The sequence below is a fragment of the Triturus cristatus genome, chromosome 4_2 (assembly GCF_964204655.1).
Source record: "Triturus cristatus chromosome 4_2, aTriCri1.1, whole genome shotgun sequence".
Classification (NCBI taxonomy): domain Eukaryota; kingdom Metazoa; phylum Chordata; class Amphibia; order Caudata; family Salamandridae; genus Triturus; species Triturus cristatus.
The window spans coordinates 893,942,400-894,519,115 of NC_140586.1; the positions used below are offsets into that span (position 1 = coordinate 893,942,400).

The 576,716-nt window shown below is 48.7% G+C and overlaps 1 protein-coding gene across 1 annotated transcript; it reads left to right on the plus strand.

Moving 5' to 3' along the window:
• Positions 1 to 84,596: 84,596 nt before the first annotated feature.
• LOC146835365 (G protein-coupled receptor 54-like) lies at positions 84,597 to 324,934 on the plus strand. The gene is made up of 5 exons (XM_085602927.1): positions 84,597 to 86,682; positions 291,780 to 291,904; positions 292,797 to 292,932; positions 313,771 to 314,009; positions 322,116 to 324,934. Exons 1-5 carry the CDS (start codon positions 86,448 to 86,450, stop codon positions 322,488 to 322,490), a joined length of 1,110 nt encoding a protein of 369 aa, XP_085459053.1. The 5' UTR covers positions 84,597 to 86,447; the 3' UTR covers positions 322,491 to 324,934.
• The last annotated feature ends 251,782 nt before the right edge of the window (positions 324,935 to 576,716 follow it).

Sequence of the window (576,716 nt, forward strand, 5' to 3'; positions counted from 1 at the left end):
GCACTGCTTAAAGTAATGAAACAAGTAGGTGGACCTAAATTTCCGAACATACATTTAAATTCTTTGTGTCTTCAAAACAAATATTCATTTGTCCCACGATGACGTGCCATAACGTTGATCAAGTTATATTCCAGATTTTCATTTGTGTTGTGCAAAGCATTATGGGATGAGATTAGCAGTGGGCAATGAATATTATAGTGTCCAATATCAAAATAATTCTACAAAAAGCTGCAGTTCAACTAGTCGTTACTAGATGTCCCTCACGAGTCAAATGCAAAAGCATTGACACCCTTTCATGAAGCTTTTGCATTTGACTCGTGAAGGACATCTAGTAACGACTAGTTGAACTGCAGCTTTTTGTAGAATTATTTTGATATTGGACACTATAATATTCATTGCCCACTGCTAATCTCATCCGACAATGCTTTGCAGGGCCTTTGCTTGGGATTATATTTTTACCAATAACTGTGCTTGGGGTGGTCCTAAGAGGATGGGACCACCACCGAATCGTTCAAGAAGATGTGCTTTTTGTTTTCAAGGCATCTGCTTGGTTCTCCCCATAGGTTAGGGAGGATCCCAAAATCATCACCTCTCTCACTGCTAGTTAATTTATAATTTTCAGTTTTGTGAAATGATGATATGCATTTTAGCATATAAAGACAGAAATATTTATGTTATTGTAATTCGCACTGTGCAAGAAGCTGTTTGCATATATTATTCAGAGCAGACAAGCACACAGTGTTATCAGCTATGCACTACCTGTTTGAGGAGAAGCTGAGCATAGTTCAAGTAGTGCTACTACGCATACTACGCCCAGGGTTACTCAAGAATTTATTTCAACCTTACATTCCGTTCAGGTATCTGTGATCCTCAGGCATACATCTTCCAACTGTTCTTAGGTATAGGAAATAGAGATGAGGAGGTAGAGCTTTTTTGGTGGCTGCATCCAAGCTGTGGAGCTAGCTTCCCCTTTCGATTTCCAGTTTTCAATCTCACGCCATATTTCACAGGCCCTTTTACAGACCTGGATTTTTACTCTGTAATGGGTAGTCAGCTAGCTCCTCCTTGTTTTCTCTCCCCTCCGAAGACTAACTGCTATTAACGCCTTTGTTGTCTGTTTTCATTCATCCATTCATCTAGATTTCTATTCGTTTTGATAGTCATGTCAGCATAAAGATGTGTTTAGTAATATTGGGCTCTGTTTGAAGCTGATTTTGTGTTACTAACCAATCACGTAATGATTAACTTCTTTATTGTATTTATTATTTAATTTTCTATTGGTTTTCATCTGTCCAGAAATGGGTGTTTGGCATGTCTTTGTAATACTTAAATCATCGCTGCAGTCTAGCTTTTTTGCTAGCATTATGTTGTTGATTTTGGTAATATTGTGCTACATTAGTAGCCCAATTTGCTAACATTATGTTGTTGGTTTTGGTACTATTGTGCTACATTAGTAGCCCAATTTGTAGTTAAATCAATAATAGAGCCCCTTTCAAAAATATGTTGTTGATGCAATGTAGTTTTGTAATGGCCAATCATCTATCTTTATGTATATTTCTTTGTCTGCCTCTGTCTTCCTCATCTTTCTATGTCAAGATAGTTAGTTTGTGACTTGTTGGACATAGTTTTACTTTTTGGGCCAGACAGCACCAAACTAACGCTATCTTTGTTACCGGTCTAGTCGACCAGAAATAGGAGGAAACCCCTCACTACTTAAGGCCGATGCAAGCGTGGAAGCGCAAGTTCTACGAGTACTGCGCTGCACATACTGCTAGAAACTGTTAGAATTGCTAGATTTGCACAATAAATTTTTTAAAGTATTTTATGCCAAAAATTGTTGTTTGCACTTGAATCAGTGAGGTTAAACTGAACAAAGGGGAGCTGTTGTACTTCAGCATGTGAGAGCGGGTCACTGAACGAACGCCATCTTTGTTAAGTGGTCTAGTCGACCAGAAATAGAAGGAAACCCCTCACTACTAAAGGCCGATGCAAGCGCAGACGTGACGGATGCACGCCGAAGGAGCTCCAAAAGCAAAAACGTCTGCACCCATCCGCACACTGGCCACGCATGGCGCCGTGTTGCTAGTTTGGAGGGAACCCCCAGGTACCAGGCCTCCTGCGGTACATGAAAGAATAATTGCTAGCACTAGGTAAGCTAGGGGCTTCTGCCACCAATCACACTGTGCCCAGTACCCCAAGAATAATTCACAAGGAAAACAGGTGAAATAATAATCTTAAATGCGGCCTACTAAATGTTCGATCGCTGGTGAAACACCACACAGAGATTCACCTTTTACTGCAATCGTATGATAGGAATGCCGTGTTCCTGACAAAAACATGGACATCCCCAGATTCGGAAGTTGAGCTGGGGTTAGCTTATCCACCAGGCTATAAGATTTTTCATAAGCTCGGATCACTGATTGATATCATCAGTAAAATGTCGCTCAATCATGCTACTTTCATTATCCTTGGGGACTTCAATCTTTGGTCAACTGGAGACTCGTGTCCAGCTTTAAAGGATCTCTGTCAATCATGTGAGAATCTAGGACTTCAATGATTGGTATCAGAACCGACACATTAGGGAGGACATATATTGGAGCTAATATTCTCAAATAAAAAAAACCTTACAATCATAGAAAGTATTTTCCCTTTATGTTGGATAGATCACTATCTAGTAAGCTTCTCCGTATTAAACCTAAGATCAGTCTCGCAGACAACAATCACAAAAACCACTCGCCTTGGCAGAGAATGTAATACACTTTGGAGAATAACTAAGGAGGAACTCATGTTCAACAATGAATGCCCCTTTGATATAAATAAAGTAGTGGATGAGAACTACTTAGAACTCAGCAGATTAGAACCACCCTAGACCAAATTGTCCCAATTAAAGAATTAAAAAACTCACATAGACTGTCAGCCCCTTGGTATAGTCTGGAGTTGAAAAAAAAACTAAAAATGTGCTGTAAAACAGCAGAAAGGAAGTGGAGGCCCCCCGCCCTTGGAAGCCCGCCCACCCCCACAGACCACGCACTCAACCTGGGAATCAACCTGGACTCAGAGCTCAAAATGGACCGCCAGATCAACTCCATCTCGTCCTCCTGCTTCCACACCCTCCGCCTCCTATGTAAGACCTTCAAATGGATCACTCTCGAACACAGAAAGACCGTCACTCACGCCCTGGTCACCAGCAGGCTCGACTACGGCAATGCACTCTATGCCGGAATAAACAAAAACCTCACCCGTAAGCTACAGAACATCCAAACGCCGTGGCAAGACTGGTCCTTAACCTGTCAAGACACTGCCACATCTCCCAGCACCCGCGCACACTCCACTGGCTCCCCATCGAAGCTAGAGTCACCTTCAAGATGCTAACCCACGCTCACAAGCCCTCCACGGCACCGGACCAGCATACCTGAATAGCCACTCAAATTCCACGCACCCCAAAGGACCCTACGATCAGCCCAGCTCTCCTATGCTGTGGTCCCCCGCACCAGAAAGACCAGATCGGGAGGCCGCTCCATCTCCTTCCGCACGGCCAGAGCCTGGAACGACCTTCTGCTCCACCTCAGACATATAACATCGCTCCTCATCTTCACAAGAAACCTCAAACCCTGGCTCATCGACAGACCCCCTCCTTGATGGACTGGAACCTGCGAACCCCCCACACCTCCCAGCGCCTTGAGACCCTTATGGGTGAGTAGTCGCGCTTAACAAACACCTGATTTTGATTTGATTTATGTGGAAGAGGATAAAATAGCTCCCAAAGAACCCATACGTAAATACAAGATAGAGATTTCCAGAGCTAAAGCAGAATACTACTCTGGCACCATCTTGGCTGCACCCAACAGCGCTAGAAGCGTATTCAAAATAATGAACAAACTCTATAAACCCGAGTGCCTTCATAATAAGGTCACCGCCTCCCAAGACCTGTGTGATAGCCTGGCTATGTTTTTTGAGACGAAAATCAGCAAAATCATTGATGGTCTAGATGCTACCTACACAAATCAATCATTTCGGACTGACCAGACAGATCCAGACACAATTTCATCCATGCACCACAAGCATGATAACGCATTACGAAAGACACTCCCAATGCACCCAATCTCGGCCAGAGCCTTTGTAGTAAGAAGTGTAATCCTGAGCCGACTAGACTACTGTAAAGCTCTGTTGCTGGGAGCGCCAAACTTCTTAATCAAGAGAATACAGAGAGTTCAAATGGTGGCAGCTAATCTGGCCCTAAATAGACCAAGTAGGTCATCTGCATCCCTGTCCCTGAGAGAACTTCATTGGCTCCCTCTGATGCAGAGAATACGTTTTAAGTCGCTCCGTATTGTGTTTAGGGCACTTCACGGCCTTGGGCCAAACTCCTTACAGAATAGGTTTAACTGGCATTCCCCAAAAAGAAGTCTACAATCCTCATCTGGCAAGCAGTTCCAGGTTCATTAAAACTAGATTTGGCGGGGGAGCATTCATGGCAGAATTCTGGAATGAACCCCCAATAAACCTGAGATAGACAGGGGATTTATTTCACTTCAGGAAGAGATTTAAAACATGGCTCTTCCCAAAAGAGTAGAACATGCTGCAAGATGAAACTCACTGCCACACCTTCCTTCCTGGACTGTGTGTCCGTAGCTGTGTAATACAGCGCCAGTCAGATGACAGTGCGCTCTATAAATACAAATACATACATCATACAGCATACCAACAAATGAGATTTTGATGCTGATGAAGGCTTCTAAGTTGTAGAAATAACATTGATTGCTGAAAGAGGTTAGAGATGGAATCAATTAATTCATCTTCTTTAGTCTGTTAGTGCACGTGACCACCACCCCTTTATTGTTATCGACTGTGGGGGTAATGATATAGGTCACTTAATTGGAGTGAGACTAGAAATTGAGATGAAGGAGACATTTTTCACCTTAATGTCTGTTTCAAACACACATTTTGTCTTCTCCAACATTTGCTAGAGACAAAAGTGGAAGAGGTTGAGGGTAAATGCTGTTGAGTTTGAAAATACTAAAAGACATGCCAACAAGACAGTGCCAAGCATTTCTTAGAGATCATGGAATGTCTACCAATAATCATTTGGAAATCAAGTATTCAAATGAAGCACTATATCATTCTGATGGTGTCAATTTTACAAGAATATAGCTGCTTACAACGCATGCGATTGTATTGTATGCCATTACAACGCAGTTGTTAACATTTACCGCATTGTTTAGTACACAATACCATTACATCCGAAGTCATTACAACGACTTGCCGTAGGGGGCGCCCTGAACTTAGGAATAGTATTATTTATTATTCCTATTCCAGTTTGCGCAATAGCAGGGAAGGTGCTGGATTTTAAATCCAATACCAGTGCACCCCCGAAAGCAAGTCGTTGTAATAACTTGTGATGTAATGGTATTACGTAATAACAACGCGGTCATTGTAACGACCGCGTTGTATTGGCATGCATTGTGGAGACAGCGTTAGAAACACTGTTTCCCTTTTTATAACCTTTGGAATCGATCTTTTCCTTTCAAACCTCAAAACTTACCTTCACAACCATATTTAAATTTGTTTCTTTCTTAAAACAAATAAAGGCTGTTTTAAGAGCCACCCTACATTGGTGCCGATTCCGATCCGTTAAAAAAATTTACCGTCCGACTCGTATCCGTATTTTTTTACGTACGAATCGTACAAGTACCGTACAAATTGCGAAGTACGATTCGTACATGAAAAATACATACGAATTGAGTCGGGAAAATGGTCAGAGAGGGAGCCGTAAAATTTTACGTCTGATTAGCGTCGGGCCAAGTGTCCGATAGGGAGCCGGACATTTTTACGTGCAAATCGTAAAACAGAAGTCCGAGCGCGCAAGTACGATCCGTACCGCCCGTCCGAATACACAACCGCAAGCAAAAGGCCCCGTTTGGAGCGAACGCTGTAGCCGACATGTACACGGGTAAACTTGTGCCCGGATACGAGTCGTACAGCCACCCTCACCCCGCACATGTCTGCACCATACCCCCGTATGACAGCACCGTACCCCCCTCCGCACCGTCCCCCCCACCTGTACGCGCCGCACCCCAGGCCCGTCTCCCAGCCCTGCACCTGTATGCGCCGCACCCCAGGACCGTAGCCCAGACCCCCACCTGTATGCTCTGCACCCCAGGCCCATAGCCCAGCCCCGTACCTGTATGCACCGTACCCCCACCCCACCCCCGTAGGTACGCGCCGTCCCCCCACCCCCATAGGTACGTGCCGTACCCCCACGGGGGGTTGGGGGTACAGTGCGTACCTACGGGGGTGGGGGTACGGTGCATACCGGGCCCCCTTTTCCTCGTGCATCGCGACGTACTTAACTTTTCCGGCAGTTTTTGGCACCCGTAAAGATATAGCCGTGCTATAGCTGTGGGTACGAATCGTACTTGCTGGTCCGTAAAACGCTGCCTGACTCCGTGCGGACATCGCGTACGCGCTGTCCAGGATCGGAATTGTATGTATTTTTTAGCCGCACAGTGTTTTTTACGGTTCGTACGGAAATGGTATTTCTGTACGAATCGTACTGGTTTGTACGGTGGATTTCCCGGGTACGAGTCGTACGGAGAAAACGCTCCGTACGACCATTTGTACCCGGGTTTTACAGGATCGGAATCGGCACCATTATGTCTAATGTAATTTGTTCATATAAAATATATTTTATGTGCTTTCAGGTACCATGGTACTTTCTAGATACATTTGCCGTAGTACCACAGTACTTCGTAAAAATATTTTTAAAACAAATATCTCATTAAAACTACTATTTCCTACCCCACTATCATTACTTGTGCAAGTAATGATAATGGTCCTGAAAAGACAAAGGAAAACGGGTGCTTGGTTTTTAAATACTAAGATTTTTGGCCATTCCTACAAATATCTGGGTATCATTTTTGATAGTCGGGGTTCATTTAATGATCATAAACTCTCCTTAGAATCAAACGCGATTGTCTTGAATATTACCGTGTGCCAGTCTGCAGGGCCCGCCATTTGAACCTCTGTTGAAAGTCATCCAAGGCCAGCTAGAGTCTATCCTGATGTATGGCCCTACCTTACTTCCAAATAATCTAGCAATTCGTTTGAATACATTGACAGCAAATGTTTGCAGGATTTTTTTTTCTCTTCCCTCACACTCAGCAAAATGTCAAATCAGGCTGGAATTCGGTCTTTGCAACTTATATAGTTAAGAAATTGGCCGATGATAAATGAATGCATGCAATAAAATCATAAAATCAAAATACACTACTATATTTGAAAGGAATTTTCAAGCAGCGACCAGGTAAACGCAAATCAGTGGTTGCAGATTCTCAAGGATTCTATAACTCCGCATGAGTTTCAGGATAACAGGCAAGCGCTGATGTCTCGCTATCTTTTTAAAAAAGTTGTGAACTCCCTGCCAAAGAAAGCATCACATATTGAGGATAAAAAAATGCAGTTCCCATTCCTAGTTTGGGGTAAATTCATATAAATGATTAGGTCTTCAGCAATCCCCCGGTCAAGCATTTACATTGCCTTTAAAAGGAGGCTTCTGCTCTGAAGATTTGGCTGCACTGAGGGCCACATGCATCAAGATCAGGAATTGCAGTTCCTGAACAGCGATTTCTAAGGAATCGCTATTTAGGAGTCGCAATTCCTTATGCATGTAGGTTTCGCTAAAACATGCCCTAAGGGCATGTGTACGCGCCACATGGCACTTAGAAAAATGCCATTTTGTGCTTTTTTCCAAGGATTTGCAAATTACCATCAACTTGAAAATGATGTTAATTTGCGATTATTAATGCAAAGTCGCAAAAATTGCAATTACCTATTTTGCGGATGCATTTTAGGTTGATGCATGGGAAATGGCTTTTTACCAATCGCAAACGGGCCGATTCCAAGAATCGGCCCGTTTGCGTCTAGTAAAAACCTTGATGCATGTGCCCCTGTGTGCCGCCAGGGGAATGTTCGCTTACAACTACGTTATTCCCTTTTTGTACTTACCATTACATGTCCAGAATTTAAAGAGGAGGGAAATTGTCTGGTAAACCCATTATTTAATTCTCTCTACATTCGTACTTGTGAATAGAATGTGCAAATATTCAACTTACAACGGATCATTAATTTGTTATAATTATTGAAAAGTGCAAAAAATTAGAAAGCAGTTAAGTGTGCATTTTAGCCCCTTTGTTAATACAGTTATTCCAAGTAAAATGTGACATGCATTTTCAGGGGCCTATAAGTAATTTATATCTTGCAGTTTTAATTGGTCAAATAGTTATGGCTTTTAATCATAAATCTGCCTATATGCATTTTTCTTTTTTGCTGCCTTTACCTTATTTTTAGTATGTATGAAGAAATTTGAATAATGTTTGCAAATTCACCTTGGGAACTAGTTAGTCAAACTGGGCTTCATTTTTCTTTGCACATGCACTTTAGTTAAGAAGTTTCCCTATCCATATGGAAGAGTCAGTTTACTTCAGCTTTGATTTTAGTCCAACAATTTTTCTATGTATGGATTGTATGTACCTGAAATCACTTGACTAACTTTGCAGAAGCAGTTTGGTTATTTATAGAAGCTTATGGAGGAATTAGCCCACCTGTGCTCTATTTTTAGTCCTGCAACCTTTCAATGTATGTTTTTTTATACTCCTGTAATTTCTTGGCTAATTTAGCGCATGCACTTTGGAAAACTATTTCTGGAAGTCAAATATTATTCTTGATTAGGCACATTTGAAGACTGATCTTAAAATATTTTCTATGCGAGTTTCAAGATATTATTGATTATTGCCCTATTTATTTAAAGATGCCAGCATGAGTTTTGGGATTACAGTGTATTGTAAGATTTTAATGTATCCAATGATAATAATTTTTTCATTCATTATTTGCTATCCCTAAAGTGTGTCCTAAACAGGCAAATTCCTTCATCTAAATAAAATCACGCTTTTTGACATATCTTAGATTTGAGCACACAATACAGCCAAAGTGAGGACTAAACAAGATGGCTGCCTCTTCATATTGTTGTGGCATTGAATAACTAATCATATTATGTTTTGACATTACCATGTACCGTGGTAATATTACCATACAGCCGCGGTATACTACAGCCCAATATATCCCTACATTTTTGTGCCGTATAACTCAAAAACTAATTAACCAGTTCAATTATAATTCCAAAATGGATCCTTTTCAAATCATAGTCTTTGTTCCTGTCAAATTTGATTAAAATTAGTTCAGACATTTGGCCCTTGCATCTGTCTAAAAATTCTATGGAAAATACACTGGTGGAAAAACCTGTTATGGGCTTCCCCTCCTTTTTTTCTTTGCACCCCCTTAATAAATGATTGCAAAACATTACATCAACAACCAATGTAGAAAAAGAAATTAGTCTACAACATTTCATTTTATTGTGTAAGCCTGAGAAAATCTTTAAATTACGCTGGTGTACTTTTAACAATTTTGTGTTACGCTGGTGTTATTTGAAATTCCTGAAAGTGCTCCATTACACAGGAGATTGTGATTAGGGAGGAAGTACTTCAATATTTCTTGTGCATCACCCACATTTTTGCAGAGTAGGTTGTAGTCCCCTAGAAAGAAGGGATTTGGGTGCATGACTGATTGTACAGTGATGAGCTCCATCTGCTGTCCGACGAAGAGTTCTTTTTCTCTGTGTGGATGGTAGATGATGTGAATTCTTGTCAATGACCTTCCTGCTGAGCTGAGCTCAATTCCCAAAGACTCACAGGTGGGGATGTAATCCACCATGAAGCCGGATAGGCTGATAGAACTTCTTTATATGACCGCCACACTTGCGCTGAATGATCGTTCCAGTCCTGATGTTTGATGAGGTAAATGGGTGGACTGTTTGAGTCAAGTTTCCATGAGAAAAAGGATGTCTAGCTCATGCGAGATAATCCTTTCAGCAATGTCAGCCTCATGTTGTGCTCCTGATCTGCAATTGTGTTGCATGCATTTGAGGCTATTGCCCCTTGTTGGTGCGTGGCATGGTTATTCCAGGTTCAGGGAGATCGCAAGGAAATTTGTTGGGTTATGTCCAGTAGCTTCTTGGCATGGTGTCTGACCCCCTTTGTTCACAATGACTTGGATTTGTGACGCAGGCTGTTGCTGTGTTGGTTCAGTCTTGTCGTAGGATCTTAGGAGGAAGATAATTTCAGATTCTTTGAGCTTGCTATTCTATCTCTTAGGCCATTATGTATTGTTTGCTGTAGGTGCAGAGATCCTGGTCTGCATGGACATTGATGTCTCAGGGATTGCTGACAGGAATTGTTCCAGTTGTCAGTGAATGTGTTGTTTGGAGTGTCTTGTCTCATTGGGGTGTGTGATGTGGATCTCATAACGTTGATTAGCTTGTCCAGAGTGTTCCTTTGATCTTGTAAGGGGGTGAAGGGAGGTTGAGCCTTTGGGCGTATGTGTGTTTCTTGGCTTTCTATGGTGTCTATCGCCCACTAGTGCCCAGCCATGGGGGTAAGGAGGTCGTTTGAGGGCTCTGGGTCCCTTCCTTCCTGTTGATGGCACACCTGTGGTTGTGGAGTCTGTGATGATGCATGTGAGTGTAGTTTCCTTAGGGGTTATTGAGGGGGTGGAATGGAGGGAGGGCAGTGTTGTTCTGTGGTATCTCATGGTTTTATGGGTGGCACTTGGCATCCAGGTGGTGGGCGACAGTGGTCATGGGAAAGCGCAGATTTCCATATAGGTTGAGGGATTGAGGTTGGTGGGTATTATAGGGAGTCTAGGCTAATTTCCAAGGTAGTTTGTGGTATTGAGATTGGTGGACGTTGTGAAGAGTTTTGTTGTTCATGTCTTTGCACCTGGCATGGTGGTAAGGGTGTAGTAATGTCAGTGATTTTAGGACTGGTAGCTAGGTCTGGGGTCGCATGATGGCTTCCGGGTATCCGTTCTGGTTAGGGAAGTGGGGCCTCTTGAAGGGCCAGTGGCTGTATTGCTGTGTGGGAGCCCAGTCCTGTGCACTAAAGTGTCCTATTGTCATTTATATGGGTATTTTTGGTGTGTTGTTGTGTCATGCAGTTAACTGTAATGGGGAGTGTGAGTCTGCAGTGGTCTGGTGATTTTAAACAGAGAGTGTAGGGGAGTGTTTGGGTGGACAATAGCTGGTAGAAGCTCCTGGCTACGGCTTGGATAGGTGTTTGTTGGGTGACGTTGTCTCGTTCTCGTGGGGGAGGGAGGAAACAGCAGGGTGTTCTCTGTTGGGTTGTGTGACAGTACTTGCAAAAGGATGGGGGATAGGATGTGGTGATTTTGGCTCCGTGCCTGTCACTTGGGTGGCACGGGGAAGGTGTTAGGGGCAGTCTAAGACTGTGTGTCAGACCACACGATGGGTTGCTTATGGAGGGGATCCCTATTGCTTTTGTTTGTGGTTGAGGTTGTGGTACATGGGCCTGCGATGTGTCTGGCCAGTGCTCAGGGTTGTTTAGAGAGCTCCTCTATGTTGTGGTACTATTGGACCTGGCTTTTTCTGCAGGATCATCCCCAGACATTTTACCTTCACTCCTCATACTTTCCTGACTTCGTTTTTTTAGGCCTTAAGACCTGGTGCAATTTACCACTGCTACCAGTGCTAAAGTGCTTGTGCTCTCTCCCTTACACATAATAAAATTGGCTTGCATCTGATTGGCATATTTAATTTACTTGTAAGTCCCTAGTAAAGTGGTATACCATATACGCAGGGCTGGTACATTAAATGCTACTAGTGAGCATGCAGCACTTATTGTAAAACCCACTTGAGTAGCCCTTAAAACATGTCCCAGGTTTGCCATTGCAGCCTGTTGGCAGTTTTAAACTGTCAATTCAACTTGGTAAAATAACCACTTTTCCAAACCTTAAACTCAATTTTTATGAAATATACGTAAACCCTAAAGTAGACCGTAGACAGCACATAGGCAAGGGTGCATTGAAATTATAACGTCTGACATGTACTTTTAAGTTTTACATTTCTTGGGAGTGAAAAACTTACAAATCTGTTCTGCACTATTGTGAGATCCACATCTCCCGTAGAATAATATTGGGTTCCGTTATCACAATAAATACGTTTTAACTTTTGATAGGGTGGAGGTAGGAAAGCAGCGATGGTTTCTGAGGAATTGTAATTCAAAATTCTCTTTACTTGGAGTTTTTTTATAACCAACTTTATTGATGTTTCACAGCATGACAGCAAATCACACAGTGGAAAATATGAGAAAGATGCACAAGTGAAATTGTGGTAGACTTGGTTATGGGAGACGTACATTATCACCATTTCAAATTGACAGGCCATAATAATCACACCATTTACCCTATACTCCACGCATGCTTCTGGGGGCACCCACGCGCTGCGGATGCAGGCTTTTCTTGCTGGGCGTACCAGTCCATCCCTGCTCACCAGCTCCCAATCATTGATGGCTTCTCCCGCTTCCATGCTTGTGACATGTCCCGTTTAGCAACTAAACATGCCACTCCCAGGAATGCAGGTTCAGCTCAGGGACTACTCACTTCCTTTAGCAGCCCAAGCAAAGCCACGCAGAGGTGGTTGAATTCCACCGAGCTGCCCATTTCATCAGAGAGTATGCGACCCACCTCGCCCCAAAAGTTTGACAGCAGTGGGCATTCCCAGGCAACATGATGGAAGTTCGCCCCCAGAAGGGCGCACCACGCTCATGCCACATGGGTACCCAAAAGCATGTGTAGCAATTTCTCCAGTGTGATATACATCATATGCAAATGCATACACTGGATCATATGCAGCTGCTTTGAGATTGCCAATTCCCTAGGTGCCATGCAAGCCTCCCTGTACTCATCTTCGTCTAGCACTCCCACCCAGGCTTCCCATCACTGCTGATCCTTGTCGAGGCCACCTGGAGCATGAATCACCAGCAATCGATAAATCACAGACATTGCCCCTTTACCCAGTTTCCCTTGAAATATCTTCGCCTCCACTGGACTGAACTCAGGTAATGAGTCTCCCGGAAGGTCATGGGCCAACAGGGCATTGAGTGGCTGACGGTAACTGAAAAACTGTGAGTTGTGCAAACAGTACTTGCTGTCACCCAGGTGGCACTGTCCCACGTGGCATACCTTGATGGCACTCTGGCCCTCCTGTTGATAGACTTCACCAAGGTGTTCAATACATTGTTGTGGGGCTTGCTGGATAGGGTTGTTTGTTGGGCTCCGCCGGGCTGGTTAGAAATCCTGCACGGAAGTATGCTTTTCAACTGAATCGAGAGCAAGTCAGTTGCTGGATGCCACATCAGGTCTATACAGGAATCCACTGCGTGTGCGGTGGATTGATGGGTGTAAGCCCGCAGGCCGGGATGCCAGGAGCGCCGCGTGTCACAGAAACCCAGTGAGTCAGCCAAAGAAGATAAACAAGCTGATTGGGACCGCCTTGCAGGATATGAAGCAGAAGAAGTGTCGAGGACAGGGTCTGGAAGCACATTAAAGTCTCCCCCAACTATCATGACTCCCTAGGGGATAGTCAGAATAAAGGATCTCAAGGTGTGGAGTGACGTCTTCACCAGGGGTGGCAGAATGTAGTAAGAAATGAGGTTGCAAAGTCTTGTCTCCAAATGGCCTTCAACACCCACCTAACAATCCTGTGGGTCTGAGTGGTGTGCGTAACCACCAGGGGAAAAGTCTTGTGAAGCAGTATGGCAACACCCTTGGAGCCACGCATGAACCCGAATAGTAAACCCTATCATAGCCGAAGTGGCCCAGGAGGGTTCACCTCATACCCAGTAGGTGAGTGTCCTGCAAGAGGACAACCTTTGGTTTGTAGCTTCTAATGTATCTCAGCCTTGCGGACTGTTTGATACAGTCCAGGAGGCCGTTCACGTTAGAAGAGAGCACCGCCATTTTAAGGGAAGCTATAGCACAGTTGAAAAGGAGCTGCCCACACCCGGCCCGGATTGAAGGTGCACTCCCAAGAGCCCTGCCACTGTACATCAATCACTGAAGCCTGTGTGAGAGCCATTACTAACCTAAGGGAAAAAAACAATGTCAAAGCTCAACATGACATAAATGAAACTAGGCTCAATAGCCCGATAGAAGAACTCACCCCCCCCCCCCCCAGAGCCCCACACTTCACCCAAAGCAGCATCTGTCGCAATAACTAAGGAAGCAAGGGGCATATCAACAAGGGCTTTATCTCTGCTTTTTTGGCTTTAAAAGCCAAAAAAGCAGAGATAAAACTAGCGCCCTATCAACAACAGGGTGCTAACACGCAAATTTGCATGTTAGCACGCTTTTACTCTACGCTCCCCCTTGCATCTCTAATGAGATGCAAAGGGGGCGTTCCAGAGTAAAATAATAGGAGAAATGACGCTAAGCGACATTTCTCCTATTATCAAGAATGACGCTAACCCTGTTAGAGACAAAAAAAGCAGCGCTAACCGCAGTTAACGCTGCTTTTTTACGTCTGGTATTTTTCTGACTTAGCCATGATATCCTATGGAAGGAGGATATCATGGCTAAGTTTGCCTGTCCCTATCAACAAGGTAACGTGAGATTATCGCTGGGTTTCCAGCGATAATCTCACGTTAGCCTGTTAGCGTGAGAATTTTTATCGCTATTGAGATAAGCGTTGCTAATAGCACGCTATCTCAGCGATAAAAATTCACGCTAGCCGGCGATAATTATCCTAGCGCTAAGTGAGCTTAGAGATAATTATCGCCGGTTGTTGTTGATATGCCCCCAATAACCTCTAACTAAGGGGGAGAACGTTACTGTGAACCATTGACGCCCATATAACAGGATATAGCACTAACAATGAACTACTATTTATGCAAAGGACTCAGACCTCCACAGAAGCAATAGTCAATGCAAGGGGTATGTCACATATGGTCGACACCTGTCGGAGCCAAGGGAGGCACATTCACCCCACTTTCAGCAATTATGTAGACCCACCACCTCAGAACCAATGGCGGTAATGCAGAGCAGGAGACTCTTGATCACGGGACGTCTGACAGCTGGAATGAGGAAATCAAGCCCTCTTCCACAGATCTGAAAACCAGTAGAGTGGCCGATACGTTTTCAGTTTTCCCCTGTGTGGGCAAGACCAAGGCCAGATCTTCCGGTACCGGGCCAGGGCCCTCTCCGTTGTCCTCATGCTCAGCCTCCGCCCCCCAGGATCGGGAGGGCCCCCCTCTCCGCCTGTGACAGGAAAACGATCCCGCTTATACCTTGGTGCTTGTTAGTTGGTTCTACTCAAGGGGGGGGGGGGGCGCTGCAACAATCGGTGTTCCATGGCTCACTCTCAGGCCTGGTCCGGTGTATCAAAGAAGAGGGTATGGGACTGGAAGAAGACTTTAAGTTGGGCAGAGAACAGGAGCATGTAAAGCAAGTCCAGAGCGCGCAGCTTCTGTTTTGCGAAAGAGCGCCCGATCCCGCCCACTTCGACCACTGCCTACAGCCCATCACTCAATCGGGCTTCAGGCGCGGGCACGACACTGAAGACAACTTGACCGTCCTCTGTTGTTTGAGCAAAGCTGCCAACATCAGACAGTAAACCCCTGCTTTGTGTCGCATCCGTCAATTTTACCACCGCCTTTGATAAAGTGGACAGGCAGGGACTTTGGCAGAAGCTGTCTAACTGGGGCATCCCGGAAAATCTATTAAGAGCAATGAGAAGCCCATACAATGGAACTTGGGTCCAGTAAACATCACCACCGATAGAGTTACCATCAGCTAAATCTAGCCTGCCTGGGGTGTAAAGCGAGGCTGCATCCTTGCCCCATTGTTGAATATCTCTACTTGACGTACACAAATAAAGCCCCGGCTTCTGCTTGCGCTTTTCCTCCTAAATTTCCTGGGTCCCACATTCGCTGCCTCCAGTATGCCGACGACACTATACTGTTCGATCACACGTAGGGCTGCAGCGATCCCTGGCGGCCCTCACACTCTCTACTGCGGAAAACAACCTCGAAGTCACTCATGCCAAAACTAAAATCAAGGTACCGGAGCCAGAAACAGACGTCCCTGCCGCAAGTGCACTTTCTCGATTAATAATGTGGCTCTGGAACAAGTGGCACGCCTTAAATACCTCGGCATTTATTGTCATCAGCGTGGCTCCCATGTCACACACCTTTCGCATCTTAGGGAATCTGCCTTGTCAATTAAAATGAGCTTTAAAAAATTGGCATCTAAGATGAGCGGCCAGGGCATCCGTAAAGTAATCGATGACAAACTCACGCCAATGCTCACATACGGCTCATTGATTTTTGAAGATGATATTTCCTCTTGGCTGGACAAAGCCCGAACAAGATGTGACAGGCGTCTATTCGCTCGTCCTGGGCTGCACCATCCTCACAGATACCTTATAAACAATCCAACCTGCTGAGCCAGGTTCTTGGGGCATTATTCCAAGCTGACGGATGCCCCTCCTGGGTACCTTACAGAAATGATAGGGCTATACATTGAGGATAAACATTCCAGCGGGAGCCCGAGTGAGGAGTCTAATTGAATCCCTTGACGCACAGAACATCTTTAAAGCACTGTTGGCTAAAACAGCTCAAATACAACGTGGAATCAAAAGCTCCGGCCAATTTATGGGAGACTTTGTATCGAGATCAGGGGAAAGCTTTATATCGAGGCAGCCCCGTGAAACTGGCCTTTAAAAAATAACTTTTGAGGCTGGGATGCGGCTTAATTCCCTTCAAAGGCCACAAATGACGGTGTTTAACTGGATCCGTGGAACAAAGCTGCCGCTTGTGCAGCTGTAAGAAGGAAAGCCTGACCACGTGGGACGCGTCTGCGCAGCTTCAAGGGGCTTAAGGTGTTAGTGGCTGAAACCGTTGTTCCGCAACCGGGGCATAACACAAAGCAAACACGGCTATTGCGCGTGTCTGAGTGGCGTGGATGCGCTGCCTCCTCAGGCTACTGACCCCGCCTCCTGAGGGCCGCTAAAATGGGGAATTTATAAAGCCGTGGCACGTGCAGTTCAGAACGATGGGGCTAGGTGGGTGGGGGGGTGGATTTCGACGGACGATGAGGAGGGAAAATTGAAGAAATCCCTCCACCCAGCCCCACCGCTCATACCTGCACGGCCCCCTCACACCAGGGCCAGGAAGTGACACGCATTGCGCGTCACTTCCGGCCAACCCGAGGAGGGGGGCTCCGGTCGGCGTCCCGGGGGCACTAAGGCACCGACCGCTGATTGGCCCCCTGAGGGGGCCACGGTCAGCGGCATTTTAGTGGCCCTCAGGAGGCGGGGTCAGTAGCCTGAGGCAGGCAGGCGGGTGTGGAAGTGGCACCTAGCAAGTGGGCTGCTGTCCCAGAGATGGGCACGCAGGTGCAGGCACACCCGGTGCGGAGGGTGGCTGTTAGGTGAGGTCACCAAATAGTTGGGGCCTTGCGAGCCTGGGTGCCGGCATCCTCCCGCCCAGAATTGTGAAGAGGTGTAACTTTCCCGCAAGGGGGCGAATAGTTCTTGGTACATCTTCACAGGCCCAACGGGTCCTTTATTTCAGCAGACTCTATCCGACCCAGGATAGCGTCTCGGGCCTTGGGGACATAGATGGGGCCATCTACAACACCAGGAGCTACAGCTCACTGGTAGTCTTGTGCCTGTGGTTGTAAGGGATCTCACAGGACAAGGGTTCGAGTCCCGCTAGCGCTGCAAAGTGTCATAAGGTGGCAAAATTTCAAACTCTTTCTGCAGGGATGGTTCCCTTCCCGCTAGTTGCAGGAAGCCCTAGTCAGGAGAGGTTGCAGGTAAGACTATAGCGGGTTGGTGGGGGGCCCTGGCTGCGACGGTGAGCCACCTCCAGGGCTGTGGCGGAGTTACAGGGCGATCTGGAAGCAGGCCGGTACAAAGGGTACCTCTGCGCGGCACCATAGGGGGTGCCTGAGCCAAAACCGAGGAGCCTCATGGGAGGGTCCCGGAAGCCATGTCGGCGCCCCACTAGTCCTGCGGGCGGTTGTGGGCCTGAACAACCGGGGGCTTGCTAAGCGACGCTCCACCCGAGAGGGGGGGCGTGAGTAGAAGTTACCAACGGCACATGATCGTAGAAAGAATCACATGGATGGCAGCAACGGCGGGTATCGCTCCCGCGCTGCCCGGCTCATCAGGCGGGCAGGCGACCCAGTTGGTTGCCTGCCCTTGGATCGCCCATAAAATAACCCACCCATTACATATTCTGGAATTATGTAATAAACCTGCAGCATTGTTACCCAACACCAACTGTCTTGTGTGTGTCATTTAGGTAACCTACCATGGGGGAGGGGGGACAGCGGGGTGCCCCTGGGGGTACTATGCCGCTGACCGCGGCCCCCGCAGGGGGCCAATCAGCGGTCGGCGCCTTAGTGCCCCCGGGGCACCGGTCACCCCTTCCAGGGGGCGGGGACGCCGACCGGAGCCTCCCTCCTCGGGTTGGCCGGAAGTGACGCGCAATGCGTGTCACTTCCTGGCCCTGGTGTGAGGGGGAGGCTATTTAGCGTTCCCCCACCCTCCTGGCGACCTCTTTGTCGCCCACCTCGCCACATCCCTACCGCTTACCCGGCGTAGGCGTTGGGTGGGGGGGGTGTTTCTGAGCGTTGTAATGTTTTCTTTATTCGTTGCAGGCGGAGTTACAGGGTGATCTGGAAGCAGGCCGGTACAAAGGGTACCTCTGCGCGGCACCATAGGGGGTGCCTGAGCCAAAACCGAGGAGCCTCATGGGAGGGTCCCGGAAGCGGTGTCGGCGCCCCACTAGTCCTGCGGGCGGTTGTGGGCCTGAACAACCGGGGGCTTGCTAAGCGACGCTCCACCCGAGAGGGGGGGCGTGAGTAAAAGTTACCAACGGCACATGATCGTAGAAAGAATCACATGGATGGCAGCATCAGCGGGCATCGCTCCCGCGCTTCCCGGCTCATCAGGCGGGCAGGCGACCCAGTTGGTTGGCCTGCCCTTGGATCGCCCGTAAAATAACCCACCCATGACATATTCTGGAATTATGTAATAAACCTGCAGCATTGTTACCCAACACCAACTGTCTTGTGTGTGTCATTTGGGTAACCTACCATGGGGGAGGAGGGACAGCGGGGTGCCCCTGGGGGTACTATGGGGAACTTATAAAGCCGTGGCACGTGCAGTTCAGAATGGTGGGGCTAGGTGGGTGGGGGGTGGATTTCGACTGACGATGAGGAGGGAAAATTGAAGAAATCCCCCCACCCAGCCCCACCGCTCATACCTGCACGGGCCACGGCTGAATTTATACGCCCACTATCTCCTGGAAGTCAACCCGGATAGGCTGACAGGTCTGGCTGCTTTGACACGGCACCTCAAAAGAATCAGACTGTTAGAGCACAGCCAAAATCGGCTTGTCTCATGCCGTTGTATTGCACTTTACCTTAATCAAACTGTATTCTGCGCTTTAGTTACTGGTCCCGCCGCAGATGTTATGGCACTTGCCACATTACCAATTCCACTCTGTACCTACCCCGGTTCCTCTGAAGGTCCCTACAGTGCATAAGACCCCTGCTGGGCAAAGACGATTCCTTTGGGTCCCCGAAGCCTTACAAACTCGCCCTGCACCTGATGGTCGCTGCCTGCACTTTCTTTTCCTGGTTATTCCAGTTACCCTGGAGGACAGTATTGAACTTGTCAGGGCCGCCGAAGATCATACCAATTGCTTTGCAGGATGCACCGATAAACCTCTCACATCTACCTGGTCTGTCCTAGGCGGTCCCATCTGCTCTTCACCAGATCCTAATCCAGCACAGGCTGCCCTCCAGCCCTACTCGTCCTGGACTAGAAGTGCGCTCATAGCACCTTGTTGTATGACTTTGCATCTGATGCTGTATCTGACCATGGCTCTAAAAAGGTTCACACTGTGCCCTGGCTCATTGTGGCTTTTGTAGGGTCTGCGGCTGATCATTGCTGTCCAAGGCTTTTTTGTAGGGTCTGTTGCTCTTTTAGTAGAACTGCAACAAATGATGGATGGAATGCTGAATGATTCATACATACTTCCCCAGTCAAGATATTTGGGTTAAATCCATTATTCTTTTGCTCACCATGCCACCTCAGTTTGGACCCAGCCATATGTAAATCAGTCTTGACCCTGTGTCTCATTGGAGCTGTCCAGAATGAACTGCCAAGCCAGGTCCTCCCTGGACTGTAACCAAGCATCCTGGGACTGGTTTCGGAGTATGTCACCCTTCATCAGCCAGGCTAGCTTGATTCCAGTGGCACAGTGAGCAAGGGACCCACGTCTGGGCATACCTGTCCCTCTTTTAGTACAAGCAGACCCCGGCTGACCATGGCTGTTGTAGGGTCTGTTGCTCTGTCAATATGAGCAGACCCGGCTGATTATGGCTTTTCAAGGGTCTGCTGCTCTTTCAGTACAAGCAGACCCCGGCTGACCATGGCTTTTGTAGGGTCTGCGGCTCTTCCAGTACAAGCAGACCCCGGCTGAACATGGCTGTTGTAGGGTCTGCTGCTCTTCCAGTACAAGCAGACCCCGGCTGACCATGGCTTTTGTAGGGTCCGCTGCTGTTTCAGTACAAGCAGACCCCGGCTGACCATGGCTTTTGTAGGGTCCGCTGCTGTTTCAGTACAAGCAGACCCCGGCTGACCATGGCTTTTGTAGGGTCTGCTGCTCTTTCAGCACAAGCAGACCCCGACTGACCATGGCTTTTGTAGGGTCTGCTGCTCTTTCAGTACAAGCAGACCCCGGATGACCAAGGCTGTTGTAGGGTCTGCGGCTCTTCCAGTACAAGCAGACCCCGGCTGATCATGGCTTTTGTAGGGTCCGCTGCTCTTTCAGTACGAGCAGACCCCTGCTGACCATGGCTGTTGTAGGGTCTGCTGCTCTTTCAGTATGAGCAGACCCCGGCTGACCATGGCTTTTGTAGGGTCTGCTGCTCTTTCAGTACGAGCAGACCCCGGCTGACCATGGCTTTTGTAGGGTCTGCTGCTCTTTCAGTACAAGCAGACCCCGGATGACCAAGGCTGTTGTAGGGGTGTGCAGCTAATCCAGTACAAGCAGACCCCGACTGACCATGGCTTTTGTAGGGTCCGCTGCTCTTTCAGTACGAGCAGACCCCGGCTGACCATGGCTGTTGTAGGGTCTGCAGCTCTTTCAGTACAAGCAGACCCCGGCTGACCATGGCTGTTGTAGGGTCTGCAGCTCTTTCAGTACAAGCAGACCCCGGCTGACCATGGCTTTTGTAGGGTCTGCTGTTCTTTCAGCACAAACAGACCCTGGCTGACCATGGCTTTTGTAGGGTCTGCTGCTCTTTCAGTACAAGCAGACCCTGGCTGACCATGGCTTTTGTAGGGTCCGCTGCTCTTTCAGTACAAGCAGACGCCGGCTGACCATGGCTTTTGTAGGGTCCGCTGCTCTTCCAGTACAAGCAGACCCCGGCTGACCATGGCTTTTGTAGGGTCCGCTGCACTTCCAGTACAAGCAGACCCCTGCTGACCATGGCTTTTGTAGGGTCTGCTGCTCTTTCAGTACAAGCAGACCCCGGCTGACCATGGCTTTTGTAGGGTCTGCTGCTATTTCAGTACAAGCAGACCCCGGATGACCATGGCTGTTGTAGGGTCTGCGGCTCTTCCAGTACAAGCAGACCCTGGCTGACCATGGCTTTTGTAGGGTCCACTGCTCTTCTAGTACAAGCAGACCCCGGCTGACCATGGCTTTTGTAGGGTCCGCTGCTCTTTCAGTACAAGCAGACCCCGGCTGACCATGGCTTTTGTAGGGTCCGCTGCTCTTTCAGTACGAGCAGACCCCGGCTGACCATGGCTTTTGTAGGGTCTGCTGCTCTTTCAGTACAAGCAGACCCCGGCTGACCATGGCTTTTGTAGGGTCTGCTGCTCTTTCAGTACGAGCAGACCCTGGCTGACCATGGCTTTTGTAGAGTCTGCTGCTCTTTCAGCACAATCAGACCCCGGCTGACCATGGCTTTTGTAGGGTCTGCTGCTCTTTCAGTACGAGCAGACCCCGGCTGACCATGGCTTTTGTAGGGTCTGCTGCTCTTTCAGTACAAGCAGACCCCGGCTGACCATGGCTTTTGTAGGGTACGCTGCTCTTTCAGTACAAGTAGACCCCGGCTGATCATGGCTTTTGTAGGGTCCACCGCTCTTTCAGTAGAAGCAGACCCCGGCTGACCATGGCTTTTGTAGTGTCCACCGCTCTTTCAGTACAAGCAGACCCCGGCTGACCATGGCTTTTGTAGGGTCCACCGCTCTTTTAGTACAAGCAGACCCTGTCTGACCATGGCTGTTGTAGGGTCCACTGCTCTTTCAGTACAAGCAGACCCCTACTGACCATGGCTGTTGTAGGGTGTGCTGCTCTTCCAGTACAAGCAGACCCCGGCTGACCATGGCTTTTGTAGGGTCTGCTGCTGTTTCACTACAAGCAGACCCCGGCTGACCATGGCTGTTGTAGGGTCCGCTGCTCTTTCAGTACAAGCAGACCCCGGCTGATCATGGCTTTTGTAGGGTCCACTGCTCTTTCAGTACAAGCAGACCCCGGCTGACCATGGCTTTTGTAGGTTCCGCTGCTCTTTCACTACAAGCAGACCCCGGCTGATCATGGCTTTGTAGGGTCTGTTGCTTTTTCAGTACGAGCAGACCCCGGCTGTCCATGGCTGTTGTAGGGTCTGCTGCTCTTCCAGTACAAGCGGACCCCAGCTGACCATGGCTTTTGTAGGGTCTGCTGCTCTTTCAGTACAAGCAGAACCCGGCTGACCATGGCTTTTGTAGGTTCTGCTGCTCTTCCAGTAAAAGCAGACCCCGGCTGACCATGGCTGTTGTAGGGTCTGCGGCTCTTCCGGTACAAGCAGACCCCGGCTGACCATGGCTTTTGTAAGGTCCACTGCTCTTCCAGTACAAGCAGACCCCGGCTGACCATGGCTTTTGAAGGGTCCACTGCTCTTTCAGTACAAGCAGACCCTGGGTGACCATGGCTTTGGTAGGGTCCGCTGCTCTTTCAGTACAAGCAGACCCCGGCTGACCATGGCTTTTGTAGGGTCTGCTGCCCTTCCAGTACAAGCAGACCCCGGCTGACCATGGCTTTTGTAGGGTCTGCTGCTCTTTCAGTACAAGCAGACCCCGGCTGACCATGGCTTTTGTAGGGTCTGCTGCTCTTCCAGTACAAGCAGACCCAGGCTGACCATGGCTTTTGTAGGGTCTGCTGCTCTTCCAGTACGACAGACCCCGGCTGACCATGGCTTTTGTAGGTTCTGCTGCTCTTCCAGTAAAAGCAGACCCCGGCTGACCATGGCTGTTGTAGGGTCTGCGGCTCTTCTGGTACAAGCAGACCCCGGCTGACCATGGCTTTTGTAAGGTCCACTGATCTTCCAGTACAAGCAGACCCCGGCTGACCATGGCTTTTGAAGGGTCCACTGCTCTTTCAGTACAAGCAGACCCTGGGTGACCATGGCTTTGGTAGGGTCCGCTGCTCTTTCAGTACAAGCAGACCCCGGCTGACCATGGCTTTTGTAGGGTCTGCTGCCCTTCCAGTACAAGCAGACCCCGGCTGACCATGGCTTTTGTAGGGTCTGCTGCTCTTTCAGTACAAGCAGACCCCGGCTGACCATGGCTTTTGTAGGGTCTGCTGCTCTTCCAGTACAAGCAGACCCCGGCTGACCATGGCTTTTGTAGGGTCTGCTGCTCTTTCAGTACAAGCAGACCCCGGCTGACCATGGCTTTTGTAGGGTACGCTGCTCTTTCAGTACAAGTAGACCCCGGCTGATCATGGCTTTTGTAGGGTCCACCGCTCTTTCAGTAGAAGCAGACCCCGGCTGACCATGGCTTTTGTAGTGTCCACCGCTCTTTCAGTACAAGCAGACCCCGGCTGACCATGGCTTTTGTAGGGTCCACTGCTCTTTTAGTACAAGCAGACCCTGTCTGACCATGGCTGTTGTAGGGTCCACTGCTCTTTCAGTACAAGCAGACCCCTACTGACCATGGCTGTTGTAGGGTGTGCTGCTCTTCCAGTACAAGCAGACCCCGGCTGACCATGGCTTTTGTAGGGTCTGCTGCTGTTTCACTACAAGCAGACCCCGGCTGACCATGGCTGTTGTAGGGTCCGCTGCTCTTTCAGTACAAGCAGACCCCGGCTGATCATGGCTTTTGTAGGGTCCACTGCTCTTTCAGTACAAGCAGACCCCGGCTGACCATGGCTTTTGTAGGTTCCGCTGCTCTTTCACTACAAGCAGACCCCGGCTGATCATGGCTTTGTAGGGTCTGTTGCTCTTTCAGTACGAGCAGACCCCGGCTGTCCATGGCTGTTGTAGGGTCTGCTGCTCTTCCAGTACAAGCGGACCCCAGCTGACCATGGCTTTTGTAGGGTCTGCTGCTCTTTCAGTACAAGCAGAACCCGGCTGACCATGGCTTTTGTAGGTTCTGCTGCTCTTCCAGTAAAAGCAGACCCCGGCTGACCATGGCTGTTGTAGGGTCTGCGGCTCTTCCGGTACAAGCAGACCCCGGCTGACCATGGCTTTTGTAAGGTCCACTGCTCTTCCAGTACAAGCAGACCCCGGCTGACCATGGCTTTTGAAGGGTCCACTGCTCTTTCAGTACAAGCAGACCCTGGGTGACCATGGCTTTGGTAGGGTCCGCTGCTCTTTCAGTACAAGCAGACCCCGGCTGACCATGGCTTTTGTAGGGTCTGCTGCCCTTCCAGTACAAGCAGACCCCGGCTGACCATGGCTTTTGTAGGGTCTGCTGCTCTTTCAGTACAAGCAGACCCCGGCTGACCATGGCTTTTGTAGGGTCTGCTGCTCTTCCAGTACAAGCAGACCCAGGCTGACCATGGCTTTTGTAGGGTCTGCTGCTCTTCCAGTACGACAGACCCCGGCTGACCATGGCTTTTGTAGGTTCTGCTGCTCTTCCAGTAAAAGCAGACCCCGGCTGACCATGGCTGTTGTAGGGTCTGCGGCTCTTCCGGTACAAGCAGACCCCGGCTGACCATGGCTTTTGTAAGGTCCACTGCTCTTCCAGTACAAGCAGACCCCGGCTGACCATGGCTTTTGAAGGGTCCACTGCTCTTTCAGTACAAGCAGACCCTGGGTGACCATGGCTTTGGTAGGGTCCGCTGCTCTTTCAGTACAAGCAGACCCCGGCTGACCATGGCTTTTTTAGGGTCTGCTGCCCTTCCAGTACAAGCAGACCCCGGCTGACCATGGCTTTTGTAGGGTCTGCTGCTCTTTCAGTACAAGCAGACCCCGGCTGACCATGGCTTTTGTAGGGTCTGCTGCTCTTCCAGTACAAGCAGACCCAGGCTGACCATGGCTTTTGTAGGGTCTGCTGCTCTTCCAGTACGACAGACCCCGGCTGACCATGGCTTTTGTAGGGTCTGCTGCTCTTTCAGTACAAGCAGACCCCTACTGACCATGGCTTTTGTAGGGTCCACTGCTCTTTCAGTACAAGCAGACCCCGGCTGACCATGGCTTTTGTAGGGTATGCTGCTCTTCCAGTACGACAGACCCCGGCTGACCATGGCTTTTGTAGGGTCTGCTGCTCTTTCAGTACAAGCAGACCCCGGCTGACCATGGCTTTTGTAGGGTCCGCTGCTCTGTCAGTACAAGCAGACCCCGGCTGACCATGGCTGTTGTAGGGTCTGCAGCTCTTTCAGTACAAGCAAAGCCCGGCTGATCATGGCTTTTGTAGGGTCTGCTGCTCTTTCAGTACGAGCAGACCCCGGCTGACCATGGCTTTTGTAGGGTCTGCTGCTCTTTCAGTACAAGCAGACCCCGGCTGATCATGGCTTTTGTAGGGTCTGCTGCTCTTTCAGTACAAGCAGACCCGCGGCTGACCATGGCTGTTGTAGGGTCTGCGGCTCTTCCAGTACAAGCAGACCCTGGCTGACCATGGCTTTTGTAGGGTCCACTGCTCTTCTAGTACAAGCGGACCCCGGCTGACCATGGCTTTTGTAGGGTCCGCTGCTCTTTCAGTACAAGCAGACCCCGGCTGACCATGGCTTTTGTAGGGTCCGCTGCTCTTTCAGTACGAGCAGACCCCGGCTGACCATGGCTTTTGTAGGGTCTGCTGCTCTTTCAGTACAAGCAGACCCCGGCTGACCATGGCTTTTGTAGGGTCTGCTGCTCTTTCAGAACGAGCAGACCCTGGCTGACCATGGCTTTTGTAGAGTCTGCTGCTCTTTCAGCACAATCAGACCCCGGCTGACCATGGCTTTTGTAGGGTCTGCTGCTCTTTCAGTACGAGCAGACCCCGGCTGACCATGGCTTTTGTAGGGTCTGCTGCTCTTTCAGTACAAGCAGACCCCGGCTGACCATGGCTTTTGTAGGGTACGCTGCTCTTTCAGTACAAGTAGACCCCGGCTGATCATGGCTTTTGTAGGGTCCACCGCTCTTTCAGTAGAAGCAGACCCCGGCTGACCATGGCTTTTGTAGTGTCCACCGCTCTTTCAGTACAAGCAGACCCCGGCTGACCATGGCTTTTGTAGGGTCCACCGCTCTTTTAGTACAAGCAGACCCTGTCTGACCATGGCTGTTGTAGGGTCCACTGCTCTTTCAGTACAAGCAGACCCCTACTGACCATGGCTGTTGTAGGGTGTGCTGCTCTTCCAGTACAAGCAGACCCCGGCTGACCATGGCTTTTGTAGGGTCTGCTGCTGTTTCACTACAAGCAGACCCCGGCTGACCATGGCTGTTGTAGGGTCCGCTGCTCTTTCAGTACAAGCAGACCCCGGCTGATCATGGCTTTTGTAGGGTCCACTGCTCTTTCAGTACAAGCAGACCCCGGCTGACCATGGCTTTTGTAGGTTCCGCTGCTCTTTCACTACAAGCAGACCCCGGCTGATCATGGCTTTGTAGGGTCTGTTGCTCTTTCAGTACGAGCAGACCCCGGCTGTCCATGGCTGTTGTAGGGTCTGCTGCTCTTCCAGTACAAGCGGACCCCAGCTGACCATGGCTTTTGTAGGGTCTGCTGCTCTCTCAGTACAAGCAGAACCCGGCTGACCATGGCTTTTGTAGGTTCTGCTGCTCTTCCAGTAAAAGCAGACCCCGGCTGACCATGGCTGTTGTAGGGTCTGCGGCTCTTCCGGTACAAGCAGACCCCGGCTGACCATGGCTTTTGTAAGGTCCACTGCTCTTCCAGTACAAGCAGACCCCGGCTGACCATGGCTTTTGAAGGGTCCACTGCTCTTTCAGTACAAGCAGACCCTGGGTGACCATGGCTTTGGTAGGGTCCGCTGCTCTTTCAGTACAAGCAGACCCCGGCTGACCATGGCTTTTGTAGGGTCTGCTGCCCTTCCAGTACAAGCAGACCCCGGCTGACCATGGCTTTTGTAGGGTCTGCTGCTCTTTCAGTACAAGCAGACCCCGTCTGACCATGGCTTTTGTAGGGTCTGCTGCTCTTCCAGTACAAGCAGACCCAGGCTGACCATGGCTTTTGTAGGGACTGCTGCTCTTCCAGTACGACAGACCCCGGCTGACCATGGCTTTTGTAGGTTCTGCTGCTCTTCCAGTAAAAGCAGACCCCGGCTGACCATGGCTGTTGTAGGGTCTGCGGCTCTTCCGGTACAAGCAGACCCCGGCTGACCATGGCTTTTGTAAGGTCCACTGCTCTTCCAGTACAAGCAGACCCCGGCTGACCATGGCTTTTGAAGGGTCCACTGCTCTTTCAGTACAAGCAGACCCTGGGTGCCCATGGCTTTGGTAGGGTCCGCTGCTCTTTCAGTACAAGCAGACCCCGGCTGACCATGGCTTTTGTAGGGTCTGCTGCCCTTCCAGTACAAGCAGACCCCGGCTGACCAGGGCTTTTGTAGGGTCTGCTGCTCTTTCAGTACAAGCAGACCCCGGCTGACCATGGCTTTTGTAGGGTCTGCTGCTCTTCCAGTACAAGCAGACCCCGGCTGACCATGGCTTTTGTAGGGTCTGCTGCTCTTTCAGTACAAGCAGACCCCGGCTGACCATGGCTTTTGTAGGGTACGCTGCTCTTTCAGTACAAGTAGACCCCGGCTGATCATGGCTTTTGTAGGGTCCACCGCTCTTTCAGTAGAAGCAGACCCCGGCTGACCATGGCTTTTGTAGTGTCCACCGCTCTTTCAGTACAAGCAGACCCCGGCTGACCATGGCTTTTGTAGGGTCCACCGCTCTTTTAGTACAAGCAGACCCTGTCTGACCATGGCTGTTGTAGGGTCCACTGCTCTTTCAGTACAAGCAGACCCCTACTGACCATGGCTGTTGTAGGGTGTGCTGCTCTTCCAGTACAAGCAGACCCCGGCTGACCATGGCTTTTGTAGGGTCTGCTGCTGTTTCACTACAAGCAGACCCCGGCTGACCATGGCTGTTGTAGGGTCCGCTGCTCTTTCAGTACAAGCAGACCAATGCTGATCATGGCTTTTGTAGGGTCCACTGCTCTTTCAGTACAAGCAGACCCCGGCTGACCATGGCTTTTGTAGGTTCCGCTGCTCTTTCACTACAAGCAGACCCCGGCTGATCATGGCTTTGTAGGGTCTGTTGCTCTTTCAGTACGAGCAGACCCCGGCTGTCCATGGCTGTTGTAGGGTCTGCTGCTCTTCCAGTACAAGCGGACCCCAGCTGACCATGGCTTTTGTAGGGTCTGCTGCTCTTTCAGTACAAGCAGAACCCGGCTGACCATGGCTTTTGTAGGTTCTGCTGCTCTTCCAGTAAAAGCAGACCCCGGCTGACCATGGCTTTTGTAAGGTCCACTGCTCTTCCAGTACAAGCAGACCCCGGCTGACCATGGCTTTTGAAGGGTCCACTGCTCTTTCAGTACAAGCAGACCCTGGGTGACCATGGCTTTGGTAGGGTCCGCTGCTCTTTCAGTACAAGCAGACCCCGGCTGACCATGGCTTTTGTAGGGTCTGCTGCCCTTCCAGTACAAGCAGACCCCGGCTGACCATGGCTTTTGTAGGGTCTGCTGCTCTTTCAGTACAAGCAGACCCCGGCTGACCATGGCTTTTGTAGGGTCTGCTGCTCTTCCAGTACAAGCAGACCCAGGCTGACCATGGCTTTTGTAGGGTCTGCTGCTCTTCCAGTACGACAGACCCCGGCTGACCATGGCTTTTGTAGGTTCTGCTGCTCTTCCAGTAAAAGCAGACCCCGGCTGACCATGGCTGTTGTAGGGTCTGCGGCTCTTCCGGTACAAGCAGACCCCGGCTGACCATGGCTTTTGTAAGGTCCACTGCTCTTCCAGTACAAGCAGACCCCGGCTGACCATGGCTTTTGAAGGGTCCACTGCTCTTTCAGTACAAGCAGACCCTGGGTGACCATGGCTTTGGTAGGGTCCGCTGCTCTTTCAGACAAGCAGACCCCGGCTGACCATGGCTTTTTTAGGGTCTGCTGCCCTTCCAGTACAAGCAGACCCCGGCTGACCATGGCTTTTGTAGGGTCTGCTGCTCTTTCAGTACAAGCAGACCCCGGCTGACCATGGCTTTTGTAGGGTCTGCTGCTCTTCCAGTACAAGCAGACCCAGGCTGACCATGGCTTTTGTAGAGTCTGCTGCTCTTCCAGTACGACAGACCCCGGCTGACCATGGCTTTTGTAGGGTCTGCTGCTCTTTCAGTACAAGCAGACCCCTACTGACCATGGCTTTTGTAGGGTCCACTGCTCTTTCAGTACAAGCAGACCCCGGCTGACCATGGCTTTTGTAGGGTATGCTGCTCTTCCAGTACGACAGACCCCGGCTGACCATGGCTTTTGTAGGGTCTGCTGCTCTTTCAGTACAAGCAGACCCCGGCTGACCATGGCTTTTGTAGGGTCCGCTGCTCTGTCAGTACAAGCAGACCCCGGCTGACCATGGCTGTTGTAGGGTCTGCAGCTCTTTCAGTACAAGCAAAGCCCGGCTGATCATGGCTTTTGTAGGGTCTGCTGCTCTTTCAGTACGAGCAGACCCCGGCTGACCATGGCTTTTGTAGGGTCTGCTGCTCTTTCAGTACAAGCAGACCCCGGCTGATCATGGCTTTTGTAGGGTCTGCTGCTCTTTCAGTACAAGCAGACCCGCGGCTGACCATGGCTTTTGTAGGGTCTGCTGCTCTTTCAGTACGAGCAGACCCTGGCTGACCATGGCTTTTGTAGAGTCTGCTGCTCTTTCAGCACAATCAGACCCCGGCTGACCATGGCTTTTGTAGGGTCTGCTGCTCTTTCAGTACGAGCAGACCCCGGCTGACCATGGCTTTTGTAGGGTCTGCTGCTCTTTCAGTACAAGCAGACCCCGGCTGACCATGGCTTTTGTAGGGTACGCTGCTCTTTCAGTACAAGTAGACCCCGGCTGATCATGGCTTTTGTAGGGTCCACCGCTCTTTCAGTAGAAGCAGACCCCGGCTGACCATGGCTTTTGTAGTGTCCACCGCTCTTTCAGTACAAGCAGACCCCGGCTGACCATGGCTTTTGTAGGGTCCACCGCTCTTTTAGTACAAGCAGACCCTGTCTGACCATGGCTGTTGTAGGGTCCACTGCTCTTTCAGTACAAGCAGACCCCTACTGACCATGGCTGTTGTAGGGTGTGCTGCTCTTCCAGTACAAGCAGACCCCGGCTGACCATGGCTTTTGTAGGGTCTGCTGCTGTTTCACTACAAGCAGACCCCGGCTGACCATGGCTGTTGTAGGGTCCGCTGCTCTTTCAGTACAAGCAGACCCCGGCTGATCATGGCTTTTGTAGGGTCCACTGCTCTTTCAGTACAAGCAGACCCCGGCTGACCATGGCTTTTGTAGGTTCCGCTGCTCTTTCACTACAAGCAGACCCCGGCTGATCATGGCTTTGTAGGGTCTGTTGCTTTTTCAGTACGAGCAGACCCCGGCTGTCCATGGCTGTTGTAGGGTCTGCTGCTCTTCCAGTACAAGCGGACCCCAGCTGACCATGGCTTTTGTAGGGTCTGCTGCTCTTTCAGTACAAGCAGAACCCGGCTGACCATGGCTTTTGTAGGTTCTGCTGCTCTTCCAGTAAAAGCAGACCCCGGCTGACCATGGCTGTTGTAGGGTCTGCGGCTCTTCCGGTACAAGCAGACCCCGGCTGACCATGGCTTTTGTAAGGTCCACTGCTCTTCCAGTACAAGCAGACCCCGGCTGACCATGGCTTTTGAAGGGTCCACTGCTCTTTCAGTACAAGCAGACCCTGGGTGACCATGGCTTTGGTAGGGTCCGCTGCTCTTTCAGTACAAGCAGACCCCGGCTGACCATGGCTTTTGTAGGGTCTGCTGCCCTTCCAGTACAAGCAGACCCCGGCTGACCATGGCTTTTGTAGGGTCTGCTGCTCTTTCAGTACAAGCAGACCCCGGCTGACCATGGCTTTTGTAGGGTCTGCTGCTCTTCCAGTACAAGCAGACCCAGGCTGACCATGGCTTTTGTAGGGTCTGCTGCTCTTCCAGTACGACAGACCCCGGCTGACCATGGCTTTTGTAGGTTCTGCTGCTCTTCCAGTAAAAGCAGACCCCGGCTGACCATGGCTGTTGTAGGGTCTGCGGCTCTTCCGGTACAAGCAGACCCCGGCTGACCATGGCTTTTGTAAGGTCCACTGATCTTCCAGTACAAGCAGACCCCGGCTGACCATGGCTTTTGAAGGGTCCACTGCTCTTTCAGTACAAGCAGACCCTGGGTGACCATGGCTTTGGTAGGGTCCGCTGCTCTTTCAGTACAAGCAGACCCCGGCTGACCATGGCTTTTGTAGGGTCTGCTGCCCTTCCAGTACAAGCAGACCCCGGCTGACCATGGCTTTTGTAGGGTCTGCTGCTCTTTCAGTACAAGCAGACCCCGGCTGACCATGGCTTTTGTAGGGTCTGCTGCTCTTCCAGTACAAGCAGACCCCGGCTGACCATGGCTTTTGTAGGGTACGCTGCTCTTTCAGTACAAGTAGACCCCGGCTGATCATGGCTTTTGTAGGGTCCACCGCTCTTTCAGTAGAAGCAGACCCCGGCTGACCATGGCTTTTGTAGTGTCCACCGCTCTTTCAGTACAAGCAGACCCCGGCTGACCATGGCTTTTGTAGGGTCCACTGCTCTTTTAGTACAAGCAGACCCTGTCTGACCATGGCTGTTGTAGGGTCCACTGCTCTTTCAGTACAAGCAGACCCCTACTGACCATGGCTGTTGTAGGGTGTGCTGCTCTTCCAGTACAAGCAGACCCCGGCTGACCATGGCTTTTGTAGGGTCTGCTGCTGTTTCACTACAAGCAGACCCCGGCTGACCATGGCTGTTGTAGGGTCCGCTGCTCTTTCAGTACAAGCAGACCCCGGCTGATCATGGCTTTTGTAGGGTCCACTGCTCTTTCAGTACAAGCAGACCCCGGCTGACCATGGCTTTTGTAGGTTCCGCTGCTCTTTCACTACAAGCAGACCCCGGCTGATCATGGCTTTGTAGGGTCTGTTGCTCTTTCAGTACGAGCAGACCCCGGCTGTCCATGGCTGTTGTAGGGTCTGCTGCTCTTCCAGTACAAGCGGACCCCAGCTGACCATGGCTTTTGTAGGGTCTGCTGCTCTTTCAGTACAAGCAGAACCCGGCTGACCATGGCTTTTGTAGGTTCTGCTGCTCTTCCAGTAAAAGCAGACCCCGGCTGACCATGGCTGTTGTAGGGTCTGCGGCTCTTCCGGTACAAGCAGACCCCGGCTGACCATGGCTTTTGTAAGGTCCACTGCTCTTCCAGTACAAGCAGACCCCGGCTGACCATGGCTTTTGAAGGGTCCACTGCTCTTTCAGTACAAGCAGACCCTGGGTGACCATGGCTTTGGTAGGGTCCGCTGCTCTTTCAGTACAAGCAGACCCCGGCAGACCATGGCTTTTGTAGGGTCTGCTGCCCTTCCAGTACAAGCAGACCCCGGCTGACCATGGCTTTTGTAGGGTCTGCTGCTCTTTCAGTACAAGCAGACCCCGGCTGACCATGGCTTTTGTAGGGTCTGCTGCTCTTCCAGTACAAGCAGACCCAGGCTGACCATGGCTTTTGTAGGGTCTGCTGCTCTTCCAGTACGACAGACCCCGGCTGACCATGGCTTTTGTAGGTTCTGCTGCTCTTCCAGTAAAAGCAGACCCCGGCTGACCATGGCTGTTGTAGGGTCTGCGGCTCTTCCGGTACAAGCAGACCCCGGCTGACCATGGCTTTTGTAAGGTCCACTGCTCTTCCAGTACAAGCAGACCCCGGCTGACCATGGCTTTTGAAGGGTCCACTGCTCTTTCAGTACAAGCAGACCCTGGGTGACCATGGCTTTGGTAGGGTCCGCTGCTCTTTCAGTACAAGCAGACCCCGGCTGACCATGGCTTTTTTAGGGTCTGCTGCCCTTCCAGTACAAGCAGACCCCGGCTGACCATGGCTTTTGTAGGGTCTGCTGCTCTTTCAGTACAAGCAGACCCCGGCTGACCATGGCTTTTGTAGGGTCTGCTGCTCTTCCAGTACAAGCAGACCCAGGCTGACCATGGCTTTTGTAGGGTCTGCTGCTCTTCCAGTACGACAGACCCCGGCTGACCATGGCTTTTGTAGGGTCTGCTGCTCTTTCAGTACAAGCAGACCCCTACTGACCATGGCTTTTGTAGGGTCCACTGCTCTTTCAGTACAAGCAGACCCCGGCTGACCATGGCTTTTGTAGGGTATGCTGCTCTTCCAGTACGACAGACCCCGGCTGACCATGGCTTTTGTAGGGTCTGCTGCTCTTTCAGTACAAGCAGACCCCGGCTGACCATGGCTTTTGTAGGGTCCGCTGCTCTGTCAGTACAAGCAGACCCCGGCTGACCATGGCTGTTGTAGGGTCTGCAGCTCTTTCAGTACAAGCAAAGCCCGGCTGATCATGGCTTTTGTAGGGTCTGCTGCTCTTTCAGTACGAGCAGACCCCGGCTGACCATGGCTTTTGTAGGGTCTGCTGCTCTTTCAGTACAAGCAGACCCCGGCTGATCATGGCTTTTGTAGGGTCTGCTGCTCTTTCAGTACAAGCAGACCCGCGGCTGACCATGGCTTTTGTAGGGTCTGCGGCTCTTCCAGTACAAGCAGACCCTGGCTGACCATGGCTTTTGTAGGGTCCACTGCTCTTCTAGTACAAGCGGACCCCGGCTGACCATGGCTTTTGTAGGGTCCGCTGCTCTTTCAGTACAAGCAGACCCCGGCTGACCATGGCTTTTGTAGGGTCCGCTGCTCTTTCAGTACGAGCAGACCCCGGCTGACCATGGCTTTTGTAGGGTCTGCTGCTCTTTCAGTACAAGCAGACCCCGGCTGACCATGGCTTTTGTAGGGTCTGCTGCTCTTTCAGAACGAGCAGACCCTGGCTGACCATGGCTTTTGTAGAGTCTGCTGCTCTTTCAGCACAATCAGACCCCGGCTGACCATGGCTTTTGTAGGGTCTGCTGCTCTTTCAGTACGAGCAGACCCCGGCTGACCATGGCTTTTGTAGGGTCTGCTGCTCTTTCAGTACAAGCAGACCCCGGCTGACCATGGCTTTTGTAGGGTACGCTGCTCTTTCAGTACAAGTAGACCCCGGCTGATCATGGCTTTTGTAGGGTCCACCGCTCTTTCAGTAGAAGCAGACCCCGGCTGACCATGGCTTTTGTAGTGTCCACCGCTCTTTCAGTACAAGCAGACCCCGGCTGACCATGGCTTTTGTAGGGTCCACCGCTCTTTTAGTACAAGCAGACCCTGTCTGACCATGGCTGTTGTAGGGTCCACTGCTCTTTCAGTACAAGCAGACCCCTACTGACCATGGCTGTTGTAGGGTGTGCTGCTCTTCCAGTACAAGCAGACCCCGGCTGACCATGGCTTTTGTAGGGTCTGCTGCTGTTTCACTACAAGCAGACCCCGGCTGACCATGGCTGTTGTAGGGTCCGCTGCTCTTTCAGTACAAGCAGACCCCGGCTGATCATGGCTTTTGTAGGGTCCACTGCTCTTTCAGTACAAGCAGACCCCGGCTGACCATGGCTTTTGTAGGTTCCGCTGCTCTTTCACTACAAGCAGACCCCGGCTGATCATGGCTTTGTAGGGTCTGTTGCTCTTTCAGTACGGGAAAGAGAAACAAGGGGGGGAGTAGAGAGGTTCCACTCAACGAGTGGTGGAGGTGGATACTTCCTCCCAACCAAGCGTACTTAAACAAAGGGATCCACCCGCATGTATAACATACCAAGAGATTCCCATTCATACCATGTGTGTCCCACGGTCGTGGAGAATACACATCTGTTGTTAAAATACCCCTCACACACCAAAAGGGCCCTTGGTGTCATGCTTCATCATAGGGGTCTTCCCGCCCCTCTACGGGACGGGGCGTGCTACGACCAGCGTGTACGTGGGAGCACTGTTCTTGGTAGGACTACTATGTGTAGTGCAGGGGTGTGCAAGGAAGGGTCAGGAGTGAGTGGAGAGTGATGTTAAAAAATACCTGGCTTACTGGACTAGGAAAAAATTTTTATTCTGCCATCTAAGCTGGTATTAGTAAAAATGTGGGGATGGAGGGTGTATGCCTCAATGAGCTTGACCTCCTGATGTCGACATGTTTCGAAGCTTACCCCAAGCTTCTTCGTCAGGACCTAAGAAGATCCCTTCCAACAATGCACTGTGATGTGGTGAGAAATAGTGGGTGTAAAAATAAACATAGGAGGTAAATAGCCTCCAAAAGTTGGTACCGCCCCACTGGGTCTTACGTACTCCTTGTGACCTAAATGGAGAAAATGGTATGATATGAGAGACATACAGGACATTACTGTTATAAGGACAGACGCTCATTCCGTGGTGTTTAAAACAGTGATCTGAAAAGGAAGTGAGCAATGATCGTCTTCTAGCCTTATCACGTGATCTGTGATAAAAAACATAGTGTGACATACTACATTTAAAATACACAATAACAAAACAACAGAAAACACACACTCTACTCATAAAGGAAACGAAGTTCCTGTAGGGCGAAAATGTCATTTGTGGTTGTTTGCATGCCCAACAAAGCAGAGAAATGAACACATACTTGCTGCAAAAAGGATAATTTCCTCATGAGCTCATTTACCGGGTGGTTGAAGTGCCAAAATAGGCTACCTAAATAGCGAGAGAGAGGAAAATGTACTCCCATTGTCATTTTTAGAAGGTTGACCTTCCACCTGCCGGCTGTGCCGTACTTACGCCTCCTAGGATCAATGTCCTGCTGGAAAAACCACCCCGGTCGGCTCCGTCGATAAATTAAGATCGGAGTAAATGTACTTTAAATACCCCCTCCAATCAGGGAATGAGTGTCAGAAAACGCCCCGTATGGCGGACCAATAGACGGTCCCTGCTAGTAGAGTAACCTAAAGCGCGCAGGCGCTGCTGCACGAGACCCGGAGCCGGAAGGTAGAGGCAGACGGGTCATTGCAATGAGACTGTAAGGACCCCCAGGGAGGTGTCTAAGTAGGTGCCTGATGGAGCGCCTTACATAAACTCATAATTAAAAGAGTAAAAGAGGCTATGGGGTGTGTGTAAAGGATAATCTACATAACACAAAATCGAGTGTAATGGGACCTAGCAAAATAAATGAACTATGGAAGATATCATTATTAAGAAAATAATTAGGTGTCCAAATACTTTGCCTGTAACATACGGATTAACAGATATTGATCTGGAAGGTTGATATAAAAATAAATCTAAACATATGTAACAGGTAGGAAAAATGCCCCAACCAAGCCTAGTGAAGACACACAGCTGGTGTATGGCTGCATCAAGAGGTATGTGTATGTATCGGATAGCTACTACAGGGGGGCTTCGGCTGTGGTCAGGGGGCAAATGACAAGTACATGTAAAAACGAAAGAGATAACCCAGTGGTCCTGGAGTGGTACCATGCTGGTTCTAGGCAGATACGAGGGGCAAAAGAGAAGGAAAGAAGGCAGACTTGAAGGGGTATCTCTAGTCAGGTAGATAACCGGTAGTTGAACAGTGCTTAGTTAAGTATGATGACGGTGGTTATACTCGGAACTGATTCCATGGTATATCCTCATTTAGTCCATGGATGTGTGTTTTGAGACGGAACACCCAACGTTGTTCCTTCTCTAGGAGGCTGTGTTCGTTACTCAATTGTTCTATCACTGTCCACTGTAAATCATCTATACAGTGGCTTTTGGAAATATAGTGATTGGACATCTTGGTAGTGCTCCTACCACATCTGACATTGCTGCGATGTTCGCCAATACGTACCTTGATTGGTCTGGATGTCATACCCACATACTCAAGGCCACACGGACAAGTAATTAGATACACAACATTTTTGCTGTTGCAATTCGTGAAGCTCCTCTGATCCCACTTATCGCCATTCCGGAATGTAATGTGTGTACTTTTTCTCGTCAGATGACAAGTGCTGCAGTTCCCACAGGGATGATGCCCCTGTACTGGGGGTAGTAGACCAACAGGTCTTGGTCGAGATATGTTCTTAGGTCTTGTATGAACAAGCATGTCTCTTAAGTTGCGTCCCCGCTTGTGGGCAAACATAGGTTTCGTTATGTTTAATCCGCAGGAATTGAGTAGACGCCAGTGTTTATTCACTATCTTAGTGATCTGGTTAGAATGTGTATTGTAAGTTGTTACACATATCGGTCTCTCATCGATCTGGTTTGCCACTTTGTCTTCCAAAAGAGCCTCTCTGTTATTATTCCTTGCTCTTTTTAAGGCTTTGTCAACGATTTTCTTAGGGTAATTGCGTTTCATCAGTTTGGTACGTAGTTCAGATGCTTGTTGTTTGAAGTCACTGAGTTCAGTACAGTTTCTCCGCAGACGCAGGAACTGGCCGTACGGTAAGTTTTCCCTCAGGTGACGGGGGTGAAAACTGTCAAACAGAAGTAAACAGTTCTTAGCTGTTGCTTTAAAGTGTGTCGTGGTTTTGAGTTTCCCCTGTTCAGGGTAGATATTCAGGTCCAAGAATACCAGGTTTTCCGCTGACACACTGTGTGTAAATTTCAGAAAAGCATTCTGTTGGTTAAGCCACAGCATGAATGCCTCTGTTGATTCCATGTCGCCCTCCCACACGACCAAGACATCGTCAATGTACCTTTTCCATACTTTGATGTGAGCAAGGTATGGGTTCGTCGTGTGTAGGATCTTGTTGGTTTCCAGATGGTGTACATAGAGCCCGGCTAGACTTGGAGCAAAGGTACTCCCCATGCTGGTACCGTGACGTTGTTCATATATGTTGTCAGCATACATAAAGAAATTGCGGGTGAGAGCCAATGAAACACATTCCATCACCAGACTACAAGGTGTCTGGTACTCCCAGGGAGTAGAGAATAGAACCTCCTCAATGATTAGCAGTGTTTCGTCGTGTGGGAGACTGGTATATAGGCTCTCCACGTCTAATCCCATGAGTAAATTTTTGGTGGGGTCAAAATCAATATCCCGCAGAATTTGTAGGACGTTCTTGGTATCACGTAAGTATGTACTGGTGCTTTGAACCAACGGTCGAAGGAACGCATCTGCGAATCTAGACAGAGGTTCCAAAATGGAATTCACACCAGAGACGATGGGTCTACCAGGTGGTGAGACCAGGTTCTTATGGATTTTAGGTATGGTGTAGAAATAGGGGATCCTGGGATTGGTATTAACCAGGAATTCAGCCTCATTCTTGGAGATCCAGTCGTTGGCTAGGGCCTCCTCTACCATTGTGACAATCCTGACCCTTATCGACTCAGTGGGATCAGTCAGCAGGATTCCATAGTTCCTGCGGTCATCCAGCAGTTTCCTACATTCAATGTCATAGTTGACAGTGGTTTGTAAAACAATGGCTCCCCCTTTATCTGCAGGTTTGATGGTGATATCCTGGTTTGTTGATAGTTCATGTATAGCCACCTTCTCCTCCCTTGATGTATTGTGAAAGGTGTTACCACAACCTGTAGTGATGTCTTGGATTTCACCCATCACCGCTTTCTCAAAAGCAAGCAACTCTACCGGTAGGGTGGAGTTAGGGGGAACAAAAGTGGATTTGTTACGGAGGCCAGTATCTTGTCTAACCCCCTCAGTGGTAGATGGATTGTTCTCAAAGAAAACCTTCAATTTCAATTTACGTATGAATTCGGTAATCTCAGTGAGGATCTTAAATTTATCCAACCGATTAGTGGGTACAAAACCCAATCCTCTCTCAAGGACCTTCTTTTGTGTTGGTGTAAGAACCACATCGGTGAGATTAACCACCAGATTTACTTCCGGCTCGTTGATGGTTGAGGAGGTATGTTGTTGGTCATACTCCTGGTTGACATCCGTGGGGTCTCGGTCTCGGGTGCAGACCAATGGACGTTGTGTCCTCCTCTGTTGCGGGCCCTCCGTGGGCCCTGGCGTGCCCCTAAAAAAGGTTGTGGGTTGTAATTGTATTCGTACTCTTGAGGAGGAGGTATCCATTGTGGAAAAGGTCCCATCATAGGTGGACCATAAGCGTATGGGGGATACATCGGGGGGCCTTGATAACCATCCCATCTCCCTCCCCTCTGGTACGGAGGGCGCTGGTTGTAGTTGCCTCTCCCTCTATAGAAACGTTTACCACTGCCCCTGCTGGAGTTAGAGTTATCTGAACCAGTGTCAGAGGAGTCACCATCCTCACTCTGTTCCTGGTTCTTGGGAACATAGTCATCTCGTATATAGGGATATACTCGTTCGTGACTGAACCGTGAAGTGTCCTTCTTTAGTTTGTTATATTTGCTTTGTTTTAAAGTCATTTCGAACTCAGTCATCTCTTGATTGAGTTCCTCTAAACGTTTCTTGAGTACACTGGGGGATATATAGGCTTTCAAACGGACTTCTAGATTGACAATCTCGACTTTGAGTTCTTGTGTGAGTCTGGTGGCTGTTTTTATAATTAGGACTAGCCAGTCCCGGGTGCAATGCCACGAGATTAGTGACCAATCACGTTTGAAAGTCTTATCCTGTTGGAAAATGAAAGGCTCATTGCGGACAATTAAACCTTGGGGGGCTGCATTGGCCCGCAGGTATTCCGTCATTAATAGACCATGCAGGGCAGTTCTGATCTGGTTTCTCCTTAAGTTAGCTAGCTCATCCCAATCAGCATGATTTGGACCTGGATCGGTATTGCTCAGTCCTTCAAAAGGGTTGATAGCTGCCAGGATCCTTTCTACTTCGTCGTCAGCGAAGGTTAGACCCATGTTGTCTGCCATCTTGGTGAACCGGAGGTGTAAGTATAGTGATACTTGATAGAGTGTGTGTGTCGACTGGGAAAAGTTATGTGAAGGAGGTTAGTAGTATGGTAGTCTACAAAAAAGTATGTGTAGCAGAGGTAAATAGCCTTTGCTCTTAGATGAAAATGGGATATATAGTGCTAATATTAATAGCACTGATATCACAGTACCCAGAATTTGGGTGAAAACAAAAAACTCCCACAGCTGTACGCTGTCTATCATGGAAAGAGAAACAAGGGGGGGAGTAGAGAGGTTCCACTCAACGAGTGGTGGAGGTGGATACTTCCTCCCAACCAAGCGTACTTAAACAAAGGGATCCACCCGCATGTATAACATACCAAGAGATTCCCATTCATACCATGTGTGTCCCACGGTCGTGGAGAATACACATCTGTTGTTAAAATACCCCTCACACACCAAAAGGGCCCTTGGTGTCATGCTTCATCATAGGGGTCTTCCCGCCCCTCTACGGGACGGGGCGTGCTACGACCAGCGTGTACGTGGGAGCACTGTTCTTGGTAGGACTACTATGTGTAGTGCAGGGGTGTGCAAGGAAGGGTCAGGAGTGAGTGGAGAGTGATGTTAAAAAATACCTGGCTTACTGGACTAGGAAAAAATTTTTATTCTGCCATCTAAGCTGGTATTAGTAAAAATGTGGGGATGGAGGGTGTATGCCTCAATGAGCTTGACCTCCTGATGTCGACATGTTTCGAAGCTTACCCCAAGCTTCTTCGTCAGGACCTAAGAAGATCCCTTCCAACAATGCACTGTGATGTGGTGAGAAATAGTGGGTGTAAAAATAAACATAGGAGGTAAATAGCCTCCAAAAGTTGGTACCGCCCCACTGGGTCTTACGTACTCCTTGTGACCTAAATGGAGAAAATGGTATGATATGAGAGACATACAGGACATTACTGTTATAAGGACAGACGCTCATTCCGTGGTGTTTAAAACAGTGATCTGAAAAGGAAGTGAGCAATGATCGTCTTCTAGCCTTATCACGTGATCTGTGATAAAAAACATAGTGTGACATACTACATTTAAAATACACAATAACAAAACAACAGAAAACACACACTCTACTCATAAAGGAAACGAAGTTCCTGTAGGGCGAAAATGTCATTTGTGGTTGTTTGCATGCCCAACAAAGCAGAGAAATGAACACATACTTGCTGCAAAAAGGATAATTTCCTCATGAGCTCATTTACCGGGTGGTTGAAGTGCCAAAATAGGCTACCTAAATAGCGAGAGAGAGGAAAATGTACTCCCATTGTCATTTTTAGAAGGTTGACCTTCCACCTGCCGGCTGTGCCCCCAGTGTACTCAAGAAACGTTTAGAGGAACTCAATCAAGAGATGACTGAGTTCGAAATGACTTTAAAACAAAGCAAATATAACAAACTAAAGAAGGACACTTCACGGTTCAGTCACGAACGAGTATATCCCTATATACGAGATGACTATGTTCCCAAGAACCAGGAACAGAGTGAGGATGGTGACTCCTCTGACACTGGTTCAGATAACTCTAACTCCAGCAGGGGCAGTGGTAAACGTTTCTATAGAGGGAGAGGCAACTACAACCAGCGCCCTCCGTACCAGAGGGGAGGGAGATGGGATGGTTATCAAGGCCCCCCGATGTATCCCCCATACGCTTATGGTCCACCTATGATGGGACCTTTTCCACAATGGATACCTCCTCCTCAAGAGTACGAATACAATTACAACCCACAACCTTTTTTAGGGGCACGCCAGGGCCCACGGAGGGCCCGCAACAGAGGAGGACACAACGTCCATTGGTCTGCACCCGAGACCGAGACCCCACGGATGTCAACCAGGAGTATGACCAACAACATACCTCCTCAACCATCAACGAGCCGGAAGTAAATCTGGTGGTTAATCTCACCGATGTGGTTCTTACACCAACACAAAAGAAGGTCCTTGAGAGAGGATTGGGTTTTGTACCCACTAATCGGTTGGATAAATTTAAGATCCTCACTGAGATTACCGAATTCATACGTAAATTGAAATTGAAGGTTTTCTTTGAGAACAATCCATCTACCACTGAGGGGGTTAGACAAGATACTGGCCTCCGTAACAAATCCACTTTTGTTCCCCCTAACTCCACCCTACCGGTAGAGTTGCTTGCTTTTGAGAAAGCGGTGATGGGTGAAATCCAAGACATCACTACAGGTTGTGGTAACACCTTTCACAATACATCAAGGGAGGAGAAGGTGGCTATACATGAACTATCAACAAACCAGGATATCACCATCAAACCTGCAGATAAAGGGGGAGCCATTGTTTTACAAACCACTGTCAACTATGACATTGAATGTAGGAAACTGCTGGATGACCGCAGGAACTATGGAATCCTGCTGACTGATCCCACTGAGTCGATAAGGGTCAGGATTGTCACAATGGTAGAGGAGGCCCTAGCCAACGACTGGATCTCCAAGAATGAGGCTGAATTCCTGGTTAATACCAATCCCAGGATCCCCTATTTCTACACCATACCTAAAATCCATAAGAACCTGGTCTCACCACCTGGTAGACCCATCGTCTCTGGTGTGAATTCCATTTTGGAACCTCTGTCTAGATTCGCAGATGCGTTCCTTCGACCGTTGGTTCAAAGCACCAGTACATACTTACGTGATACCAAGAACGTCCTACAAATTCTGCGGGATATTGATTTTGACCCCACCAAAAATTTACTCATGGGATTAGACGTGGAGAGCCTATATACCAGTCTCCCACACGACGAAACACTGCTAATCATTGAGGAGGTTCTATTCTCTACTCCCTGGGAGTACCAGACACCTTGTAGTCTGGTGATGGAATGTGTTTCATTGGCTCTCACCCGCAATTTCTTTATGTATGCTGACAACATATATGAACAACGTCACGGTACCAGCATGGGGAGTACCTTTGCTCCAAGTCTAGCCGGGCTCTATGTACACCATCTGGAAACCAACAAGATCCTACACACGACGAACCCATACCTTGCTCACATCAAAGTATGGAAAAGGTACATTGACGATGTCTTGGTCGTGTGGGAGGGCGACATGGAATCAACAGAGGCATTCATGCTGTGGCTTAACCAACAGAATGCTTTTCTGAAATTTACACACAGTGTGTCAGCGGAAAACCTGGTATTCTTGGACCTGAATATCTACCCTGAACAGGGGAAACTCAAAACCACGACACACTTTAAAGCAACAGCTAAGAACTGTTTACTTCTGTTTGACAGTTTTCACCCCCGTCACCTGAGGGAAAACTTACCGTACGGCCAGTTCCTGCGTCTGCGGAGAAACTGTACTGAACTCAGTGACTTCAAACAACAAGCATCTGAACTACGTACCAAACTGATGAAACGCAATTACCCTAAGAAAATCGTTGACAAAGCCTTAAAAAGAGCAAGGAATAATAACAGAGAGGCTCTTTTGGAAGACAAAGTGGCAAACCAGATCGATGAGAGACCGATATGTGTAACAACTTACAATACACATTCTAACCAGATCACTAAGATAGTGAATAAACACTGGCGTCTACTCAATTCCTGCGGATTAAACATAACGAAACCTATGTTTGCCCACAAGCGGGGACGCAACTTAAGAGACATGCTTGTTCATACAAGACCTAAGAACATATCTCGACCAAGACCTGTTGGTCTACTACCCCCAGTACAGGGGCATCATCCCTGTGGGAACTGCAGCACTTGTCATCTGACGAGAAAAAGTACACACATTACATTCCGGAATGGCGATAAGTGGGATCAGAGGAGCTTCACGAATTGCAACAGCAAAAATGTTGTGTATCTAATTACTTGTCCGTGTGGCCTTGAGTATGTGGGTATGACATCCAGACCAATCAAGGTACGTATTGGCGAACATCGCAGCAATGTCAGATGTGGTAGGAGCACTACCAAGATGTCCAATCACTATATTTCCAAAAGCCACTGTATAGATGATTTACAGTGGACAGTGATAGAACAATTGAGTAACGAACACAGCCTCCTAGAGAAGGAACAACGTTGGGTGTTCCGTCTCAAAACACACATCCATGGACTAAATGAGGATATACCATGGAATCAGTTCCGAGTATAACCACCGTCATCATACTTAACTAAGCACTGTTCAACTACCGGTTATCTACCTGACTAGAGATACCCCTTCAAGTCTGCCTTCTTTCCTTCTCTTTTGCCCCTCGTATCTGCCTAGAACCAGCATGGTACCACTCCAGGACCACTGGGTTATCTCTTTTCGTTTTTACATGTACTTGTCATTTGCCCCCTGACCACAGCCGAAGCCCCCCTGTAGTAGCTATCCGATACATACACATACCTCTTGATGCAGCCATACACCAGCTGTGTGTCTTCACTAGGCTTGGTTGGGGCATTTTTCCTACCTGTTACATATGTTTAGATTTATTTTTATATCAACCTTCCAGATCAATATCTGTTAATCCGTATGTTACAGGCAAAGTATTTGGACACCTAATTATTTTCTTAATAATGATATCTTCCATAGTTCATTTATTTTGCTAGGTCCCATTACACTCGATTTTGTGTTATGTAGATTATCCTTTACACACACCCCATAGCCTCTTTTACTCTTTTAATTATGAGTTTATGTAAGGCGCTCCATCAGGCACCTACTTAGACACCTCCCTGGGGGTCCTTACAGTCTCATTGCAATGACCCGTCTGCCTCTACCTTCCGGCTCCGGGTCTCGTGCAGCAGCGCCTGCGCGCTTTAGGTTACTCTACTAGCAGGGACCGTCTATTGGTCCGCCATACGGGGCGTTTTCTGACACTCATTCCCTGATTGGAGGGGGTATTTAAAGTACATTTACTCCGATCTTAATTTATCGACGGAGCCGACCGGGGTGGTTTTTCCAGCAGGACATTGATCCTAGGAGGCGTAAGTACGGCACAGCCGGCAGGTGGAAGGTCAACCTTCTAAAAATGACAATGGGAGTACATTTTCCTCTCTCTCGCTATTTAGGTAGCCTATTTTGGCACTTCAACCACCCGGTAAATGAGCTCATGAGGAAATTATCCTTTTTGCAGCAAGTATGTGTTCATTTCTCTGCTTTGTTGGGCATGCAAACAACCACAAATGACATTTTCGCCCTACAGGAACTTCGTTTCCTTTATGAGTAGAGTGTGTGTTTTCTGTTGTTTTGTTATTGTGTATTTTAAATGTAGTATGTCACACTATGTTTTTTATCACAGATCACGTGATAAGGCTAGAAGACGATCATTGCTCACTTCCTTTTCAGATCACTGTTTTAAACACCACGGAATGAGCGTCTGTCCTTATAACAGTAATGTCCTGTATGTCTCTCATATCATACCATTTTCTCCATTTAGGTCACAAGGAGTACGTAAGACCCAGTGGGGCGGTACCAACTTTTGGAGGCTATTTACCTCCTATGTTTATTTTTACACCCACTATTTCTCACCACATCACAGTGCATTGTTGGAAGGGATCTTCTTAGGTCCTGACGAAGAAGCTTGGGGTAAGCTTCGAAACATGTCGACATCAGGAGGTCAAGCTCATTGAGGCATACACCCTCCATCCCCACATTTTTACTAATACCAGCTTAGATGGCAGAATAAAAATTTTTTCCTAGTCCAGTAAGCCAGGTATTTTTTAACATCACTCTCCACTCACTCCTGACCCTTCCTTGCACACCCCTGCACTACACATAGTAGTCCTACCAAGAACAGTGCTCCCACGTACACGCTGGTCGTAGCACGCCCCGTCCCGTAGAGGGGCGGGAAGACCCCTATGATGAAGCATGACACCAAGGGCCCTTTTGGTGTGTGAGGGGTATTTTAACAACAGATGTGTATTCTCCACGACCGTGGGACACACATGGTATGAATGGGAATCTCTTGGTATGTTATACATGCGGGTGGATCCCTTTGTTTAAGTACGCTTGGTTGGGAGGAAGTATCCACCTCCACCACTCGTTGAGTGGAACCTCTCTACTCCCCCCCTTGTTTCTCTTTCCATGATAGACAGCGTACAGCTGTGGGAGTTTTTTGTTTTCACCCAAATTCTGGGTACTGTGATATCAGTGCTATTAATATTAGCACTATATATCCCATTTTCATCTAAGAGCAAAGGCTATTTACCTCTGCTACACATACTTTTTTGTAGACTACCATACTACTAACCTCCTTCACATAACTTTTCCCAGTCGACACACACACTCTATCAAGTATCACTATACTTACACCTCCGGTTCACCAAGATGGCAGACAACATGGGTCTAACCTTCGCTGACGACGAAGTAGAAAGGATCCTGGCAGCTATCAACCCTTTTGAAGGACTGAGCAATACCGATCCAGGTCCAAATCATGCTGATTGGGATGAGCTAGCTAACTTAAGGAGAAACCAGATCAGAACTGCCCTGCATGGTCTATTAATGACGGAATACCTGCGGGCCAATGCAGCCCCCCAAGGTTTAATTGTCCGCAATGAGCCTTTCATTTTCCAACAGGATAAGACTTTCAAACGTGATTGGTCACTAATCTCGTGGCATTGCACCCGGGACTGGCTAGTCCTAATTATAAAAACAGCCACCAGACTCACACAAGAACTCAAAGTCGAGATTGTCAATCTAGAAGTCCGTTTGAAAGCCTATATATCCCCCAGTGTACTCAAGAAACGTTTAGAGGAACTCAATCAAGAGATGACTGAGTTCGAAATGACTTTAAAACAAAGCAAATATAACAAACTAAAGAAGGACACTTCACGGTTCAGTCACGAACGAGTATATCCCTATATACGAGATGACTATGTTCCCAAGAACCAGGAACAGAGTGAGGATGGTGACTCCTCTGACACTGGTTCAGATAACTCTAACTCCAGCAGGGGCAGTGGTAAACGTTTCTATAGAGGGAGAGGCAACTACAACCAGCGCCCTCCGTACCAGAGGGGAGGGAGATGGGATGGTTATCAAGGCCCCCCGATGTATCCCCCATACGCTTATGGTCCACCTATGATGGGACCTTTTCCACAATGGATACCTCCTCCTCAAGAGTACGAATACAATTACAACCCACAACCTTTTTTAGGGGCACGCCAGGGCCCACGGAGGGCCCGCAACAGAGGAGGACACAACGTCCATTGGTCTGCACCCGAGACCGAGACCCCACGGATGTCAACCAGGAGTATGACCAACAACATACCTCCTCAACCATCAACGAGCCGGAAGTAAATCTGGTGGTTAATCTCACCGATGTGGTTCTTACACCAACACAAAAGAAGGTCCTTGAGAGAGGATTGGGTTTTGTACCCACTAATCGGTTGGATAAATTTAAGATCCTCACTGAGATTACCGAATTCATACGTAAATTGAAATTGAAGGTTTTCTTTGAGAACAATCCATCTACCACTGAGGGGGTTAGACAAGATACTGGCCTCCGTAACAAATCCACTTTTGTTCCCCCTAACTCCACCCTACCGGTAGAGTTGCTTGCTTTTGAGAAAGCGGTGATGGGTGAAATCCAAGACATCACTACAGGTTGTGGTAACACCTTTCACAATACATCAAGGGAGGAGAAGGTGGCTATACATGAACTATCAACAAACCAGGATATCACCATCAAACCTGCAGATAAAGGGGGAGCCATTGTTTTACAAACCACTGTCAACTATGACATTGAATGTAGGAAACTGCTGGATGACCGCAGGAACTATGGAATCCTGCTGACTGATCCCACTGAGTCGATAAGGGTCAGGATTGTCACAATGGTAGAGGAGGCCCTAGCCAACGACTGGATCTCCAAGAATGAGGCTGAATTCCTGGTTAATACCAATCCCAGGATCCCCTATTTCTACACCATACCTAAAATCCATAAGAACCTGGTCTCACCACCTGGTAGACCCATCGTCTCTGGTGTGAATTCCATTTTGGAACCTCTGTCTAGATTCGCAGATGCGTTCCTTCGACCGTTGGTTCAAAGCACCAGTACATACTTACGTGATACCAAGAACGTCCTACAAATTCTGCGGGATATTGATTTTGACCCCACCAAAAATTTACTCATGGGATTAGACGTGGAGAGCCTATATACCAGTCTCCCACACGACGAAACACTGCTAATCATTGAGGAGGTTCTATTCTCTACTCCCTGGGAGTACCAGACACCTTGTAGTCTGGTGATGGAATGTGTTTCATTGGCTCTCACCCGCAATTTCTTTATGTATGCTGACAACATATATGAACAACGTCACGGTACCAGCATGGGGAGTACCTTTGCTCCAAGTCTAGCCGGGCTCTATGTACACCATCTGGAAACCAACAAGATCCTACACACGACGAACCCATACCTTGCTCACATCAAAGTATGGAAAAGGTACATTGACGATGTCTTGGTCGTGTGGGAGGGCGACATGGAATCAACAGAGGCATTCATGCTGTGGCTTAACCAACAGAATGCTTTTCTGAAATTTACACACAGTGTGTCAGCGGAAAACCTGGTATTCTTGGACCTGAATATCTACCCTGAACAGGGGAAACTCAAAACCACGACACACTTTAAAGCAACAGCTAAGAACTGTTTACTTCTGTTTGACAGTTTTCACCCCCGTCACCTGAGGGAAAACTTACCGTACGGCCAGTTCCTGCGTCTGCGGAGAAACTGTACTGAACTCAGTGACTTCAAACAACAAGCATCTGAACTACGTACCAAACTGATGAAACGCAATTACCCTAAGAAAATCGTTGACAAAGCCTTAAAAAGAGCAAGGAATAATAACAGAGAGGCTCTTTTGGAAGACAAAGTGGCAAACCAGATCGATGAGAGACCGATATGTGTAACAACTTACAATACACATTCTAACCAGATCACTAAGATAGTGAATAAACACTGGCGTCTACTCAATTCCTGCGGATTAAACATAACGAAACCTATGTTTGCCCACAAGCGGGGACGCAACTTAAGAGACATGCTTGTTCATACAAGACCTAAGAACATATCTCGACCAAGACCTGTTGGTCTACTACCCCCAGTACAGGGGCATCATCCCTGTGGGAACTGCAGCACTTGTCATCTGACGAGAAAAAGTACACACATTACATTCCGGAATGGCGATAAGTGGGATCAGAGGAGCTTCACGAATTGCAACAGCAAAAATGTTGTGTATCTAATTACTTGTCCGTGTGGCCTTGAGTATGTGGGTATGACATCCAGACCAATCAAGGTACGTATTGGCGAACATCGCAGCAATGTCAGATGTGGTAGGAGCACTACCAAGATGTCCAATCACTATATTTCCAAAAGCCACTGTATAGATGATTTACAGTGGACAGTGATAGAACAATTGAGTAACGAACACAGCCTCCTAGAGAAGGAACAACGTTGGGTGTTCCGTCTCAAAACACACATCCATGGACTAAATGAGGATATACCATGGAATCAGTTCCGAGTATAACCACCGTCATCATACTTAACTAAGCACTGTTCAACTACCGGTTATCTACCTGACTAGAGATACCCCTTCAAGTCTGCCTTCTTTCCTTCTCTTTTGCCCCTCGTATCTGCCTAGAACCAGCATGGTACCACTCCAGGACCACTGGGTTATCTCTTTTCGTTTTTACATGTACTTGTCATTTGCCCCCTGACCACAGCCGAAGCCCCCCTGTAGTAGCTATCCGATACATACACATACCTCTTGATGCAGCCATACACCAGCTGTGTGTCTTCACTAGGCTTGGTTGGGGCATTTTTCCTACCTGTTACATATGTTTAGATTTATTTTTATATCAACCTTCCAGATCAATATCTGTTAATCCGTATGTTACAGGCAAAGTATTTGGACACCTAATTATTTTCTTAATAATGATATCTTCCATAGTTCATTTATTTTGCTAGGTCCCATTACACTCGATTTTGTGTTATGTAGATTATCCTTTACACACACCCCATAGCCTCTTTTACTCTTTTAATTATGAGTTTATGTAAGGCGCTCCATCAGGCACCTACTTAGACACCTCCCTGGGGGTCCTTACAGTCTCATTGCAATGACCCGTCTGCCTCTACCTTCCGGCTCCGGGTCTCGTGCAGCAGCGCCTGCGCGCTTTAGGTTACTCTACTAGCAGGGACCGTCTATTGGTCCGCCATACGGGGCGTTTTCTGACACTCATTCCCTGATTGGAGGGGGTATTTAAAGTACATTTACTCCGATCTTAATTTATCGACGGAGCCGACCGGGGTGGTTTTTCCAGCAGGACATTGATCCTAGGAGGCGTAAGTACGGCACAGCCGGCAGGTGGAAGGTCAACCTTCTAAAAATGACAATGGGAGTACATTTTCCTCTCTCTCGCTATTTAGGTAGCCTATTTTGGCACTTCAACCACCCGGTAAATGAGCTCATGAGGAAATTATCCTTTTTGCAGCAAGTATGTGTTCATTTCTCTGCTTTGTTGGGCATGCAAACAACCACAAATGACATTTTCGCCCTACAGGAACTTCGTTTCCTTTATGAGTAGAGTGTGTGTTTTCTGTTGTTTTGTTATTGTGTATTTTAAATGTAGTATGTCACACTATGTTTTTTATCACAGATCACGTGATAAGGCTAGAAGACGATCATTGCTCACTTCCTTTTCAGATCACTGTTTTAAACACCACGGAATGAGCGTCTGTCCTTATAACAGTAATGTCCTGTATGTCTCTCATATCATACCATTTTCTCCATTTAGGTCACAAGGAGTACGTAAGACCCAGTGGGGCGGTACCAACTTTTGGAGGCTATTTACCTCCTATGTTTATTTTTACACCCACTATTTCTCACCACATCACAGTGCATTGTTGGAAGGGATCTTCTTAGGTCCTGACGAAGAAGCTTGGGGTAAGCTTCGAAACATGTCGACATCAGGAGGTCAAGCTCATTGAGGCATACACCCTCCATCCCCACATTTTTACTAATACCAGCTTAGATGGCAGAATAAAAATTTTTTCCTAGTCCAGTAAGCCAGGTATTTTTTAACATCACTCTCCACTCACTCCTGACCCTTCCTTGCACACCCCTGCACTACACATAGTAGTCCTACCAAGAACAGTGCTCCCACGTACACGCTGGTCGTAGCACGCCCCGTCCCGTAGAGGGGCGGGAAGACCCCTATGATGAAGCATGACACCAAGGGCCCTTTTGGTGTGTGAGGGGTATTTTAACAACAGATGTGTATTCTCCACGACCGTGGGACACACATGGTATGAATGGGAATCTCTTGGTATGTTATACATGCGGGTGGATCCCTTTGTTTAAGTGCTCTTTCAGTACGAGCAGACCCCGGCTGTCCATGGCTGTTGTAGGGTCTGCTGCTCTTCCAGTACAAGCGGACCCCAGCTGACCATGGCTTTTGTAGGGTCTGCTGCTCTCTCAGTACAAGCAGAACCCGGCTGACCATGGCTTTTGTAGGTTCTGCTGCTCTTCCAGTAAAAGCAGACCCCGGCTGACCATGGCTGTTGTAGGGTCTGCGGCTCTTCCGGTACAAGCAGACCCCGGCTGACCATGGCTTTTGTAAGGTCCACTGCTCTTCCAGTACAAGCAGACCCCGGCTGACCATGGCTTTTGAAGGGTCCACTGCTCTTTCAGTACAAGCAGACCCTGGGTGACCATGGCTTTGGTAGGGTCCGCTGCTCTTTCAGTACAAGCAGACCCCGGCTGACCATGGCTTTTGTAGGGTCTGCTGCCCTTCCAGTACAAGCAGACCCCGGCTGACCATGGCTTTTGTAGGGTCTGCTGCTCTTTCAGTACAAGCAGACCCCGTCTGACCATGGCTTTTGTAGGGTCTGCTGCTCTTCCAGTACAAGCAGACCCAGGCTGACCATGGCTTTTGTAGGGTCTGCTGCTCTTCCAGTACGACAGACCCCGGCTGACCATGGCTTTTGTAGGTTCTGCTGCTCTTCCAGTAAAAGCAGACCCCGGCTGACCATGGCTGTTGTAGGGTCTGCGGCTCTTCCGGTACAAGCAGACCCCGGCTGACCATGGCTTTTGTAAGGTCCACTGCTCTTCCAGTACAAGCAGACCCCGGCTGACCATGGCTTTTGAAGGGTCCACTGCTCTTTCAGTACAAGCAGACCCTGGGTGCCCATGGCTTTGGTAGGGTCCGCTGCTCTTTCAGTACAAGCAGACCCCGGCTGACCATGGCTTTTGTAGGGTCTGCTGCCCTTCCAGTACAAGCAGACCCCGGCTGACCAGGGCTTTTGTAGGGTCTGCTGCTCTTTCAGTACAAGCAGACCCCGGCTGACCATGGCTTTTGTAGGGTCTGCTGCTCTTCCAGTACAAGCAGACCCCGGCTGACCATGGCTTTTGTAGGGTCTGCTGCTCTTTCAGTACAAGCAGACCCCGGCTGACCATGGCTTTTGTAGGGTACGCTGCTCTTTCAGTACAAGTAGACCCCGGCTGATCATGGCTTTTGTAGGGTCCACCGCTCTTTCAGTAGAAGCAGACCCCGGCTGACCATGGCTTTTGTAGTGTCCACCGCTCTTTCAGTACAAGCAGACCCCGGCTGACCATGGCTTTTGTAGGGTCCACCGCTCTTTTAGTACAAGCAGACCCTGTCTGACCATGGCTGTTGTAGGGTCCACTGCTCTTTCAGTACAAGCAGACCCCTACTGACCATGGCTGTTGTAGGGTGTGCTGCTCTTCCAGTACAAGCAGACCCCGGCTGACCATGGCTTTTGTAGGGTCTGCTGCTGTTTCACTACAAGCAGACCCCGGCTGACCATGGCTGTTGTAGGGTCCGCTGCTCTTTCAGTACAAGCAGACCAATGCTGATCATGGCTTTTGTAGGGTCCACTGCTCTTTCAGTACAAGCAGACCCCGGCTGACCATGGCTTTTGTAGGTTCCGCTGCTCTTTCACTACAAGCAGACCCCGGCTGATCATGGCTTTGTAGGGTCTGTTGCTCTTTCAGTACGAGCAGACCCCGGCTGTCCATGGCTGTTGTAGGGTCTGCTGCTCTTCCAGTACAAGCGGACCCCAGCTGACCATGGCTTTTGTAGGGTCTGCTGCTCTTTCAGTACAAGCAGAACCCGGCTGACCATGGCTTTTGTAGGTTCTGCTGCTCTTCCAGTAAAAGCAGACCCCGGCTGACCATGGCTTTTGTAAGGTCCACTGCTCTTCCAGTACAAGCAGACCCCGGCTGACCATGGCTTTTGAAGGGTCCACTGCTCTTTCAGTACAAGCAGACCCTGGGTGACCATGGCTTTGGTAGGGTCCGCTGCTCTTTCAGTACAAGCAGACCCCGGCTGACCATGGCTTTTGTAGGGTCTGCTGCCCTTCCAGTACAAGCAGACCCCGGCTGACCATGGCTTTTGTAGGGTCTGCTGCTCTTTCAGTACAAGCAGACCCCGGCTGACCATGGCTTTTGTAGGGTCTGCTGCTCTTCCAGTACAAGCAGACCCAGGCTGACCATGGCTTTTGTAGGGTCTGCTGCTCTTCCAGTACGACAGACCCCGGCTGACCATGGCTTTTGTAGGTTCTGCTGCTCTTCCAGTAAAAGCAGACCCCGGCTGACCATGGCTGTTGTAGGGTCTGCGGCTCTTCCGGTACAAGCAGACCCCGGCTGACCATGGCTTTTGTAAGGTCCACTGCTCTTCCAGTACAAGCAGACCCCGGCTGACCATGGCTTTTGAAGGGTCCACTGCTCTTTCAGTACAAGCAGACCCTGGGTGACCATGGCTTTGGTAGGGTCCGCTGCTCTTTCAGACAAGCAGACCCCGGCTGACCATGGCTTTTTTAGGGTCTGCTGCCCTTCCAGTACAAGCAGACCCCGGCTGACCATGGCTTTTGTAGGGTCTGCTGCTCTTTCAGTACAAGCAGACCCCGGCTGACCATGGCTTTTGTAGGGTCTGCTGCTCTTCCAGTACAAGCAGACCCAGGCTGACCATGGCTTTTGTAGAGTCTGCTGCTCTTCCAGTACGACAGACCCCGGCTGACCATGGCTTTTGTAGGGTCTGCTGCTCTTTCAGTACAAGCAGACCCCTACTGACCATGGCTTTTGTAGGGTCCACTGCTCTTTCAGTACAAGCAGACCCCGGCTGACCATGGCTTTTGTAGGGTATGCTGCTCTTCCAGTACGACAGACCCCGGCTGACCATGGCTTTTGTAGGGTCTGCTGCTCTTTCAGTACAAGCAGACCCCGGCTGACCATGGCTTTTGTAGGGTCCGCTGCTCTGTCAGTACAAGCAGACCCCGGCTGACCATGGCTGTTGTAGGGTCTGCAGCTCTTTCAGTACAAGCAAAGCCCGGCTGATCATGGCTTTTGTAGGGTCTGCTGCTCTTTCAGTACGAGCAGACCCCGGCTGACCATGGCTTTTGTAGGGTCTGCTGCTCTTTCAGTACAAGCAGACCCCGGCTGATCATGGCTTTTGTAGGGTCTGCTGCTCTTTCAGTACAAGCAGACCCGCGGCTGACCATGGCTTTTGTTGGGTCTGCTGCTCTTTCAGTACAAGCAGACCCCGGCTGACCATGGCTGTTGTAGGGTCTGCAGCTCTTTCAGTACAAGCAGAGCCCGCCTGATCATGGCTTTTGTAGGGTCTGCTGCTCTTTCTGTACAAGCAGACCCCGGCTGACCATGGCTTTTGTAGGGTCTGCTGCTCTTTCAGTACAAGCAGACCTCGGATGACCAAGGCTGTTGTAGGGTCTGCGGCTCTTCCAGTACAAGCAGACCCCGGCTGACCATGGCTTTTGTAGGGTCCGCTGCTCTTTCAGTACGAGCGGACCCCGGCTGACCATCGCTGTTGTAGGGTCTGCTGCTCTTTCAGTACGAGCAGACCCCGGATGACCATGGCTGTTGTAGGGTCCACTGCTCTTTCAGTACAAGCAGACCCCTACTGACCATGGCTGTTGTAGGGTGTGCTGCTCTTCCAGTACAAGCAGACCCCGGCTGACCATGGCTTTTGTAGGGTCTGCTGCTGTTTCAGTACAAGCAGACCCCGGCTGACCATGGCTGTTGTAGGGTCCGCTGCTCTTTCAGCACAAGCAGACCCCGGCTGATCATGGCTTTTGTAGGGTCCACTGCTCTTTCAGTACAAGCAGACCCCGGCTGACCATGGCTTTTGTAGGTTCCGCTGCTCTTTCACTACAAGCAGACCCCGGCTGATCATGGCTTTGTAGGGTCTGTTGCTCTTTCAGTACGAGCAGACCCCGGCTGTCCATGGCTGTTGTAGGGTCTGCTGCTCTTCCAGTACAAGCGGACCCCAGCTGACCATGGCTTTTGTAGGGTCTGCTGCTCTTTCAGTACAAGCAGACCCCGGCTGACCATGGCTGTTGTAGGGTCTGCGGCTCTTCCGGTACAAGCAGACCCCGGCTGACCATGGCTTTTGTAAGGTCCACTGCTCTTCCAGTACAAGCAGACCACGGCTGACCATGGCTTTTGAAGGGTCCACTGCTCTTTCAGTACAAGCAGACCCTGGGTGACCATGGCTTTGGTAGGGTCCGCTGCTCTTTCAGTACAAGCAGACCCCGGCTGACCATGGCTTTTGTAGGGTCTGCTGCCCTTCCAGTACAAGCAGACCCCGGCTGACCATGGCTTTTGTAGGGTCTGCTGCTCTTTCAGTACAAGCAGACCCCGGCTGACCATGGCTTTTGTAGGGTCTGCTGCTCTTCCAGTACAAGCAGACCCAGGCTGACCATGGCTTTTGTAGGGTCTGCTGCTTTTCCAGTACGACAGACCCCGGCTGACCATGGCTTTTGTAGGTTCTGCTGCTCTTCCAGTAAAAGCAGACCCCGGCTGACCATGGCTGTTGTAGGGTCTGCGGCTCTTCCGGTACAAGCAGACCCGGCTGACCATGGCTTTTGTAAGGTCCACTGCTCTTCCAGTACAAGCAGACCCCGGCTGACCATGGCTTTTGAAGGGTCCACTGCTCTTTCAGTACAAGCAGACCCTGGGTGACCATGGCTTTGGTAGGGTCCGCTGCTCTTTCAGTACAAGCAGACCCCGGCTGACCATGGCTTTTGTAGGGTCTGCTGCCCTTCCAGTACAAGCAGACCCCGGCTGACCATGGCTTTTGTAGGGTCTGCTGCTCTTTCAGTACAAGCAGACCCCGGCTGACCATGGCTTTTGTAGGGTCTGCTGCTCTTCCAGTACAAGCAGACCCAGGCTGACCATGGCTTTTGTAGGGTCTGCTGCTCTTCCAGTACGACAGACCCCGGCTGACCATGGCTTTTGTAGGGTCTGCTGCTTTTTCAGTACAAGCAGACCCCTACTGACCATGGCTTTTGTAGGGTCCACTGCTCTTTCAGTACAAGCAGACCCCGGCTGACCATGGCTTTTGTAGGGTATGCTGCTCTTCCAGTACGACAGACCCCGGCTGACCATGGCTTTTGTAGGGTCTGCTGCTCTTTCAGTACAAGCAGACCCCAGCTGACCATGGCTTTTGTAGGATCCGCTGCTCTGTCAGTACAAGCAGACCCCGGCTGACCATGGCTGTTGTAGGGTCTGCAGCTCTTTCAGTACAAGCAGAGCCCGGCTGATCATGGCTTTTGTAGGGTCTGCTGCTCTTTCAGTACGAGCAGACCCCGGCTGACCATGGCTTTTGTAGGGTCTGCTGCTCTTTCAGTACAAGCAGACCCCGGCTGATCATGGCTTTTGTAGGGTCTGCTGCTCTTGCAGTACAAGCAGACCCGCGGCTGACCATGGCTTTTGTTGGGTCTGCTGCTCTTTCAGTACAAGCAGACCCCGGCTGACCATGGCTGTTGTAGGGTCTGCAGCTCTTTCAGTACAAGCAGAGCCCGCCTGATCATGGCTTTTGTAGGGTCTGCTGCTCTTTCTGTACGAGCAGACCCCGGCTGACCATGGCTTTTGTAGGGTCTGCTGCTCTTTCAGTACAAGCAGACCTCGGATGACCAAGGCTGTTGTAGGGTCTGCGGCTCTTCCAGTACAAGCAGACCCCGGCTGACCATGGCTTTTGTAGGGTCCGCTGCTCTTTCAGTACGAGCGGACCCCGGCTGACCATCGCTGTTGTAGGGTCTGCTGCTGTTTCAGTACGAGCAGACTCCGGCTGACCATGGCTTTTGTATGGTCTGCTGCTCTTTCAGTACGAGCAGACCCCGGCTGACCATGGCTTTTGTAGGGTCTGCTGCTCTTTCAGCACAAGCAGACCCCGGCTGACCATGGCTTTTGTAGGGTCTGCTGCTCTTTCAGTACAAGCAGACCCCGGATGACCAAGGCTGTTGTAGGGGTTTGCGGCTCTTCCAGTACAAGCAGACCCCGGCTGACCATGGCTTTTGTAGGGTCCGCTGCTCTTTCAGTACGAGCAGACCCCGGCTGACCATGGCTGTTGTAGGGTCTGCAGCTCTTTCAGTACAAGCAGACCCCGGCTGACCATGGCTGTTGTGGGGTCTGCAGCTCTTTCAGTACAAGCAGACCCCGGCTGACCATGGCTTTTGTAGTGTCTGCTGTTCTTTCAGCACAAGCAGACCCCGGCTGACCATGGCTTTTGTAGGGTCTGCTGCTCTTTCAGTACAAGCAGACCCTGTTGACCATGGCTTTTGTAGGGTTCGCTGCTCTTTCAGTACAAGCAGACCCCGGCTGACCATGGCTTTTGTAGGGTCCGCTGCTCTTCCAGTACAAGCAGACCCCGGCTGACCATGGCTTTTGTAGGGTCTGCTGCTCTTTCAGTACAAGCAAACCCCGGCTGACCATGGCTTTTGTAGGGTCTGCTGCTCTTTCAGTACAAGCTGACCCCGGCTGACCATGGCTTTTGTAGGGTCTGCTGCTCTTCCAGTACAAGCAGACCCCGGCTGACCATGGCTTCTGCAGGGTCTGCTGCTCTTTCAGTACAAGCAGACCCCGGCTGACCATGGCTTTTGTAGGGTCAGCTGCTCTTCCAGTACGACAGACCCCGGCTGACCATGGCTTTTGTAGGGTCTGCTGCTCTTTCAGTGCAAGCAGACCCCGGCTGACCATGGCTTTTGTAGGGTACGCTGCTCTTCCAGTACAAGTAGACCCTGGCTGATCATGGCTTTTGTAGGGTCCACCGCTCTTTCAGTAGAAGCAGACCCCGGCTGACCATGGCTTTTGTAGAGTCCACCGCTCTTTCAGTACAAGCAGACCCCGGCTGACCATGGCTTTTGTAGGGTCCACCGCTCTTTTAGTACAAGCAGACCCTGTCTGACCATGGCTGTTGTAGGGTCCAATGCTCTTTCAGTACAAGCAGACCCCTACTGACCATGGCTGTTGTAGGGTGTGCTGCTCTTCCAGTACAAGCAGACCCCGGCTGACCATGGCTTTTGTAGGGTCTGCTGCTGTTTCAGTACAAGCAGACCCCGGCTGACCATGGCTGTTGTAGGGTCTGCTGCTCTTTCAGTACAAGCAGACCCCGGCTGATCATGGCTTTTGTAGGGTCCACTGCTCTTTCAGTACAAGCAGACCCCGGCTGACCATTGCTTTTGTAGGGTCCGCTGCTCTTTCACTACAAGCAGACCCCGGCTGATCATGGCTTTGTAGGGTCTGTTGCTCTTTCAGTACGAGCAGACCCCGGCTGTCCATGGCTGTTGTAGGGTCTGCTGCTCTTCCACTACAAGCGGACCCCAGCTGACCATGGCTTTTGTAGGGTCCGCTGCTGTTTCAGTACAAGCAGACCCCAGCTGACCATGGCTGTTGTAGGGTCTGCTGCTCTTTCAGTACAAGCAGAACCCGGCTGACCATGGCTTTTGTAGGTTCTGCTGCTCTTCCAGTAAAAGCAGACCCCGGCTGACCATGGCTGTTGTAGGGTCTGCTGCTCTTCCAGTACAAGCAGACCCCGGCTGACCATGGCTTTTGTAGGGTCTGCGGCTCTTCCGGTACAAGCAGACCCCGGCTGACCATGGCTTTTGTAAGGTCCACTGCTCTTCCAGTACAAGCAGACCCCGGCTGACCATGGCTTTTGTAGGGTCTGCTGCTCTTCCAGTACAAGCAGACCCAGGCTGACCATGGCTTTTGCAGGGTCTGCTGCTCTTTCAGTACAAGCAGACCGCGGCTGACCATGGCTTTTGCAGGGTCTGCTGCTCTTCCAGTACGACAGACCCCGGCTGACCATGGCTTTTGTAGGGTCTGCTGCTCTTTCAGTACAAGCAGACCCCTACTGACCATGGCTTTTGTAGGGTCCACTGCTCTTTCAGTACAAGCAGACCCCGGCTGACCATGGCTTTTGTAGGGTCTGCTGCTCTTCCAGTACGACAGACTCCGGCTGACCATGGCTGTTGTAGGGTCTGCAGCTCTTTCAGTACAAGCAGAGCCCGGCTGATCATGGCTTTTGTAGGGTCTGCTGCTCTTTCAGTACGAGCAGACCCCGGCTGACCATGGCTTTTGTAGGGTCTGCTGCTCTTTCAGTACAAGCAGACCCCTGCTGATCATGGCTTTTGTAGGGTCTGCTGCTCTTTCAGTACAAGCAGACCCCGGCTGACCATGGCTTTTGTTGGGTCTGCTGCTCTTTCAGTACAAGCAGACCCCGGCTGACCATGGCTGTTGTAGGGTCTGCAGCTCTTTCAGTACAAGCAGAGCCCGCCTAATCATGGCTTTTGTAGGGTCTGCTGCTCTTTCAGTACGAGCAGATCCCGGCTGACCATGGCTTTTGTAGGGTCTGCTGCTCTTTCAGTACAAGCAGACCCCGGATGACCAAGGCTGTTGTAGGGTCTGCGGCTCTTCCAGTACAAGCAGACCCCGGCTGACCATGGCTTTTGTAGGGTCCGCTGCTCTTTCAGTACGAGCAGACCCCGGCTGACCATAGCTGTTGTAGGGTCTGCTGCTCTTTCAGTACGAGCAGACCCGGCTGACCATGGCTTTTGTAGGGTCTGCTGCTCTTTCAGTACGAGCAGACCCCGGCTGACCATGGCTTTTGTAGGGTCTGCTGCTCTTTCAGCACAAGCAGACCCCGGCTGACCATGGCTTTTGTAGGGTCTGCTGCTCTTTCAGTACAAGCAGACCCCGGATGACCAAGGCTGTTGTAGGGGTTTGCGGCTCTTCCAGTACAAGCAGACCCCGGCTGACCATGGCTTTTGTAGGGTCCGCTGCTCTTTCAGTACGAGCAGACCCCGGCTGACCATGGCTGTTGTAGGGTCTGCAGCTCTTTCAGTACAAGCAGACCCCGGCTGACCATGGCTGTTGTAGGGTCTGCAGCTCTTTTAGTACAAGCAGACCCCGGCTGACCATGGCTTTTGTAGTGTCTGCTGTTCTTTCAGCACAAGCAGACCCCGGCTGACCATGGCTTTTGTAGGGTCTGCTGCTCTTTCAGTACAAGCAGACCCTGTTGACCATGGCTTTTGTAGGGTCCGCTGCTCTTTCAGTACAAGCAGACCCCGGCTGACCATGGCTTTTGTAGGGTCCACTGCTCTTCCAGTACAAGCAGACCCCGGCTGACCATGGCTTTTGTAGGGTCTGCTGCTCTTTCAGTACAAGCAGACCCCGGCTGACCATGGCTTTTGTAGGGTCTGCTGCTCTTTCAGTACAAGAAGACCCCGGCTGACCATAGGCTTTTGTAGGGTCTGCTGCTCTTCCAGTACGACAGACCCCGGCTGACCATGGCTTTTGTACGGTCTGCTGCTCTTTCAGTACAAGCAGACCCCGGCTGACCATGGCTTTTGTAGGGTCCGCTGCTGTTTCAGTACAAGCAGACCCCGGCTGACCATGGCTTTTGTAGGGTCTGCTGCTCTTTCAGCACAAGCAGACCCCGGCTGACCATGGCTTTTGTAGGGTCTGCTGCTCTTTCAGTACAAGCAGACCCCGGATGACCATGGCTGTTGTAGGGTCTGCGGCTCTTCCAGTACAAGCAGACCCTGGCTGACCATGGCTTTTGTAGGGTCCACTGCTCTTCTAGTACAAGCAGACCCCGGCTGACCATGGCTTTTGTAGGGTCCGCTGCTCTTTCAGTACAAGCAGACCCCGGCTGACCATGGCTTTTGTGGGGTCTGCTGCTCTTCCAGTACGAGCAGACCCCGGCTGACCATGGCTTTTGTAGGGTCTGCTGCTCTTTCAGTACAAGCAGACCCCGGCTGACCATGGCTTTTGTAGGGTCTGCTGCTCTTTCAGTACAAGCAAACCCCGGCTGATCATGGCTTTTGTAGGGTCTGCTGCTGTTTCAGTACAAGCAGACCCCGGCTGACCATGGCTGTTGTAGGGTCTGCTGCTCTTTCAGTACAAGCAGACCCCGGCTGATCATGGCTTTTGTAGGGTCCACTGCTCTTTCAGTACAAGCAGACCCCGGCTGACCATTGCTTTTGTAGGGTCCGCTGCTCTTTCACTACAAGCAGACCCCGGCTGATCATGGCTTTGTAGGGTCTGTTGCTCTTTCAGTACGAGCAGACCCCGGCTGTCCATGGCTGTTGTAGGGTCTGCTGCTCTTCCAGTACAAGCGGACCCCAGCTGACCATGGCTTTTGTAGGGTCCGCTGCTGTTTCAGTACAAGCAGACCCCAGCTGACCATGGCTGTTGTAGGGTCTGCTGCTCTTTCAGTACAAGCAGAACCCGGCTGACCATGGCTTTTGTAGGTTCTGCTGCTCTTCCAGTAAAAGCAGACCCCGGCTGACCATGGCTGTTGTGGGGTCTGCTGCTCTTCCAGTACAAGCAGACCCCGGCTGACCATGGCTTTTGTAGGGTCTGCGGCTCTTCCGGTACAAGCAGACCCCGGCTGACCATGGCTTTTGTAAGGTCCACTGCTCTTCCAGTACAAGCAGATCCCGGCTGACCATGGCTTTTGAAGGGTCCACTGCTCTTTCAGTACAAGCAGACCCTGGGTGACCATGGCTTTGGTAGGGTCCGCTGCTCTTTCAGTACAAGCAGACCCCGGCTGACCATGGCTTTTGTAGGGTCTGCTGCCCTTCCAGTACAAGCAGACCCCGGCTGACCATGGCTTTTGTAGGGTCTGCTGCTCTTTCAGTACAAGCAGACCCCGGCTGACCATGGCTTTTGTAGGGTCTGCTGCTCTTCCAGTACAAGCAGACCCAGGCTGACCATGGCTTTTGCAGGGTCTGCTGCTCTTTCAGTACAAGCAGACCCCGGCTGACCATGGCTTTTGCAGGGTCTGCTGCTCTTCCAGTACGACAGACCCCGGCTGACCATGGCTTTTGTAGGGTCTGCTGCTCTTTCAGTACAAGCAGACCCCTACTGACCATGGCTTTTGTAGGGTCCACTGCTCTTTCAGTACAAGCAGACCCCGGCTGACCATGGCTTTTGTAGGGTCTGCTGCTCTTCCAGTACGACAGACTCCGGCTGACCATGGCTTTTGTAGGGTCTGCTGCTCTTTCAGTACAAGCAGACCCCGGCTGACCATGGCTTTTGTAGGGTCCGCTGCTCTTTCAGTACAAGCAGACCCCGGCTGACCATGGCTGTTGTAGGGTCTGCAGCTCTTTCAGTACAAGCAGAGCCCGGCTGATCATGGCTTTTGTAGGGTCTGCTGCTCTTTCAGTACGAGCAGACCCCGGCTGACCATGGCTTTTGTAGGGTCTGCTGCTCTTTCAGTACAAGCAGACCCCGGCTGATCATGGCTTTTGTAGGGTCTGCTGCTCTTTCAGTACAAGCAGACCCCGGCTGACCATGGCTTTTGTTGGGTCTGCTGCTCTTTCAGTACAAGCAGACCCCGGCTGACCATGGCTGTTGTAGGGTCTGCAGCTATTTCAGTACAAGCAGAGCCCGCCTAATCATGGCTTTTGTAGGGTCTGCTGCTCTTTCAGTACGAGCAGACCCTGGCTGACCATGGCTTTTGTAGGGTCTGCTGCTCTTTCAGTACAAGCAGACCCCGGATGACCAAGGCTGTTGAAGGGTCTGTGGCTCTTCCAGTACAAGCAGACCCCGGCTGACCATGGCTTTTGTAGGGTCCGCTGCTCTTTCAGTACGAGCAGACCCCGGCTGACCATAGCTGTTGTAGGGTCTGCTGCTCTTTCAGTACGAGCAGACCCCGGCTGACCATGGCTTTTGTAGGGTCTGCTGCTCTTTCAGTACGAGCAGACCCCGGCTGACCATGGCTTTTGTAGGGTCTGCTGCTCTTTCAGCACAAGCAGACCCCGGCTGACCATGGCTTTTGTAGGGTCTGCTGCTCTTTCAGTACAAGCAGACCCCGGATGACCAAGGCTGTTGTAGGGGTTTGCGGCTCTTCCAGTACAAGCAGACCCCGGCTGACCATGGCTTTTGTAGGGTCCGCTGCTCTTTCAGTACGAGCAGACCCCGGCTGACCATGGCTGTTGTAGGGTCTGCAGCTCTTTCAGTACAAGCAGACCCCGGCTGACCATGGCTGTTGTAGGGTCTGCAGCTCTTTCAGTACAAGCAGACCCCGGCTGACCATGGCTTTTGTAGTGTCTGGTGTTCTTTCAGCACAAGCAGACCCCGGCTGACCATGGCTTTTGTAGGGTCTGCTGCTCTTTCAGTACAAGCAGACCCTGTTGACCATGGCTTTTGTAGGGTCCGCTGCTCTTTCAGTACAAGCAGACACCGGCTGACCATGGCTTTTATAGGGTCCACTGCTCTTCCAGTACAAGCAGACCCCGGCTGACCATGGCTTTTGTAGGGTCCGCTGCTCTTCCAGTACAAGCAGACCCCGGCTGGCCATGGCTTTTGTAGGGTCTGCTGCTCTTTCAGTACAAGAAGACCCCGGCTGACCATAGGCTTTTGTAGGGTCTGCTGCTCTTCCAGTACGACAGACCCCGGCTGACCATGGCTTTTGTACGGTCTGCTGCTCTTTCAGTACAAGCAGACCCCGGCTGACCATGGCTTTTGTAGGGTCCGCTGCTGTTTCAGTACAAGCAGACCCCGGCTGACCATGGCTTTTGTAGGGTCTGCTGCTCTTTCAGCACAAGCAGACCCCGGCTGACCATGGCTTTTGTAGGGTCTGCTGCTCTTTCAGTACAAGCAGACCCCGGATGACCATGGCTGTTGTAGGGTCTGCTGCTCTTTCAGTACAAGAAGACCCCGGCTGACCATAGGCTTTTGTAGGGTCTGCTGCTCTTCCAGTACGACAGACCCCGGCTGACCATGGCTTTTGTAGGGTCCGCTGCTCTTCCAGTACAAGCAGACCCCGGCTGGCCATGGCTTTTGTAGGGTCCGCTGCTCTTCCAGTACAAGCAGACCCCGGCTGACCATGGCTTTTGTAGGGTCTGCTGCTCTTTCAGCACAAGCAGACCCCGGCTGACCATGGCTTTTGTAGGGTCCGCTGCTCTTCCAGTACAAGCAGACCCCGGCTGGCCATGGCTTTTGTAGGGTCTGCTGCTCTTTCAGTACAAGAAGACCCCGGCTGACCATAGGCTTTTGTAGGGTCTGCTGCTCTTCCAGTACGACAGACCCCGGCTGACCATGGCTTTTGTACGGTCTGCTGCTCTTTCAGTACAAGCAGACCCCGGCTGACCATGGCTTTTGTAGGGTCCGCTGCTGTTTCAGTACAAGCAGACCCCGGCTGACCATGGCTTTTGTAGGGTCTGCTGCTCTTTCAGCACAAGCAGACCCCGGCTGACCATGGCTTTTGTAGGGTCTGCTGCTCTTTCAGTACAAGCAGACCCCGGATGACCATGGCTGTTGTAGGGTCTGCGGCTCTTCCAGTACAAGCAGACCCTGGCTGACCATGGCTTTTGTAGGGTCCACTGCTCTTCTAGTACAAGCAGACCCCGGCTGACCATGGCTTTTGTAGGGTCCGCTGCTCTTTCAGTACAAGCAGACCCCGGCTGACCATGGCTTTTGTGGGGTCTGCTGCTCTTCCAGTACGAGCAGACCCCAGCTGACCATGGCTTTTGTAGGGTCTGCTGCTCTTTCAGTACAAGCAGACCCCGGCTGACCATGGCTTTTGTAGGGTCTGCTGCTCTTTCAGTACAAGCAGACCCCGGCTGATCATGGCTTTTGTAGGGTCCGCTGCACTTTCAGTACAAGCAGACCCCGGCTGACCATGCTTTTGTTGGGTCTGCTGCTCTTTCAGTACGAGCAGACCCCGGCTGACCATGGTTTTTGTAGGGTCTGCTGCTCTTTCAGTACAAGCAGACCCCGGCTGACCATGGCTTTTGTAGGGTACGCTGCTCTTTCAGTACAAGTAGACCCCGGCTGATCATGGCTTTTGTAGGGTCCACCGCTCTTTCAGTAGAAGCAGACCCCGGCTGACCATGGCTTTTGTAGTGTCCACCGCTCTTTCAGTACAAACAGACCCCGGCTGACCATGGCTTTTGTAGGGTCTGCTGCTGTTTCAGTACAAGCAGACCCCGGCTGACCATGGCTTTTGTAGGGTACGCTGCTCTTCCAGTACAAGCAGACCCCGGCTGACCATGGCTTTTGTAGGGTCTGCTGCTGTTTCAGTACAAGCAGACCCCGGCTGACCATGGCTGTTGTAGGGTCTGCTGCTCTTTCAGTACAAGCAGACCCCGGCTGATCATGGCTTTTGTAGGGTCCACTGCTCTTTCAGTACAAGCAGACCCCGGCTGACCATGGCTTTTGTAGGGTCTGCTGCTCTTTCAGTACAAGGAGACCCCGGCTGACCATGGCTTTTTTAGGGTCTGCTGCTCTTCCAGTACGACAGACCCCGGCTGACCATGGCTTTTGTAGGGTCCGCTGCTCTTTCAGTACAAGCAGACCCCGGCTGACCATGGCTTTTGTAGGGTCTGCTGCTCTTTCACTACAAGCAGACCCCGGCTGACCATGGCTTTTGTAGGGTCTGCTGCTCTTCCAGTACAAGCAGACCCCGGCTGACCATGGCTTCTGCAGGGTCTGCTGCTCTTTCAGTACAAGCAGACCCCGGCTGACCATGGCTTTTGTAGGGTCCGCTGCTCTTTCAGTACAAGCAGACCCCGGCTGACCATGGCTTTTGTAGGGTCTGCTGCTCTTTCACTACAAGCAGACCCAGGCTGACCATGGCTTTTGTAGGGTCTGCTGCTCTTTCAGTACAAGCAGACCCTTACTGACCATGGCTTTTGTAGGGTCCACTGCTCTTTCAGTACAAGCAGACCCCGGCTGACCATGGCTTTTGTAGGGTCTGCTGCTCTTCCAGTACGACAGACCCCGGCTGACCATGGCTTTTGTAGGGTCTGCTGCTCTTTCAGTACAAGCAGACCCCGGCTGACCATGGCTTTTGTAGAGTCCGCTGCTCTTTCAGTACAAGCAGACCCCGGCTGACCATGGCTGTTGTAGGGTCTGCAGCTCTTTCAGTACAAGCAGAGCCCGGCTGATCATGGCTTTTGTAGGGTCCACTGCTCTTTCAGTACAAGCAGACCCCGGCTGACCATGGCTGTTGTAGGGTCTGCAGCTCTTTCAGTACAAGCAGAGCCCGGCTGATCATGGCTTTTGTAGGGTCCACTGCTCTTTCAGTACAAGCAGACCCCGGCTGACCATGGCTGTTGTAGGGTCTGCAGCTCTTTCAGTACAAGCAGAGCCCGGCTCATCATGGCTTTTGTAGGGCCCACTGCTCTTTCAGTACGAGCAGACCCCGGCTGACCATGGCTTTTGTAGGGTCTGCTGCTCTTTCAGCACAAGCAGACCCCGGCTGACCATGGCTTTTGTAGGGTCTGTTGCTCTTTCAGTACAAGCAGACCCCGGATGACCAAGGCTGTTGTAGGGGTTTGCGGCTCTTCCAGTACAAGCAGACCCCGGCTGACCATGGCTTTTGTAGGGTCCGCTGCTCTTTCAGTACGAGCAGACCCCGGCTGACCATGGCTGTTGTAGGGTCTGCAGCTCTTTCAGTACAAGCAGACCCCGGCTGACCATGGCTGTTGTAGGGTCTGCAGCTCTTTCAGTACAAGCAGACCCCGGCTGACCATGGCTTTTGTAGGGTCCGCTGCTCTTCCAGTACAAGCAGACCCCGGCTGACCATGGCTTTTGTAGGGTCTGCTGCTCTTTCAGTACAAGCAGACCCCGGCTGACCATGGCTTTTGTAGGGTCTGCTGCTCTTTCAGTACAAGGAGACCCCGGCTGACCATGGCTTTTGTAGGGTCTGCTGCTCTTCCAGTACGACAGACCCCGGCTGACCATGGCTTTTGTAGGGTCCGCTGCTGTTTCAGTACAAGCAGACCCCGGCTGACCATGGCTTTTGTAGGGTCTGCTGCTCTTTCAGCACAAGCAGACCCCGGCTGACCATGGCTGTTGTAGGGTCTGCTGCTCTTTCAGTACAAGGAGACCCCGGCTGACCATGGCTTTTGTAGGGTCTCCTGCTCTTCCAGTACGACAGACCCCGGCTGACCATGGCTTTTGTAGGGTCCGCTGCTGTTTCAGTACAAGCAGACCCCGGCTGACCATGGCTTTTGTAGGGTCTGCTGCTCTTTCAGTACAAGCAGACCCCGGCTGACCATGGCTGTTGTAGGGTCTGCGGCTCTTCCAGTACAAGCAGACCCTGGCTGACCATGGCTTTTGTAGGGTCCACTGCTCTTCTAGTACAAGCAGACCCCGGCTGACCATGGCTTTTGTAGGGTCCGCTGCTCTTTCAGTACAAGCAGACCCCGGCTGACCATGGCTTTTGTGGGGTCTGCTGCTCTTCCAGTACGAGCAGACCCCGGCTGACCATGGCTTTTGTAGGGTCTGCTGCTCTTTCAGTACAAGCAGACCCCGGCTGACCATGGCTTTTGTAGGGTCTGCTGCTCTTTCAGTACAAGCAAACCCCGGCTGATCATGGCTTTTGTAGGGTCCGCTGCACTTTCAGTACAAGCAGACCCCGGCTGACCATGGCTTTTGTAGGGTCTGCTGCTCTTTCAGTACGAGCAGACCCCGGCTGACCATGGTTTTTGTAGGGTCTGCTGCTCTTTCAGTACAAGCAGACCCCGGCTGACCATGGCTTTTGTAGGGTACGCTGCTCTTTCAGTACAAGTAGACGCCGGCTGATCATGGCTTTTGTAGGGTCCACCGCTCTTTCAGTAGAAGCAGACCCCGGCTGACCATGGCTTTTGTAGTGTCCACCGCTCTTTCAGTACAAGCAGACTCCGGCTGACCATGGCTTTTGTAGGGTCTGCTGCTGTTTCAGTACAAGCAGACCCCGGCTGACCATGGCTTTTGTAGGGTCCGCTGCTCTTCCAGTACAAGCAGACCCCGGCTGACCATGGCTTTTGTAGGGTCTGCTGCTGTTTCAGTACAAGCAGACCCCGGCTGACCATGGCTGTTGTAGGGTCTGCTGCTCTTTCAGTACAAGCAGACCCCGGCTGATCATGGCTTTTGTAGGGTCCACTGCTCTTTTAGTACAAGCAGACCCCGGCTGACCATGGCTTTTGTAGGGTCTGCTGCTCTTTCAGTACAAGGAGACCCCGGCTGACCATGGCTTTTTTAGGGTCTGCTGCTCTTCCAGTACGACAGACCCCGGCTGACCATGGCTTTTGTAGGGTCTGCTGCTCTTTCAGTACAAGCAGACCCCGGCTGACCATGGCTTTTGTAGGGTCTGCTGCTCTTTCAGTACAAGCAGACCCCGGCTGACCATGGCTTTTGTAGGGTCAGCTGCTCTTCCAGTACGACAGACCCCGGCTGACCATGGCTTTTGTAGGGTCTGCTGCTCTTTCAGTACAAGCAGACCCCTACTGACCATGGCTTTTGTAGGGTCCACTGCTCTTTCAGTACAAGCAGACCCCGGCAGACCATGGCTTTTGTAGGGTCCGCTGCTCTTTCAGTACGAGCAGACCCAGGCTGACCATGGCTTTTGTAGGGTCTGCTGCTCTTTCAGTACAAGCAGACCCTTACTGACCATGGCTTTTGTAGGGTCCACTGCTCTTTCAGTACAAGCAGACCCCGGCTGACCATGGCTTTTGTAGGGTCCGCTGCTCTTTCAGTACAAGCAGACCCCGGCTGACCATGGCTTTTGTGGGGTCTGCTGCTCTTCCAGTACGACAGACCCCGGCTGACCATGGCTTTTGTAGGGTCTGCTGCTCTTTCAGTACAAGCAGACCCCGGCTGACCATGGCTGTTGTGGGGTCTGCAGCTCTTTCAGTACAAGCAGACCCCGGCTGACCATGGCTTTTGTAGTGTCTGCTGTTCTTTCAGCACAAGCAGACCCCGGCTGACCATGGCTTTTGTAGGGTCTGCTGCTCTTTCAGTACAAGCAGACCCTGTTGACCATGGCTTTTGTAGGGTTCGCTGCTCTTTCAGTACAAGCAGACCCCGGCTGACCATGGCTTTTGTAGGGTCCGCTGCTCTTCCAGTACAAGCAGACCCCGGCTGACCATGGCTTTTGTAGGGTCTGCTGCTCTTTCAGTACAAGCAAACCCCGGCTGACCATGGCTTTTGTAGGGTCTGCTGCTCTTTCAGTACAAGCTGACCCCGGCTGACCATGGCTTTTGTAGGGTCTGCTGCTCTTCCAGTACAAGCAGACCCCGGCTGACCATGGCTTCTGTAGGGTCTGCTGCTCTTTCAGTACAAGCAGACCCCGGCTGACCATGGCTTTTGTAGGGTCAGCTGCTCTTCCAGTACGACAGACCCCGGCTTACCATGGCTTTTGTAGGGTCTGCTGCTCTTTCAGTGCAAGCAGACCCCGGCTGACCATGGCTTTTGTAGGGTACGCTGCTCTTCCAGTACAAGTAGACCCTGGCTGATCATGGCTTTTGTAGGGTCCACCGCTCTTTCAGTAGAAGCAGACCCCGGCTGACCATGGCTTTTGTAGTGTCCACCGCTCTTTCAGTACAAGCAGACCCCGGCTGACCATGGCTTTTGTAGGGTCCACCGCTCTTTTAGTACAAGCAGACCCTGTCTGACCATGGCTGTTGTAGGGTCCAATGCTCTTTCAGTATAAGCAGACCCCTACTGACCATGGCTGTTGTAGGGTGTGCTGCTCTTCCAGTACAAGCAGACCCCGGCTGACCATGGCTTTTGTAGGGTCTGCTGCTCTGTCAGTACAAGCAGACCCCGGCTGACCATGGCTTTTGTAGGGTCTGCTGCTCTTCCAGTACGACAGACTCCGGCTGACCATGGCTTTTGTAGGGTCTGCTGCTCTTTCAGTACAAGCAGACCCCGGCTGACCATGGCTTTTGTAGGGTCCGCTGCTCTTTCAGTACAAGCAGACCCCGGCTGACCTTGGCTGTTGTAGGGTCTGCAGCTCTTTCAGTACAAGCAGAGCCCGGCTGATCATGGCTTTTGTAGGGTCTGCTGCTCTTTCAGTACGAGCAGACCCCGGCTGACCATGGCTTTTGTAGGGTCTGCTGCTCTTTCAGTACAAGCAGACCCCTGCTGATCATGGCTTTTGTAGGGTCTGCTGCTCTTTCAGTACAAGCAGACCCCGGCTGACCATGGCTTTTGTTGGGTCTGCTGCTCTTTCAGTACAAGCAGACCCCGGCTGACCATGGCTGTTGTAGGGTCTGCAGCTCTTTCAGTACAAGCAGAGCCCGCCTAATCATGGCTTTTGTAGGGTCTGCTGCTCTTTCAGTACGAGCAGATCCCGGCTGACCATGGCTTTTGTAGGGTCTGCTGCTCTTTCAGTACAAGCAGACCCCGGATGACCAAGGCTGTTGTAGGGTCTGCGGCTCTTCCAGTACAAGCAGACCCCGGCTGACCATGGCTTTTGTAGGGTCCGCTGCTCTTTCAGTACGAGCAGACCCCGGCTGACCAAAGCTGTTGTAGGGTCTGCTGCTCTTTCAGTACGAGCAGACCCGGCTGACCATGGCTTTTGTAGGGTCTGCTGCTCTTTCAGTACGAGCAGACCCCGGCTGACCATGGCTTTTGTAGGGTCTGCTGCTCTTTCAGCACAAGCAGACCCCGGCTGACCATGGCTTTTGTAGGGTCTGCTGCTCTTTCAGTACAAGCAGACCCCGGATGACCAAGGCTGTTGTAGGGGTTTGCGGCTCTTCCAGTACAAGCAGACCCCGGCTGACCATGGCTTTTGTAGGGTCCGCTGCTCTTTCAGTACGAGCAGACCCCGGCTGACCATGGCTGTTGTAGGGTCTGCAGCTCTTTCAGTACAAGCAGACCCCGGCTGACCATGGCTGTTGTAGGGTCTGCAGCTCTTTCAGTACAAGCAGACCCCGGCTGACCATGGCTTTTGTAGTGTCTGCTGTTCTTTCAGCACAAGCAGACCCCGGCTGACCATGGCTTTTGTAGGGTCTGCTGCTCTTTCAGTACAAGCAGACCCTGTTGACCATGGCTTTTGTAGGGTCCGCTGCTCTTTCAGTACAAGCAGACCCCGGCTGACCATGGCTTTTGTAGGGTCCACTGCTCTTCCAGTACAAGCAGACCCCGGCTGACCATGGCTTTTGTAGGGTCTGCTGCTCTTTCAGTACAAGCAGACCCCGGCTGACCATGGCTTTTGTAGGGTCTGCTGCTCTTTCAGTACAAGAAGACCCCGGCTGACCATAGGCTTTTGTAGGGTCTGCTGCTCTTCCAGTACGACAGACCCCGGCTGACCATGGCTTTTGTACGGTCTGCTGCTCTTTCAGTACAAGCAGACCCCGGCTGACCATGGCTTTTGTAGGGTCCGCTGCTGTTTCAGTACAAGCAGACCCCGGCTGACCAGGGCTTTTGTAGGGTCTGCTGCTCTTTCAGCACAAGCAGACCCCGGCTGACCATGGCTTTTGTAGGGTCTGCTGCTCTTTCAGTACAAGCAGACCCCGGATGACCATGGCTGTTGTAGGGTCTGCGGCTCTTCCAGTACAAGCAGACCCTGGCTGACCATGGCTTTTGTAGGGTCCACTGCTCTTCTAGTACAAGCAGACCCCGGCTGACCATGGCTTTTGTAGGGTCCGCTGCTCTTTCAGTACAAGCAGACCCCGGCTGACCATGGCTTTTGTGGGGTCTGCTGCTCTTCCAGTACCAGCAGACCCCGGCTGACCATGGCTTTTGTAGGGTCTGCTGCTCTTTCAGTACAAGCAGACCACTTCTGATCATGGCTTTTGTAGGGTCTGCTGCACTTTCAGTACAAGCAGACCCCGGCTGACCATGGCTTTTGTAGGGTCTGCTGCTCTTTCAGTACGAGCAGACCCCGGCTGACCATGGTTTTTGTAGGGTCTGCTGCTCTTCCAGTACGAGCAGACCCCGGCTGACCATGGCTTTTGTAGGGTCTGCTGCTATTTCAGTACAAGCAGACCCCGGCTGACCATGGCTTTTGTAGGGTCTGCTGCTCTTTCAGTACAAGCAAACCCCGGCTGATCATGGCTTTTGTAGGGTCCGCTGCACTTTCAGTACAAGCAGACCCCGGCTGACCATGGCTTTTGTATGGTCTGCTGCTCTTTCAGTACGAGCAGACCCCGGCTGACCATGGTTTTTGTAGGGTCTGCTGCTCTTTCAGTACAAGCAGACCCCGGCTGACCATGGCTTTTGTAGGGTACGCTTGTCTTTCAGTACAAGTAGACCCCGGCTGATCATGGCTTTTGTAGGGTTCACCACTCTTTCAGTAGAAGCAGACCCCGGCTGACCATGGCTTTTGTAGTGTCCACCGCTCTTTCAGTACAAGCAGACTCCGGCTGACCATGGCTTTTGTAGGGTCTGCTGCTGTTTCAGTACAAGCAGACTCCGGCTGACCATGGCTTTTGTAGGGTCTGCTGCTCTTTCAGTACAAGGAGACCCCGGCTGACCATGGCTTTTTTAGGGTCTGCTGCTCTTCCAGTACGACAGACCCCGGCTGACCATGGCTTTTGTAGGGTCTGCTGCTCTTTCAGTACAAGCAGACCCCGGCTGACCATGGCTTTTGTAGGGTCTGCTGCTCTTTCAGTACAAGCAGACCCCGGCTGACCATGGCTTTTGTAGGGTCTGCTGCTGTTTCAGTACAAGCAGACCCCGGCTGACCATGGCTGTTGTAGGGTCTGCTGCTCTTTCAGTACAAGCAGACCCCGGCTGATCATGGCTTTTGTAGGGTCCACTGCTCTTTCAGTACAAGCAGACCCCGGCTGACCATTGCTTTTGTAGGGTCCGCTGCTCTTTCACTACAAGCAGACCCCGGCTGATCATGGCTTTGTAGGGTCTGTTGCTCTTTCAGTACGAGCAGACCCCGGCTGTCCATGGCTGTTGTAGGGTCTGCTGCTCTTCCAGTACAAGCGGACCCCAGCTGACCATGGCTTTTGTAGGGTCCGCTGCTGTTTCAGTACGAGCAGACCCCAGCTGACCATGGCTGTTGTAGGGTCTGCTGCTCTTTCAGTACAAGCAGAACCAGGCTGACCATGGCTTTTGTAGGTTCTGCTGCTCTTCCAGTAAAAGCAGACCCCGGCTGACCATGGCTGTTGTATGGTCTGCTGCTCTTCCAGTACAAGCAGACCCCGGCTGACCATGGCTTTTGTAGGGTCTGCGGCTCTTCCGGTACAAGCAGACCCCGGCTGACCATGGCTTTTGTAAGGTCCACTGCTCTTCCAGTACAAGCAGATCCCGGCTGACCATGGCTTTTGAAGGGTCCACTGCTCTTTCAGTACAAGCAGACCCTGGGTGACCATGGCTTTGGTAGGGTCCGCTGCTCTTTCAGTACAAGCAGACCCCGGCTGACCATGGCTTTTGTAGGGTCTGCTGCCCTTCCAGTACAAGCAGACCCCGGCTGACCATGGCTTTTGTAGGGTCTGCTGCTCTTTCAGTACAAGCAGACCCCGGCTGACCATGGCTTTTGTAGGGTCTGCTGCTCTTCCAGTACAAGCAGACCCAGGCTGACCATGGCTTTTGCAGGGTCTGCTGCTCTTTCAGTACAAGCAGACCCCGGCTGACCATGGCTTTTGCAGGGTCTGCTGCTCTTCCAGTACGACAGACCCTGGCTGACCATGGCTTTTGTAGGGTCTGCTGCTCTTTCAGTACAAGCAGACCCCTACTGACCATGGCTTTTGTAGGGTCCACTGCTCTTTCAGTACAAGCAGACCCCGGCTGACCATGGCTTTTGTAGGGTCTGCTGCTCTTCCAGTACGACAGACTCCGGCTGACCATGGCTTTTGTAGGGTCTGCTGCTCTTTCAGTACAAGCAGACCCCGGCTGACCATGGCTTTTGTAGGGTCCGCTGCTCTTTCAGTACAAGCAGACCCCGGCTGACCATGGCTGTTGTAGGGTCTGCAGCTCTTTCAGTACAAGCAGAGCCCGGCTGATCATGGCTTTTGTAGGGTCTGCTGCTCTTTCAGTACGAGCAGACCCCGGCTGACCATGGCTTTTGTAGGGTCTGCTGCTCTTTCAGTACAAGCAGACCCCGGCTGATCATGGCTTTTGTAGGGTCTGCTGCTCTTTCAGTACAAGCAGACCCCGGCTGACCATGGCTTTTGTTGGGTCTGCTGCTCTTTCAGTACAAGCAGACCCCGGCTGACCATGGCTGTTGTAGGGTCTGCAGCTATTTCAGTACAAGCAGAGCCCGCCTAATCATGGCTTTTGTAGGGTCTGCTGCTCTTTCAGTACGAGCAGACCCCGGCTGACCATGGCTTTTGTAGGGTCTGCTGCTCTTTCAGTACAAGCAGACCCCGGATGACCAAGGCTGTTGTAGGGTCTGCGGCTCTTCCAGTACAAGCAGACCCCGGCTGACCATGGCTTTTGTAGGGTCCGCTGCTCTTTCAGTACGAGCAGACCCCGGCTGACCATAGCTGTTGTAGGGTCTGCTGCTCTTTCAGTCCGAGCAGACCCCGGCTGACCATGGCTTTTGTAGGGTCTGCTGCTCTTTCAGGACGAGCAGACCCCGGCTGACCATGGCTTTTGTAGGGTCTGCTGCTCTTTCAGCACAAGCAGACCCCGGCTGACCATGGCTTTTGTAGGGTCTGCTGCTCTTTCAGTACAAGCAGACCCCGGATGACCAAGGCTGTTGTAGGGGTTTGCGGCTCTTCCAGTACAAGCAGACCCCGGCTGACCATGGCTTTTGTAGGGTCCGCTGCTCTTTCAGTACGAGCAGACCCCGGCTGACCATGGCTGTTGTAGGGTCTGCAGCTCTTTCAGTACAAGCAGACCCCGGCTGACCATGGCTGTTGTAGGGTCTGCAGCTCTTTCAGTACAAGCAGACCCCGGCTGACCATGGCTTTTGTAGTGTCTGCTGTTCTTTCAGCACAAGCAGACCCCGGCTGACCATGGCTTTTGTAGGGTCTGCTGCTCTTTCAGTACAAGCAGACCCTGTTGACCATGGCTTTTGTAGGGTCCGCTGCTCTTTCAGTACAAGCAGACCCCGGCTGACCATGGCTTTTGTAGGGTCCACTGCTCTTCCAGTACAAGCAGACCCCGGCTGACCATGGCTTTTGTAGGGTCCGCTGCTCTTCCAGTACAAGCAGACCCCGGCTGGCCATGGCTTTTGTAGGGTCTGCTGCTCTTTCAGTACAAGCAGACCCCGGCTGACCATGGCTTTTGTAGGGTCTGCTGCACTTTCAGTACAAGAAGACCCCGGCTGACCATAGGCTTTTGTAGGGTCTGCTGCTCTTCCAGTACGACAGACCCCGGCTGACCATGGCTTTTGTACGGTCTGCTGCTCTTTCAGTACAAGCAGACCCCGGCTGACCATGGCTTTTGTAGGGTCCGCTGCTGTTTCAGTACAAGCAGACCCCGGCTGACCATGGCTTTTGTAGGGTCTGCTGCTCTTTCAGCACAAGCAGACCCCGGCTGACCATGGCTTTTGTAGGGTCTGCTGCTCTTTCAGTACAAGCAGACCCCGGATGACCATGGCTGTTGTAGGGTCTGCGGCTCTTCCAGTACAAGCAGACCCTGGCTGACCATGGCTTTTGTAGGGTCCACTGCTCTTCTAGTACAAGCAGACCCCGGCTGACCATGGCTTTTGTACGGTCCGCTGCTCTTTCAGTACAAGCAGACCCCGGCTGACCATGGCTTTTGTGGGGTCTGCTGCTCTTCCAGTACGAGCAGACCCCAGCTGACCATGGCTTTTGTAGGGTCTGCTGCTCTTTCAGTACAAGCAGACCCCGGCTGACCATGGCTTTTGTAGGGTCTGCTGCTCTTTCAGTACAAGCAGACCCCGGCTGATCATGGCTTTTGTAGGGTCCGCTGCACTTTCAGTACAAGCAGACCCCGGCTGACCATGCTTTTGTTGGGTCTGCTGCTCTTTCAGTACGAGCAGACCCCGGCTGACCATGGTTTTTGTAGGGTCTGCTGCTCTTTCAGTACAAGCAGACCCCGGCTGACCATGGCTTTTGTAGGGTACGCTGCTCTTTCAGTACAAGTAGACCCCGGCTGATCATGGCTTTTGTAGGGTCCACCGCTCTTTCAGTAGAAGCAGACCCCGGCTGACCATGGCTTTTGTAGTGTCCACCGCTCTTTCAGTACAAACAGACCCCGGCTGACCATGGCTTTTGTAGGGTCTGCTGCTGTTTCAGTACAAGCAGACCCCGGCTGACCATGGCTTTTGTAGGGTACGCTGCTCTTCCAGTACAAGCAGACCCCGGCTGACCATGGCTTTTGTAGGGTCTGCTGCTGTTTCAGTACAAGCAGACCCCGGCTGACCATGGCTGTTGTAGGGTCTGCTGCTCTTTCAGTACAAGCAGACCCCGGCTGATCATGGCTTTTGTAGGGTCCACTGCTCTTTCAGTACAAGCAGACCCCGGCTGACCATGGCTTTTGTAGGGTCTGCTGCTCTTTCAGTACAAGGAGACCCCGGCTGACCATGGCTTTTTTAGGGTCTGCTGCTCTTCCAGTACGACAGACCCCGGCTGACCATGGCTTTTGTAGGGTCCACTGCTCTTTCAGTACAAGCAGACCCCGGCTGACCATGGCTTTTGTAGGGTCTGCTGCTCTTTCACTACAAGCAGACCCCGGCTGACCATGGCTTTTGTAGGGTCAGCTGCTCTTCCAGTACAAGCAGACCCCGGCTGACCATGGCTTCTGCAGGGTCTGCTGCTCTTTCAGTACAAGCAGACCCCGGCTGACCATGGCTTTTGTAGGGTCAGCTGCTCTTCCAGTACGACAGACCCCGGCTGACCATGGCTTTTGTAGGGTCTGCTGCTCTTTCAGTACAAGCAGACCCCTACTGACCATGGCTTTTGTAGGGTCCACTGCTCTTTCAGTACAAGCAGACCCCGGCTGACCATGGCTTTTGTAGGGTCTGCTGCTCTTCCAGTACGACAGACCCCGGCTGACCATGGCTTTTGTAGGGTCTGCTGCTCTTTCAGTACAAGCAGACCCCGGCTGACCATGGCTTTTGTAGAGTCCGCTGCTCTTTCAGTACAAGCAGACCCCGGCTGACCATGGCTGTTGTAGGGTCTGCAGCTCTTTCAGTACAAGCAGAGCTCGGCTGATCATGGCTTTTGTAGGGTCCACTGCTCTTTCAGTACAAGCAGACCCCGGCTGACCATGGCTGTTGTAGGGTCTGCAGCTCTTTCAGTACAAGCAGAGCCCGGCTGATCATGGCTTTTGTAGGGTCCACTGCTCTTTCAGTACAAGCAGACCCCGGCTGACCATGGCTGTTGTAGGGTCTGCAGCTCTTTCAGTACAAGCAGAGCCCGGCTGATCATGGCTTTTGTAGGGCCCACTGCTCTTTCAGTACGAGCAGACCCCGGCTGACCATGGCTTTTGTAGGGTCTGCTGCTCTTTCAGCACAAGCAGACCCCGGCTGACCATGGCTTTTGTAGGGTCTGTTGCTCTTTCAGTACAAGCAGACCCCGGATGACCAAGGCTGTTGTAGGGGTTTGCGGCTCTTCCAGTACAAGCAGACCCCGGCTGACCATGGCTTTTGTAGGGTCCGCTGCTCTTTCAGTACGAGCAGACCCCGGCTGACCATGGCTGTTGTAGGGTCTGCAGCTCTTTCAGTACAAGCAGACCCCGGCTGACCATGGCTGTTGTAGGGTCTGCAGCTCTTTCAGTACAAGCAGACCCCGGCTGACCATGGCTTTTGTAGGGTCCGCTGCTCTTCCAGTACAAGCAGACCCCGGCTGACCATGGCTTTTGTAGGGTCTGCTGCTCTTTCAGTACAAGCAGACCCCGGCTGACCATGGCTTTTGTAGGGTCTGCTGCTCTTTCAGTACAAGGAGACCCCGGCTGACCATGGCTTTTGTAGGGTCTGCTGCTCTTCCAGTACGACAGACCCCGGCTGACCATGGCTTTTGTAGGGTCCGCTGCTGTTTCAGTACAAGCAGACCCCGGCTGACCATGGCTTTTGTAGGGTCTGCTGCTCTTTCAGCACAAGCAGACCCCGGCTGACCATGGCTGTTGTAGGGTCTGCTGCTCTTTCAGTACAAGGAGACCCCGGCTGACCATGGCTTTTGTAGGGTCTCCTGCTCTTCCAGTACGACAGACCCCGGATGACCATGGCTGTTGTAGGGTCTGCGGCTCTTCCAGTACAAGCAGACCCTGGCTGACCATGGCTTTTGTAGGGTCCACTGCTCTTCTAGTACAAGCAGACCCCGGCTGACCATGGCTTTTGTAGGGTCCGCTGCTCTTTCAGTACAAGCAGACCCCGGCTGACCATGGCTTTTGTGGGGTCTGCTGCTCTTCCAGTACGAGCAGACCCCGGCTGACCATGGCTTTTGTAGGGTCTGCTGCTCTTTCAGTACAAGCAGACCCCGGCTGACCATGGCTTTTGTAGGGTCTGCTGCTCTTTCAGTACAAGCAAACCCCGGCTGATCATGGCTTTTGTAGGGTCCGCTGCACTTTCAGTACAAGCAGACCCCGGCTGACCATGGCTTTTGTAGGGTCTGCTGCTCTTTCAGTACGAGCAGACCCCGGCTGACCATGGTTTTTGTAGGGTCTGCTGCTCTTTCAGTACAAGCAGACCCCGGCTGACCATAGCTTTTGTAGGGTACGCTGCTCTTTCAGTACAAGTAGACGCCGGCTGATCATGGCTTTTGTAGGGTCCACCGCTCTTTCAGTAGAAGCAGACCCCGGCTGACCATGGCTTTTGTAGTGTCCACCGCTCTTTCAGTACAAGCAGACTCCGGCTGACCATGGCTTTTGTAGGGTCTGCTGCTGTTTCAGTACAAGCAGACCCCGGCTGACCATGGCTTTTGTAGGGTCCGCTGCTCTTCCAGTACAAGCAGACCCCGGCTGACCATGGCTTTTGTAGGGTCTGCTGCTGTTTCAGTACAAGCAGACCCCGGCTGACCATGGCTGTTGTAGGGTCTGCTGCTCTTTCAGTACAAGCAGACCCCGGCTGATCATGGCTTTTGTAGGGTCCACTGCTCTTTTAGTACAAGCAGACCCCGGCTGACCATGGCTTTTGTAGGGTCTGCTGCTCTTTCAGTACAAGGAGACCCCGGCTGACCATGGCTTTTTTAGGGTCTGCTGCTCTTCCAGTACGACAGACCCCGGCTGACCATGGCTTTTGTAGGGTCTGCTGCTCTTTCAGTACAAGCAGACCCCGGCTGACCATGGCTTTTGTAGGGTCTGCTGCTCTTTCAGTACAAGCAGACCCCGGCTGACCATGGCTTTTGTAGGGTCAGCTGCTCTTCCAGTACGACAGACCCCGGCTGACCATGGCTTTTGTAGGGTCTGCTGCTCTTTCAGTACAAGCAGACCCCTACTGACCATGGCTTTTGTAGGGTCCACTGCTCTTTCAGTACAAGCAGACCCCGGCAGACCATGGCTTTTGAAGGGTCTGCTGCTCTTCCAGTACGACAGACCCCGGCTGACCATGGCTTTTGTAGGGTCTGCTGCTCTTTCAGTACAAGCAGACCCCGGCTGACCATGGCTTTTGTAGGGTCCGCTGCTCTTTCAGTACAAGCAGACCCCGGCTGACCATGGCTGTTGTAGGGTCTGCAGCTCTTTCAGTACAAGCAGAGCCCGGCTGATCATGGCTTTTGTAGGGTCTGCTGCTCTTTCAGTACGAGCAGACCCCGGCTGACCATGGCTTTTGTAGGGTCTGCTGCTCTTTCTGTACAAGCAGACCCCGGCTGATCATGGCTTTTGTAGGGTCTGCTGCTCTTTCAGTACAAGCAGACCCCGGCTGACCATGGCTTTTGTAGGGTCTGCTGCTCTTTCAGTACAAGCAGACCCCGGCTGACCATGGCTGTTGTAGGGTCTGCAGCTCTTTCAGTACAAGCAGAGCCCGCCTGATCATGGCTTTCGTAGGGTCTGCTGCTCTTTCAGTACGAGCAGACCCCGGCTGACCATGGCTTTTGTAGGGTCTGCTGCTCTTTCAGTACAAGCAGACCCCGGCTGATCATGGCTTTTGTAGGGTCTGCTGCTCTTTCAGTACAAGCAGACCCCGGCTGACCATGGCTGTTGTAGGGTCTGCTGCTCTTTCGGCTTGGCTTTGATTGATTTTAATTCCACAGGTGTTTAGACTCTGCCACAGGCACTTTATTGAACTTTCCCATGTTTAGCTGCTGTCTTACATCAGGGCTCTGTCCCCAAACGCCTGGAGGGTGCTCCCCTTAACTTCTGTCCCTGAATGATTTCCAGGCCCTGTTGCCATTGGAACCCCCCTCTAATAAAAACACGATTTTCCCTTTCTGTTTTTATATTAGATTTGGACATTAAAGACATAAGAGCTGCTAAATATATAAGTTTGCTGCACGGAACTTAATAAGTCATATTTTGTCCTCTCGTTTTTCCTGTTTTAATATTGTTGTTTTTAGGTCTCGCCTGACCAGTATGTCTCGCCTGACCCAGCGCATGCGCTGGTCTGGTGAGACTTATTGAGAGGGCTCCAAAAAGTGCTACCAGGCCAGCCTGGAGCTACAGTGCATGTGCGCGGGCGCGCTCGCCTCTTTTACCGTGATTACTTTCACTTTCGCGGCCGCACGGCCGCTTTGGTGTTTGATCGCACACTTTTGCGGCCACACGGCCGCTTAGCATAGCCAATAGGTCTCGCTTTTGGGACCTTATAAGTGTTTAGTTATGCAACTGTTGCATGGCTAAACACTTATAAGGTCCCAAAGGCGAGACCTATTGGCTATGCCAATGCTTGTTTTATATTGTGATGGGTTTGAATAACTGGAAACAATAAAATGCATTTATCTATCTGAAAACAGTAGAGTGCCAGGCATTTGAAAACAGCAGAGAGAGTATGAACATTGACAGCAGGAGGGAGAGATGTGAAATCAGCAGAGAGAGGGGGACATTGAGAATAGGAGAGAGAGGGAGATATGAGAGTGGCAGAGAGAGACGGTGCACTTTCAGCAGGAGAGAGAGATGTTAAATCATCAGAGAGTCGGTGCACTGACCTCAGGAGAGAGGGAGATGTGAGAGCAGCACTGAGAGCAGGAGAAAGAGACAAGACACTGACAGCAGGAGAGAGAGGGAGAAGTTAAATCAGCAGAGAGAGGGGGGCACTGACAGCAGGAGAGAGAGGGAGCTGTGAGAGCGGCAGAGAGAGCCAGGGCACTGACAGAAGGAGAAAGAGACAAGACACTGACAGCAGGAGAGGGAGGGTGATCTGATAGCAGCAGAAAGAGGCGTTGCACTGACAGCAGGAGAGAGAGATGTGATATCAGCAGAGAGAGGGGGGCACTGACAGCAGGAGAGAGGGAGATGTGAGAGCAGCAGAGAGAGACGGTGCACTGACTGCAGGAGAGAGAGAGAGATGTGAAATCAGCAGAGACAGGCAGTGCACTGACAGCCAGAGAGAGAGGGCGATGTTAAATCAGCACAGAGAGAGCCGGTGCACTGACAGCAGGGGAGAGGGAGATGTGAAATCAGCAAAGATGCCCAGTGCAGTGACAGCAGGAGAGAGGGAGAGATGTGAAATCAGCAGAGAGAAAGGGGTTGCACTGACAGCAGGAGAGAGAGAGAGAGAGATGTGAAATCAGTAGAGAGAGCCGGGGCACTGACAGGATGAGAGCCAGGGCACAGATAGCAGGAGAAAGAGCCAGGGCACTGACAGCAGGAGAGAGAGATGTGAAATCAGCAGAGAAAGATGGTGCACTGACAGCAGTAGAGCGAGAGATGTGAAATCAGCAGAGAAAGGCGGTAAACTGACAGCACTAGAGAGAGAGATGTGAAATCAGCAGAGAGAGGTGGTGCACTGACAGCAGGAGAGTGAGGGCAGTAGAGAGAGCTGGTGAACTGACAGCAGGAGAGAGATGTGAAATCAGCGGAGAGAGATGTTGCACCAACAGCAGGAGAGAGGGAGTTGTGAAATCAGCAGAGAGAGCCGGTGCACTGACAGCAGGAGAGTGAGGGAGATGTGAGAGCAGCAGAGAGAGCCGGTGCACTGACAGCAGGAGAGTGAGGGAGATGTGAGAGCAGCAGAGAGAGATGGTGCACTGACAGCAGAAGAGAGAGATGTGCAATCAGCAGAGAGAGGGGTGCACTGACAGCCAGATAGAGAGGGAGATGTGGAATCAGCAGAGAGAGGCGTGCACTGACAGCAGGAGAGCAAGGGAGATGTGAGAGCAGCAGAGAGAGGCGGTGCACTAACAGCAGGAGAGAGAGATGTGATATCAGCAGAGAGAGGGGGGCACTGACAGCAGGAGAGAGGGAGATGTGAGAGCAGCAGAGAGAGACGGTGCACTGACTGCAGGAAAGAGAGAAAGATGTGAAATCAGCAGAGACAGGCAGTGCACTGACAGCCAGAGAGAGAGGGCGATGTTAAATCAGCACAGAGAGAGCCGGTGCACTGACAGCAGGGGAGAGGGAGATGTGAAATCAGCAAAGATGCCCAGTGCAGTGACAGCAGGAGAGAGGGAGAGATGTGAAATCAGCAGAGAGAAAGGGGTTGCACTGACAGCAGGAGAGAGAGAGAGAGAGATGTGAAATCAGTAGAGAGAGCTGGGGCACTGACAGGATGAGAGCCAGGGCACAGATAGCAGGAGAAAGAGCCAGGGCACTGACAGCAGGAGAGAGAGATGTGAAATCAGCAGAGAAAGATGGTGCACTGACAGCAGTAGAGCGAGAGATGTGAAATCAGCAGAGAAAGGCGGTAAACTGACAGCACTAGAGAGAGAGATGTGAAATCAGCAGAGAGAGGTGGTGCACTGACAGCAGGAGAGTGAGGGCAGTAGAGAGAGCTGGTGAACTGACAGCAGGAGAGAGATGTGAAATCAGCAGAGAGAGATGTTGCACCAACAGCAGGAGAGAGGGAGTTGTGAAATCAGCAGAGAGAGCTGGTGCACTGACAGGAGGAGAGTGAGGGAGATGTGAGAGCAGCAGAGAGAGCCGGTGCACTGACAGCAGGAGAGTGAGGGAGATGTGAGAGCAGCAGAGAGAGATGGTGCACTGACAGCAGAAGAGAGAGATGTGCAATCAGCAGAGAGAGGGGTGCACTGACAGCCAGATAGAGAGGGAGATGTGAGAGCGGCAGAGAGAGGCGTGCACTGACAGCAGGAGAGCAAGGGAGATGTGAGAGCAGCAGAGAGAGGCGGTGCACTAACAGCAGGAAAGAGGGAGTTGTGAAATCATCAGAGAGAGGGGGGCACTGACTGCAGGAGAGAGAGAGGGAGATGTGAAATCATCAGAGAGAGGGGGGCACTGACTGCAGGAGGGAGAGAGGGAGATGTGAAATCATCAGAGAGAGGGGGGCACTGACTGCAGGAGGGAGAGATGTGAAATCAGAGAGTTCCACCGGACCTCGAGCTGAGCCAGGCTTCAGGCTCGAGACGGGCTCGAGCTTTCACTGGCTCGCCCACCCCTAGCTACAGACGGAGGAGAGGAGGCGTAACAAAGAGGAGAAAGGAGGGAGGGCAGAGGAAGAATTGAGGTGAAGAAAGGATGGAGAAAGTGCAAGAAAGAAGAGCATTGCGAGAAAGGATGGGGGTGAAATTGCGGGGAGGGGCGGGTATGAACTTAGGTTGGAGGGGGAAGGTGTCGGGATGGAGAAAGAGATAGAGATGTGGGAAGACGGCATGGAGTGAGGGAAGAAAGGCCAGAGAGGAAACCACGAAGTGAGGGTGGAAAGGATGGAGAGAGGAAGAGAAGGCGGCGGTGGAGATTGGTGGAGAGAGGACGCGCAGGTTCGTAAGGAGGTGGCGGAAGTAGAGAGAAAATGACAATATTGGGGTGGAGGGTTGGACGGGAGTGGGATGGCGTGGGGAGAGAGGGGGTGGGGGTGATGGAGATGGTGACTGGACGGAGGGAGGGAGGGGGTAGAAGGCGGAGGTGTGCGAGGGGCAGACTGGAGATGGGGGGCCATACATGTAAGGGTTGAGAGAGGAAAGGGCGGTGAGAGGGGAGAGCGACTGAGCCGGAGGTGAGTGGAGAAGACGGAAAGAGAGAGAGATGGAAGGATGAAGGTCTGGGAGAAAGGCGAAGAGAGAGGAAAAGGGGGGTATGGGGTGATGGAGGAAGAGGAGAAGTGTAGGGGGTGTCAAAGTACGGGAGGAAGAACCAGCGATGGGTGGGGAGCAGGGAGTGATTCAAGGAATAAGCAAACAGCAGGGCTCAAGTCCTATAAAAAGAAGTGGGGGACTGACAATATGCAAATGACCTCATGACGTCACGTGCTGAACGTGTCCCGGTGTCTGAAAATTACACCGGGGCACGTTCAGCTTATTTCTGTGGGGCCCAGCTTCTTGGCAGGGGGGACGGCGTCCAACCTGTGAAAAGAGTGGGGGGACGCCGTGTACCTGCGTGTACCTCCGACTCGAGCCCTGGGAAACAGGTGGGGGGAGCACTGCAGGGTGGTTAGAGGGGCCTGAACAAGGGTGAGGGGAGGGGGTGCAGAAGTCAATGAAAGTTTGGGGTGGGGGAGAGATGAGGATCTCCACAGGTTCTCTCTCTGTGACTGAAGGAGAAGCCGGGGGGTGCGGGGGGCGTGGCTTGGAGAGAGCTCTGGAGCTTTATAAACTGGGGGGGAGAGGCTTTGTGTTTACTCCCCTCCCACAGCACCCCAAAGCAGACCCGAGCTGGAGAGAGGGCGGCACAGATCCCTGCCCGGTGAGGGCAGGGGCTGTATCCGCACACAAGAGGAGATGCCCTCGGAGGGCAGGGAGAGATGTGTCCCTGCAGAAGGGGAGATGATCCGGGAGAGCTGGATGAGAGTCGTCTGCACAGAAAACCGAATTTCCAGCGTGGACTTGGCTCCTCTCCTTCCTGAGGTCAGTGGATTCATGGAGCGCCTTGAAGCCTGCACCCAGCTCCGGGAAGAGTCCATGTTACCAGCATTCGTCCTTGCGCAGTTGTGCCAAGATCAGATCAGATTCGTGCACCGGCTGCCTGATGCCCGTTGATGCCCTCTTCCACTCCCACGGAGCACCTCCCTCTGCACTTGTTGCACCAGCCTCCCACGTTTAGCGCTCAGCTAGCTGCTCTCAACCCGCTGAGCTACCAGCCCACCGTCCCAGCGCCCACCGTGGCTGCGCCAGAAGCAGATGCGACCTGTCCCCGCTGCCTGATCGACCGTCTGGCACCAGCTGCCATACAGCGAAGACTGCCCCACAGTGCCAACGTTTGCCACCGGAGCACCTGTGAAAGAATCACATCAGAAATATTCAAACTGTCCCCAACTGCCCGCCTGGTGCCAGTCTCTGTACCATATGCCATCTGCGCCGTGGCATTACTTCCAATGTGACTGTCCAAGTGCCGACAGCTTTATGTGCCCACGTACCCTCGAGTGAGTTTATCTTCCACCCTCTAAACCCGGTGAAAGGTTCTGTGGGCGGTTCAGGTGTGCCAAGTATGCCAACTTAGCTCCCATTGCGCCCAGGCCCAGTGCCTCCTGCACCGTCCTGTGCCAGGCGTGTCTTAAGTTTCAGTATCCTACAGCAGGCCGACTTAGCTGCCAGTGTGCCCATGTGCTTCATCTGTGCCAGGGTCTTCTTGTGTTTCTGTACTTTGAAGTATGCCAGGTTGGCGCGCAGTCTGCCCGCTCCGGTGCCAGGGCTGACTTAAGCTTGAGTACCGGATATTACGTCTACGTGACTCCCTTTGTGTCTGCTACCCGTGCCCCGTGTGCTCTACCAGTGCCAGGATCGTGAGTCTGTGAGAGGCGCAAAGCGCCAACATGGCACGGAAGGGACCGCAGCGCCTCAGGGGTAGCGCCTCCAATCAGTGACAGTCTAGAGTTTGAAGACCTTGACACGCGCCATCGGAGCGCCGAAGTAGCCACAGAGGCTGACAGGCGCACCCTCGTTTCCAACCGGCACCCCACTGTAAAGAACCGAACACTGAAGTCACTCCCGTGCAGGGGTACAGGTACCAGACCCCCAAACTCGAGCAACCCTCAGGACGAAACACCCCATCGTAAAGGACCGGAGCCTGAACTCACCCCCGCGCAGGGGTACAGATACCAGACCCCCATACTCCAGCCACAGCGCGGGTCCAACCACCCCACTGTAAAAGACCGGACCCGGAGGGCACCCGCGCGCAGGGGCACAACTCGGGATTTCAGTGACTGGGCGAGGGAGATAAGAGTCGAATATTTTGCCGCCTGGCAACCAAGTGACCCCGGCGCGCCCCAGTGCCCTTCCGGTGCCCCCAGGCGCCCTCCCCTCACTCAGTGATAGTCATAAATGTAAACATTGGCACCGGACTGAATTTAGAGGCTCGGAGTATGGGCCATGGCAGCACCCACGTGACATAAAGGTTGTTGATTCTATGAACTGGTAAGGTGCCAGCATGGCACACGGGCCGCCACTCCGGACATCACCAGTGTCTCAGAGGCAGCTGTTTACTAGGTGACTGCTCTTAAACTGGTGGGTTCTCCCTGGAGGGGCTGGTAAGGAGGAAGCAGGGCCCCGGTGTGCCCAGTGCCAGCTCGTTGTCGCTCCTTTCGTCCACTGGGGTGTTGGGGTCCTGCCCACCGAATACCACCGCGGGCACCCATGGAAGGGTGGGACTCAGCAGCCGAGAACTACAGCTGGACGGAGGGGCCATGGCTGAACGGGTCTGGGGTGGGCAATCGGACGGACGATGGGGCGCCCCCCTTCCTGACCGACGCCTGGCTGGTACCCCTCTTCTTTGCACTCATCATGCTGGTGGGACTCATCGGCAACTCCATGGTCATCTTCGTCATCTCCAAGCACCGGCAGATGAGGACAGCCACCAACTTCTACATAGGTGAGGAGCGGGAGGGAGGTACAGGGGTACAGGGGTACAGGGTACCGCGCGCGGCTGATGAGGACAGCCACAACTTCTAACTAGGTGAGGAGCGGGAGGGAGGTACAGGGGTACAGGGTACCGCGCGCGGCTGATGAGGACAGCCACAACTTCTTCATAGGTGAGGAGCGGGAGAGAGGTACGGGTGTACGGGGTACCGCGTGCGGCTGATGAGGGCAGTGACCAATTTCTACATAGGTGAGGAACGGTATGTACTGTCGGTACGGGGTACCGCTCGCGGCAGGGAGGAGAGGCACAACTTCTACATAGGCGAGCAGAGGTACGGGAGGTACGGGTGAACGGGGTTCCGCGCACGGCACTGTGGACAGGCACAACTTCTGCATAGGTGAGGAGCGGGGGGTACGGGGTACCGCGCGCGGCAGTGAGGACAGGCACAACTTCTACATAGGTGAGGAGCGGGGCGGGAGGTACGGGGATGTGGGGTATTGCGCACGGCACTGAGGACAGGCACACCTTCTAAGTAGGTGTGGAGCGGGAGGTACTGGGGGTACAGGGTACCGCGCGGGGCAGATGAGGACAGCCACCAACTTTTACAATAGGTGAGAAGAGGTACGGGAGGTACAGGGATACAGGGTACCACGCGCGGCTGATGAGGACAGGCACAACTTCTACATAGACAAGGAGAGTTACGGGAACCGCGCGCGCGGTAGTGTGGACAGCCTCCAACTTCTACATAGGGGAGGAGCGGACGGAAGGTACGGGGTACCATGCGTGGTGGATAAGGAGAGCCACCTACTTCTACATAGGTGAAGAGCGGTACAGGAGGTACTGAGGGCCCGGGGTACTACTAGTACAACACACGGCAGATAAGGACAGCCAGCACCTTCTACGCTGGAGAAAGGAGGTAGGGGGCGCACTGGGAGGGGCACAGGGTACCATGCACGACAGATGAGGACACTCACCAACTTCTACAGAGGCGAGAGGCGGGAGGGACTGGGAGTATGGGGGTACGGGGTACCGCGCGCGGCAGTGAGGACAGGCACAACTTCTATATAGGTGAGGAGAGGGCGGGAGGTACTGGGGGTACGGGGTACCGCGCACGGCACTGAGGACAGGCACAGCTTCTACATAGGTGAGGGGCGGACGGGAGGTACTGAGGGTCCGGGTGCCAGTATCACACACGGCAGATAAGGACAGCCAGCACCTTCTACGCTGGAGAAGGGGGGGGGGGGGGTAGGGGACGCAGTGGGAGGGGTACAGTGTACCAAGCACGACAGATGAGGACAGCCACCGACTTTTACGTAGACGATTAATGGTTGCGCTGTACTGTGGCAATAGGATGCTTGGCACGTAAATATCACCACAACCTTCTATGTGGGTACAGTGAGGACTATATATCCCAGGGTACCCCGAAGAGAACACGGGGACAGCCACCAGCACTACAGAGGGTACGGGAGGGGTACACGGGCACGGAGATGAGGGCCGATACAGACTTCTCTATAGGCGTAGAGTAGTACTGGGGGTACTGGGTACAGGAGGGGCCGAGCGAGGGCTGACCGCAGCTCTGCACAAGTGAGAAGTGGTGCGGGGGTACACGGAGGAGCAGTAGCGGAGGTACAAGTACCGGAGCAGTACCGGAGGCACCAAGTACCAGCCGACGAGGCTGACAGCAGCTCTGTACAGGGGAGAAGTGGTATGGGGGTACAGAAAGGAGAAGTACCGGGGTACAGGGGGTGCTAGAGGCACCCTGTACCAGCCGGCGAGGGCTGACTGCAGCTCTGCACATGTTAGAAGTGGGTTGGGGGCATAGCGAGAAGTGATGGGGTGTACTCTTGAGGTGTGCTCTGGAGAGACGGGGTGCGCTTTGGAGTGATGGCGTGCACTAGGGAGAGATGGGGTGCACTCTGGAGAATCGGGTGTGCTCCGAAGAGATGAGGTGCACCCTGGAGAGATGGGGTGCGCTCTGGAGAGATGGGGTACACTCTGGAGAGATCCGGTGCACTGCACTCTGGAGAGATCGGGTGCACTCTGGAGAGATGAGGTATACTCTGGAGAGATTGGGTGCCCTCTGGAGAGATTGGGTGCGCTCTGGAGAGATTGGGTGTACTCTGGAGAGACGGGGTGCGTTTTGGGGAGACGGGTGCGCTTTGGAGGGATGGGGATTACTAGGGAGATATGATGTGCACTCTGGAGAGATTGGGTGTGCTCTGGAGTGACGGGGTACGCTTTGGAGAGATGGAGTGCGCTCTGGAGAGATGAGGTGCACACTGGAGAGATGATGTGCACTCTGGAGAGATCGGGTGAGCTATGGAGGGATGAGATGCACTCTGGAGAGATCGGGTGTGCTCTGGATCGGGTGCGCTCTGGAGAGATGAGGTGCACACTGGAGAGATGAGGTGCACTCTGGAGAGATCAGGTGAGCTATGGAGGGATGAGATGCACTCTGGAGTGATCGGGTGAGCTATGGAGAGATGAGGTGCACTCTGGTGGAGAGATCGGGTGAGCTCAGCTATGGAGAGATGAGGTGCACTCTGGAGAGATCGGGTGAGCTCTGGAGGGATGAGATGCACTCTGGAGAGATCGGGTGAGCTCTGGAGAGATAGATGCGCTCTGGAGAGATCGGGTGAGCTCTGTAGGGATGAGATGCACTCTGGAGAGATCGGAATAGCTCTGGAGAGATGATGTGTACTCTTGCGATATCGGGTGAGCTCTGGAGAGATAGATGCGCTCTGGAGAGATCGGGTGAGCTCTGGAGGGATGAGATGCACTCTGGAGAGATCGGAAGAGCTCTGGAGAGATGATGTGCACTCTTGCGAGATCGGGTGTGCTCTGGATCGGGTGCGCGCTGGAGAGATGAGGAGCACTCTGGAGAGATCGGTGAGCTCTGGAGATATGAGGTGCACTCTGGAGAGATCGGGTGAGCTCTGGAGAGATGAGATGCACTCTGGAGAGATCGGAAGAGCTCTGGAGAGATGATGTGCACTCTTGAGAGATCGGGTGTGCTCTGGATCGGGTGCGCGCTGGAGAGATGAGGAGCACTCTGGAGAGATCGGGAGCGCTCTGGAGAGATCGGGAGCGCTCTGGAGAGAATGAAACACAGTCCAAACTTGCCTTTAAATCAAAATAACATACAGCAGAACAAAAGTCCAGACACACTTGTCTTTTCAAATGAGAAATGACCAGGGCTCTCGCAGAAAAATGATCAGGTGGAGCACAGAGCTAAAAGTACACAAACATGAACGCAGTAAATATATATATGTGTATTCTATCAATAAAAGCAAATATAGCTTAATACCATGCCAGAGACGTGTTACTCTCCGCGTAAATGTATCTAGTGATCTGGCGGCAGGATCTTCTCCTCAGTGATGGGCTGGGCATTCTTGCAAGTACAAAAGTGAGATTGCTCCTTTAGGAAATGTGCAAATGTCCAACTCTGGGCCTTCTTGCTTGAGGGTCTCTTTGAGCCACAAAAATGTACAAACATATTCAACGCCACAGGAAGCTTCAAAGCACTTTAAAATAACATCCATACCCGAGCATAACATTTTAGTACATTCTTGTTTTCTTGTATATACGTGGTAATGAACATTGCGCTACATTGGGGTGTATGAACATGATACAGGCAGGATTTAAGTTTTCATGAAGGGGCCCTTTCCTTTTCCTTCCTTCTCCTATTTTTCTGCCCTTCTTTTTGCTGGCGTTAGGACTCTGGGCACTTTACTACTGCTAACCAGTGCTAAAGTGCATGTGCTCTCCACCTAAACATGGTATGATTGGTTAACACCTGTTTGGCATATTTGGTTTACATGCAAGTCAATTGACAAAAGATATAGCAATATGCCCAGGGTCTGTAAATTAAATGCTGGTCGTGGGCCTGCAGCACTGGTTGTGCCACTCACATAAGTAGTCTTTCAAACCTTTCTCAGGCCTCTGCCACACATAGGTCACCCCTAAGGTAGGACCTAGGTAGCACAATGGGCATGATGGTTTGTAAGTAAAAGATAGGACATGTGCCTTTATGTGTGGCATGTCCTGGTAGTGACAAACAGCCTATTTAGTTTTTCACTGCTGTGATGCCTACTCCTCTCATAGGCTAGCATTGGGAATTCCCTGATATACTTTTAAGTGATAATTCCTGACCAGAAAGGAGTGGTATTGCCATGTTTGGTATGTTTAGAATAGTGGTGATAAAACCTACTTACTGGTGAAGTTGGATTTTACTTTACTATTTTAGAAATGCCACTTTTAGAAAGTGGGCATTTCTATGTGCTTATGACTCTATGTGCTTTGCAGCCTGTCTCCAATACACGTCTGGGTTGGGTGACAACTACACTCTGTGCATACTTTCTATACAGCCACCACACAGGAAGGACTTGGTGTGACTTGGTGTGACAGGGATTCATCTGCATTCATCTGCATACTGATAGTCTTCCTGGGCTGAGAGAGTTGGTTTGCACTTAACATTTGTATACGTTGTGCCCTGCCCTAACACAAAGGGCTGATTTACTGCCTACTGATTATCTGGAGCCAGGGCTGGCTTAAAAGGTATTGTTGCGACCTTCTAAAGGTTCTTTTCAAGTCACTCCTTCATCAAAGATATTTTTGAGTATAAGTACATGGGCTTTGAACTCCAGTTTTAAACACTGCATGGCACTTGTAACCAGAAGCTACTGGCTCTAAATTAGGCCAGGGCAAAAAATCCGTTCCGCTCACGGAAATTGCGATAATTTGACATTTTCGCGTTCCGCGGAGAGCGCGAATATGTCAAAATTTCCGCAATCCGCATTTTACCGGAAATTTTTTGCTTGCTCGCGCTGTAAAATAATACATACTCGCGTGCGCACGATCGCCTTACCTGAATCCCCGCATTCGCCGACAAGTTTTCCCGATCCGGTCGCGTTCTCCACGAGATGTTGGATTGTTGGTAGCCATTTGCGCTGTCTCGCAACAGTTCGCGTCCGCTGTAACATCATTCGTCGCGCGATCACGTCTTTCTTCGCGCGATCATGCACCGCGAGACAAGTGAAAACAAGATGGCCGCGGCCGCGAGCAACCGCATGGGTAAGTTGGCGAGCCGCGACCACGCAGAAAATACCGTGAACGGGCGGGAAAAGAACTTCCGCATGTTCGCGATATTTCCGCGTGTTTGCGGAGATTTTTAACATTTTTGCGATAATTTGCGAAAGTGAATTTCGCAAATTCCGCCCACCCCTACTCTACATTCTGCACTTTGCCAGAGGACTGCTGTGCTGCCAAGAGGAACTGCTATTTGGACTACTTGCTTTGCTGTCATGACCTGCTGCCTGCAAGGCTGCTGGAGGGACTGCCACTCTGCAACTGAACCTTTGTGTTGGCCTGCCTGCTTGCTGCTCTCTTTGTGCTCCAAGTGTTCTCCAAGGGCTTGCTGGCTTTCCTCCTGTTCCTGCAATCTCAGGGCCATAAAAGATTGCATTTAAGCCCCTCTGCCATAGGCTTCGGCCTTTTGGGAGTCCAGCAGCTGCGGGATAATTGAGGAGCTCGGGTCCACTACTCCTCATCTTATAATCTACACCAGCGCATGATGAGCGCTGGTCAGAGCACGTGTTGAGCACTCCTCATAACCAAAGATATCGCTGAGCACCCTGCATTCCACAAGGATGCCGTAGTGCTGAGGTGTGCCTTGTTGGTGCCGCCCCACCTATTGCCGTAGCAACAAGAGCACAGCTGAGGTGACGCAGCTGCAGGCCGACCAATTGGGGAGACAGATCACTGTGTGCCAACCCCGTAAGCTCTAAAGTGTAACGCGGGGAGCCTGCCGCATCAGGGCCCCTCTTCGCAGGTGGCGGACTGCCTAAACATCCATATGGACCAGCCAGCTTGGACCGCCGCCGCTTGGCTGCTGCAACCATTTCCCCATGTAGCTTCCTTGGAGAGACACGTTGTCCTCGTGACCAGGGGTGGATCAGGCTTCCGAGGTTCGTCCGCCCGGTCCTGCTCCCGGACCAGCGTGTGTGCCGATATTTCTTGATGAGGCAGATCTCCTGAGATTGGCCCAATCACTACGATGGGCCTCTGGGTGAGTGAGCCCTGGGCGAGTTGCACAGTCGTCCCGCACTACCTTCACAGGCGGCGCTGCTGTCTGTCACCAAGAGGACGGGACCCAGTGACCACAAAGGGCACCAGGTTCGCCAGTGTTTAGGGAGCAGTGTTCTGGCCCCAACCTAAGTAAGTTTGTTGCTTTGGGTGTACTTGTTGATTGTTGGCCCTATGGAGTGAAACCTCAACCGAGGCTCCAGAGCGTGGTGTGGAACCACTGCTAGGAACTTACCTGACTTAGGAAAACTTTGGATTACCATATTACAGGTTGTAGGCTTGCAGGTGCTCCTGTGCCCTACGTTTTGTACCTGATTACAATATAAGGTTCGGTAGGTTGCAGACACACTGTGCACTGTGGGTTTATTTTGAGATGCTGTGATTCATGTGCTTTTCCCTAGCTTAACTGGCATTAAATGCACTAATGATATGATGTATGTCGTTTTTGTCTTGCCTGGTTCGGGAAAATGAGTACTACCTGAGTAACTGCAATGCATGTACATTTATGATTCATGTCATTTTGGTCCGGTTTTTTACACAATATAATTTATATATTTTTATACAATCCTGTGTGGAGTCTCTTTTGTGGTGTATTCATTGTGTTTCTGTGTGAGTGTCTTGTACAATCTCTTTACACATTGCCTCTGATGATCAGCCTGCCTGTTCTGTGCCAAGCTACCAGAGGGTGAGAATAGGATATCTGGTTTGTAACTGACTTGCCCTGACTATAGTAGTGGGTTCTGCCTTGCTGAGTTGCACACCCTAGGCACCAGGAAACCCCATTTCTAAGAGGACCCTTAACGTTGGATTTAGGGGACTCAACCACTAACTTTAGATGAATGGGAATTGACTTTTAAAGGTGAAGGGGACACAACCCTTAAGTTTAGATGCAGGTGATCCTTAAATTTAGACGAAGGGGACCCTTCAATTTAAAGGAAAACATTCCTTACTTTTAGATGAAGGGGCCCCACACGTTTAGGTGAAGGGGCCCGGGCTTTATGTTTTGATGAATGGGACCCTTAAGTTTAGGTGAAGAAAAATCTTACATTTAGATGAATAGGACCCTTACGTTTAGATGAAGGGGGGCCTTAAGTTTAGATGAAGGGGGAGTTTAAGTTCATATTAGGCCCGGGAAGAATTTCAATTACACTGGAGTAAACTGAGTAATTTTGGTAATTCGGTGTTACTCATTGACGTGGAATTGCAGATAATAATGTGATTAGGCCTGCTTGCATAATTGAGAGTAATTTTGTGGGGAACAATCTTACCACCAGAGCACATATAGCAAGTGTGAGTGGCTTCTCGTGCTGCTGTTTGTGCTCTGTTGCATTTAGCGCTAGTTTCTGAGTGCAAAATGAATCCTTGTGTCCATTTTGGGCGCAAGGGAGCATTTTACGCAAAGAAATAGGAGCTAAGTGTTAAGTTTGGGGAAAACCCTGCCTAGGTACAAGTTTAGCGAGCACAAGCAGCTGGCTGCACACGCGATTAATGGTTTGATGCATTGAGCGCTATTTCTTACCACAAAATGCATCCACCTGTCCATTTTGGATGTGAGGGGGCATTTTTGTGCTAAGAAAATAGCGCTAAATCCAAAATTCCTCTACCTGCGTAATTCTGCATAATCTTGCAGAATCTTGGGGCAATTCCCCATGATTACACTACACAGAGCTGTGCAAGTTATTCCCACCCTCATCTTTAGCTGAAGGGAACCCATAAGTTTAAATGAAGGATAGTATTCTGTTTAGATGAAGGGGACTCACCCTTAAGTTTAGATGAGGGGGATCTTTACGTTTAGATGAAGACGATACTTAAGTTTAGATGACATGTGTATGAACACATTTTCCCATTGACACAGAATGGGTAAAACCCTTTGATACATCTGGCCCAGGGATCCTTAGCTTTAGATGAAGGCGACACTAAGATAAACCATTTGCACTCATATTTTGTTTATAAAACTTGAAATGGCATGGCCAGGGTGAGGTACTGAGGTGAGAAAAAGGTGCAATTGGGTTGAGTGTGAAGTTTAGAGGGAAGAAGAGACCATCTCTATTGTGAGTGTGAGGTACTTAGATAATGATAGTTTATGGTCAGTGTGACTGTGAGGTACTGAAGTAACAAAGGGGCATAAGTGAGATAAATATAAGGTACTGAGTAAGGAAATAGGTTTGTGTCTGACAGTGAAAGAGCAGTCCTGGGTGCACGGCCATTGCAAGTCCAAGATACTGACATGAGGCAAGTGCAAGGTCTGGGAGAAGGGAATGGAATGAGGTACGGAGGAAAAATAGTGGGAGTGAGTTTGAGGTTCATAGGCGAGGAGAGTATATGGTTGGGGTGAATCTAAATTACTTTGGTGAAGAAAATACAGATTCTGTGTGATTTGCGGACATTTCACCACAAGGCAAACACCAACACTCTTTTGACTCCAGTCTTTGCACCACATTGATTGCCATTTTTCAGGAATTCCCCTCCCTACCCTGCCTATGGGCATTACGCCCCCCCCACCCATCCGCAGCGCTGCTTACTCAAGTGCTCCAGTGCAGGAGTGGAAATGTCCATCAGTATAATGAATGCCACACAAAGTTGGCATACTGCCCTGTGTGTGGCGGGGGCAGAGTAGTTTGGGTGTGGGGTACAGACAGAGTCATACTCATAATAGTAAGATAATCTAAAATGTTCCATTAGAGGCATGTTCATGACATAATTGATGGGGTCAGGTCATGTGTATAGCTCAATGAATGACCAATGCAGTGTATTGCCTTCTTTGACGACACTACAGGATGTATGCCACACACTACAAGGGAATGGCCTGGGATTGACCCACACCTTGCACCTGTGGACCATGCAGCAACCTATTGATGCTTTTATTTCCTTGTAGATGATCTTGGTGTGTGTGTATATTCATTGATGAACAGTTGGTGTCAGTGCTTATTTTGGGTTCACTGATAGAATATTGATGACAAAAACATCAATGCTAAAAATATCGGAAATAAAATATAGAATGCAAAAATATCAACTCCCATACCTACACAGGTAAAAACAAAAATATTGATGTAAAAACCATAGATGTAAAAAATATCAATTTAAATATATATGAAATAAAATAATATATATTAAATATATTAAATATTCATATTCATTTTAACAAAATAAATTACATTTAATATATATTTTAACAAACTATAACAAATAAACTTAATTTAACAAATAAACACACAAACATAATCATTCATACATATCAATATATATTTTCTTTAAAATAATTAATACAAAATGATCTTTAATTTATTTTAAAACTTTAAAATTATATAAAAATAAAATATATATTTATCAATATTTAGGAATATAAAAAACATTCTTTAATAATGTAAAACATTAAACTATTAAAAAAATATTTAAACTTAAATTTCCCAATACAATCAGTGCAACAATAGGAAAAGGGTTGGATAGAAAAATAATTTAATTTACTATTCCAACTCCAGTGAATGCAACAGTAGGGAAAATGGTGGATAGCGGAGGAGTAAAAACTACTATTCCCACTCCAAAGAGTGCAAAAGTAGGGAAAGTGTTAGATAGCGGAGAGGTAATGACTATTTCCACTCCAAACAGCGCAACAGTAGGGAAAGTGTTGGATAGGCGCGGGGTAAAAATTACTATTCCCACTCCAGTGAGAGCAACAGTAGGAAAAGTGTTGGATAGCGGAGGGGAAAAAATTATTATTCCCACTCCAGTGAGTGCAACAGTAGGGAAAGTGTTGGAAAGCGGAGGGGTAAAAATGACTATTCCCACTCCAGTGAGTGCAACAGTAGAGAAAGTGTTGGATAGCGGAGGCGTAGAAATTACTATTCCAACTCCAGTGAGCGCAACAGTAGGGAAAGTGTTGGATAGCAGAGGGGTACACATTACTATTCCCACTCCAATAAGTGCAACAGTAGAGAAAATGTTGGACAGCGGAGGGGTAAAAATTACTATTCCCCACTTCACTGAATGCAACAGTACAATACCTGTTGGGTATCAGAGGGGTAACAAATTTTATTACCACGCCAGTAAATGCAACAGTAGGTAAAGTGTTGGATAGCGGAGGGGAACAATGTACCACTCCCACTCCAGTGAGTGCAACAGTAGGGAAAGTGTTGGCTAACGGAGGGGTAAAAATTACTACTCACATTCCAGTGAGTGCAACAGTAGGGAAAGTGTTGGATAGCGGAAGTGTAAAAAATCACTATTCCAACTCCAGTGAATGCAACAGTAGGAAAAGTGTTGGATAGCGGAGGCGTAGAAATTACTATTCCAACTCCAGTGAGCGCAACAGTAGGGAAAGTGTTGGATATCAGAGGGGTACACATTACTATTCCCACTCCAGTAAGTGAAACAGTAGGGAAAATGTTGGACAGCGGAGGGGTAAAAATTACTATTCCCCACTTCACTGAATGCAACAGTACAATACCTGTTGGGTATCAGAGGGGTAACAAATTTTATTACCACGCCAGTAAATGCAACAGTAGGTAAAGTGTTGGATAGCGGAGGGGAACCATGTACCACTCCCACTCCAGTGAGTGCAACAGTAGGGAAAGTGTTGGCTAACGGAGGGGTAAAAATTACTACTCACATTCCAGTGAGTGCAACAGTAGGGAAAGTGTTGGATAGCGGAAGTGTAAAAAATCACTATTCCAACTCCAGTGAATGCAACAGTAGGAAAAGTGTTGGATAGTGGAGGGGTAGAAATTACTATTCCCACTCCAATCAGTGCAACAGTAGGGAAAGTGATGGATAGTGGAGGGGTAAAAATTACTATTTCCACTCCAGTGAGTGCAACAGTAGAGACAGTGTTGGATAGCGAAGAGACAAAAATTGCTATTCACACTCAAACAGTTAAAACAAAAATAAAAAACATTGAAAATTATAAAAAATCATAAACATAAACAATATTTAGAAATGAAAAATGAAATACATGAAATACATAAAATTTAAAAAATATTATTTTGTTAATTACATATAAAAACCTACAAATAATATATAGTATAAACTAATATATACATTTAAGAACTAAAATTCTTTTAAACTAGAAAATATTTACAAATAAATTAATTAATTGATACATAAATGTATTTATTATATTTCCCACCGTGTAACACCACACCAATAACAAAACAGTTCAACATTTTTTATCACATTTTCCCTCAAAATTAACATGATTAATAATCAATTTAAAAAATATTATTAGTAAAAAAAGAATAAACATTCTACACACCAATATTCTAACACTATGATATCCACAACACACACCTAAATTAAACACTAAAATATTAAAACATAATTAAAACATTTTTATAAATTAAAAAATAATATTACTATTCACAAATAATAATAAAGTAATTAAAATTTATTTTATTACCCACACCTTATCCCATTAAAAGTAAAAAGAACAGAAAAAAATAAACAATTACACAAAATACCTATCAAATAATTAACGTTAACTACCAACTATATAATATTTAATTAAATACAAATTACTTCTCATCCTTTACTCCTATAATCACCAAAACACACACCTACAATTAATTACACAATTACCAATTAATTATTTAAAATTAATTAACATCCAATTATTAATTCATCAATTAAAAATAAATTACTTCCTACACTTACCTATAAACACCACAACACACCTAAAATTAATTACACAATTACCATAATTAATTACCAATGAATTAATTAAATGTAATTAACAGCCTATTATTAATTCATCAATTAAAAATAAATTACTTCCCACCCTTAATACCTATAAACACCACAACACACACCTAAACTTAATTACACAATTATCATACTGAATTACCAATTGATTAATGTAAATTAATTAACAACAAATTATTAATTAATTAATAATAAATTACTTTTGACATTTAACACTATAACATCTCAACTAAACAAATATTAATAAATAAACAAGCATTTGCAATGCAATCGTCTTTGGGACCTTATATGTATTTAGCTATGCAGCACATTAGCCTGGGTGCTGAAACATCTACTGTTGTTTAACATGGAGGGAAAGTAAGTACCAAACTGCGTGACACACCTGGTATTATTTTTGTTTTTTAAAACATAAATAAAAGGCATTGTCAATTACAATGCCAATATCTTAAACTCACATAAATGCGAGACCTATTGCATTGCAAATGCTTGTTAAAACCGCATCACCGGCAAGACCCGGCCCACTTAAAGCGCTGTATACATGCCAACATGTATTGTGTAATGTAACTGTTAGCATGCACGGTGATAAAGTGACGTGATCAGTCAAGCCCCCTTTCGTACCACTTGTAAAAATCAGCATTTGTGAAAGTATGTGTTTGCGCCACCAAGCCAGGCTATTGGCTTTGTCAAGTGCTCCCTTTTATTAGCAAGTGCCCCAGTTATACACATTATCTCCATTATATGAGTATTTATCCAAATTCAAGAGGTTTCAGGTTGCTGATATTTTCATCATTGGTTAATTAATGTAACTTATTTGTTGGTATACCTGGTATCTTTTGGATTCTAATGGGGTAAATACTTCACTAATAATGGATTTTTATGGTTATCAAATAGTTTTAGAACATGGTTGTGTCGTTTTCAAGCAGTTGTCAATTTTCAGAGGCCACTAAAGTGAAGCAGAGTCGTCTGGGGCGCCAATGTTGCTGAGGCAAGACAGAGAGCAAGGGTAAAAGTGGACATATAGCACAGTTGCGGTAGTATATGAGGGATGTGCAAGGGGAGGAGGGGTCACTGTTAGGCTAATGGAGCAAGACTTCGAAGAGTAGCAATTGGGTCAGTGGGAGATGGCACAGGATGCATAGCATCAGGTCTACAAAAAAAATGCATAGTGCTAAAAGACAAGACTCTGGTGTACGAACGGGGCAGATGAGACTACACACTGGGGTCGCAACCAAACAGAAGCTCCAGAAGAGGAGATAGTGCATGTATCAGCTAACATAATCAAGATTAACCAGACCCCACCCAATGAATAGGCACTTCTGTGGCAAACTCTTCGAAATATGAAGTTATGCAATTTTGCCCTGGCCGAGCTTTTAACACTTCTTATATTTTAAAGGTAAATATGCACGAAGAAAAAAGTTTTCAATAATTTTACAAGTACCCAACAAGTAACATAAAAAATCTAAAATGTAGTACGGTTAAACTACAGAGCAAAACGCGTAGAAAATATACTGGGGAAGTAGTAGAATCTCTTGATTGGTCCCTGCGCAGGATACATCATTATTGAGAAGCTCTCACTCTACATCCCGTTCTGTTTCACTCTGTTAGCCGCCATGCCGTGTCTCTGTGGAGTTCCAATTCCCCCAAAGCAGAGCATGATGGGGGCATGTCCACTGATACGTAATCAAGATTAACCAGACCCCGCACCGTGAAAAGACACTCCTGTGGCAAACTCTTTGAAATGTACAGTTACGAAATTTCCGAGGGTGAGCTTTTAGCGCATCATATATTTAAAAGGCAACTATGTCATAGGAAAAAAGTATTCAATAACGTGACAAGTACTTTGGAATTGGAGTGCATGTTGGAGGAGCCGCGAGGGACAGACTGAGGGGGTGAGTTTGCCGCTGAGAATGCCTTCCCCGGATAACCAGACAGAGCTTGGTGGATGGAGGAGTCGCTATGCGCACGCGAAGAAAGAGCAGGAACGGGAGTGCGGGTGGGAGGGGCTGAGAAGGACGGATTGGGGGGGTGAAGGAGGGGAACAAAATAGTGCCTGAAGTAAAGAGGTCAGTAGCCATGTCAGGATACAAATGACGACATGGTCGTCATAAGGCGGGACTAACAAGCATAAAACCTATGGGAAGGCTGCAGTGAGGAAACAAACCAATAAGAAATATGGGCAAAGAGTGGGCGGAGCTTCCACGAAGCTTCCCCACTAAAGTGTATACTGCATGCCTCGCAAAGCCAGAAGCACATGCGCTTCGACGCTAGCCGAGGTCTAAAAATAATTTGTACATTTAATATAATTAAATTACTTCCCTCCCTTATCCCACTTCCTGCTTGTTAGATACATGTGGCCCTAATCCGCCAGGCTGCACCACATTCACTGATTCACACAATCACTGCATCCTTTAGAAGCCGAATACTTCACTATAATAACAGTTCGGATGCTACTGCCGAGATCAAGGCAGCAAAGACCACTGATGCACGCCTATGTTTAAAGTGCTGACATCAAATTCCACCTAAACACAGCATCTCCGATAAGAGCTCACTGAAGCATGTAGTTCGGCGCATTACTGCTGAATTTGGAAACAGGCCTTGCAGGACTCTCCCTATCTGTGCCTTTGTTTACTTAGCACTTGCTCTCTCTATCTCTCTAAAGGGTGCCTTTTTTTCCAGACAGCTGGTAAATAAAGATAAATCAGAAATATAAAACATGGAATAAAACGTTATGGGCAAAAACTGACAACCTCACACACCCATGACAAACTTGCCTTCAGAAAATGAGTAAATGAAATTAGAAAACGTAAGTCTTTCCTCCTACCTATTTATAACACTTGCTCACTCTAAAATGATTTCTTTGCTGATATTTACTAGGCCGCGCATCTGTATATAAATATTTGACAACTTTAGGAAACTAAATTTGAGCGACATGTTTCTCACAGGCTGCAATTCCCATTTACATTCACAAAATTAAACCAAAAACACCAAGAGGTTTCATAACAACCAAACACTGCAGATGAAAAGTTATTTCCTTTCCTGGTTAGAATACAAAGGAGGCAGAGACGGGGGAAATGAAAACAACTTTCACAATGACGTAAATCAGGGGCTGTATTTGGTAGAACCCAGCGCCTGTTTTCTGTGCCTGCAGAGGATTCATTTAAGACGATATTTCTGAATTAGGCACTGATTTTCAGACATTTCAGCTCAGAAACAGTGAGCAGGGCTTGCCTCTCTCTGAGAGCCCTACAACAATGCATTAAACTAAACAAAGAGATGTGAGGTTAAATTAATTCACTTTACACATGCACATGAGATGCAAAGCTGGGCGTTAGGAATCCTGATGCTAAAGCAAGGTTTCACGCGTTAGCGTGGCCTTGCTAATTAGGCGATAAAAATATCGTCGCTTTTCGGCTGAAAACGGCCGCAAAAGCGGCAATAATGTTTTATCGCCAGCTTGTAAATAAGCCCCATAGAGTGGAGAAGAGTGGAGCAGGGTGGAGTGGAGGGGAGTGTCATGCAGTGGGGTAGAGTAGCATTGAGTTGAGTGGAGTGTTGTGGAGGGAGTAGAGTGGAGTGGAGCAGAGTGGAAATGTGGAGAGTGGAGGGGCAAAGAGTGGAGTAGAGTGTTGTACATTGGAGTGTAGTAAAGTGTAAGAGTGGAGTAATATATATTGTTGTGGAGTGTCGTAGAGTGTCGTAGCGCATTGTGACATAAAGTGGAGGAAAGTTGCATAGAGTGGTGTAGAGGGAGTTGCTTACAGTGGAGCCAGATTGCTGGAACGTGATCCGAGGTGCCTTTCTCAACCACCTCTGCAGAGGGACCTCCTGGCCCACTACTGGTTGGGGTATGAAGTCTCTTTGGCTACTGAGGGTCGTTGGGCGCCAAGAACCCCAATTGTTATGACAAGTAAGTCCCCCATAGCTAGATTGCTGAGAACTGGTCAGAGCCCCCCCCCCTTTTTTTTAACCACTCTGCACAAGGGCCTCCTGGCCCACTACTGGTTCAGGTATGAGGTCCTCTTAGCTGTTGAGGGTCAAGAACCCCTATTGTTGCGATGAGTAAGTTCCCCACAGCCGGATTGCTGAGACGTGATTGGAGGCCCTGCCCCCTTTCCCAATCTCTCTGCACAGGGGCCTCCTGGCCCACTACTGGTTGGGGGTTGAAGTCCCCTTGGCTACTGAGGGTCGTTGGGGGCAAAGGCCCCTTTTTTTTGTGACAAGTCAGCCCCCTACAGATGTATTGCTGAAATGTGGTTGGGAGCCCCACCTCCTGGACTACCACTTGTTGTGGGATGAAATCCCCTTGGCTGCTGAGGGTCGTTGGGGGCCAAGAACCCCTATTGTCCCCCACAGCTGGATTTGCTGGGACGTGGTTGGAGGCCCACCCCCTTTCTCAACTACTCTGCACAGGGACTTCCTGGCTTACTACTGATTGGGGGTGAATATTATAGAATCCAATATCAAAACATTCCTCAAGGGGCAGGCTCTCCAGGCTCAGCTGAGAGTGAATACTATAATATTCACTAAACACTAAACACAAAGAGCACATCATGCTAAAATGATTTGGTGGTGGTCCCATCCTCCTAGGACCACCCCAAGCACAGTTATGGGCAAAAATACAATCGCAACCAAAGGCCCTGCAAAGCATTATGGGACGATATTCTAGAATGCAGTGAATATTATAGTATCCAAAATCAAAACATTCCTCAAGGGACAGGCTCTAGGGCTCAGCTGGGAGCTAATACTATAATATTCTCTAAACTCTAGAATCTTGCCCCATAATGCTTTGCTGGGCCTTTGGTTGGCATTGTAATTTTGCCCATAACTTTGCTTGGGGTTGCCCTAGGAGGATGAGACCACCACCAAATCGTTCAGCATGATATGCTCATTGTGTTCAAGGCATCTGCTTGACCTCTTCCTAGGTTAGGGGTGACCCCAAAAACATCACCTCTCTCACTGCCTGGTATTTTTGTTCACTTTTGAAAATTGGTTATATGCTTTTTAGCATGTAATGGTAAAGTTGTTTTATCAAAGGGTTGTGGGTGCAGTAGCTAACTTCTCTAGAGTTCTGTGTTTTCAATAAAATGCATAGTAACCAAATCTCTGCAATCTCCCATTAGTTAATTAGAGAGTTTTGGTGTAGAATGCAAAAGATTGCAGTATAGTAGGGTGTCATAGAATGGAGTGGCAGAGAGTGTAGGAGAGTGTCATATAATGGAGTGGCATAGAGTGGAGAAGTATGCCATAGAATGGAGTGACATAGAGTGTTGTTGTGTGTCACAGAGGGAGAAGAGTGTCATGGAGTGAAGTTAAGTGGGACGGTGTACAGTGGAGTAGAGTGTTCTGGGGTGGCATAGAGTCTCATAGGGTGGAGAGGCATAGAGTGTCATAGAGTGGAGTGGCATAGAGTGCCATAGCGTGGAGCGGCATAGAGCGTCGTGGAGTGGCATGGAGTGTGGTAGAGTGGAGTAAAGTGTTTTAGAGTTGCATTGAGGGAGTGGAGTAGAGTGTTAAAGAGTGGAGTGAAGTGGAGTGGAATACCATCAAGTGGAGTGTCGTTGAGTGTCATCAAGTGGAGTGTCATTGCGAGGAGTGTTGTAGAGTGGAGTGCCATAGAGTGGAATATTGTGGAGAGGAGTGTTGTAGAGTGGAGTATCATAGAGTGGTATAGCGTGGCATATAGTAGTGAAGAGTGTTGTAGAGTGGAGTGGCCTAGAGTAGAGTATCATAAGGTGGAGTGACATAGTGTTGTAGAATGGAGTGTCATAGAGTGGTGTTGTGGATTAGAGTGGCGTAGTGTCTTATATAGTAGAGTGGTGTAAAGTGGAATGGAAGGAGCTGTGCAGAGTGGCACAGAGTGAAGTAGAGTATCGTAGAGTGGCGTGGAGTAAAGTGTTGTAGAGTGGAGTGACATTGAGTGTCATGGAGGGGTGTAGAGTGGACTAGAGTGGAGGGGTATGGAGTGGAGTGGAGTGGAGTGGAGTGAAGTAGAGTGAAGTGTTGTAGAGTGGCGTAGTGTAAAGTAAAGTGTTGTGGGGTGGAGTAGAGTAGAGTAGAGTGGCATAGTGTAGAGTGGAGTCAATTGACATTGAGTGTAGTGTGATAAATTGTCGTGTCGTAGACTGGAGGGGCATATAGTAGAGTGGCGTGTTGTAGAGTAGAGTACTGTGTCATAGTGTTGCAAAGAATAGAGAGTAGTGTGTCGTAGAGTAGAGTGGAGTGGCATGTTGCAGACTAGAGTGGACTGGCATGTCATAGAGTGGCATGTTGTGGAGTGTCTTAGAGTGGAGTGGTATTGAATTGAGTTGCATGTTGTAGAGTGGAGTGGTTTGTTGTAGAGTGGAGTCCCATGTCATGCAGAGGTGTAGAGTGGGGTGGCATAGACTGGAGTTATGTAGAGTTGCGTCTCATAGAATGGAATGGCATTGCGTAGAGTAGAGTGTTGTAGAATGGAGTTGCATCCCTTAGAGTGGCGTAGAGTGGAGGGGTGTAGACTGGCGTAGAGTGTTGTAGAGTGGAGTGGTGTAGAATGGAGTGCTGTACCATTACCTTTGCACAGACATACAGTTTTACTGATAAAGTATACATCGCACAAACAATGTGTGGAATTATGGGTGCCCGGTGGTGAACTGTAGGTCAAGGAATGGTGAGAGTTGTGGGTGCTAGACGCTGAGCAGTAGTGGAAGGAATGATTGGATCTGCGAGTGCCTGGTTGTGAACTGTACGGCAAGGAATGATGGGAAATGTGGTTGTGCAGTGGTGAACAGCAGTGCAAGGAATGATGGGTGTTGTGGGTGTCTAGTTGTAAACTGTAGTGCAAGGAATGATAGGAGCTGTGGGTGTCCGGTGGTGAACTGTAGTTGAAAGAATGATGGGAGCTGTGGTTGTCCAGTGGTGAACTGTAGTTGAAAAAATGATGGGAGCTGTGGGTGTCCGTGGTGAACTGTAGTTGAAAGAATGATGGGAGCTGTGGGTGTCCAGTGGTGAACTGTAGTTGAAAGAATGATTGGAGCTGTGGGTGCCCAGTGGTCCATTGTAGTGTAAGGATTGATGGGAGCTGTGAGTGCACAGTGGTGAACTGTAGTGCAAGGAATGATGGGAGTTGTGGGTGTGCAGTGGAGTGATCATAGGGCAGTGTGCTGTTGATTCAGAGATGGGGAGTGGGGTATACCTGAGATACCGTCTTGAACTGAGGCTGGGTAATTTGGTTCTAGTTTGGTGAGCCAAGGATCTTTTGGGGTTTTGTGGGTACCGTGCAGGTGTCCTGCAGGGATCTTGTGGGTAACTTGCAGGGATCCTGTGGGGATCTTGCAGGGATCTTGTGGGGATCTCACAGGGATCTTATAAAGATCTTGTGGGGATCTTGCAGGGATGTGCCACACGACTGGATCTGGCACGTTCCAGATTACCTCATCATATAGTCTTCGAGTACCTTGCCAGGGTCTAAGCTGGAACCAGTGGGGATGTGCTAGGCCTGGCTTGATGTGTTGCCTTTCTCTCTCGCCGGGGTGAGGTGGTCTGCTGTCCTTTCAAAGTCTGCAGTACACTTTGTAGAGAGATACGTTTCCTTTTCGTGGACACCAGTGCTTCAGTCAAGGTTGTCCACATGTTGTATACTTAACACTGCTGTCTAGGTCACGCTTGATTTTGTCTTCCACGTGAAGGGCAGGACAGTGATGCTGGACGGGGCCACGTCAGTTATTTGCAGTTCGGGCACTAGTCGTGTTTGATGGCTTCCACGCTGCGCTCTTCAGTTTTGGCACCAACTCTCCCTTGTGACTCCTGGATGTCTTGAGATGGAAGAATTTTATCTTTGAGGCTTTAAGGTGCAATTTGGTGGTCCTCGTCTAAATCTAGATTGTGTAAGTGATCCGGTGTGGACAATTCATTTACGTTTGTGGCTGACAGAAAGACCCAGTAGGATCCCTACTTCTGACCGTCTGAGGAAGGGCAGATCCTGTGACACATTGACACATATATACTGATGGTGCAGTACTAGGAAGAGAGAGGATCCATCAGGGATCATCATTGCAGCGGGATCTGCCATCCAGATGACCAGCCTCAGGATGTAGCGGGCTCTCCGTATGGTCCGTCAATGAGGCTCTCATAGACCGCGGTCTGGCACGGCGATGCTAAACCCACCAGAGCCAGGATCTACTGTGTACTAATCTGGGGATCCCCCAGTTCCGTCCGCACTCAGTGAAGCTGGTAAGGGCCTGGCTGCTCAATAGTGTGATGGTCCAGCAAGCTTTGCAGCCACAGGGGGATTCTATTCACCGTGACCTTTGTGGGGGGTCAGACTCTGCACTGTTGCCAGTCCTTCTTCGCTGTCTCCACAGACTGGACTGGTGGTTGTCTGTGGCCGCCGAGCAGCTCTGGTGTTCATTTATTTTTATTTATTTATTTAATGCAATTTCATATAGTGCAGATCTTACCCTGAAGGTGTCAGAGCGCGTCACAATAGAACTTGGGGGCATATCACTATTTACCGGCGATAATTATCGCTAAGTGCACTTAGCGCTAGGATAATTATCGCCGACTAGCGTGGATTTTTATCGCTGAGATAGCGTGCTCTTAGCAACGCTTATCTCAAAAGCGATAAAAATCCTAGCGCTAACAGCCTAACGTGAGATTATAGCTGGAAACCCAGCGATAAGCTCACGCAATGTGGCGTTAGCTTGTTGATAGGGCCCCACAAACTTAGCCATGATATCCACCTTCCATAGGATATCATGGCTAAGTCAGTCCTGAAGCAGGCGTAAGGAAAGTAGCGATAACAGGGGTTATCGCTACTTTTCTTGCCACTATGCTTCATAGCGTGGGGTTTGATGATAGGAGAAATGTCGCTTAGCGACATTTCTCCTGTCATGTTAGGTCAGGAACGCCCACTTTGCATCTCATTAGAGATGCAAAGTTGAGCGTTAAGATTTCGTGCGCTACTGCAAGGTTTCACGCGTTAGCGTGACCTTGCTAATTAGGCGATAAAATTAGCGCCGCTTTTCGGCCGAAAACGGTCGCAAAAGCGGCGATAATTTTCTATCACCGCCTTGCTGATATGCCCCCAAGTACGTTACATGCAGAAATTTACATTCTTTCACGTTACAGATACAAACGAGATAGATGAAAAAGTAAAATAAAACAATAGGTGGCAGTCATACAAAACTCAAAAACACATTAGGATTAGGATCGTAAATGCTTAGATTACATATTTAGTTGTGATTAACAGCGTCAATGGCTGCAGAAAGGTCTAGAAAAATCAGAAGACAAGACTCCCCCGAGTCAAGTACATGCAGGGCGTCATCGATCACTTGCAGCAGGGCTGTTTCAGTGCTGCAGTCTTGCATGAAACCAGATTGGAATTCGTCGAGAAGATTGTTATATTTAATATGTAGGGAAAGTTATTTCGCTACACATCTTTCTGTGATTTTCACAAGAAAAGGGAGGTTGGTGATGGGGAGGAAGTTTTTGAGGTCATTTGCATCAGTGGATGGTTTTTTAAGAAGTGGGGTAACCTGTCCTGTTTTAAGGGCACCAGCAAGGGAGCCTTGGCTGAGGAAGAGGTTAACCAGACTGCTCCAATAGGAAAGCGTGTGGGTGTAGAAGTCAATGGGGATGTCACTCGGGATGGGGTCAAAAGAATGGTTAGAGGGTTTTGTTTCAATAATGCATTTGAGGAGGGCATCATCAGAGATGATATCAAAGTTCTGCCAAGTGACTAAGGATTTGCGCTCCTCTAGGGGGGTAGGGTGAATGACCCGATCCACCAGTGATTTCACTTATTCATCATAGAATATAGTGAATTCTGCTGCTTTCTTTTAGGATCGTCAGGCTTGAAGGTTGAGATAGAGAAGTTTGTATTTTAAATGCGGTCTAATAGTGTTTTGGGTCTGTTTTTGGCTGAGTCGAGGAGGGTTCTGAAGTGTGACGCTTTTTCATGGAAGATGTGTTTGTGGTATTTTGATCTTGCTGAGCGCAGTGTGTCTTGAATGGTCGGGCAGGACTGCTGTGGCTCTCGCGGATGACAATTACCTCCATCACAAGAGGTGAGCAGCAAGGGCGCTTTGCTCAAGACCCTGGGGTTTTAGGTGCCCCCTCAGGCCTGTTGTGAAATGTATTTACGTAATACAAAGCAGACTTAACCTGTTCCCTTTTGATGCAGCTAGATCACTTTAGCACTAGGTGGCACCAAATGACTAACTTCCCTTTCACCAGCCTCCATTTCCCTAATTGCAAGCTGCTTTTTGATTGCAAACGAAAGAGAATCCCCATAAAATGTTTGGGCCCTTGGCTCTCAAGGGCTTCTGACAAGCTCCCTGATAGGACATCCCTGCTGGCTGTCTCAGGTGTCATTGAATCAGTGGTGAATGCTGGGCTCTGCCTTCTCCATCCTACTGAGGGGAGTCATTGACTGCTGTTCAAGGTGTCACATCAATGTCCCTGATCCCTGTGGCTGACAGTAAATGACTGGGGTATTACAAGGCATGGCTGTTAAACTTGAAGAGCCTGATCTTAGAACAATCACTAATACAATTGGAACACTTGAGTAGTCACTTCTTGTAACTCTTGTCCTTATGTTACTCATGTGCCATTATTTGGCTGGATAAACTCTAGGGACCAGATTTATCATTGGATTGCGTTGCCCTTGCATCACACAAGGTGTTGCAAGAGCAACGCAATACTAAAGTCAGATTTACCAAGCAGCGCAAGGCCACCTTGCATGACCCCGCGTTGCTTGGTAAATCTGGAGTAACGAAGTGCAGTGCAAGTCACTGCCTTGCGTTACTCTGCTCTGGGGAGCCCTTCCATGGGTGGCGCATGGATGCTCTCACGCATCCACGCATCGATTTAGATGCGATCCCAGATTTACCAACATTAGCAAACCTGAGAATGCGTCAAAAGGCTACACTTCCCGAGGTGAATCGCAATGAAGAGAAATATATATATTTTTTTCCTTGTTCTTTCCTCTTTCTGTGCATGCTGAATTCTGCGTCCCTTCCTGCACAAAAACAATCCTGTCTGCAAAGCAGGGACCCCTGCACCATGGTGCAAGGGTGTCTGTGTTGGCACTAGGCAGCAGATTGTGCACCAGCGCAGGCAGAGAGAAGGAATGTGCCATATATTGTTAAGTATGGGACATTCCTGTCCTCCCCCTTTCACGCAGCACAGCAAGTTGTCTTGTTATGTTGCATGAAAGTTTGATAAATCTGGCCCTAAGCATTATTTAACGACAAATTATTCCTTTGTGATCTTGTTAGCAGTTTTCAAATTAAGCTCCCCATTCAAAGTTACTTATTCACACATCCTGACAGACCGTAGGAATGGGTGAGCTGGGCTCATCCCCGGGGCCCCAATATTCCACAGAGTGAAGATGCAGGGGCTCTAAGAAGGGGTGAAAGAAGCCCCGTTAACTCGTAAATGGTCTTTTAAAGACCTGTGAGGTGCTCGGGTGCGGCTGTGTGTGTGCCCGGGAAGCTGTCTCAGCCGGGCTGAAACACACGACGGGGTTGGGGGCTGAAGCCCTTTGAGCCCAATGGGCGTTGCGCGCCTGCATACATCTTACATGGTCCTTCTGCAGCCTTCCTTGGGATCAGTGCACATGCTCTTGGCCTGCTATATTTCTCAGGATATAAAACCTTTGGTCTAAATATGTGATGGTCTCTGTCGCCCTCCTGAGGTTATTGCATGTGCTACAATATATCTTAAGATCTTATGCCTGACTCCAAAGGCTGTTCAAGAATGGCCCATTTTATTATTTAGATGAGCACACATTAAGGCCTTTTAAGGTTCCTCTTTTATTCATGCTTATGGAAGGGAGGGGTCCTTGGTACTTGCCCCACGGCTACAGGACAGAGTCGCATAAGGTACATTTCTTTTCCCTCACAGAGTTTATAGGAAGGAAACCTTTCTGCTTCCTGGTGTTAGCTTTGCCACCAGTCTGAATACCTTGATGAACTGTGCGAGGCTTCATCTAGGGATGCTTATCATTTCACCCCCCTTTGTTTTGCCCATTTCTGCTACTTGTCTGGTCCAACAGCGCCTGCAGGGTCCGGCACCCGTCACTGTCCTAGGGCTCTGGTTCAGGGGAGTCCAGGAGGTCCGTTGTGTTTGGTTGTGTGTGCTAATGCCTCATACTACACATTAGCTACAACAGTACCCAGTAATGTATAGTTTAATAAAGATTCTTATTGAATCGTGGCCAGTGACACGTGTAGAGAGTTGAGTGTGTGCTGTGCTGTTTCTTTGGTTCTTCTGGGGTGTGTGGATGTCTATCGTTTATCTTATGGTTTTTGTTCAGGTCGGAGGAATCCTTAACCAATTAAGCACCTTCAATTCAATCCTGTGCACACCTGTGTTTGGCAAATTTAAGTGAACTTGTTCTAAATAGTTGATTAGTAGGTTGCCAGAGAGTAAGGGTTTGTTGTTGTGGGGGCAACTCTTAGCCCACTCTATGATTTGGTGCTGTGCACATCCCCCTGCCAGGGAGGCGTGTGTGATGCACTGTGCAGGTGTAGGGTGTGTTATATTCCATATAGGTTCCTTATGTAGGCATAGGTAACTTCACAACCTTTCACCGATATTCTTCCCTACATTACATACATAACGGTTCTTAGGCACTGACCTTTTACCTAGATACGACACTGCATTCAAAACGCGTGTTTTTCCCTGGTTCGATACTCATACAATATTCATGAGGCTTCTTGGAAGCACAGCAGGACTCACAGCAGGACGAGCACCTCCTGTATAATATCTATGTTAAAGTTCAAGCCCAACGTCATCCTTTAGGCCGACAGAGTAACACAGCAAGGGAGGAACCCTGGGGAACCCGTGGGTATATATACATCATGTCTTGCTTAGAGACACAGAGGAGACCGTGACTTCCTGGCTGACACACTGACCAGAGACGCTGAGGTTCCTGCATGCAGACGCTCCAGCTCGCGGTGGTCTAACATCCCTCACGGGGTGTCCAACTCGAGACCAGGACGGGGTCCCATATTCTCTCCTTACTCAGATAATGGGGTTGACTAGATCCTAGAGGGATTCTTGGCATAATGCATAACACCTACACAGATGCTAGGTACCTTTAGTTACATCTAGTCAGGGAGCATCATAGGAGTACGCACTTTCTTATCATGTGTTTTATGTACTGGTATATATTCATGATTACTGCAAAATGGTAGAACTGTACCATCCCTTTACTTTCGTAGTACTGCTAACCATATATCTCTGCTACTGTCTAATGGTTTTTCGGGCATATCTATTTTACACTAGAATAACAACTGTTCAGTAAATCCTTATTGAAACGCCCAGACTGTTTATTCTGTGTATCTCTGAGACCAACTAAGTGAGCACGAATGACTGAGCGAAAAGTAGTATATTGTTTCCACAATCCTGAGGGATCAGGGTTGTCATGTTCTGAGGTTGCCAGACACTATTCTCTCCCCGATAAGAGGAGATTCGAGTGGCACTGTTAGCTAGCCAATGCAAACAGGCTAACATATCCAGTGGGGGTGCTCGGAACCAGTCTGCCACCTAACCCACAGTCAGGGCCGGACTGGCCGTAGCAGCACCGGGCAATCCCCCGGTGCGCCGCATGGTTGGGGGCCGGTTTTGGGCCCCTGGGGGGCGCTTTTGTTACAGGGCCGTTATTGCAGCGTAGCTGCAAACTCGGCCCTGTAACAGAATCGGCCGAAAACCGGCCCTTGCAAAGAGCTCGGCGGGGCCGGCCGAGCACTTTGCCAGGGCCGGTTGTGGTTCCCAGTCCGGCCCTGCCCACAGTTTATGTTATCCAGAACGTGCAGATCCTGTATAGGATATACCTGACTACATGACAGGTGATTGGTCGTGATGTGGTCTACTTATCTTCCCAAAGGCCTGCAGCTGTCCACATTCATTGAAATTTTAGTTTCTGTTTCTTGTTTTTCTGCCACGAGTTGCTGCGCATGCGTGTGACCTGCCTCCGTTTAAGTGGAGCTGAATTGTTTATTATGGAAAAGAGTGTTGCATGCAATGCCCCGCCCGGAGTTTCAGAAAGGGGTTGGAACACCGTGTTGGCGAGGTGAACATTTAGTTTTTATTAAAAATAAAACAGAATAAAAAATGATGACTCTGCCACTATGACATTTTGTTGAGGCAAAGCAGTGCTCAGGATCATGGGAGGCGAAACTGATAAACAGCAGAGCAAAGCCACACACTTGATTTGATTTTATATTTGTTAAGCACACAAACCATCCCCGGGGGAATCTCTCAGCAGCAGAGCAGTCTGAAGCAGATATATGTTCCATAAAATATCAAACAACCACGTTATCAAGGATTTCTTAAAAAGGATTGTGTTCGGGCAAGAGCGGAGGGGCAGAGGTAACTGGTTCCAGTATTTGGGGGCCAAATATGAAAAAGACCGACCACCAAATCTAGTTCAATGGATACGTTTTGGGCATAGTAGTAGAAGCTCGCTGGATCTGAGCTGAAGAGATGGGATATAGGGCTGCAATTTATTTTTGAGATAACATGGTCCCTTCCCATGTGATGATTTAAAAACCAGGCACAAAAGTTAGAAGAGCGCAGGTTTTATATGGGGAGCCTTTGAAAGGAGCGCTATAGTGGTGCACATGAGTGTCGTGGAGGAAAATTACAGACAAGGCGAGCTGCCGTGTTCTCTACAACCTGAAGTCTGGAAAACAGACCTTCATTCATTCCAACCATCAGTGAATTCCCATGGTCTAGGCGACTTACAATTAGGGCCTGAACCAGGGTTTTTCTGCTATTTAGGGGCTCCAATGAAAAGCCTTTCTAAGCATGTGCAGTAGACCAAAACACATTCCAGAAATGGCTTTGACATGTTCACTCATGGAGAGATTGTCATCCAGAATAGTGCCCAAGCTTTTGATAGATGTTTAGGTCTCACGTCTAGCGATTCAGTGCGCAGCCCTGCTCGCGCAGCGAGAGTCCTTTTGTCCAGGGTTTTAAAACGGAGCCTGGAATCGCACACGCTTGTGCGTGTGCTTTTCCTTTTGGCTTCCGCGAATGGCCTTTGCGTGTGGGTTTTTCACAAAGACGGCACGCAATAGGCCAAAGGCGGGCACATTGCTCCGCCCATGGCCTATTGAAGTCTACGCACCAAAGGCCATGTGGTTTCAATTATCGTGCCCAGACACAGGCGCGAGGATTGAAACCACATGTTCGCTGTGGCGCACGCGCGCGCACCACTCACGGCCATCTTTTTTACAATAGCGATCGCAAAATTGCTTTCACTGCCGCTTGTTACTTGTTGAAGATGATGCTGGTACATTGAGCCTTAGGTCAGTGGAGATCACGGTTTGTGAGCATGAGATCAGTTGAGACTATTGGAGCTTGCCTTATGGGTGTCACTGTCAATTTAGTGGAGGAGTCGATGACTGCTCCCTAATTGTTAATTCAGACCGCCACGCATACAGTGTCGGATTATTGAAAAGATCTGTTCTGTTCAAGAGCAGAAGCAATGTGAACATATTCATCGTTCTGAAATGCCGAGAATCGGTGGGGGATTTATATCAAAAGAATACCTGAAATGGAAGAGGAATTATTGTGTTTGTATTTTCAGAGAAACTGTTGCATTGATTAGTTAATTAATTGATTGGACAATCGGCTTTTCAATAAGGCTCTAATTGGATTTGGTGTATAACTCACGGATGAGATACAAAGCCTTCAGGGAATCTCCTGAGATTCTGTAAAGTGCTTTTATAAATCACTGTCAACTTAACAGAGGGGCATTTATGCATATTGTTAAATGAACACAGGTAACCTAAGCTGTCAAATTCCTGTTTACGTTTATGCAAGTGTTTAGGGACTCCTGACATTGCTACGCGTGTTAATGGAAGGATCACTCAATCACAATTCTGCAATTATTCATAAGCTCTTTAAGGAATTTAAAAACCACACCCGCTGCAACAGGTAATCCCCTGAAGAAATCAAAACAGAGCTTTGCGCAGGACAAACTATGTGAAACCTCCCACTCAGCAGCGCTGTGATTACTAAAGCTGCTTTACTGGGGCGGAGACTAGTGGCGAGAAGAGCGTCTCACGTTGTTTCACCAAAATACAGTTTTTTTTGTTCAATAGATTAACCCCTTCAGTGCCCCGCCCTTTCCCCGCCCTGTGCCGGGCGTTACATTAGCGGGCGGGGTTCATGACGAGATAGTCTCGTCATGGGCACAGCGCAACCGTGCTCCATGACGAGACTATCTCGTCATGGGCACTGAAGAGGTTAAAATGCAAAGCAGGAAATGTCACTTTTATAAGCAACGCTGCATCTCTTCATATTATAATTGACGATAACAGGCCCGGAACTGTCTCCTGGTGTGTAAATACATAGTTTTATTATTGACCCAAACGAGTACATTCAATGTATAGTGCTTTGAACGAAACAACCATGGCAGGAGTCAAACTTGTAAACCCCAGGCCGACAGTTCGTCCCTGCAAGAACATCAACCCGCTGAACTATCCAGCTGGGAAATTCAAAAGCGTAGGCTTTCTATAGATATATCCAGGGCACATTACGATACTGACCAATCTTGCAGTGATTTGAACAGGTGAACCGCATCTCATGCACACTTATCTGGAGCAGGTGCATTAACCTGCTGAGCAATCCTACTGGAATGGGTACAGGTGACATGTACAAATCGCCCAACAATTGATCTCTGCAGCTCTCGGCCTCGCTGGCACTGAGACCTGTTGCGAGTTACAGACATATGTTTCCGTGACCTGCTTTGTGTACATTTCCTCTTCAGCTTCCCACTCCAGCCTCAACTTGAGACCTGTTTTACCAAGAGTGTTCTTTCTGCTTGAAGGTCATTACTTCCGGTCCATGGAGTGTCCTGTCCTACCTCCACCAGCTCACAGATCTCCCTTAAGGCATAAAACACACTCATGCGCACACATGCATCAAAGACACACAGTCAAACGCACACACGCACACACCTAAGCGTTCTCACTGCGGTCACAGAAACATGCTGTAATGTGCACACGTCTGCATACGGACAGTGTCACACAGACACACACGTACACACCCGTGGCAAAGTCACACATACACATGCACACGCATAAGCACTGTTACAGAATTAATACAAACACACTGAAATGCACACACATGTGCACACACGTCTCTCTCTGACAGTCAAACGCACTTATAAACACTTTTACAACAGTCATACACACACTGAAATATGCACACAAGTGCACACAAACAATGTCACACACAGACACACATACATAAACATTCAACGGTCACACATACAAACACACACGTGAAGGTCTTTGATGCCTTCTGGTTCCGCCCCCCCCCCCCCCAAACCCCATCATGATGTGTTCGGGATGGTGAACATGCAGGCAGTGCCACCCTAGCATGAATTACTTTTACTGTGTGGGGAAGTTACCCAGTAACCTATGCTTCTCTGCATACGTTTTGCATCTTCAGAAAGCAGATGGAACATGCCTGCATTCGGGGACTGAAATGCAGGAAAACGCCCGGTAATTCCAGACATCACATATTATTCCACATTCAAGGCCTAAAAACTCATAATTGCACAATACAGGGGTGAACATACGAGGCAGAATGTGTCATTTCAGACCCGGTATCCATTTCCCATTGTGTTATGCAGCTCTGAAACTGTCTCTAATCTGTCAAATGTTCAACCAGGAACACAAGTCCGAATTCTGATTTCCTACTAATAAAGACTATTATTTCTGAAGCACCCCAAAAATTTCAATTGTTTGAGGAGCTAGACACTTTGGTGTTGCTATGGTGGTGCTCATTGTATTGACTTCAGAGTGATGAAAGTCTGAATCAGCCGAAGAGCGCTAGTTTGCTAGCTCTTGAATACATTGTGTGATCCTGGGCAGATCATTCTATCCGATTCCCAGAGCCTGTGTCCCTTCTAAATGGCACGATTGTGAGAACTCTGTGATGGGGCAGCACCCAGAACCAAATTCTAAACTAAAATAATGGGGTGCCCTTGGCAGAGCAGACTGAAAGCAGTTCGGGTGTTCTCACAGACCCCACCCTAGATTGTGAGACTCTTGTGAGTGATTCTGGGCTTCTATAGGAAGAAGGGATATGACGCCAGTGAGATCAGTGCAGATGGGCTGCTTCTAGTCTTCAATGCCCCTCAATTGGGTTTCAATAAAGTAATCAAAAGTTCTACATAGGTTGATGTTTCATGGTCTTTTATTCACACACAAGTTTCTTTAAATTTTTCTTTTAGCATTATTCCAATGCAGAGTCCCAATGCATTTCGGCATTAACATAACATGCCTTCATCAGGGGAAACGTTTCGAGTTAAGCGTGATGATTCTCGCGTAGTGTGCTCTGGAAGTACACTATGAAACATCAACCTATGTAGAACTTTTGATTACTTTATTGAAACCCAATTGAGAGGCATTGGAGCCCGGGGGACTCCACTCAGTTGAGTGGCGCAACCGACTTATTGTATCACATTACGCTCTTTGGTCAGAGAGCGATTCCCCGAGGACCCGACAACTATACAAACATTTGAACCTTCAAATAGCAGTGCGTCCAGCTAAATACCCCCAATCTGCTTCTAGTCTTCACATACACTCTGTGGTTTGGCGGTGAATGCAGTTATTTTCTAAGGACACAGACCCGACCTCCCCAACCACAATGGAGAGTGTGTCTTGTAAGTTTATTAGACATCAGCATGGCGCTGTTATTTCTAATTTTTGCGCGCTGCCCACTCTGCGAGGCATGCTGTAGTAGTGTATGCTATTGGAAATGTTTATAATGTTTTACGGTGACCATCGGATCCCAGGCACCTCAATGAGTAATAATTAGCAACTCATTGAGGCATCCTCCGAGTGGCGCAGATGGGTGTCTGCCGCCCCCTCCACCCCCCAGGCGCTCTCAGTGCAACCCTGACGGGTGGGCGCTCGCCCTCTAACTGGCAGCTTTTCGTGCCACTTTGGAGGAATTATGTCGCCTCTGTCACTTTAAACATCTTTTTTATCTGCTCCTAAATCAGGGTTTTCTCTTCTTCGGGAGGGGGTGCTCGGTTAATTAATTGTCAGATGTCAGCCACAACATTTGTTTTTAAAGAATGTTTTTAGGAGCTCAGATAGTGAGCGGATAAGAGCTGTGAGTTAATTAAACGCATTTTGGGAGAGGGGCTAATGTTGGGGGTGAGGGCAGAGAAGGATGTGTCGGGAGGACCGCAAAGAACTCCTGTGTGAGTGTGAAAAGAAAGTAAAACAAGCATTGGCATAGCCAATAGGTCTTGCCTTTGGGACCTTATAAGTGTTTAGCCATGCAACAGTTGATGTTGTTGCACCAAGGATATTGTGCTGCATAACTAAAAACATATAAGTTCCCAAAAGCGAGACCTATTGGCTATGCCAATGCTCTCTGTCCCCAACACACTCTTTTTTTAAAAACTTTATTAAGCGCGGCGCCGTCTTCACGGACACCGCGCTATGCAATGCAATAGGTGTTGCTTTTGTATTGTAAATAAAAATGCCTTTAAATTTTTTTAAAGGCATTGCCATTTACAATGTCTATAGCTCAAAATAATGTCATTGCGAGACCTATTATATTGCAAATGCTTGTATTATAGGGCACATGGATATACAAGAATCGTTGTTGATTGTTTTAAAAAATATCGTTCATAGTGTGTCTTTTGTAAATTTAAAATTTAAATTCGTTTTCCTCCAGTTTGGAGACTTTTGAGAAGAGGTATTTCGTTTTCTATTTGTTTCTGCAACGATAGAAATGTGGACACTAGATTTCAATTTCTATTGGTTTGGCGATGCAGGCATTACACCCGAGCATCGCATTCTACCAGTGCACTTTACCCTCCATAGTTCTCATTTTAAAGGGAAAAAGCACTGGTGTTTTATGGTGTTTTTTCAAGACGTGTGATGCATTATTTACATGCCGATTGATTTCATGGCTCGGCTCGTACTTTGCCTTATGGCTAGAGATGCCGACTTAAGAGCTGGGGAACCAGGTTCCAGCCTATCCGTGGGCTCCGCATCCTGTGATCCTGGACAACTCACTTACCCTCCTGTGCTTACCAAAAATGAATTGGTCCTTGTGTAAAGTGTAACGTAACTGATGCTCATTTAAAGTGCTCTAAAACCTACAGGTCGAGTTTCTGCTATATAAATCTGCATTTAAAAAAAGCCAGACTCCTAACTTTGCTCTCCCTTGCTTCTTCCTAGAAATTCAACAGCCTGTCCTTCTCTATACCACCCTTTGTTGTTACTTTTTAACACAGTTTATTTATCAAAAACTTTAGAATGTTTTTACCAAAAATGATCACATACAGCTAGTCCATAAAAACACACGACGGAAGAACTTCAGGGATTATTATGTATGGTTTAAGAAATGTATAACGGTTCAGAATCATTAGTTATACTAAATAGGCATTTGAAATGCAATAGGTCTATCATTAATGAATGTCTGAGCTATTGGCGTTGCTAATAATAATGCAACGCCAATAACTTAAACTTTCAGTAATGCAAGACCTATTGCATTACAAATGCTTGTTTTGGCGTTGGAGGAAGTCCAAGTTCAGTTGGCCACCATTCCTCAGACTAAGTTAAATTATCCTTACATGAAAAGTAGGACCTCCCTCTTACTCGAGTTAAGCTGCAAGAAGTTGACAGCCATCCATGATGCCATTTTTAAAATACAATGTTTGAATTTAACTTTAGCAAGTTCCAGATTTTACTCCATAGTGATGATCAATTGAGTATCATCAGTATATGAGATTGTGTCAATGCCGCATGACCTGATAAGTCTGGCATGGGGAGTCACATATATGTTAAAAAGAGAAGGGCTCAGGATCGATCCCTGAGGCACCCCTTTATCCAGAGCCATGAATTTAGAACAATAGGAATCAGTTTGTACACTATGAGTTTGATTAGATAAAACATTTTCCATCCATTTCAGAGCTTTGCCACCAACACCAATCTCCTTCAATCTTTGAATTAGACTTGGGTGGGAGATGGTATCAAAAGCCGCTGAATCAGCATAGCCGAATTCCCTTGATCTAGCGTGAGTCGGATTGTGTCGGTGACCTCAGCTAACGCAGACTCCGTGCTATGAGACACGGAAGCCTGACTGGGAGGGTTCTAACATAGAGTTGGATTCCAAATAAGATACCAGTTGGTTTTCCAGTGATTCTGAAACTTTGGCAATATGAGGAAGCATTGATTTGGGCTTACAGTTCTGCATATCTTTGGGATCTGCCATAGGTTTTTTAAGAATGGGAGAGTTGACAGCTTAAACGAAAGATTGCACAGATCTGTGATAGAGGCATGAGTGATTGGGGCCAGAGTAGTAATGACAGATCCAAAGGAGACCCAGATTCGATTCTATTTAACCTATCCAAAACTTGAACAGGAGTAGCAGAAAAAGACAGCAGAGTGGAGGACTGAGAGTCAACACAAACATCGGGAGAGACTAATTTTGTTGATGCCCAATTATTTGAATGAGATAGATAGATAGATAATATTAATCTGTTCAAATTGAGCTGCCAGGTCATTTCAAAACACCTGTGATGCTGGGATAGTGGAACTACAGGTGGATGGATCGGTAAATTCTTTAAAAATGTTAAAAAGCTCTTCTGAGAAATGTTTGCAGAATTAATTCTGTTCACTATGTGAGTTCTTCTTGTGATGTTGCAGGTTTTAAGATATTTCCTTAATGCCCTTTTGATGGTAAGTCTATCCTCCGCTAATTTGGGGGCATATTATCAAGAAACAGAGTTAAAATTATCGCCGCCTTAGCGGCAGACAACTGCCGCTAAAGCGGCGATAATGGGCTTGATAATATGCAGCAGAGAATTCCAATAGAAGCCCATATTGGCACCAAAACATCAATCAATCAATCAATCAATACATTTATAGAGCGTGCTACTCACCCGTGAGGGTCTCAAGGCGCTGAGGGGAGGGGGGTGCTGCTACTGCTCGAAAAGCCAGGTTTCCTGAAGGTGAGATGGTCCTGGGTCAGTCGTAGGTGGGTGGGTAGGAAGTTCCACGTCTTGGAAGCCAGGTAAGAGAATGATCTTCCTCCAGAGGTGGTTCTGCGAATCCGTGGTATGCTGGCGAGGGCGAGGCTGGCGGAGCGGAGCTGGCGGGTTGGAGTGTGGAACGGAGGCGGCTGTTGAGGTATTCGGGGCCCGTGTTGTGGAGCGCTTTGTGTGCGCGGGTGAGGAGCCTGAAGGTGATCCTTTTGCTGACAGGGAGACAGTGCAGTTCTCTCAGGTGGGCAGATATGTGGCTGTGGCGAGGGATGTCGAGGACGAGTCGTGCGGATGCGTTCTGTATGCGCTGGAGCCTTTTCTGAAGTTTGGCTGTGGTTCCTGCGTAGAGGGCGTTCCCGTAGTCCAGTCGGCTGGTGACGAGGGCCTGGGTGACCGTCTTTCTGGTTTCGGTAGGGATCCACCGGAAGATCTTTTGGAGCATGCGGAGGGTGTTGAAGCATGAGGATGAAATGGCGTTGACTTGCTTGGTCATCGTGAGGGAGGAGTCCAGGTTGAATCCCAGGTTGCGTGCGTGGTTCGTGGGTGTCGGCGCGGTGCCCAGTGCTCTGGGCCACCAGGAGTCGTCCCAGGTGGATGGGGATGGTCCGAGGATGAGGACTTCCGTCTTGTCTGAGTTCAGTTTGAGACGGCTGAGTTTCATCCATTCCGCGACGTTTTTCATTCCTTCCTGGAGGTTGGATTTGGCGGTGGCTGGGTCTTTGGTGAGGGAGAGCATCAGCTGGGTGTTGTCGGCGTATGAGATGATGTTGAGGTTGTGTTTGCGTGCGATTGCGGCGAGGGGGCTCATGTAGATATTGAAGAGGGTTGGGCTGAGCAAAGAGCCTTGGGGTACGCCACAGATGATCTCGGTGGCCACTGAGCGGAAGGGAGGAAGGTGGCCTCTCTGGGTTCTGTCGGAGAGGAACAAGGTGATCCAGTCCAGGGCATTACCTTGGATCCTGGCGTTGTGGAGGCGGGTTATTAGGGTGCGATGGCAGACTGTATCAAAGGTGGCAGAGAGGTCTAGGAGGATGAGAGCGGTTGTTTCCCCGTTGTCAAGCAGGGTCCTGATATCGTCGGTGGCTGCGATGAGGGCGGTCTCGGTGCTGTGGTTGGCTCGAAATCCGGACTGGGATGGGTCGTGGGAGCCATTTGCCCCGAGGAACGCTGTCGGCTGTTTATTGACGGTCTTCTCGATGACTTTAGCAGGGAAGGGAAGAAGAGAAATGGAGTGGAAGTTGTTGAGGTCTTTAGGGTCCGCCGTGGGTTTCTTCAGTATGGCGTTGATCTCAGCGTTCTTCCAGCTCTCTGGGAAGGTGGCGGACATGAGGGAGTTGTTTATGACGTTCCGGAGGTGGGGTGCGATGATGGAGTCGGCTTTGTTGAAGATGTGGTGAGGGCATGGGTCGGAAGGAGAGCCGGAGTGGATGGTGTTCATAACGTGGGTGGTGTCTTCAGTGCTGATGGGAGTCCAGTTGCTGAGGGTGGTTGTCGGGGGCGTTGGTTCTGAGGTTGAGGGCGGAGTCTGAGTCTGAGTCTGAGCGCCGAAGCTGTTGTGTATGTCAGCGATCTTGCGGTGAAAGAACGTGGCGAGGGAGTTGCAGAGGTCTTGTGACGGTGTGATGTCGTTACTATTGGCGCTGGGGTTGGAGAGCTCTTTAACGATGCTGAAGAGTTCCTTGCTGTTGTGTGTGTTGTTGTCCAGCCGCTCCTTGAACGATGTTTTTTTGGTGGTGCAGATCAGCTGGTGGTGTTTGCGAGTGGCGTTTTTGAGGGCTGTCAGGTTTTCTGTCGTCTGTTCGTGGCGCCAGGTTGTCTCGAGAGTTCGGCATGATTTCTTCGATTCTTTGAGGTCGTTGGTGAACCATGTGGCTTTCCTGTTGCCGGGCTTGCCTGGAGGGTTCTTCAGTGGTGCAATAGTGTCGGCGCAGTTGATGATCCACTGTGTGAGGTTGCGGGCTGCGTCGTTGGTGTCCGTGGTGTTGATTGGTGGGTTCTGGCTCAGTGATGTGGTTAGCTGGTCTGTGGTGACTTTGCTCCAGCATCTGCGGGGGATCTGTTGCGGGTGGTGGTGGGATGTGGTCTTCTTGTAGGTGAAATGGATGCAGCTGTGGTCGGTCCAGTGTAGTCCGGTGGAGTGGCTGAAGGTAACGTGGTCGCTGGCAGAGAAGATGGGGTCGAGCGTGTGGCCGGCGTAGTGGGTGGGGGTGTTCACCAGTTGCTTGAGTCCGAGGTTGGCGAGGTCATCTAGCAGGGTGGTGGTGTTGTTGTCGTTGTTGTTTTCCAGGTGGAAGTTCAGGTCCCCTAGGAGGATGTAGTCTGATGAGGCGAGGGCATGTGGGCTGATGAGGTCGGTGATGGCTTAGCTGAATTGAGTGCGTGGGCCCGGGGGTCTGTAGATGAGTGTTCCTCTGAGGGTGGTCTTGGGCTCGGTGCGGATCTGGAAGTGTAGGTTTTCGGCGGTGGTGAGGGTGTCTTCGGAGTTGGTCGAGACGCTGATGGTGCTCCGGTGGATGATGGCGATTCCTCCTCCGGTTTTGTTGACGCGGTCCTTTTGGATGATCTTGTAGCCGTCCGGGATGGCTATGGCGATGTCGGGGGCTGAGGAGGCGTTCATCCAGGTTTCCATGAGGAAGGCGACGTCTGGCGCTGTTGTGTCGAGATTCGAGAAGGTCCCATAGTTCGACCGCGTGCTTGTGGACGGAGCGGGTGTTGAGCAGGATGCACTTGAGGTGGTTCTATGGGAATTCTCCAGGGCATATTATCAAGCCCATTATCGCCGCTTTAGCAGCAGTTTTCTGCCGCTAAAGCGGCAATAATTTTAACTCTGTTTCTTGATATTATGTCCCTTAATTTGGTAAACGCAACGTGCAGAGTATGTCCAGCAATATGAGTAGGGCCAATTACCTTTTGATGAAGACCAAACCTGCTGGAGACAAAAAGGAAGCTTTTTGTAAATATACCGAGGGGCATATTTATGAGGCCCTTTGAGTCACAACGTGGCGCAAGAGCGACGCAACTCACAAATGAGACTTATGAAGCCATGCGAGGCCATCCTGCGTGGCCCTGAGTGGCTTCATATATCTTGAGCAAAGCACTGAAGCGCAAATCGCTGCGTGCCTGACTCTGCGCCAGGGCGGCGTTCCATGGATGTTGCGTGGGTGTTCCCATGCAACATCCATGGATTTTGACGCATTCCCAGATTTACCAGAAGTGGGAGAGCTAAGAATGCGCTAAACCTACACCTCCCCAGGTGAGGCGTAACAACGAGAAATATCTCTAATTCTCTTTGTTTTTTCCTCCATGTGTGCTGCATTATGTCACACACATAGAGGAAACTGCCTCAGGGATTGTTTTTATTCAGGTAGGTACCCCTTTCTGCACAAAAACAAGCACCTTACAACGCAGGCTCCCTTGCGCATGAGTTGGCACTAGGCAGCCAAAACGGCGCCACCGAAGGGAAGAAGGCAGGAATGCACCATCTTCTTAAAATATGACCCATTCCCGCCCTGTCCCTGTCACACAGGGCAGCGCTGCCAGGTGACTGGCGGCGCTGTGCTGCGCTGCACTGCAGAATAATCTCATAAATCTCGCCCAGAATATTTAGGGTTTGAACAACACATGCTGTAAACTAACTCAACGATGCATCATGTATTGAACAAAGAACGAGGAACTCCAGAGCAGGTGCAACCACCCCCTGCCATATACCCCAGACACATAACCCGAGGATGCGGAGGAGGTGCTCTGGGGGCAGCTAAGATCACTCTCTAAATATCAGTGCGTTTTAATAGCAGCTTCTTATTAAAATGAGGCAATTAGTAAGGCACACACATCTCCCATTACTTTAAACAAGCTAATCCCACTGCTGACACCATTGTAAATATCTCTGGTGTGAAATGATGTGAAATGATGCCTGACCCGAATGAGGAGGGAAGTGCGCTGTGCAAAGCCCCTGGTGCTCCAGGGGGCAATGCCAGCTCGGGTCCCCTTCGAAACACCACTGGGGTTAAAACATATTGGGGCATATCAACAACAACCGGCGATAATTATCGCTGAGCGCACTTAGCGCTCGGATAATTATCGCCGGCAAGCGCCGATTTGTATCGCTGAGATAGCGTGCTATTAGCAACGTTTATCTCCTCAGCGATAAAAAATCCTAGCGCTAACTGGCTAACGTGAGATTATCGCTGGAAACCCAGCGATAATCTCACATTAGCTAGTTGATAGGGACTCACAAACTTAGCCATGATATCCACCTTTCATAGGATATCATGGCTAAGTCAGTCCTGAAGCAGGCGTAAGGAAAGTAGCGATAACAGCGGTTATCGCTACTTTTCCTGACGCTATGCTTCATAGCGTTAGGCTTGCTGATAGGAGAAATGTCGCCTAGCGACATTTCTCCTGTCATGCCAGGTCAGGAACGCCCACTTTGCATCTCATTAGAGCTGGGCGTTAGGAATCCTGACGCTAATGCAAGGTTTCACACATTAGCGTGACCTTGCGGATTAGGCGATAAAATTATCGCCGCTTTTCGGCCGAAAACGGGCGCAAAAGCGGCGATAATTTTTTATCGCCTGCTTGTTGATATGCCCCTAAGTAATTAGAAAGAGGAAACTATCAGCTTCTAGAAATTAATCATTAAAATACAATATTTAATTCCGGCTCTGATCCCATCTGAATTTGCAGATGTTAAACACCCCTCTCTTCCCTTCTTTCTCCACACCCCTCCCCCTTACTGACTGTAGTGGGACTGGCGGCTCTGAAAATGGAAGCGAAAATCCCCCTGGAGTTTGACATTTTGCTGGAACTAAACCTGGTGCACACACAACACAGCTGTCGATGTAGAGTAATGGAGTAGTCCGCCCCCTGCTGCCAGATCATTAAAACCACAGCTGGTGGCAGCCTGGAGGGCTGGTGACCGCAGCTGTTATTAGCGCCTAGAGCCACAACGGTGAGACGGGGTTTGAAGAGGCGCCTAGACACTGAGGGCAAATGCAGACAGCCGGGTCCGTCTCTCTCCTCGAAACACTGGAGAGCGACCAACCCCTGCAATAAACAACATCCTGGGCGGAACCCGAGAGAAGCCTCAGTCTTCAGCAGCACAGGACGGGCCTCAGCAGCACAGTCGAAGCGCTGCCCTCTTAAGACCTAGGGGCAGATTTATGAGCCCCTTGCGCCACTTTTGCGTCACTTTTAACATGGGAAAAGTGGCGCAAAAGTGGCGCAAGGGGCTCATAAATCTGCCCCCTTATCACCTGCGAGTTTAAGGCAGTGAACCTCGTTGGCCCGCACCCGGGCACACCCCTCCTGCGTCTTCACAAAATGAACCTGCCCAGAAGCAGCCGACCTCCCTTCTCCCCCTCCGGAAGTATCCACTGTGAGGCAGTGTCTGTGGGTCCTGGGCGGTCAGTGCATGGTTACTGGGCACTGTCCACATGTGATATCACCATTCGCAACTGGTGCAGGGAACAAGTCCTAAAAAACAGAAGTGGGGGGGCAACCTAGTTATTTAGTATGCAAATGACATCATGTTGCTTGATATCACAGCACCTCACAGGAAGTGGTGATACTTACTCTGCTCCTCCACTATGCATTACATCACGTTGCAGAGTTTGCTACTGCACCCATAACCCTCTCATACTCATCTTTTACATGCAAAAAAACTATTATATAAAAAACACTACATACAACTAATTCACAAAAGCAAATACTGCAAAATACAAGGCAATGAGAGAGGTGATGATTTTGGGGTCACCCCTAACCCAGGGGGAGGGCAAGCAGATGCATTGAACACAAAGAGCATATCATGCTGAACGATTCGGTGGTGGTCCCATCCTCCTAGGACCACCCCAAGCAAAGTTATGTGCAAAAATACAATGCCAACCAAAGGCCCAGCAAAGCATTATGGGGTGATATTCTAGAGTGCAGTGAATATTATAAGTATTAGCTCTCAGCTGAGCCGGAGAGCCTGCCCCTTGAGGAATGTTTTGATATTGGATACTATAATATTCACTAAACTCTAGAATCTCGTCCCATAATGCTTTGCAGGGCCTTTGGTTGGGATTGTATTTTTGCCCATAACTGTGCTTGGGGTGCTCCTAGGAGGATGGAACCACCACCGAATCGTTCCGCATGATGTGCTCTTTGAGTTCAAAGCATCTGCTTGGTTCTCTCCCTAGGTTAGTGAGGACACCAAAATAATCACCTCTCTCACTGCTTGCTATAATTTCATTTTCACTTTTGTGAGATGACTACATGTATTTTGATATATAAATATATAATTATATTTTGGGTTATCAAGGGAATGTGAATTTGTTGTTGTTTGTTAATGGGAGAGATGGGATATTTTGCCAACTGCGCCTGCTCTTAGTATACAGGGAAACACTCCTGATTTAGGCAGAAGATTCACACTTTTGAAAGCTATTCATAAAACAATATTGTCTTTTGTCAATGTAAACTTTCTCTATCCATAGTATTTTACAAGAAAAAAATAGTGACATTTAGATTATTACAATCCCTTCTCAGGGGTAGTAAGCACTGTATAAATGCTATTTATTTTGTGTAAATACTGAGAAAGACCAACACATCTGACATTCTTACCCTTCATGCATATCTTGTAAACAGAGCCTGAACAAAGTGAAAAGCTGCCTCTCTTAAGTATGCGTGAAGTGCTAACAAGGTGCGAGCCTTTGTTTCCCCTCTGCGGCATTTGCTTCTGGGTGTGAGGCTCCTGACTGCTACCAGCCAAGAGACTCCAACAAAAGGAGGCCTGAGGACCCCTCAGATTGGGCCTTTGTTATGGGTTCAGCAGGAGTCTTAACTAAGGAAGCCTGCACGTTGTTGCGGATCGACAACAGACAACAATGTGCAGGTGCTGCTGTATGTGTCCTGGTGTTCGCAAATTACACCTGGACGAATTCAGCATATTTTTCAGTGATGCCCAACTTCTTGGCAGAGTGGATGGCGTCCACCCTGTGTAAAAAGTGGGTGGACTGCGTCCACCGGTATGTACCCCCGACTTGTGCCCTGAACTGGTGTTCCACAGCCTCGGGTACTAACGCATTGCAAACGACTTATTAAGTTACTGCCTCTGCACCGTCTCTGCCTCCAAACGCAACCCTGGGAGGTGTTGTCTCTGGGTCTTGGGGCAGTCAGTAGTTACTGGACAGTGTCCACCGGTGATTCCGCCAGTTACTACTGGGGTTCCACAGCCTCTGGTACAAATTCACTCCAAGACAGGCCTTTAAGTAGGATGAAAAAAGGGTGGGGTCTCTCAAAGGGATTGGCTGATATCATTAAGGGCATGGCTTAAAACATTTATGCTAAAAATATGTGCTCAACATAATGTGCCTGGTGACTGGTATTTTGCTGCCTCTGTTATTGCATCCACATAAATAATACAACTAGTAATATTACACCTACAACAAGCCAGGACTATTGGCTTTGTCAAAGGTTGTTAGTTGGATAAGATAAATATACTACATGCATACATCCATGCAACTATGGCTTCATTGTATATTATATCGAAAAGGCCTTACTTCTTATGTGAGAGGTTGTGGCGTAATGGCTAGAACTGCCAACTTTGGAGCTGAGGAAGCAGGTTTGAAAAGCCCACCATCACATTATACCTGCGTCAGGTATAATGTATGCAGGGTGGGCGTTTCCACACAAAAAGCCATGTAGAACTGACGCAGTGAAATTTACAACGTTTCACTGAGTCACTCTACGCCTTCACTGCGTCAAAATCCATACGCCCGCTCAGCCCAGGTGTAAGGAATGACGCAGGGCTTTTTTAATGGGACTCATCAATCTTTTGTGGCGCATTGCTGGAGTTGCGTCACTTTCATGAGCAACTCCAGCAATGTGTCGCTTTTGGGTCAACAGATGCGTCAGAAGTTCTAACGCATCTGTCAATCCTTGCACCATAGAGCGCCGTATAAATACGGCACATCCATGGTGGCGCAAGGGTTTGTATGGAGGCGCAGGGAATCTACAAATGCGTCAGTTTCTTGTAAATCTGCCCTCCTATGTTTCTGGGCAAATAACTTAATCGCCCGTGCCTACCAAAAAATACATGAATATGTCCTTGTTGGTGCTCATGTAAAGCACATCGAGTTTTGCTATATATAACTGCAAAAAAATTAAAGTTACATCAAGACCAGTGAAATGCTGCAGAGCAAAGTTTTTCTTTCCATTCTGAGAGTGAGGACGTAAGTGGAGAGCCCGATAGAGACCCGTCTCAGCACCTGCTTTTAAGAACTGCCAGTACTGAGCACCGGAAGGACCCAGCCCACTTAAAGCCCTGCTCCAATGGACTTATCAAGTTACTGCCTTTACATACTCGACTCTCCAGGGGTGATTAGAAGCGTGTAGAAAACAACAAGGTCCGCACCAGCCATATGCCTCACGCCGCCAGCAAGGGGCTCCAGGTCCCAGACCACTTCGCGCCAGGAGGCGCCGACATTGGTTTCCTGTGCCCAGAGGCGCTTAAGACTGAAGTGCGGCTCCCGCAGCATGGGATACCGCACCAGCCATACGCCACAAGCCGCCAGCAAGGGACTCCAGGACCCAGACCACATCGCGTCAGGAGGTGCCATCAGTTGTTTCCAGCGCCTGGAGGCGCTTAAGCTTAAGACTGCAGTGCGGCTCCCGCAGCACGGGACGCCACACGGGTGTCAAACTTGGTGATGGAACTCCAGTCGCAAATAAGGGAAATCATCAAGGACGAACTTAACGCTCTAACCACCCGGGTAGATAAGCTCACAATTTTGTTAGAGACTCATGTGAGCAAGGTAGAAGCAAATTCTAGGGTGGGTGAGTCCCTACATCAGCAAGTGCCACAAATTTCGTCTCCCTATCCCAGGGTTGATCACACCTCTATAATTAACCTGAGCCCGTCCCTATCAAACCAGAACACCCAGGGTGATATAAATAGACATGTGATTATTCCCAATAAGTCAATAGATAAGGATAGTACCCAGTGTCAGGGGCCCAGACGGGGGTTGGAGGATGGTAACAAGTATAGATCCTGCCCAGCAATGCCAACAGCTGGAGATAATGTGCTGAGAAAGGACCATCGTGGTACAGGATCAACCAAGCCCATTACTTTTTAATTTACCACTTACAAACAGATTTGCGTCCCTAATGTCAGTAGATTCACTAAAACCGGCACAGCCAGCTCTACTGGAATTAAAATCTCAGAGGGAGCCTGGGGGGCGGGGGGTCACACAGAATGGAGGGCGCCGTCTCAGAGTCCTGTTCATCCCAGACAGGAAATAGGACCGGATACCGAGGGGGCTGATGGAGTGGGAAGTGCCCAAAGAAAGGGGGTACAAGGGGCTTCTAGCATTCAAATAGCATCTGGCTCACCCCCTAGGTCCACGCAGGCATTCAATGGCCAACAGTGGACGATTTTAGAACCTCCAAGCCCCACAGGACAATCCGGAGTGGGGAGCATTTATTGAACAAAATGAAACCTCCATGTTTCAGGAAACCTGGGCTTGGGCGGATACACATAGATTAGGCTATGAGACTTTTAGCCTAGCAGCCACATTTGGGGGAAAGGTTAGGCCTGCAGGGGGACTCTGCACCTGGGTTGCTGTACACTTGGGGTGCACAGTGTGAGAAGTTGGCCTCGTATATGCTGTCCACTAATGAAAGTGGGCACCTTGCACCAGTCCAAACGACCCTTATGGTGATTAGGTTAAAGATAACTTTATGAAAGCTATCCTAGTGGTAGCTATGGAGAGCAGCCTTCAGGCTTAATCTTGAAGGAATGTAAAGCAGCTTGTTTTACCAGATCAGAACCTCCTGGGTAATCAAATGAAAGGAGAACCACACAAGTGTTATATAAAATATATGGATTTATTACTAAACACTCACTACTAATCTGTATACGAGATTAGAGCACAAAGCACACAATATTTAATCAATATAACGACAGTAAATAGCACAATACACAGCGGGCTCCAGGGGGGGATCGAACCATATACTAAAAGAAATGGTATAACAACAACGACTTCACTAGACACAGTGCATAGAGCACGTAGAATCGCTGGGACCCCAAGGAACCACCCAAAGGAGTGACACAGGGAGCCCACGGAGGACGGGTGCAGTGTGGGAACACAGACGCGTGCTGCGTACAACTGTATAGGAAAGTCGCGGTTGGAAAATTACAGTTTAAGGACACTTCGAAGAGGACTTCAAGCAAACCCTTCGGAACATAGAAGGTTCTAAGGCCAGCACCCTTGTGAGTACTGAGGTACCCGTGTTACCTATCCCAGAGGAGCATAGGGGTCAAGTGGTGTCAGAAACCCTTGTTGTTATCAATGGCGTGATGCAAAGAAGTGCTGCTGCCGGGAAGATGAAAAGTGTCTGCTGGAATCCAAGCCTGGATCCAAGGTGAGAAGAACCTGAAAGCAGAGGGGATAGAGTCTGGGTCACTTCAGGGTGACCAGGGGCTCGATAGACGAATGCCCACCGATGTCGGGTGCTTCAGGTGTGAAGATTGTATCCTTGACTCTGCAGCCACGGGGACCAGGAGATGTCGACGATGACCAAAGTCTGGAGGTGTGCTGTCCCGCAAAGGATGTCGAGTGCTGAGGGGTCAGTGTCCGGATTTAACACCAACAAGCCTTGGCAAATGCAACCCATGTGGGCAGAGGAAACAAGTTACGGTGAGGACCAGCAAGGTCCTGGGGACTCTCCAAGCTATGGGAAGTCAGACCACGTCTGGAGCAACCAGAGAAGCCCAAGGAAATTCAAAGTGACGCTCGCTAGGACCCACAGGCCAACGGACCAGGGATCGCGAAGGGACCTCGAGCGGATTCACAAAGCACCAGCCCACAGAGCACTCGTGGAGTGGAAGCATATGCAGCTGCAAAAGTACCCGTTGCACAGGGGTTCGGTTTGCAGGGTCCCCACCCGGGTAAATGGAAGGTATCTCGCGTTAAGCCGTTGCTTAAAATGGTATCAGCAGACCCAACAGAGGTGCAAAACTACAGACCTATCTCTCTTCTTCCATGTTGGTCTAAAATCATGGAATCTATAATAAACCGTCATCTTTCTAACTATTTAGAAGAGAACAAGATACTGGATCCTACTCAGTCAGGTTTTCGTACATCACACAGTACTGAGGCTGCCCTGCTCGAAGTTACGGACACCATCAGGATGCTGCTCGATGGGGACTCTCCTGTTATGCTGGTGCTGCTGGACTTGTCGGCAGCCTTCGACACCATCTCCCACAATATACTACTAAACAGGTTGTGGGAGGTTGGTGTCGGTGGCTTAGCCTTTAAAGGGTTTCAAAGCTACCTATCTGATAGAACCCAATCCGTTCAATTGGGGTCTTATGTGTCATCTCCGGTTGTGGTGGACAAGGGGGTACCACAGGGCTCTCTATTGAGCCCCACATTATTCAATCTATATGTGGCCCCCTTAGCCTCAATTATCAGGAATTGTGGCTTTGAAACCATATTGTACGCTGACGATACGCAGTTGATTGTACATAATGGTAATGACCCCGCCAAAACAAAAGCCAGGTTTCCAACTTGTAAGATTAACATTGCAGACTGGATGAGGAGACATTTTTTACAATTAAACTCCTCTAAGACCGAGATACTTTTGTTTGGCAAAGCTGTTGATCTGTGGACTCCAGACTGGTGGCCACCCGAATTGGGTGTGGCCCCCGTCCCGAGAAGCTGAGCGAAGAACTTAGGGATAAGGTTAGATAACCAGCTCTCAATGGAGATACAGGTGAAAACGCTGGCTACCTCCTGGTTTGGGACCATGCGGATGTTGAGTAAGATCTTCCCATGGATCCCGCTTAGTGCTAGAAAGACCCTCATCCAGGCACTTCTAATAAGACGCCTGGATTATGGCAACTCCCTATTGGTAGGAATCAGGGAGGACCTCTTATCCAAATTACAGGTGGTGCAAAATACAGCTGCCTGCCTTGCTCTTGACAAACCAGCTCGAACCCCTTCCTTGCCGCTCGTACGCCAATTACACTGGCTTCCAGTAAAGAAACGGGCCACATTTAAAATGCTGTGTCTGGTCTTTAGGTCCTTCCATGGATTGGGGCCGGCTTATCTGACTTATAAACTTAAATGGTATCAACCTACACGGCAGCTTAGATCCAGCAATCGTAAGACACTGTGTGGTCATAGAGTTAGGAAGGTTAAGATGGGGGGGGGTCGCTCCTTTTCTTATCAGGCCCCCAAGTTGTGGAACAACCTCCCTAAACAAATCCGACAATGCCCGAATTTGGCCCATTTTAAAAAGCTGCTCAAAACGTGGCTCTTCTAATGCTTTCCCCTTGATGACCGCCAGCCTCTTTTTCCAGCATCCTCGGGGATGATTCTTGCGCGATACAAGTGACCTAAATAAATAAATAAATAAATACTGGTCTCAGGATTGCTGAGAGAGCAGATCGACCTCAGAAGCACTCGGGAACCCACCTCTTGTGTTGCAGAACTCTTCGGAGTCCTCAGGAGCTTGGGAGATGCAAACTGGTCAGATGCATTTAGGTACCTGCTGCTGCAGGGGAGTAACTCCTTTGCTCCAAGGGAATATCTTCTGTCGTCCAGCGAAGTGTAGACCATCAAAGCACTTGGCTTCTGCTTGCAGAGTTTAGTCCAGGTAAAATCCAAAGTCCTGTAGTCAGGATTCCTACTTTATACCCAAGGAAGGGGTTGGACTAACCCTGGGGACCCTCCTAGGGGAGGGGTAGGACAGAGGGGTGGCTACACCCATGTCCTTTGTCCAGTTTCACGCCAGAGCAGGTGCAAATGGCTCCTGCAACCAGTTTGAGCTAGACTATGCACGGGGACACCAAATGTGCCCCCAGTGCAGACTTTCTGGCAGTCTAAGTGTGCACCCACCCAAACCCAATATACTAAAGCCTGTCTGGGAGGTGGTCACACCTCCCTGTCACAGGAAACTATTGGCAGGCCTTCCTTTGCTCGAGCTTGGCTCAGCAGCAGGAGGGCAGACTAGAGTCTGTGACTGGCAGCACCCATTTTGTGATGCTCAGGTTCGAGAAAGCTGGTACCGGGTATACCGGTGTTTCACATAAGTCCCTCTAGGAGGGGGGCGTGGCCTGACAACATGGCCGGCTAGTCGCATATCTGCGCTGCTCCTGCCCCACCAATTTAAATCCTGCAGAATCCTGGTGGAATCGTGACCTTCCACACACGGATCGGCAGCGGAGGGGCCCCCCCGACCCTGAGGGTCCTGATCAAGACGAGGGCAGACGTCCCCCGGCCGAAGAAATTGATTACAGGCCTCTGGAGTCCCGTCGGAATACTGAGCCTCAAGATGGCGGCGCCGGCCTGTCCCGAGAGGTAGGGATCACCCCATGCTGCCCCCATCTACTTGTGGGCTGAAAGTCTGACATCGGATCCCATCCGGACCCCCGGCCACTGCTGTGCCGCCCGGGAACCGCAAGGGGGAGTGCCGAGAAAGAGAGTCGGCCGGAAACCGCCCAGCTGCTGTGACCCCAGAGGCCCGGGAGCGTAATTCACGCAAGCCCGGTGCTGGCGGCCCGCTGTGTTCGGCCCGCCCTGCCCCCTGCCGAACGCGCCCGGACGGGTTGCGGAGACCATCGCGAGGCCCGCGCGATGGTTCGAGCACCTGGAATACGGGATTGAAGCTCCCGTTTGTGGGGTAAGGATACCCCCGCTTTGCCACGACATTCTTGATGACGGCGTGGCCGTGCGGCCCAAGACAGTGACGGGGGCAATCGATCCGCGGATCGGCGGAGATCCAGGCCGGTCACGAGCCTGGGACAGCGACCGGGGACAAGAACAAGGGGCGCTGCTCGACAACGAAGCCAGAGGTGACAAGTAGCTGACCCTGAACACCAACTGGGGTGGTCTGCGAGGCAAATACCCTGCTGAGACCTGTGGCTCCGGACCAGGGGTAACGCAGAGTACCTGAACGACATCCTTGGCTCCAGGTTACCCGTAAGGCCAGTTTCTGCACCATCAATTTCCGAGAGAGGGTCCGCCAGGATATGCCCTGGGGCACTGGAGCCGGACATGGGGAGAGATAGAACCCTGAGAGGCGCCCAATCTAATAAAATAATGCAGTACACAGTGCCGGGCCCTACCTCTACAGACTGCCTCAGAAATTACCCAGAGCAGGGACCTCACCAGGGTTCAGCGGCCCGCGACAAGTCCGACATTCTGGAAGCCATACGTGTTTCTCGAGTGGCACTGGAATCCAAGATGGATGGGATGGCCATGAACATCAATCATTTGCGCCAGGATCTCAGGAAGGTGGCGGACCGGGTTACCACAACTGAAGGAGACCTGCACACATTGCAGACCGAGATCCAACAACTCCAGGAGACAATATTGGCCCTTCAAGAACACACAGTTCGGCTGAAGGATAGGGCGGGCGACGCAGAGGGGCGGTCAAGGAGGAACAACCTTCGCTTTGATTAGAATGGAGACTCAGCCTCCCCAATCAAAACTGAACTAACTCGTATGGTTTACACACAACATGAGATCAATAAAGCATTCGTAACCCATTTGCGTAGAATATACTCTGAGCCCCAGTCCCCCGCCGCCCCTCAAGTTGTGGCGGCCTATCTAGCAGAGATGGAACTGCCCTGCATAGACCCCGAGAGTCAGGAGTCCTTAGGGGCCCCGTTCAGAGGGGGAGAGCTACAGGCAGCGATCGCCCATCTGAAGACCGCTAAATCCCCTGGGATGGATGGCCTAGCGGCTGAGCTCTACAAAGAGTATGGGGGGTCTTGACCCCTAAATTGCTAGAAATCATGGCGGAAGCCAGTGAAAGCGGCATACTCCAAGACTCCATGCGCGAAGCACTGATAGTAATGATCCCCAAACCGGGAAAGGACCCTCTGCTCCCCAGTTCTTAGCGGCCAATTTCCATGCTAAATGTGGATCTTAAAATTATTAGCCAAGTGCTGGCATGTAGGCTCTTCCCATATCTCCGGCAACTGGTACATGACAACCAGTCCGGTTTTATACCAGGCAGGAATACACTACGGAATATCCGCCGCCTCGCACATGTTATGCAATCATTGGAGGGAAGGGCCAAACAGAGCACCTTAGCGTTCCTTGATATCAGACAAGCGTTCGACTCAATCCGATGGGAATAATTATGGCAGGTGCTTCTAAAAATGGGACTGGGGGCGTGGCCAAGATGGCGGGGTGAGCGGACGCTTCCTCCCGTAGCTCCTCCGGCCCGGCCAAGCTAAAGCCCTTTTCTTAAGCTTTTCTCCCCCCGCTGAGGCTCAGCGCGGGAGAGGAGCGTGGCGGAACATCAGGGGCACACATCGGTGCTGTTTTGGTCCGGATCGCCCCGGGGGAACCCCCCCAAAAGTTCGTCCGAGACCAAGGGACGACGGCGGTGAGCCCGAGGGGCGGAGCGTACTGGAGAGCTGTCCGGGCGCCTCGGCTGGGCCTGGTGCTGAAAGCTGAGGTCTGGAGGGGACCTGGCCCGCCGCTCGACGGTGACTGAAGGAGCCTGGCGGGAAGGGGCCCGATGGTGTGGAGGGCTTGGGATGGATGCCCCGGCACTCGGACTGGTGACGGCGACACCTTGCAATGCGGAGGCCCTGACCCCTAGCCGAGGTACGGCGGACTCTTTGTTGGGGTCGGACCATCTGGCCCCCTGTGCGTGACTAACGGGGGCCGGTGGTGGAACTTATTCTACTGCGGGGCGCCTCGGAGGCCCCGGGGGTGTCGCCGGGCCTAGTCGTGGTGGCTTGCTCCGCCCGGCCGCCATTTTGTCCCCGAAGGAGCAGAGGTGGCGACCTCCGCTGCGCCCTGGATGCTGGCTGCACACGACCTCCCGATATTGCTGTCTTGACTACCGGAGGGATGAGCTGTTGGGACCCCTTCGCTGCGGCCCCCTTGGTTGTCTCACGCTAGCTCTTGCGGCGGACGGTGACCGGGCTAGGCCGCCATTTTGTCACCTGTGACGCAGCGACCTCACTTGTGGGGGATTCCCCGGCCCGAGTGCTTGTTGGCGGCTGAGCGTCTCTGGGGCGCCTGGATCGGGGCCCGACTGCGGAGCTGACGATGGCTGGAAAAGGAGGCCCGAAGAAAGGGGACCGTACCCTGCCGGACATGCTTGGCAGGGCCCAGCACTTGCGGGACAGGACACAGCCCTCGCCGGGGCCATCCCGGGCTCCGGCGGACGTGACTGGAGGGGAGCCACCCGTCACGAGGGCCTTCATGGAGGAACTGTTTAGCTCCCTCCGGGAGGACTTCCAGACACTGAAGCGGGAGGTGGCCAGCGAGGTCCGAGAAGTGCGCAGGGAGGTGGAGGGCCTAGGTGAGCGTGTGGAGGCGGTGGAGACGGAGGGCCAACAGCGAGCGGAGGAGATAGTCCACCTCCAGCAGGACGTTCTTCGCCTCCGGGAACAGTGTGTGGAGCTCCAGGCCCACTCTGAGGACCTCGAGAACAGGTCTCGGAGGAACAACATCCGAGTGCGTGGCGTGCCGACTGCGGAGGAGGGGTCCGATCTGGGGGGCTATCTGCGGGCCCTGTTCCGAGAAATCCTGGGGGAGGCTGCGGACTTTCCCATCAGCATCGACAGGGCGCATAGGGTTGGCCGTCAGCGCCAGCCATCGGCACCCCCACCGGACATTCTGGCCTTCCTGCCCGACTTTCCACTAAAGGAGCGTATCATGGCTGAAGCCCGCAGGAAACAGCCCCTGACCTTTCGGGATCGGCCGGTGGCGCTGTACCAGGACCTCTCTGCTATCACTCTACAGAAACGCAGGTCCTTTAGGATTGCCACTGACTTTTTGCGCGAGCATGAGACGCCGTACTCTTGGGGTCACCCCTTCCGCTTGATTTTTCGGTGGAACGGAGTATTGCATCAGCTACGCTCCTTGCAAGACATTTGTGGTGTCCTGGGGCTCACGGCAGCGGAGGAGGAGGGAGCTACGCCGTCGTGGAGGTCCTCGGAGGGACGGAATCGGCGGAGGTCATCGAGGCGGCGCTCAGCGGCCAGTGCGGGGCGCCCGGACTCCCCTACCATCAGGGCGGACAGGGCCGACGCCCTGAGGGCGGCAGCCGGGGACTCGATCGGCTCCTCTAGCGTGGCCTTGACGGCCTAACACACACTCCGGGGGGAGATGTCTTTAGCTTCTTAACATGCTTGGCACGGGGCGGGGGGGTTGGGGGGGAGCGGGCGGAGGTGAGTGGCTGGACGTCCACTTTGCTATTTTCTACGGACTTGCCCGTTTTTGGGGCTTGACTGAGACAATGGGGTGTTTGAGTTTGGGGATGGCTAGTTGCCAAGGTTGTGTTTTGGGTGGGGGAGGGGGTTGTTTTGGGGTTGGGGAGGTCCCGTCCGATGTTGTCTTTACCCGCTTTGTCTTGGCTGGTCCCGCGCTGCGGCCCCGCGCGCCCCACCCGCTGATTCCCTACCCATTGCATGGCGCTCCCGATCCCTGCGAGGAATGCCGGGTCTAAAGGTAGTGACCCTTAATGTTCAGGGTCTGAATAACCCGGTGAAGCGTAGAGCGATCCTGTCGCTGCTGGAGGGGACGCAGGCGGACATTTGCCTTTTGCAGGAGACACACCTATTGCCTCGAGACTGCCATAGGATGCGCTCTGCTAAGTTCCCCACCCAGTTCTTTTCCTCAGCAGCGAACAAGACGGCAGGGGTAGCCATTCTCCTAGCAAGCTCCTTTCGGGGGGAGGTGTTGCATAAGTGTGCTGAACAGAAGGGGAGGCTCCTTGCGTATCGCATGCGCCTGGGCGGCATAGCATTTACGGTTGGCTCCGTTTATAGCCCAAACGAGCACCAGGAGCGCTTCCTAGACTCCGCGCTGGTGGATGTCACTGCTTCCCCGGACCGACACGTTATCCTGGGCGGAGACCTCAACATTGTCTTTGACTCTGGGATGGACAGATCGGCGCAGCGCTTCCCGCAGACGGGGGAACTGTCCCAGGCTGGGAAGGCCCGGATTGCGGACATGGACTTGCACGATCTCTGGCGCTCCTTGCACCCCACAGATAGGGACTACTCTTTCTTCTCGCACGCACACCGCACCTACTCACGGCTGGACTACCTCCTGGTGAGTGGGCCGATGCGCGCCGCTGCCACGGCGGCGGACATCGGGGTCCTGACCCTGTCTGACCACTCTCCAGTTGTCGGCGTTTTCCAGTGGCCGGCGGCCCCCCCCTCTCGGGGGGTGTGGCGCCTCCGGGACACACTTCTACACAAAAAATCGGTGGTGCAACGCATCGGGGAGGTCATACAGGACTATCTCACCCACAATAGCAACACTGACACCTCGCAGGCGACACAATGGGCGGCATTGAAGGCCGTCCTACGGGGGGAATTCATCTCTATCTCTGCGGCCGAGAATAAGGAGAGACAACTGAAGAGGGATGAGTTGACGGCTCAAGTTCGGGAGCTTGAGCAGGTCCACCGCCGCACGGGAGCGCCGAGGGTCTGGAGGCAGCTGAAGGCAGCGAGGAAGCTCCTCTCGGCTCTGGATCTGGATAGGGCGGAGTATGCCGCCTTACGTTTGAAACATGCCTACTACACTGGGGGGGACAGATGTGGCAAGCTCCTAGCACATCGGCTCCGGGTCGCGCAACAGCGCAGCGTCGTGAAAGAATTGGTGGGCGCGGACGGGGGGGTTGTCTCCGGTGACGCGGAGGTAGCGGAGTCTTTCCGCGGCTTCTATGAGGCGCTGTATGCTGAGGAGCCCTCCCCGCCACGGGAGGCCGATAGCTATTTGGAGTCGGTGACCCTCCCGGTACTGGACCCGGCTCAGGCTGACCACCTGGAGCGGGACATCCATGTGGAGGAAGTGATTTCAGCTATTGCGCGGCTGAAACATGGCAAGGCCCCAGGCCCGGACGGGTACACGTCGCTATTCTACAAGACTTTCTGCACGGCCGTGGCCCCTGTCCTTACGCGGCTGTTCAACTCTTTCTCCGAACCGGGAGCCATCCCTCCGGATCTTCTGAGGGCGACGGTCGCGGTAATCCCGAAGCCTGGGAAGGACCGGGCCCTTTGCGGCTCATACCGGCCCATCTCGCTCCTAAATGTCGACCTCAAGTTGTACACGGGGATTCTCGCAGCCAGGCTGGGTCCACACCTCCCCGACCTGGTGGAGGCGGACCAGGCTGGTTTTGTGCCCGGTAGACAGACGGTGGACAACACCAAGAGGGTGACACATGTTCTGGAGAAGGCCTCAAGGATCTCGGGGGAGCGGATGTTGTTGTCCGTTGATGCAGAGAAGGCCTTCGACAGGGTTCACTGGCCGTATCTTGAGCGGGTCCTCAGGAAACTGGGAATCGGCGATAAGTTCCGCACCATGGTATTTAATTGCTATAAGCATCCTTCAGCGTCGGTGCGGGTAAACGGGTGTAGCTCTGGTGGCTTTGCCATCGAGCGCGGCACGCGGCAGGGCTGCCCTCTCTCGCCGCTCCTGTTTGCCCTCTACATGGAGCCGTTTGCTCAGAGGATTCGTGACAATCCGGATGCTGTCGGGGTCCGGATGGGCCAGTACGTCCACACCGTCAGTCTCTACGCGGACGATGTCCTGCTGACCTTGGACGACCCTAGGAGGTCGCTGCCTGCTTGCCTCCGAGAGTTGGACGCCTTCGCGGGGGTGGCCGGCTTCAAAATGAACATGAGCAAGTCGATGGCGCTGGACGTGTCCCTGGCTGCGGACACCAGGAGGGATCTTCAACGGCTCTTCCCCATGCAGTGGTCCTCGTCCACAGTGCCGTATCTGGGGATTCTGCTGGCGCCTACATTGTCGGAGATGGTTACGGCCAATTATGCCTCCCTCAGCAGGAAGATCAGGGACGAGCTTGGCCGCTGGAACAAGGGCCTGCTGTCCTGGCTGGGACGAATCGCGGCGATCAAAATGACGGTGCTGCCCCAGATACTATATCTTTTCCGAGCCCTTCCGCTCCAACCCCCGGTGGGTTGGCTACGGCAAATGCAGGCTGACATCTCACGCTTTGTCTGGCAGGGCCGCAGGCCACGCATGAAGAGGGTCCTCTCCACGCTTGCTCCGGAAGCGGGGGGTCTTGGCATTCCAGACCTCCGTAAGTACTTCCAGGCGGCACAGCTACGCTATCTGGTGGAGTGGAGCAGGTGGGAGTCCGACAAACATTGGCTCTTCCAAGACCAGGCAGTGGCGGGCCGCACCTTACAAGAGGTTCCATTCCTGCGCCGCGCGCACCGCCCCGCTAATCTCTACGCTTCCTTTGTTACGCGGGTCCCCCTGCGTGTGTGGGACGCGGTCTGTGAGGCCAGGGGCTTTACCACCTTCCCTTCGCCGCTCACGCCCATTGCGGGCAACCCGGACTTCTCCCCTGGGATGGAGCCGGGGGTTTTCTCCCACTGGGTGCAGGCGGGCTGCAGGGCACTCTTTCAGATTTATGGCCCGGAAGGAGTGGTTCCTTTTCAGCAACTCCGCCAGGAGTTCGGCCTGACGGAGCTGGACAGATTACGTTACATGCAAGTTCGGCATTGGGCCCTCCAGCCTCAGGTGCGTGCCACCGCGGCCCGTCCAATTACACCGTATGAGCGGTGGTTGGCTACTCGGACCTCCGACGCTAAACTGATTACTGATCTGTACAAACACCTACAACCCCCGCCGTCTCACTACTACAATCCGGGGAGGGAGCGTTGGCATGGGGAATTGGGTAGGACACTCAGCCACAAGGAATGGGACAAAATAGCGTATCGGGCGCGGCACTCTGCATACCACACGGGCCTTACGGAGACCTTCACTAAAGTGTCCACATACTGGTACTACACCCCGGAGAGACTGTATGAGATGCATAGACACACTGACAAGGGGTGCTGGCGGAGCTGCGGGCAGGAAGGTACCCTTACACACATCCTATGGGATTGCCCAGTGCTGACCGCCTACTGGAAGGAAGTCCTGGACGAGGTGGATGAGCACTTTGGGATAGAGCTGCCGCGCCTCCCGGCGTATGTCCTGCTGGGCCTCCCCGATGACCTAATGTACCCACTGAAATCCCGCAGGGGTAGGCAGATTGCGATAGCGCTGGGGTCTGCGGTTCAGAACATTCTGATCCACTGGCGCACATCCACCGTCCCCTCCATCACCGGTTGGTTGCACAGACTCTGGCATGTGCTGGGGATGGAGAAGCTGTCGCTTACGGTTGCGGGGGAGGTAGGCCAATTTGAAGAGCTATGGCAACCCTTTCTAGCGCTGCTGTCCACTGAATTCCGGGAGCTTACCTGCCCGAGGTATCTTAGGCTTCTCAGGCTGCGGCCGCCGGTGACCCCGGCGGACTAGCTTCCATGTGCGATGGGGACCCCCCGGGGGGGGGGGGGGGGGTGCGGGGCTTCCTGGTTAGGGTTACTTTGCTGCGGGTCCATAGGACGGGGGGAGGGGGGAGTGTTGTTGTTTTTGTTACTGGGAGGATGGGGGACGGGAGGGGGGGGATTGTGTTCCGTTGAGGCGTTGATTGGGGGGGGTTTTATTGCTCCGCTTTTGGGTGTCGGACACGCGCGTGGGATTCCACAGCTTGTAATTCCAGCGTTCATTTACTGTGTTCTTCCCTCTGAGCCAACGCTTCACTTACTGCTAACCCTCTGGAGATGCATCCCTTCTTCTTTGATTGTATTCCATGTATCCTGCCTCCTGTCCCCCTCCCCCATGGTTTGTTTTGTCTCAATAAAAACGTTTTAAACATAAAAATGGGACTGGGGGAGGGTTTCGTAAATTGGGAAAAACTGCTTTATGCTCGGCCGATGGTGAGGGTTCGCACGGGACGGTACGTGTCAGACACACTGTTCGTAGAGAGAGGAACGCTATTCACCCTGGCAATGGAGCCGCTGGCATGTCATCTTCGTAGGGTGCTCCAGGGGCAGGGCATCCGGGTGGGTGGTATGGAACATATAGTATCACTGTACACTGTACACTGACGATGCCTTGATTTATCTGCGACCCAGTCATTGCCGTCACTGATAGCTGCGCTGACTCAATTTGCTGAAGCCTCCGGGCTTTACATTAATCAAGCAAAATCACAGCTATATGCGATTGGGTCGGTGAATGAATGGGACGGAGCTCAGCTCCCGGAGTTAGGACTTCCATGGGTGGGGGATACTCTGCGCTATCTGGGGATATGGATAGGTAGGGATGAGACCACATTTTACCGACACAATATGGGGAGGGTAATACGGGGTCTCTGGGGCAGTATTGCCTTTTGGAACACACTCAAGCTCTCCTTGATGAGGAAGATCGCCCTGATAAAGATGGTGGTCCTGCCTAGATGTCTCTTCACAATGCAGGGTTCTTTCTTTGAACTCCCACATCGGGTATTTAAAGAATTGGATGCGCTGATCATTCTACTGGAACGGGAAACGGAGTCGGGTGAGCCTAGAGATCATGAAACATAGGTGGGGCAAAGGAGGTTTAGAAATCCCAGATCTGGAACTCTATTACTTTGAATCGCAACTCAAACATGCTATAGCCTCGTTGGACACGGACCCCTCGTGCGAAAGGTCCTTAATGGCAGACACCTATGGGGACCGACAGTTGGGAGCACTTCTCTGGCGGGCGGGAGGACAGCGGGAACAATGTCCTCCATTGGTGCGGCTATTAGCCGTAGTATGGAACCGAGTAGTCCGCAGACTTATCAGGGACCGGCCGTTTGCCCCAGCAGCATATTTCTGACTTATTCCGCCCTTCGCTCAAATTGAGCGGGTTATATCAACTGACAAATAGAAGGAGGGGGGCTGCCTTATGTTGTCGGACCTCTATCCGGACAATAAATTCATCACCTATCAGGAGGCAGTGGCTACCTTTGAGCTGTGGTCAGGGCAATTCCTGCAGTATGTGAAAATAGAGGCAACGGCATGGCAATTGTGGCCCTCGTTCCCAGAGGCTCCGGGGCACACACATACTCTGTTCACCATGATCACCATGATCACCATGGCAGGAGGGCGGAAGTTTGTTACCCACCTATATAGGGCGCTGAGGGAAGATAAAAAGACGAGACCCCTAAAGATAGAGAAGAAATGGCAGCGGGTGTGTCCGCAGGAGATCACGCCACGAGACTGGGACAAAATCCATGAGAGTGTACGGAAGGTGTCGGTATGCAATCGATTCAAACAAATCCAGTACAACATTGTACACATGACCTATCTCTCACCCAAGCGGCTTCATGTCATTGATAGTGCCAGAGATCCCCATTGCCCTAGATGTCGACACGCTCAGGAGGATTTCCCGCATATGGTGTGGACCTGTCCGATGATCCAGACGTACTGGATGGTGGTCCTAGAGAACCTGACCAGAATTACAGGGTGGAAGATTGACATGGATCCGCGCCCTTGTCTTCTGGGCCTGGTTCCCCGTGATCCTAAACGTAAAGCAAGTAGGCGATTTCTGGTTCTGGGACTTGTTATAGCTAGACGGCGCATTGCGATCCACTGGGTAACCCAGCAAGGGCCATTGGTGGTGAAATGGAAAACAGACTTGAGGGAGTGGGCTCTGGCCGAAGAGGGGCATATGCCTAGCACCAGAAGGGATGACAAACTACCTGAGGTATTGCTGGCGTGGGGAGTGATGGTTCACTAAATAACAGGACAGGCCTCACAATCCACACAGGTGTCACAAGAGGTGACAACTTCCATCGGGGGTCTGGCCCCAAGCCAGGAGGGGAGACATGTGGAGACCCAGAACGAGTTGAGATACATGGACCTCAACTTATACAGTCCCGGAAGGGGGAGGAGGCGGGGTGGAGAGGGGGGCAGTTGGGGGGAATCTGGGGGGATGGGAGGAGGGTTAGGGGTAGTTTTAGTTAAAGTTGAGATATTATGACGTAGAAAAAAAATGAAGTAAACCATGATAACTTGGAAAAACTCCATGGGACTGAATATAGGTCCAAATTCCTGAGTTCATTGTTGGGCTGTTTCACTGCCTCGGCTGAGGTAAAAGTGACATGTATCTGTATTTGTATATGAACGTGATATGCAGATTTGGAGGAACAAACTAATAAAGATTTTTTTAAAGTCCCTCTAGGAGGCTGGAATCGTACTTCCCCGCCAGTTACTGGCGGGGAGGTATGATTCCAAGGTGTTTGACACCAAACACGACATGTTTCTAGGCAGCCGTTTTAAAGTTAGCATTTACCGCTAGGTTATAATGCACTTAAATATATATGGTTGGCTGCATCACAGACAACCCCGGAAAATAGGTTCCGAAGGCTGCAGAGGGGCTCTGGTCATGCAGGGGCACCCTCTCACATAAAACCCAGCACCCTGCCTTAAGGATTGATAAGGCCTGCCATAGGGGTTTATATGTGCAGTGATTTAGAATAGATATAGTGAACCTATATCTAAGTAAGGGGTGCATGCACCACCTTACACTGGCTGCAGTAGCAGACCTGTGGTGTCATTTTGAATGGCCTCTCAGGGGTGGCACAATACATGCTTCAGACCCTGGGAGGCTTCTGGGGTACCCATGCCCTGAGTACATGGTGTACCATATACTTGGGACTGATAAGGGTACCCCATAATCCAATCTGGAGTGTACCTAAAGTACATGCAATCAATTTAGAGGAGAAATCAGCTAGACTGTGGTCCTGATTAGCAGGATCCCAGTCAGACTAGTCAAAAACCAGCAAAACACCAGGAAAAAAGTGGGGGTAACCATGCAGTCAGATTCCACCTTCCTACACACAGAGAAAGATACAGAGACATCTTCCCATGATATTCTTTGTATTTTTTTTAGTTTTTCTGCAAAGATCAGAATTGCTCTGATCAATATTTATTCCCGTCCAGTTTGCTACGTCCAGGAGTCATCAACTCTTGACCCTCCTGCTTACTATCCCTGATAATATTTTGGTGGTTCTTTGCGGTGATTTCAATTGTCAGTAAGAACCTCTGAATGGCCTGAATGCGGGTAACCCAGTGAGGAGGACCTTCATTGGGCCATTCCAGAGCCTAAAATTCCGCCAACGTGGGCTTGGACCCCATTGGTTCTCCAGATGAACACCCTCACCCTTAACCATTCACTTACGGTGTGTAATGGGCGCACAAAATCTGACTCCCCGGCAAATTATACTTATAACAGATTGGGATGTGCCTCCATTTTAGATTATATCTTGGTAGACACAAAATCCTGGCACAGGGTAGTAGACTTCAAGATCGTGCCTTGACACGATAGTGATCATAAGTTCATAACGCCCTGATTCTTTAGACGGTGCCACCATGCCCCATGAGTGTACTTGAAGTTCAATCCTTAACCTTTCCTTGGATAACCTTGACTAGCTGCAGGAGGAGAGTCAGATGGGGAGTAATTTGTCAATCAAAGGAAAAGTTAGCTTCCCTTTACCAAACTGCCATCCTATTCCTTAAGGCCGCAAATCAACTTAGCGGAACTGTTGATTCTTCTAGCGCCCTTCCTGAAATGGCTGATAATCACCAAGCTTTAATATCTGCCATGGCAAACATCTCTTTCCCTAATAAAGGAATAAGGGAAAAGTGGCCCTCAGGGCACCCTTGGTATAGTGATGACTGTCATCAAATCCAATGACAGGTCACTAATAAAAGATAAAAGGATAGCCTACAAAAGTCTCATTAAATTGGCAAAAAGAAGGTGGGAAGGTGATAAGTGGGATAGGCTGGGAAGTGCCCTCAGCACTCATGACATGAGGACCTTCTGGAATCTAGTAAATACTGGCTGTCCAGAGGGCAAAATGGCAATAGAACTGAATATTGGGGCAGAAGTTTGGATGGCCCATTTTGAGTCCCTATATGTAAGGGTAGAGGGTGATGCTGGGCAAGCTACAAATGAGTGACCTCCGCCCAGTTAAATTGTCTTGATGCTCCCTCAATTTCTCTAAAAGAGATAACGGATGCTTTAAGCAGGGTAACCCCATCCAAGGCTCCAGGCTTAGCCAAGATCCCTGGTGACCTCTTTCGTAATGAGCCTACTATTTGGGCCCCTTATCTGTGTACACTGTTTAATGCCATCATGCATGGAATGTCGATCCCTTTCACCTGGTTGGGGGCGGAAATCACTCCGATTTATCAAAAAGGCTCACCACTCCTTCCGGTCAATTGTCGTTGCATCAGCCTCATAGAAGTCAGTCAGAAGATATATGCCGAGTGCTGCTGGGCCGACTACAGAGTTAGATGGAGGAGCACACTATTCTTAGCCCCTACCAGGACGGTGTTTGAACAAGAATGTCCACAATAGATCAAATCTTTAGGTTGCAACTATTGCATTGGAAGACAGTGTATTTGGAGGGTTGCAGCCTCTATTTGATCATTGTGGACCTAAAATCTGCATTTGATTTGGTACCCAGGGATAAATTGTGGGCCATTTTATTAAATTTGGGGGCCCCTCCGTATCTCTGTTACCAGTTGAAACGACTCCACAAACGTAACTTTGGCCAAATTAGGTATGGAAAAAATGGTGAACTCACTGATTCCATACCTATGGACAGAGGTGTACGAAAAGGTTGCGTGTTGGCCCGAACCTTTTTTGCCTTTTTATTAATGGCCTTGTGGAGGCCTGGATTGCGGGGAGGGTCATAGATGCACCAGGGTTGCCGAACCGCATGGTACCAGCCTTGACGTTCGCCAATGATACCCTCCTGCTTTCAAAGTCTCCAATGGGAATACAGAGGGCCCTAGACACCTTTTATATTTTCTGTAAAAGTAGGGGGCTAGAGATCAATTTACAGAAAACCAAATATATGGTATTCAATGCAGGCAACAGTACACAACCAAATCCCCAGCTAGATGGGAAACCACTAGAGAGAGTGATCGGTTTTTTAATACCTCGGAATTACTCTCACTGAAAAAATGGACTGGGGTATACAAATTAAGAAGACAAGTCTAAAGCTGGCCCAGAAAACAGGGGGGTTAGCAAAGATGTATATATGTAATGTTGGATAAGACTAATGCTGGGCTAACTGTATTTTATATATTTATTCTATTTATTTATTTATTCCCAGGCTTAATTATGTGTTAGTGGTCTGTATTTCCATTTTTGTATGAACTGTGGCATTATTTGAAGGAGTGTACCTTGTCCTATCGTGGATAATGAATTTTGAGTGGGGCAGGACCCTATGAAAATTAATAATAATTATTTTATGGTTCTTATCGATTGCAGATTTGATTTGTTTTGTTTGTTTTATGTACTTTGATGGCTACAATTAGCCGAATAAAGTAAATTTGACTCTGACTCTGTATAGGAATTGCGCGCACAAAATGGTTGGATTGTGGTGAAAATTTATAAAGTACAGGCCTTGTATGGGACAGAAATCTGGGGCCACCGGCCACCTGACTCTCTATCCAAAATTGAGAATTCCTTTGCCAGGCAACTTTTGGGTCTTCCCATAAGCACACCGCTCACGCCGCTTCGCATGGATCTTGGGGTTGGACCAATTGCAGAGGACGTTGCCCTCAGACCTCTTCATTCTGGCGACGCCTATGGGGTACCCCAGAATTAGCTGCATATAGAGAAGAGTTGGAGGAAGTGCTGAGCTTACAAGGAGTGAGCAAAATATCATGGCTGCCCTACATTAAAAACTCTTTAGCAGCAATGAGATTGGGCGACCTGTGGGCTAGTGCTGAAGAAAGTTGCTGGACAACATCCAGGAAGGCCTTGATAAAGAGTTACAGGGAGTACAAACTCACTCAAACACAGGGGAGTTCTGCGACTGGTGCATTCACCGCAGTATTTCTAGAGATAAAACATCAATATAGGTTAGAGCCTGCCCTCGATGATATTCAGCCAGCCCTTGCCAGAAAGCTTTATTTACAGTTCAGGTATGGGCTACTCCCATTACGTGCTTTCACAAGCAACTGGGGGGAGGGGTATATCAACTCTGGGATGTCCAGCATGCAATAACATACCGGAGACGGATCATCACGTATAATTTTTCTGTCCGGCATACAAGAAGGCGAGACACTGATGGTTATTGCAGTTATGCAGAAATCTCAGAACAATACACTGCGCACAGGCTTTTAGGATACTAAAATACGACACTAGTATGCCTACTGCATACTCATTTTCCATGTTGTGTGTACGTCGAGTTATTTTAAAGTTAGGTCTTGTCTGATCTGATCACCTTATTCCACCACTGTGATTGGTCTTTTTTAATCTCATTTTGTGATATTTTAATGGTGTAAGCGTGTACTTTGTGCTTATCCATTTTATTTTAAATTTCTATTTTTAACGGAATTTTATAAATAATACTGTAATGCACATACACTCTATTAAGTTATTCATACTTCGAACAATGAAAGCCTTAATGGGAAACTTAAAGGAATTAATTGTGCTGTATCTTTTATCTGCGCTCTGGGGCTACTAGCAACGTGATATCACTTGCATCTTCGACTAATCTGAGGACATATCGGATCTGTAGGCCTGGCTGCAGGTGGTTCGCAAATCACAGTCCGTGGTGCAGAGGCGTCACTTACACAAAATGGCGCACTCCGGAACCACGGACATTATGTTAATGGATGGCTTACTGTACACTGAGGGGCAGATTTACAAGCCCCGTAAGCCACATTTGCGCCTCCGTTGCGTCACTTTTGTGACGCAGCGGCGGCGCAAAGCCAGCGTCATGCTGCGGAGTATTTACAACATGATGCATCTAGGGAGATGCGTCACGTTGTAAAGCCCTGCGCCACATGTGGGCGTTCCGGCACGGGGGGGCGGCGTTCCGGCACAGGAACGCCTCCTAAAAGTGGCTGAGTGAAATCTACAAGATTTCACTCAGTCACTTTTACGTCCATGCTGCGTCAAAACCCTGTGCCTGCTTGAAGCAGGCGTAAGGATTGGCGCAGCATGTTAGGCATAGGGGCACCCCGAGCCTTGCTGGTGCTGCGTCGCGCTTGCGACTCCAGCAATGCATCACCTTTACAGCAGCAGATGCGTCACGCATCTGTCTATTCTTGCCCCATGGTGGGCCGCATTGTAAATGCGGCGCATCCATGGTGGCGCAAGAGGTGTCTGCAGTGAGAAAAAATAACTGGCGCATTCCTGCTGATATGCAGGGATGCGCCAGTTATTGTAAATCTGCCCCTTAATGTGTTAATTCCACTGGACATATGCCTTTCGAAGTGGAGCTCTTGAGCGTAGACTTCCTACACCTACTACCCCATACATACCATTTCTCTCGTTAGCTGAATCGATTTTTGAGTGAACTTTGTCATTTATTGGAAACATCGAATATAATATTGGGCTACATGAACAATTAACCACCATTGATTACAACCTTACTTGATATTCATTCTACCAATTGTCCTCAGCCTTGGTAAAGTCTGAAAGGGTGAAACCTGTGTCAGCTGCCCTGACTGATTTATGTAATCAATTGTTCATCCATAACTACTGTACAAGATGTGATGAAGGAAAAATAAATTGCATTTATCAGCTAAACTGCATGCTTGTCACAGACTTCCTGGCTGCTTTGCTAAAAAATTCTAAGTATCCTCGAACTTTTTCTCAGAATGCTGTCATACATCATGCCGAAGATAACACACCTACACGCTACCCTATTTTGCATAAAACGCCTCAAATGGAAGTCAAGAAAGCTCATTGGCTTTGAGCTTAGGGGCCAAAGTAAAGTTGCCCAATCAGCCACTCAAATCTAAAGACATGTCACCCATTTCAGTGTGTAATTTAGGGTGTGGTTTAAAAACAAATAAACCAAAAATCTGTGCTTAGCATGGTGTGCCGCCCGACTGCTATTTTGCTGCGTCTGTCATTGCATCCCGATTTATAATACAACTCGTAACAAATACACCTACAACAAGCCATAGCTATTGGCTTTGTCAATGATTGTTAGTTGCATACGTAAAATAAACAACAACTATGGCTTCATTGTATATAACATTGAAAATGCTTCAGTTTTGACATGAAGAGACTGTGAAACAATTCTAACGAGTCTCTTTGAAGTTACATCAAAGGCGGTGAAGGGTGGTACTGCTGCAGAGGTAAGAGTTTTATTCCACCCTGAGGGTGAGGGCAACCTTGGAAAGCCCGATAGGGACCCGTCTCAGCACCTGCTTTTTAGAACTGCTGGTGCTGAGCACCGGCAAGACCCGGCCCACTTAAAGCGCTGTCTGTATGTCAGGTGGCAGAGCAGGTCAAGATCTGGGCTGAGCAGATTGTGTGTCCCTCTTCCTATTAAGATTTGGGATACAATTTACTTGTACACCTCGTTAATTGCGACCTTGTATCCAAATGACATGCTTACACAGACTCTGCTGCCTTCAGCGCGTGTCTATACTGTGCGGTCTCACGCGTACATACAACGTGTCATAGATGGACCATAATCAACGCCTAACGTACCCCTTCATGTATGTTGCAAGAAATTTTCTTTCTGCCAGCACCTGTGCCTTCTCATTTCCCCCTATATCAAGTCTTTTTGCCCCAAGCAGTGCCTGCCCCCCCTCCCCATGTCCACATGCTGCTGCTGCCGTTCTGTGCCTGTTGTCTGTGTGGGGGGGGAATGGGCAATTGACTTTGTCAAGGCTGGCATCCAGATGTGTGCTGAGACCCACACTTTCACTGTCGGAAAGCCCACACATCTCAGCTTCAGCTGCAGCGGAGGCTGTCGACAGGTGGACCCACCCCCTGGCAACCCTGCCCAGGGCATCACGCCCCCCCCCCTCCCCTCAGAGGGGAGACAGATTGTCCTTCAACAGATGCAAATACGAGCACGCAGTTTGGATTCCTCAAAGCGCTCTGAGCGATGGGCCCGTGAGTCACACTTCCATCAGCGTCACACATATATGTAGTGTGGGATGCCATATGCTGCTGAGGAGAGGAGGTGTGTGTAACATCTTTGTATCATTTAACACCGGGAGCAATATCTTCTGTTTCATTTCCTGGGCGGGTGGGTGGTGTATGGGCATCATTGTAATCCCCCCAGAGGATGTTGCCACAGTTGGCGGCTTTTGATTCTCTTCGTAGATATCCTTCTGGTGAAGGTTTTGTGGCGGTGCCTGCAAGCTTCCCCTGTCAGACTCTGCAAGCTTCCCCTGTCAGACTCTGAGATATCAGAGCTGTCATCCATCCATTCGCTGTGGTTCTGCTCTGGATGGCGGCGTGAGCTAGCACGAACAAAAGTCCTCTGCATAGAGCAAGAAACCGTGGGCAGGTATGGGTAGGGGTGTAAAAAGCGAGCTTTGGGGTGTGTAGTTATCAGAAGCATTGCAGGTTGTGACTGTAGGAAAGTGGATGTATATTGCAGTACCCCCCACTTTTCCCTGACTTTTGATGTAAGTTTGGCGAAGGTGTACTTACTGGGTCCCTGCTGTCCAAGTTCCCAGTACAAGTGTTTTTTCCCTTAAACAGTACCATGATTGGTACAACTTCAGACCCCCCTGTAAGTCCCTAGTAAATGGTACCCCTGGTATCTAGGGCATTGGAACTGAAGAGGGTCCCCTAGGGACACCTCGCCAAGGCCATCGAAACTGCCAATGCAGTATGCATGCCTTGGTGCAGAGAAAAATAACAAAGTCAGCATGGCACACTGCCTGTGTGCCATGTCAAGCAACACTGCCTAATGTATGGATAAGTCACCCTTCTATCAGGCCTTACAAGTTCGAAAGCAGTCTGCACTATATCCCAGGTGTGGGCGAATCTGCACGAGCAGATATGCCCCTACAATATTCCACGCTATTCTTAATATTGTAGGTGTCAGAGAAGACATAGAGACAACATGGGCTGGAAACTCGACAATTCGAATTCCCCAGCACCCTGATGGCTTTACTGAGCCCACGAGTGTTTGCTACTAAACAATTCCTTTCAATAAACCCACACTGATGCCAATGTTGGATTTATTAAAATATGTGCCCAGAGGACCCCTCAGAGGTGCCCCCTGAAGACCTACGAGCCATGGTGTGATCTCTGACAGGCTTAAGGCAGTCTGCTACCACCAGACATGTTTCTGGACCCATAGGTGAGAGCCCTTGCTCACTGAGGCCAGAATCAAAGCCGATCCTGGGCCGAAAGTGTCACACCTCCTCTCTCAGGCAGACACAGTGCATGAGAGGGAAGCTTCAAAGGCCTTGACGCCATTGTAATGTGACCCCAGCCTCTGCTGCTAGCAGTAGATGGCATCTTCGAATTCAAACCCCACTTTTGGTGGGATGACTGGCTGGAAAACTAAGTGAGAATAGGAGGTGTGGTCCCCTTTGCTAACTCCACCCCTCAGGTGCTGGTGGCGAAGTGAAGCACATTTTTCAGTGCCCACCATCTTGAAGATGGTGGGACTTATCCAATCAGGGCTAGGACCATGCCCCCCTCCCACAGGAGGGTGGCATAATAGAGGGTGCAAACACCCCAGGTAAGGGACCAGTTGGTCTCTACCTGTCACTCTTCTGTAACGCCCCTAAATTGTATTTAGGTGGCACCCCCAGACCTTGAAAGTTAGATTCCTGATGACCTATGAAGTCTGGACACTGAAGAGCCGCAACAGTAAGAACAAAGAAGGACCAGTGACTGACTTTGCACCAGCCGTGCTGGCCTGTCTGCTGCCTTTAGCCCCTGCTACAAAAGTCGACCCATCCTGCGGGCCCAGCAACCTCCAAAACCCTGGGATGACTGCCTGCCTTCAATAAAGGCTCTGAATCTCCTGTGAACAGCGGACCTGTCCAGAAGAAACCATCTTTAGAGACCAAGAGCTCAGCCCTGGGGAACCATGAAACCGTCCACCAGACACACATCTGCACCCAACGCCTCTGCAATTTCTGCTCGAGGGTGCCAGGGCCCCGCCATCATTACTTTCACCCTCAGGCAGGTTTGTTGACACTCAAACTGTTTTCTTCTTTTGTTAAATAAAACACTTACACAAGCTTCTTGCTGTCTTAGGGACTGCTGCAGACTGCCGCTCACCTTCTTGTTGCTTTGTTGCCTTAAACATGCTGCCCCTCGGTGGATCCAGACTCTAGAGTACTTGCCGGGCTACAGCCCCGAGGCTTGTTAGGTCATCAGCTCAGCAAAGACATAGGCTTGCTGGCCAGTCTCCACCTCTAATGAAGTGGGGGCAAAATTAGGCCAGGCGGCTTAGACAGAAGCCCTACAGTGCTGGGGCTTCACATCAATCAGGGAGTGGAAAGAATAGTAACCCCACCCTTTCTCAATTCATCATGGGGGAGGGACGAGCTGGGAAAGGGTAGGGTAGATGCTTCAGGTAGGCAGGAAGCAAATGCCAATCTTCATGCATCTCCCATACTCCTAGTTTTCCTCACAGCTGCTCGTGTCAAATCAAAAGTGTGGTGTCATTTGGCAACAAGAGGCCTCTGTAGTGCTCAGTATTCTAACGCAGGCGCTGACTCCCATGCCCCAATGCAATTACTGATATCACGGGGACTGGTGGTTTCTGGGTTCTGTAATACCTTAAGGGGCATCGTTAAACTACAAGGAGCTTGCGCCGATGCTGCATCATTTTTTTTATGCAGCGGCGGCGCTGCCATTGATCCACATTTTCAAGGTGACACACCTAGGCTGATGCGTCACTTTTCAGCCTGTGTAATATTTTTCCTTTGTTGGAATCAGCTGTGTCCCGTTAGTTTTAATATGTGTAAGGTAGGAGTTCCCACCTAAAATCCCCCGTAAAACTGACGCAGTGGTATTTGTAACTTTTTCCCAAAGTGACAGTTCCCACCTAAAATCCCCCGTAAAACTGACGCAGTGGTATTTATAACTTTTTCCCAAAGTGACGCATCTTCGGGAGGTGCACCGCTGAGCTTGAGATGTGTCAAAAGTCATATGCCTATAAAACCCAGGCGTAGGAATGACGCATTGGCTGTTTCAGAGGAATTTGACCAGCTTAAGTGACTTGAAACAGTGTACTCTGCAATCAAGTCACATCCCATCAACAGGTAAGTGCACACATAAGGTAGGTAACACAGTAAATCAAACATTACACACCATTAACGACTTACGTCTCATATACATAAGTATAGTGGTACACAGAAGTTCACAAATGTAATAGAGTGCAAGGTGGGTTTTTCACTTTTTGACACTCCATTACATTGGTCTCCATACAGTAGGTGTTAGACCCGGCCCTCGTGACATAGCCATACCTGACCCCTGCACCTCACACAGCCCCCGAGCCCACGACCTAGCCGACTCTTCCCACCAGAACACACACACCCGACCCGGACTTCCCCGTCCGTGGCCTTCCTCCTTTCGGCCACACCGGGCCCGCGTGCCCACTTCATGCACCAAGATGGCCGCCCGGCCCCAGCGCGACCCTGGCCTAGAGGCGCCACTCCGGCTGGAGGACATCGCGCTCCCCTTGGGATGAGAGAGGGAGGAGCAGTTTCTATCACACCTCTGAGCTTCCCTGGGAAGGTGGGTTTCGATCGGCCCGCCGGCCTCCCCGAGGGCTGGCTAATGCCTGCTGGGTGTCTGGGACTCCTCCCAACCCGGCCCTGAAAGGATCAAAAGACAATGGCAGGAAACCCCGACAAGCGACCCCCCAGGTGACAAGACCCCTGCCTGCACAGACTCCGGACATCAAAGAGGAGTCGCCCTATAACAAGGGGTGCTCTGGGACTGTCCGGCAGATTCGCCTTTGGAAACACCTGAGCCCTGCTGAGTGACTCGCGGCTCCCTGAAGACCGTAAGACCTCCGAACTTGTGCTTGAGCCCTGCTGAGTGACTCGCGGCTCCCTGAAGATCGTAAGACCTCCGAACTTGTGCTTGAGCCCTGCTGAGTGACTCGCGGCTCCCTGAAGATCGTAAGACCTCCGAACTTGTGCTTGAGCCCTGCTGAGTGTCTCGCGGCTCCCACAGACTCTCTTGGTCCCGCCGGACCCCACGACGACAAGCGTATCCCCCAGCTCGAGGATTGTGAGCTGTGCGCCGGGTACGCTCCTGCATTTGATCCATATCCCCAAAGACTGTCCCGCTACCTCCTACCCCCCTCCAAGACTCTGTGAGCCCGCGCTCCACTTGTGTATATTTGCCTTGTCGATCATAAAGATCCTACAACTCCGATCTGATAAAGATCTATTCTTAAGAACTCCCGGTGTGGTGTCTCTTTGTCGTGTGGTGCCGAGTGTACGATCCTAGATACGAGATTCCTCCCCTGAGGAGTCTCCCGCCAGTGCCCGGCTACGATACCTCGAGGGTTGGTCTCAGAATAGTCAGGGCCCCCTCCGGGCTCCTCTGAGGTCGCCTTCTAACAGTAGGCTACTTGTGTCAGTCAATACAGACGCTTCACCTCTATTTTGTGATGCATTGCTGTAGTTGAGTCCGTTTTTTGGCCAACTAAAGCAATGAACACCTATTGGACCAGATGCCTTGTGGCATCTTTCTCACAGATACGCTGGAATTTCTGACGTATCTTTGGGACCTTGCACCACGGAGCCCTGTATGGTAAATTCAGCACATCCATAGCGTCGTAAGGATTTTGAATACAGGCACAAGAAATATTGATGCATCACTGCCTTGACACAGGGATTGTTCCTTTCTTTTAGATATGACCCTAGTATTCTAGATTTGCTCCTCTGATATGGTGATTTACTGGGGCAATTAGGATTTTTGACAGTGACATTGATTGGTTGTTTACAATTATTGTGCTCTTAAATATTGTAATTTTGCCCTGCACCGTCACACCAGTGACCAGGTGAAACATTAGGATGTATGTTGTGTCTTTGTGCATTTCAACCCACCCAGTTGCCTTCCCTTATTCTGTTAGCACTCGCTGTCCATGAAAGCTGTTTACTCTGAGGGGCAGATTTATATCGGACTTGCGCCCCTTTTACGCCGCTGTTGCATCACTTTTGTGACGCAGCGGCGGCGTAAACCCTGCGCCATGTTGCGCCCTATTTACATTGTGACGCATCTATGGAGATGCGTCACGGTGTAAAGCCCTGCGCCACAGGAAACCTGCGTCAGGTTTCATGTGGGCGTGTCAACGCAGGGGGGGCATTCCGTCGCAGGAACGCCCCTGAGAAGTGACTCAGTGAAATCTATAAGATTTGACTGAGTCACTTTTCCAACGCTGATGCGTCAAAACCCTGCGCCTGCTTGAAGTAGGCGTAAGGCTTGACGTACCACGTTACAGATAGGGCAGGTGGAACAGTGCTGGAGTTGCGTCGCGCCTGCGACACAACTTCAGCACTGCTCCAACCTTACGCCGGCACATGCGTCACGCATCTGCTTGTCCTTGCGCCAGGATGCACCGCATTGTAAATGCGGCGCATCTGCGGTGGCGCAAGGGCAAACTTGCATGACGCATCTTCCCCGGCGCATCCATGCTGATTTGCAGGGATGCGCCAGGGAACATAAATCTGCCCCTTAATGTTCAAAGGCCTTCTGTTTGAGCTTCAATAATCGGTCAAATCTGATTTCCCAGCTGGTAAACTGCAGCCACCTGCCTTTTACCAGAGCAGCTCTTTCCCTGTTGTAATCAATCATAAGGCGGGGATTCAGATATATAAATGCTTTGATTATTTTGTGGATCTCGTGGTTGCATTTTACAGTCGAACCCCGGGGCATATCAACAACAACCGGCGATAATTATCGCTGAGCGCACTTAGCGCTCGGATAATTATCGCCGGCTAGCGCCGATTTGTATCGCTGAGATAGCGTGCTATTAGCAACGCTTATCTCATCAGCGATAAAAATCCTAGCGCTAACTGGCTAACGTGAGATTATCGCTGGAAACCCAGCGATAATCTCACACAATGTGGCGTTAGCTTGATGATAGGGACTCACAAACTTAGCCATGATATCCACCTTCCATAGGATATCATGGCTAAGTCAGTCCAGAAGCAGGCGTTAGGAAAGTAGCGATAACAGGTGTTATCGCTACTTTTCCTGACGCTATGCTTCATAGCGTGGGACTTGCTGATAGGAGAAATGTCGCTTAACGACATTTCTCCTGTCATGCCAGGTCAGGAACGCCCACTTTGCATCTCATTAGAGATGCAAAGCTGGGCGTTAGGAATCCTGACGCTAAAGCAAGGTTTCGCGCGTTAGCGTGGCCTTGCTAATTAGACGATAAAATTATCGCCGCTTTTCGGAAAACGGCTGCAAAAGCGGCGATAATTTTTTATCGCCTGCTTGTTGATATGCCCCCCCTTTCCTAAATGAAATGCCAACAACTTGTGAGTGAAGGGACAGGATAACTTAACTGGTGCTACTTTTAGAATGCAACGCCCTACTGCGGAACAAGGATTTCTGTCAATCCTGAAGCCTTTGGAAATCTGATGGCTATCATGAATCCTGAGACAAGCATCCCTGGGCTGGTGGGCAAGATCCGCCTTCGAGCACTTTGATAGCAGGTCTGTGGGGTGCACACGCTCTCGCTGGAGTGCAGCGCACCCATTGCAACGGATGCAATAAATGGCCACTCCGAGAGAACGGATCTTGGATTTCTGCTTGTGTGTGTCCATTAATAATGTAAACAGCCTGCTCTGCACATTAATCTGCCTGGTGTTGAAGAGTTAGTTGCTGAAGCAAAAATTAGTACTGTATTTGATGTATATCAGCATGGATTTTAATGAAATTTTTTATTTTTTTATTGCTATGTGCTTTTATCGTGTTTTCTAGATGCCGAATAAAGATTTTTGATTGATTGATTGATTGAGTTAGCTGTGTGTATAGGTTGTGCGCAGGGCTGTCAGTCAGCTGTGGTGCATGCTCTCTATAAAGCTGTCCCAGAGCTGCCCACTTGGCTAGTGTAGACTGTGTTAGAGGCTCACTACGAGTTCACCTATTTTGATAATTAAGCTGTGAGTGGGATGTGAATTGCTTTCTTTTTGCTGTACTGTGTCCTTAATAGTAACATATGTCATGTGTTTCCCATCCCCACAAAAGCTCCAATTCTGCTCTAGTGCAGTTATAAGACGCAGTCTGCCCGTTGTTTGGAAGTCTATGTCTCGCAGGAGGGAGGTAACTTTATTCAAAACACATTTACTGTTCATTTTTCATAGGATACATCCAGCTATTACTTCACAACTGATTTGGGGTCATAGAACTAGATGTGAACTCAAGAAGGCCACACGCGTCATCAGTTAGCTTTGCAGGGTTTCCACTTTTTTGAGCAAATAACAGTTTTGATTGATTTCTCTATGGTGTACCCTTAAACAATCTTCAAATAATGTACACATCCTCTGTTGAAGCTTTTACCCACGATGCATACAGTGCTGAGTGTGCTCGATGGTTTTCTTTTGCACATGCCTTGCTGTCTCAGCCGGATGGTCCCAGGCTTTTTTAACAGCCGCCTACTTAAACCTTGTCTCTCAAAAGCCTTTTACTTCAGCAGAGGATTTTGCTTCTGTTCATCAAAAGCTATTGTTGTGCTCAATTTCTTGTGGATTTCTTTTGCCATCTTTATGCTGCCGTACACAGATCTGCCAAATGAATGGCTTTCATTAAAATGTGTACAACTGAGATCAAAACAGATATTTTATTAATTTAAAAAATATATATATATATATTTATGCTGTTTGTATGACAGCCCTGAAGAAGCGCAGTGTGCGCGAAACACGTGTTGGCTTTACTGTGATACTGGCTTTACTGTGATACTTGCATGTAAATCTGATCATAAAGGAAAAAGAAGGCATCACTGTGATTCTTATATGTAAACTTCTACAAAGAAAATAAGAACAAACATCAGAAGATGAATACATAAGAAGACTCATATATTGTTTCTTTGCTTGTACTATGAAATTATCTCAGATTTGTTTGTGTTGAATATATATATATACATATATATATATATATATATATATATATATATATATATATATATATATATATATATATATATATATATATTATCTACTGGCGGTTGCCAGTAGATAGTTATAGTTACAACCTAGTTTCCATAGGAAATCTCAAAATTCTATTTTGAATAACTTTGGCGCCGGTTGACGAATCCTCGCGAAAACAAATGGGGCGCTCCGTTCAGCTCCTACCCTGAAAGTCTCGGGGTGATTCGTCAAGCGGGGGCCGAGAAAAAGGGGGGGTCCCAAAACACGTTTTCCCCATGCATTTTTCCATAGGACCTTTAGTCGAAGGTACAGCCCGAACGGCTCAACAGAATTACGTGAAATTTGGCAGAGAGGTAGCCATAAGGTCAAGGAAGTGCCTTTTGCAGGTCTGGTGTAAATCTGTTCAGTATTTCCTGAGAAAATAGCATTTAAAAGCATATCAATATCTATACGCGCGCACCGTGCGCGAACCCTGCAGTGCGCGAGCGCAATTCTGATTGGTTGTTAGATGTCGGTAAACATTGGAATCGGTCGAAACCAGGAAGTGTCGGCCGCCATTTTGTCTCTCGCAGTCTGAGGGGGTGAAAATAAAAGGTGGAGAACGTGAAAAGGGGGCAGAGGGGACAGTTCCTGACCCCCTAGCCTTGGTCAGGGGGTCACAGAAGGACCCCCAAGGGCGAAAAAAACAAATTAGTATTTTTTTTGGTGCGCGCATGGTGCGCGCGCCGAACCGTGGGTGCTCGGTGCGCGAAGCGCACCGAGCGCCCACAGTGCGCGCACGGTGCGCGAAGTGCACAGTGCGCGCACTGTGCGCGCACGGTGAAAAACCTGAAAAAAAAAAATTAATAAATACATAACTTAGCATTTAAAAAAACGTACAAATTCACTGAACAAAACCATAGGTTTCACACACGTTATAGATTGCGGTCGCGTGAGTTATAGTTGCCTACACTAACCATAACGGGGGAATTTCACTGGTTTTTTATCAGTAAAATTTCCGCTAACTATAACATGTGTGAAACCTATGGTTTTTTCAGTGAATTTGCAAGGTTTTTTAAATGCTAATTCCTAACTATAACGTGTGTGAAACCTATGGTTTTTTCAGTGAATTTGTACGGTTTTTTAAATGCTAAGTTACTTTACGCCATTCGTGGCGTGCGCGCCCACTTTACGCAGTTAGTGCCGTGCACGCACGGTGGGCACGTGGTGCGCTACGCGCACCGCGTGCCCACGTTACGCTAGATGTGCCATGTACGCACGATGCGCTTCGCGCACCGTGCGCACATGGAGGACATATGATGCACTTCGTTTTGAAAGGTAATATTTTAATTTTTCGTAATTTTTATAAGTGGGGTGGAGAGAGTGTTGTTAATTTTTTCTTTTATTATTTTTGTTTAAAATATTGTGGTTTTTCGTAGCTGTAATAAACCCTGTACATTTGGTGGCCTGCGGCCACCAAAAGCACAGGGGGTGGGGTGAGTGTGGATAGTGTTTTTTTGTTACATTTTTTACCGTACGCGTACGGTAAGCGTAATCGGCGAAGTTAGCGAAAAAATAAAAATTGCATTTTTGGCCTTGGGGGGTCTTTGGGGACTCCCTCAACATGGCTATGTGTGTGGGAGCGGTCTAAACAGCCCCTTTACATGTTTATTGGTTTTATTTAACAACCTAGCTCTCATTGCGAGAGAGAAAATGGCGGCCGCCGCTTCCTGGTTTCGGCTGTTTGGAATGTTTACTAAGATCTAAGAGCCAATCAGAATCGCGCTCGCGCACGCCACCGTACGCGTACGGTAAGCTTACGGTAAGCGTACCGTAAGCTGGCTCAGATATATATATTGATTTAAAGGCTATTTTCTCAGAATCTACTGAACAGATTTACACCAAACCTACAAAAGGCACTTCCTCGACCTGAGGACTACCTCTCTGCCAAATTTCTAGTAATTCTGTTCAGCCGTTCGGGCTGTAGCCCTGTCTAAAGGTCCTATGGAAAAATGCATGGGAAAAACGCGTTTTGGGACCCCCCTTTTATCTCAGCCCCCGCTTGACGAATCCCCCCGAGACTTTCAGGGTAGGAGCGGAGCGGAGCGCACCACCTATTTTGAGAAATTCGCGAGGATTCGTCGACCGGCGCCAAAGTTATTCAAAATAGAATGTTGCGGATTTCCTATGGAAAAGGGGTCCTAACTATAACTACCTACTGGCGACCGCCAGTAGGTAATATATATATATATATATATATATATATATATATATATATATATATATATATATATATATATATATATATATATATATATATATATATATATATATATATATATATATATATATATATATATATATATATATATATATAACAAACAAATCACCCGAAAGCTTGAGGGCGCACACAACGGCAGGGAAACCATCCAGCTTTCACACAGGCGGCTTACATCACAGAGGCAACTTGCTTCGCTTTTCCGGAAATATTATCCTGGGACCTGACGCGTTTCAAGGCTTACGCCCCTTCATCTGAGGTCACTGCAACTGCTGGTGTCACAGGAAGTTCTCTGTATGCTCCTTTTATAATGCCCTGAGTGGGCCTCGCACATCACGAGTTGTGATTACAGCATGCTGGGAAAGTGAGTCCCGTTAGAGTACGATTATTTTCTTTAAGTAAGTCCTGTGCAGTCAACATGATTTAAAAGCACATTTTCTGCCCTGAGTGGGCTCCAGATTAGCACACAAGTTAATTTCGCCATCCCTGCCGTGCTGTATCAGCAAGCAGGACCAGTTCCTGCCAACAGCCTCCATTTGTGGGTCTTCGGATGGTGCTGCCCTCCACGGCAGGGCAGCCGTGATAATGTAACAAACAAATCACCCGAAAGCTTGAGGGCGCACACAACGGCAGGGAAACCATCCAGCTTTCACACAGGCGGCTTACATCACATAAGCAACTTGCTTCACTTTTCCGGAAATATTATCCTGGGACCTGACGCGTTTCAAGGCTTACGCCCCTTCATCTGAGGTCACTGCAACTGCTGGTGTCACAGGAAGTTCTCTGCATGCTCCTTTTATAATGCCCTGAGTGGGCCTCGCACATCACGAGTTGTGATTACAGCATGCTGGGAAAGTGAGTCCCGTTAGAGTACGATTATTTTCTTTAAGTAAGTCCTGTGCAGTCAACATGATTTAAAAGCACATTTTCTGCCCTGAGTGGGCTCCAGATTAGCACACAAGTTAATTTCGCCATCCCTGCCGTGCTGTATCAGCAAGCAGGACCAGTTCCTGCCAACAGCCTCCATTTGTGGGTCTTCGGATGGTGCTGCCCTCCACGGCAGGGCAGCCGTGATAATGTAACAAACAAATCACCCGAAAGCTTGAGGGCGCACACAACGGCAGGGAAACCATCCAGCTTTCACACAGGCGGCTTACATCACATAAGCAACTTGCTTCGCTTTTCCGGAAATATTATCCTGGGACCTGACGCGTTTCAAGGCTTACGCCCCTTCATCTGAGGACAGGACTTACTTAAAGAAAATAATCGTACTCTAACGGGACTCACTTTCCCAGCATGCTGTAATCACAACTCGTGATGTGCGAGGCCCACTCAGGGCATTATAAAAGGAGCATGCAGAGAACTTCCTGTGACACCAGCAGTTGCAGTGACCTCAGATGAAGGGGCGTAAGCCTTGAAACGCGTCAGGTCCCAGGATAATATTTCCGGAAAAGCGAAGCAAGTTGCTTATGTGATGTAAGCCGCCTGTGTGAAAGCTGGATGGTTTCCCTGCCGTTGTGTGCGCCCTCAAGCTTTCGGGTGATTTGTTTGTTACATTATCACGGCTGCCCTGCCGTGGAGGGCAGCACCATCCAAAGACCCACAAATGGAGGCTGTTGGCAGGAACTGGTCCTGCTTGCTGATACAGCACGGCAGGGATGGCGAAATTAACTTGTGTGCTAATCTGGAGCCCACTCAGGGCAGAAAATGTGCTTTTAAATCATGTTGACTGCACAGGACTTACTTAAAGAAAATAATCGTACTCTAACGGGACTCACTTTCCCAGCATGCTGTAATCACAACTCGTGATGTGCGAGGCCCACTCAGGGCATTATAAAAGGAGCATGCAGAGAACTTCCTGTGACACCAGCAGTTGCAGTGACCTCAGATGAAGGGGCGTAAGCCTTGAAACGCGTCAGGTCCCAGGATAATATTTCCGGAAAAGCGAAGCAAGTTGCTTATGTGATGTAAGCCGCCTGTGTGAAAGCTGGATGGTTTCCCTGCCGTTGTGTGCGCCCTCAAGCTTTCGGGTGATTTGTTTGTTACATTATCACGGCTGCCCTGCCGTGGAGGGCAGCACCATCCGAAGACCCACAAATGGAGGCTGTTGGCAGGAACTGGTCCTGCTTGCTGATACAGCACGGCAGGGATGGCGAAATTAACTTGTGTGCTAATCTGGAGCCCACTCAGGGCAGAAAATGTGCTTTTAAATCATGTTGACTGCACAGGACTTACTTAAAGAAAATAATCGTACTCTAACGGGACTCACTTTCCCAGCATGCTGTAATCACAACTCGTGATGTGCGAGGCCCACTCACGGCATTATAAAAGGAGCATGCAGAGAACTTCCTGTGACACCAGCAGTTGCAGTGACCTCAGATGAAGGGGTGTAAGCCTTGAAACGCGTCAGGTCCCAGGATAATATTTCCGGAAAAGCGAAGCAAGTTGCTTATGTGATGTAAGCCGCCTGTGTGAAAGCTGGATGGTTTCCCTGCCGTTGTGTGCGCCCTCAAGCTTTCGGGTGATTTGTTTGTTACATTATCACGGCTGCCCTGCCGTGGAGGGCAGCACCATCCGAAGACCCACAAATGGAGGCTGTTGGCAGGAACTGGTCCTGCTTGCTGATACAGCACGGCAGGGATGGCGAAATTAACTTGTGTGCTAATCTGGAGCCCACTCAGGGCAGAAAATGTGCTTAAATCATGTTGACTGCACAGGTCTTACTTAAAGAAAATAATCGTACTCTAACGGGACTCACTTTCCCAGCATGCTGTAATCACAACTCGTGATGTGCGAGGCCCACTCAGGGCATTATAAAAGGAGCATGCAGAGAACTTCCTGTGACACCAGCAGTTGCAGTGACCTCAGATGAAGGGGCGTAAGCCTTGAAACGCGTCAGGTCCCAGGATAATATTTCCGGAAAAGCGAAGCAAGTTGCTTATGTGATGTAAGCTGCCTGTGTGAAAGCTGGATGGTTTCCCTGCCGTTGTGTGCGCCCTCAAGCTTTCGGGTGATTTGTTTGTTACATTATCACGGCTGCCCTGCCGTGGAGGGCAGCACCATCCGAAGACCCACAAATGGAGGCTGTTAGCAGGAACTGGTCCTGCTTGCTGATACAGCACGGCAGGGATGGCGAAATTAACTTGTGTGCTAATCTGGAGCCCACTCAGGGCAGAAAATGTGCTTTTAAATCATGTTGACTGCACAGGACTTACTTAAAGAAAATAATCGTACTCTAACGGGACTCACTTTCCCAGCATGCTGTAATCACAACTCGTGATGTGCGAGGCCCACTCAGGGCATTATAAAAGGAGCATGCAGAGAACTTCCTGTGACACCAGCAGTTGCAGTGACCTCAGATGAAGGGGCGTAAGCCTTGAAACGCGTCAGGTCCCAGGATAATATTTCCGGAAAAGCGAAGCAAGTTGCTTATGTGATGTAAGCCGCCTGTGTGAAAGCTGGATGGTTTCCCTGCCGTTGTGTGCGCCCTCAAGCTTTCGGGTGATTTGTTTTTTACATTATCACGGCTGCCCTGCCGTGGAGGGCAGCACCATCCGAAGACCCACAAATGGAGGCTGTTGGCAGGAACTGGTCCTGCTTGCTGATACAGCACGGCAGGGATGGCGAAATTAACTTGTGTGCTAATCTGGAGCCCACTCAGGGCAGAAAATGTGCTTTTAAATCATGTTGACTGCACAGGACTTACTTAAAGAAAATAATCGTACTCTAACGGGACTCACTTTCCCAGCATGCTGTAATCACAACTCGTGATGTGCGAGGCCCACTCAGGGCATTATAAAAGGAGCATGCAGAGAACTTCCTGTGACACCAGCAGTTGCAGTGACCTCAGATGAAGGGGCGTAAGCCTTGAAACGCGTCAGGTCCCAGGATAATATTTCCGGAAAAGCGAAGCAAGTTGCTTATGTGATGTAAGCCGCCTGTGTGAAAGCTGGATGGTTTCCCTGCCGTTGTGTGCGCCCTCAAGCTTTCGGGTGATTTGTTTGTTACATTATCACGGCTGCCCTGCCGTGGAGGGCAGCACCATCCGAAGACCCACAAATGGAGGCTGTTGGCAGGAACTGGTCCTGCTTGCTGATACAGCACGGCAGGGATGGCGAAATTAACTTGTGTGCTAATCTGGAGCCCACTCAGGGCAGAAAATGTGCTTTTAAATCATGTTGACTGCACAGGACTTACTTAAAGAAAATAATCGTACTCTAACGGGACTCACTTTCCCAGCATACTGTAATCACAACTCGTGATGTGCGAGGCCCACTCAGGGCATTATAAAAGGAGCATGCAGAGAACTTCCTGTGACACCAGCAGTTGCAGTGACCTCAGATGAAGGGGCGTAAGCCTTGAAACGCGTCAGGTCCCAGGATAATATTTCCGGAAAAGCGAAGCAAGTTGCTTATGTGATGTAAGCCGCCTGTGTGAAAGCTGGATGGTTTCCCTGCCGTTGTGTGCGCCCTCAAGCTTTCGGGTGATTTGTTTGTTACATTATCACGGCTGCCCTGCCGTGGAGGGCAGCACCATCCGAAGACCCACAAATGGAGGCTGTTGGCAGGAACTGGTCCTGCTTGCTGATACAGCACGGCAGGGATGGCGAAATTAACTTGTGTGCTAATCTGGAGCCCACTCTGGGCAGAAAATGTGCTTTTAAATCATGTTGACTGCACAGGACTTACTTAAAGAAAATAATCGTACTCTAACGGGACTCACTTTCCCAGCATGCTGTAATCACAACTCGTGATGTGCGAGGCCCACTCAGGGCATTATAAAAGGAGCATGCAGAGAACTTCCTGTGACACCAGCAGTTGCAGTGACCTCAGATGAAGGGGCGTAAGCCTTGAAACGCGTCAGGTCCCAGGATAATATTTCCGGAAAAGCGAAGCAAGTTGCTTATGTGATGTAAGCCGCCTGTGTGAAAGCTGGATGGTTTCCCTGCCGTTGTGTGCGCCCTCAAGCTTTCGGGTGATTTGTTTGTTATATATATATATATATATATTTGCATGGGGAATTGCGGCTGGCCTCCCAAGAATGCCGTGCCCCCCTAAAGTGAACTCCCCCAACTCCAGCCCACCACTCTCAAACTTCACCTTCCGATAACGATTAATTTACTCATACTTACGGACTTTCCTATAATACTAATTTCTTTAGTCATTTACAGAATTTGGTTAATATTTTCAAAGTTTAAAACGTCTTGAATGATACTGAGTTACAAGATAGAATGAAATTATCTCCTTTAACTAATGTCTTCTGCCCTGTAGATAATTCAAGCAGGGCAGAGTGAGAGGTGAGAGAGAGAGAGAGGCCATCATGTGATGTAACCAGGAGCTGTCGAGTTATGTGTCAATTAAATACCAAACTCTGTGGCAGTGTTAATTCAGATATGCTGTAGAAAAAAGCACACTACGAGGGACATTACCTCCTCGTCAGACATCCCCGTCACAGTCATTACCAAATGAGAAATAGCTTCTCCCCAGAACTACCATGCAAAACTTCCTTAACCCATCCCTACCCTCCAGGCCCCTCCCACATCCTGTGGCATATAACCCTTGAACCAAGGACCCACATCCTGTTGTTTTTTTCTGCGAACTACTCATTGCAAGACTTCCTGTTTACAGGTGAGTGTGCAGGGGTCTGCTCTACCGTCCGTTGTGTGGGTGTTAGGGGTCAAGTCTGTGCTATAGCGGGACTGTGCTGTCATTTTTGCAGCTTGCTGCCTCTTGCCCTCGTAGTTCTTTTTTGGTTTCTTGGGTTTTCAGGTTGGTTATGGTTCCCATCTTCTGGGTTCGATCCCCTGCTGTGGCGGGGACAGCCTGGGGGGTGTGGGGATTTTGTGGTGCTTTTTGCAGTGCTTTCTTGGCATGCCTGGGGTGTGGCGGGTCATCCCTTCCTCTGGGGAGTGCGGGCTCTGGTTTCAGGGTGCGTGTCCCAGAAGTAGCGGGTTTGTGCTGGCTCTGTACTTTAGATGCTGGCACCTGCATAGTGCCAATATCGGCAACAGTTGTCACAAAACACATAAGTACATAAATAAACCACACGACACTATTGTAAGTGGAGAAATATTGCTGCAGGTTTATTAGCATAAACATTTTGCAAACATGGTGGGTTATCTTACGGGCGATCCCAGGGCAGGCCAGCCCCTATGCCGCCTGCCCGTCTGATAAGCCTAGAGTCACCATGGCAACGCCAGATGGTGTATACCAACTAATGGGAGGGGCAACCCCTCCCATCCGTGGACCCCCAGTCCACTTGCTTCACACACCCCCTGCCCCGTGAGGGGTGAGCGGAGCATACATGGCAGCCCCCGGTTGCTCAGACCCACAACCGCCTGTCGGCTAACGGGGCGCCGTCGTTCTTCCAGGGGACAACGCTAAAACATCCCTGGGTATCCTGGCTTAGCACCCCGCGGTGCTGCTGCATGATGTACCCCTTGGTATGTGCAGACCCTGGATCGCCCTGTAACTCCTCCACAGCCTTGGGAGGGGCCACCGTCACTACCAGGGCCCCCCACCAAGGTAGTGTGTTGTAATCTAGGAAGTTTATAATGCATCTACTCTCTGTTGCTGTCCTTGCCTTGCTGCTCAGTCTGTGTGATGTCATCGGAATGTTGAGTGTGTTTGAGTGGAAGCAAAGATCAGTTGGAGATGGGCTGAGCAGCAGGGAGGCTGCTCCTGGTGGGGCATCAATGGATATTAATCAAGGCCTAATCTGAACTTGTTGTGGATCCTATCTAAAGAATAAAGCTAAGATCTTGGACCACATCTATGGACTACCTAGCTTTCATTTAATTGTAACACTGGCGACGAGGATGCTGCAGCCAAAGCTTCCCCTAGGTCCAGTAGGAGAAGGTCCATGCCTAAACTAGAGAGGTGCACCCCATCTCCCTCCAGGCACCCTGTGGACTTGACGTGTAAAAGACCATGCATGATGAAGCCAAGACCCTTTGCTCTGCGCAACTGCGCATGGCTCCCGGTAGGCCTTTTTACCTACAGCATGCTGATACCGGGCTTCTCCCAGGTTCAGCCAAAACAAGTCTACGCCTAACTGGCCCCGCGGCCAGCATGCACCATCAGGACAGGTTCCCCCATGCTTTCTAAACTCCCTGGGGATTTATGACTGAAATGACCTTAAATCTAAACTAGGCGATGGTCCAAAGTTGCCTGCATGGCTGAAGAACAATCCCTTTGACAGGACACTCCTGCCTGGCCGTGCCAATGCGGGAGGGGGTAAGGGTTGACAAGCCTGCCTTACTTCCTCTTTCACTCCGTTGGAGTGCATCCATCGCATTCCATCAGTCACAACCAAATGTGAAGCCTTGCCCTCCCAAAATTCTGCTAGTATACCAGGTAGGGACAGAACAGAGTGACCACAGAAGAGAACCAGTGAGTAAAATTCTTCTCTATTTAGAATACTGGGGAAGCCAGTTGTTCTCCAGCTGGTTTCTAGCACAAAGTGTCACCCCGGGGAATCCCTTAATCATATGAACCATCTCGCCCCCGTTGGAAGGTCACTTCCACCATCTGCCTAGCTGCCAGCCAGTGCTGGAGGGTGAGAGAAGTTACCCGGTACCGGTATTCGCATTAATGGTACCTGTTTCGTCGAACTCAAGGACGGGCTACTAAGTGAGCAACCAGGCTCCGCCCTCCTCTCCAGAGGTCAAACCCAAGCCCTCTAATTTCTGCTGCTTCACCTGCCTGTTAGCACGATCCCAGGGCAGACTACCGGCCTGTAACCTATGCTTGGCCATGCCTGAGCTAAAACACCTCTGAACAGCATGACAACAGGCTAACCACCAGCATTGCATTCTGAATGTTCCTGACGCTGCCAAGAAACATGCGCATAACTAAAGCAACTGGCACCATGCCACAAAACTATCAATTCAGCCTTCTATGAATGCAAAATGTGCTCTTGTGGCGATCCGTATAGTGTTCCCTCCAAACCAGCCGCCCACCAGGCAACCCGCACCCTCTTGGCACTGGCACACTCCCGCCCCAGCTGCCCTAGAGTGCCTGGTCATGAGTGGCCACAACCTACGTTTATCACTGCCGTTATAACGTGGTATGATGACACTCAACTAACTCTACTGCTGAGTGCCCGTTGCACCATTGCAAGTATGTCTTTGCCTACTCAGGGGCTGGATGCAAAGTTAGATGACATTGGCAGCCCAGTCTCGGGCGAACATAGCAGCTTTACAGTTTCTGGTACTATAGACAGTACCTGTAGCCTGATGAACAGAATGCAATTCCCTTGCTCCTGTTGAGCACGAACCCACAACCAATTGCTCACCATGGTTCAATACCTTCCTGCTGCTAATCATGTCCTAGCAGAATGTTGCCAAATCTATGTTCTGCAATGGCACTACTTCGCAGCCAGCACCATTTCGCCAGTGCTGAAAAGACCTTTGTCATGCTGCCTGGCCGAATCAATATTGCCCTTTTCTAGAAGAGCCCGCTTCAGCCCTCGAGCCAACAATTCGCCAGTAACCCCAAACTGGCCCTGATGCGAGACAAACCATGCCAAGGCACACAGATGAGTGAATAACTAATATCAGGTCTAACAGCGTCAACACGCATCCTCAGCTTACAATAGGAGTGATGGAGTAATGGTATCTCGTGAGAATAAAGATGACAGCTTCCCATCTGACCAACTGTGGTGGGAACCACTCCTGTATATTCTAGTACACATGGTCCCAGTTCACCTGTCACTGCCTGTTGTACGTGACCTAGGTACATGTTCCCTTTGCATGGCGGCATGCCATTGAGACCAACATCCAGTCCCCGAGAAGTACCACTATCTGCCTACGCTACAATTTTGCCTGGCGTTCCTTCATGGCCAGATCTACCATGCGATGATTGCTCTCCTCCGTCACTTGACCCAACCACACCTCGAAGAACAAACACAGCGAGAGGAAGCGGCCTGTGACCTGCCCCACTACTCTACGAAATCCTCCTACCGAATGATGTGGGAGCCGTATATGGACCCCTATAGCTCCAAGGATTGGAGGGGGGAGGACGGGCAGTCCTGACTGGAGATGTGAGTAAAGGAGGACATACGTCCTGGAGTACCTATTGTTTGGGTGAAATAACAGTACCAGTAGTACCTGACGCGTTTAGTACTAATACAGTAGTAACAACTCAATCAGCACAGGGCTAGTTGCCCCCCGACTTACAACCGTGTGTGACAAGCAGGGAGATTAAGGAAGGCAGACAGACACAGAAAGACCCACCACGTGGCTGTGCCCAAAAACACCATCCCGCATCAAACCGACCCGCTGGAACGACAACAAGAGCCTAACACTCTACACCCGCGGATGACCCAGGAAGTAACCAATCGGCTAACAATCGAGTAACTAACAACGGACATTCTTTCAGCATCTGAAGGGCTAGCCATTTCAGAAGTAACCTGGGACCCCAATGCCAGGCATCAGTGCAGGCCTCGGCACCCGTGGTGTCTGTGATCTTTGCCCACTTCCGTGTGAGCCAGGGCCCGCGATGCATACTTTCTTCATGATCGCTGAAGCACACGTAAACCACCCTGGCTGTTCCTTGCCACTAGGTCATCCTACCTTAAGGAGCCCCAATGAACGACCAGGTAACCTTAACCCTCACTCAACACTAGGCGTAACTCTTTGCTTACCCTAGGTGCTGGATGCAAAGTGACACCTCCCCCTGCTCCCGACCGTAGTGGTGAAGCGTCCCAGGAGTGCACGGATAATATAAAAGACCCCGACAGAACCGAGGGAGCCCAGCGCAGCTACAAGTGTTTTCAAGAGTAAAAACTGGTCTGCAGGCCTACCCAGCATGCTCAGGCACTGGCTGTGGCATACAGACCGGCCGCCAGCACACCGTGCCTTTCCTAGGAGTTCCGCCCACTGAAAATCCTGACTGAACCTATTCGAGGTGTTAATCTCACGAGCATTGAGAATTCATCTCAATGTACAAATGTAAATGGTGTGACACAAGTGAAGAAACGTGAAACAAGGGCCCCCGTTAAGTCGGATACTGAGCACATGTCAGGCGTCCCTATCTTAACTACAAAATAAGCACTCCCTACAACAAGCCCATCTATTGGCTAACCAGCTGAACTAACAGAAGGACAAGAGGGCGAGGAGGGGGCGGAGACAGTATAAATACCCCTGTCTCCTCCCCGCCCCCGCCGGAAGCAGCCATCTGCTGGGGTCTCCCCTGGTGCAACCCAGGGACTAGACCTCCCACCCCTGTGCCTTCCTGTGGCACTAAGGTGGCCGCCCTCTTGGGGGGGGGGGCCGCTGCGCAACCCCCCCCGGGCAGCCTTACAGAGCACAGCGCCAGCGTGTTGCCTGCGGCTCCCTTACCGCGGCCGGTTGCTGTGCTAGTCCACGGGAGGCGGTGGTACTGGCTTGGCGTACATAATTGGTCTTTTCGGTGTTCTCGCTGTCCTGGGCAGTGGGTGGACCTTGCCTTGATCTGTGTCCATGTGGCCCGGTGGTTGCAGTCTCTGACTATTTCTGGGGGGGAGGGGCGTGGGTTTCTGGTTTCTGTGGAGTCACAGTTACCTCGTGTTTAGGGTCACAGGCTCATTCCCTATGGGTTGTGGGTTGAAATCCTGGGGTTTCACTGCCTGGTATGTTTGGGTTTGGCTTCTGGACCTTTCTGCACTTTCTCGCATTCTCTGGCACAATGGCGGGTTGTTGGTTTGGTGTCCCAAGTAATGCTGTTTTCGGATGGTTTCACTGGGGACTGCCTGGAATTGGCCCTTTCTGGGCCGTGTTTGATTGGTGTACTTTTGTCAGAGTGTGCTCCTCTGTCCATTTGTCTTTATGGATAGGGGATTGTGTTCCTTGATTATGGGAGGTGGTTGGAGGGGAGTGGCCTCCAGGAGGAAGAGGTGGTAGTTGCTGGGCCTTCCACGGCACCTTCCTTGTCAGGTGTACAGCATATGATTATTGCCGGCAGCAACCTTTCTAGCTGGGGATTCACAGGGGCCTATGAGGATGCCCCAGATCCTGTTGAGGGGTTGGTTGTGGCAGTGTGGGGTCTGTTTGTACAAGGAGCTGACCTACACTGTATTCTACTGCATGTGTGGGACGATTTGGAGTTCCCTGTTCCATCGGAAGGTGTTGAGACGGGGGACTGTGTTGGACCTCTTATTTGGGTCAGGTGCCGGAGGGCCTTCCGATTCTTCAGTCTGTGCGGTTTGTGTTGGGAGGGGCCTGGAGGATATTGTCAGACATACCTTTCCCCGGTTCGCTGGCTCTGAGGTATCCTTTGTAGGGGTTCTCTGAGGGGTTTCAGCCTGTGGTGTTGGTGGATTCCCTGCTGGCGGGTCTTGCATATCAGTGCCTCGTGGTTTCCAGAGATGCGGTTCCCCCTGTTCCTGGTGACTGGGGGATTGAGGGCTTTGTGGTGGTCCTTTGCAGCCTCCGGCCTTCGCTTGCTACCTGGTTCGGTCTCTTCGGTGGGACTGTCTGGGTATTCAGTGCATCTTACTGGATGGGAAGGGAAACCGCTGAGTCTTTTGCTATGTTGGAACAGCTGTTGTGTTTCCTGGCTAGTTTCTCCTTCGGTTCCCTTGGTGGTGTGGCGTCTGGGCCAGCAGTGGTGGCTTGGAGTTGGTTGTGGCTTACACCTTGAAGGGCAGAGGCTGCACAACAGCTGCCCTTGTGGATATTCCTTTCACAGGCTCTGTACTATTTGAGGTTCCGTGGGGGTCCTTTCCTTCAACTAGTCTGGGGGTCGGCATGGTGCCTCCCCTTCTCAGGGCCTTCCAGATCGGGTCTCTGTGGCGGTTTGGTTGGGCTGCAGGTTGGGATTGCCTCAGGGCTTTTTCCGGTCTGGGTTGAGTTTGTTATGGATCAGTGGGTCCTGAGGTATGTCGTGCTGGGTTCTCAGGTCGAATGTTGGGTTCTACTGGCGTATGTGTTTTGGGCTTCCCCTGTTCCCGGGTCTGGGTCCAGTGTTGGGCTCTGTTAGGCGGGGTTCGGGACCTGGTTTCCAAAGGGGCTGTAGTGAGGGTGCTTGTGCGTCAACGGGGTCGGGGGGGTTCCTCGCTTCTGTTTCTGATCCATATACCCAAATGGGGACTTACGTCCTGTTCTGGATCTGGAGGACGTGTGTTGTGCATCTATCGTCGGTTCTTCGCAGTGGTGTCACGTATGTTTCTGCCCTTCCTGTCCGTGGGGATTACTAGCTTCTCTGGTTCTCAGGGCCGCCTACTTGTCTGTGCTGGTTCCTGTGGTTGCCCTGAGTTTTCTGAAGTTCTGTGGGGGCATCAATCGTTGCGAGTTCAGGGTATTGCCGTTGGGCTGTCTGCCTCACCTGTGGTGTTTTCGAAAGTGTTGGCGCCCTTGGTGGGGTTGTTGCCTGCTCAGGCGTCTCGTGTGTTCCTTCCTTGACGGACTGGTTGTTCTCTTCCTCTTCTTTCCTTAAGGCTAGTGTACTTGCCCGGGTAGTTTGCCGACTCCTTCAGCAGTTTGGGTGGTTTCTGACGTTGCTAAAGTCCTGTCTGTGCCCCTCCTTAGGAACTGCTGTGCAATGGGGGGGTCTCCCACACCCAGAGATGGAGACAGTTTTCCTATCAGGGCCTCGCAGAATGCCTCTGGTGCGTGGGCTACGTAGGGTGTTGGTGGCCCGGTCTTCCACCGTTCAACTGTGGTTGCGGGTTCAAGAGTTGATGTCTGCTGCCGTGATGGTTGTTGCCTGGGCCCGAAGGCACTTGTGCCCCTGTGGCACTTGTGCCCCCTGGTGACTATTGTTCTGAGCTTTGTTGTCCGGGGTCTCAGTTTCGGACGGTTGTTCCGGGGGGTGTGGAAAGTGTCAGGGTTTTGTCCTGGTGGCTGGAGGTTCGGTACCTCTTGTGGGCTCTCCCTTTGTGTCCTAGGAGAGGTTGGTGCTGACTACAGATGCCTGCGAACTGAGTTGGTAGCTGTGTTGGCCTGGCTTCTGTTCCAGGGGTCTGGTCGGTGCAGGTGGCGGAGTTGTCCTCACTTTGGAGTGGGTTGAGAGCGGTGCTCTTCTCCTTGACTCTTTTTCTTCCTTGGGTCCTGCTGCGGGTTGTGCTGGGGCGGTCAGGCGGCACAGTGCGGTGTGTTGTGTCACCAGCCGAGGGAGTGCATGTGTGTCTTCCATCGCCTTGCTGGCACTGCTTTTTGCTAGTGGGCAGGGTTGACCTTGTTGTCTTTGGGTGCTTTGCATATGCCGGGGGTTTTGATCTCAGTGTCAGATCGCCTGTGCAGGTTGTTTCCCTCCCTGTCCATCATGTGCCTGTCACTGGAGGTGTTTGGGGGCCTATTGGAGAGATTCAGGATCCCAGTGATAGACCTGTTTTCTGCCCCGGGGTCCGCCTTGTGGGAGTAGTTTACTCTCTGGTTCGGTCGGATGGAGGGTGGTTGCATTGTCCTTTCAGTGGGAGGGGGGACTGAAGTGTGCCCTTCCCCCCTTGCCTTGGTTCCGTGGGACCTGCTGAGCATCATGTTGGATTGAGCCTCTGTTGTCCTGGTGGTTCTTGCTTGGTTTTGGGGGCCTTGGTTCCCTCTGTTGTTGAGGTTGGCGGTGGGTCCTTGCTGGCGGTTGCCTTTCGTTCCTTGTGCCCTGTCATTTCTCCCTCTGTCTCGGGATTGTCGCGTCGGCTGGCAGCTGGCGGGTTGGCTGTTGGGGGCTGGGCCTGGTGGCTTTGGTTTGTTCTCCTGCTGTGGCTCAGTTGGTCCAGCGGTCCTGGCGCGCTTCGTCTCTGAAATCCTTTGCGTGGCTTTGGGTTTCTTTACCGGGATTGGTGTGCAGCTCGGAGATGGTCTGCTTTGAAGGTGGATCGTAGACGTCTTTTGGATTCCTGATGGTTGGATTCGACTTGGGTCTGACTGTGTCCTCGTTGCAGGCTCAGTGGGAGGCTGTGTGGACCTTTAGTAGGTTCGGCCTGTGAGCCTGTGGTTCCGTTGGTATCCCGGTTGTTGCAGAGTTTCTTCCTCCGGATGCCCATAGTTGAGATCTTGGTGCCTGGTTGGGGTCTTCCGTTGGTGCTCTGGGCTTTGCGGTCGGCTCCCTTTGAGCCTCTGGGTGAGGTGCCTCTGCATTTTTGGGCGATCAAGCTGGTTTTTCTTGTCGCTGTTGCCTCGGCCCGGTGGGTTGGGGAGTTGGGTTACTTCCTTGGTTCCCATAATTCCTTCCTCGTTTTCCTGTGTGCTGTCCTGTTCCTCTTTCGACGGTTGTGGTGCGGCTGCACTTTTTGGGTGTTAGGCGGGCTCTTGGTGTACTCTACGTGCTCGACCTTTTCGTAAGGTGGTTTCACTTTATATGTGCTTTGGTTCGGCTGGACTGGGTCTGACGCCTTCTGGTACTACTCTCAGTCAGTGGTTGAGGTGGGCTGTGGGGACGGCCTATGAGGCTTGTGGAGTACTGGCACCTGGGTCGGTGCTGGGGTGCTCGACACGGGGTATGGCTGCTTCCTAGGCATGTATCCTGGGGGCGTCTATGGCTGAGCTCTGCTAGGCGGCTTCTTGGAGTGCTCCTCACACCTTTATGTCCCAATGTTGTTTGTGGGTGTGGGACTGGTTTGGCTGGGTTTGGGAACGCTGTGTTGCGTTTTGTTCCGGTGGGGTGACTTTCTGCTTATATTGGTAAAGTCTGTTTTCTGCTCTCTGTGAAGCCGATTCTTGCTTTGGTATCTGCTCATTTGGTAATGACTGTGACAGGGAGGTCTGATGAGGAGGTAATGACCGGTTACTTACCACTAATATTCATTTCTCCGAGTCATAGACATCCCCGTCCCAGTCAGGGTTCCCATCCCCTCCTCCCTGTTCGGCTTCCTGTACTTGGGGGTACAGGATGTGCTTCCTTGGGTCAAGGGTTATATGCCACAGGATGTGGGAGTGGCCTGGAGGGTAGGGATGGGCTAAGGAATTTGTGCTTGTAAGTTCTGGGGAGGAGCTATTGCTCATTTGGTAATGACTGTGATGGGGAGGTCTAAGACTCGGAGTAATGAATATTACCGGTAAGTAACGGGTCATTCAACGGCAGCGTTCTGATGATAGTTTGTCATTTGAACATGCATTAACACTGCCTGAGCAAAGTTTTCACCCCATAAGTATCTGCCTGAACACTGCAATTAGCAATTTAATGGTGACCCCAGCAAAGAGTATGTCAATGCGTGTTAAAACTTATTGTGTTTATTTCTGTTGACGCTAGAAGTATTTTGTCGAATGCTACAAATTACTCAGCAGATGGAGGGTTATGTGGTGTAGTGAGGTTGGTGGATTGACTGCAGACATTGCAAAGTTAGCACAAGCCTGGCTGCCATGCTGCTGCTTTTGCGCACGTTACTACACAACTTTGTTTTCACTAAACTCGGCTTGGGCCTGTTCACATGAGACCCGTCTGCCTTTCGCGTTCCTTGCTGTTCTCTGTGGTTTTCGTCTGTACATGATGTGCAAGGTCGAAAAACAATGTCCCTTGTTATTCTGCTCTGGTCAGTCCCCTGCACCTAGACATAACACGAAACACAGCTGCACTGCTGAAAATCGAGTGCTTTAAATATTGCATGCATGCATGTTGAGGCACTTGGAGAAAAACCTTTCCAGAGAGAATAGCTGTGCTTGTCCGGAGATGTAAACCTTTGCATCTAGACTTGGAGGTATGGTGTCCCCCTGACAAAGCCCAGAGGTGTTTTAGAATAAGCTAGTTCCTAGCACGGGAAGGGTGGCAAGGAACAGTAGGCCTTTTTCCACCAGCTTTATAAAATGATATCCCCGTTCATATTCTATGGAATTGTAACAATGCTCACTATATTGTGTTTATGCATTCTGCTATTAGTAATAGCACGTGTACTGTATTTTAGAAAACGTTAGTTAAAATAAACATTTTAAACTATACCGTGTCTCTGATTACTCATGTTGTGGACAAGTATGATTGAGTGAGCGAACGAGTATTCTTGCTCCCGCGATTCCTGAGAGAGTCGAAGTTACATGTTCTGGGTTGTCTAATCATTGGTAGCTTTGATGTAGTACGGAGAATGAATGAGACACTATAGCTAGTTGGATTGGGATTTTGGGCACTAAGGTGGGTAGTTGGTACACCACTATGCACCGAGGTCCTGGTTTCCTGCGCATAGTTCTGTATATGTGCAGAATCCCTGCAACATGGCGCCGCCAACATTTGGTCTGGTTCTTATCTGCGAGACGCTTGATTAGTGCTTGTGCTTGTCCACATAGCTCTCACTTCTGTTTCCCAAAACAGCTGTGACGGTGTAACCTCCTATGTTGATGTTTTCATAGGTTCTTTCAAGCTTTATATTTTCTCTTAATTCTTAACCCTTTATTGAGCTGCCACGCATCAGGTTGTCAGACCTTCTTTTTCTTCATGGCTGCGGTGGATATTGCAGCGCATAGCCGTGTTGCACTCTGTCAGCATTTGACCGCATATGGAGTGCCAGACATGGGTGTTGATCTTATTTTTGAGGTAGGAGCTAATCCAGCTCACCACTTTGAAGTATTTTATTCTTGGGTCACTTTTCTGGCGTTGGATGGAACCGATAATTTGTTCCATGAATACACTGCCACAGCCGTTCCTAATGTTTTTCGAACCTATAGAAATCTTGAAATTCCGCTAACGGCTTGGCAACACCAGATTTGATTTAATGGCGCCCTTCCACACCCAGTGACTCTGATACCTTTAGGTCCTTTATCTATTGATGGGGCCACTTGGCCCGTTTTGGCTGGGTACTCCCCACACCCATGTTATCTGGCAGTTCAAGTAGCGGAACTCTGCGTGATGCACAACTCTTTGATACGGGTCCACAGAGCTGTGTACGATACGTCACACGCAACATTCAGGTGGGACCACCTGGAATCGCTGCGCAACCTGCTGGACCTGGCGGTGAAACTATCAGTCCCGTCATGGGTAATTCAGTAATGTGCAAGCGTCCTCAAAATAAGGATGATTTACCTTATTGGCTTGCTGAGAAATTTGACCAGTTGGAGACGGTACTTCTGAATACTTCTCCTGTGGAGAGACACAGTATTTTTACAATAAGTTTGCAGAAGGACTAGATTCCCGAATTAACTGATTGTAACAATTGGGGTAAGGTGTTCGCAGCAGTATATGCAAAGTGTTTCGGCACTCCCTCAATGTCTATACTCCCCTCCGTGATTAAGCGTGTTCAAGATGAGCACGGCCCTGAAGCGGCTGTTGAGTTGGGGATGAGGTTAGTAGGAGTGTTCGACGTGGTTGCTGATCTAATCCTTGCAAACATGAAGCGAGATGCGGTAAAGTTTCAAATAGCTAATGCTTTGGCTCTTGTCCCAGACGATGAGAAGCCACGCGAATAACCGAAAAGTATTGCACAGGCTTATAAAACCATTGGCCGCAATAGTTTGAGAGTTAAACCTTTGGCTAAAATAGCACCTCAAACACAAACACAACAGAAATCTCAATCTGATAAAGACGAGCGTCCAATCTTTTCTAAAAAAAATTGGAGAACTAAGAAACAGGGAAAGCAACAAAAGAAACAAGGGTCGCGTGCTGCGTCACTGATAGCTGAAGCATCTGAGCGCATTTATGATTTGCGCCACCGCGCGAGAATTAGGTCTCCTGACAGGTTTCAGGTTCCTGATCAGCGTTCTCCTTGTTCTTTGCAGGAAACATCAGGCTTACAGGCCGGTGGAGGGGGATGCCAGGATCGCAGCAGAGGTCGAGGTGCACCACAAGGATGTGAGCAGCCTCGTCAGACTGAAGGAAAGGGAAAACAAGACGAATTTCCTCATCAGTGCCCTCAGTTTCAGAAAAAGAAAGTTGCGGCTTTAACAGCCAGATATGCCACAGACGGTGAGAACCCGGCTCCTGAATTTAACATGGGCGGTGGCTCTGCTTGACAGTGCGGCGGAAGTTACCATAGTGCGGCAGGCACTGCGTCCATTTCTGGAAGTGACAGCGACTGACACTTTCATTACAGTTGAAACAGCTGACACTCGAGTGGCTCCCCCTGACAGACTATATGATATAGTTCTTCTAATTGAAGGTGACATTCAACGTGTTATTAGAGGGATTTTTTGGGAGAATCTATCATCTTCTTATTAGGGGTGGGCGGAATTTGCGAAATCCACTTTCGCAAATTATCGCGAAAATGTTCAAAATTATCGCAAACATGCAGAAATATCGCGAAGATGCGGAAGTTTTTTTCCAGCATGTTCGCGAGATTTTGTGCATGGTTGCGGCTCGCCAACTTACCCATGTGGTTGCTCGCGGGCACGGCCATCTTGTTTTCAGTTGTCTCGCGGTGCATGATCACGAGAAGAAAGATGTGATCGCGCGACGCATGACGTCACTGCGGGCGCGAACTGTCGTGAGACAACGCAAATGGCTGAAAACAATACAACATCTCATGGAGAATGCGACCGGATCAAGAAAACTTGTCGGCGAACGCAGGGATTCAGGTAAGGCCATCGCACGCGCGCGAGAATGTATTATTTTACAGCGCGAGCAAGAATCAAATTATCGGCAAGCTGCGGAATGCGGAAATTTTGACATTTTCGCGCTTTCCGCAGAACGCGAAAATGTCAAATTATCGCAATTTCCGCGAACGGAATGAAATTTCAGCCCAGGCCTACTTCTTATGACATTTTGTTGGCGGAGGCAGATTGGCCCCCAACTTTCGTTTTGAACACTCCGAAAGGGGTGGAGGTGATACTTCTGAGTTTTTCACGTAACGTCCCCCAGGAGCATGCAGAGGTTTTTGCAAAGGAATGGGCTTTGGTGCTTGCAAAGGCACTGTACCGTACCCATGTGGGCTGGGATAAAGATTCTCCACCCCATGAGATACCATTGCAGTCTAAGCCACAGTCTCAACCCCAATATCCCCTCTGGCAGAAAGCGAACGGTCCAGTTTCTGGGATTCTAACACAGTTGGAGTATCACGGAGTGATTAAAACATGTGTGTCACCGATGAATAACCCTCTTTTTACCATTACCAAACCCGATGGGTCGTACCCAGCCGCGGCCCGTGGTGGGAGTTCCGTGGGGCGGCAAGGCGGGGTGGGGGGTTCTAAAAACCGGAATATGGATAATTGCAGGTAAGTAAACAATTAAATAAATAAAACGAATTTCGTAGCGCGCGATGCATCGCAATATACGATTCATCGCGCGCTACGAAATTCGTTTTATTTATTTAATTGTTTACTTACCTGCAATTATCCATATTCCGGTTTTTAGAACCTCCCACCATGCCCCTCCCCCGCCACGCCTTACCGCCCCACGGAACTCCCTCCACAGGCCGCGGCTGGTCGTACCGCATAGTTTTCGATTACCGGCATTTGTTATGTTATGTTATGTTATAAAAGGTTTTATAGCGCGCTCAATTCCTCGAGAGCATCCTGGCGCAAGCAGTTATCGGAGAGCCTGAGAGACGGGGAGTTTGAGTAAGTTAATTAAAAAGAAAGGTTTTAAGTTGTTTCTTGAAAGGGCCAAGCTCCTGAATGCTCCGAATAGTCAGAGGGAGCGAATTCCAAAGCGACGCTGTTTTGACTGAAATGGACTGACCTCCCAGCCGAGATCTGCGAAAACGAGGAATGATCATCAAGTGTTGGGAGGCTGAGCGTAAGGCTCGATTGGGAACATAGAAGCTGAACCTCTTCCTAATATACGCAGGACCCAGACCATGCAGTGTTCTATGGGCCACCATAATAGCTTTAAATTGCACTCTTTGCGCCACAGGAAGCCAATGCAGATCACGCAGATGCTTCCTCACATTGGACCTTCTAGAGATGTTGAAAAGAAGTCTAACGGTGGCGTTTTTAATTATTTCCAATTTACTCAACAGATAGCCAGGAATACCACAGTAGAGAGCATTAGCATAGTCTAAGCGAGAAAGAATGAGTGCCCGGGCAACTGTTTCCTTTGCTTGGCTAGGAAGGAGAGAAAAACATCTTCTAAGAGATTTAAGTATACCAAAGCAGGCACCGGTGAGTTTCCTAATTTTAACCGTAAAACGGAGATCGGTGCAAAACCATATTCCCAGGTTTTTAGCAGACGCACCCACGGTCTTTGGACGAGGAAAGTCATTTGGCCACAGATTTTCATAAAAGCCCGGTGGGAAGGAGCCGTATAACAGGACCTCAGACTTATCCTCGCTACATTTCAATTGAGCGCGTGCCAACCACTGAAACACAGAGGAGAGGCAGTTCTGCGCTTGAAAGGTAGACAGGTCCCCATCATTCCAGGTGAATAAATGCTCTCATTGTCGCACTTTTGCAGTACAAAATACCCATAGTTCTGCTCTTGTAGACAGTCTTTTATAAAAGATATAAAACAACACTAGTAATTTCCAATGGCTTCTTCAGTCGCAAATCTGTCCCCTGCATGCAGTCAATGGACAGCATTCACAGCCGGCGGAAAGCAAAAACAATTTCGGCGATTAGCAATGGGCTATAAAAACAGCCCTGGGGTATTCACCGCCCGTGTCGTCTCTTTACTAGACAGCATAGACCCCGATGCGTACTCGTACGTTGATGATATTTATTTCACGGACGACGAGTTGTGGCCGCATCTTTGCTGAGTCGACCGCATCATTATTTTGTTTGCAGACTACTGTTACAAATTTTACTTTGCTAAATCACACATCGCAGCGTATACAGTACACAGAAATGTGCACGTTTGCAGCCTCCGACAACCCTGAAAAAACTTCAGTCTTTGCTGGGATTTTTGAACTTTGGGCACTCTTACATTCCCGAATACGCCCAGCGTATCAAGCCGCTTTATACTTTGATACAACCTACATTTTCGAAAGCCAGTTGGTTAACGAAACATTCTGCTATTTTACTATCTTTACAATCTGATTTGCTTGAATCAAAATACTTGTTCACACATGATAAGATGATAACCACACAAACCCGGTGATACGAATCGTGCCAGGAGCAGTGGGTTTTACTTACTTAACGTTTAATGCAGGTGACACAGTACCTATTGCATACAAATCACTTTTGCACACTTATGCCAAGTTGCGGATTTCCACTGTTGAAAAAGTCTTAACAGCTGTTCAGATGGAGATCCTGAAGGAACATGCACTGGCACCGGGGAAACGCATTTTGGTGGTAACACCATACCCTGCACTTGAGGCAGTGACGAAGGCAAGTGTACCAAACTCTAAGGCTTTGCATCCCTGTTGGATACAATGGGCTACTTCTTTGAAGTCTCCGGATGTCATGTTTATCTTTGAGTTCTCTCTTCAGACTCAGGAGAAAAATTTAAAAAATCGCTTATCTGTTGTCTCACTCCGCCCTCATCCAGGCAGTACTCTCGCTAGTCCTCTCGCGATTAGATTTCTCTAACTCGACCTACCTCGGCCTCCCCCTCACCATCTCTAAACGCCTGCAGATTGGGCAAAATCAAGCGGCCAGATTAATCTTCAGGAGCAACCGCAGGCAGTCAGCCAAACCTCTGTTAGCCTCCCTCCACTGGCTCCCCATCACCCATCGGATCATCTTTAAGACAGGCTGCATAATTTTCAAGGCTCTTCACGGAAAAAGCCCTAGATTCATCAACCAACTTATTATCAAACATATCCCGACCCGTGAGCTTCCGTCCGCCCACCTATTCCTTCTCAAGGCGCCGACCTTTAGAAAGAAAAGACTCGGCGGATCCAGCTTCGCACACCTCGCCCCAAAGACTTGGAACTCTCTGCCCTTATCCATCAGGAGCTGCTCCAAGCTGATTGAGTTCAGACGTGCATTAAAGACCTGGCTATTTCAACAAGCGTACTGCTAGAACTCTACATCCTCCGAATCCTCTTCTCTGTTTCTCTAGCGCCATGAAACCCCTGGGTGTCCGCGCGCTTAACAAATTCCGAATAGAAATAGAAATAGAAATAGGAGTTCTTGCAATATGAATTTGTTCATCCTCCTCCTCTGTCTATGCACCCACTTGAGGAGTACGATTGTATCATTTACACCGATGGTTCAACGCAACCAGCCACCAGGTCTAAGCATGCTTATTCGGCGGCCTGTGGTATTGTGGCAGGTACCATGGTGAATGTTGAGTTCAAGTCCAGTGTTGTTCATACACAGGCTCTAGGTGACTGTACTGCCCAATTGGCCGAGCTGCGGGCGTTGGTGCTTGCTCTTGAGTTTGCTGATCCTAATGTGACTACTCTCATTGTGAGTGATTCTTATTACTGAGTTCAGTCTTTCAATGACAACTTATTCTTAGGCAGCGCAATTAGGCATAAAATGCTTTGGGTTTGAGTGGCCGATCTTAAACAACTCATCATACAAAAAGAAGAAAACTATGGTCTCTAAAGCACATATCTAAGTCAGCTAGAAAATACTAAGTAGAATGAAAAAGTTTTAGGAAAACAACGGAATCCCATCACCCACCGAGGTGGCTTGCTTCATCATTTGGGATATCCACTCCACTGCGTGCCCTTATTGGATCAAGGGGCTGCAGACTTCTCAAAAATAGAAGGGAGTTTTGAAAAAAGTTTCCATCAGTGCGATATCAAAAAATGAGGAGCTCATAAGAATATTGAGAAGGGTGATGGTTGCAGTGCTTGTGATATGATAACGTGAGAAAACAAGTGATGTTAAAATTGGCTAACAGGATACTGACCGACTTTAATTAATGCTACCCTGATGCCCAAACTATAAACAGTGCAAATACAGTTGAAAAGAATAACTGTAGTAAGTCCATAAGGAGAAGGTCTACATGTTTCAGCCCTCGGATCAATTGAGCCGGGCTTTCGTCAGGACCTATAGAGTTGAATAATGCTACTGCAAAACAGTGAATCAACAAAAAGTGTGCATAAGTCTCAATCTAAAGCTGTAGGTTCTATACAACCTGCCAAATCCTGTGAATCCCAAATGTAGTAAATAACAGGAAGAGTGGACTCATTCCTAAAATAAAATGAAACAGAAACAATATTACTGCTTAGCATATCTCATAATCAAAATGTATAACTGCTGACAAAGAAAAACAACATAGATAGTCTACGTTGGTAATTTTAGAAATCATTACCTCAAGGTATATGTTGTGAACAAATATACTAAAAATATTAATATGGAAAAAATGTACACTTACCCGTGTTTGTACGGGTGTGAACTCACCTCACCTGGCATTCGCTCAGGGAATGAGGCCCCGCTCTAATATAAGGGTACAAAATGTGAAAACCACCTATTAAGGTCAAAAATACTTAAAGTGGAGTACCTATCACTTGTAAAATTAGTCGCGTTGATCTGCCCTAACCAAGAACAAAGAGATGGAAAATACTAACTACGGGGTTTAGCCAGACTGAGCTGGTATCTAACAATGTATTACTGTATGTTACAACAAGTATTGGTTAGGTCACCAGTGAGTTATTGCACATAAAAGATCAAGAAATTAGTCTCGTCAAAGAAAATTCCCATACAAGTTGCCTTAAAAAAGGTATTCAACCAAATATCAACTATCTGAATGTAATTCCCTTTCTTTGATGATAATTATAGAAAGGAGAACATGTTCCCAGAAATAAATCCTTAGCCAGAACAAGTCAAAATATTATGCTTCAAAATATTAGTCTTAATATTTGAAAGCACACGGACCAGCCTACATTACCATTGTCAATTAGTTTAGGAGGCAGAGACGAGTAACACAGTACCTATTGCATACAAATCACTTTTGCACACTTATGCCAAGTTGCGGTTTTCCACTGTTGAAAGAGTCTTAACAGCTGTTCAGATGGAGATCCTGAAGGAACATGCACTGGCACAGGGGAAACGCATTTTGGTGGTAACACCATACCCTGCACTTGAGGCAGTGACGAAGGCAAGTGTACCAAACTCTAAGACTTTGCATCCTTGTTGGATGCAATGGGCTACTTCTTTGAAGTCTCCGGATGTCATGTTTATCTTTGACTCCTCTCTTCAGACTCAGGAGTTCTTGCAATATGAATTTGTTCATCTTCCTCCTCTGTCTATGCGCCCACTTGAGGAGTACGATTGTATCATTTACACCGATGGTTCAATGCAACCAGCCACCAGGTCTAAGCATGCTTATTCGGCGGCTTGTGCTATTGTGGCGGGTACCATGGTGAACGGTGAGTTCAAGTCCAGTGTTGTTCATACACAGGTGCTAGGTGACTGTACCACCCAATTGTCCGAGCTGCGGGCGTTGGTGCTTGCTCTTGAGTTTGCTGATCCTAATGTGACTACTCTCATTGTGAGTGATTCTTATTACTGAGTTCAGTCTTTCAATGACAACTTATTCTTTTGGTCTCAGAATGACAATTGTGATTCCAAAGGCAGCGCAATTAGGCATAAAATGCTTTGGGTTCGAGTGGCAGATCTTAAAGAACGTCTGCCCCTCACACACGTTATACATACTCTTGGCCACCAGCATGTGGGAGCGCACGCTGTCGGTAACAGTTTGGCTGATGAAGCAGCCAAATCAGCAGTAGCCACATGTTTAGTTGCAGCTGTTACAAGATCCAAGACTAAGCTATTGCTGCTGCTGAGAAGGCTGGTAATGACCCACAAGGGTTCCCTTCAAAGTATTCCTGAGAGAGTCGGAGGTACATGTTCAGGTTTGTCTAATCATTGGTAGCTTCACTGTAGTACAGAGAACGAATGAGACACTATAGCTAGTCGGATTGGGATTTTGGGCACTAAGGTGGGTAGTTGGTACACCACTATACACAGAGGTCCTGGTTTCCTGCGCACAGTTCTGTATATGTGCAGAATCCCTGCAACAGTGGTAAGTGTTGTTAATTCATTATTATGAGGCAACTGCCACAGAATCGCATAGTTCTGGTGCTGCTGGACACAGCTGCTTTGTGGAGTTTTATGACTGACACTTTTGGCATGTCCTGGTCTTTTAGCCATGAGCACTGTGTATGCCAGGCTGTGTTATGCAGTTTCAAGACAAGTGCATTGAATAAAAGAGGACTTGTAAGTTGTTCATTCGATGGAGACAAATACTTTGTTCTACTCGTGATAAACGCGACTGGGTGAACCAATCTCTGGCGCAAACACAGGAAACCTCGTAGTGTGCGGATGTTTGGGCAGCGTGTCACTGCCTCCACCTGCATGAGTAGAGGTGAAGTCTTGGCATCGAGCCTGAGTAGCCACATGTCATTCCCAGGTGGGACTGCAGAGACTAGCACCAGTGGCCAGTGAGGGCATTCCAATTGCTGAAACTCAGATGTATTCCTAACATTAATTGTAGGACTCAGTTCAGGACACTGCATTGTTTCTGAAGCTGTGTGTTGCCCTCGCCCCCAGTAGCTCAGCCCACCTTCCATTCCAGCTGTCAGCACAAATCAAGCAACTTCAAGCATCCTCGATCTGAGGCAGCTGTAGAATGATACAAGCTATATGAAAAATCCCCAAATAAAATGAAAGCATCTAAAAGTCTAAGGAGCGCTGTGATGTGCTAAAAGTACCTCAAATTGGCAGCAGGTGGCAGCATAACCCAAGGAGCAGTCTGTTAACCAATTTATTTTTTATTTTTATTTTTACCAAACACTTAATACAACCTAATCTTTAAATATTAGCATGACTAAATCTAGACGCTTTAAGCTTTGGCTAGTGTAGGAGTTTCTACGGGCCCATTGGCCTTCGGGCGCCTTGTTCTGTAACATCCTGGCAAGTATTCCACTTATTTTGACACTTCAAACTTTCACGCCGTCGGACTTTTGCCCATCTCTTATTTTTCGAGCATACACATTGTGTTGGTAACTGATCCTGGAGAACCAATCAGGTGATTCCTGTTTTTTTCATTTGTTTTCTAATGGAGGCTCCGCAAAGCATTGTACTCTCTTCTTTATTTGTAATCTTGCTCAGGGGTTAAGCCTATGCAGGTCAGTTCCACTACCACAAGGAATGACAGTACCCGCTGCTGCGGTCTCTTGGGTCTCCGTTAGTCTGTTTACTGTGTCTATGTAACTATGGTCAGATAAACATAGTAAATAGAGTAGAGGAGAAGAGGTGTGCAGCATATTCCTCTAGAGTGCTTCCTAAATCCATATCTAGTTTTGAAATATGTCCTAATCTAGTTTTCCTGAGTTTACTACAAATTATTTGGGTCTGGCAGCATCCTTTTTCATTAGGGTACACAACAAAGTGATGGATGGAATGCTTGAATTTAATCTCAGCCACTGGTAATCATTTGGGCCACCTCCCAGTCCATCATTATTTTGCACACCATGCCATGTCAGTTTGGTCTCAGTTCTATGCAAATCAGTCTTCACCCTGCTCCAATGGGAGCCTGTCTGAATTAGCAGGCCAGGTCTTCCCCGAACCCCTTCTGCCAGATGCTCATAGCAGCAATAACAACAATGCCCACAAGTTCTTTGCCAAAACAATTTTACATGTTAGTAAGCATTACCAATTCACAAAAGTGAACTGTGAGTATAAAGTTTAGGCAATGAGAGAGGTGATGATTTTGGGGTCCCCCCTAACCTAGGGTGAGGACCAAGCAGATGCCTTGAACACAAAGAGCATATCATGCTGGTGAGTGATTCCGTGGTGGTCCCTTCCTCCTAGGACCACCCCAAGCACAGTTATGGGCAAAAATACAGTCCCAACCAAAGGCCCTGCAAAGCATTATGGACATGGTTAGCAGTGGGCAGTGAATATTACAGTGTGCAATATCAAAATAATTCTACAAAGAGCTGTAGTTCAACTAATCATTACTAGATGTCCCTCAGGAGTCAAATGCAAAAGCATTGAAATTATTGTTACATCAAGCTGCAGTACCATTCGTCGTTACTAGATGTCCCTTACGAGTCAAATGCAACAGCATTGAAACCCTTTCATGAAGCTTTTGCATTTGACTCGTGTCGACTCGTGAGGGACATCTAGTAACGACGAATGGTACTGCAGCTTGATGTAACAATAATTTCAATGCTTTTGCATTTGACTCGTGAGGGACATCTAGTAATGACTAGTTGAACTACAGCTCTTTGTAGAATTATTTTGATATTGGATACTATAATATTCACTGCCCACTGCTAATCTTGTCCCATAATGCTTTGCAGGGCCTTTGATTGGGATTGTATTTTTGCCAATAACTGTGCTTGGGGTGGTCCTCAGAGGATGGGACCACCGCCGAATTGTTCAAGAAGATATGCTTTTTGTTTTCAAGGCATCTGCTTGGTTCTCTCCCTAGGTTAGGGAGGATCCCAAAATCATCACTTCTCTCATTGCGTGTTAATTTAATATTTTCACTTTTGTGAAATGACTATATGCATTTCAGCATATAAAGACAGAAATGCTCATTATCATAACTTGCAGTGTGCCAGGTGTTGTGTGCAATTATTGTTCAGTGCAGAATAACATACTGTGCTATCAGCTGTACTCTATCATGAACTACGCCCCTAAAACTGCCCATGCATCATCACCCACACATAACTGTGATGCAGGAAAAAAACATGCTAAAATTACTAGGAGAGATGGGCTTACATCCCCGCTGGGTAATTCATATCACAAACTGACGCCTCGCTAGTAGCACATCGCACAACTTTAAGGATATTTGCTTACCTTCGTTTGCGAGCGGTCGTGAAAGACCTTTACTCTACTTTCCCTAGCGAACCACGGACGCATAATGTGCTCCAAATACTTTTAACATCACCCACGCGTCAACCACTGGTAACAAACCTTTATAACGCGGCTCAGCGGGAACACTTTCGAGAACACAAACAGGCTCTACAGAGATGGGAAGATGCACGAGGCAGCTCCATCTCCAATGAAGATTGGGGATATAGCTGTGCACTCACACAAATGCTCATGTCTAATTGCAATTTGCGAATTATACATTTTAAATTCCTCCAACAAGTGTATTATATGCAAGCACAACTACACATATATGGTCTTCGAGACGATGACAGGTGTCCTTGATGCAGCACCCAATTGACTGGCAGATTTTTTACATATGGCCTGGGCACGCCCACAACTCCAATCATACTGGCAAACAGTGACCTGTACCCTTATGGCAATGATTGCTGAGCTGATACCTAATCTACCTCAAGTCTGCTTGCTGGAGATATACACAATCAAACAGGCTAGAAGATGCACATTTCTAGCTGCGGCATTGCTGCTAGCTAAGAGAAGAATAGCTTTGTGGTGGGGGAGTAGAAGGACACCACAGAGTAAACACTGGATCACAGACATGACATATTGTAAGGAACGACTAGAAACTTACGCAGAAGAAATACCTGAGTCCTCCCGACCCAAACACTTCTGGAACCCACTCAAGCAATATCTATGATCCATGCCAACAGATGAATAAATACACACCTCTGTATACACGCTGAAGAAGCAGTATTCTTTTTTCTGGGAAAGTTGCAAATAGTATTGTATAGTTTGTAAATATAAGTTTAATGCTATTTTACGGGAATGTGTTAGTGCTATAACTAACAAACTTTGAACTGTTATGTAGATTATTTGACATGCACAAGATATGTTTAGCATACCAGGCTATGGACTCCTAAACAAACAAGTGCAAAGTTATCATACAAGAAATGTGGAACCTGTATACTATGTCTGACCGTAAATAAAATAAGAATATAAAAATTGTGTGTCGGGATGTAAGGCAAGCGGTTAGTTCGTGTTGTGCTATATCATGCCTCCTCGCATGCCTGTCTGGTCAGTGGGTGTGTTTGGGGGTAGTCATAGGTGCGTTCATGTCAATCTGCTAACATGTTGTTTCTTATGCCATATCATTCATTTTATGCCATATTTTTGAAATTTTTAGAAGGGGAGTATAGGTGGCATCTCATTGTGTATGGTTATCTATTTCATTCTTTTCATTGCATAGTATTTATCTGCATGTGTATTTTATCAAAATTCCTTTTTTATGGTTCTTCTGGTTACTTCTAAACTCACCCTATCGATCAATATTCTCACACTGGGATCTGCGAATTTAGCCTAAATCATAGCTATAAATGCTTCACAAAATCCAAAAATCTGGAGGGAGTAGAATAAGAATGACCAGTCCACACGGTCAAACACCTTCTTGGCGTCTAAGCTGAGCAATCCCGGGGGGCCTGTTTTTTGGTAGTCTTCTCTATTAGGTGTGTTACCCTTCAGACATTATCGTGTGTTTGTCTGCCCTTGATGAGTCGGATTGATCCGGATGGATCAGGCCTGGCATCAGGTTCTCTAAGCGAGTGGCTAGTATTTCAGAATATAGTTTTGCGTCCAAATTGAGGAGTGTTATGGGGCGATAGGGCCACACTGTTGCGGGTCTTTCCCTTGTTTAGGGATCACTGTGATGAGGGCTTGGCTCCTGGTCTGAGTCACCTGCCTGGTATCAGCGATATGATTTAAAAGGCTAGTCAAGTAGGGAGTTAATTCTGTGCTGAAGGTTTTGTAAAATTGTGTTGTCAAGGTATCCGGGCCCAGAGATTTGTGTACTTTCAAGGTCCCTATTGCCTGATGGACTTCCTCTTCCGTTAGAGGTTCGCCTGACTGTCCGTTCTGGGCTGGGATGACTTGTGGAAGAGCCACTGAGCCAATGTATTCACCTTGTGTCTGTGCATTAAAGTGGTCTGCAGAGTACAATGTGTTATAGAATTCCTTAAAAATTCAGGCTTTTCCAGAGTCCTCCCGTGTCAGGGCTCCTGTGAGCTCTGATATATACCCGATATAGTCTCTCTTTCTTCTGATTCTTAGTTGACGTGCTAGCTGTGAACCCAGCTTATTGACTTGTATATAGGATGTCTGTTTAGGGCGTAATAGTGTCAATTCTGACCTGTTGGCGTAAATCGTGCTTAGTTTCCCTTTTAGGGCCGTGACCTTTCTTTGGAGGGTTAGAGTGGGGTTGGCTTTGTGAGCCTGTTCTAAGGTTCTCAGCTCCCCTTCTAGTGACAGCCGCTCTGTGGTTCTCTGTTTGTCAGAGTCAAGCATTGGCCCCTAACCACCGCCCTGAATGCGTCCCAGGTATTGGCGAGTGAGGTGTCTTGGGGGTTAGTAGGAAGAATTCCCTGATGGACATTCTAAGCGTGTCCCAGAGAGTCTTGTCATGGATCAGGGCATTAGGAATGAACCATCTCCTAAATTTGGGCCTGTGGTTGCTCCAATCCAAGGAGACGGATACAGGAGCGTGGTCAGAGATAAGGATGGGGTGTATTATAGCTAGGGCTCCCGGTTTTATGGCATTTATTTTTTGGCCATTTCCGTCTGTATTTATCCATATTTATTTTTGGGCTTTTTTATCTGAATTTATCCATATTTATTTTGTTCATTGCGTATAAATTAAGTTGTAAAACTGTACATTTCCATATCTATTCAACTGATAGAGTTGCACCTCTTACTTTGATGTCTGTCATATTTTAGCTATTTAAGCTGCCAAATATTACATAACAATACATCCATTGGTAAATACTAGAATTATACCATAAATGTCTTATTTAAAGAAATTTCACCCTATTTTTTAATTAACCATGCTGTTCATCTGCTCAGCTGCTGGCCTATAATTCATGAAAGACAGCATGTAGAGTCACTTAAAAGAAGCAACATTTTTTGTATTTATCCACTTTTAAAAATAAATACAGACAGAAAACACATTGTTTTCAGTCTGTATTGATCTGTAAAAATCCGTAAAAAGGAAAACAGGGAGCCTTAATTATAGCTTCTCTGGTGTGCATACTAAGGGCCTGACTCGGGAATACGTAGTCCATTCTGGAGTAAGTTTAGTGGATATGGGAGAAGAAGGTGTAATCTCTGTCTTCTGGGTGTACCTCCCTCCAGGCATCGGTAAGCTCCATTTCTCGGATTGTGTGCTTCAAGCTTTTCGGAAAGCTTCCTGTGGGGGCTCCATGTGGGTGCGTGCTGTCGGTCCCAAAGTGCCATGTGAGGTTGAAGTCACCCAACACGATTATGTCACCTTCCACAAATCACAAGAAACTAAACAAATTCCCTCATAGCCTTAACACTTTTAGAAAAAGGTAATTAATACCAGTGTAACTTCTTCTATTAATTCACAATAGTGACAAGAGACATGAATTATTTCATTAATTTATTAATTTCATTTTTTTCAAAAAGTTGTTATTCATAACATTATAGTTTGTCTTTCATATATATTTCTTTTTTTTAATTATTTCTTTTAAAAAACTCTTTTTAGATTACTATTTTGGTCAAACTGGATATTCCTAATTTGTACACTATACAAAAAGAAAAACATAATTATTGACAAAACATCATATTTACATATCAACAATTACATACAAACTAGAAAAACGTCCCTGTAAGTGACTCAAATAAAAACATGCATATCACATTCATACAAAACAATCATACTCTCACAAAGATTTATGCAATCAACATCTGTACATAGGACACGGTGGTATATGACAATTAACACTTTTCCGACCAGTCAGATGTAGTATAATAGAGCAAAACAGCTCAATAAATGGTCGACGCGCGTTTCGGTGGTATGAGGAGATGATTAAACCACCTTCATCAGGACCTATACAGAGTTCAATTCCATCCGTAACGTAGTAGTCAAGGGACCTAAAAAATATATATAGAAAAAATGTTTTACTTGTCACCATAGTGAATACTAAATATATACAATAATACACTTAGATGGGCCAATCATGTGCATACAGTGCATCTATCGATCAAAAGACCTACCAATACCTGGGTGTCCACTGTCACCAAACTAAAGTCCCCAAAAAAGGGAGATACATTTTACTATCTTATTACAGCACAAACTCCGGTCACTTTTCCCATGTTAAAAGTGACGCAAAAGTGGCGCATGGGGCTCATAAATCTGCCCAATTGTTTCTTACTCACAAAATCAAATGGTAGAAGATGCTTCCCCAAATCTGTTCGCCAAATACTTCAAAATCGTTTCCATCACAACTTGAGATCAGAGGGGCCTCTTATGGATGCGTCTATCTAGATAGTAAGGTATTTTGATGAAAAGTTACTAATTAAAGATGGAATTGCATACATCATTTGCAAATAACCCAGATTCCTATATATCCTTGCCCAAAGTGGATCCCTATGGTTCGTGATAAGCCGACTCCGTTTCTGGTTTTTAATTGCTTCAAAGTGCTCAATGGCGGATTAAATCTGTTCCAGGCGAGTGAGCCCGAGATTCACTACTGATCCCTCTCCAATATTTGATGTCCTCAAGCCATGCCTTATTACAAAGTCATGTATAGGCTTGAATATTAGTGAGTATTCTCTTAAAGGAAAATAATGACATTTGGTTAGTCTCACAATTTTAGGTTTCCCATATGATTAAATACCAAAAAACCGGTAACTACATTTAGCGACATTGTCCCACTTAACATAGTTCTCGAAGTGCTCTCAACTAGCAAGGAGCACATATATATTAAAGGGCCCATAAAAATCGAGTCTCATAAGACTAAGAGCAGATGACTAATCCCCATCTGATATGTATGGGAGTGGTCTCAACATGAATCTTATCTGCTCACGGAGGATTAAAAATTTGCAAACATTCTTGACAAGAATTTTCAATTCTATTAAGGACAAGGAGGCGAGGATTATGCTTTCTCATTTCTTTATTAGAAATGCCCAGCAGCCAATCAGAACCGTTTGTGAAACGAAAAAACTACAGTACCCATGAGCACCAGGGTACCACGTGACCAACCATAGAGTCTCTCATATAAAAGATACAATAGGAGAAAGTACGTCCTCTTTCTTTGGTGAGGAACAGTTCACAGAAAACAGGAAGTCCAATGGAAAACGAAGAATGCCAGGTAACAGAGTCCATCAGCCACAGCCGGTGATCATCCTGACGCTAGAAACACAGCAATCGCCGAACAGAGGAGGCAGCAGACCATCCAAGCGGAGTAAGCAGGATAAACAGCAGAGTCACTATTTCGGGTCAGAACCTGAAAAGAAAATACAGCCGTAATACTCATCCGATAAAGAGAGTGAAGGCAATAAAAGGGAAGGGTAAAAAGAGAGAAAATCAATGCATTGGCATAAATCAAATGCAACTGTGACAATGAGAAACATGAGAATCAATCATGACTTTGGGTGGGATAATCCTCGCCTCCTTGTCCTTAATAGAATTGAAAATTCTTGTCACGAATGTTTGCAAATTTTTAATTCTATGTCAGGACAGGAGGCTCCGATTATGCTTGTTCAAAGCTGATCCACCACTACAGAAGCAATATGTTCGATAGGCTTGTAATAAAAAGTCTTGAACATAGAATCAGAAGACCAATCTGCGGTTTTCATGATGTCCAGTAATGAAACACCCATCGAGAACGCTTTAGAGGCCATGGCCCCGCGAGCCGAATGAGCACCAAAAATGGAAACATCAATTCCAGCCTCAGACAAGAGCCATCTAACCCAGCGAGCTAAAGTAGCAGGAGTAACAGGACGAAAAGGTTTCTGCAAGGCAATAAGTAGTTGACCCTGTGTATCAGAACGTAAAGGGGCAGTACATACCTCGTAATCCTTGACACATTGAACAACGCAAAGGTTGGGGTGATGAGGAAAAGAAGGATAGGTAACCGAAGAGGTAGCAGTCTTGGTGCGTTTAGAAATTAGAAAAGTGACACCCTCAGGTGTAAATCTGCGACCTGCTAAGTCTAACGCACGCACATCAGAAACTCGTTTGCAAGAAACGAGACATAACAGCATAGTCAATTTGGCAGAGAGTTGCTTGCGAGAAAGTAATGAATTAGAAGGCCAAGCCTCCAAAAATCTCAAAACAATGGAGACATCCCAAAGCGAGACATATTTAGGACACGGAGGATTCGCCAAACGAATGCCCTTAAGCAATTTGGAAATTAAGGGATGTTCACCCGCCGGTTTACCATTGATGGGAACGTGAGCCGCAGAGATGGCGGAACGGAAGTTGTTGACCGTGCGATAAGCCAAACCAGAGGAAGCGAGAGAAGCTAGAAAATTAATAATCATAGCCACATCTGCTGAAGCGGGATCAACATCCCGCTGAACACACCAGTCACACCAACGTTTCCATGAGGCTCTATATCGTTTGTGAGTACTGGGAGACCAGGCGTCACTGATGAATTTGGAAGCGTCGCATGAAAGGCCTGGGAGCGACCAGCGATCCCCGAAACTCGGCACGCCAACAGAAGGAGATTGCCGGATAGAACAAGGGGATGCGGATCGCCTAGGGGATCCAACAACAGATTCCACTTCTGGGGGAGAAGGAACGGGACCGCACAACACATCTCCAGAAGAACCGGGAACCATGCTTGAGCTCTCCACAGCGGAGCAATGAGAATTAGCTCTGTTTGAAAACGTTTCGAGTAGGCCAGAACCCTGGGAATCATCATGAACGGGGGAAAGGCGTAACACAGAGTGGACGGCCAAGTCTAAAGAAATGCATCCGTGGCCAGGGCTTTCGGATCCGGCCTCAAGCTGAAGAATAGAGGGAGTTGAGTATTTAGGCGAGACGCAAACAGATCCAGGTGACATTGACCCCAAGTCCGACGGAGAATGCGAAAAATGCGCGGGTGAAGGCGCCAATCGCTGAAGTCGCGAAGATGGCGAGAGTTCCAGTCCGCAATCTGATTGCGGCAACCGGGAAGATATTCGGCAATAACTGTGATCTTCTGTTGAAGACAGAAGTGCCAAAAATCCTTGGCGAGCTCCGCCAAAATCTTGGATCGTGTTCCCCCCAACTTGTTGACATACCGGACCGCTGAAACGTTGTCCATGCGGAGAAGGATACAACAATTGGTCTGAAGAGGAGAGAAGCACCGAATCGCAAAGGAACCCGCTAGAAGCTCTAGACAGTTGATGTGAAGAGACAGTTCCTGGGGGGACCATCGACCCCCGGTCGAGATGGGACCGCACCGGGCTCCCCAACCCCAAAGACTGGCATCGGATTCTATCACCAGATCCGGAGCGGAGCCGAACAGGGCTCGTCCATTCCAGGCCTCCATGTGGTCTAACCACCATTGCATCTCGCTCTTCGCATCCTCGGAAAGAGGAATCAGATCTGAATAACGAAGACCTTTTTGGAGATGACGAATCTTCAACCTTTGAAGTGCTCTGTAGTGCAGAGGACCTGGGAATATCGCCTGAATGGAGGACGCCAATAGACCGACAACACGTGCTAACGATCTCAACGACACAGTCTGTCTGGAAAGAACAGACCTCAATTCCCTCTTGATGTACCGAATCTTTTGGTGTGGTAATAAAAGTTGACAGGATAGGGAATTCACTTGGAAACCCAGAAACTCGATTACCTGTGTAGGGTTCAAGATAGACTTCTGCGGATTGACTAGAAAACCCAGGGATTGTAAAAGGTCGATAGACCACTCCAGGTGTGTTAAGACTGTGAGGGGATTGTCCGCCATGAGAAGAATGTCGTCGAGATATATTATTAGGCGGACACCCCGAGCACGCAGACATTCCACTACGGGCCTCAGAAGTTTCGTGAAGCACCAGGCTGCTGACGAGAGGCCGAAAGGGAGAACCGTGTATTCGTACCAAATCCCCTGCCAACTGAATTGAAGAAAACGACGATGAGGCTCGAAAATGGGAATCGAAAGATACGCATCCTTGAGGTCGAGCCGAACCATCCAGTCCCCTTCGCGAAGAAGATCGCGCAAAATATGGATCCCTTCCATTTTGAAGTGTCTGTAAACGACACTTCCGTTGAAATCCTTCAAGTTGAGGACCAGACGATTGCCACCCCCTTTTTTCTGAACCAAGAAAACATTGCTGATGAACCCTTGTGGGTGGGGAACAGTTGGAATAATTGCCCCTTTGGCGAGAAGGGATTCTATCTCCGCCGAGATAAACTTTTGGTCTTGAAGAGAAAAATGTAGAGGAGTTGGGGGGAGGGATTGATGTTGGGTCTGATAGAATTCTATTTTGAAACCTTGAACAGTTTGCAGAACCCAAGCATCGTTGGAGATTTGACGCCAGTTCTGGAGAAAAAAACGTATTCTGCCCCCCAGAACCACCTTGGAAAAAGGAATCAAACTCACCTGAGGTGTTAGAGTCGTGATAGGCACCTTGGTTGCCACCGGAACGGCCTTTCCGGAATTGACCTCTCCCTTTGCGGGAAGGATAGAAGTTTGAGCGGGAGTTGTAGCCGGACTCCTGACCACCGCCTCTCTGGGACTGATAACCCCTCTGGGAGGGATTATGGGAGCCACGGCCGAACGATCGTCCCCTATGTCGTCCGGCCCTGGCAAAAACCGGACGAAGTGCACGCTTGATGGAAGCTTGAGCTTTATCCAAACCGCTGAAGGTTGCAACAAACTTTGTTAGTTCCTTAAGAAACGGTTGGCCGAATAAAAGACCTTGTGCCACCGGACCAGATTCGGAAGTAGAGAGTTCCGCCAATTTTGGATCAATTTTTAGAAGAATAGAGCGGCGGCGCTCACTCGAAATTGCACAATTTGCATTGCCTAACTGGCAAATAGCCCTCTGAGCCCATTCTATGAGGTCATCCGGATCCACAAGGGAAGCAGCTTCCTTGGCCTGAAAGCCAAGATCAAGAATCTTGGTGAGGGGTCCCAATAAATCCAGCATTTTATCCTGACAGGAACGCCAGGATCTGTCTAGACCCTTTTTTGGATCCTTTGCAAATTTTTTCAAATAGGAAAGCATTGTGGGATCAATTTCAGGAGTGTCTGCCAGGTGATCAGCGAGATCCGGGCGAGGGCACTCGGAGCGGAGGCGAGCCCTAACATCCTTTTCAAAGGGTTGTCGGATGTGCGCCTGGACATAGTCCGCTACCGCAGGAGAAGGAAGCCATGAAGACGAATGGGGGTGATAAAGTTCCGATGGTTCAAAGGTTAGGACCTGAGGGTGAGTGGGAGCGTCCACGTAGTGCTCCTTACGAGACTTCTTGCGTGGTGGAGGAACATCCTGGTCCGAAGAGGAGGAAGGAGGACCTTCAGTGTCAGTCAGGCAGCCAGCAGAGGTAGAAGCGCCTACTGATGGCATGGAGGAAGCCTTTTCTGAGGCTAGAGATTTAGCCAAACGTTTAAAATCTGACCTATGCGGATTTACTGGGGACTTAGAAGAACGAGAAGAAGGCAACCAACCCTGTTGCTTGGCATAGTGCGTCAAATGACGCTTCAGAGGATTGATAGCGTGGACCAGGGCTTTATTAACGGAGTGCTGAACTCCTTGGTCCAGAGCCTCTACTAAATCCTGCTCTAGGAAACTAGAGCTCTCATCCTCAAAGGAGTAATCATCGTCATCAAAATACTCCTCCATTTTACCTTTTGTCACAGTAAAGTGAAATTAATGCCCACAAAATGACACTCCAATGTCAATATATATATCTATGCCAAAGGCACAATTCAGGGGGAGTGAAAACCCCACAGCAAGCCACTGATAAGGGCAGAAAAAACCTGACCAAATAAATAAATAAATTAATTGTGGAGGGAGGGCTTGCTGACAGTCACTCTAGGCAGTGCCTATGCGTTATTGTACAGCCCCAAGCCTTAAAACAGCAAAGGGCGTCGATGGGGCTGATGATAAACTGAGGCAGTGGGCAGCGGTGTGAAGAACAACCGATTCTGACAAGGTCCGTGTGAAAAACACGAATATAAACAAACAAAATGGCCGCCGCGCATGCGCGGTAACGGCCGCCTCAGATTTAGTGTAAACAGAGAAGCACGCGCGCTAGCGCGAGCTCCTCAGCCCCCTAACTCCCACTCCACCAAAACAAGGACACCGACGCTCGAACGAGCGTCTCGACCTGGGGAGGTGAGACCACGCTCCCTGAATGTGCACCGCGCGACAAGCGGAGACCGAGAAACCGCGTGAGACAGCGCGCAACAAAGTATCCATGCAACAAATAATGACTAGCAAGCGAGCGCGTCAAAGCGGTATCGCACAGAGAATAATGCAACAAAGTATCAAGAGTAATAAGAAAAAGGCACTTAACTGGCTGCGGAGCAGCAAAGAAAGAGGACGTACTTTCTCCTATTGTATCTTTTATATGAGAGACTCTATGGTTGGTCACGTGGTACCCTGGTGCTCATGGGTACTGTAGTTTTTTCGTTTCACAAACGGTTCTGATTGGCTGCTGGGCATTTCTAATAAAGAAATGAGAAAGCATAATCGGAGCCTCCTGTCCTGACATAGAATTCAAAGTAGTGAAGCAAAACATGTATCTAATATGCATTGCCCTCCCACTAGTTCTCAGAGTGACGAATATAATGGTGTCAGCCATAATATGGCATATATGGGAAAAAGACGGAATTCAATTGTTGCTCTGTGCTATCCCCGATCTCCCATAGCATAGATGACTGTCATGCTTAAGGAAGCGCTGATTTGTAGTAGTTATGACAAAAAGCATGGTCAAGAATCCATATAATATTTGAATATAACCCAAGACGCAAAATATAACAGTGCCGTAAGGATAGGCATATAAAGTCATATGGAAGCTACACAGATATCAATATATACGGACTTGCCTTAATAAAGAATTAAAAACAAACAACTACTTGGCTGCGATGAGCAAGGGGAATTACCTAGAAGTTCTCGCGATTTGAAATCATTTTCATAGAAACAGGACTGTATCATTACGTGCACTGGGCACCATGTTGAAATGATACAAGACCTATACAGGTCTAGGGTTAAACAAAGGACTAAGTCTAAAAAAGTTTGGGCGCCATCTTAGGCATATGAAGGATAAAATTCGTGAATCGAGCTAAGAAGATGGAATAATAATATAATTCAAAACAACCCGTTATCCAAGGATATTGATTGAGCCATACCGAAATACAATAAAAGCCACCATTACTGATAAACGAAAAATTCTTAAATGGATGCAAGAAAGTCTGCTTAATAAAGTAGTAGACGGCAAAAACAGCCATATCAAATTGAGTGTCTGCAAATTTATAAAAACATGACAACATGTCACCACAATTTCGCCATAGAGTACAACAGAACCCCTACCAAGTAATTTAAGTGTATTAAGGAGAAAACTTTATTGCAACAAACATATGGGTTTAGACATTTAGATGGATAGACTGGCACATCGCTGTAATAAGAAAGAAGCTGTTAATCGCTCCCCTGCCTAATAGTGCAAATATTTCTCAATATATTGAGGAGTTTATCTATTGTTTATGAACATGTAAATCAGAAAATTCAAAGGGGTGACCGGGCTAGTCACCAAAATGTGGATGGAGCCAGTAATAGCTACCTTGCCAGAAAATACAATTTTTTATCAATATTTTTAAAGAATTGTAAATCTACGTCTATTTCTTGGCCCAAGTAGAGCCTAATTGTTACATGGTAGAGAGAGAAAAACCAGAACCCTGAATCCTTCCTGTCACCTCTATTGATAAATAAAGATTCAAAAGGGTTGTTGTACGTGAAGTAACGTACTAGTTGTCAGGTCAAACCCGTAGTCCCATTTCCAGCTTGGACGCCGCCTGACGTCACTGGCCAATCCGGTGTCGAGGATGGCTGTGACGTCAGGGGGCGGGTCGGGAGACGAAAAGAGCGCGAGGACGCGAGCCGGCGGTTCTTACTCCCGCTGCTCCTCGTGGGCCGTAACAATACATGTAAATGAATAAACGTTTGAGAAGTAACACAAGTCCTGTCTCGCCTCCCTCATTGTTACCACTACAAATGGCGACGAGGGTTAAAAACATCGTTACGGCCCGCGAGTGATTCCATTGCTGCCTGATGTCCCGATGTGCTGCAACTACACGCTGATCTCTCCTCGCTGGTTCCTGTGCTCCAGACTCCATGCTGGTGATTACTGCTGCCTGCCCTTGCCTCCTGCACGCGTGGCCCTGCTGGTGGAACCTGGTATGCTGCTTGGTGCTGCCTGCTGTATTGAAGTGCTGTTCTGCCCCGACGACCCCCGTGAGCTGCACTGGTGAGCTGCTGTGGAGGGGGCGCTGTCTCTGCTGGTCCTAGTTGCTTCCAAGCTACTGAGGCTGCGTTGCTTGCTGCTGCGTCTGACTCCTGCCTCCCTGCGACCGGAGTGTCCTTCCGAGCTTGGTGGGGACTGTCCAGGATCTGCGCCGGGGTCCCACGTGTACCTGCTCGCCTGCGATGGCGCAACCCATCAACATATGTGTGCCGCCCCTCTTTCTGGACTCCCCTGGTAAGCCATGTATGAAGTGGAAGGGGTGGCTGCGCGCATTTGAGAATTACATCGTCTCCATTGATGGCGAGGGATATAGCGCTGCACGCAAGAAGTCGCTTCTATTCGGACTGTTGGGGAAAGCAGGCCAGGAGGTTTTTGACAGCTTGCCCGTGTATGCGGACCCTCCGGGGGCCCTTGCCCCTCTGGATGTGTACCAGGAGGCGGTTAAGCGGCTCGAACTGCAATACTCTGAGGAGGGTAATATCATGGTGGGGCGCCATAAATTCGCATTGCGGAAGCAGGAGGAGGGTGAGACTATCGAGGAGTATATTGCCTGTCTACGTGTTTTGGCACAAGACTGTGAATTCGCGGAGATGACTGATACTTACCTCAGGGACCAGGTGGTGTTCTACTGCCATTCCAAGAAGGTGCAGGAACGGTTGCTTTCTTGCAGGAACCCGTCGCTGAAGGATGTGGTGGCCATTGCGAAGGCCGTTGAACGTTCCATGGTGTCCACAAAAGAACTTGCGAGCACGAGTCAGGCTTCTAATGTGTTCTTTGTGCAGGACAAACATAGAGGTGCATCTAAAACCCCTGACAGGGTGGCGAGCGAGAAAGGGGGGGGCAGGAAGCCACTCGCTTGTTTTAGATGTGGGTCGAGGGACCACCTGGCGGATAGCAGGATATGCCCGGCGCTGTCCAAAAGTTGTTCTAAGTGCAGGAAAGTGGGCCACTTCGCGGCAGTATGCAAAGCCAGGAGACCTGGTGGGGGCATGAAAGTGAGCTCCGTGAGCGACTGCAATGCTGATACAGATGCGGACATTGTATTGTCCATTGATGCTGAAGATGGTAGAGTGAAGGGGCCTATTGGCTCTGTCCTGATTGGTACAGTTGAGCTGCCATTTACGGCCGATTCTGGTTCCCGCATTACCCTGATTTCTGACACCACGTATGAGTTGAAGTGGCAAGGTGTGAAATTGCATGAGACAGATGTGAATCCGAAGGCTTTTGGGGAGCAAGACATAGAGATGATGGGGTACTTCTGGGACTCCCTCACCTTCAGGGGGCGAACAGTGAGAACGAAGATCTATGTGGCTGAGAAAGGGAGGAGCCTGGTGGGGTGGAAGGATCTGGCCAAGCTGGGGGTGATGCTAGTCCCGGGGGCGGACGATCCCATAGTTCTGAGGGATGATTGGGTCAGCTACGTGCAGCCGGATGACTTGCCTGAGGGTTTGGCTGAGGTCATCGGCAAATTTGAGTCTGTTTTTGAAAACAAAGTAGGGTGTGTGAGAGGATTCGTGCACGCCATTAGATTGAAGGAGGGTGCCGTGCCAATAAAACACAAGGTCAGGTCAGTCCCTCTCTCTGTCAGGGGGGAGCTAAAGGCTGTTCTAGATAGGCTGAAATCGGAGGGAGTGATAGAGGAAGCAGGCGCATCAGAGTGGGTGTCCGCAATCGTGGTGTCCAAGAAGAAGAGGACAGGGGACATTCGGCTGTGTGTGGACCTGCGATCTTTGAACAGGAACATTCTGGTGAACTGCCACCCTCTGCCCAACATCCAAGAGATCCTGTCTTCTACATCTGGGTCGCGGTTTTTCACCTTGATAGACCTGAAATCCGCTTACCACCAGGTATGCCTCACGGAGGAGTCCAAGGCACTTACCACCTTTGTTACCCCGTTCGGAGCGTACAGGTACGTCCGTCTTCCGTTCGGCCTCGCCTCAGCTTCCGGTGTCTTCCAAAGGTTGATGGATCTGCTCTTCGGCGACATGAAGGGTGTTGAAGCCTTCCAGGATGACATTCTAGTCCACACGGCGGGTGAAGAGGAGCACCTGGAGCTGCTGGGAGAAGTGCTGGGGGTACTGCGCGACAAAGGGATGACAGTCTCCAAGGACAAGTGCAAGTTCATGGAGGGCAGGATCGACTACTTGGGGCACGTGCTGACCGCGGAGGGCATTGCGCCTAAAGATGATTTGGTGAAGGCCATACGTGATGCCCCGTGTCCCGGAGACAAAGACGCCCTACGATCGTTCCTGGGGCTCAGCGAATACTACTCCAAATTCATGCAGGGATATGCGACCATCGTGGAGCCCCTAAGGAAGCTACTGAGGAAGAACAAAAATTCACGTGGGCGCATGCCCAACAAGCTGCTTTTGATGCCGTCAAGCAGGCCATCGTGGCAGCTCCCGTGCTACAGCCATACAACAGGGCATTCCGGAATGTGATCACAGTCGACGCAAGCGCCAAGGGTATCGGTGCGGTGTTTTGCCAGTTCCACGGGAAGACGGAGAACACGGTCGCTTTCATTTCCCGGTCACTGAGTGACGCCGAGAAGCATTACAGCACCATCGAGAGGGAGACGCTCGCATGCGTATGGGCCGTGGAGAAACTGAGGAACTATCTGTGGGGCATGGAGTTCGAACTGGTCACGGACCACAAGCCCTTAATCTACATGATGGACGGCGAAGGCCGCGGCAACGGGAAGGCCAGCTCGAGGCTTCTGCGGCTGATGTCCAGGCTGCAGGAGTATTATTTTGTCATTAGACACATCAAGGGCGGCCTCAATTGCAGGGCGGATTGCTTGTCGCGCTTGCCGGTCAACGGCGAGGGGGACGGATCCATGGATGACACGGAGTGCGTAGTGGCGCTGGTGGACGCTACGGCCATTTGCGAAGGATCCATTTCGGAGGAAGAGTGGATGGCGGCCCAAGAGAACGACATGACTATGCGTAGGGTGATGGATCATATAATGGCTCGCTGGCCCCCGATCCGGAACTTGAACGGTGCGCTCAGGAGTTTCCAGCAGGTTAGCCCCGAACTCTCCATCGAGGGCGGCTTCGTGAAAAGGCATGAGCTGTTTGTGCCGCCGGAAGGGTTGAGAGATAAACTAATCCGGTTAGCTCACAAGGGTCACCCGGGCGCCTCCGCCACAAGGAACCTACTCAAACAATACTACTGGTGGCCAGGGATGTGCGGCGATGTCATCAGTTTTATCGACCGATGCAGACCATGCTTGAGGGCCGACAAGCACTGGAAGACGGCGAAAAGTACGCTGCAGCTGGTGGACATTCCTGCCGGTCCATGGATCAAGGTCGCTATTGACTTCGCGGGCCCGTTTACCCTGCTGCCTGACGACTGCAGACATCTCATTGTCCTCACGGATTACTTTTCCAAATGGATCCACTACAAGTTCGTCAGGGAGGTTACCACTGAACGAGTGATCAAGGAGCTGAAGAGGGTCTTTGCTAGTGAAGGACAGCCGAAGATTTTGATGTCCGACAACGGCACACAGCTGGTCTCCAGGCAGATGAAGGACTTCCTGTCCAGATTGGGGATCAAGCAGGAGAAAACCCCGCTCTACACCCCTAAGAGCAATGGGCAGGTCGAGCGAATAAATAGGTTCCTGAAGGAGGGTGTGCAACAGGCAATTGCTTCCAACTTGGATGTAAAAGCATTTCTGGCAGACAAGGTGCACACATTTCACAACACGCCCAATGCTGTCACGGGGCACACTCCGTTCTACCTGATGAGAGGGAGAAGGTGTATGAGTGAGCTTACTCCCAAACTTGATAGGTGGTATGACATGAGGGAGGAACCTGAAGATGTATCCGATGAGAGGTTGAGGGTCAAAGAAAGAATTGTGGCTAAACAGGAAAGCAACAAGCGGTATGCTGATATGGTGAATAGAGCCAAAGTTAAAGAGGTAGCGCAGGGGGATTGGGTGTTGGTGAAGAAACCAACCAAAGTGTTGAAGGGAGAGTCTGTTTTCCAGACCCCTGCACGTGTGCAAGGAGTGACTAAGGGAGCTGTCTGTTTGGAAGGAGGGGGATGGCGGAGCAAGGACGACATTGTCAGGCTCAAGGCAGGTCAAGAGGAAATCATCATGAGAGGCAGCCAGGTGCATGAGACCGAGAGCGATGATAGTATGTACGAGTGGCAGGTTCAAGAAGACAATGACGGGACCACTGAGGATGGTGTGAGTGCGTGCCACGGCCTAGGGGATGCCGAAGGCCATAGTGACAGCAGCCCCATGTCAGTGAGGAATGACAGTCATAATGTGATGAGTGCAAGCCAAGGTGGTACGGGCAACCGCGGCGGGAGGGCCAACCTGCATATCACTCCCCGCAGACCTACAAGGCATATCAGGGCGCCAAAAAGGTTCGAAGATTTTGTTATGAGATGATTGTTATGTATAGTTCTCTATTTTGTTAAGAAAGGGAGATGTTGTACGTGAAGTAACGTACTAGTTGTCAGGTCAAACCCGTAGTCCCATTTCCAGCTTGGACGCCGCCTGACGTCACTGGCCAATCCGGTGTCGAGGATGGCTGTGACGTCAGGGGGCGGGTCGGGAGACGAAAAGAGCGCGAGGACGCGAGCCGGCGGTTCTTACTCCCGCTGCTCCTCGTGGGCCGTAACAATACATGTAAATGAATAAACGTTTGAGAAGTAACACAAGTCCTGTCTCGCCTCCCTCATTGTTACCACTACAAGGGTGCACAAGCCAATCACCAAAATATGAATGGAACCAATAGTGATTACATTGCCAGACAATACAGTCATTTCCAAATATTTATGAAAATTCGAGATAGGGTCTATTTACTGGCCTAAGTAGAACCTAATTTTTATATGGCAAAGAGAACCCAGAGCCCTGGGCTCTTCCCGTCACCACAAGAGATATGAGGTTATACTAACAAGAGAATTGTCCTGTGTTTATCATATATCTAAGCTCCCTCCCTTGGTGACATGAGCATCTAATGTCCTATACATGTCACCTGTGCACCGGTCTGCCACCCCGGAGGACATGAGCAGCTGTTCTATCCTAAAATGAACTCAAGATATCATCGTATTAGAGAAGTATTTGCAGTTAATTTAATAGAGAAGCACAGAATAACCAATCAAAGAACAAGTTTATGATTTCGTAATGAACCACGATGTATCCTCATTGAGTCCATTCCGTATGCAGTCTAGATGGAAAATCCAGACAGTCTCACGCCTTTTTCGCGTGAGTTCTGTAGACTTTTCTACTTTATTCTGTACTTTTTCTATTATACACCATTGTAACTCTGATTCTAGGTGTTGTTTATCTAGGAAGTGCTGTACTATCGGTGCAGTTAGTTTCTTAGTTCGTATCGCAGACTTATGCTCACTAAACCTGAACCGAAATTCTCATCCCGTTTCCCCCCAGTAGGGTCAAATTTGTGTTTATAAAGGCAGCCTGTTTGGAGTTGAGGGCATATACCGAGGCTATTGTACATAACTTTCCCCGGATTCGACCCTTAACTAGTACAACCCTCCTCTCTTAGTTATGTTATGTTAAATATATTTGTATAGCGCATGGCTGCCCCAGCACCAAGGCATCCCAGCGCTAACAGACGGATGGCCAATGAAGGTGAAGATAGACGGATGAAAAGACAGCCAGGTATAATCGGTTTCTAAATGCCCAATGATGTTGAGCGCTGCGTGCAGCAAGTGGAATTGAGTTTCATAGGGCAGGAGCCACAGCCCTAAAAGAGCGCCCTCCAGCTCTGCACCTACGCACCCGGAAATTGCAGGTCAAATGCAGGTCTGCGGAGAACAGTGCTCGCACTGGAGCATATAATGTGCAAAGCCCCTGCAGTATCTGGGGACCCTGGCCGAGTAAGATCTTCTGAGTGGTGCAGAGAGTTTCAAACTGAATTCTCTGTTCGATAGGCAACCAGTGAAGACGGCGCAGGAAATGGAAGGTGTGACAGTGCTTAGGGAGGGCAAAGAGAATGCGGCCAGCCGCCTTCTGTGCCCTTTGGAGTCTCTTGGTGACAGTTTTATGTACTCCAAGTAGCAATCGATTACAATAGTCGAGACACGACAAAACCACTGATTGAATAATCACTTGTCCAGTAGAAGCATCAAAAACCCCCAGAGTGGGTTTCAGACTGCGTAGCTGGCCGAAGCATGTACCTGCCACCTTTTTGGCGCGAAGCTCAAAAGAGAGGGCGTTGTCCATCAGGACCCCCCAAGTTCTTTACTGCACTTTTCGGTTGGGGCGCAGTGCCCAGGGCCGCAGGCCACCACTGAGAGTCCTATTTATGGGTATCGCGGCCTACCAGGAGCAACTCCGTTTTCGAGGAATTATGTTGTATTTACTTATCCGCCAGCAAGTCTGAAATGGCCAGAACATCTTCACGGAATTTCAGTTGGTCTAGAGCTGGATTGTTGGAAAAAGTGAATAGCAATTGCGTATCGTCAGCGTACGATATCATATTAATATTCCGGGCTTTGGCCAAGAGGGCTGTCAGTTTTTTAGTCTTCCGTTTGAAACTTCAGAGAAGAGTGAAAGAGGATGGCTACCCCATTATGCGTTGTAGAGGCTGAGGACTTATATATCAGGGGGTATGCTTTGTGTTTTAATCTGTGGTCTTCTGATCTCTTGAGATGTGTCTCTTGCAATGCTATAAAATCAAAGTGTTGGTCTATAAGATATTTCAATACCTTCTGATGCTAAGAAGGAAGATTTATACCTCTAATGTTCCATGTGAGAATGGTAATCACCATGGTGATAGGTATATGTCCATTACCTTTCTCCAAGAACCCTCTTCTTGTGTCGACCTCTCCCCCACCTCCACCCGCCTCCCTAAGCCCCCCTCCGCTCCCCCCGGGCTCCTTATGAACAAAGTTCCAATTCTAGAAAATTGTTGTGAATCCCCGAATGCCAACCAGTTCGGTCTACATGTGTGGTGCCCGTAGAACATTAAAGGGAAAACGGACCATTGTGTCCACTAAAATTCCTGTGAATCATATTTATGAAGTTAGGCACCATTATTGGCAGTTTGCATCATAGTAAGACACTCCACTGTGGAGTTACTGGCGAATGTCTATGGGCCTCTCCGATTTGCAGGCTGATAGGGTCGAGGGTGTTAAACAGTGCAAATGTAGGTGTCAGAGGTAGTCTAGTGCTGGTTAACTCTGCCCATGCTAGCCTGTGGTTGCGAAGATGTTCCTGCTGCGCACGCGTGGCTGAGTGAGATGACTGACCTTGTGACTTTAAGTAGTCGATGTTTTCCTTTGTGACCTTGTTGGACGTGGACCTGCCACAGCCCCCCTCCCCCTGACACTGCGGGGGTGGTTCCCCAGCACTCCGTTCTGTCACCACTATGTCTACTTCTTGTGTCAGGAGTCCCAGTAGTGTGAGAGCCTCTTTCACTTCAGTAAAGTGATGTGCTTTATTCCAAAACTCAAGGCCGAAAGGGTAGGTCCAGCGGTCTCGAATGTTATCCCGTCTGAGTTTTTCCGTGACTGGTTTAAACTGCTGGTGGCGTGCAAGAGTTGCTGGTGCTATGTCTTGATATAGTTCGCAAAGGGAAGTCGTGAAACTTCACTGTGTCCAATTTCCTGGCTGCCTGTAGTATTGCCTCTTTGGTTTTGAACAAGTGTAGTTTTGCCAAGATGTCTCTCGGGCGCCGCTTGTCACCCTGGATGTGCTTCCCAACCCTGTGAACTCTCTCTAATTTGACTTTACAGTTGTTGTTCCCAGAACTTCGGAGAAGAGCCCTGTAATAAAGGCCTTGAGGTTGGTCCTTCTGCACCTTCCTCCAGATTCTGGATTCTAATGTTGTATTGCCTTCACCAGTTCTCTAAATCTTCATTTTTCAGTAGGGCCGCTTGTAGTTGTGTTTAGAGATCTTGTATGATTGTTGTCAGCTGGTCTGTTTGTTGTTGAAGGTCTGAAGTTTTGGTCTCCATATCCAGTACCCTAGACCCAACCGAGTCAACATCCTGTTTGAGTGTGGTGAGTCTACCACTAAGGTCAGCCTTCACCACCTCCAGAGAGGTAGTCATGCCAGCCCTGAGCTCCTCTCGCAGTTTCTGTTTGAAATCACGAAGCAAAGTAAGCAGGTCCTCTTTAGTTAGCTCCATGTTGCTCCCCCCTACTGCGGTCGATTGTTGTTCCTTGGCTGCTGTAGGGGCGAAGAAGGATGACACTCTGTTACTCTTCTGTTTTTTATGTGGCATAAAGAGGGACTCAGTCGTATCCGCGCATGTCGGGATGGCGATCAGCAAAAGCTGGGTGCACTTTTGGGCAGGTTGCTGCGCTTACCTTCCAGTTGTGTACTCGTTGTTGCACTTGAAGGCCCACTGGATGCACTAGGGTTTCAACGGGGACTCCTCCGTGCGAAGGACCACCAGTTTCTGTGGGCTATTTCCCAGATGCCCCTCTGGCTGTTAGTCGGCTCCACTGTTGCCCTGAAATGTGCTTCCTAGAGACGCCCCCCTCTTGGAGGTACCGTTTGCTCAACAGACCTACCAGTGATACTCTGAAGCTCACGTGTTGTCCTCGGTGTCCTCAAGCACCCAGATCCCCTTCTACAGCCATTGACAGAACAGCTCTGCCTCTGTGGGGCTTCCTGAGGGGGTTGTGTGCCTACCATACACACTTTGCGGTAGGCTTGCCTTGCTCCCCGCCGGCCTTCACTCAGGGCCTGTATGGGATGGGTGCCATCTTAAGGCCAGACTGACTGCATGATCCCAGCTGCCCAATCCCGCCGCGCCCCTGGCGGCCCTCAGTGTCGGTTCTCCCTCATCGCTGCTCTTGCCTGTTCTTGCCTCGGGTCAGGGTCCTCCTCCGCCTCCGATGGTCTCATAATGACCCCTCTGGTGTGCTCAGTCAGCGGGCTTTGAGACGCAGCTGCGCGGCATGTAGCACCCGCTTCTTACTCACCGGCACCGGGGGGAAATCGGTGGCCACTCCATGGGTCACAGCGGGCGGAGAGATCGGGTATTGCTCTTCGTCCCCCATGAGGCAATTGGACTTCAGCGCCAAGCCCCTCGGGGTCCGTCAGGTTCACCGCCAGCAACCACGGCAGTCAGGCCCATTCCTAACCAGGCCCCGCACCATCTGCCCCCATCAGAACATCACATCAGCGTCTCGGGCCTCCACTCGTATCGGCAAGGTTCCCTGAGCGAGTCAAGGTGAGTTTTACTTGGGTTGCGTGTTGTTGGTGTCCATTAATCTTCATTTTCTGTACCTTGGTGGCAGATGCATTCCTTCGTAAACCTCCATGCTACATTATACCTGCATCAGGTATAATGTATGCAGGATAGGTGTCCCCCAGCAAGAAAGGGTCGTGGGAGTGGCGCATTGAAATCTAGGAGATTTCCCTGCACCAATTCCTCAAAACCTTACACCTGCCTCATGGCAGTCGTAAGGGTGACGCAGGCCCTTTCACATGGAACTTGTCCCATGTGAAAGGAACATTGCTGGAGTTGTGTCACGCTTACGACACAACTCCAGCAATGCGCCACTTTTGTGCGGACAGATACGTCAGTAATACTAAACTATCTGTGATTCCTTGCGACGATGCGTCATACAGCAAATATGACGCATGATTGTGTCACAAAGAGTGCACACTGAGAAGTGTTGCATCGCTGCTTTCATGCAGCGATGCCCCACTTCTCATAAATGAGGCCCGTTGATTTTGATGCTGCCCATATTTAGAAGGGTTGCATAAATATGGGGCAGTGCCAAAATTAAGACAAGGGAAATCCTGGTCTTACCGTGGCAAAACCAGGAGAAATGCATTACTTCTCCTCGTTTTTGTTGTTTCGATGTGTGCTGTGATGTGCAGCACACATAGAAACAGCAAAACACCATTGATTGTTTATGTACAGGTAGGTGTACCTTCCTGCAAATAAACAATCATTAAAAAAAATTATGAGTTGCAGCATCTATGTGTGCTGCACAAAGCTGCACACATAGAAGATACAAAATGCCATTTCAGATTGTTTTTGTGCAGGAAAGTGTCCCGTCCTGCACATAAACAATCCTTCCACGCAGGCGCCCTTGCACTATCATGTAAGGGTGACTGCATTGGCGCTAGGCTGCTAAATTTAGCACCAGCGCAGGGAGAAACGCAGGGCGGCACCCTATTCTTGTAAATACAGTGCGGCCCTGCATTTCAGAAGTGGCGGAGTGCGGCAATAAGCCAACAAGGCTAACGCTGCGCTCCGTCACTTCTTATGTAAATATCTCCCTACATGCATTAAAAATGTGCAAGCTGAACACACAGGTAGAATACACGTAACACACCAACACTGAGAGGTAGATTTGTAAAAAAGAATATTTGTCGGAATTTATTTTTCCCATCAACTTGCACTGAAAGGGAGTCAGTTTCAGGCCGGAGAAAAAAAATTAAAGCCCTTTTTGGCTTAAAAATGAGTCTCCCCAGTTGTCGCATTCGAAATCAAGCACGGGACTCACAGGCGTGCAAAACTTTATTTATTTATTTACTTTCTGTGTCTGCCCGCAACTTCATTCACACCTCCCTTCCGTTTCCTCCCTGCGGCCTCCTGTCCTGTCTGGTCCAAGGCCGAGAGCTAGGCATGATGACATTACATCAACCCCCTTCGTAAAGTTCAATGTTCACTCACTTATAACCCTTCGATAAGTCAGGTAGGCCTCCAAATGATTCTCTTTGGTCGGCGTGGGAGGTGCAGCTCTCTTGATTCTCTTGCACTGGGGGCAGTCTCAAGTCTTTCATGGATCTCAGTTTCTCGACCCGAGTTGTCTGTGTCATGTTCCGACTCTTCCGTGTTGGTGTAGGCTGCTGGATTGCACCTCTTGAAGTGTGACACATTTTGTGTGATTCTCTTGTTCTCAGATGCAGCCGTGACCATAGTTCCTTTCTGGCTCGTCACTTGTATGGGTTCGTCACAGTATCGACGGTCCGTCTTTGTCTTTTGTTCTTGTCTGACTAGCACCCAGTCTCCTTCTTGGATATCGGATTGCCTGGCATTTTGGCGACCATCTGCATATTCTTTCATTATTGCTTTCTTGGCTTTTTCCACTTCCACCATCATGTGGTCATGGGATTGGGAATTGAAACGCACAACAGTGTCTACTCTAGTATTCTGGTGCGCGGCGTTCTTCCCAACATTAGGGTAGCTGGGCATTTGTTGGTGGTACTGTGCGGCGTGGTCCGGTAAGCTCTCAGCACCTCATTGAGTGGTCGTGTTCTGCTTGTTGCATGGTTTTCTTAGCCATAAACTTTTCTACCATCCCATTGGCATGAGGCCATATGGGAGTGATTTTCCGGTACTTGAAGTTGAGGTGTCTGGCAAATTCTGTGAAGTCGTTTCCGTTGAATGGTGGGCCATTGTCTGTTTTTACTACCATGGGGATTCCCCATGCAGCAAATGCTTCATTCAGAACCGGTATGATGGTAGTCGCTCTTGTTGATGATACTTCTTTCTCAATAGGGAATCTGGAGTATTCATCCATGATAACAATGATATATTTCCCAGACTTCAATGGCCCAAAGAAGCGAATGGACACTTGCAGCCACACGCCTGTCTGGGAGGTCAGACATCTGAAGCGGAGGGCACGGTTCCTCTCCCCCTACTAGCTAACATTGTGGGCAGTCTTGAAGCATGGTCTCTACCATGTGATCAAGGAATGGGAACCAGACATGCTCTTGTAGTGCTTTCTTTGTCGCCACCACACCTCGGTGGCCTTCATGTGCTAAATTGACAACTCCTTGTCGGAACTGCTGTGGGATGACAATTCGTCTGTCTCTTAGAAGTAGTCTGATGTCACTGATTGTAAGGTCATCCTTGACATATCAGGAGGACAACAGTTCCTGTGTGTTGACGCTATAGTTGATTGACATTTCCTCCAAGTGCCTCCATGAATTTGTGCGAATGCGGTGCATTATGTTCTGAACCATGGCGTCTTTTGCAGTGGCTTCTATGATAACTTCCAATGGGACAGCTGGTGGTCTCGCCTGATCGATGACAAAGTGGATATATTCTTCCGCCAGCGAGTGCCTCATTCGCATCGAGGCCCTGGGGTGTCTTGACATGTAATCTGCTGGGTTCTCCACCTTCCTCAGCTTTTGGATGATGGTGTAAGTGTATTCTTGGAGACGAATGCCCCAGCGCTCTATCCTCGTTAGCACCTTTGCTCGAGGATTTCCAAATATGATTGTGAGAGCTTGATGATCGGTGATTAGTGTGAAGTGCTTCCCATAGATGAAAAGATGGAAGTGCTCTCCTTTTCCAGCTGTGAGTATGCTTTCTCAGTGTCCAATGTGAAACTCTGACTAGCGTATGCCTCAATGTGTTGCTGGTCTCCTTCATCTTCATATTGGGCCAGGATGGCTCCGAGTCCTACTGGACTCGCATCAACCGTGATTTCAGTTTTCTTCCGAGGGTTGAGGGTTGAAATATGCCAAGTTGATGGCAGAGCTTACCGCTGTCTTGTTCGCATCTGGTTGTCCATCAGAAGATTTGTCCTTGTTTTGTAAGCTCCCGCAGGGGGTAGCTGATGGTGGCGTAGTCCTTGATATATCTGGCGCAGTAGCTGGCCATGCCCAGAAAGGATCATAAGTCACTGACAACACGGTCAGCCAGTGCCATTACTTTTTCAGGGTCCAGTCGCAATACCTCACTGGAGAAAATATGGCCATAGAACTTTAGTGTCAATTTGTGAAATTCACACTTGTCCCGATTGAGTGTAATGTTGGCATTTAGGAGAGCGTGACACACTCGATCTAGAGCTTTGTCGTGTTCCTTGAGAGTGTCGCCAAAAACTAAGATATCGTCACTGTAATTGAACGCGTTGGGAATATGATGGATGACTCACCTCACTGCCTCCTGGAATATTTCTGCAGCTTAGGAAATTCCAAAATTAAGTAGTTTGTACCTGAAGAGTCCTTGGTGCGTCGAGAAAGTGGTGATGTAGCGGGATCTCTCGTGAAGCTCGAGCTGGGGCTACCCTTTGTTTCGGTCCAATTTTGAAAAGACTTTTGCCCCACTGATGATGTTCGGTGTGTTGTCTACCTTATATGGATCTCCACGAGCTTTAGGCGTTCTGCGGTGGGCAGACTGAGAAGACCGTACGCTGCTTCAGGTCCTTCTATGACGTGGATTTGTTCATGGACCATTCTGTCTTCATATGTTAGAGTAGTGCGAAACTGTCCTAGACACGGTAAGGGTTCTTTGGACATCCATGTGAAGACACACACAGCGGTTTTCTGTTGTTTGGGTTTTGGTTTGTTTTCTTGTATTCTGCAGCGCATATATAGTTGAGTGACGCTCCGGTGTCCAGGACGAATTCCGCTGGGTGATTTCCCATTTGGATTTGTAGCCTCAGGTATTTCTTTAGTCGGTCGGGGTCCGCTACCATGCATACGTATTCATCACTGTCTTGAGATATGGGAGAGAGGGTTGAGGATTCCCTTGACGACAAGCATCGAGATCGGTGTGTGTAGTGCGACAGTGTAATGGATCTAGATGACCTGGTCGACCTGTCTTGCCTCTCACAGTCCAGGGATTCTTCTCGTTGGCACAGATTCTCTGCGGGTTGTTTGACACACCAGTTTGAAGTGATTCTCTTTTCCACAACGGTGACAGAGTTGTCCCATGGCAGGAGATGGACCTGTGTGGGGGTAATCTTGGCCGCAGCGGTAGCAATGTAGTTGTTGTTTCCAGGTATTGCTGTTCTTATCCCCACTGCGAGTTTGGCTTGCAGATTTCGGGGGCTTTTTGTTGTCTGACTGGCGTTGTGAGTCTGCTTAAGAGTGAAGACGGAATGCTTGTTCAAATTTTTCCATCTTGCCAGCTTTCCACCTTTTTGCATGTTCTTCTGCTTGATCATTTATTCGAGTCAGTTCTTCGATGTCATCGAGTGAGCAGTGTTTCTTTAGCACGCGATGGCGTAGTGACTCTAATTGGCACCCTTCTATGATTCTTAGGCGAAGTGCATCTTCCGGAGTGAAATTGTAAAATTCGCAGTAGCAAGCTAGCCGTTTGAGACGCGTGATGAAGTCACCCATCGGTTCGTCCTTTTCTTGTGATGCCAAGTTTAAGGTGTAGCGTTTGTAGTCTAGGTTCCGTTTATGGAGAAATTTCCTGTTCAGTGCTTCTCTCACATCAAGGATTAGTAGGCCCTTTGGGGCAAGTGGCCGAAGATGCAGAGGTGTGAAGGGCCCTGCCAGAGTCAGGATCTGTGGGTGATCAATTTGCAGGAGTTTGCCTGGTTTTAAGATGGCCAGCGTAGTATTGGCAGAGTCTGTAGCTGTACAGCCTAACTCCAATATGGCTGCTGAGGAGAAATGAAATGAAATGAAATGAAATGAAAATTAGATTTATAAAGCGCTACAGCTGCCCTGAGGCGTCCAGGCGCTGGGACAGATGGGACCCTCTTGAGGTTACTAGCTAAGCATTAAACAGCAGGGTTTTTAGTTGTTTACGGAAAGTGGTCAGGTTGGGGTTGTTTCTTAGCTGCAAAGGGAGTGAGTTCCAGAGTTTGGAGACGTTATACGAGAAGGAGCGTCCTCCTGCTCTAACTCTGCGAGTTCTGGGGATCTCAGCCAGGAATGCTGTGGAAGAGCGGAGGGATTTATTCGGCCTATAGGGAGAAATCAGGGGTCGGTTGATGTCTGGGCCCGTTTCCCAGAAAGTCTGGTGGGCAATGCAGAGCGATTTGAATCTTACTCTGTCCCTGATAGGTAGCCAGTGCAAGGTCCTCAAGCTGGTTCTCACTGAGGTCCTCTGGGGGATGCCCAACAGTGCTCTAGCAGCACAGTTTTGGGTGCGTTGGAGCTTCTGTAGGGTGTAGTCCGGGGCTCCTAGGTATAAGGCGTTATTAAAATCCAAGCGGGATTGGATAAGGCCTTGTATAATTATCTGTTTGGCCTCGAAGCAGAGGAGGGGAAGGACTTTCTTGATCACTCTGAGGAGGCCAAAACAGGTGGCTGAGATCTTAGTGGCCTGTGTGTTAAAGCTCAGAGACTTGTCGAGCCAGACCCCTAAGCTTTTGATGTTATCTCTAGAGGGTGGAGCCACTCCCATGCTTGACGGCCAGCTCGGCTCTATGGAGACGGGGGAGGCTGTGCCCAGGATCATCAGCTCAGTTTTGTCATCATTCAATTTTAGACAGGAGCTCATCATCCACTTCTTTACGTCCTCCAGACAGGCCGCTAGGTCTGGTGGTGCCTGGAGGCCGCTCTTTTCTGCCAGGGAGACCACCAGCTGGGTGTCGTCCGCATAGGAAATGATCTTTACACCATGCGGACGGACCACCTCAGCCAGTGGCCTCATGTAAGCGTTGAAGAGCGTAGGGCTTAAGGAGGAGCCCTGGGGGACTCCACATCCCAAAGGACGAGTGGATGAGCGTGATGTGCCATCGAAGACCTGAAAGGTTCTGTTGGACAAAAAAGAATTGAACCATGTCAGGGCATCTCCGGTCACTCCTAGGTTGGCAAGACGAGTTAGCAAGATTTTGTGATGCACCGTGTCAAATGCGGCACTTAGATCGAGGAGGATCACTGCCACTGATCCTCCCCGATCCAGGAGCCGTCTTGCCTCCTCAGTCACAGCCAGTAACGCCGTCTCAGTTCCGTGTTTGGTACGGAAGCCTGTTTGGGAGGAGTCGAGGAGATGGTTTTCTTCAAAAAACATTGTCAGGGTGGTATTGACATGTTTCTCCAGGATTTTCGATGCCCAGGGGAGTAACGAGATCGGACGATAGTTGCTGGGATTAGCTGGGTCTAAAGTAGGTTTTTTCAGCAGGGCCCGCACCATAGCATGCTTCCATGTTGGAGGGACTATCCCACTGATTATGGAGGAGTTCATGAGCTCCAGGAGCGTGGGGAGAATAGCAATATTGGCAAGATTCAGTGGGCCTGGGGGGGCGGGGTCGCACGGGGAGCCAGATTTTATTTTTTGTGCCAATGTCTGTGCGGTTTCCAAAGTAATCAAGGGGAAAGAGTCTAGGCACTTGGATGAATTAGAAGTCAGATGCAGGTTCTGGCCAGGGGAGTCGGAGGGGGGATTGGGAAAGGAAAGGTAGATTTTATTAATTTTTTGGAAGAAGAATTCCGCCAGATCATTGCATTTGGTTGGAGAGTTATTGTTATCTGTGGCTGGGGACGGGGGTTTGATCAGGGAGTTAACTATGCGGTAGATTTCTTTGGATTTAGATTTGGCCGTAGTTATTTTAAGGTTGTAGAAGGCAGCTTGCGAAGATTTAATAGCCAGTTTATAGTTCCTGATCATTTCCCTGTATGTGGCTTTTACTTCAGGGTCGTATGAGGTGCGCCACTTTCTCTCCTGTTTTTTGCAGAGACGTTTGAGGTTCCTGAGCTCTTCTGTGTACCATGGAGCTGTTTTACTATGTCTCTTGGATTTGGGTGCGTATTCTGGGAGGACCTGGTCCAGCGAGGTGGTTATCCATTCTTCGTATTTCTTGTTATTAGCAATTGGGTCTTGAGAAAGGGAGGGTTTCATGGTACCTAGAACTTGTAACCAATTGTCAGTGGGGAGTTTGGACCAGTTACGGGTTTTCCTAATAGTAAGTGAAGAGGAGGGTGGTTTGCTTGTGGTCCAGTTGAAGGCTATTAAGAAGTGGTCTGACCAGGGGAGTCTGGTTATGTTTCCCACTTCAAGTTGGTCACAGTTGCTGAAAATAGGATCCAGCAGATGTCCTTTTTCATGTGTGGCAGATGGTACTCGTTGCTCGAGTTGATATGCAGCCAGGCTTGACTTAGTCTCTTGTGCCGGCAGGTCTAGTGCGTTGTCAAAATGAATATTAAAATCTCCAAGTAGGGAGAAGTTGGACGGGGAGACAACCGACTGAGAGGTCACAGAGAGCAAGGAAGTGTTAAATTGTCCTATAGGGCCGGGAGGGCGGTAGATGAGAATGCCGGTGAAGCAGGCATTGGGAGAGAATTCGATGGCGAAAGAGAGGTTTTCGCAGTCCTCAATATCTTCCGATAAGTGACGACAGATGGAGCCTTCTTTGTATATAATTGCGAGGCCGCCACCTCTGCCCTTAGGCCGGTCTGCGCGTGCTATCTGGTACCCTGGGATGATAGCTACGCAAGAGTTTATCAGCACACACTGAGAATGGGCTTACTCTGGAGGTAATGAAGCAGCAGTGTCAACATGCTGCAGGAATTTGACTCGTGGTGTGACCTGGAGACAGTAAAGCAGCAGTGTCAAACTCATTTGGAGGCACGTTACAGGACTTCAGCTCTCAGTGTATTCAATCCGCGCTGCTGACTCAACGCTGATGTGTGAGCCATATGCAGTTCCTAGTCGGACTGGGGTCGGTGAGCTCTGTGATCCCACCCTCGTCGCCAGTTGTCGCATTCAAAATCAAGGACGGGACTCGGGGCGTGCACAACCTTTATTTATTCACTTTCCCTGTCTGCCTGCAACTTCCCTCGCCCTTCCCTTCCGGTTCTGTTGTATCGCGAAGCGATGCTTGCATGTTCGGCGAGACTATCCACTGTCTATTGGTCCCAGGTGTATTCTGAGGAACTCCCGTGACCTGCTATGTAATGGTTTTGCCTGCGCTGCGCGAGCGCATAACTAAATAGTTGTGCATCTGCGCGAACGGCGTCAGAGCCGCACTTGTGCCGACACAGTGCACTCTAGCTCTGTGTCCTGGATTTCTTTAAGCGGCCTACTATTGTGCATTTGTGCGGCCATGCCTCACGGCAGATTAGCCATACCATGCACTCCGTGAGGAACCACGAGTGCAGCAGTAAACATAACATTTGGCGATGAGGGTATCCGGATCCCCGTGACACTGTGGTGGTGGCCGCGCACACGATTCTTCATGCGCGGTGCTCGTGCTACTCCATCACCATGTGGTCTGCCCGAGGCACATTGTGGAGGCTGCAGTTCCTCCTGGTGGTGTCTGGTACTGCAGGCATTCACTACAAACACCCAAGTTTGGGAGCAGGAGCAGTTGGTGTACCAGTGCCCCCGGTGGGCCCTACAAACTGTGGGGCATATTCTAAAGGATCTATCACCGAGTTATCAGCACTTTATAGCAGCAAAATTGGCGATAAATTCATCACCCCATTCCCAAGCTGGTGCTAACAGACGATATCACCAGTTTACCTGCGACAGCACCCGCAATAAACATCGCCACAGATGACACAGGCTAATGAGAAGCAGAGTAGGCGTTCCGGTGTAAAAAGCCGCAACAACATCACTTCACAACATTCACAACGACCAGACAGATTGGCGATAATTTCACAAAACAGGCAATAAGGTGCGTTAGCAGCAGGGATTTAAACATCTGCTCTTACCTGGTGTAAAGTCGGATGACAACCTGCACCATAAAAGGGACCCCAGCCCAGAGTCACACCTGAAGATCAACAGATGCCATGGAGCTACTGATCATGCATCTCGGAGCCCCAAGAGGGCCACAAAACCCACTGCCACCACCCCTAGGCCCACCCCCCCGGACCCTCCACGCCCCCCCGACTACCACAGAGGCAGCACAGACAAAAACAGCGGACTTTCAGAAAACGCACCAGCTTCACATACTTAACACCAGAGAATGTCATTGCCCACTACAGGCTCAAAAGGACAACCATCCTCCGCATCCTGACCATCATTGCCCACAGACTGGCGTTACCAACACAGCGGACAACCAACATCCCACCTCCGACAAAGCTGCAGGCTGTGCTGCACATGGTGGCCTCTGGTACCTTTCAACCAACAACCGCCAGAGTGGGAGGAGTCTCACAGCCAGCCCTATCCAAGTTCCTCACACCTGTCTTTGATGCCATCATCAGCTTGGTACCCCAGGACTTTGACTTCCCTCACACTGCGCAGGAACAGCTGAAGACCAAGCAAGGCATCTACGCCATAGGAGGCTTCCCACACGTGTTGGGGGGAATTGATGGCACACATGTCCTACTTGTGCCCCCTGCAGACACTGCACACAATTACCCCAACAGAAAGCACACACATTCCATCAATGTGCAGGCAATAGTGGACCACCGGGGACTCTTCACCAATGTCGTCACCAACTACCCAGTCGGTGTGCATGGTTCCTTCGTCTACCGACACTCCATCATCAACCAGCGCTTTGAGGCTGGCACCTAAGCAAATAAATTGCTCGTTGGTAAAGAACACACCACACACCTCAACTCCACAATCATGCAACTCACTACTCTGGGAATTCACACATTACAAACTCACATACAACATGCCAAACAACATTCCCACCTATCAGACACGACAGCACAACTTACTGTGGTAACCTTGGTTAGCCATGTACACAAACCATCAATGGCATGGCACCTCAGTCACACAACAGCAGAATGTGGGGAGAGGTGGGAACCAGGCATGGGTGAAGGAGGCAAGTGACATACGAATGAGAATGTGCACAATGGCAAGTGTGGTGTTGATGTGCTGGACAGACTGCAGTATGCAGACCATAGACATGCCCATGTCGACATATACTGCTGGTGTTTGGAGTGTAGAGAACTATGGACGCAACCATGTTACCCCATGCAGTGGGGAAGATCTCGGCAATGTAGCTTGTTACGTCCCCCCCTGTAAGCGTGAGCGGAGTGGGCCGGCCCAGCGTACACTAGGCCACCATAGGGGTGTGAATAAAAAGCACGTTGCCCTGGGTGTGGGTCTTGTCTGGAATGGCCAACGTGTCTGCCAGGGCTGCGCCTTCCAGCCTGCCACAAGGCCAGTGCCGTGAGCGGCGGTGCCTGCGATCATGTGCGCCTGCTGCACCCCAGGCCGCAGGTCCCTATACACGTCTTGGCCGCCCCTGCGCAATCATGCCACACCGCTCACCTGCCGACACCGGCGTGTGTCGAAGAGGGCCCACCACGTGCCTGTGCAAGCTCCAAGCCCAAGGCCCGTGACATTGTCAGACTCCTCAGACCTCACGGCCTCCGTGACACAGGCACCCAGCACTCCTTTCTCATTGACATACTCCACCGGCTGACACTGCGGTCATGTAGGACACACATTTAGAACTGAGTCTTGATTAGACAATGGCAGAGTACATATTTTAAGGCAGAGTTTATATCACTGTACTCCCCTCAATGTGGTGCCACCAACTCTGGGCGTAACATTTGAACAGCACCTGTCTGTGGTCCCTTGCTGACTACTGCCTTCGGCAGACACTGCGGTCGACCAGGTCACACATTTGTTACTGAGTCTTGATTATGGCAGAGTTCATATCATTGCACGCAAGGAGAGGAGTAAGAGGAAGAAGCGGTACAGTCCGAAGGAGAAAAGGCTCATCGTTACGGAGGTGATCGAACACTACCAACAACTGCTCTGGTGCCACTAACTCTGTGCATCGCAAACCAACGGCATGTGGAACTGAGTCTTGATTTCATGATGCCCGAGCTCATATATTTATGGTAGCCTTTATCTCCCTTTGATCTGGTGCCAGCAACTTTGTGCATAGCATCCCAACGACACGTGTCTGTGGGCCCATTCTGACCACTGCCTCCGGCCTACACTGTGGTCAAGTAGGTCAAACATTTGTATCTGAGCCATAATTTATTTATGGCAGAGTTCATATCAGTGCACAGGCCTCATCGCAGACTGCATCCCCTTCCAGCTCTGGTGCCACTAACTCTGTGTCCCGACATTCATGGACACTCTCTGGTTGAACTTGGGTTCCACCAGAGTATCTGGCCTGGGGGTTGTCTTCATCATCATGTAGCTGATACTGACTTGGTATTAAGAATGAGTCTGTAGCATTCATCTCCTCCATATTGCCTGTTTCTGCTTGCTTCTGCCCTCTGCATCATGCCCTGGAAGAACACCTTCCACTGTCCCCCGAAACACCCTGCGACATTCACCTTGGACATCGACGAGGACCCGCTCAGCTCTTGTGGCCCTACCTCAGTGCACCGCAAGTCAGCGACCCGTGGCAGTGTGCCTGTGCCGGCCGCAGTGCATACGGGGCCACCAACTCTGTGCAGCTCAAGCCATGGATCCTGTCTGATTGAACACTGGATGGCCTCTGGGGGTCATCAATGCCATGTGTCTCTGGCCCTGCGTTGACCGTTGCCTCCTGCCTCAACTGCGGTCCACCAGGCTTCACACATCAAATCTAGTCCTGCCCGGATGATGCATAACCGCAGGATGCACACGCCACCACCGCCAGGACCATCTCCAACCAACAACTGCCAGAGTCAAAAGAGTCTTACAGCCAGACTATCAGAGTTGTTCACACCTGTTGTGTATGCCAATATCAGCTTTGTACCCTGATCAGCTCTTCAGGTGCCACTAACTCAGTGCACCACAACTCATGGACTCTTTCTGATTGGGTTTTGTGCTGTGAACAGCTCATGCAGCAATGTCACCTCAGGCAGTGGGGAAGACCTGGGACGATGATGAGGAAGATGATGCAAGTGTAACACATCCCACTGCAGCTGCAGCAGGAATATCCCAAAGGGACACAACTCTAGACAATTTCCTCATATGAGCACGCACAGCTCTGGTGCCCCAACCTCAGTGCACTGCAACTCACGGACCCTCCTGCTTGCATATTGTGTGACCTCTGTACTTGCTCTGGCTACCACCATGATGCTCCGCAGTTGTTTGTGTTATGTTGGTGTTTTCTGTTTCTGCTTTAATAGTGATCACTGTTCAAGTTGTTGCTAGCATCAACCTCTCCATGAGGGCTGGCTTACACTCACCCTACACCCATCCAGCACAGGCGTCACTGGACATGTGACCCTGGAAATAAAAGGTGCCGTGCGCACGTGCCCGTAGCCAGTTGCACAAACAATTTCAGAGTGTCCATGTGGTCATTATGTATGCATGAGGGCCCCGGGCCCGACCACATAACATTGTGCTGTGTACAGCGGACACAAACATGTCACCTCAGGCAGTGTGGTAGACCTTGGACATGTAGCTGTGTCGTAACCCCCTGTTAGTGTAAGCGGACTGGACTGGCGTATGACAGTCCAGCATAGGGGTGTGGTTCATCAACCCTGGGCTCTGGGCGTGGTTAAGTATTGGCCTTGCCAAGGAAGTAACTGATGCAGGTGTTTCTGTTGTTGTGTCGGCGCCACCCGTCCCGCAATGGCCAATGTTGCAATGTAGCATGCCCCAGGAGTATGAGTTCGGACAAAGGTGTAAACGATGGAGCGCAAGCCCACTCGGGGTCAGGGATCATAATGCCAAATGCAGTGTGTGTCGTTATTACCTCAGCATAAGCCAAAGGTCTACCCCCAACCACATCGCGAGTTCAGCCAGCCATGAACTCTGCATCTGTGTCCGCCCTATACTTACCATAGGCCTACACACACATGTCCGCCCACCTTCAATGCACAACATCACAGTGTTGTTGTCAAGCTTGTGGACATGCGCAGACAGGCAGGGCAATGATGTGCCGTAGGAGTGCAAGTGATGCAACCGCGCTGTGCACACTAGTGAATAGGCTTGGTGGAGGGAGGAGCAGCAGTGAGGTTACATAATACACATTGATGCTGCTCATTTGCTACAATCAGTACATGGCAAATAGGATTCACTAAGTCACACATATCACACGCCGATGAACCAGTGAGCCTGCCAGTGCCAACACATCATGCAGAACAAAGTATTGACTCATGTCTCTCTGCACTGTCACAGCTGATCAAGGATATGCACTCTGCCCTTGGATGATGACACCCCTCTGAGCCCCGAACACACATGCCCAGAGGCAGTACATTGTGGCCCACAAACGCACAAGGGGTATAGTGGAACGCACATTTGGCATGTTGAAGTCACGTTTCAGGTGCCTGGACATCACTGGTGGAAGGCTCCTGTACAGCCCAGACATCGTGTGTAAGATGATATTTGCATGTTGTGTGTTGCAAAGCCCCATGGATACAAGTTCCAAAAGCACCAGACGATGAGGCAGGTGGACCACACACCACTGCAGCCGCAGCAGGAATAGCCCGTAGGAACACCATCATTGCAAATTTCTTCACATGAGCACGTCACATTGTCACTGTCCTTAGCAACCATGTGACAGTCCAAAATGCCCACAGGCACAGCATGTGAAAATAAATTCATTCCAAAACACATTCCCTGTGTGCATGTCACTCCTCTGTACAGGCACGTCACTCTGACAAGTGTAAGTGCAACATGTAGTGCTAACAGTCTCATAATTTGGAAATAGATGGTGGGTGTGTCACCTCTGTACAGAGAGGCTGTTTGGGGTGTCACGTTTACGAAATGCAATTTCTGTGTGTCACAGATAGTACGGAATCCCACTCATCAGTGTTTCACATATGCCCCAAAACATTACACATAGGCAGTCATTTGTGACCTACAGTTGCCAACAGGCCTTCTTTTGGGGTCAGATATGTACCACCATGATGCAGAGATGCACCCTGTGACTCAAGTTCCACAACATGTGCAACATGGACTTAAGGGGGTATCACTGGCCCTACATTCGTTCAGGCTTTCATACTTGATTAATCATAGACATGACACATCTGGGTGTATTAGTATGTATTATTCATGTTCAGTGGGAGTGTTGAAGCTGTCTTAGTACTGGGCCATGCAGACATCACTTTACAATGTTGCCCCGTGGAGGGCCCGCCAAAGTCTTTTGAGATTGACAAGTTTCTCGTAAGGGGAAGACTCCAGTCCGCAGGCTGATTACTGTGTCATTATTGAGCAAACAAAATATGCCAGTCCATGTCGAGGTCCGAGGTTAGTGTCGCGGAGTGTATAGGGGACGGTGGAAGGTGTTAATCCAGGGCATGATGCAGAGGGAAGGACCAAGCAGTAACTAGCCATAAGGCATAGATGAGTGCTACTGCCTCCTTCTTACCACTAATGCAGATTCATCCTCATCTTCGTCCTCTGAGGTTTCATGTGCCTCACATGTGGGTGGTGGTGTTTGGTCTGCAGCGGTGTGTGACACTGACACATCAGGGGCCGGAAATGTGGATGTAGAAGTAGCAGCAGCATTCTTTTCCGCACTGTCTTGTGGCATCACTTCCATGATGAGGATCTGCAGGGCATGGCAGACCCCATCTACAGCTTTCTCGTGTGCATCCGTGGTGCCATTCTTGCACCTGCAGCCGCTCCATGTTCGCCATGACCCTCCTTATGTTTCCCAAATAATGGATGTCATTGCTGTAGCCACTCTGACAGTTGTTGTCGTCTCCGAGTCATGACTCCAGCAACGACAGCCATGGATTGTTGTAGGGCATGGGGCGGACTGTGAGTATCCGTTAGGGAGTGTAAGTGGTCCATGATGGGACTTAGAAACGTATGCATGGCATCTAGTTTGGCTGCAATGAGTCCAAACCCCACCCGCACCTGTTCAGCCAGCTACTTCTGGTGGTCTGACACACGCCGTTAGAACGACATGTGTTCTCAGGTGAGGTGCTGGGAGCCAGACGTGGTGGTGGATGCTTCCTGCTGTGTGGTCTGTGCAGAGGGTGGGATCACCTCAATGGTGCTGGGCTGCCCTGCTACTGGAGGTGGGGTTTGGAGGTTGTCCGTGAACCGTTGGAGTTCGTCTCGTTGATGTCCTGGGAGTCATCTCCATCATCACTGACGTGATGTAGAATCTGCTCTGCAGGAGGTGTTGATTGTCCCTCTGCAATGTGAATAGCAGATGCAGTTTCACAGTGTGTTCCATGTATGTTTACGCATTGGCAAAGTTTCCATACAGACTGCATGACAATGTACATTGTGGATGTTTGTGTGGTGATGCCTTTTTGATGTGGGACAGTGGACATATGTACTACATCACGGATGTGAGGTTGTACTCGTACATTGTCATCTTTTTTTTCTCTGCTTTTCTGGTGCATTTTCACGCATGACGCGTGGGAATTCCAGGGCTGTCGCTGGTTATCGCTGACTTTTGTATCGTGGTTTGGGACATCGCCGCTTTTTTCGCATTAATTTTACCACAGTCATTTGACGCGTTATTGTGAGACTATCACATGGTACTGCCATGTTGAGAATACCACGTTGCCATGGCGTTATTTTCCCGCGATAGACTGCGATGTTGAAAGTTGCGTTAAGCTAATTTTGCGATGATTATCACACGTTCTTGAGAATATCCCCCTGTGAGTGGCAACTTTCAACAGGCAGCGGGCCTGGCCATATGCCTCCTCAGCAGAAGCTAGACCCACTTCTAGGTTGGATAGGGTCAGGACCCCAGGAGGGTGTGCACCATGGCCACATCCTGACCATTGAACCTTTTGTAGTGGAGGAGGCTCCCTCTGCTCAGGCCCCTAGATGGAAGGAGTGGGTGGAGCGAGTGCTCGTATTTTTTTAGGCGAATAAGGTGGACAACGCCCAATAACGTGCCATGCTGCTCCATTTAGGAGGAAAAGACGTTCACAAGATAGCAAAAACAGTAGCTGAGGCAACACCAAAAACCCATCTCACACTCATTGCGGCCCTGAATGCCCATTTTGAACTGATGGTAAACCGTGACTATGAACGTTTCATATTCAGACAGGCACGGCAAAAGCCTGATGAGTCCCTGAATATTCCACGGATGCCTAAAAGAAGTGGCAGGTAGATTTGTGATTTTCAAGATGAGACTGAAGAAATAAGGGGCCAGATTATACAGGGGTGAGCGTCAGCGAAGCTAAGGGAAAGAATATTGGAAGAATCGGGAAAATCACTGGCAGACATACTCACCTTGGGGAGAACCAAAGAGTTATCCAAAGCCAGGGCGGCACACATGGAGGCCGCTCTTCAGAGTCCAATCAAGACAGAGCAGGTCAACGCAGTCACCAGCAATGCCACTGAATCAATGGCTCGCATGAGAAGCCCCCCTGCAGTGGACTCAGTGACTCGCACAAGAAGCCCCAGGATCAAATCATTTGGGTACTCTGGAGGGCCTTCACACTGACCATCTGAATGCCCGGCAAGAGGGAAGAGATGTATGTCCTGCTGAGGGTTCAACCACTTTATGAAAGTGTGCCGATCCAGCAAGGGGCGAGCAGGAAGGTCTCAAGTCAACATGATTCCTGAATCTCAGGAACAAGGCAGTGACATGGACGACGATAACCGAGAGGAACACACGGTGCACTCCGTCTTCACTGTGGGGTCTGCCGCTGATAATCAAACGCACCTCTCACAATACCAAGTCCTTGTGGTCGGGTGCCCATCAACAGCAATAATCGACACCGGGGCCACCATAAACATTATGTCCTGGGAAGTGTACAGAGAGATACCATCTCCTCCAGCATTGACGCCGGCCAAGGTGGAGTGTTTGCGCACGGCCAAACAAAACCTCTCATCTTAAGAGGAAAATTCAAAACCACAATAGCATATGACCAGCAAGAGGTGGACGCTCTGGTATATGTGATGGAAGAAGGGCATGGCATGCTGCTGGGTTGCAAATCAGTCGAGGCTTTAGGGATTGTTGTCTTCCCTTTTGGCATTCATCAAGAGGGTGTGAGCCCGATACTGGAGGAATTCAAGCAAGTATTCAATGGCATTGGGTGCCTGCATGACAAACAAATACGCCTGCACATTGATCCGCTGGTGAAACCAGTTGCTCTTCGGCACAGGAGGGTCGCGTTCCACCTAAGACCACTCGTAGAAAACGAGCTGTGCAAGCTGGAAGAATCTGTGATCATCGAGAAAGTACAAGGTCCAACACCCTGTGTGTCTCCGATAGTGGTCGCAAGGAAGCTAAAACAACTGGAGGAAGTCAGGATATGTGTGGATATGAGAAACCCGAATACTGCCATCAAGAGGGAAAGACACCTGACGCCCACCATAGATGACCTGATTGGGGAACTCAGCGGAGCCAGCTGCTTCTCGAAGCTCGATCTACGAGCTGGGTATCATCAGTTAGTCCTTGATGAACAGTCCCGGTACATAACAACATTCTCCACACATGTTGGATTGAGGCGCTATAGGCGTCTGAGCTTCGGAATCTCGAGTGCTGCTGAAGTGTTTAAGAACACTATCCAGAAGCTTCTTGCGGATCTCCCGGGAGTCGTGAATGTGAGCGACGATATTCTGGTCCATGCCAACTCCGTAGATGAACATAATGCCCGACTCTTCTTCTTTCTGTTTATCATTGTCTCATTATCAAACTCTATTGTCAAACTCTATTGTCATTATAGTAGGTTGCCTTAAATATGTACACTGATTGCATAATGCCCGACTCAGAAAAGTACTTCAGAGAATTCAAGACTCAGGACTCACCTTGCATAAAGAGAAGAGTGAGTTTCTTCAAAGGAAGTTACAATTCTTTGGGTACATTTTTTCCGCGGAGGGAGTCGCTCCAGATCCAGACAAAGTCCGAGACATGAAAGAGGCCCCAGCACCCACCTACATCATGGAAATGCGCAGTTTCCTAGGAATGGTGAACTACTGCGGTAGGTTTATCAAAGATCTCTCTTCACTCACCACCCCACGGAGAGAGTTCACCAAAGCATCCACCCCATGGGCATGGGGCCCAGAGCAGGAGGCTGCGTTCCAATCCACCAAGGACGCCCTCTCCAGCAACACGACGCTGTAGTATTTTGATTACCGCCAACACACTCAAGTTGCTGTGTATTCGGGTCCCCAAGGGTTTGGGGCAATGCTCCTTTAGAGATGAAAGGAAGACGATGAGTGGGCTCCCATGGCTTTCGCAAAGCTGTCATTAACTGCTACGGAGCAAAGGTATTCCCAGATTGAGATGGAGGCCAACCCGGTACACTGGTGGTGCAGGCACTTCCATCTGTATGTATACGACAAACCTTTCCTCGTCACCACTGACCACAAGCCATTGATCCCACTGTTTACTGGGACGGCATCGAAACCGCCGCTGAGCATCGAAAAATGGATGCTACAGTTGCAAGAGTATAATTGCAGGATTGAATACCAGCCAGGTAACAGCAATCCTGCGGACTATCTATCACGCCATCCCAGAAAAGCAACCATTAGTGAAATGGAGGATGGCAGGAGACAGAAGAGTATGTCCGATACATTGCGGACAGTTCACGTCCGCTACCGATCTCTCTAGGTAAACTATGCCAAGCGACTGCTCAGGACGCCTGCCTAGAGAAAACAGTGGAGGCTGTAAGAAGTAACAAGTGGCATCAACTCCGAAGCCAAGGGGTCACTTTCACTCAGGAAGCCCGAAGAATCCTGGACAGCCTGTATCTCGTGAGGCATGAACTGAGCGTTGACCCCCATGGATATCTACTCCAAGGACACAGACTGGTTATACCCTCCACTCTCGTGGAATGGGTAGTGGGACTTGCACATGCCGGCCACCAGGTTTGGTGCAGACCAAGAGTCGGTTGAGGACCAAAGTTTGGTTTACCCTGATGGACGAGAAGGTAGAAGCCACCATACGATCATGCCAGTGGTGTCAGGCCACAGGGGAACAGAGTCCTCCAACACCAATTGTGACCGAACGATGACCTGAAGGTCCGTGGATGAGTGCCGGCATGGATTTTTGGAAGTCTCCAAGATGGGAGACACTCCATGGTGATGAAAAGAGAGGAAGCGCACTCTTGTTTAATCGTATACTTTCGGTAAACAAGGTATGGGTGCAGACGAGTAGATCCCCCTGAGTAGGGATAAGAATACTGTGAGAGCACGTTCTGGTTGGAAGCGTGTCACTCGAATTGCACTCCGGTGGAGAAATTAATCAAGCGAAGTTTGTATGTAATTCATCGATTTATTCAGTTCACATGAATTTAATCATTCCTTTGAAAAGATATCGTTATCACTGATGATTGTACATCACAAACGAGTATATTGTATTCATAACTCGGTATAGCCCAATGCATTTCGGGCCGGTACGGCCCTTCGTCAGGGGCAGCACTGTATTTTACGAGGCATGGACCTCACCTCACTTGTCGCCAGGTGAGGTGAGGTCCATGCCTCGTAAAATACAGTGCTGCCCCTGACGAAGGGCCGTACCGGCCCGAAATGCATTGGGCTATACCGAGTTATGAATACAATATACTCGTTTGTGATGTACAATCGTCAGTGATAACGATATCTTTTCAAAGGAATGATTAAATTCATGTGAACTGAATAAATCGATGAATTACATACAAACTTCGCTTGATTAATTTCTCCACCGGAGTGCAATTCGAGTGACACGCTTCCAACCAGAACGTGCTCTCACAGACACTCCATGGTGATCATCGATGACTACTCGAAATACCCCAAAGTAGAGATACTCTTGTCTCTGAGTGCGGGGGATGTCGTTACCAAACTGGAAAAAGTGCTGGCTACACATGTACTGATCAAGGAACTCAAGACTGACAACAGGCCCCCCTTTCTGGGACAAGAGTTTGCATCATATCTAACATCTCAAGGGATCCGTCACCGGAAGATAACTCCTAAGTGGCCCCAGGCCAATGGTGAAGCGGAACGCTTTTTGAGAACTCTAAATAAGGTGATCCGGATTGCTGTCGCCAACGGGGAGTCCATGGAACAGTCCATTTACTCTTTTCTCAGGGACTACCGCAAGACCCCGCATACCACTACGGTAAGAGCCCCGGGACATTTATCAATGGGGAGAGTTGTGCAAGATTCAATTCCACACCCCCCTCAGTGGATCCCGGAAGGAGTGGATGAACCCGATGTACACCGGAGGTGACAAAGAGCTAACGATCAAGTCAGTGCTCGCCGTCGAGCGGAACACTCCCGACTACAACTAGGAGACCTAATGTTAGTCCAACACAGGCACCCTGGCAGCAAGTTCCGACTTAGGTTTGAGAAGAATCCCTGGCGTATTACTCAGATCCGTGGGACCCAAATAACTGCAACAAAAGGCATGGATCTGATAACCCGAAATGTGTCAGCATTCAGGAAGTTTCACGGGAACCAGGAGGTTGGCGTGAGCCTGTCGAACAAGACTGTGGGTGAATCAGAATGGGAGGATGATCCTGAAACAGAATGCCCACCAGATCGGGTTGAAACCCGAAGCCAAGATTCCCCGGGACCGGACCGAGCTCGAAATGCCTTGGAGAACATTGCAGCTCCTGATACCGGTGCTGGGGGCTGAGGAGGTCGCAGGCGATATGGTCCGCAAAGCAATCCAGAACCTTCCTGCCTGCTGAGAGACTTCCACTGCTAGATGGACATGTCCAAGGGCTGGGGTCGTCAGAAGCAGGTTTGATGTGTCCGTCAGTTGTTAATAAAGTTTGATATCTGTTTTTGCTCTGGGGAAGAATGTTGTAGCGCGGTGCGATAGTTGCGTGTTGGGCGAGCCTATCTGCTGTCTATTGGTCCCGGGTGTATTCTGAGGAACCCCAGTGACGTGCTATGTAATGGTTTTGCCCGCGCTGCGCAAGCGCGTAAATAGTTGTGCGCGAACGGCGTCAGAGTCGCCCGCCTGCCGACACTGTGCTCACTAGCTCTGTGTCCTGCGGCCTACAGTTTCACATTTGAGCGGCCACACCTCACAGCTCATTATCCATACTGTGCACTCCGTGAGCAACCGCGAGTGCAGCGGTAAACATAACAGGTTCCTCCCCGCTACCTTCCATCCTGCCTGGTCCTAGCGCCAGAGCCAGGCATGACGATTTACACCAGTAAATCGGTCCTGTAGGCATGTACAGAGTAGGCCTAAAAACTCTCTCATGTCAAGCTAAGAGGGCTTCAATTATATTAAATTCAGTAAACTATTAATTTTGTGTATGTCCAATACTAGTTAAATTGCACTGCTATTAATTTGTGGGATCTGCTTCCACACAAACATGAATCCACTTTGGACATTGGTGCAGGTAGCTACATATCCTGCACCTTTCCGATAGCTGCATCATAACCAAATGAATGGTACATTTGTTGTGTTTTGACGGTGCAGCAGTAGGCCCTCTGTCGGCTGTCGGTGGGACTGCAGCCTTTGCACATTATTTCTCATCTATTGCAAGATCCGGGACCGGGAGCTTGGCCTCAGCAGCCGCACGTGCACCTGAGCTCAGAACCAAGGAACGGGATCCGGTCTACTCTGGAGCGGGAACAGAAGCCACAGCTGAGCCTGTGATACGTCTAAAGCGGAGCTCACACAGCCTCTGTTGCGCATCTGCGCACGCACAACCACGCCCGTGTAAAGCTCGTCATATCCACAGTTCTTTTGTTGGGAATAGCATCATACCCACAATCCTTTGCCCATATCTGCATACCTACAGCGCATTTATGAGAGATTTACTATTATTTTTTTTCGTTTAGTGTTCTATATTCTTAGTAAATGTGTGCTACTCTTTTCAAGAATTGTATACTGGAGTTCATTTTGTCGTCGTACGTTTAAAAAGTATATAATTTTGTCGCAAAGCTCGCTGAGGGATTGAACCTCGGAGATCGGATAGCAGCCATTTTTCGTTTGGTCCTCTGGAAAGTCACCTCCACCTCGTGTGGCAGTAATAAGCACAGAGCCATCTAAATGTTTGTAGGATTGTTAATGTTACGACGTAAACAATCCATTGTATCGCGTAGTACATAAGTAAGTTAATTATCTGTAATCGGGTTGTTCACAGACTTCATTGGTCATTAATTTAGTGGCAAGACCAGAGGCTCATATTATGCGTTTCTTATCCTGCCTTTATAAATAGCAGCCAAGATAAACACATACAGAACTACAGTTCCCAGCAGGCCAAGCAAGAATTGGCCAATGGGAAACAAAAGCATGAAGCATAACAACCAATGATGAATGCTCATCTTAGGAGATAAGGTATGGTCAGACTGTGAACAGCCCTCTTTTCTTGCTGCTCGCAGTCAAGATAAGTACCTCTTTACGTTAACTCCTTTCTGTGCTTATTTAATGACGTAGTATACAGTGGTAATGGTATTGCAATAATTGTCTATTAACAGCGCGCTGCGCCTTCTCTCACCGCATATCGGTTTTGAGCGTCTTTGCTTTCCCTGCATGTTTTTTCTGACCCGGTTGCCTCGCGCGCGTGCTCAACCTGCCGCTTCTGCCGGTATCTCCTTCTGTTCCTCACGTCCTCTAGCTGTTGTCCGCCTACGGGAGGGGCTGTCTGCTCCTGGTGAGGTTTTTCTTTCACTCTGTTCACACGCCCATGGGGCAGGGCTTATTTCAACAAGTTTTGCCCTTCGGTGTCTGGTTTCCTTTCCATTGGGTAAATATGGAGCTGGAAAGCTCACAAAGGGGCATATTATCAAGACAGGCGATAAAATTATCGCCGCTTTAGCGGCAGAAAACTGCCGCTAAAACGGCGATAATGGGCTTCATAATATGCTCTACGGAATTCCAATTGAAGCTCAGGTTAGATGTCCTTCACATCTAACATGGGCTTCAATTGGAATTCCATAGGGCATATTATCAAGCCCATTATCGCCTCTTTAGCGGCAGTTTTCTGCCGCTAAAGCGGCGATAATTTTAACGCCGTTCTTGATAATATGCCCCAAAGTTCTGAATTTAACAATGAGGAAGAGGACTCGGAGGCATTTAAAACTGATTTAAATACCTTTATTAATAATTCTGTGGAACATGCGGTTGAAGCTTCTATGAAGCATTTTTCAAATGATATGCAGAATTCTCTATTGTCTTTGGTGTCCAAAGCTTTGGCCCAGTCTGCGGGGATAGCAGAAAAAGAAAGTTGGTACCTTCCAGCAACAAAAGTGTTTCTATTACTGCGTCACGTGGGTCGGACGAGGTTTCCTCTCACAAGGTCAAGCACTTGATGCCTTCCAGGCCTCCTATTAAGGAGGGGATTTCTGTTTCTTTCACCAAACGTAAAGTTAAGTCAAAACACGCTGAGGTACCTGAGAAATTAGTTATTTCTCATATTCTGGACACAGATGACGATCTTGGTGACGCTGATGACACATTTGGTGATCTTGATGCCGATGATCCTCCTCCGCCTAAGAAAGCAAAAACCGATACTTTTTCCTCTGAACCCACCCTGGATGCGGACGGTACTCCCATGTTTGATCCTTCTTCTATCCGCCACCCTAATTCTACCAAATGTTTTCCTATTGCACATGTTGGAGATTATATTTCTGCTAGACTGCACTTGCCTCTGGATAAATCTGTACGGTCCAAGCTTAAATCCGAATGTCCCAAACCGTCTCTTCCTTCTAATGTCTCTTGCACTCCCACTTTTGACCAGCCTCTATTGACCTTCTTTTCCAATTTTGGGAAAGATCCACGTAAGGGTGTGGACAAGGCTTGGTCTACCTGCCAGGATAAATTGTTGGTCGTAGTCGGTCCTCTTGCCCGTATTTTCGATTTGGCTGAATCCACCCGTCTGGCCTGGATTCTCAGGACATTTCTCTATGGGTCCAACGGGCCTTTTGTCTTTTGGGCAATGCTAATTCTGCCATCACTCACGAACGTCGCAAGGGCCTCCTGATAAAACTGGATCCTAACTTGTCTAACTTGGCCTCTTTGGATCCTGGTATCAAAGCTGATGGTCTTCTTTTCGGACATTCGCTTGTTAAAGATCTTAGTAAGTTTGTCTCAACTTTCGCTTCCATCGACAAGGCACAGCAATCTATTAAGAAAGTATTTTCGCCACAGGTTTTTGGACGAGCCGGCAGAGGCAGGGGTAGCTTTGCCAGCCGTTCAGCCCACAACCAAGGCTCCAGAGGTTCCTTCAACTCCAACAACAATTACTAGGAGTTCTAGCCCCAGTTCTATCCACAAAGGGGCCGAGGTTTCCGTGGCCAGAAAAACTTCAGAAACAATTTCCAGCAAGGTAAGCCATCCGGTTCCTCCTCCTGTGGGGGGTCATCTAAAGTTTTTTCTGCAAAAATGGCGGTCTCTAACTGCAGACCTTTGGTCCTCAACTCCATCCAAGGCTATCTTATAGAGTTTTACGCTTCTCCTTTCCAGACAGCTTTCCCTCCTCCTCTCACCTTCTCAAGCGAAATGACAAATCTCATCTCTTCCGAGATTCAGGCTCTCTTACAAAAACGCGCCATTCAAGTGTCTCCTCTAGATCCTTCAGGTTTCCTAAGTTCCATCTTTATGGTTCAAAAGAAAGAACAAAAGATGTGTCCGGTCATAAACCTCAAATGGTTCAACCAGTTTGCGGTCTATCGCCACTTCAAAATGGAGGCCATCATTCACCTCAGAGACTCTCTTCGTCTAAACGATTGGATGGTCCGAATAGATTTACAGGACACCTACCTCACAATTCCTATACACCAGTCACACAGGAAGTTCCTTCAGTTTCAGTGGTTGGGAGTGTCTTACCATTTTTGTTCTCTCCCCTTTGGGCTATCTTCAGCCATGAAACCGGTAGTGACTTACCTGAGGTCCCTCGGAATACGTTTGATCATTTATCTCAACGACATCCTTCTGATGAATCTGGACAAATCAACTCTGTTATCACACTTACACATTTCTCAGGGGCATATCATCAAGGGATTTATCGCCACGTTAGCGTCAGTTTTTGGCGCTAAAGCGGCGATAATTTTATCGCCCTATCAATAAGGTGTCGCTGACCCCCTTTAGCGTTAGTTTTCCGGCGATAGCGACTGGAAATTTCATGAAAAAAGTCGCTAACACAGCTTTGCATTATTATCAATGATATCGCTAACCTGCTTAACTACAAAAAAATTCACGCTAACTCCTGTTATCTCCAGTTAATTAACACCTGATAAAAACCTGACTTACACTGGAGATAAGTGGGTGTATATAAGGGAGATTAGGCCCGAGCTTCCCCAGAACAGCCACAGAAGCCATGGAGGTAGTCATCATGCAGATTGGAGACCCACCAAGGCAACAACAACAACAACCACCGCCAATGCCACCACCCCCAGGACCACCACCACCGATGCAGCGACGAAGAAGACAACGGGCACTGCGCACACGTGTCTGCCTTGCAGACTTAAGGCCAGAGGAAGTCATAGCCCACTACAGGCTCAAAAGGACATCCATCCAGCATATCCTGACCCTGATTGCCCACAGGCTGACGCCACCAACACAGCTGAGAACCATAATCCCTCCGCAGACAAAACTGCTTGCTGTGCTGCACTTTTTGGTCTCTGGGACATTTCAACCAACACTAGCCAGAGTTGGTGGAGTATCACAGGCAGCCTTCTCAACCTTCCTCCCCACTGTCTTGGATGGCATACTTAGCCTGATTCCCCAGCACCTTCACTTCCCCAACACTGTGAAGGAGTAGATTGCCATCAAGCAAGGATTCTATGCTATCGCTGGCTTCCAGCAGGTGGTGGGTGCAATTGACTGCACACATGTATCATTGTGCCCCCTGCGGACAGCGCACACATATACAGCAACAGGAAGCACACGTATTCAATGAATGTGCAAGCAATAGTGGACCACCGTGGACTGTTCACAAATGTCATTGCCAAATTCCCAGGGAGTGTGCATGATGCATTCATCTTCCGACACTGCATCATAAACCAACGCTTCCAGAATGGCACATATGGAAATTCATTGCTTGTCGGTAAGTACCAACTGAACACACCACATGCCCAAAATACACAATCAAGTTGACCCATCAAGAGGGAGGATGTCAAGACGTTGCCTAGGTACCGATAGGGGGGGGGCGCAAAAAGGCATGGGCACATCACTTCGTGTTACGTGCTGATGTATTGTGTACGAGGATGGGGTCTACAGGCTCCACTGCGTAGAGTAAGCCCCAGCTTCTGAACATCTATCTAGCAAATCAAAGTCATTCTCACTGGTATCCCAGTCCGGTGTGTGGTCGTATTGTCGAGGAAGATGATTATGTCGCTGTCCTTGTTGCTGGTGACCTATTAGGCTTGACCCAATGTCGCGTAAGTGCTCACACATGTAAAATCAGTGTGTTAAGTCAGAGCCCTGTTGTGACCAAGGTTGTAACAATGCACGTTGAATGTAGGAGTTGCATTGTGGGGCAAATGTGCATGCGTAGGCCGCAAAAATCTGTCATGAAACCACCATCTAGCGCCATTGGTGTTGACTGCAGTTTAGTGGGTGCTGCTGTTGATGGTGTTGTGTAGCATTTCCTCTCTGACTCAGCTACACATATTTCTAATTGTTCCATCTGTGATATGGTGTGTTTTGTGTTTGCCCGATGAGTATGTGGACGTGTATTTGGTCATTACTTGTGTGTTGAAATTGATGTGTCAAATGCTAATCTATTACAAATGCCAAGAAGTGTGCAAAGGTGAGCCATGCCATGTGTAACAGTGTGGTGAAGTGTGAGGACAGTCTGATCTTGTCAAATAATCCACATAGTGTGAATGATTTTGAGAAGTCAATCAATCAATCAATCATAGCATTTGTAAAGTGCACTACTTACCCGTGAGGGTTTCAAGGCGCTGGGGGTGGGGAATGCAGCTACTGCTAAAAAAGCCAGGTCTTGAGGAGTCTTCTGAAGGTCAGCAGGTCTTGGGTCTGCCGTCGGTGGATGAGGAGGGTGTTCCAGGTCTTGGCGGTGATGTGGGAGAACGTTCTTCTGCCGGCTGGTGGAGGTGTAGAAGCTGAGTTGTCTGTTGAGGTATGCTGGTCCGGTGTTGTGGAGTGCCTTGTGTGCCTGGGTGAGGAGCTTGAAGGTTATTCTCTTGTCGACGGGGAGCCAGTGCAGGTCTCTTAGGTGGGGGGTGATGTGGCTGCGGTGAGGGATGTCGAGGATCAGGCATGCAGAGGCGTTCTGGATGCATTGAAGCCGTTTCAGGAGTTTTGGCCGAGGCTCCTGCATAGAGGGCGTTTCCATAGTCCAGCCTGCTGCTGACAAGGGCCAGGGTGACCGTTCTTCTCGTTTCACTGGGGATCCACTTGTAGATCTTGCTGAGCGTGCGGAGGGTGTTGAAGCAGGAGGAAGATATGGCATTGACCTGCTTAGTCATGGAGAGGGTGGAGTTGAGGGTGACCCAAAGGTTGCGTGCGTGGTTGGTGGGTGTTGGAGCTGTTCCCAGTGCAGTCAGCCACCAGGCGGCGTCCCAGGCCACAGGGGTGGATCTGAGGATGAGGACCTCCGTCTTGTCCGAGTTCAGCTTCAGTCGGCTTTTCCTCATCCATTCGGCGATGGCTTTCATTCCTTCGTGAAGGTTGGTTTTGGCGGTGTGGGGGTCCTTGGTGAGGGAGAGGATCAGCTGGGTGTCATCGGCGTAGGAGATGATGTTGAGGTCGTGCAGTGGGGTGACGTGTTCGAGTGGTGCCATGTAGATGTTAAACAGCATTGGGCTGAGGGATGAGCCCGGGGGTACGCCGCAGAAGATCTTGGTGGCTATCGTAGCAGAAAGGGGGGAGGCGGACGCTCTGTGTTCTGCTGGAGAGGAAGGAAGTGGTCCAGTCCAGGGCCTTCTCTTGGATTCCGGCATCGTGGACGCGTGTTCATAGTGTGCGGTGGCAGACCGTGTCGAAGGCAGCTGACAGGTCCAGGAGGATGAGGGCTGTAGTTTCTCTGTTGTCTAGCAGGGTCCTGATGTCATTGGTGGTGCCGACGAGGGCAGTTTCGGTGCTGTGGTTGATGCGGAACCCGGACTGGGACGGGTCCAGGATGCTGTTCTCCTCGAGGTAGCAGGTCAGTTTTTTGTTCACGGTCTTTTTGATGACCTTCGCCGGGAACGGGTGCAGGGAGATGGGCCAGAAGTTCTTGAGGTACTTGGGGTCCGCCTTGGGTTTCTTGAGTAAGGCGTTGATCTCGGCGTGCTTCCAGCTCTCCGGGAAGGTTGCTGTCTCAAAGGAGATGTTGATGGCTTTCCGGAGATGGGGTGCGATGGTGGTGCTGGCTTTGTTGAAGATGTGTTGTGGGCATGGGTCTCACGGAGAGCCGGAGTGGATGGTGTACATGATCTTGATGGTGTCGTTTTCGTTGATATTGGTCCAGGAGAGCAGGCGGTTGGTGCGGATGGTGGTCGTGGGGGCGGAGGTCTCAGTGGTTGTCGGGGCGGTCGTGGCATCGAATCTGTCGTGGATGTCTGTGATCTTGTGATGAAAGAAGGTGGCCAGCGAGTCGCACAGGTCTTGAGAAGGTGGGATGTCGTTGGTGTTGGAGCTGGGGTTGGAGAGTTCCTTTGCGATGTTGAAGAACTCTTTGCTGTTGTGTGCATTGTTGTGTAGGCGGTCTTTGAAGGAGGCTCTTTAGGTGGATCTGATAAGGTGATGGTGTTTGCGGGTGGCGTTCTTGTGGGCCGCGCAGCTGTATGGTGTTCGTTCACGGAGGCAGTTCTTCTTCAGCTTTTGGCAGGTTTGCTTGGAGGCCTGGAGGTCATCAGTGAACCAGCTGGCTTTCTTTTTGGTGTGACGGTTGGAGGGTTTTATTGAGTGGGGCGAGGGTGTTGGCGCAGTCGTCGATCCACTGTCTGAGGTTGTGGGTGGCGGTGTCGGTGTTGGTGGGGTCGGAGGGTGGGCTCTGGGCGAGGGTGGTGGTTAGCTAGTCTGCGGTGACTTTGCTCCAGCAGCGGCGAGGCACCTGTTTGGTGCGGTGGTGCGTGGTGGGTTTCCGGAAGGTGAAGTGGATGCAGCGATGGACAGTCCAGTGGGGTCCGGTGGTGTGGTTGAAGGAGACGTAGGGGCTTTGAGAAGATGGGGTCAAGTGTGTGTCTGGCAGAGTGGGTGGGTGTTGTGACGATCTGTCTGAGTCCGAGGTTGGCTAGGTTGGCGATCAGGTTGGTAGAGTTGGTGTCGTTGTTCTCGAGGTGGAAGTTCAGGTCCCCGAGGAGGATGGAGACGAGGGTGTGTGTGCTGACGAAGTCGACAATGGAGTTGCTGAACTGTGGTCATGTTCCGGGGGATCTGTAGACGAGGGTTCCTTTGAGGGTGGTGTTGGGGTCAGTGTGGATCTGGAAGTGCAGCTGTTCGGCAGTGCTGAGGGTGTCTTCGGTGTTGGTCGAGACTCTGAGTGTTCCTGTGGACAATGGCGATTCCTACTCCGTTGGTGCGGTCCCTGTCGGTGATCTTGTAGCCTTCCGGGATGTCTATGGCGATGTCAGGTGCCGAGGCGGGGTTCTGCCAGGTCTCCACCAGGAAGGCGACATCTGGGGAGGTTGAATCGAGTAGGTTCCAGAGTTCGACGGCATGTTTGCGGTGGGAGTGGGTGTTGAGAAGAATGCATTTGAGGTAGTTGGGTTCTTTCCTGGTGGTTGGGTTGGTAGGCCGGATGCTGGTGTAGCTGCAGTTCCGGCAGGAGAAGGGTCCTTGGGTGCGCTTCGGGGTGGGCAGGCAGCAGGTATGTGATTGTCCGGCGTTGAGTGCGTGGACGGTGCTGGAGTCATAGCGGTGATGGTTGTTGTGGCGGATGCGGGGGCCAGGTGTTCTTGCGCTGGGCGTGGTCCAGGCACGGACGGGCGCAGAGGGGCTTGCCTTAGGCGTGCCAGCTGCACGACCACTGCGTGTGGCCACCAAAAGAAGGGGAGGTGGGAGGGAGGAGCACCTGGGAGGGGGGAGGGGATGAATGGGAGCACGTGGGGGCGGGGCCGTAGGGGACGCAGCGGCGTGAAACAGGGGTGTGGAACGGCACGGGATACAGAAGGAAAAAGATTGGCAAAGGCAAAGGGCACAGTGATGGCACAGGTGGAGAACAAAGACACCAACAATTAAAGTGAAATGGAATAAAAATACAGTGAAAAATACTGAGAGCATGAGCGGGAGCAAGGGAGGGTCTCGAACCCCTGTCAGCAGCAGCGGCAGCCGTGCTGAGGGCACGGGCGCACAGGTGGTGCTGTGTGGCGTGGGGAGAAACCTGCCAAAGGGTCAAGGGTTGAAGTTGTGTTATGTAAGTTTGATGCTCTGCTCGTGACAGATGAAGCAGTCCAGGAAGTCTATGTCGTGTCATGTGATGTTGTTGATGTTATGTGCAAACTGTCACTGTCCTCAGTGGGCCCTACAGGTGAGGTGGCTGCTGTCTGTTGCTTTGTTTTAGCTCTGGACATACAATTGCATGGCTTGTGTGGTGTCACAGGTCTGCCATCAGCATGATATGCATGTCTGAATGTGAGCTGTGTCAGGCGTGGCCTATGTCATTTGAACATTCACATGGCGGTGACTGCGAGGAGTGTGGATCAGTGCCATCGCTAGATGGTAGGAGAGCCAGGGTGCCTGTTGGTGTCTGAGTTTTTGGTGCAGGTCTCATTCACATTTTGTACAGTTGTATTGACGCTGATGCAACTGTGCAGCAAACGCTAGCAAAATGGCTGTTTGGAGGATCAACACTGAGGCAATGTACTCAGCATTGATGCCGCTAACTAGCCAGATGCAACACATGTCTAACCTAAGTCTGAAAATAGCACAAATCACTATAGACAAAACTGTCAACACTGCCAACATAGTATGCCTAATGAATCATGGACCCATCTCCCTCTTACATGTCACAATTGATCAAGGATATACTCTCTGCCCGTGGATGATGACACCCATACGAAACCCCACCACCCAGGCACAGAGGCAGTACAATGCTGCACATCGACGCACAAGTTGTATCGTCAAGCGCACATTTGGCGTGCTGAAGTCACGTTTCCGTTGCTTGGATATCACAGGTGGCAAACTGCTGTACAGCCCAGAAATGGTAAACAAAATCATACTAGCATGTTGTGTATTGCACAACATTTGTGTGCACACAAATGCCCCCTGGATCCAAGTGCCTGCAGCACCGGACGATGATGAGGAAGATCTGCGAGGAGGACCCCACCCCACAGCCACTGCAGCAGGAATTGCCCGAAGGGACAGTATAACAAACAATTACTTCCCGTGAGCGCATCACATTGTGAATGTCAAAAATAAAGATAGGTCTTTGGAAAATTACCACAATAACTGTTTGTGACAATAAACAAACTCAACACACATACCCTGTCTGCAAATTACTCTCCTGCATAAGTAGATCACTATGAAATGTTACCATTGTACAATAAGTAAGATCCCAAAAGTTAAATCATGGTGTGTATGTCCCCTCATTACAGAGATGCCATAGTGTGTCAATTGTGCACAACTTGACTTTACAAGGAGTACAATCTGGCACCCAATTCATAAATTGATGTGTCAAATTGTGTGTAAATCATGATTCACAGGGTGTACTTGGTATGAAAACTTGAAATGTGGGAGTTTGTAAGTGGTAAAAAATGAATTTGAATGTTAAGTCGGTGTTAAATTTCACTGTTAAGGTTGTGAAAAGGGGACCAAATCTGAAAATTGGGTGTGGAAAGGGAGTCAAAACTTGAGAAGTGGGTTTTTGAATGTGGGTCAAACCAGAAAAATGGGTCAGAAATGTGGGTAAAATCTGAAAAGTGGGTGTGGAATGGGGGTCAAATTTGAAAAGTGGGACTGAAATTTTGGAAGAAAATGAAAAGTGGGTGTGAACTGTGGGTCTAAGCTGAAAAATGGGTGTGAAATTGGGGGTCAAATCAGAAAAATGGGTCAGAGATTGGGGAAAATATGAAAATTGGGTGTTGAATGGGGGTCAAATCTGAAAAGTGGGTGTGAAATGGGGGCAGTTCTGAAAAGTGGTGTGAAATGGGGGTCAATTCTGAAAATATATCTCTGCATGCATCCAATACTTTGAATGAGCCATCAGCAGAGCTCACATGCACACCATCCCTGAACACCTTCATGGAGACTGTCAACACCTGTCTCTACATCGAACAAATCTGCTCATCGGCAGTATGACCCAACAGACAAGACAAACTATCTGACCATCTCCCTACACCCTGTGGCAGACAAAGTCACCCAGAGACTCATAAACACCCAGCTGACTGCCTTCATTGAAGAGAACTCCATCATGGACCACTCCCAGTCTAGGTTTGACAGCAAGCACAGCACCAGGAACGCACACCTTGCTGCCAATAATTACATACGCATGCCACTTGACCTGGGTCACTTTGCGGCCAACACATCCTACTATACCTCTACGCAGCTCTCAACACCATCTCACACCGCACCACATACGCCATACTCCATGACCCGGGGATACCAGGAACCGCTCTCTAATAGATCCTAACCATCCTCTCTGCAATAAGCCAAAGGATCAGACCCCCACATCCATCTCCGAACCCACAGAGAACAACTGCGGAGTACCCCAGGGACTGTCTCTAAGCCCACGCTTCTCAATATCTACATGGCCACCCTCACCGCGATTGTCAGCTAGCATGGGCTTAGCATATCATCCCACACAGAGGACACACAGCTCATCCTCTCCCTCACGAAGAACGCCGAGGACACAAAACCCTGCTACCAGAAATAAATGTCTGAATTTAATGATTGGATGAAAAACATCTGCCTAAACTTAAATCAGAGAAGAATGACCTCCTCATCCTTGGTCCATCCACATCCGCATGGGACAACCCCTGGTGGATCTCTGGTCTTGTGAGGTTGGCCCCAGTGACAGACCACGCAAGCAACCTCAGCATCATCCTCGACTCCTCCATCATCATGACCTGCCAGATCAACTCCATTGCCTGCATCAGCTACAACTGCATACTGATCCAATGCAATAAATTCCAATGGGTAACCGCATAATACATCACAAATGTCATCAACGCACTCATCACCAGCAGACTGGAGTACGGCAACGCCCTCAACGCAGGGATGAACAAAACGCCACTACACAAGCTCAAAAACACACAAAAGGCTGATGACAGACCCGTCCTCAGAACCCCACGTCACTAACACATTAGCCAACACATACAAAACCTCCAATGGCTCAGTGTCAAGAATAAAGTTACCGTCAAACTACTCACACACACCTACAAATCACTGCACATTATCGGACACAAAGACATCCACGAGAGTCACCCCTACATCCCCAAGAGGAACTGCTGCTCCGCCAACCTTGCCCTCGCACACACCCTGGATCTGTAATGCCAGAGCGGAAGGAAGAGCTCTCACCTACTTCGCCGGCAAAGCCATGAACAAGATGACAGTCAACATCAAACGCTCCACCAGCATGCACGCTTACATGCGGTACAAGGCTTGTCTATTTGACTGAGACGGAGCTTCACGCTCACTCTCCCACAGCGACCTGTGAGCCTCACGGGTGAGTAGCGCACATCATGGCCACACTTATTGTCTGATTGATCTGCGCACATACTCATCACCTACAGACCATCACAGGTGAGCAGTGCCCTTACAATTCACTTCATTTTTTTTTAATAAATGTTTGTGCACGTTGCTATTGAGATGGTGATGATTCATGTCGCATGAAATTTAGGCTGTCAACTGACATGAAATATAAAATGTAGACTGTCTTCATTGTGGAAATCAATCCTTTCAGTGTATTATTGTGCTTTGATTTGGAATTTGCTCTGACTGTCCATCTGTGTATGGAATTTGTCTTGGCGTTAAATATTCACGCACACGTGATGTTTCTATCATCTTTGATATGGAAAAAACATCGCTGTACAATACTGTATCAGCATTGGGACATTTGCGGCCTCTTTGCGTGCAGATGTTAATCGCATTCAACAAAACGGGCCGCATACACAGCACAGTATCAGACTAAGGACATTTGCGGCCTATTTGCGTGCAGAATTTTATCGCATTCCAAAAAAAGGCCAGCAAACACACAGGAAGTGATGTATGCATACTTCCTGTCTTACAGGGGAGTGGTCTTCACTTTCACTTTTGAGCACATTGCTGGTGATGATTTGTCTGAGTGAAGGAGGTATCTGGTGGTTTGTGGAGTTGGGCCGAGAGTTAGAGAGTGTTGCTGTGTCCTGTCAAAAGTGTCTGTAAAATCAGTATTTATTGTTATAAATTGTCTAACTGTCTACTGTCCTCAGTCTTGTTGTGTTTGTGTAGGGTTATTTAATTACAGTTTGTTTAGAGGGTTATTATTTATTAGGCTTGAGTGGTTACTGGTGGGCAGGGAGATGCTGGTTGTGGGCAGGTCTGGGAGGATGACTGAGGGGGCATGGGGGGCTTCCTCTGGAGGATACGCTTTTACCTGCCATTAATGTTGGAGAGGAGAGGACGTATCCTGCAGGGGTACAATGTGTCAGTGCGGAAGCTGCGGTGGGAGCGAGTGCGTGCCCAGATTCTCCGATGCTTTGGAGTGGACCGGACCGTGCAACAGTGGAAGCACCGCTGGCAGGACATGCTATCACGTGAGGCCGACCTCCTCGATTTCACTGGAGTGATTTGTATGACTTTGTCTTCCCACAACAGTGTGTGCAGCAGTAGAGAAGGTGTTTGAATAGTCAACCCTAATATCCCTTATTGTAGAGCGCCATCAAGTGCAAGTTGTATTGACTAGTTATGTTGTAATGACAGCATTGAAAAGGTTTTGCACTGTAAAGACCACATTGAAACAGAGGTCTCACGTGTGACCCATCCAAAAATTCATATGCTTATTGTGAGCGGCTACTCAGCAGTAAGGGTCGCAAGGTGCGGAGGTGCTTTGTGTGAGAAGGTGGCCTGATATATGCTGTCCACTAGTTCTAGTGGGCACCTTGTATCAGTCCAAACAACCCCTTATGGTGAATGGTTAAAGACAACCTTTATTGAAAGCTATCCTAGTGGTAGCTATGGAGAGCAGCCTTCAGGCTAAGTCTTGAAGGAATGTAAAGCAGCTTGTTTTACCAGTCTATAATCTCTTGAATGATCAAATGAAAAGACAACCACACCAGGTATATATTCAAAATATATGTACTTAAGATAAAACACACCCCTCTAGTCTCTTTATGAGACTGGAGTTTGAAGTACTTTGTTTACAAGTTAGCAATGATCAGTAATAGCACAAATACACGTTTGGGCCCTAGGGGCGTACCAAACCATATACTAAAAAAGTGGTATAAGAACCACGACTTGAATAGACACAAGGCTTAGAGCCTGTAGAATCGCTGGGACCCCAAGGGACCACCTAAGGTAGTGTCACAGGGGACCCACGGGGACTGTATGCAGTGTGTAAACACAACCGTTGGTTCCCGTTAGCTTCTATGGGCAATGTCACGGTTGGAAATGTAAAGATTAGGGACTCTTCTAATCGAGTCAGGACCAACCCCTTTTGGACTTAAGAAGTTCTACGGCTAGCACCCATGGGAGCACCGGAGTACTCGAGTTACCTCACCCAGGGAAGTCGGGTGCACAGGTGTCTTTTGGTATCGGGTCGCGTTGACGATTTCAATGGGAGCCTGCAAAGAACTGCTGCTGCCGTGAAGAGGAGAAGTGTCCAAAGAGATCCAAGCCTGGATCTAGGATGGAAGGAACCTGAAAGCAGAGGGGACAGAGTGACCAAGGGCAGGATGGACCAATGCCCACAGATGTCGGGTGCTTCAGGGGAGTTGATGGGTGTCTTGACTCTTTACCCACGAGGTCTAGGAGGTGTCAACAAAGTCCACGAGCCGGATTCGAGCTGTCCCATAAAGTCTGTCGAGTGCTGCAGTGTTGGCGACCAGAATGGACCCAACAAGCCTTGGCAACGGCAAGTCACTGGAATTCAGAGAACGGACTGCCGTTCAGACCAGCAAGGTCTGAGGGACTCACCCAGTGAGGGTAAGTCAGGGCACGTCTGGAGCAACTAGGAAAGCCCAGTGGGGACCTGCTAGACAACGCGCCCACGGGCCACTCACAGAGTAGAGGCCAACAATCTTTGGTGCAGAAGGTGCTCAAACCCTGAGCATAGTACTACACGGAGCATGCACTGGTCGCCCAGGGGGTACTAGGCATGGCTTATCTTTTCAGCCTCCCCGCTCTGTCCAGCTCTGCCCTCCCTCCAGCAGCCAACCAGCCCAGCTGAACTGCGGGGAACCAATCCGCAGTCAGCCATTAGTCGGTCAGCCTTGCGTTGGTCGGACCTAGGAGGGGTTTGCCAGACAGGGGGTCGACTTAGCCTTCCAGCCATGCCTTTCGGGCCCGCCGTTCCACCGAGATCAGCCCGATCTACCCCTAGTGACCACCAAGTGTACCACACTTGATGTTAACCAAAAGGCCGAGAAGCGATCAATGCCCACATATGCTTTGCCAAAGCAATTTTCCATGCTAGAAAGCACAACCATTTCACAAAAGGGAACTATGACTGCAAAGGTGAGGCAATGTGAGAAGTGAAGATTTTGGGGTCCCCCCTAACATAGGGTGAGGACCAAGCAGATATCTTGAACACAAAGAGCATATCATGCTGGTGAACAATTCCTTGGTGGTCCCTTCCTCCTAGGACCACCCCAAGCACAGTTATGGGCAAAAATACAGCCCCAACCAAAGGCCCTGCAAAGCATTATGGGACAAGATTAGCAGTGGGCAGTGAATATTATAGTGTCCAATATCAAAATAATTCTACAAAGAGCTGCAGTTCAACTAGTCGTTACTAGATGTCCCTCACGAGTCAAATGCAAAAGCATTGAAATTATTGTTACATCAAGCTGCAGTACCATTCGTCGTTACTAGATGTCCCTCACGAGTCAAATGCAATAGCATTGAAACCCTTTCATGAAGCGTTTGCATTTGACTCGTGTCGACTCATGATATTCTCCTTCCATAGGATATCATGGCTAAGTTAGAAAAATACCAGACGTAAAAAAGCAGCGTTAACCGTTAACCGCGGTTAGCGCTGCTTTTTTTGTCTCTAACAGGGTTAGCGACATTCTTGATAATAGGGGAAATGTCGCTAAGCGACATTTCTCCTATTATTTTACTCTGGAACGCCCCCTTTGCATCTCATTAGAGATGCAAGGGGAAGCGTAGAGTAAAAGGGTGCTAACATGCAAATTTGCATGTTAGCACCCTGTTGTTGATAGGACGCTAGTTTTATCTCTCCTTTTGTGGCTTTTAAAGCCAAAAAAGCAGAGATAAAGCCCTTGTTGATATGCCCCATACTGTGCTATCATCTACGCGCACAACGCAGTTTGATGAGTAGAACGAACGTGTACTCGGTGTAGTACTACTGCCAACTACGCCCACGATAGCCACGGGCCTCAGCTTTGCTGTGGACTCAGGGTAGCCTCGATGAAGTCTGGAAATCCACCTCTGGTGATGCAAAGACTTCAGCATCCAGCGGGAGCTTCAGCGAAGCAGACCGGTCAGTTGCTTCTTTGGTGCCTGCCAAGCAGGGGAGTCACTCCTGGACCCCAAAGGAGATTTCTTCAATCTTCTAGCCAGGATAGAATGTCGAAGGTCCAGGATTATGTTGCAGAGTTTCGTCCAGGGTAATCTAAAGTCCTAGGGACTGGATTCCTATACTTATACCAAGTTTAGGGGATGGACTAACTCTAGGGCCCCACCTATGGGTGGGCCTGGAAAGAGGGATGGTTACACCCATTTCCTTTGTCCAGTTTCGCACCAGAGCAGGGGCAGGTAGCCCCTGCAACCGGTTTGAACTGGGCTATGCACAGGGACAGCAAACGTGCCCCCATTGCAGGACTTCAAAGCACCAGAGAGTGCTCCCGCCCAGCCCCAATACATATCTGCCAGTCTGGGGAGGTGGTTCGACAGGAAACCTATTGTCCAGGCCTCCCCTGCCGGAGTTTCAGTCAGCAGCAGGAGGCCAAACCCGTGTCTGTGGTAGAGGCATCCATTTTGTGATGCCAGGGCTCAGGAAAATCCTTCCGGGTTTGACCAGTGTGAACATGTCTCTCCCTCTAGAAGGGTGGAATGCTACCCCCGCCGCCAGAACTGGTGGGGGTGGTAGTATTCCAAAGCGTTTGACACCAAATACTTCATGTTTGGATGCAGCCATTCCAAAGTTAGCATTTACCGCGAGGTTATAATGCACTTAAGAGTATATGGTATGGCTGTATCACAGAACAGCCGTAAGGAAGTATTTCCGAAAGCTGCAGAGGGGCTCAACTCATGCTTGGGCACCCTCTCACATAAAACCAAGCACTCTGCCTTCAGGATTGTCAAGGCCTGCCATAGGAGTGGCTTATAGCTGTATATGTATCTGTATATGTGTGTGGATATAGGTAGCCTATACCACTGTAAGGGGTGCAAGCACACCCTTACCCAGGCTGCAATAGCAGACCTGTGGTGCCATTTTGGAGTGCTTCCCAGGGGTGACATAATATATGCTGCAGCCCCTGGTAGGCCTCTGAGGTACCTATGCCCTAGGTACATAGTATACCATATACTAGGGGCTTATAAGGCACTCCAGAATCCAATTAGATATGTACCTAATGTACATGGAACCATTTTAGAGAGGAAGCAGCTAGGCTGTGGTCCTGATTAGCAGGGCCACAGCCAGACTAAGGTCGAAAAACAGTGAAACACCAGCAAAAAGTGGGGGTATCCATGTGAAGCAGATCCTACTCTCCTACACTTTGCATGTTGAAGTATATCAAGGGGGGTGTCTGTCGAAGAGATATGTCCAGAGTTTATCATTCTTGATGGTGAGCAATGTTGTCTGTCGGAGGTGGAGCCGAATATCGTTACAGGTTAGGTCTGCGAGGTAGGAAAAGGAGCAGACTCACGATCTGGTCTCTCTGGTGCGGGTGAACACATCGTAGGATAGATGGTCTGATCGTAGGGTCCTTTGGTGTGTGTGTAAAGTGAGTCGGACGTTAAGGTATACTGGCCCAGTGTTGAGGAGGGCTGTGTGAGCGTGGGTGAACATCTTGAAGGGGACTCTATCTCCAATGTGGAGACAGTGGAGTGTGCGCAGGTGGTGGGAGATGTGGCAGTGTCCTGGCAGTGTGAGGATCAGTCCTGCGGTGGCATTTGGGACATCCTATAGCTTGCGGATGTGGTTTGTGTTAATTCCGGCATGGAGATTGGTGCTGTAGTTGGGTGAGCTGCTGCCCAGAGCCTGAGTGACTGTCCATGTGTGTTTGAGTGGGATACATTTGATGGCCTAACATAGGAGGCAGAGGGTGGGGAAGCAGGAGGAGGAGATGGGGTAGATCTTGCGGTTCATTTTGATATTTGAGTCCATGATGATTCACAGGTTGCGTGCATTGTCCGTGGGTGTGTGGGTTTCCAACTGCGTGGGATCACCAGGTGTATATCCATGCGTCGCTGTTTTGGAGCATGACGGGACCGGACGTTTTGTTGTTATTTAGTTGTAGGCAGTTGTTTGCCATCCATATGACGAGGGCTTCCATGCCTTCGCAATAGTTGTGTATGGCAGAGTTGAGTCATTTGGATGTGAAGAGGAGGAGTTGTTTGTCCTCTGCGTATGGTACAATGTTGAGTCCATAGGTTATGACGATTGTGGCAGGTGGAGCCATGTAGATGTTGAAGAGCATAGGGCTGAGGGCGGTTCCCCGGTGGACTCCACAGGTGGCTGTTGTAGGGTCTGAGAGGAAAGGGGGAGTCTGACCCACAGCCTTCGTCCGTAGAGGAAGGAGCATATCCAGTTGAGGGCCTTGTCTTGGATCCCTGCGTCGTGGAGTCTGCATATTTGTGTGTGTTGAGAGACAGTGTTGAACACCGCAGAGAGGTCAAGTATGAGGAGGGCAGCAGTTTTCCTTTGTCCAGTAGGGTCGAGGATGGTGATTCATAGACTGTGGTTTTACATGATGCTGTATTGTGAGGAGTCGAAGATGTTGTCCTGTCTGATGAAGGTTGCAAGTTGGCTGTTGATGGCTTTCTCAAAGAGTTTTGCAGGGATAGGTAGCAGGGAGATGGCTCTGTAGATTTGGATGTTTGTGGGGTCTGCCTTGGGTTTCATCATGAGTGGCTTGATCTCGGTGTGTTTCCTGTCATTGGGCAACAATGCATTTGCCAGAGAGCATTTGATGGTGTGGCAGAGTATGGATGCAATGTATTTTGCAGACAAGTTGAAAACGTGGGTGCGACAGGGGTCCGTGCGGCACCCGGAGTGGATTGACTTCATTGCCTTCAGTGTGTCTTCATTGGTGATGGGTGTCCAGTTGTTGATCGCTGGTTTCCGGTTGGTGGTGGTGGCTGGTGAGGGTTCTGTGTGTTTGTTGTGTTCGTCAGAGTTGTCGTACATGCTCATGGTTTAGTGTTTTAAATACAATTAATTCTAAAAAATGCTGAGTTGGTCACAGATGTCTTGTGAGGGAGGGATGCTGGTGTGTCGGGCCAACTCCATGGATGATGTGGAATATTCCTTTGATGTTGTGTGCATGAGTGGGGATCCTGTCAACATTTAATGTTTCTAATGTTTGTCCTGATGAGTTGGTGTTGGCCGTTGGTGGCGGGTCGGAAGTTGTAGTGGTGTTCTGTTGCATGTTGTTCCTCCATGCCTTTTTAATGCGGCGGCAAGTGCGTCTGGACTTGCAAAGTTTGTTTAAAAACCATCTTGCTTCCGGGGGGGGGGAGGGGGTTGTCCAGTTTCTTCTGGGGGCCATGGTGTTCTCAGTGTTGGAGATGCATCTGTGCATGTTTTGTGATGCGTTGTCGTTGGTCTAGTCTTCAACAATGTTTGGGGTGGAGTTGCTGAGTGATGAGTTTGGATGTTGAGCACTGATTCTGGTGTAGTCTGTCTGTGGGAGTAGGTGCAGGTTCCTGTGGATGGTGACTGGCTTGAAGGTGAAGTGGACACATCGATGGTCAGTCAATACAATTTTGGGGGCGTGGCTGAGGCTCATTGAGTGGCGCAAGTGTGGGTCCTGATGAGTGCGTGGGGTCAGTCACGATCTGGCAGAGTACAATGTTGTGTAGGTTGTACAGGAGGAATTTTATGCTGGGGTACAGTTGGTTATCGATGTGGAAGTTGCGGCTCCCAAGCGGGTTGTAGTTGGTGGATGCAATGGCATGCGGGGAGATGATGTTGGTGATGGAGATGGCAAGAGGCCCGCGGGGTCAATAGTTAAGGGATGAGGGTGAAAAGATTTGATGTTACAATTTTCAATGATTGCAGTATGTAGCGGTAAGCAGAGACAGAGGTCCACTGGAACACCAGGGATGAGGCACAGGTGAACCTGCGGATGGAAGAGGCCTTCAGACACTCACACTAGAGAGTGCAGGGGCTTGTGGGAGCCCACATGCAATGGTGGATATGCGAGAGGGGAGAGCAATTTCACTGAAAAATAGCCAGTGGTCTTGCTCATCTGTCCCCGCAGCGGACGTCATTAAGTAGTGTTCCAATTGCTAAAGATTTGCAGAGTGAGGTGTGGGGTACAATGTGTCTATGCATGATTTGGTCACATCAGACACACAATGCTGCATCATATTGACAAGCATAGGGGCTATTGTGGGTAACCCGCTGCGCAGGATCAACACTTGGCAATGTGGTGCCAAAGCTGGAACAATTGTGCAAACACTGTGTGCAGGTTGCAGGTTGTGTGTCCAGTAAGGGTGACTGTAAATGTCCAATCCAAGCCATTGTGTGTGTGACCTATGTGCGGGACAGAACCTAGTGTAAAAATCGCAGCCCTACATGAAAAGTTGAACCGTACCTACGCTGCCCCTGTACATAGTTAATGTGTGGTAATGTACTTGGGAGGTCAAAAGACACTAAGGAAATATGACAGCTCCAGAGTGTCATGCACCACTAACCTCTGTGTAACTGCCTCTTTCACACAAACAAAAACCATGTGGGGTATTAAAAGTTTTATAAATTGTGTCACAAAGTGAAATATAATTTGTGACAAGGTGACATGTGATGCTCAGTGATATAGTGATAGTGCGTAATATATACAAAAAGGAATTCTCTGGCCTTTTTAAAACCGTCGAATTCCTTTTTGTATATATCACGCACTATCACTATATCACTGAGCACCACATATCACCTTGTCACAAATGATATTTCACTTGACAGCCTTGCACAATGTAATTTGGGTATTTATAAATGACGCAATTTATAAAACTTTTAATACCCCACATGGTTTTTGTTTGTGTTCCTTATGACTGTCTTTTACTATGAATAAACCAATAATTTGTTCAATTGTTTAAGAAATAATTCTCACCCGACAGAACCAACTGTTACTTTTGTATACGACTGCCAGGTTCTGAGGGATACTGGGTTACCCCATTGCTACTATAATTATAATAATACTATCTGTGAGTAGGCATTAGCCATCAGAATTACACAACCCTCATGACCCCAGTGTTCCATTACAATGTGGAATCAATTGTAACAGTTTGTGTTGTGAATGCATGCGTGTTCTCATATACTATGGAGTGAGATTAGTGGTAACAAGACATGCATGAGTGGCATATTTGGTTAAATGATGTCTGCCCCTCGCAGTGTCAAAATGTCAGATATTGTATAGTAATGGTGGAGTGAGTAACAGCACATCATGCAATGGTCAGCGTTCATACAACAAACATGTTTCCTTGTGTGCTGCATGATGCAGCATGATTGTAAGTGTGAGTAGGGCTGTCCCAGTCTTGTTCCTGTGCACGTAGGGTGAGCTTACAATAGGTTGACATTCACACCTGCACACAGCCACCCTTGCACTCTTGAGGAAGAGTGCCAGTCTTGGCACTGACTCGATGTACTGCACACAGATGCTGGTGGACACACAGGGCTGCACATGTGCATTGTACATAAGTAGCAGCAGTGTGTCACAGGATCGGATGAGGGTGGTGCTGTGCACGGAGGGCTAATGCCTCCCTACTCAAGTCAATTGTACATGTCACCCACACTCAGGGTGTACAATGGTGCCATGTTTTGACCTTGTCATTAGCATTTTTTAATGTCAGTGCATGTCCCATGCCATGCACTGTCATGTCAGTCTCCACAGCCTGTAGTGAAAGATTCATGCCTTGACATTTGTTTGAACAGGTCACTTTGTGACTTAACAGAGTTATGCTGGTGTGTTGCCTCCCATGTTGTTTTGAACTTAGAACATAGATTTCATGTTGGACCATGACATAGTGTGAGTGCCTGAAAATTGACTTTGAGCATATTTTGCAGACAACATGACACCTGCTGAGAAGCATGCATTCCAGGTGGCCAAGGACCGCTGCCTGCATGTGAGAAAGGTCAACAAAGGCTTTCGACAAATGGCGAGGAGGCACCATGATGAAAAGAAAGCTGGAACCTGGAAGGTGCTTCCCGAGTATGACCTGACCAGCCGGCAGCCCATCCCCTCAACCTCTGGGGCCAGTGTGGGCCATCTGTCAGTGAATCCCCCTCCAACCACACCCGCCCAGATGCCAATGCCCTCGCACCTGTGGCTCAGGTGGCAGCTTCAAATGCAGAGCTACTGCTGTATGGTCACTAGGAACAACTCACTGGTGACTGACATTCGCAGTGAACTCCTCTACCTTAACCGGCAGAGCCACAAAATTCGTGGCCATCTTGGACTTCCGTAATTCCTGCCCATGTTGTCCCCCATCCCCCCTTCTCCCTTCCCACAATGTTAATGTTTACATTAGCTGTGTTGTTAGTGATGTTTTATCTGTTTTATGTAGAGTAGTTTTAGCATAGGCATAGTTAGTTTTAGATTCTAACTCTTTTTTGTTCTAGATTGTGATAGTATTTGGGGGTAAGTTTCATTTTGCTTTGGGTGGGAAGTTGATGTCTGTTTTATTTAGGTGTGTTAGTGATTAGTTAGGTTAGCAAGTTTAGTAATTGTTAAGATATTTCTAGTTAGTTTAGATTTAGTGTTAGCATTAGGGATTAGTGTTAGTGTAGGGAATTATGACATTTCAGTTGTATAAATCTTGTTATCTTTGATTTCTGCTTGCACTGATGTCAGGGACGGTGCTGGGTGCGGGGCTTGCTCCTTTGTATGCAACTCATACCATCAGTGGAATAATACTTGTATGTGTAACTATGGTCGTGACCTGTTACTTAGCAGGATGGATTGTGTCCAGGTACCTTAGATGTGAGCACAGTGAACTTGCATGGCTGACAGATTTGCAAGGATAGTTCACGGCCTAGTCTAGTGACAGTTTTTGTGACATCCAACATCTTAGGTGTGATAAACAGAGTTGTACTGCACATTGTTGCACATTTACAACTCAACGTAGGCACATAGCATTGTGAGTCTGTCTGAGTTGCTACAGTTATCCATCATGGAGATGTATGTATGCCCCGGCTAACACATATTGCGTCAAAGAAATGCATATCAGATGCTCCAGGCTCTGAAACCATCTCCATTGCACAGACCTTGGCACACTTGATGCGTGGTCACAGTGCATCAGCTTGCTTTGCCTTACATGTTCCTGTGCATGGACGTCCAATCTATTTTACATGCATGATGTAGGTCAAATGTGTGTCCATTGGTAACGTCACAGGGCACAACAGTGTTTGTGATTCACATGAGTAATGTGGTACTGAGTTATGACTTTGGAATTGAGGTCATTCACAGATGTCATTTATGATTTGCACTGTTAGGTAGACTGACTTAACTTCTACTATCTTCCTTTTGTGACACCCTTAATAAGTTAAGTAATGCTTTAGTCACTGATGACGTTTTGTTGCAGGCACACTGTTCTGCAGCACCCAGGTGGTGACACGTTGCATTGCTACCTGTGCCTACAGTGTCATGGCCACTCATCCCAGCTGTTACTTTGGGCATTGGCTCATAGTGATGACACACTTGAAATGTTGCCACTGAATCAGACTATATGCTAATTGCAGTTCTACAGACAGACATGGACACTTTGGCCAATATGCTCACAGTGGGCACAGCATGAAAGGGCTTTGTTTGTGCACAGGTAGGGGCTGACTGATGCTTTACACTTTGGCTACAGTCACTATTGTGGACTCAAATACAGTGTGGCTGACTTTGTAGTTCCATATATGTATGTTACACATGTGCCCTTAGGTCACCTCATCAATGTGAATCTGCTGTGCCACACCTAGGGATGTGATATGCAATGCGCAACGTCACAACAATCTTTGTCCACCATGTCCAGTCTAAGTAGATATGCCAGGAGATTATGGTTTGCTATCCTTCTGGGTGACACTACTTGTGTCCTGCGACTGACTTGTACATGTTATCACACATGCATTTTTCATCAATGGAAGTGGTTCAAAGTTGGTACATTGCTTGATTTTGCTATCTGATAAATGTGGGCACAGCATCTTAGCCCGTGTACTCTTGTTTGAACTTTTAACCCCTGTGCCCCTTCTTCACTGTCTGCCTTCTGTAATTTCTTTGGTACGTTTGTTGCCAATGTAATTTTATTTTGACCACTGTGCCCCCTTCTGCTTGATTTGGTAGTATTGCTCCTTTTCAATATTTTCCCATGTATTGTGTCCAGCTTTTTTCCGCACATCTCCGCCCTCACTTCTCGCAGCAGCATCCCCTGCGGCAACGCCTCCACGCACGGCAATTTGTCCCGCTATCACTCGCAGCTGCTCCTCTCTCCCACCTCCCCTTCTTGCAGCCACTGCGTGTCCGCATCGCTAGCACGCCAAAGGCGTACATAAGGCAGACCCGTCTGTGCCCGTCCACGCCTGGACCATGCACAGCGCCAGAGCGCCTGGCCCACACAAATGCCACAAAACCCAACGCCACTACGATGCCAGCAGCCTCCACGCACTCAACATCGGACAATCACACACCTGCTTCCGACCCGCAACGGAACACACACAAGGACCCTTCTCATGCTGGATCTGCAGCTCCACCAGCTTCCGATCCACAAACCCCCCAACCCAACTACCTCAGATGCATTCTTCTCAACACACACTCCACCCGCAAATACGCCGTTGAACTCTGGGACCTACTCGTCACAACATCCCCAGACATTGCCTTCCTGACGGAGACCTGGCTGAACCCCTCTTCGGCACACAACATCGCCATAGCCATCCTGGACGGCTACAAGATCACCCGCAGGGACCGCACCAATGGAGTAGGAGGAGGAATTGCCATCCTCCACAGGAACACTCTCAGAGTCTCGACCAACACCAACGACATCATCAGCAACGCCGAACACCTGCACTTCATGATCCACACCGATCCCAACACCACCCTCATAGGAACGATCGTCTGCAGACCCGCCAGACCCTGATCACAGTTCAGCGACTCCATTGCCTACTTCGTCAGTACACACGCCCTCGCCTCCACAGACAACAACACCAACTCCACCGCCCTGATTGACAGCCTCGCCAGACTCAGACTAATCGTCAAAACACCCACCCACTCTGCCGGCAAAAGGCTTGACCACATCTTCTCCGCAAGCTCCCACGTCTCCTTCATCCACACCACCGAACTCCACTGGACTGCCCATCTACGCATCCACTTCACCTTCCGGAACCCCACCACACACCACCGCACACAACAGATCTCCTGCCACTGCTGGGGCAAAGTCACCAAAGACCAGCTAACCGCCACCCTCGCACGTAGCCCACCCACCTACCATGCCGACCCCCACCCCATCACCCGCAACCTCAGACAATGGCTCGATGACTGCGCCAACACACTCTCCCCGACCACAAAATCCTCAAACAGACACACCAGCAGGAAAGCCATCAGGTTCCCTGGGGACCTCCAGGACTCCAAGCAAACGTGCCAAAAGCCAGAGGAGGTATGTCACAGTGTACATAAACCGGACAGCTACGCAGCCCACAATAACGCCACCCACAGACACCATCACCTCATCTGATCCGCAAAAGGGCCTCCTTCAAAGACCGCCTTGGCAACTACAGCACCAAAACTGCCTTCATCGCCACCACCGGTGACATCAGGGCCCTGCTGGTCAACGGAGAAACAGCGTCCCTGATCCTCCTGGACCTGTCAGCCGCCTTCGACACTGTCTGCCACGGCACACTACGCACATGCCTCCACGACACAGAGATCAGAGACAAGACTCTGGAGTGGACCACCTCCTTCCTCTCCGGCAGAACCCAGAGCATCCGCCTCCCCTTCCAGCTCCAAATCCACCACAATCATGTGTGGCGTACCCCAGGGCTCATCCCTCAGCCCAATATCTACATGTCACCACTTGCCCACGTTGCCTGACTGCACGACCTCTACATCATCTCCTACGCCAACGACACACAGCTGATCCTCTCCCTCACCAAGGACCACCTCACCGCCACAACCAACCTCCTTGAAGGAATGAGAGCCATCGCAGAGTGGATGGAGAACAGCCAACTGAAGCTAAACTTGGACAAGACGGAAGTCCTCTTCCTCGGCTCCGCCACCTCAGCGTGGGACAACTCCTGGTGAACGACCGCACTGGGAACAGCTCCCACACCCAACAACCACGCACATAACCTGTGGTTCTTCCTCGAATGTACTCTCTCCTTGACAATGCAGGTCAAGGCCATCTGGTCCTCCAGCTTCAACACCCTCTGCATGCTCTGCCAGATCTACAGGTGGATCCCCACCGAAACAAGGAGAAAGGTCTTCCAGGCCCTCAGCAACAGCAGGTTGGACTACGAAAACGCCCTCTCCGCAGGGGCCTCAGCCAAACTCCTGAACCAACTTCAACGCATTTAAAATGCCTCTGCACGCCTGATCCTCGTCATTCCTCGCTGCAGCCCCATCACACCCCACCTGTGAGACCTGCACTGGATCCCCGTAAACAAGAGGATCACCTTCAAGCTCCTCACCCACGCACACAAGGTACTCCACAACACCGGCCCAGCATGCCTCAACCGACGACTCAGCTTCTCCACCCTGTAGGAGAGTAGGTTCTGCTTCACATGGGTACCCCCACTTTTTGCTGGTGTTTCACTGTTTTTCGACCTTAGGGGCATATCAGCAACAAGGCGATATAAAATTATCGCCGCTTTTGCATCCTTTTTCAGGCGAAAAGCGGGGATAATTTTATCGCCTAATTAGCAAGGTCATGCTATCACGTGAAACCTTGCATTAGCGCCCATATTCTAAACGCCCAGCTTTGCATCTCTAATGAGATGGAAAGTGGGCTTTCCTGACCAGACATGACTGGAGAAATGTCGCTAAGCGACATTTCTCCTATCATCGAGCCCCACGCTATGAAGCATGGTGGCAAGAAAAGTAGCGATAACCCCTGTTATCGCTACTTTCCTTACGCCTGCTTCACGACTGACTTAGCCATGATATCCTATGGAGGGTGGATATTAGGCCTGGGCGGTAAATTCCGTTCCGTTCGCGGAATTTGCGGAATTTGGGTAATTTCGCGTTCCGCGGAGAACGCGAAATTGCCCAAAAATCTGCGTTCCGCGACTTCGCGAAATTTTTTGCTTGTTCGCGTTCTCAATATGCGTGTTCGCGAGATATTTCACCCCGAGCACGCAAACAGCGATTGCGAACAGGAAAAAAGTATCGCGAACAAGCAATTCCGCGTGTTCGCGGAATTTCTGCGTGTTCGCGGAGATTTTTACCGTTTCGCGGAGATTTGCGTAACGCGATTACGCAAATTCCGCCCACCCCTAGTGGATATCATGGCTAAGTATGTGAGGCCCTATCATCAAGCTAATGCCAAACTTCGTGAGATTATCGCTGGGTTTCCAGCGATAATCTCACGTTTGGCAGTTAGCGCTCGGATTTTTATCGCTTTTGAGATAAGCGTTGCTAATAGCATGCTATGTCAGTGATAAAAATCCACGTTGGCCGGCGATAATTATCCTAGCGCTAAGTGCGCTTAGCGATAATTATCGCCGGTTGTTGCTGATATGCCCCTTAGTCAAGCTGTGGCCCTGCTAATCAGTACCACAGCCTAGCTGCTTCCTCTCTAAAATGGTTTGCATGTACATTAGGTGCATATCTAATTGGAGTCTGGTGTGCCTTATAAGCCCCTAGTATATGGTATACTATGTACCTAGGGCATAGGTACCTCAGTGGCCTACCAGGGGCTGCAGCATATATGATGCCACCCCTGGGAAGCACTCCAAAATGGCACCACAGGTCTGTTACTGCAGCCTGGGTAAGGGTGTGCTTGCACCCCTTACGGTGGTATAGGCTACCTATATCCACACATATATACAGACACATATAAACCGATAAGCCACTCCTATGGCAGGCCTTGACAATCCTGAAGGCAGAGTGCTTGATTTTATGTGAGAGGGTGCCCAAGCATGAGCTGAGCCCATCTGCAGCTTTCGGAAATACTTCCTTATGCCTGTTCTGTGATGCAGCCATACCATATACCATATACTCTTAAGTGCATTATAACCTTGCGGTAAATGCTAACTTTGGGATGGCTGCATCAAAACATGTCGTGTTTGGTGTCAAACGCTTTGGAATACTAACCCCCCCCCGCCAGTTCTGGTGGCGGGGGTAGCATTCCACCCTCCTAGAGGGAACGACATGTTCACACTGGTCAAACCTGGTAGGATTTTCCTGAGCCTGGCATCACAAAATGGATACCTCTGCCACAGACACGGGTCTGGCCTGCTGCTGCTGACCGAAACTCTGGCAGGGGAGGCCTGGACAGTAGGTTTCCTGTCGAAGGGAGGTGTGACCACCTCCCCAGACAGGCAGATGTGTATTGGGGCTGGGCGGGAGCACTCTCTGGTGCTTTGAAGTCCTGCACTAGGGGCTAACTGCCCCTGCTCTGGCGTGAAACTGGACAAAGTAAATGGGTGTAACCACCCCTCTTTCCAAGCCCACCCATAGGTGGGGCCTTAGAGTTAGTCCATCCACTAAACTTAGTATAAGTATTGGAATCCAGTCCCTAGGACTTTAGATTACCCTGGACGAAACTCTGCATCATATATCCTGGACCTTCGATGTTCTATCCTGACTAGAAGACTGAAGAAATCTCCTTTGGGGTCAAGGAGTGACTCCCCTGCTTGGCAGGCACCAAAGAAGCAACTGACTGGTCTGCATTGCTGAAGCTCCCACCAGATGCCGAAGCTTTTGCATCACCAGAGGTGGATTTCCAGACTTCCCCCGAGGCTACCCTAAGTCCACAGCAAAGCTGAGGCCTGTGGCTATTGTGGGTGATGTGGAACTGTGACCCCTGGACATTGTGAACTTTTGCAGCAACACTATTTTCCTGGTCCTCCTCGAAGTTGTGCTTTGGACTCCGAGTTGCCCCAGCCTTGAGCACCTCCTGCACCGAAGATTGTTGGCCTCCACTCCACGAGTGACCCGTGAGCCAGCTTCATGTGCGACCGCTCAAGGCTCCTTCGTGATCACTAGCCCGTTGGCTAGCAGATCCCCACGAAGGCAACTCCGTTTCTAATTGGGCTTTCCTGGTTGCTCCAGACGTGCCCTGACTTACCCTTGCTGGGTGAGTCCCTCAGATCTTGCTGGTCTGCACCGCAGTCCTTTCTCTGAATTCCAGTGACTTGCCGTTGCCAAGGCTTGTGTGGTCCAATCTAGTCGTCGACACCGCAGCACTCGACAGACTTTGTGGGATAGCTCGAATCCGGCTCGTGGACTTCGTCGACGCCTCCTGGACCTCATGGCTGAAGAGTCAAGACACCCATCAACTCACCTCTACGCCCAGACCTGGAACACGGCAAACCCAGGACCGACTAACCTTCAGGAGACTCAGCAAGACCTGGCTTTTCAAGCAGTAGCAGCATTCCCCCCTGCCAGCGCCTTGAGACACTCACGGCTGATTAGTGTGCTTTACAGATGTGCTGCTTGATTACTTGATTGATAGATTTTGCACATACTCGGTCATCTCACTGCCTATCCGTGTCAGGTAACACATGTACATTGTGGGTGGTTGTATGGTGAGGCACAGACACATCAGGGTGCAGAGCTGAGGATGTGGATGCGCCAGCAGCAGCAACTGTTGGCTTAAGACCAAGGGGAGGCACTGATGAGACGTGACGTAGCAGGGCCTGGTATATCTCTGCAAGATTGCGCTGGTGTTTAGCCGTGGCAGCCATCTGTTGTTCTTCCCTCTGCTCCCTGCTCTCCATTATATGTGCAAGGGGCATATCATCAAGGACCGGCGATAATTATAGCTAAGCGCACTTAGCGCTAGGATAATTATCGCCGGGTAACGTGGAAGTTTATCGCTGAGATAGCGTGCTATTAGCAACGCTTATCTCAAAAGCGATAAAATTCCAAGCGCTAACTGCCAAATGTGAGATTATAACTGGAAATCCAGCAATAATCTCACAAAGTTTGGCGATAGCTTGATGATAGGGCAACGCATACTTAGCCATGATATCCACCTTACATAGGATATCATGGCTAAGTCAGTCTTGAAGCAGGAGTAAGGAAAGTAGCGATAACAGAGGTTATTCGCTACTTTGCTTGTCGCCCTACAGGTTAGCGTGCCCATTGATAATTGGAGAAATGTCGCTTAGCGACATTTCTCCAGTTATGTCAGGGCAGAATCGCCCACTTTGCATCTCATTAGAGATGCAAAGCTGGGCGTTCAGAATACAGGCACTAAGGCAAGCTTTCACGCGATAGCGTGACCTTGCTGATTAGGCGATAAAATTATCACCACTTTTCGTCCGAAATGCATGTGGTACTGGATGTGACTAAGACACCCACGTAAGTTGTCAAAATTGGCTGCCAAGCTCTCCAACCCCACCCGCACAATGTCACGTGTCTCCCGCTGGACCTCAAGCACACAGCGGTGAAAGGCCACATATGGGTCACCAGGGTCCTGTGAGGCAGCTGTGGTGGAAGGTGCTTGCTGCTGGGTGGTTTGTACAGGGGGTGGGCTTGGCGCAATGCTGCTGGGTGGCCCTGCTCCTGGAGTTGGTTTGGCAAGGGATTCCAGGATCCATTGAAATTTGTCCTCATTGATGGTGGAGCTTTCATACAAGTCATCGTTGTGGAGTGGGTCGTTCTGCTGTCCAGGAGGTGTTGTCTCTAGTTCTGTATGTGTTTATCTTGGCTGCTATTTATAAAAGCAAGATAAGAAAAGAATAATACTCGCCTCCGTGTCTTTAATAAAATTAAGACTTTCCGTCATAACATATTAGGAAAATCTACATTATATGGTAATAATTGAAGCCGCTTTGGAAGAAGCTATTTACCTAGTTTGGATATACATAAAGGTGTCGATTCCGATCCTGTAATACCCGGGTACGAATCGTCGGACGGAGCGTTTTCTCCGTACGACTCGTACCCGGGAAAACCACCTTACAAACATGCAAGTACGAATCGTACAGAAATACCATTTCCGTACGAATCGTAAAAAACACCGTGCAGCTCAAATATACATACAATTCCGATCCGGGACAGCGCGTACGCGACGTCCGAGTCAGGCAGCTTTTTACGGACCAGCAAGTACGATTCGTACCCACAGGACTCCGGATGGCAATATTTCTACGGGAGCCAAAAAGTGCCGGAAAAGCTAAGTATGCAGCGATGCACGAGGAAAAGGGGGCCCGGTACACACCGAACACCCCCCCGTATGTACGCGCCGTACCCCCAGCCCCCCATATGTACGCAACGTACCCCCAGCCCCCTGTATGTATGCGACGTACCCCCAGCCCCCCGTATGTACGCAACGTACCCCCAGCCCCCCGTATGTACGCGACGTACCCCCAGCCCCCCGTAAGTACGCCGGAAAAGTTAAGTATGCAGCGATGCACGAGGAAAAGGGGGCCCGGTATGCACCGAACACCCCCCCGTATGTACGCGCCGTACCCCCAGCCCCCCATATGTACGCGACGTACCCCCAGCCCCCCGTATGTATGCGACATACCCCCAGCCCCCATATGTACGCAACGTTCCCCCAGCCTCCCGTATGTACGCGATGTACCCCCAGCCCCCCATAAGTACGCGCTGGGGGTATGTCGCGTACATACGGGGGGCTGGGGGTATGTCGCGTACATACGGGGGGCTGGGGGTATGTGCTGGGGGTACGTCGCGTACATACGGGGGGCTGGGGGGGCTGTGCGACTCGTATGCGGGCACATGTTTAGACGTGTACATGAGTGCTATGGGGTTCGCTCTGTACGGTGTTTTTTCCATACGGTTGTACAATTGGACGGACGGGACGGATCGTACTTGCGTGCTCGGACTTCATTTTTACGAATTGTGCGTAAAAATGTACAGGGACATGTCGGGGACTTTTCCCGATCCGAGGACGTGTCGGAGAATTTTCCCAATGCGATTCGTATGTAGTTTTTCACATACGAATCGTACTTGCCCGTTTGTAGGGGACTTGTACGATTCGTACGTAAAAAATTACGGATACGATTCGTACGGGGAATATTTTTAACGGATCGGAATCGCCACCAAAATGGTTAAAATTGCATTAATAATCCTAATAAAATACATACATACATTTTAAATCTCTAATTCTTTGAAAATACATTAAACAAATTGAACTTAGTTATTGTTCTCTTGAATAGGATGAATGAAAATAATATGCAAATCGGGCATTCTGGCAGTAAGAGAGCACCAAAGAAGAGGTGCAGACTTTACTAATGTGGAGAAAGGACAGTTTTAAGTGTTTTTCCGAAAGATTGGAGTCACACCATGCCTCAAGAGGGAGATAGTTCCAGTCCTCAACATCTAGAAAGGAGAATGATCTGCCTCCAATCCGGGCCATCTAAATTTTAGAATGGCACAGTAGTTTGGATAGCACAGAGAATAGGGTTCTGGAATGAACAGTAAGAACTGGTGTAGAACGAGAAGACCTTTTCAATGCAGTGCACAATGACAAAGGGGCAGTGCCTTGCAGACGTAGGGTTTTAAACCAAAAACACAGCAGGCAGCAGAAACATGAGAAGAAATAGCATGGTGTTGCAGCAGTCTCAGATGAGCAGCCTAGCACTGTCCTGAATGATTTGAAGGGTACTAAATGCTAAACGGCGGGAATCTCAAGAGAGGGAGCATTTGCATAATCTTGTGAGAAGATAATTGACAGCTTCACGATAGTGAGTGGAGAGAAAATGGATGATTTTGTGTTGCTTATGGATGTAGTAAAAGCAAGTGGATGAAACATGGTTAATCCGTTCCGAATAAAAAAGAGAAGATGCTGCAAAATGAATCCAAGATTGTTGTGCTGACTCCACCAATGTAGGTGATTGAACCTGCTCCACCAGCCACCAAAGAGAACACCATATGGTATGAGATCCTTTAAAAATGAGAACCCTTGGTTTGTCACAATCAGGGTTTAATGAATCTGTCTTCATTCAGAAATCAACTTCTAGCATACAAGTCCAAACATATTCTTGGGCAAAGATCAGATTGTCAATGAGGGAAATGATGTTTGGGTATCAAAATGCGCAAGATATCAGCAAGAAACCAAAGGACTGTATGAGTAAGGCTAACTGGGAATGATCCAGATTGAACAGTGGAGCCCCAATACATTCCACGAGTCAGAGGTTTAGTACATAATGGAAATAGGTGGTGAGTGGATAGTTTCACATTTCTCAAACGGGATAGAGGTAAGCCACACCAGGGGAATACTTTCATTCCAGGTTGTACTAGTTGATTTATAAGCACTGGCTGAGAAACAGTGTCAAATGTGGTGCTAGGTTTTATTAGTATTAATGCTGCCGTAACTCCACGATCAAGAGTCTGCCAGAAATCATCCGACACAGCACAAATGCTACTTCAAACGCCTAGAGTTGTCAGAAGAAGGCTCGATGAGTAAATTATGTTTTATCAATTTGTTTTAACACATCCAGTACGACCATTAGTGATAGTTGGCTATTCGTTGTAGTGTACACCGCTGCAAACACTGTGCCCCATGCAGCACATTTGTCTAACCTGGGAACCATCCCTAGAGGTAGGCATATAGTGAGAATTCTATGTTTTCCTTGAGGTCCGGTATGGGGAAATACTGCTTCAAGCTGGTTTGTTTTTGCGCGATTGAGAACGGAATTTCCTCCTGTGCTGTGGGAACTTTTCCCATTATCGAATTAAGAGTTACCGGACTAATTGCCTGCATTGGTAACTGTGCAGCTTGAGCATTCCTCACTGGGTTTAAAGCCATTATGCGCATAACGTGTTGCATCATATTTCTATATATTGTAATTAAATTCCTATAATGTACAAGAAGCGGTGCTGCGGCAAAATTTGCTATGTTTGGATAGGGTGTGAAGCTGGCCCAAACTGGCCATGTTGCCCCTTCATTTCTGCGGTATGTGGTTGGGCACCTTGAAACCAATTGTACTGCCCTTGATATGTTAGTGGTATTTCTAGATGACTTAAAGCAGCATACTTATCAGGTACCTCCTAGTGCTTCATATTCATGAAAACATCATAATTGATTATTAACTGCTGGAAATTCTACCCATGAATGGAATACCTCCATTGCGTATGCTTTGTGTGCCCCTGCTACACAGGTAACTTCACCACCTACGGTGGTGAGCCCATGTTGTAGGAGCGTATTTGTCACTACTTGTCTACAGTCAAGAAAATGTTTACTGCTTGTGCAGCCATGTTATTATATGAAATTCACAGTCGGTTACTATATTGGAGTAGCCTTTGAAAGGTTCAAACTTGAAAAACCTACAAATTAAGATACTTACCTGAGCAGAAGCTTTCCCTAACATCACAGACTTCTCTAGTTAAAAGGCGATTAGGGTCTTTGGTCAAACCCTGAGAAAGAAAACTACTCAGGAGGTATTAAGGGGCATATTATCAAGCCAGACGATAAAATTATCGCCGCTAAAACGTCGATAATGGGCTTGATAATATGATCTATGGAATTCCAATTGAAGCCCATGTTAGACATCCTTCACATTTAACATGGGCTTCAATTGGAATTCCATAGAGCATATTATCAAGCCCATTATCGCCGTTTTAGCTGCAGTTTTCTGCCGCTAAAGCAGTGATAATTTTATCGCCTGGCTTGGTAATATGCCCCTTAATTTGCCCCCATGCTAGATTGTTGGTAGCACCATGGCATACAGTTACCACTCAGTAGGACTGCACTTCTTCGGGCAGTAAAAATGTCAGAAGTATGAGGAATAACTCCATACATGCCATCAGAATATATTAGCCTTATTCCCTAGTTAGTTCACAGTGCGCCATCTGGATCCACACACCTACACAGGCACCAGACGGTGTATACACCTACACAGACACCAGATGGTGTATACACCTACACAGGCACCAGATGGTGTATACACCTACACAGGCACCAGACGGTGTATACACCTACACAGGCACCAGATGGTGTATACACCTACACAGGCACCAGATGGTGTATACACCTACACAGGCACCAGACGGTGTATACACCTACACAGGCACCAGATGCTGTCTGAAACCTGCGAACATGAACACTCATATTCCCCTTTGGGAAATCATTGTAACAAGTGTTTCTGTTTTGTTCTAAGCTCAGGCGTGCGCAATTATATACACACGTAGAGTTTCAAAAATGTATGGAAACGAAGGCTTTGCTAATGGAGCATGCAAAGTTTGCCCTACTACGCACCACGCAAAATGCAGGTACCACAGTGCAAAGCGTAGCAGCAATAACACCAATACCCAAAACTCTTTGCTAAAGCAATTTTACATGCTAGAAAGCATAACCAATTCACAAACATGAACCACGAATGTAAAAGCTAGGCAATGAGAGAGGTGATGATTTTGGGGTCCCCCCTAACCTAGGGTGAGGACCAAGCAGATGCCTTGAACACAAAGAGCATATCATGCTGGTGAACGATTCCATGGTGGTCCCTTCCTCCTAGGACCACCCCAAGCACAGTTATGGGCAAAAATACAGTCCCAACCAAAGGCCCTGCAAAGCATTTTGGGACAAGATTAGCAGTGGGCAGTGAATATTATAGTGTCCAATATCAAAATAATTACTAGATGTCCCTCAGGAAACCCTTTCATGAAGTTTTTGCATTTGACTCGTTTCGACTCGTGAGGGACATCTAGTAACGACGAGTGGAACTGCAGCTTGATGTAACAATAATTTCAATGTGTTTGCATTTGACTCGTGAGGGACATCTAGTAATGACTAGTTGAACTGCAGCTCTTTGTAGAATTATTTTGATATTGGATACTATAATATTCACTGCCCACTGCTAATCTTATCCCATAATGCTTTGCAGGGCCTTTGGTTGGGATTTTATTTTTGCCAATAACTGTGCTTGGGGTGGTCCTCAGAGGATGGGATCACCGCCGAATCGTTCAAGAAGATGTGCTTTTTGTTTTCAAGGCATCTGCTTGGTTCTCTCCCTAGGTTAGGGAGGATCCCAAAATCATCACCTCTCTCACTGCTTGTTAATTTATTAATTACACTTTTGTTAAATGACTATATGCATTTTAGCATATAAAGACAGAAATGCTTATTATCTTAACTTTCAATGTGCAAGATGTTGTGTGCTGGGTTGTGTGAACATATTTATCGGATAATGTTCACAGTATATAAGTAAAATTTGTTGGTCTGTGTTTGGGAGGAAATCCAAGTTGGCTTCTCTTTACAAATTTTTTCTGCTGGAGGAAAGTCCGTGTTCTTTCATTTACAATGGCATTTAACTCCTTCTCTGTTGACATACCTCTAAGGATTTAATGATTGTTGTTTAGACCAATATGTTTATTTTTAGAATTTTTAGATTTAGTAGTCAGATAAGTTAAGACACGCCACTTTGTAAAAACAATGGGGCAGATTTATGAGCCCCGTGCGCCACTTTTGCGCCGCCGTTGCGTCGCTTTTGTGACAAAGTGGCAGCGCAAAGCCAGCGCCATGCTGCGGGCTATTTACAACGTGACGCATCTATGGAGATGAGTTACGTTGGAAAGCTTGCGCCACATGTGGGCGTACCTTCACAGGGGTGGGGGGCGTTCCGGAGCAGGAACGCCTCCGAAAAGTGGCTGAGTGAAATCTACAAGATTTCACTCAGTCACTTTTCCGGCCATGCTGCGTCAAATCCCTGCGCCTGCTTGAAGCAGGCGTAAGGATTGACGCAGCATGTTAGGGATAGGGGCACCCCGAGCCTTGCTGGAGCTGCGTCGCGGTTGCGGCGCAACTCCAGCAATGCGCCTCCTTTCCGACAGGAGATGCATCACGCATCCGCCCATCCGAGCGCCACGGTGCGCCGCATTGTAAATGCGGCGCATCAGTGGTGGCGCACGGGTGGGCAGATGCGTCGCAACTCTTCTGGCGCATCTCTGCTGATTAGCAGAGATGCGCCAGCAGTCATAAATCTGCCCCAATGATTGAATCTTTTTATGAAATTTTCTAGCTTAGCTGTGACATTGCTAAACATCTCAGTGAATTTGGTATTACGACAACTGGGTCTTCCAAGTTTCCCAATTCGCAGATGATTCTCTATTTTATTTACAGATTTTAGGGGCATATTATCAAGAAACGGCGTTAAAATTATCGCCACTTTAGCGGCAGAAAAACTGCTGCTAAAGTGGCGATAATGCGCTTGATAATATGCCCTTGAGAATTCCCATGGAAGCCCATGTTCTGGTGTCAACATGGGCTTCTATTGGAATTCTCTGCGGCATATTATCAAGCCCATTATCGTCGCTTTAGCGGCAGTTTTAACTCTGTGCTTGATAATATGCCCCTTAGTGAGCTGACGATTGCCTCTTGATATATTATGTCCTTTTCTAATGCCTGAAACACGTCAACGAATGTGGCTTTTCCTCCACACATTTTTTTTTATTGGAACTTGAATGGTAAGTTTGTGTGTTAGCTGTCATTTAGTTTTATATTACTTTGTATATGTAGAGCTCCCAGGACATATCTGTTTGCCTAATTGACCAATGCACCCAATTAAGGGGGTCACCGTTTGAGCACTCGGTCACCGGTTCAAATCTCGTTAGGTGAAAATCCTTTGGGGCATATCAGCAATGAGGCGATATAAAATTATCACCGCTTTTGCGTCCGTTTTCGGGCGAAAAGTGGCGATACTTTTATCGCCTAATTAGCAAGGTCACGCTATCACGTGAAACCTTGCATTAGCGCCTGAATTCTAAACGCCCAGCTTTGCATCTCTAATGAGATGCAAAGTGGGCGTTCCTGACCTAACATGACTAGCAATATGTCCCTAAGCGACATTTCTCCTATCATCAAGCTCCATGCTATGAAGCATAGCGGCAAGAAAAGTAGCGATAACCCCTGTTATCGCTACTTTCCTTACGCCTGCTTCAGGACTGACTTAGCCATGATATGCTACGGAGGGTGGATATCATGGCTAAGTATGTGAGGCCCTATCATCAAGCTAACCCCAAACTTTGTGAGATTATCGCTGGGTTTCCAGCGATAATCTCACGTTTGGCAGTTAGCGCTAGGATTTTTATCGCTTTTGAGATAAACGTTGCTAATAGCACGCTATCTCAGCGATAAAAATCCACGTTAGCCGGCGATAATTATTATAGCGCTAAGTGCGCTTAGCGATAATTATCGCTGGTTGTTGCTGATATGCCCCTTCGTTTTTCTAATGCTGATTATCCTTTTAATATTGGTTTGGGGAGTCCACTGCATTGTTGCATAGGCGTTTGAATTGGATCTAACCTAACGCTGCTTGGTTTTATTCTTTGTATTTTAGGTCTCACCTACACACAGCTTTTAGCTGTCTGTTGCTGAAGATCTACTTTATACAACACCGATGACCACGTGGGCTTTGGGTCAGCCCATTGCTTGCCATTAATTGGCTTTCTTGTCAATTTCATTTGCTGCCTTGTTACGCAATGGCTTTCCTTCTTCTTCTTGAGCTTATTCCTTCCTGGAAATTAGCTTCTTTTCCATCCTTTTGGCTGGGTGACATGTATTCCTTCGCTTCTTACATTCAGGGAACTCCATGCAGGCACATGGTATGGAATTTCTTGCTTTCTCCCTCATGTTCTGCCTCCCCACTCAAACACCCTGAACTCTCTCTCCCTGTTGCTCTTCCTCCACCCAGGCTCTCGATTTCTCCCCCTCCCTGCCCTGATCGGTTTTGCATCTTTTTTATTTTACTTTGCCACTCACCTCCTCAGTTGCTTCTCCTTCTTCTCCTCCGCTCCTCACACCTCTTGTTGGGACTTACGACATCCACTGAAATCCTTGTGCATGCTCCATCATTCCATCCCTCATTCGGTGGCAGCCCGTATTTCAAGCAGGAAGGGGGTGAGAAGGCCACACATGCACACATGCACTCTTACACATATGTGCTCACATGTGCACAAACCTCCATTCACAACACACACTCAGATATACACATACGTTCATACACACACTCACACATGCACCAAACCAGGGGGCATATTAACAAGCCAGGCGATAAAATTATCGCCGCTTTAGCGGCAGAAAACTGCCGCTAAAACGGCGATAATGGGCTTGATAATATGCTCTATGGAATTCCAATTGAAGCCCATGTTAGACGTCCTTCACATCTAATGTGGGGTTCAATTGGAATTCCATAGAGCATATTATTGAGCCCATTATCGCCGTTTTAGCTGCAGTTTTCTGCCGCTAAAGCGGCGATGATTTTATCTCCTGTCTTGATAATATGCCCCTAAAAGACTTCCGAGGTGCCGTCCCCATGGTGGCTTCTGTGAATGCACTAATGAAGTGTTTGTCCCAAACAGGAATAAAAGTACATCGGAGCGTCCACCCTAAATAAGGCAGAGAGTCTGAGGTACTTTGACCAAAGGCCCAAAGTCAGCTAGGTGTCGGTCAAAGATTTCCACAGGAAGGGCTAGTGGCAGCTGGACCAGCAGAAACCTGCCTCTAAGGGGCAGATTATGAGTTTCTGGTAATATTCCAACCCATGCATTCACTCCTGTTTACACATATGTCAGAATTACAAGTTGGAAGGTATTCAACGCATCCGATAATTATTTAATTGTTAAATTTCATCAGGTCAAATCTGCCGAAATTTAACGACGGTATTTACCAATCATGCAGATTTTTTGTGCATTAAAAACCAAAATTCACATGTTATTCCGCATGAAATCGTCATAGGTGTTATTTATCACACCAGATGAATACCGTATCCTGTGATATATTTATGTATCGGGGGCGATAAATAATACCTAACTCTTCATCAGGCCCTAAAAATAGCGGTGGAGCCAGGGGAATGGCCTGCAGGGTGCAGTGCCCTGTCCGCCAAACTCAAAATAAGCTGCTTACTTTTCATGTTTCCTGATTGCAAAGTACTGATGATTGTGGTATTTTTTTTTAGGTTGTCTTTATCTCAAACTAGCTTTGGATTGCAAACGAGAACTTCCGATTCTGTTTTCTGAAGGTAATACAGATATATTTAAATTACAAGCATTGCGCACATTCAGCAGCAGATGGCAGCACAGCATAAGAGATGCAAGTGCACCAAACACTCGCGCTCTAGCACTCCCCCTTCATACCTTATCCCTTTCTCTCAGTTTCTACCCTCCCTCTGGGGCATATTTACAAGGGCTTTATCTCCGATTTTTTGGCTTAAAAAGCCAAAAAAGCGGAGATAAAACTATCACCCTATTTACAAGAGGGTGCTAACATACATAATCGCGTGTTAGCACCCTTTTTCCCAACGCTTCCTTTTGCATCTCTAATGAGATGTAAAGTGGGCGTCACTGGGATTACTCCAGATGGACTACCTTGCAAATATCGCTGATGTTCACATCGCTATATTTACAAGGCTGCCCTAGCATTTTAGCACACGTTAGTTTTTCGAGAAAACCGCTGTTTTCTCCAAAAACTAACATCTGCTAAAAGGCAGACTTACCTATCCCTAACATTGGGGTGGATTATGCTGATACGAACTTGTGGGTCGTATCAGCAAGGTTATCGCCGTTTTGCAGGGAACATTGCGGGAAAACCAGCGATGTTCCCTGCAAAATGGCGATAACCTCGCTATATCTGGAATTTTTATCGCCCTGGAGAAATGCGTTGTTAATAACGGGCGATAAATTCCAGAGATAGCCTGCGATAACAAAATTATCACTGGCTGTTGATAATATGCCCCCTCTGTTTCTTTCTCTCTCCCACTAGCTCTTCCCTCTCTCTCTCTCTCTTCGTCATTTCAATTCAATGATGCTTCTGTGGCACGACTTTCAGTTTGCGTTTATTGTCAAAGCTTTGCAGGTTCACAAGTACTGACTACACATAAGTGTTCTAGTCTCTGATTTTGTGCCAGACTGACAAGGTCTGTGCAGGGGTGTGAGGAGCTGCAAAGACTAGTGTTTTCTAACTTTGTGTAAGATGTTTTAAAAGTTAGGCAGTGAAGCTGGTGACGTATTTTAACGTGGAAGAAGGAAACTACCACAACAGGGACAAACATAAACAATTTAATCCATGCATGGATTCCTTTCTAGGTCAAGCTTACAGCGCTTGCGCTGTGGCTATCTGTTAGCTCTACTTTGTGGGGTCTGGCACCTCCCACGCTTAGGATAGGCTTTTGTGTGTGTCGGATATAAATCGTGTTACAACAAACAAATGATGGACGGAATGCTGACAATGCAGACATTCTCCCCCAGTCAAGAGATCTGGGTTAAATCCATCGTTCTTTTGCCCACTACACCACCCCAGTTTAGACATGGCCATATGCAAATCAGTCTTGACCCTGTGCCTCATGGGAACAGTCCAGCCCGAACTGCCAAGCCATGTCTTCCCTGGACCGGAATCAAGCATCCTAGGACCGGTTTCTGGCTATCAGCCGTCATCAGCCAGGATAGCTTGACTCCAGTGGCGTAGTGAGCACGGGTCCCACGTCTGGGAATACCCATCCCACTTAGGGCGAAAAGCGTTACAACAAACAAATGATGGACGGAATGCTGACAATGCAGACATTCTCCCCCAGTCAAGATATCTGGGTTAAATCCATCGTTCTTTTGCCACTACACCACCCCAGTTTAGACATGGCCATATGCAAATCAGTCTTGACCCTGTGCCTCATGGGAACAGTCCAGCCCGAACTGCCAAGCCATGTCTTCCCTGGACCGGAATCAAGCATCCTAGGACCGGTTTCTGGCTATCAGACGTCATCAGCCAGGATAGCTTGACTCCAGTGGCGTAGTGAGGACGGGTCCCACGTCTGGGAATACCCATCCCACTTAGGGAGAAAAGCGTTACAACAAACAAATGATGGACGGAACGCTGACAATGCAGACATTCTCCCCCAGTCAAGAGATCTGGGTTAAATCCATCGTTCTTTTGCCCACTACACCACCCCAGTTTAGACATGGCCATATGCATATCAGTCTTGACCCTGTGCCTCATGGGAACAGTCCAGCCCGAACTGCCAAGCCATGTCTTCCCTGGACCGGAATCAAGCATCCTAGGACCCGTTTCTAGCTATCAGCCGTCATCAGCCAGGATAGCTTGACTCCAGTGGCGTAGTGAGCACGGGTCCCACGTCTGGGAATACCCAGCCCACTTAGGGCGAAAAGCGTTACAACAAACAAATGATGGACGGAATGCTGACAATGCAGACATTCTCCCCCAGTCAAGAGATCTGGGTTAAATCCATCGTTCTTTTGCCCACTACACCACCCAGGTTTAGACATGGCCATATGCAAATCAGTCTTGATCCTGTGCCTCATGGGAACAGTCCAGCAGGAACTGCCAAGCCATGTCTTCCCTGGACCGGAATCAAGCATCCTAGGACCGGTTTCTCGCTATCAGCCGTCATCAGCCAGGATAGCTTGACTCCAGTGGCGTAGTGAGCACGGGTCCCACGTCTGGGAATACCCAGCCCACTTAGGGCGAAAAGCGTTACAACAAACAAATGATGGACGGAATGCTGACAATGCAGACATTCTCCCCCAGTCAAGAGATCTGGGTTAAATCCATCGTTCTTTTGCCCACTACACCACCCCAGTTTAGACATGGCCATATGCAAATCAGTCTTGACCCTGTGCCTCATGGGAACAGTCCAGCAGGAACTGCCAAGCCATGTCTTCCCTGGACCGGAATCAAGCATCCTAGGACCGGTTTCTCGCTATCAGCCGTCATCAGCCAGGATAGCTTGACTCCAGTGGCGTAGTGAGCACGGGTCCCACGTCTGGGAATACCCATCCCACTTAGGGCGAAAAGCGTTACAACAAACACATGATGGACGGAATGCTGACAATGCAGACATTCTCCCCCAGTCAAGAGATCTGGGTTAAATCCATCGTTCTTTTGCCCACTACACCACCCCAGTTTAGACATGGCCATATGCAAATCAGTCTTGACCCTGTGCCTCAAGGGAACAGTCCAGCCCGAACTGCCAAGCCATGTCTTCCCTGGACCGGAATCCAGCATCCTAGGACCGGTTTCTGGCTATCAGCCGTCATCAGCCAGGATAGCTTGACTCCAGTGGCGTAGTGAGCACGGGTCCCACGCCTGGGAATACCCAGCCCACTTAGGGCGAAAAGCGTTACAACAAACAAATGATGGACGGAATGCTGACAATGCAGACATTCTCCCCCAGTCAAGAGATCTGGGTTAAATCCATCGTTCTTTTGCCCACTACACCACCCCAGTTTAGACATTGCCATATGCAAATCAGTCTCGACCCTGTGCCTCATGGGAACAGTCCAGCCCGAACTGCCAAGCCATGTCTTCCCTGGACCGGAATCAAGCATCCTAGTACCGGTTTCTGACTATCAGCCGTCATCAGCCAGGATAGCTTGACTCCAGTGGCGTAGTGAGCACGGGTCCCATGTCTGGGAATACCCAGCCCACTTAGGGCGAAAAGCGTTACAACAAACAAATGATGGACGGAATGCTGACAATGCATACATTCTCCCCCAGTCAAGAGATCTGGGTTAAATCCATCGTTCTTTTGCCCACTACACCACCCCAGTTTAGACATGGCCATATGCAAATCAGTCTTGACCCTGTGGCTCATGGGAACAGTCCAGCCCGAACTGCCAAGCCATGTCTTCCCTGGACCGGAATCAAGCATCCTAGGACCGGTTTCTGGCTATCAGCCGTCATCAGCCAGGATAGCTTGAGTCCAGTGGCGTAGTGAGCACGGGTCCCACGTCTGGGAATACCCATCCCACTTAGGGCGAAAAGCGTTACAACAAACAAATGATGGACGGAATGCTGACAATGCAGACATTCTCCCCCAGTCAAGAGATCTGGGTTAAATCCATAGTTCTTTTGCCCACTACACCACCCCAGTTTAGACATGGCCATATGCAAATCAGTCTCGACCCTGTGCCTCATGGGAACAGTCCAGCCCGAACTGCCAAGCCATGTCTTCCCTGGACCGGAATCAAGCATCCTAGGACCGGTTTCTGACTATCAGCCGTCATCAGCCAGGATAGCTTGACTCCAGTGGCGTAGTGAGCACGGGTCCCACGTCTGGGAATACCCATCCCACTTAGGGCGAAAAGCGTTACAACAAACAAATGATGGACGGAATGCTGACAATGCAGACATTCTCCCCCAGTCAAGAGATCTGGGTTAAATCCATCGTTCTTTTGTCCACTACACCACCCCAGTTTAGACATGGCCATATGCAAATCAGTCTTGACCCTGTGCCTCATGGGAACAGTCCAGCCCGAACTGCCAAGCCATGTCTTCCCTGGACCGGAATCAAGCATCCTAGGACCGGTTTCTGGCTATCAGCCGACATCAGCCAGGATAGCTTGACTCCAGTGGCGTAGTGAGCACGGGTCCCACGTCTGGGAATACCCATCCCACTTAGGGCGAAAAGCGTTACAACAAACAAATGATGGACGGAATGCTGACAATGCAGACATTTTCCCCCAGTCAAGAGATCTGGGTTAAATCCATCGTTCTTTTGCCCACTACACCACCCCAGTTTAGACATGGCCATATGCAAATCAGTCTTGACCCTGTGCCTCATGGGAACAGTCCAGCCCGAACTGCCAAGGCATGTCTTCCCTGGACCGGAATCAAGCATCCTAGGACCGGTTTCTGGCTATCAGCCGTCATCAGCCAGGATAGCTTGACTCCAGTGGCGTAGTGAGCACGGGTCCCACGTCTGGGAATACCCATCCTACTTAGGGCGAAAAGCGTTACAACAAACAAATGATGGACGGAATGCTGACAATGCAGACATTCTCCCCCAGTCAAGAGATCTGGGTTAAATCCATCGTTCTTTTGCCCACTACACCACCCCAGTTTAGACATGGCCATATGCAAATCAGTCTTGACCCTGTGCCTCATGGGAACAGTCCAGCCCGAACTGCCAAGCCATGTCTTCCCTGGACCGGAATCAAGCATCCTAGGACCGGTTTCTGGCTATCAGCCGTCATCAGCCAGGATAGCTTGACTCCAGTGGCGTAGTGAGCACGGGTCCCACGTCTGGGAATACCCACCCCACTTAGGGCGAAAAGCGTTACAACAAACAAATGATGGACGGAATGCTGACAATGCAGACATTCTCCCCCAGTCAAGAGATCTGGGTTAAATCCATCGTTCTTTTGCCCACTACACCACCCCAGTTTAGACATGGCGATATGCAAATCAGTCTCAACCCTGTGCCTCATGGGAACAGTCCAGCCCGAACTGCCAAGCCATGTCTTCCCTGGACCGGAATCAAGCATCCTAGGACCAGTTTCTGACTATCAGCCGTCATCAGCCAGGATAGCTTGACTCCAGTGGCGTAGTGAGCACGGGTCCCACGTCTGGGAATACCCATTCCACTTAGGGCGAAAAGCGTTACAACAAACAAATGATGGACGGAATGCTGACAATGCAGACATTCTCCCCCAGTAAAGAGATCTGGGTTAAATCCATCGTTCTTTTGCCCACTACACCACCCCAGTTTAGACATGGCCATATGCAAATCAGTCTTGACCCTGTGCCTCATGGGAACAGTCCAGCCCGAACTGCCAAGCCATGTCTTCCCTGGACCGGAATCAAGCATCCTAGGACCGGTTTCTGGCTATCAGCCGTCATATGGCCATGTCTAAACTGGGGTGGCGTAGTGGGCAAAAGAACGATGGATTTAACCCAGATCTCTTGACTGGGGGAGAATGTATGCATTGTCAGCATTCCGTCCATCATTTGTTTGTTGGATATAAATCGTAGCCTGCAAATGGCTAATGGAGGGTGCATGTCCCACCTTTTTTTGCACGTTCACTTCCATGGAGTATTGTCATGGGAGCGAGTAGGGATGCGCACACTTCGTGTTTTAAAAGCAGCGCCGCACACAGCGCTTTTTTTTTCCAGACACGTATAATGTTTTTATTTTAGCATCTCAGCACGCCGCACTTCATTGTTTTTTTCTCAGCCGCACATAATGTTTTCATTATAGAAGCGCTGCATGCCGCAACCGGAAACTGCAGGCCTGCATATCATGAGGATACCCTAGACTTCCACGGGAGCAGCCTCAAATTGTCACTTGCAGCATATGGCAAGCGGTTCTTGCTCAAAAGCAATGGGCGGTGCCCTGCCACCTACGAGGAGTTACACACCCAGATGCTAGGAGTGAAAGAGGACACCCAATACTCACTGTACTTGAAAACACATGCATTTGAATATGATCGAGTTTTTATGCATTCTGCCAGTTTGTGTAGCAGCCTCTCTAACTCATTGCAGGAGGAGGAGGGAGAGGGTGGGGCTGAAGCATTCATCTTCAGACTGCCATGTTTGTTTATGGCAATCTGTAAAATGCACGCCTGGATAGTGCATGTGTGAGGGTGTAGTCCAGCTATGTCCCCTCACATATGAACTTTCTATTGAATTTAACAGCCTGTTATGTTGCGTAGACCACCCCATGTTGGTTTGTTTATGAAGGGGTGTCCTCCACAGCAGTCCTGTGACACAAGTTATGTGGTACCGCCCAGGGCGGTAGTACTTGGAGAAAATAAAGAGTAGGTCGGACCAGACATCCGGGTCAGACTAAGATTACCATCAACATGACTGATGTGTGTGTCTCCTTATCTGCTGCTGCCCTTTCCGCATGCCTACTCTGCTGTGCCCTCTATCTCCATTCAGAGCACACAACAACTGTCGACCAGTGGTGGTCCTCTCTCCAGGGACCCACGACAGCTGTGCCAGCGTGTGTCTGCTCGCTCCATGTAGGAGCGTCCCTGCCCTGTCTGCAGCGGCTGCGGTGCGGCGAAGAATCGACGGGTGCCGGGCCCTGCCAGGTTCATGGTGAGCGCCCTCCCCAGCATGTCCTTTTCATGTGCTTCGCACTGCCAGGGTCGCGCTGTTTCTTCCGCCCCTCAGAGCGCTGTTCCACTGTGTTCCCAGCGAGGTGGGCAGAGGGGCCCTCATATGAAAGTCAAAAGACTCTCTCACACACTGCTATCTTCATGGGGCAGCAAACAGAGGGCTGCATGAGCTGATGGGCATTCCAGCAGACTGCGGAAAGAAAAGAAAAAACACAGGAGCAGAGAGCTACAAGGAGCCTCAATACAGTCAAGGGCCACAATGAGCCAGCCACAGGAGACGTCCTCCTGCTGAAGATCGGTCACCAGCTCCTAGACTACCACTGCCTCCGAGACAAGTACCCTAGAGCATACACCAACCCCAGGTCATCGGCACATGTGGCCATTTTTCCTCCACTCATTTCGTCTGTGAGCCACCCGCCAGGACCTCGGTGCGCAGAATGGCGACTGTTCCCCCAGTTGAACCTTTTGTACTTGACAGTCTGCCGTCTGCCCAGGTAATCAAGTGGAAGGATTGGTTGGAACGTCTACTTCGCAGCAGTGGGCCTAAAGCCGGAGCACCAACGACCCATGTTGCTGCACCTGGGCGGTCCAGCAATTCACAAGTTAGGTAAATCAGTAGTGGAGGCTGATCCACCCCACAGGTATGCTACACTCAAAGCTGCACTGACCGCGCACTTCGAACCTCTGGCCAACCCAGATTATGAACGCTCTCTTCTATGCCAAGCACGGCAGTTCCCTGAGGAGTCGGTGGATACATTCTACACTCCCTTAAAGGAACTGGCTAGCACGTGCCCGTTGCCGGATGCAAACGATGAAATAAGGGCACAATTCATTCAGGGATGTTCGTCCACCAAGCTGCGAGAGAACATACTCCAAACCCCAGGAATTTCCATGACCAGCATTCAGACAATGGGCCGGTCCAAAGAACTGTCAAAGGTGCGCGCTGCGCACATGGAAGCAGCACTTCAACGACAGGTGAAGACTGAACATGTGAATGCGGTGATGGCCGAGTCACCCACGACGCCCTCTACGAAGAAGCCAGAGTGTAGCAAGGCACCACCAACAACTAGGACTTGCTATATGTGTGGAGGAATCTACCCGTGCCCTGCTCAAGGGAAAAGATGCTCGGTGTGCAACAGGCTAAATCACCTAGCAAAAGCATGCCGCTCGGCTGGGCGAAGACGACAGCGGGCCGACAGGTTAACGCCTTGGATACCCCGCAGACGGGAGAAGAGGATGATATGGACGACGATGACATGGAGGGAGCAGTTCACGTCATTCACACCATGCAACCGAACAGATGCCCCAAGCGGCGAATCCTGAAAAGCAGCATCAGTGTTGCCGGACACCCGATACAGGTGCTTATCGACAAAGGAGCCTCTATAAACATCATGGTGCAGTCAATGCTAAGAGCTCTCCCAACACAGCCGACCCTGCGGCCAACTTCCACACAAGTATTCGCATATGGCTCCACGACGCTTCTTCCGTTGGCATGAGTATTCACCACCAATATCTCCCATGAGTCACGGTGCACCCGAGCCAAGGTCTATGTCACCCAGGAAGGGTCTGGGATGTTGCTGAGCTGCCACACGGAGGAGCACTTACAGTTGGTAGCCTTCGCATTCGCATTCGCTGTGCACCAGGAGAATGTGGAATCCCTAGTGTAAGAATTCAAGTCCCTTTTTGAAGGCCTAGGATGCCTCAAGGATGACATGGTTCGGCTTCACGTGGATTGGTCGGTCCAGCCAGTGGCTCTCAAACACTGACAAGTGGCTTTTCATCTACGGCCAAAAGTTGAGGAGGAGCTGAGGAAACTAGAGGTAGCTGACATCATTGAGCGTGTGGAGGGTCCGACTCCCTGGATGTCTCCCATCGTGATAGCCCGAAAGCCTAAGCAACCAGGCGGTCAGAATCTGCGTGGATATGCGCCTGCCAAATCACGCGATAAAAAGGGAATGTCATCTAACCCCTACGGTGGAGTGGTTCACAGTGTTTTTCAAAAATGGACCTACGGACCGGCTATCACCAACTACTGCTAGACCCCGAATCAAGAGCCATAACAACATTCTCCACACATGTAGGACTACGCAGATACAAACGTCTCGGTTTTTGAGTCTCCAGTGCAGCGGAGGTCTTTCAAGACACCATTAGAGGAGTGCTCTACGGCCTAAGAGGGGTCATAAATGTCAGTGACGACATTTTGGTACATGCACCCACCCTAGAAGAACACATGGACCGCCTCTGGGACGTATTCCAGAGGTTGCAAGACAGCGGCCTCACCCTACATCGCGAGAAATGTCCATTCCTCCAAAAGGAAGTAGCTTTCTTCGGATACCACTTCTCCCAGCATGGAGTGTCTCCTGATCCAGCAAAAATCTATGACATCCAGACCTCACCGACCCCCACCACCATGACTGGTGTGAGGAGTTTCCTTGGCATGGTCACATACTGTGGCCGTTTCATCCGCAACCTGACAGACCTCACTGCGCCATTGCGAGAACTCACAAAGAACACCACCACTTGGGAGTGAGGTTCTACACAGTAAAAAGCTTTTCTGGACACCAAATGTGCCCTCTCGGCTGAGACCACGTTAGTCTACTTCAACTCAGTCAGCGAGTCGCAGCTGTCAGTCGATGCGAGCCCCATTGGACTTGGTGCAGTACTATCACAAAAGCAACCGGACGGGGAGTGGGCCCCGGTGGCCTATGCAAGCCGTGCCCTAACAGACACTGAACAGTGGTATTCACACATCGAAAAAGAGGCAATAGCGATCCACTGGGGGTGCCGTCATTTCCATCTGTACCTGTATGGTCAACTATTAACCGTCCACACAAACCGCTGATCCCACTCTTCATGGGAGTCTCGTCAAAACCTCCACCGAGGATTGAAAAATGTATCCTGCAGCTACAGAAATACCAGTTCAACGTGGTCTATTACCCAGGCACACACAATCCAGCCGATTGCCTGTCCAGGCATGCGAGGCCGGTGACCAAGGAGGAGGAAGATGAAGCAGACGAGATCGAAGAATACATCAAGCTGGTGGTTGAACGGTTTCGTCCCCTTCCCATCTCGCTGGAAGACATCGTGGAAGCTATTAAAGTGGATGAATGCTGGGGAATGACGACCTCAGCAGTAGTGTCAGGAAAGTGGCACCGCCTGCTTGAAAATTTGACATGCAGAACTGAGGAAGCACAAACGACACTCAAGGCCCTGCATCATGTCCGCACGGATTTGACCATGTCCCCGAAAAGATGCTTAATGAGAGGTGCCTGACTGGTAATTCCCAGAGCACTGCAGCAACGGGGTGGATTTGGCTCACATCACCCACCAAGGAATAGTCAAAACTAAGTCACGACTGCGCTGCAAGGTGTGGTCTCCTGACCTGGACAGCATCGTAGAGCAGACAGTCCGGTCTTGCCCTCTATGTCATGCGGTTGGCCCAGCTGAACCACCCGCACTGATTGTGACGGAAGACATACCAGCTCACCCCTGGCACAGGGCAAGTGCCGATTTCGGAAGTCGACCTGATGGAAGACACATGCTCGTGGTCATAGACGATTTTTCAAAGTATCGGAGGTCAAGATTCTGGAATCTACTACAGCAAATAACACGATACCATGGATTGAGAAGATAATGGCCACCCATGGACTTATTCGAGAGCTACGCAAAGATAATGGCCCGCCTTTCTCTAGTCACAAGTTCAAGAGCTACCTTCAATCTCGAGGTGTTCGGCACCACAAGATCACACCCCGTTGGCCACAAGCGAATGGGGAAGCGGAACACTTTATGCGCACCCTAAACAAGGTCCTGAGGCTAGCTGTTGCCCGAGGGCAGAACATGGAATGCGCCCTGTACACGTTTCTACAGGAGTACCGTCTGACACCTCACTCCGTGACCATGGTCAGCCCAGGGTCACTGTGCATCCACGGGATGGTTGAGGATGTCATCCCTCATGTGACTCCATCATCTATCCTGCGTGATCAAGTTGCCGAACGGCTCCAGCAGCGACGGGCCAAGAATGATCAAATGTCCAGGCGATGGCATGCAAAAGAACGATCATTGACAGGAGGTGACCTGGTGTTGGTGAGGAATTGAAGTCCACGAGGCAAGTTCTCACTCACGTTTGAACTGGACCCCTGGGTCATCCAGGCAATAAAGGGTACGATGGTCACTGCCAGAAAAGGTGGCGAAATAATCATGAGGAACATTTCACATTTCAAGAGGTACCAACATCCTGCGTCTCCTAGCATAAGGTCACCCGATCCAGATGAAGTTGAATACACAGTCGAGTCCGAAGTGGAAGACACCTGGCTGCCCAATCGACAAGACCTGCCTTCACCTAGTGCCTCCAGTGACAGTTCCCCGAGGGCGCTCAGAGCTGAAGACCATCGAGAGGGGAGTGTACATCGAGGAGGGCGGAGGTACCACCTCCTGGCCAATCCTGCGGTATTGTCTCGACTGAGAGGTTTCGTATTGGACTAAGTGTTTGAGATGGATAGTTTTGTTCTCTCTCTCTCTCTCTCTCTCTCTCTCTCTCTCTCTCTCGCTCTCTTTTCTCTCTCTCTCTTTCTAGCCATTGTGGTTTCTCATTTTGTTGTCAGACAATTTGTGATAAATGAGGAATGGTATGTTGCATGGACCCCCCCATGTTGGTTTGTTTACGATGGGGTGTCCTTCACAGCAGTCTTGTGACACAAGTTATGTGGTACCACCCAGGGCGGAAGTACTTGGAGAGAATAAAGAGTAGATCGGACCGGACATCCGGGTCAGACCAAGATTACCACCAACATAACGGGTGTGTGTGTCTCCTTACCTGCTGCTGCCCTCTCCGCATGCCTTCACTGCTGTGCCCGCTATCTCCATTCAGGGCACACAACACAGCCGTGCTGCGCATGTCTTAATCAGCACAGTATGCCTGTTAAATAAATATGTTTATCAAGGGGTGTCGGGCGCGAATCAGTACATCCCGGTACCAATTGGAAAACAGACACAACATCGAGTGGGATTTTCAGCCCTGTCCCAAATTCTGATAGAGCTAGAAGCTGGGAGAGGACTTAGGATGGCCTTTCTTATCTCGGTCCCGCTACTGCTTTGCTATTCCGGCTACCTATTTGCAGGATGCAGAGTTCTGGTCCTGCCTTTACGTCTGCCATGGAAATCGAGTGGAGACCTTTCTGGCTGAAATAATAAAGAAAGCAAGGCAAGTGATCCCCCCCCACCCCCCCGCCTCCCCACACCGATGGGGGCATGCAGTTCTGCGTGATTGTGTAAACATTTTTGTGTACCAGTGTGTCTTTCATACTATGTTGTTAGAATTTTAATGGCCTAACACATGCAGGCTTAACACAACAGACATGAGCAGCGACTGCCCCATCTCCCCCCAAGACCAGTTGTAATTGGAGTCAAAGTACAAAGAAGACTGCACGTTTTTTAAAGGAGAGAGTTTCAAAGTACAATGAAGGAGGACAAAAAGTAATGATGACGCTAGTTGATGGTGGTCTAACAGGGCCTGAAAAAAATCTTTTTCCCCAGTGTGAATTTACTATATTACATTGAGGTGTGCAGTCAGGATGTATGTTGATACAACTTGTACCATCACAATGCGATGCGGTATGTTACATCGCGGTCTTGACAACGCAAGTCATTACATCGACTTGCGTTGGAGGGCGCCGGATTTAGGAATAGTTTGAATTACTATTCCAACTCCAGTCTACGTACAGTAGGGAAGGTGTTGGAATAGTAATTCACACTATTCCTTAGTCTAGAGCGCCCTCCAGTGCAAGTCGGTGTAACGACTTGCATTGTCAAAACCACGATGTAACCATACCGCGTTGTAATGGTTGCGTGGTAAAGGATGTTTCCCGTGCAGTCATAATTGGCACATGGAGAGGGCTCATGTGACTTTGAAACTTGTCGTTCAAGGAGATCTGTAGTCTTTGCATTTTCTCCCACCTGTGCAAGGCAGATAGCTCACATGTTTAGGGTCATGAAGTGTGTCTGTGTGTGCGCAAGTGAGTGTGCTTGCCCCCCATTTACAAACTAGAAACCGCTGTGTGTTCAGGACAGTAGATGTGCTTTCGTCTCAGCCATCTAGAACGTTCTCCTCAATAATTTAGTTTCACTTATTTTCAAAGTGCAGTTGTCCTGTTTCACAAAGCTGTATTCTGCTCATAGCAGTTCGAAGACGCATAACAAGGTCACCTGAATGTGCTGTCTTGTGACGCCTTACACCCGCACTCTTATGCCAATCAATATCAAGTTACATTTCATGCTTCAGGGTTAACCCATCATACAATGGTTCTGCAATTCTTTCAGTCCTGTGAAGATTGTTGCGTATAATTCTGTGCTTAATTGTGTGAGCTGCACATAATTAAATCACCATTAAATAAGCCAGCCAGAAGGTGAAAACAGAAGTCTACAGGGCATGTTACCAAGCACGGCATTAAAACTATCGCCGCTTTAGCAGCAGAAAACAGCCGCTAAAGCGGCGATAATGGGCTTGACAATATGCCGCAGAGAATTCCAATAGAAGCCCATGTTGTCACTAAAGCGGCAATAATTTTAACGCCTTGTCCTGATAATATGCCCCTACATTTTTAAAAGCAGTACAGATAGCACCAAACGCAGCGGTGCTCTGATGGTTAGACGTCAGAGTATTTTAAACGCTCTTGTTGATGCTTGCAATAATCTGCAAATAAGGAGTTCGGACTTTTGCAGGGCCAATCGGCCTTTCATCTTTCTGAGAAAGATAAAGTGCATATCTATAGGTATAGTTATAGTGATAGCTTAACGCCAGGTTTTTTTAGTTTTTTTTTTTACTGCTGACTACCCCAGAAGTATACAATATGAAATACTGTGGATAATCCTTACAGTTGATAATGCAGCATTTGACGAAGAGAACAGTTCAAGGGACGTCTTTTAGAACAAATGTACAAATCGTCACGGATCCTGTAGGTATACCTCTGCTTTCTGGTGCAAGTTGCCTACTCACTGCTAGGCCCCTATACTGAGGGAAATGTGTTTCAGGGGCATATGTGAGGAGGCATCTATCAACATCTAAGCTCTAAACCATTGCTAGGCGAATGGGGCACACAATGAACCCTAAACGAGCACCACAAACAGGATGAGAGAAAAGAGCACGGCAGAAAGTCGATGCCAAAGTCACACAAGTGGACACCCTGTCCAGGACTCAGAAAGGTGGAGATAGAACAAAGCTGTGCTTCTTAGGACGTTCCAGGATCACAAGCAGCCTTCCCTTAGAGTGGGATGTATCTATGGCCTCCTCCACATTACTCTAAAAATGAGAGAGTGAAGGGCTCCGTTCATGCCATTGCATGTGAGCAAGATGAACTTTCTTGCCCAGGTAGTAACTAATTAGATTTATGGTGCATAAACCGAAATAAAGAAATATAGAAAGAAGATTTATTTTGACACTACAGATAAAGATAGCACACAGGTTGTCTTACATGAGCCAACCTACCATTTGGGAGTGGAATTAGAGGCTGTTGAGTGCATAAATACGAATGGCGTGTATACGTGCACAAGACAGCAAAGGTTTCTATATTAAAGTCTATTGGTTATTCTGGTGCAGATAAAAGAACACAATCTTCCCTCAGTACAAATACTATTATTATTATTTTTATTATTATGAAAAACATTATTAGAACCTTGATTTCATGTATTTCTTTTGAATGTTTCATTAACAGTACCAGAGAATTATCAAAATTATGCAGACATAACTGTCAGTGTAGAAGGTCTGCGAAGCATAACTTACATCAGTTTATGTTGCAGAAATGAAGTTATTTGCACACAGTGCACAAATGCACAGTAACTGGAGGGATTTATTAATTTGATTTCTTTGCAATGCAGCCAGTAGCTCTTTTCTTGGAATTGGTATTTTTTCCTTGGGTTTTTGAAGGTCGTTGCTGTCAAATGTCTATAACTGTGGTTTCAGAATTAACTTCAATCTGGGACATTTAGAAACTGGTCTTAGTTAAAGAATCCATATTTTGTTATCCGAAATGATACCCATATTTCATGGTATCAGGCTATGTTGTATCATGTTTCTTATCTCGGCGTACATATTGCCCCGAGAGAATGGTAGAAGTGGTTTAGAAAGGTTGGAATAAAATGCAATAAACTAGTAACTAATCATTTCTAGGCAAATAGAACAATGTCTGGTTCTAGATTAGCATTCGATGAGGCTTTGCCTATTTACAATGAGGCACTAGCTAAATGCCGCCACGTTCATTTTGTTTTATACAAGAGATGACGTGACATGCCCAGAATCAGTGCATTGAACCGACGCTGGGACTCCAATCCGGCTCCCCTGTTCCAAAAGCAGCAGCTGTAGTCCTTAAGCCACATCTCACCGCCACCCTTTTCCTGCTGAGCTCTGTTTGCACACTACTCTCCCCCTGCTTTCACCTGCATGCTTCACCCATCCAAAGGCATTTAATTGCCACCCTTCTCACAACTGCACAACACGTCCAGAGCAGCATCTTACCTATATACTGCATCCCCTCACTTGCCACCCTCCAGATCTAGGTCCTAATCTGGGTGCCTGGAGTTGCTAGGGGAGATAGTAACCTACCCCTAATTTTATTTCAGTTAAGCATTTCATTCTAAAGCCACCAAAGGGCAGCCAGGTAGGTTCCTCCCCTAACATGGTGCTCTCCAGCATTCCTCTGCCCTCTTCGTGTGAATGAATGTAAGGAGGAGAGCTTGTTTCACTCCTAGTTTGAGAGGCGAATCCATCCATCCATCCTTTTTTTTGCAGATTTATATAGCGCAAACTCCACCCGAAGGTATGGGAGCGCTTCACATGAGCACCAGTTATGTTACACAAGGTCACATTAATGTTTTGGGTAGTCAAGGGGAGATTAAGTGATTTGCCCAGAATCACAGGAAGCTGAGCAGACGCCGAGGCTCGAACCTGGTTCCCCAGCTCCAAAGTCGGCAGTTCTGGCTATAACGCCACAACCTCTCCCCTATCCTTATCAAAGGTGCTGGGTGGGGGTGGTCAAAATGCATTAAAACAAGCATTTGCAATGCATTAGGTCTTGCATTACTGAAAGTTTAGGCTATTGGCGTAGGTCTCGCATTACTGAAAGTTTAAGCTATTGGCATTGCAAATAATAATGCACTGACAATAGCTCAAACTTCCTGTAATGCGAAACCTATTGCATTGCAAATGCTTGTTTATAGTTGGTTCGTATCTGGAGAGCTCATCTCTGTAGCACATGTTTATCTCGCGTAATTGACTTCCATATTTTGCTTGTGCTTTTTCAAAAGAGGGGATCCCATTTCAGTACCCACAGCCGCCATGGTTTCAGATTGCTATGTGTGACATTTTCATAAATTCAGTGTAATTATGAGTGACATTCAATGACTATGAGTGACACTTTCTTGCAAGCAAAATCAAGCAATGAAGGGGAGGGAAACAAAGAAATCTAAAAAATGACACCCATTGGAGCAATGAGAAACTAAGAAGATCTTAAAACTGCTGCAAAGCACCAGTGCACAACATATTTTTCTTGGATGTCGTGGTTCTTATTTATACAACAACACACATTCCTTTCTGTGGCCCTGCACAATGTTCAGCCTCTTCATTTCTGATGTGCAGAGTCGCTGGATTTAACTGCCTACGGCAAACCCACTCGCACTGACATGCACATTTCCAAGCTCAAACACAAACTGTCACTAGCGAAGCCCACTCACTGGGATTGTACGAGATTAACAAAGTCTCCAAGCATAGGCATAATTTGGCAAGAGTGGATCCCACTCGCCGTGACTGCATTATGTTCCATTAAGGCACCAAACAATGTTCCAACCAATGCAGGCAATCAGGAATGCAAAGCTCATCCGAGCACACGCAATGCGGAATGTACTAAGAAACAGGAAGCGCAAGCACGGGGCTCACATAAGCATGTCAGTTAAACTGGTGCAGCTGCACCCTTACTGGCTGACTGGCCTTTCTAAACTTTGCCTTGAATGCCTTCTGCTGCACGCTCTGCTCAGCTGTCTCGCCACTGGCAAGCACAACAACGAGCGGTGAACAACATGGTGGGGCTGAATTTATACCGCCGCTGCTTTGCTGACGAGACAGCAAAACAAACTGGGCATCATGGGACATTAAATCCCAGATGCACGCGTTCTATTTTACAGGATTAAAAGAGCATTAATAGTATGTTATCTCACTAACAGTGACGCTTGGGCAATGCCAATTATTTAACTTCTTGTTCCATAAATGCGTGACTTTGCATTTCAGTGCGGTGATGGGGACCACCACTCTGAAACACGTTAGTCTAACGCTTGATGCGCGGTACTTGGCAGGGTCTGATCCATGTGGGCCTCCTTCCTATATTGTTTTGTCGGTGTCCTATGCCAGATGGTGATTCACTGGCTGATCAATGATGTCTTCTTTTGCACAGGGGGGCAGCTTCAAGGGGGGGGGGGTGTTTGGCGTGTTACATCCACCCCAATAAATGTATTTTCTGCTAAATATTCGGGTACAGGTGCTTTCAGTCGGGATATTCACCAGGGATGTTTATAGTCACACAGACAAAAACACATACACACTCTCTCCCTCTCTGTTTTGAAAGTCCTGAAAACAATTAGTCATTTTACAAAATATTGTGTTCCGCTCCTGGGGGCATATCTACAAGGTGGCGATATGAAATTATCGCCGCTTTTGCGGCCGTTTTGGACGAAAAGCGGCGATAATGTTATCGCTATATTAGCAAGGTCACGCTATTGCGTGAAACCTTGCCTTATCGCCTGAATTCCTAATGCCCATCTTTGCATCTCTAATGAGATGCAAAGTGGGCGTTCCTCCCCAGGATAATGGAAGAAATGTCGCTAAGCGACATTTCTCCTATTATCAAGCCTCACGCAAAGCAGCATAGCGACAGGAAAAGTAGCGATAACCTCTGTTATCGCTACTTTCCTTATGCCTGCTTTGAAACTGACTTAGCCATGACATCCTATGTAAGGTGGATATCATGGCTAAGTATGTGAGGCCCTATCAGCAAGCTATCGCCAAACTTCGTGGGATTATTGCTGGGTTTCCAGCGATAATCTCACGTTTGGCAGTTAGCGCTAGGATTTTTATCGCTTTTGAGATAAGCGTTGCTAAGAGCACGCTATCTCAGCGATAAAAATCCATGCTAGCCGGCGATAATTATCCTAGCGCTAAGTCCGCTTAGCGATAATTATCGCCGGTTGTTGCTGATAAGCCCCTTAATTCTCCTACCAATCCGCATTGCTCTCCCTTTTGCCATGCCCCTTAGGCTCCTCTCATGCCCCCTGCTTGTCATATAAAGTATTGAAACTTTATATGCCAGTCTGATTGTCGGAAAATCTGAAGCTCGCCTCCACCCCCAGTTTACTGACCAAGCTAAATCCCTGCTTTTGCACATCCGCCATAGAAGAGGGGGGATTTCAGTCCATGGATATTCCAGTTGCTGAGTAAATACTAACACTCAGATACGAATCTCTCATTCGACGGAAATGCTGATTTGATTATATGTGGGAATATTTTGTGTTTAACCCCTTCAGTGCCCATGACGAGCTGGACTCGTCATGAGCCGCGGTTGCGCTGTGCCCATGACGAGTCCAGCTCGTCATAGACCCCGCCCGCTAATGCAACGGCCGGCACAGGGCGGGGAAAGGGGCGGGCACTGAAGGGGTTAATGTGGATGATGAAGGCCCAGATGAACACAATTTTCAAACAACAAAGCCCAGCATCCAAATGTGTTATGCTGTGTCGTGCAGGTGGTAACATTCAGCACAGAGGTACATCTACTAAGAGTATCCCGCGTCCCATGTGAACGCCTGCGATGGTGCTGAAACAAGGACGACTTGTGCGGCGTACAGCCGCGCACAAGGGAACATGGGTGAGAGTGTGCTGTCCACCATAGGATATGGACTGGAGAACATACTGCTTCAGGGCAGATTACTAGGCATAAAGAGACTCTGAAGGTTCCTATGCATTGGTGTTTTTGAGAAATAAACGTATTCTCCCTTTTGTTACTTGCTATGAGTAGGCAACTTATTTGCCACAAACCCCGGTCTGGCTGTTGTAGTAGGTTTGGCTTTGCATCCAGACCTATGGATGTTTGCGCTGATGTAGCCTTGTAACGCATCATTGACTGAAAGTGACCAGTGGTGGCTGGCATGTACAGAGGATGGTGGGGTGGGTGATACATACAAATAAAATAAAATACACTTACCTTCCTGCGCCAGCATGACATCCTCTCCTTGAGGCGGCCTCCCAACTCCCAAGCCAATCCTGGCGCTGCTCTCAGCATGAGAGAAACCCCAGGATTGGGGGAAGAAGTCTCTCTCAGCGCTCTTAAGAGCACTGGAGGCCTGAGCTTTCTCTAACAAAGCTGTCTTAAACAGCTTGGTTAGAGAGGTTTAAAATGCACGTCTCTTTGTCTGGCTGAAGGTGCCCCTTCCTGCAAAAAAACAATCTCCCCACGACCCAGGCATCCTTGCACCATGGTGCACGGGAGCCTGCGCCGGCGCATGGCCGCCGTTTGTGTGCTAGCGCTGGGGAGAGCACAGGAATGTGACATATCCTTGTAAATATGTCGCATTCCTGTGCTTCGGAAATGCCGCAGCGTGGCGCAGCCAAAGGGCTTGCTGTGCCACGCTGCGGCACTTCCTTGTAGATCTGCCCCTGAATCTTTCGGGGCCATCTTGTAATGAAAGACAAATGACTGTCTCCTGAAGTAAAATTAATACATTATTCAGTCATGGCAGTGTCAGCATTGGAGTCGAATACGTTTCTTCTGAAGAGGACATTGACACACACAAAGTAATGTCTCTCCTTTTACTAGAGACGAGGATGCACAAGTGTAGTTTTGTGACACTGTACTCTGGAGTCATGTTTGCAAATGTCAGAAGGTGCAGCACTGATCCTAGTTGCAAGGATGTCTCATATGTTGGGAACTGATAGGACAGGGATCTGGCCTTCACTCTGCCTGGATATCCATAGCTGTGTTTAAAGGTTTGCGAACTGGTGCACCAGGCAGGGTCTCTTGGGCTGGTGGGTGGTGGGAAGAGGGGCAGACTTATCCTTAAGGGGCCACATTAGTGGCTCTTGGACAATCTCCCTTTGACCAATGCCCACCTCATCTGTCTCCCTAGCCAACCTTGCCGGCACTGACATCATCTTCCTGGTGTGCTGCGTGCCCTTCACCGCCACCCTCTACCCGCTGCCCAGCTGGATCTTTGGAGACTTCATGTGCAAGTTTGTGGCGTACCTGCAGCAGGTGAGTTCTTCTTCGCCTTTTTGTTCTGTTATTATTAATTGTTTACACTGTGACTGTCATCCACATGGTTGTGTGGGCTGTCTTGGTTGCTTTTCATCTTCATGGTTCAGGCAGATGATGAGGTTGACATGTCTGGTGGTGGCCAGTGGGTGAAGTCAAGGGGTTCCCTATTTTGGCTGTGGTCCATGGAGTGTGTGCTTCATTGGTGGTTGATGCATTGTATAGGTCAGTGGCAGTACATGCATTGTTTGTTATGGTGGCTTTCGATGGGTGGTGCATTTTGTTGCTGACGGATCCATCAGTTGTCCTAGTCACGGTCAATGGATTGTGTTTTATGTCAGTCGTTGGTCAATGATGTGCTTTTGTAGCAGTCGATGGATTGTATTCTTGTAAGTTGATGGACTCTGTGTTTTCTGGTTGTCAAAGCAGTGCATGTTTTAGTGGGTAGATTGGGCCACACTGGGGAGGGGTCATTCGGTGCATATGTTGGCATTAGGCCACCGAACTGGCACCAGTGCAGGGAGAAAGCACCAGACGCACCGTATTGCATAAATGCGGTGCATTCCTGTCATTTCACTTTGGCATAGGGCATACGCATACATGAGTGCCCCCGGGGTACAGGTATCTGAGACATGTGACCTCCAAGCATCTCACAGCTCCGAGCATTAGTTTAATATGTCCATTTTGATCATTGCATTATGTTTGTTCTTATAAATCCCTTCTTCAATTCCTACTTCCTCTTCCTTGACCTTTGCCCTAACGCTGGTGCGCTTCCAGTACCCCACTTCCTCTTTGTCGAGGACCAAACATCTGTGCTGCGCCGCGTGGTAAAGGAGCTAGGTAAGAGTAGGCCTGCTTACTTGTGACGTACATCCCCTTTCCACCTCCCCAGGTCACAGTCCAGGCCACCTGCATCACCCTGACCGCCATGAGCGCCGACCGCTGCTACGCCACGCTCTACCCGCTGAAGTCGCTACGTCACCGCACGCCGCGCGTGGCCATGATCGTCAGCCTTGGGATCTGGGTTGGTAAGTCCTACCAGTCTCTTCCGTGTGATACGAGTGAGTGAAACATTGACTCGATGGGCAAATGATTCTGTTCCTCTTTACAGTGATGTGCGGAATGTGTGTACTTTGCTTTCTTGTAATTGCGTGACGGTTTGGCAAAATTAAGCAATCTTCTGCATAATTGCCCGCAATGCAAACCTGTCATGTTGAGGTTATATGTTAGTGTTAAATGCATCCTTGTGTCAATTCGAGGACGCCTCTAAACAAACCACCGCAAACAGGTCTTCGTGTTCTGTTGTTCACACGTATTCATGGTACATTTTTACCACAAATGCCACGCAGTTATACAAAGTGTCATCATTTTGAAAGTTTTCTGTAACAAGCATTACGGGAATTTCTCGAAATTACACCAGCGTAATTTACATTTCGCCCAGGCCTACTTTCTAGCGCTCTGATGCCAGCAGTTAAGCCCTTGTGACACTTTCTTTTTAAAATAATTCTTGAGTGTAAAAGTTTTACAAGAATGCGTTAATGGAACCATTAAACACAAGTAGATGGTGCAAATGTAGGCAGATGTTAAGTGGCTGCAGAATTCGTGAGGTCACCATGCAGTAGTAGAGACCTTCGACTCTAGAACCGTAACTTACCTCCTCCGCGACATCTGATGCATCTCAACCTCTGGTTATAGCGACGAGGACAGAAATAATGTTTTTTATGTAGAACTTACTATTTCAGTTCTTGCTGTCTCTAAGCGCTGTGACCTAATGTAATGTTCCTTTCTGTGTGGACCTTAGAGGATGAAACGCAGAGTTGGCCATGCCATGTGATTTACTGATCACTCAAATGTCTACAAGGGTCACTGACCTCACAGAGGCATATTATTGGATAGATCACATGACTTTTGGGTCCCAGATGGAAGACCCCCAACCTAATGTTTATGTCCTTAACCAGCCGAGCTTCAGAATCCTCTAATACTGCACCTCTTACCTCCCACCCCATCCTTGAACAAGTCACCATTGAATACATGACTACATATGTTCACCACCAGGGGGCAGATCTACAAGCCCCCTGCGCCACCACTACGTCACTTTTCGTGACGTACTGGTGGTGCAGGGGGCTCCTCCATATTTACAAGGAGAGGGAAAGCCACACTGCGTGACTTTTCCTCTCCTTGTAAATATGGCCCCTTTACACGCAGCACTGTGCGTTGAAGGGGCGTTCCATGGGTGTTGCTGTGGGTGTTCCGACGCAACACCCATGGAGCCAGACACATTTCCCGATTTACGAGAAATCGTAAATCTGGAGATGCGTGTGAATGCTACGCCACCCTAGAGGTGGCGTAGCGAGGCGCAACGAGGAGAAATGTTTTCATTTCTCCTCGTTTTTTCCTCTTTCAGTGCGTGCTGCATTCTACAGCACGCATTGAAAGAGGAAAAAGCCTCTTGTGATTATTTTTGTGCAGAAAGGTGTCCCTTCCTGCACAAAAACAATCTCCCCACAACGCAGGCATCCTTGCACCATGGTGCAAGGGTGCCTGCGCCGTCACATGGCTGCAGTTGGTGCGCCAGCGCAGGGGAAGCACAGAGATGCGACATATTCTTGTAAATATGTCGCATCTCTGTCTTTCCAAACTAACGCAGCACGGCACAGCAAAATTGCTTGCTGCACCGTGCTGCGTTAGTTTGTTGTAAATCTGCCCCCAGGTCTTTACCTGCAGCCCAGGACACGTGTCCACCATCTGAAGAACAGCCCTCTCTTCCTGTCCTGCTACTCTGCTGTATATCTATAAAGACAGATCTCTAGATGTCTTCTTCCCTCCAAAAAAGCCACTGGGACCCTCATTTTGGTGAAAAAACTACTTGTGAGTCATCAGACTTGTGAGGGTACCAGACCCCTGGTTGCAGGGACATCACTCATGCATCGAATCAAAGGTGCAGTCAAAAACAATATTCAAATGGTATGATGTTGGCACACCACGTATAAATCACAGGTCACCATGATTTGTCCACAAACATACTATGGGGCTCCTCCAACTCGCTTCATTACTAGCTTCCTATTACATGGCAGCTTACTCTCAAATATTACACCCAGCCCTGCTTCTTCAGAGCTGTCATTTCTCCTGCCAAATGGTTCTCTGTGGAGCCTCTGTCCCAGCAGGCTGCGATGCAGGCATCCCGCCATCTTGTGTGTTCGTTCTCCTTCGGCCACGTGTTCTGTACTCAGAGACTACAAACGTGGGCAGAGATACGTTTTCTGACTGTGTACTCAGTCACCTGGCACAGGCCAGATGTGGTATCAAAGGAGGGTCCATGTGGTCTTGGGGGGGTGCCCATGTGCCAATTGGGTAGACCTGAGCAAGATCGCCATTTTTTTCCAGGCCAAAATAGGCCCATCAGTTGTGAAAAACATGGGTATCAGGCAACATATGTGTGGGCTGTTGTCCACATGAAAATTGTACACCATACCCTTGAATATAAAGCGACGCGACATACATGCTCTTTGTATGTTCCTTAAATTTTTTAAAGTGCAACTGGGAAAGATGTCCTTGCTGCACATGCCACCAAGCACGAGCCATTTTGGTGTCTAAGGTGAGTGTCCCAGTGGGACTGGAGTTGCTGTGTTTGTTTCAGGGGCTCTGCTATCAATGGAACAGCCGGTGCAGTGGCACCGGGTCTCAGTTGGACTGGAGTTGCTGCTGCATTGCAAGGGCTCGGAGCCAGTGAGGCTAGAGTTGCTGGTTCTATTAAGCATGGCCGTCTTTAGCGCTGGTGGCACCTGGTGAAACAGTCTTTTTTGGCACCCGCTCCCCATGACCACCTCCTCGGATTCCCTCACTACCACCCAGCAAAAGTGCCCCTCATCTCTCCATAGCCACTATCTCACGTACATATCATTTGTTTAAACGCACTTGGGAAGTCTGGCTATACTATTCCACTCAGCTATCCACATAAAATACAGAACTCTTCATTGCAGCAGGCATATTAACCATTTGTGCTACTTTATGGAAGTCTAAACTGCTACTAAACAAAACTCAGATCTCTCTCCCTAACAGGAACATTAATCACAAGCGCAATCTTGACATTTTGATATCTGCATGAAACCTGCACGCACAAGACCTCTGGAGCAGGTGCTTTTAAATCGTAAGTTATTGCAAAACACAGCAGCCCCCTCAAGGTCAGCGCCCAGGGCGGTCGCACCAGTCGCACTGCCCTAATGCCGGCCCTGCTTTTCAGGGGCGCAGCTATCAATGGCACGGCTGGTGGAGTGGCACCGCGGCCCAGTGAGTCTGGAGTTTCTGGTACTTTTCAGGGGCGCAGCTATCAATGGCACAGCCGGTGCAGTGGCACCAGGGTTCAGTTGGTCTGGAGTTACTGGTTCTTTTCAGGGGCGCAGCTATCAGTGGCACAGCAGGTGGAGTGGCACCGCGGCCCAGTGAGTCTGGAGTTTCTGGTACTTTTCAGGGGCGCAGCTATCAATGGCACAGCCGGTGCAGTGGCACCAGGTTTCAGTTGGTCTGGAGTTACTGGTTCTTTTCAGGGGCGCAGCTATCAATGGCACAGCAGGTGGAGTGGCACCGGACCCAGTTGGTCTGGAGTTACTGGTTCTTTTCAGGGGCGCAGCTATCAATGGCACAGCTGGTGGAGTGGCACCGGGGCCCAGTCGGTCTGGAGTTACTGGTACTTTTCAGGGACGCACATATCTAAGGTACAGCTGGCGGAGTGGCACCGGGGCCCAGTGAGGCTGAAGTTTCTGGTACTCTTCGGGGACACAGCTTTCGACGGCACAGCTGGTTTAGTGCGTCGGGGCCAGAAACCTGAAGGACCCACTCATCCCTGGTTATTTTAGTGCATTTCAGCCCAGACAGCTAGTCGCAGGCCCATTATTCTAGCTTGTTTTAGTTGGGTCGATGGCGCCCTTGCCATCCCATGCCAATGCTACTTTTGTGCTCTACTTTGTCATGCAGAACCAGCAATGAGCTCCTGTATCCGAGGGCCCTATGCTATCTGTGGCACACACATTTCCTGTTGGACATCTGCGCGCCTTTCCTTCAGTAGAGGAATAACTTTCTTTGGTACAAAGGCAGACACTAAAGTTTTTTTCTTCTCCTGTGCTTCCCTTAGAATTGTGGGTCATATGTACAATGTCCCTGTGGCACTTTTACGCCACCGAAGCATCACTTTTGTGCTGGAGGCGCAGTGTGCCAGCCGATATTTAAAAGGCCACACAAAGCCACCCTAAGAGGCTTTTCATGGCCTTGTAAATATGGAGTAAGACAATACCTTACTCTGTGTGGAAGGGGCATTCCATGTGTATTGCTGTGGGTGTTCCACGCAAAACCCATGGTTTTTGACACTGTCCCAGATTTACAACATAGGGTAGATCTGAGGCAGTGCCAAAACTAACGCCTTCCCAAAGCAGGCGTTAGAGAAAAACAAGAAAAACGCCTCCTTTGGTTGTTCAATCATGTCAACAACACAGCCACCCTTGCGCCATGGTGCAAGGGTGCCTACGTTGGCGCTCACCTGCAGTTTGTGCATTGGCACTGGCAAAGAGGACAGGAATGCACCTTCTCCTGTATACGGCTCATTCCTGCTCTCCTGCTTTGACATAGGGCCGCACAGCTAGACGGCTTGTGGACCTGCCCTATTACAAGATATTGTAAATATGTCCCTGTGTCTCCAAACTAGAACAAGCAAAATGTATACAATTACATGTATTATCTGTTCCTATTTGTTAGTTTTCTTGGAACCTGAAGAAAAAACTGCCCTATCTCATTTTATCACAGAGTTGTTCCTTGGGAAGGGTAGTCACTGTCATGTTTCCTTGCGCCCCTCACCCGTAAACCAGAAGCAGGGCACTCCTCAGTCGACACGGGACTCCTCCCCCTGGGTGGTCCCGGCAGGTTGCAGTCTAGTCTTTCGGCAGCACGTAGTGGACGCCGCCAGCCGGCCGTCACTTCCGGTTACCTGAGCATATCACTACGGAGGACGGCAGGCTCGGCGCTTCGGATTCATTTCCTGAGCTTCGCAGGCACGCAGGAGCGTAGCGAAGGCTCTTCCAGCAACCGGACAGTCGGTCCGGACCGCGCAAGGGCGCCCAAAGATCCCGCCTTACTTCATACTTGGCACGGAGCCACCCTATGCACTATTACCTTCCAGAGCGCAGTGGCGCTTTTCCTTTGTTGTTAAAGATGACTCGTGCGACGGCACGGAGTCACCATACCTGCCTTGGTTACCTCAGAGCGCAGTGGCGCTTTTCCTTTGTTGGGACGACTCGTGCGACGGCACGGAGTCGCCATCTCTGCCTTATAACCCCAGAGCGCAGTTGCGCTTTTACCTTTGTTGAGACGACTCGTGCGACGGCACGAAGTCGTCAGAACTGCCTACTTGTCCCCCCAGAGTGCAGTGGCGCCTTCCCTTGCTTACTTTCACTTGTGCGACGGCACGAAGTCGCCACACCTGTATTTCCTCCCTCTAGCGCAGTGGCGCTTTCCTGGTACTTGATCCTTCCTAAAAGCGCAGGAGCGCTCGGACCCTGGCATACCTTCGGGGTCTTTTTCTTCACTCTCCGCAAGGACCTCGTTTGATACCAACGCCTGAACTTCATCTGTACAAGAACACCGCGCTCACAGGTAACCAGAAGAGAGTACTGCTCCCCTTAGTACTGTGTTCCCCCAAACGCTCGGGGGGTGTGCATGTTCCGCTCTAACCCTGTACTATAGTCACCCCTGTTTCCTCTCTTACCTTAGGGATCGTGGACTTCTACACAGCCTAAGGAGCCACGAAGGGTTTCCCCGTCACGTCATCCACAGTCCCACTCGCACCACCCTTCCTGGCAATCTCCCCCGGTTCCCTCCTGCAACTGGCTAGTGTATTCAGTCCTTCCAGTAACAGAAGGGTTCAGGTAGGGGTTGCTCCTGTCGTCGCTGTGGGATTCCTCCGCAAACACGAGGTGAGAATTGTGGGGGTCTGACAGAATCCGAAGCCCAAGTTTATCATCCTACCCGGACACATGGAGGGCCCCGATGTTACGTTACAGGACATAGCAGCAATGTTAACTAACATCCAGGCTGAGAATCGGAGCTTACGTAGCGATGTCACTGCGTTACAAGGACAGTTGGGTGCAGGACATACAGGAGCCTGGGGCGCACCCCAGGGACAACAAACCCAACCAGCCGGAATAATAAGACCTCCTTTGTTTAACCCATGGGGTCAGGCGCCTACTGTCTCGTCTAACCCTCCCCCCGTTCAGGTATTAGCCCAACCCATGGCACAATTGGCCGCACCAGAACGTTACTACGGTGATAGTACTAAGTTCAGCATTATTCCTCAACCAGTGCCACCTGCACTTCATGGCCAGAACCACCGCCTTTCCGGATGATGCCTCAAAGGTCGCCTTCGTTCTATCCTATTTAGGGGGTGACGCCGCTCATTGGTCCATTCCCCTGGTAGAGAACGACGAACCTTTGCTATATAACTTTCCAGTTTTTAAGGAGACCATGAGACGCATGTTTGCCCGCCATACCTTCGTCCAAGCCGCGGACAACGAATTGCTCAAATTAAAACAAGGCAACACGGACTTGTTGCACTACATCACAACGTTCAAACGATTGGTGGTGGAGGCTCACTGGCCAGAAGATAAACAAGTGTCAGTATTCTACAGGGGTCTTCGGGAAGAATTGAAGGATCTCATCTCACAGATGACGGAACCTCCTGAGGACATAAACCAGTTTATTGATATGGTAGTGAAACAAAACTATCGTCTGCAAGAGCGAAGAACCGATAGGTTCAGAGGAAGTGAGACCAGACTCCCGGTGTACCGGGAAACTCCAAAACCCCGTGAAACACCCGAGCCTATGCAGATCGGGGGCGTTCGGGCTCCCTTGACGAAAGAAGAAAAAGAAAAGAGGCGGAAGCAGAACCTATGCCTGTACTGTGGCAAAAATGGGCATTTCGTGCGGGATTGCCCTGCTAAACCACGCCAGTCCAAGGAGAGGAACCCTTCGGCTCTATCGATCACCAGAGAAGAAAGGACGGGAAACGAGACCTCCCAGTAGATAATGGGGTCTGTCTACTGGGACTACACACCGAGAAGACGCAGACCTCGAACACCTGCGCCCGCCATCACCATATGGGTATACCCGTACTCCTTCAGTCGTTTACAGGGTCTTCCTGGCGTGTCATTGCCTTAATAGACTCTGGGGCAACCGGGAATTACATCGATGCACAGTACATGAGGGGGTTGGGCATACTGACACAAGCCAAGAAGACACCCGAGATAGTCAAAGCCGTCGACGGTACGGACCTAACCTCAGGATTGGTTAGATACCAAACGGAGGATCTGCGAATGGTGTTGGAAAATCAGCATACCGAGACCATCGCCTTCGATGTCATTGATGCCCCCCAGTTCAGGCTGATATTAGGCCTTCCCTGGCTGGTTCAGCACAACCCCTTGATCGATTGGGTTACTGGCAAAACAACAGTGGACTCTGTTTATTGCGCCCAATCCTGCTACCCCTCCACGGGGAAAGAGGCGACCCGAGAGGTCCTAGCCTGTATCCTACCTAGAGACGGCATGGGCTCGGTCACACAGGAGTCTATACCCCAGGAATACAGGGATCTGGCCCAAGTGTTTGACGAACAAGGAGCTAATACTCTGCCTCCACATCGACACTTTGACTGTAGAATCGATCTGATTCCGGGATCCACGCTCCCTTGTAGTCGAATATACTCTCTCACAGAAAAAGAAAACACCCATCTCCGCAACTACCTCACTCAATACCTTCAGAACGGGTTTATCCGTCACTCCAAATCTCCGGTCTCCTCCCCTCTCTTCTTTGTGGCTAAGAAGGAGGGGGATCTACGCACATGCATTGACTTTCGGGCAATGAATGCCATAACCGTTAAGAACAGGTACCCACTCCCCTTAATTCCTGACTTACTGGACCAAGTGAAAGATGCGGCCATATATACCAAGTTGGACTTGCGAGGGGCCTACCATCTTGTCAGAGTCCGAGAGGGCGATGAATGGAAAACCGCCTTCCGGACGCGGTACGGGTTATTTGAGTACCGCGTCATGCCCTTCGGACTCTGCAATGCCCCGGCCGCATTTCAGTACTTCATCGACGAGGTGTTACGGGAGTTCCTTGACCGTTTCTGCATAGTATATATCGATGATATACTGATCTACTCTGCGAACACGGAGGAACATCGCCAACACGTACGAGCCGTCCTCCAACAATTGCAACAACACGGGCTGTACGTGAAATTGGAAAAAAGCGTGTTCCATACCACAACCGTAGAATTCCTGGGACACATTCTGACACCAGGAGGCGTTCAGATGGATTCCAAAAAAGTCGATGCCATTCTGAGATGGCCAGCCCCGTCCTCCGTGAAACAAGTCCAGAGATTCCTAGGGTTTGCGAATTACTATCGCCGCTTCATTGATGGGTTCTCCCGGATTGTCGCCCCCATTACCGGTCTTCTGCGTAAAGGGGTGCTGTTCGCATGGAATGCCAAAGCAGAACAGGCATTCCGTGACTTGAAAGCCCGATTCACCTCGGCTCCAATCCTGAAACATCCTGACCCCACACGCCCCTTTATCGTGGAAGCCGACGCCTCGCAAAACGCCCTCGGGGGAGTGTTTTTTTTTTTTTTTTTTTTTTTTAAAGGTTTTTATTGAGCAATAATTCGATTACAAGCACGGGCCTACAACCACCAGGGCCGGCCGCTAAGGACAGAATGAAATATACATTTATCAAAGCTGCAGTCGGTTCCCGGGGTTCGGCCCCGTAGTGACTCCGGATAGTTCTAAAGGAACAGGAGAGTTAAATCCAACAAACACAAAAAAACTAAAAGAAAAACAAAAGGCGAGGCATAAAGACAAACAGTGCAGGTCAGGCTTCCTCCGGGGAACTCCAGTTCAGACCATTAAGCAGCACGCGAAAGGAAGGAGTACCGGGAGGCTGGGGACGGGGGGGGGGGGCCAAGGGAAATGAACGTCCATATGTAGTCATTCCAAAAGATGCCCGGAACCGTCAAGGGTCAGGGGGACATGGCGATATCGGTGTCCACCAGGGGGGGCGTACAGATACCCCCGCGATATGCATTCCATTGCCCCCAGATTCTGCCCCATGCCCCCGGCTTACCACGGGCAACATACACAGTCTTCTCCCTGAACATACACCAGTCCATATTCTCCTTCCATACTGACACGGTGGGCGGCCGCTGGGCACCCCAAAGCTGCGCTATATCTCTCTTGGCAATCATGTTCCCCAGGGCCGCCCACCGAGTCTGAGCCGCGCTATAATCATTGGGCTCCCACACATTCAGGACACAGCGACGCACCTCCGGCAGTAGCACAACCCCAGTGACCTGTCCCATAACCGTATGTACCCGGCGCCAGTAGTCCGCCACCTCGCGGCACTCCCACAGGATATGGAGAAAGGTGGCGCTGAGCCCACAACCCCGCTTACAGAGCCCATCGTCGGAATACCCCATCGAGACCAAGCGAGGACCCGTCACATACACCCGGTGAAGAATCTTAAGCTGTACCAACCGGAGACGGGCTGGAATGGCGACCTCCTTGGGGGACGACAGTGCAGACTGCCAGTCCTCGTCGTCCAATTCCACCCCATCCCCCGTCCAAGCCTCCCGAAGGCGCACCAAGAGGTCAGCCCGATGATTAATCAGTTTCTTATAAATTAAAGAAATAGTACTGTCAGGGACATGTCCGTCAAGTATGCGGTCCTCGAGGGGCGAGGAAACCGGGATCTTGGTCCCCTCTCCAAAGACCGAGAGCAGGGCGTGTCGAACCTGGGCATAGCGGAAGAACTCCCTGTCCGTAAGCTCATATTCGGCCTGAAGAGCCGCGAAAGTCTTAACCGCGCCCTTATGCCACAGGTCTCCCACTTTGCTGATACCAATCGTGTCCCACTGGTCAAACCCCTTCGTAGTCCAGAGGCTCCCAAGGCGATCGGAGGCAAACAAAGGAGTAGCACATGTCAGTCGCTCACTCCAGCCCGTGGCCGCAGTGGCAGCCCTCCAAGTCCTCACCGCAATCTTAGTAGGACCCGTAAGGGTCCGGCCAGCCGAGCGGGAGTAAAGCGCCCTGTTATAGTCCCCGCCGGGAAGCAGGAACTTGTCCATCTCATACGCCGGATTCAGGCCAGGCGCATACGTGGCATGGTTGATGGCCGAAAGCTGCGCGGCCCAATAATACCTGCGAATGTCGGGAAGCGCGATGCCCCCGTCGTACCAGGGTAGAGTAAGCTTAGCCAGAGCAATGCGCGCCCGCCCGTCCCACACCAGTCTCCTCTGCAGGCTCTCTACCTCCCGAAAGTAGGCCACTGGGATGACGTCGAAGGAATTCTGGAGTGCATAGAGGAACCTGGGAAGGGACATCATTTTGAACAGCGCGGCCCGACCCAGCGGGGACAGGGGCAGCCTGCACCACCGGGCCGTGTCCTCTCGCAATCGCCGAAGCGGACGCAGGAGATTCTGCTCATAGCGAGCCACCGGGTCCAGCGAAACGTATATCCCCAGGTACTTAAAGCCGCTCAGAGATACTTGGATCGGAAGCCGAGGCGGCAGGAGAGGAGGACCACCGGAGATCGGATAGACGCAGGATTTAGACCAATTGATCGTGAGACCCGAATTATTCCCGAAGGAAGTCAGAACGTCAAAGAGGACGTTGAGCGACTGCCGCGGTGAGGTGAGATACAGGAGAATATCGTCCGCATACAGCGAAACCCGATCTTCAAAGCCCGGGGCCCACCGGATCCCTCTAAGCGAGGGCTCCCAGCGGAGCCAAGCAGCGAGTGGCTCCAGGGCGAGAGCAAAGAGCAAAGGGGACAACGGGCATCCCTGCCTCGTGCCCCTGCCGAGGGCAAAGGGCCGAGAGACCCGCCCATTCACCACCACCTGAGCCATGGGTCCCGTGTAAAGAAGCTTCACCCAGCCAATAAATCCTTCCCCAAAGCCAAATTTAGCCAAGACAGCCCAGAGGAATGGCCACTCGATGGTGTCAAAAGCCATCGTGGCGTCAAGAGAAACCAGCACGGCCGGTTCGGAGAGGAGCTCCGCCCTGGCAAGGGCGCCGTGAAGACGCCGCAAGTTAAGAGCGGTGTTACGATGCGGGATGAATCCGCATTGGTCCGGATGAATAAGATCGCACACGACGCTCAACAGACGAGTGGCAAGGACTTTCGCCAAGATCTTAGGCTCCGCATTTAGCAGTGAAATAGGCCGGTAAGAAGTACAGCGGTCTCGCGGCTTGCCCTCCTTGGGGATAACGACTATCGTGGCCAAACGCTGGTCGGCCGGGAGGGAACCCGCCGCCAGAGACTCACGGAACATACGACTGAGGAAGGGCGCAAGCTTGTCAGGGCGCAATTTATATAGCTCAATGGGCAGACCGTTGGGACCCATAGCCTTGCCCGAGCGAAGGGAGCGAATCGCGGTCGCTATTTCGTCCGCCGACAAGGGGGCGTCCAGCCGCTCACGGTCCTCGACGGACAAGCCGGGCAAGGCGATATCCCTCAGAAGAAGGCGAGAGTCGTCCTCATCCCTGTCAGTCACTGGGGAGTACACAGCCCGGAGGTGGTCGGCAAAACATTCCACAATCTCGTCAGGCTCCGTCACACACACACCATCCGCAGCACACAACTCCGGGACCACACGATTCACTCTCTCCTTCCTGTCCAGCCACGCGATCAACTTTCCCGCCTTGTCCCCGGCATCGTACAGTCGACCCTGCTGCTCCCTATACATAGTGTTGGCCGCGTCGGTGACCAGGGACCTATATTCAAACTGTTTCAGGCTGAGGGCATGGAGCCCGTCCGGAGTGACATTCGCCTCCAAGGCCGACTCCAGCCCCAAGATGTCAGTCTCCAGCCTCACCACTGCCTCACTCTTGACCCTCTTAGCCACCACTATCTGGGAAAGGGCGTGTCCGCGGATCACGGTTTTAAAGGCTTCCCACAGGGACATTGCAGACGACACCGACCCCTCGTTATCCAGGAAGTATTGGTCCATAGCCTTAACCAGGCTGTCACGAGTCGTAGGGTCTCGCAGGTACCATGGGTTAATGGGAGCGATCCGCCCTGCAGACCGCGGCCCGGTGTCAAAAAGAAGCCACAGCGGAGAATGGTCGGAGATACCCCGCGCCAGGTGCCTGACCTCTCGAATCCGACCAGTCTGCGCCGCGGGCATCAGGAAGTAGTCTAACCTAGAGAGACTCCCATGCGCCCCCGAGTGAAAGGTGAATTGACATTGGGTCGGATGCATTAATCTCCAACTATCCACCAGGCCGAAGGTATCCAGCATCCCACCCAGCCATGCCTGGGCAGCGGGGAGGGTCCTTGGTGGGTGACGATCCAGTTCCCCCGAAACCACAGAATTAAAGTCCCCGCCCATAAGCAGGAGGCTGTCCGGAAGGTCAAGCAGCATTCGACCCAAGTCAGTGAAGGTGGAGTTCTGGAGGCCCGGGGGGACGTAAACTGAAACCAGGGCAAGGGGCTGACCCTCCCACCTCCCAATCAAGCACACATAGCGCCCTCTGTCATCCGAGACTATCTTAGTGATCTCCACCGGAAGTGAGGTTCGCAGGAGAATGCCCACCCCCCTGGAACCAGTTGTGAAACCAGAATGGGCCACGAGGCGGTATCCCCCCCTGTTCATTGCATGACAAACATTGCCAACCAGATGCGTCTCCTGGAGAAACACCACGTCAGGAGTCAAACGACGCAAATATTGCAGTACTACACCCCGCTTGATACGGTCCCCCAACCCATTGACGTTCCATGACATAAGCCTCAACCCGTCCCCCCCCATCCCCCCCAATAGATCAAGGGTCCCCCAGCCTGCAGCACAGTTCCCAAATGTGGACAAAAATCAGTACCTCGCCCTGTAAACAAAAAACACACAACAAAACAACCCCTCCTCCCCCCCAACCCCACCCCAGGACAAACTCCCCCCACCCTGCACCCCTGCGGGCCAAAAAACCCCCCCAACTTGCAGTGTGCCTGTCGCCCCTCTAACCCCATTCTACGAAAAGACCCCAGAGGAGGTAAGGGACCCGTCCCCGCCCGCCCCCCTCACTGGTCCTGGTAAAACACAATATGCAAATGAAATAAGACCCAACTGTACAGTGCAAAACGGCAAAATCAAGGACCAAAAGTCATTCTTAAGGGGACCCGTCACCCGCGGTGCCCGCGGAGGGTCCGGGACGGCCACCTCCGTCCGGCAGAGAGTCCAGCCAGTCACTTGCAGCCACAGGAGAGTCAAAAAAGGCTGTCCGATCCCCATGTTCCACTCGGAGTTTTGCAGGGTAGAGCATCGAATATTTGAGGCCCAGCTCGCGGAGACGACGCTTCACCCCCTGGAATCCCATCCGTTGTTTCTGGACCAGTTGCGTGAAGTCCGGATAAAAATTGATGGTCGAGTTCTCATAGCGAACCGGGCCGTGGGCCCGTGAGGCCTGCAGAATAGCGTCACGGTCCCTGTAGTAGAACAGTTTGGCCACGATAGGCCTCGGGGGGGCCCCCGGCCGTGGCCGACCGCCCGGAACTCGATGGGCCCGCTCCACGGCAAAGAACTTACTTAGGCCAGCCGGGGACAACTGTTTCAGGATAAGTTCCTCGACCACGAGGTCAACCGGGCGGCCGTCGGAGGACTCCGGTACACCTATGACGCGAATGTTGTTGCGTCGGGCCCGTCCCTCGAAGTCCTCAAGCCGCCGGGCCATATGATCGTTAACCACCCTGATGTCTCCAAGCGCGGCCCGCAGATCCAACACCTCCGCACCGAGGGTGGAGGTCCGCGTGTCGAGAGCCTGGACCCTCTCGTTAGTTTTGGAGAGGTCGGCCCGGATCAGGGTGACATCAATCGCGACAGTGTCAATCTTACGGGCCAGGGCCTCATATTGCGTCGCGATGGTTTCCCTAATGCCATCAATGGCGCCCATAATGTCCTGTAGGGATAGTTCCGTAGAGACGGTCGCGCCTCCCTCCGCGGTATCCGAGGGGAGGCCAGCAGCGCCAGAGGGCCCCCTGCCCTGGGTGTAGCGGTCCATGTTATTGCTCTGGACTGGTCCCCCGCGGAGGGAAGCCTTGGTCTTGCGGCCCTCGGGACCCCCTTTACCCCCCATGTGAACACGGTCACTCAAGGGGACCTCCAACCAAGAGGTGTAAGGGCACCAGCAAGAAGACCAAAAAATGTCAATATAGGGGGTCCGAGGCGATAGGCACGCTAGTGGCAGTTGAAAGGAAACCTCATGCAGAGGCCCAGGAAGCACCTCGCCACTCCGAGCGCACCCCCCTGCCGGTCTCCTGAAGTGCAAAACCGAAACCGAAAGTGAGGGATCGGCAGCTGGCACCGCGCTGAAGCCGCTGTTGTTCAATTGCAGCCCGGCCCCTCGGGTCAACTTCACCCCGGTCACCTCCGTCGGGTGGGTCCCAAAAGTTCCGACGACGACAACTCAGGATTCCCAGGTCCGATTTAAGTTTTGAAAAGAGATATATGCTCAGCTGGTCTTTATCTCCCAGATTCCATAAGCCACTTCAGGATATTCTCAGGATAGATTCCGAGGAGCAGAGAGGGTCCGGGAAGCCCTGTGCTCACGCGACCATCTTGGATGCGCGCTAGGCTCCTCCTCCCCTCGGGGGAGTGTTATCACAGAAAGACGACAAGACCAACATGCTTCACCCAGTAGCATACTACTCCAGAAAGCTACAACCCGCTGAATGCAATTACTCCATCGGGGACAAGGAACTCCTGGCCATCAAAGCAGCATTTGAAGAATGGCGACACTACCTCAAGGATGCCAACCATACGGTGACCATCTTCACCGACCATAGGAATCTACTGTTCCTCCGTTCAGCCAGAGCATTAACGGCAAGACAGCTACGCTGGACCCTCTTTTTTAACGAATTTGATTTCCAGATCACTTACAGACCCGGAAGAGAGAACGCCAAAGCCGACGCCTTGTCACGAATCGAGGAAAACGGAGACCAGAAACCCCCAGCAGAACCAGTACCCGTAATTCCCATCCGCTGCTTTCAGGGTGCAGTTACGTCTTCCGACTTCTTGACACAACTCCACCAAGAGTTACAACAGAAAACCAGGGACGACTGGGTCGGAGACGTCCAAGGGATCACAGAAAACAACGGCTTCCTGTTCAAAGACGGACGATACTATTTACCGCTGCTCACTCAACAACTACAGGCAATGGTCCTGTGCCACGACCACCCCTTAGCTGATCACCCAGGGTACCAAAAAACCAAGGAATTACTGCAGAGACACTTCTGGTGGCCCACCCTCAAACATGACACACAAACCTATGTCGCCCGATGTGCCATCTGTACTCAAGGAAAAACACTCTCACAACCCACGGTAGGGTTGTTACACCCCATTCCGGTTCCGCCTTGCCCGTGGCACACGGTCTCGATGGACTTCGTGGTAGAGCTCCCTAAGACCTCCACAGGACACACCACCATTCTTACAATTGTGGACCACTTGACAAAAATGGCGCATTTCATTCCTCTAACGCATCTACCGTCAGCGGCAGAACTGGCAGCCCTGTTCATGCAGAACGTGGTACGGTTACATGGCATCCCATCGGTTTTGATAACGGACAGAGGTACCCAATTTGTATCCAGATTCTGGACTGAAGTCTGTTCGATATTACAGATGGAAGCCTGTTTATCGTCCTCCTACCATCCCCAAACTGATGGCCAGGCCGAGCGTACAAATCGCACTATGGAGCAGTACCTCCGTTGCCTGCTATTGTCTATGGAAACCGACTGGTCCGCAGTGGTGTGGATCGTAGAGTACGCCTACAATAACAGCAAACATGCGGCGACAAGGGTTTCCCCGTTTTATTGCCTCCAGGGATATCATCCCAGAACGACCCCCTGGGTGGAAGCTCGACCGTGTGGAGTGCCTACTATCCAGGAACACCATGCTTCCCTCCGCACCATATGGCAACAGGCTCGTTTTGAACTCGCAAAGGCCAAAGAATACTACAAACACAACACCGATAAACACCGGCAACCCGAACCAGCCTATGTAGTGGGAGACAAGGTGTGGTTATCCATCCAGAACCTCAACACGCATGGCCCCAAGAAACTGTTGCCCCGATACGTGGGTCCTTATCCCATCACCAAGATCATCAACCCAGTGGCCATGAAGCTTTCCCTACCATCTCACATGAAAATACACCCTGTCTTTCATGTTTCCCTCTTACGCCCTGTGCATCCAGACAGCTCATTGGCAGAACCTCCTCCTCCTGTTCCCGTTGAAGACCACGTGGAATACGAGGTTCGGGCCATTCTTGATTCCCGCAGAACTAGGGGAAAACTGTTTTACCTAGTGGACTGGAAAGGCTACGGCCCGGAGGAACGCTCCTGGGAACCCCTGTCACACGTCCGTAATGCTCCTTCCTTAGTCAGAGCCTTTCATGCCCGGCATCCCCAGAAACCTCGCCCTGTTACCCCTCTGTGACCGGGTGGGTAGATCTGTTTTCAGGGTGGGTGCTGTCATGTTTCCTTGCGCCCCTCACCCGTAAACCAGAAGCAGGGCACTCCTCAGTCGACACGGGACTCCTCCCCCTGGGTGGTCCCGGCAGGTTGCAGTCTAGTCTTTCGGCAGCACGTAGTGGACGCCGCCAACCGGCCGTCACTTCCGGTTACCTGAGCATATCACTACGGAGGACGGCAGGCTCGGCGCTTCGGATTCATTTCCTGAGCTTCGCAGGCACGCAGGAGCGTAGCGAAGGCTCTTCCAGCAACCGGACAGTCGGTCCGGACCGCGCAAGGGCGCCCAAAGATCCCGCCTTACTTCATACTTGGCACGGAGCCACCCTATGCACTATTACCTTCCAGAGCGCAGTGGCGCTTTTCCTTTGTTGTTAAAGACGACTCGTGCGACGGCACGGAGTCACCATACCTGCCTTGGTTACCTCAGAGCGCAGTGGCGCTTTTCCTTTGTTGGGACGACTCGTGCGACGGCACGGAGTCGCCATCTCTGCCTTATAACCCCAGAGCGCAGTTGCGCTTTTACCTTTGTTGAGACGACTCGTGCGACGGCACGAAGTCGTCAGAACTGCCTACTTGTCCCCCCAGAGTGCAGTGGCGCCTTCCCTTGCTTACATTCACTTGTGCGACGGCACGAAGTCGCCACACCTGTATTTCCTCCCTCTAGCGCAGTGGCGCTTTCCTGGTACTTGATCCTTCCTAAAAGCGCAGGAGCGCTCGGACCCTGGCATACCTTCGGGGTCTTTTTCTTCACTCTCCGCAAGGACCTCGTTTGATACCAACGCCTGAACTTCATCTGTACAAGAACACCGCGCTCACAGGTAACCAGAAGAGAGTACTGCTCCCCTTAGTACTGTGTTCCCCCAAACGCTCGGGGGGTGTGCATGTTCCGCTCTAACCCTGTACTATAGTCACCCCTGTTTCCTCTCTTACCTTAGGGATCGTGGACTTCTACACAGCCTAAGGAGCCACGAAGGGTTTCCCCGTCACGTCATCCACAGTCCCACTCGCACCACCCTTCCTGGCAATCTCCCCCGGTTCCCTCCTGCAACTGGCTAGTGTATTCAGTCCTTCCAGTAACAGAAGGGTTCAGGTAGGGGTTGCTCCTGTCGTCCCTGTGGGATTCCTCCGCAAACACGAGGTGAGAATTGTGGGGGTCTGACAGTCACTCCCTCACCTCACACTCACTCGTGAACTCAGGGGCGTTTGTTGTGCCTATGGCATAAAGCCTGCAGCTTCAAGCCTGTCGAGCTCACACGCCCCCTGGAAAGCCTAGCGTTGGACAAGTATTACCCTTCAAGGCTCCCCCTGTCTGAGCTGTTCCAGAACTAAGTTTCCTCTGACCAGAGTGGAGCTGACCCAGGATCCTTCCAATAGTGACAGTTCACTTGTTCCAGAATGCAGGAATATGTTGTGTGTTTTAGGGAATGCCGTCAGCACACAAGAACACTCCGGGTGAGCCCAGGAATTCTCACCATCACCCGTTACCCAAAGGCCGTACACTGTGCCTCCTGGCCAGGTTTCCCCCTGGCAAACAGAAACTTCAACCTGTATCTCTGAGGGTCCTTCCTTCAATTAAATTAAATGTAATTCAAGATGCTGACACATGCTTACACACGCCTTTAAGGCCCTCTATGACCAAGGACCATCATGCATCAACCACAGCCTCCAACCCTGCGCTCCACCTCCCTTGCCCTCACACACACTCCCTCCATCCGCCGGAGCCACAGTGGGGAATGTTCCTTTCTCCTACCTCCCCAAATCCTGAATGGGAGTATTTTCATGTTCAGAATAGACACAAGCATGCACTTTGCTAACCGTGGGCAATGAACTTTGCTCCGCTAGCAGCATTACAAAAGTAGCAGAGTTAGCTACTGCACCCACAAACCTTCAATAATAGACCTTAACCTTTACTTGCCAAAAAGCATATAACCAATTCGCAATAGTGAACTTCAAAAAATATTAGCCAATGAGAGAGGTGATGATTTTGGGGTCACACCTAGCCTAGGGGGAGGACCACGCAGATGCCTTGAACACAAAGAGCATATCATGTGGAACGATTCGGTGGTGGTCCCATCCTCCTAGGACCACCCCAAGCAAAGTTATGGGCAAAAATACAATGCCAACGAAAGGCCCAGCAAAGCATTATGGGGCGAGATTCTAGAGTGCAGTGAATATTATAGTATTAGCTTTCAGCTGAGCTCCAGAGCCTGCCCCTTGAGGAATGTTTTGATATTGGATACTATAATATCCACTGCACTCTAGACTATCGTCCCATAATGCTTTGCAGGGCCTTTGATTGGGATTGTTTTTTTACCCATATCTTTGCTTGGGGTGGACCTAGGAGGATGGGACCACCACCAAATCGTTCAGCATGATGTGCTCTTTGTGTTCAAAGCATCTGCTTGGTTCTCTTCCTAGGTTAGGGAGGTCCCCAAATCATCACCTCTCTCACTGCGTGCTGTGTTTTCATTTTCCCTTTTGTGAGATGACTATATGCATTTTAGCATGTAAGTTTTACTAAAGGTATGTGTGATTTCTGTTTTATTAACTGTCATGAAGAGAAGGTTATGCAAATAAGATTACTCACACGGAATTCATGCAATAACTTTGTAATAATCTACTGCACCCTCACCCCTTTGATAAATCAACTTTATCTTTACATGCTATAAAGCATATAACCAATCCACAAAAATGAGCTTTGAAAACTATCAGGCAATGAGAGAGGTGATGATTTTGGGGTCCCCCCTAACCTAGGGGGAGGACCAAGAAGATGCCTTGAACACAAAGAGCATATCATGCTGAATGATTCGGTGGTGGTCCCATCCTCCTAGGACCACCCCAAGCAAAGTTATGGGCAAAAATACAATCCCAACCAAAGGCCCTGCAAAGCATTGTTTTTCCTTACCTTATAATCAGGTAATTTATAACATTCTGAAACAACATTTCCTGTGGACAGTCTTCTTCAGGGTGCTGCTAGTAAGTCAGGCATCCAGTGTACCACCTGGACGTCCATCTGAAAATGCTTTGAGCTGTTAAATTCCAGGTCTATCGCCAAAGGCCTCCTTTGTTGCTCTGAGCAGGCAGTAATTTTACACGTTTCCCACTGGTAAACGTTTGGAAGTTCGAATCCAAACCCTGTTTGAAGTGTAAAGGTCTTATCACTGTCAATCATTTCCTGGTTAAGAGACTGTCTATGGCATTGTAGGTGATGTCATGGACAGCGTAATCTCCTTTTAAAACAACAAAACCCAACAAGTCTTGGCCCACTCCTCGCTGAGGTGGTTGACTTCCCATTCGGAGTCCCTCAAGGGTTGACCCACTGCTTCTTTTCGTCAATGCTGGCCCCAGCTGCAATCATGCTCAGGGGTCATCTGGATTTCCTGGTGGATTCCAGTGGTATTCCAGGCAAGGAGGACGGTTTCCGTGCATGCTCAGTTGTTTGGTGAATGATCATTAGGGGATGCGGGAGAGCTGCCTGTGCAGAATGTAGCAAACCCAATGTTATCAAGCTAGGCTGGGACATTCCTCAAGTCCCTCCATGGAGGGTTTGGTCTGAGGTACCCCTACTATCACCAAGCAAATTAAGGGTCCTGGTTTAAATACCATATTACCTATCTGGAGTGAACTGAGGAGCTAGGCGAGCCCACCAATTTTCAACCTGGGACAGCCAAGACAGCAGGTCCTGTCTTCAGACAAACCTCTGAGTAGGAGAGTTCACACCCTCAAGGCTCAGCTGTGGAAATCATCTGGGGTAGAAAACTGTGCCGCCAGAGCTGTGTTTGTGCTAAAACCATAGGACCGGATCATTAGCTTCCACGGTTCAAGCTACACTGGCTTCCAAAATCATGCAATTGAGTTTAATGTCATCTCTATGGTCCATATATCTTTGTTGGGGGACAGGACCTCCATATTCCTCTACCCCTAGGGCTAAGGCTTGCTTTAGCAAATGCTGATGAGAGTCATTTGCAAATATACACCCCTAACATGCATTATATATGTACAACCCACATTGATATAATATATGTGCTACATGCTGTCCACTGACCAAAGGTGGTCAGGATAAATACCACAAAATTCCTCTGCACTTGATGGAGGTGGTGGACCATACAACGTTTATGGAACTTTTTATGTACAAGCTCTGGATCTCAGAGTGTATGAATTGCTTGTCTGTCTGAACAATGTAGTGTCTATGTAGCCGCTGATTGCATCTAGGCACCTAGACCCATGCTTTGAAATTGAAGTAGTGAATACTTTTAGTGAAGTCAACAAAAATGATCTGGCATAACATACTGTGAGCCCAACATGCCCATCTCTTTATCTAGGTTCCTTCCTCCTGTCCACCCCGATTATCCCGTACCAGAAGATCCAGAATGGGTACTGGTACGGCCCAAGGACGTACTGCATTGAGAAGTTTCCCTCGGATGGACCCAAGAAGGCTTGCATCCTCTACCAGTTCCTGGCTGTCTACCTGCTGCCGCTGCTGACCATCTGTCTCTGCTACTCGCTGATGCTGAAGAGGGTGGGCCAGCCAGTGGTGGAGCCGACGGACAACACCTACCAGGTGAGGAGGCCTCAGTAAAACACTGTATTTTATTGGACTCTGTGGGAGAACCACACACCTGCCCACCGACTACTAGATAAGGGCTTTCAGTAGAGTATTGTATTTCAGTGGGCCCTGTACTGCAGCAACAAAACCACCCGCTCACTATTGGATAACGGGTCCCCAGTAGAATAATGTATCTCACTGGACCCTTTACTACAACCACAAAACCAACCGCTCACTACTGCATAAGGGGTCCCCAGTAGAGTATTGTATCTCACTGGACCCTGTACTACAGCCACAAAATCACCCGCTCACTACTGGATAAGGGGTCCCAAGTAGAGTAATGTATCTCACTGGACCCTGTACTACAACCACAAAACCACCCGCTCACTACTGTATAAGGGGTCCCCAGTAGAGTACTGTATCTCACGGAACCCTGTACTACAACCACAAAACCACCCGCTCAACTACTGCATAAGGGGTCCCCAGTAGAGTATTGTATCTCACTGGACCCTGTACTACAACCACAAAACCACCCGCTCACTACTGGATAAGGGGGCCCCAGTAGAGTAATGTATCTCATGGGACCTTGTACTACAACCACAAAACCACCCGCTCAACTACTGCATAAAGGGTCCCCAGTAGAGTATTGTATCTCACTGGACCCTGTACTACAGCCACAAAACCACCCGCTCACTACTGGATAAGGGGTCCCCAGTAGAGTACTAATGTATCTCACGGGACCCTGTACTACAACCACAAAACCACCCGCTCAACTACTGCATAAGGGGTCCCCAGTAGAGTATTGTATCGCACTGGACCCTGTATTACAACCACAAAACCATCTGCTCACTACTGGATAAGGAGTCCCCAGTAGAGTACTGTATCTCACTGGACCCTGTACTACAGCCACAAAACCACCCGCTCACTACTGGATAAGGGGTCCCCAGTAGAGTAATGTATCTCACTGGACCCTGTGCTACAACCACAAAACCACCCGCTCACTACTGCATAAAGGGTCCCCAGTAGAGTATTGTATCTCACTGGACCCTGTACTACAGCCACAAAACCACCCGCTCACTACTGGATAAGGGGTCCCCAGTAGAGTACTGTATCTCACTGGACCCTGTACTACAGCCACAAAACCACCCGCTCACTACTGGATAAGGGGTCCCAAGTAGTGTATTGTATCCCACTGGAACCTGTACTACAACAACAAAACCACTCGCTCACTACTGGATAAGGGGTCTCCAGTAGAGTAATGTATCTCACTGTACCCTGTACTACAACCACAAAACCACCCACTCACTACTGGATAAGGGGTCCCCAGTAGAGTATTGTATCTCACTGGACCCTGTACTACAACCACAAAACCACCCGCTCACTACTGGATAAGGGGCCCCCAGTAGAATACTGTATCTCACCGGACCCTGTACTACAGCCACAAAACCACCCGCTCACTACTGGATAAGGGGTCCCCAGTAGAGTAATGTATCTCACGGGACCCTGTACTACAACCACAAAACCACCCGCTCAACTACTGCATAAGGGGTTCCCAGTAGAGTATTGTATCGCACTGGACCCTGTACTACAACCACAAAACCACCCGCTCACTACAGGATAAGGGGTCCCCAGTAGAGTACTGTATCTCACTGGACCCTGTACTACAGCCACAAAACCACCCGCTCACTACTGGATAAGGGGTCCCCAGTAGAGTAATGTATCTCACTGGACCCTGTGCTACAAACACAAAACCACCCGCTCACTACTGCATAAAGGGTCCCCAGTAGAGTATTATATCTCACTGGACCCTGTACTTCAGCCACAAAACTACACCCTCACTACTGAATAAGGGGTCCCCAGTAGACTACTGTATCTCACTGGACCCTGTACTACAACCACAAAACCACCCGCTCACTACTGGATAAGGGGTCCCCAGTAGAGTACTGTATCTCACTGGACCCTGTACTACATCCACAAAACCACCGCTCACTATTAGATAAGGAAACCCCTGTAGAGTAGTGTATCTCAGTGGACCCTATACTTCCGCCACAAAACCACCCGCTCACTACTGGATAAGGGGTCCCCAGTACAGTTTTGTATCTCATAGACCCTGTACTACAACCACAAAACCATTGGTTCACTACTAGACAAGCGGGTCCCAGTACAGTATTGTATCTCTATGGACTCTGTACTATAGCCACAAAATCAAACCCACTCGCCTACTACTAGATAAGGGATCCCCAGTGCATTATTGTAGCTCAGTGTACCCTGTGCTACAACAAGAAAGGCACCTGCCCATCAGCAATGTGCTAGTATTGACTATTTTCATGAGTATATAAACACAATGCAGAACTGCCTGCTCCACTTATGCCACTCTTGGCCACTACATGTTCCTTATAGTGCCGTTTTTGGTTGCCCCTGCTGCTGAACATTCCCAGTTCCACTCAGTCCTAAATCAACAAGTCCAGATTCCACCTCACTGAACCCGGGTCTCTTCAAGTCCTAGACAGTGAGGGTCTTCTTTGGGGGGACCTCTTAGCACCTTTTAACTGGTGCACACCTGAACCCTTGGTCCCTGGAGGCAGTGACTTAGCTTATTAACGATGGGACACTGACGTCACAGAAAATGGGAAAATGTAACTTAGACATTACTAGAGAGCACAGTTATTCTAGCGCTCATTTACAATCTGAAACACAGACGGATAAAGTGATTTGCCCATAATCATATGCTTGCTTCATTGGTCAGGTGCCCAAGTTAGGATTAAACGTTAAGGGGCATATTATCAAGCCCATTATCGCCGCTTTAGCGGCCGTTTTCAGCCGAAAAGCGGCAATAATTTGATCACAGTATTATCAAGGACACCATAACAGGCTTTAGCGCGGGCTTCCTTGTGCTAGCACCCGTTTTACTAACGCCTTGCATCGCATCGCTAATGAGATGCAAAGTAGGCGTTCCTCACATAACTTCATGGGAATACATCGCTAATGCAGCTCTGCGATATTTACAACGAGGGGAGGTGGATTGTCAAGCTAAGTGCACCATGTTGTATTATCAAGGATTTACCTATCGCTGAGTTTTTATCGCTGGATTTCATGCGATATTCCCGCATCTCCTCGCTATTGCTAGATTTATTATCGCCTTGGAGATAAGCGTTGATAATAACATGCTATTTCGGTGATAAAATCCAGCGATGGCTGGCGATAAGAAAGACCACGCTAAACGCGCTTAGCGATAATCATTGCTGTTTGTTGATAATATGCCCCTAAGTCTCCAGCATGGGAGGTAAGCTCGTAACCACTAGATTTAGGGGTATTATTTAGAGTTTGATGGACAGGGTACTCCGCCACAAACGTAGCACCTGATATTGCCTATTTATATACAATCAGTGCTACTCTAAATAGAGTTAGTTTGCTCTGTTTAAAATTAGTCAAAATGCCATATTTGCACTACCAGAGCTGCTGCTGGGTCCGCCGGCAGAAACCTTGGCCGCACATCCATCGAAGGGCTCTTAGCGTGAGGATAATTATCGCCGGGTAACGTGGATTTTTATCGCTGAGATAGCGTGCTATTAGCAACGCTTATCTCCTCAGCGATAAAAATCCTCACGCTAACTGCCTAACGTGAGATTATCGCTGGAAACACAGCGATAATCTCACGCAATGTGGCGTTAGCTTGCTGATAGTAACTCACAAACTTAGCCATGATATCCACCTTCCATAGGATATCATGGCTAAGTCAGTCCTGAAGCAGGCGTAAGGAAAGTAGCGATAACAGGGGTTATCGCTACTTTTCCTGCCGCTATGCTTCATAGCGTGGGGCTTGATGATAGGAGAAATGTCGCTTAGCGACATTTCTCCTGTCATGTTAGGTCAGGAACGCCCACTTTGCTTCTCATTAGAGATGCAAAGCTGGGCGTTAGGAATCCCGACGCTAAAGCAAGCTTTCACGCGTTAGCGTGGCCTTGCTAATTAGGCGATAAAATGAAGCGGAGATCATTTTTTATCGCCTGCTTGTAAATATGCCCCTAAGTACCTCAGATAATCCACCCAATTTGTGGCAGATGTTCTGACGTACATTCGTTCCTATTCGGGAACTGCAAGGAAAATGCTGAAGGTTACAAACAGAATTAAAAAAAAATCACCTTCAGACATCTCACTGCATCAGCCAGGTTGGGATCTCAAAATATGGCGGGTTGTCCCCACCAGGGTTGCAGAGGTTCTGACCTCTGGCAACCTTGTGGGGTGACAAGCCACCTGCCAAACATTAAGTGACCCTCTTAAGCCTCTCAAAGCAGCCTATTCTAAGATGACACCTACTACCAAGCAAAGAAGTGCAAATATGCTCACCTCCCAACCCTAAAATATGGCGCCCCCACCCAGACATGTAACTTTAGATATATTTACCTGCCTAGCTAAGATGGTACCAGACATAAAACAGCAAGTAGCTATGCCCGCCTACAATAAGACTGCACATGGTATTAGACAAAGTTCATTCACAATGCTAGCCTTCTCACAAATGGATGAATATGAGCACTGGCTAAAAATTGTAGAGATACCTACCCACCCACAGAATGATGGCTTCCAATCTCCCTGTGCCTAACAAAAACGAATGTGTCCTCATGTAATGCAACTGGTGTTACGTAAAGCGCTCTGATACCTGATTCGGGTCAGGTTCATGCTATATAAAACTCTGTAAAACAAAAACAAAACAAAAGAACTGCTACTGAAACTTAAACAGAGGTAGACAGATATTGGTCTGCATACAGGTGCAATTCTGATAAACATTATCTGGCACATGCATCAACGTAGGCTTTTGCGATTCCTTAATTGTGATTATTAAGGAATCGCAATTAAGGATTTGCAAAAGCCTATGCATGTAGGAATCGCTATAAAAATAGCAATTCCTACACATTCCTTAATTGCGAGTCACAAATTGCGAGTCGCTATTAAGGAAAGCCGTCCCATTCATTCCTATGGGCCTCCAGGCCCATAGGAATGAATTGGAGATTGCATGAGCAATTTGCGAGTACCAATAGGTACTCGCAAATTGCTCGTGCAATTTCAAGGGTGCAAGGGTGTCAAAATGACAACCTATTGCACCCCGGAAATTGATCTGTGCACATATGTTGCACACACACATGCCCTAAGGGCATGTGTGTGCGCAACATGAAACTTTGAAAAATGCACAAAAGTGCATTTTTCTAAGTTTTTGCAAATTACCATGAAGTTCAACTTCATGGTAACTTGCTCCCCCTATTAGCGAAATCGCTATTTTTTTTACTTCAATGCATTGCATTTAAGGAATCTCAATTTGGGATTCCTTAAATGCAATCGCAATTTAAGTGATCGCAATTTAGAGATTCCTTAAATTGCGATTTTTGCATTTGGGATGATGCATCCCAAATGCAAAAATACCGGTCGCAAAGGGGCAGATTCTGAGACTCTGCCCGTTTGCGACCGGTTTTTCCTTTGATGCATGTGCCTGTATGTAAACTAATTCATAGCAGCCAAGCTAATGCTGACATGTTTTGGCTCAAAATTCACAGATATATCTTCAAATTCCTTTAACGATTTACTTGCTACATTTCAGCCAAAATGTTCAGTTGTTGAGGAAGGGCTTCAATGGATGACGGTTACTTAAAAAGAGCCTGCTTCAGAGGTGGTGATGCATCAGGTGTCAGCTGAGATTCTTAATACCAGTGTCCAGGATTATCTGCCCTAACAAACTTCAGGTGGTACAGAATGCGGCGGCTCGTCTTATCCTGAACCTTCCCAAGCGTCTTTGAGCCAGGGATGGGATTCGCGCCCTTCACTGGCTTCCCGTCAGGAAACGCATCTGCTCTAAGGCTTTGTGCATAGTAGTTAAGGCCTGGCATATTAAGGGCACCTCACACTTGAAGACTCTCTTTCAATGGTATGTTCTGGGGAGGCAACTGAGGTCCCCCTCATGAAAGAACTCATGATTCACACATTTCGAAGGACTAGATGGGGTGGCCGCTTTTTTTTTCGGTAGCATCCTCCAAGTTATGGAACTCCTTACCCATTTACATTTCGAATGCGGACTCCTTCTTGGCTTTTAAAGAACATCTGAACACCTGGCTCTTTTCATCTTAGTTCTTGGCTGCTTGGCCACCTCTCATCTGGTGTCCTCCTGGTCTGCTATAGTGCCTCGACACTTCCGGGTATTAGTTCGCTTTGCAAGTGCTATCCTATCCATAGTGACAGTCACTTTAAGGCAGCCCCTTGGCTATTTGTCACCTTTCAGCTCCCATTCAGCCCTTTCTCCCAGAACTGCACTGTCCACTCAAATGTTTGGGAAGCCTGCACAGCAGTGCATGTACTGGCCCTCTCAAAAGTATTGAAGCCCAAACCACACTTTTCATCATTGCAGAGCATTGCAGAGAGAAAGTGTGAATCTGGATTTACACAAGCAATTATTTTGTTGACTGTATCACAAATTATTTATTTTTTTTCAATATGCTTTCATTGGTCACATCAATTTTGCTGATGCAGCCTTGGAGACAGATTTTCAAAACGGTCACCCAACTCAGAGCAGCATTTAAGAAATGCTGCGCTGCGTTGCGTGACAGGGAGGGAGCAAGAGAGCGCCATATCTACAGAGATATGGCGCTCTCCTCCCCTCTCCTTGCGCCAGGCACACACCTTAGCGCCATAGTGCGGGGGGAGTGCTTGAGTCTGCCATAGCTTTTGTCCTGGAAGGGTACCCTTCCTGTACAAAATACTATGGCTAGACACGTTTAAACACTTCTCCTACTTTGTATGTGTGCTGCACAGTGCAGCACACATGCAAAGTCAGAAAAGAAAGGAGAAATAAAAACATTTCTCCTTTTAACGCCTCGTGTGAAATGGCATTAACTTTTGGCGCTAAACCCTCTACAATTCTTTGTAGATAGGGTTTTGCGTCAAAAGGCCTGGGTGGTTGCATAGGAATGCCCATGTTCTACCCATGTAATGCCCCCGTGGCGCTAAGTAACAATCAGCAGTGCTTTGCTTAATTTTAGGGTCCTTTCCCGTCCAAAAAATGTTTGCGCTGGAAAGCAAATTAGGAAAAACATTTTGTGCTGGTTAGCGACACTTTTGTGATGCTAACCCAGCGCAAAATGCTCTTAAATCTACCCCTTGGTTTGAGCAGAAATTGTCTTTCGTGAACTATGAAACTGGATGTGCGCTCCAGTCACATGAGCTGCTCTAGCAAGGTTTACCACAAGGCTTTTGAAACTGTGGGCCTTATTTACGAGGCCCCTTGCGCCACCAGAGCGTCACTTTTATTGATGCTCCAGTAGCGCAGTGTGTTGGCCCATATTTACAAGGCCACGTAAAGCCACTCTGCGTGGCTTTTATTGGCCTTGTAAATATGGTCCGCTTTCATGCATTAGTCTGCATGAAAGGGGTGTTCCATGGGCATTGCTGTGGGTGTTCCCAGGCAACACTTATGGAATCTGATGTATTCCCAGATTTATAAGGTTTTGTAAACCTGGGAATGCGTCAGATTCCGACGGCTCCCCAAGGAGGAGCAACAAGGAGCAAAACCTTTATTTCTCCTCGTTTTTCCTTTTTCTATGAAACAGGAAAACACATCTTGTGATTTTTTTTGTTCAGGAAGTTGCCCAAAAACAAACACTCCCTCACACAGGCACCCTTGCACCATGGCACAAGGGTGCCTGCATTGGAACGTGGCAGCCCATTGTGCACCACTGCAGGAAAAAAAGGACAGGAATGCTCCGTATCTCATAGATACAGTGCATTCCTGCCCTTTTTTTGTGACGCAGGGCAGTGCAGCAAGATTTCTTAAAGTGCTGCCCTGTACCAAAGCCTCATAGATGAGGCCCTGTATGGGAAATACATTGAACTGATCTCTTGTGTGCCATTTTACATGAGGGCGTACCTGGTGTATCATTTTCATGCAGATAACTACGCATGTGTAATTCATATTTGGATTTAATGTATAGTCTAATAGACCCCTGCAGTAGAGGTGCGCTAGCACAGAATCTTTAACTATCATTCATTTTTTTGGTATCATCTTTTAAAGCACTGGCTTCTAGGCACACGCTAAGGTCCATGGGATGTCAGACACTGAGATGTCTCTCGCTCTCGTTGCAGGTGCAGCTCTTATCAGAGAGGACCATCGCAATGAGGGGCAAGATCACAAAGATGGTGGTGGTCATCGTCCTCCTCTTCACCATCTGTTGGGGTCCCATCCAGCTCTTCAGCCTCTTCCAAGGCTTCTACCCAAACTTCCAGGCTGACTACGCCACCTACAAGATCAAGACCTGGGCCAACTGCATGTCCTACGCAAACTCGTCCATCAACCCCATCGTCTACGGCTTTATGGGGGCCAGCTTCAGGAAGTCCTTCAAGAAGGCCTTCCCGTTCATGTTCAGGCGCAAGGTGAGGGACATCAGTGTCGCCTCAGGGACGGTCAACAACGAGATGAAGTTTGTGGCCATGGAGTCCACCCAAAACGAGCTGAAGTGAGGATGTGAGAACTTGAGACATGAGTCTGAAGGCGTTCTCGGCCATCGGAAATGCAGTGATGGGGCATCCTCGACCCGGTCTATCCTCAGTCGCAAGAGGACCTGGACAAGTTGTAGATTCAGAGGATGAGTTGAGCTTGAGAAATATGGACAGAGAAAGACACAGAGCTTCATAGTGACCTCTTCATTGTCACCCGCTGGAGGGAAGACGTGTCTTGCAGTGGAGTCGGTGTGGCTGAGCAGACCTCATAAAATAGAAACAGAGCAAAAAATGGGTTTATAGACAGCATTGGAATCTTGGAGAAAAGGTTTTGGAACTGGTGTGTCTAAACATCTTTCTCAGTATCCAAACACTTACAAATCCAACAGAGTTTTAAGGAAATGGCTGTAAAATACCACAACGAATCCGGCTACGCAGGCGATGGACCAAAACCCATATTTGTTTTTTACTTTCATTCCACCCCATTACCCCAACCCACACTCCTGTCTTCCATGAGCAGTCAATGTTTGGTCTACAATGTCTGTGACTGTCATCTGTCCCCTGAGATGTTTCCAAACCAGCCTTCTTTTTTTTAAGTGTTGGGGGGGAGGTCTCTTTCCTGTTTTACTTCAGTGTTGTCTCTTTGGCGGATTGAATACTCTTATGTATTTCCCAGACTATGTGGCTCTTCCATTTCATTTTGTAGTCACACTACGACACTTCCTGAGTATTTCTTCTGATGAAGCATGCTGATAATTGTACAGAACTATAGGCTATTACAGCGAGAGAGCGACAGAGAGAGAGAGAGAGAGAGAGAGAGAGAGAATGTGCCCACAGTCTTGATGTGAGCTGTGAATGAACTCCCCCAAAGCACAAACATTCTGACTGACAGAGTTAACTGAGCTTCTTTAAGAACTCCTTGCCTCAAGCAGCAACAATTTCCCCAGAGAAGGTGTGCTTCTTATGTGTGCAACAATCAGTCACGGAGCAATGCAGTTAAGGCACTAAGAGCCAGATTAATTAAACTTTCTCTCAACGCATGACACCCTGCTGCGCTGTATGAAAGGGAGAGGGCAGGAATGCACCATATTTAACATTATATGGCACAGTGCTGTCCTTTCCTTGACCTGGCGCACAATGTGTTGCCTTGGGTCAACGCATGCTCGAGTGCACCATTGCAGGCAGGATTGTTTTCATCCAGTCAGGAAGGCGCACCTTCCTACACCAAAATAATCCTTTGAGGCTTTTTCCTCATTCCGTGTGTGCTGCAGAATGCAGAACACCTAGAAAGAGGTGAAAACACGGAGAAATAAAGATTGTTCTCCTTGTTATGCCTCCTCTGGGAAGGCAAAGCATCCAGATGCATGCCCAGGTCGACCACTATTGGTACATCTAGGAATGCACCAAAATCCATGGATGGATGAGTGGGAAAACTCATGCTCCACCCATGGAACGCCTTCCTGGAGCAGACTAACGCAGGTCATCGACTTGGGCTGCCCTGCGTTACTCTAGATTTATCAAGCACTGCAGAGCCATGCGCAGTGGCCTTGCGTTAGGATAAAAAAGAGAATGGTCCAAAGATCCTGAATCTGTCTATAAATCCCTAGGGTTCTGGAGGAATTTTGCTCAAGGCTCTGGACCTTTTCAGCCTCAAAGGGCAAGTGGAGAAAGGGTTGTGAGCATAGGTTCCTCCTTTCCAAGGCTATTTATATCGTTCCAGCAAGACAAGGTATCAACATAGCGGATTTACCCGGTGACCAGATGAGAGACTACACTGAACCGATCCTGAAATTTGGATGTTTTAAACAATGTTACATTACAATTCTTGGATATGTACAAATTTAACGTTGATACCTTGTCTTGCTGGAACAATATAAATAGCCTTGAGAAAGCCCTGGCCTTACTTGCCAGACGGGGCGAAACACATGTCGGCTGCTCTCTTTCTTTTACAACGTTTTCTATGTAAAACTTATAATGAGTGAAATGGACTCAATCAAGTGACAAATAAAAAGAACTATTTTCACTCAAATCTACTCATATTGTGTTACATCCAAATAAGGAATTAGCCTACTGATGGGTATATATACGTGCTTGGAAAGGAGGAATCATATGCTCACAACCCTTTCTCCGCAGTGGCCTTGCGTTGCTTGGTAAATGCGACCTAAGTGTTCTGTTTCCCTTGCGTTACCTTGAGTGAGCACTATGATAAATTTGGCCCTTAGAGCTTAAAGTTAGCTGCAAAGATACAAATCATTTAAAGATGTTCATCTACATACTAGGGAAATGGGTAAAAATAGGTAAAAATTATGAAAAGCCGATGGAAAGATGTTTGGGTGTCGGATTTCTTGCACAAGTGACGGACATGCTGGAACATTCCAAGTTTCCCTATTCGACTTCTATTGCTTTAAATACATTTTCTCATCCCAAGGACACCTTAATTATCATCACCATAACAACAATGTATTTTTGGTTATATCCCCTTCTTGAAAAGAGAAGAAAATAAATGTGGAAAAATATAAGCTGTGTGTTCATTCTTTATAGACAAAAAATAAAACAGATAGATGCGGTACTATCAATCAATCAGGGTTGGTAAAGCACAGCTACTCACCCGAAGGGTCTCAAGGCGCTGGGTGGAAGGGTGGGGGGCGGTCTGTTGAGTGCTGGGGTCAGCCGAAGAGCCAGGTCTTGAGGTCCTTCCTGAACTGGAGTAGTGTAGGGACTTGCCGGAGGAGGAGGGGGAGGTCATTCCAGGTCTTGGCTGCGAGGTAGAAGGACTTTCTTCCTATTCTGGTCTTGTAGATGCGTTGGATGGTGGCCAGAGAGAGGTCAGCTGATCAAAAGTGTCTTTTGGGTGCATGGAAGGAGCGGCTGTTGTATAGGTATGCTGGTCCGAAGTGGATGGCCTTGTAAGCATCAGTGAGGAGCTTGAAAGTCATTCTTCTTTCGATGGAGAGCCAGTGGAGATCTCGGCGGTGTTGGGTGATGTGCCTTAGTTGTGACGGGGGATGTCTAGGGTCTGTCTGGCTGTAGAGTTCTGGACGGTCTGGAGTTCGCAAAGTAGATTCTTGTTGATTCTGGTGTAGAGGGCGTTGCTGTAGGCCAGTCTGCTACTGATGAGGGCATGCACGACCGTTTATTGGGATTCGGAAGGGATTCATCTGGAAGTTTTTCGGAGTATGCGGAGGGTGTTGAAGCAGGCCATGGATCTGGCGGTTCATCGAGAGCGATGAGTCTAATATTATGCCGATGTTTAGTGCGTGGTCCGTTGGGGGTGGGGGTTTTCTGAGGACGCGGGGCCACAAAGTGTCGTCCCATGCGGAGGGGGTGGAGCAAAGGATGAGGAATTCTGTTTTCTCGGCGTTGAGTTTCAGGCAGCTCTTCTTCATCCAGTTGGCGACGGCTTTAATCCCTTCTTGAAAGTTATGCCTGGTGATGTCGGGTTCTTTGATGAGGGCGAGGATGAGGATGAGCTTTTTTTCAATAAAAAGCAAACATTGAAAATTGTTGACAAAATGTGAGAGACCAAGATAATACATAGACAGAAGGTATGAATGCTGAGCTATAATGAGCCTCCTACCAGCTCTGTGAGAGGTCTGTTCCTACGGGCCTTACAGCTGAACCTTTGAGGAGTCTCTTATCGGGTCTGTGAGGTGTCTGGCCCTCCGTCCCTTACAGGTGAGTCTTTAAGGAGCCTCTACCGGCTTTGTGAGAGGTCTGCTCCTACGGCCCTTACAGCACGTATCCATGATGCTCATTCCCGCTTACACTCAATGTAGCATACATTGTCATGCAAGCTACTGGAATTTAGCTAAGTTTATTAGTCGAACACATTGGGCAACAGGTACGCCGTCCATACCAGCAGAAGCAGCATATATCTTAAACCGTGGGAAATCTCTGTAGACTGGTCGAATTGTTGCCTCAATGGTACGGGGACGGGAAATATGGGTGCATTGTTTCTATTGTATCTGGCGCAGTGCTGCTCTGGGGATGGTGCTAAGGAATTCTTCCATGCACATTGAAGGGTGTACTACTGAATGTCAACACCAACACTATTGTGGCACAAGAGTATCGAGGACAGAATATCGAGAGGTAAGTGCATATAGGAAGTTAAAATTTCCTATTCCGAATTCCACATCTACATACCTTGATGATATATGTACAATATATCTACATAAATTTCAAGTTAGGTATGGGAAAATCTGGAGTTACTTACCTGACAATTTCTTTTCTGATATTTTGTCTTTGATATTATGTCAGGCTGATATTGTGTGTTCGATCTTCAGGCTACACACCATATTGAAGGGTTGAACAGTACACCCAGATTCCTAGATGATGGGAAAACAGACTGTTGAGAGGGAAGTGGATTGAGGTTGGAGATATGATGTGTGCAGATTAGAAAAGAAAGTGTGGAGGACTTTTGTCTTAGAAGAGTTGAGCATGAGGGGATGGAGAGCAATCCCCTATTGACTTGTAGCAAGACAGCCATATGTTTGATTGTCCACCGATGTGAAGGTGGGGATTAGGAGATGATATGTGTGTTGTTGGCATAGAAATGAAAGAGAAACAAAACAGATGAGATGATGTCACCAAATAAGGGGTGGAGAGAGAGAACAGGCGTGGCCCCAGAACTCATTCCGAACCGCAGATCTATTGGAGTCCAAACGCACTGAGAATGAGTGAACAGATAGGAAGGAGCAAAACCACAAAAGAGCTGCATCGTTGGTCATACATGCCAACATTTTAGAAGAGGAAAGCACAAGATCTTTAAAAATATAATTGGGAGAATCTATTTCTCACTTTGACTTCTGTTGTGGCCTGCATTGGGTCCATTGGCATGTATGGGGCTTGCAAGTGTGCTGCTGCAGGACCGGATATCAGAAATACTGATACACGTTCAGTACCTGTCAGGAGCGTGGAGAAAGCACTACGGCAAGCAGGGAGAGCGCGACAAAAACATGGTTCCCTGGCCTGCAGGAGCTGGCTCCTAGCAGGGCATAGTAGGAGCCTCACTAGATTAGATTAGATAATACTTTATTCGAGTTCAAGATTCATGAATTCATAAAAGTAACATGTTCATATAGACAAAAGTAAACCACAATAAAATATCGTTACACAGAACATAAATAAGTTACTTTAAAAACTCATTAAACATTTCCTTTTCCTTAAAATACTTTTTAAAAAGCCCAACATTATTGACACACAGTATTCGTCTTGTAAAGATACTAAAAACAATAAGGCGGGCCGACAGTGTCTCCATGAACCATGTTTTTTTTAAAAATGGCTTAATCCATCTAGATCTTTCCATCGAATAAAATTTACAAAAACAGATTAAATGTAGGGTTGACTGGGTAGACAGATTATCACAAGGGCAATTACATAATTTTCTTGCCCAGTCATTAACTGCGGGGAAGGAAACTAAGCGGAAAAAGACATCGAACCTTAGCCTGGTGAGCAAAAAACGGTCAAAGCCCACCTGACACCATGTTAAATATGGCTGAATATCATTAGAAACCAATGTAAATTGATGTTGAAATACAAGGTTCTTATTGAGTTCAACACCTAATCTAAGTGATTCAACGTGGGACCAACATAGCTCCTTCAAATCCTTTCTTGTTAGACTGCACATGGTCTCTGGTTGAAAGTAAAACTCGGGTCTGCCAAGGTCCCTTGTGAAATAACAAATATACTTCAACCAGGGTATCCTAAGTGCCATATCCAATCCCATACAATCTTTAAGGATATCTCTGTTTAACGTTAATGCTGGGGAAGTCCATACCCTGTACCAAAGCAAAATTGGTTGTATACTAATCAAATCACTCACATAGCGCATACCTAGCTCTGCGTGACAGTTAAAAACTGGGGAACTAGCAGGGGTTGCCAAGATAAATCTTAAGAAAGCATTTTCTACCCTTTGTATTGAGGAGAAATTATTATTGATCCCCCAAATACCTGCCCCATAGATGGCTATACTGATGCACTTGGCTTGATAGATTTTTAACAGTATTGCCGGTGGTCTCCTCCCCAGCTTTTTCGAGAAGATCATAAGTGCAGCAGTAGCTTTCTTGAATGACAAAGTCCTATTTCTAATAGCTGGCCCCCAGGACCCCTTTTCCTCGAGGACTATTCCCAGGTACGAAAATATATTAGCTGGGGCAAGTTCCTCTTTCCCCACAAACAAGCGGCATGCTCTTTTCTTGCCACTGCCACAGGACATTACAAACGATTTGGAAACATTCAATTTTAACCCCCTGTTATCCATAAACTTTATGTAAGTGTCCAGAGCAGTTTGGAGACCTCTTTGCGTCCGGGACATGATCACTGCATCGTCAGCATATAAAAGGGACGCGATTTGATGCTGATTGGCCTGGGGGGAATCGCGTACTGCAGCAATCAGAACTTTTTCTAGGTCGTTGGTATACAAGTTAAACAGCAGTGGGGCGAGTCCGCACCCTTGTCTCACGCCCCTCTTTACATAGAAGGGCTTAGTGCATTCACCATTTAAACCATATCTGACCTTTGCCCTAGCGCCAGCATACAACTGCCTTAGGAAGGAAATAAGTACTTCATCAACCTTCATGTCGCTCAAGATCTGCCATAATCGATTATGAATGACACAATCGAAAGCCGCACTTAGGTCAACGAACACAACAAAGAGTTTGCCCTCTTTGGCCTGAGTATATTTGCCAACTAGTGACGTGAAGTTGAGAACCTGTTCTACGGTACCGCAGCCCTTGCGAAAGCCGTATTGAACCGGCGATAAGATGTTAAACTCGTTGGCCCAAAGTTGCAAACGGTTCAGGATAACTCGCCCAGTGACTTTCAAAAAAGAGTCCAGAAGGGATATGGGACGGTAACAAGAAGGTTTGTCCCGGTCCCCTTTTTTGAATATAGGTATAATTATCGAGTCTGCCCAAGTATCGATGAAACCCCGCGCACAACTGGCCTCTAAAACACGCGTAAGTAGAGGCGACCAGAGCCCCGGCTGGAGTTTGAATAAATCAATTGGGACGACATCAGCGCCTGGCGCTTTATTGCCTTTGCTCTGGGTGATTGCGGCGGACAATTCGTCAACAGTAGCATCTAAATTAAACGGGACAAAATCGTCCGCCAATTGGCCCTGAGTAATAGGCTTCTTAGCTACCAGTTTATCTTTCCCTCCCGGATTATATACCTCAGCGAAGAAGTCGACCCAGGAATCTTCAGTAATGGCCACATCCAATCTATCCGTTTCCCCTGTAATAAGGAAAGGAGCCCTGACCGCCAGCCAGAAGGCAGAGCAGTCCTTTTCCAGGGATGCGTTATATAGGCATTCCCACGCTACGTTCTTAAGCGCGCGTTTCCGCACCTTCCTGGCCTGGTTGTACACACGTCTAGAATGAGTAATTTCAGTTTGATTCCTTGGATTTTTCCCAAAGGCTATCTTTAAGGCAGTGTGGGCCTTGGTACACGCCGAATCAAACCACCCTTTTCTAGCTACTTTCCCCGTTTTTGGGGGACGGTGTAGAACATCTTTGATGATCTTTGTGATGGAAGCAAAAGATTCCAGAATATCTGAATGGGATACTTCATCCTGAAGGCACACGTTGATGGAGATTAAAGCTTGTTTAATAATATTCCTATTCGTCTCCACTTGATTGCACTGTGACCATTTAAGGGCAAACCCGTTCGTTCTATTTAAAGTGCTGTCGACAGTCCAGGCCAGTTTCTCCACCAGAGGACGGACTGATTTGCAAGGGAGCTGAATGCTAAAGCTCAAAGGAAGATGATCACTCACCCCAATAATATGTGTTGCAAAATCTGTTAGCCAGCTGGAATGGGAGTTGGTAATTGTAACAAAGTCGATCAACGTGCTATACCCTCTCCCCACATACGTCGGGCTAAACTCCACCGGAGGTCTACAGAGCAAATTAATAAAACCAAGATCAAAGGTTGCCATCATTTCATTAAACGAGTCACCCCCGCTGTTGTGATCGAAATGTGGTTGATATTCAGATTTATATTTTTCCTGATCACCACAACCGCTCAGAAAATATTTACAGAGGTGGTGATTAAAGTCACCTCCCCAAATAATAATTGAATCCCGATGAGATAAGGCTAGCAGAGCTCCCAAATCCTTAGTGAGAGTATTTATCAAACCATTTACTAGACCTTTCTCAATGCTATTGTACAGATTAACAATGAGCATTTCCACATTTGGGGTCACCCGGATTGAAACAATCTGATAATGATCGCATTGGCCCACCACTTTTACTGACAGGGTCTCTATCAGATTAGATAAATAGATAGTCAGACCCCCTTTATTTCTCCCAGAGGTAGACGGACTAGCAGGTTGATGAAAGGTTATATAACAGGTAATATGGATGGCTTCCAAGGACCAGGTCTCTTGCAAACATAAAATATCCATATCCTTAATATAATCGATCCATATGGGATTATCAATCTTGGAACGAAGACCAGCTACATTCCAGAAAACAATCCTGGTTCCTTTGTCTTTTACTGGCTCAGGTAGGTGCAATGATGGGGTTGCCGTCTGCACAACATTAAGACATGGTATCGCAGTAGGTACATACAATTCAGTCATGGCGGGAGTAACAGCGGCCTCCGCAGTTGGGCGTCAATCCACTCCTTCGAGTCCGCTCAAAACTGAGAAGCGGTTGACCCCAGTAAAACTACGGTGACCGTCGTCCCTCCCACACCAAGTCCTAATAGGGAATGATTTCCTGGGGTATTCCCAACCTAAATTGAGTGGGGTGCGATAGCTCTTCCTCCCCCCAAGCTCAGAGATCATACTGGGGTTTGGTCTATTCAGCTCTCTGTAGAAATAATCGAGTGGGAGGATCTGGATGCCCCTCGATTGTGGTTTCACATTGTAGAACGATTCGTCGATAATTCGTCTAACCAAAAAAGGATTGTTAAAATTGAGTATAATGCAATCTCCATCAATGGTCTTCTTAGATCTACCAATCCAGGCCACTCTTCGTACCATTATTAGCTCATTCCAAGTATTGTGACCCGCCATGGTATTCTTTGTCAACCAGTGGAGCGCCTTGTTTTTTAATTGGCCAAAGTCCTCGCTAGCGCCTTTATTCAGAGTAGGTGAGCACGCTGGTGGGAGGTTAATAACCGGTAATGGAACCCGTTCATCCTGTTCATCCCGCTCTTTCTCCCTCACGCATTTATCACTAGTTTGTAAGTAAGTGTTAGTAGGTGGGGTGGGTTCAACAGTATTGACGCTAGTGGTTATCAGGGGCATCATGGGTAAAATAGTGACGCGATTATCGCCAGGAATTGTTATATCTTTCTGGGTGTTTAGACCTTGAGGGGCTGGGTTGTTACTGGGTATTGTTCCAGTACAGGTGCACGGCTTGGGCGGTGTTAAGGTCACAAGTCTACGCGTATTGATGTTGACAAGCTCCCCCAAAGCATCTAACTTATTGTTAATGTCTTTCAATCTCTCTATTAATGGAAGGGTAAAGGAACGCAAAAGGTGAATTATGTTAGGGAGAGATACAGTTGTGTCCTCAACCCTTCCACTAAATGAATCTCTATTTTGTAAGACAGGGGACAGCAAAAGAGGATCTGTCAATATTTGTGGGTTCTTCTTGGATTTTTTAGTAGCATTCTTAGGGCAAGTGACACTATGTGTACCAGTCAGTTTTATAATTTTGTATTTCCTATCTGTTTGGCTGTTACCACCCCTTTTCCTTTTCTTTTTCCCTTCCTTATCCACACTAGAGAGAGGCGCTACTGTTTTGGCTTCGGAGGCTACATGATCTTCTGGCTGTAAGCTTTTTCTAGGCTCGATTGGATAAAAACCCTCGGATGAATCAAGGCTGCTGAAGGAATTATTACTCTTGGACTGTGGAAATATGGATTTTTCTGATCAGTTATGTCCCCTATCTTGGACCCCAACGGTTTCATGTATGAATCCTAAGTACATGTATGTTCCCTCCAGTTCCAGTTATGAAGACGCAAACACATGTGCGTCCACCGTCAACATGTCCTCTTTCAGATCCGTCATGAATAGGCCGGATATTCCATTCCTAAGTATGAAAGGCCACCGGCTTTATATGGTTCACTTATGCCATTTTACAGTCCAGGCAAGTAGGCCCTGATTCTGTCATCAAGCTTTTCTTGCCTTCTGCCTCTGAAAGCTCCAGTCTGAGCCTGCATCTGTGACCATGAACTTTGTCTCATTCCCTGCGCGGCTCACGATGCCTGACATCAGCCTGTTGCCTGCCAAAAACTGTATTTCACCTTCGAAATTATCTGCTCCGCTCCCTGCCCAATGCATTCCTGTCTAGTAGTTTAAGTAAACATTCTTCCAGCTACCGAGCAAAGGCCCGGCTTCTCTGTCTTTATGCAAGTAATTCATAGCCCTATTATTATGGAAGATTTCTGCCCTCGCATCTAGTGTAGACACTTAGACGCTTGTACACGCACTAACAGTCAGTATAGTCAGTATAGAATAAGATTCTACTCTAAGAGACCTCTCTTTTGGATAACATAGTTCTTTAAACATAGGATGTTAGATATGATTTGGGATTAGGTTGACTTGACCCTCCAGACTTCTGTCGCCACATGTAGAGCTAAATGTCAAGTCCCCTTCACCCCCTAGTTGCACGTCAATCACACGTCATGCTGCTGCGTGCGCATTTCTGCCAAGTATTTCTGCTGACATTGCGAAATTCTTTCATGGAACCACCCTATTATGACATCACACCTGATGACGTTCTTTAGTTACACCCAGTTACGCCCACTTTTTGCTACGTATGTATGCTTTATCTTCACTATCAATTGTTACGCCTTCTGCATTTGCTTCACTGTAATGCCTATTGTATAAAAGTGATTACTTATCAATAAAGTATGTACTTCACTTCCTGAACCTCCGTGGTGATGGAACTTGGAGTCACCGATTCGAATCATCCATTGGAATAAAGCCCATTCCGAACCTCTAATACCACGGATTTTGCCTCTTATTTACTGAGCTATTTTTATTATGTTTCTGTATCAAATTAAGTCCCGGTAATTAAATTATTTACCACATGAATGGCACCCGAACAGGGACACTTTCTCATCTCACGCGCCGGTGGTGCGTTGCAGGCCCGGTCTCCTGCCACAGCTGGACGGACAACAACGCGTACCAGCAGGATTTCCTGTATCTCCCTCCGGTCAAGCGGGGGCGACTGAGGCTGCGATCAACACCCAGACGAGGCGGTGAGAAGTGCGAAGTATCCCGACCAGAGCCTAGCTGAGAGAGCAAGATCCGAGGTACACAGAGGCCCACCAAGTTCCGAAGTTCCGAAGTTCCGAGGTTTCCGATGTTCCGAAGTGTCCGAAGTTTTCGAGTCGAGTCCAGTCCAGTCCAGTTCAGTTCCGTTCCGAGGCCTTCCGTTCCGAGCTACCCGGTGAGTACCATCACTGGGGAGGCGTTCTGACGTGCACATAGGTTGTGCCGGTCACGACGGGTTTGGGTACACAAATCCGGTCTGCACTGTTTTAGCAGTGTATCTGTACTGTTTAGCAGTATATCTAGTATATCAAGTATATAAATTCAGAATAATTCAGTTAATGCCGAGTATTATGTTTAGTGATTAAGTTTTCTTAGATCGTCATCATCATTGTTGCTCATTTAAATGCTAAATGTTAAATGTGTTAATACGTCCTGCATATTGTGGTGTGAATGACTGTTCATTATTGTGTTTATTGTATTAAGTTTGTTCAAGATCAAGTATCAGATCAGTTCTCAATATGCCGCTCTTTTCGAAATTAAGACAGATCACAACTAGAAAAGGGGTACTCGAAGAAGCTGTTCCTATTCCTCCTAGGGACACTCCAGGGTACTTCATGTATCATAAACACGGCTTAGACGCTATATTATTTCTTGATTTATGGGTAGACTACACCAAGGAATTACCAGAAAGTCAGAGGTGGCCCGCAGCTGGGACCTGGGATGCAGAGTGCATCATGAAAGTAGAAGAAGAGTTATGGAAAAGGAAAGCCAGACAGTCACAGAAAGACGCCGTTGAGTTATGGCATAAAGAATCTCATAGACGTACAGAAAAAGCACTCCGGCAGGAGGAGAAAAATAAGGAGAGTTCAAATAAAGTCCGAGAAAATCTATTAATTGAAGAAGGTACACGAGTGAAATCAGAACAAGTAGACAGACAAAGAAATGCTCTTATGAATGGTATGTATCCCCTCCTGGCCGAGGGATTACCTAAGGCTACTCCGGAGATACCAAAAGACTTGCCACCCCCATTGTTCCCAATAAAAATGCATCCTAAGGGGCATCCTAGAACAGCAGAAGATGTTTTTCTTTCCTCATACTTAGATGACGCAGCTCCCGAGTATGCTAACCCCGCCCCACATAGACCGTCTGCCGGGGAGGTTCAACGCCAAGATCCTGTATCTGTATCTCTACAGCAACAAATCCTGACACAAGTTCCGGCAAGCACATCTGTTTCCACATCTGTTCCTACAGCTACTTCTATAGCTGTGTCCACACCTATAGTTGCTGTATCGCGTTCAACGAATCCTTTCACGCCCGATACCCCAGATGGGGCTACCGGAGGTGCTACCAACATTTTTTCTACGCCGCCCAGAATAAATAAACTTACCTTTCAAGAATCAGCACATCCACGTACCCCCAAACTCATAAATCCCCGCACGCTTAAGGAACTTCTTGTAGATTGTAGATATGACCCTGTGCCCGGCAAAGAGGACGAAATGATCATGGCATCATTACGTATCAGACGAGCCGCGGTGTATTTAGGGAAGTTACCAGGAATGACTGTGCATCTAGATAATATATACCATTTTGTCCAAACAGGGCGAGATTCTGAATGTATTAACAGAGCTATGGAATACCAGAAAGTGGAGATACAGGGGGAACTGTTACGTTTCCTCATAAATTGTGTGATCAGAAATCAAGACCGACCGGGGGTAGATCCGGAAGCAATGCAAACTCTTACCAGATGGAGCCAGAATATATCAGAAGGGAGACATGATAAGCAAAAATGTATAATAGCCATGTGCCGAAAGATCCGTAGAGAAATAGAACGCCTACACGAAGAGAGATTAGCGGTAGACCAGTTCGAACAAAGCGAGGAGGAGGAAGGATCAGGACTGCCCACAGGACAGTCAGAAACCATAGCCTATGTAGGTAGAGGAAGATCTTGTAATAGTACTAGATGTTTTTCTGACCCGATACGTCCGATATGTCCAGATAATAACAGGAATTTCCAAACACCTATAATAAATATAAGGTCCCCCGAGCATTCGTTCCAAGCCGCTGACAAATTACTCCGAGAACGAAGGGGTTATCATTTACTCGATTCTATGGATGAACAAGAATTAGCCAGGTCAGCCGTTCATTGGGTTGACAGTCCCGGAAAATATGGTGATGATACAGTAGCACACACATTTTTGAACCTCACCCCAGATGAACAGCGTTTAGCTGGGATTTATATGATTCAACAACTCCTTATACTATATAAAAGCCAACATTCAGATCCTGGTCCCTTACCTGATATATTGACTGAATTACTCACGAATAGATGGAGAGGTTCAGGTACTAAGTTAATTAGAGAAATACTAGAATCAAGAAAGCAGTACATTCTTTTTGTATGCCCAGAACATGTCTCACTGCCCATGAAGGAAAGAACGACGTATTACATGGACAGACAGAATCCCTTACGAGAAGTACACCCAATAAAAGGCGAGGACAATCAGTTTAAACGTGTGTTTGTATACACACCCATATCTAAAATAGAACTGTTAGAAATGAAGAAAGTGGTACCCAGTCATGACAAAGACCCAGCGGGTTTCCACCGAGAAATTAAAGACATGTTACTCATGGGAGAGTATACCTATCCCGACATTATGACAATATTAAAGGTATTAATGCCTGCTGGCATTTATGAAAAACTCAAGGAAAAAGAGTGGGAGGTGGGAGACCAAAAGATAGACTGGACAGCATTAGAAGCAGAAGAAAAGGCCCGAACTGCAGGAGCAGGGCTTGGGGATAAAACTAAAGCACTCCCAGGTTTACTAGTACAGGTACTGCCACGTTTATTAACTACGAAAAAGGAAGACTGGGGTGCAATCTCAGCCTGTAAACAAAAGCAAGATGAAGACACTAGTGATTTCTATGCCCGATTTGAAAAATGTTTTGGTATAAATAGTGGCATAAAAGCAAGTAGCGAATCATACCCACATCTGTTTGTGACAAAATTAGTTGAAAACTCCTTGCCCCAAGTGAAGAATAGAGTATTAAAATTCGAGAGTACCTGGCAAGGTAACACCCCATCACAAATGTTACAAATGTTACAGTATCATCACAATAGAATTAGAGAGGAACAAGAACATGAACAAAGACGCATGAAAGACACAAAAATGAAAATGCTAGTCTCCCAGACAGTTCCAGCTGAAGGACATAAAAAGGGTACGACACATTCCGGTGATTCAGCAGGACCTGTAAAAGGGACATGCAACTATTGTAAACAGCCAGGACATTACATACACGATTGCCCAGTCCTGAAGCGTAATATCGCCACAGGTAAAACACAGGAAAGACCACGGCCACCTAGACAGGATCAGAATGAACAAGGAGCCCCGCAGCATGCACAGTCCATGCCAGCTCCACAACAGTCTATACAGTTTGTGCCAGCTGCACCAGCGCTGCCTGTTGCTGCCACACAAACCACGACACGACAGCTGTACCAGACCGCACAGTACGACTATCCTGATTATCAACGATACGCATGAACCAGCCTAGAGAGGGAAGTTGACTTACCCCTTATCGAGGTCCCTGTAGACCAAGAAGGACCTTATGTACATAGTGAATTATTAGGCCAAGATAGAAAATTTTTACTTGATACAGGGGCAAGTCGAACAACCATAAAACGTAGTGAAGTTCCAGGGGCACCCCTCTCAGGCTCACAGAATATTTCCCTTGGTTTTTCAGGAAAACCTATTGTTAATGAAGTATCACAGCCTCTTCCACTTACGATAGGACCTTTGACCCGAACTACAGATTTATTGCTTACTAAATCATGTCCAGAAAACTTGTTAGGTATAAAAACACTGAAAGCTCTAGGAGCTATAATATGTTGTTCTCCGGAAGGAGTAAGATTGTTTTTACGTGATTTCAAAGGTCACTATGTGTCTCGAGACATGGATCCCCGACTGCAGACTTTACCTACACATTTATGGGCACAAGGCCCTACTGATGTTGGTTGCATGAATATTACACCATATCGAGTTACACTAAAGGCAGGAGTGGTACTACCACGAATGCGACAATACAAGTTACCACCAGATGCTGTAGTGGCTTTACTACAAATCATTGACGAGCTCATTGCCCAAGGAGTGGTTTTGGAAACAGACTCCAATGTATGTAATTCCCCGATAATTCCGATTCTTAAACGAACAGATCCAAAGGCCCCGCCAGTATATCGATTGGTTATTGATCTGCGCGAATTGAACAAATGCATTGTGCCACAATTCCCTGTGGTCCCAGATATCTCGTCATTACTGACTGCTATTGATTCCGAAGCAACATTCTTTACTGTAATTGATCTCAAGAATGCCTTTTTCAGCGTCCCAATAGATCCGGAAAGCCAATACTTGTTCGGATTTAGTTTAAATGGACGTAGCTTTAAATTCACACGCGCACCTCAAGGATTTACAGAAAGCCCCAGCATCTATAGCCAAGCACTGAAACGAGAACTCGACAGTATCCACATGCCAGTCAACACTGCCCTGCTTCAATATGTCGATGATCTGCTGATCACCGCTAGAAGCGAACCTGAATGTGAGAAAGCATCACTGACAGTTTTACAATTTCTAGCCGAAAAGGGGCACAAGGTGTCCCCTTCCAAGCTGCAATTCTGTGTCCAGCGAGTTGTTTACCTTGGACACTCGCTGTCCAAGGAGGGAAGGCAGCTTACACCCGACCGCATTCAGTTAATAGCTAACATGCCAATACCCAAGACACAAAAGGAGGTGCGGGCTTTCATAGGCCTCACTTCATATTGTAGGCAGTGGATCCCTCAGTATGCATTTCTAGCAAAACCACTCATTCAATTGACAACACAGGAGGCAGCCACATCGACTGTTCTCCCTTGGACTCAGGAACATGCACAAGCTTTTGAAAGCCTAAAGAAAGCCTTATGCCAAGCACCTGTTTTAGCAACACCATGTTACAATAAACAGTTTACACTCTTTGTTACAGAGCGCGAAGGTACTGCCTTGTCAGTACTCACACAGGAACAAGCAGGATCACACAAACCATGTGCTTATTTTTCTAGTACATTAGATCCCGTAGCTCAGGCTTTGCCTGCATGCCTAAAATCAGTGGCAGCAACAGCTTTAGCAATCAGACAAAGCGATGCCATAGTGTTAGGACATCCATTGACAGTTCAAGTACCACATGCAGTAGAGGTTCTCGTGAATCGAACGCAAACACAACATTTGACTATAGCGCGACTTACAGGGTATGAATTAACATTGTTTCAGCCACATATAGAAATCAGACGTTGTAACACATTGAATCCTGCCACACTTTTACCTGTAATCGGAATAGACCCACTAGTTCATGATTGTATTGAAGTTATTACAATCACGACGAAACCCAGACAAGACTTGACAGATGTCCCATTGTCAGACCCAGACCTGACGTTGTATGTAGATGGTTCATGTATGAGAACAAGTACAGGAGAGTTAGTGGCCGCTTACGCAGTCACAACAGACACTGAAATCATTGAAACAAATTGCATAAATACCTTGTCAGCTCAAGCCGCAGAGCTCATCGCTCTGACACAAGCCTGTATTCAAGCCACAAATAAAAAAGTCAACATATACACTGATTCACGTTATGCATTCGGAGTTGTACATGACTTCGGCGTGCTGTGGCGAGAGAGAGGTTATTTAACTTCTCACGGTGCCCACATTCAGCACGGACCCCTCATTCATGCCTTATTAGATGCAATACATCTACCCACTGCAATATCTATTATGAAATGTAAAGCTCATACGAAAGTTACTGATATCATTTCTCAAGGCAATGATCTAGCTGACAGAACAGCTAAACAGACTGCTCAAACTCAAACATCCGACATGACAAAGACAATAGTCCCGACGCCAACACATTGTATGACGGTGAAAGATCCCGCTCTTGACGTAATTGACATACAGACACATGCTACACCAGACGAAATAAAGAGATGGACTGAATTAGGAGGGATCCAAACGGATCAAGGATGGATGACGAAGGAAAAATCTGTGTGGTTCCTTCCTGATTCAATGGTCCAAGTCATTATTAACACTGTACATAGTCCAGCGCATCTGGGAGAAAAAGCTATGCTAGACAGCATTCAACACATTTGGTTCAACAAACATTTACGAGCAGCAGCCAAACAAAAAGTTCGTACCTGTATGATCTGTTGTCAGTTTAACCCAGGAAAAAGCATTCCCGTAGAACAGGGTGGATTTCAGCCTCCTGATCACCCTTTTGAAGTCCTCCAGATGGATTATATCCAGATGGAACGATGTCGAGGATTCAAATATGTTCTCGTAGTTGTCTGTGCTCTTTCCCGTTGGACAGAGGCATACCCGGTTTCAGATTACACTGCCCCGACTACTGCCAAACAGTTGGTTCGAGAATTCTTCCCACGGTACGGTTTACCACGTGTTGTCTACTCAGATAACGGCCAGCCGTTTTCATCCGAACTAATGAAACACGTTTCACTTTTGTTAGGCTATCAGTGGAAATTCCACTGTGTCCGACACCCCGAGGCAGCAGGTCTCGTGGAAAGACATAATCAGACCCTGAAAATTAGATTGTCCAAAATATGCAGAGAGAAAGGTGTCGACTGGGTAGTAGCGTTACCAGTTGCACTCTTTTACATGAGAATGGTAGCACACTCTCGAACAGGGCTATCGCCGTATGAGGTGATCTTTGGCAGACCACCAAATATGTGGGGGACGCCGATACCACGCAAAATAACTGATATTGACTGTAATATGCTGACAGATTACTTGGCTTCCTTGATGTCTGCACTACAATCTTGTCGTTCACAGGTAGCTGCAGCCTTTCCTGACAACACTGAGGTGAAACCCCATGACGTAGTTCCGGGGGACCTGGTCTTAGTGAGGAACTTTGATCGGAAGACTCAGCTGGATCCTAGGTGGAAGTCGCCACAATTGGTCTTGCTTACCACAAGGACAGCCGTGAAGATCGAAGGCAGAAAAGGCTGGGTACATTCAAGTCATATCAAGAAATTTCATGGACTACCATCGGATGTGAATACCACACCTCGTGTGTCTTCACCCATTGACTCAAAACTTCCTTTGGTTGAAATGAGTAATCACGAACAATACAAACTAAAACTCAGGTCTAACCAGTCAGGCAATTTGATTGTTTAAGTCCTCTCCAAGGTGAAGCGGTTGAATTTGTCTCTGACATGTATCCCTTAGACCTGAATAGAGAAAAAACCCGAAAAATGTTGAAACGACATGCGTACTGTAAATCACTGCGTAATCATTGTATAGTGACGTTATTAATTTTGTTTTTCTTAAGTCTTTTAATAATTACTGCAAGTATATTGTTGCACATATATTATCCTATTTCTAGACATGTTTATAATGTTACTGCTGAACATTCTTTTAGTGAATTACCTCCGCATGAGTTGTCTTATAGATTTGCGCTGCGCAATAACACGTTTATTAGTATGTTACATCATTCCCATCAGGTTAGCAATGCTACAAATTGTTGGATATGTGGCCGACTCCCTCCCTATCAGAATTATAAAGGAATTCTACCTCTCTTTCCATACCCGTTCACACACAACAGCTCCTGTGGAGCATGGTTTAGTTTAATTAATTCCCTAGATTCGAATTCTGCAGTTTATCAAGACAACTGGGTATGGGAAAATTTGAACTTAGTTTTACTTAAAGTCTGCTACTCTAACAAGGAGGGACTTCCCAAAAGAACAGGAACTGATCTAGAAAATGAAGTGTATGGATTAGGTAATTTTACGCTTAATCTTATGATCCTAAATGTCGAATCCGAAGCTACTCCAATTTTGCCCGCTATGTCAATATTTCCAGTAAAAGGTGAATTATGTGTAAGAAAGAATGGTTCCATACATATGGGCCATAGTAGATGCACCACTGTAATAGAATTTAGTGATCAAGGCAAGTCTACATTTAGAGCTTCCCGCCATTCCTATTTCATATGTGGTCAGACGGCATATGTACGTTTGCCTCTAGATTGGGATGGTACCTGCTTCATCGGATTCCTTTTGCCACCTGTTTTCCTAGCTCCTCCTGATTATCACAGAAATACTCATTTAGTACACAATAGAGAAAGGAGAGATCTCCCAATAGTCGATTACACTGAAACAGCATGGGAAAAATACACAGATTTCAATAAAGGTCTCTTTCCCTATATAGGTACTGTTACTAATAGTAAGCTGATACGTAGATTAACTAGAACCCTTGAAGCAGTAGTGAATGAAACTATTTCCGCCTTAGGCAATTTAACAGAAGAGCAGTCTGCTATGCGGATTGTTGTGCTTCAAAATCGTCTTGTCCTTGACGTCATCCTGGCCGATAGGGGCGGAGCTTGTAGGGTCATCGGATCAAGTTGTTGCATTTTCATACCAGAAAATTCGCCATCTGTATATAAAGCCATAACTCGCCTTCATAAGATTGTAAGCCAGATACACCAGAATCCAGGCACCTGGACTTGGTCCGGTTGGTTTTGGAGTGTATTATCTACCTTTGGATGGAAGGTCCTATCCTTCCTAGGTATTGGCCTTCTCATACTATTCAGTTGCTGTCTATGTCTACAATGTGGACCAGCGATCTGTGGTCTGTGTGCCACATCGTGTATTCCACCACCAAGATTTCATTCATCCCAGAAGAAAAAAGAAGAACAAATGATGCTATATGAACAGATCAACGGATTGATGAAGATTGATATCTCTTAACGGGCAAGTAGGGGACAAGGAGGGAATGTGGAAATATGGATTTTTCTGATCAGTTATGTCCCCTATCTTGGACCCCAACGGTTTCATGTATGAATCCTAAGTACATGTATGTTCCCTCCAGTTCCAGTTATGAAGACGCAAACACATGTGCGTCCACCGTCAACATGTCCTCTTTCAGATCCGTCATGAATAGGCCGGATATTCCATTCCTAAGTATGAAAGGCCACCGGCTTTATATGGTTCACTTATGCCATTTTACAGTCCAGGCAAGTAGGCCCTGATTCTGTCATCAAGCTTTTCTTGCCTTCTGCCTCTGAAAGCTCCAGTCTGAGCCTGCATCTGTGACCATGAACTTTGTCTCATTCCCTGCGCGGCTCACGATGCCTGACATCAGCCTGTTGCCTGCCAAAAACTGTATTTCACCTTCGAAATTATCTGCTCCGCTCCCTGCCCAATGCATTCCTGTCTAGTAGTTTAAGTAAACATTCTTCCAGCTACCGAGCAAAGGCCCGGCTTCTCTGTCTTTATGCAAGTAATTCATAGCCCTATTATTATGGAAGATTTCTGCCCTCGCATCTAGTGTAGACACTTAGACGCTTGTACACGCACTAACAGTCAGTATAGTCAGTATAGAATAAGATTCTACTCTAAGAGACCTCTCTTTTGGATAACATAGTTCTTTAAACATAGGATGTTAGATATGATTTGGGATTAGGTTGACTTGACCCTCCAGACTTCTGTCGCCACATGTAGAGCTAAATGTCAAGTCCCCTTCACCCCCTAGTCGCACGTCAATCACACGTCATGCTGCTGCGCGCGCATTTCTGCCAAGTATTTCTGCTGACATTGCGAAATTCTTTCATGGAACCACCCTATTATGACATCACACCTGATGACGTTCTTTAGTTACACCCAGTTACGCCCACTTTTTGCTACGTATGTATGCTTTATCTTCACTATCAATTGTTACGCCTTCTGCATTTGCTTCACTGTAATGCCTATTGTATAAAAGTGATTACTTATCAATAAAGTATGTACTTCACTTCCTGAACCTCCGTGGTGATGGAACTTGGAGTCACCGATTCGAATCATCCATTGGAATAAAGCCCATTCCGAACCTCTAATACCACGGATTTTGCCTCTTATTTACTGAGCTATTTTATTATGTTTCTGTATCAAATTAAGTCCCGGTAATTAAATTATTTACCACAGGACACAGAATCCTCAACAACAGCGTGGACAGTGTACGTTGACATACGTGGGCATACGGAAGTCAAATCTGTCCTTACTGGTGACACCACGCAATTTAAATCTCCTAGAGAGGAGCGTCTATTACTCAGAAGTTCCATGGACAAACGTTTTTCAGTCCGGGCAATCTCCCTACTTACAACGTCAGCTGCTCTCAAAAAGAAGTCATCAAGTGTACCTGTTGTTCTTCCGCCTACTGTGGCTGGTGTTAGGCAGCGTTGCCCCTCTTTATCCGTGACACATGACATGGTTATATACGATAGCAGAATTACAACAGACAAGGAGATCTTACCAAGGAGATGTTGGCCTCAGAGACGTGGCCCAGCCCTGCCTCCTCCTGCCCCGGACGGCCACAGACGGCCCGCCCTTTGCCCGGGCTTAGCCCGGCGCACTCCCGCGCGCGTCCCTCTGCTCCTTGCGCTGCCCTGAGGGCTCCTGGGGCGTGTGGTTCTCTGCCTCTGCTGTCGGTAATCATTTGAGGTGCTACCTCACTAGACCAGGCCCTGTCGGCTGAAGCGCACAGAGGAATTGGGTTTCTGCATGCCGGAATCGGGAGGCAGGAGACTAGTTTCGAAATCTGTGGTACCCTGCCTGAATCTGGAGCGTTGGCATGTATGGTTGATATTCTACTATGCCCTAGCACACAAACATGTACACAATCCAAATACACATTAACAATAGTGCAACAATTTTTCACAGAACGCAATATGAGTAGATGTTGTTCTTTTATTGTTCATTCCAGTAGTTCCCGCCAACACGTGTTTCGTCGCTCTGGGTATAACACCCGCGACTTCCTCAGGGCTATATCTCTGCACTTTGCTATGATTGGTTCTTCCTTTCTGTTCAGGTGATCCTGCCAAAATCTGGTCAGGACGCAGTGTATGCGATAAAATTCTCCTTCCTAGAGCGCGTATTAATTAGTTTACATCTGACATACACAAGGTTTTAGTGTCATGTCAGTAAATTAAAAGATCCTCATGTGCTGTATATGGCAGCGCGTAAGCAAGGCTGCGTAACGCCTTGTAGGGACCTGGTCTCTCCCCATTCAAATCTGGTCTTATATTGTATGGTTGATACCATTATTTTGTATGGGACAGAGCAGTGCTGAGTGGTCCACGGTGTTGAAAGTTTTTGAGCGGTCAAGAAGGATAAGAGTGTAAAATATGGGATCATGAGGGCATATTATCAAGACAGGCGATAAAACTATAGCCGCTTTAGCGGCAGAAAACTGCCACTAAAACAGCAATAATGGTCTTGATAATATGCTCTATGGAATTCCAATTGAAGCCCATGTTAGACGTCCTTCACATCTAACATGGGCTTCAATTGGAATTCCATAGAGCATATTATCAAGCCCATTATCGCCGCTTTATCAGCAGTTTTCTGCCGCTAAAGCGGCAATAATTTTACGCCGTTCCTTGATGATATGCCCCATAGTAAGTCAGCTGAAGACTGAGCTTCACAAAGGGATGAGTGACACTGGGCCATTTTCACACAGGGAGAAAGTGTCAGACATGTTGCTTTTTTCAGTTAAGATAAAGATAAAAAGAACCTCCACTGATTTGAAACTCTGAGGGTCGATCCCATTTAGTATGGAGTGACTGAAAAGTGAAATTAGGCAGAGAAGTGCTGAGGTGGAAATTGCTCATGTTAGTGGTCTGAAGACGAAAGGGTAGATGGTACATGAGATGGGTTCATATTATGAGCAGTGCTTCAAATGGGCAGGTACTGGCCAGTACTCCTCAGTATCAGCACTTTTTTACTTTGGGAGGGAGAGTACCCACGCTTCTCAAGAGTGACGTAATACTTTTAATTGGAAAGTACTGGCACTTCCCAGAAACAGGCAGGTACTCTGGTACAGGACACCTACACTTCTATTTTTTCATCTCAAGCACTTCATAAGAGCAATGCGAAGTTCGAAAGCCTGCATCTTTCACAGCCACCTGCACGCTCAATAGCGGAAGCGTTCTCTATCAATGGCGGAAGAGTTCTCTATTCAGATACTTTCCTCATGTGTCCACTAGATGGCGCCGGTGTTCCTTTTTCACAAACATGCTGGCTGTTTTGCACCATATTCTGGTTTACAAACTTGGGAGCAGCCAAATTTACAAACATTTTGCTTCATGGTTGCGCTGCCATGATGCAAAATGCTGGTAGATATTTACAAAGCCACGCAAGGGGTGATTTACACTGCCTTGCGCGGCTTTGCGTTACATTTCGTACTGAGAGGTGTTCCATGGGTGAAGCACGGGCGTCCCTGTGCACCGCCCATGGATCTCATGCAATGCCAGATTTGCAAAGGTTTATAAACCTGGGATTGCATGAAATCGCTACGCCTTCCAGAGGATGATGCAATGAGGAGAAAGATCTGTTTTACTCCTTGATATTTCCTCTTTCTGTGTGTGCTGCATTCTGCTGAAAACGTAGAAAGAGGAAAATTCCTTGAAGGATTTTATTTGTGCCGGAAGTTAATGCTTCCTGCACAAAAACAATTCTCCTTGTAACACAGGCACCCTTGCATTCGTGTGTCGTGTGCAAGGGTGCCTGCGTTGGAGCTAGGTTGCCTGAACCGCGCCAGCGCTATAGGGGAGCAGAAGCGCACCATAACTTGATAGATATGGTGCATTTCTGCTCTCTCCATTTTGCGCAATACAGCACAGATGCCTTGCTGCACTGCGTTGCGTAAATGGGGGCTTATTTACAAGCCCCTTGCGCCACTTTTGCGTCACTTTTCCCATGTTAAAAGTGACGCAAAAGTGGAGCATGGGGCTTGTAAATCTGCCCCAAGTTTCGTAAATTGGGCCCTTGGGGACAGATTTACAAGCCCCGTGCGCCACTTTTGCACCACCGTTGCGTCACTTTTGTGACGCAGCGGCGGCGCAAAGCTAGTGCCATGCTGCTACAGATTTACAATGTGATGCATCTTCCTAGATGCGTCACGTTGTAAAGCCCTGCGCCACATTAAACCCGCGTCAGGTTTAATGTATGCAGGGTGGGCGTTACGTCGGAAAAAGCATCAGAAAAGTGACTGCGTGAAATCTACAAGATTTCACGCAGTCACTTTTCTGACGCTGGTGCGTCAAATCCTTACGCCTGCTTCAAGCAGGCGTAAGGTGTGACGCACCATGTTAGGGATAGGGCAGGTTGTAACAGTGCTGGAGTTGCGTCTCGCTTGTGACACAACTTCAGCACTGCGCCAACCTTACGCCGGCAGATGCCTCACGCATCTGCTTGTCCTTGCGCCACGATGCACCGCATTGTAAATGCGGCGCATCTGCAGTGGCGCAAGGGCAAACTTGCGGGACGCATCTTCCCTGGCGCAACCCTGCTGATTTGCAGGGATGCGCCAGGGAACGTAAATCTGCCCCTAGGTCTTTACTAATTCAACCTGACATCCTCTGTAACTGCAAGTTAGACAAACTTACTTTTGCAAGGAAGCTACATTTTTTAAGCTAAATGAATTTGCTCGTTATTATTAAGGATATATGCAGTGCAAGAATTATAAGCCACAAGTAATTTAACACATATTTTTCAAAAATATCTACAAACCATAAAAGGGAAAGCAAGTGACAGTCACAATGTTTGCTTAACACAGTTGTTGAAGCCCTCCAAAATAACAGTATTTTACTGCCATCTAAGGGCCAGAGTTTGGTACTACAAGGAAAAGACAACTAATAACGACACAAAATAATAATACAGGCTGGCCCAAGGTGGCCAGCTGCAGTCAGCAAGGGTACACGCGCTCTTTTAATTAACCCCTTCAGCGCTGGGCGAATTCCGCCGCGGTGCTGAAGGGTTCGAGCGCGGGCGGGCTCATGACGGAACGGTTCCGTCATGAGCACAGCTCAACCGTGGCTCATGACGGAACCGTTCCGTCATGAGCATGGAAGGGGTTAAGAGTCCGATTTATTGTTTGGATGACATAGGACTCCATTACAAAGGTGACAGAGTAACCCCCCACCAAACTGAACGGCGCCCGCCTCATTCAGAATTGGTTGGACGGACCCTCAGTATGTAGATGGCAGAAACTACTTTGTCTCCAACACCTGCATACACCTCCGACGGTACAAGAGATTAAGGGCCGGTGGAGGATTAGCCATTTGTCTGCCCAATTTAGAGTGGGCAGGAAAAGGACCAGTTTTTGCTTTCACTTACCGCCATAAGTGTGGTGTAAGTGAAAGTAAAAACGTTGAAATTACCCCTATGCCATGGCAGAGAACTCCCTTGGCGGGGAAAGGGGGACATCAGGAACAACGAGGCCAGAGCCACGAGTTCCAGGAACCCACAAGCCGAACACCGACTTCCCCGAACAACGACTTTGCCTTCACCACGCATGTGTGTGGGTAAGGCAAAGTCAGTCTAGTGTTCGGGATGGACAGGGAGAGAGGAGCATCGCAAAGAGAACAGCACAGGTAAGAGGGGTTCAGAGTAGTTTTTAGGGGTTTGGTGTGGTTTGGGGTTCTTCTTAGGTGGTGGGAGAATGGGGTAGTTTTTAGGGGGTGCGTGCAGTATTTAAGGGGAGGGTGCTCAGGGTAGTTTTTAGGGGGTGAGGGGTCAGGTTAGTTTTTAGGGGTTGCGGGGTAGTTTTTAAGGGGTGGGGGGTTCGGGGTAGTTTATAGGGAGTGGGGGATCAGGGTAGTTTTTAGGGGGTGGGGGTTTGGGGTAGTTTTTAAGCGGATGAGAGGGGTTTGTGGTAGTTTTTAGGAATTGGGAGGGGTTCAGAGTAGTTTTTAGGGGTGGGGGTTCGGGGTAGTTTTTAGGGGATGGGGGTTTGGGATAGTTTTTAAGGCGTAGGAGGGGATCAGGGTAGTTTTTTAGCGGGTAGGTGTGAGACCCGGGTAGTTTATAGGAGGTTGGGGGCTGTATTTAGGGGAGGGAGGGGTTAAAAACCTTAGCCACGGATAGCTGTTTACCATGCATGCCTTTACCATAACAAGTTGTGGTAAAGGAATGCATGGTAAAGCTATTTATGGTTAAGATGCGTTTGTTGGAGAGACCGCGTTGTAAAGGTAGGCATTGTAGTGGAACTTGCTATTCTCACATACACCCATGGCGGGGGAATCATTGCTTTCTTTTTGGTTTCAAGAACAAAATCCTGCTTTGCTTTTTTTTCTGTTTGAAAATAAACAAAGAAATTGAAAGTGTGCTCTGTGGCGCCATCATGCTGACGAAGCTGCACGCCACACTTTCAATGCAGTTACAGGAACACTGTGATGGCGGTTCCTAGAAATGTAAGAGATGTCCGCTAGGCAAGATGGCATCTCTAAGCTTGTTGGGTGGGTACTCCCTCAGGGAGATGGAGAATGATACTCCATTGCCCTGATGGAGTAAATCTCGTCCACTAAACTCAAAATCAAGCACTAAGGGGCATATCATCAAGCACAGCGCTAAAATGATCGCTGCTTTAGCGGCAGAAAGCTGTCGCTAAAGCGGTGATAATGGGCTTGATAATATGCCGCAGAGAATTCCAATAGAAGGCCATGTTGACACCAGAACATGGGCTTCCATGGGAATTCTCACGGGCATATTATCAAACCCATTATCGCCGCTTTAGCGGCAGTTTTCTGCCACTAAAGTGGCGATTATTTTAACGCCGTCCTTGATAATATGCCCCAAAGTTCCTCATTTAGAGTTGAGCAAACGGAGTGTGTACAGTCACGAGGCTGAGTACTTTTCTACCACCATGCCGAGGGTACTCTGCCTACTGAATTTAGAGATGTCTGCCAGCTCATGCGACATCTCTAGCATAGGCAGGAACCGCCATGAAGGTGGTTCCTGTCAATGCAATGAAATTTTGATGAAGGGCTCTGGCAAACTTTTAATTTTTTTTTATTTAAAAAACACAAAAAAAACAAAGCATGATCTTTCTGATACTGTACCTACTCCAAAGAGCACCACGACCTCAAAGGCATCCTAGTTGAAGAGATGGGGCAAGAAGTTTGAAAGTGTAGGTCGACTTCCAGAGATTGTCTGCTGCTAGGGTGATAAGATTTTTGAAAACTTAAACTTGGACATTTTGTAAGAAAAAAAGGAGGAAAACAATTTTACATTTTGTAAGAAAAGAAGGAGGAAAACAATTTTACATTTTGTAAGAAAAGAAGGAGGACTGCAATTTTACATCAACCCAGGGACACAGAATGAACTGTGCTCATCAACATAGAAACACAGGCAACAAGGCACAAAGGTTCCTCCCCTGAGATACACCAATCTCTAGCCCAAGAATGGGCACACTAGGAGGGGCGTCATCACATCATTTACCCTTTCATGGCACCTCTTAGGACAGGTTCAGCTGCTGCTACTTGCATTGTCCTGGGAAAGAACTGACTCACACCAGTGCTTTTGGAGCCCCAACAATGTTTGTTTCCGGCCCAGGGGGGACAGGCACCAACAAGGCAACAACACCAGGGAGTCAGCCACGTCGCTGGGGTGGGACTCGGTCCCCTAGAAGGCCCCTCTTCCAGCGCGGCGCGGGAGGTGACGTCACCCTCCCGGTTCCATTAAAACTGTCCCGGCACTCCCGCAGCATGGGACGCGCATGGGCGTGCCCGGGCAAAGCCTGCGCCAAGGGCGGACCCATCTGTGCCCGTCCGCGGCCGGTCGAGACAAGGCAGGACCACCCCCCTTGGCTCAGGGGCTGAGGTTTCGAACATTGGCCCAACGTAATAGAGAGAACACAGCTGAATTCAAGTTGGACGACATCTTTAAACTCTGAACTGAATAGCAAAGGCGGTGAGACCCCACGCAAACTAACTCTTTCCTTTTTACCGTGCCTGCCCATTTAAATTCTGTTGAGCTTTTCCCATCGCCTCGCAGTAGGGAGGTTTTGTAAGTGGCGGCCGCTAGTAATAAGATATCAGATTTTTAGGCTTTTAACGGTTCAGCCAAATTGTACTCAATTCAATTTATTTTAAATATTGTACTGTATATTCCCATTGAAGCTGTTGTGAATCCCTAGTGGTGAATAGTGTTTTTTAACCATCTTTTTAATTCTTTTTAAATCTTGAGGATTTTTAAACTTGTATTTCCCTAATTGGACCTAGCTCTCTGTACTGCACCTGGCAGTTTGATCTCAATCCCTAACCCCTAAGTTATTGCATTCTGCACTTTTTTCACTTTGCACTTTTATTATTGTACATTGCACTTTATAGCTGAACAAGAGCACGGCATGGTGTAAAAGGAGATACCAAAATGGTGAAGCGTAAACTGCAAAAAATAGTAATTGATCCTCCATGTACTACTATTGATTCCTACTTAGTGCGCGCAGTTAGTGCAATTAAAGTTGAACTCGACAAAGCGGAACGCTCCCTTTGGTTAGGATCAGGCACGCTGACAGAAGGGATGGTTGGTGAGGATAGCGGAGTAGCCCAGCAAGAGAATGTCCAGTTAAGGGAAGTTCCTTGCAATAAGCAACAAGGCACCCCAACGATAAGAGAAAGTATAGGGGACACAGGCACAGACCCACACATGCAGACTGACATACCACGATTACATTCGCCCAATGGAACACCCACTCCAGAAAGAAAATGAGGCTGTGAAAAGAGCCAGGCAAAGGCAGGGAGTAATAAAAATAAGAAAGGATCATTGCAGAATGCGACAGTTCAGGCCAGTGATAATCCCCCTGAACAAGGGTCCTCGATTAACTCACAAGCCTCACAAATTGCAGCCCTCGTAGCATTGAAGATAGAAGAGTTGCTCAAACCTCTTTATAATAAATTAGACAAACTGAATGGAGAAATAGTTAAGATCAGTGGCATACTAAGGAATATAGGTGATAGTGCCCGTGAAAAGAGGAATATAGCAACGGGGGAACTTATTGAACAGCCCCCACAGGTTGCAGCCACCTCCAATAAGGCAACAAGTACGCCAACTGACAGTAATACAGATCCGGGGTCTCGAGAAAAAATAACTTTAGGGAGTAAAAATGGCCCCAACGGGTTTGTAACTCACCCTCAACTGTGCCAGACCCCGAATAATCAACAATGCCCTACGAGAGGGGACAGGACTGAGCGGATTCAGCCAACTACAAACGACACGAAGTCAGGAGAGATGAGGGCTATCGAGGGAAGTACTGGCATCTCTAAAAACGTACCTCCAGAATGCTGCCCATACGTGGCAGTTAAGGTGAACGTGCCTCAGTTACGGCCGGGCCAAAGGGAACCGGACCATACCCTAAAAAATAAAGTGGTCCATTGGCTAAATAAGAACTGTGGTCATCCAGTGGGAGGTGCAAGCCAGATACTCCTAACAACAAGAGAAAGCTGGATTGGCCCCTTAGACAAGAGTTGCAAAGGAGACTGTATTATTAATAATTTTAAAAGTCCCAGTTGGGCAAGGAATACTCTGGAAAGAACAGTTGCACCATCACACTACGACCCAAATGTGTCCTTACTACCCCTTGGCTTCTTTTATAGACATTTAAGGCCTACATCTAACAGGGAAGTTGATCAGGGGCACGCATTATCAGTGTCTAATAGATTCCAAGCGCTTTTTATACCATATAAAAAAATTGACTGACATAATCTTGCCCGTTTACCCATTGTGGAGTCTGGCCACAATGGAGAAGGGTTAACGGGAGCTGGAGTATTAAATGCTGTTAACTCATTACTGACCATACCAAATGCCCCCTTAAATGTAATGAGCTCACATGAAGTGACCCCATACACAAGTAGGGACGATGAAAGAATATGTGAATACTTTGATGACAATACAGGAAATTTTCCAGTAAATGGCTATACAATTGTCACGGGATATAGCCGGCCTGTCAAGTAAAAAGGATTCACTGGAATGGACGGATTTTATTACTAAACATGATATAATCTGTATGCAAGAAACCTGGAGCACTGATCAAGTCCATTTTGAAGGGTTTACCTCTTATGGTTTACTGGCATTACCACCTTCCCCCGCAGGTAGAGCCAAAGGAGGGCTCCTAATTCTCACGTCAAACAAACTCCTAGCTGTTGTTAAAAGAGTGATTAAAATAGGAGAACACTCACAGATTTTTGGGTTGTGTTGTAAAGATGGCAGGGATGTGCTCCTGGTCAATTTATATAATAATATTTTTAATTCAACCTGCTGCAATGCAGTCTTTGAACTGGAAAAAGGGTTTGATAACTTGATTGGAGTGATGAATACCAATTTTGCAATCATGTGGGTAGGGGACTTCAATACACAAATATGCCCATTGTCTATGACCAAAGCCTGTGGGTATATGAGTGACAAAGACTGTATACATTTCCCACACAATAATTACATAGGAGCAATAAATACAATGATGGCGAAATATGACCTTGATTTGTTACAATTTGCACGTGACACTAATGGCGGGGTGATACTAACTTATATCGGAAGGAATGCAAACTCAGTGATCGATCATGTGTTAATTTCCATGTGTATTGTATATCTGTGTTCTACGCCAAGGATCGCACAGTTGTTACTTAGCGATCATAGCTGTATTATAATGCCAATATTGATATGGGCAATACATTTGTATCTCAACAAACTGTTATTGGTAACATTGCCCCGATCAGTGGCGTCACTAGGAGGATGCAGGGGGTGCGGACCGCACCGGGTGACACCACCACATGGGGTGACACCGTGACACCAAAATGCAAGATTGATTGGCAACAGAAGTGCTTCAGCCGACAAAAAGCGGCCGTGGATCAGATGGCGTAGCTGTTAAAATGAACTGTAAGGCATTAGATTCCATTGTTACAATAACAACTTCTCTACTGAGGTGTTTGCGTTTTTTCTCTTAGCTGGTGAAAAACTCCAAAGTCAATTTAGTCCGCTGTTGTCCATTATCTCTCCCATTTTGGCATATTTGAAAAGGCGCTCAAAGTGCGTTTTTCTCATGACAGGCGGGCCTGCACGGTCAAACTGTTTGGTGTGTGTGCGATGCGTTGCTGAGTGATTGTGTGTTTTTACCTGTGTATTTGCTGTGTATGTGTCCCCTGTGTGTATAAATGGTGTATACTTGAATGGGTGTGTAAGAAGGAGTTGCGTGCGATGTATACATGGTCAAGCAATGTGCGCATGTGTATGTGGAGGGCTCGTAGAGGTGTGAGTGCTAAGGCAGGCCGCTACACTCATTGGACTCAAAGCGCTTCAGCCCCCCCCGCCCCCGTCGTGTGTGGCAGCCCGGGATGAGACAGCTTCCCGGGCACACACACAGCCGCACCCGAGCACTTCACAGGTCTTTAAAAGACCATTTGCATGTTAATGAGGCCTCGCTGTTGTTTCACCCCTTCTAAGAGCCCCTGCAGCTCCACTCTACCGATTGCTTAAAGATTCAGCCCCCCTCCCGAAATCAGCTACACTCTGCCTATTGCTTAAAGATTCAGCCCCTCCGTAATTTTTTCTAAACCCCCCCCCCCCCCCCCGAAATTTGGCTCTAGTTGCACCTCTGCGCTATGGTGTATATAATATCTGAATGCGTATAATCGTAGTGCGTAGGTGTGAATCATCTGGTTTCTCTGCCCTGTCTGTGTGTGGGGGTGATTACTGTGTGCATTTGAGGTGTAGGTAGTTGTGCAGATAGTCAGTATGGGTGCGTGGGGAATTTGTGGTCTGGTCGTGTGTGAATGATCTGTATGCGATCCTATTTTGGTTCGTAAGTGAATGATCTGTGTGTGGTGTACTATTCGTATATGTGTCTGTTATCTGCATGGATGGAGTGTTGGTGTGCAGAGTGTGTACGTACATACACGTGAATTAACTTGTCTGTATATGTGCTATCGGCCTATATGGGCGGTAGGAACCAGCTGCGAGATGTCTGTGTATATTTCGGTGTGAACACGTGTGTCGTGAGCAGGGAGGGTGGTTAGAGTTTAGATATATGTGAGCAGTGAGTTTGTGCGTGGAAGGGGCATGGTTGGTATGGATAGGTGTGAGAATGAGCGGTGCGTGCATGTCTGACTCCGTGAGTTCGGTTTTTGTGAGTGTTCTGTGCGTGTGCTTCCCGTATGTCTCCGTTCTGGTATGTTATATGCATGACCCAAAGTTTTCAGAATGGGACATTTTAAGGCTGAATGAGTCAATCTATGTTTGCGATGTGTCTGTACGTGTGTGATCTGTATGTATGTGTTGGAGAGGACAGATAGCAAGCTGGCAGAGAAGCTCAAGAGATTGTTAGGGCGGAGGCCACCAGGATGAGAGAGAGTTTCTGAAGCTGCTCCAAATCCGGCCCCAGAAGCGCCTGCAGAGGCCATTCTAGGGCCGGAGGCAGCCAGAGCCAGGTTCTTAGTATCACGGGATGACGAGTGTGTGTGTCTCTGTTCACAACCGAAGGTGCTACTGGGACCGAAGATGCTAGTGCGATCGATGGAGGAAGCTGTAAGACATTCTCCTTTACTAGAGAAGACAAAGCCTCGGAGAGTGTCACAATATCAAGAAGGTTACACAGTGTGTGCGTCCTGGACCCTGGCTGCAGACTGCCCCTCGCTCGCCGACCGCAGGTGCTGCCAGGGACAGTCGCCTGGCTTCCCCCATTGTGTAATTGGTGCTGTTCGAAGAGGGCACCTGAGCAGTGGCGTCACTAGGGGGGTGCGGGGGTGCGGACCGCACGTCACCATGCGTTACCGCACTGGGTGACACCAACCCTAGTGACGCCGCTGGCCCCGATTAGACCAAATGGAACACGAATTAAGTGGGAGGGAGTAGACCCGATTAAAGTTTTAAATGATATTGTCATAAAATGCGGTACAGAGATCTCCTATTGTCTTAAAGCAGATGTTAACCTCTCCAAGATATTAACCAATTTTTGTAAAATCAATGGCATTATTGAAGAGATATTGACTGTCCCCCATAGGTATAAAACTATACAAAGCAGAGTATGGTTCAATCATACATGTAATCAGGCTTTTAAACAATTGGAACAGGCCCTTAGTAACAGGTCTAGGAATATTGAATTAATCAAAAACTTAAGATTCAACTCTAAATCAGTCCTTAAAATGAGGAAAAGAGAGGTCCAGGAGCAAGCATGGAACAAACTATCCGTGGCAGCGGACACATCCAATAACAAGCTTTTCTGGGAAACTGTCATTTCACCATTTTTTTAAAATGATTATTCCCAGAATTATTGTCTCATGTTAGTTGTGAAGAATGGGCGTTACATTTCTCCGGCATTTTTTATCCACCTGATCAAGATGTTTTTAGACCCCATAGTTTATCACATTGCAAGTGGCCAGCAATACCCCTAAACATTACGCTTGATGAGGTTAAGGTAGGAATAAATGTAAATGTAAATCCAATACTTGTATAGCGCACAAATCACCCCCGAAGGGGTATCTCGGCGCTGAGGGCCGTTGGGAAGATTAAGCGAGCTATTGCCCAGAGTCGCATGGTGCTGGGCAGACCCCTGCCGCCGGAGCCGGGGATCGAACCGTGAACCCCAGCGTCCAGCGTCAGTCGCCCTGGCCACGGCACCACACCTCTTCCCTTAATAAATGATAGGAATGGAGGAAAAGCCCCGGGCCCTGACGGGGTCACAATAGATGTTTATAAAACAGCACCCGATTTATGGGGACCCATACTTACCAGAGTTTTTAACCTTGCAGTGACCAAGGACACACCACCTACATGGGGTCAATTGGTTATTATTCCCATATATAAACAAGCATTTACAATGCAATAGGTCTCACATTTGCAAGAGTTTGAGCTATTGGCATTGTAAATGACAATGCTTTTTATTTATGTGTTTTGAAAACCTGCAAGCGGTGCGTGAACACCCACTTTGTACTTAGAGTCTCTGCTTATGAGAAGCACATAAATAAAAAGCATTGTCATTTTCAATGCCAATAGCTCAAACTCTCGCAAATGCGAGACCTATTGCATTGCAAATGCTTGTTAGAGTTAAAGCTATTGGCGCTGTAAATGGCAATGTCTTTTACCCATGTGTTTTGGTTTGGGGAGTAGTGGATGTATGAACAGAGACACAGCTGCAGCACTGCCTAGAGGACTTAGAATGAGGAATTACCACTTTGACCAGAAAAGCACCTGCAGCACTGTCTAGAGGACTTAGAATGAGGAATTACTACTGGCACCAGAGAAGCAGCTGCAGCACTCTCTAGAGGACTTACAATGAACTTATCTGAAAATGCCATCTGAAGTACACCACTGGATCCTACACCACCAAACCACACTTCCATAGAATTTATTTGTCCCGTTTTGTACACTCACTCTTTAGGTAACTGTCGTATTTTGCAGACAACATATCTCTATTGAGGCGACGCTGATGGCAGCACCCGCAGTAGGAAAATTGTTCCAGCACCACTGCGCTGTTGCCTCGCTTCCTTTTCAAATGAAGGCAAGAAATTATTATGGTAAGGTGCACCAATATAAGAACAATGACAGATGACGTAACCAATCCAATATGGCTACTAAGTGTTGATAATTACCACCCCTTGAAGATGCCATCCATATGCACCGGCCCACATGCCTCCGGGTTGCAACTGGTAAAAATCTACTGCAGGAACGAACAAATGGAGCCTAAGGGCTGGCAATATAGAGTGCGTGGAGTCACGCGGGTTGGAATCGGACTTTCAACGTATACATTATTTTTTTTATAACACTGCCGCAAAGAAATTAGTAACAAGGGTAAATCAGCTTACGCTTACTTAATTATTGCAAACACGGTGGATTTTAAAATAGCATAGGGGGTTAAGGCATCTGCTGCAGAGCTATATGTGTACCCAGGAAGTTAAGCAGCAGAAGAGGGGTAAGATAATTTAGAAGTCCAATGTAATTGTGGAGAGATTTGCATGCAGTCTAGCCACAGCTTTGACTCATCATAAAATCGCATAGAGGGTCATTGAGGCTCCTACAAAGCACAGCATGTAGCAGGCAGGTCACAGATTTGTAATATATGCAGATATCTCAGTGGGTTACTGCCAGTGTTACAGAAATCCTGGAATTACGCAAATGTTATAATCCCTTTAACATACTTTACTGAGTTATGAACTGGTTTCAAGGAGCTACATGCAAACACCAAGGCAAGAGTTTAGACCCTTACTGTTATTCCTCAATGTTTTCTTATTCAAAGGTTCCTAAAAAAAACGTCATTTGGGCAGTTATAAAGGCATATCAGTGCATTCTATATAAGTGGTTATCTGACGTTCTTACAGTGCATACATATCTCTTTCATACAAAGTTCAGACAACTCAAGACCTCTCCCTAAATAATACTTTATCTCTTGAGTACCTGTGAAATGACAAGCTGGTTGACTTTGTTTCCTGGAATTAAGGTGTTATATCTCCATCTAACAGCCCGGCTGGACAGACTCGAACAAAAGGAGTACTGATGACGCTTAATTAAGGTATATATGTATGGACCCAGCTGGAACTAAAATTAAGCGGTCGCGCTCATCACCGACCAGCATGTTTGATGTACAGAACGCAAAGCACAAGGACTGCCTCACTGATGAACATGCGCTCGTTTTGGCACCACGACAAAGTCTGCATATTTTATTGGGACTGGGTAAATCCCCTCAACTCCCCCCTCCGCCCCTTGTTTAGGATCAACAGAGCCCCTTGAAAAACACAACCTTCATGGCTCCAGTGATGTGAGTGCATCTAGTATGAAAGGCAGAAAAGGTTTCTTAGTATCTAACAGGAGGCGGTTATGCATAGCCATGTTTGATGTTGGCAGGCAGTTTGCTCCAGGGGTAATTGTCCACGTCAGTGTTCATCTTGCCCTCGTCGCTCCCTGGGAAGGGATCCGGGACCTCATGCCGCAGGGCCCAGTCAGAGCTGCGGATGCAATGGTGACCTGGTGCTTCCTGTATCAGCGGCGCTCAGGGCTCCATACCGGATTTGTCTCACTCTATGACTGTGCTACTGCTAGCATCAGGCAACTGCTTCCGGGTTTCGACTAACAGGAAGTGCGTTCTTCTCAACGTCACGTCCTTCTTTGCTGTCATGTTATCCAGAGAGGTCACGTACTAAATCTGAGAAACCCACATCGCTGCTTTTGGGCGTATTAAAACGGTTTTCGTTTAGTTACTTTTAGGCAGGGCACAAGTCTTAAAACGAGGATGAAGCAGCCATGTTGCAAAAGGTAGTTGTCAGGAAACTTTAACAAGCAGCATGCGCTGCCGGCCCCTCGCGCACACCGGCTCCTGTTGCAGCCTTGCGTATGCGCCTTGAGGCGCTGCCATGTTTTCATCAGGTAAGAATGCCGAGACAAAAAAAGAGTCGGATCTGGCGAACAAAAACAGTAGTTAGGCCCCGCTGCTTCCGGACTAAACGGAAGTCAGTTACAGATCGAGAGCCAGTAAAAAGCTAGCTAACAGGAGCTGTGCTAACATTCAACAAATCGCAAGCGGCAGGAGAAAGAACCGGGCAATAGGCGGACTTTCACTAACCATACAGATTACTTAATGCCTGGGAGAGGCAGCGCATGCGCAGCCTATGCGAGACCTAAAAAGGGAATAAATCGGAAGCTAAAAATTACCACCCCATTTCCCTATTAGACTCATCAGTTAAAGTGGAGTAGAGTCTTCTTAGCAAGACTGGAGGAGTGGGTCACTGAGAACGAGATTTTATCATCGGCACAATATGGTTTTATTAGAGGGCTAGGTACGACAGAGCAATGTATTAACTTAGAGCTTGAAATAGGTAAATATATGGGCGCAAAACAAGGGAGTCTATATTTATGTTTTTCAGACCTCGGTAGTGCTTTTGATCTTGTTGTCCATGCTATCCTTTGGTCAGTTATGCTTATCCTTGGATTTTCTCACAAGGTTGTACGAGAGATTAACATCCAGAGTTTGGTATGGTCAACGCGGTGAGTGTACCCCAATTTTGAGGTCAAACGAGGGATCCTCAAAGGCTGTGTTTTAGCACCATTGCTTTTTGCTTTATTTATAAACGAGGTTGACACAGCCCTTAAGTCAGTACAGGTAGATACACCCCAAGTTGCAGGTCATGCTATACCAGTTCTGCTTTATGCAAATTATGCTGTGCTTCTGTCTAGTTCCCGGTTGGCCTACAGCGACTAATAGACACGTTTGAAGCTTTTATTATCAGTAGGAAGTTGTTAATTAATAAAGCAAAAACATTTAGTATGGTATGTGGCTTAAAACCTAAGTAACTAAAAACATTTTTCATAGATAGCACTAGAGTGGAAACTGTTAATAATTTCTGCTGTTTGGTAAAAACTTTTTCAGGCAAGGGCAATTGGTCGCACGAATTAACTAATGTCCGCTCAAAGATGCTAAAGAGTGCACATGGGGTCATCCGATTTACATCCAAATTGGGAGACTACTGTATTAAGGCCATGGTAGATATTTATAAAGCCAGATGTGCTTCCATTGCATTAAACGGTGCCGGGGTGTGGGGCTACAATACCAGTCAGGCATTACAACTAGAGAAAAATTCTTTCCTAAAACACCTTTTATGTCTGGCCCATCCGCATCTTCAGAGATAGTACACCGAGAGTGGAAATAAGATACCTATCAGATTTGATTACTAAATGACCCTTAATGCTCTGGAGGACAAGACAAAATTCACCCAAACAATCATCCAGGATTGCTTGCAACTGGACAATAGTTTATCTATTCCTTGGATAAAATATATCACTGATCTAAATAACGAATTATTTAAGATTAAGGTCCATGAAAAACCCAGCACATGTGATAGGCCTGTCCATGCAGGAAATAAAGGATACGTTCCTGGCCCACAAAAACGAGATCCGTATGAGAACAGTTGGGAAGCAAACTACATACCTGTTCTACAAAAACATTGTAGCTAGTGGTGGCTTTCAAAGCTACTTGTCTTTAGTTACTAAACCCTCACATCATTTTGTATTAATAAGGCTGAGACTAGGAATTGCTCATCACCTAGTTGCTTTCCCTGAAATGAAAACACGGTCTATAACCCTATGTTTATGTGATGAGCATTCCAAACAGAGCACTATGCACTTTCTACTCTTCTGTGACTTTTATCTGTATTTTAGATATATTTATTTAAAGACATTGTTAAAAAAATACAATATAAGAACAACTAACGCTGTTATGAATTGACTAATTGCACTAAATGACCCTGGGATATGTTTTTATGTTGCAACATTTCTTTTAAAATCAATTTATGTGAGAAAAGTATGGTGATTCCTAACTGATTTTACTGTAATTAATTAACTGGATCCTTTCTGTGTAATTAATAGTGGTTTTTTTTGTAATTGGATTTATTTGTTTGTATGCATATATTTGTTGCTTTTCTGGTTGTTGTACATACCGAATAAAGCTTGCTGAACCGAATCGATCTTTCTGATAATAAAAAAGCAGAGACTCCCCTCATCATTTTTTTTTTGTTTGAATATCTTTATTAGTACATTTTTTCAATTTTCTGATACAACATATCCATTGTCTAGCACCAATAAGCATCACTTTCCTTATAACATCTCTTGGCCTTTGACTCTGCATAAAGCAATCGGCGTTTGTGTCTTTCACATGAACTTGGTGTGATTTTTAACCATAGTGTATTGATGCTCATCCGGCCGTTAATTATCTTGGGCATTGACAGCTCGCACATTCTGTCATCTCCAATCGAGCGCCAGGATGGAAGTGTTTGGTATGTCTATTGCCGACAATAGTCTATAGTGCGACAGAGTTCAGGACATCAAATCAATATACATGAAAAATAAGTAATTCTTGTATGAGAAGGCTATTCATTGTGGATCACAACTGTTAAAGCGTACCGTAAAACATGCCTATAATAGATAGATTCATGTATACATCTAAATGTCGCCTCTGCTCGCATGATAGTTCTGTTCTCTTTTTTATAACATTCAATCAAAAAAATATTTTTTAATAACCAATAATAAAACTAAACAAACAAAAGATGTCAATATGCTGAGGGAATATGTGTTCAGTGCCTGGTGTGTCTTTCTTCTTTGCGTAGCCATGCCTAGATTAGTGTGCCATTAGTGAGCATGGGCATGGGCTGCCACTACTCTTGCTGTTGCAGGCGTTTAGCCGTCAGGGTTACGTCTACGTCCGTTTAACATACTTAAAGAATGCAAGGCTTGGTCTCTTCCAACAGTCTGGGTGAGATATCATACAGGTGCAGCACCTTCTCTACTGTCTGGTGATATATCAAGTATCAGGCCCCGCCTGTTGTGCACTAACTTTCAGAGCATATCATCCCAGGTCTGTGCAATGGGATGCTTCCTCAACCCTGCCGTCTCCTCCTTGTGTAGGGTAGTGCTCTCTGCCTGTGCCCACGCTTCTAGGGACATCTTCCAGTGTGGGACCTCTGGTGGATCCTTGTGTTTCCATCGTTTGGTTATAAGCCGTTTCACTGTTATGAGTCCCAAGTCTCGAAGTCGGAAACCTGCTCCATGTGTTTTGTTTCTTTTGTAGAACCCCAGGATACAGACCTCCCAATTGTCATGTACTTCCATGTTAGTGCATGTAGTGAGCGTTGCCAATATATCACGCCAGTAAGTGTGAAGCTTGGGGCAAGACCACAGCACATGCAACAGGTTAGCACCCAGGAGACGGCACCGCGGGCACTCAGAGGTATTAATATTTAAATATTTGTTAATTTTATCTGGTGAAAGATACGCCCTATGCAATATGTATGTTTGTATTAGTTTGAATCTTGAGTTACGTGGGACATGTGTGGCGCTGGCTAAAACTCGTTCCCAGTCTTTATCCGTCCAAGGGCGGCCTCTGTCTTCAGTCCAATAGGCACGAAGCCTTTGTAGCGGCTTCCATGTATGACTGAGAAGGGCTTGCACCAGCCAGTGTATTATATGCGATCCCTCCCCCATCACATGCAAATACTGCAATAATTGATGCGCCGGCGGTTCATTTGTGATATCCCCCCATGCTAGAGTAAGCTTCCGTGTAATAGTTGCATATGTGAGGAATTGGCCCCTTAGTAAACCAGTATCCGCTGTTAGTGTCTCAAATGTCAACAAGGTGCCTTCTACGTACAGATCTCCAAGTGTCTCCACTCCCGCCTCAAGCCAAGGCATTAATGTCATGTCAGTTATATCATCTCTGCCCCTAGGTGTCCCTATAAGTGGTAGTGTCGGTGCATATGGGAGTGTGTCTTTCGTGAGGCAAAGGCTCCTCTTGTAGCCTCTATGTGCCAATTCAATGTATATTTGCGTTGGCCGGGGAACTTTTGCCAGTGGGTGTAACAGTCCGCAGATCTGATTCTGCGTCCAGATTGTTGTCTCCGTCTCCGTGTCCGTCAGGTTTTTCCCGCTGAGCCACTTTGCGACCCATTGTAGTTGCGCGGCTATGTAGTAGAGTTCCATATTTGGTACTGCCAGCCCTCCACTTTCCGAGGGTGCGTACAGTTTCTGTAGTGCAATTCGGGGACGCCCTGTATTCCAGATCAAGCCTCGGATTAACCCCTCCAATTCTATAAATAGTCTAACCGGGACATATACGGGTAGATTCGCAAAATGATACAGGAGTCTAGGCAGTACTATCATTTTTGTTAAGGTGATGCGGCTCATCACATTGAGCGGCAGCATTCTCCAGAATTGCATCTGTGCTCTTATAGAGGAAATGGCTCGAACCAGATTACCGTCCAGCACATCTCCTGGGGATCTGTATATATATACATACCCAGGTATCTGAACGTAGTTGGATACCTGTTTAGCGCAGTCCCGTTAATTACTGTATCTGCCTCTGCCACACTTGCACTGAAAGAGTAGGCGCCCGATTTGGCCCAGTTTACCCTGAGGCCCGACACTGCTTCAAACCTGTGGAACAGCGCTGAAATTGTCGGCGGTACAGCGTGCAAATCTCTTATATATAATAACAAATCGTCAGTATATAGTGATACCGCGTGTAATCCGTCGCTCAAAGGGATGCCCCAATCCTCGCCACCCTCTCGGAGGAGAGCTGCCAAAGGCTCCATAGCCAGGGAAAAGAGCAGCGGGGACTAGGGGCACCCCTGCCTAGTGCCTCGTCTCACCCTTATTTCATCCGACAGGAGCTTACCCGTGCGGACTCACACTGTTGGGCATTGGTACAACAACTGCACTAATTGTAGATATTCATCTCCTAGTTCATTCCTGCGCAGGACTGCCGCTAGATAAGGCCATTCCAGCGAGTCAAATGCCTTCTCCAGGTCTAATATCAGGCATCCAGACCGAGGCCATGTCTCTGCTGCATATCTCTGGACTCCTGCGAATATTAAAGGAAGTGCTTCTGTTGGGAACAAATCCGTTCTGATCTGCGTGCACCAGAGGCGGCACAAACGGGGCTATACGTTTGGCAAGAGTGGAGGGAAGGATTTTGTAGTCTGTGTTTAACAGAGCTAATGGGCGATAAGATAAGGGTTTCTGCCAGGTTTCAGTAGTGAGACCAACGTGGCTTCATTTTGTGTGGGTGTGAGAGTTGCACACTCCAGTCCCGCCTCATACACCCGCCGCAGTTCTGGTATTAGCACATCAGAGTATGCCTTGTAAAATTCAGCCGGCAGTCCATCAGGGCCCGGTGTATTGCCATTTGAAAGTGCATAAATGCTATCTCTTATTTCCTCCGATAGCAGAGGGGCACCCAAATCCTCCCGCTGATGGTCTGTTAGCTGCTGCAGCGTTGTAGCAGATAAGAAGTCTTGTATGTCGGTGTCTGTGGCTACCGAGCAGGACCTGTATACTGCGATGTAGTGTTCCACAAAGGCGCGATGTATGTCTTTCTGGGTATGTACCTCAACACCCTGTGTCATTTGTATTGTTGTCACGGGTGCGGCTGTCACGTCCTGCTGTATCAGCCACATCAGCAATTTACCAGGCTTGTCACCCATATGATGTGTGCGCGCAGAATGTGCCGCATAGTTTAAATTGCGGAGTCGATCGAGCAATCCCGAGTGTTCTACTCTAAGGTTTTCTAGAGGTACAGCATTACCTTCTAGCGCTGTGTCCTCCTCTCGGAGCAATGCATTTTCTAGGCGTGTCAGAGCTGCCTCCAGTTGCCTCCGCATGCCCGCTTGTGCTCCGAGGCAGTCCCCTCTGATGACAACTTTGAATGCATCCCACTCTATCTGAGGGGTAGTTGCCGTACCGGCATTATCCTCAAAGTATTTTGCGATGTTGGCCGCTAACAGGTTCCGGAAAAGTGCGTCTAATAGCAAGTCTGGTGTAATCGCCAGGTCGGTACCGGCGGGTGAGGCTGCTCCCAGAACAGCTCTATTATATGTGGGTTATGGTCAGAGTGCGTCCTGCCCAAATAATAAACCGCTGATATGTGGGGGAGCAGGGCGTCCGTGAGCATGTAGCGATCCAAGCGCACATGCAAGTCATGAGCCCCTGAGTAATAGGAATAAATCCTGTCTTGGGGGTGTCGGTGTCTCCAAGTGTCTTTCAGACGCCACTGTGTAGCCCAATTGTTCAGCGCCTTCATAGCAAAATATGTGCTTGTACCCGGGAGGGGTGGAAATGAGCGATCTATTGAGATGTCAAGTACACTGTTGTAATCACCCCCTAGTAACATAATTGGAATGTCATGCCATTGCGCCAGGAGATGTGATATTCTATCAAAGAATGTAGCCTGCTCTGTGTTCGGGGCATATAGTGATGCAACTACTATATCTCGGCCATCCAGTGTACCCTTAATTATCACAAATCTCCCCTCCGGATCTATCAGTGACTGCGTGACCTGAAGAGGAACCCCTGACCCCATCCATATTAATGCACCTCGCGCAAAAGCTGAATATCCCGTGGCAAACAATTGTCCTCGCCATCGGCGATGTAATCACTGCGTCTCCACTTTAGTCATGTGTGTCTCTTGCGAGACTCCCCTCATCATGGGAGATTATTTTGCATGGCATGGAGGTCTTTTACAAGTTTTCACTGCCCTTTACTTCCTAGTTTTACCAGGCTGTGACATACAGTGACAACTGGCCATTTTACACCCCACTCTGAACCGGGCAGGTGGTCAAATGGCCAAACCTCTGATGCCCCTTACTCTTTCATTCTGCCTGACTCTAACTGAGGCGAGCGGAACTTTATTTACACAGTGACAATACACTGTTGTTTGTGCAACAGAGTACCCTCTCCGCCAAACTCTACATTCGGCCCTGAATCATTCATCCACCCACATTTCAAGCATTTAAAGTTTTAAAGCTTAGAATTGGAACTTGCTGCATCCCATCCCACCCCCTTATACTTTATACTAAGACAACAGTTTTGAGCATTTATTTTCATGTGAAACTAATGCTCATTTATTTATTTATTTTAAAAAGGGGCCTTCCCTACCTCCCCCTTCTGGTAATAGATGCACACACTATCTTCGACAGGAAGGGAAGCACATGTAGTGGTCAAAAGGATTTAAAATAAACGAGATAGAGTCAGACAGACGGGGCAGGGATTAGAATGGTCTATGAAAGAGGCTGTAAAAAGAGAGGGAAAGAGACAGGGGGAAAAATGAAACAAAACAAAAAAGAGATTGAGAGAAGACAGAATTTAGAAGGAGAGAGAGATACAGGCAGAAGGGTTAAACATTACAAAAAAGAGGAGATAGAAATCAGAGACTAGAAATAGGAAATAGGACCAAGAAAGAAAGCTAAATAAGAGAGCAAAAAGAAAGAATAAAATAGAGTAACATTGAAAAGAGATAGAACATGTTGGGATGAATTCAATGAAACAAACAGTAATGTCAAAGAAGGGTGGCTGCTTTCACTTAATTGAATGACTAGATTAAACCCCTTGCCGATGAGGAGCTGGTTGGACTTCGTCATTTAGAATATTAACTCTACAGTCTTTCCACCACATGAGTTTTCCAGATGGACAAATGTCCTTTTCTCCAATAGGTTGCTTCTGTCACATCCAAAGACTCCTCAGGATCTGGGTGATGCTCCAAGGGGTCCACCTCCAGACGTTCCCAACTCTAACTACAAAATAACCAGAGTATTGAGGCGATCAGGCAATGGATAGGAAAGGGTAGGTAGAGCTGTAAAGGGATACCTGTAACAAAAACCACACAATTAGGTTCATGAACAATCTGGCTACACTCATATAATCTCGCTAATGAGGAAAGTCAATACCTTAAAGGTCTCTTCCCTGGTCTGTCAAGAATGTCCTCTCTAATTGGTAAGATACCTTCTCTCACCATGAGGATACACACCTACGATAAAGCACATGACAATTACCACTCAACCTTTTCCCATTTACACATCTTGTATACAATAGGAACCTTAAAACTCATACACACCATTCCCCTTTCCATAATGCAATGTAAACAAAAATAGTACCAAAAGCAATGAAATCAAGTCCCAGTAAAAGAAATGAGTCCAGACTGTCTCAAAAGGATTTCAGATACCAGACTGCCAATCCAGATTGAAAAACAAACAGTTTTGTTCTGGTTTGGGACAAAACAACTGTAGAACCAAGTTCCAAACAGAATAAGGCTTCCAAAAGTTACATCAAGACTCCTGCATGTGAAGTCGAGGAGTCCGCACTTACTTCAGTGAATTGCTAATGAGCCTTCAAGGGGTCCTGTTCCTGCGGTGAGAGAATGCTGTTAAGCCCGTAGTCTCTTCAGTGAACAGATATACACTCGCCGAACGGCCTCAGCAATGCATCTCCTGCCGCAGCCGCTACACAGGAAATATGTCCCAAGACGTTCTCGCTTGTCCGAGAGAGAGACGTAACCAAGGCGAGGTTCCAGAGTCTTATCTCTGCCAAATCTGAGGGTGGCGCCCCGGCTATATCCAACCAAGGCAGCGGCTCTTCGGAGATACAGGGCCATTGTTCCGATACAAAAGACTTCCTGAACCGGTACAAAGAATCACGCACGATGCGCTATGCGACGTGCGTGTTCTTAACTGCCAGTGTTGCCAGATTTTTAGACCCGTCCCAAGCCCAAAGCCGCTGAAATATAAGCCCAAAATAAGCCCAATCAGACTAGTTCCAGCCCAAAAACCAGCCCAAATTAGCAAGTCTCCAATTAAGCGCAAATCAAAATGAGAAACAATTTTAACGACAAATATACATTCTATTCAATATACAGATGGTGGGAGGGTGTTAACTGGGCACCTGCCTTAATGCTACTCATTTTTAAGACCAGTTCTCCCTGTGACTTTGTCATGTGAAACAGGCACTGCTCAGAATACAATCGTAGAAAACAAAGAATAAGCAAGGCAGAAATAGTGGTCTGTGCAATTTACTGCTCCCTCTAAATTGGATTTGTAATAAAGTCGGTAAAACTCAGTGTCTTCATTATTCATTACATTACACATGTTCTCGCGGTGGGGGTTTAAAGATTATGCACCCTATTTTGAACAAGCATTGGCATAGCCAATAGGTCTTGCTTTTGGGACCTTATAAGTGTTTAGTCATGCAACAGTTGATGTTGCACCAAGGATATTGTGCTGCATAACTAAATACTTATAATGTCCCAAAAGCGAGACCTATTGGCTATGCCAATGCTTGTTTACCTGTGGTATTCTATATCTGGATACAGTGACAGAAGCAGCAAAATACCAGTCAGGTGGCACACTATGCTATGCATAGATTTTCAGATTACGTGTTTCTGTGACACAAACAAATACATGATCAAATGTCTTTAAAGTTAAAAGAATGCATTGCTGTAACATGTAGGCGCATTTCAGAGCTCTCCGAACTTGTGCATTGTGTCCAGGCCCGGTTCTAGAGGGTGGGCACCGAGTAACTTTTGCCTACCGTCCTGTGCTGCGTGGATATTTCCATTTCTGTTAGGCATTTGAGAAAAGAAGTTTGTTAATTCTCATTCACCTTTCCTGACTACTGCAACTGCAGTTACAACTTACACACAATACACTATACATGAACCTACATTGATAAGGAATGGGTAGTGAAAAGAATTGGGGCCCACTGTCCTGAAGAAGTTTATAAACCTAGTGTGTAACCTTTTTACAAGCGACTGAAGCATTTCAGCCGGAACATCGATATAGAGGATAATGCCTAGCCCTTGAGTTCAACATTTAAACAGACAATGCTCCTCCAGAGACTCGCTGGAAAAACTATTCCTATATCAAATACCGAAAAAGTACATTAATGCTATCATAATTAGCCACTTACGTTGTTCGATTGCTGGGGATAATAACTTGAAACAAGGTATGCTGCCCAAATCCATAATTAGATGCTTTACGGTCAAAGGGGTCAATCTTTTGTTAAACTGTTTTTCGCACACTTCCATAATTTTCTGAGATTTATGTAAAATGCAATGAATTCCACTGCTCTCACTGTGCTGCCCCAGTTCTGCAATGATAAACCCTGGTTCACATGACCATGCCGCTAGTGCAGCAACACAATACTCATTTACTAGGCCAGCGACGCTCTCCTCTTTTTAAATAAGGTTATTATTTGTTTCTAATTGAGAAAAAATAATTGAGGAAAATACACAAACACTACTGTTGTAAATACACTACAGATAAAATTACTATACACAGTGACTAAAGTTACTATAGGCAAGTTGAGCTTACAGTGTAAAACTATACTTCGAAAATAACACTAATAAAAGTCCACAGAATAAATAAAGTAATCTATGTGCCCTCCCCCACCATACCCATTCGCATTTTCTCCCATAATAAAATCCAATCTTACCTGGTCCTGGTCGAAGGTCGGTGGTGAGTCACGCCGCGCGGTCACCGGTGGTGGGGCTGGCAGTGGACTGTCACTGGACTGAGGAAAACTAAAGCTGGGCCTAGGCGCTGGCGGGCCTGGGCGCTGGCGGGCCTGGGGGCTGGGGCTGGGCGCTGGCGGGCCTGCCTGGGCGCTGGCGCCGGCGGGCCTGCCCGGGCGCTGGAGTGACTAACCCTGGGGGCTGGGGCTGGCCGGCTGGGGCGAGGTGGGCCTGGGCCTGGGCGGCTGGGCCTGGTGGTGAGTGCACAGTGCACACACGTCGGAGTCGGAGGAGTCGAGGTCTCGTCGTCGTCGACTCGTCTCCAGTCCTCCTCAGTCTCACAGCCAGGCTGAGGCAGCACAGTGACAGACCGTCCGTCCGTCGTCGTCGTCTTCTTCTTCTCTTCAGTCAGACAGACTCAGCCACCAACCATCACAGTGATCATGATGATCAGATCACTTCACTAATCACTGTCTGACAGTACTGAGAGAGAATCGCCAGCTCGCCGCACCCCGCCGAAAAGACCGTGCTCACGTCGTCAGCCCCCGCATTATATGGGAACCGCGTGGGCTGACCTAAAATTAATTCCCAGGGCCGTCATTGGGAGCGTTTTCGCGCGCTACAACATGACGGCCCTGGAGACACCCCACATTGGCTAATTAATTGTCACGCCCACGACTCACGAGGGGTACGGTAAAGTTGCGCTCTCCTCTGATTGAATGATTTGTGCACAGTGCAATTGCTGCCGGCCAATGCCATTGCATTTGCATGCCGATTGCCGTTTTAATGCCAGAGACTCAGACATGCATGTGGCGATGCCGGTGGGCGCCCGCCCCAGGCCAGTTATTCCCGCACAACTACTGAAATCCTGTCCAAAAAGTAGCCCCCCGCCAGGCATGGGTTTTTCCCGCACAACTGGGGAAAAAGTCGCCCAATTGTGCGGGAAATAGCCCAATCTGGCAACCTTGTTAACTGCTGGTAAATCCCTGCCAGAAGGACGGCCTTCTGGGAGATGTAGTTTCCCCCCCCCCCAATTTTCCGCACTACACGCATGGTAGGCGCCATTAGTCACATCCTCACAGCTTCCAATTCTAAATGTTTACCCAGTCCTGATGAAGACTCGCTTTTGAGGCTTAGATTGGCCCTTCCCCTTCCCTTTGCTTGGTCGAAACTTTGACATCCTGTACAGCCTGGATTGTATAATGGTTTTACAAAGAGGCAATTATGAATGACACAATTACTTTTCTTTAAATAAGATTATACTTATGCTGGATAATAAGTATAACGGACACACTATAGTGTAAATAAGTTTAAATATGAACTAGATCTATTTCCTTTCTCCTTCTTTGTTTAAAACTCCATGCACAAGCACTTTTTCTGAGTACCGCTTCACATATCTTCTTTTGGCTACCGTATGTGCATATAATGTATTTATATTTGTTCATTTTCAAAATACAGAAACCTTCATACATTAAAGTTTGTTTTCTTTGTGTGTGATGTAAAATTTATAAAATTATATCATAGTTTCCCCTATTTTCAGAAACAGTTTTTAACCCGATCCTACGTTCAGATGAGTTGGGGTTATTTAACAGCATCTAGGATAAGTTGGTTCATTTAACTTTATCCGCTTGGTGATCTTTCCGATTGGACCACTGCCTTTCTTCACGTAGACAGGCTGACGGTGGGAACAGAGAGGTGAGACCAGTGCCCAAACCATTCTTCCAGTGGGTATGTAGCCCACAGGTGGCTGCACCTCTAGCATAGGCTACCAAGCTCCTAACATCCAAGGAAGGGTTTAGACATCTTGAGAGTGGGCAGAATAGTGCGCTCTAGGATTACTAGATGCCACACAAAGCCGGTGGTTGTCACAGAGTGAGAGAAATCCTGGTAGCCCATTGGCTAGTGAGTGCGTCATTCCTACAGGCCACTTTCTGGCCATAAATATAGCACCACTGGCCCTCTGCACATCAGATCCTGATGGAACTGGAGAAATGACTAAAGAAGGACTGCCCGGCTGACCCGTGGACCTGGCAGGAGAGGCTGCACCGTCTGCTGGACTGCACCTGCCGTACCTTGGGCTAGCTAAGTGAGGATCCAGCCTGTGGCTCGTGAAAAAGTCACTCCCAAGCCCCAGACCAAAGAAGTGACTCCAAGGGTCAGTCAGATGACCAACTGCAATATGTACCAGGGCCATCAAAGCGTAAGAAACCCACTCTGGCAAGTCAGTAACCACGTTTGTCGAATTACCACTGCAGCTGGACAACCCAAGAGACCAATCCTCAATGGCCAAAATTTGCATCTGAGTCTGCCGGACCCGGGAGTGTGGTCTGAGTCTAGATTGGTCACCAAAGGCGTGAGTCAGTGCATGATTGACTGACAGTTACCAGCCTCATTAGGACATCTTAGCTATTTGCTAATGTTCTAATTTGCTCGATTTGGGGAACCCTCAACCTTTACCCTGTCCACACTGACATGATGCACAACTTGCTGAATTTACCTTCTATTTAATGATATGTTGATTGGCATGACAGTCAGAAACATGGGAGCTGACTTGATACCATCTTAACAAATGTGGCATTGCTACCGCGTTCAAAACCACAAGTGTAATCTAAGTATTGGACTTATATTCTTATAGTTGTTGATCCAATTACTGATGCATTTATTAAACATCTGCAGTCTGTGGAGCTGCTTTTAATATCTATGAATAGCAGAAAAACGTCCCTGTATCTATAAATTCTTTCCACATAGAGGAAAACATGTCATTGTGGAGGTATTCTGGGTTTATTCATGATATATATATTTTTTTTTAAATTCAGCCACTCAGCACTTCCATTTCTCTTTTTAAATTGAAGACTACTGCTCTTTTAGTCCATCAGGTTTCTTGTCAACAATCCTATAGCATAAAGTTGAATTCTTCTAATCGATGCTGATGTGGTGACTTCTTGGAGAGAGAGTATATTTCCTATAGACAGAAAATCCTGGCATGTTAAGAGTTTTGGTAACAGATATACCATGATACACACAAATGAAAGTGGCAGCATTTCATGAGTTTCTGCTGGCTGGCTCGAGAGCCAATGACTGCTAGGTTGAAACATACTGAGGGGTCAGTCTTCTGTAGCAGAAGGTTAGATACAGAAATGCCTATTTTGGACACCATAAGGGAGTCTTTTCTGAAAGTGCCCTCCATAAAACTTTCACAAAAGCAGGCTCTCAATCCATTGCTTATTTCTCTAGACACCCACTGCTCACCCTCTCTAGAGGGGGAGGCATATTTTGAATTATACTAGGTCTAGGTGTAGGAGGTTTAATAAGAACCCATGATAAGTGAAAGGTACTTTATCTAACATGCATGCATTATGTTTGTGTTGTAATTTTTGTAGCACAAACCAACTGACAAGCAACAAAGTACTGTGCACCCCATGGAGTTGCAAAATACTCAGGATACTCAGGATCATGTACTTCAAGGTGAGGGAGAAACAGAGAGGTTGAGTCAGTTCTATGTTGAGCCACTGAAGGTGATGGGACCTGGAGCAGGTCCTTATTGACAATAAATGTGCGAAACGTGTAGATAAATGGCAGAGAGGCTGACAACTCTCTGCCTCGCCTGCTTCCTTCTCTTGGAAACCTTTGTCTCCTTCACCACAACCTTACAATGAGTAGTAACTGCTCTATTTCCCTTTTTAATCTTCTTTCCAACAGTCACTGATCGCTGACCCATGATTTCCCCTGAAGTCCAAACCATTAGGGCTGCAAAGCAGTCACTCCTCTTCCAAAGGCACGGTCCCCAAACTCTGGACCCTCTGTTAGAATAATTAAACTCTCTCATTTCACTTACTGCTGTCCTGATAAAACTAAATCTGGAAACTCCAGAACCCCAGTGCACAACTTGGGAGCATATTTACAAGCCCATTTTTGCCGTTTTAGCGGACGATTTTGTCCGAAAAGCGGCGAAATAAACATCTCACTATTTTCAAGGAATTTTCCTTGATTCTGTAGCCGTTTTCTCTCCATTTTGCACGTCAGCGATTATTATCACTAATGACATGCAAAATGGGCGTTCCTCACAATGTCTGCATGATTTACGTGACAGACAGACCTTCGTACTATTAACAGCGATGTAAAAAACCGCGCTAACCGCGGTTATCGCATGAAGGTTACGTCTGCTTTTTCTTCTACTTAGCTATGCTGATAATGGGAGGTGGATCGCCATGTTAAGACCACCCTCCCCTATCAGCAAGCATCTCCATAATCATTGCTGGATTTCAGCCGATGTTTCTGTTTCTCACCGTCTATCGCTGGAATTACACCGCCAGTTCGCAAAGCGTTGATAATACGCCACTAACACGGCGATGTAATTCAGCGATAGACGGCGATAAACAGAAATGCGCTAAGTGCGCTTAGCGATGTTTACTGCTCTTCCTCGATAATATGCCCCACAGTGTGTGACTGGTTTTGATGAGAGTGTCTCAGCTGTGTTCTCAGTGCAACTGGAGCTACCATAGCCTATGGAGTGAAAGAGACTCTTTATGTTTGCACGGAGAGACCAATCTGAGTGTTAGCCATGCCCCTGTTTTGCACAATATGCAATAACATAGGCATCCCATATGTCTCCGAAAAGATGCAGGCCCTAACAAGGTACTGCAGAAGGAAGAAGGAAACATAGTGCAGGCGTTGGAGAAGGGTGATAACATGCAGCACGCTTAGCAACAAAAAGTAGCCCAAAACAATTTAAGTGACCATGTAATTCTGAACTTCTCACATCACAGGGTGTTTCTAAATGTCCCTCCCATATGTTCTCTCCCCTTTACTGCATTTGTAGTTGGAGTGTGTGAAATTTCAACTTTATTTTTGGTGGGATTTGCAGAGTTTTGAAAACACATTGCAAATCTTGCTATGTTTTTAATTTGATTTTAACAAGAGGAACCAGAAGCTATATTTAAGCAGGTCCTGCACACATGCTCCAAGGCAGTAATAGGGAACACAAGAGTGTGCAGATCCTATGGGTAGGGAAGACAGGTCTGTTCTAAAAAGTGCCCTCACACACCCCAAGGGATGTCATGCTTCATCATAGGGCCATGCTCCTTGTCGGGCCGGCGCTGCAATGACCTATGGTCACCCGCGAAGGGGCTCTTTGGCGGAGTTCTTTTGGATGAAGCCGCAGGGTGAGTGTGTGGGCTTGGCAGTGCAGTGAGTGAGTGGGTGAGTTAAAAAGGTCTAGGGCCGTCCTAGCTAAATGGGTTTATTCTCAGGGGACACTGGCCTAATCAAAAGTAAAGTAATCTACCCCAACTGAATATAATGTTCCTATAGGGCTAGTGTGGTGTATGGGGTCAACATGTTTCATGCCAAGTAGCCCCTAACGGGTCTGGCGGCACTTCATCAGGACCAAAGAAAATGAAGTATAAGTACTTGTAGCACTACTGCAAGTCTGTTTCTGTTAATTCCAAGCTAGTAACCAGATAAAACTAGTGGCTGTCCTACCCGTGCTCCGGACCCCATCCACAGGGCCCGGAGCATGGGTAGGACAGCCGCTAGTCGCACACCCTCCCTAGCAGCAGAGCAATGATATGCTCTGACATCCCCATCAGAAAAAAAGCCCTGACACCCAGGGGTCTTTCACCTCGGGAGTACTCAATCCGTGGCGTTTTATCTGGTTACTAGCACGGGTGATTTGCAGCGCTTTATAAATCCTTGATTGATTGATTGAGAGATTCGTCACCCCAAATGTCCCACTGCCCCTTGTAATTCCAGCCCCAGATGTCTGGAGATGCTTATAAACTAGCCCAGTCAGTTGGAAGCTGCTACAGGATGATATCTGTGTGCTCCCTACAGACATGAATCCTATATGTGTTGGCTAAAAATTAGTTTGGCAAAAATAGCACCTAACTTCCCATCCAGAGGGGACATTTTATTTGGTTTATGTAATGTATAAGGTGCTGTCTTTGTGTTGAAGATATTGAATCGCTTGAATTCTCTGTACTTGGAGCCCTCACATGTCTTCTCCAGTGGCTCCACACAGTTTCCCTCAGCACATCCTGGGCTCTGGAGGTATAACTTACCTACTCCCTTCTCAGCTCTTTCCACTAGGCACTCACTTGACTTTCCAAAAACTCCCACTACAGGTCATTTGTGGCTTGGAATCACGGACCCTGACAGAGAAGGCCTCCAGGAATACTCTCAGATTTGTGCAAACAGAAAACGCAGCTGGACTATAGGAAACCTCAGCCAGGAGGCCCCGCCTTCTCTGTGCTGACCTCAACTCGTTGGAATATCCCCTTCGTCAATGTCCTCCCTCTCTGGATCACTTGAGGTTCCAAAAGGCACATAATGCATACCTTTTTATGTGCTTTGTCAGATTTCGAGGTGATTTGTTTTTGGTCTTTCTTTTTGGTTGGTATTTTTTCTCCCGCCAAGGCTCATGTTTATGTTTCTGCGCTCTACAAGAGATGAACCTCACCTACACTCAATATACGTACATACTCTGGGCATATTTACCAAAGAATCACGCAGTGCCGCAAGCCACCTCACTGCACTGCGCTGAGTGACAGGGAAAGGGCAGGAATCCCCCGTACTTAACAATGTACCGCGCATTCATGTCGTTTCCCAGTGCGGGCGCACATTGTGCTGCCTAGCGCCAATGCCGGCACCCTAGACCCATGGTGCAAGAGGGCCTGCATTGTAGTAATCACAATCTGTGCTGTAAGAAGGATTGTTTTTGTGGAGGAAGGATTACCTTTCGGCACAAAAACAATCCCCTGAGACATTTTGCTCTTTCTCTGTGTGTCGCAAAATGCAGCACACAAAGAAAGAGGAAAAACATGAGGAAATAATTTTTACCCATTCCCTGGTCTCCCACTAATGGTAAATCTGGGAATGTGCCAAAATCCTTGGGTGGATGCCTGGGAACACCCACGCTCCAGCCACGGACACCGCCCAGCCACAGAGCAATGCAGCCATTTGCGCTGCATTGCGTCTCTTTAGATTTATCAAGTCACACAGGGCCACGCAAGCTGGACTTGCGTGGCTTGATAAATCAAATTTAAGAGTTGTTTCACTCTCGCACCTCATCACGTGGCGCAAGGACAACACATCGCTTTAATAAAAATGCCTCTCAATATTTAAGGCTACAATATTCAGAGAAATGACTGAGTAAAAAGGATTATTTAGTGCACTACACCTTTCTGGCCCTGTAGTCGCTGCAATGCACCATCTCCTCGCTGCATTAAAGTTTCTGGAGAATCAAGGGGGTGTCTCTAATGTAAACCACATTGGTCGGTGTACAACGGGTGGCATTTCAACTTCTCGCACTTCTGTTTTCTTTCATTACAGTAACTGGTCTTTCTGGTTCAGGAGTTGTTGTTCTGTTGAGTTCACCGTGAGGCGTGGGTGGTGCTCTGAGCTACCCTAAATTCCCGTTCCCTCTGAGGGTGTGTGCCGTGAGTATGTCAATCAGATGATGCATCTGCAATCGACTTGATATCGCGGGCAGTCAACGCCCAGCTCGTTGACACCGCAGAGTCCTATCCCACAGGGGTTATTTACAAGCTCCTAAACTGGTTAGTTACCGAGCTGGTAGTCTATGGACATATAGTTGCATTTAACTGAAATATCCTTCAGTCTCATGGACTGAATACCTTCTTGGCGGATGTTATACTGCATCACAAACGCGACGGATATCCCGTCCGACATATTACAAGTTCCATAGGACATAATGGAATTGGAATTTAGTGGATGAGATATCCGTTTCTGACGTAGTCATCCTGTCCATCAAGATCGTAATCAAGCCGTTAGTAAACAAAAGAGCAGAGCCGCCCTGGCACAGGTCATGGACAGGACTGGGCGGCAGGAGGCTGCACTCAGAGCTGGACCAGCGTGGAGGTCCCCGGCACACTAAGCAATGAAAGCAGCCCCACGGGAGCAACGTTCACTCTTCTAAAAGCCACATCCATGATCTGCTTCTACTGAGAAGTATTGCTCCTAGCTGCCACGCTTCGCTCTGAAGTATTGGAACATGTATTGGAATATGTCTACACCAAATAATCTCTAAAATGTTATCTTTCTATAGTTAAAAATAAAACAGAACCCACCAGGAAGCTTAAAGTCTAACCGGCGTTTAATGCAAAGTAGCAGGCAGCAGAGGGAAAGAGTCCAGGGCAAATTGCCTTTTTAGCTGGCCAGAGCTCTCACTGGAAAAGCTCATTTGCAGCTTAGAAGCTAAACAAGCATTGGCATAGCCAATAGGTCTCGCCTTTGGGACCTTATAAGTGTTTAGCCATGCAACAGTTGCATAACTAAATACTTATAAGGTCCCAAGAGCGAGACCTATTGGCTATGCAAAGCGGCTGTGCAGCCGCGAAAGTGAAAGTGATCGCGATCGTGATCACGATCAAACATCAGTGCGGCCGTGAAAGTAATCGCGGTAAAGCGCGGCGCGCGCACCCGCGCACATGCACTGTAGCTCTAGGCTGGCCTGGTAGCACATTTTGGAGCCCTCACAATAAGTCTAGCCAGAGCAGCGCATGCACTTGGTCAGGCGAGACCTAAAAAGGAATTAAAGCAGAAAATAGCCTAGAATTGAAACAGCCCTGCTACCTCTTTTTCATTCCAAGAATGATCATCAGAGGGCATTTTAGCTGCAACTAAGTCTCCTGGTTAGCAAGTCCTAGTCCGAAGGCGGCCGAGGATAAGCCTGGACCTGCAGATAAAATATGCATGACCTCCTTGTGTGTGTGTGTACATGGGCAGGACTTTACTCAAAGGGAGGTGCCTCCAAAGGAATGTTCTCCACTATTTAATCACATTTCCTCTTTCAAATAAAAACAGTGGAGCCATTGGTTCCTCGGAGCTTGCAAATAAATCTTTGCTCAGTCATTGTGTGATTGGTCACATCTGGTGGTTTGTGGTTCATAGGATTGTTAAACCTTTCAAGTCCTGGAAAGGCAGTGAGGGATGTCCACACACATCTGGCCGTGTGTGCCCATTGTGGAAAAGATTGAAGCCAAGAGTCATTAAAGCTGATACACACTTCAATCAGTGCAATGCTGCGCCCCACCTCAACCGGCATGGGCGCGATAATCAACACACAGGAGGAGTTCATTGTTTGCCTGTACCTTTCCAACAACAACACAGAGGAGTTACCCTCACAGGCACGGTGGCGGCTCGCTCAACGAAAGGTTCAGCACAGTTTGGTTTTAGGATGATTTCCCATTCTGCAGCAAGGATGCATCCCACCACCTGCCAATCAGATGCTCAAAGACAGCAGGCCAGACCCACAATGGCCCATGGCGCCCCTCTCGGCCAGGAGGTGATAGCAATGAAAGGCTGCGGGGCAGCACCACGGGGGTTGGTGGACTAGACAAAGGAGGAGGACGCGGAGAGCTTGGCCCACTGGCAGATGAGGAGGCTACCGCAGGAACAGCTTTGATAGGAGATCTGGGGTCCGGTGCGGACCCTCAGGTGGACGCGGAGCACCTTTGTTTCCAGGAGGAGCCGCTCACTTACAGTGTGGCGAGTGGACCCAAGTCGCCAGACCAGGACATTTGGTGGTGAGCAGGGTCTGGTAGGGTTTGCACCTGTGAGCCCGCGGTGTGGTCATCCTCTAGTAAACACAAAGAGATGCAGCCCACTGCCTGGAGAGAACTGGGCCCATTGTCCTAACTGGGCCTGGCAATTCGCATGACAATCCTTTTTATCATCAAATGTTCTTATCTGGTTTTAATATTTTGTCTTAGTCACTCACCGGCATCATTTGTACCCTCTTCTGTATCACAAATTGTGTATCAGTTTTAATTAACTATATACAATAAAGTGTACTTACTTACTAAGGGGCATATTATCAAGGAACAGCGATAACAAGCAGAGAATTCCCATAGAAGCCCATGTTGACACCAGAACATGGGCTTCTATGGGAATTCTCAAGGGCATATTATCAAGCCCATTATCGCCGCTTTAGTTTTCTGCAGCTAAACCGGCGATAATTTTTAACGCCGTCCTTGATAATATGCCCCTTACTTACTAGAGAGAGTAGTGGTTCTCAGTCAGACACTTGTGTAAGGGAGCTTGCCCCTGAGAGCTGAAACTGTAAAGTAATTTATGGGCTTTCTGCAATATTGCAGGGCAGCATCATCAAACTGCAATCTCAGCTTGGCAGTAGAGACAGGGGTATTGAGGAGAGCATCTTAGGTCAGCGCAAGATTATTTCATACAGGCTCAACTTTGTCTTCTGGGAAGGGTTTTGCTCTCAAGGACCACAATGCTAATGACAGGGCATCAGCCTATTTAAATTGTGCTTCTGAGCATGTCTTTGCTGTCCTGTGTCTTGACAGTACTATTGCTTCTTTCTACCTTTCCCGCAAACTCTGGGTGATGATAGGCACATCGAAGATTCTGGTCTACGCCTCAGGCCTTACAAACTGTCTCCACTATTAAGGACATGAAGTGTGATCCGTGGTCACCGCTGGTTTGTTTCTGTACCCCAAACCGAGGAAATGAACCTCTGGGTAACTGATTAGGTACCGTGATGGCATCTGCATGGGCACAAGGACACTCTTCCTCCCATCCTCAAAACATACATTCTACAACAAAGATGAATGAATAAATTGCCCGTTTGGGCATCTGAATTAATCTATCCGGATGTGCAGGAAGGGGCCCCAAGGGGGAGGAGGTGCAGTGGGGGTGGTCTTAATCCGTTTGCCTTTATTGTGTGATAGGCATAAGAACTAAACAGTCAATCTCTCTAGGCTATGGAAAAATAGAAGGGCACATAGCAGTCACTTGCAGTTGTGCGTACCATGCTGTCCCTACTAACAAAGACTGCGCCATAATCAACCTGGCAAGGTTTGGGAGTAGAAATTTCGGTGCAACCACATGCCCAGTGCTGACTCTCCACACCCCTTCATGGCCTTGATCCGGAATTCTTTTTCATTTTCGGTGGGTCGATTCTGCAACGGACATAGGGTTATATCAGCAGCGGCCAGCGATAATTATTGCTGGCCGTGCTTAGCGATAATTTTCTTATCGCTGGCTATCTCTGCTTTTTATTGCCCTGGTAGCGCGTTATCATCAACGCGCTGCTCCAGGGTGATAAAAATTCCAGAGATAGCGATGTTATCGCCGTTTTGCAGGGAACATCGATGGTTTTCCAGCGATGTTCCCTGCAAAAGGGCGATAACCTTGCTGATACGACCCTGTGGTTGTATCAGCATAATCCACCCCCAATGTTATGGGTGGCATAGTCAGGATTTTAGCAGACGTTAGTTTTTGGAGAAAACAGCAGTTTTCTCCAAAAACGAACGTCTGCTAAAATGCAAGGGCATCCTTGCTGATAGCGCAAAGACGCGTTATTGCTCTCCTGACATGTAGTGTATGTCAGGAACGCCCACTTTACATCTCATTAGAGATACAAAGGTAGGCATAGTGAAAAAGGGTGCTAACATGCGAATACGCATGTTAGCACCCTCTTGCTGATAGGGCGTTGGTTTTATCTCCGCTTTTCTGGCTTTTAAAGCCAGAAAAGCGGAGATAAAGCCCTTGATGATATGCCCCATAAATCTTTTAAGGTCAGCACTGGAAACAGATCAGTTTTTACAACTTGCATGACAACATCAGCAGGTTTCGACTATGTAGCTTTCTTAGCAGCTGGATTGGCACAGGGCATGGCCCCTTGAAACATCATCCTGAGGGTGCCGGTGCACAGCGCACTTTACCAACGCCACCTTTAATGATAATCTCAAGACATTTTAAAGGTTTTTGAACATATTGGTCATTCTTAAAGGGAGTTCCAGCTGACGTCAACAAACCTCTTTGCATCCAGAGGAGCCCAGAGTCATGCATCACTCCAAACGTGTGCTGTGAGTCCATTTATACAGCAAGAATCTTGTCTCTGGGTAGACCAGAGGCTGAAGTAAGAGTGGTGAGCTCTCTGACTTGAGCTGACTTCCTACAAGGTAGATGCAAGACCTCCCCAGTTCAGTAGACAGTACTAACAGCGTATCCAGCAAATAGGCATTATTCCGTAGACATGATTCATACACACAATATGTTTGTTCGCTGTCACATGGGACGATGCGCTCATCAGTTGAATGTACACAGGGTTTAGTAACATGGGCCATGGACAGGGCAAAGTCCTGTGGGTCTCCATCCTCACTTGTGGGCACTAAGCAAGCAGGGTTCAAAGGGGAACAGTGGGTCAAAGTAACAGGGAACCAGACAGCAACAGTATTTCATATCAAGACAGATGGCTGTATGGGAGATGCTGAGTGCTGTAGGGAGAAGGAGTGCAAACACACAGTGGGGCGCAACCACAGCTAATGGCGAACTCAACACATTTTTCAAAACCTATAAAATATTTGCGGCTGCCACAGAAGCAGACATGCTGAAAGCCCAGCCACAGCCAGTCCGCATTCCAGACCTGAGGAATAAAAGCTGTAGGCTTTCTCTAGTCTTGAGGACTTTGTACCGACACTCCAAGTGCAAATCTGTTTCGTTCATGACAATACAAAGAAAACAGCTTGACATAATCAGGGGGACCTAGGGCATATTATCAAGAACGGAGTTAAAATTATCGCCGCTTTAACGGCAGGAAACTGCCGCTAAAGTGGCGATAACGAGCTTGATAATATGCCCTTGAGAATTCCAATAGAAGCCCATGTTGACACCAGAACATTGGCTTCTATTGGAATTCTCTGCGGCATATTATCAAGCCTGTTATCGCCGCTGTAGCAGCAGTTTTCTGCCGCTAAAGCGGCGATAATTTTCACTCTGTTCTTGATAATATGCCCCCCAGAGAGGGTGCAGAAATCATAGAGTGTTTAATGGTAACAAAACCCACTGCCTACAGGGCCTTAGCATTCCAAACAAGCATTGGCATAGCCAATAGGTCTCGCCATTGGGACCTTATAAGTGTTTTGCCATGCAACAGTTGTTGTTGCACCAAGGATATTGTGCTGCATAACTAAATACTTATAAGGTCCCAAAAGCGAGACCTATTGGCTATGCCAATGCTTGTTGTTTAGGTTTCCAGTCGGTCATCACATCCTGTTCACGGTTCCTCCTGGACACAGATACGCGTTTCATGTTTTCTGAGTGCTCAAAACAATGGCGGTGATATGACCATCCACGTCGTTATTTTAAAGAGGGGGCTCATTCAAGCCCTTTTCCACAGGTCAAGGGCCACAGCATAACCGTTTTTTTAAAAACGCATTCCCGTACATGTTCCTGCTTCACCTTGCACTCCTACTTCCTCCTGCCTTTTGGGGACAAAGTGTCATGCCATCCCTCGAGAATATCACAATTTCCAACGGTAACGCTAAACCTCTAATTTATGGTAATCTCTTCTTATTGTGGATTTTTCATGGCAGTAAAATACATCTGTGGTTATAAATGCACAAGATGCATCTTCTCTGCAAAAATGAACGCAGGGCTTTAAACGGAATTTTTAAACAAGCAGGAAGTGGGATAAGGGAGGGGGGTAGGGCACGTCGTGCGCACTAAGGCGGAGAGAGGCACGCAGGCTGGCAAATGGTGCGCACTTTCGCGGCCGCTTTTGCTAAACCTCTAATTTATGGTAATCTCTTCTTATTGTGGATTTTTCATTCATGGCAGTAAAATACATCTGTGGTTATAAATGCACAAGATGCATCTTCTCTGCAAAAATGAACGCAGGGCTTTAAACGGAATTTTTAAACAAGCAGGAAGTGGGATAAGGGAGGGGGATAGGGCACGTCGCGCGCACTAAGGCGGAGAGAGGCACGTAGGCTGGCAAATGGTGTGCTCTTTCGCGGCCGCTTTGATATTCTCAGTGGCCGCGCGGCTAACTGAGAACAAAGCGGCCGCGAAAGTGATCACGCAGGCTGATAAATGGTGCGCGCTCCCGGCGCACATGCACTGTAGCTGGAGGCTTGAAAAAAGCCACTAGTTAGCACTTCCAAAACCCGCTTACTAAAACTCTCGCCAGAGCAGCGCTAATGCGCTGGCTCAAGCGAGACCTAAAAAAGTACATCACAATGAGACAGCTACAGGGTGCAGCAATTTACGGATAGCTTCAACTCGTTCAGAGGACAAGTGGCACGCGCCAGCAGATTTTTCATGACAAGGCATTGCGCTCGGGAATGCAGAACTGCAATTTTCATTAGAAACCTTGTGCACTTTATTAGCTAATTCAGGTGGCCAGTGACCTGAATCTTCCGTGCCATGAACAAGAGTAACAGATGCCAAAGGTTTCTTACCGAATCTTGGTTAGCAATTGCGATTCCTTCCGGCTACTCGATTCATCGCTTAGATCGGAAAGGAGCAAAGGGTGGAGGACTGACTCTTGTTTTCCTTAAATACATCATTTGGTATTTCATGAAGAAAAAACCAAAGGAGCAGAATGTATGGGGGTTTTGCCACCAGACTTCTCAACATGGGTCTTTTTAGGGCTCACAAGTATATGGTTTCCGAGTCCTATTTCTTTGTTTCTTAACTCCCTATGAGTTGTAACCCCTTGTTGGTTACAATATGCAAATCTCACCATGTTAGGTGATTTTAATTGTCATGGTGATGATGTAAAACATCTTTCCACCAGAGCCCTCATTGATAATCTAAGCACCCTCAATCTTGTGCAATTGATAACCTGTTCCACGCATTCATCTGGTCATATGCTGAATCCAGTCTTAACCAACTTGCAGCCTCTCGTGACAAGTCAACTAGAAGAACAGGTGTGGTCTGATCATAGGTTTATCCCTTTATTGTTTCCGGCAGACCTTGACGAAGTAAATAATAAAGATGCTGATAGGAAGGAATATTGGGCATATTTACAACATAAAGGGCAAGATGGCGGAGTGACCTTGACGAGGGTTGCTGCAGCTCCTCACTCCCTGTGCTCTTCCAAGACGGCACTATAGTAGTACGCTGCTTTGTTAGCGAAATCTCCCCTCGGTGTGATATGAGGCTGGTGGGAGTCGGAACTTTGCTTAAACTTCGATTGCTGACGGCGGTGTTATATTCACTGTCCCGCTACTCCCGTTGCTCCTGTTCTCCCTTTGGTGTGCCTCCGGTGCTGCGCGTCAAGCGGACTATGGCCCCTAAATCGGAAAAGGTGGTGAAAGGGGCACAAAAAGACCCCATGAATATCTCTGTGGGCTCCGGGGGGGGGGGGCCCGAGGAGCCCCCGACTCCAAAGTACCCAACACCGCCTCCGTACCTGTGTGTGGACCAAATCCAGGTCGGAGGGGCCGCTTAACGAAGAAGACGGATGGTGCTTCAAAGGATATGGGCGCAGCAGGAGGGACTCGGCTCCGGACGGCAGTGGCGGTCACAGAGGGGTCGCTCCAGCAGTCAACAGTAGTGGAGGCTTTCTCCATGTCTTCATCGGCCGCCCCTTCCGTTTTAAATAAAAAATGAATAAAAGAGAATTTTGCCGGCTCGGTGGGCGTAGGGGCTGCAGAGAAAGGAGAGCTTGCTCACTCTGGCTTGGGAGCACGGCTGCCCGTACATCCTGGACCGGAGCAGGGTCCACAGGTGGATCTGGACCTGTCTTCGGTTCAGCACACTGAAACACTCTTGGTAGACTCTGCAGGTCCAAAAGACACAGAAGATTCAGCAGAAAAATAATGAGTAGATAGTCACTACGGGGGCCACATCCGAGAACGGCAGCTTAATTGTTCTGGTACAGTCAATGGGGGACCAAGATAAGAACTGGGCTGAGGCTGGGAATGAAGGAATAAATAGCAATGGGGAAATTAACCCTGTCGTCTCCGAGGCTGGACATCATGCCCCATTCATTGATAACACTCTTGACGGCGATTCTAGTCGTATGCCACAGTTCCCGGCGATGACAACGCACGGCTCTCCCGACGCGGATACATTTTTTTCACTTAATGATGACTCTGATTCACCGGTTCTCAGTGATTTCAGTATATCAGACGATACGGATTCGGGAGAATCTTCTACTGTGCAAAAAGCACTTCACAGTAAGCTAACCTCCCAGAGGCGTTGGATAAGATCCAAGACAAGTCCAGCAAAAATCCATTCCACCACAGTGCGTAATCTGGAATGGGACTATTCTGCAACAAGTCTGGTCCATGAGAACGGAGGACAGGCGGCCGCAGGGGGCTCAATAGTACTCCCCGGTAACACTCCACCTCCTTCACCGGATTTGGTATACAAAACCTTAAAACAAATGCAGAGTGTGGCCAGATCGGAAAGCAGGAAGTCTCTACAAGCAACAAAGAAGCTCCAGGCCTCCATTCGTAAAACCAACAAGTTTTGTACCGAAATGGCCGAAAAGGTTACCCATGTGGAGGACAGAATGGTTGCCTTGGAGGACGCGGTAGATAAATTACAGGAGTCCAAAGTCCAGCAGGAAAAGCGGGCAATGGATATGTGCTGGAAACTCGAGGATTTCGAGAATCGCCAACAGAGAAACAATGTTCGTTTACTTGGGATTGCTGAAAACGCAGAAGGGTGAAATATGATGTCCTTTGTTGTATCCTTACTAAAGGGATCATTCCCAGAACTTGCACACTGGAACTGGGACATGGAGGTCCAACGGGCCCATCGTTTTCCAATGGTACAGAAGGAGAGGAACTACTCGGCTAGGCAAGAAGAGCGTCCTAGGGCAATTTTGATCTTCATCGGGAGCTTCCTGCTTCGACAGGCCATAATAGATATGGCAAGACCAGATGCCAAACAGTCTTGTGAAGGGCATACTTTTTTTGCATGGCCAGAGTTTTGTCACACCACAGTGGAGCGTAGGTGGAGGCTCCGACAACTGATTTCTGCTTTTCAGGGGTTGGGTGGCGAGGCTTACTTGCTCTATCCTGCCCGCCTTAAGGTTATAGTTAGGGGTCCGGTTCACATTTTTTTTTCAGAAACTAAAGCTGAAGAATTCATATCAGAGCTGAAAGGACCCTGAAGGGAGGAGGGACGTCGCACAATGCTGTCTGATGTCGCCTGTTGTTGATGGGTAAATCCTAAATGGTAATGTTAGAGGTTTGGGTGGGGCGATGGCAGAGTAACTGATCTCTAATACGTTTTATATGGGTGGGGGTTCTTACTGGTGGTTTTTTTGGTGGCAGTATCTATGGGCATAGAGGGTGGGGAGCATGCAGTAGCTCGAGTTGTGTGATCGGCTGCCACACATAGGTCATGACTGACCTATTTGCCTATGAGGGATGTTGGGGGGGAGGGAGTGGAGGGGGGTTTGGCTCAGGGGAGATGGGGGGGAAAATAAATAAAGTGGCGGAGCACAAGTTAGCTTCAAAATGGCGAACGCCGCGCTCCATCACTTTAGAAACACAGGGATGCACCGTATTTGCAATAATATTGATAGAGCGCCATGAATGTTTTGACATTTGTAGGGGTGCATTATAATCACTGGTAATCTGCATCCCTATATATAGTGGGATGTTATTAACGTGTGGCTTAGAAATGTAGTATTAAAAGCAGCATATATTTGTGCGAATAGAAATGTTACCAAGTCATTTATGAAGTTTAATGAAATGTTTAGTCGAAATGTATTCTAGCTGATGCATAACGAATTAGTTCACGTATAATGTGATGTATCAGGATTCAAACGTGCACTATATTAAAGTCTGCACGTGTAGATTTGCTTATTCTTGTATGCAATTTAATGAATATCAATGCTTATAGTATGATTCTAGAAATGTGTGTTTAAAATGTGTAAAGGCCTGATCGCATATACATTTAAGAGAAAGGCCTATTCAATTCTTATGTTAGCTGAATATTGTAGGCCGAAAATTGTTTCCCTTGAGAAGGCTCCGAGGGTTTGTGAGACTCAGAAGATCTCAGTGAAGTGGAAAGCTTCTCGTTCCCATGTTTCTGTTGCAGGTGCAAGGACACCTAGCTTGTTAGGGAGACTAACTATTTTGTTTTAGGAGTTAGGATGATAGGAGAAGCCAACACTGGAGTGTACTGGAATGCAGGGATCATACTTTCAGCGGAGAAGGTGCCTGGGACCCAAGGTCAAGCTAACCGTCTTTGGATGGAGTACAAGTTTCGGTGGAAAAGTACCAGAGGAAGACCTGGCTGGAGAGGTGTATCGAAGGGCGTGTTCTATGATTTGGGGATTTTGAATTAGGGACAGAGCCCCGTGGGTTGAGCAGTGGAGGATTAGATGGGAAGCTAGAAGGAGAATCTTAGAACGCACTCCGTACTGTGCAAAGTGAGTGTACTTCTAAGGAAGTCTTCACTTCTGACACCTTTTTTTCTATTCTTTTGCCTGATGGAAAATGCTAAGTAGGGATGTCACCTTAGAGATAGAGTAGGGATAGACTAACCAATTTTTCTTTTAGGTTAATGACTTCTAGTATAGATATCGGAGCAGTTATTGGCTTCCTAATGCTTCTGGATCTGACTATTCTTCTTATTCTGAGTTGGATGAGACTCCTGCGTAGGATATTTTTTTGCACGAGTGCCCATTTATTTTTTTAACCTCGTGATGAGGTGCTTGTATGTGCAATTATTTTTGGCTTTGTAATAAACCCCTAAAATTTGAGATTCTGAGTCAGTGGTCCATTAGAGTTCAAATTCGATACGTTTGATTATGTGCTAAAGTTGTATTTTCTCCCCTTTACACTAGCAGATAGAACGATCCTGGCGACCTGGGAGGATTCTTGGTGATGGTAAGACAGATAAGAATCCGGTGTTATCAATATGATGCACCCTTGTGTTTCTCCCTGCACTGGGGCTAAATTCAGCTGCCTAGCGCCAATGCAGGCAGTCTTGCACCATAGTGCAAGGGTCCCTGTGTTGAGGGAATGATTATTTATGTGCAGGAAGGTGTCCCTTACGGCACATAAACAATCCAAAATGGCGATTTGAAACTCCTATGTGTGCTGCTCAATGCAGCACACATAGAAGTTCGAAATCGTCATTTTTTCAATGATTGATTATGTGCAGGAATTGCAGGATTGTTAGAGATTGGGGACAGAGGAGAGAGGGGAACGCACTTTAGGTTGGTGGTTGCCCGCAATACTTTACTCAATAAAAGTGTGAAGTACCGCTCCAGTGTTTACTCACCTTTGTAACACTTGCAACGATCGAACTCAGCTCGTCAAGGTGAATGCACGCCGTGCCGCACTTTGCTGGATCTTGCACTGGGAACCGGAGCTGTCTTGCCACTTCGCTGCACCTCACTGGATTGTCGTACGTGGGTGAGTAGGCTTTTTACGCAGTCCCGTAAAGAGCAGGACATTCTTACTGCCATTTACGTTTTGTGTGTGGGCGACCACCCTATGCGCATGTGTGCAGTACTGCGCATGTGCAGCCGCCATCTTGTCAAGGTCAGGCATGTTGAGTATGCCTGCATACTTTCTATGATGCCCGCCATATTGTTTCCCTGATCCAGGACCATTTCAGTCAGGCAATGGTTCTTTCCCTTCTTCAAGTACTTTGGAAATGTTAATTTTATTTAGTTTTGGTCTTCGCTATTATCAGTTCACATACTTTAACTACATGCAAGAAACCGATTATCATCATAACATATATACTCTGTGTATTCAGTGGCAAGAGTTGATGATGCAAGGCATCAATCCTGCCCCTTTTCTCCCATCTCCAGGTGAACCACCTGTGTCTTGGACACAATGGCTCAGCGCGTTCAATGCATTTTTGGGTGCAGTTGATGGTTTTAAATTTAAACCTGAAAGGAAAAAATTGTGTTTCAAGCATTCTCTGGGTGTGGAGGCCAGGAAATATTTTTGAACTTACCTGATCTATTATCAGAAGATATGGATGAGTATGAATTAGCAGTAGTAAAACTTGAAAAACATTTCAGTAAACCACCAAATTTGCTTCTCAGGAGGCACATAATCTTTTCCAGAGAACAGTCTGCTGCAGAATCCATTAACACTTATGTTGCCTCATTGCGAGTATTAGCGGCTATGTGTGAATTTGCATCATTCACTGACCAGCTCAGCAGAGACCAATTAGTAACCAGATGCTACAAGAAGAAAATACAGGAACGTCTTCTCACCTGTAAGAATCCTTCAATGGAGAAACTGGTGGATGCTGCTAATAGTATGTAAGACTCGAAAAAGTCACTGAGAGTATTGAATAAGGAATCGGATGAGTCAGTAGTACCTCTAGTGGGTTTTAGAACAATACAACGCATGCTACCCCGCATGCCGTTACAATGTAATTTATTACTCTGACTTGCTGTCGGAGTTGCCCTGGAGTTGTGAATAGTATAATTTACTATTCCAAATGCAGTCTGTGCAACAGTAGGGAGGGTGTTGGAGTTGAATCCAACACCTTATACCCCCTACAGAAAGCCGTTTTCGTTGTAATGGAATACAGAGTAAAAGCATGCGTTTTATTGCATGCGTTGTAACGGTTGTTTCCCCTTCTGGTGAAGCCTAACAAATTTACGGCTACTAAAGTGCCTGGCAAAAAGAAAAGATGTAGCAGAGGTGGCGCGTGTTTTCATTGCGGTTCAAAGCTTCATGTGGCTTCAAGTACCATCCTGCTGTGGGTGAAGAGTGTGGCAAACGTGGCACATCTGACCACTTTGCTCGAATTTGTCATTCTCAGACACGTAAAAGCAGTGTGAACATTGTGGGTGAGGAGCAAGATTTAGCCCATAGTATGGATAATATGCTTTTATGTTTAAGAATTCATGAGGAGGGTTTCCCTAAGTTGAGGGATCCTGCAGAAAATGTTACTATCAATGATAAGAATGTGCAATTATTAACTGATTCAGGTTCTAAGACAACCATGGTTTCTAAAGAGATGTACACTAATAAGATTTTTACAAACAAGTTAGAAGTACCAGATATTAGAGCTTTCGGGTACAATGGTGCAAGGATTGATCTAGTAGGATGTTTTTTATGCTGTAATACAATTTAAAGGCCGAGAAGTTCAAGGAAAAGTCTATGTGTCACAACATGGTCCTGACGTCCTGGGGTGGCATAACTAACCATTTTAAAGGCACACATTGAGGACTTCTGATATTTTTTTATCCCTCCTTCCCTGTAGAAACTAAGAGGCCTTCAAAATAGGCTGTTCTGAAATATATCCATTGTCCTGAAGAAGACCCCGGGTGATGTTCTGTAAAAACACTCTGCATTGGGGGTCAAAACGTCGACGTAAAGAATAGGTGTTCCATACTAGTATCTGACATATCTACACCAAATAATAAGGCAATATGTCCGAATGTATAAACTAAGGACGTACGGATGCCCAATCAAGTTATTTTCCATGTGTGTTGATAATGTCAATTGTCCTATCTTTTAGACTGTGTTCTATGTAATGTACCTTGTAAATGGCATTTATGTATGCATGTAATCTTATACGTTGTGAAACATTCCTGTGTCTTTAAATATTAGTATATGTATTGTTTTATACAATATATGATTTTTAATCTACCAGGCACACTTTGAGATCACAGAATCACTCTCATCTTTATTGTCTTTGTGGTAATCAGTGTTGATTGTTTACCATTGATTGGTTCTCCTAGGTGATCAGGACAAACGCAAACATTTTGAAGCAATTGCACTTTTCTCGACAGATTAGTATATACTGTCATATTTCCCCAGGTTCTGTGAGATACTGGGCTACCCCGTTTATATTAATGGCCTTTAGTGCAGTGGACGGGTCATTCTCTGGGCCAAATTCTACAGATGGCTATCTCTGATTACCAATAGAACTGGATGCCAGTGCCTCCCATGATGCGTGTCCACATGGGGACATGGAAATCACCTGTGATACAAGATGGAGACCTTTGTAGGCCTAAAGTAGGGGTGTGTTTTCATCCCCTACTCTCTGATCTATACACAGCCAATGTATGTCATGCATTTTCATGGCCTGGAGTATTTTGCCCATCTTTGGGCGGCACTCCACTCGGGTACATGATGTATGCAGATGACACCGTCCTTCAAGACCGTAATGCATTAGAGCTACAGTGGTTATTGAAGACTATGGGCCTGATTACGATCTTGGCGGACGGGTTACTCCGTCACAACAGGGACGGATATCCCGTCCGCTAAAATATAAATCCCATAATATCGTATGGAATTTAGATTTCGGCGGACGGGTTACTCCGTCACAACGGTGATCGATATCTTGTCCGTCGAAATGTAAATCCCATTTTTTCCAATGGAGATATCCTTCCCCATTGCGACGGGGTGACCCAGCCGTTGATATCAAATCAGGCCCTTGGATTGGTACAATCTGTTCCACAAGCTCATTGACGGCACCAGCAAAGCACAAATTATAGTGCTAACCAGGTGACTGGTCAGCTGGTGCTTCCTTCGAGTGATCAGCGCAGGACATGATCTCCCAAATTTTACCAATAGACTTGGATTTGGCTGATACGTCTGTGTCCTCACCTCCCTTCCACAGATGCATAGAGGCAGAGGGTTTGACTTTAGATAGAGAGAAACCCCTGAAGGCTTTAAAGGAGCCCGTCCCATGCACACATACAAGGTGAGAGGTCCCTGCAGAGAAGAGATTGTGAACTCCCCAGATATAGCTCAGTGGCTCTAGCCCCCGCTGCAGTGATCTCTATATAAACTGCTGCTCACAGGCTCTGATCTCAGCGTGCCTCACCCTTCATTCTTGTAGGGTCAATCAAATCAACACCATTAGGTTGGCCAATGATAACACTGATTTTGTAAGCCAGGAAGTAACTTATTATTGTTTGGAGTGTGCCAACGCGATGCATGGCTTAGGGAAGAGGTGGATGAAGGTCTGTGAGATTCATTCAGTGATTCTTTGATATGAAAAAAAGAGGGTAGAAACAGATATACTGCTGAAGGTTGCTGGCACACCCAGAGTCAGGAGACCATGATGTGATGACATGCAATAGCTTGATGGTTGACATTATCCAATAGGCAGGGCGATATCAGGCACTGTGCTGTTTACCAATGTGCTGGTTGTCCTGATACAAACCCCTGTCTGTCAGCACCTCTCCCACGATTTCCTGTTCATCTCTCCTAATTACCTCTACTACCAGTAATCTGGCTGAAGATCCGTAAAAAACACAAGGACATTTTCACATAAAGCTAATTAAATAAAATGTGTTTTAGCACATCAATGCTTGTACTCCACTTTTAAAATTCAGACTGAAGTTTGTGCCCTTCGCCAACTTTCCATTAGCTGCATTTTTCTTAGAGGTGGACGAGCCAACAGATTAACAAGTAGAGCCCAGCCAGATCCGAGCCACGGGTCTGGATGTGCACGAGCCGAGCCCTGAAAATGTTTGCTATGTAAATTATACAACGAACATCACGTCAAATGTTATTAAGGGGCATATTATCAAGACAGGCGATAAAATTATCGCCGCTTTAGCGGCAGAAAACTGCCGCTAAAGCGGCGATAATGGGCTTGATAATATGCCCTTGTGAATTCCAATTGAAGCCCATGTTAGATGTGAAGGACATCTAACATGGGCTTCAATTGGAATTCCATAGAGCATATTATCAAGCCCATTATTGCCGTTTTAGCGGCAGTTTACTGCCGCTAAGGCGGCGATAATTTTATCACCTGTCTTGATAATATGCCCCTAAGTCTCTTCAAAATTCACATTATAGCTCTGCACTGAGAAGTACTTTATTAAAAGTGAACCATTATTGAACTAAGGGCCAGATGTACATAGAATTCCGTTTGTGATTTCCTAATAGCGAGTTTTTGTGATTCGCTATTAGGAAATCACAAACAGCTCTGTACAACCGTGTGATTTACACTGTTTGTGATTCCCAATGGGTCGCAAGGTACCTGCCTCATTAATATTCGTGAGGTAGGTCACAATTTGCGACCCATTGTGAATTGCTGGCACTCACAGGGGTTAGGAGACCACAATGTCTGTGACTGCTTTTTAAATAAAGCATTGTTTTATTTTGAAATGCTTCCCATTTTCCTTAAAGGAAAACCGGATGCATTTAAATAAGAAAAATTAAAGTTTCCTTTTTTATTTTTTAAGCGTAGCCAGTGACCAGTGGGACCTCTGCCTGCTCTTATAAAATGTTGCTGCCCACATTCACAAAGGTCCCTTGCAGACCCCTTTTGCAAATAGTTTACCACCTCCTTTATGGAGTGAGTAAAGTATGAATGTTTTGTGACCACATTCCGGGTGCAAGACTTTTATACATGCCCCTACGACTCTTATTAGGAAGTGTAAGGAAGGATGAAGTGTAACCGATGGGCCAGAATGCACTTTTTACAAAAAAGGAACATTAGGAACATGTGATAGATGGTAGAGAAGGTCATGAAAATCAGTTTGGGCAGGGAAAAGGGTGTGGCTGGACACTACATCATATCTGTGTAGCAGATGTGTGTGGATTTGCAATTGTTTTCAAGCCCCTGGCTATTGTCAAAGATGCTCCGTGTTTGTCGGAGGAAAGGAAGGCAAGGTTCTAATGCCACTGAAACCTGCTGAGCAGAGGCAGATAAAAGGGTTTGAGTTGCAGGGTTGGTCTTGATCATGAGGTCAGAGCATGGGGTCACATTAGCATGTCGTTCAGGTGGTGTATTTTCACAGTCTGGGTTGTCTAGATAAATCTTAAAGCTCCCATTTGGTGCCTTTTCAGAGATCGTATGAAAGACTCTAGGTGAGAAGAGGTGAGCATGGACCCAGAGGGAGTCTTAGTTCTAATCAGGGTAGAGGCGGAAGCTTCAATAAGAATCCTCCTTCGGCTCGAATTACAGTTTATCCGATGGGTCAAACTCTTGGTGAAATTCCTGGCAGTAAAGCTCCCAGTAATGATGTGTGTGTTTCAAAGAGGATGGGTAACCAGAATAGCACAGATCGCTTGAAGACCAAACATACATCAACTGGGGTATAATAGGCTTAAGAAACCGTAGAAGGAGTGCTCTCCAGGACGTCTGTATCAATCCAGTGCTCACTGCATTATCCATCCTCTTGATCCATGCTCACCTCTTCTTACCTTGATTGAGAGTACCTGAGAAAGCACTTTGAACTCTACATGTTATCGAACTTGTAGAGCGCGACAGCTACCCCAGCAAGGGGTCGTCCCGGCGCTAATGCAGGAAACACAGACACAACAAGAAGCCTGCCAAAAAAACTAGGAGGCGGGGAAAAGATGGGTTTTAATGGCCTTTCTAAATGCCACATAGTTGTCAAGGCCAAGGATCTGCGCAGGGAGTGCGTTCCAGAGGATGGCGGCTTTATACCGAAAGGAGCGGCCACCCGACCGAACTCTACGGGGTCGGGGAACCACCACCAGATGCTGGCCCTGTGAGCGGAGGCATCGCGAGGGGGCATAAGGTAGCAGAAGGTCAGCCAAAATGGGAGGTGAGGCCAGTTTCAAAACCTTACAGGCGATACACAAGGCCTTGAATTCAAAGTGTCTGGTTACTGGTAGCCAGTGCAGGCGGCGGATAGCATTGGACACAGAACAGAATTTGCGTAAACCTAACAGTGCTCTAGCATCTGCATTCTGTGCTCTTTGCAGCCTCAGAACCTCCGCTTTGTTGGATCCTAAATAGAGGGAGCAGGCATAGTTGAGTCTAGACAGAACCGTCGCCTGAATGATGACCTGACGGGTAGAGGCATCAAAAAGGCCCAACAGGGGTCTAAGCCCCTGAAGGAGACCAAAACATGTCCCTGCCGTTTTTTTTGTTTGGACTTGATAATTTAAGGAAGAGTCAAGCCAAACCCAAGATTTTTTACCACCTGTTTAGGGGAAGGGGGATTACCGAGACTGGTAGGCCACCAAAGATCACTCCACCGACCATGGTCCCTACCCACTAACAAAACCTCAGTTTTGTTAGAATTCAGTTGGAGGCAGTTGTTGTTCATCCACTCGACCACTGCCGCAAGGTCGCCCTGAAACTTGAGGGCGTCCTGCTCGGTGTTGTTAGAGAGTGCCACCACCAACTGAGTATCGTCCGCGTAGGAGACCATGGTCAAGCCCCTACTGCTGGCAACTGCTGCTAGAGGCTGAACATAGATATTGAACAGTAAGGGACTAAGGGAGGAGCCCTGAGGCACCCCTTGTTTGACTTGATGTTCGCGAGAGGCGAACGGGGGGTCAATGACCGAGAATGACCTCTCATGAAGAAATGAGTGGAACTTTTCCACTCACAGCTTATTAATTGATGTTTATTAATGGAAACCCTTTTCACATGACACACTACAGACATATATAACTTGCCCTGAAGAAGTGGCGTAGTCTGTCACGAAACACGTGTTGACTGAAAGTTGTCAAGTTGGCTCTACACAATAGAGTGATACTAAGCTATCTTTATGTTGTAACCATGGACATTTGCTACTAGAATGAATGTATAATTTAATGACAAGAATATATAGTTTATGCATAAGAGTTCTATATTTCAATTAAAATGAGTGAACGTTACTGATGTACTTTGGATTATTCTATGCACCCAACAAATATTGTTACTGTTGCCCATATTCCTGGTTGGCATAGTCTCAAAGCAGACTGTCGTTTGCCAGCAGATTGGTGTATGATCGAAAAAGATGCAGGGTTGTCAAAAGTGCAAGAAGGAACTGTGGCTTGAATGGATGACATTGAACAGTGCAGTGTGGGTGCTTTCACTACAGATGAGTGGGAAAAAGATGGTTGAAGCTGGGGTATTGGGGGAAGTTAAAACTTTGATGATTAAAGAGGGGTGGAGAGAAACAGTGGTGTCCCCTTCTCTAAGACCTTATGTTAAAATCTTAGATGAGTTGTCTTTGAGTGCTCATTGGAATATACTTATAAGAAATTACGCTTAGCCCAGATCTTGACTAAAAGAAGCATCAAGGAAAGCGTTTGGTGGCTCGGCATGCATGACCAGGTTACAATATGGGTAGAAACATTTTGAGGGTGCAAAGAATAGAAGAAGAGGCTCAGAGTTGGTACTCAGGCTGAAATTAGCCATATTCGTGAGCCAGGAAAGGCTTGGGTCAGCATCTGTATGGATTTTATTGGGCCGTTTGCTGGTTTGCAGAGTGATTTAAGGTTTGCTTAGGTGTTGGTTGATGTAAATTCTAGATGGTCGGTGTTTAAAATGAACTTATCGAGGGGAGGAGCCTAGCGCGCAACCAAGATGGCCGCGTAGGTGCGAGGCTCCCGAGGACCTCCGCGACCTCCTGCATAAATCCTGACAGAATCCTGTCCCAGATGAGGGGACTGTGTTTGTGAGCCCGAGCAGAGGTGGTGCCCGTTTTCCGTTTTTAAATCGGACCTCGGACACCGGCAGGAGTATCGATTGAGGTTTGCGGCCTTCTCCACACGGGCCCCCCGTACTGGAGTTGTGGGGCGATCCGGACACAAAGTGAACAACAGCGGCGGGCAAGGCTGGGTGACTCGCGTACCCTGCACTTTCACTTTCGCTTTTGCGCCCTCCTTGCTGCCAGGCGAGGTTGGGTTGCGGGGCGGTGTGCGGTGGTGTGGTCTCGCTGGGGTGCCCTGCCGGCCCGCCAGCTGCGGTCCGTCCTGCGGAGCGGTGGTCGCTCCCCCCCGTGGACCCCTTGAACTGGATTGTCGGCCCCCCCCTTTTCTTGAGGAGACTGACTCGTCTTGGGGATCGAAACCATGTCCACAAAACAAGATGGCGATCGGGCTAAGATAAAATCGACCCGCCGTGGCGCGGCCCAGCAATCCAACAGTATGGACCGCTACACCCTACAGAAGGGATCCCCAGAGGCGCCGCGTACGTCCCCTACGGGCCCGACTGATGCTTCCGCTCTGCCCACGGACCTGACCCTCCGAGACGTCATGGGCGCCATCGCCGAGAAGAAGGCCTCGGTGGACCAGCGCTTCGACACTCTGGCCCAGAAGATTGACTCGGTCCTCGTGGACGTGGGCCTCGTGAGGGCTGATTTGTCTAAAACCAACGACCGGGTCGACTCTTTGGCCCACTCTACCACGGGCCTCACAACGGACGTGGCGGCCCTCCAACAGGAGGTGCGCAGGCTTGGCCAGGCGAGCGCCCTGATGAATCGTCGGCTGGAGGATTCCGAGGGTCGGGCCCGGAGGAACAACGTTCGCATTATCGGGGTGCCGGAGGGACGCGAGGCGGAGGCGGCGGATCTATTTGTGGAGGACCTGGTTCTCACCCATCTCCGGCCTCGGGGGCTGAGTAAATTCTTTGCGGTGGAGCGTGCCCACAGGGTCCCCGGGGGTAGGCCTAAGGTTGGAGCCCCTCCGAGGCCTCTCATCGCCCGGATCTTCAATTTTCGGGATAGAGACGCCATCCTACAGACTTCCAGGCTACAAGGGCCGGTCAGACCTGACAATATGGACATCAATTTCTATCCTGACTTCACTCCGGCAGTCCAAAAGCAGAGGCTGAGCTTTCTTGGTGTTAAACGTCGCCTAAGGGACCTGAATCTCAAATATGCGATGCTTTTTCCAGCTAAGCTGAGAGTGGAGGTGGATGGCCACACGCACTTTTTTGACCGACCCGAGGTGGCCGGGGACTGGCTAGACACTTTGCCCGGAGATCGGGGCCGGGGGGGTGGGGGGGGTGCGGTTGGTGGGGAGGGCCCGCCGGATCAGGACTGAGGGACTAACGGTAGGCCTTGCTCTGGACTGCGTTGTTGTCACTATTGACTGTTAGGGTAAGTTCCCCTCCTGTGGAGGTCATGTGGGGTCTCTTGGGGGATCTCCCTCCTCCTCTGGGGGACTAGTTAGTTTTCTTATCTATGGGGCGACAGGCACACTGCACTTTGGGGGGGCTGTTTGGGCTCATGCAGGGGTGCAGGGTGGGGGGAGTTCTGTTGGGTTGGGTGGGTTGGGGTGGGGTGTGGTTCCTTTTTACCGCAAGGCAAACCCGTTATTGTATTGTTGTTTTTGAGATGCTCTGGGGGGGACAACTGATGGCTTTGTTATGTGATGGGGGGTAGGGATTTGACATTGTTGTCCTGGAATGTTAACAGACTGGGTGATAGGATCAAGCGGGGTGTGGTCCTGCAGTATCTGAAACGGATTTCGCCTGATGTGGTCTTTCTGCAGGAGACACACCTTATTGGTAATTCCTTTTGTGCCATGAATCGGCGTGGCTATCGCTTGGTGGCCCACTCGGGCTTCACGTCGGGCTCGCGGGGGGTGGGCATCATGGTGAAGAACTCGCTCCCGTTGGAAATAGACGAGGTGCGCCATGATGAGAGGGGACGCTACACTGTCTTGGTGGGGAGGATGGAGGGCAAGGTAGTTGTCTTTGTCTCTGTGTACGTCCCACCGGGGCTACAGTCCACCACCTTTGCAGATCTGGGGCGCCTCCTCCTTGACCTCCCGGGGGGGCTTCTGGTGGTTGGGGGGGATTTCAATGCGGTGGCTTCTGGGACTATGGATCGTCATCCCCCTAGGGACCTCCCCCGGGCACAGGCGTGGTTAGCGGGCCTTTTAGACACACTGGGATTGGTGGACTGCTGGCGTTTAAAGCATCCCACCCAGCTGCAGTACACCTTCCATTCGGGTGCCCATGGTAGCCTCTCGCGGCTTGATTATGTCCTTGTCCCTGCGGCTTATGCTGGGAGGGTGGGAGAGGTGCGCCATCTGGCGCGGGGTATTTCGGATCATTCCCCGCTCCTACTGCACTTGGGTGTCTTCCCGAGGGGAGAGGGCAGGGTAGCCCCAATCAATGCCTGGTACCTGCGTGACCCCACCATTCGTTCTGATCTGATTAAATCATTGCAACGGTATTTCGAGGAGAATGTGGGGTCCGTTCCGTCGGCTATCTCCCTGTGGGAAGCCTTTAAAACAGTTCTGAGAGGGGAGGCCCTCTCCTTTATCTCCCATGCCCGCAGACGCGCACAGGAGGAGGTGACCCGGGTGGAGGCCGAAATTACTGAATTGGAGGGTGGTCTGGGGAGTGGGGTGACTGACGCGGCGCTGCATGTTCTACACCTTAAACAGGCGGCCTTTAGGGCCCTCGTCACGGAGGCGGCCAGGGGCCTTAGCAGAGAGCAACAGGGGCGACTGTACGATGTGGGTGATAAGGCTGGCAAACTGATTGCGTGGTTGGATAAGAAGGAGAGAGCTAGTCGTGTGGTCCCGCTGATTGAGAGGATGGATGGTGTACGAATTACTGAGCCGGAAGGCATTGTTTCTTGCTTCGCGGATCATTTCCGCGAGGTATATTCTCCGGTCTCTCCCTGCTCGGAGGAGGATTCCCATGCCCTGCTGCGGGACATCGCGCTGCCCTCGCTTTCAGTGGAGGACAGGGATTCGTTGGATGCCGCTCCCACCTCGGATGAAATCGCCCTCGCCATACGCTCGGTCACCTCGGGCAAGGCCATGGGCCCGAATGGCCTTCCTATCGAATTGTACAAGCTGCGACCGGATGTACTGGCACCTCACCTCCGCGCGATGTTCCTTGCGGCCCACTCGCGGGGCTCCCTCCCGCCGGACCAGCGTCTAGCTACCATCGTGGTTATCCACAAGGAGGGGAGACCGCGGGACCGGGTTACATCCTATCGGCCGATCTCGCTCTTGAATGCGGAGCCTAAAATCCTCGCCAAGGTGCTTGCCAACCGGCTGGTCGGCGTGGTGGGCGATCTGGTCCACCAAGACCAGTCCGGCTTTATTCCCCATCGCAACACGGCCCTTAACCTGCGGCGCTTGCACGGGGTGCTCGCGCGTGTTCCATTCATGCGGGAGCCGGCCATCTTGGCGTCCTTGGACGCCACCATGGCGTTTGACACGCTCGAGTGGCCGTACATCTGGGCGATGTTGGCGAAATTTGGATTTGGCCCGGGATTCATCAGCTGGGTCAAATTGTTGTACTCTGACCCATTGGCGCAGGTGGTGGTGAATGGTCGAGTCTCGGCCCCATTCGTGCTGGGACGGGGCACGCGACAGGGTTGCCCCCTGTCGCCGCTCCTGTTTGCACTGGCCTTGGAACCCCTGGCGGAATGGCTGCGGTGGCACCCCTCTATCCGTGGTCTCCGTTGGACCCCTGAGTATGAGGACCGCGTGTCCCTCTACGCCGACGACATCCTGTTGTACTTAGCCTCCCCGCGTAAATCACTGATTGTCCTGGTCGATGTTCTGCGCTCCTTCGGCCGTAACTCAGGTCTTGTCATCAACTGGGCTAAATCCTGTGTCTATGTGCTTTCCGGGAAGGCTCCTGTTCTCCCGCGGGGCTGCTCGATCCAGATTGCCTCGCAGGGGTTTCGTTACCTGGGCGTCTATATTACGCTGGACCCAGTGGCCCGCCACGAGCGGAATTTGCTTCCCCCCCTCCAGCGCTTGAAGGAGGACGTCGCGCGCTGGCGGCGCTTGCCGCTTTCGTCGCTCGGCCGGGCGGCATTGTTCAAGATGATGTCGTTACCGCGCTTTCTGTACGCCCTCCAGAACTCGATGGACCTGGTCCCGGCGCGTTACTTCCGTGAGGTGGAGAGTTTGCAGCGCCGCCTGTTCTGGGACGGGAGGCCGCGTATAGCCCTGGCAAAGTTGACGCTCCCGTGGTATGACGGAGGGATTGCCCTCCCGGATATTAAGCGGTATTACTGGGCCTCCCAATTAGCTGCAATTAATCACGGCCTCTACGGGCCCGCCTTAAACCCGGCATTTGAAATGGACAAGATGCTCCTGCCCGGTGGCGATTACAATCGAGCGCTCTACACTAGCGTGCCCGACTCCCGCCTGACGGGACCCACGCGTGTCATGGTACGAGTATGGCACGCGGCCAATGCAGCTATGGGATGGAAGGACCGTTTGACCCGGGCGTCACCGTTGTATGCGTCTGAGAGGTTGGGCTCCCTATGGACCTCGAAGGGCTTCGATAGGTGGGACACGATAGGCATTAGTACAGTGGGGGACCTCTGGACGAGGGGAGGATTCAAAACTTTCGAGACACTACAGGCGGAGTTTCAGCTGCAGGGCAGTGAATACTTTCGATACCTGCAGGTCCGTCACGCACTGGGCTCTGTCTTCCCAGACGTGGCCGCCATTCCGGAGTCCTCCCCACTGGAGGATAGAGTGCTAGACGGCCACGTTCCGGACAGCACGATCTCCCTCATCTACAAGAAGTTGATTAATGACCGCTCGGGCTTACTGACTGGGCTCCGCGAGGCTTGGGTTGCCGATGGGTTGGAGCTGGACGGCGAGGACTGGATTTCCGCGGTGGCCTCCCCGAAGGAGGTGGCCATCCCGGCTCGCCTTCGCTTCGTCCAGCTTAAGATACTTCACCGGGTGTACGTGACGGGGCCGGGGCTTCTGCGTATGGGCTATGCCGAGGACGGACTGTGTAAGCGTGGGTGCGGTGCATTGGCGACCTTTTTACATATTCTGTGGGAATGTCCGAGGGTGGAGCGATTCTGGCGTGGTGTGCATGAGGTCCTGCGAGCGGTTACGCATGTCGTGCTGGTGCCTGAAGCGAGGAGATGCCTGCTGAATGTGTGGGAACCGACCGACTACTCGGTTCCGCAGACGCGATGGGTGACGCTGGGTTATATGATTGCTAAACGTGACATCGCTCAACTGTGGGGATCCCAGAGGCCCCCGGCAGTGTCGGCCTGGAAAGAACACATGGACTGGTGTATGTTCCGGGAGAAGGTGGTGTATGTGGCGCGGGGTAAGCCTGGGGCGTGGCTGAAGGTGTGGGGCCCCTGGAACGCCTACCGCGGGGGTATTTGCGAGCCGCCATTGTTGCCTCCCGCTTCACCAGCTCCGTCCCCCTAGATGACCCCCTCCCTCAATCCCGGGCACAGAGTTTTCCCAGTCCCAGACCTATTCCCCTTCCCCTCCTTCGATTTTAGTGTATGGTTGGGGTCCCCCCATTTGAGGAGCGTATGTTGTCATTTTCGCTCTCGGGTTGCCTTGCGGGTGTGGTTTTATGTTGTTGTGTTGTGTAAAACGAAACCGTATTGTGGGCTCAGAGTCATGTGGCCCACGTTGCTGATACCTCCTGCTTTAGCGTCTCTGTAACGCCAAATGCCTTATTGTATATATGTCATTTATTCCTGTCATTTTAGCGGCCGGCCGGAAGGTTGTAGGCCCGTACCTGTATATATTTGAGATTGCAATAAACGGTTTCGAAAAAAAAAATAAAAAAAAAATAAAAAAATAAAATGAACTTATCCAGGAGATATCTGTGAGGACCACCATCTCGGTTTTGGAAGGAGAATTTAGGGAGAAAGGTTTTACTTGTTCTGTCATCAAGCACGCAGTTTACTTCTCTGGAAATTGAGTTGTTATTGGATAAATGTGACATAGAACATCATTGCACAGCTTTGTGGAATCCTCAATCAAGTGGTATGGTAGAGTGGGCCACTCTCCTTTTTAAGGGGGCTGGTCAGTTGGAGTTGACAATAATGTGGTAGATCTGGTCAAGGAAATGGTTTGGGCTCATCACACTACAGAAAACAGTGCGACCAAGGTTTCACATTTTGAGGTTATGAGAGAGCAAAACCCTGGCATTAAGTTGGTTGCAAATTGGTTATGTCAACAATAGTCGCGTGCTAATGAAAGGGGTCAGATTTAAAAAATAAGAAAAAGAAATGGTGTTGTATTGAAGTGGGTGACTAGGTGAAAGTCAAAAGTGGACACATACAGGCTGGGTTGTCTACATTTCAAGACCCATTTAAGGTGAAGAAAGTTAATGAGTGGTATATTGTATTGGAAACTTGTGACAAATGGAAACTGGAGAAGAGTTGCTCTATATCAAAAAGGAGGTGTTTGCAGAGATGCTGAGAGGGATGCTGAGTGCAGTGTTTTCATGCTACTAGGTGATAATGATTTGAAAAGCTCAGGAAGAAGGGGAAAATGTGAGAGGTGATAGTGGTGGTGAATCTACTTCTTCTAATTATTTAGAATGCACAAGGAGTGTGCAAGAGATACCAAGCTGGGGTTGTGATGTTATGGTATTTTAAATTTATAAGGCGCAAAGCTACCCCGAAGGGTTTCCCGGCGCCGGCAGGTAAGGGTGAAAAGAGTAAGTAGGAAAATTACTGATTAAATAACCAGGTCTTCACTTGTCTATGGAAACTACTAAGGAAAGTTTCCTCCCGTATAAAGATAGGAAGAGAGTTCCACAGGGAGGGTCCCAAAAAAGAGAAGGACCTACCGCTCATCCTGGTCAGTTTAATTCTGTGGATAACAAATTTAGACAGTCCAGCAGAACGCAAAAGACGAGGAGGAGTGCACAACTGGATTAAAGATTGCAAGTATTGTGGGGCTGTTCCGGATTTAATTTTTAAAATAAAGCTCAAGGCCTTAAATTTAATACGGTTCTCCCCTTTTAGCCAGTGTAATTTGCGAAGAGAGTCGGTGGCTGACACCATCCTGGGTACCTAACACAGCAGCCTAGCAGCCACATTTTGCACCACCTGCAGCTTACGTATTATAGTTTTATTTGAGCCCAAGTATGGAACGTTGCCATAGTCAAGCCTAGAGATAATCAAGGCTTGAACCACAGTACGTTGAACAGAGAGGGGTAACATCCACAGAATTGTTCTCAACCATCTCAGAACGGTAAAGCAAGTCGCAGCCACCCTGGTGATTTGTTGCTTCATTGACAGACGGTTGTCAGAGATGATACCCAGGTTACGAACTTGATGTACTGGCTGGGTAAAAATCCCATTTCAGTGGGCCAATTCTTCGGTCCCCAGAGGTCTTGCTCTTTTCCTAAAATCATAACCTCAGTTTTATCTCCATTTAGTCTGAGCAAGTTGTTCTGCATCCAAGATGCAATTGATACTGAGGCTGGTTGTGTTCAGAGGCTGTGTAGGCTTCCTGTATTTTTAGAAGATTATATTCATGACTGACTTGTTTTTCCTTAGACCTCCTGTATATTTCATTTTTTTTCTAGTGGATAGACTCTGTTTCTTTCTGCTACTTTTTGATTTTTTAAACATTTGTGAAAAATTGATTGTGTGGGGTAGAAACCCTTCTCAAGCAACCGCCACAATCCCTGTAAGTTTGTACCACTAAAATCACCAAATTAACCTGTGCTTAACTGTCTGGTAGCTTGGCACAAAAGTAGTGAGGTTTAAGTTAGAGGCAATATGTAAAGAATTTATGCAGCACACAAACAGAAATAAAGTGAATAGACAATACATGAAAAATCTCACACCAATTTAGAAAAATATAGTACATTTTAATAAATTTTGAAGTTTAAGGTGAAAACTAGCACCTAAAAGATCGAAGCACCAACAGCGGACATCTATTAGTGCAAGACCGGGACAAAGTCAAAGTTATGGCAGAGCGCGATGGAGCACAGGTCGGATGCAAGGAGTGGATTGAGCTCGGTCGGCACTTACCTTCGGACTTAGAAGAAATTTTGTGAATAAATGCCTGATACGGTAAAGTTCAGCGGGGCAACGCTGCAGGCGATATCCCCGGAGGGGGTGTCATTATCATGGAGCCAATGGATGAAATTGCAGTGAAGATTTCTATGTTTGGACTTAGGGCCTGATTTAGATCTTGGTGGACGCGTTATTCTATCACAACGGTGATGGATATCCCGTCCACCAAAACATAAATTGCATAGGATATAATGGGATTTGTATTTCGGCTGATGGGATATCCATCACCGTTGTGATGGAGTAACCCGTCCTCCAAGATCTAACTCAGGCACTTAATCTCTTTTTTGGAGATCGAAAATCTCCAGCAGGACGAAGCTTCAAGCTGTAGCCGATGAGGGCTCCATATTACCTGTTACCCCTTCTGGAAAGAGCAGCTGAACAGAATTTGCTGCTACGGTGAAGAACATAGTGGGAGCTGCTGTGAAGTCAGACCAACAGGTGATGCACCTTGGGTGTATTGACAAACAGGTAGGTAAAGGTCCCTAATGTCCCTAGTCGGTTCTCAAAGCAATTTCATCCAATCATTTTCTAAATCCCAAGTTTTGAATTTTGGCAATCAGGGCATGTGCAGCACTACTTACAAGGGTCCAGAACTGGAGAGGCAGAACTGGAGGGTCAGAACTCACTCAGCCTAGGTCCAGCTGCGGGTTCAAGATGGTTGAAGCCTTTTCTGTCCCTGAAGCTCTGACCAGGAGGCCAGCCAACTAGCCCTTGGAGTTACTCTGGTAGCCCTGGGGAACAGCTCAAGCAGCAGGGTAGGTCTTTGAGGCTTCAAGGCAGGCCTCGGGCAGCAGGGCAGCCCTTCAATGTGTAGAAAAGCAGTCTTCTGACATACACAAAAGACCACAGCAGCAGGCAGTCCTCTGAGAGTCCTTCCACAGGTCCAGAGAGTGAACTGAAGAGTGAGTCTGAGGGTCCTATTTTTATATCTGGTGCCTTCTTTGAAGTGGGAAAAGTTACTAAAGGTTCCTTTTGAAAAGTGTTTGGATTTTGCTGTCTGTCTACCCTAGCTCCAATCTAGCTGCAGGCACAATGGGCTGGTGTGAAGTTCTTTGTGTGAATTCAGGCCACGGCCTATTGATTTGCAAGTCGGACTGTGGCAGCTCCGCCACCATCCTGCCAGTGATGGCCCATCCAGGCACACCAAATCCTTCTATTGTGTGACTGTCTAGGAGGAATATAAAAGACCAACTGCCAAGAGCACGCAGTCATGTGACCCAGGAACATGCTAAAGGCACCACATATTGAGGGCAGCAAAATGCAAACTTCCTATCAGTGGCATTTATAAAATAGTAACATAAAATCAGACTTTACCATTAAAGAGGGTTTCACATTACAATTAATTTCTCAGACACCAAATATGGCTTTCTTACCTGCTCTCAATCAAAGTTAGACCGTACTAAATGTAATAAGGTAACCCAGTGTTATCCTATGAGAGAAATAGGGCTCACGGTGCTGAAAAATGTATTTGTGAGTTTTTCACTACTAGGACATGTATAACTTAAAAGTATATACCCAACCGTTTATTTACAATGCACCCTGCTCTATGGTCTGCCTATGGCCTAATTTGGGGTAATGTATGCAATAAAAGGGTTCATAAAAACTGCATACACGCTCATTATGTGTGTTGCACGATAAGTGCTGCAGGCCCCCTAGTAACATTTAATATACAAGCCCTCTGTATTTAGTATACCAATTTACTAGGGACTTGAAATTAAATTAAATATGCTAGTCAGGTGTAAGCCAATTTTACCAGGTTTAAGGGAGTGAGCACAAGAACTTTAGCAGTAATAAAGTGCACAGAGTCCCAAGGCTAGAAAAGATAATTCTGAAAAATAGGAGAGTGAAGGCAAAAGGTTTGGGGGTGAAGCTGCAGTGAGGACCAAGTCCAACAATATTGTAATGCTTGTAACTTTACTTATTTGTTCTCTGTTAAAATTAGAAAGAGAGGGGGCGTGTTTTGTGTTTAAGTCTAGGAAATAACTGTTCTATACTAGCATTCTATTATTTAACCCTGAGTGTGAGATTTCTATGCTTGTCAGTCTGGTTTTGGCTGGCACAGAAGGCTCACGCTCCGGTAGGCTGTCTATAAGAAATCTTTTTTAGTATCTGCTGATGGTCTGTGCTTCAATAAATACATTACATTGCATTATTTATAGAAAACCAGAGCCAGCAACATGGGAAGGGTAGGGTACAAAATCCCACTGTCACACCCACTGTCAATTACACTTGGAACCCACTAAAGATATGCAAATGTATACATTTCCACCTTCCTTTGACTTTCCAAAGAGGAACTGATGGGTAATGATAAACAGAACCTCACCGGCAGACCAACCTCTCCTCCCTTCAAGGCCCCACAGAAAGTCTCACCTGCAGACTGACCCCTTCTCCCTTCCTGCTCCCAATGAGAGTCTCACCTTTGAGACTGACCTCTCCGAGGACCACACCTGCAGACTGTCCTTTCCTTCCTTTCTGCTCTCAATGACTATCTTACCTGTGGACTGACCTCTCCGAGTACCTCATCTGCAGACCAACCTCATCTCCCTTCCTGCTCCCAACGACAACCTCACCTGCAGATTGACATCTACTTCTTCCTGCTCCAAAACGAGAACCTCGCCTGCAGACTGACCACTCTGAGTACCTCACCTGCAGACTGAACTCTCCAAGAACCTCACCTGCAGACTGATCTCTCCTCCCTCCCTGCTCCCAGTGAGAGTCTCACCTGCGGTTGACCTCTTCTCCCTTCCTGCTCCCAACGAGAACCTCACCTGCAGACTGACCTCTCTGAGAACCTCATCTGTAGACTGACCTCTCCTTCCTTCCTACCTCACCTGCATACTGACCTCTCCTCCCTTCCTACCTCACCTGCAGACTGACCTCTCCTCCCTTCCTGCTCCCAACAAGAACCTCACCTGCAGACTGGCCTCTCCGAGAACCTCCCAGCAAAAGTCTCACCTGTGGAGGACCTTTTCTCCCTTCCCACTCTCAATGAGTAGCACACCTGCAGACTCAAATCTCCAAGTACTTCACCTGCAGACTGATCTCTCCTCCCTCCCTGCTCCAAGTGAGAGTCTCACCTGTGGTGAACCTCTTCTTCCTTCCTTCTCAAGCTAATAGCTGTACGTCTGTAACTCAGTGGGTTTTTGCTTAAAGACGCTGCAACTAGATGCCAAAAATGGAAAAAATGCCTAAAAGGGATGGTCCTATTTTGCAATCGACTGGGGGCGCACTAATGGGAACATTGGACAACTTCTTGGTGAGAGTACAATCAGCCCTTGCTAAGGATATAGAATTAACTGAAAAAAGACTATCATTAGACATTCTCTGTGACAAGAGGTCCTCTTTGGGGAATATGGCTAACTCAAGATCACCTCCGTGTTGCCAGCCTGTTAGGTTGGATTCCTTGAGTCCAGTGTCTCCTGTGATGGAAGAACGAATTAGTGACTCAACGACATGTCCCTCGTCTCTGATTGAAATATTGGATGATAATGCTGACACCATAAATATTGGTAGTGTGGTCCCTACTTCCAAACCTTTGTCAAATATTAAGACTCGCTCAACCAGTAACTTAAAAGCGGCTTCCGGCCATCAACAACCAGCCACTACTCTGAAAAAAAACTGTAGGGGTAATCAAAAGATAGCCGCTGGGAAGAACGCTAAGGCTGGTCATTCCCTTGTTTCTGTTTCAAAGAGGGTTACACCCCCATGCCCTAAGCCTCTAACAATCGAAACAAGGGCATACCCATTACCATCATTGGGGCTGTCAGGTGTGGAAGTAACAGATACAGTATATTTTTGGGATAAATTGGAAAGTATTGTTAAGAATCTATGTGACCCCATCTATGAAAGGTTAGGTTCTATTGAAAGTAGGCTTGCATGTATGGAACTCTCATTTGCCTCGGGTTATTCTCGGGGTGGTAAACAAGGCCAGAGTTCGTTAAAAGAGCGTTCTGGCGTAATAGGTCATCGTATCGAGACCAATTCCACTGCCAGTAATTTGATTATTTCTGCGCCAGATAATTGTTCTATCCCCCAGGAACTTAATCCTATTTCAGCAGTGGACACCCGGGTAGCAGTTGAACATCTTTCCCCACGCCCGATACCAAATAGTCCTAGGGCAAGTAGAGCAAGAACTGACAGGCAGCCACCATCTGCTCAGCCTGTAGTACAGGCCTCACCAGGCCTAATTGATCTACATCTACCCCCTGAAGCTGCCCCTTATGTGGTGATCTTAACTGGGGTTCCTCATTTGGCGAACGGAGCAAGGGAATCCTATTGGGATTTAAAGAATAAATGTACACACTGGCTCAATGCTAAACGACCACTGCTGGCCCATATGCGTGCTGAGATTTTATATGCTAGGCGAGTAAATTGGGTGGGCAGAAGCCCTAAGTCATCTAAGGGGGATTGCATTGTTATTAATTTTAGGGATAGGCGGTGTGTGGAATATATCTGTTCTTGGCCCCACAATGACCCTTCGGCTCTGATATGTACAATGCCACTGTCTCATTTCTATGTACCTAAGTCCCTGCCCCTAGGTGGGATTACACGTAGGGGCCCCTTGACAAATGGAACTTCTTTTGAGGACATAAGATCCATTAATAGATTCGATGTACTCTCTGGGTTAGCGGACTGCGACTGACTGACCGATGGTAGAACACACTTTAATGATGAAATGTCACATGTAGCCATAGCGACATTGGGCAACTGTGAAAAAACATATGTGGCTCTAATGGCAGATGAGGGTATATGTGAAAGAGAGCCGCCTAGTATAATTGATGGCAGAGATGTTAATATATCCTTTGACCAAACAAATATGATCGGGGCTAGGGAACAAGGCATCCAAGCTGAATGCCAAAACGAAATTTTAGGCATCGAGAGCACCCCTTGCCTTGGGCAAGATATAGCCCCTTCCCCTATATCTTCTATAGGGAGTATGGAAGGGGGATCTGTCTCTGCAGGACATGTATTGTTTTTATCTTGGAATGTGGCGGGTATAGGCTCCAAACTATCATCTCCCCTATGGGTAGATTTTATCAATAAGCATGACATCTGTCTTTTTCAAGAGACATGGTCACTTGAGCCGGTGTTCATGTTGGGATATTTGAATTTTTTTGTTCCAGCAGAGAAAAAACCCAGGGGGCGGGCATCAGGAGGCCTGACCATCTGGGTTAAACAAAACCTGGAATGTAAAGTTCAAACCACCCAAACACAGAATGCTGATATATTGGGAGTTAGGCTGACCAGTTCGCAAAACCTTAAAATTAACATATACAATGTATATGCAAGGGGCTTACCAGGCGGGAAAGAATCCGAGGTGATATCCGCATTAAATACTCTTGTAGAATCTAGCCCTATTGATGTGCTCCCACTTATTGCGGGAGACTTTAACACGACTTTTGAGCCATTAGGGCCTCAAGACATGCTTTTGACAGAGGAAGAGGATTCAAAATGGGGTGTCCCACAGCTTGAGACAAAGGCAGTCGGTAAGTGGACTGAGGCGGCCCTGTACCTGAAAGGGTTCTGCCTGGGCAATCAGCTGAGGGCGGCCAATGGCAGAACCATATCAGATAGGATGTGTAATAAAACGTATGTCAATGGTATCAGGGCAAGTAATATAGATTACCTCTTAGTCCACTTGAGGATGTGGCATACATTAGTGGACATGGTGGTTGAGACACGGATAGAAAGCGACCACAACCCCCTAGTTGCTATCTTTGATTTGGGAACGAGAGATAGAAAAGATCAAACTCCTGAAAAGATAGGTCTAGCTGTAGTTCTATCAAACAATGAACGTCACCTTAAATGGCGTAACGTAGTAGAACACCCAGACCTGCTAGGTAGCATCGAGTCCCATGTTGAAGAGGCGCTGACGTCAATTACGGCAGTAGATAATTTAGGGCAACCCTTAGTTACATTTGAGAAAATTCATGATAAACTAGTTGCTAAACTAAAATCATGTTTTTGCAGACCTCTTGTAGTAAAGAAAGCCCCGAGAATCAAACAGGAGGGTTGGTATAATGCCTCCTGCAAACAAGCCCGTACTGATCTGGGACTTGCTCTAAAATCAAAGGATGCAAGTAAGATCAAATTAGTTTGCAATACTCATAAAAAAGTCCTATGGAAAGCAAAAAAGGAATGGAACGAACGTGAGTGGCAAGACCTAAAAGCAGCATGTGCTGATAAAAACCAGAAAAAATTCTGGAATATTTTTAAATGGAAAAAGGGCGAAATTATTGACAGTCCTCACAATCATGTCCCTCAGAGTTCTTGGGTAGACTTTTTTAAGTCTCAGTATTCAAAAGGTGTTGAGGAAGTTAGAAAGCCTCATCAGGAGAGGCCGTTTTAAGATACCCCCGTGTTTAGTGTCGGGGAGGTTGAGATTGCGCTTGACATGGTTACCCAGGGTCGTGCACCCGGCATGGATTGTATCCCGGCCGATGTATTCTTGCACAATAGAACGAGGTGGTCATTATATATTACCTACCTAGCTAACGCTATAGCTCAGGGAATGGCGATCCCGCACTCTTGGAAAGGTGCCGAAATCGTCCCAATATACAAAAAAGGGGACAAATCGTTGGCTTGTAATTATAGGCCCATTAGCTTGATAGATGCTTTACAAAAGATCTTGGGCAGGCTGGTTTTGGGCAAAATCCAGACCTGGATGGAATCTAGTAATGTCCTAAGCCCATTACAGGCCGGGTTTCGCCCTAAAACCAGCACCATAGACCAGGTCTTCAGGTTTATCGTCCTCTATTGGAGGACAGTGGTCTTAGAAAAAGGGGTTTTGTACGCTGTGTTTGTTGACCTGCGGGCGGCCTTCGATTTGGTTCCACGTGACAAGCTGTGGCAAGTGTTGGAGGATTTGGGGATGACGCCGGAGTTATTGGCATTGGTCGTCCGCTTACATGAGAACAATTTTGCTCGGGTCCGGTGGGGACGGCAGGGCGAAGTAACGGAGTCTTTCCCCGTGGAGCGAGGAGTGCGGCAAGGTTGTGTCTTGGCACCGACCTTGTTCTCACTCTTCGTGAACGGGGTGGCCGAGTTCCTCTCCCGGGTCCCATCAGATGCTCCGGCTATGTCTGGAACCCGCATTCCTGTTCTCATGTTCGCGGATGACTCGCTGCTGATTTCTAAAACTCCGAGTGGCTTACAGCTTACCCTCCGACGCTTTGAAGAATTCTGCTTGCTACATGGCTTGGAAATAAATGTCTCCAAGACCAAGTTTATGGTTCTGAATGGCCCCAACCCGTGTAGATCTTACAAACCCTTTAGTAGTGTAATTGTTATGAATGGCTCTCCCCTGGAACAGGTGGATGCTATCACTTATTTGGGAGTAACATTGCAGAAGAATATGCGTTGGAAAAGTCAATTAGATCTTTCTATTATGAAGTTCCAACAACAGACAGGTTTCCTTCTAAAAAGATTTAAAAATTCGCAGACTCAGCCAATAGCCCCACTCCTCGAAGTTTATTCAATGAAGATACGTAGCTCATCTCTATATGGTTCTGAGCTATGGGGGTATGGAAATAATCCAAAACGGTTGAATGTTATGGAGAGCGAGTTTATACGGAAAGTTGTTGGCGTACCACAAAGTACTCCCTTGTTACCTCTTTTCTGGGACCTTGGTTTGAAAACCCTACAAGACACCGCTAATTTGCGACCACTGCTGTATTGGCGTAGGATCTGGTCAACTGAGGAGCTAAAGCATTATGCTTTGGGCCTAAAAGAAATAATGGAGAAAGACCTCTTTCATAGAATAGACTGGTTGAGGTCTATCAAGCTATTACTTTATAGATTGGGATGGAGCAACCTCTGGGATGATCCTCAAAATGCTGTCTTTCCCCCAAAAGAAATTGTCAAAGCCAAGTACTGGGAATTTATTGCCATGGAATCTGTTTCAAAGGGGTGTACATTCCAGCTAACAGCTAGAGCCTGGTCGCCCCCACACCTCCCGCCTGCTCCTTACCTGCTGGGCCTCCTGCTGCCGCCTGAGCCACCACAGGGCCGCCGAGCGCCGCCCCAGCCGCCACAGGGCCGCCGAGCGCCGCCCCAGACGCCACCGAGCCCCCAGGTTCCCGCCGCTTCCCACGAGACCCCGCCCCCCCCGCCCGCCGATTGGATCCCGCGCTCCCCGCCTCCCCGCAGACCCTCCCTCCCGGCTCCCCTCTTATGACGCCCCCAGAGCGACCGCGCAGCGGACGCGTGCAGCGGGAGCACCGATTGAGCGCCGAAGGTGCGCCAAAGGTAAGCCCGTCTGCGCCCGTCCGCGCCTGGACCGCGCCCAGCGCCAGAACCCCTGGCCCCCGCAGAGGCCACCCCACCCGCCTGACCTACGATGCCGCCACCCTCAACGCACTCAACACCGGCCGAACCCCCGGGTGCTACCGAGCCACTCCGAGACGCACCCACGGACCCTTCAGCTGCCTCACCTGCAAGTTCACCTGCATCCGGACCTGCCCCACACCAGCACCCGCCAAGCAGAACACCAGCAGCAACCACCTCAAGTGCATCCTGCTCAACACCCGCTCCGTCCACAGACACGCCGTTCAACTCTGGAACCTCCTCGACACCACAGCTCCTGACGTTGCCTTCCTCACGGAAACCTGGATGAACGACTCCTCAGCGCCCGACATCGCCATCGCCATCCCAGAGGGCTACAAGATCATCCGGAGAGACCGCGACAACCAGACTGGAGGAGGCATCGCCATCATCCACAGGGACACCATCCGTATCTCGACCAACGCCGACAACACCCTGACAACCGCCGAACACCTGCACTTCCAGATCCACACCGACCCCAAGACCACCCTCAGAGGCACCCTGATCTACCGACCCCCGGGACCACGCACTCAATTCAGCGAAGACATCGCCGACTTCATCAGCCCGCACGCCCTCCCCTCTGCCGACTAAATCCTCCTCGGGGACATCAACTTCCACCTGGAGAACAACAACGACCGCAACACCACCACCCTGCTTGACAACCTCGCCACCCTCGGACTCAAGCAGCTGGTGACCACCCCCGCCCACCTCGCCGGACACACACTCGATGCCGTCTTCTCGTCCAGCAAAGACATCTCCTTCAGCCACGCCACTGGACGGACCACAGCTGCATCCACTTCACCTTCCAAAGAACCACGGTCCACCACCACCAGCAACAGGCTGCACGAAGAAGCTGGAACAAGATCACAGCCGAACAACTCACCGCATCCCTGAGCCAGCACCCTCCCGCCAGCTCACCGAACCCCAGCCAAGCCGCCGACAACCTCACGAAATGGATCTCCACCTGCGCGGACGAGCTCGCCCCTCTGAGGACCCCACCCAGCAGACCCGGAAGCAAGAAGGCCCCGTGGTTCACCGACGAACTCAAGAGCTCCAAGAAGAACTGCCGAGCCCTCGAGAAAGCCTGGAGAAGAGACCCAACGCCGGACAACATGACTACCCTCAAGCTCGCCACCCGAATGCACCATCAACTGATCCACGCCACCAAGAAAACAGCATTCAAGGACCGGCTGGACAACAACGCACACAACAGCAAGGAACTCTTCAACATCGTCAGAGAGCTCTCCAACCCCAACGCCGGAACCAACGACATCACCCCATCGCAAGACCTCTGCAACTCCCTCGCCTCCTACTTCCACAACAAGATCGCTGACATACACAACAGCTTCAGAACACAACCAACGCTCCCCACGACCAAACCAACGCCCCCCAACACCACCCTCAACGCCTGGACACCGATCAACCTCGAAGACACCATCAGCACGATGAACTCCATCCACTCCGGATCCCCAACCGACCCCTGCCCTCACCACATCTTCAACAAGGCCGACGCTGTCATCGCACCCCACCTGCGGGACATCATCAACACCTCCCTCGACACCGCCACCTTCCCTGAGAGCTGGAAGCACGCCGAACTCAGCGCTCTACTAAAGAAACCAACGGCGGACCCCACCGAACTCAAGAACTACCGCCCCATCTCGCTCCTCCCGTTTCCAGCCAAAGTCATCGAGAAGACCATCAACAAGCAACTGGCAGCCTTCCTCGAGACGACTGGTTCCCTCGACCCTTCCCAGTCTGGCTTCCGGGCCAACCACAGCACCGAGACCGCCCTCATCGCTGCCACCGACGACATCCGAACCCTGCTGGACAACGGAGAAACAGCGGCCCTCATCCTCCTGGACCTCTCCACGGCATTCGACACTGTCTACCACCGGACCCTAGTGCAGCGCCTCAGCAACGTCGGGATCGAGGAGAAGGCACTGGAATGGATCATCTCCTTCCTCACCGGAAGGACACAGAGAGTCCGCCTGCCCCCGTTCAGATCAGAAGCCACGGAAGTCATCTGCGGCGTCCCTCAGGGCTCCTCGCTCAGCCCCACACTCTTCAATGTCTACATGAGCCCCCTTGCGGCCATCGCACGCCAACACAACCTGAACATCATCTCCTACGCCGATGACACCCAGCTGATCCTCTCCCTGACCAACGACCCCGCCACCGCCAGAGCCAACCTACACGAAGGGATGAAAAACGTGGCCGAGTGGATGACGACCAGCCGCCTGAAACTGAACACAGACAAGACGGAAGTCCTTATCCTGGGCTCCTCACCCTCCGCCTGGGACGACTCCTGGTGGCCCCCCGCCCTGGGCAACGCACCCAAACCGACAGACCACGCACGCAACCTGGGCTTCATCCTGGACTCCTCCCTTTCCATGACCAGACAAGTCAACGCCGTCTCCTCGTCCTGTTTCAACATCCTGCGCATGCTACGTAAGATCTTCCGGTGGATCCCCACCGAGACCAGGAAAACGGTCACCCAGGCCCTCGTCACCAGTCGGCTGGACTACGGCAACGCCCTCTACGCCGGTACCACCGCCAAGCTCCAGAAGAGACTCCAGCGGATCCAGAACGCCTCGGCGAGACTCATCCTCGACGTCCCCAGACGAACTCACATCTCCAGACACCTGAGAGACCTGCACTGGCTCCCGATCAACAAAAGAATCACCTTCCGTCTCCTCACCCACGCACACAAAGCCCTACACAACCAAGGCCCGACCTACCTCAACAGCCGCCTCAACTTCTACGCTCCCAAACGCCACCTCCGCTCGACCAGTCACACCCTCGCAGCCGTCCCCCGCATCCACAGAGCGACAACAGGAGGAAGATCCTTCTCCCACCTGGCCGCCAAGACTTGGAACGCCCTCCCCCCGACCTACGCCTGACCCAAGACCACCTCTCCTTCAGGAAGAAGCTCAAGACCTGGTTGTTCGAGCAGTAGCGGCCCCCCCCCCCCCCCTAGCGCCTTGAGACCCTCCGGGTGAGTAGTGCGCTTTATAAATGCCTTGATTGATTGATTGATTGATTGATACTTAGAGATCAAGGCTTACCCCAGACAGGAACTTTTCTGGGACTTGATTGAAGCACCAATTGATCGCAAACTTTATTTCCAGTTTAGGATAGGTACTCTCCCTATTTGTTCATTTACATCTAAATGGACTAAAGGGTCCCTGGATAAATGCCCAAAATGCAGGAACACGACAGAATCTTTGAGCCATTTTGTTTTTTTCTGTCCTCTTTATGAGCTCCCGCGCAAAAAATGGGTATTACCCGTCTGTCGGCTTTTAGGTACCCGAAGGCACGAAGAGGCACTAAGAATCTTGTGTTCAGATCCGAGCCCATTAATTGCAATAGCAATGGCAAAGTATATAAAGTGGGCCTGGATAATACGGTCTAGACAGTTAAATATTAAAGCGCCTAATGAATAGGCGCTTGGTTGTAGTCATGTATTTACTCATTTTCTATTTTTTGATTTATCTGTTTAAATTAAATTAAATTGGAATGTTTTTAATTAATTGGATAACTAGATATCAATGTTGTTTATTCAAATTGGTGATTAGCGCAGGTTTAAGTTTGAAAATCGTGTGCCCATGAAATTATGTTTTGTTTTAATTTATGTTTTAATTCATGTGTATGTAGATGGTTAATGTACGACACTTTCATGACTTAACTGTCGAATAAAGTTTTTCAAACCGGAGTACCTCACCTGCAGACTCAAATCTCCAAGTACTTCACCTGCAGACCTACCTCTTTTCCCTTCTCGCTCCCAACAAGTACCTCACCTGCATACTGACCTCTCCAAGACCTCACCTGCAGACTGACCTCTCTGAGACCTCACCTGCAGACTGACCTCTCCGAGAACATCAAGTGCAGACTGACCTCTCCTCTCTTACTGCTCGCAACAAGAGCCTCAACTGCAGACCAATGTCTACTCCCTTCCTGCTCCCAATGAGTACCTCACATGCATGCTGGCCTCTCCTCCCTTCCTGCCTCACCTACAGACTGTCCTTTCCCCTTCCTGCCTCACCTGCAGACTGGCCGCTCCCTCCTTACTGCCTCACCTGCAGACTGACCTCTCCTCCCTTCCTCCTCTCAATGAGTACCTCACCTGCAGACTGACCTCTCCCTCCTTCCTGCCTCACCTGCAGACTGACCTCTTCTCCCTTCCTCCTCTCAATGAGTACCTCACCTGCAGACTGGCCTCTCCTCCCTTCCTCCTCCCAATGGGTACCTCACCTGCAGACTGACCTCTCCTCCCTTTCTGCGCACTTGCAAACTGGCCTCTCCTAATTTCCTGCCTCACCTGCACACTGGCCTCTCCCTCCTTCCTACCTCACCTGCAGACTGGCCTCTCCTCCCTTCCTGCCTCACCTGCAGGCTGGCCTCTTCTCCCTTTCTACTCACCTGCAGACTGGACTCTCATACCATCCTGTCTCACCTGCAAGGTGGCCTCTCCTCCCTTCCTGCTGCCAATGAGTACCTCACATGCACTCTGGCCTCTCCTCCCTTCCTTCCTCACTTGCAGACTGGCCTCTACTACCTTCCTCCTCTGAATGAGTACCTCACCTGCAGGCTGGCCTCTCCTCCCTTTCTACTCACCTGCAGACTGGCCGCTCCTACCTTCCTGCCTCACCTGCAGGGTGACCTCTCCTCCTTTCCTCCTCTGAATGAGTACCTCACCTGCAGACTGGCCTCTCCTCCCTTTCTACTCACCTGCAGACTGGCCTCTCCTACCTTCCTGCCTCACCTGCAGTCTGGCCTCTCCTACCTTCCTGCCTCACCTGCAGACTGGCCTCTCCTCCCTTCCTCCTCTCAATGAGTACCTCACCTGCAGGCTGGCCTCTTCTCCCTTTCTACTCACCTGCAGACTGGCCTCTCCTACCTTCCTGCCTCACCTGCAGACTGGCCTCTCCTACCTTCCTGCCTCACCTGCAGACTGGCCTCTCCTCCCTTCCTCCTCTCAATGAGTACCTCACCTGCAGGCTGGCCTCTTCTCCCTTTCTACTCACCTGCAGACTGGCCTCTCCTACCTTCCTGCCTCACCTGCAGACTGGCCTCTCCCCCCTTCCTGCCTCACCTGCACACTGGCCTCTCCCTCCTTCCTGCCTCACCTGCAGACTGACATCTCCTCCCTTCCTGCCTCACCTGCAGACTGGCCTCTCTCTACATCATCGGCAAACTGGCCTCTCCTCCCTTCATATCTCACCTACGGACTGATCTCTCCTCCCTCCATATCTCACCTGCAGACTGGCCTCTCCTACCTCCATATCTCACCGGTAGAATGACCTCTCCTACCTTGCTAGCTCACCTGCAGACCCGTCTCTCATCCCTTCCAGCCTCACCTGCAGACTGACCTCTCTTCCCTGCCTGCTCTCAACTAGATTAGTTTTTTTATTGAAATCTTGAATTATGAAACAATGTTTTCAACGCTGTCGGTGTTCAATTCTCCTTTTGATGAACTGTATAACTTATCATCTTTCCATTTAATAAAAACTAAAATAATTCAGATTAATTTGAAAGGAAGACCGTCCTAACAGGCCTTAAAGTCACTGAGTGAAGTCCCCATGTCTTGCCAGATTGTCTAAAGAGGCACTGACTTGAATCTGGGGGCATATCACGTGGCTGTCTGTTTGAAGGGAAGGACCCTCACTTTACATAGAAATTAAGTCAGGCTACTTGGTTTGTCTTCTCTATGAATATAAAAAACCTGTTTCTAGCCCACTGCACTTCAACCAAACTATAGCCTGGACAAGCAGGCCATGCATTTATTCTAGGTGTGTTGATATGCAAGCCCAGCTCGGTGCACAGAGAGAAGAGTGGGAAAGACCTGGGTGCAGGGATGGTGCACAGAGAGAAGAGTGGGAAAGACCTGGGTGCAGGGAAGGAAATGACGTGTGACGGTGCACAATAGGAGGGGAGGGGTGAGAAAGGAGCCAGTGGAGCTCGAAGGAACCTTAGTGGCAGCCGATGAGGTGCTCCTTGAAAAAACAGAACGCTTAGAATCTTTAGGAACTGCAGTAACTATCTTGTGACACCAGGGAGCAGTATTGTTAAACCAATCAATCAATCATGCATTTATAAAGCACGAGGTGCTGGAGCTGTTCGTTGCTGCGTGGAGGTCTGATGATCAAACATCCAGGTCTTTATTTCCCTTCTGAATTGCTGGAGCGACGGAGCGGTCTTGAGTCTACAGGGCAGTGCTATTGTTTCTGAGAAGTGCCGGTACTCTCCAATTAAAAGTATTACATTTCTCTCGAGAAGTGCCGGTACTATCCCTCTCAAAATAAAAAAAAGTGGTGGTACTCAGTACTGGACAGTACCGGCCCATTTAAAGTACTGCTACAGGCAGAGCTTGTCCCAAGGCCTGGCTGCGTCCTCCGCTATTGGCTCGGCGAATCCGTGGGGAGTCTGCGAGGGAGGCTGATCCAAGGTGTCTGGTCAGTGTGGTTAGACAGGCTGCATAGGTTTGAATCAGGATTCAGCTCCTGGATACTCCCATCATGCATTGCACAGGCAATGTAGCATTGTGTTTATTATTCTCTCTGCCCAGTAACCTTGGTGGGAACAACATTAATATTAACGTCAAAGACAGTGATGACAAACAACTTTGGGTGCAAAATATCTTGCTGGCGTCTAATTAAGACATTATTGTAATAACGCAGAACAGCAGTAAAGGAGCAGTGCCAAGGCAACTGCCTTTGATGTGAAAGCGAGAGAGGTTTCTGCCTCAACGCGCCTTGGCTGAGCTTCCAAACCACTTTCATCCAGCAGCTCACAAACAGGCGAGACAAGGAGTCCTCGACGCGCCCTTGGCAATGAACAATGGAATTTGGCACCAGAGGAGCAGCTTGTGTCACTAGGGTGACTAAAGTATGTGGCAAGAAAAGGATAATTAGGCAGCATAATGCAGCACATTCTGTGGCAATATTGTTTCATTGTTTTCTCATTATAGCTATATTAATTCTGTAGGAGTAAAGGTTTCACCTCATTAGTACCAGTGGCGGCTCCTCCGCTATGGCGGAGGTCCATCGTCCCACTGCTTTCTGGCAGCAATGATGGGGCAATGGGTGGTGCAAGCTGCAGTGGCCTCCTCAGGGCCCTGGCACATATTATTTTACAAATTAAGCACTGGTGCCAAGTGCAGTCTAGCTATAAGCGGATAACGCTGTGGCTGCACACTAGCCGTGCAATGGGCTCGCACTTAGGGGGTGCGGGCAGTACAGGAGATGTAACTCCACCACAGGTGCTGGGCTGCAGGAATCAACAAACAGCGTGCAATACAGTTGTGATAAGAAAATTACAGAGTTTGCATCGAACACTTGCTCAAGTTAACAATTATTTTTCGTTTTTCACTTCAGTAAGGATTTTAATTGATTTTGTCAGCACTTGAGCCGCTTCACTCACAATGACTTTGCCGGTGCTTGTTTATCCTGCCCTCTTTTCAAGATTATGTTTTTTGTGCAGATTTAAATAGCGCAAACTCGACCCAAAGTTACTGGAGAGCTTTACACCAAGCACCAGTTACTTACACAAGGACACATTTATTTTTAGGTCTCGGCTGGCGTTGGCTGCGCACATGCACAGTCTCGCTGGCGAGATTTAACGTTTTGGGGTATTTCCAGTAACAGGCTTTAAGCCCCGCCCCTCTTTTCCATTGGCCGGCGTCACTGATTATGCTAAACGGTGGCTAGCCATTGGAAAAGAGCTGTTCATGACATTCACGTTTGGCTTTTTGAGCCGTCCCACTTGGACGGGCTCGTCTGCCTTCCGTGCGTCGGGAAAGGTTTCTTATCCTTATGGGGCCATGTGTTTCAAACACATGGCCCCATAAAGACAAGCTCCTGCGCGATGCTGTGACAGGGAAGGGCTGTGGGGTTGGTTTATGGGGACGCTCATCCTGAAGGAGCCGCAATCGAGTCGAGGAAAGGACGCCCCATTCCGCCAGCGCAGCAGCTGTGTGGAGTAGGAGTCGGTCGTGATCTACCCGAGGCTCTGGCAGCAGTAGAGACACCAATTGTTCAACCACCATACATTAATTATCCATCTTCCTAAAATGGCCGCAGCCGTTGTAGGGCCAGGCAACATTTGGTCAGTCGACTTACAGCATAAGAGGGAACGTGCTCCTGCTGTCACGTGACCCAGCTGTGTCTGCCTACTCACCGTGGCGTGTCCCGCGAGGCTTGCCGTAGACTGAAAGTGAGTGAGTGCGGGAAGCGGAGCGGGGAGGTGAGTGCAGGAAGACCACGGCCCTGCCTGACGTGTATGGCTCACAGCGCTGCCCCGCTACAGCTACTGGCAGTTCCGGGGATTCTTGGCCCCCAGAAGCGCCCGAGGCGCAGCTCCGCGGGCCGGAGATTAAGCCTGCGTTAAACTTTGAAGGTAACGCGCAGGGGGAGGTGGGGCACTGAGGCCAGAGCCCGGTAGAGAACAGAACGTCCATAGAGTCCAGCACATTAACCGGGTAGATACCCTCCTTTCATCTGGTGACTCATTTGTACAATAGCACCCTTTCGTCCCACCACCTAAGTTCCGCATCTCTCTAGTGACTGTTGAATCTCCTTCACCCATTAAGGCTTACTTAAACCACATCACATGCATGGACACCTCACCCATACCCGCCACTGTGGTGACACTTGTTTCTTTTACCGTTTTTTTCTTGAGACTGCCCCCTTTCTAGCAATACTGATATTTTCACTTCGTTAAGCGGGCCGGGAGAAATGTGTGTGGTTTTAAGTCTTAGCAGTGCCTTTTGCACTTGTCCATAGGGCAGAGAAGCCGTCTCTCTTCCTTTGCTTCTTTCTCTTTTGATGCCACCTTTTGCTTTATTTTGTAACGTCACGTCTAGCAGTGTTATCTTACTTGTTTTGCAAATTCTGTCCTAGCGCATTTGAGTACCCCATCTTGTTTATCGCTTTGTTTTGCCTCTTCTCTGTGACATTTAGAATCGCGTTCCTTGCTCATTGGTTATCATCACTATGGTGCGTTCACACCAACCTACAGTGACAACAGTTCTGCTTCACACGAGGCACAAAGGTGGCTGTTGTTATACCAGATTCCCAGAATCCTGGGCATAGGCTGGCGGAGAGAGGATGTTTTGCCATATTCTGTTTACACTTCAACTGAATAATGAGTTCTACACCACCCTGCCCATTGTTTCTGTACATGGTTACTAAACACCCTTCATTATTACTGGCGACAGTTTACTTGTCAATCTGCCCTAATAAAGAGGTAGTTGTCCAAATACATGTCCTATTTGCTGCCAACAACCTTCCACGCCCGGTTGGGTGCTTTTCTCTGATGTCACGTACAGAGTCGCCCCCAGAATGTGAAACTACTGCCTACGTGGCTAAGCTGGTACTACTTCAAGTGTGCACGTGGAGAAAACCCTTGGTTTAGAGTATATCTGCTGTCGCCATTCATGCTTCTGCTGATGCTGCCACGGAAGGCATTACTTCTTTGACACCTGTGAATACAATACTCCGTGCCCAAGATGGGTAAAGCTCAGTTACATTCTCATCGACTCTACTGACATCACTAGTGAGGAGACCAAGAAAGGATTTCTTCTTTATTTTTCTGACTATGAAACTCTAGATATTGCTTTTAAACTGACCCACTGATGAAATGGACCACAGGGCTTTAAGTGGGCTAGCAGGTCTGAGACCTCTCAGTAACTAAAAACTGACATTGAAACGGGGCCCTAATTTCATGTACTTGGCTTTACAGGCAAACATTCTGATCGATTGCTGAACAATGACTGTAAAACATGTTAAGATAATCCTTGCCAGGGATACATCCCAAATATTTCACGTGGGTCCCTCCTTGCCTGCTTAGGGTATTTGGTACTGGTGTCATCTATTTGGACCCTGTGGGTCCCTCCTTCCCTGCTTGTGGTGTTTGGCGCTGGTGGGTTATCCATCTGGGTGTTATCCACTTGGACTCTGTGGGTCCCACCTCCCCAGCTTGTGGTGTTTGGTGCTGGTGTTATCCATCTGCCCCTGTGGGTCCCTTCTCCCCCGCTTGCGGTGTTTGGTGCTGGTGACATCCACCTGGACTCCGTGGGTCCCTCCTTGCCTGCTTGCTGTATTTGGTGCTGGTGTTACCATCTGGAGTCCGTCTGTCCCTCCACCCCTGCTCCTGGTATTTGGTGTTACTACCTGGACTCCGTGGTCCCTCCTCCCCTGCCCCTCCCCTGCTTGTGGTGTTTGTTGTTGGTGGTATTCAGCCCGGGGTCAGTGTGCCCCCTCTCCTTGATACTGTCGGTGTTACGGGTTCCGTGTGTCATTTCTTCCCTCGCCTTTGTTTGTCTGTTTGCGAGTGGTGTTCAGTCAGGGTTTCAATGTGTCACCCACGACCTCCACGGCCACCTTCTGCTGCGTGTAGTGTTCAGTCCGGGCTCAATTTGCCCCCCCCCCCTCCCTTCCGCCCGGTTGTGTTTTTTGTTTGACACTGCTACACTTCGGGATCCATGCGTCCCTTGCCCCCCTTGCTGGCTTGCGGTGTCTGCTGCTGGTGCGCAACCTGTGTTCAGTGTCCATGCTGTGTGTGCTGCTTTTTTCTTTCACACTTGTGGGGTCTGAAGCTGGATTGGACACCATCAGTTTCAATGTGTTTTCTCCCCTGTGGTGCTTGTGGTGTTTCTTGCTGGTGGTCTTACAATCTGAGCTCCACCTCTGCTGCTTGAGGTGTTTGATTGTGGTGGTCACTCCTGGTTTAATCCAAACCCCCCCTCCTCTGCTGCCGATGGTGTTTAGTCCCGGTTCAATGCGTCTCCCTCCTTTACTCTTTGTTGCTGGTCTCTGTCTCCCTCCTGTACTCTTTGTTGCTGGTCTCTGTCTCCATCCTTTACTCTTTGTTGCTGGTCTCTGGCTCCCTCCTGTACTCTTTGTTGCTGGTCTCTGGCTCCCTCCTGTACTCTTTGTTGCTGGTCTCTGGCTCCCTCCTGTACTCCTTGTTGCTGGTCTCTGGCTCCCTCCTGTACTCTTTGTTGCTGGTCTCTGGCTCCCTCCTGTACTCTTTGTTGCTGGTCTCTGGCTCCCTCCTGTGCTCTTTGTTGCTGGTCTCTATTTCCCTCCTGTACTCTTTGTTGCTGGTCTCTGTTTCCTTCCCGTACTCTTTGTTGCTGGTCTCTGGCTCCCTCCCGTACTCTTTGTTGCTGGTCTCTGGCTCCCTCCCGTACTCTTTGTTGCTGGTCTCTGGCTCCCTCCTGTACTCTTTGTTGCTGGTCTCCGGCTCCCTCCTGTACTCTTTGTTGCTGGTCTCTGTTTCCCTCCTGTACTCTTTGTTGCTGGTCTCTGTCTCCCTCTTGTACTCTTTGTTGCTGGTGTCTGTCTTCCTCCTCTCCTATTTGTTGCTGGTCTCTGGCTCCCTCCTGTACTCTTTGTTGCTGGTCTCTGTTTCCCTCCTGTACTCTTTGTTGCTGGTCTCTGTCTCCCTCCTGTAGTCTTTGTTGCTGGTCTCTGTTTCCCTCCTGTACTCTTTGTTGCTGGTCTCTGGCTCCCTCCTGTACTCTTTGTTGATTTGATGATGGTGTTACAGTCTGTATGCTCCTCGTCTTCCTCTCCTGCTTCCGGTGTCTGCCGCTGGTGCGCGTCCCGGTTCAGTGTCTTTCCCCTCTGCTCAGCCTGTGGAGCTTGTCTACAGCGAAGGAACAGGCGGCGCAAGGATGAATTATTGACCGGCACTGGAACCTGGCGGTGTTACAGTCCGTGCAGGCAGTGGTTGCCTCTACAGGAGAGTACCCCCCTCCTCCGCCTCTCTTTCTTAAGCGAATCACGGAGCCCTGGATGCTGCAGGCAACTCTCAGCGCCCTCCTCACCACCCAGCGGGGTTTATATGAAAGGTGGCATTGAAAACAAACCGAAAATGACGAGTTTTTAACAGCTGCCACGTTACGCCACAGTTGTGAAATGCAAGACAGTCAGCATCCCCCATGGCAGGAAAGTCTCTGGTTAGGTACCGTAGCGGCCAACCTTCCCCGGTTCCCATGAGGTGTGCGGCGCACCCGTCAAATTCTGATGGCGCCGTCGTGCAAGAACCACACTCCACGCTGTTACTTGAAGCGTAAAAGGCCATTTTATTAGGACAAGGTTGCAATCATTTAGACTTTATTCGACAGTACATAACTGCAATAAATATACTTTCACCCATCCCATACCGACTCATTCTCCTTTCATCCATTCTCAAAACCATCTCACCTGTTAGACTCTTCCCCCATTCACTCGGTGACCTCCTTTCTCTCCCCATTCTCACCTTCACTTGCCCTCCAAGCATCCTCTGTGTAATTACTTTCATTGGTCATCGCTTCCCGCGCCCGCTATCAGACACCTGTGTACCGTTCTCCCCCCCCCCCCGAGGGGTGGATCCGCCCGTATGTGACTACCCACCCCTCCAAAGTACCGCCAACCAGGGAAACCCCCGAAGGGCGGTTCCCTGCCCCACCCCCAGTTCTAGTGCACCTTTCGCCTCCAACCAGTCTACCTTGCGGCACCCTGTGGACGACCCACCATCCCCTAATCCTGCGTCCCGTATAAAGTTTGCTATTGCCGGGACACCCCAGACTGCGAAAGGTGCACCTATTCTAAGTAGGATTACCTGTCCCTCCAGGTTGCGTGCACCCAACGCCTCCCCCACCCCTCAAGGCACCAGGTGGATGACCATCCACCCTTGAAACCCGTGTCCGGTGTCAATAAGCAGCATTTACCGGACAAACCCCGTCCGTGACAAAAATGTACCATCGCAAACCACCACCTGTCTCCCTTCCCTCCGTCTCCTTAACTGCGGACCATCCCCCTTGTAATCCTGCTCCATCACCCTCAAACTCCCTTCTTGGCAAGGCCCCATCGGTGGATGACCATCCACCCGTACAGCCAGTGTCCGTTGTAATCCAGTAACCTTCCAAGCCAATCCCCCATCCATGAAAAGCGTCCCAGCCCCAAACAAGACCACCTGTGTCTCTTCCAATAGTCCCGTTACCTGCGGGCCATTCCCCTGTCAGCATGTTCGACAGCCCTCAAAGTCCATCCTCTGCAAGGCCCCATCGGCGGACGACCATCCACCCATAAAGCCTGTGTCCCTTGCAAACCAGTTACATTTCCAGGGCAATCCCCATCCATGAAAAATGCTCCATCCCCAAACCTAAAGCAAAACCGCCCCATGTCCCTTCAACAGTCCTCATTACCTGTGGGCTATTAGTTGTTAAGTATGCTCAACAGCCCCCCAAAAATTCCCTCCTCTGCAAGGCACCATCGGTGGATGACCATCCGCCCTTACTCCAGTGTCCCATGTAAACAAGTAACATTTCCAGGACCATCCCCATCCATGAAAGTGCCCCATCCCCAACCAGGCCACCAGTTTCCCCTCGAACCGTCTTATTCACTGCAGTCCATTTCCTTGTAAGCAAGCTAGACATCCCCAGAGCCGTTCATTGCAAGGCGCAGTGCTTCCCCATAACCAACTTTCCCATGTTCCTTGTCATTGAACCATATCCCCTGCCATGCATCTTGGATTAAAACCAGACCTGCCACTTTCCTGAGTACCTTCTCTCCAACGCCTTTGCTTGTATTGGAGCAAGTTCCCATATCGTATGACCCAGTCACTCTCACTGGCCGCAAACGCTCACCCAGAGTCAATTCTACTGTTCCCCCTTCCATCATCAAACATTCCCATGACTGCGTTCCCCGCTGGATGACATCCGTACAACCACTATGTCGCCTCCGTTGCTGCCCAACGTTCGGGAGAATGTCCGCCTGTCCAGGCGACCACACTGGATCCCAGGCCACTCTCACTACCTGCAGTAGAAAAAAAAATGATTAGTCCCGTAAGGAGTAAGTCCCTTTCCCTTCCATCACCAGTCTCTCCAAAACCCCGCCTAAACCCCTTCTTTACCTATAACGGCACCACCCTACTATACTGCCAACTCCCCACTCTCCGACTTCCCCCCCCACCCCCAAACAGCCCTCCTGATGTCACCTCTGTGCCAGCCCTCCGGCGTAAAAATCGTACCTCTCCTTAAAGGAGCCGCTCCCCGTCGGCCCAGCCCTCAAACGAAACTTAAATAGCCTGTAGCACCATTACACTACCTTCCGCATTTGGCAACCCCAATTCCCCAGCCATAGGCCTCCCTTCTCTTGCCCCAATCACTAGTGCCTCATTCCCCATCCTCGCTTTCCCCAGCTTCGTTGCTACCCGCTCCACTTCCCCCTCCCCACCGCTGTAGCCGACAACAACTCATAACCTCCCAATTGCACTTTCCCGGGCCACTACCCTCATTCTCAACTACGCCTCAAGCTCCAACGCTGCCCCATTTCGAAAAAACGTCGAGTCCCTGTTTCCACCCAGACAAGCCAGGCACTAACCGCCCGTCACCACAGCCACTGCACCCGCGTCTGCTGCCCTCACCGGCACAATGTCATCGCGTCTCCTGCGTCCTGCACTACCATAATCCCAGATGCCCCTGAAGAAATCGCCCTATTATCAGTGTGCTGGCTCCTTACTCCAGACACGCAACACATCTTCCCCCCCTATAACTAAACTGCGTCCTGTAAGCCAGAATCCCTGCTTCCAAATTATTGCCTGCTACAACCCAGGTGACCATCTCATACCCAAATGCATCTTGCAGTGCCCGAAGGCCCCTAACCCTGTCTGGTTCCCTTCAAGCAGTGTCCCAAGCCGTCTCCATCTCGTCAGCTCCCCGTCCGGCGCACCCCCTCCGCCACCTTTACTGCGATGCCTACCGAAAGGTGATTATCTTATCAAGCGGCCGACAAACTACCTCTACCAGTCCCCACTCCCCAGGCAAGTCCCTGCCTGTAAAAACACCGCCCCCGTCACGCCTCGAGGCGCTCACGCTCCAGATACTGAGGCTCCAGCCCCGCAGTTCTCCAAGACCTCCGCCCCCACCCAGTGTGCACATTCAGTCAGGCCAATCCCGCTTCCTCTGCATATTTGCTCTCTCTAACAGCTGCCCTCGCACCCAGCAACATCCCCCCCCCCACCCGGAGACCTACCCTTACTCCCAGTCCTCAAATGCTCCCTGTGCAGATGGACTTTTGCCCCCAGGTCTCCCATACAAAAAAGAGGGGGGGGGGCATCCATGACGGCCAGCCACGACTCCCAGTGCTCCTGCTTGCCGCAGCCACTGATTCCTCTTGTGAGTCAACTAGTGCCATGGACCCATGGCCTACAACTAATCGAGAAGGACCTCCAGGCCCCTGCCTACCCCCAAAGACTTCTCCCCCCTTCTACCGGTGCGGCCCAGCCCGCCCCAGGAATGACTCCGTCCCTCCCACGTCGTTGACCAACCGACACGGGAGCTCTCACCAGTCGCCCCCGTCCCCCCGTGACCTGTCCGTTAGAAAAAATTCCCCCGAAAAAACCTGCACCCCCCCTCCAGGTCCACCCCCGTCTGATCACTTGCCCAGCCACGTAAGTGCCGAGAAAAAATTCTCCTGCCTGCCTTCCCAGCTGTGGGTAGCGGCTGAATATTGCGTTAAAGAAAAGACCATCCCCAGTTGCTACGGTCGGGCTTACCTTAACCCTTCTCCCCTCGTTCCAGCCCAACGCACAACCCCTTCCATCTTATAATACCCCCAGCTGTTCCCGGGCCTCACACCTCCCCCCTGTGTTCGAAACCGATATCCACAACCTGCGTCAATTGGCACCCCCGGCTCAAAAGTCACCCTTCAAGCATGGCAAAGAGCCGTTAAACACAGCAAATAGGGACAAGCCACCCTTCGTTTGCCAGCCGTCTGTTCGCCTGATATCACCATCGGCCGTTCGAAACCCAAAACCCTCTCCTCGCGTGGCCCCAAGGTTCCCATCGTCTGACGTACGCCGCCTCCTTGCGTGTAACACCCCGAACTCCCCAGCTGAGCGTCATTTGGGCCCTGGGTTCCCCAGGCCCCCAGCATTGTCCCAACCTTACTGAAGGAAATACCATTGCATACTCTTATACATGAGCACCCGGGACAACCAGGGCGTGAACACCTAATCTTCCACTTACAACTACAATACATGTACCTGAGTGTCCGTCTGGGACCTCCTCTGCCAGAGCGAAGCTGCCATCCCCCTTGGAGCTCCGTCTTAAGCCGCACTCGCCTGAAACAAATAACAAAATGGACTGGTTACCTGAAACTTCCCCCCCCCCCGCACCCCTCAGGCAACTCCCCCACTCCAAGGCTCCTTCCATCACACTGTATCTGGCACGCCAACTTTCCCTCCGTCGCACACCATCACATTCCTCCATCTTCACCCCCAACACCATCCATGCCACCCTTCACACAGCACATACTCAGAACTTGGTAATATTCACAAGGTTGTATTGCTCCATGCGCGAATCCCTCGAAGGAGGGCAGGCCGCCGCGGACCCCCCTACTGCTTCTGGCCAGCGTCTCGGGGCCGTTGTGCGCCCCGCTGGCATCACCCCTTATCTGCCGGCCTTATTCGCCGGTCATGGATCCCCCCCCACTTGGTCGCGCCAACTAAGTGGGTCCCCAGCACCACCGGGCCTCGTGCCGTGCTGGCAGTCCCTCACCCGGACTCTGATGACCCCAGCCCCTACTGCCTGCAGCTCCCCGCCTCCCCCTAGGCCCACCCCCTACACCTCCTTCCCTAGCAGTGGCACCTATGCCACGCCCTGCCTCGCTGCTCCTACACTGCCACCTGACTCCAGCCCCCCCAAAACCTATGCCGGACCCTGGGCCTAGCCGTGGGAAAGCCGCCGGGGTGGGCCCACTGCCCGCTGCCATGAGTAGGCTCCACACCTGCTGGGGTAAGCCGCAATCAACTACCAATGCCGCCCCCCCACCCCAAAACCCCTCACCCCCGAACCCACTTGGGCAATGTGCAGAGCCCGTTGTGCATATTTATATCACGCGAACTCGCCCCCAAGGTATTGGAGCGCTTTCCATAGCACCTTATCTGCATTACACATTCAGGCACGGGGAGATTAAGCGATTCGCCCAGAATAACAGGATGAGGGCGTGACCACGAGGCTCAAACCCGGGCTTACTACACCAGAGGCGGCAGCGCAGCAGACCGACGGGAAAAACCAGATACCCCTTTCCGGGAAGCAGAAAGAGGAGGGGTCCCGCCTCTGCCCCCCAGACTCCGTCATACCCCCGCGTGAAGAAACCGCGTGAAGATACCGGAGCGCTCCCACCAAGCCGGGCGACACACGCATACCCCGCCTCACTCCCGCCCTGGGCCACCTGACAAGATCGCGCCGCCATGAGTGCCGTCCCCGAGCCCGCCCCCCTCCCGCACGAACCCTGACAGCACACACGCGAGACACGGCAGCCGCGCCCGCCTTCAGAGCCCCCCTGCCCGCGCTCAGCCCGGACAACCATGACATGGCAGCCCCCGCCCCCTACCTGAAACGGCCGGTCGCATCTGCCATCCAGCACACATAATCCACCCTCCAGAGCACGCGAGGCCATCCCGGCCCACACGCCTGATAACGCCCCAGGAAGTAAGATATCCACCCGGCCGGGCCATCCAAGACCTCATGCAGCGCAAACCTCCGCCGCATCGATGACACCGTGTCTTCCCGCCCGCTGTGGCAAATTCCCTATTCTCAACCATGCCTACCAGTGCCAGCCCCCCCCCCACCGATTGACCAATTTGCAGGTGGCCTAAACACTGCCTAGCTACACAAACTTTTATTTCCCCCCACCCGGTGGTGCTCAGGTGTCAGGAAGAGGCCAGATCCTCCTCTCCTGACACCTATATACCCTCCGAACTCCCGCCCCCCTCCTTCCTTCCTATGATCCCACCCCCACCTTGTCCTTCCGGTCGTTGTGCGAATACCCCGGGGGAAGACTGGTCTGCGACCTTCACTTCCCCCAGGGGCCGCATTGGGAACCTTATTACACTTTGCGTTCCATCCTTCAACATTCAAGGAATCAGGCTATTTCCGAATGGCGCAGAAACCTTTTGTCCTGGGTGGCGCCCCCTGTAGTCCCTTGTGGCCCTGCCCCCACACAGCCCAGCTTTGCTGGACCGCCCAACTGGTCATCACCCGCCCGCCCTGATATCTTTATCTGAGACATTCCTTCTCCTGAACGACTTCATCCCCCCCAACCCAGTCCCCTCCCTTTTTTACCCTGTAATCAGACCCTTTGCTACCTCTACCTCAGCTATGTAAATTGGTGCCCCTGGCGTGCTTTTGCCGCCTTCTAACCCTAGTCAGCGACGCGTGTATGTGTTTGCTATTTTGATTAACCAGCCTAGCCCCGAAGGCTCGTCCCTTCCCCTGAGACCCCGCCCACCGTTACCCGCTTCCACCCCTACGTGCTACCGACATCCCCCACCAGCATTCCTATACCGCCATTGAACCTCCCGCCGTCCAGGACACAATTCCCCTTACTGGCGCCCCCCCTGCTCCCGAGCCATGCGACCCTCCACACCTCCCTCACTCATCCAAATTGGAGCCCCAAACCCGCTCGCTGAAACCTCTGCTTCCCTCCCAACTCTCACAACCAGCCCCCGCTGGCCGATCGAGCCCGGCAAAACCTCCATCAACACTGCATGGCGACCAAACCGTACCCCATCCTCCATGCGCGCCACTGCAAGGTCCGTCAGGTGGCCATGGGCCCAGCCTTGTCGCTGACCGCGGCCCCCGCAGTGGGCCACTCGGCGGTCGGCGCCTTAGTGGCCCCGGGGCCCCGGTTACCCCTCCCCACCCTCTCCCTTCGGGGGGGGCTGGGACACAGACTGGAGCCCCCCTCCGTTGTCAGGGCCGGAAGTGACGCGCGATGCGTGTCACTTCCTGGCCCAGGTGTGAGGGGGAGGCTATTTAGCCTTCCCCCACCCTCACTGGCGTCCTCTTTTGTCGCCCACCTCGCCTTTTGTCGGTCGCTGTCTCGGGGTCTGTGGCCGTCATCATCACCTCGCGGGCCCCACCGCCACCATTTGCTGCACCTAGGTGAGTCTTGCTTTACCCTTCTCGCCCCGGCCCCGTCCCTGGGCAGTACCAGGTCGACGGGGCCCTGTGGCCCGGATGGCCACGGGCGGGGAGGGCGCAAGTTGGGCCAAGAGGGCTCAGGGCCTCGTTAGGGATGTGGTCCGGTTGCGTGCGCTTACCCCTCATCCCCCTTGCACCATGGCTTACCAGCTACATTCTGCTTAGAGTTTTTGATGCGCTGTTGAGTGTGAGGCTCCCGGTTAACGCGCGGTTTCGCCCGGACAGCCGGCCTCTCCTGGGCCTCACGGCTGGTCGGGGGGGGGGGGTCGGCGCCCGTCCGTTGAGCTGCGGGAACCGGGTTCGAAACTAGGAGAGGGTTTGACGGCCTGGGTAGAGTATAGGTCTCGGGGTGCTTCCTCCTTGCTCCGGCGGGCGTCCACGGGGCCGTGCGGCACCCTGGTCCGGGGAACTGCGCCCGGCTCGATGTCGCTCGAGAGTTGGCCTAACGGTTAGGGCGCACGACATCTCACCTGGGGGAACTGGGTTAGAGTCTCGGTAAACCGCAGGTGATTCTGGGCAAATCACTTAATCTTCCCGGGTCCGAGCTTGTCGCATAGTGAATGATTAAAACCCAAAATTTTCTTTAATATTGGGGTTCCAGACTGTATTTTAGATGTGGCCTCCCATTATGGGAAGAGGATAGATGGCGTCATCTGCTCAAGGTTAATTAACTTTGGATTATATAATGAATTCACAGATGACGACCATTGCGATGTGTCTGCTGCTCTTGGTGCCATGTCACTCAAAGCCGCACAGGCAAGGTATGCAAACAAACCACGTGAGCGGCCTGGAAAGAGAGAAAGCCACCCATACGCATGCGGAATGTTTCCCAGCTATGGTCTTAGCTGGGATATCAATAATTTTGCTGAAATAACGCTATATATTTATACCGTAAATTACAGTATCTATTAATATGCTAAAGGTTTTGAAACACAGCATATCTTCATAAACGGGGGGTGCGTGTGCGTCGGCGGGTACCGGGGCAGGTTACACTCTTACGGAGCCTGCTGCCCTGCAAAGGTCCAGGTCAGGCCTGGCTTCCCCTCGGGCACGGGTCAGGGGCACCAATGGCCGGTGGCCTAATCTCTGGGCTCGGGACTCCTTTCGCTCCCTGCCTGCCGTGCCCCTCAATGCGGGGGGCCTTCCACGGTCCCGCGCGGGCCCGTTGTCGCCCATGTGAGTATATCTGTGATCGGCGGCATGCTTAGACGGGCCATTTCAAGCGCTCCAATAACTTCAGGTCGAGTGCGCGCTATATAAATACAACAGGCGGCATGCTTAGACGGGCCATTTCAAGCGCTCCAATAACTTCGGGTCGAGCGCGTGCTATATGAATCTAACAGGCGGCATGCTATTACGGGCTATTTAACGCGCTCTGATAACTTCGGGGCGAGCTCGCGCGATATAAATACAACAGGCTGCAAGCTAATTGGCACACATAACTTCGCCGAACTTAACTTTGCCGGTCAATCCCAGGGAAGTAGTGCGAGGGGTAGAGCATTTGCGTAGGCACGCGAGAGGTAACAAGATCAATGCCCGCACCCTCCATACCGAAATTGGCAACATTTAAAATGACTTACTCTCCTTGATGAGGAGTTGGTCCTGTAGAATATGGGGGGGGCAGGCCTAGTGGGGTAGGCGCCACTAACAATAAGGCACACAGCAGTCAGGGTTACTGGTGTGGGCCAAAGACCACGAGCGGTCTTGCGCCCGTTTATTTATGCCTTCGGGCGTGCCCGCCCTCCGGGTGCGTGGATGCGTGTCCTGCGTAGCGGAACGGGCCGGATGGCTCCGTTACCACATCCCTCCAATCTTTCAGATATGGAGATCACTCGCTACGGAACAGTTCGGCTCTTGCGCACACCACGCAAAGTCCCTCAGTCTCTGATTAGGGGCCGGATTCGGCCGGAGGCCATACTGCTGGCTCCGGGGGACGTCTCCTCGTCCGGTCCCACAGGTTCCATTTCTACTGGGTACCCACGCACCTTCGGAGGACCCGTTCTCCGGTTCTTCCACGCCAGACGGTGGGGGCGTGCTCCACTGTGGGCTCGCTGGCCCTCCTGGTGAGCTACCCCCTTCTCCGGCCTCCAGTTCCTCCTCCTGCGGGTCAGTCTCTGGTGGGGCCGTGGTGACCTGCTTGAACCAGGATGTGTTTCGGGTCACTGCCCGTGTTCCTCTCTGGACCGACACCATGGTGCCCTGCACCCTGACTACCTCCCACACTTCCGGTTCAAACGGGGTGCGATACTTCCAGTTTGGATAACGGTCCTTCATGATGACCTTGTCCCCCACCTGGAGACTCCTCGCCTGGGCCCTCCTAGCCCGACTGGCGTTCTCATTGGAGGTCCGCCTTCTGTCTTGAGCCGCACCTTGGTCCAGCGGTCGAGGCTGCCACACCTGACTCGCCGGGATGTTGTCTATGTGGGCCATCCTGAATAAGAGGTGCGCAGGCGCGCACCGAGTGGTACAGTGGGGTGTCCGGCGGTACGCGCTGAGAAACTGTGAGAGGCATTGATCCGCATCTTCCCCTTGGTCCACTCCTATCCTCAGCGCCCGGTTCATCGTGCGCATAAACCGTTCTACCTCTCCGTTGGCCTGGGGCCATTGCGGGGTGATCTTCCTGTGCCGGACTCCTCGGGCTGCCAGGTATTCTTGGAACTCTCTTCCCTGAAAAGGCGGCCCATTGTCCGACCGGACTTCCTCAGGCAGGCCCATCATGGCGAATATGCGGTCCAGTGCCGCTCTCACCTGGCTGAACGCAGTGGAGGATACCACTTCCACCACCGGGAATTTGGAGTGCGAATCCACTACCACCAAGGTGTGTCGCCCTTCTGGGAAAGATCCAAAGTCCACACACAGCTTGGACCAGGGTTCTAGACACGGGTCTTCCGTGATCACCGGATGTGGTGCCGGCTCGCCCCCGGTGATGTTGCACGAGTGACAGTTGCGGACGACTTCCTCAACCATGGCATCCATCCGAGGGAACCACACTTTGCTCCGCAGCCTGGCCTTGGTCTTGGAGACGCCTTGATGCCCTTGGTGAGCCAAGCGAACCACCTCTCCTTGGAGACTCCTCGGAATGACGAGTGAGGCCCCTCTCATGACCACTCCCTGTGGCCCCTCGCTGAGCTCACTCTGCGCCTTCCACACCTGCTGCCGAAAAACTCTCTCGTCTTCAGTGAGGGCTTGCACCCCATCCAGGAAGTTCCGCCAATTGCGGTTCACCAGCGTGCGCTTCACCTTGACGAGGCACTCGTCCAGCTCCGTGGCTTTGCCAATGTCCTCCAGCGTGAGTGCCACCGGGCACGCCGCTTGCGACACCATCCGGACGAACTCTTCCGTGCAGCTCGCATCTGACGGATCGGGACCCGATTGGGCTGGCCCCGGGTGTCTTGACAGAAAGTCCGCCGGGTTATTGGCCCCGGGTCGGAAGACAACCTCGAACCTGTAGGCTTGCAGCTGGACTGCCCATCTCTCGATCCGCGGTGGGCTCAGCCGTGCAGTGCCGGCGAAGAGCGGGACAAGGGGCTTGTGGTCGGTGACCACCCGGAAGTCGTGACCATACAGGTAGAGATGAAAATGCTGGCAGGCCCACTTGATGGCCAGCGCCTCTCGCTCGATTTGCGCATACCGTATTTCGGTGGCCGTCAGGGCCCTGCTGGCATATGCGGTGGGGACCCACTCCCGCGCTTCCGTCTCCTGCATCAGGACTGCACCCAGCCCGACGGGGCTCGCATCCACCACTACCTCTGTTCGCCTTTGTGGTCTGAAATACGCCATGACCTTGTCGTCGATGAGCGCGTCCTTGACCGCCTGGAATGCTAGATCTTCCTTCGCTGCCCAGGTCCAGGGCTGGCCGCTCTTCGTGAGGAGCCGGAGCGGCTCCGACAAGGACGCGAGGTTGGGGATAAAGCGTCCACAGTATGTTGCCATCCCTAGAAAACTCCTGACCTCGGTTGCGGATGTGGGCCTCGGGGCTGCTCGGATCGCTTCCGCCTTCTTCGGATCGACTCTCAAACCTTCCCTGGAGAAGACGTAACCAAAGAACTCGACCGTCTCCTGGTAGAAGGAGCACTTGGCCTCGTGCAGGGTGAGGCCACTGTCCGCCAGCCACTGCAGCGTGTCTCGAAGATGCCGATGATGCTCTTCCAAAGTCTTCGAGAACACCAATATATCGTCGCTCAAGTTGATGACTCCCTGGAGTCCAGAGAGAGTTTCCCGTATGGCATTTTGGAACACCTCCGCAGCTGACGAGATCCCAAAACTCAGCCGCTTGTATCTCCGTAGGCCAACGTGGGTGGAGAAAGTGGTGATGTTGCGGCTGTCCGGGTGGAGTTCTAGCTGATGGTATCCTGCGTTGAGATCCAGTTTTGTGAACCACTGTGCGCCGTTGAGGTCGGCCACAATATCGTCCATGGTGGGTGTGAGGTGTCTTTCGCGTTTCACTGCCTTGTTTGGGAGGCGCATGTCGACGCACAAGCGGATGGCGCCTGGCTGCTTGGGTTTGGGCGCCACAACTAGGGGGGACACCCACGGGGTGGGGCCCGATACCTTTTCGATCACCCCCAGGTCCTCCAACTTCTTCAACTCCTCCTCCACTCGTGGTCTCAGGAGGAATGGTATTCTCCGGTGCCGGAGCGCCATGGGCCGGACCGTCGAGTCCACGTGCAGTTTGAACTGTTTCCCACGCAGGCATCCTAGACCTCGGAACAGCATGGGAAAGTCCTTTAACATCTCCCTGGCGTGCAGGTCATGCACCTGGTTTGCGGAGAACATCAGCGCCAGATCTTCAGCGGTGTGACAGCTCAGCAGGGTGCCCCGCTTTCCTTCCGCCACGTGGAACGTCGTGGCCAACTTCCTGCCGTCACTAACGACTTCAACTTCGATCACCCCTCGCAGGGACAGCGGCTTGTCACTGTCGTATGTGAAGATTTGGGCCTTGGAGGGTCTCAGGGGTGGTCGTGGCGACAGTCTCTCATACTGGCAGCTATCCATTACGTTCACCGACGCCCCAGTGTCGATGAGAGCGCTCACCGGAGACCCGGCCACCGTGATGTCACACATGGGCGGCGGCCTGCGCCTCGTGCCTTCCCTGCCAACAAACGAGACGAAGAACACTTCGTCATCCTCCGCCTCGCCCTCGAATTCCATCTTGGTGTTGTCTCTCTGGGCGGCGGATTCTTCCAACGTCAGTTGGCGCACACTCGCCGCTGCACCTCGCGTGCCCCCAGCACTGCTGCGCACTCTTCCGCCTCTGCAGACCTTCGCAAAATGGTTCGCCCGTCCACACTTCAGACACGTCTGTCCTCTCGCGATGCACCTTCCGCCAGGAGGGTGATCTAGGCCGCAGTAGCCCTCGTGGCTCCGCGCTGCTGGGTTGGTCGCCTCTGCAGTACATCCACTCTCTCCTCCTTGACTGCAGGCGCTTTCGGGGCCGCAGCCGGCCGGTTGAGGGCTGCTTCCATCGCGTCCGCCCGTGCATTGGATAGCTCGTGGGACCGGCCCAGGATCAAGATCTCATCCAGGGAGATGCCTGGCTGCCGTAGGATGAGGCGCCGCAGCGGGACCGACCGGCAACCCTGGATAAGCTGCGCCCGAATCTCTGCTCTCTGGTCCGGTAGCTCGCATGATAGCGAGAGTTTTTGAAGGCGGGCATAGAAGACGTCGATGCTTTCCATTTCCTCTTGTCGCGCCTGGCGGAGCTTTAACCACTCGAAGTCGGGGTTAGTCTGGGGGTCAAAATGGCGATTTAGGGCCCTTATGGCGCCCGCATAGTCGTTGGCGTTCCCTCTGTCTGGTAGGGTCTCAAAGAGGTCGTACAGCTCTTCGCCACCGTAGCACATGAGGAGAGACCTCTTGACTGTTTCATCCGTCTCCCGCACCCCGACAAAGTAGTGCTCCAACCGTCCGATCCATGAGCGCCATCGCACTGCCGCCGTAGAGGGGTCCGAAAGCTCGCTAAACGGGGGCAGCGGGGCTACCGCGCTATGTCCAGGCGCGGCGGGCGCTGGCTGCGCGGCCCGCTGCTGTGGCGGTTGTGTGGTGCCTCCTCCGCTGGTGGTAGGGGTGGTCATGCTTGCTGCACCTCTCCGTCACCACCCACCTCACTGGCCGTGGCTGCAGGTCCGCTCTCCGGGCGAGACCACTGTCTCTCTCCTCCCCCGCTTGGGATGAGTGTAGCTGCCTGGCTGTTGCTGCGCGCAGGCGAGACCACTCGCTGCTTCCTTCAAGGCAGATTCAGCTTCCAGGCAGGCACTGCCGAGGACGCCCCTGCAGCTTGCCTCCCTCGCGCACACTTTTCCAGGGCAGGCGGGGGCCTTGCACATCAGACCATCGAAGGGCACTCCCCACCCCACCCAGACACAGCCCGGGCTCGCGAGGGTCGATTTCCCCCTCCGGGGCGAGCTTACCGGCAGTGGGCGGGACGAGGTTCTCCCCTCAGGGCTCCGGAGCGTCACGAGCGGCCCAGACAGCCAGCGCGAGGGCGCGCGTGTAGAAGCTCGGACTGCTCCGCCTCCGCGGACTGCCCGGAACACCGCCAGCAGGTTCGCCTTGATGCAGGTACTCGGGAGGGGCGATGCGCGGGTGGGCTCCGCTCTCGTTGCCAATGTAGAATATGGGGGGGGGCAGGCCTAGTGGGGTAGGCGCCACTAACAATAAGGGACACAGCAGTCAGGGTTACTGGTGTGGGCCAAAGACCACGAGCGGTCTTGCGCCCGTTTATTTATGCCTTCGGGCGTGCCCGCCCTCCGGGTGCGTGGATGCGTGTCCTGCGTAGCGGAACGGGCCGGATGGCTCCGTTACCACAGGTCCGTCGGCCGCGCTGCCGCCTCTGGCGCGCATAAGCATGTTTCGGGCCACGAGGTTGTGTCCTCTTCCTGGGCAATTCATTTAACTCCCCCCCCCCCCGTGCCTCGAGTGGGGTCTGGGGGTGTTTTCAACGCGGGGAATGTAGCGCGAATGTCGGGAGTGCTTGGGATCAATTTCGGGTCGGGTTCGCGCTTTATCAGCCCGCATCCCGTGATTCTGGGCAACCCTCCCAACCGCACTGTGCCTGAATGCGTAATGTAAAATGTGGGCTATGTTGAAGCGATCCCATATTTTCTGGTCGGGCTCGCGCTATATAAACACAACAGGCGGCATGCGATGCTACACCCGGGGGCGGGGCTCGAGAGATCGGGGACGGTAGAATGTGTGATTTAAATGCGGCGCACATGTGAAACGCGCCTATACCGTCAGGTTGGTCTTGGTCTTGCGCTATGTAAACAGGCAGCATGTAGTGGCTGGCGGCCTAGAAGGCCGATGCTTGATGCAGGGGCAGCATGGTGCAGGAGAATTTTGCGCCCATACCTTTTGGTTGAGAGTGCGCTACATAAATATGCACGCTTCAACTGCTGGCTGCCTTTAGGGCCTTAAGTGACATATATGGGGCACCAAGTGCATTTAGCATGGGGATTTGAACGAGCAGGTCAGGTAGAAAGCGGAAGGGATGGGCCTCGGCTGGACTGCTGATTTGGGGGCTGGTAACCAGAGTTCGATCATTTTGGGTCGCGTCCACATCCTGTGATTCTGGCCGAATCACTTAATCTCCTCGTGCCTGAATGCGCAATGTAAATACGGTGCTTACGTAAAGTCCTCCAATAACTTCCGGTCGAGTTCGAGCTATATAAATATGCAACATGTAATGGCTGGCCTCCTATAAGCCAGATACATGACACAAGTACAAGCATTATTCACATCACGCGCTCACGGGCATTACTAAACCCCCTGCACCTCAATGGTTAATCTGGTGCCTCGTGCCTGCTTGTGTGATGTAAATACGGTGCTCATGTAAAGCGCTCCAATACCTCAGGTCGATTTCGTATTGGAACATTTAATACGGTACTGAGCTCCCAGTGCCTTGTGATGCTCATGCATAGCGCTCAATACCTCGGGTCGTTTTTCGGGCTATATAGTAGGCGACAGGTATTGGTTGGCTGCCTACATGGGCAGATGCGCGATACATAGATTGCTTGGCCACAAATTTGGCGCCATTTCCTTCGGGCCGTGTTGGCGCTAGATGAATATGCAAGCTACGATTGCTGGAGGCCTATGAGCTCATGTGCAGGCAGTGTTCTCAAGATCTCGATCGTGCCTAGATGCGCGCGCAGTAGGCGATTCAGGTCATTACTCGTTGGCGCGTATTACTGTTTTAAGGAACTTCGTCGTTCCCCGCGCAGGCAAGTGTAGCATGTAGCGGGCGTCCAGCGCTCCAGTACATGCGCCCTCACCTGACCTGAGTTAGGTGGTACGGTGCTCGCGTCCAGGCTCAGTTACCTTGGCGCGCGGTGGCGTTAGCGACAGAGGCTTCGCGTAAACGGGTTGTTGGCCTCGCGTATATTGGGGCCGGTAGATTGACGTTGTGGCCTTTTGCTCCATACGCTGAGCTGGGGGCCACTGTCGCGTGATGTAAAGGGGACAGTTGTGCGAGTCACGAACGAAGCCAATAGTGCTGACTTGTGGTAGGTATGATGTTACGCGTATCATACAGCTAGGAGCAGGGTCAGAAATAGCAAAATTACAAGTGGGCACGCACAGTATGCTGAGCGCATAGTTGTGCTTTGGGCCCCCGCACCTCAAGGGTTAATCTGGGGCGGTGCTCGCGTGACCTGGCACAGGGTTCGTATTCTATGGTACGAATCCCCTCGCTCCCCGTGCCTGTATGTGTATCGTAAATATGGCGCTCATGTAAAGCGGTGCCATACTTTTGGCGGCGAGTTCGCGCCATACAAACATGCAACATGTATGTGCTGGCTTGCTATAAGGCAGATACTTGATACAGGTGCAGGCATAGTTCACAAGTTTTGCTCCGATACCTTCGGGTCGAGTTCACGCTAGAATATGCAGCATGAATTGCTGGCTTCCTATAATGCAGACACATGATACAAGTGCACGTATTATTCACAAGAATTGCTTGTGCCCCACATTCGCGCGCATTAGATGATTACGGGCATTACGACACCCCCTGCACCTGAATGGGTTATTCAGTCGGTGCTTGTGTCCGGCGCTCGAATAATTTCGCGCACATTACGGTTGAGCTAATCACTAATCGACCGTGCCCGAATAGGTATGTTAATACCTATGGCTCATGTACTGCACTCCAACACCTTCGGGCGGGTCACACTGGGACTCTGGCCAGATAATTTAATATCCACGTGCCCGATGATGCATGTATATACAGTGCTCATGAACGGCGCGCCATTATCTTCGGATCGAGTTCACGAGGGGTAGCGACACTGGTTAAATCAATGAATATCGCCGTGCCCGAATATGTATGCGAGCTGCTGGACCTGGTATGCCTGGGTTCCCGAGGGTCGCGGACCTGGCGGCTCATGATCTCACTCCCGTGCCCGAATATGTGTGTAAATATGTTGATCATGCACAGCGCTGCCATACCATCCGGGTCGAGTTTGCGCGATATGAGAGTGCTAATTACAGCGAGGGTCGCGCAGTATGATCCTGACCACACGTGACCACGTGTAGCTCGTCTCCAACCTTTTGCCGAAAGGGGGCTTGGGTCGTTTGTCATTGTTGTTGTTGTCTCGACACCCACCCCCATTGCCTACGGCCTCGCGCTCCCAAGTGCATCCGTCCTTGGGTAGGTCGGACCAGAGTCGGGATAGTCCTAACGTAGAACGGTCATTGCCATATAAGTAACAGTTAAACACGGGTCGCTGCCGACAGTCTATAAGAGGTTTGCTTATGCCCGCAACTCTGCCCCGCCAACATGCTTATGTGGGCCGCCTTCAACTGTCACTCATAGTGGCACTGACATGGGGGAAACCACACATAACTAACTGTAACCTAGACACCTAGGTGGGTGCCTAGTCGGTCAGGGCAACGCAACCGAGATGGAATGGTAGTTATTATCTAATGCTAAAGGAAGTCTGGTTTGAGCCACTAGATGGGTGTAGATATGGGTGTAGCTCAGTGCCCCATTCGCATTGAATACGGGGATGCACTGACTTAGCACCACATGGGTTACCGGCGTGATTGACCAGGTGGTTGCGGGTGCGCCGCTCGCGAGCAGATTTTAACCCGTGTTTATTTCGGTGGCTTAGAGTGTACCCCTGTCTCAAATCCACCGATAGTTTATTGTTAAGCCGATTAGCCTGCAGCACACTGAGCTGGGCACCATAACCAAGAGTTAGGCCTGCAGGAGTAGTAGTGGAAAGAACCATATAGGAATAGGTCCAGGTGTACTCCGGGGGGCATTCCACTGCAACCAAAGACAGATTTGGGGTTGCTTCAGTGAAGACCTTCCACCCGCGCTTTAGCCAGGGCGGCTTGTGGGTGGTATAGTTGTTATACAGCAAGGGTGCGGTCGTTCAAAAAGTTTGGTAAACACCACGTAGAGCCTCATGGCGTCAGGGCATTATGGACCATGCAGCATTCGCAACATTCAGAATAGGGCCGGCATTTGCACCAAAGTTTCCGGTTGTTTCCCACAGACTTGTCCGCCCCCGTGGTTACCCTTTAGGGGTAGAACTTGTGACTTAGAGGGCATCTCCTGCTCGGGCGTCACAAATAAGCGTTAGCTACTCGGGGATGGAGTACCATGCAGGTCCTGCCACCACTGGGTTCCCGCCAGTCGATGGGATCATTTTAGGTGGGCCCACGAAGTCTACGGTTCCTGGGAAGCTTCCAGCCGTAGGGCAGTTAGCAACAGATGAAAGTATCAGCGTGTGGGTATCGGACATCTGCTTTCTGGGAGCACCGTGCCCTGGGAGCACGCGCGTTGCCCTAATTCTGAGGCCTACCCATAAAGGGGCCGAGTAGCAAAACAAGTAAATAGGCTCCATAGGCGGGCCTCGGGCCTCACAGCTGGGTGAAACCACCATCATTTGGAGATAGGCCCAGGTAAGATAGGGCTTTTCTTAATGTCTAGAGGACCATTGCGGTTGGGGGTACCCCCCACCGGATTCACGGGTCGCGTACCGCAGCTGCGGGTGACTGGGATCCGGGTTTACGGACACGTTACCGCGCTAGGGGCGCTGCCAGCAAACATAGGGTGCTGCTGTCCCAGTATCTGGGGACAGTATGTCAATAGTACATTTGACACGCCCAGGGTGCACTAAATCTCCACTTCAACGGAGCAGGAATTTGGCACCGCTGGGGATGCTCTGGGTTTGTGGTGGGGGTCACCCCCCCCGCCACCCTCCTTCTGAGGAGCATGATGGGAGGGGCGTAGTAGGACTTAGTCAATCCTCAATGCTTGAACTTTACTGACAGCGCGCAATGTTGAAGCCAGACAGATTCCCGAAGCTGGTATACCTAGGGGGTTACATCTCTGAGGGATCTGTGGGGGCATAATTCCCATAAGGAATAGGGGATGGTGGGCGGGGGCAGGAGTCGCCCCTTGCCCATGGTCACGCGCTGGCAGCCAGGAGCACTCCTGTGCTCCAGATTTAGCAATCAGAGGGGGCGGGCCAAAGGTTAAGTAAACCCCTACTCGCCTGCAGAGCCTAAGAGGGCAGGCCCAGAATTGTGATGAGGGTATCCTGCCCGGTTGGGGGGCGAATAGTTCTTGGCACATCTCCCCAGGCCCAACGGGTCCTTTATTTCAGCAGACCCTATTCCGATTAGGATAGCGTCTCGGTCCTTGGGGGCTTAGATGGGGCCATCTACAACACCAGGAGCTACAGCTCACTGGTAAGTCTTGGGCCTGTGGATATAAGGGATCTCACAAGGTTTGAGTCCCGCTAGCGCTGTCACACTGTCATGAAGTGGCAGAATTTCAAACTCTTCTTTCTGCTAGGATGGTTCCCTTCCAGCTAGTTGCAGGAAGCCCTAGATAGGAGAGGTGGCAGGTAAGACTATAGCGGGTTGGTAGGGGGCCCTGGCTGCGACGGTGAGCCGCCTCCAGGGCTGTGGCGGAGTTACAGGGCGATCTGGAAGCAGGCCGGTACAAAGAGTACCTCTGCGCGGCACCAAGAGGGTGCCTGAGCCAAAACGAGGAGCCTCCAGAGAGGTCCCGGAAGCTGTGTCGGCGCCCCGCTAGTCCTGCGGGCGGTTGTGGGCCTGAACAACCGGGGGCTTGCTATGCGACGCTCCGCCCCGTGAGGGGGGGCATGAGTAGAAATACCAACGGCACGTGATCATAGAAAGAATCACCTGGAGGGCAGCACCGGCGGGCATCGCTCCCGCGCTGCCCGGCTCATCAGGCGGGCAGGCGACCCAGATGGTTGCCTGCCCTTGGATCGCCCGTAAGATAACCCACCCATTACATATCTTGGAATTATGTAATAAACCTGCAGCATTTGTTACCCACTTACAACTGTGTCTTGTGTGTCATTGGGTCACCTAATTTGGGGGAGGGGGGAAAGCGGGGTGCCCCTGGGGGTACTATGGTGCTGACCGCGGCCCCCGCAGGGGGCCACTCGGCGGTCGGCGCCTTAGTGGCCCCGGGGCCCCGGTCACCCCTCCCCACCCTCTCCCTTCGGGGGGGGGGGGGGACACAGACTGGAGCCCCCCTCCGTTGTCAGGGCCGGAAGTGACGCGCGATGCGTGTCACTTCCTGGCCCAGGTGTGAGGGGGAGGCTATTTAGCCTTCCCCCACCCTCACTGGCGACCTCTTTTGTCGCCCACCTCGCCTTTTCCCTCCCTACCGCTTACCCGGCGTAGGCGTGGTTGGGGGGGGGGGGTTTCTGAGCGTTGTAATGTTTTCCTTTTTCGTTGCAGGCGGAGTTACAGGGCGATCTGGAAGCAGGCCGGTACAAAGAGTACCTCTGCGCGGCACCAAGGGGGTGCCTGAGCCAAAACGAGGAGCCTCCAGAGAGGTCCCGGAAGCCGTGTCGGCGCCCCGCTAGTCCTGCGGGCGGTTGTGGGCCTGAACAACCGGGGGCTTGCTATGCGACGCTCCGCCCCGAGAGGGGGGGCGTGAGTAGAAATACCAACGGCACGTGATCATAGAAAGAATCACCTGGAGGGCAGCACCGGCGGGCATCGCTCCCGCGCTGCCCGGCTGATCAGGCGGGCAGGCGACCCAGATGGTTGCCTGCCCTTGGATCGCCCGTAAGATAACCCACCCATTACATATCTTGGAATTATGTAATAAACCTGCAGCATTTGTTACTCACAACTGTGTCTTGTGTGTCATTGGGTAACCTAATTTGGGGGAGGGGGGAAAGCGGGGTGCCCCTGGGGGTACTATGGGTGCTGCCGCACCCCTCCGCCTGTGAAACCGCACACCCTCTGCCCGGCTCACCCAGGTCACTCCATCCATGCCACGTCTGAAGGTGACAATCTGCTCGGCACCACCTGCACCCATCATCCTCGCCCTCCCCGCATCCTCTTTTGCAATACCCCCATCACCCCTCCCAGACAGCGCCTGCCATGTCTCCAGAGCGCCCGCAGACACTGTACCCAACCGGCTTCTGAAGGATGAAAGGCATGATGACTACCCCCGCAACGGTCCCCTCTGGCTACGACCTCGCCCGCCACCAGACCCCTCGCTACCTCCTCCCCAGCTTTCCAACTAACTGCCCCCCCACCTCACCCCCTGGTGCGCCTCCGTCCCAACCCCAATCCGTCTCCTCCATTCTGACCACAAACCTCCAGCGGCCAAAACAGCAGAAATGCGGCCCTCCCAGCGCTCCCCCTAACTCAGCATTGAAACTCCTCGCTGCCTCCTCCACAGGCTGCCTAAACATGGTGTCCCCCCTTGCTCCCTTCCACATGAGCCCCCGAGGAGACCACTCACCCTGCCCAGGATCCCCAGGACGATAAACCACGCCGAGACCCAAACCCAACCCCACCCCCTCCAAAGACGGCAGCTCCGAGCCTAAGTCTCCCCCCCCCGCCCCGGAAACCCCGCCATCCCCACTGTCCTGTTACGCCACACCCTATGCTCCCGAGCCCCATCTCGGCATCCGCAACCCCGTCCTGTCCGTCTGTACTTTTTTCACCCCCACTTCCTCCCTGACACTTTCCTTTCACTGCTCCGCTCTTTCATACTTCAATCCTTTCACCCTTCCTATATTCCTTTCTCCTTTTTTCTTTGCCCATCTAGCCATAATCATTTCTTTCCCCCTGTTCTTACCTCTTTATTACTTTCTTTCCCCCACTCGCTTTCTCTGTTTCCTACTCTGTCTCTTTCATCCCTCATTTTCATAATGTCTGTTTCTCCTCACTCATTTATCAGCCCTAGGTCCACATCCCTCGTCTCAGACATGGGGTTCCTTGACTGTGTCATTTGTTAATATTGGTTTGCAGACCGGAGAAGCCTGTTAAGAATTAGTCAACAGTTTACCAGGACAAAGCTTACCAGCCTGTGAAGCCCCGGACTAGTACATCCGCACCCGCTCGATCTGCTGAGCGGGGGTTCCCGCCTCCACAACCTTCCTGGTAGCATGTAACCGGTCCGTCAAGTCACTTCTGGGTGGAACGAGGAGCTAGATGACACTGCGGTTGCACTACTATACAGTGGACATGACCCTGTCCCTCATAAGTCAGCCGAGATGGGCCTCGCAAAGAATGCTCCCTGGAGCTGGCATGCTTTCCTAGCCCCCCTCAAGATGCCAGGCTGTGCCTGGCATGCGGTGGACTCTGTCCCAGCCCTAATGTCCTTTCAAAGGCACCTGTGGGCATGTTCCGACTGCGCCTCACCGCTACTGCTCTGTCAGAGGGTTAACCACAACAGTGGCACATATAGAAAATAAATGTAAAACCATAAAAATATGCGCACATATACACCTATATACACATACAATACATCTGTATATCTAAATAACGAAACCTCTAAATACATGCATAAATATGCATATTATGTACATTGAAAAATTCTAACACAATAATAAAAACACTTCGAAAAAGACCACCATTTGCTAAAAAATAACCATTCAGAAAGTAAGTATCCTGCAACATGTTCCAAAAACGGCTATGACTGTCTTTCCTCTGAAATTATTTCTGTCTAATCACAGTCAGTCAACACACTGAAGAGGCCTCCTACAAAGGTGTGCCAGAGTCCAGAGAGGGTGCAGCCAAACAATCCTTTGCAAAATACAACTTAGGGGCCAATTCCGATCTTGCTGGGAGAAGGCTCCGTCCGACTCGGATCCGGAGGGCTTTCTGACCGACTCGTGCTCCGGGGCTCCGAGTGCCCGAGTACAATGCGAACAAGCTCTGACGGACACAGGTCGCTCGGAGCCCCATTGAAGTCAATGGGAGCCTGTTGTACGACGCGTACATAGAAGTATGTTGCGCTCCAAGGCGCCCCCTGTAGTGGGGACGCGTCTGTGCCACCTGCACCATACATGGATGTCCCCCCCTGTGATCAACTAGTAAGGCTATGGGTGAAGGGCTGTCCGGCGCGGACCCCCAAAGTCCACTTCCCAGAGCGTTTACGTGTCGGTGGCGCCGACTCGATCCGGCTGTCCGAATCGTGCATCGTACTGGCTCGGTCGGAAATCACCTCCATTGCACGGTTTGCTTACAGACGAGACGCACGGAAACGATTCAGTCGGTGACATCGCGTTTCTCGCATCGTACTTGCTCTCTCGTACAGCTGTATGAGTCGGACAGAAAACAGGCATATGGCTTGTACTTTTTCTGGACGGATCGCGTTCGGAGCCCTTCTGAGCGAGATCAGAATCGGCCCCTTAGACTGAGATTTTCCCAGCACTGGTCCACGGCTGTTACAGCTAAAGATGAAAAAACACAATACTCCTTACTCAAACTTGCTTTAGAAAATTAAATCAAGAAATCGAGTACTATGTGGCAATGAAAGTTAAAGCATTGCACGCTGTGGAAAGGCTTTATTCTGAGTTGCCAGGTCGACTTATATAATAGTTAGTGTAATACAGACAGGACATTTCCCAGCAGGATAAGTGTTTTGAACTCAGTGAGCAGAGACGTATCCTGACAGTGGATAAAATGTCACTATTGTCTCAGGGGTGCATTCAAAAGTTAAAGTGTGTCTGGAAAGAAAGTTTGCCCAGGGTACACACAGAGTCACACTCTCCTTTTTATTTCTTTCTTTATTTAATGCATTTTTATATAGCGTAGACTTTACCCAAAGGTGTCAGAGCGCTTCACAATAGAACCAAGTACGTTACATGAGGAGAATGTTACATATTTACACATTACAGATACAAACGAGAAAGAAGAAAAAGTAAAATAAAACAATAGATGGCAGTCACACAAAAACCAAAAAACACATAGGATGAAGACCGTATAGGCATAGATTACAGATTAAGAATATTGAAAGAACTTCCTTGAGGGACGTGAAAAGGGATGTATTAGTTCTGGAAGTGTCTTTGGAAGAGAAGAGATTTGAGTTCAGTTTTAAAGGTCCGGATAGAGGTGGTGGTACGGAGTAGTGGAGGAAGCAAGTTCCAGATTATTCCGCATTGCCTGAGAAGGATTGGGCCATCAATCTTTCCTTTTTGAAGGTGGGGGGCTCAAGCAGTAAATTTTCTGCATTACAAGAAGGTCTAGAGCCTCCAGAGATTTTAAATTTATTTGCCAGGTATCGAGGGGAGGAAGTGTGCATGACTTTGTGGGTGATACTGGCAGTCTTGTAGATTGATCTTGCCTCGATGGGAAGCCATCGAAGAGAAGACAAAATGCGTGTGATGTGGTCACTTCTTTTGGCCTCAAGGACAAAACGAGCCGCTGAATGGAGAACGGATTAAGAGGTGAAAGGTGGGATTTGGGGAGGCGAGCAAGAATAGAAGTCCAATCTAGAGAGAACCAGAGATTGAACCAAGGTTTTTAGGTCATGCTCCGGAAAGAAACGTTGAATCCCCCAGAGAAGGCGCAGTTGGTATGGTGCATTCTTTGCAATGGAATGGATGTGGGAGAGTAGATTGAGCCTTTCGTCAAATATGACATCAAGGGATTTTGTGCTGTCGACAATGATAGGTTTATTGTTGAGTAAATTCAGCTGATCCATCCAAGATTGAACAGGAGGAGGAGAGAGCGAGGTAGAGAGGAGGAGGAATTCAGTTTTGGAAGGATTCAGAATGAGTTGATGAGCTAACATCCAGTTTTGAATAGAGTTGGGAGTAGAGTTGAGGATTGAGATATCGTGTGCGGGAGACACCTTAAGGTAGATTTAAGTGTCATCCGCATAGAGATGGTTAAGGATCCCAGATTTACTTAGGAGATTTCCCAATGGTTCCAAATAAAGATTGAACAAAGTGGGTGCAAGGATAGAACCTTGAGGGACGCCTTGACCTACCACCAATACAGACTAAAGACTGTTCGCTATTTTGATCATTTGGGATCTGTCTGAGGGGAATGAGGCAAACCATTTAAGCACTGTGCCTTCCAAGCCCATTCTCTGTTGAAGAGTGTTAAGGAGAGTTTTGTGATTAACAGTGTCAAAGGCTGCAGAGAGGTCCAGAAAAATCAGAAGACAAGACTCCCCCACATCGAGTACACGCAGCGCATCGTCGATCACTTGCAGCAGGGCTGTTTCGGTGCTGCAGTTTTGAATAAAACCAGACTGGAAATTGTCAAGAAGGTTATTATCCTTAATATATAGGGAAAGTTGTTTCGCTGCACATCTTTCTGTGATTTTCGCAAGAAAAGGGAGATTAGTGATGGGGCGGAAGTTGTTGAGGTCATTCGCATCAGCGGAATGTTTTTTAAGAAGTGGGGTAACCTGTCCTGTTTTAAGGGCAACAGGAAGGGAGCCTTGGCTGAGGAAGTCGTTAATCAGACTGGTCCAATAGGAAAGAGTATGGGTGTAGAAATCAATGGCAATGTCCCTAGGGATGGGGTCAAATGAATGGTTAGAGGGTTTTGTTTTGAGGATGCATTTGAGGAGGGCATCTTCAGAGATGACGTCAAAGTTCTGCCAAATGACTAAGGATTTGCGCTTCTCTAGGGGGGTGGGATGAATGACCCGATCCACCAGTGATTTAACTTTTTCATCAAATAATTTAGCGAATTCTGCTGCTTTCTTTGGAGAATCGTCAGGCTTGATGGTTGGGGGATGTTGGACAGGCCACGTGAAGGGCTTGCTCCCTCCCCGCATGACAGGGCCCGAGCCCCAGCCCTCCAGGTGTTACCCACAGAAACAACCCGCATCCCGTCCCCAGACGGGACTCCTGCCCCCGGACCTCTCCGTATCATGGGGCCGAACCACTACCGGCTCCCTCGCTTGGCCCGGCCGCCATCTTGGACACTGCACCACGAGGCCGCGTGGCCTCAGCTTGACCCTAACCCTGGGCCTGGCCAGGCCCCGACATCCCGGCACCACCATCCACCCAGGAGGTGAACGGACCACTTGGCAGGTCGATGGGAGAAAGAAGTGTCGATGGCTCTCCCCCGCCAGGTGCCGATCGCCCCCCAGCTCCCCCGGGCGCTGGCTCCACCCCCCTGCTGGGTGTCTGGACTCCCTCATCCCGGACCTCCCGACCTCCAAGTGCGAGGGTCCGGACATCAAAGGGCGCCAGACATATAACTGGGGCAGCTCCAGAGCAGGAAGGCAGTTGTATCCTGGAGTCGAGAGACACCGAGAAGAACTCATCCTTGACGGACTACCGGCGCTGCCGTAGCCCTGCCTTGTGAACTATCATCCTGCCTGCTGGCGCTGCCGCAGCCTTCTGCATCCTCCATCCTCGTCGGGACCTGCTGGCGCTGCCGCGGACCGTTGTAACTACCACCTTCATTGGGACCTGCTGGCGCTGCCGCAGACCGTTGTAACTACCACCTTCATTGGGACCTGCTGGCGCTGCCGCGTACCGTTGTAACTACCACCTTCGTTGGGACCTGCTGGCGCTGCCGCGGACCGTTGTAACCACCACCTTCATCGGGACCTGCTGGCGCTGCCGCGGACCGTGTAACGACCACCTTCACCGGGACCTGCTGGCGCTGCCGCGGCCCGTCCAGCTAGAACACCGAGCTCGAGGATTGTGAGCTATCCATCATATCATCGCATCTACCAGATTGGTAACAAGACTGTCCCGCTACCCCCTTTCCCAACCAAGAGACTAGAATCGAGGGGAACCCTGAGTCCTGACCTCCTTGTACCATTCTATCGTACATTGCTTATAAAGAACGTTAAACCTTATCTTTGTGTGGTGTACATCTGTGGGGGGGAAGTTACTCGTCTGTACGATCGCTGGAGACGGCTCTCCCCGGAGACCTCTCCCCTTGTCCTCGGCCGACCCTCCCGGTCCGTCTAACATTGGTGGCCAGCGGCGCGATCCGAATCAACGCGTAATCGTACAGAGAGTAGCTCACCCCACGACGAAACCACAATGTCAACCAAAGAGAGCGGATCCACCGAGAAATTCCAGATGGAGAAATTGGAAGAGTACAGCCATCGTGAATTGAAACAATTCTGCATTGAACTAGGCATTGCTACCACCGGCCTGAGTACCAAAGACGATTTCAAGCACGCCATTGAGTCGTGGGCAGAAACCGGGGCCGCGAGATCCCCGGACCAAAACATTGCAGCATCAGAGAGGAACACCACGGCTCCCGAGGAGCGAAGAACGGGTCTCTCGCAGGAAGAGATCCAAGAGAGAGAAAAAAGCAGACTACATGAGCTAGAAATGGCACGGCTCAAAATGGACGGTGAACTAAAATTAGCCGAACAAAAACTGAACCTAGAACATCTGCGGCTCCGAGAAGAACGGGAAGAAAAACAGAGGCAGAGAGAGCTCGAAGAAAAGAGATTAGCGTACGAACACGAGCGCAAACTGGCAGAAATAGACCTACGGAAGCAGAACAAAGAACTGGAGGTGCCCGAGCGACCGCGCACCCCGGGAGCGACAGAAAAGAAAGTCCACATCCCCAAGGATGTCGTTCGAGAGTATGTCCGAGAGGACGACATACAACAGTGGTTCAAGGCCTACGAGATCGCCATGACCTCCCACCGGATCGATCGAAGTGACTGGGGAGCCGGTCTATGGGGGAGGTTCGTCAATGAAGGCCGCGATGCCCTGTTACAGCTCCCAGACCATCTGATGTCATCCTATGACCACATGAAGGCTGCCCTCCTCACCCGATATGGGCTCACACCCGAAATGTACCACCAGAGGTTCCGAGACTGCACTCGGATCCCGGGTACAACTTGGGTGGAATATGTCAACTATTTCAGCCGAGCCTTCGAGGGTTGGATCAAGGGAAGCCACGTAACGACCTACGAGCAACTTTTTAATCTCATGGTGTGGGAGCACCTCTCTAACAACTGCTTCGTCGAGCTCAGGCAGCACCTCCTCGACAGTAAATTGACTGACCCACGGCAACTCGCCGCCGAAGCTGACCGGTGGGAAAGCACCCGAGTGGGCCGGAGAGGGCCGCACGAACAGAACCGGAACAACCAAGGTCAGCACCGTCCCCGAGGAGGAGGAGGAGGCCAGGGACGAGGAAGAGACACCGTCCCGGCCGCTCCCGCTGCCAGCACCCTGCCCCCGGCCAGCCGGGGCAACCCCCCGATGCGCCCGGGGTTCCGAGCCAATGTCACGTGTCACCGATGCCAGCGAGTCGGCCACTACGCCAATGACCCGAACTGTCCACAGAACCAAACTCCGAGACCCCGCCAGGTAGCTGCCGCCGCCCTGGGGGGAGAACAAATCTCCGAAGAACAGGAAGAATACGAGCAGGAACAACAAGAGTGGGAACCGGCCGCCATGGTTCTAGCGTGCCTAGGGGGAAGAGACATGGTCCCGCGGGCTCCCCTACCCGCCAACACCAGAAAATATAGTCAGTGGGTGAACATTAATGGACGCCGGGCCGAAGCACTACGTGACACGGGGGCCAGTGTGACGGCCGTCCGCTGTCACCTGCTAAAACCAGAGCAGATCCTGCCGAACATTCTCTGCCCCGTCCGTTCAGCCGACAATTCGGAGAGTCTATGTCGGATGGCCTGCGTCCCCTTCGAATGGGGAGGAGTCTCCGGCATGTTGAAGGTGACGGTCCGAGATGATGCCCCCGTGGACTGTCTCCTGGGGAATGATCTTGAGAGTTCCCCGTGGGCCGCCGTAGAAAGAAGAGAGCACCTGGGGATGTTGGGCCTCCCGGACTGGGCGTGCGTAACCACCCGGTCCATGGCCGCCCGTGCCATCCCCCGACCAGAAGAACCCGAATGGCCAGCACCTCCTCCCCTGATCGCTCCAGTAGAGGACACCGACCACACCGACCCCCCAGAGCAAACCCCCGAAGGGCTCGCTCAGCCCCAGGACCTTCCCAACCTGGCTCAGTGGCGTCAAGAAGGGGGGCCCACCCAGGAACAGTTCCGTCAAGAACAGAAGACCTGTCCCTCCCTCGAGGGACTCCGCCAGCAAGCCCTCGCCCAGAGCGCAGGGGACACCACCGGAGCCCATTGGATCTATTGGGACAACGACCTATTGTACAGTGAACAGAGAATCGCGGAGTTAGGGGCCAGTCGAGTGCTGGTGGTGCCCCTCCGGTTTAGAGACTTCCTGTTAAATTTGGCCCACGATGTCCCTCTGGCTGGACACCTGGGCCAGGACAAAACCTACAGTCGCCTGGTGACCCACTTTTTCTGGCCAAAGATGAGAAACGATGTCCTCAACCACTGCCGGTCCTGCCCCACGTGCCAGGCCAGCGGGAAGAGCGGCCGCAAACTCAAAGCACCTCTGCAACCCTTCCCAGTTGTCACCACCCCGTTCGAGAGGGTGGGAATAGACATTGTGGGGCCCCTGGACCCCCGTACAGCACAAGGACATCGGTTCATCCTGGTACTGGTGGACCACGCCACCCGCTACCCCGAGGCTGTGCCCCTGCGAACTGTAACAGCCCCGGTGGTCGGCCGGGCCTTAATGGGGATCTTCTCCCGGGTGGGCTTCCCCCGAGAAGTCGTCAGCGACAGAGGCACAAACTTTATTTCGAAGTATATGAAGTCCCTCTGGCAACAGTGCGGGGTCACCTACCGATTCACGACCCCCTATCACCCTCAAGGAAATGGACTAGTCGAGCGGTTCAACCGCACGCTCAAGGGAATGATTGGGGGATTGGAAGAGCCCCTCCGTCGCCAGTGGGATGTACTACTTCCGTGCCTCCTCTTCGCCTATCGAGAAGTTCCCCAGAAGTCCCTCGGCTTTAGCCCTTTCGAACTCTTGTACGGGCACCCTGTGCGAGGGCCCCTCAGCCTAGTCAAAGAAGGTTGGGAGATGGCCCCCCTAAAGACCCCTCCAGACGTCTTCAAGTACCTCCTGACCCTACGCAATCCGACCAGGCGATTCAGAGAAATGGCGAAAGCGAACCTTGAGGCCAGTCAGGAGGACATGAAAAAATGGTACGATCAAAATGCCTCCTCCATCAAATTCGAACCTGGCCAACAAGTGTGGGTGATGTCCCCCACCGAACCATGTGCCTTGCAGGACAAGTGGACGGGGCCCTTCAAAGTGGTCGAACGCAAGAGCCCCGTCACCTATCTCATCGATATGGAATCTCCACGGAACCCCCTCCGGGTCCTCCACACCAACAGACTCAAACCCCACTTTGTGCGCTCGGAGCTCAGCCTCCTGATGGCTACAGACAGTGGAGCGGAAGAAGACTCCGAGCCTCTCCCTGATCTCCTGAAGACTCGTGAGAAAGATGGTTCCGTGGACGGGGTCCGGCTCTCCGATGCCCTCACCCCGGAACAGCGCCAAGGCTGCCGGGACCTCCTGCTGCAGTTTGCTACCTTGTTTTCCCTCACCCCAGGGGTCACCCCCTGGTGCTTGCACGACGTGGACACTGGGGACAGTCCCCCTATCAGACACCGGGCGTACCGCGTACCAGATCGGGTACGGGCCTGCATCCAAGAGGAGGTATCAAAGATGCTCACGCTCGGGGTCATCGAGCCCTCAGACAGCCCCTGGGCCAGCCCGGTCGTGCTGGTCCCCAAAGCTGCTGCCCCCGGCACCACTCCTGAGCTCCGATTCTGCGTCGACTATCGGGGCTTGAATGCTGTCACCAGAACCGACGCTCATCCCATTCCCCGAGCGGATGAACTGATCGACCGCATGGGGGCTGCCCGCTACCTCAGCATCTTCGACCTGACAGTGGGCTACTGGCAGATCGGTCTCACACCCCGGGCCCAAGAACGATCCGCCTTTTCTACCCCCGATGGCCACTACCACTTCAAAGTCATGCCCTTCGGCATGAAGAATGCCACAGCTACCTTTCAGCGACTGGTGAACCAGGTCTTGGCGGGGCTCGAGGAGTTCAGCGCCGCCTACCTGGACGATATCGCTGTGTACAGCCGCCACTGGTCCGACCACCTCCACCACCTCCGAGAGGTCCTGCAGGCCCTCCAACGGGCCGGCCTCACAATCAAGGCCAGCAAGTGCCAAATTGGTCAGGGGTCCGTGACCTATCTCGGACACCAGGTGGGAAGCGGTCTGGTGGCCCCTCTACAACTCAAAATCGCTGCCATCCAGTCCTGGCAGCCTCCAGTCACGCAGACCGAGGTCCGAGCCTTCTTGGGGCTCACCGGCTACTACCGGCGGTTCGTGAGGGACTATGGCAGCATTGTGGGGCCCCTCACGCGACTCACATCCAAAAACCACCCGAAGAAGGTCAACTGGACCCCGGACTGTCAAGCGCTCCAGGCCCCCGACTACAGTCGGGAATTCATCGTACAAACAGATGCCTCCGACCATGGCATCGGGGCGGTCCTCTCCCAGCTGAACTCCGAGGGACTTGACCAACCGGTGGCCTTCATCAGCAGACGCCTCCTGGCCCGAGAACAGCGCTGGAGCACCATCGAGAGGGAGGCCTTCGCAGTGGTGTGGGCCCTCAAAAAGCTCCGGCCCTATCTCTTCGGTACCCACTTCCGGGTGCAAACAGATCATCGACCCCTGCAGTGGCTAATGCAGATGCGGGGGGAAAACCCCAAACTATTGCGTTGGTCCATCTCCCTGCAGGGGATGGACTTCACTGTGGAACATCGACCGGGCCAAGACCACACCAACGCAGATGGCCTGTCACGCTTTTTCCGCCTCGACGAGGAGAGTCCCCAAGAGGATGGGTGACTCTCCCCGCCTTCAGCTGGGGGGGACGCATGTTGGACAGGCCACGTGAAGGGCTTGCTCCCTCCCCGCATGACAGGGCCCGAGCCCCGGACCTCCAGGTGTTACCCACAGAAACAACCCGCACCCCGTCCCCAGACGGGACTCCTGCCCCCGGACCTCTCCGTATCATGGGGCCGAACCACTACCGGCTCCCTCGCCCGGCCCGGCCGCCATCTTGGACACTGCACCACGAGGCCGCGTGGCCTCAGCTTGACCCTAACCCTGGGCCTGGCCAGGCCCCGACATCCCGGCACCACCATCCACCCAGGAGGTGAACGGACCACTTGGCAGGTCGATGGGAGAAAGAAGTGTCGATGGCTCTCCCCCGCCAGGTGCCGATCGCCCCCCAGCTCCCCCGGGCGCTGGCTCCACCCCCCTGCTGGGTGTCTGGACTCCCTCATCCCGGACCTCCCAACCTCCAAGTGCGAGGGTCCGGACATCAAAGGGCGCCAGACCTATAACTGGGGCAGCTCCAGAGCAGGAAGGCAGTTGTATCCTGGAGTCGAGAGACACCGAGAAGAACTCATCCTTGACGGACTACCGGCGCTGCCGTAGCCCTGCCTTGTGAACTATCATCCTGCCTGCTGGCGCTGCCGCGGCCTTCTGCATCCTCCATCCTCGTCGGGACCTGCTGGCGCTGCCGCGGACCGTTGTAACTACCACCTTCATTGGGACCTGCTGGCGCTGCCGCGGACCGTTGTAACTACCACCTTCATTGGGACCTGCTGGCGCTGCCGCGGACCGTTGTAACTACCACCTTCGTTGGGACCTGCTGGCGCTGCCGCGGACCGTTGTAACCACCACCTTCATCGGGACCTGCTGGCGCTGCCGCGGACCGTGTAACGACCACCTTCACCGGGACCTGCTGGCGCTGCCGCGGCCCGTCCAGCTAGAACACCGAGCTCGAGGATTGTGAGCTATCCATCATATCATCGCATCTACCAGATTGGTAACAAGACTGTCCCGCTACCCCCTTTCCCAACCAAGAGACTAGAATCGAGGGGACCCCTGAGTCCGGACCTCCTTGTACCATTCTATCGTACATTGCTTATAAAGAACGTTAAACCTTATCTTTGTGTGGTGTACATCTGTGGGGGGGAAGTTACTCGTCTGTACGATCGCTGGAGACGGCTCTCCCCGGAGACCTCTCCCCTTGTCCTCGGCCGACACTCCCGGTCCGTCTAACAGGGGAGAGCAGTTTGGATTTTTCATGAGGTCAAATAGTTTTTTTGGTCTGCTTTTGGCTGAGTCGAGGAGGGTTCTGAAGTGTGATGCTTTCTCATGGAAGATGTGTTTGTGGTATTTAGATCTTGCTGAATGTAGAATAGAAAGATTTGTTATGGATGGATATTGTCTCCATTGTTTCTCCACGATTCTCAGGTTCTTCCTTTCTTCATGAAGGGATTTATTGAACCATGGTACTAAAGGAATCGGCCTTTTCCTTTTGCCTTGAAGTGGAGCGACATTATCAATTTCAACTGCAAGGACTGAGAGGCATTGGGAGGTGAGATCGTTGACATCCAAGTTAGTGTCTAGCCTTGGAAGTGAAAGCATAGAAGAATCACAAAGAGTGTCAAAGTCAATGTATTTAATGTTACGGAACCAGGTAGTAGTCCTTTTAGGTTGCCCAAGAGTTATAGAGTGTGATAGGTGAAGAGAGAAGGGGATGAGGAAGTGCTCAGACCAGTCTACTTGAATAGGGATAGCAACAGTAAGCATGTCTGCTTTAGATATAACAAGGTTTCGAAGAAGCTAGCCTGTAGTGTGGGCCGGCGGTGCAGTACCACATCGGACGACTTCCGCGTGAACATATGTCACAGACGTCCGTCTAACTTATGCGGGTGACTAAGAAAGAAGAATCTTTATGAAATATAATTTTGGACAACGAATGTAGCCTGTTGCTTTATCTTCAACACGGAAACACCAGCATGGTGTGCCAATTACATTAATACAGGGCTCCCTGAGGTTTGGAGGTTCTGCCCTGTCAGCCGTTAGTTGAAACGAGACGAATTGAATACATTACCTCCAGTAACAATAAGATAACCCCTGTCCACTCGATTTGAAATTGGATGATCTTATTTTGGTCCTGATGAAGGTAGCTTTATCCATGGTCCACCGAAACGTGTGTTGATCGCTATTAGATATGTGGGGATCCTGTTCAGCGGCATATTAACAAAGGATAAGGATGGGATACAATTGAACCATAAGGAAAATATTGTCCTGTCTCTGACAATCATTTCAGGATCTCCAACACAACCATTTGTGATCTGTTTTGTGTGAGTGTCTTTGTGAGTGAGATGGTATGATAGGAGAGCATGAAGAGTTGACGGATGCATGTGGGGTTGTTTGTGCATCAATTTCATGTCATTGGATTTTCAAGTTGTTTGTTACTTTATTTGTTGTTTATATAGTGATGAAATTGTTGCAATCAGACTCATTGTTTATGTTTAGATATGATAAGTTCTAAAGCTATATTATCACCTCAAGTATTTCTAAACAATGACTATGAATTGCAATATAACACATTTATATATTTATGAAAAAAGTATATATTATAAAAAAATTGGTTGATACAAAGAATACAAATAATAAAATATATTTTTGAATACGTTTTGATGTCGGACAATGATGTTTGGGGAACTGTTTGGCATTGAGCCTTAGGAGGCCATATTGGAAAGTAATATAGGTCAGATAAGAGGTTCTTTCTCAGATTCTTTAGATATAACAAGGTCCAGAATTGAGCCCTTAGAGTGTGTTGTTTCAGTGCTGGATAAGATCATTTGCTGAGAGAAAAGTGGCAAGCTTGTTGGCAGCAGAGTCTTCCAAAGAGCCCCAGTGAAGATTAAAGTATTGGTCGCTGATGAAGTCGGTGAGTTCCTCCAAAAAAAGAATCAAACACATTTTAGATAAAAGACCAGCACCGTTAGAGGTCCCCACAGAGTTCATTATCGATCTGTTGAACATTGCCCTGACTAAAAATTATTTCAGGTTTAATTCGGACTATTACCAGCAATGTTCGGGCACATCAATGGGTGCAATTTTTGCCCCAAATCTGGCGAATCTTTACGTTGGAGACCTAGAGGAAAAGTTTATCATCAATACCAACAATCCTTTCCACACTAATATCAAGTGTTGGAAAAGGTATATAGATGATATTTTCTTCATATGGGTAGACACTGAAGATCTGGATGATTTCATATCATACTTACATACCTGCCAGTCTGCACTGACTTTCACCTACTTTAAAAATAAAGAAATGGTACCCTTTTTAGATCTCAAAATCAGATGTCGAGTTGACCATCTTGACGTTACTCTGTATCGAAAACCGACGGATAGGAATACACTATTACAATATAACAGTTTCCATCCAAGGTCCCTCAGAGATGGTCTACCCTATGGCCAGTTTCTGAGGTTGAGACGAAATTGCACAGAGAAACAAGATTTTTTCACAGAAGCCAACCTTTTGAGTTCGAGGTTACGTGAGAGAGGATATCCCAAGAGATTGGTTAAAACCTCAATGAAGAGGGCCTGGTTTAGTCCCAGGGAGGTTTTATTGGAAAAAACGGTGAGAGAACCTATAAAAAAAGTTGTATGTGTCACCACCTTCTGCCCGTGGAGTACACAGATACAACGGACAATCAAAAAACATTGGTTTACTCTAAACACCTTAGATTGTTGCAAAGAAATGCCCCTATTCTCTTTCAAAAAAGGAAAGAATATCAGAGACCACCTGGTTCACTCAGACACGAGTGTGTTCAAAAATGAAAAAAGCATACAAGAACTTTGGTCATTACCAGCAGTTACAGGGCACTACAAATGCGGGAACTGTGTGGCCTGTAGCCTCACAAGAGAGACTAAATTCTTTGAGCATGGAGACATTAAGACCAAACTGCATGATCTAACAAATTGCTCAACCCCTAATGTCATTTATTGCATTTGGTGTCCGTGCGATCTAATTTATATTGGGCAAACCATGCAACCAGTAAAAGCACGGATAGGCCAACACAGGAGTAGAATCCGGTGCAAGGTGTTGAACGCCCCCTTGGTCGATCATTTTATTGAAAAAGACCACACAGCCAATGATCTAACCTGGCAGGTGGTGGAGAAAGCTACACTTCCACGTAGAGGTGGTGACATGTCCCTGATTCTCCAGACTTTGGAATGCAAATGGATAGACAAGTGTGGGTCTATCAAAAAAGGTTTGAATAATCTTGAAGAGTGGCGTAAATTTATTAGTCTACATTGAATAGACGGAAAGGGTTCAGCCAATGAGTAAATCTCTGTATAACACCGTGTTTTTTATCTCAGCAATTGTTACACTAACGAGATGTGAATGGACAAGAAAAGGTAATAATAATTTTTTTTTTAAAAATCGATCCTTTGTATGGTATAATTGTCGTATATAAATATGGCTGTTACAATGGAAGATTGATGTGGATTGATTATATAATGACAACAATGAGAAATGCATTACAATTTGATTTGACCATTTAAGTGTAAATGATCATGCACTAGTAATTATTGTATTTCATTCATGTAACGCAATTTAGAATGTTGTGTTTCATCTTTGTGTATTGTTTATTAGATAACAAAAAAATTTCATATCTTTTTGGTTTGTATTTTCGATCCATTGTTTATTCTAACAATCCATAATTGTTCTACATTGGCTAATATGATCCGAATTGATAAACAATGGTCACATAATGACAATAATGAACAGTGTTTTAGAACCTGATTGGACCATGCAGGTGGCAATGATCCTACATCAGTAATTATTGTATTGGATGAATTAATACTAGTATATGCCACATGTAATACATCTACACCACCGTTGGGTATTGTTAACCAGTAGTCAACCGACTTTTGCTATTCCCAATCCAAGATGGCCACTCCATCTTTATTTAAATCGGTCTCCCGAGATATAGATTAAGACGCTTTAACAAAGATATAATTCACTGGATATGTCGTATTTAGGCAGCATATTGGGGCTTTTCAAAACATATTTACATGACTGATTACGTGAGTCGATGTCACGTTTGAATCGTGGAACATCGTCAGCCACTACAAGATGGCCAGTAGTCAACCGACTTTTGCTATTCCCAATCCAAGATGGCCACTCCATCTTTATTTAAATCGGTCTCCCGAGATATAGATTAAGACGCTTTAAACAAAGATATAATACACTGGATATGTCGTATTTAGGCAGCATATTGGGGCATTTCAAAACATATTTACATGACTGATTACGTGAGTCGATGTCACGTTTGAATCGTGGAACATCGTCAGCCACTACAAGATGGCCGCCATTATTTCCTTCCCCGGGCCGAGAGAGATAGATATCTTCTGACCCATTTCCGGGTCTGGGTGCCAGCGTGATTCAGTCCGTTACTGGCACGACACGGATTAAGCGCGTGTAGAGTGTGGGGCCAATCAGCTATTGCCCGGTTGGATTACGGACCTCGTTTCCTTCACTACAGTTTACTAGAAATGTGAGTAACTGCAATCGCTACGCCAGCGTCGTTAGTCTGAGGCAGTTATGTATGGATTATTGTATTGATAATTTTTTTCGATACATTACAGCAAAGGCATTTTAAGAACAGGTCGCATCTCCCTAAAATGATGGGGCACTTCGGAAATAGGGATAAATATTAACAAAAAAGCCCAAGTAAGTGGTTTTGAATGAATTAACGACACCGTGGTGTTACTCTAGAATATCCAGGAAATACAATTAACTACCCCTATTCCTCACTTAATAGGGAATTGTGTTCCGCCAATTATCCGACCTGCTAATTGACCTATATCAGTGGAAGATATAATCATATACATTATTTGCTAACGAAGTCAAAGTGAGTACATTTAAATATTCCACTCCATGGTGAGTTGATGATTAAACGTCACATTTTCATTCAAACTATGAACTATAATATGTGTATGTTCATTACCTATAGGTTTGGATACTATTATTTAATTTGCATACTGGATCCGAAATGGACTTTTTGTATGCCATAAACTAGGTAAGCCTTCAAGTAACTATGCGTAATACATCCTAAGATTTTAATTGTATATATCGTTATCCTGATTCCAATATAGTTATACACGCCCTCTTCTTCTTCCTTCCACCAGTCCCCATATTTACAGTCCTGATGAGACCCGGTATTTAGAAGTGGGTCGAAACGCCGTTGACAAACAAAATAAGAGACAGCTCTGACTGAATTATCATATTATTTACAAAACTGTCCTTGTTCAATTTTTCCAATAACCTTTTGCACTTTTATAATTTTTTTGTTTATCTGTGTCTGTGAGGTTATGGTTTCACTGGGGTCACTTTGCACTGTGAATGTAAGAAAAAGAGATGAGTAATGTATATATGATATGTTTTTATATGTGTTTTGAAAAAAGTTTTTTTGCTAAATAAAAGACCTCGGCTGAGGCTTTGTAAATTATGATTGGTTGTGTGTAGGCTTACTGTGTTAAGTACTGACTTCATGTTAGTTCTGTGAGAGATTAACTCAAAGACAACTACTGATGTTGTATGTGATAGATGACTATTTTCAAATGAGTTCCTTGTGAACATTGTTTTGTAGTACAGTGTACTTACCCGGTTCGCAGGGACATAAGGGTTGCTCTTGTGACTTTGAATAATAATATATATAATATCCAAAAAAAGAAGAGCAGTCACCAGGCAGGTGATAGATGACATGAAATCTGAGGGGTGAGCAGTGTTGCACTTGAAGCTCCAGAGACAGGCATTTGAATGTACGGAAGGAGCTGTTAGGAAAAGCCTTAAGTTGAAGGGAGTTTCTGAAGATGATTGCAACACCTCCCCCCACTGTTCTGTCATTTCTAACAATAGAATAGTCGTGGGTAACAAAAGATCAAACATAGTACGAGAGGTGTCGTTGAACCAGGTCTCAGTGAGGAAGAGAATGCCAATATTGTGGAGAATGATAGTGTCAGAAATTTTCAGTTTGTGTTTAATTGCAGATCTGCAGTTGTGGAGCAAACAGCGCAACTCTGATGAGACTGTTTTGGTGATGGGGGCATTTGGGCTTTTAGGGGTGATTGGGATTTTACATGTAGAAACTTAAACCTGACCAATTCAAGAAAGTGCTGGTGACAATTTTACCTTCCTTGAACCAGGTGATCAATGTGTCCCTCAGTACAGCTACTGTGCCCAGGGCCTGGAAACAGGCTAAAGTAATTCCATTACTTAAGAAACCTGCGCTCGACCCAGCCAAACCAGAAAACTATCGCCCTACTTCTTTGCTTCCCTGGGCGGCAAAGATCACAAAGGCTTATGTGAACTCCCTTCTGTCGGATTTTCTGGCCGCGAATAGCATACTGGACCCCTCCACGAATGGCTTCAGGCCGGGCCATAGCACGGAGTCAGCTCTCCTAGCTGTTACAGAACATCTCTGGTCAGCAATGGATGCGGGTCAAACGTCGGCGCTGATCTTGTTAGATCTAAGCGCCGCGTTTGATACTGTGTCTCATGATATACTGCTGAGACGCCTCGCGGAGATTAGAATTACGGGCTTGGCTCTGGAGTACCTTGCCTCATTTCTCCATGAGAGGTCTTTTACAGTAACTGCCCCCCCGTTTGCGTCTGGTGAACATCCAGTGAAACAAGGGGTGCCACAGGGCTCCTCCCTCAGTCCCCTGTTATTTAATATCTATGTTCAACCTTTAGCGGCAGTAGCCAGCAGCAGGGGTCTGATCATGGTCTCCTACGCTGACGATACTCAGCTGGTGGTGGCACTATCTAATATCACCGAGCAGGACGCCCTTAAGTTTCAGGGCGACCTTGCGGCAGTGGCCGAGGGGTTGAACAGCAACTGCCTCGAACTGAATTCCAAAAATTCAGAGGTACTGTTAGTAGGTAAGGACATGGTCGATGGAGTGAGCTCTGGTGGCCAGCCAGCCTAGGCACACCCCCTTCCCAAAAACAGGCAGTAAAAAACTTAGGGGTTTGGTTGGACTCTTCCTTAAACTATCAAGTCCAAACAAAAAAAAAGGCAGGGACCTGTTTTGGCCTCTTACGGGGGCTTAGACCCTTGCTGGGTGTTTTTGCCGCATCTACGCGTCAGGTCATCATTCAGGCTACGGTTATGTCGAGACTCGATTATTCCTGTTCCCTCTATCTAGGGTCCAACAAAGCGGAGGTCTCAAGGTTGCAAAGGGCACAGAATGCTGCAGCAAGAACATTCTTGGGTCTGCGCAAATCTTGCTCTGTGTCAAATGCCATCCGCCGTCTTCACTGGCTACCTGTGGCCAGACGCACTGAATTCAAAACTAAGGGTGGGCGTAGTGGGCGTAGTGGGGCTACGTGAAGCAGCACGTAGTGTGCCCAAATCTACGCACACTACGCGCTTCGCGTAGCCCCACTACGCACCACCCGCCTCCTGCCCGCCCTCCTTTATAAAAGATAACATTAATTTAGAATAAAGAAAATTAAACACCACTTACCTGAAGCGCGGCGTCTCCGGGGCTCCCTCTTCCTGGTTTCCAACTTTTCTGACAAATGCGCTTGCGAGATGGAGATCATGTGGGGGTCTCAGAGAAGACTAACCCAGGACAGGCCTTGTGCAGGACAGGACTGGGACTGCAAACAAGCCCCGGCAATTACGTTGGTCCGGCCCCCCCGGGGGCAGGAGGGGTGGTCGAGGGGCCTAGTGGAAAACACTGCTACTGTGCATTTGCTACTGGAGGCCTACATAACCGGATCCCAGTAACAACAAGCATTGGCATAGCCAATAGGTCTCGCCTTTGGGACCTTAAAAGTGTTTAGCCATGCAACACTTGATGTTGTTACACCAAAGATATTGTGCTGGATAACTAAACATAAGGTCCCAAAGGCGAGACCTATTTACTAAAGCCGGCCTTGCACCACAACATGCTGCATGGGTAAAGTCTCAACTTACCTGTTCCTTCCCTCCTAAACAATAATCCCAAATGTATGCATGGCCTATTCTCCCCCTCAGACTCAGGCCCAATGCAGGTGGTTGGAAAAGGTCCTGGCTGATGGCATAGAGCATGGCTGTTTTAAACTCGCTGCAGCAAGGGCCACCAGATTTAAGAGGCAGGAGAGGCCACATTGTGAAAAGCCAGTCCGAGTTATCATATGCCCTAGATGAAGCACCCCACTTGTGTACGTTGAAGCCCAGTGTTATTGAATTTCTTATTAAGGTGTTGAAAAAAAACAACCCACGGGATCTGCCTTTGTCTTAATTAGAGAGAAAGCAAGTGAGAAAAAGAGGGAAGAATAGAGAAACCAAGAGAGAAAAACAGAACAGGATAGAGTTAAAGTGAGAGACAAATTCAGGAAAGAATGAAAAAAGAGGAGGATAAACGAAAAAGGGAGAGATGCCACTAATACGTACACCTCAAAAAAGTGTGCCTTCACCAAAGAGTCCCAAGTGATGTTTTAAACCTAAACTGTATTCAAAAATTTAGTGCAGAAATACATACATATTTTAACCCCATGTAAACAATAAACACCATGCTGAATGCCACCATGTGCACGCCCCAATTGTGCTTCGACATAGACCAAAAGTAAACTAAAGATGGGCAAAATAAAAATAAATAGACTTACGGTGCTCGCAAACTTTCACATCTTTCACATTGAAATCGGGAGCAAAGCCACATAAACTTAATCACAATGGAGCCAACAGAATGTCCTCCAGACCCACTGCTCGTTTATAAACCCACTCCCACTAGCGTAGGTGAAACCAATCCATGTAAACACCCAATGCAGTTTAACAACACGTGACTGTGAACTGTAAAAGCTAATCCTGGATAAACATTAAACATTACATGAACATCCACTGCACAACCTACCGAGCTCACATGCAACTACGTGAAATTTTAACACACGTTTTTGCCTATCTCATATCCAAATTAAACAATTTTGTAAAACAATGTTAAACAATAAAACACCATGGAGTGTTGTCTTCTGTGTGGCTGGAGCTGTACTTTGATGCTGGGGAACCCGGCTCGAGCCAGAGGTCTGATAGTTTCCGAGGGCATGGGGATACAAAAGTCAACAAAACAAAGTTGGAGGGGAAAATGCGAGACTCTTCTGTGCAGCTGCGGTAAAGAAACAAATAAAAAGAAGAGGAAGGTGTCCCTTCCTCCACATAAACAATCACTAATGGTCAGTTGTAACTTCTGCATTCTGCATTGTGCAGCACACCTAAAAGTTGCAAGTCGACATGTTTCGCGCCTAATCTGGTCATAGGGATCTGTGGCGTTTTATCAGGACAAAAAGCATGCATATTTTTCTATATGGTTGGGGTACCGCTACAAGGTTCCGGACTGGGGGGCAACACTGGTGGATCTCTGCCTGCTCTGCCAGATTTAGAATCTTCTCTTATTCCTTGTTTTTCCCTCCCTAGAGGTCGGGCCTGGAATGATACACACACAGTAGGTAGCACCCAGGGGCATCAACACAGTGGGGTAGCTTGTTTACCTTGTATATGATTTTGTCCTGATGAAGCGCCACGGATCCCTATGACCAGTTTAGGCGCTAAACATGTTGACTCTTTTTTTTGAAGCTGTGTCCATAGTTAGGTCCCTTCCCTGAGCCAGTAGGAGACTCCCCCTATCCAGTCTCAGCACCCTGACTTCCAGGGTTCCTTTCAAACCCTAAGGTAGCACCCACCTGCAATAGGTTTTTATCCCTGGAAGGGTAATCCCCTGATTAAATTATAGTGCAGGATCTCCCTTACCAGTTTTAATTCTTCGATTCACACCCCACCACTTCACGTCACGTACCACCTCACCGGCACTCATCATAGGGCAGCCAGCTAAAAGTTCTCTGCCAAAGTGACCCTTCGAGGGACCCGTAGGGCATTGCAGCGCCGGCCCGATGAGGAGCACCGCCCAATGATGAAGCATGACATCCCCTGGGGGATGTGTGAGGGCACCATAGTCAGTCTCCCTGACTGTCCCTATTCAGTACTCTGACCCAGGCACACTCCACCTTCTGAGAGACCGTGCCTCCCACTTTATCCTTTCCAGGAACATTAGCCCCTTTTTAGGTCTCGCCTGAGCCAGCGCGCATGCGCTGCTCTGCGAGACATTTAGTAAGGGCTTTAAACATTGAAACACATGCTTGTGCGTGTGCTTTTGTTTTCTTCACCCGCTATTGGCCTTTGCATGCGTCTTTCTAAGAAGGACAGCACACAATTGGCCAAATGTGGGTGCATGTCCCACCTTCTTTCTCTTGTGGCCTAGGGTCCGCGGGAGCGAGCATGAGCGCCATATGTTTCCAATTATCGCACCGCGTCTCGCGGTCGCGTTAATTGGAAACATATGGTCAAACGCGGTGCTTTCACTTTTGCCTCGCGGGCACAAGTGCGCTTGCGCGCGCACCACTTCCAGGCTTGTTTGTTTATTCGAGCAATTGTGAGCTCATAAAATTCTTACTTTGTCACTAAAAGCCAGAAGTATCCGTGCTCTATAACATTAGGCATGCTATTACTCCACGTAGCAGTGCACATTTTAACAATCTCTGAAAGAAGAAAGGCTGAGTCAATCACGCAATGATTTATACTCAAAGCCTACAGAGTGCACATCAATCTCTACAGAGCGCACAGCAGCAGCCCCTCCCACCAGCCTCGCACATTACTAGCCCCCAGCAGTGCGTCTCATGTAGAACTTCACAGCTATTCCGCTAAATTAATCGTGTCTGCTACGTTTCATATGCCCGACGTATGCATCACAGTTCTCTCTATAACTATTCCTGACAAGTCTTACTAGTGCCTCCTCCTATACCCGAGTCCATATTTGGCACCACACCCCACCACAAGCCCCGCCCACTCTCCATGGTGTATGATTCCAGTCCAAACACAAGCTCAGTTTCTGGAAACGACAACGTCTTGCAGGCTTGTTTTTTTTAGTTGCAACGGCAGAAACATTTACAGCTACCTTACAGATGTACAATACATTGGAATGTGTCTATCATAGCTGTATCTTTGGACAGGAACATACCACAGATAAACTGCAATGTTCTAATCCACAAGCATCCTGTTACCCTTTTCCCCAGATCAAGCACGCACCCCAAACAATCTCATCTCTTTGCGAATGCGCTCGTGTCCTGCTCACAGGGCTCTCCTCTCGAGCAGGGAGAGATCGCAATCACGGGGAGTTCTGGGAAATACCACAGCTCAAGTCACCTCACCCAGCAGAAGCCGTTGTACCGCTTCCCTTTGGAGCCACCCGCCGCGAAGAAAGAAGTGAACAGTCCGCATGTCCCAGCGACCAAAATATAATTGTTTGCACTGGAACAAACAAAATGCTGTGGAACTTTACAATTTTACCATCGACCTGATGCCAGATTACCTTGCACCAAATTCATGCATTTGTTTATTGGTAATATCGCGCCCACAACATGATATTTTGGCTCAGTCCGCTCCCATACCCTGAATTGGGCCTCAAATTGCTACCGGTCTGCATGGATTGAAAGATTTAAAACATTAATCAGTACTAATTGGTTGCACGCGGCTTGCTTCAAGCAGACCTTGGTTTGAATTCTTTATACTTGTACAGAAATTTAACATGTTCCCGCACACAGCAAATGTAACATGCCGATTGTTGTAAATGGATACAAAATGAACAGCTTTTCCATTCCGATACACTTGGTGACACAAAAGATCTGAAAAGTGACTTATACAAGTCCCCCAAGAACAGATAACTAAGCATTTTTGATTGGCTCTATTTCATGCCTTAAGTGGAAAGTTAAGGCAGTGCTCCATGCAAGGACCTTTAATTACCGTATTAAAAAAACAAGATTCTGTAGGTGGAATGAGTGGCATAAACATTTGTGCATATTTGTTGGGTTACATTTTGTTCTGCCCTTCGACATTCTGGGGCAGATTTATGACGACTGGCGCATCTCTGCAAATCAGCAGGGATGCGCCAGGTAAGATGCACCACGCAAGTTTACCCTTGCGCCACCACAGATGCGGCGCATTTACTATGCGGCGCATCGAGGCACAAGGATAAACAGATGCGTGACGCATCTCCCGTCGGAAGGGTGGCGCATTGCTGGAGTCATGTCGCATGCGCGACGCAACTCCGCAACGCTCGTGGCCTGCCCATACATGACGTGGTGCGTCACGCCTTATGCCTGCTTCAAGCAGGAGCAAGGTTTTGACGCAGCGGCGTCGGAAAAGTGACTGAGTGGAATCTTGTAGATTTCACTCAGGCACTTTTCCGAGGCTTTACTGCGCCGGAACGCCCCCCCCTGCACCGGAACGCCCACATGAAACCTGATGCAGGTTTCATGTGGCGCAGGGCTTTACAATGTGACACAGCTCCCTAGATGCGGCACGTTGTAAAAAGTGACGCAACAGCAGCGCAAAAGTGGCGCAAGGGGCTCATAAATCTGCCCCTCTGTATTTATCATTCTACATACATTTACACAGCGCCTCGCATCGAGCTGGCAGGCGCGCATTTTTGATATGTATGCTACGCACTGTTCCTCGGCTACTTCAGCATGACATCCACACGCTGCACAACAGCGCAGAGAGGTCACGCCGGGGCCGTCTCGAAATGCTGCACCTTAACAGCGAGGAAAGGCTGCTGTTATTAAATGTTTTTAATTGGCGTTTTCATTTTGCCTCTGTCCACTGGAAAATATGAGTCTTGCATCATGTTAACCATCCCTTCTGAATGCCCCCACATGGCTGAGACTGCTCTAGAGGCGCGTCACTTAGCAGGATGTCCTCTGCCATGGTTACTGCTGTCTCCTAGTCAAAGACCGCCAGTGCACACCCACCCAGAGCAGGGAGGCTGGAGCTGCTCATAGATTCGTGCCTGCTCTGACTGCCGTCACAGGGCTGCTCGTTTTTAGGTCTCGGCTAGCATGGCTGCGCACATGCGCAGCTCGCTCGGCGAGACTTAATGTTTCTGAGTAGCTTCAGGAAATGACTTTAAGCCCCGCCCCTCTTTTCCATTGGCTGGCATCACCGTTTATGCTAAACGGTGGCCAGCCATTAGAAAAGAGCGTCCCATGTTGCCTCCCTTTGGCTTTTTCAGACGGCCCACTTGGACGAGCTCGCCTGCTTTCCTTTTGAAGTAAAAGGTTTCTTATCTTTATGGGGCCATGTGTTTAAACACATGGCCCCATAAAGACAAGAGGTCCTCTTTTACTTTCTGGACTGCGCCACGCGCACCGCGCTTGTTGTAGTAGCGGCGTTTTCCTTAACTCGTTTTCACTATTTATATTTGCCTTGTTTTCAATGTTTTTTATTTCGCTCTTTCGACTCTCTCCTCACTCTTCTCCAACGGGAGAGAGCAATACTTTATTTTCTTAACATTTACTTCACAGAAGATTTAATTTGCCGCTAATGTGCCTCAGAGTCAGATCACATCGGGCGTCATGGGGCATGCCGCTGATGTGCCTCAGAGTCAGATTACAGGGCGCGTCATGGCACACTTCCAGGTATGGATGTTTTTCTGAACGTGGGGACAAAGGAGAAGTGCAGGTTGTCTGTATTTAAATCTTCACTCGATGTTTAACCATACGTAAATCTGTGATGGGGGGTGGGCTCTCTGGGGCAGAGTCACTATATGTTTTTAAACACTCGGGCGGCTTTATCTGCGGGAAATAAATTATTGCAGGTAATCCATGCCCACGGCTGCACCGCCTTTATCCGAAAGGACGTTATTGCATCTTTGATTCCTGGCTGCTGTCCCGCTGAGGGCTGTAAACCGTTTTTGTTTTTAATTGCACGTTGCTGATATGGGAAATTAATAACTCGGGACGTGTTTGTTTAATACCAGTATCTCTTGTCGTGATGGGTCTTCTTTAGAGGACGGGTTTTCTGATAAGGGCATTAAACATTATTTTCTTAACATTTAATTTGCTGCTAATGTTCCTCAGAGGCAGATCACAGGGCGCGTCATGGGGCATGCCGCTGATGTGCCTCAGAGTCAGATCACAGGGCGCGACGGTGAACACCCACTCTGCACGCATCTCCTGTACATCTGAGGGGACTAGAGCCCAAGGGCCCTCTTTACCACACGCTGTCCCTGTGTAAGGGAGCGCTGCACACCTCTCGGCCCTGTACCCCCTCGGTGGTGATGAGACAGCACCGCACCCCACTCTCTGGTACTATACCACCTCCGTAGTCCAAAGAGAGCTCCGCGGGAGATCGGAAGACCCCGGCAGTTGTTATCTGCCGTCAAATCCGATGCTCCCAGTTCCTCCAGGCCTCCAGCCTCCCGCGATATCAGTGTTTCCCATTTAAAATAATTAATAAAAGAGCCAAGAGATGCGCGTGCTTTAACCCGGCGTCTTCACATTAAGCGCTCCTTTTGGTGCAAGGTTTCAAGCTATGCGGCCCTCCGTGGCCCCGCGCCTTCTTCCAAGGCTGTCTGATCGCTCCTAGGATGAATTAATTATTAGTGCAGATTCCACGGCAGGATAAGCCGTCTGTTTACAGAGGGAGCCTAAAAAAAATCCTAACCAGTGAAAAGGGAGAGCCGAACCATTTGTAGCGGCTAAAGATATCTAGGTCGCCTGGGGGCAAAATTGGATGGGAGGCGGGGGAGGAGGGTGGAGGGGGATGTTTGGGGCAGGGGGGAGGGTTGGGGGTCGGTCACGCTTGCGAGCTGGCAGCTTAGTGGTAAAGTTAATATAAATGCCCCAGGCAGGACCATCTAAGAATGTGTAACAAGACTGGGTGAAGTGTTCTGGCGGCGGATGAAAGGCGGAGCCGCGAGTCTGGAGATTATAAGGGGAGAGCAGACAGCTTCAGTTGCCAGACAGATAGACCTAGGAACGGCGGGGAGTGATGACGACACCCCGTGGTTTCAGTGCAGCTTATATGGAGAGGCAGGGCACCCTTCAGAGAGATATGTCAACATTTCAGCATCGGTGCAGGAGCCAAGGAATCTGTGGAAGAAGCGCAGAACATGTGGTATTTCTGAGTTGAATGCCAAAACACTTTTAAAACAATTCCTTGGACTGATCTTTCTGTATTTATGATAAGGCTGCAGGAATTATACGGCAGGGGAGGACAAAATTATATGGCAGTGTTTGCTAAATTATGCTTCAAGAAAGAACTACTCACTCTCTACTACTCACTCTCTACTATTCATTCTCTACTACTCACTCTCTACTACTCACTCTCTACTACTCTCTACTACTCAATCTCTACTACTCTCTCCATTACTCTCTACTCTGTACTACTCACTCTCTACTACTCTCTACTACTCACTCTCTTCTCTCTACTACTTGCTCTCTACTACTCTATACTACAATCTACTACTCTCTACTACTCACTCTCTACTACTCACTCCCTATTCTCTACTCTTTACACCTCTCTCTCTACATCTCTCTCTCTGCCTCTCTCTACCTCTACCCCTCTACCCCTCTACCTCTACACCTCTCTACCTCGCTCTACCCGCACACATATGCACACACATAAATATAAATATAATATATATATATATATATATATATATATATCAAACACAAAGGTTGCCCCATTGGAAGGCCTCACTCAAGGGGGTTTCACACTCGTTTGCCGCCGGCAGTGGCACCGCAGCCCATCATGCTTTACTCCATCTCGTGCCATACGCGTTTCGGGCGTACCTCCCGCCCTTGATCACTGGCTGAAACAACAGGAGACACAGGCTGATTACTTGCACGTAATTTATTTGGAAATTCAGTCCCGCCCAAATAGGCGTCATCAGGGAGCATTATGGTCTTTGCAGTTCCTTGTTGGACAAAGTGCAACTACCCAGTGGTTGCCAGTATTTGCCATTGTTAAAAATGTCAAGCCCCAGTGGGCAGAGTACCACGCCGAGTTGTGGCTTTGTCAGTTGGGGACAACTTGGTGTTTGATGTTTAGCGGCAGTTCCAGCCGCGACGAAGCCCCACCGCTACACATGCGGGACCTCTCTGCAGGATACTAAGAGGCACTTGAGGGACGGCGTGGCCGACGCAGGCAAGATGAATTTTGCAAACCTGGCAATGAGCGCATGCCCAATCGGGTGTTTAATTTTAATTGGGAGACAGGCACGGAGCCACTTGGTTAATGAACATAGACTACCTTGACCAGCATTCCACTGTGCCTATTAGGGCGGGACTCTTTATTTATATAAACCACATGTTCTTGCATCCCGTTTCCTGTCTCCTTGCCGCCAGTGAACAAGAGCTGAACCTAGCTCGAAACGCGTATGGCAGAAATGTGCACATCGCTTGTCTGCTACTTACCGGTGTATATGGAATACCACGCCGAGTTGTGGCTTTGTCAGTTGGGGACAACTTGGTGTTTGATGTTTAGCGGCAGTTCCAGCCGCGACGAAGCCCCACCGCTACACATGCGGGACCTCTCTGCAGGATACTAAGAGGCACTTGAGGGACGGCGTGGCCAACGCAGGCAAGATGAATTTTGCAAACCTGGCAATGAGCGCATGCCCAATCGGGTGTTTAATATTAATTGGGAGACAGGCACGGAGCCACTTGGTTAATGAACATAGACTACCTTGACCAGTATTCCACTGTGCCTATTAGGGCGGGACTCTTTATTTAAATAAACCACATTTTCTTGCATCCCGTTTCCTGTCTCCTTGCCGCCAGTGAACAAGAGCTGAACCAAGCTCGAAACGCGTATGGCAGAAATGTGCACATGGCTGGTCTGCTACTTACCGGTGTATATGGAATACCACGCCGAGTTGTGGCTTTGTCAGTTGGGGACAACTTGGTGTTTGATGTTTAGCGGCAGTTCCAGCCGCGACGAAGCCCCACCGCTACACATGCGGGACCTCTCTGCAGGATACTAAGAGGCACTTGAGGGACGGCGTGGCCGACGCAGGCAAGATGAATTTTGCAAACCTGGCAATGAGCGCATGCCCAATCGGGTGTTTAATTTTAATTGGGAGACAGGCACGGAGCCACTTGGTTAATGAACATAGACTACCTTGACCAGCATTCCACTGTGCCTATTAGGGCGGGACTATTTATTTAAATAAACCACATGTTCTTGCATCCCGTTTCCTGTCTCCTTGCCGCCAGTGAACAAGAGTTGAACCTAGCTCGAAACGCGTATGGCAGAAATGTGCACATCGCTGGTCTGCTACTTACCGGTGTATATGGAATACCACGCCGAGTTGTGGCTTTGTCAGTTGGGGACAACTTGGTGTTTGATGTTTAGCGGCAGTTCCAGCCGCGACGAAGCCCCACCGCTACACATGCGGGACCTCTCTGCAGGATACTAAGAGGCACTTGAGGGACGGCGTGGCCGACGCAGGCAAGATGAATTTTGCAAACCTGGCAATGAGCGCATGCCCAATCGGGTGTTTAATTTTAATTGGGAGACAGGCACGGAGCCACTTGGTTAATGAACATAGACTACCTTGACCAGCATTCCACTGTGCCTATTAGGGCGGGACTATTTATTTAAATAAACCACATGTTCTTGCATCCCGTTTCCTGTCTCCTTGCCGCCAGTGAACAAGAGCTGAACCTAGCTCGAAACGCGTATGGCAGAAATGTGCACATCGCTGGTCTGCTACTTACCGGTGTATATGGAATACCACGCCGAGTTGTGGCTTTGTCAGTTGGGGACAACTTGGTGTTTGATGTTTAGCGGCAGTTCCAGCCGCGACGAAGCCCCACCGCTACACATGCGGGACCTCTCTGCAGGATACTAAGAGGCACTTGAGGGACGGCGTGGCCGACGCAGGCAAGATGAATTTTGCAAACCTGGCAATGAGCGCATGCCCAATCGGGTGTTTAATTTTAATTGGGAGACAGGCACGGAGCCACTTGGTTAATGAACATAGACTACCTTGACCAGCATTCCACTGTGCCTATTAGGGCGGGACTCTTTATTTAAATAAACCACATGTTCTTGAATCCCGTTTCCTGTCTCCTTGCCGCCAGTGAACAAGAGCTGAACCTAGCTCGAAACGCGTATGGCAGAAATGTGCACATCGCTGGTCTGCTACTTACCGGTGTATATGGAATACCACGCCGAGTTGTGGCTTTGTCAGTTGGGGACAACTTGGTGTTTGATGTTTAGCGGCAGTTCCAGCCGCGACGAAGCCCCACCGCTACACATGCGGGACCTCTCTGCAGGATACTAAGAGGCACTTGAGGGACGGCGTGGCCGACGCAGGCAAGATGAATTTTGCAAACCTGGCAATGAGCGCATGCCCAATCGGGTGTTTAATTTTCATTGGGAGACAGGCACGGAGCCACTTGGTTAATGAACATAGACTACCTTGACCAGCATTCCACTGTGCCTATTAGGGCGGGACTCTTTATTTAAATAAACCACATGTTCTTGCATCCCGTTTCCTGTCTCCTTGCCGCCAGTGAACAATAGCTGAACCTAGCTCGAAACGCGTATGGCAGAAATGTGCACATCGCTGGTCTGCTACTTACCGGTGTATATGGAATACCACGCCGAGTTGTGGCTTTGTCAGTTGGGGACAACTTGGTGTTTGATGTTTAGCGGCAGTTCCAGCCGCGACGAAGCCCCACCGCTACACATGCGGGACCTCTCTGCAGGATACTAAGAGGCACTTGAGGGACGGCGTGGCCGACGCAGGCAAGATGAATTTTGCAAACCTGGCAATGAGCGCATGCCCAATCGGGTGTTTAATTTTAATTGGGAGACAGGCATGGAGCCACTTGGTTAATGAACATAGACTACCTTGACCAGCATTCCACTGTGCCTATTAGGGCGGGACTCATTATTTAAATAAACCACATGTTCTTGCATCCCGTTTCCTGTCTCCTTGCCGCCAGTGAACAAGAGCTGAACCTAGCTCGAAACGCGTATGGCAGAAATGTGCACATCGCTGGTCTGCTACTTACCGGTGTATATGGAATACCACGCCGAGTTGTGGCTTTGTCAGTTGGGGACAACTTGGTGTTTGATGTTTAGCGGCAGTTCCAGCCGCGACGAAGCCCCACCGCTACACATGCGGGACCTCTCTGCAGGATACTAAGAGGCACTTGAGGGACGGCGTGGCCGACGCAGGCAAGATGAATTTTGCAAACCTGGCAATGAGCGCATGCCCAATCGGGTGTTTAATTTTAATTGGGAGACAGGCACGGAGCCACTTGGTTAATGAACATAGACTACCTTGACCAGCATTCCACTGTGCCTATTAGGGCGGGACTCTTTATTTAAATAAACCACATGTTCTTGCATCCCGTTTCCTGTCTCCTTGCCGCCAGTGAACAAGAGCTGAACCTAGCTCGAAACGCGTATGGCAGAAATGTGCACATCGCTGGTCTGCTACTTACCGGTGTATATGGAATTCCACGCCGAGTTGTGGCTTTGTCAGTTGGGGACAACTTGGTGTTCGATATATATATATATATATATATATATATATATATATATATATATATTACCTACTGGCGGTCGCCAGTAGGTAGTTATAGTTAGGACCACGTTTCCATAGGAAATCCGCAACATTCTATTTTGAATAACTTTGGCACCGGTTGTCGAATCCTCGCGAATTTTTCAAAATAGGTGGGGCGCTACGCTCCGCTCCTACCCTGAAAGTCTCGGGGGGATTCGTCAAGCGGGGGCTGAGATAAAAGGGGGGTCCCAAAACGCGTTTTTCCCATGCATTTTTCCATAGGACCTTTAGACACAGCTACAGCCGGAACGGCTGAACAGAATTACTTGAAATTTGGCAGAGAGGTAGTCCTCAGGTCAAGGAAGTGCCTTTTGTAGGTTTGGTGTAAATCTGTTCAGTAGATTCTGAGAAAATAGCCTTTAAATCAATATATATATCTGAGCCAGCTTACGGTGCGCTTACGGTGCGCTTACCATACGCGTACGGTGGCGTGCGCGAGCGCGATTCTGATTGGCCCTTAGATCTTAGTAAACATTCAAATCGGTCGAAACCAGGAAGCGGCGGCCGCCATTTTCTCTCTCGCACTCTGACAGGGGGTTGAAAAACAAAGTGCAAATCATGTAAAGGGGCTGTTTACACAGCTCCCAAGCACCTAGCCATGTCGAGGGAGTCCCCAATGATCCCCCAAGTGAAAAAAGGCAATTTTAATTTTTTCGAAAATTTCGCCGATTACGCTTACCGTACGTGTACGGTAAGAAATAATAATAAAAAAAAAAAATATCCACATTCTCCCCACCCCGTGTGCAAAAGGTGCCCGAAGGGCACCTTTTGTGCATGGCTCATCAGAGATAAACAAAACCTATATTTTACCTGTCACAACGATGCTCATCATATGACCTCCATGTGCGCACGGTGCGCGAAGCGCATCGTGCGTTCATGGCCCATCTAGCGTAATGCGGGCACGCGGTGCGCGAAGCGCACCGCGTGCTCACTGTGCGCGCACGGAACGAACTGCTTTAAGTGGGCGCGCACGCCACAAATGGCGTAAAGTAACTTAGCATTTAAAAAAACGTACAAATTCACTGAAAAAACCATAGGTTTCACACACGTTATAGTTAGGAATTAGCATTTAAAAAACCTTGCAAATTCACTGAAAAAACCATAGGTTTCACACATGTTATAGTTAGCTGGACATTTTACTGATAAAAAACCAATGAAATTCCCCCGTTATAGTTACTGTAGGCAACTATAACTCACGCGACCGTAATCCTCTGCTGATGACATATGTGTCTTTATGAAAAAAAAATATTTGTAATATATGTATAGCTAAAATTTAATGGAAGAAGACATGGGCAAATAAGTGTCTAAATACAGTATTAGCATCAGCAGAGGATTACGGTCGCGTGAGTTATAGTTGCCTACAGTAACTATAACGGGGGAATTTCATTGGTTTTTTATCAGTAAAATGTCCAGCTAACTATAACATGTGTGAAACCTATGGTTTTTTCAGTGAATTTGCAAGGTTTTTTAAATGCTAATTCCTAACTATAACGTGTGTGAAACCTATGGTTTTTTCAGTGAATATATATATATATAATATATATATATATGTGTATATATATATATATGCTCTCTAGCCACGGGGTCGAGGGAGACCCGAGAAAATAAAGAAGCCCTATACTTACAGCCTTGAGTACGTGCCTTCTTCTTCGCAGGAGCAGAATTATTCTTTGATATATGCATAAATATATATATATATATATATACATACGTACACAAACATATATACATCTGTATATCTATATAAATACAAATGTAAATGCGTGCAAACATATACATATATGCATAAATATGCATGTTATGTACATGAAAGTTTGAAAAACACGAATAAAACCAAAGCTAAAAAGCCACCTAATTACAAACAGAATTGCTTTAACTTTAACCGAGCCGAGACCTGTTGCATTTTTAATGCTTGTTTACTCTTTTATACATGGCGCCGAGAGGCACTTTTTGGACGTAAGTAGGAAAGTCATTAGGAATATACCTTTTTTTCCTGCTCATTTTCCCTCTTTTTATAATGGGCTTTTTCTTTGTACATTATGATTGTTGCCTCGAGTTTTTAGAAAGCATTGTTAGACTCGAGCCTAAGAAAAACAGGAACCTAAAGCTAGCCCTTTTATTTCGCAGTATGAAGCGAGGGGGTGAGCCCGGTAAGATGAATTGGTGAGTTAAAGGTTCGCCCTTCACCTTCCGTTTTCCAAGGTACGCAAATTAGGCATCATGGGGCATATTATCAAGAAACGGCGTTAAATTATCGCCAAAGCGGCGATAATGGGCTTAATAATATGCCTTTGAGAATTCCAATAAAAGCCCATGTTCTGGTGTGAACATGGGCGTCTATTGGAATTCTCAAGTGCATATTATCAAGCCCATTATCGCCGCTTTAGCGGCAGTTTCCTGCCGCGAAAGAGGCGATAATTTAACGCCCTTCTTGATAATATGCCCCCAAAATAGCAAATAGCCACACCTCCTAAAGTTTTTAGAGACATCAAAATTTATGAAAGACGCCATATGTTATGTCCGCATATATATAATTTTTCAAAAGCTACTAACAGTTCTCCTCTCCTCAGACTTGCTATGTCTCTGTTGCAGTTACAAAAGGCCCTCAAAGCCCCCCTCTTTGCTTCTAGACAACATCCCGCCTACACCATACCACGGCGACTGAACTGTTTAGCTGCAGTCTCAATCAGCCCTCAATCTATCCACGTATACAGTCATTCAACCATTGTGCTAACGCCTTCCTCTCTGTAACCTAACGCCTCTAGTACAGCAACCATCTTTGTAATAGCCAGATTTGCACCACAATTATACCTAGCAGGCATGGACAGCCTGTGTTAGAACCATCCTGGTACCACTGGTATTGCCCACACTGCCTCCTACAATGGATACGGCACTGATTCCTCTGGAACCGCATTTATGAGTGGGTTGGGAGAGTCTGAAGATGGACAGTCCGAGCAGCCTGGAAGCAGCGGCACTTCTTGCATTAATCAGGCAGGCGTTTGGAACTGCAGCCACACACCCACTGCTTTCGGGAACACTGGGGCATATCAGCAAGGGCTTTATCTCCTTTAAAAGCCAGAGAAGCGGAGGTAAAACCATCGCCCTATCAGCAAGAGGGTGCTAACATGCGTATTCGCATGTTAGCACCCTTTTTCACTACGCCTACCTTTGCAGCTCTAATGAGATGTAAAGTGGGCGTTCCTGACATTCACTACATCTCAGAACATCCATAACGCGGCTTTGCGCTATCAGCAAGGATGCCCTAGCATTTTAGCAGACGTTAGTTTTTGGAGAAATCTGCTGTTTTCTCCAAAAACTAACGTCTGATAAAATCTTGACTTAGCCACCCTTAACATAGGGGGTGGATTCTGCTGATACGACCACAGGGTCATATCAGCAAGGTTATCGCCGTTTTGCAGGGAACATCACTGAAAATGAGCGATGTTCCCTGCAAAATAGCGATTTCCCCGCTATCGCAGGAATCTTTATCACCCTGGAATAACGCGTTGCTAATAACGTGCTATCTTCGCGATAAAAACCTGCGATAGCGGGACTTAGGAAAAGGAGCGCTAAGCACGCTTTGCGATAGTTATCGCAAAGCGTTGCTAATATGCCCCACTATTTCTAAAGCAACAGAGAAGTAGTTGAGAGTTTTCCAGTCAGTCACCTGCTACCAATGGGCTTGGAGCAGCGGTATTCAGGAGGGGTGGCATGTGGAAATTTAGCTTGCAAACTGAACATTATCTGCGCCATCTTGCCTCTCCCCAGCGCCACGCATAGCAAATGCACGGTCGCCATTTTAGGCACTCTCGATCGCCAGCGCTTTCCCCCGGCGCTGCGAGCATCCCCCGCGCGCCGGCCACCCCCGCTCTCTCATACAGGCTATAAACCCTCTCCTTCTGCGCGACCCTGCTACGGGACCACTTCCGACCGACAACCCATACATGGTCATGCCTCTCCTTTGATAACCCCCTTCCTCTGCGCCCCATTGTCCGAACTGGTCCCAGGCCATCACCTAGCCCTGCGGATGCAGTTTATTTCCCCCACTGTAAGGGAAACACCCCGCATCAAAGGGATTACAGTAGATCAAAGCCCCTACCCCCTGAGACCCGGCCGGTTGCACACACCCCCGGGAATTAGCGAATTCCCTGCTGCGTGATAGCCATCTCCCACTGCGGGTAGGGTGGGAACCTCTACTGTAACCATGTGTGGGATCGGATCTGAGCCGGGGCTTCAGGGGATGTTCTTTCAGGTATCAAGAGAATCTCAAGAATGTACTATATGTAATAAAGCAATAAACCGGTGTATAAGAGACCAGGTCTCAGAGATGCGGTTAGAGCACCTCGTGACGATACCTTGCTGTCTGATCTGATGTGTTCTGCTCCGACGGAATAAAACTTTGTTTCCTGCCTTCCAGTCTCCGGCACCTGCCTCTTTATTGGTAAATTATCGAGTGGTATGAGAGGCGATTACCGCCGGGCAAATACTTGAAAGGTTATCGACTGAAACTGCCGCTACCATTTAACAATTGGCGTCCCAAACGTGGGGCCCATCAGCGACACGTGGATCCAGTGGGAGAGGTCCCGACGACAGAGTGAACGACTGCAACGATCGGGAGAGCTCCTGCCCAATAGACCCTCGTCTGGCAGCCGATCATCCGAACTTCACTGGTTCTGAGCAGACCTCTCTCGAGTGATCTACGGTCCTGACTGGGAACCATCAGGAGTGCCGCGGCAAATACGGAAAGTAGAGGACGATCGGGCGCTGGAGGCGGAAGACGAGAAACTGTCCACGCGGTCCGGGTAAGGTCGTGATACACGACAAATTGAGAAATAATTGATTGATTGTTTGATGCTTTGGAAATACTAGTATTGCTCATTGATTGTGCTCATTGATTGTTCTCTTTGAGATATTCGCTGTCTACAAACGGGGAGGAGTAGAAATACTCTCTCTCTCTCCCTTTGCAGATAGTGAAGGGTAGGTAACGCAGACTTTTGTCCCCGTTGAAACCCGTCGTGCCTATCTTTATCTCCCCATTGATTGATTGTCCGAACATTGATTGTTTTGGAGAATAGTGCTTTTTGAGATATTCTCTGTTTGCAAATAACGTAGAATAGGAATATTCTGTCTAGTCTTTGCAAATAGTGAAGGGTAGGTAATGCTGACTTTTGTCCCCGTTGAAACCCGTCATGCCTATCTTTATCTCCCATTGATTGATTGATTGATTGATTGTCCGAACACTAGTTGTTCGATATTGGTTCTTTGGAGGTATTCTCTGCTTGCAAATAACGAAGAATAGAGATATTCTGTCTAGTCTTTGCAAGCAGTGAAAAGATAGGTAGTGCTGACTTTTGTCCCCGTTGAAACCCGTCATGCCTATCTTCTCCCCACTGATTGGTAGTTGGTTCTGCCCGGACCGCTTATTAGAGGTGAACCATCCGGCTCCACTGGAGGGCACCCCTAATAAGGACATGTTCACTAAATATGGACTAGTCGCCGTAGCTTATACCAAGCTATGGCATAAATATACAAAGAAGGACCCCGAGAGTCAGTGGCCACTGATGGGATCCTTCGACGACCATAAGATAGAAGCGCTAGAAATAGCTCTGCGTAGCAATAAGACGACGCCTACTATGCTTGACAGTATCGGCATGTGGCGCAAAGAAGCGACGCAACGGAAAAAGAGGGAAGAAGTAAAAGCAGAAAAGGAATTACGAAAGGCAGCTCACCTTGCCGCTAGAAAGTTAGAAGAAGACATAAAGGAGAGAAGGGAAACTAAACTAAGACAGGAGCCCGAAACCTCAGGCCAGTACGCTGTTAGGACCCCTTCTTTGCTCTACCCTGAGTTGTTCTCCAAGCAGCGAACGAATGACGAGTTACTGTTAGGTCCCCCGATCATTTACATGCCCCCTCCGTATGCACCCTCCCAATCGATAGCACAACACCCACAACCCCCGAACATGAGCGAAAGCAGTACAGGGGCCTCGGCCCTCACGGCCTCCGCGCCGGCTGAGCCTCTTGTGCCGAACCCAACGTCGACTACAACGCCAGACGACCATGAGATAGGAAAGAAAGAGTCCACCAGAATGAATCGATTAACTAAGGATGAACGAACAGGAATCGACAAGATAGTAAAGGCACTGGTAGGATCCTTTTTGACCTTACAAAAACTAAAATAACGCTAGGAGTTAGCCCTTTGTGGGACATATGAAACCAAGGGAAGGAGTCAAGCTCACGGTCGAGACGACCGCGAGGTAGCCCGACTCCATTACTCTCGCTAACTAAACATGTCTGCCCTACTGCCCACCCCGCCCAATAAGCATGACAAAATCCCGCACAAACGGAAGCCTGCTGACACCCACCATCGACGTCACCAAACTAGGGCTAGATCGCGCACAATTGGGCTATGTTATTTTTCCGATTGCACAGTAACCTCCTTGTGATCGTCATCAGACTACAAATATGTACAAACACTCCAACGAAGTAATGTAGTTATAACATTTTATTAACTTATAGGATATAACAAGCACACCAACAGGGTAAACAGGTTAAAACACGTTTTAAAACAACTATTTACATGACAGTCTGCTGCAACCTCCATCCCAAAGCCTTAACGTCCACGTGACACCGTCCTCGCCTCTCCTTCCTCGAAATTGCAACATTGGCCTGTTTTGGGCGGTTCTTTTAGTTGACTTTGGGCTATAAAAGCCATGCAAAAATCCCTCGACATCAGTGGCGGGCGATTGTGCGAATAGGCCGGAGGCTATACGAAGCGTTGAAGTTCTGGCAACACCAAGGCGGAGCCCGCCATGCTGTGCGGGCCTACCCGTTTTTCTTTCTTTCTTCAATAATGGCTGACGCCCTGGCGGGGGGAGGCGACGCGGACGGACCTCCCCCACCTCCCCAGGTGGAGGCTCGCCGGGCGCCCCAGCCGTCTTTGACTCACCGGCCAGCTAAGCTGCACCCAACCGTCTTTAATTCGCCGGCCAGCTAAGCTGCACCCAGCCATCTTTTTCATCGGCCTGCTGAATTTCACCCTGGCATGCTGTGCGGATCTTCCCAGTCACTTCTTCCTTCAACAACGGAGGGTGCCCTGGCGGGGGGAGGCGACGCGGACGGACCTCCCCCACCTCCCCAGGTGGAGGCTCGCCAGCAGATGAGGGCACCCCAACCGCATCTTTCACACGTCAGCCAGCTGAGTTGCGCCCTGCCACTTCATTCGCCGTCCGGCTGAGCCGGCACCCCTACACGCGGCCGCCAGGCAACCACCCAAGCACAGGGTTCACCAGGACTGCCGCTAACACCCGACGCGGGGAGTGGGCCCCCGCAGCCAAGTAAGCAGGGGCCCACTCCGGTGGTGACACCATACGAACTGCTGTTGTCGCTGCTACTGGAACCACTCCGGTGGCAATACCATCTGAACTGCCGCTGTAGCTGCTGTTGGCCCCTCTCCGATAGCCGTACCGAAGAGCTGCTGCTACTGCTGCCCTTGAACTCCGGCGGTTGACCCCTCCGGTTCCAGGTCTGGCCCACCGTGAGACAATTCTGGACTCGAAAGCTTGTTTGCTAGGGCATGGGCCCCACCCTTGACAGAACGCTCCCCTCAGCCTTGCAGAATTGGTTAGAGTCATTTGACATTCGACTCCTGCGGACTTCCGGTAAGGACAAAACCACCGCCATTGCTCTTTTTGCCCCCGGGCGGCAGCCACCTTGCCTCCGCTTGATACAGTGAGACAGTAGAGCGTCGGCGGAAGAACCCGCCTGCTGCCCCGCCCTAAGAACAAACCGTGGCATTGCTACAAGGTTGCAGTGACGCCATGCTGACGCAAAGTTGACGCTAACGAAAGTTCTCGAACTACCGAAAGGAATTCTGGTTCAACAGCTAATTCATGGAAAGACTTAGACTGTGCACTGGCCCGACCCCGCCCCAAGATGGCGCTGATGTAGGAGTGGCCTACAACTCCTTGTGGCGTTCCAGCCACGTGACATTTGTGTTAAAAAGAGATATATAAATATATGTATGCGATGCTTTCACACATGATGGTGGGGGAGAGGGGGGGGGACCGATTTTTATGTTAATCTAGTGTTGCTCATGTTGCTCGACGCCTCTCGCACCGTGGCCGGCCTATAGCGGCTGTAGGCCCGTATTTCTACACTGACATTGTTTTAAATAAAGGGCTTCTTAAAAAGGAATTACGGAATCAGTGTCATGACTAATCATCTGGGTTGTTGAAGGTTTCTCTTTTAAATAAAAGATTGTCACTCCTAAGCGAAAGCATACAGATAATACGGACTCAATTTGCCTAAAATATTTTTGTTTAACGGAATTTGTACCCATCACGCCTGCCCCCCCCCCCTTTTCCAAGAATTGTCAAATCAATAATGAACTATAACTTAAGGTATATGTCGCACGCAAGGTATGGTATCCTGCACCATAATACACGACCAATTGAGAAATACATGCACGACCAGGGAACCCGAATTTAGGAGAAGAATGAACTAGAGCATCTTTGCCTCGAACTAAAAAATAATAGGTCCGTGGTATTACCCACCCCTGCGGCTAGCCTGGTACATGGTAGGTAGAACTTTTCGTGTCTGCGCGCGCTGGGGTATTTTTGAATACTGCACCTCCCCTCCCCTCTTATTTTCCCCTCTATAGATCACGACGAAGTTCCGACTGAAGAGTGGAGTGGACATGGACCGCACCAAGTTCAATATCAGGGAAAACATAGACAAACGTTGTGAGATAGTGCGTAAAATTACAGACCACCATTGGGAACATGAAAAACTGTATGATATAATTGTGCGTGTGTACTACGATTATACGATATGAATGTGTATGCATTTCATGTTCGGGTCACTTGAAGAGAGCGTCATTGTATGATTGAAGTGCGCGTCCACCGATCAAAGGGAGGAGAATAAAGGGTCAGACAACCCATAAGATAAACTACAAAATACTAAAGGTACGCGGCATGCATAGGAATAGAGGACAGGAAAGGAGAGGTCCCCGTGCTCGACGCAGCCCTGAGTCTCCGTCTTGATGCATGTACTGTCACACCCTAGCTGGCACTTGTGTGTACGTGATCACCAAATTTATGTCTTTTCCCCGCTTGTGTTTTCTTACATGGAACAGACCCATGCTACTCCATGTTGTGTGTGCACCAAGTGGCCTATTATCTTACCCATCCCTCTCTCTCTCTCGTTTTGTGTCGTATGTATGCCAAAATAGCCTACTTGATGCACACGTCTCTCTCTCTCTCTCTCTCTCTCTCTCTCTCTCTCTCTCTCTCACTCTCTCTCCCCCTCCCTCGCAAAAGGCTCTTTCTTGCCCTCTTTTCTTCTTGAATAAATTAACGACATACACCTCTTTGGTAAGTGTATAATTGGCCTGAACACAGTGGTGTTCGAACAAATTGACAGAAACAAAAACGACCATACTTTACCACGTTACTACCTCTCCTTTTTGCAAACGTTAAGCCTAATCGGCCGAGAAGGAAAGGACAGGTAAGACGACTGATGTCTCCCAATCTGACCCTCATCACGGGGACTATATGTCAGTGGTTTTTGTTCTTAAAGGATACCATCTCCACCACCCAGAATTACCCCTGACCAATTAGCCCGAAATAGAATGTCTAAAGCACCCTGTTCTCCCAAAGATAACTCCAGCCCTATACTAGCCGTCTCAGAGTATTCCGAACGAAACAGCTGATGGCCCTGTTTTCTAACAAATCCATCGCCTAAACTGATAAAGGGTCACCTAATGTCCCCAGCAAAAATAATGCTTGGCTTATAAAAAGGATACTCGTGAACGCATGACCGTAGCACCCCGCACTTACGGGTATTACCAAACCTTGTATTATAGGACACAGAAACTGACACCCAGAAGGCCAGATGATGGACAGGGACACCCACAGAACCCTGCACCACAGCTGTAATTTATAGATTAGTAACACACACGTTAACATCAGAGTTAATAGACACCAATCATATAGTAACAGATAAGAGCATTTCCGCAACTACTCGGTGGTTGGGAGAGAGAATGAAGTATGTAAATGTCTTCCCTGCCAAAATCTCTAAGACTTTCGTTTCTTATAACCCATTCAAAGATAACCTGCAGCCATCGGAAGAGAGGGGTCGGACGTGACGCACAGCCTGGCTGCGGATCATAAAGCATCTACGACATCGACCAAGGGGGAAGCGACGAAGCAAAAAGGGGTGTGAGACGAGGCACCATTATCAAAACGATAAGCGCGAAGGGCTACATCGAGGCCCCTGCTCACTGACCAGCGTGCCTGAAGTCTCAACCCGTCGGGCCCGATTGATGGGCCCGGTGCTGAAAGATTCTGCTCTCCTTGGTCCGCATTTTTTTTTGATCCGATCCCACGCCACCCCATTCTCTCTTCCTCTTTCATTTGGACTATGACTTTGACCTACTACCGAAGAACAAAAGGCCGGCACCCTGTCTCAAAGTACCTGTGATGAACTGTGTTAAGGAACAGGACTGTGATCAAAGAACAGTGAGTGGTCACACCCTGCCACGTGAGAAATCGGATTTGAGCTGGACCTTAGCTCCACCGCCGGTGCTCAACAGTGCCAACGAAAGAAGAACAACAATGAGAGCTTACCAGTGATAGCTCTTTTTAAAACAAGGACACTGGAAAGAAGAACCCATGTCAAAGCTGAAAATCCTCTCCCAACCACCTTATTATATTAACTATCTTCTTATCAAGTTTTCATGATGTTGCATCAATCACTTCCGACTGTGCACTGAGAAGTTAAGAACATGTAACTTTGTATAGTAACATTCATACAACACCAGCCATGTACACGACTATACTGCAACTTTGAATGTACTCCCTCTTCGCCTACTTTATCAAACTGTATGAGACAATGTACAAATGTGTCAGATTACTCCTGCCTACCCTAAAGACTCTGTATCTTTAAATGTATGACGAGCATTGACGATACTGTAACTGAAAGGCTAACAAAGGTGAATATTGGCCGGACAAGCTGGCGAGATATGTTAAAAGGGAGGACTGTGGAAATTTAGCTTGCAAACTGAACATTATCTGCGCCATCTTGCCTCTCCCCAGCGCCACGCATAGCAAATGCACGGTCGCCATTTTAGGCACTCTCGATCGCCAGCGCTTTCCCCCGGCGCTGCGAGCATCCCCCGCGCGCCGGCCACCCCCGCTCTCTCATACAGGCTATAAACCCTCTCCTTCTGCGCGACCCTGCTACGGGACCACTTCCGACCGACAACCCATACATGGTCATGCCTCTCCTTTGATAACCCCCTTCCTCTGCGCCCCATTGTCCGAACTGGTCCCAGGCCATCACCTAGCCCTGCGGATGCAGTTTATTGCCCCCACTGTAAGGGAAACACCCCGCATCAAAGGGATTACAGTAGATCAAAGCCCCTACCCCCTGAGACCCGGCCGGTTGCACACACCCCCGGGAATTAGCGAATTCCCTGCTGCGTGATAGCCATCTCCCACTGCGGGTAGGGTGGGAACCTCTGCTGTAACCATGTGTGGGATCGGATCTGAGCCGGGGCTTCAGGGGATGTTCTTTCAGGTATCAAGAGAATCTCAAGAATGTACTATATGTAATAAAGCAATAAACCGGTGTATAAGAGACCAGGTCTCAGAGATGCGGTTAGAGCACCTCGTGACGATACCTTGCTGTCTGATCTGATGTGTTCTGCTCCGACGGAATAAAACTTTGTTTCCTGCCTTCCAGTCTCCGGCGCCTGCCTCTTTATTGGTAAATTATCGAGTGGTATGAGAGGCGATTACCGCCGGGCAAATACTTGAAAGGTTATCGACTGAAACTGCCGCTACCATTTAACAGGCAGGTGCACCTCATGTGTTGTTGTATAGTTCTAAACAGTGCCTAATTAAAAAAAAAATACAATAATACTAAATGCCAGGTCCCAAGGTATTGCCAAGGATGCAACAGTAGCTTGTCTCACCCTCTGCACGGCTGCAAAATGCCAGTCACAAAGGCCTGTGAAGACACTGTGATTACTATTGTTAGTGCATGTTGCAGTGCTAAACTGATGTGTTCTGCTGAAAATAGGCACACAGCATCACCATGTGGTGGACTGTCACAAAAAGGGCCTGTGTTAAGAATTAAGTGGCAGTGCTACGCATTGGTAAACACCGTCACAAATAAGCACTGGTTCTATATAAAAGGTACTAGTTAGTTTGATCAAGTTGGGAAACAAGTCTTGGTTTCAAAATGCCAATTCTTTGCCTGCAATTCGTGTTTTGCTTGGACGTTTCCCCACAAATGACGCCTTGATGATGAAAAGGCGCTCCTCTATTCCTGGTCCAAGGGTTGTCACTTTCACCATGCAAGCTCGACCGCTACTGTTACTTTAAATCTCCTTTCGACCTGCTTTGTCCTTGTGCCCTCCTCACTATTTCTGAGAGCTGCAGGCTCCAGAACTGAGCTGTGCGAACTGCTTTTAGATAGCCATCCCGGTTTGCTTTTAAGCGCTGTGCAGTTTATGGCAGGTGTACCTAAGCGCACTGTCTGTTTCTTAATTTCCTGTTTTACTATGCTCCTGCCCCCCTTCCCGCCGTGTTCACTATGCTCCCGCCCCCCTCCCTTTGTCTGCATTTGCTCCCACCCCCCTTCCGCATATTATCAAGGGCTAGCGATATTTTTATCGCCGCGTTTGCATCCGTTTTTGGAGGAAATGCGACGATAAAAATATCGCTTTATTTACAAGAGCACGCTAACGGGTGTTTAATGGGATTAGCGCTGGCCTCAACATCGCATCGCCTTGCATCGCTAATGAGATGTAAGAGAGGCGTGTCCCGTGAAACAACATGGGATATTATCGCTAACCCAGCTTCTCTCTATTTACAAGTGTATCGCTAACACGCATAGCGATATTAAAATCAGCGCTAACCGGGTATTTCGCCGGTTTGTAACGCTTGCTATTTTTCTTACTAAGCCATATCTATAATTGGAGGTGGATTGTTATGCTGAGTCCACGTCTCCCTATCTACAAGGTTGTTTTTCCCTAACGCGGTTTTCTATAGCTGGAATTCCGGCGATTTTGACTCTTTCCGACGCTTTTGCCTGGATTTCTATCGCCTCGGCGATGCGCGTTGGTAATAGTGCGCTAACTGGTCGATAGATTTCGGCGATAGTCGGCGTTAAAATTTTACACGCTAATTGCGGCCAGCGATAAATATCGCTGCCGCTTGATGATAAGCCCCCACTTTCGGTTCCAGTTTTCTACTTTGCTCCTGCCCCCTTCCCGCCGTGTTTACTATGCTCCCGCCCCCCTTCCCGCCATGTTCACCATGCTCCCGCACCCCCGTTGTCTGCATTTCCTTTGCTCTATCAGCCGTCCCACACCGTGACTCTAATCGTTATTTCTGCACAGCGGCAGAGCACCCAAGATAATGTGCAGCATGACTAACCACTTATACAGTCCCCAAAGGCGAGACCTATTGGCTATGCCAATGCTTGTTGTCCTTTGAATTCTATGTAGGAGCACGGGCTTCTGGACCTCATAATCAGGCTCCCTGTTCCCCCCGTACACCTTCTTCACTAGCAGGGGGTCCTTCTTGATACGAGCTTGAAAGGGGGTCTTAATTACAGGCAGCGTTAAGCCGCGCTCAGTAGCTTTCTTAACGCTGCTTTGTGAATAAGGCACACTCATATCACCGCAGAGACGTCGTTAAAAGTGACGTTCCTGTGGCGAGAGGGGCTTGTAAATATGCCCTTTTGTGCCATGCGGTCTCCTTGGGTGTCGCTGCTGCCCCTTCACTGACAGACATGCTTTAAGAAGGTAATCGGATAATACACTGACGTATTTCACTTTTAACAATAATGGCCCCTCAAAATAAGATGTATTTTTAACTTCCTAAAAAGACGCTTGATGTTTCAAAACTTCACCTACAAATAGAAATACAACCATTTCCACCCATGGCACATTCCGCAACTAACATACGAGTTCTCCTACGAAGTTTTCCCGCCATGTGCACTGCGAGCTTGAGAGAAGAGAATAGCAGAGATAAGAGGCCCCGAAAGAGGCAGGGTGCACAGAGATGTGGCACACATACCCCGTGCACGTCTGTGCATGTCTGTGTTTTCCAGCTCTGGCACCTTGAAGGCACACCCGCTGGCTTTGCCAATGCTTGCTGTTATAGTTCTATTGAGCTGCGAGGCTGCAGTTACACACGCAACACGCTACGAGCCTTATTTAAACACAGCATCCAAAAACCCATCACTGCCTGAGGGCAAATCGCCCCGGCAGGTACCCTAAATTCATCACTGTCAGAAGGCAACCGCCGCGGCAGCCATCAAAAGCTCATCACCGCCAGAAGACATTTGGCAGACGAATACAAGACTCTGCGACTAAACTTGCTGACACTTCCGCAAACCATATTGACCGCAACCTGCGGCCTTTCACAGCGCTGACCTTGTGATCCAACCTCAACTGTGACAAAGCGTCACATCAATAAGACAACCGAAACAGCGACTAAAAAACTCAAAAATGAATGTGGAGTAATGAGGCTATCGCCTCGGTATCCAAAAACTCACCGCTGTCAGATGGAATCTGACAGGCGAAAACAAGACACACTGACGAGGCGTCTGCCAAAAAGTCCTCCTCCCCTCCCTCCCCCCCCACACACACCCAAACCTTTGCCTAGCCCACACTACTTGGAGGAGAGACACGTGCCAAGGTCATGCCAGTCGGGAGGCAGCTGGTACCAGAGGGCTGTATATCAACGTGCGTCAGAACACCCACCCTGTTCAATGCAGCTCTTCTGGCCTATGTGTCTCTTGTTGCGAAGACCAGGGAAAGATTGGGGGTCCTGTGACCACGAAACAAAAGAAATGACCCCCACAATCTGGGGATAAACTCCCAGCACCGTCTGTATTTCAGTAAAAATCCTTTGTTTCGGGAGTTTGTTATTGGAAAATAAAACAAGCATTGGCATAGCCAATAGGTCCCGCCTTTGGGACCTTATACGTTTTTAGCCATGCAACAGTTGATGTTGTTGCACCAAGGATATTGTGCTGCAAAACTAAATACTTATAAGGTCCCAAAAGCGAGACCTATTGGCCAGGAACAAACCCTGCAAACAACTATTAAAGTCATTTAACAAACCGGTGACAGAGTGTCTGATATGTGTAACCACCTATTGAGTTCATTTAAATGAGATGAAAAAGATCAATAGACATTGGAAGATTCTCCCATCAGGACCTAAAACAATATTTCAATTTAAAAGGGGCAAATCATTTAAAGATAGACTAGTACTCATCAGACCTAAGCTCACCGGTTCATCAAACACTATCACAGTCCAATGGAATATGCCTGCAATCACTGGGCCTTTCCCACGCAAGCATCATAATGCCTGACCAGTCGCTAACAAAATGAAGGAAATTGATGTGGGTTTAAAAACAGCTTGGGATCTGAGGCACAACACCAACTGTGAATAGAAGAATATAGTATCTATCACATCTGTACATGTGGACTCAAGTATAAAGGAATGCCTGCAAGAAAAGCAAAAGTAAGAATAAATGAACATTAGATCACATTTAGGTGCAAGAAAAATTCACCGAAACTGATGAGACATTTCCTGGAGTGGGGACATGCTGAAAACCATTGAGTGGTACATTATTGAAAAACTGGCATCTGCACGAGCCAACACAGCAAGCAAACTATTCAAATAGGAACAATAGATTTACTGCTTACAGACCTCGGACATGGACTTAACAATATAGGGGCAGGGAACCAGATCTAGAGCGACCCCTCTCTCACTAGAACAGACCCAAGAGCCCGGTGTAGCTCAAAACTCTGCATCTGATACATAGTTCATATTTTATAAGTACAACTGTGCATCTGACATACTGTTTTGTCATTAGCAAGAAATGTACCCAACATCGACCACGCCCCTAATGTTACACCCTCTATTGATAACTGAATCAATGGACTAAAGCAGCATAAGAGGAATGATCATGGGTTTTAAAAGAAATAACCACAACACAGACAGACAAGTAAACATCAGTCTATTTATAGCGATTTTCACCGGGCAACACATCACTTGTAAAGTGTAGGCAAAAATATCACTACTCCGTGATGAAGCAAAAGAAAGGAGCGAATTAGTTTAAATTAAAACAGTGGCTAACTAAGTAATTGGAAATACCAAATGCTTCATACAGATGTAACAAGTAGCTAAAGACAAGACAAGCAACGCGGCACGTAGTGTGATGTGACACAGCACGTAGTGTGATGTGACACCACACGTGATTACGCAACATGCCGCCTGACAACACCCTACTGCGGGTACTAAACCACAAGCATTGGCCACGCGACAGTAAAAGTAACGCCGCGCGGCCGTAAAAGCGAAAGTGATCGCGATCACTCTGAAAGCGAAAGTGATCGCGATGACGCTAGGGATGCGCGCGCAGCAGCGGGGGGAGGGGCGGAGGCAGGGAGCAAGGGAGAGGAAATACAGATGGTGCACAGGAAAGGCAGATGGCTGCACGCGCACGTGAACTCAAGCCTGTAGCCAGCCAGCAAATGCCTGGATAGCACTTTCGAGTTCCCATTTACTAAAAGTCGAGCAACAGCACATGCGCTGTTCTAGGCTCGACCTAACAAAAGCACAGGCGACAATACAGACCACCTACCAATCATAGGCGGAGCTGAACAGGCCGCCAAGACTAGCGGGGAGCACCGTAAACATGCAGGCTATGGATAATTTAACAGACTGACAGGACCCCTCGCAGCTAGCGCGTACTAATGACGAGCATGCACGACCCCTAGGAACGAGACACGAGAGCAGGAGTACGCGAGAATACTTGACCCCCAGCAATGACACATATGGGAGCAGGAAGGAAGGGGTACATGGCTGTGTATAGGAAAGGGCGACCGTCGGTGCACGAGCGAGAGGAGCGTCTGGTGTGAGTGGGAAAACCGACTGACTCCCTGCCAGCGCTCCTTCATTAACCAAAGGCGGAGGAAGAAAGGGGTGTGCACTCCGCGGGTCAAAACCACGGGACATAGACAGGTAAGTATTTGTGATCGGCGGCCTTAAACCACCACTAACGGGCATTAGAGAACAAGCATTGGCACAGCCAATAGGTCTCGCCTTTGGGACCTTATAAGTGTTTATCCATGCAATAGTTGCATAACTAAATACTTATAAGGTCCCAAAAGCGAGACCTATTGGCTATGCCAAGCGGCCCTGCGGCCGTGAAAGTGATCGGGATCCCGATCAAACATCAAAGCGGCCGTGGGGCCGCGAAAGTGAAAGCCAGCGCACATGCACTGTAGCTCTTGGCTGGCCTGGTACCACTTTTTGGAGCCCTCTCAAAAAGTCTCGCCAGACCAGCGCATGCGCTGGGTCAGGCGAGACCTAAAAAACAATACTCACCAGGAGCAAAGAGGAAGCATTTTTGTTGAAAGGTCTAGCTTTTTCTAATACCCTATTTCTTTAAAAAAACATAAAACATTCACAGCCAAAAAGTGAAAGTAGAGAGCACACCAATGTCGGTGAACTGACCGCTGAGCACTTAGGAGGCAAAACACAGCTGCTGAAACCGAACCTCCGCACCCTCTTCCTCAAATGGAACGTGCTTCCTGTCAAAAATGACAACTGCAAAGACCTCAGTGACAGCCAAAGCATAACAACCCCAAGAAAGGCACTGCCTCTCAGCGACAGTTGTGCACATTTTTCGCTGCCGGTAATCACGCCAAAATGTTTTGCCTTTAGGAACGGATTCCCACCAAAATCGGGGCTATTGAGGCCCAAAAGTACACGAGCATTGGACTGGAAGAGTCTTCCCAAAATATAGCACATAAGAAAGGGAAACAAATGTGCCCTAGTGAAACTCGAATAAAGCCAATTTTGCCATTCGGACTAGCCAGCCGTCTGCCAGCCATCTCTAAGGCGTGACACTCTCACTAAATGAGTGAGACTCGGATTTATAATATATATATATCAGGAAATGTGTTTTGATAAACACGCCAGTATTACGCGTATTTGAGAATTAATGTTCCTGAGGTCCAATGCCCTCTTGTAAATACTGTTTTTCTCCTCGAAATAGGATCATCACCTTCATCTGAAATTCATGCTTTTATTCACCTTTAAAAAGGTTTCCTTTAAAAGTTGTTCCTTACATGTAATTCTGTCCCCGCTTTATCGAGAAGCGCACACGTAAAGCGCCCTGACACCCTAGGGATTATGAGGAGCCACATCAAAAACTATAAATAGAATAAATAAGATGGCTGCTCCTGTTGCTGCTATCAAAGTCACAATCCTGGCAATCTTCAGAAATGCACGCTCGTGACATGCATCAACAAATCTGCCGTTCCGCCGACAAGATTAGATGGGTGTTAATGGTCGAATGATTGCATATTGGTTTCGAGGTGCGTTCCATCGGTTTTGTTGGCACACTATCTCTCATGACCCCGCCTCCCTCTGCTTTTCAGCGGAGTGTACCATTTGCCATGGTGTTGGGTTTGTTTACATTCAAATCGTGCCGGCTGTTCTGGTGCCTTAGAACGCCAAAGTTTGTGTTTAATAAACGGTTCGAGTCGTACACACACATTTCTTGTAATTCGTCAACGCCGGAGTGGCCAACAGCACGGCTTCTATGAAGCACACCCTTAGCATCTACTGGCAAAATGTAGGCCACAGAGAGAAAGCTAAGGGTGGGTAGGGTTAAAAGATGATAGATACGACAGTAGTCGGGTTTGTGGCCATTCCACACAAGAAATAATGCATGTTTAAAATAAAACTGATCCGTCGTTCCCCTCGACATAAAAAAACAAGCATTGGCATAGCCAATAGGTCTCGCCTGTGGGACCTTATAAGTGTTTAGCCATGCAAAAGTTGATTTCGAAAAGGGATCACGATCAAACATCAAAGCGGCCGCGAAAGTGAAAGTAATTGCGGTAAAGTGCGGCGCGCGCGCGCGCGCACATGCACTGTAGCTCTAGGCTGGCCTGATAGCACTTTTTGGAGCCCTCTCTATAAGTCTCGCCAGACCAGCGCATGCGCTGGGTCAGGCGAGACCTAACAAGCATTGGCTCATGGAGAACATCAAAGCGGCCGTGGGGCCGCGAAAGTGAAAGTGATCGCGATCAAGCGCGGCGCGCGCCCGCGCACATGCACTGTAGCTCTAGGCCAGCCATGGTAGCATTTTTTTGAGCCCTCACAAAAAGTCTTGCCAGACCAGCGTATGCGCTGGGTCAGGCGAGACCTAAAAACTCTGCTGAGCGAGCGCATCGACCGGGGCTGTTGGGCAAAGCCTTGGTGTGGGGGATCTGCTGGAGGCAGAGAGATCCTGCCACCCCCTCCCCCACCTCCCTATTCAGAGAGAGTGAGAAAGAGAGAGAGAAGGAAACAGAGAGAGAGAGAAAGACAGAGGGGGGGAGAGACAGAGAAAGAGAGAGTGAAGGATACAGAGAGAGAGGGAGGGGAGAGAGCGGGGAAGATACAGAGAAAGAGAGACAGAGAGAGAGAGATACAGAGAGAGTGAGAGAAAGATACAGAGAGAGAGAGGGGGGAGAGAAAAAGATACAGAGAGAGATAGAGAGAGAGCGAGAGAGACAGATAAAGAGACAGAGAGAGCAAGAGAAAGATACAGAGAGCGAGACAGAGAGAGAGAGGGAGAGAGACAGAGAGGCAGACGGAGAGAAGCAGGAACCAACTAAATATTAGAACCAGATGCTTTCAAACACCAAACAGCACATTCATGCCCATTTATTTACAGTTTCAAGTTTTTATTCAAATAATGGGGCCATTCATAGCAAAAATTAAAAAGATATTGCGCGTGGGACTGGAACACATTTGAGTTTATGCATTAATGCTGTATTGGAAAGGTGGCCAAATTCAACAGAATACAGATGCGGTGTCCTAAAAATAAATCTTTTTGTTGAGAACATAAAACCTGTGTGAAGCTTTGCCAATCCCGCCCTCAGACAGGACTACACCGCCATGAAACGACCACAGGGGCGGGGGCTGCTGAGCCCACATTAGCTCATCTCTGTGCAGCCCCAGCTGATGCTGTCCAAACCCCACCGCCCCTTAGAGGCTTCCCACGTACTCCACACTCTGGCACTCTCTACACATGGCCCCCTCCGCCCTCCCTCCTCTCTCCCTGGCCTAAGTGCAAGTCATAAAGCGCTTGCTGGCAAGCAAACTGTGATGGTGAGCCAATAGGAAATCTGGACCATGTGCTTGGTGAAAACTGGATTTAGGGCCAGATGTACGGAAGTAATCTGTTTCGATTACCAAATAGCGAATGTTTGCGATTCGCTATTTGGTAATCGCAAACACCCATGTACAAATGTGTGCTTTACATATTTTGCGATTCCCAGTGGGTCACAAATAGACCTACCTCATTAATATTCATGAGGTAGGTCTCGATTTGCAACCCATTGGGAATCGCAAGAATCACAGGGATGGTGGCCTGCTGGGGTCAGCCCAGATCACTGCTTGCGGGTAAAAAATGTTTTTACAAACATTCACAAAGGGGAAGGGGTCCCTCAGGGACCCCTTCGAATTTGCAAAGGGGCTACCACCTATTTGAAGTCGGCAGTAAAATGCGAATGTTTTGCAATCGCATTTCAGTTGCAAAACAATTACACACACCACTGCAATTTAGTGTTAGGAAAGGACACCCTAAGCACGCCCCTTCCTAATACCGACTCTTAAATTGGGCCTTTGTACATACAAAAATGCCTTTATACATTTGCAAATGGCTTGATAAAGCGAATCGGGCCGTTTGCAAACAAACATTTGGTTGTATATCCGGCCGTTGGTGTGCTCTTTTCACAACAGCAGCGATGACCTGTTCGTCCAGGACACCAGTGACGTTTTCTAGTTAACTCACCACTGCTGAGCTCTCCTGAAAGTGCCTTTGAGATTCTTGTTGAATTTGCGCCCATCAAAAACAGGTGATACCTTGCCCTATGGGAAAAGGAAATATGATCATCAGAAAAAGTAATTTTCATGCTGACAGTAGCGGTGCACAAAATTTTTCTAATTTGCTTTTACCTAACTAAGCAAAATTATGTGAAATTAAGCGAAATGCAAATCTGCAATTATGTGCTTCATTTTAGCAAAAAATGCATTCTTGCGTCAAATTTTGACACAAGGGCGTATGTGAGCATAAACATCGCTGACAACAGTCACTCGCGTTCTGCTGTTCGCATGCATTTGTGGTAAATTATTAAAGCAAATTGCCTGTTCTTGGTACATCTTTACCATAAATGGAATGTAACTATACAAAGTGCCATAATGGTGAAATTTTGGGAATTTTACATCACAAATGAAACATGAAATTACAGAAATTATGTGAATTATAATATCAATTTAGCGCCGGCCTCTCTGAAAGCTAGCAAGCAGTTGCTAGAAAAGGGAAAAGTGAGAGCTCTAGAAAGCATCACCATGCATAATGAAAACAAGCTCAGTGAAAAAATGGCAAAGTGTGTTCACTACTAAAATGTGCTCACTGCATGATGCTAAAAGGAAAGGTAAGGTGCACTGCACTCACTGGAAACAGCAGTGGTGTAGTTGCACACAACTGGCAATCTGAGCTCTGACGATATCCCACTGAGGACGAGACTAGGTCAACCATACCACCACCTCACACTATTTTTCCAAACCTTTTGGGGAAAATAATCCATATATTTTGCTTAAAAAAGTTTTTTTGCAAGTTGCCACATTTTCAGAACTATGGATGGCCCACCATGGGCCAGATGTACATTGCTTTGAGTTTGCGATCACCTTTGCGATTCGCTATTAGCTAATTGCAAACAGCGATGTACAAATGTGTGTTTCACACATTTTGCGATTCCCAGTGGGACGGAAATTGACCTACCTCACTAATATTAATGAGATTAGCAACCTATTGGGAATCGCAAAAATCACTGGGATGGTGGCCTGCTGGGGACAGCAGACCACCATGTCTGTGATTGCTTTTAAATAAAGCAATTTTTTTTAATGCAACCTGTTTTTCTTAAAGGAAAACCGGATGCGTTTCAAAAATAAAAATGTAACGTTTTCTTTTCATTGTTTAAGAGTAGGGAGTCGTCCGTTGCTCTTAACAACATTTTTACTAACATTCACAATGGGGAAGGGGTCCCCTTCCCGTTTGAGAATAGGTTACCACCTACTTGAAGTAGGTGAAAAAAAAATCTGCAACTGCTTTTTGGTTGCAAAACATTCACACATACCACTGCGAGTCGCTATTAGGAAGTGATGCCTTTAACACGCCCCTTCCAAATACCTAATCACTAACACATTTTGGGATTCTGCAATAGGCTAGCGAATCGCAAAATAGGGTTTGTACATAGAAAAATTATTTTTTGTGGTCACAAACTGTCCAATTCTGCAAATCGCAAATGGCAGTGCATACCCCTTGGTGCCCTTGGATACTTACGCAAGAGCACTGAGGAGTATGCAGTGTACTGTAGTGCAGTGCATAACCCTCTCAGCCCTTACAAAAGTATATTAGGACACACAGGGGCATGCAGTGCACAACAGTGCATTGTATACCCCTCAGTGCCCTTACATAAATATGTAAAGGCACTGAGGGGTATCCACTCCAGTGCATACCCCTCGGTGCCCTTACATAAGTATTTAAGGGCACCGAGGGGTATCCACTCAAGTGCATACCCCTCGGTGCCCTTATATAAGCGTCCTGTGTGATGGTACTCTTATGGTCTTCAACACGAGACAATGCACAATATGGATTTGTAAAGCGCTTGGCTGCATCCAGAGAGGTGTCCCGGCGCTAGTGGCTTTAAGGTGCAGACTATTTAGTGATTGATGGAAATTGTGTAATTGGCCGGATGGCCCTTTCTACCCCACAAAGACATTGTCTATGGATCTATACCACTTTCCAAATGGGTGGAGTTAGCCATCTGGTTTTGATTTGGACCCTTTCCCGTGGACCTAGGATGCACAACACTGCCAGACCCCATACGTTTTGGTGCTCGATAAACTGGTTTCCACTTGTTAAATCACTCTGAAAGGAGCATTTGATGATAAATAGCCCAATTGACACCACAGGGGGGTGTTCGCTGCTGTAAGTCCTCATCTGTTTCTTATAATATTGCTAAACATTTTTGATCACATATTTTATGGTAGGTTTTTGTTTCATAGAGATGGTTTTAAGACTAATGTTCAGAGGACTCACAAGAGGGCGTTAAGTTGTTAAGAATGACGTTTCATGCTTTCATTGGTTCCAGGACACCGCTAGATACAGTCACTTACAGGGACATATGTGTTTTGCAGGGGTGTGCCTGAGCTAGTGAGGCATTTGCTTGACTGGATTTAAAATCATATTTCTGTCTTTCAGGGGTGGCAATATTGAATGTGCTAAGGGCGTGCATGACAGAGTTATTAGGGGCAAGCGAGTATGATTTTCTAAAGTTGTAATAAAAAAATGAGGGACATTGCTGATTCCTTTGATGGTCATGGTTTTTGAGGTTGAATGCACAGTGGTGTGGCATACGGGTGCACACAAATGGACAAGGGATACTAAGCTCTTTCCAGGAGATGTTGGGTGAGCACTGGTTAAATTGTTATGTAGTATGCTTCTCTATGTTGGCGGTACTGGCATCTTTCTGTTAGCCACTAACACAAGCCAAGGCAGGCTTCTTCGTCCACCACAAAAACAATTCTGCTAATATTGATAATTTGTTTGATGGTATATTTTCACTTGTCTTCCTGTTGGGCCTTAACCCCTTCCCCGCTCATGACGGAACCACTCCGTCATGAGCCACGGTTGCGCTGTGCTAATGACGGAGTGGTTCCGTCATGCTACGGCCGTCATGAGCACAGCTCAACCGAGGCTCGTGACGGAGTGGTTCCGTCACGAGCACAGCGCCACCGCGCTGCCCCCAAACCCCCCCCCCCAGCGCCGCGGCGGAATTCCTGCCGCGGCGAAGGGGTTAAGAGACGACTTGGAAAGGTGAATAGGCCGAAACGCGTCGACCTGCTTTGTAAATTGGAGGTGTAATTTTAAGATGAACTTTGATATAGCTTTCAGCGAGAAGATTTGAATTATTTGAATGGACTGTTTCTTAGGTTGGGCCTTACCCTTGCTACATCAGTGTGGATTATGGACTTAAAATATATTATTAATACCATCAGTTTGATATAAAATTGTTGTTTGGATAGACAAGGAATGATTAAAATAAAGAAATGGAAATATATATTCAATAAGAGGTTGTATTGACGATTTTTGATGTCATGATGTGCATTTATGTATATGATTTAAGGGTTTAAACAAAGATGTGGGGCGTTTTTATTCTTTAGCTGTCTAAATTCATAGTCACACAAACAAATATGTTTGGTCTTGTTTTGCAATAATTCTTTTTGATTCATCCTCAGGCCTCCTATTCATAGCCACAGGGACATAACAGGCTCCCAACCAATTGAACCAGCACCCAGATCGAGCAAGCCCCTGACCTCCAAGTGGTGTCCCCCAGGTCCTGGACCCTTGGTGTGACCTCAGAGAGGCTAAATTGAAGATTTTGGGCACTTCACAACCCCAAACCGGCCTGTTGGAGACAAAACCTTGTCACTTGCCCAGACTACTAGAGCAGAGTTCCGCCAGCTCGACCTTTCGCGCTACAGCATTGACAGCTTGAAGAGAGTGCCTTTGAGTAGCACCAGCACGACCGTTCACAACGACAACAGGATCTTTGAGCTACAGAGACTCCCGTCCACTACGCCAGACCTGTTGTTTGTGGCCTCCTCCACAGCGAATGGGACACTTTGCGCTGGACTGAGAAGGTAACTTTTCAGCTGGACTAACCTGATCGCTGTATCCAATCCACACTCCATCTTGGTCAGCCTGAACTTGAGACTTTCTCTCGTTCTCGCACAACCAGACAGACGCGAGTGGCACATTGGGCTTTTTGGGCCTGATTCACAAAAGTAATCTGAGACAAAATCCTAACTTTATGACTTTTGGTACTCACATAAGGCATTCAGGAGTATTAAAGTTAGGATTCCTAACTTTACTACTCCTAAATGCCTTTTGTGAATACCAAAAGTTGTAAATTTAGGATTTTTTTCAGTTTAGTAGTAGTAAAGTTAGGAATCCTAACTTTATTACTCCTAAATGCCTTTTGTGAATACCGAAAGTTGTAAATTTAGGATTTTTTTCAGTTTAGTAGTAGTAAAATTAGGAATCCTAACTTTCTAACTCCAAAATGCCTTTTGTGAATACCGAAATTCGTAAAGTTAGGATTTTTTTCAGTTTAGTAGTAGTAAAGTTAGGAATCCTAACTTTATTACTCCTAAATGCCTTTTGTGAATACCGAAAGTCGTAAAGTTAGGATTTTTCTCAGTTTAGGAGTAGTAAAGTTAGGATTCCTTGTCAGGATTTCTAACTTTATTACTCCTAAATGCCTTTTGTGAATATCGAAAGTCGTAAAGTTAGGATTTTTCTCAGTTTGGGATTAGTAAAGTTAGGAATCCTAACTTCGCTACTCCTAAATGCCTTTAGTGAATACCGAATGTAGTAAAGTTAGGATTTTGTCTCAGTTTAGGAGCAGTATAGTTAGGAATCCTAACTTCGCTACTCCTAAATGCCTTTAGTGAATACCGAAAGTCGTAAAGTTAGGATGTTGTCTCAGTTTAGGAGCAGTATAGTTAGGAATCCTAACTTCGCTACTCCTAAATGCCTTTTGTGAATATTGAAAGTCGTAAAGTTAGGATTAGTTCTCACTGAATCTGGCCCAGGGGCACTATCTTCACGTAAATGATTAAAATTGCATTTTTGTCGTTTTGGTCTTATTTTATTTATTAAACTCTACTCTATTTTTCTAATTAGGTGTGAGATCCTCTTGTGTGATGTTTTCACTCGATGGCTGTTTGAAGTGTGTTGGAAGGCGGACCTCGGGGGGGTCGGAGAGACCACCCAGGGGGGCCCCCACACTGTACGAAGTAGCCGAGCGCTTCTGAAAAGCCTCCTAGGAGAGGTCCTTCTCCTATACCGTACTAGCACAGTAACCCCACCACACAGGACTCGAGGATGTTTATCAAGACGAGCAATTCTTTATCAGCATTTAGGAAGTTACGGTTATCGATATATACAAGGGGGGATCGAGAGATCCGCAAGAGTCTCAAAGTCTTTGGTCGGGACGGGGTAGCGGGACAGTCTTTAGTAGCCGCTGGGTACGAGGGTACCTTAGGCCCAGTTCTTGACCTCAAGCTGGAGGGACTCCGGGTCTCGGAGTGGTCGAGCCGCGACGGCGTCAGCAGGGCTCTAGCGATCAGTTCGTGGAGCTTGAGCCGCGACTAGGTCAGCAGGGCTCTTAAGGTGGTTCAGTTCAGCTCGAGCCGAGACGACGTCAGCAGGGCTCTGGTGGAAGTTTCAGCGAGGTTGGGCCGCGTCAGCGTCAGCAGGGCTCCGATGTTCCGTGAGGTTCCTTGTCTCAATAAGGTGGAGCCGCGACGCAGTCAGCAGGGCTCGTGGTAGTGTCAGGCAAGAGTTCTTCTCCGTAGGGTCAGCCGCGATTCCATCAGCAGGGCTCTTGACTCCGGGATACAACTCCTGTCCCATTGCGGGGTTGCCCCAGATATAGGTCTGGAGCCCTTTGATGTCCGGACCCTTGCGCCTGGGGGGGCGGAGAGGCCGGGCTGGGAGAGGCCAGACGCCCAGCGGGAGAGGCGCCAGGCCCGGGGAGGCCGGAGGACGATCGCACCTAGGTGTTGAGGGACGGCGGGGGTCCCATCGGAACTCTCCTCCTCCGGGAGTGGTGAAGTGGCCATGCGGTGCCCCCTGGCCAGATCTTGGCACCTCGATTTCGGGGCTTCGCTGGGGCCGAGGCCGGGGGGAGCCGGGCTGCGTGGGCTGGTGCGTGGAGCAAGCATGGGGGGGACCCCGAAGGGATGAGGGGTCCCTGTGCGGCCTGGAAAAGGGGGCCGCTGCGGCGGGTGTAGGAAAACGGGTACAATCCAAAGGGGGCCTCGAAGGGAGGAGGGGTCCCTGGCGGCCTGAGAGGGCGGCCCGTGTAGGCCAGTGCGGGGGACGAGCACAATCCAAGAGGGTTAAGACCACGCCACGAGGCCGGGTCCAACAAAGTGCTGCACCAACACTTTACACATTGCCTCTAAGTTAAGCCTGACTGCTCTGTGCCAAGCTCCAGCGGGTTGAGCACAGGTACATTTGGGGTTTGCTTGTTGTGGTTGCTGCTTGTGTAGGGTTTTACCACCCTGAACCAGTATCCCAATTTCTTACACAATGTTTATAAATGTGTATTTCTAGTGCCATAAACTTCAATGATCTGTTATTTTAAACAGGCCAGTAGCAGTTACTAGTTCTGTTTAATGGGGGCGCCAATTGAACGTGTCAGATCCTCATTTGTGCCTGAGGAACTATGGTTATGGTTGAGGTTCAACCACAGCTTCAATATGAATTAATGACAGAATTAGAATTATGGCTCCAGTGGTTCCAGAATCCAGGTGGCCCACCTCAGCCAAGGACCCCTCAGGTCTAGGTTAAAGCTGAAAAGCTCTGTCTTCCTCTGAAATTGGCATAAAGGGGTACTCGCACAATCGGGGTGGGGGTAGTACAGAACAGAATGCATGCCTGGCATTGAGCCCAGAAATTACTATCGAGATGCATAAGTTCCAGGTTCACCTATTTTTGGTGGCGGGCCGCTAAGATCATACGGGCAGCTGTATGAGGGGTTGAGGACGCTGAGCAAGCCCTCGGGGTGTCCTTACACAGTCATATAAAGCATGGTGGTCCATGGAAAGGAACCTGGGATGAAAGAGCACACCCTAACTCAAGACCAATAAATAAGCAACTTATTTAGTCATTTTGTGTAGCACCAACTAGGATATAGTCTATAGTTTCATATACAAACAATGTGCTAATCCCATTCTAGTTTTATTGGTGCCCTGAAGAGGCTTCCTGCCTGTCTAGACACTACATACAATAAACTAGTTATTATCCCAATTACAAAACGTGAAAAGAACATGTGAGTTATTTTCCTGATGTAAATCAAATCATATTTTCCACAAGGAGGCGCCCTTATAAATGAATCAAAATTACCTTATAAAAGGGGGAGGGGGGTGAGTAGGTCGTTTCCAGTACAGGGACCGATAGACTATATTCACTAAAATAGATTTAAAATGTTGACCATAGCAGATGTGAATTCCTCCCCTGTGTCTTGTAAAAGGAACTTCTTGTTTCCCCCTGTTCATCTCAAGCCCTCTCTTTATCGCATGCATGGCAAAAGACCCAATTCAAGTGGGAGGCCCGACGTTTTTTAAGCCAAAATGTGCTGTATGTAGCTGTCTCCTGCCTGAAATGTCCTTTGCTTTAATGCAGGGGTCTCCAAACGTTTCTGTAATAAGAGCTACTTAAGTCCTATAAAAAACAACCCGAGCTACTAATATTATTGCTATGGTAACAGTGACCACATCAGAAAAAAGTCATCAGTGGCCACCCCATGCAAGACTGTCAGCAGTGATCCGCTCGGCACGACAGGTTTCTCCTCTAGGGCAGATTCCGCACTGCTTCGGAGGAGCATGTAACTAATTATGTGTAATGGGTTAATGTGTTTTAGTGCCATAAACGCATTTCTCGTGTGTTTTGACATGTGCTGCAACTGCTACAGAAGTCATTAGGTATGATCATATATTGCTCTTCGCCCCGCCCACTTGCCACGCCTCTATTCTAATGAGTATCTGCACTTATTTTTTCCCATTTAAAGCACTGGTAATACGTGTCCTCAGTGCAGCATTTCACGCTAATATATGTTTAAAATAGTTTTTCGACCATTTTTCTCAAAACTTACGCTTATGAGTTCTAAAAACAAATACATTTTAATTTCAAACACACATTTTTCAATTTTGGTATACATGTATGAATTCAACCAAGGAGAGCTACTCACAGGTATTTGGGACACTACCATTAGCTGAGCTACTTAGTGGAGAAGACTGCTTTAATGTATGTCAATGGAGAAAATTAAGTCCCCCAATTCCTGTTCAAAATCTCCCTCTTAATAGAGTTTTAAAAATGTTGCCATGTATGTTATAGAACTCTGCAGGGGAAGGGGCGGTAGGAACAACACCCCCAGGTCTAGCAAGCAGGGGCAGTAGACCCATGTACTTAGTCGCGCTCGTGGACACACCTGGACGCAGAGACCCTCTGATGAGGCCCATGCCAGGCAAGGGTTGCAATGGCATGCGAGGGGCAGGATAGAGGTGGCGAGTCAACGAATTAACACGGCGAGCAGAGCCAGAGCAGATCCAAGGATCTGCCTTAGCTCTAAGAGCCCATGCGCGAACCAAGCTTTGAAAATGTTTTGCAGGTAAATTATGTAACAATTATGATGTAAAAATAGGATGACGTCTCTTTAAAATTCAATAATATTTATTTATTTATTTAATAAGTAGAACCATTCCACCTTGGTACATCAGATTATATTGCAGAATTGTGAGGTATGAATTAAAAGGGATTGTTTTATAAACATGAACTTAGAAATGTTTTCTGCCCTCTCGACCCCGATCCTGACGTGTCCAAGAACGCAAGGTAGTAAATCAGTGCGAGGGACTACATGAGTGCGAGGGAGTACTGGAGGAAGATGAGAAAATATAGAGAGCCAGGCCAGGTTCTCTAAAGCCAGAAGGGAGATGGGCTGGTCATGAATACAGTCAGGCCAGGGTTAGTTCCTTACATACTACATCGCTTATAGCATGTGAAATCATAGTGTTCATAACAACACTTCTCAATACCTTCTCAATGACATCATTTGTCACAACACAGTGCATGGTAAAGTGGTGAGTTATAGTTAGTGTTGTCTGGTTAGTGAGCTGGAAAGAGTGTGCAACAAGTTGTGCTACTTATAATAATTTCAAGGTGGTGGATAAATTGAAAATGAAAGCTATAACTATAGAATTTGTAAAGTTTGTGTAGATTGGTTTATATAGAGAAAAAGATTTACTAAATATACCTAAGCATTACTCTTTTTTTTCATTGAATTTCTATGTTTTTTAAAAACAATTTTAAATAAAAATGTGTTTCAAATCGTAGTGTTCATTGTCACAAGTGGAGAGTTGTTATGTGGTGTGTCGTACAGTCCAGTGGAAGAGAGTCTTCTTATAGACTGGAGTATTGTAGAGAGGAATAGAGTGGAGTAGAGTAGAGTGGAGTGGCATATGGTACAGTGTAGTAAAGTGCTATATAGTGTGGTGGCATGGTGTCTCATATAGTAGAGTCAAGTATCGTAGAGTGATGCGGCGAATTGTACAGTGGACTGGCATGTCACACATTAAAGTAGGGTGTCGTAGATTGTCATAGAGTAGAGTGTTTTAGAGTGTAGTAGGGTAAAGTAGTGTTGTAGAGTGAAGTAGAGTGTTTTAGAATGGAGTAGGGTGAAGTAAAGTGTGGTAGAGTGCAGTATCTTTGAGTGGAGTGTTGTTGAGTATAGTGGAGGGAAGTGTCGCAGAGTAGAGTGCTGTGTCATATAGAGGAGTGCATGATGTAGAGAGGAGTGGACTGGTGTGTCCTGGAGTGTCATACAGTGTAGTAAAGTGGCATAAAGTGGATGGGCATAAAGTGGCATATAGTGTGGTACAGAGTTGTAAACTGGAGTTGCATACAGTGGAATACAGTGACGGACTGAAGAGCGGTGTAGAACGGCAAATGGTACAGTGGCATAGAATGAGATACATTTTAGTTGAGTGGAGTATATTGGAGTGGAGTACGCTGTAGTGGGGTAGTGTAGAGTTGAGTTATGTGTGATAGAGTTGATTGGAGTAAAGCGGGGTGCAGTGGCATATAAAGAGTTGTGTACAGTGTTGTATAGTGGACTAGAGTTTCATAAAGCGACATAGGTGGAGTAGAGTGTTGTACAGCAGCATACATTATAATGTGGTAGAGTGTGATAGAGTGTAGTTGCATAGAGTACAGAAGAGTGTCAAACAGTGGAGCTGAGTAGAGTTGATTGTTGTACAGTAGTGTCAAAGTGAGGTAAAGTACAGTGAAGAATGTGTGGCATACAATCTAGTAGAGTTTTGTAGAGTGAAACGGTGTGCAGTACAGTACAATGTTGTTGAGTGCAGTAGAGTTAATTGCCATGCAGTTTTATAGACTACAATGGCATAAAGTGGCGTAGAATGGAGTGGCGTACAGTGGGGTTCTGGAGTGGAGTACTGTGTCATAGACTAGAGTGGAGTAAAGTGGGGTGCAGTGGCATACAACGAGTTGTGTACAGTGTTGTATAGTGGACTAGAGTAGCACAGAGTGGCATAGAGGGGAGTACAGTGTTTTACAATGGCATACAGTATAGTACAGTATTGTACATTGGAGTGTGGGGGTATAGACACATGTAAAGTGTCAGAGGGTGGCATACAGTGTAATAGAGTGTTGCAGAGATGAGTTGCATAGAGTACAGTAGTCTGTCAAACAGTGGAGCAGCATAGAGTTGATTGTTGTACAGTAGTGTAGAGTAAGGTAAAGTCTCATACAGTGGAGTAGAGTCAAGTGGAGTGGTGTAACATAGTATAGAGTAAAGCATAATAGAGTGCATTGGTGTGTCGTAGAGTAGAAATGCATGGGCTTGAGAGAAGTGGCTTCACGTAGGTAGTAAACTGTTATAAATTGGAGTGGGGTCTAGTACAGCAGATTGGAGTGCTGTGTCGAAAAGTATAGAAATGTGCATAGTGGATGAGAGTGTTGTACATTGGAGCGTATGGACATAGAGTGGATTATAGAGTTGGACAGTGGAGTGTATGGGGATAGTGTGGAGTAGAGTGCTGTAGAGTGCCATAAAGTATAGCAAACTTGTATAGAGTGGAGTTATATAGAGTGGAGGAGAGTGTTATACAGTACAGCGGCGTAGAGTTGAGTGTCTTTCACTGCAGTTGCATAGAGTGGATTATCGTACAGTGGAGTAGCATACAGTGGAATAGCACACAGTGGAATACCATACAGGGGAGTGTAGAAGAGTGCCATGGAGTGACGTAGAGTTGAGTAGGGCATAGTGAATTAGCATAGAGCGCAGTGCTGTACATTGAAGTGGCACAGCGTAAAGTTGAGGAAACTGTTATAAATTAGAGTGGTGTCTCATACGGTAGAATGCGGTGCTGTGTTATACAGTGTTGGAAACTCTTGTAGACTGGATGAGAGTCTTGTACAATAGAGTGTACGGACATAGAGTTGAGTACAAATTTGGACAGTATAGTGTACGGGGACTGAGTGGAGTAGAGTCTAGTAGAGTGGCATAAAGTGTAGTAGAGTTTTGTAGAGTGGAGTTATATAGAGAGGAGGAAAGTGCACTGGAGTGGAGTAGTGTTGAGTAGAGTACAGTGGAATAGTATACACGGGAGTGTCAGAGAGTGGAGTGGCATGCAATGTAATATCGAACAGTGGAGAGGCATAGAGTGGACTAGCATATAGTGGAGTAACATACAGTGGAGTAGCATAGACTGTAGTGGTGTACAGTGGAGTACCGTAGTGTGTAATAGCATGCAGTGGAGTGGTGTAGATCATAGTGGCATACAATGGAATAGTGAAGAGTGGAGTAAAGTGGAGTGGTGTAGAGTGGAATAGCATAGAGTGGAATAGTGTACAGTGGAGTGGCTTACACTGGAATGGCGTACACTGGAGTCGGAGCAGACACGGGCCGAGGGCAATAGGCGGCCATGCGAAAGAGGTCCACAAGCGTTTTCTGGCAACAGCCCATCTCTGCAAAGCACAGGGGGGTCAGACAGTCTCTTGACCCACTTCCAATTGTCCTCATAAGCATTTCTCCAGCCCAGTCAGTCACTCTCAGCACCCAGGCCTGAGCCTGGCAATACTACACGACAACACAGTGTCATCAGGAAAGGCCAGGTGAGGAGCTGGCAGTTTGTTCGCCTCGCTGAGGGCCAAGTAAGGGAACAGTAGACGAATGAAGAAAGAAGCAGGGGGGCCTCTGGGAAGGAGGCGGTGCCCCGTAGGTGCCCCCGTTAGGTACACATTGATCAGAGTCTCACCCAGGCAATCTGGGCACAATGTCGTGTCGCACCAGACCATTCTGGTCACACACAAAGAAGAGTTGCAAATTCTGTGCCTCAATGGAAATGGGGCACAACATCCGGTCCACATCAATATTGGTCACACCAGACAGTTCCGGTCAAACACACAGGCGCAAGTTCAGCAATGCTTCATAAGGTAAAATGAGGCACTACGAAGGTTATGCCCCAAACTCAGAGGGTCGCAACCTGTGAATCAGACACCTCATGCAATGAGCATGACGTCAGGTGTTGCACGGGAGAGATGCAGCACGATCGACAAAGGGGGCCACGTAGGTACCGCAACATGTGAAGCCGCTCACCACCAACAAGACGCTTATGCATGCAAGGTCCCCATGATGACAGGGTCACATGCATTAGAAATGGGCCAGACTTCGGACTCCATGCAAGGCAATCTGGTCTTGAGGCACAGTTCTTAGTTCCACACCCATGCCGCGGTACCAGTTGGAATCCAGCAGAAGATGTAGGCTGGGCACTTGAGAGAGCACTGCGTTTCAGGGGTCACTGGTAGATGGTGTGTGTCCCTTTTAGGAGACCTTTGATGTCCCTGAGACCCTTAAAAGAACAGGGGGCAAGCTCAAAAAGCACTTCGAGAGCACACTTCAGGGTGCCACAGAACAGCAGGTAGTCAACCCAGGTCAGCCACTATTCAGGAAGGGCGCACGGTCCCTTTTAATCGCAGTTATCCCCCTTGTGCACAACAGAGTCCTCTGGCAATGTGCACCACGTAGACCAGGATTCTCAGGTCTGTGGTTCTGTGAATTCTGAACCCATTCAATGAAGGGTGTCGTATCGTGATGATTTTGGTATCAGCGAACCGCGACTGACAAGTGCGGTACGCGTAAGCGTTTTCGTCATGCTACACAGATGGATTCACTGTGTATTTGACGATCTAGTCTGCACCCGTGGGTTCCATTTTGTGCATAACTGCCATTTTGTGGTTGCCCTCACATAGGCTAATGACTACAGGATGTCTGTGGCCAAGCGAGCCTCTAGGGACGCATACACCTTAGTTTGAATTCGTGTTGACTTCTGTTTGACCTGAGTCAACTGACCCTGTTGCCCGAGGCTAAACTTGTTGAGCCAGTACCTTGTTAAGCAGCTGGTCAGATAGAGATCAAAGAGCAGGACATTATTGATTCTATGGCACACGCACACACCCCTCTATCTTTCTCCTCATCTGTTTCTGCTCCTTACTTTTATGGCCTTATGGCCTAATTATTGATTTGGGTTGAGGTCTTTTATGATGGGCCCGTCCGGCCTGTTCGAGCAAGAATGCTGGATTTATGCCTTGTCATTGGCGGTGGGTTGGATAACTGAAAGTGGGTTTGTCGTTATGTGATGCCTCTGTAAATATCATCCTCTGATTGGTCAAATTTGTGAGTAATTGATGCTAGCCAGGAACGTGGTTTTTGGCATAAAAGACGATGCTCCGCTCTATTATGTTGAGCAGTCTCCTGAGAACATACACCGTGTTGTACTTCTAGGACCTCTGTTACTGGCTGCAGCTAATAAAATTTGATCTTTGATGTCAACAGAAGAATCCCGTGTCTCTGTACTCTAAGACAGGTGAACCCGAAGACTTTGGGCATGTCCCCTGCGCCGCTGGGTTTAAATCCCGGTTCTTCAGTTGGCGCCCAACTCTGGGGCGACTTCAGCAGGTACTGGTCCAAGCCTAAAGATCGTGAGGAGCTTCGTGTGAAAATTCTGGAGGGAGGCCTACCACTTCATCGACCCCTGTATGTCGTTGTGGTCCAAAAGTCTTTGCTGCGAAGTTCCCCGCATTCCGACGGCTACGAAGGACTGCTGCCCTGACTGTCGCCCTGTCTTGGAGCCCTTTGATGACTTGTAAAGTGAGACGATAGACGGGTCTTCTGGCGACGTCATCGATATTTCAGTTAAGTATGAGTGGAGCGTCTCCCAGTCCTTAGTTTGTTTTGGTATCCTTCGGGATCGCTTTGATTTGGTATCTGCAGGCCCCAAAGCCGAGGGACTCGTGTATTCACGAGGCTATCGTTTTGATATTCCCTTGAAGTTTGAAGCTAGACTAGTGAGCGAAGATGCCTGGTCTTAGCAGACTTGGAAAGATATTTTGTTATGGTTGTAATAGGGATTCCCGATTGGAGGACTCGTGTCCGGTGCCTCCGATTGGAACTCCGACCTATGAGCTCTATTTAAAACACGGCGTGGGTCCCATCACGTATAATGATGTATGGATTAGGTATACTAGGAAGGATGGTGTCCTAAAGTGGCCCCAATATGGTAGTTACGACACGGAAATTTTAGATAATTTGGAAGTTAGACTCTTCAAAAAGAAAGCCCGGCCGGCAATGTTTGACTTCTGTCCGTCTTTGGCGAAAGGAAGCCAAACAAAAGGAAATTAAGTTAGCGAAACGAAATAAGCGTGCACGAGGTATGTCGATGATGCAGGCTGCTATACAGTTTAAGGATAATGAGGAAGAGCAAGAAAGCGAACAGATGTTTAGGCAACGTAAATTAGCGGTAGACAAATGTTATCCAGCTTTGCCGCCTCAACAACAAGAAGAAAAGAAAGATCTTGCGGAAGATCCTTTAATGTCGCATCTATTAAGTTCGCCACCCCCTTATGCTCAGAGTGCTACCGCACCTCCGCCACTTGTAGTTGCGCAACCCCCGGTTGTTTTACCTGCAGTGTTCCTCAACAGCCAGCTCTCCCTCTACTGGCTACTACTGCCTCGGCGCAGCCTTCTCAAGGGCCGCCGTCTTTGCTACCTCCTTCGTCTGCTACTCCTGTACCTGTGTTGTCGGTTCCCTCTGTCACTGTTCCGACTTCGGTTCCTTCTCATTCTGCTTTGTCTCCTGTTCTTTTGTCACCTTCTCCTTCTGCTCGACGGAGTATGACTGATGCGGTTGCTAGTCTTTTTTCTCCTCTAATGGGTTCATTGGGTATGTCTCCTGTTGTAGAGCGTAAGCAATTGCGTAGTCAATTGCCTGGTCCTGATGAACGGACAGTGTTAGATCACTTGGCGCGTAAATGGGTTACCTTTCCTTCGCACTATGATCTTGAGGGTGTTATGGATGTTTTCCATCAATGGGAAGCACCGAAACAGAGATACGTATTTGATGTGATGTGTTCATTCCTTCGTGAACAGTGGGAAGATAGCGAGGTAGGGCAGACTCCGCATGAGTTGTTCCGTGTGCGATCCGAGTTTGCGAAAGGAACTATAGTGGGTCTTGATGTTGAAAGAGCAGTCGCGACATTGTTGTCGTTTAGGAGTGAGTTTCCTTCTAGGTCATTGTTTGAGCCTGATTCTTCAGTTAGGAGAAAGGCACGTCAATACCCGATGCGTGAGGTTCCTCCCGTTTGGAGACCTGGTGATGCGAATGCTAATCCTCCTGTTCTGGCACATTTCCAGCGCGTTTGGGTACATGTTCCATGGAAGCGTGCCGAATTCCTAGCTCTAAAGCAGACTCTGCCTGATCCACGTAAAAATCCTGCGGGGTTTTATAAGGAGCTATCTCAAACTGCCGGTTCATGTATTATGAATTTGGCTGATATAGATATGTTATTTGGGAATATTGTTCCACAGCCTATATGGAGTAAGATTCATCATACGGATCATGCGCAGGAATTAGGTGATACATGGAATAACCTTAGAACTGCAGATGAAAGACAAATAGGTGGTGCTAAACCCGAGAATGTGATTGCTGATCTCCCTGGTAGAATTATTGATTATATGAAGACTTGGATGCCTGCTATGCGTGTCAATTGGGACAAGTTGTCTGCATGCAAGCAGAAGAAAGACGAAACTGTGTCCGACTTTTTCACTCGATTTGAAGAGACGTTTGCAGACCACAGTGGTCAAGATATGAGTACAGAAGGTGGTCAAAGGTTGTTCGTTGACAAGTTTGTGCATAATTTGCTTCCCGGGTTGTGCAATAGGTTGAAGGATTCTGAAAGTGCCTGGGCTGTTTCTTCGTCAGCACAGATATTGGCTACTGCCCAGTACTATGAGAATAGAAATAAGGATGAGATAGAGAAAGCGGATAAAAAGACTAAAGAACTGAAGACTAAGGTTCTTTTGCAGCAAGCATACCCGCCTCGCAACACCCAGCGTGATTATCAGCAACTCCAACAATATCAGAGAAACTCGCAAAGGTTCGAGTCTTCTCAACAGCGTTTTTCTGTAGGCCCTAATCAGTGTGCGTATTGCAAAGAAGAGGGTCACTTCAAGAATAGTTGCCCGACTTTATTACAGCGCACGAATGGTGTCTCTGGTGTGAGAGGTCGAGGTGTTCAACAAGCTCCGCAAGGTCGAGGACGTGGTATGTCTCAGATTGCGCGTTTCTTGCCTCCGCAGAATTCGATGAATTGTTTTGATCAACAGAATGGTGCATCTGGTAGGACGGCTCAATACTATGCGGATGACTATTACGTTGAAGGTGAGAATATGGAAGGTAATGATTGCTAGGACAGCCACAGACAAAGAGAGGGAGTCGTTTCAGTTCCAGTAGATCAGAGTGGACCTTATGTTGAAGTGATTACATCAGGTGTGTCAGAGCCTTTTCTGTTGGATACTGGTGCTGCAAAGAGTTCTATCTTGCTCTCTAAACTCCCTGGCGCACCTTTGCCTGGCTCAACGAATGTTTCAGTAGGTTTTTCTGGCGCCCCGGTTAAAAATCAGATTTCTAGTCCTTTGTCTCTTTCTGTCGGACCTTGTGAATTCGAAGCACCCCTCATTCTGACGACAGGTTGTGGTGAGAACTTGTTGGGATTGGACTTGTTGAAGAGATTGTATGCGACGCTTTATTGTTCTCCTTCAGGAGTACAGCTTACATTGGGAAAGAGAGTGATCTCTCCGATGTATTTGGCTAAAGACCAACTTCCAGCTGAATTGTCTTCTCTTCCTGATTCTCTTTGGGCTACTGGTCCTAATGATGTGGGTCTTTTGGAGATTCCGCCATATGTTGTGACATCAAAGGCGAATGCTAGATTGCCACGCATTCCACAGTATCGTATCTCAAGTGATGGTGAAAGAGCACTCTTGGCGATCATCTCTGATCTGATTGAGAACGGTGTGATTGAGGAAACGAGAGGTAATGTGTGCAATAATCCAGTGTTGCCTGTTCTGAAAAGAACCGATTCTTCACAACCTCCTGTATATAGGTTTGTGATCGATCTTCGCGAGGTGAATAAGATCGTTGTTCCACAATTCCCTGTTGTGCCTGATATCACCGCTATACTGACTTTGATTCCGGCCACAGCCACGTGGTTTTCAGTGATTGATCTGAAGAATGCTTTCTTCAGCATCCCAATTGCTGTGGAGAGTAGAGATATTTTTGGCTTCTCTTTAGGAGGCCGAAGTTTCCGTTTTAAACGCGCTCCTCAAGGCTATTGTGAGAGTCCATCGATCTATAGTAAAGCCTTGAAGACGCAACTTGATTTGTTGGTTTTACCTGATGGCGCTGCCCTTATTCAGTATGTTGATGATCTTTTAGTCGCTGCTGACAATGAAGAGACTTGTAGAGAGGCTACTCTGTCGTTGTTACGTCACTTGTCTGATTTCCATCATAAGGTTTCTCTTTCAAAGTTGCAATATTGCCGACAAGAAGTTACCTACTTAGGCCACCTCTTATCGAAGGAGGGAAGAAGATTGACCCCAGAAAGAATTCAAGCGATTGCGAAAATGAGTGTGACTATGACACAGAGAGAAGTGCGTGCGTTTCTAGGTATTACATCGTACTGTAGACAGTGGATTGCTAATTTTTCGTTGCTTGCAAAACCTTTGATAGCTCTTACTGTTAAGGATACCCCGAATCCTATTCCTTGGACTGACGAATGTCAGAAGAGTTTTCAGAATTGCGTGATGCGTTGTGTTCGGCTCCTGTGTTGGGTACTCCCGATTACAGTAAACCCTTCACATTGTATGTCCACGAGAGAGAGGGATGTGCATTGTCAGTTTTGACTCAACAGTTTGGCGATAAGCAACGTCCATGTGCTTATTTTTCGTCGACTTTGGATCCGGTAGCTAGAGCGTTGCCGAGTTGCTTGAGAGCTACAGCGGCAGCGGCTGTTTAAATCCGACAGTCCGCTGGTTTGGTGATGGACAATACACTGATCGTGATGGTTCCACATGCAGTGGATACCTTGTTGAACCATACCAAGACACAGCACTTAACTAGTGCTCGGTTGTCAGGTTACGAATTGACCTTATTAGCAAGTCATGTACATATAAAGAGATGCAACACGTTGAACCCAGCCACGTTGTTGCCGATCTCAACTGAGACAGATGATACCGAACAGCATGATTGTTTTCTTAGGACTGAGGAAGAAACGAAAGGGAGAATAGACCTTAGGGACACTCCTCTTGCGGAATGTGATGGTACTTTATGGGTTGATGGTTCATGCTTCAAGCTTCCGAATGGTGATACGACTGCGGCATATGCAGTTACGACTTTGCATACGATTGTTGAAGCTGCTCGTATCCCACATAATTCAGCCCAAGCAGCAGAGTTGATTGCATTGACAAGAGCGTGTGTGTTGTCGAAAGGGAAAAGAGTGACTGTGTACACTGACAGCCAGTATGCGTTCAGTGTTGCTCTTAGCTTTGGACGATTGTGGAGAGAACGTGGGTTTCTGACCTCGCATGGGACCAAGATCCAACATGGTCAATTGGTGAATGAACTTCTTGAATCTCTTACTCTGCCGTTGCAAGTTGCGATCGTAAAATGCAGTGCGCATAAGAAAATCACGGATGATGTTGGTCGTGGTAATGCGTTTGCAGATGAAGTCGCGAAAGAGACTGCGAGAGATGTGATGAGTCGAATGTACGTTGCGGGTCCGGCGAGATGGATTCCAGATAGAAGTATGTGTGAAGATACGATTGAGAGTGTGAAATCCATCCAAGCTGAAGCTACAGAGAAAGAGTTGAATAAATGGAGAGAAAGCAAGGGTAAATTGGACTCGAATGGTTGTTGGGTTGAGTTGTCAGAGCATCAGCGATGGTTGTTGCCTGATGCGTATGTACTTCCAGTGGTTACGATGGCACATGGAATGGCCCATATCAGTGTGAAAGGGATTTGTAAGTTGTTGCCCCCAGTATGGCAAAATGCTGGAATTCCTAAGTGTGCAGAGAATTTGGTCAAGAACTGTATGGTCTGTTTGATGTACAATCCTGGTAAGGGAACTCCAACTCCAGCTGGTCATTTTGCTCCTCCCACGTATCCGTTTGAGGCTTTGCAGCTAGATTTCATCCACATGGAGAGGTGCAACAATCTGAAGTATGTCTTAGTGGTTGTTTGCTCTTTTTCTAGATGGGTGGAAGCCTACCCTTTGAAGGACAATACTGCCTTGTCCACAGCTAAAGCCCTTATTAAGGAATTTTTCCCTAGGTATGGGTTGCCTAGAATGGTCTGGAGTGACAAGGGGAGTGAATATGTGGGTCAAGTGATGAAGAAAGTGTGTGATGGGTTAGGAATCCGATAGAAGTTCCACGCTGCCAATCATCTCCAGTCAGCTGGTCTAGTTGAGTGCTACAATGGCACATTAAAATTGAAATTGGCCAAAATTCAAGCGAGCTCTGGTCTACAATGGCCTGATGCTTTGCCGTTAGCCCTTCTGTCCACAAGAATGACTGTGCATTCGCGAATGGGTCTGAGTCCTTATGAGGTTGTGTTTGGTCGCCCGGCAAATATTTGGGGAGTGCCGCGGCCGACAAAATTTAGTGAGATAGAACACCCTGTATTGCTTGACTACCTGTACAAATTGACGGCTAAATTGCGTGTTCTGCATCAACAGGTTCATGATACTTTGCCACAGGTTTCTGAAGATCCAGGGCACACCATTGAACCTGGCGCGTGGGTGCTCCTGAAGAATTTTCAGCGAACCCAGAACGAGCAGCCCCGCTGGATAGGACCGTATCTGGTGTTATTGTCCACCCGTTCTGCGGTACGAGTGCACGGTAAAAAGAACTGGATTCACGGCGTACATTGCCAGAGGGTCCCTTTGCCTCTGCCGTACGACCGGTGGGTCCAAAAAGGACTTCCTGATTCTGAGACTGAGACCGTGCCTCGTTTTCTGCCTTTCAGCGATGCCCGTTTGATTGGAACAAACACTGAGCCAGAAAGCGATAATCTTCTTCAAGAAGCTGTGCCTCTATCGAACCGTTTGAACACTGTTAAACATGAGCTACTTTTCCGAGAACAGACATTGCCTGGCAAAGAGCGTTATAATTTGCGACCAAGAGTCGCGGGACAAATAACAAATTAAGCTCCTTCTTTGCTATTTTTTTTTTAGGGTTAGCTCCCCTCCGAGAAACTATTTTGATTTTTGTTTTTCGAACCACCATCCGGGTTCAGCTGTAGGGTCGCGGTGCCAAGTCCTTGGAGTGCAAGCCGAAGACGTTAGGTCGACGGTTCTGGTTGGTCTAAGGGCGTTCCCTGAACCAACAGGAGCATTCCTTAGCACGGAACACCCATCCGCCGCGAGCAGCACGGTTAGAGGATGGTGTTTTTCGGGATGGAGAGACCTACTAAAAGAATGAGCTTCAAGAACGAAATGTGTATAATAATGAGTAGAAAACGTTTTTTAATAATATGTCTGTTTATACTGTTTAGTTTAATGATGTTTTTAATCGGATATGTGACATTCTCTATTCAAGTAACATTCATGCCCACTGCACAACCCATGCCTCCTCCTACTGTTTCTTCGCATTCTTTTCACCCTCTGCCCGAACATGAGTCCATTAGGAGAATGGAATTCGCTAATAATTCCTTTGTTCAGCTTCTGCACTAACACCAGCTAGTAGTGAACACAACTAATTGTTGGGTGTGTGGCCTTATGCCCCATACTACCGATAAAGATATTCCTTACCTGGTCCTGCCATTTAGCTACAATTGTTCTGTGTGGGCATACAGAACAATGTTCATTTATGCCCTTGAAGTCAACCCCCTACGTTCTGTGAAGGATAATCCGAAGAATAGTGCTCTGGTCAAGGGAATAGTCGACATGATTAGAGGAATAGGTTCTTATGAGACTATCCCGAGAGATGAGACGCTAGCGTATATTGGATGGAACGTTACTGGATATGGAGCTAGTCTGAGTGGGAACCAGCGAGTGAAGAGATCCTCCCCGATTTGGATAGTACCCCATCAGGGTCATTACTGTCTGCAAGGTAATGGCAAGAATCCTAGAGCTCAGCTAGGGAAGAGTGTTTGCATTGAGACATACGTTTTTGCATCCCAGACTTCCCCACCGTTTCTAGCAGCTAAGGGTATCTACTTCATTTGCCATGACAGAGCGTATACATGGTTTCCCCCTGATTTCTCGGGCACATGTTTTGTCTCGTTCTTGTTACCCCCTACATTTACAGCTGCGGCAGATTACCACAAGATGAGAGTCGTTAGAGGTGTCTTCAGAAAGGAAGATACCGCAGGACAAGAATTGGGAGATTTCTCGAAGGGTTTTCTGCCGTTCTGGGGACCTATGGTTAACAGCAGGAACATACGGCAATTGACGAGAGTAGTTGAGTCCACCATAGTCGAGACTGCCGGCGCCCTTAGTAATTTGACTGCTGAGCTCCAGTCGGATCGCCTTATGACTCTTCAGAACAGAGTTGCGTTAGATGTCATACTTGCAGATAGAGGAGGGGTCTGTAAATTGATCCAATCAAGCTGTTGTGTTTTCATTCCAGACAACGCTCCGACAGTTTTCCAAGCCATCTCCAAGCTACATAAGCTCTCCGAGTCCGTACATGTGGATGAAGGAGATTGGTCGTTAATGGGATGGTTCTGGGGATTGTTATCCACCTGGGGATGGAAGATTCTGATGGTTTTTGGGATGGTATTAGCTATCCTTTTCCTGTTCTGTCTTTGTATACAGTGTGCTCCTGCTATCTGTGGCCTTTTTGCTACCTCGTGTTCGAGGAGACCTGTCCAGAGAGAGTTACTAAGTACCAGGATGATGCTACAGCAACATCTCAATGATCTGATGAATATAGACCTGGACTCAGATTGACGTGAGTTTAGGTTATTGCCTATGTAAGGGCAAAAGGAGGGTCTGTGGTTCCGTGAATTCTGAACCCATTCAATGAAGGTTGTCGTATCGTGATGATTTTGGTATCAGCGTTCCGCGACTGACAAGTGCAGTACGCGTAAGCGTTTTCGTCATGCTACACCGATGGATTCACTGTGTATTTGACGATCTAGTCTGCACCCGTGGGTTCCATTTTGTGCATAACTGCCATTTTGTGGTTGCCCTCACATAGGCTAATGACTACAGGATGTCTGTGGCCAAGCGAGCCTCTAGGGACGCATACACCTTAGTTTGAATTCGTGTTGACTTCTGTTTGACCTGAGTCAACTGACCCTGTTGCCCGAGGCTAAACTTGTTGAGCCAGTACCTTGTTAAGCAGCTGGTCAGATAGAGATCAAAGAGCAGGACATTATTGATTCTATGGCACACGCACACACCCCTCTATCTTTCTCCTCATCTGTTTCTGCTCCTTACTTTTATGGCCTTATGGCCTAATTATTGATTTGGGTTGAGGTCTTTTATGATGGGCCCGTCGGCCTGTTCGATCAAGAATGCTGGATTTATGCCTTGTCATTGGCGGTGGGTTGGATAACTGAAAGTGGGTTTGTCGTTATGTGATGCCTCTGTAAATATCATCCTCTGATTAGTCAAATTTGTGAGTAATTGATGCTAGCCAGGAACGTGGTTTTTGGCATAAAAGACGATGCTCCGCTCTATTATGTTGAGCAGTCTCCTGAGAACATACACCGTGTTGTACTTCTAGGACCTCTGTTACTGGCTGCAGCTAATAAAATTTGATCTTCGATGTCAACAGAAGAATCCCGTGTCTCTGTACTCTAAGACAGGTGAACCCGAAGACTTTGGGCTGGGTTTAAATCCCTGTTCTTCAGGTCCTACATCTCCACAAGCGTATCTCACCCCGTGCTGAAGTATGACCCCAGTAGTTATACTGGAGTGTGTCTTTGAAGTTGGGGGTAGTTCAAAGGGTCCCCTTTGGACAGCAGATGTCTTCCTCAAATTTTAGTCCTGTCTGCCATGAGGCCGTGGAATACAGAATGTAATCTTTAGTGGGGCCATGAGCTGGCTCCAGAGCCAAATGTCAAAACCTTTTCCTCCAATCTCTCCAGCCGGCCTGCAAATGGCAGAGGTCTGTCGTTCCAGTTGCGTGCTTAGTATTTTATAGTTGTTACTGGGGAAAGCCCAGATGTGCTCCCCCAAACTCCAGTGTGGACTGAAGCCAAGCACCAAGGCACACAAAGAGTTTAGAGCACAGAAATGCCCAGTTTCCAGTAGTGGCATTTCTGCGCAAATTACAAGAAAACCACCTCTACTACTGGCAAGGGGTTGTTGCTGTGAATTAAATGATAAGAAACCTCACAAGGCTGATCCACTGCAATCCACTATTGCAGTCTGAAGTTATTTTAACCATTTCCCCATTTCAGCCTAGGGGAAGAGCAAACCTCATAGGCAGTGAAAACACGCCATAGTGTTCCTCACCACCTGGGCAGGGGACACACACGTCTACCTGCCCTGCCTTTCACCTGCTACTCACTTCAACCCTTAAGACATACCCTCGGGGTACTCGGTGAAAGTGAAAGGTCCTCTCAGGATGGTTAGTGGCTTAAACAGGTCAGCTTGAGTAAACGCACAATTGAAGGCATCAGCCTGCAATGGTAGGCTGGACACGTCTTTTGGAGCATGTAATATGGGTTAAACTTAATATGTAAGTATTGTGTCTTTTTTAAATCTTTAGAAGTCATATATAGAATGTGTTAGTTTTAAGTGTTCTAGAGTTATGGAATCTTGACTCATTGATTGCTCTGCTGCTGTGGCTGGCGGTAGTGGGTCTTATTTATGGAATAAACGTATACTTCACTTTTCATCCACTTCGTCTGGAAATTCATTCATTATTCCACACTACAATTTATGGCGACGATATTTTCTACTATTTGGACCCACCGATGTCTTATTTCCAGAATTTGAATTGTTTTTGTACTTTTCTATGAAACCAAGGAAATCGGAGAACAGAAGCAAAACTATAAAAACGGATAAGAAAAAACGGAAACGATTTTCTGTTTCATCGTTCATCATTGCTGTCGTTCAACTTCTTCAAGATTGCTCTTGGTAAAGTACATTTAACTGCCATCTTGCTTATATTTAAACATATTGCTCGCGCTTACCGAGTGCGTTCCAGCACACGAGTGTCTGTTGCTCGTCATCTTCTGCACTCGAGTGTTCGTGTGGTCTTCCTTCTACACATTGATTTATTGCGCAAGCTTAATAGATGCCTTCACGTCATTGCGTCATCTCATGCTTCCACAACTACTTCAATTTCCTGTTGAAAGTACGTTGAGTACGTTTCTTGGCGACCATCTTTACTTGTTGGGAAGGATTTCATTACTGTGTGTGTCTACACGTCTTTCTTCATTCAAAGAACCACGCACTACCAGAGCAATTAATCTCAACTGTGTTCAATTAAAACTTTATTATTCCAGTTCTTCATGTTAACATGTTACTGGACCAGTTAACAGCACTTCTTCATTTCAACGCTCACAAGTATTATATTTGTTCAGTTTTTTTCATCCTTTGACATTGTGCTTGATTTTACACGTTGTGACAGGCAAACATTGACTGTTTGGACTGTCTATCACGGCAACTTCAAATAATGTCATGGAACCACCTCCATTTCTTCTGAATCCTGGTAAACCATTGACACCTTGGCACAAATGGTTTAGAGTATTCGAAAACTATCTAGAAGCTATAGATGCTAGCAAGTATACACCATCAAGAAAAAAGAACATTGTGTTTTTAATCATCTAGGCAGTGCTGGGCAAGAAGTTTTTGATAATTTGCCAGTTATTCCTGTACCTGCTGGTGATGAAACGTGGAATGTTTTCTCTGACGCTTTGGCACATATTGGTAAACATTATGTCAATGAACCATCAGTCATGGCTGAGAGACATAGGTTTTTTAAATGCAAACAGATGTCAGAGGAATCTATTGAAGATTACTTGGCGGTTTTGTGTGTGTTAGCATCAAAGTGTGAATTTGGAAGCAATTTAGACACTTCTTTATATGATCAATTAGTATTTAATTGTTTCAATAAGAAGATTCAAGAATGTGTTTTAACATGTTAAAATCCATCTCTTGAAGAAGTTATGGATATAGCTAGGAGTATTGAGCGCTCTGTTGTTTCCTCTAAAATTTTAACACAGTCATCTGGTATTATATCTGCAGCTAGTACTTGTGATTCTGATGTTAATTGGATTTCATATAAGAACAAACCAAAGAAAGCAGGTAAAAGGAGAATAGGTTGAACATGTTACAGGTGTGGCTCAAAGTTTCATATGGGTAATTATCCTAGTTGACCTGCTCAAGGTAAAAGGTGTCACAATTGTAAAAATAAATTGGGCATTTTTACACTGTATGTAAATCTACGAAGGAAAAGTGTAAGGTAAGTCAACTTGATGTTGAGAATGACTCAGTATGTGATGCGTTTAACAATGTTTCATTATCTGTGGAGGTTAGGTCATTAAGTGATTCTGAAAAAAGGTGCAAAGGGCCCATCTGTGAAGTACAAATTGGGTTGATTGATGTTGGAATAATGGATGATTCAGGGTCTCCCATTACCATTTTAGCAGAAAACACTTTTAACAAGTTTTGGTCCAATAAGTTATTGAAACCTTCAAGTGTAAATCCCAAGGCATTTGGTGAGTATGACATCAGCATGAAAGGTTATTTTGATGGCAATATTAAATTTAAAAATCAAGATTTTTTACCCAAATATATGTAGCAGTTAATGGCCGTGACATTCTTGGTTGGCAAGATCAAGCTAAACTTGGTATTATACTTAGACCTGGGCACTCCGAATCAGTAGTGCTTGGCGACATGCCAATATTATCTGTTCATGAAACTAATTTACATGAAAGGATTATACAAAACCTACGTTCTAAATTTGCAGATGTGTTTTCTAATAAGATCAGAGTTGTTAAAAGGTTTCAAAATACTATCAAATTGAAGAGCAATGCCACTCCTGTCGTACAGAAAGTAAGACCTGTTCCCCTCTCTGCAAGGGATGATCTTAAAAATGTGTTAGATGATATGTGTTCCCAAGGTATAATTAAGCTTGTAGAATCTTCTGAGTGGGTTTCGGCTGCCGTTGTTGCACGCAAGAGTTCTGGCGATATACGCTTGTGTGCGGATTTGAGCGTTCTCAATCGAAATATTCTGGTGGACTGTCAACCTCTTCCCAGAATTCATGAAATGTTAGCCAGATTAGGGTTGGAAGTAAATATTTTACTACTATAAATGTACATTCGGCGTACCATCAAATTCCCTTATCTGAAGATTCCCAACCGCTAACAACTTTTGTGATGCCTTTTGGTGTATATATATACATACAATCGGATGCCATTTGCTGCCAGTGTATTTCAAAGATTGATGGATCAAATGTTCAGTGAAGAGAAGGGTATACAAGCTTTCCAGGATGATATTTTAATTCATACAGAGAGTTTAGATCAGTATGTATTACTATCAGAGAAGGTCTTGAGTAAATTTGGAACACACTGAATGACTGTTAATGCTGACAAATGTAAGTTTATTACTGAGGAAGTTAATAATTTGGGTCATAATATTTCCAAAGAAGGTATTAAACCTAAAGTGTCTTTATTGAAAGCTATCATTGATGCACATATTCCTATTGACAAAGATTCTCCTAGAGTGTTTCTTGGCTTAAGTGAATATTACGGCAAAAAATACTAAGTATGTTTGGTCTGAGGAATGTCAAAATGCTTGTGTCTCTGTTAAAAAGCTAATAATAACTGCTTCTGCAATTAAACCTTTTACTCGTGGGGAGAAGAGTATTATAACGGTTGATGCAAGTGCCAACGGTCTGTGTGCTGTTTTTAAGCCAAATTATTAAAGGTCAAAAGTGCACCATAGCGTTTGATTCACGTACTCTCAATGAAGCTGAAAAAAATTATAGTGCTATTGAGCGTGAAGCACTTGCATGTTCGTGGGCTTCTGAGAATTTTAAATTGTACATTTGGGGAATTAAATTTCAACTATATACTTATCATAAACTTTTTATATATATGTTGGGGGACAGTTGTTCTAATAAGGCTTCTTCTAGACTGATTAGATTACTAGCAAGACTACAAGAATTCAATTTTGATATTAAGTATATAACAGGAGAAAAAAATGTCAGAGCAGATTGTTTGTCACGGTTACCAGTAGCAGGTGACTTTGATGGCAACAGTGACAAATCTGAATATGAGTATGTTTTTACTGTGGATGATATAAATGAACAATTTAGAATTTCAGAGAAAAGAATGGTTTGAAAGTTGTGAGAAAGATGATTGTTTCATTCAAGTTAAGAAATTTCTTATTGAAAGTTGGCCTACTGACAAGAGTATGTCAACTAATGTAAGAATTTTCGTCCAAGTGGCTTCCGAATTATCTGATATTGTAGTTAGGCAAGATTTGTTTGTTCCACCGGTGGGTTTGAGAAGTAAGATAATTTCATTGGCTCATGAGGGACATTTGGGTATTACTGCAACTGTTAAAAAGATTAAACAAATCCATTGGTGGCCAGGTATTGATAGTCAAGTTAAAAGGTTTGTAGAAAGATGTGAACAGTCCACTCTGTGTCACTCTACGCAGATGACATGTTGTTATATTTTAAATATTTGAACGAAATATGCATGCAGTGCAGCGGAGTTTGCACGGTTCAAGGAAATATCCGGCCTATGCCTTAACACCTCAAAATTGGTGGCATTTTCCCTTTATGATACGTATAACAGACCTCATTTACAGTTTGTTTTTGACTGTACGCAGTGGCAAGACAAGACTACGGCTCCTCTGCCAAACTAATTCCCAGATTGAATCTACCTAACTAAGAGCAATCATCGCTTGGGTCCACACTGAGCCTACCTCCAGTGGTTCCCCACCTCGGCCAGGACACTGTCCGGCTCTTCTAGGGCTGTCACCGTCTCCCCCGATCCCCGCTCTGGCCTGATGAAGACCCTGCGTGACTTCCAAATGGGGCACACTATGGGTTGAAATGTCGACGATTACTCAAGGTCCAGATTGACCAAAACTCTACACATAGCAAAGGAACGTTATCAGTGAAAAGAGTCATTGGTGTTACATAATTTTCTGGCCTATCCCTCACATGTATATAAAAACCTTCACCACTTTGTATATATTGTACACTTCTTGAGCACTGAGCACCTGTGTCACATTCACTTTATGTTGACAGCCTCCCATTATTGTAACTGTGATTATCTATGAATGAATTAATTCGGATAAACAAAAACAGTACAAAATATCCAGATTTCTATTACAATTCTTTATTAAATAAGTGTTCTACTTTCCAGGCGTTTAAGATAAGGTTGCTATCCAATTTAAATCAGGGCTTTCAGTGCACCATTAAGTGACCTACCTTCTACCCGACAGAACCGTTTCTTGTTTAACTACATATACCCATATTCTAAGGGACACAGGGTTACCCCCTTATTGTTTAATCATTTACAGTTTGGGCAGTTACAATTTAAGGTGGAACCCACAACTTTTAAATATCTAGGGATCCACGTTTACAGGACCAGTGCGGATACTATAGATGGGAATGTGGTTAGAACTATTAACTCACTCCGTTCTCAGATCTCTTTTTGGAATACCTTACCATTAACAGTAGCGGGTTGACCGGCCGTGTCCAAAATTATCATGTTACCTAGACTCCTATATCACTTTGTGAACCTCCCGGTGAATCTCCCTGCATGGATTTTTAAAACATTGGATACACTGTTAGTGTCCTTGTTGTGGGGTTAGGGTAGACATAGGCTAGCATTGGCCAAGATGCAGTTGCCGCAGGCGGTATGGGGGCTTCCGACTTTAAGGCCTACTGTTTAGTGGGACAATTACAAAGGCTAGCATATTGGTTAGCAGGACATAACTTATTTGAGATAGGATATACCCCGAACCGTTTATACCGTGGTATCCTCCTGGCGCAATTGTGCCCTGGGGTCGACAAACTGAGAGATCCCCCCTTTCTCTTGCATGTAGCAATGCATTACTGGAAGCAAGCACAAAAATATGCAAAAATACCTTTTCCATATGCTCCTAATATCCCGCTTTGCGGCCTGCCCTCTAGGCGAGGGAATTTATCTAGTGCTCGATTACAGAGTTGGACCCAGAATGGCACGGAGATGGTTGGAGATTTATTCTTAGTTTGCAGCCTGATGTCTCATGAGGACTTTGTACATACTAATGCAGTCCCGGAAACCCTCTTTCTCACACATGCAGCAATATCGCAATATATCCGGAAATACTGGTTGGTGGATCAGAAAGAACCTTCCACCTTTCAATTGTTGAAGTCAATTCATATAATGGGGCACGGCCACCACCTTGTAAGGTGGCTCTACCGGGGGCTCCGGGAACATTTGGGCACTCCACTATTGATTCTCCGACACAGATGGGAAACGTCCCTGGTAAGGTAATTGGAGGCTAGGGATTGGGCCTTAATGTTAGAACACCATCGACGGGTCTCTTGTAATTTCCGCCTAAAAACAATACAATTATTCATACTGCATAGGGCATACCTCACCCCGAGGGCGATCCAGTAGATGTTCCCTGCTGCCTCTTCTGGCTGTCCACATTGTCCCAACCATGATGCTGATTTAATTCAAATGTTGTGGTCCTGTCCTGTATTGGGAGGGTTTTACGCTGAGCCTTTCCATCTTAACGGGACACTCTCCCTGGAATACTATAGATGCATGCCTTCTGGGCCGATTCCCTCTCCCCAAGAAGGTAAAGCTACTGCGCCACTTTGCAGGATTAGCCTTCATGCTCGCCAAAAAATTGATTACTCAGCGCTGGAAATTGCGCACGGCCCTGCGCAAGGGTAAATAGATGGAACGTAGCAGAGACGGAAGCGCTTCATCGCGAAGAATATAGAGGGCTGAGAAAATGACCCATCTCCCTGGACTGGGCGCACTTGGTAGAACAGTTCAAAGCAAATACGGAGAGGGCGCTGGGGGGTACCCGGGACACACTGGAGGTCCACTCGGATGTTCAATTATTATTAATGCTGCGACCAGAGCAGTTTTCGGGGTGGCCGCCAGGCCCCCCGTTTCCCCCCTCTCTTTCCCCTTCTCTCTCTCTCCCCCTCCTCTTGTGCCTCCCCTTCCTCTCCTGTCCTACCCACCTATATTGGACATGACTACCCCGTAGTATTATATACTTGAGTGGGGGTATTTACAACACAGCGGCAAAGATTCTTTTTAGTCCCATGTTAATAGGGTTGGTAATTGAAGAGTGGAGGTGGGTAGTTCTATAATGATAATTAACACACTGATAATGCTTGATATATATAGTGTTTGATATGTAATTGCATTAGAGATGGTGGTACAAATGCTGAATATCGTGACACTATATTGTAATGTAATATTATGATTGGAACATTGAGAAGACATGTGTACTTCCTTACGAAGGTGAAAAACCCGAAAATGTAATCCGCTCCATGTAACGTACATAACAGATTTGCAAAGCTTAATAAAATGTGTTTAAAAAAAAAGAAATGATGTCAAACATATTCTTGCACCATTGTATAGCCCAGCTTCCAATGGACTGATGGAAAGGGCCAATCGGTTGATAAAAGAAGGTGTGCAAACAGCTGTGGCCAATAAATTAGATGCAGTATGGAACTATAACATTACTCCACAAAGTACTACAAATGTTGCTCCTTTTGTTTTGTTGAGAGGGAGAAAACCCATTTCTGCGCTGAGTCCGACGTGGTTGTTAGATAAAGTTGAGCCATCTCACAATCTACAATGTGTGCATGCACATATCAAAGAGAAACAAGGCATGTACAAACGTAATTATGACAAACAAATGCATGTGAAGGAAGGTATTTTATCTGTTGGTGATTGGGTTTTGCCTTGGTCAAAGTGACTGAAGAACTATCTAATATTATTAGACTCATTCTGTTTGTAATGAGAATTTGCAAATGTGTGGTGTAACTTCTCCTTGCATGAGGTATGACAGGAGTGATAATTACACCACTTCAGATTCTGGTACATGTACTAGTAGTGATAATGCAGTTTCTGGAGGTTATGGGGACAACTTTCTTAGGAGTAGTTCTAGGATAAGATCAGCTCCCATTCGCTCCAGAGATCATGGTGCCGATTACGATCCTGTAAAAACTGGGTACGAACCGTCGGACGGAGCATATTCTCCGTCCGACGCGTACCCGGTCGTCAAAACTTACAAACATGGAATTACGATTCGCACGGAAACTCCATTTCCGTACGAATTGTACAAAACCCCGACCGACGAAAATAAACATACAAATGCGATCTGGGAAAGAGCCGATGTGACGTCGGGTCGAACGCAGCCTGCCATTCACGAACCAGGAATTACGATTCGCACCGACATCATCCCGCACGGACAATATTTTCCGGCTGCCAAAAACTGCCGGGAAATCAGGAAGACGCGAACAAGGAGTACCTGTACGCGACGGACAGACATGGACCCGAACCTACGTGTCATCCCGGCCCTCATAGCAGTCGACCTCCTCTACAGGTTACGACGCAGACGCCGCAGAAGGTCAGAACAACTAAGAGAGGGGGGAAAGGGGGGGGCAGGACCAGGGGCAGGCCACAAAACCCCCACCAAAGTCACACAGCACACATGCCCTGGACATACCTGACCCCCAGGCCCTGGTCACTACGAGGGGGTGGGGGCGTGTCCAGCAAAGCCAGCGTCCGCCACAACGGAGGTGCCTGACGACGCGAACCGGCAACACAACAATACAGGTACGTCCCGTACCCACGCCTTAAGAGCGTGGGTACAAGTCGTACCACGCCCACACCTACGTCACCCCAACAATGGCGGGACGGCTGTACCCACGTGGCAAAGGCCTGGGTACGGCCCACACAAGCATTCCACAGCGTGGGTACGGATATGTACGGACCGTACCCCCACCCGCGTATGCATGGAGCGTACCCCCCACCCCAACCGTGTATGTACAACCCGTACCCTCACCCGCGTACGTATGGAGCGTACCCCCCACCCCAACAGTGTAAGTACGACCCGTACTCTCACCCGCGTACGTATGGAGCGTACCCCCACCCCAACAGTGTAAGTACGACCCGTACCCTCACCCGCATACGTATGGAGCGTAACCCCCACCCCAACAGTGTAAGTACAACCCGTACCCTCACCCGCGTACGTATGGAGCGTACCCCCCATGCCAACAGTGTACGTATGGACCGTACCCCCACCCCGTATGCATGGAGCGTACCCCCCACCCCAACAGTGTAAGTACGACCCGTACCCTCACCCGCGTATGTATGGAGCGTACCTCCACCCCAACCGTGTATGTACGACCCGTACCCTCACCCACTATGCATGGAGCGTACCTCCACCCCAACCGTGTATGTACGACACGTACCCCCACCTCGTATGCATGGAGCGTACCCCAACCCCAACAGTGTAAGTACGACCCGTACCTCACCCGCATACGTATGGAGCATACTCCCACCCCAACAGTGTAAGTACGACCCGTACCCCACCCGCGTACGCATGGAGCGTACCCCCACCCCAACAGTGTAAGTACGACCCGTACCTTCACCCGCGTATGTATGGAGCGTACCCCCCACCCCAACAGTGTAAGTACGACCCGTACCCTCACCCGCGTATGTATGGAGCGTACCTCCACCCCAACCGTGTATGTACGACCCGTACCCCCACCCGCGTATGCATGGAGCGTACCCCCACCCCAACCGTGTATGTACGACACGTACCCCCACCTCGTATGCATGGAGCGTACCCCAACCCCAACAGTGTAAGTACGACTCGTACCCCACCCGCGTATTTATGGACCGTACTCCCACCCCAACAGTGTAAGTACGACCCGTACCCCACCCGAGTACGTATGGAGCGTACTCCCACCCCAACAGTGTAAGTACGACCCGTACCCCCATGGAGCGAACCCACACACGTGTATGTTCTAAGCGTACATATTGTTAAATAGGAGGGGTGTGTGCAGAGTCCTCCCAGCAGTGCCCAGACACATGAGGGGTGGGTGTAGAGTCCCCCCAGCAGTGCCCAGACACAGGAGGGGTGTGTGCCTAACACTCACAGCAGTGCCCAGACATATGAGGGGTGGGTGCAGAGTCCTCCCAGCAGTGCCCAGACATAGGAGAGGTGTGTGCAGAGTCCTCCCAGCAGTGCCCAGACACATGAGGGGTGGGTGTAGAGTCCCCCCAGCAGTGCCCAGACACAGGAGGGGTGTGTGCCTAACACTCACAGCAGTGCCCAGACATATGAGGGGTGGGTGCAGAGTCCTCCCAGCAGTGCCCAAACATAGGAGGGGTGGGTGCAGAGTCCCCCCAGCAGTGCCCAGACACAGGAGGGGTGTGTGCCTAACACTCACAGCAGTGCCCAGACATATGAGGGGTGGGTGCAGAGTCCTCCCAGCAGTGCCCAGACATAGGAGGGGTGGGTGCAGAGTCATCCCAGCAGTGCCCAGACACAGGAGGGGTGGGTGCAGAGTCCTCCCAGCAGTGCCCAGACACAGGAGGGGTGTGTGCTTAACACTCACAGCAGTGCCTAGACATATGAGGGGTGGGTGCAGAGTCCTCCCAGCAGTGCCCAGACACAGGAGGGGTGGGTGCAGAGTCCTCCCAGCAGTGCCCAGACACAGGAGGCGCGTGTGCCTAACACTCACAACAGTGCCCAGACATATGAGGAGTGGGTGCAGAGTCCTCCCAGCAGTGCCCAGACATAGGAGTGGTGGGTGTTGAGTCCCCCCAGCAGTGCCCAGACACAGGAGGGCTGTGTGCCTAACACTCACAGCAGTGCCCAGACATATGAGGGGTGGGTGCAGAGTCCTCCCAGCAGTGCCCAGACATAGGAGGGGTGGGTGCAGAGTCATCCCAGCAGTGCCCAGACACAGGAGGGGTGGGTGCAGAGTCCTCCCAGCAGTGCCCAGACACAGGAGGGGTGTGGGCAGAGTCCTCCCAGCAGTGCCCAGACACAGGAGGGGTGGGTGCAGAGTCCTCCCAGCAGTGCCCAGACACAGGAGGGGTGGGTGCCTAACACTCACAGCAGTGCCCATGGAACGCAAAGGGTGGAGTAGCCACAGATACCATGCCCACAAATTTCAGTCAGGTGCACAAAGACCCTGCAGTACATGTACCACATGTGTGCGAGGCTGGGAGTATACGCATGCATAGCGCAGAAAAGAAAACATGTCCACATGAAGTCATGTCAATAGTCCACATACACAAGTACAATGACTACCAAGGATGCCACGAATGATGCAGGTGGAGACATTGCTCAGCATGCATGTGCAAAGTAGAAGGAGTCCGTCACACACCCAGCTAATGTACACACAGCTCAGCGCTAAATATTGGGAACACCCTGCAGGGAAGATGTCAGGGTACACAGAGGAAGAAATACACCTTTGGACAATTTCACCATGCAGCAACTGCTTACATGAACAGAGAAACCTAGCTAACACCGTGTGATGGCACACAGATCCCAGGGTCCCCCCTATGACCAGCACACTACAAAATTTGCCACACACCCAACACATGAACACCACCCAAAACCATGTAGCAGCCCCACCAACAGCAATACCAGCAAAGCAGTAGTGTTCCAAGGGGAAAAAAATAAATTGCTTTATTCAGCATGAACCAAAAAATCTAGTTTGTAGGAAGTTCAATATTTACAAAGCCCATAGGGCAGTCCAGAAGTCACAGCTGGATGGGGGACACAGTGGGATGCGTGTCCCCTAGCTTGCCTGCACAGTTAGATTCCGTCGTCTTCCACAGGGGTGAGGGCATCATGTGGGGGGGAAGAACCAGGCACCGCAGGGACAGGAGGGCGAAGGGTAGGCGTCGTGGGTGCAGGGATGGAGGACTCCACCACAGGGGGTGGGGCAGGGCCAAAGGCGGAGGCCAGGATCTCGCTGCACACCTTAGCAAGGTCCTCCAGGGAATCCCCTGCACCCGAAGGAACCACAGGCCCCAAGGAGGGGGGGGGGGGTCAGAGGGATGGGTCGCAGCGCCACTGGGGGAGGGTGTAGACAGGGGGGGGGCTCAACCACCCTGACCGGGGACTCCCTTGACCGATTGCGGGGTGGTGTCACTGTGGGGCTCAGGGACAGAGCGGCCATGAAGGAGTCTTTGTGTGATATGTGGCCAGGAGAGCTGAGGGGAGGGGATTTGGAGGGAGTGGATTTGGTGGAATGCGGACTCCCACTCTGGCTGCGTGTCTTACGTTTGCCCCCCGACCCAGTGGGTGTGCCTACTTCACCCTGTGTGTGCGTGCCAGGAGGTGTGCGGGTGACCTTCCCTGCTGGTGTGGTGCCTGTGTCCGTCGTGGTGGGTGCATGCTGACGTCTGGGTGTACGTGGGACAGGCATGGGAGTGGGAGGTGTGGATGGGGCAGGGGTAGGGGGCTGGACGTAGCGCTGCAGGAGACCCACTGCTGCAGTCAGTGTCGAGTCTATCGACCTCAGCAAGCTGCGTTGGTCAGCCTGCGATGAGTGAATGCCCTCCAAGTATGCCTCCATGTTGTTGAGGACCTGGCTGCGGCCATGGAGGACATTAAGGATCGCAGCCTGAGCAATATGCAACTGCCGCTGGATGTCCACAGACTCGGCATTGGCGGCAGCAGTGGAGACAGGGGCAGGGGGTGTGGTGCCTGGCAGGAAGGAGACATGTGGTGACCGGGCACGTTGGGAAGGGACACGAGCAAGTGGGAGGCGGCTGATGGCAATGGAGGGGGCGGGGTGCGATGTTGTGCTGCTGTCAGCTGGTGGTGCAGCCTCCGCCCACTCGGAGAGATCCTCCTCGGACCTGTCGGCTTCATATTCGGTGGTGCCAGTGGACAGGTCCTCGGCCTCACTCTCCTCCGCCTCTGTACCACTCAATGTGCCAGCCACGATGTCAACGCTGGCACTGGTGCTCGGTCCCTCCGCTCCGTCTGTGCTCATGTCTCCCTCCGTGTCCCCCGACGATGCTGTGGGCAAGGTGAAGAGACAGCAATTAATCACACACCTGTATACATATGTCACATGAGTCCAATCTACATAGGTTACAGTGCATAGCCTGAAAAGAAAGATCAGTAACATCTACAAAACAAGGTACAGATGTAGGGCATGCAACACACAGTTGGTTGACCCACCATGCCAATGAAAATCCATGGAGAGCATGACACAATACCAAATGACATGAAATGGAGTTTGACATAGGAGCCAGGCTCTGGGGACAATCCAGCACTGCATCTGCACCACACAGCGTTGCCGAAAATAGGGATGAGCAGGGACCATATCCATGAACTTGAGGCACATGCTGCATAGGTAATACTGAAAACATGCCCACCATGACTGGCTCACTGCACCTTGAGTGTATGTCCAGACAAACATCACACACTGGCCAGACCTAGCAAGGAGATATCAGGTTTTGACATGTAGGCTTTGCCCGTACCAACCCCCCCCTACATGAGACAATTTGTTGAGACACAGGAAGCACTTACATCTCTTAGTCTGGGTGAAATACACATGGGCTGGATAAATGCAAGATTGGACACAAAATACCCAAGGTGCGCCTGTCCAAATAATCATGTACAAATGGTCATCATCAGATGATTGTAACAAGACACACAGGCACTGGCCACCATGAGTATGAACAAGGACAATCAGGTCAGGTTGTACAGTGGACACTTGTACTACATTTCACGTCAATATACATGGTGCCAGGGGACAATGGCACAGAGCACAACCTATGCTGTAGACACTGAGAGTGTCCACGTTTTGTGATGACACACATGACACCTAGGAAAATATGAGCCAGGGGACAGTAGTGGCAACACAGCTCCATGGTCCTGAATGGGAATGACTGCAACACACGCCACCATCCCTGCACTATGCGTATCGCACACTCATGCACATCATGTCACAGGCCACAACATAGGACATGCGCACTGTAAGGCCTGACACTTGTGAGACTAACTCCCATGTCTGGACTCTGCATCAGTGCCAACTGACATGGAACCCACATGTACTGAACTGGACAGGGCACAGGCAAGGTCCCAAAACCTGTTACACACCACCCCCACACATGATGTTACAGGCATAGTTCACGTGGAGAAAGCGCTAGCCTAGATAACCTTGTGAAGGAGTGACTACACACAGACCAGGGAACACATTGCTAGGAGGGGAAGGGAGGCAGGAGAGCACAGCTATACAGTGGGTAACTGGATCTGCACAGCACCTTTAAACCCTGGCAGTGTATCCATGCAACTGTGCACTTACAAATGCTGGTGAAACACAACAAGCACACATGTACCTACCCCCTTCCTGCTGCTGCATCTCCTGTAAGCGCCTCTCCAAGTCTGGAAAGACCACCGGCAGCACATGCTTGTGGATGTGGCTCAGTCGGCGGCGCCCGCGGTTCTTATGGCTCTCAGGTGAGTCCCCCAGCAGGACCCGTGCGATCCTCCGCGTCCAGCACCGGATATCCTGCCAGCGTTTCCTCACCTGGGACAGGCGCCGCTTCTGACCATCCGCACTCCTCACGGCGCTGACGGCGGTCAGCCATATCTGCTCCTTGGCAGAGGCGCCTACCTGTGAGGATGAACAAGTGACACTACATCAATACACCTAGCACATGTCACAGAGACACATATTAGAACACATTTGCTGTTTACAACAAGGCATAGTATGCATCCAACACATTGCACCTTTGTCATAGGGACATCATCCTCTGGGGAAGGGCAAAAGCAGTACGTGCCATTGAAAGGACACAGGTGGAATGAGGGCAACGACACAATCAATGATCCAGGCTCACACTGTGCATCACAAGCTACACCAGGATAATGTGCAGCACCTCTAAGCAGTCACATGCCACAGGCCACTGACGCTACCGCAGCAGAGTACACAGACACACACAGGCACAGGACATTCACCTGCCATTGCCAAATGCAGCGACAAACCTCACTCTGCACATGTGCCACTAGACTGGGGGGGGCTCACAGGTGTGGGGCTGGCTCTGCACATCAGACACACAGCACTGCTCCCTGCTCACATCACATGGCCAGGGTATATCCATCCCTCATGCAGCTGGGGTGTTACACTCCACATATGCACCCACCCACATGACAGGGGACTTACAAACACACCGATGTCCAGGGTACGAACACATCATGTGGACACTCTCAGCACAGGTACACAGAACTAACACACATCTGTGGGTACAGTCACCTGTCACACTGGGCTGACCACATAATCACATGAGGACTGTAGAGGCAACATTCCCAGGAGGATAAGACAGGCAGAATGTGGCATGCACCATACAGTGATTGTCACAGTAAACACGATGCAAGTGAGGACGGCAGACATGCACCACTGCATGCTCTGGCTGGGAGACATCAGGCATTCCCCCCCCCTGGGACTCCCCCTACAGTACATAGCATGTGTGAGACACCTGGACACAATGCCAGAAGTCACAGTCACAAAAAAGGGACACAGTCTGTGCTAGTGGACTCTGCACTCACCTGATACCCTGATCGCCCATACAGCATGGGGTACTGTGGGAGGATCACATCCAGCAGAGCCATGTTCTCCTCCAGGGTGAAGGGCTGTGACCTCTCCACAGACCTTGACATGGTACCAGGGAATCAGTAGCAGCAGCTGGGTCGTGGAATCCAGAGATGTGCAGGCAAGTGCTCCCTCATGGGACCTGGCTGCCTTATATCTGCCTTGCTGCCCTGTTTCATGCACAGGAGTACAGAGTGATTGGTCACTCACATTTGCATCCTATGTTTCCTCCAATCCCTTCAAACCTAGCACAGTCAGTGGGTTCTTATTGTGTTTTTTTCATCAGCATGATGTCAACCCCACAAACACATTGCAAAAAAGTAGATTCAATCCAACTGACTTCTGCTGTGCACCTTCCAGAACAAATTCAAACTTTAAACTTGGTCTCCATGACAACCAGCATGCATGTAGGCCTTAATACTTGTCCCTCATGTGTCCCCTATGTAATTTTGAGCTTCACACACAGGTACGGTGCGTTCCGGGGCCCTAGGGCACCCCAAATGCATAGCAACGGCCCGTACAGGCATGTGTACGGGCCGTACCACTATGAGTACGCATACGCAAGAACACCCATAGTGGTACGGACCGTACACGCGTGCGTACGTTCACTATCACTATGGGTGTCCTCGCGTATGCGTACTCGTAGTGGTACGGCCCGTACACACGCCTGTACGTTCACTATCACTATGGGTGTCCTCGCGTATGCGTACTCGTAGTGGTACGGCCCGTACACACGCCTGTACGTTCACTATCACTATGGGTGTCCTCGCGTATGCGTACTCGTAGTGGTACGGCCCGTACACACGCCTGTACGCTCACTATCACTATGGGTGTCCTCGCGTATGCGTACTCGTAGTGGTACGGCCCGTACACACACCTGTACGCTCACTATCAGTATGGGTGTTCTCGCGTATGCGTACTCGTAGTGATAGTGAGCGTACGCACGCGTGTACGGTCCGTACCACTATGGGTGTGCTCGCGTATGCGTACCCATAGTGATAGTGAGCGTACACACGCCTGTACGCTCACCATCACTATGGGTACACATACGGCAGCACTCCCATAGTGATACGGGAACGTACACAGGCCATCTTAGCAAAAGTACGGTGGTTTTAACACATCACAGTGGTGACAGGCAGCACACAGGAAGGAATAGGGCTGACATACTTGTCCATGGATGGACATCAAGGCATTGTCTGGCCAGTACTACATGTGTGGGGCACAGGTGTGAAAGGCTGTGATGTGGCACATTACTCCTGAGTCGAGAAGGCACCAGATGTATGATGAGATGTGTACACATGTAATGTGTGACGGTGCAATGTGTGCCAGGCATGCCCTTGACTCCTTTGACATGTGTGCATGTCGTACTGCACACTTGGGATGAGCGTCACTGGCATGGCACGGACACCAACACACGGAAGTGTCCCCTGAGGCCAGGTACAGGGGTTACCACACCTGACATGTCACTACCCACGGTGCACGATGTGACTATGTCATGTATGTGTGGGGGATTCGCATTAGCTTGATGTTGGAGCTCCCTCAAAAGCTGCAGCTGTTGCAGCAACCAACATGTGTCTGTGTGTAAATTGACATTGCACACTGTTCCGCACACCATGCCACATGTGGTATCGGATGTGAGGTGCGTATGTATGCATGGGACACGGAGTAGCGTAACAAGGACTTGTCTGCATCCTCTCTATGAATGTGTGGTGAGTCATCACATGTACACCTTAATGGCAAGGTGTGTGGGCTGTCCTAGTGTAATGTCATGTGACCTGTGGCTCTAGTGTTCCGCTACCAGTCTCTGAAATCGACATCCTACTTCTGCTGATGTGTGGATGTATGTCACTCCTGTCTTGCGTCTGGCTGTTCACTTACACTGGAACACTGCTAATCCCATGCCATGGCATGTGGAGGTTCACAATCTCCGTGTGTAGCTGGGTCTTGGTAGGAGTGTCACCTGACAGCCATACGTATCCAGGGCATGTGGCACATACCTGACTCCGTATGTAGCATATGTGTATAGACAGATTAACATGTGCTCAGTACAAATAAATTGTTGTTGTGGTGCACTCACTCTTCCTTGTCACTTCCAAATTACTGCAGAGCGCCGCCTCTTCCCCGACCAATCTGGACTTGGCTGCCATGCGGGAGAATGACTGTATCCGGTGCTACCGCTTCCCCCAACGGTTGATTCTGGATTTGACGGCGAGACTGGCACCACACCTGCAACCGCTGCACAGGTATCCTACAGCACTGACAACCTGGAAGCAGAGGTCAGCCCGGGACCAGGGTTCAATTCCCGGCTGGGCTGGGTCTTGAGTCCATAAATGTCCATGGACTCGATAATTCTCGCTCCAGTGCATACTCGACTCATGGGTTCACACTCTGCGACTCTGGGCAATAGCTTGCTTAATCTCCACATGGGCCCCTCGCGGCGGGATGCCTGGCTTTCACCTTGCGGATGCCCTGCTGGGTTATCTCACAGGGGAATACCAGGACGGGTTCCCTAAGCAAGCGCTTAGAGACCGCTTGGTGATTTGCGCTATATAAATTCCTGCACATTTACATTTACATTTACTGACACCCAAGCTGAAGGTAATGGCAGCCCTACATTTTCTAGCCACGGGTACCTTTCAAAATACCATAGCTCATGTTGGTGGCATGTCCCAGAGCATGTTCTGCCGTGTGCTGCATGATTTCTTAGAGGCCATGTTGATTCACCTGGATGACTTCATCCATTTCCCAACCCCTGAAATGTTGACTGGGGTCAAGCGTGGATTCTATGCCCTGGGAGGGATGCCCCATGTCATTGGGTCCATAGATGGGACACATGTGGCATTGGTACCACCACAGGCACAGGAGGTAGCGTACAGGAATCGCAAGCACTACCACTCCAGCAATGTCCTTGTGGTGTGTCTGTCCAACATGGTGATTTCACATGTCTGTGCTCGTTTTCCAGGATCAGCACACGATGCCTACATCATGAGGCATAGCAGGGTGCCTGAAATGATGACGCAGCTGTGCAACGAACGAGCATGTGTTGTTGGTGGGTACAGTCTGTCTGTCCTGTATTTTGCGTAGACTTCCAGCACGACCGCTTCTCCTGTCATACTTATGTCCAAGTGCTTTCCATGTAGGGGACGCTGGCTATCCCAACATGCCATGGCTGATCACACCTCTCCGCAACCCCATCACGCCGGCCCAGCTCCGCTACAACACCGCCCATGGCCGGACAAGGAGAGTGATAGAGAGGACGTTTGGCCTCCTGAAGAGCCGATTCCGATGCCTCCACAAGACCGGCGGCGCCCTCCCATATGCCCCGGCGAAGGTCTGCAAAATCTTCATGGTCTGCTGCATGCTGCACAACATGGCAGTTGAGAAAGCTGTGCCACTCATCCTGGATCAAGATGACCAAGACCATCCACCCGTGGAGGACGAAGGGCTTGGCAATGGGGCTAGTGATGTGGAGGATGTGGAGCCGCAAGAGGACATCCGGACTCGGCTCATACGCGACTTCTTTGCTTAGTGGTGAGTACCAGTGTCTGAGTGTGCACGCATTGGTCCCTGTGTGGCATGTGTTGCGATGTGTGTGTCCATCTGCATGTATGGCACGTGAGTCAGAGGTGTGTGTGGATGTGTCACTGGAGTGATGGTGCCAGTGATGAGTGTATTTCCCCAGTCATAATTGTGACCTAGCATGTTGTCATCCATACATGTGTCGAGTACATGCACATGCAAGTGGCTGTACTTTTAGTGGCTGACTTCTTGTGTGTCTCTCTTCCCCAGGTACTTGCGCATGCCGTCTGCTGCTTGCATTGTTGTGGCACTGCTATTCCTCATGGACACGTCATCGTGTGCTGACTCAGCGTTACACGCACGGACAAGTTTGGAAGTCTCCTTAGGGTAAGGGATGCATCAGGGGTATATTGGGTGTGGCAGTGGTTCACGATGTATGCACACTGCCCCTGTAGATGTTTGTTTCCTCTGCAGACATGTTGCATCACCATGGGACACATGACATGCAGATGGGTACACCTGAATAGATGGTTAGACTTGTTGACAGTCATCAGTGATGGGATTGTGGAATGTGATGATGGCATCAATGTGTGTAACACTGCCCTCGGACCCATACAGTTTGCATTGGCTTGACATGGTGTGGGACTTCCACATCAGCGGATCAATGGTGTATGGCAGGCTCTCCGTGAGCAGCAGAGGGTGTTTAGCTGTTAGCCGACACTTGTGTGCCAGTTCCATGGATATCACGCATTTGTGCTGCAGAAGGGGGGTGCCAGTGTTGGACCCACATGTTACTCCACATGACCCGTTCATGTGTACTCCGACTTGCCTCTGCAATCCCAAATACATTACTAATAAAGGTGTCCCTAAGCCTTCAAGGTGCCTCTTCTCCGTCAATGCTGGTGTGTTGCCACGGTGCATCCGGCATGTCTGGCATGGTTTTCCGTGATAGTGGCTATGTGTCTATGTGTAGAGTAGCAAGATGCAAGCTGTTTGTGTGGAATTAGACCGTGTATTGTGCATGATGTCCATGACTGTGTGGGTATTGTGACATGTGCCATCCCCATGCATCCAACGTTGGCCAGGCCACCATTCTCTGCATCCACCTGACTCAAGCTTGCAGGACATGGTTCTGCAACCTGTCCACACATACCTGGGTGCCCCCCAGGACACTCAACATGATCCCTGACCTCTGCGCATGACTGTTGCTGTACTCAATATGTCTGTCGGCACGGTTGTGCGGCCACCCCCTCAGCTGGTTGGGCCCATCACGGGTGTGTATGGTGCTCCATGTCTGTCTTGCCTAATACACTGTGACCCGTGTGTCCTGTGCCAGACTCAGGCCCCAGGGTGTGGATGGTTGAAGTCAAATGAGAACTCAGGCATGTTTAGACTTTACAAGACACATGTAAGGTAATAATGCAACCAGCAGGCATCTTCTCTTCATGGTGTGACTTTTTATTTTAGTGGGGGGGGGGGGATTTGACATGAGGGGCTTTCCGGGTGTGTGGAATCCAAAGTTCACTAGGGGAGTTGGTGTCCTTGCCATTAGAAATACTCAGAGTCCATGCCACAGTCTTTGTCAACATTGGTCAGACAGTGACCAGCAAGGCCATGTGGCAGAGAATGTCTTTTGATGCTGTGCTGCTGTTGCTCCAGTGGGCCAGGTGCCAGGCCAGGTGTCCTGGGAGATGGTGCTGTAGCGCCGACCCTCACGGTCTTTTACGTGGACGACCCGCCCTCCTGCGGGGACCCTCAGAAGCAGGCCGTGACGATGTTTGGGATGCTCCATCGGATGTTTCCTCCTCCTCCTCCTGATCCCTCCCTGTGGGTGGTGATGTTCTACGCCTTCTGGCACAGGGAGGGTTGCCCATGTTGTCGGCCATCCGACGGAGTGTACTGTGAATTCCCGTGAACACCGTCACGAGCTCAGCCTGTCTGTCCTCCATCCTCCGTTGGTGTTGCAGTAGACAGGCATGTTGCTCCGCATGTTGCTGGGCCTGCTGGGTCTTGATCCCCTCGAGGATGGACACAACCTGGGCCATGCCCGTGGTGTCCTGCCGGTATGTGTCCAGGATGTTTCGGACATGGGAATATACCGGTTCCCCAGCCAACTGGTCAGGCTGGCGCCTCCGCCGTCCTCCACTCCCACCACGCCTGCCCACTTGCACCTGGCCTGCCCTTGTGGGCACATCGGGTCTCCGGGACCCCTGAGGGGTGGCATTGGCGTTGTCGCCTGCCTCCTCCTGGGTGCCCGGGACACCGTGTCCCTCCTGGCCAGCCTGGCTGCTTTATGGTGGTGGGGCAGGGATCCTGGGTGTCTCCTGGGATGTGGCAGGAGTGGGGGCGGTGGTTGGCCCCGTTGTACCTGACGCAGGTGCTGCAGGTCGTTGGACACCAGAGGGGCCAGGTTGGTCGGGGTCGGGTTGGCCCACAGAGTGGTGAGAGTCGTCGCTGCTGGTGGCTCCTTCATCCCGCCGAGCCGGGTCCTGTGAGTCTTCCCCCCCAGTGTTGGGGGGTGATCCACGACGTTGACCTGTGTGTGAGAGAGACAATGTTAATTTTGTTCCATGCAACATCCATGTTTCATTCGTTTCAAAGTTGGAACATTTCCTCTGGGAAATTGGATATGTCTTGCATTCCACTCACAGTGCACTTGTGCATGGGTATGTCCCTTGGGCACAGCTTTGGCGACTTTACCTATGTGTGGCACAGTCTTACTTGCTGCGTCAAGTGTGACTGCAGTCAGCAGTGGAGTGGGCAGGTGTGGCGAGCCATGCATTGGCGCCTTCCGTGTAGCACTGTACGTGGGCACATGAAGTTGTTCCACACACTTATATGATGCAGGTAGCTGTCGTTGTGCTCGTGCACAGGTTGTGACATGGCCCTGTGTTCTGCCATGGAGGAGAGGGGGGGTTCTGGCACTGGCCACCCTTGTCTACATGCACGCTGTCCACCTGCTGACAAGCAGACATTCCCACACACCACAAGGCTGATTTGCTCTCCCTGTGTCTCCCTCCCTCTTTGTCCCCCTCTCCCTCCCTCTGTGTGTCGGCCTCCTCCCTCTGTCCGTCTTCCTGTGTCTCCCTCCCTCTCTGTCCCCCTCTCCCTCCCTCTGTGTGTCGGCCTCCTCCCTCTGTCCGTCTTCCTGTGTCTCTCTCCCTCTCTGTCCCCCTCTCCCTCCCTCTGTGTGTCAGCCTCCTCCCTCTGTCCGCCTCCCTGTGTCTCCCTCCCTCTCTGTCCCCCTCTCCCTCCCTCTGTGTGTCACCTTCTGTCACCTCAGCCCAGCTTACTGTGCACACACTGTTAGCAGATCTTTGAATGGCCCTTGGATTGTTGATGTGAGTTTGTTTCTGATCTCCAGGCACCCATTGGGTGTAGTGTCTGTGTCTGCACTGCTGCTGTGGTGGTGTGTGCTGCCACTCTTTCACAGTGTTGGCTGTTCATTAGCTGCTGTCATGTGCAAGAACGTGCCGTCACCCCCATGTGTTGATGCAAGGCGTCCGCCATTTGCTGGCAAGTCATTCCTGTGTTGGGACACACTGTTTGTCTGGCTGTGACCTAGGCCATATGGGCAGGGGGCATTGTTGTCTGCTTCTGAGTTGCACTATGTGATTTTTGGGGCCCACCCTCCCGCCATCCGGCTTACCGTGTCATGTGTTGGTGTCTTCTGTGGCCTGTGACTTGACGTTGTCCAGCTGGGTGCATGGGGCATGGTGGCGCCAGTGGCATGTGCGTGTTCATGGAGTGTGGTTGAGTCATGCGATAGCTTGGGGTGGTTGCGTGCCTGTTTGTGAGTTTGGTTGTGGATGACATTCGCCCCATGTGAGGTGAGTTGTTTGTGTACTCACCCGGGTCTCGGAGTCCTTCTAATCCGTCCACTGCCTCCACCGGCAGTATGGCCATCAGCCTCTCCTCCCAGGGATGGTAGTGTACGGGTCTGCGGGACGGCCCTCCTCCAGTGACGTTGGCCTGGTTGTGTTCATCCGTCATCTTGGCTCGGACCCTCCTCCGCAGATCGTACCACATGGCTTGGCATTCCTGCTTGTTCCTTCTGGTGTCCGCAACAGCATTCACAGCATCGACGATGGTCTGCCACATGGCTGTTTTTGCTGAAATGCTGGTCTGTCTGACCAATGTTCCAAAGAGGTGTGGCTCATCTCTGAGGATTTCATCGACAAGGACCTCCAACTCTCGGCTAGTGAACTTTGGATTCTTGTTAGTGGGCATGGTGAGGGGTGTGGGTGTGGATGGTGGGGGGGCTGTGGATGGTTGTGGGTGTGTGGGTGTGGTTGTGCAGATGTGTGTGTGAATGTGATGTGGGGGTGTTTGGGAAGGTGTGTGTGTGAAGGTGTGCAAGTGTAAGGTGTGGTAAAGCTTCTAGTATGGTGCTGTAGGTTGTCTGTGGGGTCTGGCAGCATTGAGTCTGTTGCAAAGGCTCATGGTTTGTGTGTGTGGGCCCTTTTTATTGGTCCATTGGTGGGTGTGGCTGTGTTTGAACTTTGGGTGGGTGTGTTATAAGGAGTGGTTGTGTTTTGGGCCAATGTTTGGGATTTTGGCAGTTGCAGGTCAGTGAATGTGTTGTTTTAGTGGTTGTTGGACATGTTTAGTGGCTTTGTGCCATTCGAATGGTGTATTCTTGTGTCGTTTTGGTTTGTCCTGGTTGTGTACGTGCGTTTTTTGCGTGTGTACGGTGTGTACATGGGCCATTTTGTTGTACAGTGCTGTCCTTGTGTGTGGCTTGGTACGACTCGTACATGCGGTTGTGATGTTGGGGGCTGGGGTGCGCTCCGTACTTAGAATGTTGTGGTGGGGGTACGCTCCATGCATACGCGGGTGGGGGTACGACTCTAATGTACACGGGTGTAGATACACGGGGGTACGACACGAACGTAGAGGGGGGTAGGACACGTACACGGGTGTACATACACGGGGGGTACAACACGTACACGGGTGTACATACACGGGGGGGGTACGACATGTACACCGGTGTACATACACGGGGGTACGACACGTACACGAGTGTACATACACGGGGGGTACGACACATACACGGATGTACATACACGGGGGGTACGACATGTACACCGGTGTACATACACGGGGGTACGACACGTACACGGGTGTACATACACGGGGGGTACGACACATACACGGATGTACATACACGGGGGGTACGACACGTACACCGGTGTACATACACGGGGGGGTACGACACGTACACGGGTGTACATACACGGGGGGTACGACACGTACACGGGTGTACATACACGGGGGGGTACGACACGTACACGGGTGTACATACACGGGGGGTACGACACGTACACGGGTGTACATACACGGGGGTACGACACGTACACGGGTGTACATACACGGGGGTACGACACGTACACGGGTGTACATTCACGGGGGGTAGGACATGTACACGGGTGTACATACAGGGGGGGTACGACACGTACACGGGTGTACATACACGGGGGGTAGGACACGTACACGGGTGTACATACACGGGGGGTACGACACGTACACGGGTGTACATACACGGGGGTACGACACGTACACGGGTGTACATACACGGGGGGTATGACACGTACACGTGTGTACATACACGGGGGTACGACACGTACACGGGTGTACATACACAGGGGGTACGACACGTACACGGGTGTACATACACGGGGGTACGACACGTACATGGGTGTACATACACGGGGGTAGGACACGTACACATACAGGCGGGTACGACACGTACACGGGTGTACATACACGGGGGTACGACACGTACACGGGTGTACATACACGGGGGGTACAACACGTACACGGGTGTACATACACGGGGGTACGACACGTACACGGGTGTACATACAAGGGGGGTACGACACGTACACGGGTGTACATACACGGGGGTAGGACACATACACGGTGTACATACACGGGGGTACGACACGTACACTGGTGTACATACACGGGGGGTACGACACGTACACGGGTGTACATACAGGGGGGGTACGACACGTACACGGGTGTACATACACGGGGGGTACGACACGTACACGGGTGTACATACACGGGGGTATGACACGTACACGGCTGTCCATACCCGGGCGGACGACACGAACGTACACGGGTGTAAATACGGGGGGGGTACGACACGAACGTACACGGGGGTACGACACGTACACGGATGTACATACACGGGTGGGGGTGTACATACACGGGGGTATGACTCGAACGTACGGGGGCTGGGGGGAGTGTTGGGCGCGTATGCGGGCACATGTCTCCATGGTTGCTATGGGAGTTCGGTGCGGATGGTGTTTTTTCCATACGGTTGTAACATCGGACGCACGGGATGGATCGTGATTCCGCGGTCGGACTTCACATTTCACATTTGTACGGTAAATCGTCCGAGGACGTGTCGGACACATTTTCCGACCCGAGGACATGTGGGGAATTATTCCGAATGCGATTCGTATGGTCTTTTTCCCATGCGAATCGTAATTGGCAGTTTGTACGGCACTTGTATGATTCGTACGGTAAAAAGACCGGATACGAGTCGTACGGGGAAATTTTTTACCGGATCGTGATCGGCACCTATGTGTATTATTGATTTTTCTTCTGTCTATTAAAAAAGGGGGGGTGTAATATGGGTTAAATTTAAAATGTAAGTATTGTGTCTTTAAATCTTTAGAAGTCATATGTAGGCCCTCACAAAAGAATCTGCAAAAACCGGTAGGGGAAATCAAAAAGTTTGGGGGAACGCTACCTGAAGGGTCCAGGTCTAAAAAGCAGTTTTCCTGGATAAGGTCAGTGCACGTTCGGATGCGATATGGCAATTCATTCCAGTAAAAGGGGGACAGGTAAGAGAAATCCCTTCAACCCACTCTTGACCTTTTGACGTGCGGGGCAAGGAGCAAAGCTTTCACCCATAGATCACAAGAGCCTAACTGGACAATAGTACTTGAGCTTCTGGTTCAGGTAACTGGGGCCTTTCCCCATTAATGCACGGTGAGTAAGGCAGCAGGTTTCAAATATAATTCTTTTTCTTATAGACAGCCAATGTAAGGATCTCAGAAGAGGTATGGAGGCACCAGAAGAAAAATGGCAAATGAGGCGGGCTACTATGTTTTGAACAACTTGCAGTTTGGATAGAAATGTCTCATTGGCAGAGGCTAGTAATGTGCTGCCACAATCTAATTTGCCTAAATCAAGGATTTCCTCCCCGAAAAATGCAGGAAAGGAAGAGTTTGACTCAATAGGCACATCATATGGAAACAGGTGCTGATAGTAAACGGAACTTGCTCTTTTCATAGAGTTTGGTCTAATTGGACTCTGAGATTTGTAACCACCTGTTTGGGTATTGAAGCGGTGTCTAGTTTTGAAGGTCACCAATCGGAAAACCAGAGCTGTTTGGCCTTACGGAACAGCATTATATTGTTATTTTCTGCATTCAGCTGTAGGCAGTTGCTTTCATCCCTGTTGGGAAATGTTCTTTTACTTTAACCCGTTCCTTGTCAAAGAAGATGATGGTTCACTGACAAAATATCAAGGCCCTCAAAATTGAGGGTGGGTGAAATTGGCACGGGATTAATTCAGTCTCATCCCAATTAATAAAACAGAAACCTCACATACCTTTGGTAAAACAACAAGTAACTCTATCTTTACATGCAAAAATGCCTATAGTCATCTCACAAAATTGAAAATGAAAATACAGCAAGCAGTGAGAGAGGTGATGATTTCGGGGTCCTAATCTAGGGAGAGAACCAAGCAGATGCCTTGAACACAAAGGGCACATCATGCTGAATGATTCGGTGGTGGTCCCATCCTCCTAGGACCACCCCAAGCACAGTTATGGGCAACAATACAACCCCAACCAAAGGCCCAGCAAAGCATTATGGGGCGATATTCTAGAGGGCAGTAAATATTACAGTATCCAATATCAAAACATTCCTCAAGTGGCAGGCTCTCGGGCTCAGCTGAGAGATAATACTATAATATTCAATAAACTCTAGAATCTCGCCCCAGAATGCTTTGCTGGGCCTTTGGTTGGCATTATATTCTAGGTTAGGGGTGACCCCAAAATCATCACCTCTCTCATTGCCTGATATTTTTCAAAGCTCACTTTCGTGAATTTCTTATATGCTTTTTAGAATGTAAAGGTAAAGTTGTTTTATCAAAGGGTTGTTGGTGCAGTAGCTAACTGAGTGTTTGCATGAATTCTGTGTTTTCAACAAGTGAAATATCAATGTCATCCTATACTTTTAATAGTAAGAACAAAAATATCGGAAAACAATATCAATGTAATAAATATCTTTGTATTAAATATCAATTAAAAAATATATCAATTGAAATAATAAATATTAAAAAATAGTAACATTAATTGTTAAAAAATAAAAACATATTTAATATATATTTTAACAAATAAACTTTATTTTAAAAACAAGTGTTAAACTAATAATTTTTATGTATATGATATATATATTTATATTATATATATCCCACAACGAAACCCGTGGGGTGTACGCCAGCGGAGCAGACTGGCAATTTTCAATGTACAATGTCTGCTTCCGTAAACATGCACTCTCAGGGCCAGGCAGAGTAAATGCTCAAATCCATTTATTATACATTACGCATTTTGGCTGCGCAGCAGCCTTGATCACTTGTAAACCACCACCTATCCAGAGCCCTTATGACTCTGTGTTGTGAGATAAAAGTAGGACTACCGATAACACAAGTAACAAGTGACCAGTTCGGCCATCTTGGAGTATGCAACAAAACAAACAAAAGTGAACATTTAGTAGACAATATAGTATTGTCCACACAGGTCGAAATTCAACAAAATCAGAAATGCAAAATTTCAATAATCAGTGAGCATGTGTGCCCTTAATGAGACATGTGGGTAAACATCCTTTACAATGACTGCGTTACAACACATGTCATTACCCCACATTTTTTTACTCTGCAAAGTCTTTTACAACGCAAGGCTTTACTCCGCAAACCATTACAATGCACTCCCCATTACAATGCCCCGGTGGAGTTTGAATAGTAAATTGAGTTGTAATGGACAATGCGTTGCAAAGCCCGGCGCTGTAAAAGATTCAGTGACCTTCCAAATGATGACCAGGTTGTTGATGTATCTGAGCCAAGGCACGACCTGCTCAAACTCCGGGAAGGTCCTCGGGTTATTAAATATTTCCTTCTCTCAGAGTCCTCGAAACAAATGTGCAAATCTGGACACAAAGCACGAACCGATAGCTGTATTGAGGGTTTATTGGTATAGCATACCATTGAATAGAAAATTTGGTTTTTTAAGCAAAATTCTATCATCTCCAGGATCATGTTGTTGTGGTCCCTGAATCTGACGCTGTGAAGGTGGTCGCATTGTAGTAAGGGCAGCAGGACCGCCGACTCCTTGTTGGGTGGTCCTGCTTCTGTTACGGTGCTGTTGGACGAGAGTCTGACCGGCATTGTAATGATGACCTAAATCTTTAAAAAATAAACCATTCAAAATAAATTTAAAAAGTAAACAACATAAATTCATTACAATTTTGTAAAAATATTGTACACATTAAAAACATTAATTATAAATAAAATGTTAAATTATAACTTTATAAAATATATGATCAAATATACATTTAATACATATACTCTTCCCACTAGAATGTATACAAAACAATGTAAACTATTACAGTAATATAAAGAAAATTACAATTCTCACTTCACACAACGCAAATATAATAAAACTGGGTACAATTTAAAAATCTCCCTCCAGTAAATTAAACAGTAGTGAAAGTGCTGGATTGTGGATAGGTAACATTTACTATTCCAACTTCAGCCAGTAGAACAGTGGGGAAACTGTTGGATTGAAGAGGGGTAAAATTTACTAATCCATCTCCAATCCATAAAACAGTATGGAAAATGTTGGATAGCGGAGGGGTGAAATTTTCTCTTCCCACTCCAGTCAGTACAACAGTAAGGGAAAGTGTTGGATTGTGAAGGGGTAAAATGTACTATTCCCACTCCAGTCAGTACAACAGGAGGGAAAGTGTTGGATAGCGTAGGGGTAAAAATTACTATTCCCACTCCAAAGAGTGCAACAGTAAGGGAAAGTGTTGGATTGTGAAGGGGTAAAATGTACTATTCCCACTCCAGTCAGTACAACAGTAGGGAAAGTGTTGGATAGCGGAGGGGTAAAATGTACTATTCATACTGCAGTCAGTACAACTGTAGAAAATAAAACCTTTTTAGGTGTTCACTGATGCACCTGGTCCTTAAACCAACAAAGAAGAGATTGGCACAGAAGCTGGAATAGAAAAACCTCACATGAGGGAGACTGCGTCAATACGGTACCCTCAGGCCACTGTAATGAGGCCACTGTAATGAGACAGCCTAAGGAGTACAGAGAACATGGGTCTAATATATACATTTGTTGCATAGTCAGCATGAGACCAAGGGGAGGTACTGGCATATACAAGAATAGTTATTGACTAATATGGGTATACAATAATGGCTTGCTCAACAAAGTGGGAGGGGAGACATTTCTCCTTACATCAGTAAGAATAGCCTGACAGTTACATACTAGGACAGGTGTATTGGCAGCTACAGGTCTTTCTGAGCATGTGCAAGGCTCTGGCTCAGAGTTGAAGGAGTTAACTATATCACATGACACAAGCAGAATACAAGGGCAGTCAACTGTGAAGAGGGAGTAAGCACATGGTGAGCACATCGCTAACTAAAATGGCTGCCAAAAACAAAATGGCTTCAGCTGATGCTAACAGCCATTGCCGCTAGTTTTCACAGATGGCCGTTTTAGCATTAGCTGAAGACATCCGCTATGATCTAGAAGGAATATAGGAAATATTTTGCACATTTATTCTCATAAATTCATTAATATTCTGATCCATTTCTAGGTGGGCATTTACATTCTAAACATTTAATTGAATGAGTATATATAAGGTATAAGCAGGAGGACAAAGGGAACAGAGCATTCGGTCATAATTAATACACAGATATCAGGAGAGAATAATGACTATTATTACAAACAGAACTATCAATATTTTCCAAACCCAAGCAGAAAGCAAATCCTAAAACCATCCTGTCCAACTCTATGTTTCAGGGCTCCGATAAATTTCAGTGATCATCTATTTGAACTTCAGAATAGCCAACAGCACATGTCTAATATAATATCTTAAAAAAAACATTTTTTAATAGACCTTTCCACTGTTCTTTTTATGAGGGCTAGAGTATCAATTAATATACTCAAGAAGAGGGCAAAGTAACATTTATCAACTGTTTAGAAAAACGTTTCTCTTGCAGAATAAACATTATTCCTAATGCAAATATTAAAGAAAATACAAGGGACATTACAAAAACTATCTTGGCTGCAGGGGACCAGGAGGACAAAATGGGGCCATGGGAATTAGGATGAGGAGCGGCAAAGGGCTGCTCCTCCTCAAAAATGGGACGGCCAAACAGGTACATTACTAACAAAAAGTCCTTGAGGAATTGAAGCCGCTGTACAACCAGCCAGAGGGGAGTCTCTCCCTGTGTCTGTCTGAGCCTCACAGGCAGGCTCCTATTGTTCATCCAACGGTGGAGCTGCACAACTTGCAACTCAAGAAAACAATCACGGCCCAGTTTTAAGGGAAAAGTTTCTTCTTTCAGGATAGGGCAATCTCCCTCCGGGGCAAATACACTCAACGATCCTGTCCAGTGTCTCAGGCAGTGTACCAGTTTTCTTCACTTTAATCTAACAGGCACCGAAGGCACAGCACCTGTACCCTGAACTCAAGTCCCTCCCTAACTCCTATGTTGCTCCGCTGACGCACTGCTCTTTTGTTGGGGCCACAGATTGTACCCAGTGTGCTCAGGCATCCCATGATCAACAAACAGAGATGCAGACTTGCATTCACTTGGGGACCAGGGCTCAGAGGCCTGAAGCAACACTTGTTTCAAAAGGGGTCACCTCAAGCAAAAGCCTCCTTGCCGTCCTTGTCGGTCTGTGACTCTCTCAGCTGGGAATCAAAAACGGCATTCACAATTTCTCCATTCTGATTTGTGACCCCATCTTTCACCACCAAGAGAGTGGCAGGGGCACACACTTCACGTCCCAGTACTTCTGGCCTTCTACCTTCACTGCAGTCCTAGTTGCCAGCAATGTCTGTGCAGGTTCCCTTCACCTTGGCTTCAAGCTGGACTGGCGCTGACTCCTCAGGCTGGATCTGATGTCCGGGTCCCTCTGGCAATGGTTGTAGGGCAGCAAATATCTATTGGTGGACAGAACACAAGGTCTTTAGACAAGGCACAGAAATAATCTATCAACAGAGAGGATAGTCTCAGAATACTTCCTTAGTCTTGGGGCGCCCCATACATTAGCAAGGCACCCTGGAACCACTTCATCTATCTGAGAGTAAAAATCACCCTGGACCTATTAGCGAGTATAAAAGGAACTTTTTGGTGAACTAACAGGAGTAAAACGTTACACTATTTGAAACAGCCAAGGAGGTCTATGTTTATTTACTAAATTCTGAGGGAAAAAAGAAAAACAATACGGACATACTCTGAATCCTTACATTTGTGTATTCCTATATTATTCATCTGAAGAACGTCAAGAAAGGGAAGTTTTAGAACAAGCATTCTTTTGTGCTTCTTGTCTTAACAAGCTTTTGCTTCATAAGTCATAACCTTTCACTACTTGTACAGGACTGCAGACACTTCTAAAATGATTTTTCTTACATAAAAGCACCTACATTTTACCCTTAGGACCATGCTCTTTTGTTATCATCATCAAAGGCTTTATTTCGATATAAATATATCTTAAAAGCATACATGTAGAAGATACACATTAAAATATTAAAAGACATCAGTACATTGCGAAAAGGCCAAACATTTCAGATCCGCTACTGGTGTCAATAAATTAGATAAAAACCAAAGAAATAGGATAAAAACAAATTAAACAAGATAAGCAAGCCTAATTGATCTAATACGCCAAGCCCAACCAAGGAACTTGGCTAACCCACAAACAAAAAGGGGACGGGGGTCGTTTTTTAGTATTCGGATGGCCTCTATATGGAACCTGGTGCCAAGTTTTCTGCAAAGAGGCTTAAGCCATCTACTTCGGGGGGCTGAATAAGCCAAACATTCAAACAGTAGATGGGGTACAGACTCAAGCCTATTTTCGCAGAAGGGGCAGGAGGAGGTTGTCTGCCTTGGAGCCTTCCACCTAGATGTCAGTTCACCAACAGGGAGTAAACCTATTCTAAATTGGAAGTACAAAGCCCTATCCTTGCGGTTTGTAATAATGTCCAGGTAAGGTTCGCGGAAAACCACATCCTTGAACAGGAGAAAATCCATGGATGTCCTACATAGATTGGCATCACTATTTCTAGTACCCGCTACCCAGGCCCAATAAATCTTTTTCAGCTCCAACTTAGGAGGAGCAGATCTATTGGTCCAATTTTCGCCGAGGCCAAGGTTGAAGAGAAGACGCTTGACTTCCCTCAACCAAGGAATCTTGACCCAGGCTGATGAACCCAGCACGTCGGTTAGGCCGTCTGCGTAGCTGGATAGTTCTGGCGTTCTCCAAATTCTTGCCCATAAGAGGAGAGGGCGAAGCTTTGCTTGGTCTCTCAATGGGCGGATTCCTGTATCCAGGAACAAGGGGAGGTTTGGGGTACTATAGCGAAGCCCCATTAGATCTTTTAGAAATTTGTTTTCCGAACGGGAAAGAAGATCTGCCTTTTGGACCCCCCAAAGTTCAGCCCCATATAGAGCGGCGCTTACAGCCCTTGCCTTGTAAATGTCCAGAACAGCAGCGATAGGTTTTAAGGATGAGGCGCGATGTTCCTTGAGCAAGGCCCCCACTACCCTCTTATGTGTCAACAACATCTTTTGGAGGTGGCAGTTCCAGCTCATAGAGTCACAGAGTCGGACACCCAGATAATCGAACTCTGAGACTCTCTCCAGCGCGACAGAATCTAATGTCGGTGGTTTAGCCAGTTTTTTAGGGGGATTAAGAACCAGATACTTTGTCTTTGCAGTGTTAATGACCAACCCTCTTACATCACAGAAGGACTTAAAATTAGTTAGCAAGCTCTGCAGACCTGCCGGGGATTTTGAGATCAGGAGGGTGTCATCTGCGAATAGAAGAGTAGGTATTCTTTTGCCAGCCAGGGATGGTGCGTCTGCTGGGTGTTGAAGCAGGTGCTCCACCACTCCATTAACGTATATGGAAAACAAAGTAGGAGCAAGAACACATCCCTGGCGTACCCCTCTATTTACAGGGATGCATGCTGTTTTTTGCCCCTGGCTACCCCACCTGAAATTGTCCGCGTGTAGATTTATTAGCAGGTTTAACAAATAGGGTGGAATACCCAGTTCGTTTAATACTCTCCAGAGCTGGCTACGGGGAACTAGGTCGAAGGCAGTCCGCAAGTCTATAAGGGCGAGATATAGACTGCCCCTGGCCAGGAGAACGACCTTCCAATAAAGCATCATTAATCTGAAGGATTGCTCTATTGTCCCCGTGCCTACTCTAAACCCTGCCTGGAAATCGGAGAGGATGCCCTTGTCCTCCACCCACTGCAATATCCTGGTTAAAACCACCTTGCCAGCCACCTTTTGTGAGGTGTCTAGAAGACTTATTGGACGGTAATTAGCCGGGTCGTTCCGACAGCCTTTCTTAAAAATAGGAACGACCTCAGCACCCTTCCATGAAGTCGGAAGAGTTGCCCCTTCGAAGTTGGAATTTAATAGGGCAGAGATGAGTTTTCCCCAGTGATCTGGGTTAGCGCGTAGCAGGTCTCCGGGAATTCCGTCCAGACCTGCTGCTTTATTGGGGACCAAATTGTTTATTGCCCCCTCCACTTCCTTAGGTGTAAACTGAAGCTCATCCTTAAGTTGGGCAAAGTCGTAAGGATGACAGGCACTCAGGCTCGCCCCCACTTCCTGAGGCGTTGAGTAAAGTTTAGTGAAGTGATCAACCCATGCAGTCTCTGGGACATTACACGTAATCATTGAGTCCACAGGTTTCTCCCTGGATCTCAGGAGGTCCCAGAAGCCCTTTGCATCTTTTCTTACGCTTGCGGCTTTAAGATCACACCAGAACTGGTCTTCCCAATCTGCCTTTGCTTTTGCTAGAGCTCTCTTATAGTTGCCCCTGGCTATACATACTAGGTTTCTATTCTTAGCTTTTACAGCTTTTAATAGTTCCCTTTTAGCTAATCGACAAGAGTCTGTAAACCATCCAGATGGGCCCTTCCTTGAGTCTCCCTTAGCCCCCTTACCCGCATTCTTGGCTATGAATAGGTCACCTATAGCCTTTGTGGTTTGGGAAAAAGCTACGGATACCTCTAGTGCACTTATGGAGGGGGAATCTAGGCGCAATGAGATGTTAGCCATTACTAATTGTGCCTCCCGCATCTTGGTCTCGTTGCCACTGAACGTCTTCCACTTCAGGCGCCTGCCACAGTTAGTAGGACATACTTCGTGTGAGGATTTCCACACGTGAGGAAATAGGATAGAGGGGCTGCTCTTCCACAAATAAGAGAAGGATAAGAGCAGGGGGTTGTGGTCACTATCTATAGACGGACGGACCTCCATGTCCTCCAGGAAAGACCACAGGCAGAAGTTCAACATGGCATAGTCGATCCTGGACGAATGACCTATTCTATTGAATGTATGTGCCCCCTTTTGATCAGATTTAGATCTGCCATTAGTAGCTCTCAGTCCGTATTCTAGACAGAGCGCGTTAAGGTCTATGGCGTTTTGAGACCATCTTTTAATTGGAGCAATGGACAAAGGTGGAATGCCTCTTCTTGCATCGTCATCTCTACAACCCAACACATCCTCAGCTGCGAGCGGTTCGAAAGTGCAATTAAAATCCCCAGCTAGTAGGACAAGGGAATTTGAACCACAGTTTTTGAGTTCCTCATCAATGCCAGTTAGGGGGAGAGTGGATCCTCCACCCCTAGAGCCTCTAACATAGATATTCAGTATTTCGAGTTCCGGCCCTCCACTCGGACCTCGAAGTGATAGTCTCTGTAAGTCTGGGGAGATAGTGGCAATGCATTTAGCAGAACACCGCAGGGAAATGCTTATCCAAATTAACAGCCCGCCAGAAGGGCGGCCCTTACCCTCCTTGGATCGGACAGCTGGGACAAAATAGGTAGTAAAGCCCAGTTTATGCTGTGGTTCTAGGCACCACGTTTCCTGGAACAGGCAAATCCCACAGGTTTCAATGAATGCGTTCCACTCAGGGATGGCTAAGTTTCTCGCCAGACCAGCAATATTCCAACTGACTACCTTCAGAGGCACAATTGGGTCCTTTCCGTGACTTGGAGCTGTCGCGCCTATATTGGGAGTGGAATTAGTAGTGTTTATTACCTCACCAGCGCGTATGGCCACATCGTGAGTAGACGAGAAACTCGGGATCTTTATTGTATCCAATGAGTGATGGGAATAAATTTTGGGTGAGCTAGGGCAACCAATGGAAGGTGTGGGGGCAGCCGTTATTAAAGTTGCGCGTGGACTTGTGTGTGAAACCTGCGTGAGGTCATAAATGGCGGGCTTCTGGATCGAGGGAATGGGATTAGTATCTGTAAGAGTGTTTTGATGATCATCAGTGGATAGAGAATGGCTGGGAGGGATGTGGTCCAAAGCCACCATGCTCTGACTTGTAGATAATGATGGTCAATCCACCGAATCCAGGCAACTATATCTATTGGACAATGGCAAGTCACTCCATCCTAAGGTGAAAGGTACCATCCTACCCCTTTGGACCTGCCAGCCATCCCACGCCCTACTGCCAGCCCATTTGGAGTCCTTGAGACCATCCCTAAGTAGATCAGGATAACAATTATGGGGAGGATAGAAGAAGGAAAGCCTTCGTGTCTCAATTCCATCCTGCTTGGCACTTCTGGCACGGCGGCAGATATATTCCGCCGTGTATGGATTGTCAAAATTTACAACAACACAATCCCCACGGGCCCGTTTTTTTCCACCACCTACCCAGGACACCCTGCGTACCATTAGGATTTTACTTGCGCAAGAAGGTGGGAGCGGTCTGTTTTGGGTGAGCCAGTGTTGAACCTTATTTTTTAGGGAGCCCAGGGGTTCCTCCATATTGGGCCTTAGGGCAGGAACACCTGTCATTATGATGACGTAGGGGTCAGCTTCAGGTGGTAAATTTAAGTGCTGGCCATTCGAATCCCTATCATTGTCAGAATTATTATTCGTTCCCCCAGGAAATTTAGATGGTACAGAATTCAAGTTTACAACTGGGGGTTGGGGTTTGGCTGGTTCGACAGCCTTCTTACAATCACCCACGAGTGGCTCAGATCTTTTATTCGAGTTATTAGATGGTAACGAGCCCATCCCGGTGGGTGGATTGAAGGGTTCCCTAGATACAGTCAACTCGCCGCCTAACCCTGCATTAGGAGGGATAGTCGAGAAAGATGTATTCCCAGATGACAACAATTTTTCAATGTTCAGGAGTGACAGTTCCAAAGGTCGTAAGAGAGATTTAATAAGATCATCAATTCTGGACAAAAGAAGATCATTGGCCTCACAAGTCCTGCACCCCTCTCCCAATCTTGTAGAAACCCCAGGCATGATTGAATTCAAAGGGGAAGCTGGGGCATCCATCGGTCCTCCCTGAATGAGGATACTATTTCTGTGTTGGTGAGAAGTAGGGGCTTTTTTGGTAGATTTGCATTTGCGCTTGATTGCCTCCCTAGCCTTCTTAGTTTTGGGGATAGCACCTTCCCCATTGCTCCTTGGCACATTAGTATTCGGGGGCGCCTGGCCAGGGCTCCTCAGGAGGGCTGGCGTCCTCGCAAGGGTCGTGCTAGATTGTGAGTCTATGGATGTTAATGATGCCGAGAGATCAACAGTATTAGGAACTCCATGTGTCTCGGCCTGCACTAACATTAAGGGCCTAGACTCCCTTTGGTTTGCAGGAGACTTGGATAGAGCTAGTGCCCCCAAAGAAGAGCGTCTTGCCATGGCCAGATCTTGGGACACCCTACGCTCTAGAAGTGATATGCCTTGGTTAATGGCCTCATTCGCTCTGGTGATATATTGATCGATTGGGCCTGTTACATGTGTTGGACCATTTTTGCTACCCCTCGTCATCATTATGCTGCTTTACTTGGATAAGCTAAAACAGGTCTGGCTCAGAGAGGGGATAACAAGACACCAAATATGAGGTGGAAATCAGTGGAGCAACAGTTAGAGGAATAATACTTCCAAGATAGAAGATTCAAAATGGAGTAGCAAAAGGGAGTGTCCGAAAACAGTCTTACCCGAACTTCTGGCGGGTTTAAGCAAGTCCACTGAACGGCAGTGCTTGATGGTTGATACGTCTGCAGGGCGCTTTCTCACATCAAGAGTTGTAGGCGCTTTTTTGTAGGACAAGCTCCCTTAAGGAACCTGACTCAACCTCTGTGCCCACAGGGAAGGCGTTGCTCAGATCCCCTTGAGCGCGTTGAGCCGAAGTTAGAGGGATGGCCCAGCCCAGTCTGGTCCGGTCAGTGACGGGCAAGGACGGGCCCGCCCTTGGCCCGGGCTTCGCCCGGGCGCTGCCCGCGCGCGTCCCGCGCTGCGTGGAGCCTGCTGGGCTTATGACAAGCCCGGGCGCTGCCTGATGTCGTCAGCGGCAGGCGCCCGGAGCTGTGAATGCTGGGGCTTGTGGTCTCCTGGCCGTTCACCTCACGGCAGTGCTGGACTACTCCCGGTCCCTCGTGGCAAGAAGGCAAGGAAACTCTCCCCGCAGATGCCGTTCCCCTCACGGCCAACCTTCGATAGGTAGGTGCAAGTTAATTCCTCGTTTTGTAATTAGCGCGTCCCGCGCTGCGTGGAGCCTGCTGGGCTTATGACAAGCCCGGGCGCTGCCTGATGTCGTCAGCGGCAGGCGCCCGGAGCTGTGAATGCTGGGGCTTGTGGTCTCCTGGCCGTTCACCTCATGGCAGTGCTGGACTACTCCCGGTCCCTCGTGGCAAGAAGGCAAGGAAACTCTCCCCGCAGATGCCGTTCCCCTCACGGCCAACCTTCGATAGGTAGGTGCAAGTTAATTCCTCGTTTTGTAATTAGCGCGTCCCCTCTTTTGTTATAGGCGCAGCGGGAATATCTAAAAAGTGCTAATTTAACAGGGATTCTTATTACATAAATAACTTTTTTTTAAACTCAATATAGTGGGTACATGAAGTTCTCCAGCTATTCACAAGCTCTAATAAGGGCTGTCAACTCAATTACACAGACTAGTAATGCCTTTGCACAACTGTATGTAGCATGAGAATAACATAAACAATAATGGTGTAACAACCTGAGAATTTTAGAACAAAAACTACACACATATAGTTCCTCTATAAAGGTCAAATAAGGGAACAGCAATCTAGACTACTCATCCTTTCATAATTTCATCAAACAGGATGGGCAGTAACATGGCATATTTATTTATTCATTTTATTAATGCTAACAATAATTTTTCAACAGTATTACTGAATAGCCAATTAAATATCTTATGGCCGTTCCTAGACAACTTAGACAGGCTCAAGAGTGAGTGAGAAAAAGAGAGAGAGTGAGAGTACATAAATAAAGAAAAAATGACAATGTGGTACTTAATTTTAGTTAATATGCCCAGGAGCTAATCTCCCTAATCTCCTCCCCATGCGACAGTAGGTAACCTGAAACAGGTAACCTTCTGTCGACACTATCTACCCCTAGTTTTGGCAAGTGGGCACAAACAAACTTGTAGGAGGTAAATAGCTCATTGAGCTAGCTAGAAAACATTAATAACCAACTACCAATTCCTTTAGCAATTGTACTAGTGTAACATGAGAGTGCATGAATGCAAACTGAATTTCATTGCCTCCTTATTGTAGCCTTTGCACAGTAATTTTTAAACTAAAATTATTAGGGCTATATACATGGCAGAGCTATTCTCTGCATATGGCCTACAGACGCTGCTATCCCTTGATAATGTTATTCAATAGGATAAACCCCACCTGCATATCTCCTACACTTGCATTTTTGCGCAAGAAAACAGTGATATCCCCATGTTTTCCTAACAGAATATACAATATTTGTTACCTAAAACATTACTTGTAGTGCTTTACCCTACAATGTGAGAATCAGGATATTTAATCAATACAAATAAATCAGTTAATCTAACTACTCTTCAGCATTACAAGCCTCCATAGTGTAATGTAGAAATCACATACTGACAGTGGCTCCTTGCGTGGAAATTTCACGTTCAGTAGGGCTGGTCAGTTCTAAATGCAGAACTTGGCCTCTGACCCTTAAACCTGTTGTCCCCAGTCAGTAAGGCTATTCCATGCGGTCTTTCCAATTCAAAGTAGCTCTGAAGAATCACAGCTGAAAGACAGTCCAGTTCCGTTCCTGTGTGCTAACAATTATAAAGGTAGGATAATAACTTCTGCAGTGTTTTTATACTTATTTTCATTTGTGTGCAGTGTGTAGTGTGCTTTCTAGCAGTTCAGAGGTCAGCTGCTTGTTCTTTACTTGCATGTGTGCATTGCTGAAGCCTGAGATCAGTTTGAAAACTGACCTGAGTGGCAGAACTGCTTATTAAAAAGTAAATTGTGCCCAAACTCGACTTTGGTGGTAGGGGCACTTAAAAATGGATACCCTACAATGTTTTGGCATATTAGGGACCCCCAGGGTCTCCCCTAGATATCCCAGGGGTGGGGATCAGAAATGTATAAGGTACTGAGCAATTCCAGCTGCCACTGGTAGGAGCCCCCTGGAACAGCCACTGCCAAGGAGCTGCATCGCACCAGCCTCAAGGAGCACTGTGCAAGGGAAGTGCCGCCAAACTATGCAGGGCAGAGAAAGCTGAGAAAATGCGACACAATGCGCTAAAACGTGAAAGCATCAAATCACCCATTCCCATGCTCACTGTAAATATACCTACTCTACACAGTCTGAGATTGGTTGCCTTGTATGCATTCACTGCACAAAGACACCACAGAAACACCTTAACAGTGCCAAACAATTCCAAGGAGCTGGTCACGTGACCGTGTCCATGCACAGGTCTGCAGAGCATGATCCCGTGCCCACTCTGAAATACCACTCTTTAGGATCGGGGTATTGCTCCGGAGTCCTGATCGGCGGCATTGCTTACATCAGCAAAGACATTTTAAGTCATGGGGCCAGGGCCCCAGCTTTTCAGGGGGTGCTCTGATAGAACCAGCTCTGTTCTGCAGAGGTTTGCCCTGATGGCATTGAGTGATTCTTAAACAGATTATTTTAAATATCATTTTCCTTTGCTTTATTTTCATTGTGGGTGATATGAGGGTCTATTACATTTTGTAAAGAAATATTGTGTTTATGTTTCATGGAACAACCATAAAATAGTTTCTTTTAGATCAAATTAGGGCCTCACATATGAGAAATGGGAGGGTGTCACAGAGATTATTTGCAGTAATATTGGTGAGCTGCTGCTGTGTTACTATATTGAAAACGCACATCACCATCCATGAATATTAGATGCAAACACATTTAGAATTTGGACAAATGAGCAGTGGGCATGAAAGAGCTGAAACTGTCATGGCGGTGGTGTGAGTTTTAGGTATCTTAGGGCACGAAATGTAGTTACTTGAAATAACTCTTACTATAACAGCTGAATTTCTTTGGTTTTGTATGTGTAAATTCAGAACCTAACTATAACATCCCAGTAACCTTTGGCTATTTCCGTGAATATTACCCCTCCTCTATCCAACACTTTGCCTACTGTTGAACTCACTGGAGTGGGAATAGTAATTTTTACCCCACTGCTTTCCAACACTTTCCCTACTGTTGCACTCACTGGAGTGGGAATAGTAACTTTTACCCCTCCTCTATCCAACACTTACCCTACTGTTGCACTCTTTGGAGTGGGAATAGTAATGTTTGCCCCTCCGCTATCAAATACTTTCCCTACTGTTGCTCTTACTGGAGTGGGAATAGTAACTTTTACCCCTCCTCTATCCAACACTTACCCTACTGTTGCATTCTTTGGAGTGGGAATAGTAATGTTTGCCCCTCCGCTATCAAATACTTTCCCTACTGTTGCTCTGACTGGAGTGGGAATAGTAACTTTTACCCCTCCACTATCCAACACTTTCCCTACTGTTGCACTCACTGGAGTGGGAATAGTAATTTTTACCCCTCCACTATCCAACACTTTCCCTACTGTTGCACTCACTGGAGTGGAAATAGTATTTTTTACCCCTCCACTATCCTGCACTTTCCCTATTGTTGAACTCACTGAAGTGGGAATAGTAATTTTTACCCCTCAACTATCCAACACTATACCCTACTGTTGCACTCTTTGGAGTGGGAATAGTCATTTTTACCCCTCCGCTATCCAACACTTTCCCGACTGTTGCAGTGTTTGCAGTGAGAATAGCAATTTTTGCTCTTTTGCTATCCAACACTTTCCCTACTGTTGCTCTCACTGGAGTGGGAATAGTAATTTTTACCCCTCGGCTATCCAACACTTTCCCTACTGTTGCACTGATTGTATAGTGAAATTTAAGTTTAAATGTTTTTTAATAGTTTAATGTTTTAATTTTTATAGATTTTTGTTTTTTTATATTTGAAATCATTGATATATATTTTTATTTTTTATATAATTTTAATCTTTTAACATAAATTAAAAATAATAGTTTATTAATTTTTTTAAGTAAATATATATGTATAAATAATTATGTTTGTGTGTTTATCTTTTTAAGTGTATTTGTTATATTTTATTAAAATGTATATTACATTTATTGTATTTTGTTACATTTAATACATTTAATATATTTTATATTTATATAAAAGTCGATATTTTATATATGTATATTTTTACATCGATATTTTTTTGTCTCTATATTTTTTACTGGGTATTTTTTTACAGCGATATTTATTACATCAATGTTGTGTCAGTTAATCAGCATTAGGACCACTCCATTGAAATCTATGGCAGTTTTGATGTAAAGTGGGGAACTGGACTTGAGACTGCTTTTGGTGACCAGGTAACTATCCAAATATTCCTTAATGGCCTCCCTGACTTTCTCCCTGTTAGAATTGGTCACCCAGTCCCAGACAGAATTCTTTTCTGTTGTGTGGCTTCCTTATTCTGTTATTTGGTGCTTCTAAATGCTTTACACTAGTTCCTTTGTTTAAGCCCAGCTGATCAAAGTTACAACTGAAAATGCACCCCCCGGATCTAGGGGTGTGTCCCCCGGGCACAGATATTGTCCTCTTGTGGAGGTTTCGAATGTTTGTCAAAGGATTGAATTGGAGTTTTCGTCAATTTGAAAAAAACTTTATTGGTAATCTTGGTTAACGTTCATTCCAAACACGTTGCGCTGACATTAGCGTGAGTTATAAACTCCCAATGCATTTCGGCCTGAGCCTTCATCAGGGGAAATCTACGAACAGTAAAGAGGATAATGAGTGCTACGTTGGAAGTCGGAAAATCGACTGGTGATCGCCCATGCAGTGTGACGTGAGTGGGGTAAACAACATAAACTCGGTCATGGGTTGGTGAGGGAGTGATGAGTGAATCGTGGGGATGAGGGTGGCAGGTTTATATCACGGCATTAAATCGGTGTGATTAAGGAGCTAAGTGTAAATAAGGTGCCTCAAGACAGATACGCCAAAAATAAACGATTTAACTGGATCGACCAAACGACAAATAAAATGGTGGAAAACTATCGTGAACGTGATCATAGTATACCGTTTAGACATATTCTTACCGAGTGCTGAAAGCCTCATCGTGTCGTCCGTGTGTGGTTGTTCACGTCTGGGATAATGCGGGAAAAGATTTAAATGCTACGAAAAGGACGCTGAGAGCGTGTTACGTGATGGAGTGCTGTGTGCATAGAAATAGGACTATAGTGGTGTTGTTATGCAAACGGTGAAAGGACTAGCCCGGGTTGTGTGAAATTATTCTTGAGAATCGAAAAGAACGGGAGATGACCGGTATGTCATCACCGATACCGTGTCGGGAAAATATAATATGAGAGTGTGAGGGAAAGCGTATATTATAGAGTGAGATAGCTGTGATAGTTATACACGTGAGAGCAGAACCGTCAGTAAAGAGGGATGTTACGAATGGTTCTGAACCTAAATAAGACGTATGGTATGGGGCGAATGATTCATGGTTAATCTTAAGCCTGAATAAACATAAAAAATGGAATCATATGAATCTAAATAGTAAATTATACAGTTATAAGTAACATAAAAATTCAGTACGATCATTTAAACCATCCGGTTTCATCGAGTTTAGAAAATAGATCCAATGATTTTCTCTTTGTAACAAAAAATTGCGATTGTCTCTCCCTTCTTTTTTTGTGACAATTTCTAGAATGCAGTATTTTAGTTGGCTGACATTGTGTCCGGCTTCCACAAAGTGTTGGGCAACTGATGATTTCTGCTGTTTAGTCCTGATGTTGGACTTGTGCTCGTTAAGTCTGATTTTCATTTTTCTTTCGGTTTGTCCGACGTAAATTTTGCCACAAGGGCATTTGAGCATGTAAATAACATTAGATGTGTCACAGGTTGCAGTTGTTCTCAGTTTGATCTTATGTCCTTTCATGGGATGTGTGATATGGTCGCCTTTTATGATGTTATTGCAACTATTGCAGTTCAAACAGGGAATAGTTCCTTTGAATGAAGAGTGTGTAGGTGGTTGATTTTGTTGTTTGAGTATTTCGCCAATGTTCTTATTTCTTGTGTAGGCAAAAATTGGTTCCTCATCGAAGATGTGGTTGAAGTCCTGCTCCAGTTTGAGCAGTTGCCAGTGTTTTTTGATTATCCGTCTGTAGCTTGTGCTGATAGTAGAATATTTAGAAACTACTGTGATTTGGTTGCTGGTTGGTTTGGATTGGATTGTGAGAAGTTCATTACGATTTTTGGTGTTTGATCTTTCTTTCGCTTTTAGTGGTACTTGATCAGGGTAACCACGAGATTTAAATCTTTGTGTGAGAATGTTGAGTTGATCAATAGTTTTGTTCGGGTTGGATACGATCCTTTTTACTCGAAGCATTTGAGAATATGGGAGATGCTGCTTGAGAGGTGGCGGATGAAAGCTTTGATAATGGAGGGTGTTGTTCCTGTCGGTGCTTTTCCTGTAAAGGTCAGTCTCAAATCCCGTAGATGTTTTAATGATGGTAACGTCCAAGAAAGTGATGGTGTCAGGATGTATGTTGAAGGTAAATTGTAATCGTTGATCAATTTGGTTTAGGTTGTTGAGATGATTTTTAAGAATATGGATCGGACCGTTCCATATGATGAATATATCATCTATGAATCTGAGGTACAATTTTAAATGGCTAATCCATGTTGGTATGGTGAGGATGTGGTCTTCTTCAAATTGGTTCATAAAAATGTTGGCATACGCTGGGGCAGCGCAATTTCCCATAGATGTGCCCGTTAGTTGTTGATACCATTCATTGTTGTATTCAAAGTAGCTGTGTAGGAGGGTAAATTGCATTAATTCCATTAGGAATACTTGTAGGTTGTGTGGATGCTTAGATTGTAATAATGCCTGTTCGATAGCTTCCAGACCCATTTGGTGAGGGATGGAAGTATATAAGGAATTGACATCCACTGTGCATAGGATGATGTTTTCGTCTTCCAATATAGTCACATGGTTAAGTTTGTTAAGGAAGTCAGTGGTATCTTGGAGAAATGATTTCATGGAGCTCACGCTAGGTTGTAAGTGACGGTCTAAGTATTTACCAACCGGTTCATGAAGACTTCCTCGTGTTGTAACAATGGGTCGGCAGGGAGGTTTGGTAGGATGCTTGTGGATTTTGGGTACCATGAAGATGGTTGGACTTTCTGGATTTGGTTGAATGAGAAATTTTTGGACTTTCTCGTTGATGGTGCCGTTGTCGACGGCCTCTTGTATTATGATCTGTAGGATTTCTTTATATTGTGTTGTAGGATTGGTTTCCAATTTCATGTATGTGTTAGAATCTTGGACGTGGGCTGATATTTGAGAATTGTAGTAGATGGTATTGAGCACTACCAGTGCTCCGCCTTTATCCGCTTTAGTGCAAATGATGTCTGGTTTGCGTGCGATGGATCTTAAGATGCACATCTCTTTGTTGGTGAGGTTATTGTGTTTTGATCTGTGTTTGTTGTAGTTGAGTTTAGATAAGTCATTTTTTACGCCTGATTCAAATAAATCCAAACATTTGTGGCTGGCTGGTGCCATGAATGTACTTCTAAGTCTTAAACCCATTAGGGGATCATCCTCTTGTTCTTTTGTTGATGTCATGATGTTGTCAAAAAAGTGACGTAACCTGAGTTTCCTCATGAGTTTGAAGAAGCTGATATGAAGTTCAAGGAGGTTACTTTCGGCTGTAGGTACAAAAGAAGTGCCTTTCTGTAGGACTTTTAACTCGATATCACTGAAGTGATGATCGGAGATGTTGATGACTAAGTTGTCTATTGGTTCGTTTTCTTTGTGCGGTCCTTCTTGCCCGTGGTGGTACGTGTTTGTGGTGGGTCTTTGTCCTTTTCTTTGGCTTTTCCTGCGGCTCCTCCTGGGTCGTCTTGTCCTGTTGGGCCTACCTCTAAAAAAGGAACCTCTTCATTATGGAGAGTGGTGGTCGACGTGGATGGTATAACCTCTGGTGTTGTTATGGGTATTCTATCTTTTGTAGGGGGCCTTCTCGGTGGTTGTGTGCGATCACTGTCAGAGGAAGAAGTCTCAGTATTGGCGGTGTAGGGTTTGTTTTGTCTCCGTTTGGCATAGATTTCGGCCCAGGAGTATACTTCCCCCATTTTATAGTCCGTTGTATCCCCACGAAATTTTCGAATTTTGCGTTCGTTGACCTCCTCTGTATGTTTTGCTAGTTGTTTGTTGATGTCCTCCAATATTTCATTGAGGTCCTCAGAAGTTAGAGATTTTTCTAATTCCGTTTTGATGTTGAGTATGTCTTTAGTTAGTTCTTCCAGAATGGTTGATAATTCTTCTGTGATCAAAAGGATCAGGTCTAAGGAACATTTATTAAGAATAGCAAACCATTTGTCTTTAAACTTTTGTTGATTTTTGCATAAGGATGGTTTGAGAGGTATTCTGAGTCCCCTTGGAATTCTTTGGGCTTTGTGGTATCTGATCAATGTACTCGCAAGTAAGCGTTGGTTTATTTCTTTTTTGGACAGATATATAAGCTGACGAATATTCTGTTCTTTCGTGTTCTTGGTTGAAAAGGTGGCTGTGTCCTCTTGTATAAGTGCGTAGATTCTAGAAACTTCCTCTTGGCCGTAGGCGAATGTGTCCGCTCTTGTGTCCGTTAGGTGTGAAATTTCGTCGCATTGCATGATGGTTTGGTTGGCGTGCTGCGTACTAAATATCGGAGTGGAATATTCGAAAAGGAGTAGAGTGTATAGTACACGCACTGCTTAGTGGTTCATTGGTTGTTAATAGTTTGTTTCGTGCTCCGGGGACTCGCTCTCCGAAATTAAGTGAGTAAGTAAACACATGAAAATGCACCCCCCGGATCTAGGGGTGTGTCCCCCGGGCACAGATATTGTCCTCTTGTGGAGGTTTCGAATGTTTGTCAAAGGATTGAATTGGAGTTTTCGTCAATTTGAAAAAAACTTTATTGGTAATCTTGGTTAACGTTCATTCCAAACACGTTGCGCTGACATTAGCGTGAGTTATAAACTCCCAATGCATTTCGGCCTGAGCCTTCATCAGGGGAAATCTACGAACAGTAAAGAGGATAATGAGTGCTACGTTGGAAGTCGGAAAATCGACTGGTGATCGCCCATGCAGTGTGACGTGAGTGGGGTAAACAACATAAACTCGGTCATGGGTTGGTGAGGGAGTGATGAGTGAATCGTGGGGATGAGGGTGGCAGGTTTATATCACGGCATTAAATCGGTGTGATTAAGGAGCTAAGTGTAAATAAGGTGCCTCAAGACAGATACGCCAAAAATAAACGATTTAACTGGATCGACCAAACGACAAATAAAATGGTGGAAAACTATCGTGAACGTGATCATAGTATACCGTTTAGACATATTCTTACCGAGTGCTGAAAGCCTCATCGTGTCGTCCGTGTGTGGTTGTTCACGTCTGGGATAATGCGGGAAAAGATTTAAATGCTACGAAAAGGACGCTGAGAGCGTGTGACGTGATGGAGTGCTGTGTGCATAGAAATAGGACTATAGTGGTGTTGTTATGGAAACGGTGAAAGGATTAGCCCGGGTTGTGTGAAATTATTCTTGAGAATCGAAAAGAACGGGAGATGACCGGTATGTCATCACCGATACCGTGTCGGGAAAATATAATATGAGAGTGTGAGGGAAAGCGTATATTATAGAGTGAGATAGCTGTGATAGTTATACACGTGAGAGCAGAACCGTCAGTAAAGAGGGATGTTACGAATGGTTCTGAACCTAAATAAGACGTATGGTATGGGGCGAATGATTCATGGTTAATCTTAAGCCTGAATAAACATAAAAAATGGAATCATATGAATCTAAATAGTAAATTATACAGTTATAAGTAACATAAAATTTCAGTACGATCATTTAAACCATCCGGTTTCATCGAGTTTAGAAAATAGATCCAATGATTTTCTCTTTGTAACAAAAAATTGCGATTGTCTCTCCCTTCTTTTTTTGTGACAATTTCTAGAATGCAGTATTTTAGTTGGCTGACATTGTGTCCGGCTTCCACAAAGTGTTGGGCAACTGATGATTTCTGCTGTTTAGTCCTGATGTTGGACTTGTGCTCGTTAAGTCTGATTTTCATTTTTCTTTCAGTTTGTCCGACGTAAATTTTGCCACAAGGGCATTTGAGCATGTAAATAACATTAGATGTGTCACAGGTTGCAGTTGTTCTCAGTTTGATCTTATGTCCTTTCATGGGATGTGTGATATGGTCGCCTTTTATGATGTTATTGCAACTATTGCAGTTCAAACAGGGAATAGTTCCTTTGAATGAAGAGTGTGTAGGTGGTTGATTTTGTTGTTTGAGTATTTCGCCAATGTTCTTATTTCTTGTGTAGGCAAAAATTGGTTCCTCATCGAAGATGTGGTTGAAGTCCTGCTCCAGTTTGAGCAGTTGCCAGTGTTTTTTGATTATCCGTCTGTAGCTTGTGCTGATAGTAGAATATTTAGAAACTACTGTGATTTGGTTGCTGGTTGGTTTGGATTGGATTGTGAGAAGTTCATTACGATTTTTGGTGTTTGATCTTTCTTTCGCTTTTAGTGGTACTTGATCAGGGTAACCACGAGATTTAAATCTTTGTGTGAGAATGTTGAGTTGATCAATAGTTTTGTTCGGGTTGGATACGATCCTTTTTACTCGAAGCATTTGAGAATATGGGAGATGCTGCTTGAGAGGTGGCGGATGAAAGCTTTGATAATGGAGGGTGTTGTTCCTGTTGGTGCTTTTCCTGTAAAGGTCAGTCTCAAATCCCGTAGATGTTTTAATGATGGTAACGTCCAAGAAAGTGATGGTGTCAGGATGTATGTTGAAGGTAAATTGTAATCGTTGATCAATTTGGTTTAGGTTGTTGAGATGATTTTTAAGAATATGGATCGGACCGTTCCATATGATGAATATATCATCTATGAATCTGAGGTACAATTTTAAATGGCTAATCCATGTTGGTATGGTGAGGATGTGGTCTTCTTCAAATTGGTTCATAAAAATGTTGGCATACGCTGGGGCAGCGCAATTTCCCATAGATGTGCCCGTTAGTTGTTGATACCATTCATTGTTGTATTCAAAGTAGCTGTGTAGGAGGGTAAATTGCATTAATTCCATTAGGAATACTTGTAGGTTGTGTGGATGCTTAGATTGTAATAATGCCTGTTCGATAGCTTCCAGACCCATTTGGTGAGGGATGGAAGTATATAAGGAATTGACATCCACTGTGCATAGGATGATGTTTTCGTCTTCCAATATAGTCACATGGTTAAGTTTGTTAAGGAAGTCAGTGGTATCTTTGAGAAATGATTTCATGGAGCTCACGCTAGGTTGTAAGTGACGGTCTAAGTATTTACCAACCGGTTCATGAAGACTTCCTCGTGTTGTAACAATGGGTCGGCAGGGAGGTTTGGTAGGATGCTTGTGGATTTTGGGTACCATGAAGATGGTTGGACTTTCTGGATTTGGTTGAATGAGAAATTTTTGGACTTTCTCGTTGATGGTGCCGTTGTCGACGGCCTCTTGTATTATGATCTGTAGGATTTCTTTATATTGTGTTGTAGGATTGGTTTCCAATTTCATGTATGTGTTAGAATCTTGGACGTGGGCTGATATTTGAGAATTGTAGTAGATGGTATTGAGCACTACCAGTGCTCCGCCTTTATCCGCTTTAGTGCAAATGATGTCTGGTTTGCGTGCGATGGATCTTAAGATGCCCATCTCTTTGTTGGTGAGGTTATTGTGTTTTGATCTGTGTTTGTTGTAGTTGAGTTTAGATAAGTCATTTTTTACGCCTGATTCAAATAAATCCAAACATTTGTGGCTGGCTGGTGCCATGAATGTACTTCTAAGTCTTAAACCCATTAGGGGATCATCCTCTTGTTCTTTTGTTGATGTCATGATGTTGTCAAAAAAAGTGACGTAACCTGAGTTTCCTCATGAGTTTGAAGAAGCTGATATGAAGTTCAAGGAGGTTACTTTCGGCTGTAGGTACAAAAGAAGTGCCTTTCTGTAGGACTTTTAACTCGATATCACTGAAGTGATGATCGGAGATGTTGATGACTAAGTTGTCTATTGGTTCGTTTTCTTTGTGCGGTCCTTCTTGCCCGTGGTGGTACGTGTTTGTGGTGGGTCTTTGTCCTTTTCTTTGGCTTTTCCTGCGGCTCCTCCTGGGTCGTCTTGTCCTGTTGGGCCTACCTCTAAAAAAGGAACCTCTTCATTATTGAGAGTGGTGGTCGACGTGGATGGTATAACCTCTGGTGTTGTTATGGGTATTCTATCTTTTGTAGGGGGCCTTCTCGGTGGTTGTGTGCGATCACTGTCAGAGGAAGAAGTCTCAGTATTGGCGGTGTAGGGTTTGTTTTGTCTCCGTTTGGCATAGATTTCGGCCCAGGAGTATACTTCCCCCATTTTATAGTCCGTTGTATCCCCACGAAATTTTCGAATTTTGCGTTCGTTGACCTCCTCTGTATGTTTTGCTAGTTGTTTGTTGATGTCCTCCAATATTTCATTGAGGTCCTCAGAAGTTAGAGATTTTTCTAATTCCGTTTTGATGTTGAGTATGTCTTTAGTTAGTTCTTCCAGAATGGTTGATAATTCTTCTGTGATCAAAAGGATCAGGTCTAAGGAACATTTATTAAGAATAGCAAACCATTTGTCTTTAAACTTTTGTTGATTTTTGCATATGGATGGTTTGAGAGGTATTCTGAGTCCCCTTGGAATTCTTTGGGCTTTGTGGTATCTGATCAATGTACTCGCATGTAAGCGTTGGTTTATTTCTTTTTTGGACAGATATATAAGCTGACGAATATTCTGTTCTTTCGTGTTCTTGGTTGAAAAGGTGGCTGTGTCCTCTTGTATAAGTGCGTAGATTCTAGAAACTTCCTCTTGGCCGTAGGCGAATGTGTCCGCTCTTGTGTCCGTTAGGTGTGAAATTTCGTCGCATTGCATGATGGTTTGGTTGGCGTGCTGCGTACTAAATATCGGAGTGGAATATTCGAAAAGGAGTAGAGTGTATAGTACACGCACTGCTTAGTGGTTCATTGGTTGTTAATAGTTTGTTTCGTGCTCCGGGGTCTCGCTCTCCGAAATTAAGTGAGTAAGTAAACACATGAAAATGCACCCCCCGGATCTAGGGGTGTGTCCCCCGGGCACAGATATTGTCCTCTTGTGGAGGTTTCGAATGTTTGTCAAAGGATTGAATTGGAGTTTTCGTCAATTTGAAAAAAACTTTATTGGTAATCTTGGTTAACGTTCATTCCAAACACGTTGCGCTGACATTAGCGTGAGTTATAAACTCTCAATGCATTTCGGCCTGAGCCTTCATCAGGGGAAATCTACGAACAGTAAAGAGGATAACCATCATGCAATTCGACGAAATTTCACACCTAATGGACACAAGAGCGGACACATTCGCCTACGGCCAAGAGGAAGTTTCTAGAATCTACGCACTTATACAAGAGGACACAGCCACCTTTTCAACCAAGAACACGAAAGAACAGAATATTCGTCAGCTTATATATCTGTCCAAAAAAGAAATAAACCAACGCTTACATGCGAGTACATTGATCAGATACCACAAAGCCCAAAGAATTCCAAGGGGACTCAGAATACCTCTCAAACCATCCTTATGCAAAAATCAACAAAAGTTTAAAGACAAATGGTTTGCTATTCTTAATAAATGTTCCTTAGACCTGATCCTTTTGATCATAGAAGAATTATCAACCATTCTGGAAGAACTAACTAAAGACATACTCAACATCAAAACGGAATTAGAAAAATCTCTAACTTCTGAGGACCTCAATGAAATATTGGAGGACATCAACAAACAACTAGCAAAACATACAGAGGAGGTCAACGAACGCAAAATTCAAAAATTTCGAAGGGACACAACGGACTATAAAATGGGGGAAGTATACTCCTGGGCCGAAATCTATGCCAAACGGAGACCAAACAAACCCTACACCGCCAATACTGAGACTTCTTCCTCTGACAGTGATCGCACACAACCACCGAGAAGGCCCCCTACAAAAGATAGAATACCCATAACAACACCAGAGGTTATACCATCCACGTCGACCACCACTCTCAATAATGAAGAGGTTCCTTTTTTAGAGGTAGGCCCAACAGGACAAGACGACCCAGGAGGAGCCGCAGGAAAAGCCAAAGAAAAGGACAAAGACCCACCACAAACACGTACCACCACGGGCAAGAAGGAACGCACGAAGAAAACGAACCAATAGACAACTTAGTCATCAACATCTCCGATCATCACTTCAGTGATATCGAGTTAAAAGTCCTACAGAAAGGCACTTCTTTTGTACCTACAGCCGAAAGTAACCTCCTTGAACTTCATATCAGCTTCTTCAAACTCATGAGGAAACTCAGGTTACGTCACTTTTTTGACAACATCATGACATCAACAAAAGAACAAGAGGATGATCCCCTAATGGGTTTAAGACTTAGAAGTACATTCATGGCACCAGCCAGCCACAAATGTTTGGATTTATTTGAATCAGGCGTAAAAAATGACTTATCTAAACTCAACTACAACAAACACAGATCAAAACACAATAACCTCACCAACAAAGAGATGGGCATCTTAAGATCCATCGCACGCAAACCAGACATCATTTGCACTAAAGCGGATAAAGGCGGAGCACTGGTAGTGCTCAATACCATCTACTACAATTCTCAAATATCAGCCCACGTCCAAGATTCTAACACATACATGAAATTGGAAACCAATCCTACAACACAATATAAAGAAATCCTACAGATCATAATACAAGAGGCCGTCGACAACGGCACCATCAACGAGAAAGTCCAAAAATTTCTCATTCAACCAAATCCAAAAAGTCCAACCATCTTCATGGTACCCAAAATCCACAAGCATCCTACCAAACCTCCCTGCCGACCCATTGTTACAACACGAGGAAGTCTTCATGAACCGGTTGGTAAATACTTAGACCGTCACTTACAACCTAGCGTGAGCTCCATGAAATCATTTCTCCAAGATACCACTGACTTCCTTAACAAACTTAACCATGTGACCATATTGGAAGACGAAAACATCATCCTATGCACAGTGGATGTCATTTCCTTATATACTTCCATCCCTCACCAAATGGGTCTGGAAGCTATCGAACAGGCATTATTACAATCTAAGCATCCACACAACCTACAAGTATTCCTAATGGAATTAATGCAATTTACTCTCCTACACAGCTACTTTGAATACAACAACGAATGGTATCAACAACTAACGGGCACATCTATGGGAAATTGCGCTGCCCCAGCGTATGCCAACATTTTTATGAACCAATTTGAAGAAGACCACATCCTCACCATACCAACATGGATTAGCCATTTAAAATTGTACCTCAGATTCATAGATGATATATTCATCATATGGAACGGTCCGATCCATATTCCTAAAAATCATCTCAACAACCTAAACCAAATTGATCAACGATTACAATTTACCTTCAACATCCATCCTGACACCATCACTTTCTTGGACGTTACCATCATTAAAACATCTACGGCATTTGAGACTGACCTTTACAGGAAAAGCACCGACAGGAACAACACCCTGCATTATCAAAGCTTTCATCCGCCACCTCTCAAGCAGCATCTCCCATATTCTCAAATGCTTCGAGTAAAAAGGATCGTATCCAACCCGAACAAAACTATTGATCAACTCAACATTCTCACACAAAGATTTAAATCTCGTGGTTACCCTGATCAAGTACTACTAAAAGCGAAAGAAAGATCAAACACCAAAAATCGTAATGAACTTCTCACAATCCAATCCAAACCAACCAGAAACCAAATCACAGTAGTTTCTAAATATTCTACTATCAGCACAAGCTACAGACGGATAATCAAAAAACACTGGCAACTGCTCAAACTGGAGCAGGACTTCAACCACATCTTCGATGAGGAACCAATTTTTGCCTACACAAGAAATAAGAACATTGGCGAAATACTCAAACAACAAAATCAACCACCTACACACTCTTCATTCAAAGGAACTATTCCCTGTTTGAACTGCAATAGTTGCAATAACATCATAAAAGGCGACCATATCACACATCCCATGATAGGACATAAGATCAAACTGAGAACAACGGCAACCTGTGACACATCTAATGTTATTTACATGCTCAAATGCCCTTGTGGCAAAATTTACGTCGGACAAACCGAAAGAAAAATGAAAATCAGACTTAACGAGCACAAGTCCAACATCAGGACTAAACAGCAGAAATCATCAGTTGCCCAACACTTTGTGGAAGCCGGACACAATGTCAGCCAACTAAAATACTGCATTCTAGAAATTGTCACAAAAAAAGAAGGGAGAGACTATCGCAATTTTTTGTTACAAAGAGAAAATCATTGGATCTATTTTCTAAACTCGATGAAACCGGATGGTTTAAATGATCGTACTGAATTTTTATGTTACTTATAACTGTATAATTTACTATTTAGATTCATATGATTCCATTTTTTATGTTTATTCAGGCTTAAGATTAACCATGAATCATTCGCCCCATACCATACGTCTTATTTAGGTTCAGAACCATTCGTAACATCCCTCTTTACTGATGGTTCTGCTCTCACGTGTATAACTATCACAGCTATCTCACTCTATAATATACGCTTTCCCTCACACTCTCATGTTATATTTTCCCGACACGGTATCGGTGATGACATAGCGGTCATCTCCCGTTCTTTTCGATTCTCAAGAATAATTTCACACAACCCGGGCTAGTCCTTTCACCGTTTCCATAACAACACCACTATAGTCCTATTTCTATGCACACAGCACTCCATCACGTCACACGCTCTCAGCGTCCTTTTCGTAGCATTTAAATCTTTTCCCGCATTATCCCAGACGTGAACAACCACACACGGACGACACGATGAGGCTTTCAGCACTCGGTAAGAATATGTCTAAACGGTATACTATGATCACGTTCACAATAGTTTTCCACCATTTTATTTGTCGTTTGGTCGATCCAGTTAAATCGTTTATTTTTGGCGTATCTGTCTTGAGGCACCTTATTTACACTTAGCTCCTTAATCACACCGATTTAATGCCGTGATATAAACCTGCCACCCTCATCCCCACGATTCACTCATCACTCCCTCACCAACCCATGACCGAGTTTATGTCGTTTACCCCACTCACGTCACACTGCATGGGCGATCACCAGTCGATTTTCCGACTTCCAACGTAGCACTCATTATCCTCTTTACTGTTCGTAGATTTCCCCTGATGAAGGCTCAGGCCGAAATGCATTGGGAGTTTATAACTCACGCTAATGTCAGCGCAACGTGTTTGGAATGAACGTTAACCAAGATTACCAATAAAGTTTTTTTCAAATTGACGAAAACTCCAATTCAATCCTTTGACAAACATTCGAAACCTCCACAAGAGGACAATATCTGTGCCCGGGGGACACACCCCTAGATCCGGGGGGTGCATTTTCATGTGTTTACTTACTCACTTAATTTCGGAGAGCGAGATCCCGGAGCACGAAACAAACTATTAACAACCAATGAACCACTAAGCAGTGCGTGTACTATACACTCTACTCCTTTTCAAAGTTACAACTGCCCAGCATCAAGCAAGAGGTTTTACAAGCAATCCTGACTCACCCCAAAGAGGTATTGTGAATAGGCCTGGGCCAAAATTCTGTTCCGTTCGCGGAAATTGCGATAATTTGGCATTTTTGCGTTCCGCGGAAAGCGCAAAAATGTCAAAATTGCCGCATTCCGCAGCTTAGCAATAATTTGTTTCTTGCTCGCACTGTAAAATAATACATTCTCACGTGCGCGCAATCGCCTTATCTGAATCCCCGCGTTCGCGACAAGTTTTCCCGATCCGGTCGCGTTCTCCACGAGATGTTGGATTGTTGGTAGCCATTTGCGCTGTCTCGCGACATTTCACGCCCACAGTAACGTCATGCATCGCGCGATCACGTCTTTCTTCTCACGATCAAGCACCGCGAGACAAGTGAAAACAAGATAGCCGCGCCCGCGAGCAACCGCATGGGTAAATTGGCGAGCCGCGACCACGCAGAAAATACCACGAACGGGCGGGGAAAAAACTTCCGCATCTTCGCGATATTTCTGCATGTTTGCGGAGATTTTTAACATTTTCGCGATAATTTGCGAAAGTGAATTTTGCAAATTCCGCCCACCCCTAATTGTGAATGTATTACACGGTTAGAATGCACAAGCACACCGTATAATACACCACAATCCTGATGCTTTTGCTGTGCAATGTTGTGTTGCGGGTATTGTGATCATGTAGGGAAGAGCCCGGTCTTGGCCAGTCTTATAAAGCTGAGACGGTTGCCAGTGTATCTTGTTTTGGAGGGGTAAAGGATTCCATAGTTTTTCTACTTGCACAGAGAAAGGTGTTCCAACCATGTGTTTTTTCGTGTATGCCAGGGTTTTAAAGTTTTAAAACAGAGTGCCAGTACTGAGCATAAGTCCCTTTCTTGTGTGTATTTTGTGATTTTTTTTTCCTGATGAGTACTAGATTTTTTTTTCCTGATGAGTCCTTTACCATGTTTTGCCTTTTCGGTGACACAAAGCAGCTTGACGGAGAGTCTTCTGGCAACTGGTAACCAGTGAGGGCAGGAGAGATGCGGGCTTGTGGCTTTACATGCA

What these genes read in the sequence shown, in the direction of transcription:
- LOC146835365 (XM_085602927.1), top strand. Translation starts at nt 86,448, where the DNA reads ATGGAAGGGTGGGACTCAGCAGCCGAGAACTACAGCTGGACGGAGGGG. An exon ending in AGCCACCAACTTCTACATAG is followed by an intron (nt 86,683 to 291,779) that starts GTGAGGAGCGGG and finishes CTGTCTCCCTAG; the next exon opens with CCAACCTTGCCGGCACTGAC. An exon ending in CAGCCTTGGGATCTGGGTTG is followed by an intron (nt 292,933 to 313,770) that starts GTAAGTCCTACC and finishes CTCTTTATCTAG; the next exon opens with GTTCCTTCCTCCTGTCCACC.